Consider the following 576,716-nt stretch of genomic DNA (forward strand, 5'->3'; position numbering starts at 1 on the left):
GCTAATTACCCAAGCAAGATGTTTGCCTCCAACAAGAGTTCAAGTAGATGAACACTCTCCGATATTTCTGCCACCGGCTTTTATGACTCCAGAGAGAGCCATGGCCACCCTCCCCCCCACCCTGTCCAAGACCAGCATGTAGGTCTGGCCCAGACTCCTATGAAGTCACTGCTTTTGCCCTGGGTCCCAGTGTGTATGAGACCTTGTGTGCACCCTCCAAGAGTAGAGTCTCTGTTTCCCCCAGTCCTGTGGCGCTCCTGTGATCAAGCCCCACTGACCTTGAAAGCCAAATGCTCTGGGGGCTCATCCTTCCATGCCAGACCCTCAGGCTGGGGAGCCTGACGTGGGGCTCAGAACTCTTCCTCCTGTGGGAAGACTTCTGTGATATAATTATTCTTCAGTTTGTAGGTTGCTCATCCGGGAGGTATAGCATTTGATTAGATCACATGTGTGCCCCTCCTACTGTCTCATTTGGTTTCTTTTTTATGTCTTTGGATGTAGAATATTTTTTTTAGTAGGTCCAGTCTCTTTTATTGATGGCTGTTCAGCAGTTAGTTGTGTTCTTGATGTTGTCATGAGACCTTGAGGTGAGCTCAAGGGCCTTCTCCTCCACCATCTTGTTTCCAATCCCCCGCTCCTTAGTGTTTAAAAACTTAAGATCTAGGCAGTAAGTGTGCTCATTGCTACTGGTATGTCATTACCACTAGACCCTCTGAGAGGCTAGATCTACAAAACATTTATATCTATATATGTGTGTATAAATACATGTACACACACTCATATAACTGTATCTCTCTCAATAGCTAGCTAGCTAAAAGAGTTCACACCAATACCTTCAATTCCAGTCTAGCACACCAGGGTTTCTTCTAGCCTTCCCCCTTGCCATACTTGCAAGTCTCTTCTCCAAACAGCAGGAAACCTGGCTCCCATTATTCTCAATATAGCTTTTTTCTTTTTTTCCCCACTCAATTCCCCCTATGTGACCAATCTCCCTAGCACAGTGGCTACCTCCTTGGCTTCCCAGCCCCTGTGCTGCTGCCTCTACAGCCCCTTCTGCCTTCAAGGGAAGGGGAGGGAGGGGAAAAGGAGAGGAGGGGAGGTTGTCAAATGGCTTTTTTTTTTTTTTGGCCACACTGTGCAGCATGTGGAACTTCCCTAACAAGGATTGAACCCGCACCCCCTGCAGTGGAAGTGCAGAGTCTTAACCACTGGACCACCAGGGAAGTCCTGTCAAATGGTTTTTTGACTGAATTATTCAGGGAGGGAGGAAAGAAGGAAGGAGGGATGGATAGAGGGGATGGAGGAAGGGAGGGAGGGATATATGCTTATCACAAATTTTCTTGAAAACTAAATGATTCCAAGTAGCACAGCTCCTGCAAAGAATAGGTGCTCAGCATCATTAATTAGTATCCCTCCCCACTTTGTGTTTCATTTGCTTATTCTCTATAGATAACCCAGATCTTTTCCTTTTATTCTAGGTCCTGTTGGTTGGGAATCTTGGTCCTAGCAGTGTGGAATCCTCTCACAGCAAAACAAGCTGAGGTCCCATGGAGCTCATCATCCATACATAGTATCTATACTGGATTTGTTGATACTGGTGATGTTTGGCAGAGACTGAATACCTGGCTTGTAGAAGAAAATGTACCTCACACTCGGTCTTGCTCTCGTATGTGGAAGGCACACATGACCAGTGACCATGTCTTTTGCATGCCTGGAGATAAGGCGGCCACAGGACCAATAGGGACTCCTGGTGGCCAGTGCACCCTTGTACAAAGGATTGGCCCTAATTTGGTCATTTCAGGCAAAGATGTAACCATAAACACCACCCTGAATCCAGAAATTAAGGTTTCCCAAGCAGTTCTTGGAAGGCAGTTCCTGGCAGCACTAAAACCCCAAAGAAGCAAAGAGAAGCCAAAACAAAATCCAGATGCCCTTCATGGAACATTTGCTTTGTTATGGAGGGTAGTGCTGCCAAAGAGAAATGACTTCTCAGGTTTCCCATATATTGTCCCTAATGGTGTCCTCAGAAAAGAAAACTTGGTGCCACATAGATTAATGTGCTACAAAGTAAGACTGTCCAGGAACCCTGAGAACGTCTGTGCCCCATGAGATGGGAAGGACGGGCAAGCCCACTTCCTGTGTTACCCTGAGTCACTCTGCCATAGGCAGCCTGGGAGTGGGCAGGCAGTGGGCCTGATACCATGGTCCAAATGGGGTCAGGGTCCCCATTAGTGTGGCATCCTCTGGATTGGGTTTGGGCATTTCTGAATCAGCAGCCTGAAGAAGTTCTCTAATTAGACATGTTAGAAATCAACAGAATTTGGAGGGAGGGGTAGGGATGAGAGGACAGGTAAGAGGGAATAGAGAGGAAACTAATGCTGATGGAATAGCTGCTTGCATCAGTCAGCTTATGTAACAATGATGATAGTAATAATAATGGTATCTTACATTACTCAGCATTTACTATGTTCCAGGCTCCATTCTGGCTACTTTACATATATTATCTCATTTACTCCTTTCAGCAACCTTATTATGAAGTGGGTATTTTTATTATTATTCCTACTTATAAGAACCAAGACACTGAGTACCTTGATCAAGCAGACACAGCTTGAGAGGGGTGGGAGCAGGATATATATGTTCATCACTTCATTTCATACTCACAGCAACCCAAAGATACAGATTTTCATCATCTCCAATTTACAGGCAAGGAAACTAAGGCCCTTGGGCCAGCAACATCAGCATCACTCAGGGGCTTATTAGAAATGCAAAATCTTTGGCCCCACTTCAAACCTACTGAGGCAGAATCTGGACAGAACCACCGGTCTAGACCAGAGGGCCCAGCGAGTCTGAAACTTGCACGTGCATGTGAGCGCCCAGAGACCGTCTTAAAACCTGGATTCCTGGGCCCCACCCACCCCTGGAGATGCTGAGTCCCTGGTATTTAGCAGCAGTATTTTGGCCCTCTGTGGAGTTGCTTCCATAAGTTGTTTTTGGCATCACATCATCTACCAACATTAGCTGATATTGAAAAGCAAAATTTTCATACCAGTTTAGGAACAGGAGTCAAAGTTTCATTTTAATTCAGGGGTTGACAGACTTTTTCTGTAAAGGCCCAAATTGTAGATATTTTACTCTGTGTGGGCCATTGGGTCTCTGTCATGTCACAAAAGCAGCCATGGTCAGTATGTAAACAAATCAGTGTGTTTGTTTTCCAGTACAACTCAACCAACTCCCCCTCCTTTAACTCAGAACCGAGGGAACCTCTGGTGATGGCAGCGTGCCCTAGTGCAGAGCGGATTGGAAGAATGGGGATCTTAACATTTGGAAAGGAGAGGACTAAGTAAAATAGCTCATACCATAGGGGAGGAAAAACAGTTTCCCCTCTACTCTTCTAGGTTCTTGGCTGAGACGCCCTTGTAGCAAAAGACAGATTAGCGAAAGAAAAACCATTTTAATTACTATGTAAGGGAGAGCCGCAAAGATAGGAGACTCAAAAGGCAGCCAGGCAACTGAGGCTTATATACCACCCTGAGCTGAGAAATGGACAAGGGTCTGGGCCTTCAAATGGAGGAGGGCCATTCGTGGGAAGAGGAGAAGAGCAGATGTTTGGTAAACAGATGTTTGCCAGAGGTGCAGGTAAGTCTCTCAGAAGAAAACGTGATATCGGGTAATAGCTCTCTTCCTGGTACAGGGCCCCTTTCTAATTTCTTTTAGGCAGTTAAGAGGGAGGTAAAAAGCTTTTCCTGAGTCTGCTGGGTCTTGACTGCTTTCAGTTCAAAATAATCCACATGTGAAAGTGGTACTTTCTGGGACAGCCTGTTCTGAACCCCCTCCATACCATATGCCTAGTTAACTTTCTTCAGGCTGATTAAACCATAACACCTTTGGGGTAACTTTTCTACCAGGCTATAAAATCCTAATACTTTATCAGTTTCTTCAAACCTCTCATCTCACAGGCTATAAATTGTCACTGTTTTTTATCAGTTGTGTTATTAATTAAAAAAAAAAAAAAGTTGTGCCAACAAATTTGCCTTCCCCCAGAATATCAAGTGAGAGTTCCATTTGACAAGGTCCTGCTTTTACTCAAGCAGCCATATTATTTTCTAATAATAGAAAAGGCATTAAAAAAAAATCAAGTAATCACCTTCTATCATTTTCCAAGTGTGGGATAACTTTTCTCATTGGCCTGATGAGAAAAAGCCCTATGATACTCAGTGCTGATTACTGTAAAGATTACTGTTGGTTATTATTATGCTGTAAAGATTATTACGGTTTTCTAGCTTATAGGATGTCATCTTGGAGTCCCCACAGGATAAACTCTCCTGTCTCCTGTGAATCATGTGACCTTCCTAACCAGACACCAAGGCATGAGTTTCGTGTCCTCACTTTCTCTCTGGTATTATAATCTTATGTTACCTACACTAGTTTTTACTTAGTTTCTACTTTCTCCACTTCCTTAATGTTTGTCTTATTTGGGGGCATTTTTGTAAATTGTCTTCGGTCCTTTTTGGAATACAAATTCATTTAAATCAAAAAGAATGTTCAGGATTTCCCTGGTGGTGCAGTGGTTAAGAATCCGCCTGCCGATGCAGGGACACAGGTTCGATTCCTGGTCTGGGAAGATCCCACGTGCCACAGAGCAACTAAGCCTGTTTGCCACAACTACTGAGCCTGTGCTCTAGGGCCTGTGAGCCACAACTACTGAGCCCGTGAGCCACAACTACTGAGCCCGTGAGCCACAACTACTGAGCCCATGTGCCACAACTACTGAAGCCCACACACCTAGAGCCTGTGTTCCGCAACAAGAGAAGCCACCGCAATGAGAAACCCATGCACCACAACGAAGAGCAGCCCCCACTCGCTGCAACTAGAGAAAGCCCGTGTGCAGCAATAAAGACCCAACACAGCCAAAAATTAATTAATTAATTAACTAAAAAAAAAAAAGAATGTTCGAATTTGAGGATTCTTTAGTTCAATGTGCCTTGAGGATGAAGGGGAAGTGAAGCTGGTATCTGCATACTTAGAAAACAACACACGTGATATCTTAACACACCAACTTAAACATAATGTACTCACATTTACATGGTCACTTGTATGACCAAAGGTGAATATTCTTGGCTGACATGTGCATCCCACCTATCTCACCTCATCCTGCCTAAGTACTCTAGACAGTTACTCTACAGTGCTGCTTTTTTGTTTCGTTTTTGAAACAAAGTCCACATTTTATTAGATTGAAATGAGCCACAAAATTGTTCATCTTCACCAACAAGAAGGCAATATTTTCTGTATTCTTCCTAGATAAACCACAAAACTCCTATTTTTGCAAGAAGACCAGTTTTCCTGGTTATGCATATAAATCAAGATGAGGAAGCAGATATGGTTATGGAAAAACACCCAAAGGAAAACAGGCAAAACCAGACAAATCAGTCATCAACATCTGCGAACTCAGGTTCTGTCTCGCCTGTGAAACAGTGTTCATGGTACATCTGCTAAAAAGCTGATGTCCAGTTCGGGTGGACTTACGTTCCCTTGAGGACAAAGTCTACACTGAAATCCTCTTCAGGTGAGCACATGGCTTCTATCACTTTCTGGTACCTTCCACAACCAGCCATTACAGATTTTTAACAACGTACTCCAAACATAATGTACTTAAGTCAGAAGCACCATTGCACTTTATAAATGTGTTCTCCTCCCTTTTCACTCCCTACTTCCTCAACATTTATTGCTTCAAAGAACTGATAACTCAAATCCTGGTCATTAGATCAATGATAATAAACATCATGTCCCAAATGACTTCAGCCCTGCCATTATGCCACCAGGGGGGAATCTCAAAGCAGCACTTTCAATACCATCTTCTTGGAGAACACAGAAGTCTTCAAAGTCTGCAAGTTCAGATTGTGGCTGTTCAACAGGTGAGTGGTCAGTGGCTGATGGATTCGGTGAGAGGCCTGTTGGCAAATTTACCTTCAATGACTAAGTGGCCTGCATGTACCTTACAGCTTTGCCTCCTAATAAACCAATAAAAGGCACCTTTAAAAATTCTCTTGGATACTTTCAGTGATTTCTGAATTACTTTAGGAAGCTCTGACACATTGTGTAGAGTTTTCTGTGTGTGTCTCATGAAATCCAGATCATGTTTGGTATTAAGAGTTATGTTCACAAAGCCCCGTGACTTGACCTCTGTTGAGTCAGTGTTTGGGGGTGTGTTTTGTGATGCTTGCATTCGTGCTTCCTCTCCATCTTCATCCTGGGAAGAATCCGCAGGACCTTAAGCAATACAGAAGCATTAGGAAAAATACATAAATATCAGGCAGCTGTAGAGCATCATAAATTGTGGACAGAAGCACTTTATCTTTTCCTCTTTTTCCACTTGAGCCTCTGGGAATGAATCTCCACAGAGAGTGTCAGGGTTGGTAAGTCACTCTATACGTGTTGGCATAGTGCTCCTCTGACATGTTGAGCTGGGGATGATCCACGTCAGTGTGAGGGCTTTGAGGTGCCGATCTGGGAATCTTTCTCCAAGTTACTGAATAATGTCCTCCACTGTTGGAACGTTGACTGTTTACAATAACCTCAAAGGTTACTTGAGACTCTAGGTTACCTTGGCAAGCCCTGCAGAACTTCCCACAAAGTTTCATTTGACTATCGTGTTTAGTGACCAAATCTGTGGCTTCCTCAAACCAGAAATCATAATAGAACTCCCTATTTTCCATCACTTCATTTGTGAATGTGACACAGTAGTCGAGCAGCTGGCTGCCAAGAAGATGCCAGAAGTTTGTCGCTGGATTTTTTTTCCCCAACGGCTCTTGTTAAGATGGGACATTTTTAAGAAGGACAAATGAAACCAATGAAATAGAAATCTGTTAACATACTACAGAGCACAAATGCTTGACCAGCTATAAAGCTATTCCCTCCAGCCTGTGTCATGCTTTATACTGTCTTTGTATAAAACAAAGGCCTACAAGAGCTCCACTTACATTTCAAAAGCACAATATCCTCCTGCCTATTGAAGAAGGCCCATTTCCTTCAGTTAGTATACCTTTTTCCATGCTCTGAAAAAGGGCAGCTATTACATTGTCAAATCCTGTAAGCAGCTGCAGCGACTGTTGGAAAAGAGATCTGTCTTCCTCAGGTGTTCTCAATGCAATAACAATAACAAGCCCTGACTTTCCATGAAGAGCAGAGTGTATAGATACCATGGGAATATTTCTGTAAAAGCTGGGTGGGCAGGACTTTCATTTTGGAAGGCAATTCGCTGGACACAGTATATACCTGACCGCATCACTACTCCACGATCAGCCTCCACTGTGTGTATGGAGGACATTCTGGACAGGGAGAAAGACTGATTCTTTCTAACGAGGGAAAGTTAGTAGCATATGAACTGAGGACAGTAATGCTAGCTCACACTGAGGATTACCACATGCTGAACAGTGTGCCAAGTACATTGTATTATTATAAATACATTGCAATAATTATGTAATTAAACATTCAATTATAATATTGCAATGCACTAACTTTTTAAGAAATCAGTCTTTCTCCCTGCTCAAAATGTGTGGTATCCTCTATACACATATAAGTACTTTTATTAAGTCCTTACTATGTGCTGGGCATGGTGCCAGATTCTACACATATAGTGAAATATTACTTCATTATCTGTGGTCTCAATTGTCACACAGAGATACGTTTTTCCAGAATGAGAACCACCCCCCTCAACCTTGTGAATTAATCGGTCACTTAACAAAATTTTATCTTACTCCACACCTTTGCAGAAAGAAAAATAAATAAGGCCTTTCAAAGTTGCCAAGAATGGATTATATATAAATTAAATGCATTCAGTTCAACACATTTTTATTACATACTCTGTTTCAGAAGGTTCTGAATCAGACACATTTCTTCAGTTTTGTGATTTAAGAACATCAGTGTGAGTTGCAAATACTCAGCACACAAGTGCCCTGTGCTCCCAGGAGCTTGGGCAAAAGCCACAGCAAGAGAGACTGGCTCTTGGCCTGGGGTACAAGTTAGGGCAGGACCAGCAGCAAAGCCCCTTACTCAGCTGCTGGGATCCCTTTTCATGGAAGCCCCAAGGCAGGACCACCTCAGCCCTGTTCCACAGCCATTTCCTCTGTAACTTAGCAGCTTTTGGCTCCTGCCCTCAACACTCCATTGAAAGGCTCTCCAAGTTCCTTCCTTTTGCCAAATCCTGGGGCCTTTCCATTACCCTTCTTTTAGGGATACCAGATTTAACAAATAAAAATACAGTGTCCAGTTAAATTTGAATTTCAGATAAATAACGAATCATATTTTTAGTACAGATCTTCCTTGACTTGTGATGGGGTTACATCCTGATAAACCCATCATAAATTTAAAACATCATAAGTCAAAAATGCATTTAACACACCTAACCTACTGAACATCATGGCCTGGCCTAGCCTACCTTAAATGTGCTCAGAACACTTATATTAGCCTACAGTTGGGCAAAATCATCTAACACAAAGCCAATCTTATAATAAGTTATTGAATATCTCATGTAATTTATTGAATACTGTACTGAAAGGGAAAAACAATAGCTGTCTGGGTACAGAATTGTTGTAAGTGTACAGGTTGTTTACTGTCGTGATCACGGTCGACTGGGAGCTATGGCTTGCTGTCCAGCATCACGAGAGAGGATCATACTGCACAGAGGTAGCCCGGGAAAAGATCAAATTCAAAATTCAAAGTATGGTTTCTATAGAACACGTACCACTTTCACACCATCATTAAGTCGAAAAATCATGAGTCATGTAAATTGGGATTAAGTACATCATATGTATACTTATTAAACTTATACTAAAGAAAATCATTTGTTGTTCATCCAAATTTCAAATTGAACTAGTAATCTTGTATTTTATCTAATAACCCTACTTCATTCTCTTTGTATTCTCTGGGTACTTGATCCCTGACACTCTCTTCCTTTGGGTAGTATCAATTCATCCCTTTCCCTTTTTCTGCCCCTTCTGCCTGGTTCAGTGAGTTCTCCAGCCTGCGCTGGAACATTAGCATGTAACCCTAAGCCTCTTCTTTTCTCTCTCCCAGCTTTCTCCTTGGAGAGGTCATCTGTTCCTATCACTTACATCAGTGGTTCTCCAAGTGTGGTCCTGGACTAGCTGCTGCAGTATCACCTGAAAACCAGACAGAAATGCACATTCTCAGGCCCGGGCCCAGGCACACAGAATCAGGTCTTCTGGGGTGGGGCCCAGCAATCTGTGTTTTAAGAAGCCCGTCAGTTGTTCTGATGCAAGCTAAAGTTTGAGAACCACTTGTTTAAATGATCACTTCTAAGCTGTTGACTCCCCAATCTTTATCATTAGCCCTGATTTCATACCCACACTTCCCTCTGGTATTTCAAACTGGAGTGTTCTGTGGAATGTTACAAAATGGGAGGGAAAAAAAATAGCTGTATGGTCAAAAAGAATTTCTATGGGGGAATTCCCTGCCCTCCCCGCCCGCCCCCCCCCCCCAAAAAAAACCAGTTTCCATGGTATTGCAGCATTTCTTAAGATTTGACTATCGGGACCTATTTCCCAGTGGTTGTGGGAGGATGCAACAACGGGATGGGGTCACTAGAAAAGAGATGAATTGAAATGGAATTCATACTAACGATATTGTAAATCAACTATACTTCGATTTAAAAAAAGAAAATGGAATTCATTATTGTCCCCTGCTAAACCACCTCTACAGCCTATTTCTTTTTAATTTTTTTAAGTTGAATATTTGATTATTAAACTCTCTCTTATTTTCCTGCAAGGCTGTAGCTTCACTGTATAAAAATAGCACCAGCAAACACAGTATGTTGCAAAATTAAGATAGTATTGTTCTTCATCTGACACTGTACAACTAACAAAAACTTCTCCACCGCCAGTTATTTCCAATGGGAAGATCGTTAAGTATTTTGACCCAATCCAGGGATGGCTGTAAGCTGTTATACGGCTTAAGATAACAATGTTATCCTTGAATTACATAATTTTTATAACTAGTTTTACCACAGATAATTTCAGTAATTCTGAGTATTGTAACTGGAGCCTAGGCCTAAAACTCATAGGGTGCTGTGGAAAAGATGCATAGTGTTTATCTGCAGTCATTAGGAAGTTAAGGGGTATTTTCTTCCGGTAACATGTTGCAAGTAGTTTCCTTTGCTACAAATTGCTTTTTAAAAAATCTATCCACAACTAATTTAAGACAACTATGCTAGATTAAGTTGTTTCATACTAGTTTATTTAGGGGTTCCATTTTCACTCAATAGATTTTATGTGTTTCTCATATGCTTCTTCACTCATTAGTTCATCTAGTTCTGAAGGGTTACTGAGTGTCACATTGATCAGCCAATCATCTTCATAACAAGATTTTTTGGACACGTCCTGGATTTTCTGCCAGAGCTTCATTAATTTCAGTTACTTCTGACGGAGGAAGAAGAGTAGACAAGCAGCTTTCAAACTTTCCAAAGAACCAAACTCCTCTTGTTTGTTCAATTTTGTCCCAACTTCAGGCAAACTACAGTAAGCAACATCTCCCATAGCTCCCTGTGCAAAATTGCTGATTCCCTCTGCTGCAACACCGTTTTCTGTTGTTGTCTGTCCACGTCCGCCTGTGAATTGACGCGCGGAGAGCGAAGCTGGGACGGGACGCGGCTCGCCGCAAGGCCGGCGCCCCCACGGCCCGGGCTGGCGCGGAGATTGCGCGCAGGCGCAGACGGCAGACCTCGACGCGCACGCTCCGCGTCGCTGCGCCACGCACCCGGGCCTCTGGCAGCCCGTTTCTTTCAAACAGACCTAAAATGTTGGAGTTCTGACTTCCTCTTCTACCGTGTGCAGGCAGCCTCTGAGTTTTAGGGACTCAGTTACGATAACGTTGAAAGGTTGGAGACCTGAAGTGACTTTGGAGCGTGAAGCAAGCTCTGGTTGAGACTTCGCAGAGTCAAGGCCCGCTCCCTGGGACCCGCAGCCCGGCGCGTCCGCCCGGCTGACCTCAGTAACCAGCACCAGGCACAAGTCCCGAGGCTGCCCGCCAGGGCCACAGGTGACATGGGGTCTCACGCCCCTGAGAAGGCCACAGGAAGAGCTGAGAAGGCCTTTTCTGGAGGAATTGAGGAAGAGCGCACGGAGCCAGTCAGGACTTGAGGGAAAAGAAGAATAGAAGATGTTTAGAAGAGCAGGAAACAGGGTGGAGGCCTGGTGACGGAAAGGAGCAGTCGCGGAAGCGTGGGCTCAGCCTGGCTCGTGCGTGGAAAGACCTCGGCGTGGGCGGGAGACGTTAAGGGGACCGGGTTGGGGGGGGCTGAGGAGCCAGGGAGCCATCGCCGGACCACAGTCATTCCACAGTTTCTGCTGGAATATAAATGACTTTCCCATGAATCCACCGCCCAAACCCACCTGCAGTATCTTTGTTTACTATCTTCGTATCTTTTCCTTTCTCCGGAGGTAAATACGGGGAAAGGGAGGAAAGGGGTGGGGCGGGGGAGAGGGTGGAGCGAGAATGGAAGAGATTTCGGTGAGGGAGAGCCTACTGATGGTTCGCAGTGTTGTCTGCACATTGGAATCACCTGAGGAGCTGTGAAAAACACGTCTGGGTTCAACCCCCAGAGATTCTGATGCCGTCGGTCTAGCCTCTCGATTGGTGCTTCTCAAACTTCAGTGTGCGTCGGAAGCGCCTGGGGCTCTTGTTAAAATTCAGATTCTGACTCAGAAGGTTCCGGGGTGGGGCCTGAAAGTCTGCATGTGAACAAGATGAGAGGTAATGCTCATGCCGCTGCCCTGTGGCTCACATTTTCTGTAGCAAGCATCTACCGTAGCGGCTCCCAGAGGGTGGTCCCGAGACCATCAGAACCAGCATCTCCCGGGAACTTGAGAGAAAGGCACATTCTCGGGTCCCAGCCCAGACCCATGGAATCTGGAATTCTGGGGGTGAGGCCCAGCAAGCTGTGTTCTAACTCTCCCTCCAGGTGATTCTCACGCGTGCCAAAGTTTGGGAACCACCGCTCTAGAGAATTACAGAGGGGAATAAAAAGCCCGAGGGAAGGGCGCTAATAATCACTGTAATGACAAAGTAATGAATTATTGTGGAAGTAAGACAGAAACAGAGATCACGTGGAGCCCTATGTATGTTCCAGTTATGAACAGGTATAACCATTATAGTAAAATTAAGACACCACGACTTTGAAAACTGCAGGTTTTCCAAAAAAAAAAAATGTTTTTTAAGTTTTTTTAAATCTCTGTATCATAATAAGTCGTAGGAATTATTGGAACATTTTCGAGACTTGCACACTCCTCGCTGCAAAGATGAGGGAAAGGAGATGTCAAACTGGACCTGTCATGCTGTGGGCCTGCCTGAGCTGGGGTGGGGCGCAAAGGCACAGATGCAGGAAAATAAGGTGGGGTTGCCTGGCACTGGGGATTGAGGATGGGGAAAGGCATGCTCCCTGTTCTGAGGCCACGAGGTTGCTGGCGTCCTGGTGATGGGAGGTGCTGAACCTGGTGTGTTACTGATCCAGTGTCACCCCTCTACCACACGAGTGCCCTGTGCCTGGATTACAGTATCTAACTGGTCCCAGCTGGCCTCCCAGGCTCAGCCTCCCCAGACCCTGCTTCATTTGCTCTGCAGGCTCCAACTCCTGATTACACCGGTGCCCTTGCCTCCCTCCTCTCCTCTTCTTCAGAGCCCTGTCCTCTACTCCCTTCAGCACCCACGCCCCCTGTGTGCCATTTTCGCCCCTGTCCTGTGCTTTCCCTCGGGCTGACCGATGGCTCAGAATGGACGTCCCAGTCATCTGCTTACTCAGCCTCCATCTCTGTCCACCCACTGGGGTGAACATCCCTGTCCGGTTGAGTTCAACACATATCTACCTGTGGGCAAGAGATGCCAAGGGGGATAAAGCACAGTCTGTCCTTAGGGAGCAAGTTACAAACTCTGGGAACCAGTCCCCAAGATGTGACGGACCAAGTGCCGTGAAAAAGATTCACATAGAGCATCGCCTGACTGCCCACACTCAGCTCTCCTGGTCCGGCTGCCACTTTTTGGCCCTTTATTACACAAGCGTCTGCTAATCTTTCAAAATTAGCAGTTTTAGTGTGTGTTGTTTTCCTAAGAAGGTGGCCAGTAGAGTCTGCCTCTGTCACCTCCTTGTAGCTTACACAGAGTGAGGGACACGCTGAGTGACTGCCACAAAGCATGCCACCCACAGAGCACACGCCTCTCAATGACAAAGGTTCCTGTGCTCCTAGGAGCGGGGATGCTGATTTTGGAAGGCTGCTCAGAGCTGACTAGGTTCTTTGTAATGTTTAGAGTTCTGAATCTTTAGAAAGTTGGCTCACAATTGAAAATGGCCTCACAGCTACGTTTAAGAAAGCCTTTTATTAAAGCTCCACTTAAAGCACTTGTACAATCACTAATACTTATATGTGAATGGTTCCACATACTAGCAAATGTTACTGTTACTTGGGTAGAAATGGTAGGAGAGGCCATGTTCAGACTTTCAAACATCATCAACACATTGCTCTCATGTCCCCTGGACTCCTGGGTCCTCGGAGGTGCTGTGCAATTGCTTCAAAAGTGGAAAAGTCTCCTGTAGAAAGGTGGAGGGAAGTCGTGTAGATGACACTAACCTGAAATTCTGCAGGTCTATCCGATGTGAGTGCTTTTATTGGCCTGTGAACTGAATCTGAGGTTAGTCTAGATGAACAATCACACATTTCAAGGCAAAAAAGGCCATTAAAAAGTTGATTGATTTCAACATCATGACATGGACTAATGTTTCTAGAGTATTTTGACATACACGTCTAGCACTTAGCAGTTGCTTGGTGAATATTTGTGGAGTGAATGAATGAAACACAAACCCTTCCCCAAGGTTGGTGCCTCACCTAAAAAAAGCGACTTGGCCTACAGAAGGAGCCCTGCAGGGACCCAGCACACATCTTCGTCCGAGGGCAGCGAGAGGTCCCAGACACAGCACCCAGGATACCATCCCCAGGGCGGAGGGAGGCCCACAGCCCGGCCATCCCTCTCCAGTGATCCTTGACTTGGCCACCCCGAGTCTTCCCAGGACGCCCCTCCCCTTTATAGCCAGTTGTCAACACCAGAGGACACTTTCTTCTGTGGTAGAGAACAATTTTAGACCTTAGAACAGCTTTTCAAATATTTTTGACCATGACCCACGATGAGAATACATTTTATTTTATGAACCATGAAAGATACCCACCAATATATAATTGAAACAAAAGTTTCACAACACAACAGTTAGCCTTACTACACGTGATGCACTGATTCTCTATTCTATTCGCAACCCAATAGAGAAACATGTGACACTCTCCACTCATCTCACAATCCACTAATGGGTAAGATCGGCATTCTGAAAACAGGTGCACAGCGATCCACAGGAGGGATGGAACCAGATACTCCATCTCAGGGACCCAGTGGCAAGAAAGGATGATCCTCCTCATGCCCACACCTGGGAACACACCTAGGTCACAGGAAAGTGTGATGCAAATCCCTCTTTTCTAGAATCTGAATGAGAAAACTCAAAGGAGAGGTCTTTGCTTCTATATCTAAAATATTATACTGCAAATAACGTATCAGTAAGTTTCTTAGCCATGATTTTCTACAGGGAAGAAGCCGCTTCTGACTGTCCCAGCGAGGAACTCCCGAGAGAAGAAAGACTGTGGTTGCATCTCCAGCACGTCCCCACTTAGTGCCACCAAGCAGGGGAGTGGCTGTGGCAGAAGGCTGGCACCTGCACCGTGAGACCCTCCATCAGTGTCCCCAGCAACAACTTCTCAGAGCCTCTGATGGGATATTTTGTGTTGTGACTCTTGGGAAGGTGGGTACAGCATGCACTGTTCTTCTGCCATATTTGACCACAGAATCCTTTTTTCAAATACTCCCTGAAAATCTGCAGAACACAGTTTAGGGACCACTGCCCCAAGTTGGAAGAAACACGGTGTAGACGGGGGACTTCTTCACTGCCACACCAGTTGAGGGAAGGGCCAGGGTGTTAGGACACTTCAAGGGGACTTGAAGGCATCACTGTACATAGTCAATCACATGAAAAAGCAACAGGACCTTGTCAGCATGTGGAGCGGACCCTTGTTTATGGGGTCACCATTTGTAGTTTACAACTGACCTAGTTGTATCCTGCCTACCTCCAGGGGGCACCATTCATAAGACCCTGGCTTGACTGAGGCCCTTTGGAGTTCAGCAAGGCAGCAGCAGCCCTCCAAAAACAGGTTTATGATTTAAGCTGTAAAAACTAAAACAAAGTTACAGAGTTGTTGGCCAGAATGTCCAGTACAGTCTCTCTCACCCTTGAGTACATCCATTGACTCTCGTTTTTTCTGTTAGTGCAGCTTATCGGGGTGGGAGTGGGTAAGGCTCTTAAGAGTTCAGACTCAGACCCCAGACTTGGTTCCATCATTGCTTATCCCACCAAGCTGAGGCGAATAAGGCGTACTAAAGCTCTTATCAATGTGATCAACAGTCACTTTGTGGAAGCCACATCCTGCTGCAGCCCCTGCCCTCAGACTTCAGTACCCAGGTTCTGAAAGAGGGTACTGTGCCTAAACTTAATGATTTGCTCTGAGCCTGAGAGAGGCGGGACCCCTGAACACTGGGCTCTACCCAGAATTCCTTTCACTTGTTTCTAAACATTTTTTGCTGCCATATATAAGCATTAAGTAATTTCTTGGATTAAAAGTCTCATTATCCTGGATTCCTTGTAGATGCACCATCACATTTGTATCCAAAACATAAAACAAAATACACCTCTGACCTCACAGGTGACAATTTTTACGGCAGCATCTCTCTGGATCACTTGTTAGCTGGAAAATGAGTGGTCATATTTCCCCAGAGCCGAAGAATGAGGACTTACAAAACCTCCCCAGAGAACATTTTGTGATGTGGGATTTCAGGAGGATAAAATGAACGTCCCCAAGGGGGTACATGAAAGGAAAACCAGAGAGACTGGTACAGTTACATTTCATACCTTTGTTTAAAAAAAAAAAAATCATGCTAAGTTGCTGACCAACTTGCAAAATGTCAGCCACTCTTTCTAATTCTCCCTAACAGCATCGGTTCCCCGCTCGCAGTTCTTTTCTCCCTGCAGACCTGTTTTCCCTTAAGTCCCAGAGCTGTGGGATGAGGCGCTGTGTTTGGCCATGCTGGTTGCCCGTGTCTGTACATTAGCGCTGGTCTCGGTGCAGCCAACCGTGTCTCCTCCAGGGTCCGCTTCAGCCTCCCTGCTTCTGCAGAAACCTCTCTGTCTGGACCGCCTGGCTAGCAGCAGTTTCCAGGCCGCTGCTCTATACTTCTTTGAAATGAGGTTGTAGAGTATGGGGTGCGCTCAGAGAGAGAAGTTGCAGGGCAACAACGTTAAAGTACTGAGAGAAGTACATCATCCGGGAATCTTTGGTATTTATGTAAATGATTCTGCCAACGTGGAAAGGCAGCCAGCAAACTATAAACGCCAGAACCACCACCACTGCAAAACAAGACATAGGCACCAGAATTAGCTAAAGCATCCGAAAACAAATAAGCATCCCCAGGAAACCATCTGAAGTAATAAGTAACAGCAAAATAAATAAAACTCTTGCCTAGCCAAATCCCCACCCCAGAAAAACTACCAGGTTGCAGACAGCATCGATACTAGCTTTAAAACTGAATATTCGGCTCATACATTTACTATCAAGGCCTGACATAAACCAGAAGGAGCGATTTCTACTAACAAGCTGTTCTGGCAGGCTTCCTTCCACAAACCCACTTCGGAGACATGTTCTCTGTTTTCGGTTGAAAAGAACTCTGCAACAAGTCTGCACAATCTTTATTTATTTATTTATTTTTGATATGGGCATGATTCACTTTAGTCTTCAGGATAACATAACATTAAGTAAAGAAACTTTATCTTGGGGGCTTCCCTGGTGGCACAGTGGTTGAGAATCTGCCTGCCAATGCAGGGAACACAGGTTCGAGCACTGGTCTGGGAAGATCCCACATGCCGCGGAGCAACTAAGCCCGTGTGCCACAACTACTGAGCCTGCGTGTCTGGAGCCTGTGCTCCGAAACAAGAGAGGCCGCGATGGTGAGAGGCCCGCGCACCGCGATGAAGAGGGGCCCCCGCTTGCCGCAACTAGAGAAAGCCCTTGCACAGAAACGAAGGCCCAACACAGCCATAAATAAATAAATAAATAAATTTATTAAAAAAAAAAAAAACTTTATCTTAACGTGATCTATCCTGTCTTCTCCAAGGTTCTGTAATTCCACATCTGCAGCATCAAACAGAGACAGGCAGTTGGCTTAAGAGCCTGCGATTATCCATCTTGGATCAGCCCAGCTCGCTGATCACAGAGGCTTTGGAAAATAATTGCTGTTTACAGGACCCGGATATCCCACTCTCAAGGGACGCCTGGAGTGACCCAGAGCCCCTGGAGAACGGGAGATGGTTTTCTCTGTAGACTAGAAGGAGAAGCAGGTGGAAGCTGGGGTAGAATGACAGAATGAAACGTGGCCAGAAGAGGTGCCGAGGGCTGGGAGACCAGGGGAAGGGGACACAGCCTGGACCGTGGGTTGGGGTGTTTGGAACAGAGGCGGCGCCACTTACGCAGGACGCGGACCGTCTGCTGGTGTCCCTTCTCCCGAGTGGAGGTGGCCGGGCCTCGCAGCGGCCCGCGGCTCCTCCACAGCTCCCGCCCGATGAGCCCGTAGAGGACGCTGAGGCACAGGAAGGGCAGGAAGAAGTAGGCGATGGTGACCCATTGCATGACGCGCAGCGCGCCCCGCTGCGCCGGACTCGGCCGGCACTCCCGGCTGAACAGCGCCGCGGCCGCCGCCGCCTCGGGCCCCGACGGCGGGGACAGCGGTGGAGCCCGCGAGGACCCGAGGAGTGGCGGTGGCGGCGAGGCGCGGGGCGAGGGGGCGAGCTGCGCGGTGCCGTTAAGGTCCTGGACCGCGTAGCGGCCGGGGTCCTGCTCGACGCCCACCAGAAAGAAGAAGGGCCCGGCGGAGAGCAGCGCCACGGCCCAGAGCGCGGCCATGAGCGCGCGGACGCGGCGGCGGGTGACGAGGACGCGGGCCCAGAGCGGGCGACAGATGGCGAGGTAGCGCTCGAGGCTGAGCGCCGTCATGTGCAGCAGCGTGGCGTAGGTGCAGCCCTCGCCCACGTAGAGCGAGAGGCGGCAGAGCAGCGTCCCGAACACCCAGGGCCGGGAGCGCCAGAGGCGGTACAGGTCGAAGGGGAGCCCGAGAAAGAAGAGCAGGTCGGACACGGCCATGCTGTCCAGGTACAAGTTGGTGGTGGTCCGCATGTCCCGGTAGCGCCCGATCAGCAGCACCGTCATCGCGTTGCCCCTCACCCCGACGGCGAACAGGCCCAGGCACACGGCGGTCACTGGCACCAGCGCCCCCAGGGGGAAGGGCGAGCGACGGCGCTCGTCGCAAGGCAGCAGCTCGGCCCACGGCGGCTCCCCCGCGCCCTCCGAGCCGTCGCTGCGGTTCTCGGCGCTGCCCATGGGCGCGCCGCGCCCCCGGGCCGGGCCAGGAGCCTAGCGCCTGGTCCCGCGGCCAAAGCGCTTCCTTCGGCGGCCGGTGCGCGCTGGGCGCGCCAAACCCCTGCAGCCCGCACAGCCCGAGCCCGGCGGCATCGCGCGCGGGAACGCGGCTCTGCAGGGTCCGCCTTGAGGGCTGCCAACCCGGCGGCGCGCAGTCCCCGCCCCCAGCCACCGCCCGGCCTGCCCCGGCCCCGCTCCCGCTCCCAGGCCCGTGGTATTCCACGCCTTCCAGGCGCTTCCCTCCCCACCAACTGAACGCGGGAGGCGGCCGCCGCGGACGAGCCCCGCCCAGACGCGGGAAGCGATTCCTGAACCCCAGCGAGGTTGGTTACTGGACCCAGCGGAGCGTGGGCTCTTTTGTAGGTTGGGTTCAGAGGGGGACCTTCTGAGGGACCTCGGCTGGTGGCTGCGTCTTGACGGTTTGGGAAGGTGCCGCAATACTAATAATAGGAGAGGAGCCTAGACCAGAATCTAGAGCCCCTCCCGGGTTCTGGTCGTGGCTCTACAACCGAATCATCTCGGATCAGTCCCAGCCTTGCCCAGCCAGTTCTCCTCTTCCGTAAATTTTCAAGCGGTGATGGAGTTGACCGAGTAACTTCAACGATGTCTATGACTCTGAAATCTATGGATATGACCACGTCTATTCATTTTAAAGAACAAGGCTGAAGTATTTACGTTTACCTCTGAGTACTTAAACGTCTGCTATTTTGTTCCTGTGTACAAAATATGCTATAAATGTAATAAAGCAGAGTATTGGCCAACACCAGAAAGAACTAAAATTCTGGGGAAAAGACTAAAAACTGGTTTATGAATCAATTCATTGTGGTCCTAATGACAATAGCTGACACTGAGAGCTCAGGATGTATTTGGTGCTGTGCTTTCCATTTAATCTTCAAGTCCTTAGAACTGAGTTTTTTTAATCTCTTCATGGATGGACACTTCTCTAGTGGTTTTTCCATCCATCCTACTGTGGTTTAAATCCGCAACTTCTTTTCCCAAGGTTCCCTTCCTCTTTCTGGAACTGAAACCAGGCTTTGCTCTAGTGCCTCGCATCCCCTCGTTCCCCGTGGTCCTCTGTCACAGGCAGAGACAGTGGGCTTCAAGGAGGGGTACCTGTCACCTTCCTCATCATTGCTCTTCCCAGCCATCCTAAAACCTACCTTTGAATCTAACTTCCTCACACTCTGCCCTCTGCAGCCCCCTCCCCCATCGCTCACCCTCATTCTTGAGAATTTTGGTGCCTGACCTTCACTCTCTCAAGCACTCCTCCTAAAATTCACACCCCTGCACAATTCCCCTGCCTCTCCTTTCTATCAATGGTCTTGTCCTCCACCCCATCTCAGGCAGCGGTTCCTGTGTGCATCCCTTACACCTTATCATTACCAGGACCTGGGAGCTCGCCTTCATCTCAATTTCAGCCCTCCCAAATTCTGACCTCCACCCCCTGTCTTTCTAGCTCCCTTTCTCTAATACCTCAACTCCTACAATCCTTCAGCCGCACTGGGACCTCCATTCGGCTTCTCCTCCTACCTTTTCCTTGTCCCTCACCTGCCTCAAGTCCACGCTTCCCCACTTTAATGGATTTAAACTCCGAGAGCAATACTAATCGCCCCCAGGAAAACACCCTCAATTCCCGTGCTCTTTTCTCTGTTGTCATACTTGTCTCCTTACGAGCGCACAACCATAACCCTGGTTAAATGGAACCCTCTGCTTACTCTGTGCGGGCTCCCAAGTACCTTGAGTTGTTTCACTTGAAATTCACAACCTCTAGCTGGATGCTTACTTTTCTCCCACCATCCTCATACTTATCCTATTTAATTCGCTCTCTCGCCCTCCAAACCACTCTTTTGTACATCCTCCTCGCTCCTTAATCCCCAAGACCTCCTCCCCATCCTCACTCTCAGGTGGTGACCTTGCATTCTATTTCCTGGAAAGAATAGAGACAGCTGGAAGAGAACTCCATGCTCCCATCACCACCACCACCCCTCATCCACCCCCTGGACAGATGAATGAGTGGATGGTACTTGTGCCTGAAGTCAACTCTGCCCCTCAGCACTTCATTCGCTTCCTCGAAATTCTAGAAGTCACTTTACAAAGTGTCTCTCTCTCTTGCATCATCAAGTTTTCTCCCTCTTCTGGATCATTTCCATGTTTTCAGCAAAACTCAAAAGAGTTTCTGCATTCACTGTCTGCACTTTTCCTCCCTCCCTCCTTCCCTCCTCCTCCTAAGCAGCGGAAATGTAATTTCTCCATCTCTAGTCGATCTGAACTTGCCTTGGACTCTCACCTACTGGGTAGCAAGAAACAGTTATCCAGCCTGAGTAAAGCATTGTCCAGCTGGATGAATTAAACAGCTCCTCTGGGTAGTGTCCAGTCCTCTTGGATAATAACATCCTCTCCTCTCCAGTGGCTTCCTCCCCCTGCCCTGCCTTTCCCTAAGGGGGCCCAGGTGGATGGGGAGGGAAGGTCAGGTGGCTTCAAGGCCCTTAGGAAACTAGGAGGGAGAGGGGTACCTAGCTTTGTACCGGTTCCTGGGGGGACCGGGCTGGCATTTGCTAGACTCCAGTTCAGTGTCCCCTTCCCGCTTGGCCCCCAGGTGCTTTGCTAACCCAAAGGCAGAGGTCTGTGGCCGTTGAATTTGTGGTCTCTTTCTTTGACTCAAGTGATGCTCCTAGGAGCACCTGGTACCTTCCCATTGGCTCTCACAGGCTGCAGCCCCCTGAGTCTCTTTCCTTTATCCATTCTGCTCCATGGCCTGGTGGTCTGCCCACCTCTGCTGAAGGCTCCCTCACCCCTCTCCACCACCACAGCAGCTCTGAGCAAGGCTAACTGGGGCTCAGACAGTGTCTGCACCATCAGGCTCACGAATGCCAACTCTACCCTCTCTGACTGTTCTGTACTACACACCCTCCATTCAGACACTCCCCTGCTCTGCTGTATTTTCTCTGTATAGCTTATTACCAACTGACCTACTATTGAATTTACGTAGCTCTTTGTTTGTTATCTGCCCCGCTCCATCTCCCAACATCACGTGCTCCAGAAGGCAGGCTTTAATCTTTCCCTAGTGCCTGGTACAAAGTGAGAATTTAACAAATATTTGTTAACTCCGGGAATGAATAAGCTTTTGCAGAACCAGGTACCATTATTTTCTTTACAGTTCCCAGCAGCTGAGAACAGTACTCTGATTATAGTGGGTGCTCAGCAAGCGTTCCTTGATAATCTGGTTGGAAATAGAATACTGATATGGAGAATTAGATTGATGGCTGGCTTTTTGTTATGTTTTGGCTCAAGCATGACTTGGCCCCTAGGGCCGATCTGAACCCTATTATAACGGCTTGGCCTTCCATGTTTTAGGAGGAAACGGGATCAGACATCTGAAGAATGACTAAATCCTCTTGTACTTTGTATTTCTAAGTCATCCACCAGCTCAGGACTTCATACTTCATCTGAGGAGAGGAAGAGGAAGTTCTCAGTAGTACAAGGTGTGTGGATACCTTTCTCCTCTGCCTCCACACTTGGTGATTGTGCGGGGCAAAACTGAGTCTAGGTCTGGCCCTGCTGTCCCCCTGTTTCCCTGGAAGCAAAGGGTTGGTGTCCTCAATAGGCACCTGGCCCCTGGCTGGAGACCTCACAGGTTGGAATGTTCTGGAGAAAAATAAATCTAACACATGCTGTGCGCAAGACGCTGTTTCAAGTACCTGCATATGATAACTCATTGAGTCTTTAACAACAGCCTTTTGAGTGGGCGCTTTTAGTACGTCCATTTTATAGATGAGAAGACCAAGGCACAGAAAAGCTGCCTTAGGTCATGCAGCCAATAAATGGAAGTACTGTCTACTTCATGAGGCCACGGGCACAGGACCTCTTGCTATGTAGACCATAGCACAACTAACCTTAGGAGTGGTTGGTGTGATCGGCTTCTGCTAAGAAAGTGTCTTTCAGCTCGGATTCCAGAAACCAGATTTTGTGGACAAATGGAAGGAAACGGAAGGTTGGTTTCTTTTTTTTAAATTGAAGTATAGTTGATTTACCATGTTGTGTTAGTTTCAAGTGTATAGCAAAGTGATTCAGTTATATATATATATTCTTTTTCAGATTCTTTTCCCTTATAGGTTATTACAAAATATTCAGTATAGTTCCCCATGCTATACAGTAGGTCCTTGTTGGTTATCTATTTTATATATATAGTAGTGTGTATATGTTACTCCCAAACTCCTAATTTTTCCCTCCCCCTGCTTTCCCCTTTGGTAACCATAAGTTTGTTTTCTATCTCTGCGGGTCTATTTCTGTTTTGTATATAAGTTCATCTGTATCATTATTTTTTAGATTCCACGTATAAGCATATCATTTGTCTTTGTCTGGCTTACTTAATTTAGTATGATAATCTCTAGGTCCATCCATGTTGCTTCAAATGGCAATATTTCATTCTTTTTTATGGCTGAGTAGTATTCCATTGTATATATGTACCACTTCTTTATCCATTCCTCTGTCAATGGACATTCAGGTTGCTTCCAATGTCTTGGCTATTGTAAATAGTGCTGCCATGAACACTGGGGTGCATGTATCTTTTCAAAATATGGTTTTCTCCGGATATATGCCCAGGAGTGGAATGTGGAGAAAAAAGGAACCCTCCTACACTGTTAGTGGGAATGTAAATTTGTGCAGCCACTATGGAAAACAGTATGGAGGTTCCTTAAAAAACTAAAAATACAGCTATCATATGATCCTGCAATCCCACTCCTGGGTATATATCCAGAGAAAACCATAATTTGAAAAGATACGGAAAGTTTGAAGGGGCATTAGGAATTGCATTACATCCATAAATGTCAGTGTACCTGTTGAAACTTGCAAAAACTCCATAGGTTTTATACTCTTTTCTCCATAGAAGAGCAGGATATGAGGCAGAGGTTGAAAAGTGAGTGTGTACAGCTGTTGACCCACATCTCATAACACTCTGAGCCAACCTCCTAGAGTTGGGAAATTTCACGTGGAGTTCCAGATTTCCAGCTTGTCTTGCAAAAGGGGAAGATCTGCTCTGGTCCCGCACTGCCCACAGGCCATGGAATCCAGGCTGAGTAGCAGCTGCCCCCTGTGGACAGGCCCCCTTGTGCCTGCTGCCCGCAGTCCTCCTCGCTTGCGCAGGGGCGGTTTGGCCTTCACGCCCAGCCCCTGCTTCCTTGGCATGACCTGCTGGCACCTCTAGACTCCAGGTGCTAGCAAGCGGCATCTTATTTAATCCAATGGCGAGATGGCAAAGCTGGCCTTGGTGGGGGAGCCTCTGACAGAGAAGACCAGGGGCCAGCTGTGGCCAGACCTCACCTCCAGGACCTGACGGATGCATGGAGCCGGGGCCTCAGGCTTTCCCAGGTTTCTCTTTGCACAGCAGGGACACGGCAGGGCAAATTCAAGGCAAGACTCTGGGGGCCTATTGCTCTGCAGCTGTTGCTTTAGCAGTTTCCTCTTGGTCTCCGTTTCTCCTAAGAGGGAGACAGGCTCACCACGGCCACGATGATCAAGGTGGGTGGGAGAGAGGGAGCAAGTCCCTGTGAGGGGTGGATGGGAAGAGGGTATATGACCTGCAAAGACCCAGTCTGTGGTCAAGAATGACCGTCCTCCTCCCACAATACAGCAGCTCACCTGGGCCCAGCTTAGGCTCCCCTCACATGCCCTCTCTGCTGTGACGGAGTCATTGGCATCTTCCACTGACTTCCACAGCCATCAGCCACAGGGACACAGCTGTCTCACAGCTGTGGAGCCGCCACTGCTTGAAGTGTGGTGCCGCCCTCCAAATTAAGGAGAGGGGGAGATGTAAGCCACACGTCTCACTGCTCTGTAGTAGCAGAGATCCCAACATGTTCAGAAAGATGAAAATAAAAATAAGGGACACTCTAACTGTTGTTTATGATGCAGCTGACTTGAAGTGCACATCTGGAAACACCTCCCAGTACTCCCCCTGAGTCATCTGCTCCCACCTCCCTCCTTTCAAGTTTAAAAAAACACCATCTGCCCTTCAGACCTCAGGAGAGCCCTATCGGAGCACCACAGTGGCCGTGGACATACAATAAGGAATACTTGCATAAAGTAACAAGGAGAGTTTTCTGGGCAACCCTCACCCCAATATCCATCTTCTAGGTGGACAGAGTTTTTATCATTGATTATTTTTTACCTCCTAAGGGGGCCCCATAGGTGTATCTTTCTGTCTCAGGAACTAGGAATATGAGTGTTCTCACTGCATTTCTGGGGAATGGAATGGAGATAGGAGGAAGCTTGTCCTTGGGGAATCCCTGAATCTTCCGTGCAGCGGTCAGTGTGGGGATTTTCCTCAGGGAACCCTGAACGGAGAGATGAAGAGTGTGGATGCTGAAGTCCTCCCAGGGGGCGCGGTCTACCGCTTAGTATGTGAACTTGGACAAGTTACTTAATGTCTCTGAGCCTCCCACTCCTCATCTGTAACTAGAGGTGCTAATACCAGGACCCACCTCACTGGATTGTTCCAGCAAGAAAACATAAAGTCCTTAGCTCGGCGACCGGCACATAGTGAGCTCTCTGTAACTATTAGTTCTTCTTATTAATCATAATAATAACAAAAGAATGAGGCTGTCCTTGGGTCCAAACTAGCCCGCATCTAGTTCTTTCTCTGGCCAAATCTTGTGCTTTCTGGCCCCTATGCCTTCACTCCTGCCTTCGCTCCATCTCTCTGTCTCAAGAGCCCATCCCGGTTGCCCTTTAAGGGCACCGAAAATGTCATCCTTTCCAGGTCAAGTTTCCCCAGCTCCTCATCTGGATGCAAGTGTCATCTTTGATGCTCCTGGAGCCCTTGTTACCTCCTGACACCCCTGACATGTAGGGTTGAGGCATCACTGAGCAGACCCTTGCCTCTCACCTTCACCTCCCTAGGGAGCTGCCCCTAGGCTGCAGCCTCTTGCACCTGCACAGGTGCCTGGGGCTGGGCCACAGTACCACCTGGTCCTCATGTGGAGGGCAGGGTCAGCCTGGAGGAGAGGAGAGGTTCTTCGGCCCAACTGTAATAGGGAATAACCTTTGTATTCTATTACAAGGTAATCACTAAAGAGACCTTGCCTATAAGCTTAAATTATACATAATGGCCCATCTCTGGGAGCCCTGCCTCCCACGTAATGAGCATTAAGCTAAAACACCTTTGCTGAGCTCCCAGGAAGCATCCTGACCAGGCCCACCTGTGAATGACTGCAGGGAGGAAGAAATTAACACATCCCCTCTGGAGGCTGATGGGGACCCGGAAGTGTTTGACTTTACTCCCTCCCCTTTTAGTAAAAAAGAAGCTTGAGTTCTAACTCAGGCAAGATGGTTCACCGTCTTGGTCTGCTGGCGCTCTGAATAAAGTTGCTCAATCTATTGGCCTTTTGTGTGGCGAGCAGTGCCAGCTTGGACTTGGTGACGAACTTTGGTGCAGCCAGCCCCGAGCCTTGCTGCTCGTGGCTCCCAGCCCGCTTTGGGGGAACGTCCGGGTAAGGCCCTAGCAGCTGCCGGGACCACTCGTCTTGAGGATCTTCCCTGCAAAACTCCCCAGAGCGGCCCTGGCTGCCCCCGTGCTTGGCAGTTGGAGCAAGGAATCGACGTTTGGGAGCCGACGGGCTCCTTACAGTAGGGTAAGTCGCTCCGGCGTGTACAGCCGGGAACTTTATTTCTGCTCCGTTTGGGGCTTTTTCTCCAGAATAAGCCAATTTGTTTTGTATTTGAGTGGGGTAACCTGCTGGAGAGAGGAAAGAGTTGTTGGACCTTTGCCTGATTTGTGAACCGGTTCATTTGTTTCTTTGGACGCCATCATTTGTGTGTGCAGTTTGTTTGTCTTGAATTTCTGTCTTTAAAAATGGGAAATGTTTCAACTCTCCCAAAAGAAAGTCCTCTGAGGTGCATTTTGGATAAGTGATCTGATTACAGCTGTGAACCCCTGGGTGAAAGGAAGATGATATTTTATTGAAACAATGTGTAGCCACAGTACCTGTTAGGATCTCCACAAGGGGTTTAGGCAGGGTTATCTTGGGGCCCTGTGCACCATGTACTGCTGTCCTTGTTGTGTTAATTATGTAATTTAGGGTCTCCTGTGTCATTGGTATATGTAAAACCCCAAGACCAAACTTGAGAGTTTATTTAGGATTTTCTGTTTGTCCTTTGGGTTTTTTGTTTCATTTTGTTTGATACTCTTCCTCCATTTACAGTCAAATCAGTTTTGTGATATTTACAACTTTTTTACTAATGTCAAATGGAGGAAAGGAACAGAAATAAAACAAAACCTGTCTGTTCTTGTCCAAGAGTGGGACATTCCCAGGAAGAAGAAAGATTCTACTTGGTTCCTAAAATCACCAAAAGCTACAAATAGAAATAGAAGTGTCTTTTCCATAAATATTAGTAAAAAAGGGTTTAGCCATCTAGACAGATGACCTTGATTTGTCCCATCTGCCAGAAACCCAATTTGAATCGAACCTCTTTTGTAACTGATGGGTTTTACCTGATCAGATTGTTGTACCTGATTCATGGCTGAAATTTTGGAATGGGAACTCTGAGGTCCCTGTGTTTGTGTGTTTGTACATGTTATAGATGTATGGCATTGTCAAAATTAATTTGTAAAAGAGCTCTAATTAATTGGCTTAAAGGAGATTAAGCATTTAAATAAATACTCAGATATAAAAATCTGGCCAGAATGAATTTTGGGTTCACATGACCTGGGAAATATTCAGTATTGAATTAATATCTCGTATTAAAGTTAGCTTAAGCTTGTTGGTTTGATTAATATAGACATGTTTTTAGAGTCATCAACATTAAGTATAATACTTTTATTGTACCTAGGTTTACTAGAAATCAAATGACATTATTTCTATTGCAAAGTTTGTCAGCAAGAAAAATAACCATATGACAAAGCTTTTAAGTAAATAAAATAGAGATAAATGAGGTAAGAGTTTTAGGTAAACTCTATAGGAATAATTATATTTTGGGAATGTCTATCTAAAATAGTCTCTCCAGATTTCTGTAACTTGAAACTAAACTAAGTTAAATGAAGAGAATTCATTGAATATCTGGGTCATTTCAAATAGGATAAAATATTAGAACATTAATTGCTGGGCAGGTCTAAGTTTACCTACCTTTGCCTTCTTAGGAGAGGAAAACTAGAGTGTAAGTTTGTCAGTCAGGAAATGCTGTTACAACACACAGTTTACAATTACTTGCTTCTTGGTTTTTTACTAGAGGTGAAGGTTTTAAGGTTAAGAATTATAAGGTAAAATTTCAATATGCAAAGATGTAGGATGTGTGTTTTCAGCAAAGAAGGTATGAGGAATGAAAATGCATTTTATTAAAGGGAAGAAGGTGGTTTTGTCCTAGAGCTGGTTGTTTATGAATGGAAAAGAAAGTGAGGGACAGATTAATATGGGTACAGAAAAATTGTGGAAGGTTTGTGGAGGAGGAACAGCGAAAGAGTTTTGTGCATGGTCAGGATTGGCTAAGATACGATTGAACTTAATTAAGAAAATGAATTTTAAAGGTAAAGTGGTACTAAACCTGAATTTGGTTCTCTAAGAGGACAAAGGTTTCTTAAAATACCAGACTACTTTGGGTAATTGTGAGTTTCTTTCTTTTTTTTTTTTAATTGTTTGTTTGTTTGTTTATTTATTTATTTATTTATTTATGGCTGTGTTGGGTCTTTGTTGCTACATGCGGGCTTTCTCTAGTTGCGGTGAGCGGGGCTACTCTTCCTTGCGGTGAGCGGGCTTCTCATTGTGGTGGCCTCTCTTGTTGTGGAGCATGGACTCTAGGTGCACGGGCTTCACTAGTTGTGGCATGCGGGCTCAGTAGTTGTAGCTCGCGAACTCTAGAGTGCAGGCTCAGTAGTTGTGGCACATGGGCTTAGTTGCTCCGCGGCATGTGGGATCTTCCCAGACCAGGGCTCAAACCCGTGTCCCCTGCATTAGCAGGTGGATTCTAAACCACTGCGCCACCAGGGAAGTCCCGTGAGTTTCTTTAAGTGATCTGTATTTACCATTGAGATCTTTTATTATCACTGGTTAAAATTTTTTGATATTTTTGACAAAATTCCCCAAAATCAAATTCTAAATGAAGTTCATTTGACCTCTAGCTAACTTTGAGGTTTTCCAAAGGGTCCCTGGAACACCTCAAATTATTTTCTCCATCTCAGAGAGAGGAATATCAAAATAATTAGGCTTATTTAGTATGTTGAACTACATGGGAAGCACTGTCAAATAAGTGGTGATAAAACTTCTTAGATTGTATCATATGGGTAAATGTTATTAATATACACATTTTAGAAATTACATGAAATTCCTAAAATTCTGGTATATTCTGGAAAATGATAATCAGTCATAATTTTAGTAGTTACCTTAAATCATTGTGTATCACAGCAGTAAACAAGTTTCTTTTCAACTGCATTGTAATCCCTGTTGGTTGATGCTGAAGTAAAAAGGCATCCTTTTAATGGTTAGAAATGATCAATTGCTATTTATGGTTTTACAGTGGCTTTTGAATGACTTTATAGCTATTTTGTGAAGAAGCGGGGTTTCATCAGCTTCAAAGAGTTGTACATAAAGAAAGGATTGACTAGAGATTCTAAGGAATATTTGTTGCCTCTGTTCAGCAAGAAGTAGCCAGAGCCGTTTATATCCCTTTTCCCACAAGATTCTGGAATGGACATTGATAGTGGGGAATTTTAATAGGGAAGAAACTTTGTATTCAATTACAAGTTAATCACTAAAGGGATGTTGCCTATAAGCTTAAATTATTCATAATGGCCCATCTCTGGGAGCCCTGACTCCCAGGTAGTGAGCATTAAACGTAAAGACCTTTGCTTAGCTCACAGGAAACATCCAGACCTGGCCCACCTGTGAAGACTACAGGAAGGAAGAAATGAACACATCCTCTCCAGAGGCTGACTGGAACCAGGAAATGTTTCACTTTACTCCCTCCCTTTTTACTATAAAATAAACCTTAATCCTAACACAGGCAAGATGCTTCTTTGGGACCCAAGTCCACCATCCTCGTGGCCTGCTGGCTTTCCAGCTAAAGTCGCTCTTCCTTGTCCCAACAACTCTTGATTTATTGGCCTGTCGTGCAGCGAGCAGTACAAGCTTGGACTCTGTAACAGAACCAACAGCCTAACACGCCACGCGTCTGTTTCTTTTTTTTTTTTTAACATCTTTATTGGAGTATAATTGCTTTACAATGGTGTGTTAGTTTCTACTTGATAACAAAGTGAATCAGTTGTACATATACATATGTTCCCATATCTCTTCCCTCTTGCGTCTCCCTCCCTCCCACCCTCCCTATCCCACCCCTCTAGGTGGTCACAAAGCACCGAGCTGATCTCCCTGTGCTATGAGGCTGCTTCCCACTAGCTATCTATTTTACGTTTGGTAGTGTATATATGTCCATGCCACTCTCTCACTCTGTCACACCTTACCCCTCCCCCTCCCCATATCCTCAAGTCCATTCTCTAGTAGGTCTGTGTCTTTATTCCCGTCTTGCCACTAGGTTCTTCATGACCTTTTTTTTTTTTCTTAGATTCCATATATATGTGTTAGCATACTGTATTTTTCTCTTTCTGACTTACTTCACTCTGTATGACAGACTCTAACTCCATCCACCTCACTACAAATACCTCCATTTCATTTCTTTTCATGGATGAGTAATATTCCACTGCACACATGCGCCACATCTTCTCCATCCATTCATCCGATGATGGACACTTAGGATGCTTCCATGTCCTGGCTATTGCAAATAGAGCTGCAATGAACATTTTGGTACATGACTCTTCTTGAATTATGGTTTTCTCAGGGTATATGCCCAGTAGTGGGATTGCTGGGTCATATGGTAGTTCTATTTTTAGTCTTTTAAGGAACCTCCATACTGTTCTCCATAGTGGCTGTATCAATTTACATTCCCACCAACAGTGCAAGAGTGTTCCCTTTTCTCCACACCCTCTCCAGCACCTATTGTTTCTAGCTTTTTTGATGATGGTCATTCTGACTGGTGTGAGATGATATCTCATTGTAGTTTTGATTTGCATTTCTCTGATGATTAATGATGTTGAGCATCCTTTCATGTGTATGTTGGCAATCTGTATATCTTCTTTGGAGAAATGTCTGTTTAGGTCTTCTGCCCATTTTTGGATTGGGTTGTTTGTTTTTCTGTTATTGAGCTGCATGAGCTGCTTGTAAATCTTGGAGATTAATCCTTTGTCAGTTGCTTCATTTGCAAATATTTTCTCCCATTCTGAGGGTTGTCTTTTGGTCTTGTTTATGGCTTCCTTTGCTGTGCAAAAGCTTTTAAGTTTCATTAGGTCCCATTTATTTAGTTGTGTTTTTATTTCCATTTCTCTAGGAGGTGGGTCAAAAAGGATCTTGCTGTGATTTATGTCATAGAGTGTTCTGCCTATGTTTTCCTCTAAGAGTTTGATGGTGTCTGGCCTTACATTTATGTCTTTAATCCATTTTGAGTTTATTTTTCTGTATGGTGTTAGGGAGTGTTCTAATTTCATTCTTTTACATGTACCTGTCCAGTTTTCCCAGCACCACTTATTGAAGAGGCTGTCTTTTCTCCAGTCTATATACTTGCCTCCTTTATCAAAGATAAGGTGACCATATGTGTGTGGGTTTATCTCTGGGCTTTCTATCCTGTTCCATTGATCTATGTTTCTGTTTTTGTGCCAGTACCAAACTGTCTTGATTACTGTAGCTTTGTAATATAGTCTGAAGTCAGGGAGCCTGATTCCTCCAGCTCCATTTTTCGTTCTCAAGATTGCTTTGGCTATTCGGGGTCTTTTGTGTTTCCATACAAATTGTGAAATTTTTTGTTCTAGTTCTGTGAAAAACACCAGTGGTAGTTTGATAGGGATTGCATTGAATCTGTAGATTGCTTTGGGTAGTAGAGTCATTTTCACAATATTGATTCTTCCAATGCAAGAACATGGTATATCTCTCCATCTATTTGTATCATCTTTAATTTCTTTCATCAGTGTCTTATAATTTTCTGCATAGAGGTCTTTTGTCTCCTTAGGTAGGTTTATTCCTAGATATTTTATTCTTTTTGTTGCAGTGGTAAATGGGAGTGTTTTCTTAATTTCACTTTCAGATTTTTCATCATTAGTGTATAGGAATGCCAGAGATTTCTGTGCATTAATTTTGTATCCTGCTACTTTACCAAATTCATTGATTAGCTCTAGTAGTTTTCTGGTAGCATCTTTAGGATTCCCTATGTATAGTATCATGTCATCTGCAAACAGTGACAGCTTTACTTCTTCTTTTCCGATTTGTATTCCTTTTATTTCTTTTTCTTCTCTGATTGCTGTGGCTAAAACTTCCAAAACTATGTTGAATAATAGTGGTGAGAGTGGGCAACCTTGTCTTGTTCCTGATCTTAGTGGAAATGGTTTCAGTTTTACACCATTGAGGACAATGTTGGCTGTGGGTTTGTCATATGTGGCTTTTATTATGTTGAGGAAAGTTCCCTCTATTCCTACTTTCTGCAGGGCTTTTATCATGAATGGGTGTTGAATTTTGTCAAAAGCTTTTCTGCATCTATGGAGATGATCATATGGTTTTTCTCCTTCAATTTGTTAATATGGTGTATCACATTGATTGATTTGCGTATATTGAAGAATCCTTGCATTCCTGGAATAAACCCCACTTGATCATGGTGTATGATCCTTTTAATGTGCTGTTGAATTCTGTTTGCTAGTATTTTGTTGAGGATTTTTGCATCTATGTTCATCAGTGATATTGGCCTGTAGTTTTCTTTCTTTGTGACATCTTTGTCTGGTTTTGGTATCAGGGTGATGGTGGCCTCGTAGAATGAGTTGGGGAGTGTTCCTCCCTCTGCAATATTTTGGAAGAGTTTGAGAAGGATAGGTGTTAGCTCTTCTCTAACACAACCCCACCCATTAGCAGAGAGGCTGCCTAAAATCATAATAAGGCCACAGACACCCCAAAACACACCACCAGATGTGGACCTGCCCACCAGAAAGACAAGATCCAGCCTCATCCACCAGAACACAGGCACTAGTCCCCTCCACCAGGAAGCCTACACAACCCACTGGACCAACCTTAGCCACTGGGGACAGACACCAAAAACAACAGGAACTACGAACCTGCAGCCTGCAAAAAGGAGACCCCAAACACAGTAGGATAAGCAAAATGAGAAGACAGAAAAACACGCAGCAGATGAAGGAGCAAGGTAAAAACCCACCAGACCAAACAAATGAAGAGGAAATAGGCATCTGTTTCTTGCTTCCCAAGAGTCTGCCTCGCGTCTGGGGGACGGTCCAGAGCAGTCTTCTCTCTTTGATGGCTCACTCTTCCACCATTTCAAAGACTGCTTTGATCACACGGCCTCTCTGTAAGAGCAGATGCTCCCATAATCTCTGAGGCAGGGGAAGAGACTAAATGGAAAGTAGAAGCTTTAAACTGTTGTCTCTGGGCTCCAAACTCTCCCTTCTTGGATTCTGCGAACTGCTTTTGCCCATCGTTGGGCTTGTCAGTGGGGCTGCTAGAGGGGAGGGGAGGGGAAAAGGCACTGGCTCCTTCCTGTCTGCTCATCCCACGGTGGCCCCGTGCCCTCCCAGCAGCATGGGCTCCAGTCTCCAGCTTCTCTGGGCACAAACAGAAGCCCTACCATCAGCAGCCAGGCAGCATCCACTTCTCAGGGGTCTTAGTCCTGGTGCCCGGGGCTCCTCCTCCAGCCTTTTAGGCTTGAAACCCTTAACATCTATCCTTTGCTCCCAACTCCCAAAGTGGCAGATTTTAAATACGGCTCTTACCTCAGTGCCACCTGCTTGCTTTTTCAGTCTTGTAACACTTGTTAACCAAATGCCCAATGTTAAATGATCCGTGTTAAATACCTAGTGTGGCATCTGTTTTCCTGATTGAACCCTAACGAGTACAGGGGTGAATGTCTTTTCTGCTCACATTTCACTGGCTGAAAGTCACCTGGCCAGTCCCAACTTCAGTGTTATGGGGGCGGGTGTGTGGGGAGTGCCCTGAAGGAGAACCAATATTTGGTCAAGAACCATGTATTTTAGAATTTGAATTATGTGTTCCAGTCACTATTGCTGTATAAAAAAATTTCTGACTCCTTTGTGGCTTCAAACAACCATTTTATTGTGCCAGTTCTGCAGATCAGGAATTGAGGGATGGCTTGTCTCTACCCCATGATGACTGGGGCCTCAGCTGTAAAGCCCCAAAGGCTGGGAGACAGTTGGGGGCTGGCATCATCTGAAAGCTCATTCACTCACTGGCCTGGGCCCAGGAGATGTGAGGACTAGGGCACCTGACCAGGGAGCCTGCAGCCTTCTGCACTTCGTCATTTAATGATATATCTTGGCCTTCTTTCCAGATTAGTAAATAGAAGGCTACTGTAATCTTTTTGCTATAGCTGCATAGTATTCCGTTGTATTGGGTGTACAATTTATTTACCCAGTCTCCCATTTTTGCTCATTTAGGTCATTTCCAGTCTTTTGCTGTTACAGACATGTCTGCAATGAATAGTGTTGTCTAATGTGTCACATGTGGGTGTAGATGAATATTTGTCAGTGAATTTGCCTGCTCAAAGAGTATAAACAATATGTAATTTCCCTTCATAGGGACTGTACAGCTTAAGCTACACCGGCGATGTCTTGTTTTTCTATACTTACCAATATAGTGTGTAATTGAAGTTTTGCATTTTTGCCAATGAGAGTGAAAATGGTTTTTCTGTGTTTTTATTTTGTGTTCCTTTTGTGGGTGAGATTGAGCATCTTGTCGTATGTTTGAGTTCTTTGTATTTCCTTTTATGTGAACTGCCTCTTTTTATATTGGGTTATTAATCCTTTCATCTCCATATTTCAGAACTTACTACATTTTCCTATGTTAGAGAGACTAGATTAGCCCTTTTCTGGGATATGTGCGCAAATATTTTTTCCTGGTTTGCTATTTGCTTTAACTTTTTTTTCATACTGCTATGCAGAAGTCTTTATTTTTATGGCATTTAAATGATCAGCCTTTTTGTGACTTTTGTATCTTGAGGCACAAAAGGCCACCACCACTGCAAGATTATAAAGGAATTCTCCCACATCTTCTCTTTTATTTGGTTTCATTGTTTACATTTAAATTCATTTGGCATTCATCCTGGTGTAAGGTGTGAGATACGGATCCAACTTTAATTTTTAGGTTGCTACCCAGTTGTACCAATATCATTTATTGACTTGTTCATTTTTACTCCATTGACTTGAGGTGTCAGCTTTATCAAGTATTAAATTCTTCTATGTACTTGGGACTACGGGCTTTCTATTCTGTCCTTTAATTTTTTTGTGCTGGTATTATCAGTTATTAAATCTTTATAATTTAGTGCAGCTAATCCCCTCTCATTGCTCTTTTTCAGGGTCTTTCTATTTTTATTTTCCCAAATGAATGGCAGTATTTTACTCATTTATTTACAGTGGATTTATAGTATCTTTTAAAATTTGGTGTCCTGTAAAAAAAAAATTGTTAATGATATTGTCATAAACTGCGTGTGCTCTTTCTAGAATAACGTGTACTCTCTGGACCCTTTGTAGTTTTACACTCTTCACCCCTCTGAGGTCATTTTGAGCCAGATTTACAATGAATAGATTCCAAGTTTTTCATAGCATGACTGGATACTAGAGTTCATGCTGGTTTTAATGGTCTGAATCAAAATTTAGAGAATCACAAATTAATTCCATTAGTATTAGTACTTGAGCATTAATACATGAATTTTCCTCAAATGCTTTTTAGGTTGCTTTTCAGAATATAGGCTGTGAGGAAAAAGGTCTTATATTACTGTATATGAACATTTCTCACTACACAGCTGCTGTCGTTGGTAAACTGAAACTGTAAAACATAATTTCCTCCCCAAGACCACTGGGTCATCTTAGAAACATTAAGAGTCAGAGAAAGCTGATAACTTAGGCTTGGGCAGGCCAAATCATTTAATAGCTATCAATGACATCCATAAAGATTCAGTTGTACCAGGCACAACCCACCCACTCAGAGGAGTAGGAACACCCAAGGAGGTCTGGGAAGTCTGAAAAGGAAGTGAGAAGTTGGTCTGTGTCCTTAGAAACATGGACTTAAGTGAATTTATTTTATTGACTCAATGTCCAGGAGTCTCTAGTCGTGTGCTTTCTGTATATCAGTCTTTAGGAATGTCTTATAATCCCTTCTAGAAACTGAGGTGAAAAATTCACAGAAAACCAGCCATCTTAAAGTGAGCGTTTCCATGGCTTTTAGTACATTCACAACGTTGTGCAACACCCACCTACGTCTGTCAAGTTCCAAAACATTTCCCAAATAAAACCCCATACCCATTACGCAGTTTTTCCCCATTTCTCCCTCCTTCCAGCCCCTGGCAACTACTAACCTATCCTTATGGATTTACTTAGTCTTGATATTTCCTATGAATGCAATCACACAGTATGTGACCTGCTGTGTCTAGTTTCGTTCACTTAGCATGTTTTTGAGCTTCATCCACATTGTAGCTATATTCCCTTTTTGGACAAGTTAGCTTGTCTCATTTGTGGATGAATGAGTATTTAAGAGAATGGGTTATTCCTAGGGCAGGGTGGAGGCTCAAAATGGGAATCAATGTAGCAAAGGATGAAATTCTAGAGGAAAGAAATTAGGGCTTCATGTTTAATCTGTCTGATACGCTTGTACCAGATTCTCCTAGTCTGTTTTCCCTCTGTTCAATCCTTAGTGGGCTGTGGGCTGTTTTGGATGTGGGGAAGTGTTCAGCACAATGCCTGGCATACAGGAAGCTCTCAGTAAATGCTATCATAAATGCAATATTAAAGTCAACTATTATTTTGATTTCCTTTTTAGAATTCAGGACTTCTCTGGGAGACAGTAGAGGGTAGTGGTCAAATGTGGGAGCACTAGACCAATCACATGGGTTCAAACCTCAATCTCAGCTCTGTCACCTATTAGCCATGTGATCTTTGGCAGATGCTTGTTGCTCCGTGTTTCAGTTTATACTTAATAGAGCAATTAAGAGGATTATGAAATAACTAAGGTAAAGCCCTGAACACAACACCTAGCACACACTGAGTGGTCAGTAGATGCTATTATGATTTGAATGGTCATGTGGCTTTAAAACCTATCCAGTTTTGAAACTTTTCTCTTGGCAAATTTCCCATAGCATCCTGTCATATAAGATGAAAAATAGTCCTTATAGCATCTAAACACTTGAAGGCACCACTCCATACACTGTAGGTTTGCTGACCCCAACTATTAAAATCTTAGTTGTTCTGTCAACTTCCCCTTTAAGAGTGTAAGGGAGAAAATAACGAGTGAATAAAGGGATACTCTTGAGGGCATATAGATTATCCTAAAACTGTATATTCAAAAGGCGTTTAAAAAATACAAGGCACTATCATCACCTATGTTGATGGTAGGTGGTTAGATTGTAGGAAGACTGGTGTTAGGTTTTGGGGACCCATTTCCTCTTGCAGTCTGTTTGCCTAATTGAGCCACCATACACAAGGGCTCCTCCTGCAGAGAATCTGTTCATGATGATGATGGTAAGGTACTTGCATTGGAAACCAACCCACAAAATGCTCAAGTACAACATGTGATACTCCTATTTCCAATCTACAGGAAAAAAAGGTGATACGTTAAGTATCATATTGTTCTCAAGGCTGGATTCCAACTCAGTTGCTTCCGTGGAGTGATGCTCCTGCATCCAAAGTTTATCTCCTCTTCCCCAGCCTAACACTGTAAACTTTACAGTGGTGCCTGCATTTGCGGCAATTGGAGATCCACTTGGATTTTTTTTTAAATTTATTTATTTTATTTTTATTTTTGGCTGCTTTGGGTCTTCGTTGCTGCGTGTGGGCTTTCTCTAGTTGCGGCGAGCGGGGGGCGACTCTTCGTTGTGGTGCGTGGGCTTCTCATTGCGGTGGCTTCTCTTGTTGCGGAGCACGGGCTCTAGAGCACAGGCTCAGTGGTTGTGGCTCACGGGCTCTAGAGCACAGGCTCAGTAGTTCTGGCGCACGGGCTTAGTTGCTCCGTGGCATGTGGGATCTTCCCGGACCAGGGCTCGAACCTGTGTCCCCTGCATTGGCAGGCAGATTCTTAACCACTGTGCCACCAGGGAAGCCCCACTTGGATTTTAAAAAGCAATGTATCCCTGGATGAGGTCTGTGGGATGGAAATTTTAACGAGATAAGTGAGGAGGAATGTTGAATGTCCTGGTGCATGTGAGAACTTTCTGGTATGGTATCAAGTAGATGGGAACCTTGAACTTTCTGGTGGAGAGCAGACCTGGGGGCAGATTGCAGTGCCAGTAATAGGAAGGTTCTGGGCCCCTGTAGGTGGGAAAGAGAAGGTACTAAGAAGTAGGTAAAGAATGCAGGATACGTGAGGTGTGGTCCGATTTTCTTTCCAATGGGAAGTTTACCTCAGACCCATCCTTATTCATTAGATATCTTGTTTCCTTTACATATATATAAAAGAATACATATAATGTATAATGTACATATAATGTATACATATAATGCAACAGAATCAGGTCACTAGGATAAAACTTGACCTTCTTGAATATGGATCCTCTCATGTTAAAGGATTAAATATTTTGAGAAAACTGTTGTAAGCCAACTGCAAGGGGGGAGACCTTAACATTTTATTTTCCAAAAGAGGCAGCAAATAATGTTTATGAATACAATAAACACATCTCAAAAAAGAATTATACAACTTTTATTTTCCATGGATTTTAAAGATACTTTTGCTACACAGTTTATGTATTTTTATGAGATTATATTTTTTCATTTGTATGAAGTTCAACCTTATACAATTTCAAGGTGATACGTTTGGTAGTGTATCTATAATCTTTAAAAAGTTTTTAGAGTTTTTGGAATGTACAGTATATGAGGTAAAATCAAGATTACATTAAAAATTGTTTCTCCTCTGCACTAATTTTGCAGTGAGGCTCAAGTGGCAAGTACACTATTAAATGACATTTACTATCAAAAATAGGAGTTCATTTGAGTTACTATGAAAAACATAAGCCACTGCAACTGCCACAGTGGCACATTTTACCATTTTAGACATTCAACTATATAGAAATCTCTGGGCTATTACACTCAAACTCATTTGTACTGCCAAATGTGGCACTTTTAAGAAGTTTCTAGAAAACAATCTGAATCACTGTTTTGGGGGAAGTTAGCCTACACATAAGAGATTAAATTTAAATAAAATGTAAACATACAGTATTTTATAGTGACAGATCATTCTTACCACTTGGGAAGGGCAAGTTTATCCATTTCTTTTTTGAACAAAGGTTAATGTTTTTTCTACAGCACAGATCATTTGACATAAAACAATTACAATACATGCTCATTCTAATATAAGAAATTCTTCAGAGATCTTCAAAGCACAAAACATACGTCCTTTTTTTCAAAGACTGACAGAAGTGCTTAGTAATCACTAAACTGCTAACCTCAGCAACTAAAAATTAGTGACTCACTATCCTAAAATTCAAATAATAAATTAAAAAGGCTAGTTACAGGTGTTTCACAGATAACAGATGTGATAAAACAAGAATTTTAGATAGTTTCATTACAAACTATTATTACTGGCAGTCATGGACATCTATGCAAGATGTACAATGTGATACTTGACAAAATTCAATCTGATCACCCAATAACTCACAAATGCAAGCTCACAAAACATTAACGAATTATGTAATTGCAAAGTGCTCTAATGCAACATTAACCACATGCAATCAACAACTGGAACAGTATCCAAACAGACATTACATTAAACATTAGTTTTTCAAGAAAGCAAGCAGCTTGAAGTTTACTGGTGCAAATTAATTTTGTCTTCGGATTTGGTGCCCCAAACAAAAGGTTAGGTTTGATGATGAATTCTGATGGTGATGGCAGTAGTTATGGGAGAAGCAGCAAAACTTATGGGAGTTCTTCAAAATTAGCCTGTACCAGATAGATGGAGTGAGAGTGTGTGTGTGTATATGTATATATATCTATTTCCACACTTGGTATATATAAAGCCATATATGTACGTGCATGTCCTTATACACACACATATAGTTCAAAGGCTCACAAAACCAAATTAAATAGGTTTGAAATTCAGAATTATGATTACTTTTAAAAAGTATGTAAAAGCCCTCTGTTCTTTTCCATGTTCTCAAGACCTGAAGATGGGTTTTTGAGTAAACATTAAAATACTTTTAGGCCAAGTAAACTGTCTGTGCTTTCTTTAAGTGACTTATCTGTGAATTCATGAATATATACTTATAATGAAGAACTCCACATTTATCAAACAAGAAGCTTTTTTCCATGCATATTCTTTCATCCAGTTTTTGTCTGCTAAGCCCCTCCAGTTATTCATCATAATCCCACTTACCAAATTAAGACAAATGAGGAGGTAGAAATATAGCACTAGATTGCTTTCACAGCATCATACTTTAACATTTTTATATAGCATGTTAGTGTAAATTTTAATCATTCTGAATTTTTCACTAGGTAATAATTAAAACAAACAGATCAGGTTGTCACTGTTACACTCATGCTGACTGGTCAAAGTATCAATTATATATTGTTGCCTCTCAGAAAGTTTGTTTCACAAGAAGGCATGTCAAAAAAAGAAGAAGGAAAAGGAAAGAAAAAGAAAAAGAGCCCCAACCGAACAAAAAACCGAAACGTGCTATTTCTGTGGCTTGCATTCTAATAAGGTGCCAGCCTCTACCTAACAAAATAAGCATTAAAAATGGCAAAAATGATGTACTATAGTCTCGTTGCCAGTGCTAAATGTCACTGTTTTTGTAAAAGCAATACAGAAATAATTTTAGTACACGACAAAATAAAATGTAATACAATATTAAAAATAAAGTTATATTTTCACTTGATTACAAAGTACTGAATGATAAAGGCAATCAAAATGGAAAAGAAAGCAAACAGCACAAGGATGACGGCTGCACACTGCTCGTCACTGAGTGCCCGCCGGGTCCTCGTGCTTTCCACAGTGTCTCTGTTGGTGCTGGCTGGTGGTTCAGTCCTCTGAGAGATGAAGAGCACTGTTGTGCTGTAGGGGCCTACGAGGTCCTGATGCCCCACAGGGTCTTGGCACTGGCGAATGGCACACACACGGAAACGATATTCACAGTTCAGCTGAAGGCTTGAATACCGGAATGAAGAGTCAGGCCCTTTGTAAATCTGATAGTAAGACATTAGAAAAAGAATTATATGGGAAGGCTGGGTAGAAAATCTATGTTAAAACTGGCTAGTTTTAGAATTATTTTTGACATGGAAGCTAGTGAGTGCCACTGCTTGTATCTTTTAAATGACATTTAAAAAATACCTATCCATTAAAGAACTCAACTGTTTGCTGTATAATGGCTGGAGAAATCTGTAAAGTAAGGATGTGATATCTACCCTCACAGAGCTTACAGACCAGCTGAAGAGTGAAGATGTGTCCCCAGAATAGCTAGAGAACAAGCAAAATCAGTCCACGGGCATTTCTCTGGTTTCACCAAATGTAAGAAGTCAAACTTCTGTGAAATCATTCCATGAAAGGAGGAACAGTGTCTAACCTTGCTCTCCCATGATATCTTTGTATAACTGGTTTCTGTAAAGTTTCAAACAGATCTGCTAAATGAAACAATAAGTGAAAAAGGAGAGCTCTCTATAGGTGTCTATGGCAAATCATTTTATAAACTTTAAAAGGAGAGATCACTTAGAATCCAAGAATGGGATTTTAAAACCCAACTCCTCTGCTCATCCCTTAGAAGGGAAATAACAAGAATGGAATTCCATAGAGTTTTAGGATATGTATTCTATATCCATAGATTTTTAGGATATGTATTCCATAGATTGAGAGGATATGTATTGGAACTGGGTCCAAGCTCTGCTCTACCACTGCACACTCCTCCAGGGCATAATAGTAGTTATCTTGTATGGTAATTACGAGAATGAAATAAACTAATACTTGTTAAAGCACTTCTTAGCACAGTGCCCAGCATATAGCGAGTGCTCAATATATGGAAGCTATCACTTCCACTACTGCACCCCTTCACTCATTCTCTAAATGAAAAGACCAAGACTCATAGTGATTTCCCAGTTGAGTTTCCCCAGCTAGTTGGTGGGGTATATAAGAGATCAACCAAAACCTGTGGGCTAGCATTCCCTCAAGCAATTTTAGTAGCCTCAATTGTATCTGTGTTGTGAATCTACATTTTTACATACTGGTTTGCTTCCAAAGGAGAAAGGTAAGATCTTTCCCTCATTTTTGTGTCTCCAGAATCTAGCATATAATAGGTACTTAATGAAAGGCCACTATATTAGGACTGACTATGTATACATCAAAATGTATATCAGTAGATACTGAGAAGATATATAAATGAACTTCTATTGGAAAAGTAAGCTTTAAGACAAATCTTAAAAAAATGCTGAATATGAATTAGTTCTGAAGATGCATATGAGCATTTCAGGAAGTGAGAATGTAGAAATGATTTATGTCTCAGTGACAGTAAAAGGATGAACTTAAGTAAATCAGAAGACTGTATTAGAAAGCAGTGTGAAACAGTATACATACAATGAAGTCAGTTTAGTAAAAATAAAAAATACGTATTTGTCTTACGGGTATAATGGGTGATATTTATTTTCGTCTTTAAAATTTTCTTTACTTTCCATTTGTCTCCAAATGAGCGTGGTAATGTGATCAGGAAAAAAACCTCACCAAATGGCATGAGGGTGATAGGTGAAGAGATCTGACATTGAAAGGAGGAATATGTTAATCCACTAGTTGGAAATTTAAGTTTAATTCTACAGGGGCCACTGCAGTGTGTGATATTTAAACTGTTTAAGGAATCCTGATCATAAGGCTGAGAGGGATTGAGGGAGTTGGGCACGACAAGGGCTCTTGCCGAGTTATGAGGCCCTGGTATAATTTTCATGGATCACTTAAAAAGTGACTTTTATTTTAATAAAAGTTGGAAGGCAAAAAAAAAAAAAAAAAAAAAATCTTCCAAGAGTTTAAAGCTTGGGGACCAAAATGATGTTAGTGTTTACGATCCTGACGAATGAGGAAGAAGGTGGAGAGGAGAGACTGGGAAGGAAGATGATGAGATCAAATTTTCAATTTTGTTTTAGATGTTGGGAAGATATCTAAACAGGGAGACATCCTATAGGTAACTGTAGATTCAGGACTGAAGAAAACAGATACATTTGCTAGAGCTGATTTTAAAAGTTTTATAGATCTAAGTGAAGCTATTCAAACAGAGTCTCAAGCTCAAGATAGCTGGGTTAGGCCTTAGAATGAGAAGTAAGAATTAAAATGAGTAACACCATTTCCACCACCCCCTTTCATATTGACAAGATAAATTTTGTGGCCCTAATAAACAAGAAGGCAAGTAAAAACTCTAATAAATTCATAATTTTTTGGTCCATAGCTATTGCTCACAGATAGTATTACATATAATTAAAACAAAAGAAAAACTAAAATATCCCCTTTATATTTGCTATCAATCAACTATCCATTTACTTAGGCAGAATGTGGCAAATATAAATTAATGCAGATTTGTAGTTAAGACGATGGCAGGTAAGACATTACTGTTTTCACTTTCTTTGCATTTTAACTGAGAAATGCAGACTAAAATTTAAGCTTGTAAAGTTTGTGCATATCTAGCAGGCCAAGAACTTTGAAATAGTACACCACCTGCAACAGAATTTATAGGAAAACCTTTATAGAAAGCTTAGAGTTTCATAAATTGGTATTTATCCTTACCTTAGCTTTGTGAATATATCACAGCATGGAGAAAATAACAACTGTAGAATTGGGGCCAATAAGACTGAAATCACTATTTTACCTATTTATATCTTCCTCTATGTCTGCATTCTAAAAATCTATTTGGTTCATGAGATTAATTTACCAAGTACCCATACTAAAATTCAAGACAGTCCTTGTTGTTACCTTTTAAGGACAAGTATACATGTTTACTACCAAAGACAACCACTTTTGAAGCTGTCATTACAGAGGAACAAATTCTGTTTAACTATTTCTACTTTCTGTGTACATTACATATCCACAATCTGATCTTATAATGAGTAATACACACAGTCTGTATTATTTATAGCAATTAGTGTAAGACAATGATTTCAGCAATACATTACTATTAGACTGAATGCAGACTTAGTCAAAACTTCCCTAAGATTTATTATAGATTTGACTGCATTTAAAAGTAATTACAGTTGACCCTTGGACAACACAGGTTTGAACTGTAAGGGTCCACTTATTCACAGATCTTTTTTCAATAAGTACAATCTACAGTTCTACACAACTAGAGGCTGGCCAAATCCATGAATGTGGAACAGTGAACATGGAGGGCCGACTATAAAGTTATATGTGGTTTTTCCACTGCACTGGGGGTCGGTGCCCCTAACCCTTGTGGTGTTCAAGGGTCAACTGTATTCATTAAGACAAATAATAAGGCATATGTTGTCATATAATTTGGCACATATGGTCACATAATGTGATCCTTCTGTAACTTATGAATGTATTATTGCAAATAATTATTTTGTAGTGATCAATAAATGAAGGGAACAGTAAAAACCCTCAAAAACAACTGATTATGGACAAATAACCACGTAACTCGTCTCTACCATTCTTCCCCTCTATTATTGTTGAGGAAGTTGTAAGTGAACTTGGAGCTTTTAGAGCATTTTTTTTTGAATTTAATTTAATTAATTTTTTTATACAGCAGGTTCTTATTAGTCATCAATTTTATACACATCAGTGTATACATGTCAATCCCAATTGCCCAATTCAGCACACCACCATCCCCACCCACTGCTGCTTTCCCCCCTTGGTGTCCATACGTTTGTTCTCTACATCTGTGTCTCAACTTCTGCCCTGCAAACCGGTTCATCTGTACCGTTTTTCTAGGTTCCACATATATGCGTTAATATACGATATTTGTTTTTCTGACTTACTTCATTCTGCATGACAGTTTCTAGATTCATCCACGTCTCTACAAATGACCCAATTTCGTTCCTTTTTATGGCTAGGTAAAAATTCCATTGTATTGTATATATGTACCACATCTTCTTTATCCATTCGTCTGTCGGTGGGCATTTAGGTTGCTTCCATGACCGGGCTATTGTAAATAGTGCTGCAATGAACATTGGGGTGCATGTGTCTTTTTGAATTACAGTTTTCTCTGGGTATATGCCCAGTAGTGGGATTGCTGGGTCATATGGTAGTTCTGTTTTTAGTTTTTTAAGGAACCTCCATACTGTTCTCCATAGTGGCTGTATCAATTTACATTCCCACCAACAGTGCAAGAGGGTTCCCTTTTCTCCACACCCTCTCCAGCATTTCTTGGTTTGTAGGTTTTCTGATGATGCCCATTCTAACCGCTGTGAGGTGATACCTCATTGTAGTTTTGATTTGCATTTCTCTAATAATTAGTGATGTTGAGCAGCTTTTCATGTGCTTCTTGGCCATCTGTATGTCCTCTTTGGAGAAATGTCTATTTAGGTCTTCTGCCCATTTTTGGATTGGGTTGTTTGTTTTTTTAATATTGAGCTGCATGAGCTGTTTATATATTTTGGAGATTAATCCTTTGTCCGTTGATTCGTTTGCATTTTCTCCCATTCTCAGGGTTGTCTTCGTCTTGTTTATGGTTTCCTTTGCTTTGCAAAAGCTTTTAAGTTTCATTAGGTCCCATTTGTTTATTTTTGTTTTTATTTCCATTACTCTAGGAGGTGGATCAAAAAAGATCTTGCTGTGATTTATGTCAAAGAGTGTTCTTCCTATGTTTTCCTCTAAGAGTTTTATAGTGTCTGGTCTTACATTTAGGTCTCAAATCCATTTTGAGTTTATTTTTGTGTATGGTGTTAGGGAGTGTTCTAATTTCATTCTTTTACATGTAGCTGTCCAGTTTTCCCAGCACCACTTACTGAACAGACTGTCTTTTCTCCATTGTATACCTTTGCCTCCTTTGTCATAGATTAGTTGACCATAGGTGCGTGGGTTTATCTCTGGGCTTTCTATCTTGTTCCATTGATCTATGTTTCTGTTTTTGTGCCAGTACCATATTGTCTTGATTACTGTAGCTTTGTAGTATAGTCTGAAGTCAGGGAGTCTGATTCCTTCTGCTCTGTTTTTTTCCCTCAAGACTGCTTTGGCTATTTGGGGTCTTTTGTGTCTCCATACAAATTTTAAGATTTTTTGTTCTAGTTCTGTAAAAAGTGCCATTGGTACTTTGATAGGGATTGCACTGAATCTGTAGATTGCTTTGGGTAGTATAGTCATTTTCATAATATTGATTCTTCCAATCCAAGAACATGGTATATCTCTCCATCTGCTGGTATCATCTTTAGTTTCTTTCAACATTGTCTTATAGTTTTCTGCATAAAGGTCTTTTGTCTCCCTAGGTAGGTTTATTCCTAGGTATTTTATTCTTTTTGTTGCAGTGGTAAATGGGAGTGTTTCCTTAATTTCTCCTTCAGATTTTTCATCATTAGTGTATAGGAATGCAAAAGATTTCTGTGCATTAATTTTGTATCCTGCAGCTTTACCAAATTCATTGATTAGCTCTAGTAGTTTTCTGGTGGCATCTTTAGGATTTTCTATGTATAGTATCATGTCATCTGCAAACAGTGACAGTTTTACTTCTTCTTTTCCAATTTGTATTCCTTTTACTTCTTTTTCTTCTGATTGCCGTGGCTAGGACTTCCAAAACTATGTTGAATAACAGTGGTGAGAGTGGACATCCTTGTCTTGTTCCTGATCTTAGAGGAAATGCTTTCAGTTTTTCACCATTGAGAATGATGTTTGCTGTGGGTTTGTCATATATGGCCTTTATTATGTTGAGGTAGGTTCCCTCTATGCCCACTTTCTGGAGAGTTTTTATCATGAATGGGTGTTGAATTCTGTCAAAAGCTTTTTCTGCATCTACTGAGATGATCATATGGTTTTTATTCTTCAACTTATTAATATGGTGTATCACATTGATTGATTTGCGTATATTGAAGAATCCTTGCATCTCTGGGATAAATCCCACTTGATCATGGTGTATGATCCTTTTAATGTGTTGCTGGATTCTGTTTGCTAGTAGTTTGTTGAGGATTTTTGCATCTATATTCATCAGTGATATTGGTCTGTAATTTTCTTTTTTTGTAGTATCTTTGTCTGGTTTTGGTATCAGGTTGACGGTGGCCTCACAGAATGACTCTGGGAGTGTTCCCTCCTCTGCAAGTTTTTGGAAGAGTTTGAGAAGGATGGGTGTTAGCTCTTCTCTAAATGTTTGATAGAATTCACCTGTGAAGCCGTCTGCCCCTGGACTTTTGTTTGTTGGAAGATTTTTAATCACAGTTTCAATTTCATTACTTGTGACTGGGCTGTTCATATTTTCTATTTCTTCCTGGTTCACTCTTGGAAGGTTATACCTTTCTAAGAATTTGTCCATTTCTTCCAGGTTGTCCACTTTACTGGCATAGAGCTGTTTGTAGTAGTCTCTTAGGATGCTTTGTATTTCTGTGGTGTCTGCTTTAACTTCTCCTTTTCCATTTCTAATTTTATTGATTTGAGTCCTCTTCCTCTTTTTCTTGATGAGTCTGGCTAATGGTTTATCAATGTTGTTTATCTTCTCAAAGAACCAGCTTTTAGTATTACTGATCTTTGCTATTGTTCTCTTTGTTTCTATTTATTTCTGCTCTGATCTTTATGATTTCTTTTCTTCTGCTAAATTTGGGTTTTGTTTGTTCTTTCTGTAGTTCCTTTAGATGTAAGGTTAGGTTGTTTATTTGAGATTTTTCTTGTTTCTTGAGGTAGGCTTGTATAGCTATAAAATTCCCTCTTAGAAATGCTTTTGCTGCATCCCATAGGTTCTGGATTGTCATGTTTTCATTGTCATTTGTCTCTAGGTATTTTTTGATTTCCTCTTCGATTTCTTCAGTGATCTCTTGGTTATTTAGTAACGTACTGTTTAGCCTCCACGTGTTTGTGTTTTTTACATATTTTATCCCTGTAATTGATTTCTAATCTCATAGTGTTGTGGTCAGAAGAGATGCTTGATATGATTTCAATTTTCTTAAATTTACTGAAGCTTGATTTGTGACCCAACATGTGATCTATCCTGGAGAATGTTCTGTGCACACTTGAGAAGAAAGTGTAATCTGCTGTTTTTGGATGGAATGTCCTATAAATATCAATTAAATCTATCTGGTCTATTGTGTCATTTACAGCTTGTGTTTCCTTATTAATTTTCTGTTTGGATGATCTGTCGATTGGTGTAAGTGAGGTGTTAAAGTCCCCCATTATTATTGTGTTACTGTTGATTTCCTCTTTTACAGCTGTTAGCAGTTGCCTTGTGTATTGAGGTGCTCCTATGTTGGGCACATATATATTTATAATTGTTATATCTTCTTCTTGGATTGATCCCTTGATCATTATGTAGTGTCCTTCCTTGTCTCTTGTAACATTTTTTAAAAATTAATTAATTTATTTATTTAAAAAATTTTTGTCTGTGTTGGGTCTTCATTACTGTGCGAGGGCTTTCTCCAGTTGGGGCAAGCGTGGGCTTCTCACTATCGCGGCCTCTCCCGTTGTGGAGCACAGGCTCCAGACGCGCAGGCTCAGCAGTTGTGGCTGACGGGCCTAGCAGCTCCGTGGCATGTAGGATACTCCCAGTCCGGGGCCCGAACCCGTGTCCCCTGCATTGGCAGGCAGACTCTCAACCACTGCGCCACCAGGGAAGCCCCGTAACATTCTTTATTTTAAAGTCTATTTTATCTGATATGAGTATTGCTACTCCAGCTTTCTCCTGATTTCCATTTGCATGGAGTATCTTTTTCCATCCCCTCACTTTCAGTGTGAATATGTCCCTAGGTCTGAAGTGGGTCTCTTGTAGACAGCATATAGATGGGTCTTGTTTTTGTATCCATTCAGCAAGCCTGTGTCTTCTAGTTGGAGCATTTAACCCATTCACGTTTAAGGTGATTATCGATATGTATGTTCCTATTACCATTTATTTAATTGTTTTGGGTTTGTATCCATTCAGCAAGCCTGTGTCTTCTGGTTGGAGCATTTAATCCATTCACGTTTAAGGTGATTATTGATATGTATGTTCCTATTACCATTTACTTAATTGTTTTGGGTTTGTTTTTGTAGGTGCTTTTCTTCTCTTGTGTTTCCCACTTAGAGAAGTTCCTTTAGCATTTGTTGTAGAGCTGGTTTGGTGGTGCTGAATTCTCTTAGCTTTTGCTTGTCTGTAAAGCTTTTGATTTCTCCCTCGAATCTGAATGAGATCCTTGCTGGTTAGAGTAATCTTGGTTGTAGATTCTTCCCTTTCCTCTCTTTAAGTGTATCATGCCACTCCCTTCTGGCTTGTAGAGTTTCTGCTGAGAAATGAGCTGTTAACCTTACGGGAGTTTCCTTGTATTTTATTTGTCATTTTCCCCTTGCTGCTTTCAATGATTTTTCTTTGTCTTTAATTTTTGCCAATTTGATTACTACGTGTCTTGGCGTGTTTCTCCTTGGGTTTATCCTGTATGGGACTCTCTGCGCTTCCTGGACTTGGGTGGCTATTTTCTTTTCCATGTTAGGGAAGTTTTCGACTATAATCTCTTCAAATATTTTCTCGGGTCCTTTCTCTCTCTCTTCTTCTTCTGGGACCCCTATAATGCGAATGTAGTTGAGTTTAATGTTGTCCCAGAGGTCTCTTAGGCTGTCTTCATTTCTTTTCATTCTTTTTTCTTTATTCTGTTCCATGGCAGTGAATTCCACCATTCTGTCTTCCAGGTCACTTATCCGTTCTTCTGCCTCAGTTATTCTGCTATTGATTCCTTCTAGTGTATTTTTCATTTCAGGTATTGTGTTGTTCATCTCTGTTTGTTTGTTCTTTAATTCTTCTAGTTCTTTGTTAAACATTTCTTGCATCTTCTCGACCTTTGCCTCCATTCTTTTTCCGAGGTCCTGGATCATCTTCACTATCATTCTGAATTCTTTTTCTGGAAGGTTGCCTATCTCCACTTCATTTAGTTGTTTTACTGGGGTTTTATCTTGTTCCTTCATCTGGTACATAGCCCTCTGCCTTTTCATCCCGTCTGTCTTTCTGTGAATGTGGTTTTTTTTCCACAGGCTCTGCAGGATTGTAGTTCTTCTTGCTTCTGCTGTCTGTCCTCTGGTGGATGAGGCTATCTCTAGAGCAATTCTTAAATTTACTGTGCTTAAGCACCACTTGGAACTTAAAAACAAAGAAACAAAAGCAGCAAAAGAAAAACAGAATTGTGGGTTCCACTCCTAGACATTCAGGTTTATTAGGTCTGCAGGCCACTCTGAGGAACAACTGTTTTTGAGAATCTCAAGTTCAGAAGTTTAAGAAAGGAAGAAATTGTATAGAATCCAACAGCCCACTGTCCCAGCAACCGTTCTCCTATATTGCCAACAATACCCTAATTTTGGATGGGGTATCCAAAGTACAGCCCATGTACTAGGAGAAGCTGGCTGAGGCTTAACTCCAGAGGTGGGCCCTGGCTGGCTTATGCCCTGGCACAGTCACTGCTTCAGGGATGGCTTTGTAACCCAAGTGCTATCTTTTCCCTGAATGTGAATAAGGAAGTGTAAGTTCCCCATGGCAGGCACTGAGCACTGAGAGAAACTATGTCCCTGATGACTTCATTAAGCTCCTCGATCAACCTGCCTACCTACAGGCTTCTCCCTAAGAGTATTTATACTTTATAAGCCCATTTGAATTAACTTTTCTGGTACTTGTAACATTAATGAGCTTGGACACAAGAACTGTCTTAGGTACAGACTCCCAGATGGGGCTTATCTGCTTTGACGGTGGTTCTACTGTCCCCCAATATTTTCACTTCACCCTGTTATACCACTTGAAATGCTGCTTTTGGTTTAAAAGCACTTGCTTTGAAAAATGTATACACTTCTGGGAGGATGAAAGAGCCAGCAGACACTCGACTTTTGACATGAATTTTCCCATAGAAAGAGTCTTTCTCCTAATGGCAATAAGGTCAGTTATACTGTGTATATGAGAATTACGATGTATGTGAGAGAGGGAGGCAAGAGTCAGAGGAAGAGTGTAATTTTAGAGAATGGGGCCAAGCCTCGGGGAGGTGCTGCAGAGCAGGGCACAGAGCAGGAAGAAGGCAGCAAGAGTTTGGTGAAAGCCACTGACTGATCAAAGAGGGATGAAGAAAGGGAAGAATGTAAAGAAATCAATATGTTTCTAAGTTTGGCCCAGGGTCGTAAGTACTGGCTGCTGCTAGGCTAATTTGCTTCCAGGTCCCCAAACCCAGCAACACTACAGGTTAAACAGGTTTTAATAGGCTAGCCTAGAAACTCAACCACCAACTTATAAATAATAATCCTCTTCTTAAAAACATCAACAGTTCCTAACTGCTGTAGAATGAAGACCCATCAAGACTTGGCCTCCTCCACTACACACTCCAATCTTTTCTCTTTTTTTAGCTTTTTTTAAAAATTAGTAATCTATTTTATACATATTAGTGTATATATGTCAACCCCAATCTCCCAATTCATCCCAGCAGCATATGCCCCGCTTTCCCCCACTGTACACACTCCATTCTTGAGCCTTACTCAAGTCATACTTGAGAGTTCATGGTTCCTCCTAAGCTCATCAGCCCCCCAGAAAGACTCCCTTTAATGATAATCCTTTTGGAAAACATTCCAAAGTCCAGCTGGAAAAAAAATCATTCCTTTTTATAAAGTATGTTTTATCTTTATCATGACCTTTTATTTGTTTGCTTACATAGAATATCATGATTATAAAATTTCTGCTTCCTTGCTAACGTCTAATAAACAACTTTCTTGAAATCAGAACAGTAACTTATTAATAATGTAGCCCCCTCAAATTCTTCATATGTCGTATTTAATACATGTGTGTTGAATAGCAAGTCAATTTTAAGTAAAATATTAAAATCCCATGAATGAGATTGAACTCTTAAAAAAATGACCTTCAAACTTTTGGAATACAACTTGCCAATAAATCATAAAATTTTATAAACATTTAAGAGATTTAGATGAGCATATATATGATGAAGTTCTAAGGAAATCAGTATTTTAAGTTTTACAGTATGCTTACAATCTAAAGCAAAATTGGTGATAGGGTTAATTTAGCTTTTAAGTTAAATTAGAATTAGCACTGCTGTTTCATGTAGTGATACGTTTATTAAAATTCATATACTACTCAAATGTGGGTTCCCTATTTCCTTTAAACATGTAATGCAATTACATTTTCTTTAATATTAATTTTGTTTCCTCCTTGGAAGGAAACCTGCTTATCTGTAAATCATATTCAAATCTAATTATCATGTCAATTTGCAGATGGCTTAATAAAGAAAAACAATCACATGCCAAATTTAATCAGACTCTTTGGGGCCTTTTGTAATTTCGGTTAAGAAATTATGCTTCCATATTTAGCAAAACTTGAAAGGAAAAAATTATACCTTATTGAAAGGTATTCTATTATTAATAGTTATAAAAGCACAAGAGTGAAATAAAACAGATGAATGATTTTTTAATAGTGAGAAAAGAAAATACAAGATAAGAACCTAAAATGAAAACAACCCAACTTAAAAGCCCTCAAAATCAAGAAGGTTAACAGCAAAAAGGGAGAAGCAGATGAAATGCTTACAGAAATAAGGCTTTTGAGTTGCATAAAAACTTCTTTATAAAAGTCATAATGAACACTGACAGCTGCCCACTTCATTGGCTGTTCACTGTTTACCAGGAACCTATCTTTGAAATTTTACCAGGAAGGTGATACTTCCTCTAGGCTTCCATAATAACTGTGTCTATTGTCATATTTACAACACTTCATTATAACTATGACTATTACTAACACTAAAAGCCTCTTCAATGCTGTCTCTGCATCTGTCCTCATCCTACTGTGGTCACAATGATCTTGTGTCTGATCATGTGCCTACTCTGGTCAAAATCACCCTACACCAATCTCCATGCCCGCTCATAGACCCTCTACCATTAAAGCCCTGACTTCATTTACTATTCCTCCCTTTGCTCATGCTGCCCCAGCCATAGTGGCCTTCGTCTTGTACAGCAAATTTAACAAGCATGCTCCTGCCTCAGGGCCTTTGCACCTACTGTTCCTGCTTCTTGAAACACTCTTCTCCCCATATTCACTTCCTTTGGGTCTCTGTTCAAATGTCACCTGACTGCCCTATATGAAATAGCACTAGCTGTCCCTCGCCCTAGTACTCCCTAATCCTTTTATCCAGTTTTATTTTTTCTCCATTGTGCTTATCACTATTTAACATACGATATACTGATGTGTTTATCTGCTTTTGGAATCTCTTTTTCTACTAGAATGTAAGCTGCACAGAGGCAAGGACTTTTTGTTCACTTGTATCCTGAGTGCCTGGCACAGAGTTCAATAAATACCTGTCAAATGAATGAATACTCTGTTTAAGTGCAGTTCACACCCAAAAGATGTTGAATCCTGATATACTGTGTAGTTACTGATCTTTGGAACATAGTAAGCACTGAACAAATGTTTCTGAATTAGGAAGATAAAGGTAGTCAAATCCTGCATTGAAAATACATAAAAATGAAAAAGGTGAAAGTGTGTATCTATAGAATTATATTTTGGCACATACCTGTTTGAATTCTGAATCTTTTCCCACCATAACTTGAAGACTGTAAATAACTGGATCACCTTTCATTGGCTGTAAACACTCCCATGTAATTTCACAAATGTGATCATTTACTTTCTCTATTTTGGGGGCTGTAGAGAACAAATATAAATAAAATCTGCTCTACTTGATTTTTAACATGGCACATCACACAGACACTTGTTTCAATCAAAATCAACAGACTTTAAAACATAGTTACAAACTTGAAATAAATATCAGTGAATTTTTGAAATTTGCAGAGAAATGGTCAATGGCTAACTCTTACCATCTCCAGGCCATACAATCTACAAGCACTCCAATGGCCAGACTGATTAAAAGATCTGTAAAGATAAGTACTATATTCCCTGAGCTAAAAAAAGCCAATGGCAGTTCTACATCTTTTAACGGTACTTCAAAGGGCATAACTAGAACGTGAAATTTTATAATTTAAGAAATCTTCTAAGAGAATGAGTTGAAAAATACCCCTGGCTGCCTGACCACATATATGACTGCCTCACTCAATAGTGGGGTACAAAGGTGTTAAAATCAGCAATCTTCTTAAGGTAAAGAGACACTAAACCAGATGAGGGAACAGAAAAATAACTCAGTGAAATCCATCAGCATTATTAGAAAGACTATTCAAAGAACAGTCTTGCTAACTATGGATCTGCTTAACAAATAATACATTCAAGATATGATCCAGGACACTGTACTAGAAATCTTTGTGATTTGTCCTCAGAGGGTGAGGAATTTTAGTATTTTTTACTTTCCAGGGTTATTTTAAAGTAAGAACCCTGCTGAAATTAATTTTAAATATATAATATATACACAAATGTGTGTGTGTGTATGTGAATTTAAAAATTCAAGTTAACTAAGTATTTATTTATGTTTTGCTAAACAGATGACCTGGCTCTCTCCCTGAAATCCAAACGAATGAAAACAGCAATGACTCAAAACAACCAGAATTATAATTTTTTTTTAAGTAACAATAGTGGAAACAGCAAATGACCCTATTAGAAAACTAGCCTACCTATTCAATTTAGTACTTTTATGTTTATTAAAAAGATCAGTGACAAAAACCAGCACTTGTCTGATTATCAATATGCCAGATAAAATAGCTTTTATTATTAAGTGAAAGTCCCAGTAGGTAGGCTTTTCTAATTTCCTTCTTATAATTTAAATGTTGGACACATCCTGGATGATAAATTTTAATAGTACAAAAGTACTTTATGAAAAGTGCATTTAATTTATTATTAAAGAAAATAACTTTGAGGATGTATAACTTACCTTTCAGGGCAGATGGGACAGATTTTGGAGTAGTGAAAATATATTCTTGGGAAAGAGGACCTTCCCCCGCTTCATTACAAGCTTGAATACAGAATTTATAAGATGTCGACTCATTAAGTCTTTGTACTTTGTACGTATGGCATGGGCCTCTGTACAGGGATATAAACCTAAAATGGAAATGACTCCTATGAAAAATAAACCTTGACTACCTTATGAAAAACGTTTAAAAACCACTAAAAAAAATACAGTTCGGACATTATTTAGGAGTAATAAGTTACTCCTAGAATTTAATGCCAGGAATGGTTTGTCACACAATAAATCTGTGTTTTTTTCATCAGATGATGAAAATCACAGAATGAGTAAATTTCCCAATTTGACATGGTTTCCTGAAAATTTATTGCTAAATTTTTCTCTTCAGGCTTCTGGTATAAGCTTTGTTTCTGACTGCTGTTTTTTAATGTATACATTTTAAAGGATACTCAGTACATCACAATTTTCATTATAAATTATTTCTAACTAGAGTCATAGGCATACAATTTGTCACATAAAAAAGAGAATTCCCTTTCCCAGGCATAATTTTAATTGATTTGGTGAGGTTTTCTTAAGATTTACATAACAGTATGAGATAATATATAATTTCCCATAAATTATCCACTTGAACTGTTCAATGGAAAGTTTAACATCATATATGTTATCCGTATGCTGAATGTTCCCCAAAGTTTTGATTGGCTATTTAAAAAATTTTTGGAAACTGAGGAATGAATAATGAATACTCATATAGTTCTAACAGTCTGAAAACTGTAGATAGATTAAAAATGAAGAAATATTTAATGATCTTCAGTAAGAGTATATCCAAGAAGCAGTAATTACATAAGCCTTGCCTTTTGAATCTCCAATTTTTTTTTTTTTTTTAAATGATAGGAAAACAACCAGTGGCAAAACCACTGTCGAAAAAAGCTGAACGATAAGACCTGTGGTCAGGGAACAGCTGAGGTAGCATTCTGACATGATCCCACAGCAAGTGTAAAGAGTTGTGAAAAGTCAAAAGAAAGTAACTAAAGATATTAAATTGATTTAATGCATTAAGTTTATATGGTAAATTTACAATATCAATAAAACGTTTTAATTTATTTATTTTCCACAGCCAAAGACCATAAGCCATACCCCATACCCTACAACAATTCTCTAGATGCTAGCTAAATATTAACTATGGCTAAAGTTCTAAAATAAGAATATAAACTAATATAATCTATATTTAATAGAATCTTTGTTCTATTATCTTTCAACCAAACACCAATTAAACCTGTTTCCAGTAAACCTTCTTGCACTATTACCCCAAAAGTAAATGCTAGAAAGGGGATAAAAATAACTTAAAGAATTAATTCACCTAACAATAACAACATATATTAAAGATAAATGGCTATACCAAAAACCTGTGGCAAGGCAAAGAATTTCCTTCTAGAGATAAGGCTACAAACAGTACATAAAATTCTGCCAAGAACAAAGGCTAACATTCATAGAGGCAAAGATTTCAGGAAACGATCAATACTATTTGCTCTGTGTAATGCTCTTACTGTTGATACAGTATGTTTAATTCTGTATGCTATTTTAAATGTGTAAGTACTTCTGATAGAGAGTACTTACATACAAGTACCTTGAATATTCCATTATTGAATACTTGGCTAAGATACAAACCCAACACAAAAAACAAAGTAATCTTGGGAAATACTGTCCCTGGTACTCCGAATCTATCAGACATACAAATTATTTCTAATAAATTGAGTGAAAAAACAAACACACAAAAAAGAAAAACCAACAAAAAACCCCCAAATTCTTAAAAGATTAGAGTAACAGCTGTGAAAGATATATGGCATATAGTTATTTTGGATATAATATCAATAAACTACCCCAGATTGGAATTTGAATAATTTACACTACAATTATTTTGAGTAACACTATAATTCAAATGCATGATTTAGTGGGGTAAAATATGGCATGGATGTAACGAGACTGTAAAGGATGGTAGCACAGAGAAGAACCTGAGTAGCCAGGGGACTGGACTATTTATTCAGAGAGTCTAAGATCTGATGGTGAGGAAGTAAACTACTGCATTCACTTAGTGTGCAGGCCCTGTGAGGGTGTGGAGGAGGGTGAGATACAATCCCTGCCTTCAAGGATCTCAAAGGCCTTAAGCCAATCAATGATTTACTGTAAAAACTGCCTCTTGCTGGAAACAAGCACTGAAGAGATTATTTTGCAGCACAGATTACGTTTCTTTTACTAGCTTGAAGAGAGAAAATGGGTTAGAGATGAGAGCCAAAGAATAGTTCCCCAATTTTTTTCTCTCTTGCATCACCCTCACAATTATAAACAGAAAATCTTCATTATGTCTTCTGATGTTTCAAAAATGGCATACTTAAAAATTATTTATGAGACTTCTGTTTTTTAAAACTTAATTTACTTCCATTGTTAAAAAAAATTCACGGACTTAAGACCTGAGAAACTATATAAAGAAGCAATTAGAAACACCTACCTTCCATTCTTATCCTCCATCTGAAGGTGGTACTGAACAGAATCTGTCGACAATGTCTTTGGGGTTCCTTCTCCCCACTTCAGTTTAAGGTTCTGGTGGCTGAAGGCAACACATTCCAGACGAGGTGGATCAGGAGGGAGGGGTTTAGTTTTTAATTTTATCATGTGGCTGAAAGGACCAGCTCCAAGGCTATTCAAGGCTTGAATTCGTATTCTAAGTGCCATATTAAAAAAAAAAGAAAAAGTTTAGTTTATGATTATTCTATTTAAAGTGTCTCTCTGGTCTAGGCAAAAATTAACATAGTTTTTACTGTGTACCTGTATGTTGTATCTGGTTGCAAACTGTCTAGAATGTAGCTTGTAACCTTTCCCACAGTCAAGGGCTGTTTATCTCCAAAGTCTATGCTGTAGGCAAGGATTTCTGAACCATGATCACAAGGCTTTTCCCAGCTTACGGCAAGGCATGTAGACGGTGAATAGTTGGGATTTTCTATATCATCATCACTTACTTCTTGAAGACAAGTCACAATACCAGGAACTGATGGTGGAGTCACACAGGCTACTACTTCACTGAAAGGGCCTGCACCCACAATACTCAGAGCCTACAAATTAACAGAGCCCAAAAGGTAAAGACGCAATCATGAAAATGCTCACAAAACGCAAAACTCTGGATAGAGTAAAGTGACAAGGCCCTGAACGCCTTTACCTGGACTCTGCAATAATAGGTAGTTGCTGGTGAAAGTCCTTTTAATTCATAACTGAGACCGGGCCCACAGTAACATATCTGCATACTTCCTTCAACTCCTCCCCACTCCAATCGATATTCAGTGACATCAGTTCCATTACTCAAAGGGACCTTTAAATTAAGAAAAAGATAAAGGTCTTAAGTCCTGACATGATTAAATAGCTTTTGGGCAAAAATGTTCTTTACCTGAGCATATAAAAAACAGAATTTAAACTGTTCAATATTACATTTTTATTCATTAAGGCCACCTGAATTTACGATTTGTCAAAAAGTATAACTTTGTTTTCAATTAGAAGTAGAAATATGACTGAATCACTTTAGAAAGAGTATTTTAAGGTAAATATACTTCAAAACAATTCTATTAAGTAATATAAATGTTAAATCGTACAAGGACATTTTCTTTGTTAAATTTCAAAAGAAACTGAAAATGTAATTATCATTGATTATTACTATATGCAATAAATATACTAGAGACAATAAACATAAGAGAAATAGTATTATACTAATTCCTATGAATGTTTGTTCTGAACATTAAGCTCACCGTGGCTAAATATCTCAGTACCGAGACAAAGCCTTTGATAAAATACAAAGCACATCACGAATCTAAATACTTGTAATGTAAATATACCTTATTTAAATGCTTCAAAGAGAAAAAAGAATTCACTTTTTACCAAGTGAATTTAACTAGGACTTACTCTTTGTATAATTTATGGAGATGAAATGCACAGTATCTTTATTCTTTTATATAAACTGTTTTAATCACTTAAATATAAGTCAAGGAAATTACAGTACCTCCCAATTCACTTGTGCACAAGTTGCAGATCTCCATGTAACTTGAGGGGGCTTGCACTGATCTGGTGGTCCAGGGGCTGTAGTAATATCACATTTTTCTGAAAATGGTCCAAACTAGAAAAACAAATATTAACCAGTGTTTTCATTTTTCACCTACCAACTGCACAGCTCTCCATAAATATTCACAAATAATCAAATTCATCATCCCTTTCCTTTAAGACTAATTGGACATAATAAAATTCTAAAAGAAATCACAGAAAGTAAAGATTTAATTAATGATCATGGAAGTAAATATGTGGGGTATTTTAAAGTTTCATTTACTGTAGTTTCTTCTCTTGCCCCTTATTACTTCACGAATTGTTTTTGTAAAAAGGGCAGGGCATTCAGCAATTGGGTTGGTCAAATAAATACGAAGAAATTCTGTGAAGAGTGAAGAGATGATACCAATTAAAGGCGTGAGAGGTGATGGGCATAAATTATATCTTAAAATTTAGAATAGCTTTAGTAGGGTGTAAAAATGTAAATTCTCTGGAAATACAGAGAACAAATATTAAGATGATTTTGCCAGGTTATCACAAACCTGAAAATATAGGTTAAAGACACTAGCACTAAAGATGTTAATCCCAGTGTACTGCAGCCTTGAGGGGCTGACAAGATCATGACTTCAGAAAGGAAGGAATGACGTACGCAAGGAATGCCAACAAAGTATATAAAACTGACATGTAAGAAATTTAAAAGTAAGTTTACAGATACAATGAACTCAGTTGGAGAATGAGACATAAAACACAGCACAGTTTACTAAAATCTGAAATAAAGGGGAGAGACTTGTCAGTTTAATTTTACGAAATTTTAATTATACTGTAGTTTAAAGAAACACAGTGCTAACTCAGTTAAAGTTAAGAAATCAGTGCTTTGTCCTTAGAGAAGTTTTAATTCAGAGGGATGGGAGGTGTCACAGTTGAGTGGAAAGGGTGCTGGCTCTGGGGTCTGAGGCAGTGGCTGGCCTCCACCACTTCTTCGTCTGTGTGACTGCTGGGGCAGGTATTAGCTTTTCTGAGCCCCAGCTTCCTCATAAGTAAAATGGAGATATCATCTGTTTTGTCCATTTATGGAGTTGTACATAGATAATATATTTTTTTTAAAAACCCACACACACACACAAAAAAGAAAAACAACAAAAAAAGAAAAAAAAAAAAAGAAAAAAGAAAAACCCACACAAAACCAGAATGCTTAGAATGTAAGTTTTCTCCTTTAGGCAAAAAATGAATCACAACTAGTTGCAAACTAAAAAAAAGTAAATGCTGCATTTAACCAGCCTCAAAACACTTAATAACTCTAAGTATTTCATCTTATGATCATGTTTCTACTCTTTTTACGAAGTAAACCCTATTAGCACTGCCTGAAAGGCAAGCTTTAGCTCAGCTAAAGTCCAAAGTGTCACATATTGTAAGTGGGGTTTGAAAATACTGAGATTCTATAACAATTAAGTTATGGTATACACTGACTTCTCTCTTATTTATCAACAGAGGCTTATTAAAAATTGTAAAATTTGGAGTTGCATGTTGAAAGCAAAATGGTCAAATAATGGGTACAATGACGTATGTTATATGAAATACCACTGAGATGATAATTCAGTCAGCTCAGTCTTCCTACCCCCATTTTGTTAGCTGCACGCAGTCTGAAGCTGTAAGTCTTTCCAGGAAGAAGGCTGCTCACTGTACATTCCACTTCAGAACCTTGGTAAACTTCTCTGGGTTCATCTCTTTCTACAGGAGACATTTCCACACCATAGCAAGAAATGGGTGATCCACCACTGACCAAAGGGGGTCCTAAAGGTGGAAAGATTCATGCAATTTAACAAGAGGAATATATTTAATACTAACTTAATTATAATTTATTACCAAAATGAAAATTACCCCATCGTAACTGTATTTCTTTTGCTTTGGGTCTACCCTGTAATCTGGGAGGGAGGCATGGGCCAGGAGGCACAGCTGGAGTCTGCACAAGTAAAGATTCAGATACCTGCCAAAACAAAAGCAAAAACAAAACGAAAATGCCCCAAGCCAAATAATCAGACTGCTTTTGTTAGAGGAAAATAAGACAAACACAAAGATTGCACCAATAATTTGAAACTGTACTTGACTATCAACAGAAAAGGAATAAAGTTCTGAATAAAATCAAGCCCAATTAAATCATTAAAACTCAAATTTTATACAGGCAAATAAAATAAAGACATGTATTATGTGACCACTAGATACAAAGAAAGTTACCAGAAAAAAACCCCCAACCCCCCCACCCCGCCCAAAACTCTTCTTTCCATAATTAAAAAAACCCAAAAAAAACCAACAAAAAAACCCCTCCATATAACCTAATGGACATTATTTTTGATCATGTCCAAATGGCTCTACAAATCTCTTCTAAAGAAGGATGTTTTAACATTCTGTAAATGCTATCTGCTGTGTTTTCAGGAGGTTTAGACTATTTTGTCCACTTGATTGTATTTGTAACCTAAACGTTAATTTATTTATTATTAAAAAAAATCTTTCCTTCACCCTAAAAATAATTTAAAAATCAGGTAAGTTTTCCCAAGTATTTGGCATCTTTCCAGGTATTTGGTATTACTTCTAATTTCTATGCTGTTAAAAAAAATCTTTTAGTTTTATTTTAAAAAACTTTCTCTTAAAAACACTGACACAAACTCAGTGCCATATTCATTATCTGCACTGCACTTAAACTTTTTCCAAACATAAATAAAATATTTGGTCATCACCTTATTCAGAAAGGCATTCATATAAGAATACTATAGATGCTATATTAGAAAGATAGGTGTCTTTTTTTTGGTGGGGGGAGGGGAGTGGGGGTTTGCTTTTTTAAAAAATCTAGGAAGATTTTCTTATTAAAGAAAATGAAGCAATTGGATCCAAAGCCTGTTGGGCAGGACTTGCAACTCAGTTTCACAGTACTCTCATTTTCAACAAAACGCTTATAATTCATTAAAAAGAATAAATATATGTTTTCATATATTTATTCTTCCAAAGCTAAACAGCAACCAGACAATAGATATTCACTAAATTTTGACCATAAGCTAAGTACTATATGTATTAGAATAGTCTGGTCACTATAAATTTAACCACCTGGGTTATACATTTATGATTTATTTCAATATTTGAGGTGGCATCTGATGATCTCATCTCATTTGACCAAACTTCGAAAAAAAAAATCTGCATGTAAGTATTACCGCACTCTGTCCTCCATCACTGATGCAGTAAACTCGAAAACGATAGAAACAGCCTGGATTCAGTCGATCGCAAAGATGTTCCCTAGTAGCTCCACTGTATATCATATCCCACTTGTTTCCTGTAAGGTGAAGAATTATGTTCAATCAGCTACCAGGTAATGTTTAACATTTTGGTACCATGGACATAGCAGGTATCCTAGCTTCACTAAGTAAGTGTTTATGTAATTTGTCAGAAACAATTTAAGCCTGTTTTTAGTTTCCTGGAAATGATCTAATTTTTTTTATGTGTGCAGCTTCCTAGACCAATTTGCATGGCTTTGTTGAAGTGAAATATCTCTGTAACTCTGTGCAGACTTTGGCTTAGATTGATAATTTACTTTTAATTAAACATTTTAAGTGTTTACTGGGCCGGTAATAACATTATATAACACACAAAGAATAGAAAGAACCAATACCATAGGAAGTTTAGTCTTAATTAAAAGACATCCTTATTTTTTGCAAGGAAATAGGCCATTTGATAGAAATAAAGATTGTTAAATGTGTGATTCAAGAATAAAGTTTACTAGGCAAAGAATTTATTACTAAAACTAGTATAATGTAAGTTAAATTTTAGAAGATGATTTTTCTGATACATCTGGGTATAAATCTAACTGAGTAAGCTAACCTTCAGAAGACTTTAGATATACTGGAACTGAGCAATGCAGACAAAGGAGGGAAAAAAATAAGAAAACAATATAGCTATACAGCAGTCTTGCATTTGAGTCACTGTATTTCTGGAGATTACAACTTAAAGTGGGTCATAATAGGCAAAATCTTAAATGCTACAAACAAAGGAAAAAATCAAGAGAAAAAAAAGAGATTATACAAAATTTAAAATCATGAAGAGTAAAGGTAGACTGGTATAAATCTATCAATTTTTAATAGATATTCTTACCATTAGAACCTTCTGCCATCTCTACTACATATTTATTGATGGCTGTTCCTCCATTGTCTTTTGGTGGGTCTTTCCAAAGAAGGAAAAGTGTTATTAGGCAGAGTATATACAATTAAAAAAATCACATAAACTCATAATAGACAAAATACCAAACCCAGGATTGCTCTAAAAGAAAAAAGAATCACCTGCAATGATTTAAAAAAAAATTAACTCCAGCATCTCATTTACTCTCTTGTTTTTGCATAAGGTAGTACATAAGCAGGTGCTCAATTAATTTTTGTTTTAAATGAATAAGTGATTTTAATTTCTCGTGAAAACCAGGATGAGACAGGAAACTGTAGCTACAAGTTCAGTAATCTTTCATTTCACACATTGCTGCCCCTGCTCAAAGTTCTACAGTGGACCCCAAGTGTTTCCTCCATCAAATCTGAACTTAGTATGTGTGACTACAAAGCCATCCTCAAACAGTAAATGAGTCTCACATTTCTCACTGAACTTACTTGAGCTAACAAATTTATTCAAGTATCTTAAAAATGATCTAAATATTCAAATCATTTTAATCAAATATAAAAGTAATGATATACAAGTATGCATAATATCTTACCCCAAGTTATTTTAAAACTATGTGAATGTATCTTTCCTTTAACTGAGGGCTTTACAGGTACTCCCGGTTTATCAGGGCATGTAGTAAATTCAACTACTTCACTTGGATTACTTTTACCTTCTGAGTTATAAGCAATAACCTATGATGAGAACACAAAGACATAAAATAATTAATGTTTGATACCTAATGATATAGGCTTAACGAACAAAGTGATGAGAGACAACTAGGCTCACTCAAATGATTTATGTGAGGATTGCTTGTCTTCAAAAGGGACTCAGCATTAAAAACAAAGGGGATCCATCCACGTCTCTATATACACCAATATGTATAAAATAGATAACTAATGAGAACCTGCTGTATAGCACAGGGAACTCCACTTCACTGTACAGTAGAAACTAACACAACAGTAAAACAACTATACCCCAATTTAAAAAATAAATAAAAACAAAAACAAACAAAAGGGACTTAGCATCTATGAAGAAAATTCAGGTATAACCCCCTTTTAGAATCAGTCTTGAAAATACAAGTATAAGTCTAACATTTTGATACTAAACAAGAGTCATCACTGGAACAAGCTATAAGCTATAAGCTATCTGGTGACACTTGATGGGCTTTAGGCTTGCTTTAACTTATTCTTTTATTATTCTTCAGGGGTTTAAAAAAATGCCCACAAATTCTCTGAATTTCCTCTCTTTAAAAGATAAAGGTTAATTCCTCTTCCCTTTGAATTGTACTTAATGACTTGCTTCTAACAAACAATGTAGAAGAAATGATGGTATGTGTATCTTCCCTATGGAGAAGCCCAGGTGGTGAGGAACTAAAACCTCTGACCAAGAGACAGCAAGGAGCTGAGGACTCCTGGCAAAAAGTTCACTTGAGTGAACTTGAAAGCACATCCTCCAGCCACAGTCAAGCCTTCAGAAGACTGTAGCCCCAGCTGACATCTTGATTGCAACCTCACAGAAACCCTGCATCACAACCATCCAGGCAAGCTTGTCCTGAATTCCTGACCCACAGAAACTGTGAGATAATAAATGTTCATTTTTTCAAGCTAAGTTGTGCAGCAATAGATAAATATAATTCATATTTATAATAATTATATTTATTCAATATAATTATATTTTTCACTTTAGAAATTTAATTACATATATATTTTAAAAATTTTATTTATTTTACTTATTTTTGATCGCATTGGGTCTTGGTTGCTGCGCATGGGCTTTCTCTAGTTGCAGCGAGCGGGGGTTACTCTTTCTTGCGGTGCGCGTGCTTCTCAATTGCGGTGGCTTCTCTTGTTGCAGAGCACGGGCTCAGGGCACGCGGGCTCAGTAGCTGCGGCATGTGGGCTCAGTAGCTGTGGCTCGCGGGCTCTAGAGCGCAGGCTCAGTAGTTGTGGAGCACGGGCTTAGTTGCTCCGTGGCATGTGGGATCTTCCCAGACCAGGGCTCAAACCCGTGCCCCGTGCATTGGCAGGCAGATTCCTAACCACTGAGCCACCAGGAAAGCCCTATGTCTGTATTTTTACCTATCTCTTCTACTGAACTTAAAAGTTCCTCAAGTCCAATATCAAACTTGATATGATTTTCTCTTCTCCAAACCTGCTCCATCTCTGTTCTTCCCCATCAGTAAAAAGCACTACTACCATTTACCTAGTTACTCAAGCCAAAAATCTAGAAGGATCTTTGATCCTTTCTCTACACCTATTTGTCAAATCCATTAGTAAATCCTGTACTCTACCTCCACTTCTCTGTTTTCTATACCTACCACAACCTTAGTTAAAGCCTCCTTTATTTTATGTTTGCTGAATGACTGTAACATACTACTAATTAGTTTCTCAGCTTTCATTCCTTTCCTTAACCTCATCTATTCTCTACATGGCAGCCAGAGGGACTTTATCACTTCTCAGCTTCATGGCTTCTCATTTTACCAGAATAAAATCTAAATTCTTATCTACAAAGCCCTATGTGATTCCACCCCTGACTACCTCTACTCGAAAGGTTCGGGTCTTTTACATTAGCAGTTATTTCCTTTGCCTGGAATGTTCTTTTTGACCTTGACATGCCACCTCCTTCTTGTTATTCAGATCTGTTTAAATGCCATTTCCAAAAAGACTTCCTCGACTACCCAGTCATTCTGTCAACTCACCCTATTTTAGTTAACTTGCATAGCACTTATCACTATCTAATATTTGTTTGCTTGTTTGTCATCTATTCCTTCCACTAGGATATTAGCTGTTTTGATCGCTATTGAATTCTTAATTGTTTAGAAGAGTGCTTATCATAGAGCAGATGCTCAATAATTATTGGCTGAATGAATGAGCCATAGGTGGGGACCACTATGATGTGACACTACAGACGAGGATCTAAATAAATCTATTACCCCAAATAACTCATGCAACCCATGAGAACTCAGTAAAATTTAGTCCAATTGTTCAGTTTTGCTCAGGCTTCCTCATCAGTCCTCCCACATATTCAGATAGAATTTCAGGATGTTTTCTCACTCTGCTGCTTTACAAATTAGACTACAAAGGGGGTCAAAACACTTTCAACACAGTACACAGTGTTTACTTAAACCTCACAACTAGAGGAAGATTTTTTTAAAAAACTGAAGTATAGTTGATGTACAATGTAAGTTACAGGGTGTACAATACAGTGATTCACAATTTTTTAAGGTTATACTCCATTTATAGTTATTATAAAATATTTTCTATATTCCGTGTATTGTACAATGTCTTTTAAAAAAAAGAAACTTATTTATTTATGGCTGTGTTGGGTCTTTGTTGCTGCACACGGGCTTTCTCTAGTTGTAGCGAATGGGGGCTACTCTTCCTTGCGGCACGTGGGCTTCTCATTGCAGTGGCTTTTCTTTGTTGTGGAGCACAGGCTCTAGGCGTGCAGGCTTCAGTAGTTGTGGCACACGGGCTCAGCAGCTGTGGCTCGCAGGCTACAGAGCACAGGCCCAGTAGTTGTGGCGCACAGGCTTAGTTGCTCTGCGGCATGTGGGATCTTCCTGGACCAGGGCTCGAACCCGTGTCCCCTGCACTGGCAGGCGGATTCTTAACCGCTGCACCACCAGGGAAGTCCCAATGTCTTTTTTTTTTTAACTTTTTATTTTATATTGGAGTTTAGCCGATTAACAATGTTGTGATAGTTTCAGGTGCACAGCAAAACACCTCAGCCATATATATATATATATACATGTAACCATTCTCCCCCAAACTCCCCTCCTATCCAGGCTGCCACATAACATTGAGCAGAGTTCCCTGTGCTATACAGTAGGTCCTTGTTGGTTATCCATTTTAAATATGGCAGTGTTGTACAGTATGTCTTTATACTTATTTTTTTATACCTAGTAGTTTGTACCTCTTAGTCCCCTACCCCTACAGTGGCCCCTCCAAAGGAAGCTTTTATTTTTTAATTTTTATTTATATACTTATTAAAATCTTTGGCTGCACCGTGCCGCATGTGGGATCTTAGTTCCCTGACCAGGGATCGAACCCGCGCTGCCCCCCCCCCCCCACGTTGGAAGGCAGAATCTTAACCACTGGACCACCAGGGAAGTCTGAGGAAGCTTTTAAAGTAAAAGCAGACTCCATAAAAACCATAAGATCCACTAATTATGTTTTTAAAGCTATATATGTCAGCACTGCCTTTTACTCCAGTTAGCCAGTAAGGTATAAAACCATATTTTCCCCCAAATTTTACAAATAATCAAAGCATTCATTTAGTGTCCACCACAGAGGGAGCACTGTGCTAATAACTCTAGCTGTGGTGCACTTTTTACCTTCAAAGAGCTTAGAATCTTTGTGCAGATTCTAAGCAGACAGGCAATATGCATATCAAAACAATTAGGCAACAGAAGAAAGATTACTATGGCCTAAAATGGTCCAGAAAGGCTTTGAAAAAGCAAATGAAAGTGATAACGGGGTTTTCACAGACAACAGCAGTGAAAAGGGGAAGACTGGGTAAGAGAGAATAGAAAGACGTGAGTACAGGAGCAGAAGGGAATAATAAACAGTGAGCTCTGCTCAGGGAAGGATGAGTATTCAGTGTGGTGAGGGAGCCAGTTCAAGTAAGAAGTGAAAGGCAGGGCAGTTAAAAAACTGAATGGGTTGGAATATAAAGAACCTTATAACAAATTAAGGAAATTGTATTTTGGAGGGAAAGCTGTGTTTCAGACAGATTAATCTAGGTATAAAATATAACTTGGATTAGAAGGTGAGCAATTAGCTTGAAAGTGATACAGAACAGGTTTGGAGATTTAGTACTCTTTAGGACAGAAATGACAGCTGGCATAAGGCAAAGAGATGATATTTCCAAGGCAGAAAGGGATATTCCAAGTAGAACTAAGGACTAAACTTGGGCACACTTAGATAAGGGCAAAGGAGAAAGGGAGACATCATAAAATGACAACAGACAAGATGAGAAAGAAGAGGGAACATGACTCTGTACTGTCATAGATGCTGATGTATGAGCAAATTTCAATGATGGAAGATAAGTGAAATTGATGGACCCAGATACTGTTTTGATTTCTCTTCACCTGTGAGAAGGCCTCAAAAACAAGTAATAAGCTGAAGTAAAGGTATCTAAGGGTTCTCAGCTCAAGGTACTCAGACCTTGACTTTTAGAAGCCTTGCTACTTGAAAACATATTTTTCAGGAACTTCAGGAAATAAGGCATTAGTTTTCTAGTGGCCCAGAGTCATAGGGACTGGTCACTAGTCTCTGAAGGTTTTAATTCTTTCTTTAAAATCTGGACACTAGGTCCTAGCACAGCTTCCAAGTGAACCACTGGATGGAATTAGCATTGTTCACTTGTTTATCACTCTGAATTTTAAATGATTTTAAGAATTCTGATTGCTCTCTTATGCTTTAAAGTTTTATTTTCATTTTTCTTTTGTCCTTTAAATTTTTTCATTGTTCTAATTTTGTTTTAGTATTTTGAGTGTCCTAGGATTGTCCTTACTGTACAACCTAGAACTCTGGCATTTGGTAAACTTGCTCAAATTTGAATTTTATGTTAATCGTATCCTTATTGTTTCTTTACAAACAATAATATACTATTTAGTCACTACTTCCTGCATTATAACATTTTTATTGCTTTTGCTTAGTATTCTATGATTTCTTTTAGAGTGTTAAGATTTTACTTTGATATGTTTGCTTGAAAGAGGAGACTGCAAATGTCAAGCTAGAAAGGAAGACTCAGACATAGAAGTAGGATTTAATGATTCAACCCCACCTCAGCTGGCACCCAGTTCATGGCAGATTCAAAATAAATGTTTGAGCTTCTAGAAAACTTCATACAGTCACCATTTTCTATTTCCTAATATTTTTTTCCCTCCTCTAGATCAGTGGTTCTCAAATTTTCACAAGCATCAGAATCACCTGAAGAGCCTGCTAAAATACAGATTGCTAGGCCTTACCCCCAGAATTTTAAAATAAATTTACCAGATTATAAAGACATTAACAACTTCTCTTTTAAAGATCTGCTGGTATGATAATCATTACTAAAGTAAAAATGCAACCCAACACCATAAGAGGAAAACTGGAATAAATGTACATACTTCTTAGGTATTTTATAAATCTTGTCAATAATAATAACTGTATTTTAAAATTAAAATGACCCAGTGTTATCAGAAGTTTTAAAAAGGAAGATAATATACAAAATAAAGCATGACAAATATAATCATTATGAACTGCATAATCAAATTTCCCATTATCATTAAAATTTTCTTAGGTTCTCAAGGAGTAATAAAATTTATCTTTTGCTTTTTAATAGTGAAAACAATTTACGATGGCTTTTATCATTTATTTGAAATAAGTTGTTTAAACAAGCAATGGTAGGAAAATTCAAATGTTGAATTTATCAACTAATAAGCATCCTGTTACATTTTGGGGAAAACCTCTGCATAAAAATGTAGGCTGGCTTATATTAACTGGTATATTAGCTAATTCAAGCACTGTCTGCCAAGAAATAGCAATGCATATCACCAACCAAGTCAGAGCTAAAATATATGCTAGAATGGATGAAATACTAGGAAAGATACAGAATTTTCAGGAGTCTCCATAGGAGAAGAATTTTCAAAGCTTGCTACTGCTTCAAGTGAGCAAGAATGATATGTGGAGTCTCCAGGCCTCAAGCAAGCAAGGATGACATGAGGTAGGTTGGGTGGAAGCAGCAGCATCTGCCTAGTAGAAACTCGAGCACCCTGACTAGGACTCTAGGGAAGGATATAAAGGAAAGAGGAGGAGTTTCATCCAATAAGTAAATATTGTGAACATATGTGGGGCAAAGTTTCTCACTGATGATGATGGGAGTTAGAAATAAGTAAAGGGAGAAAATTAGAATTAACCTATGGCACTAGATTAAATGGAGGTTTTTGGTGCAAACTCATGATTTTTAAAAATAGATATCCTAGAAATAAGAATACAAATGTGTTTGTGCATGTAAATTGTGTATGTGTGTGTGTATACACACACACAAGACATACATACATACATCTAGTTCTTAGCCTTGTCCACTGAGAGGATGCCCAGGAGTAGCAATACCCTTATAGCATTAAGTATACTTACTACCCAGATCTTGACTTCTAAATACCATTGTCCACTCAAAGGACCCAGGTGCTTTGAGAAATGGCCAATATCAAGGTTGACGAAGAGAAAGTACAAGATGAGAATGAAATATCATGTGCCAGAAAGAGTGGGCTCAAAGAATGATTGGGGGCGGGGGGACATGTCAAAAAAATTCAGAAGTCAGCCTGACAAGGGCTCCCAAATCTAAGACAATTTGAACCTCATAACTGATAGCCATAGCAACAAAATATAACCCACTCAGTAAACAGGAATCCATGAGTTCATACTGATATAAATAAATGAGAAAAGAAAGCTTTTCCTTATAGTATAATGCCAATTAATAAATGTAGAAGGAATGATAAAATTAAAAAAAATCACCACTTGGCAACCATTAATCATGATTACTGAATAATTGATTCAGGCAAGATTTATCAATGGGTGTTAAAACTAGTGGGTGAAACTTTGATGAGGAACAAGATGTCTACAGAGTATTTACAAAATACTTATCACAAAGGGAAAAAGAACAACTGTACAGTGAAGAAACATGGAAGATATCACCTTCATCAAGTAACTACTAGTGACTGGACAACTGAAACTGTGCACCACTAGATAGAGCATTAAAATATCATTACTTTTTTCTGATACACCTGCCAAAAAAGCATATTCTGACTATGTTCAATGACATCCACATTTTAAAAGATGTTTTGTTCACATTTTGCAAATAAGACTCCTGTAAAACATTAAGACTTTTGAATTTAAATACATAAAATTTGAGAAGCATTATTATATAGTAAGAAAGTAAAACAATAAAGCTCATTAGAAAAGGCCAAAATATTTAAGATTTAAAACCACAGGAATGAGGCATGTACCTGCCTTTAAAACAGGAACAATAAGAACAACAAACAGATCTTTCAAGGGCTTTCAAAGCTTACCTTAAATTTATACTTTGTACTACGTCTGAGATTTTTCACTGTGTAAGCAAGGTCTTCTCCATCATATTTAGGCTTAAAACCATATCCCTGGAAAGGGAAAATAAGTCTTCATTAGAGGTCTAACAGCAGAAATGTGGGGAATAAGGAATATGTGAAAAGATTCAGGTCCTCTTCATCTTCTGTTACGTGCAATGTGATTAATGTTTGGTTGAGGGTAATCTTCACCTTGATGCTTCTATCTTGAGTAGACAGATCCAGAAATGCTACTGAACATTTGTAGGAGGATGGAGAAGACCACTTATTCTCAGTAAATACAGCAGCCAAGAGAAGATCTTTGTATTGAGGGAAAATGAGAGACAATGGTAACATCACGATCAGTAAGCTTATCCCTAGAACTAACAGGAATTTCCCAGACAGATGTTGCAAGAGCTAAACAAAACCATAACTATTTAACTTTCCCTGAACACATAACTGTGTTTAGGTGAATAGATGAATAGTCGGTTGTGCTGGCAGGTTGTGATGTCACTTAGGTTTGGCATTATTTATAGCCCCAGGGACAATGCTTCACTACTTTCCCAATGTTATTTTTAAAAATTAAAAAGACTGAGATATAATTCCCAAACCATAAAATTCCCATTTTTAAAGTATAAAGTTCAATGGTTTATAGTATAGTCACAAACTTGTGAAACCATTGTTTAATTCCTAGTTCCAGAATAAAACCTGTACTTTACTTTCTGGTTAGCAGTCACTTTCTCTCTTTTCTTATACGCCAATATACTTTCTATCTCTATTATACACCAATATATTTCTATCTCTATGGATTTGCCTATACCCATAGAAATGGAATCACACAATATGCAGTTTTCTGTGACTGGGTTCTTTATTTAGCATAATGTTTTCAAGGCTCATTCATGTTGTGGCATATGTCAGTACTCCATTCCCTTATGTGGCTGAATGATATTCTACTGCACAGATATATTACACTTTGTTTATCCATTCATCAGCTGATGGACATTTTGGTTAGTCCCACTTTTTGGCTATTATGATTAATGCTGCTGTGAACATTGGTGTACAAAGTTTTGTACAAACATGTATTTTCAATTCTTCTGGGTATACACCTAGAATGGACCAAGCTATTTTTTTTAAATTAATTTTTATTGGCGTATAGTTGCTGTACAACGTTGTGTTAGTTTCTACTGTACAGCAAAATGAATCAGCTATACATATACATATAACCCCTCTTTTTTGGATTTCCTTCCCATTTAGGTCACTACAGTGCATTAAATACAGTTCCCTGTGCTATACAGTATGTTCTCATTAGTTGTCTATGGACCAAGCTATTTTTGACTCATATTGCTTCAGAGTAACTCTGAAAAGCTATGGAACTATATATAACTAGGAGAAGACAGCCTAACTCTTGTTTAGCTCAGTTCTAGCTCACAGGAGATGAGACATTGGTAACTAGATTCAGGCTGCACTATATAGTCTCATGTGAGGCTCTTCAAAGTTTCTGTGTCACTTGGAGAAGCAATGCATGAACACAGTTGGAGAAGGGAAACATTCTCTTTTCTTATCTTTTGGAGTTGCTTAGTCTAAGGCTGTGGTGATCCTTCCCTCTCTTTATTTTCCCCAAAACATATATACTTAAAATGTAGTCTGTGTTGTTCCCAGGCATAAAATGTATCCAAACACACATAAAAACCAAACCCCCCCTCAACACATCAAGAAAACAAAAGGCTGAGTTGTCCCTCACTTCCAGTCCCTCCCAAACAGTAATGAACTGAGGTTTCAAAGCATTTGGGAAAGGATCTAACTATTGTGGCAATATTTACTGTATCAGGATTAATGTCACACTGAAATGTTTTAAATACCATATTTAAAATACATACTTACTGAAGTTTCTTCCTCCATCTCTAAAATATAAGAAATTCCTTCATCTGATGGTGTTCCTGAGGGTTTACTCCATTGTAAGGATAACCAAGTAACCCCAGCTTTAATTAATATAGGACTTGCTGGCATAGAAGGGGCACAGCCTGAGGTGTAATATAAGACTTCTTCACTAAAACCACTGTTGAAGCAAATGGTTTTTAAAAAGGAATGAAAAAAAGTTATTTTTTATAGCCAAAGAACTCATTTTTGATAAGTGACATTTTGGGGGCAAATGATAATTTTGATAACTAATTATAATCCAATAATATATCTTGGATTTGGTAATATCTTTATGGTGACCAGGTCAGATACCTAAAAGTGAATTAGTATTCTTTTAAAACTGCAGTTTATGTAATTAACAAATTCTCTTTTAGCTTTGCTAGGTTAGTAACACATCTTAACTAAATCAACGAAGTGATAATAACTAAGGCAGAATTTTTAGTGGATAATTTGGACTGTGAATAATTTACACAAATGAATAGTCTAAAATATCTACATTAAAATGTATCTTACCTTGGACCATAGTCATTTTTGGCTGATAGTCTAAATTTACAACCCATTGCTGGTGACAGTTTAGTAATTTTAAATTGCTTTTGTAAGCCCGTGTAACACTGACAAAATTCTCCATTTCCTTTTCCCTAAAAGAAACAGTTATTATAATTCATTGTACATTACTGTAAAGAGAGAAATCCACATTAATTCCTAATTGATAGTAACATATTAGCTAGTGTATATTAAAAGTCATCTTTGTTACATGCATGTCATGAATCTCAAGAGAAGTCTAAGATAACACATCTTTTATATGATACTCACTGTTCATTAACACAGAATTCAAAAACTGAAGAGCAGGCATCTCTGTATAGCTTCTTGAACTAAGCACCCTGTTTTATAGCTGATGCTTAACCTCTGGCTTTTAGTGAAAGCAACCCTTTCCGGGTATGGATCCCACAGTCTCTATGGAGGGACTGGTAGCGGTGGAAACAGGTTGATCTTTGATATGCATAACTGGCAGCTTTCCTCAACCTATGAAAAGTTCTATGCAAACAGTTTCAAGAAAAGGTCCCTACCCATCCCCAAACCACCTAGATAGCTGCTGAACTTCCTTAAAGATTCTGGCACTACTACTGCTTAGATTTAACACTGAAAGAGTATAAACAGAGAGAAAAATCCCATTACAGGCATTAAGATGGGAGAGAGAAAAGTCTGCAGTTCAGGACAACTGAAGAGTTTTAGAAATTTAAGATGCTACATAAAATCAACAAATTTTTTATTTTCTACCCATTTCTTGTTATTGTGTGGTAGAGGTAAAGGGCCGTTAGGGTGACCTCTGCTTCAAAGAAAACCTTTAGTCTGAATCTGGTTGCTTTATTGAACTCTAATGTTCGTTTTAATAGTGTTTATAGTTGATTCTATCAAGTTATCTAAATAGAAAATCATGTCATCTCTAAAAAATGATAATTTTGCTCCCCCAGCCCAGCCACCATAGCTCTACCTCGTTTTGATTCCAAATCATACTGTATTAGCTATAACTTCCTGAATAATGTCAAATAAAGGTGGGGAAAACTGGCAACTTTGACTTGTTTTTGCTTTGCTAGAAGCGCTTTTATTGTTTAGTGATAGTACTGCACTTAATACAAAACTACCAAATAAGGAATTACCTTTCTATTCCTAATTTGTTTTGAGTTTTAAATGAGATAGGTGATAAATTTTATCAAACATCTGTCATAATTTATTAAGATGATACGGTTTTTCTTCTCAATTACTATGATACAGCAGTAGACTTCCTAATTCTGAATTCTCTTAGACCTTCTGGAATAAAACTTACTTGGGTTGCGCCTCGTTACTCTTTTAACATACTGCTGAATTCCCAAATTAGCAGTGGAATTTCTTCTACTCCCTCTGGCCCCTCCTCTTAGCTGCAGTGAAGCAGCAGGGCAAAAGAGAACATGATATATATAAATGACAGTAAAACAAAGTACTAAACAATAAAGCCCAGTATGCTTGCTGTGGTAGGTTGAATAACAGCCTCCAAAGATATCCAGATCCTAATCCCTGGAACCTGTGAATGTTACCTTATATGGTAGCAGGGACTGTACAAATGTGGTTAGGGTAAGGCTCTTGAGATGTGGAGAGACTATCCTGGATTATCTGGGTGGGTCCTAAATGGAATTACAAGTGTCCTTTTTAAGAGGGAAGCAGAGAAGGACTTGAAGACAGAAGAGGAAGAAGGCCATGTGATAATGGCAGCAGGGGGAGAAAGGGCAATCTGATGTGGCCATGAACCAAGTAATGAGGACAGCCTCCAGAGCTGGAAAAGGCAAGGAAATGGGTTCTGCTCTAGAGTCCCTGGAGTAAGCACGGCTGTGGTGACACGTTGATTTTGGCCCAGTGAAAGCCATTTTGGATTTCTGGTTTAGAGAATTATGAGAGAATAAAAGTGTTGTTTTAAGCCACCTAGTTTGTGGTAATTTGTTAAAGCAGTCACAGTAAGTGAACATGCTTGCCTTTAAGGCTGATGTGAAAGAAAATATTCCATCAAGTTAATTAACCAAGTGATAGCTTTGATGGTGGTTTAGTTGAAACCAACTAGAACACTGGGAAGTCTGGTCAGTAAAGGTTTCTAAGAACACCATCAACTGACTCATACACCATAAACAAAAAGGTATTTCTGCCTGAGGATATGCATACATTTTAGCCTAATTTAAAAAGTTTAAATGTACTTACCTCATCCCATTCTAAAATAAAACTTTGGATTTTAGAACCATTGTCACTAGGTGCCTAAAACAAACACCAAAAAACAAACAAAATGAGTACAAATTAGTACTTTTATAAAAGATATTGTGATGATCCAATCTAAGGCATCTATTGTGTGCTGCAGATGTTCTCTGGGATTTAGCCCTGGAAAAATTCGCACAGAGAATACAGAAATGCATGCATATCCTATAATCCTTTTAACTTCAAGAAAACAAATCAAGAGGCTACTCAAATTTTTATGAACACTGAACAATCTCTTTTATCAAGATCTCTTAACTTTTATAATCCTTTTTTTAAAAAAATTTATTATTTTTGGCTGCATTGGGTCTTTGTTGCTGTGTGTGGGCTTTCTCTAGTTGCGGCGAGCGGGGGCTACTATTTGTTGCGGTGCACGGGCTTCTCATTGCGGTGGCTTCTCTTGTTGCAGAGCACAGGCTCTAGGCGTGCAGGCTTCAGTAGCTGCGGCTTGCGAGCTCTAGAGCACAGGCTCAGTAGTTGTGGTGCATGGGCTTAGTTGCTCCGCGGCATGTGGGATCTTCCCAGACCAGGGCTCGAACCCGTGTCCCCTGCATTGGCAGGCGGATTCTTAACCACTGAGCCACCAGGGAAGCCCTATAATCCTTTAAAAAAAAAAAAAAAACACTTTGCCTTTTATCAGAAGGCTTTATCAGCTTTAAGCTCCTGGGATAGATCCTGTCATTTTCATTAAAACTCAACTTACAATCTGAAAGTGATATTGTATAATACACTAAAAAGTGAAAGCTGGATCTCTGCTTCTAGACTCCACGTGTCAACTGCCTAAGACTGCTAATTCACCAATCTGTTAATTTTCAGTGGTGAAAATTTCAGCTTTTTGGGTCATTTTTCCCCCAGTATTTAATCACTCTAAAACTAAAGAATTTCACTTTCATTTCAGTACAATGAAGAATTGTTCTTTTCCTCTAGGACTTTTGAATGTGCTCCTGGACATCCATACAGGTGAAATATCTGTTTATAATTATCACTGCCTAGAACCTAATTCCATTTTACAAGGTATTTGTGGTATAGTTTTAACAGTTACTGTATTCCCCCAAATGCAACTACTGTGCAACTTGAGAAAGATTGTACTTAATTTTATTCAGAAATTTACCAAGACCTAGGTATCATTTCAGAAAATCATGTCACCAATGACAGTGATGTCTGTGGTGTGTGAATTACCAATTCTATCTAGTGTCTTTCCATTTCATTGCATCTTCTTGTGTAGCTGGGCACAAATATTTATATATTAAAAAATACATTATTCTATTAAAAATAATTTTATTCCTCCTTTAAGGCATATTAATATTTTAAAAACTATGAGTCTAGTTAAGTTATTATGAATCTCATTTTAGGATAAAATTCAGGATATAAAGGTGTCATTACAGAGTATTATAGAAAGTAGTAATGAGCCTGAGAATTACACACTGCAGTGTCATCACAAATTCAGTATAAGGGCTGCTAATTATAAATCAATCTTTTCTGCTATACTTACATTATAGTAAGAAAAACTGATAAGAGTGTTATTTTAGGATATAAGGAACAAATGCCTATTTAATACACCTGAAGAGCAAGAGCAAGTTAGCTTAAACCTCTTTTTGTCTCCAAAAAAAAAATGAAGTTTAATACTACAGAAGAAAAAAAAGGAAAACAAACGTCCAGTTGGAAATACCCTAGAGAATATTCTTACCTTCCATTGCAAAGTGAGTGAATTTTTGGTCCGATTGGCTATCCTTGGTGGATTAGGTATGTCAGGTTCACAGCTCAAGGTGGTAAAGGTTTCAGCTTCGGAAGGAGTTCCCTTTATAGAATTGTATTCTGCCTGGACTCTAAGGTGATAAAATAAATTGTTTTAACCTGCAGGTAGAATCACTGTATCCTACCATTCTATAGCATCACCTTTAAGTACAGGCAAGTCAGTAAGATGCCCTCTGAATGTTCTATTGAGAAAATACGCATATCAGAAATAAAGGGTGACCCTTAAAAAAAAGAAAAATAGAATAGGCCAGGGGCTTTCATATTTTTCTGACTGCCGAAAGTAAGAATACATTTTAAACTGTGACTGTGTCTCTCAGATATGCATTTACACACACACACGCATGCACGTACAAGTACCCTGAAACAATATCCTTAACTAGGGTAATATACTGATACTTTCTATTCCATTTGATTATATTTAACTTTAAAAAAATTCTGAATATAACCCACAAAATTAATTTCATGATTCAATAATGGTTGCAATCCACAGTTTGAAAAATATTAGGTTGGATGATACTTTGGGTTTATCCATAGGATGTGTAATTGAAGACTTAATTTAATAGTTTAATAGGAATAATCCCAATTACAAGTGTTCTTTTTAAAAATAGAGGTGACTGACTAAATCGTTATCCTGAGTCCCAGCTGGGGAGACCCTAGAGTCTGTAAAATAATTTCGGTAAATTATAAAAGAAGAACTGTGCAGAACAAAACAGTAGTATCTAAGTTATCCTAATTAAATGTTATGAAATTCTCAGGGTTTTAATATCCCAAACTTGTACAAAATATGATGAAGTAAAAATATGTAAGTACAAGTATTATTTATGATTCTGTTTCGTAAAAGTTTCAAAAGCTGGGACAATTTTCCAGTGCTGAATTAGATATTACAGCTATATTATACATATTATCTGTATATTCATTCTAATCCCTAGGTCCTACAAACAGGGTGATTTACCCTTCAATATAACATTTGAGTTAAATGTTTTTGTTTTTTTTTGGAAAGTGTTGATAATTATACCACAAGAAAAATCAAAGTCCACAAAACCCATGTTTTTAATCCAAAATTAATATTTAAATTATATTCTAGACTTTTAAGGAAATCATTAAAAACAAACAAACCCTATGCTATATCATATAAAAGCAACATACAGGAATTCCTTACTTTGCATGGTAATCTGTAGCTGGTTTGAGATCATTTAAAGTGACACTGGTTTCTTCTCCTCTGGGGAAACAAAAGGCAACATTTCGTTGTCTGATAAATAAAGCATTCCAGAGGATGTGTATTATGTACACTACAGTTTGTGGTACTTTATGAAATTATACTGCTTCTTACTTTTCCAACTGTAACCACATTCAGACTGCACTAATATGCAATTTGTGTAATTAAGATCTATGCCGAACTTAAGCATGTACCTGAATACCACTTTAAAACAAAAAGGTATGCTAAGCAAATCAATTGTGTAAGCCAGACTTTTTTTTTTTTTTCTTTCCTGTGGAGTTAGGGAAGATATTTAGCTTACTGAAGAAACAGAACCATTTTCAATTATTTGAAAATCCACTGGTATATAATTAAAATGCTAAATAACACATGTACTACTGAAATCAAACCTACCAAATTTCTGCAAGGAGTCTGCCACTATTGGATTTTATTTAAAATATAACACGGAACTTTACTTAAAATGTTATAGTTTAATGAGTAGATTAAAAAAAAAACTGAATCATAATTTAAGGTAAAGCATTTTTTATGGCCACTATTAAATTTTCAAATATAATAGCACATATTTTCTTAAATAATCATTTGATACAACTATTATTTGGGTATGTAGCCAACAAACTAGCCTGTTTTCTCTTCCTTTTCTTTTAAATCACTGTTCTCTGTTTCATTTCCTTCAGTTAAGTTTCTCTCCTTTCCACTTTATGGACTTCTTCCTCCAACCTCCCACCTCCCTCCCACTTTCCTTCCACAGCTATCCTGTTTCTCAAATCAAAGCCAGTGAATCGTATGAGAAAGGAAACATGTCTCACTGATAGAAGTACACCTTAATGAATCAGGCAGCTGTAGTAGCAGCCTCAGAAAGAGACCTTAATTGGTGCAGGGTAAACAAGGTGACTAAGGTTGACTAATGTCCCTCTTGTGCTCTCTGGTCAGGCTGCAAATGGAGATAAATCCTTCCTCTTAGAAAGCAGCCATATCAAACTAGAACAGCCATTAACACAAAAAGAAACCTTTACGTTGATGGTCCTTTACCCTCTGTTTACCTCTTAGGTAGGTTTTGTGTCTTTTAAGAAAAGGAAATAGAATAAACACAAGGAAGTCTCAATAGAGAGAAGGAGACAGGACATTTTTATAACCTTATGTTGCTAGATGACAGTCACTCGAGCAGTTTCTCTTTCCTTTCTTCCCCATACTAGCTATTTTTTTGAAAAAAGATACCAAGAAGGCTGACGTATCCAGTGTTGTGTGTTAATAATGATCAATCAAATGGCTAACCACCTCCTTTACAATCTTCCTGGTGGTTGAAATTATAACTAGTAATCGACTTTACTCTTTTTCATCAGAATAAGCAATTTCTATATGAATAAGAAGAGAAAAATAATTTATTTTACAACCATCAATCATAAACGTCACAATTTTAGCCACTGATACTTTCTAAGGCTTCTTGGTATATAATGTGCTTTTGAACCAAGAAAAGAGAACTATGATTTTTCAAAGTATGATTATTAACATACCAATACAACACAAATGAGGAACAATGGTACTAAATTCATTTTACAATGGGATATGAGCTTGTACATATAAGAATTAAATCCAACTCCCTAGAGGAGCAATATCACATTGCATGAGTTCACAATATAATAGTTCCCATTTCTGGTCCTGGCTTCTATATACTACAATTTATGTCTCAGGAATACATGAATAGTGAAATATCTATTAGGGAGCCTACTGAAAAATAAAAAAGCTGAATGTGGGCAATGAAAGTGATTATTCCAAGGGAGTGTAGACAGAAATGTGAACCAGCCGGCATTTGGACTATTTACATTGAAATTACTATCACTGGTCAACTTATAGATTCAAAATAAAAGCATGAAGAGGGAAAATAGCACAGAATTAGTTTTAAGCTGTTTTTGATAAACCATTAACCTATATAATGGGAGGGAGTAAAACATAACAAATACCTACGCATATACACTTTTATATTTCCCATCTTTTCCAGTACTTGAGACCAGAATTTCATAACCATAGAGCTCTGGTACAGTAGTCTCATCTGTTTCGCCATTAATGAGGCTGGAAGGAGGTGACCAGGTAAGTACTACTGTCCTTGCCTGGATGTCTGAGGCCTGCAAAAACATAATATTTGAAAGCTCTTTGAAACAACTGTAATGTGTACAACAAACAGTAAAAAAATCTAATGGGGTTTCAAGATTAAATAAAATATATCTAACTACTTACATAAAATGGCTCACATTTTTGTAGATGAGATACAATTTGTAGATGAGATACAATTTGCTGTGCAAGGGTGGATAGGTTCAACAAAGGTTTAAAGACCGTTTGGGGCCGTCTAAAACTATTAGTGTAAACATCATACACAGTCAAAAGAAGGGCAGAAAAAACCCACTTGTAACATGCTTGAAAGGGTTCATTTCCTCACTTTAGAAAGTGTCTAACAATAAGAAAAAGACCAAAAACTCAAGAGAAAAATGAGCAAAGGACGTGGACTGTCCAAAGAAATATAACTGAATATTTAAAATAAAAAAATATGTAAAATATTTCTAACTACATTCATAAGTAAATAAATGTAAATTAAAACAAGATACTACTTTCATCCACTGGATTAGGGAAGATTAAAATTAATTAATGGATGAAATACTGGATTAATATCTAGTGTGGTGAGGGTCTGGAGAAATGGGTGGTCTCTTAAATGAGGATAGGAGTATAGATTGGTACAATCCCTATGAAGAGCTACTTGGGAACCGTTATAAAAATTTAAAATGTGTTTACTTTTTGATTCAGGAATTCTACTTCCAGGAATTATTTTCATGATAATATTCCGTAAACTTACATAAGTACATAAATATACACCCTTAAGAATACTCGTCGCAGCACTCTTAATAATGGCAAGAAACTGGAAATATTGGTATAGCTTCTTAACATATTACTATGCAGGTGTTCAAAAAATGAGGTAGACATGTACGTGCTGACATTTAAAGAGATCCTCAATATACTGGCGCTATGTAATAGAGGAAAAACGGAAGCTGCAAAGCAATATATATGCCATGATTTCAGCTGTGTTAAAGAAATTAAAAAACGCATACAAATATCTGAAAATGTACTATAAAAATGTACTAATCCTTACCTTTGGGGATTTTGTGAGTACGTGTGGTGGGATGAAGGGAGATATGAGAGAAAAACAGGAGGTCTTAATAGCATTTTTACATTTTGGATTACTTTTACAAAAAAAAGTCTAATAAAGAGGAAAAAAAAGTCTAGGGATTCGATTTAAACTAAAGATTAGTAAGAAAGGTATCAGATTATATCAGTACCCAGACATTAATGTAAAAGCTTGCTTTAAAATTATCTACATTTAATGACTATCTTAGTCAAAGACAATAAAACAAACAGAAACAAAACAAAACCACTAACCACTAGGATGAAGCCCCTATCTTGAATTAGGCAGAATAAACAATCTATACACACGCATAACTTTCTCTCCTTTTCAAAGCTCTCAAAGCTTGAATAAGTTTAGAAGACTGTTACTGTATTTATTTTGCTTCTGTTGAGTCACAGGAAATGTAATATTTACTGTCATGCTGTCTTTAAAAAGTCTTAGTACAGTACTGTGTTTCATTTACAGTGGACTTAAAAGTGATTCCTTGTTTTAACCAGTGTCCATCTGGCTATTAATCTGTAACTGTGTAAGGTTTTCTTTCTTTTTTTAAACAAACATACTGCTAACATACATGTATCTATACCCTTTAGAGTTTCTTGATTTTATGGGATGATCATAACTGTGTTAAACTGTGAGAATAGGGAAGTGAACAGTATTCTGAAGGTAGGTCAGTTAATAGCATTAACTGGCATCTACATTATAAAGCTTATTAGGCTTTGTGGGTACTGATTACATCATCAAAAGCATAGGCAGTAGAGAAAAGACTAAGCAGGGAGACAGAAGACTTGTCACTAATTTGCTTGGTGATACTAAGCTCTCAACCTTTTAGGTTCCAGGTGTCATCTATAAAAATGAGTGAAATGATCTGTTTACCTTAATTAATCAAATACAGTATATTTAAGACGGCTTTTTTGGGGAATAAATCTAGATTTACAGAAAAGTTGGGAAGATAGTGCACATACAGAGTTCTGTATACTTTCTACCCAGCTTCCTCTAATGTTAACATTTTATATAATGATGTATTTCTGTCAAAACTAAGAAATTAACATTGGTAGAGTACTATCAATTAAAATTTTACCTAAACTAAATAGACTTTTCCAGGATACTATGTTGAATTTACCAAGTATAGCTTAAAAAAAAAAAAAATTAGACACACTACTGATTTCAACTTTTCTAGACAATCCATTTTTACAGAAAAACTCTTGGTCCCAACTCATTCTTTAAAAAAGATATTTTATTACTTGCATATAAATGTTAAGGCACAAAAGATGTGATTATACTAGGGTTGCTATGGAAAACTTCATGAGAAGTGAATTTTGAATAGAATTTTAAAGGATTTGGGATGGGATATAATTTTGGTAGAAAAGAAATGGGTAAGCTGCTGGAACATGTGTGAGTGTGTATTTTTAAAAGTTACCTAGTCATTTCATGCTCATATGAGCGCCACAGATGAAGGGAGAAAGAGAGAGAGATAGATAGTGGACCATTAAAAGGATGATAGGAGAAAGAGGAAATGATCAACAATGTCAAACACTGGAGGGAGATCAAGGAGAATGAATGTAGTCTGAAAAATGCCTAAAAATGCTGTTTTCTGGTGCTGGTTTCAGAAGGATGTAACCAGTTGTAAAGAAGAAAGAGAAGTGGACTGCCATTAGGTACTGTGAAATTCCTGTGTAAAGATGAGGTTATGTGTGTGTGTGTGTGTGTGTCCAGGAAAACGTAGATCCTAGAAATATATAGCGAAAAAATGGATAAAGCTTGGAATTCAGTTTGGCATGGGGAGAATTAAAGGTAAAGAGGAAATCTAAGGTAATACTGATACTGTGAGCCAGAGAAATCTGGATGAGTAAGTGTTCATTGACGGAAATACTGAAAGGAATTAGAAAACTAAAGGGATCTAATCCAATTCCTTCTTTATTTTAGAGGAACAATGGAGAAGAGAAAATAGTTTAGGAAAAATGATGAAGAATTTGGTTTTCTAAATGAAGTTCTAGTTGTTGGCAAAATATACAAACTTGGGTATTCTTTAGGATGCTTCAGGAAATGTGGTTCTAGAGGAAGAGGTGAATAATGAGGGTTAAAAATACAGATACAGAAATCATCTGAAATATGTCTTCTATTTGTATGCTACTTTAGAAGTAAAATTTCCTTTTATATTCACCTCGCTTGATCCTTATAATTATGCTCTAAAGCAGGCAAAACAGACATAACTATCTTCATTTCATAGATGAAACACATTCAGAAAGGTTAAGTGACTTGTCTGAGGTCACTCAACTAGTGACTAGGGCCTGAATAATTCAGTTCTTTTTTTGCTACAAAATGCTTCCATTTTTTATTTAAAAAAATTAAAAAAATTTGTTTTATCTTTTGGCCGTGCCACACGGCATGCAGGATTTTAGTTCCCCGACCAGGGATCGAACCCACACTCCCTGCAGTGCAAGTGTGGAGTCTTAACCACTGGACTGCCAGGGAAGTCCCCACAATCCTTCCATTCTGAATCCACTTCTAGACAGTAGCTGAAAACAGACATGACCGTGTAAAAGTACGTGTGAGTGCTGACAAAGACTAAATGGTAGTAGGCAAACATGAAAATAGAAGTGGTTGAATTATGTACAGTATATTTTAGTTTTTGAGGAAACCTGTGGTCTTTGTTGGGTAGTGATCAAAACCATTCTTGAAGAAAAGCTGTCTGTTGGGTTAAACAACGTCTAGCTAGGAAGCTACTGAAATGGTAATACCTGATTCTTGTCTGCATGTGAGGATTAGGAAGTGAGAGAAATATTCTGAAGATAACTCAAAGGTTGAGCCTAAGGAACCTTGTAGTAAGATACTGGTTCTAGTAACCACACAGAAAGGGGTAATAATTCTGAGAGTAAAAAGGTAATGATATGTCTAATTTGAAGCATTATTAAAGATGTCAGTAGATTTTTTTAAAACAGTATTTTATTTATTTTTTAAACTAATTTATTTATTTTATTTATTTTTGGGTGCGTTGGGTCTTCGTTGCTGTGTGTGGGCTTTTGCTAGTTACGGCGAGCGGGGGCTACTCTTCATTGTGGTGGGTGGGCTCCTCATTGCGGTGGCTTCTCTTGTTGCAGAGCACGGGCTCTAGGCGCACAGGCTTCAGTAGTTGTGGCACGCAGGCTCAGTAGTTGTGGCTCACGGGCTCTAGAGCGCAGGCTCAGTAGTTGTGGCGCACGGGCTTAGTTGCTCCGTGGCATGTGGGATCTTCCCGAACCAGGGCTCGAACCTGTGTCCCCTGCATTGGCAGGCAGATTCTTAACCACTGTGCCACCAGGGAAGTCCCTAACTTTAACGTTTTTTTCTTCATAAGGCTGTAATCATGGTGTCCAAACAGCTTGATCTCCAGCATTTTTCCTTACTAAAGTTTCTTTGCATGTTTTTGCACTCTTCAAAAGCATATTTTAAAATGCCTATTATCATTCTGTCCTGTGAAAATATCCCAACTTATACATGCATTCCTTTATTTTATTTTTGTTGATTAATGCTGCAACAAACATTTTCATTTGTGTAGCTTCTTATTGAGAAATGAGACCTCACAGTTTCAGAAAAGTTTACTTTATATTTCTTTTAATTACTAGTAAAGAACCCTTTGGGGTCTTAATAGGTTTAAAAAAATTGTTTGGGACTTTCCTGGTGGCACAGTGGTTAAGAATCCGCCTGCCAACGCAAGGGACACGGGTTCGAGCCCTGGTCTGGGGAGATCCCACATGCCGCGGAGCAACTAAGCCCGTGCGCCACAACTACTGAGCCTGCACTCTAGAGCTCGTGAGCCATGACTACTGAGCCCACGAGCCACAACTACTGAAGCCCGCGCACCTAGAGCCCGTGCTCTGCAACAAGAGAAGCCACTGCAAAGAGAAGCCCGTGCGCCACAACGAAGAGTAGCCCCCACTCGCTGCACCTAGAGAAAGCCTGTGCGCAGCAACGAAGACCCAACGCTGCCAAAAATAAATAAATAAAATAAATTTATTAAAAAAAAAATTCAGTTTGTACAAGCAATTTAATTTTTTTTCTTATCTGATGGAAATATTTTTTCTATTAGAATGATAGCCTTTATTTAGGCTATTCTAAAAATATGCAGAAAATTTTATGTAGCCAGTTTTGCTGTCATACCTTTTTCTGATTTTCTGATTTCTTCTATTACATCTACACAAAAAAAGGACTGGGGAATATTAACTTTCTTCTATGGTTTGATTTTAACTCTCTTTGTATATGGAGTTAATTGGATATATTTAATTTGGAAATAATATAAATGGGTTTTTAAAAAAATGATAATCAGTTGTACCTACACTCCTTATTAGACCTCTGCTTGGTCCAGTCATTTCCAATGTCACTGAGCATATATTAAAACCTTGTTTAAAAATTCTTGGTTGAGTATTCTACTTTACTGATTAAACTAAACTATCTCAACTTATGTCAGATCTGTACTGATCCACTACTGACCTCACATTCCTTACATATAGTTAAGTTTTAAACAAGGCCTGAATATACCAAAATCCTATATGAATATACTAAATATAAATGTCAAGAAAATACATAAGATACTTACCACTGGTTTGACAATGTTGGAAAGAAGTGCTTCAAAAGCTTTAGTTTCTTCATCTTTTTCTTAAAAAAATTAAAAAAATTTTTTTGAATATTAAAAAAAAATGAACCTAAATGCAATCATCTCAGTCCCTTCCCAATATGTCTTCTAAAACATATACCAAGTGGTTGGTATTTGAGAGTTTTATTTTCTAGTTTTTACCTCTTAGTTCATATTCAGCAGCTTGTGGTTCTTTAGAGTTCTTCTGCCTCAGTTTCTATGTCTGTTTTAACCATGATTACTAATTATAATACCACTATATACATCTGAACTAGTCAGTAAGTTTTACGGAAAGTATATTTTTATACTTAAAAAAAAAGAAGTAAGGAATACTCTCTCTCTGGAAAGTCCTTATTTGCCAATCTCATACCTCTTAATGACAAGTTAACTAAGTATTTATTTCATGACATGCCTTAACTGTGGTTCCCAAAATAGGAATATAATTGACTTGACCATAACTTATAGCCACCACTGATGTACCTGAAACTTTAGCTTAACTCTTCTGAAACATCAGTGCTGAAAAGAATGATCAGAAGGTCTCAAAAATATGGGAGAACATTTTGATAAACGTTAATATACAAGCCAAGAGGCTGTTAAAGCATTAAATTTGTTGATGGGGAATGGAAATTTTAAAGAAAAGGAAGTAATGCTCAGAGTTCATATGGTGAAAGTCATAGGTTAAAGGAAGGATCCAAGGGAAACATGGGGATTTTGAAAGAAAAGAACTTTTGAAGAAAGAAATGGACAATACTCTATCCTAACTACAGAGTATATAAATAGATTGGTGAATGACAGAACTAGTTGCTGTCAGGGACCTGCGTATAAAGAAGCTGGGAGGATTAAAGAGGTTTGATAAAAATCACCATAGCCTTATCTAGGTCCAGAAAGGAGAAGGAAAGGAATCTGGATGAACTTTGAATTTTCCTATCAAAGAGAAATTTCTCTTGGTTAGTAAAGTTTAGATACAGGTGAAATTATTAATTGAGCTTTCCCAAAATGTAAAAAGAAATACCCTAGTAACAATTTAGGTTCTAAAACTTTCCCCTCACATTTAAGAAGTATTAGGCTATTCATCGACAGTTTATGTGAAGCATGACGAAATGACTGAAACGTTAGAATATACTTTTAGTAGGTTAAATGATGATAAAAAGTACAATTAGAATATATTTTATTTTAAATAGTTACCTTCTATTTCTGTATCAATTTGTGCACCACCTTTCCCCCTTCCTGACTTGTTCTTTGCTGATCCTGTGTTTACACCACTAGCATTCTGCCCTTTCATAAGCCCATTATGTTCATTTATGGGAGAAGGGCATTTCTGGGGTGATGATGGCGGACTGTTCATTTTATCCTTCTGTGTTCCTTGGCGATCCTTTAATTTTTTCTGCAAACGTTCATATGTCTTACTAGATCTTTCATCTCTAAAGTTGGACCTTCCATGTGTAGAGTGGGCATCTAAGAAGAAATAAAAAATAAGACATTTAAAAAGGTCACTGTCTCCAAACCCATTTATGGCATGAGAAAAGAACAGGAAATAAATATATCTATATTATATAAAACTTATGTATTATAAAATATTTCAAAGAATGATCTTGCATAACAAAGCTATTTCTGTGTCTCCACCAACTGAAAGAACCAAGCTTTGTGACTTGATTATAACTGTAATCTTATAGACACTTCTTTCCTTCCTCTTTTCTCAACTATTAATCTCCACAGAAACAGCTTGGTGGTAATGCTATGACTATTACAGGTGGGGAATAAGAGCTGAACTGAGCTGTGTAGAGTTTTTCTTTTACTCTTTTGTAGCCATTACTTTTAGCATCTCTTTCAACTTCAAACATATCAACTAGTAAACAGAAAATCTCCACCTACCTAAATTCCCTTATGACTCAAAAAAAGCAAATCATCACTAAAAAAAATAAGGTTTTAAGAGTCAGCAAAAAGAAGTGAGTGGGACTGTTAACTAATAACAGAATCTAGGTACAGAGTATTACATCTTCAGATATTGTAAACTCAGGGCTGAGACTTAGAATGTATTCATTCTAATAAGTCATAGAGCAATATAATATAAATCAATACCCTCATAAATATTGTTAAATCAGTTGTCCTCAGAGTTCATTTTCATTGTAAATTTAAAATCTGTAGTGAGGAAAATATTTTTCAAAGGAAAAGTCTCAAAAATCTCAGTAAAAAAAGTTTTAATTTATCAGTGATTTAAGAAAATTAGTATAATACTCTTGAATACTGTAAGGATATGCACAATAATATTAAAATAAAAACCCAGGAATTTGGATATATACAAGTAAAAGAGTAAGTTTAGAGCCTTACTTCATATTATACACAAAAATTAACTCAAAATGAATCAAAGACCTAAATGTAGGAGCTAAAACTATAAAACTTATAGAAGGAAACAAGCACGTATCTGCATGACTTTGGATTTGATAATAGTTTCTTAGATATGACACCAAAAATACAAGCAATCAAAGAAAAAATAAGGTGGACTTCATTAAAATTAAAAACTTTTCTGCATCAAAGGATACCATCAAAAAAGTAAAGAGACAACATGGGAGAAAATATCTGCAAATCATATATCTGATAAGAGACTTGTATCCAAAATACATAAAAACATTTACAACTCAACAATAAAAAGACAAATAACCCAATTAAAAAGAGGTGAAGGATTTAAATAGACATCTTTCCAAAGATGATATAAAAATTGCCAATAAGCAAATGAAAAGATGCTCAGCATCAGTAGTTACTAGGGACAAGCAAATCAAAACCATACTGAGATAATACTTCACACTCACTGGGATGGCTAGAATCTAAAGACAAATTTTGGCAAGGATAGGAAGAAATTAGAACTCTCATACGTTGCTGGTAGGAATGTAAAATAGTACAGTCACTATGGAAAACGACTTTGCAGTTCTTCAAAAAGTTAAACATACAATTACCATATAAGCCAGTAATTCTACTCTTAGGTATATACCCAGGATAAATGAAACCATATGTCTACACAAAAACTTGTACACAAATGTCACAGCATCATTATTCATAATTGACAAAAAGTGGAAACAACCCAAATGTCTATCAACTAATGAATGGAAAAACAAAATTATATCCACATAATGGAATATTTTTCAGCCATAAAAAGGAGAGGAGTATTTATCATGGTACAAGCTTGAAATGTACCTTGAAAATAATATGCTAAGTGAAAAATGCTAGATACAAAAGGCTATATATTGTATGAACATTTACATGAAACCTCTAGAGCAGACAAATCCAGAGACAGAAAGTAGATTATGAGGTGGGGGAAAAGAGGGAATTGGGACTGACTCTTAATAGACACGGAGTTTCTTTTTGGGATGATAGAAATGTTCTGAAATTAGATAGCAGTAGTGAATGTAGTATCTAGTGAATATACTAAAAATCACTGAAATGTACACTTTAAAATGGTGAATTTTGTTACGTGAATTATCTCAATAAAAAAAGAAAAAAAACACAGGGACTGTAATTAATTAGTGCATACTTTAAAAATGTAGTTATCCAAATGTTTTTATATTTCATTTACTACACAAATAGAATGATAAGTGAACCATGAGGGGAAAATAAAAAATATGTTGTAGTAACAGGAAATTTATTATCAAACAGATCTGAGAGGGTTAAAATCCTCAACAATGAACTAGTTGTGACCTTGCAGAAATTACTTAACATTTCTGAGCTTCAGTTTCTTTATTTGTATTTTGGAGGACTTTATTGAGGCTTAAGTGAGATAATACATGTATGAGCATAGTGTCTAGCAAAGTTCAGGCTCAATAACCATAGTTGTTGACAGTGAAATGTTGGATTAGGTTCCACTTTGGGAATCCAAACAAAATATGCATGGAAAAGGGGTAATGGAGGCAGCTACTAATTATAAAACTACTGTAAGTTACTAGGATCTAGTGGTAAATTCCTTGGCTTATAACCTCAAATACAATATGACTCCTATCTTCCATCACTGGGTAGCTGGTTTTCAGATTAGTGCTCTTCGTAGATCTGTATGCTTCACTTTCCTTCTCATCGCTGTGAATCATATTCATACATTCTAATGCATATCTCCTCTGAATAACAATGGGTTTTAACAATGTAAAACAGTAGTAAATTGTAATATTTAGCTTTTTCTTATAATTTTCTCAGACACATTTTTAAAATATTGATTGACTGATTGATTGATTGGTGCATTGGGTCTTCGTTGCTGCGCGGACTTTCTCTACTTGCGGCGAGAGGGGGCTACTCTTCATTGTGGTGCACAAGCTTCTTAGGGCTGTGGCTTCTCTTGTTGTGGAGCACGGGCTCTAGGTGTGCAGGCTTCAGCAGTTGTAGCATGCGGGCTCAGTATTTGTGGCTCGTGGGCTCTAGAGCACAGGCTCAGTAGTTGTGGCGCACAGGCTTAGTTGGTCCATGGCATGTGGGATCTTCCCGGACCAGGGCTCGAACCCGTGTCTCCTGCATTGGCAGGCGGATTCTTAACCACTTCGCCACCAGGGAAGTCCCTCTCAAAGACATTTTAAAAAACGAAGTCATAATTAGGAGTAAAAAAATGGAAGAGACCGATTTATAGTACATACTCTTGCTACTCAAAATTATGTTCATTGGACCACTGCATGAGCCTCACCTGGAAATTTATTAGAAATGCAGAAAACCAAACCACACCCAGACCTATGGAATTAATATGCATTACTTGGGCAACAGAAATAAGTTTGAAAAAAATGTAATATATGACATAATATATATAATACATCTACTACTTACAGGCTGTGCTACACAATTAAAATTTTGTATTTAGAGTTATTTCTTCTACAGATTTACTAAGCGTAAATGACAGGTACTGATTAAGTGCAAGGAAAACAGTGATGAATAAAACAGATTCAGTTCTTAGGTGGTTTACAGTTAAATAAGGGAGAAAGACATCCAGAAAAACAACAAAAAAAATCAAATTGTGTTAAGTTCTGTGAAAGAAACAAAAGGTTTCAGTGCTAGAGACTGACAAGGAAAGGTTAGGGAAGATCTCTCTGAAAGCTGAAATCTAAAGAAAAAAAAAAAAAAAGAAGAAGCCTTGCATGGAAAAGGGGGAAGAGCACTTCCGGTAGAGAGAACACCATTTGTAGAAGCATTGAGGCAAGAAAGAGCTTGGTTCTGAAAAACTGAAGGTGGGGCACATGCATGGGAACACGTGGGACAAGGCAGGATCTTGTCCAGGGCAGTGGTTTGCAACCAGCGCCAATCCTGGCCCCCAGGAGTCATCTGGTAATGTCTGGAGATATTTTTAGTTGTCACAGTCGAGTCAGGGTGAGGGCTGGAGTTGTGTGCTACTGGCATCTAGTGGGTGGAGGGCAGGGATTCTTCTAAATATCCTATAATGCACAGTTCTGTCCTCCACAATAAAGACTTATCCTTCCTCAAAGATCTAGAGAGCTGAGGTTGAGAAATCCTGGTCCAGGGGAAGGGTTTAGGATTTTATTATAAATGCAATGGAAAGTCACTGAAATCCGTTAAACAGAAGAATGGTCTGATTTATATTTTAAAATGATTACTCTGGCTGAGCCTGGATGGTTGGGGGCAAGAATGACAGCAGAAAACCAACTGCAAGGCTGTTGTTGCAGCTGTCCTGACAAGAGCTGATGGTGGACTAGAACTGAGGAGCAGTGGAGGAAAAGTAGGTTCATTTGGGAAACTTCTGAAAGCAGATACCAGCTGAAGTGGGGGTTGAAAGAGGAGAAATCAAATGTGGCCACGTCTGGTTTTCCCTTGAGCAAACTGAGCGGACAGTGGTACCATCTATCGGGATGAAGATGGCAGAGAAAAGCAGGTTCCATCATTGAGATTTATGTTTTAAAATGCTATAACTGAGATGTATGAGACACTTAAGTGGAGTTATCAAGAAGGCGTTTACGGGAGTTCCCTGGTGGCCTAGTGGTTATAGGATTCCAGGCTTTCGCTGCTGTGGCCCAGGGTTCAATCCCTGGTTGGGGAACTGAGATCTTGTAAGCCGCACGGCATGGTCAAAAAAAAAAAAAAAAAAGGCAGTTAGAAATAAAAGTCTGGGACTCAGAGGAGAGGTTTTGACTGAAGATACAAATTTAAGAACTGTCAGTATATAGATGGTATTTAAAGCCATAGGAAAGAATAAGATTATTATTTTGTGTGTGTGTAGTTGTCTATTCTTCCCAACAATTTAAACTCCCTGAGGGCAGATATTATGTCTTACTGTTCTTTTCAGTATCTTACAGAACCTAGCAGCTTTGGTTAGTGGCATCAGAGGCTTCAGGATTTAACAGTAGCATGATTATTCCTGGCTAAAAAATTTCCTCAGAGCCTAGAGAGCAGCAGGACAAAGAAGACCTCTTGTTCGAATGTGTCCCCACTAAATATTGCTGCATGATAGAAGTTACTTCCCCTCTTTGATTTTCTGTTTACTCATCTGCCTTGAAAGGTGATCATGAGGATGAAACATTTAACATAGTGTTTTTTTGTTTTGTTTTTAAATTAATTTTTATTGGAGTAGAGCTGATTTACAATGTTGTGTTAGTTTCAGGTGTACAGCAAAGTGAATCAGTTATACATACACATACATCCACTCTTTTTTTTTTTTTTTTTGTCTATTTGTTTTATTTGGTAATATATTTGGATCTATAATAATTCATTTTTTTTAAAACATCTTTATTGAAGTATAATTGCTTTACAATGGTGTGTTAGTTTCTGCTCTATAACAAAGTGAATCAGTTATACATATACATATGTTCCCATATCTCTTCCCTCCTGCATCTCCCTCCCTCCCACCCTCCCCATCCCACCCCTCTAGGTGGTCACAAAGCACCGAGCTGATCTCCCTGTGCTATGTGGCTGCTTCCCACTAGCTATCTATTTTACATTTGGTAGTGTATATATGTCCATGCCACTCTCTCACCCTGTCACATCTCACCCCTCCCCCTCCCCATATCCTCAAGTCCATTCTCTAGTAGGTCTGTGTCTTTATTCCTGTCTTGCCACTAGGTTCTTCATGGCCTTTTTTTTCCCCCTTAGATTCCATATATATGTGTTAGCATACTGTATTTGTTTTTCTCTTTCTGACTTACTTCACTCTGTATGACAGACTCTAACTCCATCCACCTCATTACAAATACCTCCATTTCATTTCTTTTTATGGCTGAGTAATATTCCATTGTATATATGTGCCACATCTTCTTTATCCATTCATCCGATGATGGACACTTAGGTTGCTTCCATGTCCTGGCTATTGTAAACAGAGCTGCAATGAACATTTTGGTACATGACTCTTTTTGAACTATGGTTTTCTCAGGGTATATGCCCAGTAGTGGGATTGCTGGGTTGGATGGTAGTTCTATTTGTAGTTTTTTAAGGAACCTCCATACTGTTCTCCATAGTGGCTGTTACATTCCCACCAACAGTGCAAGAGTGTTCCCTTTCCTCCACACCCTCTTCAGCATTTATTGTTTCTAGATTTTTTGATGATGGCCATTCTGACCGGTGTGAGATGATATCTCATTGTAGTTCTGATTTGCATTTCTCTAATGATTAATGATGTTGCGCATTCTTTCATGTGTCTGTTGGCAATCTGTATATCTTCTTTGGAGAAATGTCTGTTTAGGTCTTCTGCCCATTTTTGGATTGGGTTGTTCGTTTTTTTGTTATTGAGCTGCATGAGCTGCTTGTAAATCTTGGAGATTAATCCTTTGTCATTTGCTTCATTTGCAAATATTTTCTCCCCTTCTGATGGTTGTCTTTTGGTCTTGTTTATGGTTTCCTTTGCTGTGCAAAAGCTTTTAAGTTTCATTAGGTCCCATTTGTTTATTTGTGTTTTTATTTCCATTTCTCTAGGAGCTGGGTCAAAAAGAATCTTGCTGTGATTTATGTCATAGAGTGTTCTGCCTATGTTTTCCTCTAAGAGTTTGATAGTGTCTGGCCTTACACTTAGGTCTTTAATCCATTTTGAGTTTATTTTTGCATCCACTCTTTTTTAGATTCTTTTCCCATATAGGTCATTATAGAGTATTGAATAGAGTTCCCTTAACATAGTGTTTGAATAACAGAAAATGACTGTGATATTGTTACCATTTTTTGTTTCTTTTATATAGTAATAGCACCTGTTATATCCAAGCAAAAAATAGCCAACTCCATAAAACAGGAATATTTTTAGATACTTACCTACATCTCCATATACTTGTGAAGACTGATACTGTGTCATATACTGTGTTGCCATGTCTCCAGCTCCAGTTACTGGTGAGTACATGTGGCGTGGTGGAGGGGGCATCATGGTTGGTACAGGAATGAAACCAGGCAGAGGAGGATGTGGGGAACGATGGATGACTGTGTGACCACCAGGATGAAACTCTGGTGCCTGAGGAACCACAACAACTCTTCGAACTCCATTGTCTTCAATAACCTACAAAATGAACAACAGATTAAAAGTTCCTTCCATAGGATGTTAAGCAATCTTTTTCAAATATGTTAGAGTAAGAACTTTTACACCATTAGGAGTTAATTAAGAAATTTTACAGAACCAACATTTTTATTAAGTACATTACATACATATGAATTAGCACTGAACAACATGAAGTAGTTTTTGTTATACAATGCAATATAAATCTTAAAACACTGAAAAGACAAGCTAAATAATAATATAAACAATGAGTTATGACATCTGGTATTTATCTTACGTGATACATGCATTTAGTGATACAGTAAAAATGAAGGGAGTCTCAAGGGAACTTTTGGTTTGAACATAATATGGGAAAAAGCTGGATCCAGACTCCTAAGATCAACCATATATTGAATTTAGGTATAAAACTCTTAGGACCATGACCAGAACAATTTTAATAACTGACGATCATTTCAAGGGAGGCAAACACCTAATATATTAACTCCCAGTTAAGAAAAATATCTGTGGCTCTGAGTCATAGAAATTACACGTTTTTAAATAGGGGTCACACCGTGGCAAAGGATTTTTTAAAATGCCAGATTTATTCCTTTTGAACCTCACTGGAACAACAAGGACATACAGCAAGGCCTAAAAAGATACAAGATTTAACCTCAAAATTAGAAGTCCTTCTACTAAAACAGGGTCCTTAATCTTTTAGACTTAAATGATTACTACTGAAGTACAACAAATGGCTAATAACAGAAAACGATTAAAATGTAAAGTGCTAACTTAAAGGCAAATCCTGGTATTTTCAGGAAGGACACATTTTACTATGCTTAAACGAATTGCAAATTTTGTTTATAAACATATGTGCTTGGGAGGAATATTAGAAAACACACTTATTTGGGTAAAGGTAAGCCTAGATTACAAATAAATTACTGCTTTAGAAAGAATATAGTTGCTACTAAATAGCCTATTAAACTAACCTTACCTGTTGGGAGTGTGAGATGACTTGTCTGTAACATGGGACCAGAAGAGCAAATGAATCACTGTTTTTATACACTAGCTCTAGAACTACAATGCCTGGCTTCTAGCACAATGGATGCCTCATATCCCACCTCTCTCCCTATTTAACTCAGTTCTGGATTCAAGCCTCAGACAAATGTATATGACTGACTGGTGGAAACTAAATCATATCTGGAAGCCTAGCTGAAGATAATCTGGAAACTGTTTAGTTTTTTCAGCCTCTAACCTATAGGAACAGACATTAGAAGAAGTTTGAAATGGATTCTGAGTGAGCCAAACTACAGTGTCTGTCGTTAACATACTACTTTCATCTTTCTCAACTGTCTGACTCACAAATCTTAAATGACCCCGCCATTTCTGATAGGATTGTACTGTACATACTCCTCAACCTACCATCCCATCTGGTTCCAACCTATCATTATTGCTGTATCTTCTTCCACACCAAATCCTGAACCCTTAATTCCAGCCAGGCTGGTATACTAAAAAAAACTATCTTCATACCTAACCTACATATTTCTTTATCTTGTACTTTGGTTTATGCCATCTACCCTCTTCACTTTGCTTCCCCTTAATCCATAACAATGCAAATCCCATCTCTCCCTCCAAATCTAGCAATACCCTCCTCCATTCATTAAAAAAAACAAGATTTGTTTTTGAACAAAAAGACATTGGTAATTTAGGAGAGAAAATACAAAGTGATGTGTTTATGCGGGCACACACACTAACAGGAGCAGACAAACATGACATCAAAAGTAAATTACTGAGCATACTGCATGGTGATAAATACTACGATAAAAAAACAAACAGGTAAGGGGGATTAGAAGGATTGTGGGAGGGGACCAGGTTGTAGTATAAAAGGGTGATCAGGATACGCCTTATTGGCAAAATGAAATTTGAGCACAGACTTGAAGGAACTGAAGGAATTAGCCACACAAAAATCTGAAAGAGTGTTCTGGGTAGAGGGAACAGTTAGAACAGAGCCTCTAAGGTAGAAGTGGCTAGAAGGAAGCCAGTGTGACTGGATAAGCATAAAGGAGGAGGAAGGACAGAAACAGATGAGATCAAAGAGATACAAAATGGTAGGGGAGGGACTTCCCTGGCGGCCCAGTGGTTAAGACTCTCCGCTTCCAATGCAGGGGGCGTGGGTTCCATCCCTGCTGGGGGAACTAAGATCCCACATGCCACGCGTGGCCAAAAAAAAAAAGGTAGGGGAGGTGGCCGAGTCAGGTAGGGCTGTATAGGCTTATTAAGGACTTGTATTTACTCAGTGAAACAGGGAAGCGTCGCAGAGTTTTGGGCAGAAGAGGGATACAAACAAGCGATTCTCATCCAGGGGTGATTCTGTGGCAACACGTGGAGTCACTTTTGGTTGTCACACCTGGAGCTGGCAGCACTACTTCGCATCCAGCGAGCTGAGGTCAGGGATGCTGCCTCAATGCCCTGCAACACACAGGGCAACCCCACAACAAAAAAACACCACGCCTAAATGTCTACAGTGCTGAGAGTGAGAAGCTCCTGACATACTCTTACAGGATTACTCTGGCTGCTGAATTGAGAATAGATTGTAGGGCAAGGGCAAAAAAGGGGAAATCATTCAGGAAGCTACTGCAGAAATCTAGGCAAGAGATGGTGGAGGCTTGGACCACGGTGGTAGCAGTGGAGGTGGTAAGAAGTGGTCCACATTCTGCGTATCTTTAAAGGCAGAACAACAAGATTAGCTGATAATTCCAGCGGAGAAGTGTGAAAAAGAAGTTTTGGAACGATGGTATTTCACCAACAGTGAAAGGGAAGGCTGCAGTTAGAACAAGTCATTTGTGGGGTGGGGGCCAGGGAAGATTTGGAGTTTTAGGTTTTGCGCATGTAAGTTTGGTAAGTCTGTAAGACACCTAAGTGTAAATGCTGAGTAGGCAGTTGGTTAATAGTAGTCTGCAGCTGCAGAAAGATTGGGAAAGGACAACCAGGTAAGGCAGGAAGAAAACTTAAGAATGTGGAGTCTGGAAGTTTGGTTAAGTGTGTCAGGGAGGAAGGATCAATTCTGTCAAATGCTGCTGACAGGTTTAATAAGATGAAGACTAAGGACTGACCATTGGATATAGCAATATGGAAGTCATAGTGACCTCGATGAGAGCAGTTTTAGTGTAATCATAGGGGCAAAGCCTGATTGGAGTGGATTTAAGAGAGAAAGTGGGGAGGAGAATTAGAGAGGTAACAGCACAATTCTGGAAAGTTTTCCTGCAGAGGGGAATATGGGAATTAGGGTGGTGACTGACAGTAGTAGAGTCAAGCAGCTTAAAAAATTTGTTGTTTTTAGTGAGAGCAATTACAACATACTGATATACTAATCAGCACAATCCATCAGAGAGTAAGAAATTGATGATGTAGGAGAGAGAATGCTAGAGTAATGTCCTTGAGCAGGCAAAAGGAGATGAGATTCAGGGCTCCAGCTGGGGCAGAAGATCTAGACAGGAGCAGAAAAGTTTGTCTTTGTTCTAGATGAAAAAGAAGTATGGACTGATGAGATGAGAAGGTAGAGCATATAACTCCAGATACTTGTAGAGATGTGGGGTTAGGAGTCTGTAGATAGTTTCTTTTGATTGTTCTCTGTGACCCTTTCCTAGACACCACGATCTCAGTGATCTCTCCTTCCTAACAATTCCATTGCATTTATTCTCTATCACTTGTTTGGTATCCATAACACTGTAGTATTTGTTAATTTTCCAAATCCATATGTCTTACTCTATAATTTAACTGTAAGTTTCTCAAGGGACATGTATTAACTATTTAATCCTCAACACAATGCTACAAATAGGTAGTATTATTATCTCCATTTTTTAGATGGGGAAACTGAGGCACAGAGATGTCAAATAACTTGCAAGGTCACACAGGTAGTAAGTGGAGGAGCTAGTAACTGAACTCAGGTAATCTGGTTTCAATTCTATGTTCTTATTCATTTTGTGGGTATAGAATCCACAAACACCTGTCTTCTGCCTTTAAAAATTTCACAAACACAAGTGAGATCTCATCGGTTAAAAAAGAAATGGCTAAATTACTTTTGAAATTAAAACCACTTTTCTTCTGAAAAAGAACATTTCAAATATAAAGATAAACTGAGGGAAGGGAGATTGGGGAGTTATTGTTTAACAGGTTGTGAAAATGAATAAAAGAAACCTCATTTAAAAAAAGAGTTGGGAAGCCCTGAAGGCTTCTCACTTACTACTGCTTGCTGCCCCTTGCAGCAGACACTAGCAAGAAGCATACCTTGCATTCCCCAACCAGAAGAAGCTTACTTTACATACCCCAGCTGGAGGAAGGAAGATTTTTCTCCTCGCCCAGCAACAGACCAGCCAATGAGAAGCCACCACAACTAGCCTAATGAGAAGCAGCCATAACCCTGAACTCTCTTTCCTCCAATGGATTTTGCTCAAAAAACCACCCCTTCCCAACTCCCCTCTTTTCTTTGTAAAAGAATAGTCCTCTTCTTTGTTTTGGGGACTTGCTTGTGGTTTGCCATAGTTTGCATGCCCTGAACTGCAATTCCTCTGCTATTCCTGAATAACCACATTTTGCTGCTATAATAACTATGTGTTTTATTTTTAAGGTTGATAAGGTACAGAGTTCAGCTTTGCAAGGTGAAGAGTTCTTGTGATGTATGGTAGTGCAACAATGTGAATGTACTTAATACCACTGAACTGCACATTTAAAATATAGTTATGACGGTAAGTTTTTAGTGTGTATTTTACCACAATTAAAAAAAAAAAAAAAAAAAGCTAATATGCAGAGATTAAAAAAAAAAAAGAGCCAGACCAGGACCAAGAGTGTGTGGAGAACTCCACCACTTCCAGTAACCACCTGAGCAGCCAGTAACTTCAGAGTAAGGCCAGAGACCTCAAAACTATCTGCTACGTCTCCAGCTGCCAAGAAATAGCCAGGACATTGAATTTTATACCAACAGGGTACACTGACGGTGATGATTAAAATAAAATCAAGTCGTGAAAAGGAAAAAAAAAGGTAAAATATCCAAATTAGTCTATGTTAAAGAAAATTAAAGGCAATGAGATAAAATTAAATGGAACTATCAGCATAGTCTGACCACGTAACCACATGCCACGCAATTTCTAATTAGACAAAGCCCTGTTTTCTTTTCTTTATTTGAACACAGACGTAACTGAGAGGGACTGCAGAGAAAGGAGGTTGTGTTTACTGTCTGACATTTTATACTGTGCACCAGAATATACATTCCATGACAGATCTGTTCCCAATATCTGGTATAATACACCTAGCATATGACAGATGCTCAAAAATTTTTTTGTTTAGTGAATGATATGACCAGAAATAAATTCTATTAGTTCTACTCGAATGCTCCCCTGCTCCCCCCTTAACAACACCAAACTACTAGGGTTTTGTGACTTCTTCAATGCTTACAGTCTTTGCTTCCTCACTACTTTTAGCAACCTACTTCTATTGCCTCACCCTGAACCCTGAACTACTCCAACTTTAAGCTATTAAACAATAATAAAGATATTTCTGGCCATTCATCCAACAGATATTTATTTTATGTATCTAATCAAACACACAGCAATGTCACTACAAGCGACTACAACCTTTCTCTCCAGCTCTTACTGTGACTCTTCGTCCTCATCTAAACCTCTAAGTCCCCTTCCAGTCTCTTACACTGCTGCCCATCTTTTTTGGCTGTTCTCTCCACGAGAGACAGGGAAGACTGAGATCAGACTGGTTTGTAGAATCTTTGAAAAACTTACTGACCTCATTGCTGCGTGCTGACATAAAGGCACAGTGAAATACCAAGTCCAGCTCAAAGGAGTAATCTGAAACTTTTCATGAAGCTGATATAGGCCCTTTCCCCACATTATGAGATCTACAATTCCCTCCCTGTTAGGTACCCTCTCATCACCATAACAACCCACATTCTATAAAAAACAGGGGAGCCATTCATTACAAGAAAGGCAAAAGGAGAGAACTTTTTTGCTATTACACTTCAGGAGTTCCATTCAGGTAAATCTATAATATTTTCTTGATCATTCATTAACTTCATCATTAAAATACCAAGTGTTCTGAGCTGCAATGCCCTTAGGGACTATAAGTTATTATTACTTGCCAGGAAATTAAGTTCCTTCTACACTTGTCACCTTTTGCTTTCCGTGTCATCATTTGCTTTGTTTTTTGAGTTTTACTGTTTGTTTGTTTCTCCATTTGATGTCTCAGTTCAGTTGGCACATATTTCTACCTCTACGCAGTTACGTCAAATCTCTTGTAAACCTCCCTTTCTTACTTGTTAAACTATAATAATAGAGTTCGTGAAGGTTATGTCCCAAATTGTTTGTAATTTTGTAATCAGAAATAAGGCTAAAGGGAAATATTCTAAATGTTTACAGAGAGTATCTCCGGGTTATAATAACACCCAATGCAATTTTTTTCCCTACCCTTTTACATGTTTTCCAAGTTTTCTACGTAATAATGATCAGAAAAATATACAACTTTAAAAATATACAACTATATTTGTTCTTTATCACTAAATATATTTCCCATTGGCTTGTTTGCAAAATTAATATTCCTTTATATTTAAGCTTCCGGTGAACTACATTTTGCTTTATGCATATCATTTTAATTAACTTTAGGTTTCCCTATCATATTGGATGGTATCTTACACAGTGTCATGGTTAATAAAAATTTTTTTAAAAAAAAGATCCAACAGTAAAAGTTATGTAACTGAAAAATTAAGTCTGACTATTCCCATCACTGCTGAGTAGAATGCTAAAGTATCAGAGCACTAAGGTACAAATATTATAAAATAAACAATATTATGGAACCCTTGAATAGATATGCAAAGGAACTATAACACGACTGGCAATTTTAATGGCGAGTTTGGGTTTTGCAAATTACAAATGAGAAAAACAGAACCAATTAATCCCCAAATTACCCAGTGTATAATACCCTGACTGTCTGTTATTCTCAAAAATGGAGTTAAAATATATGAATTAATGATGAGTTCACACCTGAAGTGCGTCTAAACTTAATGGGGACGTGCCATTGGTACAAACATCAAAAATTTGAAGGTTGATTTATCCTGGGTAAATCATGATTTCTTCATGTTTCTACTAAGAAGTCTTTTTGTTAAATCTCAACCTTCATCTTAAATTAAGATCTGTCTTTTGAACCTTTCATTTTTCAGCCTCAATATGCTCCTAGATATGTAGCATCATTACTTCCTCAGTGGTAGAGCTAAACAGTCCCAACACTGGATTTTAATTTTTGCAGTCCTTACTTGCCTGACCAAACGTTTTAGGATACATACATTTGCTGAATCCTATTAGTATGTATTGAATTACATGATGACATAGCAAAAACATTACTTGACCCTCCTTGGATCACTGGCCTTCAATAAGAGATACACGTAAGGCCAAGGCCGGGATGGAGGTGATTAAACCTGCTGCCCTGAGGGGAGAACAGTGTACGAAAGTCTAAAGGGAGACTATAGATGATAGCTATTCATGGATTTAGTGTGTGTGCTACTTGGTTCCTGCTGAGCCAAATACAGCTTGTACTTAACAACAGCCATCTCTGTGTCTTAACATTTGGTTCAACTCCCAGCTTCTATATTTGCTAATATAATTACGTTTGCTTATGTGCCAAGTTTTGGACAATTATCAAGCTCTTAGTTGTGCCTAGAACTTGGCTCTTTATAAGTATTTTCTAACATCAGAAATTGCGTATGTCAGGCAATGGGGGATGTACTTCAACAGTGATGTCAAAATGTTAGAATCCATTCTTACATAGTGGGTACTTAAATTATTTCAATAATGATGAAACTAGATTTTTGTCCTTGGATTACCGCTGTGTGCTTAAAATGATAAATTTCCTAGAGATAATCTTAAACTAAGGTTGATTAATTGTTAATTAATAATTAGCCTCACATAATCCTTCCAGTAAGATTATTGTTAAAGTTCATTCACTTATTTGACAAATATTTATGAAACACCTACTGTATTTGAGTTACCACAGAACAAAAATAATAATTAAAAGTACCTCCCTATGCTCAAGGAACTTAAAATCCCATATAAGAAGAATATATATATACACAATTATAATACCAGGTGGTATATAACATATAACCAAAGAATGGCACAAATAACTCGATCTAGGTTCTCAAGGATGGGTAGAATTTCAAAAGGCAGAAATGAGGGAATGAATAACAATCCCCAAATAACAGCATTAACAAAAGCATGGAGAAAGAAAAACATCAAGTGAGCATGTGAGTAGTCATGTTTGGCTGCAAAAATAGATTATGTGATTAGATGTATCAAGAGAAGGGTACGAAGACAAACTAGAAGAGAACTGTGTTAAGGCCTTATATGTCAAGAAATCCAGACTTCATTGAGTGGACAAGCCAAATAATAAGCACAGAAGTGAAAAAAATCAAAGAAGTAATATAGGAAGATTATTTCAGTAGCTCTTGGCCTAAAGATATAGAACCTCAACTTGGATGATTATTTGATTGATTTACTAATATTTATTGAGCCCTTAATATATGACAGGCATTGTACTCAGCATCGAGGAAATAACAATGAATATGAATCCTATATGATCTAGTCCCATTATCTCTCTGACCTCATTGCTTACTATTATTCTGCCTTAAGGACTCAGTCCAGCCACGATGGCCTCCTTGTTGTTCAGGCATGCTCTCATCTTAGGCCATTTGCATTGGCTGTTTCTGTTCCCAGAATCCTCTTTCCACGAACAGATGCACTGCTAACTCCCAACCGTCCTTCGAGACCTGGTTCAAAGGCACCTTTCCAATGATGCCTAGTCTGATCACCCTATTTAAAAATGTAACTAGCTCTATTTTCTTTCTATTACTCACCACCTAATACATAATATAATTTATCCATTTATTATGCTTATTGTTTCCTTTTTCCCACAAGAATGTAAACTACGGAAGTATGGAAGTCCTTGCCTCTTTTTATTCAAGCACCTAAAAGAGCGCCTGACATATATGAGCACTCAATACATATCTGTTGAACACTGTTGAATACAGGAACTGTACGAATTCATAATCTTCTCAGGAAAGAGAATTTATTAACTAAACAGTGTGAAAAATTCATTAAAAGAAGGATATACATAATGTGCCGTGAGAACCCCAAAGGAGAGGCACCTGAAAAGCTTCAAGGAAAGCTAAGTCTAGAAGGTCATCACTGAGTGAAAGGAGAGGGGTAGAAATTTGCTGTAAAAATAAAAGGTACTGTTAGCTGAGAGAAGAGGATACGCTATAATTGCCTTCAAAGAATCTGTCTTAATCATCTTTATGTCACTGGCACCCAATACAGAGCTTGACATGTGGTACCATTCAACACATTTGTTAAACTGAAGTGTGCTACAGAGAAAAGACTGGGTATCCTCTTTAGGTGGCGAAAGGTCTGAGAAGGAACACCCAGAGAAGTAGGAAGAATAAGGATAGCATTACTTCAAGGAAATCTGAGATAATCTGGGATAAATCATATGAATAAGGTCAAATGTTTAGAGCTCAAAGAGGATCAGGCTGGAAAAAGGCCTTTGGTTTGGTATATACCAGGGAGTAGATTTAGTAGGGTAATAAAGGCAGAATGCAGGCTAAGGAGTCAGTGTGCTAAACAAAAGTAGAAAGTGAGCAGATTACTCTTCTGAAAAGCTTACGAAGCACTTTCTAATATGTTATCATCTCATCTTACAGTGAGGACACTGAGGCTCAAGTAAATTGATTTGTCCCAGGCCACGCAGCTAGCGAGGGTTTTAAAAATGACATGGATCCAGCTTTTTGACTCTAATTCTCTAATGGAATGCTTCCATTCTCCCCAGCATCATGGTCCTCTTTTGCTCTCATTCATATAGTGGTAGGCTTCACAGAGTGAGCAGTGAATCCACCACAATATCCCACCAATATTCTGGCATAATCAGAGAGGAAGTAAGAGAGGGTCTGAAGAAAATTTCAAGTATAAATTCAGTGCTAGGATAAGAAACTGGCTATTTCCAAGAAGGTTTTGAAGCAATGAGTGCCGACTACATATAATCTCAGTAGCAGATATTGAACACCTACAGATACTACAGTTTAATTAAGTTTGCCTGTGCAAATAAGTTAGCTATCATTTTTTTCTTTAAGTCAGAGCTTTCCAACTGGTATGTAGGAAAGGGCTACAGGTGTGTGGTGATATTGATCCCCTTAGCCCTTATGGTTGCAGGTCTATAGGTCTAGATTCTCTTCTATTGACCACTATGTGCCACACAATTATTATGGGTGTCTGTGAATGATTGTAAGAATAAAATTGGAAGTACCATCTTGGATTACTTTTAAGCAAATGATTAATTTAAAAAAGTTAGTGTAGGCACCTTTAAATCTTAAGATATTACTTACATTACCCACATACCCAAGGAGATAAAACTCTAAAATTAATTCCGTATTATAATTCAACACCCAAAGACAGGGCCAAATGATGAGTGCTGCTAACTTAATTTTTCCTCCTTTACAAATATACTAAATGTACTAAAATATGTGAAATAGATTTACCAAAGATATACTGTACTGGGTAAGCTTCAGCGCTTAAATGGTACTTTTTGTCTGAATTAAACAGTAACATAACGATCACTATTATATAGGTATATAAAGAAAAATTACATAAAACATACCTGTGGGGCATATCCAGGAGGCACGTAAATAGGAGGCACAGAACCATTTGGGGACATCATTGGAACCTGAGCAGGACCTGAATGGGTCACAGAAATGACGTATTAATCCAGGATTACTTAGCAAGCTAAAATTGAAAACAATCTGAATTACATTTTGAATTCTTCATCTAAACACTTAAACTAATAGTGACTGTATTACTATGAAAAGAAATTTAGATGTTAAAAAACAGAAAAGTTTAACTTATAAAGTGCACTGATTGCGCTTTACCTATAGTTGTTTCTCAAACTTGCCTAGTGACCATAACAGTCACCTGGGGAGCTTTTTAAAACACACAGGGACTTCCCTGGCAGTCCAGTGGTTAGGACTCACGCTTCCACTGCAGGGGCGCGGGTCTGATCCCTGATCAGGGAGCTAGGTTCCCACATGTGTGTGGCATGGCCAAAAAACCAAAAAAAACCACACAGATTTCCAGGTTCTCCTAGAGATTCCTGTTTAGTATGCTTACAGTAAATGGGGGTCTTGAACCAGCATATTTACTTTACAAATATCCAAGGTGATTCTTATAATTGTGCAAGTTAAGAAACGCTGACCTAGAGGAAAATCAAACTAAACTTTGCATATAAAATCAATGAAAAATACAAAAGGCAAAAATCAAAAAAAGTCAAGCGGGAAAAGCAGTAAGAGGAAGAATAGTTAGAAATTTGGGATTTGCTTTGTTAGGGTTAAAAACCTCTTGTGAATGTGTAAGTCATGTCTGTGGGGGCTTGAGAACAAAGATGGAGAAATGCTATACATGCATATGTACCCAAAGAAAATTTTTTTGTTTCCTACACTGAAAAGATCTTTAAAAAAAACTCAGCTTGTCTTATTCTAACATTTCCTTTCGTTTTTATAGTGATATCCTTTCCAAACAACTTTCAAAAATATTATCTCATTTCCCTTCTCTAACCAGGCACTGTTGGAAGGTATGTTTTATTCTTTCTATTCCTTTTTTTCCCCTGTAACTTTAGACTGCACTGTCCCCCCACCCACTAGTTTTTAATAAGTTGAAATGAAACCTTCTCAGAGAGCTTTACTCATTTCTAGGGAAATAAAGGTACCCAAGAGTCTGATGAAGAATGTAATGAAGGAAGAGTTCCTTTTATACGTAGATTTCAACCTGCAGAGTACAAATAATGGATCCCAGTCATAAAAGAAACCAAGGAGGAAAAGCTAAATCACAGGACAGAAAAGCAACAAATTTCACTGGTATCATTATACATATTTCAGAAAAACAGAATGAAGAGCATGGAGGTTACAGCAAATCAGATTATAGCCACTCTGCTCTTTCTACGGAAGGAGGAGGGGTGAGGACCAAACAACAAAGTAGTGGTGAAGGCTGGTGAAGGTAGGGGAAGGAAGGTGAGAGGTGGGGAAGGAAAGAAAAAAGAGAATGTAGGAAAAAGGAGGATGCAAGAGGGTAAGTACCAAACAGTGGTAAGGAAAGGGTGAAGAGAGAAGAGGGAGAAGGGAGGGAGGAGGGGGAGAGGATAAAGGCAGGAGGGGAGGGAGGAGGCGGCAAAGGAGGAGAGGTAATAGGAGGATAAGGGAGAAGACAGGAGGGAAGTGAAAAGGGCTGGAAGGGAGGGAGTGAAGGGGAGGGGAAGGAAAGGGGTGGAAGAATGGGAGGAGGAAAGGAAAGAAAGAAGAGGCAGGTAGTAGAAGGAAGAAAGTAGGGAAAAGACTCAGGTGGTTAAGAGGAAGTAAGGAGTGATGTGTATGTGGGCAGACTACCAAATTATACTATATATGACTATAAAATAACTTTGCAACAATACTTTTCCTATCCAAAACAAGCCCACCAAATACATGAAGTTGTTCAGAATATTATCTTAAAATAGCTAATACTAACTTACTACGTGCCAGGCCTTTTATGTACTTTTTTCCTCCTCATAATCATTCTATTAGGTAAATATTATTACTCCCATTTTCCAGATGTAGAAATTGAAGCAGAAAGGTTAATACAGCCCAAGTGGTAGAACTAGGATTCAAAACCAAGGAGTTCCATTTCTGAGGATATATCTCTACTACGTATTTAGTAAACACTAAAATATGCAATTTGGCAACTGTTATAATTTGAGCCTTAAGAACTATGCTCTGATGCTTCTAAGGAAAATTAAGGCCTTCTTTATCATCATATCCTTGAAAATCAAGACAGAAGGAAGAACATAATTTTTCTACATCTAAGCAACATTACCTATAAATTCACTAAATAAAACTTGTGAGGTGCTTTATACCTCTAGGCAAGGAAGGCTTCATCCAAAACTCACCTTTTAACTTCTATACACTGGACTCAAGAGAAAATGACAGCAGTTTTAAAGTAATGCTGGTTTACTTCTATTAGCTAATTTATATAAAACTTTCTGAATCCTGAGAGCTGGCTTAGATACTATTCAGAACATGTGAAATTTAGCTGAGAACCAGAAAGAGAATTCACTGAAAATCACATCTGTAATCTTAATAAAGGAAATTATTTTGTTGAGCTTCTACTATATATGCCAGAGACTGTGGTTCCTTGCATATGTGGTCAAATTTAATCCCTACTTCAAGTCATCAGAACAAGTTTTTGTTTGTTTGATTTTTAGCCTTCAGGGTAAAAAATAAGTTATTACTGATTACATTTAAAGTTGTAAAACTACATAACTGCTTTGGGTTGCTCTTCTTTTACTAAAAATATGAATACATAAATACTAAGTAGTTATAATTCAAACCATTTTATACTTTGAAAGCTGCTAAAATCTTTTATAACTTAGTAGTACAAAATTCTACTTTACTCTTTAATTATATTTAAGTGTGATACTGAAAAGAGAACAAAACAAACCCAATCTAAAATAGACCAGCAGTAAATCCATTACTAGCTGCAGTCCAGGAATAATGATTAACTCATATCCCTATGAAGTAATCATTTCACTTTAGCAAGTGAATTTTCTTACCCTGAGATAGAAATGGTACAAGGTTAGATTAAAAAAAAAAAAAGACAATTCATGTATATCGTTATTTAATATCTAAAATACTGGTGTGAAGTAACATGCAACACTGAACACATAAAACTCCCACTGTATAAACATAATAAATACAAGTATTCATGTTCAGAACTACAATATTTACAGCACCACTTCTGTTGCTCTTCCTGTATATAGCAGCAAAACTCTAACATCCTGCATACTTAATGATGCAAAAGTTTGATTACCTCCTTAGTTCCAACAATACTTTTTAATTTAGTAACTACTAAACCCCGATTAAGGACAGTGAGGGAGATTTTGTCCCAATGAAGGAGCTACATCTGTTACTGACTGTACCATTAAATGCACATCTGGCAGGAGAGTGGCTATATCTGTACAACTGTAGATACACCTAGTAACTCCTTAATAATCTATATAATTTGAGCAAAATCTACCCCAAATCACACAGCTATTGATTTTTAAGGGCATATTTCCTTTTCCAAAATCGTGCATAAGAGTAAACAACTCTATTCACCAATTATCTTAAGAAATTTGAGAAGCCTCAATTTCTTAAAAAGCGGCATCAATGATTTAATAAAGACGATATTTCATCTAGTATAATTTAAACTCTTTTTAATTTTTTCTTTATTAGTATACATTCACATTTTTAAAAAAACAAAACTATAAATTTGTCTGGGTTTAAATTCTTAAAATGCATCGGGCTGCTGACGTGCCACACATTCCCTTTTTAAGCAAGCTTTCACAATGGCTTCCAAATAATCTGATGCCAATTTACAGATTTTAGTTGTAAAAAGAAAAGCCTAGTAAAGAAAAGGCTCTGGAATATAAAATATACTCTGTGGAATATAAAATCAGCTCAACCCTAAGTAAAGTCTAATCTTTTTATAACTACATGGCCACAATTTAAAATATTTTTACAGCGACAGACCTGGCATCTATTGAAAAAACACATGGCATGACTTTAGATTAATACGATACTTTCTACATTCTAAAATAAAAGCAGAATGTTTAAAATCAGTCAGCAAATCTTACCACTCATTTTGTTTTTACAGTAGCAGCAGAGAAGAAAATCCAACAAGGAAACAGCGTAGTACACGTTAACAGCTTTAATTGGAGAACGGCTGCGGCTTCTTTCTGTTTTTTTTTTTTTTTTTTTTTTTTTTGCGAAGCTGTGAGAGGAAAAGATCCTTTGACCGAGTCACGTGATGCCTATCACGTGACCCGCAGTGACCCGCGGAAAGAGGGAAAAAAACAACCAAGCGTTCCTGCCGGCAGTGTTTGGGATACGATAAATGATTAATTGATTTCTACCGATTCTGCCTTCGATTTGACCATTTTCGGACTCCCTTATGAACAAACTCAAAAGCTCATCAAAATATACATGGAGAAATAGATATTTGATGTAAAACAAGTCTCTTTGTTCTTAACCTTCCTCTGATAACATAATGAGCACTATCTACTAATTCAAGTTTTATTACCCAGCCGGCTGCTTTTCATTTATAAATTTTAGAATACATGTAACACTAATTTACAAGATTCGCTCTGAAATGTCCCTGTGTAACTTGACCCACTCTCCATACTCATCCCGTAAGGAATGCCCACAGTATACAAAAAAATTGTCTGTAAAACACAGGCTTGATCAACGTGTTCCTCTAACATGGGGTTTTTATTTCAGGCTGGCATTTAACCTCTCAAGCTAATAAAGGCTACCACTTTTATTGCTGGTTTTACTTCCTTTTTTTCTGATTTTTTGTTGTTGTTATTGTTTTTAAAGATTTAACCCGGACATTAATACAGATACTTGGTGGATGGCATTCTCACTCATATCCAAGAAATCTGAAAAGACAGGTCATGATTGGGGCTTAGAGCACTGTATTCAAGCATGTGTGGAGACCAGGAAAGAGACTACAAATGTTCAGGTACAAAAGAGGGGAATAAGACTGTGAGAACTTTTGGGGGTCTTTTCATTACTTTATGGTGCTAATGCAGTTAAGGAAATTTATTAACAGCTAATACGCATATACAGGTAATGATAATGATTGTGATTTGTAACAAGTTGCACAGTGGAAAGAAAATGGATTTTGGTATCAAAAGATGTAAGTTTTAATAACAGCTTCAATATTTATTAGCAAGGCAATTTACTGCTCTTCTGTGAGTCTGTTTCCTTCTGTAAAAAGGTTAAAATAATCAACCTCATAGCACTGCTGTGAGAATCAAATTAGATAAATTTAAAGTACCAAATACACTGATTGGCAGCACTCAATAAATGACAGTTATTATTATAAGTATGATCACTATATGTTTTAAAAAATAATAATGCTATAGTGCAGAGTATGTACAGGACACTATCCAGTGTTTTACGTGTGTTAACTCACTTAATCCTCACAATAATTGAAGTAGGCATCATTTATAGGTTAAGGAAATTGAAGCAGAATGCAATTGAGTAACTTGCCAAGGGCACACAATGAGGCAAAACCAGGATACTCTAACAATAAGGCAATATTTTAAAAATATGTAAACGATGTTCAAAGACTCAGTCTTCCAAAAAGGTGGAAAAGGACTGGCAAGGGATAACCTGGAGCAATAGGTTTCAATAAATACTGGGTTGGCCAAAATGTGCCTTCGGTTTTTAAGTAAAAATAAAAGACACATTTTTCATTTTCACCACGAACTTTATTGAACAACATATTCACCCTTTTGTTCCACTACCTTCTGCCATTTTCAGGCAACTTCATAATTCCATCTTCCCAAAACTTTTTGTTGAGCAAAGAACTGTTCCAGGTGCCTTTTACAGTCTCCCAGGGAATTTTTTCCATTAAGAGAATTTTGTAAAGACCGAAATAAATGGAAATCCGAAGGTGCAATGTCTGGTGAATACGGTGGATGAATCAGAACTTCCCAGCCAAGCTGTAACAGCTTTTGCCTGGTCATCAAAGAAACGTGCGGTCTTGCGTTAACCTGATGGAAGATGATGCATTTTCTGTTGACTAACTCTGGAGGCTTTTCGTCGAGTGCTGCTTTCAGTTGGTCTAATTGGGAGCAGTACTTCTCGGAATTAATCGTTTGATTTTCTGGAAGAAACTCATAATAGAGGACTCCCTTCCAATACCACCATGTACACAACATCACCTTCTTTGGATGAAGACCGGCCTCTGGTGTGGTTGGTGGTGGTTCATTTCACTTGCCCCACGATCTCTTCCGTTCCACATTATTGTACTGTATCCACTTTTCATCGCCCATTAACAATTTGTTTTAAAAACAGAACGTTTTCATTACGTTTAAGTAGAGAATTGCATGCGGAAATATCGTCAAGAAGGTTTTTTTCCGCTTAACTTACGTGGAACCTAAACATCAAGGCGATTAACATAACCAAGCTGGTGCAAATGATTTTCAACGCTTGATTTGGATATTTTGCGTATGTCAGCTATCTCCTGCGTGGTATAATGCTGACTGTTCTCAATGAATGTCTCGATTCGATCGCTATCAACTTCAACTGGTCTACCCGACCATGGAGCAGCGTTCAGCGAGAAATCTCCAGCACGAAACTTCTCAGACTACTTTTGACACGTTCGATCAGTTACAGCACCTTCTCCATACACTGCACAAATCTTTTTCTTGCGTTGCAGTTGCGTTTTTACCTCTCTTGGAATAATAAAGCATAATATACCAAAAATGTTGCTTTTTTTCTTCCATCTTCAATATTAAAATGGCTACACAAAAGTTCACCAGTTTTGACAGGCTATTTTTTTCTTTTTTTGTGGCTGCGTTGGGTCTTGGTTGCTGCATGCGGGCTTTCTCTAGTTGTGGTGAGTGGGGGCTACTCTTTGTTGTGGTGCGCGGGCTGCTCACTGCGGTGGCTTCTCTTGTTGCGGAGCACAGGCTCTAGGCATGTGGGCGTCAGTAGTTGTGGCATGCAGGCTCAGTAGTTGTGGCTCGTGGGCTCTAGAGCGCAGGTTCAGCAGTTGTGGCACACGGGCTTAAGTTGCTTCACGACATGTGGGATCTTCCCGGACCAAGGCTCGAACCCGTGTCCCCTGCATTGGCAGGCAGATTCTTAACCACTGCTCCACCAGGGAAGTCCCTTGATAAGCCTTTTTTTAAATGCATGCTGATATGACAGCTGTCACATACAATCTAACAAAATTGTTTTGAATGAAATTAAAGACAACTAAGTGCTACTAGAGCCATCTTACGGAAAAAACTGAATGAACTTTTGGCCAACCCAATACATGCCAGACACTCCAGAGGAGATAAGACACTAAGGCAGCGGTCCCCAACCTTTTTGGCACCAGGGACTGGTTTCGTGGAAGACAATTCTTCCTCGGACAGGGCGGAGGGTGGGGAGGGGAGGGGGATGGTTCAGGCGGTAATGTGAGCAATGGGGAGTGATGGGGAGCGGCAGATGAAGCTCTGCTCTTGCCAGCCACTCACCTCCTGCTGTGCAGCCCAGCGGGGGTGGGGGTGGGGCTGGGGCCCCGTGCACTAAAGGATCATTCTCACCAGTGGGGAAGGGAAATTGTTACCTTCTAAGTTCCTACTAAAAGGCAAGGCTACCCTGAAGAGCATGACTTAATAGCGAAGAGTCTCCTGGTCTCAACAGTATCTCCTCATAAATGTTGGATTCAGGCTCCCAGTAAATCCAATCATGCCTCTGATCTTCAGCCCCTAAACAAAAAGCAAGCCCCGGCAGCCCACTTCCTCATTTTGGCTCATGTTCTCACACGGCTGTGTTTCCATTTGTTGACTCTTTCTTTAACTGATGATCTCCTTCTCAATTCTTTCCACTGTGCTCACTAGAACCTTTTCTCTAGTATAAATTCCCCTATATCCTCAACCTTTTCACAGCACACCTGTTCATGTGCTTTCTTTAAATGAAACCTGGTTTTCCCCAGGACAGTTTTTCCAGCAGCCACTGGGAGCAGAGGCTTCCCATTCTCCCCTGCGGCAGTCTCCAGACCCCCCAAGGCTGCTTCCATTACCACTGTCCTTCCTGTTTGATGCTTAACTTTCTTCTTACTTGAGATCATGCCATAGGAACATACCACCCTCTACCCCTTCTCACTGCTGTCATGCTCAGTCCTCATTTCTTAAGAACTTTGGCACCATGTTCACAGTGTTTTTCCCAGCTCTTGCCCATCAGCACAATGACTTTCATGTCCAAGGAAACCTAACTTCAACTTTTCCTGAACTCTCCTCTTCCATTCTGTTTTTAGTAACCCATGTTCAAAGACATATCTTGGAACTTATCACTTAGAATTCCACTATTTCATCTTTGAAATCTTAAACTTTCATGTTTCAGTCTCTGGCCACTATATCTGTCTTTCATCTCTCCAGTTCTCTTTCTTCTACAACATTTGGTCTTCCTCATAATGATCTCCCGTTTCTCCTGATCCACCACTGTCTTCATGGCCTGATCTTTTTTCCCATTCATATCTTCCTTTTACTTCCCCTTCACTAAAAATCTCCAATTTTAGTCAATCAAATAAGTATCTTCTCATAGACCTGAACTGTAGAAATCAAATGGTACTCAGACTGGCATGTTTATAAATTTAGTTATATCCAACCTTAACTCAGCCATCAGCATTGCTCAGGAATCCTTTCAGGAAGTTATCCCTGGTTAAGAACCTATATCCTGTTTTCTACAGTGATTATCAGAGATCTTCACCACTCTCTAAGGACCTTCCTCAACCCAAACTCAACTACATATCTCAGCATGAAACTGAACTCTTTCAATGTTATTTACAAACTTTTCTCACCTCTTCTATTTTCAGAAGAATCACTGTCCCTTCACATTAGGTCAAAGCTATCTCTCCACTTCTACTCTTGATCTGATCTCCATTTCCTACTGGGGTCTTTACTTTATTGGTCTGTCGTCAGTACCCTCTTAACAAGACTTAGCTCTATACCCTTACTATCCTCAACTATCCCCACAGTTGCCACAGAGTTCTATTGCCCAGGATTAGTGACAGGGTCCATACTTTCAAGGACCTTTCAGTTATAATAAGAAAAATATAAGTTAAAAGTATTTTATATTTCCTAAAGACCTTGTTAATTCAAGAATGTGCATCAAACACTTTTCCCATAGAAATAAAGTGAGAGGATGCACTGAGAATATCACAATTACAGGAAAACATTATGCAGTGATGAGTATTCATTTTCCCTTTCTACCTGATTATATGACAATTTTAACAAACTTAAAATGCTCCTGCTTTTTATTCCCTCAACACTGTCTCAAATATTTTGCAGAGGGCTCTCAAATTAGGAGCATGACATGTCAGCAATTGTATGGACTTCTTGATAACATTTTAATGCATTAACTATTAGCATTCCTGAAATACTGATTTTCAGGTAGGCTTGTCAGTGTAGCACTATACTTGGGTGATGCTGTTTATAAGCACTTATTGGGTACCAGGCACTGGTCTAAGTGCTTTACAGATATTAACTCATCTAATCTGAATTATATCCCTGTGAAGTAGTATGACTATTATTTCCATATTATAGGTGAGGAAACTAAGATACAAAGAGGTTAAGTAACTTGCAAAGTCTCACAGCTAGTAAGCCAGCAATAGAATTAGGTGGTCTAGCTCTGTAACCCATGCTTTTCAACATGACATTACTCTCTGCTTCTGTTGTTTAGGATATAACAAATATTAAAAATTATAAAATGAATGAGAAAAACTGCAGCACAATAATACCAAAATTCACTTGAAGATAAACCACAAACAGAAAAGCAATGAACATTTGGATGGAAGATCCCACACAATACACCCCAAATATCTGTTAGTTACATATAATGGTAACAAAGCAAAATGTACCTAAATGTATCTCACTGAAATTGTTGAGAAGAAAAATCCTAAAAATTTCTACTAAGTGAGGGATATCATATGGAAAATAGTCAGTGAATTACTTAATAACCAAACCTGTTCCAAAAGATAATTTAAGGAAATTTAAGAGACAAACACAGCATCATAAACAAAAGCTAAAAAAACCCCTAAAAAACCAACCGATCAACCAAACAAAAAGACCTCAAAACAAAATAGATGACAAACTGAAGAAAAGGGAAAATTAACATAGGGAAAATTAAGATAGAAAAAATAATATAAATAAGGAGTGAGGCTGGTATTATGTATGCCCTTTCTAGAGATGGGCCATAAAACCTTTCTGGTTTGTATGAGCTGAAATGTGATTGAGATATCAAGGACCACACTGTCAAGCTAGTCCTCATTTTCTGCAGATCAAGTACATCTCAAACTGCATGGCCCCAGTGATTTGGCTTGAAAAAAACTAGAGCAGGTATAAAGTAATGCTGACTTTGGTCATAAATGAAATTTAGTAAAGCATCAATAAATGTAAAACTTTTAAGCAATGTATCCTCAAAAATAACTACTAGTTGCAAAATGAATAGCTAAATAGCTAAATAGCAAGCCAGCTATATCAGCTGACTTGTAGAAAGGGATTATTATCTATGAAGCAAATGAGAAGCTGGAAGAGTTGACTATGATTTTATAAAATTCCTTCTGGCAATAAATAAGATTAGTTGTTTATTAAGGCTGCTCTTAGACTGTAATAGTAAGTCTGGGTCATTTGCATGTCAGAAAATTTAAGAGGCAGACTCATTCACCTTAGCAAAAAGTGGTTTCAAATCATATAAAATGTAAATTTAAAAGAGTGGGGGGACTTCCCTGGTGGCACAGTGGTTAAGAATCCGCCTGCCAATGCAGGGGACAAAGGTTCGAGCCCTGGTCCGGGAAGATTCCACATGCCACGGAGCAAATAAGCCCATGTGCCACAACTACTGAGCCTGTGCTCTAGAGCCCGTGAGCCACAACTACTGAGCATGCATGCCTAGAGCTGGTGCTCCACAACAAGAGAAGCCACCGCAATGAGAAGTCTGCACACCGCAAAGAAGAGTAGCCCCTGCTTGCCACAACTAGAGGGAGCCCGTGCACAGCAACAAAGACCCAACGCACCTAAAAATAAATAAATAAATAAATTTATTAAAAAAAAAAAAGGAGTGGGGATGTGAAATATGTCCCTCTTCTACTCCTCTACAAATACATATCTAATCCTCCAAAAGACTGACTCTGACGATGACAGTGACGCTGATTCTTGTGGCAGTATTAAGGTACAGGTTCTGAAAAAGCATCTAAAGAACACGTGTTAAGCTCATGCAGCTTAGACCATAACTGATGCATGTCCATAGTGTCAAGCGACCAAGAAAAGGTTAATGAAGTCTGCAACTAATCAAGTGCTCTATGGGAGGGAGTATATTACAGGGGAGTGGCTGACAGCAGTATAGGCAAATAACCTCAGGAAGATAAGGGGAGCAAAGGATTGGAATCTATAACTTTATCTTGGACACAGATCAAACCTTGTTTATATTAAGTCTATTTGCTTGCCCATGTTTTTCCTCTTTAGCCTTTCAGGAGCCTTAGTCACCTTGCAGATTGAGCCACACCACAGCATTTTCTTTCTCTAAAGTTTCCCTCTTTACTTGTATTAAACTAAAGTATCAATCAACTTGACAGAAGTTTTACTCTATATTATGCATGCCAATAGGAAGCAAATGTGAAGATCATCCTAAGACCAGATACGGTTTGAATTGACTGGGGTGTTGTGAAGGTGGCCGGAGGTTAGAAGCCTAGATACTAGCCAGGGTATGGTCAATTCAGACATCTGTGTTCTAATGTAGTATTTCCCAAGTATTTGTATTTATATGCCAATAAAATTTCAAAACAAATTCTGGGGACTCATTAAGGTAACCAACTTTTTATGAGACCAAGTAATCACATTAAAAGGAAAAAAGGTGGAAAGGAAGGACAGAAGGAAGGAAGTCTATCCTATATTATCACATAATTTCATTAAGATGCTCAAAACAGTAGAAGGGATTTAACTTCAGAATTTAAAAAAGTCTTTAAGTTAAATAAATTTAGCTTAATGACTACTACATTATCCTTATTTCTGCATTTCCTAGACTGATGAAACTTCCCCAAATCTATGAACAAGAATATGGGAATAACTCTCAGAAGTAAGAAAAGTAAGAATTTGTCCTCAAGGCTGACTAGCTCTGGTGATGGAAGAGGGAGAAAACAGAGCAGAGGTAGGGTAATCATATTAACATCATCCAATCTAGGACACTTCTGAAAATGAAAGAGGTAGCTTAAAAAATCATTAAAATTATATAATTTGGAATTATTCTTTATTGATTGACAAATTGCTTTTATTTTACTGAGGAACATGAAAAAGAGTTATATATAAAATGCTTTATTAAAACACATATGCAAGTACACTAAAGAGCACTTTACAGGTTTTTTTAAATTGAACATCTGAATATTAAAGAATAGTATAGGGCTTCCCTGGTGGCTCAGTGGTTGAGAGTCTGCCTGCTAATGCAGGGGACACGGGTTCGAGCCCTGGTCTGGGAGGATCCCACATGCCGCGGAGCAACTGGACCCGTGAGCCACAATTACTGAGCCTGCGCGTCTGGAGCCTGTGCTCCGCAACAAGAGGGGCCGCGATGGTGAGAGGCCCGCGCACCGCGATGAGGAGTGGTCCCCGCTTGCCACGGCTGGAGAGGGCCCTCACACAGAAACGAAGACCCAACACAGCCATAAATAAAAAAAAAAATAAATAAATAAATAAATTAAAAAAAAAAAAAAGAATAGTATAAGAAGAACAATTATTCTTAGTACATATCTATGTATCTTAATCAATTTGTTAGCTATATCTGTCTCTAATTCCATATCACTGGTATTTAACTGAAAATTTTCCTTTTTTCAATGTAGTCTTATTTTTAATTTTTTCATAAAACTGCCTGTAACTGTTGTATTTTATGGTTAATAAATTTGAAGCTATTGATACCTTCAATTGACTCTTTTCTATAATATTTAAGACTATAATGTTTATATTAAGAAAATACTATGATTCTGAGGGCGATGTTTGGTAAGCTGGGAACAAATTCTGCTAAGTGGAGGTTATTCTCAGTTCTGTTTTTTTTCTTATTGAACTGTGTAAATATTTCAGTCCAAATATTTTCACTGGTACTACAATACCTTCAAATATTTTTACAAACAAAATTCACTGAGTTCTCTTTATTTATGATTCTTTTGAATGTTTCACCAAATTTAGGGGTTTTTTTTTTTTTTAGCTTATTTTTGCTGAAAGGGTTTACTGCAAAATAAAAAAGCACTGCCAATAATAAATAGTTACAGGTTTATATAATAAATGACAAAACTATTCAGACTATTTTTTATATATTCTGAGGCAGAGATATTTAGATTTTATTTCCTACATATTATTTGTCATTCATCTAACCTATATGCGTCCCACTTATCCCTCCAAGTGGTGGCCTGGTGACACCAAGTGGCCATCAGGGGCATTAGCATTACATACTTCAGCCACCACCACCAAGAGACTGCAAGGAGTTAGCTCTCCTTAGCCCTCCTTTATCTACAAGTACTTTGCTCTACTGCTAAGTACTTTAACTGTTATCCTTGACTTGCTTCTGCCAGGGGTCAGGGAAAGAGAAATGGTTTATTCCGGTTGCCTTTAAGTTTAATCACAGGTTAAAGTAAAAACAAGAGATGGACAAACTGCTTGTTTAGATGAGATCATGGCAGAAGCTGGAAATACAAAATGATGGCTGATCATATACATTAGAGCTTATTTTAATGGAACTTCTAATTATACTGTTAAAAAATGAAACGTCTGAAACAAATGTTAAACCGGTTAGATACCAAGATGACAGGCATAAACTGGGACTGTCCTAGACAAAATGGGACATGAGGTCACCCTATTAACAGGGGATGCTTATTTGTTAAGGCTACAAAATGCCTGGCAACATTTATTCACATGAGGCTGGCAATTAGCACAGGCCTTGAGTCTAGGTATTTAACGAGCTGGTGATCATAATTTGGGAATAGAATGAGGCAGGAAGTTACAGAAGAAAAAGAAAAGATCAAGGTAATTATTATTCACTGCTTTAGGGGCCTATCTTTTCCTTGAAAATTTATTATTCATTTTTAAGGCTGGATAAAGTAGACTTTAAATCAGGGGCCTAAGTATGATTCAGAATTACGGGTAACTTCATTTATCTGTGTACAGGTAATTGAAAATTTTTATAATTAGATCTGTAAGCATATAGATATATCAGTGATAAGCACACGAAGTAGAAAAAGGTTGAAGAATGACTATCACATTATGGTTAGAATCTACCTCTAGCACTAAATCAAACTGTATATTGATAGAAAACTTAAAGTAGGAGATGTGTTTACCAAGCACCTGCTTCTAAACAAGACTTATTTTTAGTGTACTTGTTTAGAAAGCTACAAAGGCTATGATATTAATGTGCATGGATGCAGCAGGTTGTGAACATTACTATTTTTAGTATCAGTCTAATGTGAACAATGATGAATCATTCTTTGTTATTCTAGTAGGAAACAGTGCTTGGGATTTACTGCAGCACATGAAGCTAACTATGTCTCAGTAACTGTACACCCACACACTGACATCACACAGGCAGTGATATGGATCAATGATGCAAATCCTGTCAGGATCAAACATTCAGCCCACAGCAGTTAAAAAAAAAGTGCCTGCATGACAGGGCAGACCAGTCATCCAACATGTACAGACTGCATTAAATCAGTACTGCTGATGTTGAAAAGGGTTGTGTTAGGTCCTTTTTATATAATAGCTAAACTTTTAAATTTTAATTATAGATTTCCCACATACAGACTCTATATTTATCTTTAAGCTTCCTCACAGCTTCTGTGGTTTAAGGTCTGGACCTTTTAAAACACGTCTTAAGGCTCCACCAGCCACATGAGTTATCTGGAAAATAGCCTCTGTAGCCAGGCTATCTATCTATCTAATCTATCTATCTATCTCTCTATCTATTTATCTATCTGTCTACCTACCTACCTATGTATCTATCTATCTATCTATCTATCTATCTATCTATCTATCTATCTATCTATCCATCCATCTATCTATCTATTTAGGCTGAGTTGGGCTTTCGTTGCTGCACACCGGCTTTCTCTAGTGGTGGTGAGCGGGGGCTACTCTTCGTTGCGGTGCGTGGGCTTCTCATTGTGGTGGCTTCTCTTGTTGCGGAGCATGGGCTCTAGGTGCGCAGGCTTCAGTAGTTGTGGCACGCGGGCTCAGTAGTTGTGACTCGTGTGCTCTAGAGCGCAGGCTCAGTAGTCGAGGTGCATGGGCTTAGTTGCTCTACGGCACGTGGGATCTTCCTGGACCAGGGCTCAGAGCCATGTCCCCCGCACTGGCAGGCAGATTCTTAACCACTGCGCCACCAGGGAATTCCCTGTAGCCAGGTTCTTATAGACAAATCTTTTGAAGAACATGCCTTCAAAATCTTTTGAAGCATTTTATATAACATGTTGTGCTTGACAAATAACATTCAGATTTAGATTTGGAGCACTACACTGTGGCCTCACAATTCACTGCTACCTCAGAGTCTTCTTCCCACTGTCACCTTCTTCTTTGAGCTTTTACTGTTTTTAGTTTTATTGGCATCAAAATATTAATTTTTTATGGTTACAGATATATTGGAAAAGATGGCTTATTATGAGTAACCATGTATAAGGTTTCAAAATATCTTCTCCTCAAATTACATGTACCCACTGGAATTAGAGATTTCCTTTCCTGTAACAGGAACATAACCTATCCCTGGAGGCTTGCCACAGAACATTCACATCCTGTTGCAGGTTCTTCTGAAAAGAAACTGGGTCTCTACACTTAAAGCATCACCCTTCCTTCTAGTTTCTTATGTTTTCCTCAATGACTATCACTTCCCAGGAGAAATGGAAAGCTGAAAGGAGATGAGAGCTGGAGGTGTTTCATTCTATCACTGATGTTCTGACATAATCAGACTAACATGAAAACATGCCTTTCCCATGCTCTCAGGCACCTGCTTTCATGTTGTTTCCTCAACTAGTGGTGTTTCTTATGAGAGCTTGAAAAAAAAAGAAGGAAAGGTAAGGGTTCTCCCTCATCCTAAGGTTGGTTAGTTTTTTTTAACTGTTAATCATCTGAAGGAAATATTTGGAAAACATAAAAATTACTGAGACAGTTGTCTTCATAGTTCTTTTTGAGGGGTAATCTTTAAATCTAGATTTTCCATAGTAGAAACCAAATGCTATTTCACAGTTGAAAATATTTCCATACTTGCCCACTGCACATCAACTGTCATCATGAGAAGACTGAACTGTAAGGTCTTATTTTTCTCTATCATGATTTATATATTTTGATCATCTGCTATTAGCTTCTATTTTACTCTAATCATTTCATTTCAGCCTTCTCAGGGCAAGTCTCTATCAGCTAACACAGTCTTAAATGGAAAAAAGAAGATTAAAAACTCACTGTGCTGATGGCATGCTGAAGACTTCAAAGAGTTAGGAAAAAACTCCACAAAAGACAGGAACAGAGACCTTGTCTCCCTCTCATTCTCTTCAAAGGTTCAAACATTACCAGACTGGGAAGTAGAATCTTATTTTATTTTATTTTTAAAAATTTATTTATTTTTATTTTTGGCTGCATTGGGTCTTTGTTGCTGTGCGCGGGCTTTCTCTAGTTGCGGCGAGCGGGGGCTACTCTTCGTTGCGGTGCGCGGGCTTCTCATTGGGTGGCTTCTCTTGTTGCAGAGCTCAGCTCTAGGCGCGTGGGCTTCAGTAGTTGTGGCACTCGGGCTCAGTAGTTGTGGCTCGTGGGCTCTAGAGCACAAGCTCAGTAGTTGTGGCACACAGGCTTAGTTGCTCCACGGCATGTGGGATCTTCCCAGAGCAGGGCTCGAACCCGTGTCCCCTGCACTGGCAGGCGGATTCTTAACCACTGTGCCACCAGGGAAGCCCTAGAATCTTATTTATGTAGATAATTTATGATGAGATTAAGCAGAGAAATGTAGGAGACAGGGCTTTTCCTAGGCTCTTTGCTTGTGGCTACTAAACATTTTGGAAATATTTAGATTGCAGGTTTGAGGCCTTAATTTTCAACCCTGACTCCCAGCTATAGTTCTCCTCCCCAAAGCAACCATTCTTTGTTTTGTATAAATCTTAACAGAGGTATTTGATGATGCATACAAAAGCAATTACGTGTATATTCTTTAAAAAATACAAATGATAGTATACTATACACACACTGTTCTGCACCTTAATAATACAGCTTAGAGATCTTTCCATGTTGGTACATGCACACGCTGCTTCAATCTCTTAAGGGCTGCACAGTACTCTGCTGTAACAATATACCATAATTTATTTAACTATTCCCCTATTGATAGATATTCAAGTTATTTTCAACCTCTTGCTATTACAAACAATGGTGCAATGAATATCTTTGTACAAACATAATTTCATAGATGTGTCAGTATGTCAGCAGGATAAATTACTAGAAGTGAAATTGCTATATCAAAGAGAATTTGTATTTTGGAAATCACCAAATCTGAGTTTGTATTTATATTCTCATCAACACACCCTCACCAGCATGTATCAAACTTTTTGATATTTGCCAATCTAAAAGGTGAAAATAGTGTCTCAATGTAGTTCAGTTTGCATTTTCTTATGAGTAAGGTTGAATATTCATATTAAATGTTTAACAGCCATTTATTTTTCCTTTTCTGTGATCTGCCTGTTCCTAGCCCCTGCCTATTTTTCTACTGGATTTGCAATACTCTTTATACATTTAAGAAGTCAGCTCTTTCTGATAAGCTGCAAATATTTCTATTTCTTCGTCTTTTACCTTTCTTTACGTTGTTCCTCTCCTCCCTGCTCCTTTCCCAAGATTATAGTATACATATTCTTGGATGCTAAGGGATAGATTAGGGTGGCACTGGGGATGAGTATCAAAATGTTAGAAGTTGAAAGCTAAAACTCAAGAGTTTGCTCGAGGACAGTGTTTCTGAAAATACGTTTTATAAGATCTGGTTTCATGAGGTGTCTCTAAAAAAGGATTCTATGGTCAAAAGAATTTAGAACATGCTGCAAACAACAAACACTTTCTTGAAAACTCGTGATGAATATTAGCATGTTAAAGGCATTGGTTAAGTCTACAGCAAACAAATTTCTTTCATCTTCTTTGTAACAGCTCAAACTTATTGGTCTTTTTTCCTCCTATAATACCTATCAACAATCCTACAGTACCTGTTATACTGCTCTAGTCTTAAAAGGAATAGATAAAAGAAACTTCTATGTTTCTCTGTATGTTATCTCATTCATTCTTCTTTTATGAATCCCTTAAATGTTACATGTCTCTCATGCCTGCAACTTCAAACTCTTTTTCTTCTTACTTTGCACACTTTTCTTGAAGAACACATTCAAACTCATTGCTTCAAATTACATATTGACAACTTCACTATTTCCATTCTGTGATGGTTAATTTTATGTGTCAACTTGACTGGGTTAAGAGATGCCCAGAGAGCTGGTAAAACATTATTTCTGTGTCTGTGAGGGTGTTCCCAGAAGAGATTAGCATTTGAACTGGTGAACGTAGTAAAGCAGAGGGCCCTGCCCAGTGTGGGTGGACATCATCCAGACCTTTGAAGACCTGAATAAAACAAAAAGGAAGAGGAAGGGCAAATTCGCTCTCTCTGCTTGAGCTGAGACATGTCTTCTTCAGCCCCTGGACTTCAACAGTCCTAGTTGTGGACTTTCAGACTCAGATCGGGACTATCATCAGCCCACCAATTCTCAGGCCTTTGGATTCTAACTCAATTACACCAACTTTCTGGGTTCTCCAGCTTCTAGTCAACAAACTGTGGGACTTCCTGGAGAACGCTAATACACATTCCAAGCCTCTCTTATGAGAAAGAGCTATAAAACCAAAAAGCATTTTGAACCTAACATGCTCAGAAATAAATTAATCATTTCCATCCTTCTACCCAAACCAATTCTTTCTTTTTTCTTCTATATTTTGAGGCAAAGAGAAAGAAACTGTCATTTATCTTTATGTTCAACTGACTTGTGAAATCTGTAAATCATTCTAGTCTCTTCTTACCCTCTGAATTGAGCCCCCAGGTCTTATCCTTACTACTTTTTTTGGGGGGGGGTTATTTTCCTGTTTAAAATCAATACTTCAGTGGCTCCCTGTTCCTTTCAGAATAACACCTGAACTCTTTAGCATGCAATATAAAGGTATTTGTAACACAGCCTATGTTTCCATTTTTAGTCTCATTTTCTGATACTCCTCAATGTATTCTGTTCTCCAATCTATTTCTTTAATCATACCTTTTCAGTCTCCTCTAACTTCTCTGTGTACGTGCTAATCCTTCTGCTTCTAAGACATTTTCTCAATTATTTTTCCTCTTAGTTAACTTCTATTTCTTAAAGCATCACCTTTTCCTGCACAGTTCAACAACTATTCCAAGCTGGGTAAGGTATGTCTCCTCTGGCCTCCCACATATGTCTGGGCATACCTAATTCCATCATAGCACCTATTACCCTCTTCTGTTTTAACTGTGGTTTACTTGCCTGTCTCCCTGACTGTGCTGTGAGGCAGGGTCTAAGTCTTTCAAATGGCTGTCAAGAATGAGCTGTCCTTCAGAATAGAAGAGATTTGGGCAAATTCTCTTTCCAGGAAAAGAGCATGCATGCACTTAGTTACTGTGTTTTCTGTGTTCTGGCAAGCCCTCGAGCATGGGAGATTGAGTACAAGAGGGTGAGAAATCCCAACATATTAAGACTAAAAATAATGTTAAAATATTGAAATATGATCTTTCATTGTAATGATAAAGGAATCTTCCAAAAACGTTGAGGGATTATATAATAAAATGAAGCAGAAGAGGATATCAAAGACAAGAGAACTTTGCTGATCCATAAAAAAAGGAAACAGGATTCGATTAAAGTTTACCCTCTAACAGTGAATCAACATCCTCAAATAATGTTATTGCACAGATTTTGAGATCAGAAACCTATGTTAAAATTGACTCTGGCAGAGAGTAACTTAACCTTTGGAGCCTTAGAGAAATTAGTACATACTTGCAAGGAAATCTTCTACCACCACCCTTATTATGTTGTTGCCTGACTCTTAAGGTTAATGGCAGCATGTTTGGGTGTGCCTTAATATAATACCATAACCACAGTCGGGGCAAAGTCATACTTTTATAAATATAAGGAGGGTCTTTATTAGATATGAAATTATGCCTAGTGTTAGTTGCTGTCACACAGGAAAATGAGAATTGTGAAAGAATGATTTTTTTCATCCCTTTATATCTAGGTAGGTACTAAAAATCACATTTAACATGTTGCCATATAAAGAAAGGAACCAGAAAAGATCTTTTCTTTTTCCTGGGACAATCTCTGCAGATAGGTATAAGCGTATGTAACTCAGATTATGTAATTAATTCATGGTAGTCTCTTTATGACTTTATATAAATGTTCACTGAAGATCCTAGCCTTGCCTTATCCCAGCTATGCTTCCGGGAAAAAACCAGAAAGGTTTATGCCCAGGTTAGACTGCTTAATTAGCACTTCCCTGAGTCCAAAATTGTGGCTGCAGTTACTACAAGGCTTAAATAAGGTAAATCTCTGTATCAGTAATTCAGATGCTCTTCTCACCAAGAGATCCTTCTAGTGAAGCTAACTTTAGAGAGTGTGGTTTTTATTTTTAATAAGGAAAGTGATGTTTCTATATACTCTTACATAGGGTTAAGAAAATGAATGCAAAGCACAAAACAGGTTTGTAGTAAATACTGGTTCCTTTCCTAGCATCCCTTCACAGAATGATTCGGTTAAATAGAGAGGATCCAAACAAACACATCTTCTTTCAAAAATACAGCCTAGGGCTCCCCTGGTGGCGCAGTGGTTGAGAATCTGCCTGCTAATGCAGGGGACACGGGTTCGAGCCCTGGTCTGGGAAGATCCCACATGCTGCGGAGCAACTAGGCCCGTGAGCCACAACTACTGAGCCTGCACGTCTGCAGCCTGTGCTCCGCAACAAGAGAGGCCGCGACAGTGAGAGGCCCGCACACCGCGATGAAGAGTGGCCCCCGCTTGCCACAACTAGAGAAAGCCCTCGCACAGAAACGAAGACCCAACACAGCCAAAAATAAATTAATTAATTTAAAAAAAAATATATATATATAGCCTACCTTATACTGGTACTTTTTTGGGGTCGACGAAATCCTCAACATCTAAGGTTTATTGCCCTGGGTTCTACCTGTCCTTTTGAATGTCAGAATTCTTTAAGCCATTTCTAAATTATGGTATCAAATTTACAAATTTCTTTTTTTCCACCCCCTCGATTTCAAAAATTGTCAGACTATTATAAGCTTGGTATGTCCCTTTTTTTTTTAGTTTTTACTAGTTAAAAAATCCACTTATCTGCACCAAAATACATTGTATGGTCCACCATTTTCCTTAATAAGCTCAGGGTCTCAGCTTTTAAAAAACGAAACTATAAATTTTATAAAATAAAATTGGGACTAAATTTAGAAGGAATTAAAACATTTATATGGTTATTTAAGCAATTAATATTTGTCAAAATTATCAAATTATACAGAAAATATAAAGAAGAAAAAAGACTACTGTAATCCTACCAAATAGGGGCAGGCACTTGAAAGAAATGTGCTCAAATTATTTTTGATGCATATATATTCATTAAAAATAATATTTTTCCTTATTACAAAAGAACTAATTCTGTTGATATCCTTAGTAATGTATAATCACATAAACAGCCTTCAAGATTCAAGTCCTGATTAAATAAAACTACTAATTAATAATCTTTTTAATCTTCCATTTTGGGGAGGTAAAAAGTAAAAAACAGAGCTTATCCTTTGAGTATCCTCTAGGAAGTATCTCCTAGTCCCTGGACTGGTTTGGATGTTCCTGCTAGAGCTTCTATAGCACCCTTCCTGTTCTCTTCAATCACAGCCCTTTTCTCACTTTACTAAATACTTTTGACTGTCTTCCCTATGAGATTGTAAACCTTGTGGAGAGCAGGGATAGGGTCTACCTTACTCATCAGTAAATCTCCAGAGTTTTGGAATAGTGACTGTACATATCAAGTTCATAATAATTTGCTAAATAAAAGAATGGGTTTTAAAAGAAACCTCATATTCTAATCTAGACTCAGCAATTTATTCAACTCAATCTTCTAAATAATCTACACTATAGTACCATATAATCAGTATTAATGCTTATAATGATTTAGGGCACTGGCAGATTCTGAATTATTTTCAGTACACTCTGTTTACTAAGGCTAAATATAAGTGTTTATTTTGTAAACATTTTCAGTAATATGATTTGGAAAAAGCTTTTCTCGTTTTCAGTTAATCAGAAAGGTATTTTAACAAAAACACCCTGCCCCAGGTCAGCGTTTAAAGCATACACCTTATGCCATAATTATTAACTCTAATAATATCATCTTTGGCAAAAATATCTTAAAGCCAACTGACGAAGGTTTCTTCCCCAAAAGATGAGAAGGCAGAATCAAAAGATACTAACCCTCCCTTTGACCCTCCCCCATCTTTTTAGGGTAATAAAAATTAAGATCTTTCTCAAGTATAAATGGGGAAAGAACCTTTTCAAATTCTAATACTTAGTGTTTTTACTATAAAATCTGGTATTGTTTACTCCTTAAAATTCTTATGGTGGACTCTCACTCTCTCTTCAAAGAAGAGGATTAGTATATTAAACATGCTTTGAGATGTGCTCTGAGGAAAAATGACATTTTGCAATTAAAAGCAAAAGAGATTTTTTTTTTTTTTTTGCCCTAGCATCGTGTAGTACAACGTATATAAGACTAAGTGGTACTTTTTGATAGCGTTGGTCTTAGGGTTCAGAGATGAATTTATGAGTAAAGTTCTTGGTCTACAGTAATTTGGTTTCAGATCTTTAGAAATAAGACACTCCCATTTCTAGAATACAATTTTGAATGACTTGCAGTAAGTATATGAAAATATTTCAGAAAAAAGTATGTGGTTGAGAGGAACTAACTATTGTTAAGCTATGAGTAGAGTGCCACCTTAGGTACTTTATGTTTGAGAAGTAGCTATGAAGTGTGGACTCTGCAACCAGACTACCAGAGCTCAGATCCCAGCTCAGCCACTCAGTAACTGGTAACTCCGGGCAAGTTATTAACCTATGTCTCAGTTTCCTTGTCCATAAAATGAAGATAATAATAGCTATCTCACAGGATTGATGGGAGAATTAAATAGATTAATTACATGCAGAATGTTTACAAAAGTTAACTGGTGCAGTAATTATTCAATAACCATTAGATAGTATCATACATGCTAATTAAATTACAGAGTCACGTTCTGCCTCTTTTCCCATTACTTGAGGCTCTATAACGCATTGGTCTTGCAATTAGAAATGAATAAGTGCTGAAATAAAGACAATTCGATTGCTTATTCCTAAAATAAGTCAATAAACATTTAGAGTTTCTATAAATGCAAGGGGAAGGTCCAGGTGCTATAGGGAGGGAAAGGAGATCTAGCACCGAAAAATATAATATGGTTTTGTACCATCATCACTTGAGAAAGGTTGATGTGGGTCCAGACACCTGCATGTTTCAACTTCCCAGTTGATTCTGAAATCCCTTGGTGTAGTGATAAAAATTATCTTTACAGTCAGAAAGACCTTTGAGTCCCAGATCTTCCAATAACTAGCTCTGAGACTTTTATGAACCTTAGGTTTCTCACTCTTTTAAGGTTTAAATAAGATTAACTGCACACAGCACAATCCTGGCAGATAATGAACACTCAATTACATTATTAGTGGTGGACTCTAAAACAGAAAAAAAAAGATAAAAACCAAAAAATAACATATGCCAAGTTAGAGATATAGGCCAGACAAGCGCAAAAGGAAATTGAGGAACACTTTTTAACCCTGGGGTGGTCAGAAAGAGAATCTCAAGAGGTGGAACTAATTAGTATTGGGTTTTGAAGAACTGCAAAAATTTAGAAAGCTCTCTCGTGTGTGTGCACATGTGCATGCACATGTGTGTGCACACTCTTGTGTGATTTTTCAGTGAAGGAGCAATGTGAACAAAGATATGAGAGGGGTCTCTGTAAGAAATATTTAGAGACTAGAGTATCTACTAATCCTGGAATATTTGGAGTGGAAGTTTCCTGAAATAAAAACTAGAAAGAAAGATTGGAATGAGGTGATGGAGTGCCTAGAAAATGAGCCTAAGAGTTCTATGCTATATGAAATGAAAGAAGGCAAGGCTTTTCAGTTAGTTCTTAGCATGACTTCCTAAAAAGTCATGTTTTAGGAAGGCCAATCTTGTAGTTACAGAAATAAATATGGAAAAGTGACAGACTTCTGTAAAGAAATTTGAATCCTAATCAATGTGGGACTAATGTGCTTAAAAGGCCATAAAACTACTCAATTAGGTGTAATACATGCTCACACAGACTTCTGTGACAAGTTTTAATCAAATCTAGTTAGAAAGTATAGCTCTCTAATGTGGAAACTTCCCCAATTTATACAGCTAGTTAAGAGTGATTTGATAAATTACAGTATCATTAGCCTTGGTTTCCTCACTTCAGAAGTTGCTCATACAGACAGTTCTCAATTCACTAGAAAGTGAATTGGCAAGATGGATATTTAGAACCCAGTTACCTGACTCTCTCAACTTTATAAATGGTAGTAAGGCTCTGCTATAAATAAAAACTCACAAAATAAATACTGACACGGTCTAAAACAGCGGTCCCCAACCTTTCTGGCACCAGGGACCGGTTTCGTGGAAGACAATTCTTCCACAGATGGGGGGTGGGGGGATGGTTCAGGCGGTAATGCGAGCGATGCGGAGCGGCAGATGAAGCTTCACTCGCTCGCCCTCTGCTCACCTCCTGCTGTGCGGCCCAGTTCCTAACAGGCTGCGGACTGGTACCGGTCTGCAGCCTGGGGGTTGGGGACACCGGGTCTAAAAAGTAGTTAAAATATTGTGCATATGCAATGACAACAAAAGTGGAAGGACCTTCTTCTATTAATTTTTGTGAAATATATCAGAACGTATCAAACACTTAAGAATACCTAATATACTTAATCCATTATATGTATATGTATGGATATATGTATACATATTTGACATGGCCTCCTTTGGGCTGAGCTCACTGACTAAACTCCAAATGACAAAAATCTCAAGAGGGGGCTTCCCTGGTGGCGCAGTGGTTGAGAATCTGCCTGCCAATGCAGGGGACGCGGGTTCGAGCCCTGGTCTGGGAAGATCCCACATGCCGCGGAGCAACTAAGCCCGTGAGCCACAATTACTGAGCCTGCGCGTCTGGAGCCTGTGCTCCGCAACAAGAGAGGCCGCGATAGTGAGAGGCCCGCGCACCGCGATGAAGAGTGGCCCCCACTTGCCACAACTAGAGAAAGCCCTCGCACAGAAACGAGGACCCAACACAGCAATCAATCAATCAATCAATCAATCAATAAAATAAAAAATCTCAAGAGGGACAAAGAGGAAGAATGGAGAAATACTAATCCCAAAGGAACAGGTGAATGTGTCTGAGGGAAGGCAGACAAGTATCTTTTGGGTAAAAAGAAAGGGGGGAGGTGGAAGTTTCTTATATACAGCCCTTATTTTATTTATTTAAAATGGTTTTTTTTTTGACTGCACAGCGTGGCTTGTGGGATCTTAGTTCCCCGACCAGGGTTCAAATCTGTGCTCCCTGCAGTGGAGCACGGAGTCCTAACCACTGGACCGGCAGGGAATTCCCTAAAACGTTATTTTTAATAGGAAATACATTTACAAGATTGAAAAATGAAAAAAATATAAAAAGGTAGAGAGGAAAAACTTTCACTCCATCCCTGTTCCCCATGTGATGCACCACCACCCCATAAGTAAACACTATAATTACTTTTGGAGGGTCTTTCAAGATTTTCAATTATTATTATTGTTTTTAAAAATAGTCTGTGGCATCTATTAGTTAGCTTCTAGTATTTGTTCTTGCCTTTTTCCACAGTAATAATCCCCTGAATGTTAGTTGGAATCCATGGTCAGCCCAACCAAAGGCAATTTTTAGCTCTCTTATCTAGCTAGAAGTGGTCAACTAAGCTATGGTCAATGAGAATGTGAGGAGAAGTGATCTTTACAATCTCCAGAGTGTGTCCTTAAAGAAACAAGGCATGTCTTATATCTCTTCATCTCTTCCTCTTTTCCATTCTGTCTGGGACACCGACATGGTGGTGAGCCATCTTGGATCATGCACATGAGTATGATGTGCAGATCCTAGGGATGGCAGATCAAGATAGAAGTAACCTGGGTCCCTTTACTGCTTATGGGGCAAAGAACTCCATACAAGTACTAACTGACCTTTGAACATAATGCATGAGAGAAAAAAAGTTCATATTATAATTGTCTTAGTTTTCTATTGCTGTGTAACATTAGTACAAACTTAGTGGTTTTAAAAAAACACCCATTTATTAGCTCACAGTTCTGTAGTTCATAAGTCCAGTCATAGTATGGACTGCGTTCTCTACTCAGTCTCACAAAGTGAAAATCAAAGTATTGGCTAGGATGTGTTCTCATTTGGAGTCTGGAGTCCTCTTCCATCCAACCTCATGTGGTTTTGGCGGAATCAGCTTCTTGTGGCTGTAGGACTAAGATCCTCATTTCCTTGCTGGCTATTTTACAGAATTATATTTCTGGGTCTCACTTCCCTTTTGCCATCACCACTCACTAAAATTTTTTTAAATTGAGATTTTTATCACTTATTTTAACAGAACTCACTAAACTGGTTTAGATTTCCTATTTCCAAGAGAACTTTAACAGTGATATTTTATTCATTAGGAACATAAAGAATTGAAGATAACTTAATTTGCCTATATTTTCCTTTTTAGCATAAACGTTGCAATTTTCTCTTAACTAAGTCATATATAAAATAGTTTCTCTTGAAAAGTAACATTTAATAGCATTTAGGGACAACCTGGGACTATTACACAATGTACTCAGGATGAGTCATAGTCATTCACTTAACCTAAAATGGGCTGAATTTATGAATGGATGATCTATTATGGTTCATTTTCACAAACAAGACTCATTAATGTTTCAAAACAAGTATTTTGAGTCTCTCTACGGGAACTGATGTTTTCATTTTAGAAGGAGAAAATGTAAAGGGTAAAGTTTTTAATATAATAATGTGATTTCCACCAGCATGAAAAATGGTTACCTATGCTTTTAGAGCATTTTCGAAGGGTAGTTAAGATTTTCTAAGTAATGTATAAAGGATATAACTTCTCCATGGTTTAGTTTGTTAAATTATGAAAAAAGTAAATAATGGCTAATCATATGGGAATGAGAATCTACTACATATGATTTGGACTTGAGTTACTTATAATTTCCGTAGACCATAAAGAACTTCATTAAGTTCAGTCAGGTCTGTAGTAAAGAAAAGTCATTAGTCCAAAGATAATCAGTGGTCTTATAAAAAATTCTTGGAATACTGATATACTTATTATTAAAATAAATTTAAGATATGGCATAAGATATTAGCATAGTTATGAATACCTAAAAACTTGAGAGCTGGTAGAAAATTGTTGAATCCAATTCACACTAGCCCATCCTCATTTATGTGCAAAATAATGGCCAGAATTTAAGTAATATACCCAAGGATACAGAATCATAACATTTTAGACTCATGAGGAACCTTATTAAAAGGCATCAACTCCAACCATCCATGATCTATTTTGAAATTAAACCTCCTAATGGCACCATCAAGTGAAGAGTCAGTATACGCACTACCACCTACAAAGGTGGATGGGAAACTGATTGCTCCTGAGTCTCTTTGACAGCTCTGTTTATTACAAAGTTGTTCCTCATACTGAGCTAAATCTGTTTTCCTTTAACTCCCACCCACTGATCCTAAAACCCAGGCTGACCTACTCCCAGACTTGTACCTTTAAAAATGCACCATTAATTAATTCACATATTTTGTTATTTCTTTAAAGTTTTATTGTTGTGAATTTAGGAAGAAAAGTTATATTTCATATGCTAGTTATAGTAACTATAGCAAAAAGTGTAGTGACCATAATATATAAAACAATAGACATTTAACCTCTAATAAATTTCAGAGGTATTTTTAATATCAAAGGTCTGACATATCTAACAAGATTCATGGGGCCTGAGGCATAGTTTGTATACATGTCTCAGGTATTCCAGGGTATCAGAGAAGGTCACTAGGAGTCCTACTTGCATGAAAACTCCATCTTCCTTTCCCATCCCCAACAAAGACAACCTGGGAGAAAAGGGCTTTTTTATTTTTTTACACAAACATTTGCAACCATTTTATTTATGTTAACCAAAATCTGGAAACAACTCAAATGCCCCTCAACAAGTGAGTAAATAAACAAGATAGGGGTATCCATGCAATGTAATACAACTCAGCAATAAAAATGAGCAAACTATTGATACGTGCACAACATGGACAGATCTCAAACTTGTTGCACTAAGTGAAAGAAGCCAGAAATAAAATTCTACATGTTGTATGATTTCATTTATGAGATATTACTAGCAAAGGTAAAACCATAAAGACAAAAGGGATTTGATTATATCTGATGAGCATAAGGATTCAGACTAGAACACAGAGAAGGGCAAGGCCAGGAGCTCCAACTTTTGGAGCGCAGAGAATTCACTCTGAGGTAACAGAGTTGGGATAAATGGGATACAGAGCTTGTAAGTATTTAACAAAATATTGTTTTATTAAGGACCTCAAAGGTCATCTGGCTCAGTTTAGGAGGAGACTTGCTAATAAAATGCTCTGCAAAGGAGATGGCAAATATGAAAGAGCAGACCAATTGCGGGAGGGAGGCTAGACACGTGTGTTTATACTCACCATGATCCCAAAACACACAGAGAAGGACAGAGTGGTACTTACTAGTGGGGACAAACCTCCCCTTAACTTCAAAAACCCCTACAATGGCACGAAGAGTCTGGATCAGGTGTATGAGGAGATAAGGTGAGAGCGGAAAAGCAGTAATAAAGAGCAGCAGCAGTAAAGAGAAGAAAAACAGGAGCAGAGGTGCTGACGATAACTGCCCCAGGAGCAACAGTGCTGGCCACTCTTTGAATGAGGTGACAGTAGAAGCAACAAGGGCCCAATAACCTCCCACTGGCAGACTGGAAAGTGACACCAACAGTAATAGTGGTGAAATAAACATGAGTAACTACTCAGAAGCTGGTCAGAGCCATCTGGAAGCAAAAAGGAAAGCAGGAAGATTTAGAGGTAGTATTGATGGCATACTAACTCTAGTGGGTGAAGGGGCTCAGAATCAACACACTCCGGAATTGTCAGTTAGGTTCCTGACTTCCCTAAGTAAGGTGAGCTATGAGAAAACAAAGGTTAATAGCTTTCAACAAACCTGAATTCACTTTGACAATTTTTCTACATATGAGAGTCAAATCATTAAGAAAATAGGCAGAAATCCAGGATTTGGCTAAATGATTAATATCTGGGCATTATCTATGGCTCACTACATTTATATTTCTACATTTTTAAATTAATATTTCCATATTACCCTACAATTTTAATTGGTGCTCATATTGAAGACTCTAAGGCACTAAAATACCCCTAAGTATAAAAGTATATTTTCAGTATATAGTAGTTACCAAGGCGAACAAGTATACCAATATATTTAAAGATATTTTAGCAGTTAATTTTAATAAATATCGACAGCATGCCTACTAAGCAAAAGGCATTATTTTCACACAAAGAATCAAAGAAAAAAAAAAAAAGGACAATTTTTGTTGTTAAGGAAACAAAATAGAAGGAAGCTAATATTCCTTGACCATTTTCGTCAAGTAAGGTTTTATGTACCAAGCTAAAGACAGCATCACTGTTTCTGTCCCTATAAGATTTGAAGTTTAGTGGAAGCTTCTCTCACAAGTGTTTATTTCATTAGGAATTTGGACTAGTAAATTAGCTAGTTGGCATGCTATTTATAGGTCTATTAGGAGCAATAACTATTCACTAGCTCGATTACTCTATGAAGTGTGCCAGTGCACAGATATACTTGTTAAATTTAAGACTCTCATTCAGAGTACTCACTTCCAAAAATAAGGAGATCTCAGTTTAATTAAAAGATTATTTTGGAATCAAAGAATCTTTAGATAGAATGAATGCTGGAACTTGCACAACCAAAATTCTTTCACTATGCAAGAATTACTTTTTATAATATCATCTAACCAGTACATAAGCATACATAATGATGAGAGTCTGGTATAATCAAGCAATGACTCCATTTTTATACAGCCATAATTGTTGGACAGTTTTTCCCTGTGAGTCAAAATTTGTTTTCCTGTAACTCTCTCTCACCTGTTTCAAACATGTTAAAAGGATACCATCTAACCACAGTACTACACCATCTGTTTTGAACATACATTTCTATTTTTGCAGTTCAAGATTTTGTTTGTTTTTACTTTTGTAAGTGAGATTCAATAAGTGACTCACACTTAGCTCTAGTTCTACTAAAATAAGCAAGTTCTAGTCATAAAGTTAAGTCCTCCTCTCCTGCACTATAGTGGACACTGTCATTTGTTTTGATGCATACGATCTAAAGTCCTTTTGTTTGTTGGAGGAGTCACCTTGGTGTGAGGTGAAGAACATTTCTCCTATAGGTGCTGATAACGCAGGAGGCAGTGGTGGGTGCTACAAGATTCCTGTTCCAGAAGTGGTATCTGTGCTGGAAGCAAGTGACCTTGAATTCTTAGTGGAGAAAGGGCATGGGTACAATCATGGCATTCATGATGATTTCCTAATCAAACTAGTACTGTAGCATGGTTTTGGGGCATTGTTCCTTAAGCTTAGCCTTGAGTACGGTTCTCTAATACTCCCAAAGATTCTATAAGATATCCAATACCATTTTCTTAAAGTAATATTTTTTAAAAAATTCGAAATAATCACAGATTTACAAAAAAAGCTGCATGTCCAGCTGGCACCAAGAATTTTCTTCCCTAAACCATTTGAAAGTAAGAGGCTGACATGATGACTCATCACCCATGGAATACTTTAGTGTGCATTTAGTACGTATTCTCCGATATAACCACACAACCATCAAAACCAGGAAATTGACATTGATACCTTGTTACTACCTGTTATGGGTAAAATTGTGTCCCCCACACCAAAAGATATGTTTAAGTACCAGTACTTCAGAGTGTGACTTTATTTGGGAATAGGGTCACTGCAGATATAATTAGTTAAGATGAGGTCATGCTGGAGTAGAGTGTGGTACTAATCCAATATGGAATCCTTTTAAGAAGAGAGCCATGTGAAGACACAGAGACACAGGGAGAATACCATGTGAAGATGGAGGCAGAGACTGGAGTGATGCATCTACAAACCAAGAAACCCCAAGTATTGCTGGCCATCACTAACAGCTAGGAAAAAGACGGAAGTCTCCCTCAGAAAGAACCAATCCTACTGACATGCTGATCTTGGACTTCCAGCCTCCAGAACTGTGAGATATTAAATTTCTGTTGTTTTAAGCCACCCAGTTTGTGGTGCTTTGTTATGGAAGCCCTAAGAAACTAATAAACCACCTAATTTCAAACCCCACACAAGATTCACCAATTGTCCTAATAATGTGCTTTCCAGACAAAGGGTCTAGTTCAGAATCACATATTGCAACTAGTTAGGATGTCTCTTTAGTCTGTCATTCTGAACAGTTCCTCAGTCCTTCCTTGACTTTCATGATCTTGACCTTTGAAGATGAAAGGCTAGTTATGTTGTAGAATGTCTCTAGATTTGAGTTTGTCTACTATTTCCTTGAGTTTAGATTCAGATCATGCATTTTTGGCAGAAATATCACAGAAGTGACACCATGTTCCTCTTAATGCATCATATCAAGTAGCACACAGTTTTGATTTCTGACATTACTGATGACATACAATTTGATCACCTGATTACGACGGTGTCCGTAACTGTAAAGTTACTTTTTTTTTTTTGCCTTTAATCAATAAGTATTTTGTGGGGACGTAGTTTGAAACTATGTAAACAGTCCATTTTACATCAGACTTGCAATTTATTCATTTATTTATTTATATTTGTGTGAACTCATTGTTTCCTATTTTATTCAGTGGACTTTAATCCATATCTATCATTATTTTGATGCTCAAATTGTGCCTGATTTTGCTAATGGAAGTTCCTTCAAGCTGGCTACTACATCCTTTTGACATGTCTCCATCCGTTTTTCAGCACTTCCTTCTTTCTGGGATAAGACTTATACAGCAGAAAAGGAGTTACAGATGTGGAAAGGGAGGAAACTAGAATGAATCCTGGGGCAACTGAGTCAGAAAAATCATACATTTCTGATTCTAGGTCTGGGGCAAGGGAAGTTCAAGATGTTATCCCAGAAAGAAGGGATATTCAATATTGTCATCCCAGAAAGTCACTCAGGCTCTGACTTCCCATGTTGAGTTTCCTGCCCCTAACCCCCACTCCCACGTGAATGTTCTTTCCTTGGCTCCGTGTGGTCACACACAAGCTCTAATGCCCTGTGCTAGGCTACCCACTCCAGTTTTGTGTATATTCTCTTCTCACCACATCTGGGCTCTGACTTCCCACACCAGGCCATTCCACCCCTCACCCCACCATGTGGACTACCTCCTTACTCTGCTTGGGCTCCGATCCATACCAGGCCACTCCCCCCTTTTTTTTTTTTCTTTTTTTTTTTTTTCCACACACACACACTGTATTTTATTTTTACAAGAGATAAATAGACTGACACCAAGCATTGTACATGGATGACCACAACAAAAGCAACAATGATTGCCACCCCTTCTTGAGGACACCCGTCTCAGCCTGTTTAGGCTCTGAGTCCATACAGCAGGCCACCTTGCTGTGTGAATTTCCTCCTTACTCTGTTTGGGCTCTGACTCTCTACACTAGGCTGTTGCCCTATGTGATGAGCTCCTCCTGCTCTGACATCCTACTCTGGGGCACTGCAGCTCACCTCCCCAACTCCCCAACAGTGCAGTGCTGCCATAGATTGAACGTCTGTGTCCCCCCCCAAATTCCTTTATTGAAACCCTAACCCCAATGTGATGGTATTAAGAGATGGGATTTTTGGGAGGTGATGAGGACATGAGGGTGGAGCCCTCATGAATGGGACTAATGCTCTTATAAAAGAGAACCCGGAGAGCTCCTTTGTCCCTTCCACCATGTAAGATTACAGTGAGAGTCAGCAGTCTGTAAACGGGAAAAGGGCTCTCACCAGAACCTGACCATGCTGGCACCCTGATCTTGGACTGCCAGCCTCCAGAACTGTGAGAAATGTATTTCTGTTGTTTATAAGCCACCCAGTCTATGGCATTTCTGTTATGGCAGCCCTAATGGACTAAGACAAGTGTCTACATAGTTCTGCCCCATCTAATGACTTTAGGACTTAAGTGCTAGGAAGGAAAGGGAAGAAGGGAGAGGATCTCAGTATCACAGTAATAAACTCCTTTTGTGCTTAATTGACAAGAGTCAGTTTCAAAATGGAACTCTGATACACATCATCTATATGGTACCAGTGCAATTAATTTTTTAAATCAAAATGTATAACTTTGTATTATTCCTGTTAAATTTTATCCTATTGGTTTTGACCTATCATTTCAATATATTATGATCTTCTTGAGCTTGGCATTTACTTAATGTTATTAGCTGTCCTTGGTAACTGTCTGATACCTGGTAATTTTATAAATGTGTCACTTATTTTTGCCAAAGCTATTGATTAAAGGTACACAGAAAGAGAGCCCTAAAGAACAAAGTCCTCTTTCTGACTTACTTCACTGTGTATGACAGACTCTAGGTCCATTCACCTCATTACAAATAACTCAACTTCATTTCTTTTTATGGCTGAGTAATATTCCATTGTATGTATGTGTCACATCTTCTTTATCCATTCATCTGTTGATGGACATTTAGGTTGGTTCCATGTCCTGGCTATTGTAAATAGTGCTGCAATGAACATTGTGGTACATGACTCCTTTTGAATTATGGTTTTCTCAGGGTATATGCCCAGTAGTGGGATTGCTGGGTCGTATGGTAGTTCTATTTTTAGTTTTTTAAGGAACCTCCATACTGTTTTCCATAGTGGCTGTATCAATTTACATTCCCACCAACAGTGCAGGAGGGTTCCCTTTTCACCACACCCTTTCCAGCATTTATTGTTTCTAGATTTTTTGATAATGTCCATTCTGACAGGTGTGAGGTAATACCTCATTGTACTTTTGATTTGCATTTCTCTAATGATTAGTGACATGGAATCTAAAAAAAAAAAAAAAATGGTACTGATGAACCTAGTTACAGGTCAGGAATAAAGATGTAGACACAGAGAATGGACTTGAGGACACGGGGAGGGGGAAGGGTCAGCTGGGGTGAAGTAAGAGAGTGGCATGGACATATATACACTACCAAATGTAAAACAGATAGCTAGTGGGACGCAGCTGCACAGCACAGGGAGATCAGCTCAGTGCTTTGCAATGACCTAGAGTGGTGGGATAGGGAGGATGGGAGGGGAGGGGATATGGGGACATATGTATGCATATGGCTGATTCACTTTAGTGTACAACAGAAACTAACATAGTATTGTGAAGCAATTATACTCCAATAAAGATCTATTAAAAAAAAAAAAGAACAAAGTCCTGGATAATATAAGACAAAGCTTTAGACTGGCAGTGGGCCAGGGACGAAATTTTATTTTATCTTCCCATAAAGATAGATGAGAAAATCTGTCAAATAACCTTGAGGAAGTAAAGAGTGCTTGCTTATTCAACTTTTGTCTCTTACTGAATACTGAATGAATGAAGAATATGAGGTCCTCATTCGTGCTGAAATGCAATTGTGGAAGCAACATTGCAAAACAAATCATCAAAATGTAGATCTGGTTAATCCATGATCAACATAATTAGGGTGTATATATCTGATGTAGCTTTTTGGGTTTTATGATTCCACAGATATAAACAATATGTCAAAAAGGTATGGTGTAATAATAATCTCTATGACTAATTATATTCCAAATCCTCTGTGATGGACAGACTCTTTCACACACACACTCTCTCTCTCTTTACACAAACAAGTATAAGACAGGATGTAAAAATAATCACTAAATTGCTTAATGTAATCTGACTGATGTAATAGTAAGCAGCAGAGCTGAAACTCAACCCAGGTAGCATTTGCTTAACTGCTGCCTTATTAGGTTAACAAAATTGAACATTCATCAATATCTTTCTCTCCTAAAGTATATCATTCGAAGGGGTCAGGGCATATAAAAACTATTCAAGCATAGCTGGTTTATATATTCATTTTTTTTTTTAAAGATAACTTTGTATCTTGCACGGACAGCATGGAATCATACCACAGCAGAAGTCCCATAACAATGCAAAACCACTAGATATTTAATTAATAAATTCATATTATTTAGTCCTATTTATTCATTTTGAGATGCCATGGAAGAAAAGAAGGGGAAAAAAAAGAAAGCCATACCTGCCTCTCAATAAGGAGGGTTTTTAGATAAAATTGTTTGTCTATATAGACTCCATTTGTTTGGCACATGGAAATGCTCAAGAAAGGTTAGCTTTTTCTCTTTCTCATTCAACTTAATTAAACATTTACTGAGCATTCTGTATGTGCTGGGCACTATGCAAGACAGGAGGTTTACAAAAATGTCAAACAATTTCTGCCCTCAATGATTTCTGTATGTGTATCCAGGGGTAGAAGAGGAGAGAAACTGAAGAAAGATCTTGTCTGCAAACACTTCACAGAACAGATAATGTCTGAAGGATGGGTACCAATTTATTGCTCTACAACAGGGATCTTAAAAGTTCACCACATACGCTCTACAAAATGTGCTTCTAGGACATCACCAGTAAGCCAAATTCAGAAACTTCGGTTAATTCTCTATTCTGTGTACCTCCCCACAAAACAAAACTAAGTAGGGCAGTCTTTAGCACTTGTTACAAAGATCTATTAATACTAAACCTTAAGATTTATTCACATAATAAAATTTTACATTCCTATGCACAATTACCAAGCAAAAATGAATTTCCATAATATCTATCATTATACAAAAAACAATTTGTTGACATGCTATCAATGCAATCACTAAAAAACCCCAAAAAACATCAAGTTGTTAGATGTTTCAAAGTAACTTTTAATAGAAAAAAAAAAACAGATTCAAGATAGTACTTCAGTTTCAAAAGTAATGAGGTATTTGTGCTAAAACCCATTAACAGTGACTTAAGATGTCAAAGATGAGGTATAGGTTAGAATCAGGAAGTATAAATAAACCTAACCAATGAGCAGAATGGCAAACTGAAAAGTGGTAGGGGCTTCCCTGGTGGCGCAGTGGTTGAGAATCTGCCTGCCAATGCAGGGCACACGGGTTCGAGCCCTGGTCTGGGAAGATCCCACATGCCGCGGAGCAACAGGGCCCGTGAGCCACAATTACTGAGCCTGTGCGTCTGGAGCCTGTGCTCCGCAACAAGAGAGCCCGCGATAGTGAGAGGCCCGTGCACCGCGATGAAGAGTGGCCCCCGCTTGCCGCAACTGGAGAAAGCCCTTGCACAGAAACGAAGACCCAACACTGCCAAAAATTAAAAAAAAAAAAAAAAAAAAAATTGAAAAAAAACAGAGAGATTTGTGCATTTCCAGATTAAGATGAGGTTATTAAAAAAAAAAAAAAAATTAAAAAAAAATTTTTAAATAATTTTCTAAATTTTTATTTTAAAAAATTAAAAATTTTTATTTCTTAATAAATTTTTTTCTTAATAATTTTTTCTTATTTATTATAAAAAATAAATTTATTTTAAAAAATAAAATTTTTTCTTAATAAATTTTTTCTTAATAATTTTTTCTTATTTTTTATTATAATAGCTTTATTTTATTTTATTTTTTTAAAATTTTATCCTCTCTCTTTCTCTCCTTCTATTTTTTTCTCCCTTTTATTATGAGTCATGTGGATGAAAGGCTCTTGGTGCTCCAGCCAGGCATCAGGGCTGTGCCTCTGAGGTGGGAGAGCCAACTTTAGGACACTGGTCCACAAGAGACCTCCCAGCTCCACGTAATACCAAACGGCGAAAATCTCTCAGAGATCTCCATCTCAACATCAAGACCCAGCTTCACTCAACGACCAGCAAGCTACAGTGCTGGACACCCTATGCCAAACAACTAGCAAGACAGGAACACAGCCCCATCCATTAGCAGAGAGGCTGCCTAAAATCATAATAAGGCCACAGACACCTCAAAACACAACACCAGATGTGAACGTGCCCAGCAGAAAGACAAGGTTCAGCCTCATCCACCAGAACACAGGCACTAGTCCCCTCCACCAGGAAACCTACACAACCCACTGAACCAACCTTAGCCACTGGGGACAGATACCAAAAACAACGGGAACTACGAACCTGCAGCCTGTGAAAAGGAGACCCCAAACACAGTAAGATAAGCAAAATGAGAAGACAGAAAAACACACAGCAGGTGAAGGAGCAGGGTCAAAACACACTAGACCTAACAAATGAAGAGGAAATAGGCAGTCTACCTGAAAAAGAATTCAGAATAATGATAGTAAAGATGATCCAAAATCTTGGAAATAGAATAGACAAAATGCAAAAAACATTTAACAAGGACGTAGAAGAACTAAAGAGGAACCAAGCAATGATGAAAAACACAATAAATGAAATTAAAAATACTCTAGAAGGGATCAATAGCAGAATAACTGAGGCAGAAGAACGGATAAGTCGCCTGGAAGATAAAATAGTGGAAATAACTACTGCAGAGCAGAATAAAGAAAAAAGAATGAAAAGAACTGAGGACAGTCTCAGAGACCTCTGGGACAACATTAAAGGCACCAACATTCGAATTATAGGGGTCCCAGAAGAAGAAGAGAAAAAGAAAGGGACTGAGAAAATATTTGAAGAGATTATAGTTGAAAAGTTCCCTAATATGGGAAAGGAAATAGTGAATCAAGTCCTGGAAGCACAGAGAGTCCCATACAGGATTAATCCAAGGAGAAACATGCCAAGACACATATTAATCAAACTACCAAAAATTAAACATAAAGAAAACATATTAAAAGCAGCAAGGGAAAAACAACAAATAACACACAAGGGAATTCCCCATAAGGTTAACAGCTGATCTTTCAGCAGAAACTCTGCAAGCCAGAAGGGAGTGGCAGGATATACTTAAAGTGATGAAGGAGAAAAACCTACAACCAAGATTACTCTACCCAGCAAGGATCTCATTCAGATTTGATGGAGAAATTGAAACCTTTACAGACAAGCAAAAGCTGAGAGAGTTCAGCACCACCAAACCAGCTTTACAACAAATGCTAAAGGAACTTCTCTAGGCAAGAAACACAAGAGAAGGAAAACACCTACAATAACAAACCCAAAACATTTAAGAAAATGGGAATAGGAACATACATATCGATAATTACCTTAAATATAAATGGATTAAATGCTCCCATCAAAAGACACAGACTGGCTGAATGGATACAAAAACAAGACCTGTATATATGCTGTCTACAAGAGACCCACTTCAGACGTAGGGACACATACAGACTGAAAGTGAGGCGATGGAAAAAGATATTCCATGCAAATGGAAATCAAAAGAAAGCTGGAGTAGCAATTCTCATATCAGACAAAATAGACTTTAAAATAAAGACTATTATAAGAGACAAAGAAGGACACTATATAATGATCAAGGGATCGATCCAAGAGGAAGGTATAACAATTGTAAATATTTATGCACCCAACATAGGAGCACCTCAATACATAAGGCAAATACTAACAGCCATAAAAGGGGAAATCGACAGCAACACAATCATAGTAGGGGACTTTAACACCCCACTTTCACCAATGGACAGATCATCCAAAATGAAAATAAATAAGGAAACACAAGCTTTAAATGATACATTAAACAAGATGGACTTAATTGATATTTATAGGACATTCAACCCCAAAACAACAGAATACACATTTTTCTCAAGTGCTCATCGAACATTCTCCCGGGTAGATCATATCTTGGGTCACAAATCAAGCCTTGGTAAATTTAAGAAAATTGAAATTGTATCATGTATCTTTTCCGACCACAACGCTATGAGACTAGGTATCAATTACAGGAAAAGATCTGTAAAAAATACAAACACATGGAGGCTACACAATACACTACTTAATAACGAAGTGTTCACTGAAGAAATCAAAGGGGAAATCAAAAAATACCTAGAAACAAATGACAATGGAGACATGACGACCCAAAACCTATGGGAGGCAGCAAAAGCAGTTGTAAGAGGGAAGTTTATAGCAATACAAGCCTACCTCAAGAAACAGGAAACATCTCGAATAAACAACCTAACCTTGCACCTAAAGCAATTAGAGAAAGAAGAACAAAAAAACCCCAAAGCTAGCAGAAGGAAAGAAATCATAAAGATCAGATCAGAAATAAATGAAAAAGAAATGAAGGAAACAACAGCAAAGATCAACAAGACTAAAAGCTGGTTCTTTGAGAAGATAAACAAAATTGATAAACCATTAGCCAGACTCATCAAGAAAAAAAGGGAGAAGACTCAAATCAACAGAATTAGAAATGAAAAAGGAGAAGTAACAACTGACACTGCAGAAATATAAACGATCATGAGAGATTACTACAAGCAACTCTATGCCAATAAAATGGACAACCTGGAAGAAATGGACAAATTCTTAGAAATGCACAACCTGCCGAGACTGAACCAGGAAGAAGTAGAAAATATGAACAGACCAATCACAAGCACTGAAATTGAAACTGTGATTAAAAATCTTCCAACAAACAAAAGCCCAGGACCAGATGGCTTCACAGGCGAATTCTATCAAACATTTAGAGAAGAGCTAACACCTATCCTTCTCAAACCCTTCCAATATATTGCAGAGGGAGGAACACTCCCCAACTCATTCTACGAGGCCACCATCACCCTGATACCAAAACCAGACAAAGATGTCACAAAGAAAGAAAACTACAGGCCAATATCACTGATGAACATAGATGCAAAAATCCTCAACAAAATACTAGCAAATAGAATCCAACAGCACATTAAAAGGATCATACACCATGATCAAGTGGGGTTTATCCGAGGAATGCAAGGATTCTTCAACATACGCAAATCAATCAACATGATACACCATATTAACAAATTGAAGGAGAAAAACCATATGATCAATCTCAATAGATGCAGAGAAAGCTTTCGACAAAATTCAACACCCATTTATGATAAAAGCCCTGCAGCAAGTAGGCATAGAGGGAACTTTCCTCAACATAATAAAGGCCATATATGACAAACCCACAGCCAACATTGTCCTCAATGGTGAAAAACTGAAACCATTTCCACTAAGATCAGGAACAAGACAAGGTTGCCCACTCTCACCACTATTATTCAACATAGTTTTGGAAGTGTTAGCCACAGCAACAAGAGAAGAAAAAGAAATAAAAGGAATCCAAATCGGAAAAGAAGAAGTAAAGCTGTCACTGTTTGCAGATGACATGATACTATACATAGAGAATCCTAAAGATGCTACCAGAAAACTACTAGAACTAATCAATGAATTTGGTAAAGTAGCAGGACACAAAATTAATGCACAGAAATCTCTTGCATTCCTATACACTAATGATGAAAAATCTGATAGTGAATTTAAGAAAACACTCCCGTTTACCACTGCAACAAAAAGAATATAATATCTAGGAATAAACCTACCTAAGAAGACAAAAGACCTGTATGTAGAAAACTATAAGACACTGATGAAAGAAATTAAAGATATACAAATAGATGGAGAGATATACCATGTTCTTGGATTGGAAGAATCAATATTGTGAAAATAACTCTACTACCCAAAGCAATCTACAGATTCAATGCAATCCCTATCAAACTACCACTGGCGTTTTTCACAGAACTAGAACAAAAAATTTCACAATTTGTATGGAAACACAAAAGACCCCGAATAGCCAAAGCAATCTTGAGAACGAAAAATGGGGCTGGAGGAATCAGGCTCCCTGACTTCAGACTATACTACAAAGTACAGTAATCAAGAGTTTGGTACTGGCACAAAAACAGAAACATAGATCAATGGAACAGGATAGAAAGCCCAGAGATAAACCCACGCACATATGGTCACCTTATCTTTGATAAAGGAGGCAAGCATATACAGTGGAGAAATGACAGCCTCTTCAGTAAGTGGTGCTGGGAAAACTGGACAGGTATATGTAAAAGTATGAAATTAGAACACTCCCTAACACCATACACAAAAATAAACTCAAAATGGATTAAAGACCTAAATGTAAGGCCAGACACTATCAAAATCTTAGAGGAAAACATAGGCAGAACACTCTATGACATAAATCACAGCAAGATCCTTTTTGACCCAACTCCTAGAGAAATGGAAATAAAAACACAAATAAACAAATGGGACCTAATGAAAGTTAAAAGCTTTTGCACAGCAAAGGAAACCATAAACAAGACCAAAAGACAACCCTCAGAATGGGAGAAAATATTTGCAAATGAAGCAACTGACAAAGGATTAATCTCCAAGATTTACAAGCAGCTCATGCAGCTCAATAACAAAAAAACAAACAACCCAATCCAAAAATGGGCAGAAGACCTAAACAGACATTTCTCCAAAGAAGATATACAGATTGCCAACAGACACATGAAAGAATGCTCAACATCATTAATCATTAGAGAAATGCAAATCAAAACTACAATGAGATATCATCTCACACCAGTCAGAATGGCCATCATCAAAAAATCTAGAAACAATAAATGCTGGAGAGGGTGTGGAGAAAAGGGAACACTCTTGCACTGTTGGTGGGAATGTAAATTGATACAGCCACTATGGAGAACAGTATGGAGGTTCCTTAAAAAACTAAAAATAGAACTACCATACGACCCAGCAATCCCACTACTGGGCATATACCCTGAGAAGACCATAATTCAAAAAGAGTCATGTACCAAAATGTTCATAGCAGCTCTATTTACAATAGCCAGGATATGGAAGCAACCTAAGTGCCTGTCATCGGATGAATGGATAAAGAAGATGTGGCACATATATACAATGGAATATTACTCAGCCATAAAAAGAAACAAAATGGAGGTATTTGTAGTGAGGTGGATGGAGTTAGAGTCTGTCATACAGAGTGAAGTAAGTTAGAAAGAGAAAAACAAATACAGTATGCTAACACATATATATGGAATCTAAGGAAAAAAAAAAAGTCATGAAGAACCTAGTGGCAAGACGGGAATAAAGACACAGACCTACTAGAGAATGGACTTGAGGATATGGGGAGGGCGAGGGGTAAGATGTGACAGGGTGGCATGGACATATATACACTACCAAACGTAAAATAGATAGCTAGTGGGAAGCAGCCTCATAGCACAGGGAGATCAGCTCGGTGCTGTGTGACCACCTAGAGGGGTGGGATAGGGAGGGTGGGAGGGAGGGAGACGCAAGAGGGAAGAGATATGGGGACATATGTATATGTATAACTCATTCACTTTGTTATAAAGCAGAAACTAACACACCATTGTAAAGCAATTATAGTCCAATAAAGATGTTTAAAAAAAAAGAGTATCCTGGTTTGGATGATAAAGCATACGGTCCCCCCACTTCTAACGTGCTCTTTTCAAATGAAAGTAATAACTATTAGATAGGTACCCAATATGTGGAAGGCCAAGAACTGAAGGGAATACAAAGAAATGTAAGAAATGGTATCTGCCCATAAAGTCCTTATTAAAACTTAGTTGGAGAGACTGAATAAACATTCCAAGTTAAACATACAAAATTTAACTGGCTTTTCAAAATACTAACTGGAAGAACTGTTACAAGAAAGTACATTCTTGCTAAATGAATGGCACAATAATTGGTGTTTTGGGCTTTCACAGGAGATGGGGTCACCTTCTATTAAACACCGCTACAGTACCCACCATCACCATTTACTCAGTGCCTTATGTGTGCCAGGTCTGGTTTAGAGTGCTTTATAAACATATTAGTCAACCCTCACAATTATCCTATGAGGTGTGTTATTATTCACAGGGATAGGAATTTTACTGAGAAACGTACCTGATAGAGGTTAAGTAACATGCAAAAGTTCATACAGCCAGTTAAGTGGCAGAGTTGGGGTTTAAAGCCAGGTTCTCTAATTCCAAAGCTAATGACCTTTTTATTGCTTTCATCTTCACACAGAGTGGTGGTTCTCAGCTAGGGGTGATTTTGCCTCCCAGGGAACATTTGGTGATACCTGGAGACAGTTTTGTTTGGCACAAACGTGTGTGTGTGTCGGGGGGTGTTGGCTAGTAAGTTGTGTGGAAGGGATGCTTACTAAAGACTTTATAAAAAACCTTTTAAAGATAAGATCTGAGCTCAGTCTGGAAGCATTTGGATAGGCTGGGGGTAGTGGTGATATGGGTAAATTATAGATAAGAAGAAGAATACAGTAAGTACAAGAAAGGTTCAGAGACAGTGAATAAACCAACTTAGCAAGATTGAAGGGAAACAGTATTGAAGGGAAAGTGGGAAGCAAGCAAGAAAGAAGAAATGATCTTTCAAAAAGACTAAGGAACCTGAACTGGATTCACTGAAGATTTCTGAGCAGGGGAGTGACATCACAGTAGGATTAATCAAGAAACCAGGGCAAAGAGACTAATTAGGATGCTACTGTAATAGTTAAGCCATAAAGTATTCAGAGTTTGTGCCTTGTTGTGGTGGTAGTGAGAAAGAAAGGAAGAAACTACAAGCATATACACTTTTATGTATCATAAATTTTAGTCTTGTCTCAAATGACAATAAAATACCATTCTTACCTGTAATGCACTGAAACTGTCCATCTTCTCTTCTTATTGTAAATGCTTCCCCTGGGTTAACTTGTACCAGGATAACCTTAAAATGAGGGGAAGAAGTATTAATCAAAAGAGAAACAGAGCAAATCAGTATATCAAGATATTAAATGTTGCTAGTAAGAGAGTAGATGTGAGCTATTTAATCATATGAAACTGGGAAGGAAAATGGGGATTACACATTTGTTGAAAAGTACTAATTACTTCATTTTTCTGGAGGTCAGCCTCAAGCCAAAAGTAAGGGAATAAAAAAAGACAGCGGCACAATTTTATTGGAAAGTCAATAACTTCACTCTGAAACAAAGATGGAGTCAAACTACAAAATATTTGGATCATCTATGCCTACTTCACCAATTGTAAAGTATTGTGTTTTTCTAAAAATAAAGTATAAATTGATAGGTAGAGAATAAGATGGCACCCCTGAATTAGTATGACATCTCAAATTAGCAATATATTTAAAAATATGTTAAATTAATCCCATAATTTTGAGTAGTTTTCTTTTTATTTTATAGGTAATACACACTAATCTTATGACACCTGAAAAACAGAAAAACAAAAAACTGGAAAAAAACTGAAGTCCCTCCATCCTAATAAACATTGTTAGCATTCTGATAAATTTCTTAGTCTTGTTCTCTATGCATAGGCTTAATTTCCTCCCTTAAATATAGGGGGGAAAATAAGACCTCCAATTCTGTGTCTTTTTTTGGTTTAATATTAAAAAAAGACTTTTCCATGTTATTATTCAAAGTATGTTATCGAATGTTTATACCATAAACTACTTAACCATCCTCTTAATTAAAGAATTTAGGTAGTGAGCATTTTGGTATGTAGTTTTCCCATCTCTATAATTAGTATTGTTTCCTTATGATATATTCCCAGAAACAGAATTCCCGTATCTGTTGCTAAACTACTTTTTAAAAGGGTTTTACGAATTCACATTCCTCCTCAGTCTATGAGAACACCATTTAAACACATTCTCTGCACCCCTAAAAATTAGTTTTAAAGTCTTTGCTACCTTGATAGATGAAAACAGCATATTACTATTGCTTAATTTGCACTTTTTTGATTATTAATGAGGTTAAAATCTATCTTTACATTTGCTACTGGCCCTTTTGTAAACTGGCTGTCTGTCATCTTTATCTTTTGGGGTCTTAAATGTTCTTAGCAATTCATATGAATTCTCTGAATAATAATGGTAGTAATAATAATAATAATATAATATACTATGGTATGCTGCAAATATTTTCCCATTTTGTCTTCTCAAATTTTTTAATTGTTTATTTTCCTGTAGCCAATGTTACCTATTTTTTCCTTTGTGACACCTTCTATTGCTTCTAAATTTAACTTGTGGCTGGCTATCAAGCACTTGAAATGTGGCTTGTCTTTGTCTATATGGAGATGTGCCATAGGTGTAAAATACACACTGCATTTCAAACACTTAGTACAAAAGAACCCAACCATGTAAAATATCTTGTTGTTAATTTTTATACTGATTACATATTGAAATAATATTCTGGACATATTGGGTTAATAAAAAATTATTACAATTAATTTTTCCTGTTTTTACTTTTTAACGTAGCTACTAACATTTTTTTTTTTAAATGGTTCATCAGCTGATTTTTTTTTTATTAATTAATTAATTTATTTATGGCTGTGTTGGATCTTCGTTTCTGTGCGAGGGCTTTCTCCAGTTGTGGCAAGCGGGGGCCACTCTTCATCGCGGTGCGCGGGCCTCTCACTGTCGCGGCCTCTCTTGTTGCGGAGCACAGGCTCCAGACGCGCAGGCTCAGTAATTGTGGCTCACGGGCCCATTTGCTCCGCGGCATGTGGGATCTTCCCAGACCAGGGCTCGAACCCGTGTCTCCTGCATTGGCAGGCAGATTCTCAACCACTGCGCCACCAGGGAAGCCCTAACATTTTTTAAATTACTTATGTGATTGGCTTTATATTTCCATTGGACAACGCTGACCTATAGGTTTGATAAAAATGCTAGTTTTTCTTTTCTTCTAGTTTTATATAATTTAATTGCTTATATTTAGTTCTTTAATGCACCTCAAATTTATCTGGAGAAGATCCAAAAATATTTTTTTTCCTTAGAGAGCTAACCAATACAATTTGCTAAATTTAAGATATCTCCTTTAGCACACAATATACTCTTCTGGCCTGTCTCATCCATAACACTATCTACTTTGGCAAAAGTAGCTTTGGAAATATGTTTTTATTTTCATCATTTTAAACACTGTAACCTTAGAAATATGTTTTCTGTTGGTGTACCTCGATTACTACTCTTCTTCAAACATTTCTTTGACATTGGTGATAAGTGCTATGACAGGAGAAGTTAAGCACTATCAGAGCACACAGGACCAAGTACTTAAATTAGTGTTACTTGAGCATGTGTGTGTATACCATGTGTATGCACGTGTGTGTGTGTGTGTGTTCATGTATTTAATGGCTTTCTAGAGAATATAAAAGTTAAGCTGAGTCCTGAAGACTGAGAAGGAACTAGCTAGGCAAGAAGAGTGGGAAGGCCTTTAAGGTACAGAGAAGAGCAAATGCAAAGCTCCAGGAAAGGAAACGTCGTCAACAGTTTATCAAATTCAATGAACCAAAAGAAGTTCTGTAGTTTTATATGGCTGGAGAATGGGGCAGGCGGAGATAAGGGTTGGGGAAACGATGCAGGAAAAAAGTTAGAAATATGGTGAAAGGTAGACAGGAGTTGGGTTAAGAAGGGTCTTGTGAGCCACCCTAAGGGCAAGGAAGAGTTACGTAAGCAGGTAATGCTATGGAGGATCGCCCTAGCTGCAGTGTAGCAACCAGATATAGGAAGAACTCTTCATCAGGAGGTTACAACAGTCATCTAAGTAGGCTTCTTTTAATGCATTAATTTCTATTTTCAACTTTTATTATTTCCTTTCTTCTGTTTTCCTTAGGCTTACCATGTTGTTTTTCTAACTTTTTCAGTTGAATACTCTATTTTATTATTTCTTTAGTAATATATGCACTTAAAACCATGAATTTTACTCAGTTTAACCACAGAGAATATTTTCACTATTATTTTTTAGATTTTCTGCCATTTACTTCTTCATTCCGTGATCCAACAGTTGTTTTAAAGAAAACTTACAATTTTGAAAGTGGGCTGGAGGATTTTCAGTTTGTTTTTATTTCCAATACATTTTTTTATCAATCTCAAACAAATCCATGGCTCTTTAAAAATTTTTTTAACCCATTATGTTTCTTTCACTCCTTTCCTTATTAGTGTTAGAACTTAGTAGAGGTAGTGAATTACCGAAGGATGATACCTGAGGCCAGCACTGGGTTAAAGCACAGGAGTTCTTAACCTGGGGGCCATAGATATCTATTCAAAGGGTTTGTGAACCACGCAGAATTATATATGAAACTCTCTGTAGATATTACAATTTTCTATGGAAGGGTTCACTATTTTCATTAGATTTCACTAAATTCTTAATGGGGTTCAAGACCCAAAGTAGTGCTTACTGTGTCACACTATGCTGTCTGCTTTACATGTATGTTACCTCTTTTAATTATGACCCTCTATCAGTACTGGTTGTACTATGGAGTTCTATAAAATACTAATAATTCCTGTAATGAATTCATTCACTACAAAGTTGGGAAAAAGAAATAAAACTAAGAAAACCAAACACGGTACACATACAACCGATATATCCTGATATGAAGTAAGAAAGGATAAACTCTTTTAAATTATAATAAGACGTTCAGGAAAATGGTAGGAGGTTAAATTTATTCATTTATCTAAACACCCACTGTGTGGCACCTACTCTTATATGCACTATGGACACCAAGAAGAAAAATAAATCACAGTCCAAGGCCTCAAGGAATACACAGTCTTGTGAGGGAGACAGGCAAGTACTCAGCCAATTAACTGTACAGTGTAATAAGAGGTGTAACAGAGATATGAACAATGTACTATAGGTTCCACTCAGCCCACAATGATGAGGGAAGATTCCTGGAGGAGATGATAGCTACATAATGTTCAGAGGGACAACCAAGAATTAACACGCTAAAGATGGGGAGAGAACATTCCAGGAGAGAGCACACATAGCATGTATGAAGTCATGGTGGTGAAAGAGATCACGGATAATTTTTTTTTTTTAAACATCTTTATTGGAGTATAATTGCTTCACAGTGGTGTGTTAGTTTCTGCTTTATAACAAAGTGAATCAGTTATACATATACATATGTCCCCATATCTCTTCCCTCTTGCGTCTCCCTCCCTCCCACCCTCCCTATCCCACCCCTCTAGGTGGTCACAAAGCACCGAGCTGATCTCCCTGTGCTATGCGGCTGCTTCCCACTAGCTATCTATTTTACGTTTGGTAGTGTATATATGTCCATGCCACTCTCTCACTTTGTCCCAGCTTACCCTTCCCCCTCCCCGTATCCTCAAGTCCATTCTCTAGTAGGTCTGTAAATTGATCACGGACAATTTGAAAATGGGAAGAAGTATGGCATAGCTAAAGTCTAAACTAGTTTGAGAAATGCAATAGAAAGAGATAAAATTGGGAGGATAAGCAGGGGCTAGATCATGAAGAACCTTAAATATAAAGCTAAGGAGTTAAACCTTTAGGCAAGGCTATTAAACAGGGAAGGGTCATATTCAAATTTCATCTTTACCCCAACTTTTATTCTGTAATATTTCAAATGTACAGAAAAACTGCAGGATTGATTCAATGAATGCCCATATACCCCTCACCTAGATTCACCAATTGTTAATGGGTTGCCATATTTGCTCACTCTCACACTCACTCTTTTTTTTGATATACCATTTTAGAATACCTGAGTGGTGTTAAGTTTGATCACTTGGTTTTAGGTGATTATCTGTTAGATGTCTCTATTATAAAGATACCATTTCCCTTTGAAAGTAATAAACAATCAATATGGTGATACTTTGAGACTCTCTGAATATTCTATTACCTAACAGTCTTTCACCCAATGGTTTCAACAATTACTACTAAACATTATTGTGGTAGCTGTAAAATGGCAATTTAAAAAAACCCTATTCTTTCTGTAGTTACTAGTTAGCATTCTTCTATTAAGAAGAGACTTCTTTTCTGAATTCTTCCCCTTATCCTACACCCCAACTTTACATATTTCTTAGTATGAGTATGGGCTCATGGATTCTTTTAAAAATCGATGTTATTATAATCCATTAGTGTCACTATTAATATTTTCAGTGAGGTGAAATTCACATATTAATTATAAATCAATATTAAAGTGTACAATTCTAGGCATTTAGTACATTCACGATGTTGTGCAACCACCACCTCTTCTGGTTCCAAAACATTTTACTACACCATTTCCATTAAGAAATCACTCTACTTTTTCCCTCTTTAAAACCCTGATAACCACCAATTTGCCTTCTGTCTCTATGGATTTACCCATTTCTATGTATCACATAAATAGAATCATACAATATGTGATCTTTTATGACTGGTTTCTTTCACTTAGCATAACGTTTTCAAGGTTCATCCAGGTTGTAGCATGTATCAGTACTTCATTTCATTTTATGGCTAAATAACATTCTACTGTATGGATATACTACAATTTATGTATCCATTCAAACACTGATAAACAACTGGACTGTTTTCAACCTTCTGGTTATTGAGAATAGTGCTATGGTAAACATTGATGTACAAATATTTGAGTTCCTCTTTTCAATTTTGGGGGTATGTACCCAGGAGTAGAACTGCTGGGTCATAGAGTAACTCTACATGTAACTTTTTGAGGAACCACCACATGCTCCTTATGCAGCTGCATCATTTCACATGCCCAGTAACAATATACAAGGATTCCAATTTCTCTAGACTCTTGCTAATGCTTGTTATTTTGATTATAGATATCCAGTGGATATAAAGTAATATCTCATTGTGGTACTGATTTGCATTTCCCTAACATCCCTGACAAATGATGTCAAGCATTGTGTCATGTGTTTGTTGGCTATCTGTATATCTTCTTGGGAGAAATGTGTATTCAAGTCATTTGCCCAATTTAAATTGTGTTGTCTGTTTTTGCTGAGTTGTAAAAGCTCTTCATATACTGTGGATACTAGACCCTTATCAGACACAAGATTTGAAAATATTTTATCCCATTCTGGAAGTTGTCTTTTCACTTCCTTCATAATGTTCTTTTATGTACAAACACTTTTAATTTTGATGAAGTACAATTTATCTAATTTTTTTTTGCTGTTGTTGTTGCTTGTAAGTTTGGTGTCATATCTAAGACTCCACTTCTAAATCCAAGGTCATGAAGATGAACTCTTCCTTTCTTCTAAGAGTTTTATAGTTTTAGCTTATTTAGGTTGTTGATTCATTTCAGTTCCCTTTTCTATACGGTGTGAAGTAGTGGTGTAATTTCATTCTTTTGCGTGTGGATATCCAGTTGTCCCAGCACCGTTTTGTGAAGAGACTATTCTTTCCCCACTGAACAGTTTTGGCACCCTTGTCTGAAACTAACTGGCCATAGAGGTATAGGTTTATTTGTGGACTCTCAATTCTATTCCATTGGCCTATATATATCTATCCTTATGCCAGTACTATACTATTTTGACTACTGTAGCTTTGTAGTAGGTTTCAAATCAAGAAGTGTTAGTTGTTGAACAACAACTTTGTTGTTCTTTTTCAAGATTGTTTTGGCTATTGAGGACCCCTTGCAATTCCATATGAATTTAAGGATCAGCTTCTTCATTTCTGCAAAAAAGGTGGCTGGAATTTTAATAAAGATTGTATTGACTCTGTACCTTCCTTTGGTCAGTGTTTCCATCTTTACAATATTAAGTTTTCCAGTCCGTGAACATGAGATGTCTTTTTATTTAGTTAAGTCACCTTTAATTTCTTTCAGCACACTTCTGTAGTTTTCCACACACAAGTCTTTCACCAACTTGGGAATATTTATTTCTATGTATTTTATTCTCTTGGATGCTACTGTAAATGGAATTATTTTCTTAATTTCCTTTTCAGATTCTTCACTGTTGATGTGTAGAAACACAGCTGAATTTTTTTTGTTGATCTTGTACCCTGCAACTTTGCTGAATGTGTTTATTAGCTCTAGTCATTTTTGTAAGGATTCTTTGGGATTTTCTTTTTAAAAAAAAATTTTTTTTTTGAGGTGGACCATTTTTAAAGTCTTTAATGAATTTGTTACAATATTGCTTCTGTTTTATGTTTTGGTTTTTTGGCCGCAAGGCATGTGGAATCTTAGCTCCCTGACCAGGGATCGAAACTGCACCCCCTGCATTGGAAGGCGAAGCTTCAACCACTGGACCGCCAGGGAAGTCCCCTGGGATTTTCTACATAAAGGATCATGCCATCTGCAAACAGACAGACCTTTGGTTAGACTAACCAAGGAAAAAATAGGACCCAAATCAACAAAATTATAAATGAAAGAGGAAACATTACAACTCAACTGATACCACAGAATTACAAAGGATCATAAGAGGCTATCAACAACTATATGCCAACAAACTGGACAACTAAGAAGAAACAGAAAAATTCCTAGAAACATACACCTTACCAATACTGAGTCAGGAAGAAACAAAATCTGAGCAGACCAGTTACCAGTAAGGAGATTAAATCAGTAATCAAAAATCTCTCAATGAAGAAAAGCCCAGGAGCAGATGGCTTCACTGGTGAATTTTACCAAACATTTTAAGAAGAACTAATGGCAATCCTTTTCAACCTCTTCCAAAAAATTGAAGAGGAGGGAATACTCCTAAACTCATTTTATGAGACCAGCTTTACCCTGATACCAAAGCCAGAAAAGGATACTACAAGAAAACCACACTACAGGCCATTACTCCTGATGAATATAGATGTAAAAATTCTCCACAAGATACTAGCAAACCAAATTCAGCAGCACATTGGAAAATTCATTTGCGAGACGAAAGCTGAGCTAAAGGCAATGAATAGCAGAATGAATAATGCAGAAAAACGAATAAGTGATCTGGAAGATAGAATAATGGAAATCATCCAATCAGAACAGCAGACAGAAAGCCAAATGAGAAAAAAAGTAAAAGCAATATAAGAGACCTATGGGATAATATAAAGCATGCCAACCTATGCATTAATAGGAGTTCCAGAAGGAGAAGACAGAGAAAAGGATATTGAAAATATATTTGAAGAAATTATGGCTGAAAACTTCCCAAACTTAAAGAAACAAATATTCAGATACAGGAAGCAAAGAGGGTCCCAAACAAGATGAACCCAAACAGACCTACACCAAGACATACAATAAAAATGGCAAAAGTTAAAAAAGAGGATTCTAAAGGCAACAAGAGAAAAACAAAGAGTTAATTAAAAGGGAACCCCCCCATAAGGCTATCAGGTGACTTCTCTACAGAAATGCTGCAGGCCAGAAGGGAGTGGTGAAATATATACAAAGTCTCGAAAGGGAAAAATCTGCAACCCAGAATACTCGACCCAGCAGAATTATCATTAAGAATAGAAGGAGAGAGAAAGAATTTCTCAGACAAGCAAAAACTAAAAGAATACAGTAATACTAAACCTACCCTAAAATATTGAAAGGTCTTCTCTAAATATAAAAGAAGCAAGAAGATACAGAAAAGAGGAAATCACAATTGGAAAGTAAATCACTTAAATAAGCCAGTATACAGATCAAAAAGAAAAAAAAAATCTATTTGTGAAAGTAATGATAAACACAAGGAACAGCAAAAGGATAAACATGAAGATGTAAAAGAGGACATCAAAATCATAAAATATAGGGGAGGAGAGTAAGAAAATGTAGATTCTTCTTTTTTAGAATGTGTTTGAGACTATACGATTATCAGTCTAAAGTAAGCAGATGGAGGAAGGGGTTAACATACTTGAAAACAGGGTAACCACAAATCAAAGTCAGCAGCACATTGAAAGGACTATTGGAGAGAGGAGAAGATGGTGGAAGAGTAAGACGTGGAGATCACCTTCCTCCCAACAGATACATCAGAAATACATCTATACGTGGAACTGTTCCTACAGAACATCCACTGAACGCTGGCAGATGTCAGACCTCCCAAAAGGCAAGAAACTCCCCACGTACCTGGGTAGGGCAAAAGAAAAAAGAAACAACAGAGACAAAAGAATAGGGACGGGACCTGCACCAGTGGGCGGGAGCTGTGAAGGAGGAAAGGTTTCCACACACTAGGAAGCCCCTTTGTGGGTGAAGACTGTGGGTGGCGGAGGGGAGAAGCTTCGGAGCCACAGAGGAGAGCGCAGCCACAGGGGTGCAGAGGGCAAAGCGGAGAGATTCCCGCACAGAGGATTGGTGTCGACCAGCACTCACCAGCCCGAGAGGCTTGTCTGCTCACCCGCCGGGACGGGCGGGGGCTGGGAGCTGAGGCTCACGCTTCGGTCAGATCGCAGGGAGAGGACTGGGGTTGGTGGCATGAACACAGCCTGAAGGTGTTAGCGCACCACAGCTAGCCGGGAGGGAGGCCGGGAAAAGGTCTGGAGCTGCCGAACAGGCAAGAGACTTTTTCTCGCCTCTTTGTTTCCTGGTGCGCGAGGAGAGGGGATTCAGAGCGCCGCCTAAACGAGCTCCAGAGACGGGTGCGAGCCGTGGCTATCAGCGCGGACCCCAGGGATGGGCATGAAATGCTAAGGCTGCTGCTGCCGCCACCAAGAAGCCTATGTGCAAGCACAGGTCACTATCCACACCTCCCCTCCCGGGAGCCTGTGCAGCCCGCCACTGCCAGGATCCCGTGATCCAGGGACAACTTCCCTGGGAGAACACATGGTGCCTCAGGCTGGTGCAATGTCATGCTGGCCTCTGCTGCTGCAGGCTCGTCCCACATCCAACCCCACACTCCCCCGGCCTGAGTGAGCCAGAGCCGCTAAAGCAGCTGCTCCTTTAACCCCGTCCTGTGTGAGCGAAGAACAGACGCCCTCAGGCGACCTACACGAAGAGGCGGGTCCAAGTCCAAAGCTGAACTCCAGCAGCTGTGCGAACAAAGAAGAGAAAGGGAAATTTCTCCCAGCAGCCTCAGAAGCAGCAGATTAAAGCTCCACAAACAGCTTGATGTACCTGCATCTGTGGAATACCTGAATAGACAACAAATCATCCCAAATTGAGGAGGTGGACTTTGGGAGCAAGATATATTATTTTTTCCCCTTTTCCTCTTTTTGTGAGTGTGTATGTGTATGCTTCTGTGTGAGATTTTGTCTGTATAGCTTTGCTTTCACCATTGGTCCTAGGGTTCTGTCTGTCCGTTTTTTTTTTTTTTTAACTTAAAAAAATTTTTTTTTCTTTTTTGCTTAAGAATTATTTTTTATTTTTTTATTTTAATAACTTTATTTTACTTTTTCTTACTTTATTTTATTTTATTTTATCCACTTTCTTTTTTTCCTTTCTATTTTTTCTCCCTTTTATTCTGAGTCGTGTGGATGAAAGGCTCTTGGTGCTCCAGCTAGGCATCAGGGCTGTGCCTCTGAGGTGGGAGAGCCAACTTCAGGACACTGGTCCACAAGAGACCTCCCAGCTCCATGTAATACCAAATGGTGAAAATCTCCCAGAGATCTCCATCTCAACACCAAGACCCAGCTTCACTCAACAACCAGCAAGCTACAGTGCTGGACACCCTATGCCAAACAAATAGCAAGACAGGAACACAGCCCCATCCATTAGCAGAGAGGCTGCCTAAAATCATAATAAGGCCACAGACACCCCAAAACACACCACCAGATGTAGATCTGCCCACCAGAAAGACAAGATCTAGCCTCATCCACCAGAACACAGGCACTAGTCCCCTCCACCAGGAAGCCTACACAACCCACTGAACCAACCTTAGCCACTGGGGACAGATACCAAAAACAACGGGAACTATGAACCTGCAGCCTGCGAAAAGGAGACCCCAAACACAGTAAGATAAGCAAAATGAGAAGACAGAAAAACACAGCAGACGAAGGAGCAAGGTAAAAACACACCAGACCTAACAAATGAAGAGGAAATAGGCAGTCTACCTGAAAAAGAACTCAGAATAATGATAGAAAAGATGATCCAAAATCTTGGAAATAGAACAGACAAAATGCAAGAAACATTTAACAAGGACGTAGAAGAAATAAAGAGGAACCAAGCAACGATGAACAACACAACAAATGAAATTAAAAATACTCTAGAAGGGATCAATAGCAGAATAACTGAGGCAGAAGAACGGATAAGTCGCCTGGAAGATAAAATAGTGGAAATAACTACTGCAGAGCAGAATAAAGAAAAAAGAATGAAAAGAACTGAGGACAGTCTCAGAGACCTCTGGGACAACATTAAAGGCACCAACATTCGAATTATAGGGGTCCCAGAAGAAGAAGAGAAAAAGAAAGGGACTGAGAAAATATTTGAAGAGATTATAGTTGAAAAGTTCCCTAATATGGGAAAGGAAATAGTGAATCAAGTCCAGGAAGCACAGAGAGTCCCATACAGGATAAATCCAAGGAGAAACATGCCAAGACACATATTAATCAAACTATCAAAAATTAAATATAAAGAAAACATATTAAAAGCAGCAAGGGAAAAACAACAAATAACACACAAGGGAATCCCCATAAGGTTAACAGCTGATCTTTCAGCAGAAACTCTGCAAGCCAGAAGGGAGTGGCAGGACATATTTAAAGTGATGAAGGAGAAACACCTACAACCAAGGTTACTCTACCCAGCAAGGATCTCATTCAGATTTGATGGAGAAATTGAAACCTTTACAGACAAGCAAAAGCTGAGAGAGTTCAGCACCACCAAACCAGCTTTACAACAAATGCTAAAGGAACTTCTCTAGGCAAGAAACACAAGAGAAGGAAAACACCTACAATAACAAACCCAAAACATTTAAGAAAATGGGAATAGGAACATACATATCGATAATTACCTTAAATATAAATGGATTAAATGCTCCCATCAAAAGACACAGACTGGCTGAATGGATACAAAAACAAGACCTGTATATATGCTGTCTACAAGAGACCCACTTCAGTCCTAGGGACACATACAGACTGAAAGTGAGGGGATGGAAAAAGATATTCCATGCAAATGGAAATCAAAAGAAAGCTGGAGTAGCAATTCTCATATCAGACAAAATAGACTTTAAAATAAAGACTATTACAAGAGACAAAGAAGGACATTATATAATGATCAAGGGATCGATCCAAGAAGAAGATATAACAATTGTAAATATTTATGCACCCAACATAGGAGCACCTCAATACATAAGGCAGATACTAACAGCCATAAAAGGGAAAATCGACAGTAACACAATCATAGTAGGGGACTTTAACACCCTACTTTCACCAATGGACAGATCATCCAAAATGAAAATAAATAAGGAAACACAAGCTTTAAATGATACATTAAACAAGATGGACTTAATTGATATTTATAGGACATTCCACCCAAAAACAACAGAATACATATTTTTCTCAAGTGCTCATGGAACATTCTCCAGGATAGATCATATCGTGGGTCACAAATCAAGCCCTGGTAAATTTAAGAAAACTGAAATCATATCAAGTATCTTTTCCGACCACAACGCTATGAGACTAGATATCAATTAGGAAAAGATCTGTAAAAAATACAAACACATGGAGGCTACACAATACACTACTTAATAACGAAGTGATCACTGAAGAAATCAAAGGGGAAATCAAAAAATACCTAGAAACAAACGACAATGGAGACACGATGACCCAAAACCTACGGGAGGCGGCAAAAGCAGTTTTAAGAGGGACGTTTATAGCAATACAAGCCTACCTCAAGAAACAGGAAACATCTCGAATAAACAACCTAACCTTGCACCTAAAGCAATTAGAGAAAGAAGAACAAAAAAACCCCAAAGCTAGCAGAAGGAAAGAAATCATAAAGATCAGATCAGAAATAAATGAAAAAGAAATGAAGGAAACAACAGCAAAGATCAACAAGACTAAAAGCTGGTTCTTTGAGAAGATAAACAAAATTGATAAACCATTAGCCAGACTCATCAAGAAAAAAAGGGAGAAGACTCAAATCAACAGAATTAGAAATGAAAAAGGAGAAGTAACAACTGACACTGCAGAAATATAAACGATCATGAGAGATTACTACAAGCAACTCTATGCCAATAAAATGGACAACCTGGAAGAAATGGACAAATTCTTAGAAATGCACAACCTGCCGAGACTGAACCAGGAAGAAGTAGAAAATATGAACAGACCAATCACAAGCACTGAAATTGAAACTGTGATTAAAAATCTTCCAACAAACAAAAGCCCAGGACCAGATGGCTTCACAGGCGAATTCTATCAAACATTTAGAGAAGAGCTAACACCTATCCTTCTCAAACCCTTCCAATATATTGCAGAGGGAGGAACACTCCCCAACTCATTCTACGAGGCCACCATCACCCTGATACCAAAACCAGACAAAGATGTCACAAAGAAAGAAAACTACAGGCCAATATCACTGATGAACACAGATGCAAAAATCCTCAACAAAATACTAGCAAACAGAATCCAACAGCACATTAAAAGGATCATACACCATGATCAAGTGGGGTTTATCCCAGGAATGCAAGGATTCTTCAATATACGCAAATCAATCAACGTGATACATCATATTAACAAACTGAAGGAGAAACACCATACGATCATCTCAATAGATGCAGAGAAAGCTTTCGACAAAATTCAACACCCATTTATGATAAAAGCCCTGCAGCAAGTAGGCATAGAGGGAACTTTCCTCAACATAATAAAGGCCATATATGACAAACCCACAGCCAACATTGTCCTCAATGGTGAAAAACTGAAACCATTTCCACTAAGATCAGGAACTAGACAAGGTTGCCCACTCTCACCACTATTATTCAACATAGTTTTGGAAGTTTTAGCCACAGCAATCAGAGAAGAAAAAGAAATAAAAGGAATCCAAATCGGAAAAGAAGAAGTAAAGCTGTCACTGTTTGCAGATGACATGATACTATACATAGAGAGTCCTAAAGATGCTACCAGAAAACTAGTAGAGCTAATCAATGAATTTGGTAAAGTAGCAGGACACAAAATTAATGCACAGAAATCTCTTGCATTCCTATACACTAATGATGAAAAATCTGAAAGTGAAATTAAGAAAACACTCCCGTTTACCATTGCAACAAAAAGAATACAATATCTAGGAATAAACATACCTAAGGAGACAAAAGACCTGTATGCAGAAAATTATAAGACACTGATGAAAGAAATTAAAGATATACAAATAGATGGAGAGATATACCATGTTCTTGGATTGGAAGAATCAATATTGTGAAAATAACTCTATTACCCAAAGCAATCTACAGATTCAATGCAATCCCTATCAAACTACCACTGGCATTTTTCACAGAACTAGAACAAAAAATTTCACACTTTGTATGGAAACACAAAAGACCCCGAATAGCCAAAGCAATCTTGAGAACGAAAAATGTAGCTGGAGGAATCAGGCTCCCTGACTTCAGAGTATACTACAAAGCTACAGTAATCAAGACAGTGTGGTACTGGCACAAAAACAGAAACATAGATCAATAGAACAGGATAGAAAGCCCAGAGATAAACCCACGCACATATGGTCACCTTATCTTTGATAAAGGAGGCAAGCATATACAGTGGAGAAATGACAGCCTCTTCAGTAAGTGGTGCTGGGAAAACTGGACAGGTACATGTAAAAGTATGAAATCAGAACACTCCCTAACACCATACACAAAAATAAACTCAAAATGGATTAAAGACCTAAATGTAAGGCCAGACACTATCAAACTCTTAGAGGAAAACATAGGCAGAACACTCTATGACATAAATCACAGCAAGATCCTTTTTGACTCACATCCTACAGAAATGGAAATAAAACCAAAAATAAACAAATGGGACCTAATGAAACTTAAAAGCTTTTGCACAGCAAAGGAAACCATAAACAGGACGAAAAGACAACCCTCAGAATGGGAGAAAATATTTGCAGATGAAGCAAGTGATACAGGATTAATCTCCAAAATTTACAAGCAGCTCATGCAGCTCAATATCAAAAAAACAAACAACCCAATCCAAAAATGGGCAGAAGACCTAAACAGACATTTCTCCAAAGAAGATATACAGATGGCCAACAAACACATGAAAGAATGCTCAACATCATTAATCATTAGAGAAATGCAAATCAAAACTACAATGAGGTATCACCTCACACCAGTCAGAATGGCCATCAGCAAAAAATCTACAAACAATAAATGCTGGAGAGGGTGTGGAGAAAACGGAACCTTCTTGCCCTGTTGGTGGGAACGTAAATTGATACAACCACTATGGAGAACATTATGGAGGTTCCTTAAAAAACTAAAACTACCATATGACCCAGCAATCCCACTACTGGGCATATACCCTGAGAAAACCATAATTCAAAAAGAGCCATGTACCAAAATGTTCATTGCAGCTCTATTTACAATAGCTAGGACATGGAAGCATCCTAAGCGTCCATCAACAGATGAATGGATAAAGAAGATGTGGCACATATATACAATGGAATATTACTCAGCCATAAAAAGAAACGAAATGGAGTTATTTGTAGTGAGGTGGATGGAGTTAGAGTCTGTCATACAGAGTGAAGTAAGTCAGAAAGAGAAAAACAAATACAGTATGCTAACACATGTATATGGAATCTAAGGAAAAAAAAAAAGGGTCATGAAGAACCTAGTGGCAAGACGGGAATAAAGACAGAGACCTACTAGAAAATGGACTTGAGGATATGGGGAGGGGGAAGGGTAAGATGTGACAAAGTGAGAGAGTGGCACGGACATATATACACTACCAAACGTAAAATAGATAGCTAGTGGGAAGCAACTGCATAGCACAGGGAGATCAGCTCTGTGTTTTGTGACCACCTAGAGAGGTGGGATAGGGAGGGTGGGAGGGAGGGAGATGCAAGAGGGAAGAGATATGGGAACATATGTATATGTATAACTGATTCACTTTGTTATAAAGCAGAAACTAACACACCATTGTAAAGCAATTATACTCCAATAAAGATGTTAAAAAAAAAAAGACTATTCATCACGATCAAGTGAGATTTATCGCTGGGCACAAGGATGGTTCACCATACACAAATCAATACACATGATACATGGCCTTGATAGAATGAAATTAAAAAGATCATCTCAATAGATGAGGAAAAAGCATTTGACAAAATTCAACATCTGTTCATGATAAGAGCTCTGAACAAATTAGGTATAGAAGGAAAGTATCTCAACATAATAAAAGCCATATATGACAAGCCCATGCAATGGTGAAAAGTTGAAAGCTTTTTGTCTAAAAAGACAAGGGTGCCCACGTTTACCACTCCTTTCCAACACAGTACTAGAAGTGAAGTCCAAGCCAGAGCAATCAGGAAAGAAAAGGAAACAAAAGCCATCAAAATTGGAAAGGAAGAAGTAAAACTGTCTCTTTTGGCAGATGACAAAATTTTGTACACAGAAAATCTTAAAAGACTCCACCAAAAAAACTGTTAGGTCTAATCAACAAACTCAATGAAGTTGCAGGATAAAAAATTCACGTGCAAAAACAGTATCATTTCTATACAGTAACAGTGAACTGTCTGAAAAAATTTAAAAAACTATCCCATTTACGATAGCATCAAAAACAATAAAATACTTAGGAATAAATTTAACCAGGGAGGTGAAGGATCTCTATGCTGAAAACTACAAAACATTTATGAAAGAAATCAAAGAAGACACAAATAAATGTAAAGGTAACCTGTGTTCATGGATTTGAAGGATTAATATTGTTAAAATGCACACACTACCCAAAGCTATCTATAGATTCACTGCAATCCCCATGAAGATTCCGACGGCATTTTTTTACAGTAGAAAAAAATAATCCTAAGATTTATATGGAACCATAAAAGATCCCAAATAGCCAAAGCAATTCTGAGAAAGAGGAATAAAGTGGGATGCATCACACTTCCTGATTTCAAGCTGTAGTGTAAAGATATAGTAACAAACAGTATGGTACTGGCATAAAAACAGAAACACAGACCAATGGAACAGAATCGAGAGCCCAGAAACAAACCCATGCATATATGGACAACTAACATTTGACAAGGGAGCCACAAATACCCAATGTAGAACCCACAGTCTCTTCAATGAGTGGTGCTAGGAAAATTGGATAGTCACATGTAAAAGAATGAAACTAAGACCTCTATCTTACACCACTCACAAAAATTAACTCAAAATGGATTAAGGACTTAAACACCTGAAACCATAAAAATCCTAGATGAATACATAGGAAAAAAGCTCCTTGACATGAGTCTTAGCAATGAGTTTTTGGATATGACATCTAAAGCACAAACAACAAAATCAAAAATAAACAAGTGGGAGTATATCAAACTACAAAGCTTCTACACAGCAACAGAAATGATCCACAAAATTAAAAGACAACCGATAGAATGGAAAAAAATATTTGCAAATCATATATTTGATAAGGGGTTAATATCCAAAATATATAAGTAACTCCTACAGCTCAATAGCAAAAAACCAAATAATGGGACTTCCCTGGTGGCGCAGTGGTTAAGAACTCGCCTGCCAAAGCAGGGAACACGGGTTCGAGCCCTGGTCCGGGAAGATCCCACGTGCCACGGAGCAACTATGCCCATGCGCTACAACTACTGAGCCTGCGCTATAGAGCCTGCGAGCCACAACTACTGAGCCCGCGTGCCACAACTATTGAAGCCTGCGCACCTAGAGCCCGAGCTCTTCAACAAGAGAAGCCACAGCAATGAGAAGGCTGTGCACCGCAATGAAGGGTAGCCCCCGCTCACTGCAACTTAAGAAAGCCCACGTGCAGCAATGAAGACCCAACGCAGCCAAAAATAAATTTTTAAAAAAACAAAAGACAAAAAATAAATAATGCAATTAAAAATGGGCAAAGGACCAGAATAGACATTTTCCCAAAGATATACAAATGGTCAACAGGTACATGAAAAGGTGCTCAACATCATTTATCATTAGGGAAATGCAAATCAAAACCATAATGATATTATCTCACACCTGTCAGCATGGCCATCATTGAAAAGACAAGAGACGACAAATGCAGGGAAGGATGTAGAGAACCCCTGTGCACTATAGATGGAAATATAAATTGGCGCAGCCACTATGGGAAACAGTATGGAAATTCCTCAAAAAATTAAATAGAACTACCATATGATCCAGTAATTCCACTTGGGGGTATATATCCGAAGGAAATGAAAACACTATGTCAAAGAGAAATCTGCACACCATTTTCACTGCAGCATTATGTACAACAGGCAAGACATGGAAACAGCCTAAGTGTCCACTGACGAATGAGAATGGATAAAGAAGTTGTGTTATACATACACAAATACACACACACACACACACACACACACACACACACACACACAAAGATCCTACACATGGCAATGAAGATCCCACATGCTGCAACTAAGACCCATCGTGGACAAAATAAATAAATAAATATTAAAAAAAAAAAAAAGAAAAAGAATTCCATTCACTGTTAAGAAAAATCCTTGAATTAAAGTTTACTTTCTGGGACTTCCCTGGTGGCGCAGTGGTTAAGAATCCGCCTGCCAATGCAGGGGACGTGGGTTCCATCCCTGCTCCAGAAAGATCCAACATGCTGCGGAGCAACTAAGCCCGTGCGCCACAATTACTGAGCCTGTGCTCGAGAGCCTGTGAGCCACAACCACTGAAGGCCGCGCACCTAGAGCCCGTGCTCTGCAACAAGAGAAGCCACCACAATGAGAAGACTGCACACAACAAAGAGTAGCTCCTGCTCACTGCAACTAGAAAAAGCCTGTGCGCAGCAATGAAGACCCAATGCAGCCAAAAATAAATATATAAATAAATTAATTTAAAAAAATTTACTTTCTGACCTCAGTAGAACCAGTACTTATTTTTTCTTTTTATAGGAAATGTATCATAAAGCGCTATGTTTCTATTTAAATACAATCTGAAATATTTGGTATTAATTTCAAGGTAAAATATAATGAATGGCATCACTTTCATTAGGGACTTTCATTAAAATTATCATATGGGTTTCTGGAAGGTGTGGAAGAAAGCAGTTATAAATTCAAATTAATGTATAGTGATAGAAATGGGTATTTTAAATTCTGCATTGGTAGTCTTTAACCTTCACCAGAGTAATTTTCACTAACCAGATGTTTAAATAAAAATTAATATCTCAGAAAAATCAAAGACCTTTAAAAACTTAGAAAAGATTGAAAATTAATATATTAAGTGTCCTACTGAGTGAGAAAAGGCAGAGCTAATTCAAAGAAAATAAAAGGAAGGAAAGAGCAGAAACAATGAAAACAAAGAAATGCTGGAGGATGAGAAAACAGCTCTAACAGGAATCAGAGTGAAAGATAACCAAGACAAAAATTGCAAGAGGAAAAAATAGTCACCTTTTCCACCTTGGGGATGTTTTTTTCCCCCAAGGAGATTCTCAAACCTTGGGAGATTTTATGCAAGTAGATGACTATAAAATGCATTTTATAAATTCTAGGAACTTATCTCTCTACACAGGTTTTATTTAGGGGAATAGTAAAATTATGGCTCTTCTCCCATGATCTTTCCAAGGCTGGCTCATTATTACTCAGGAACCTCAAATGTCATCTCCTCAGAGATCTTCCTTGCCCACCAAATTCTAGGGTATATATACCCTCACACATTTTCTAACAAATCAATCTGTTTTATTTTTTAAGTGCTAGCACTTATCACTATCTGAAATTATTTTGTGCAGTTATTTGGTTAGTTGTTTACTGAGCCATTTCCACTCCACTAGAACAAAAGCTCCCTAAAAGCAAATACCTTGACTTTCTTATAAAATGCTAAAGGCTGGCTCATAATAGGTTTTCAAGAAACTTTTGTTCAGTGAATAAACAGCTGAACAGTGAGGACTGGGAAGTATGTGGAATTCATTCAACAAACATTTCTTGAGGTCTTATTACAATGTACGGCTCTGTTCTAGGTAATGGAGCTAGAGTAGTAAACAAAACAGAAAAAAATATCTGCCTTCATGTTACGGCAGAAAAAGAAAGTTATAGGATTCAAGTTATGCCACTGAGTAATACCAACTAACAAACTGGGGCTACTTTGTAATAAAGGTGCCTGACTGAATTCTAAGCCTACTCATAGGTTTCTGGCAAATTATCAACAGAGATTTTTGTCTAGCTTCAAAATGCAGAATTCACATATCTTCAAATTATCTGGATTCCTATGCCATTTTACATTCATCAGCACAAATGCAGTAGAATTTTCCATAATCTCATCATAAACAATAGTACAATGCGATAAGGAGAAAGACAACAACTACATAAGATAGTTATTTTACCTGAGATAAAATTTGCCCCCAAACTGTTTCTAGCACTGCCATAAATGAATCAGTGCAGCTTCTTGACATATATAATCTAATTTGGTGAACACAGAAATCTTGTAAACAAAGTAACTCTCAGAATTGTGACAGGTGAGGAACCCTGGCAAATTATCCATCATTTTGTGATTCTTATCACTGATGTCTCTATTAGCATAGGGAAATATTACACAGCACATTCCACAAATACAGTATCATAAAATGATTATGAAGTACTTGATTGGACTTTTGAAAATGAGATTCTTCAACATCTTCAAATTTCACAAAAACAAATGATCATACTTGTATGTATCTCAAATGCACTGCTGATCTTACATTTCCTAACCCCTTTAAAAATTCAGAGTTCAGACCTGACAGTTACATTACACTCCATAAAATTACTAAATATGTTCTCTTCTCCACTCAGTTTCTTTCATTCCTTACATCCCCATATCCACGGTGCCATGCTTAAGACCTCACTCAGCTCGCAGGATAGATTAGCCAGGCAGTTTTCTTTCGTCATTCTTTAGTGAAAATGCTTTTTTTTTTTTTTTGGTTTTAGTGAAAATGCTTTTAATGCCTGGTTTCAGTTAACAGTGTCACCATGGGGTGAGTAGACAATTGATAAAAGCAATTGCCTGAATATGCGCCAATAGTTCAACTTCTAGCATTCTGAACAGAGATATGCAGAGCTACTGAACATTTTAAGTGTATTCTGAACTTAAATATTCAGCACTACTAATATTTACATTACTTCTTGAATAACAGATAAACATATGCTTGAAACATATGTTTTGGGTAAGATGGCTACCACCAAACGGCAGATTAAAGTTGACAATGACTGTAAATAATGCCATACCATGTAGATTTTTAAATTATTCTTACAAGTAGGCTATGATGATACATGGAAATATTTATACAAAATGTTACATTAAACAGTAACACAAAAAAGTACTATAATGAAAATGTCACTGATTAAAGCTATAACCATGCCTAGTATATACATTAATGAAGACTAGAAAAATCTAGAAAAACTTAATTAAAATTTAATGCTCCCTATATTCCCTAATAAATAATTAAAAATATACAGTGGCTTGGAGAAGTTGTGGAAGAAGAAAGACAAAATTTAAGAGGCTCAAATATAAAATTATTTCCTTAGAGAAAAAGAATTTTCAAAAAAAGCAGGATAGCAGAAAAAGATGTCTCTGGAGTGAGGAAAGAAAGAGAAGGACCAAGGTGCATAGATAGTTATCAGAAATCAGCAAGCCTGACATGAACACCTCTAAACAAACAGGGCATACAGCCTGGGAAAAGTTAGAGCTAAGGAAACCTGAGCTATCATTTAGTCCAATGCATATTTATTTTTTAAAAAGTAAAATAAGAGATTATTGGTGTTATTGAAAAAGTTACTTCATTTTACAAAACCTTTCAAACTGTTCTCTTATGTAAAATTCCCAGTGTAGTGGACTTAAAACTTAAACTAACCACTTAAAGTGAGGCAAATTCAAATGAACATTTACAACAAAAAATATAGGACTTAGGTACCACCTTGGAATCTGTACTACATAAAAGTGCCAAAATTCATTTATTTATGCTTTGTTATACAAAAAATTGACTTTATTCAAATGTCAGGACATAATCATTTATTAATAATATTTGCATATATTTTAAAGGAAACACAATGAGTCAACAATTTTTAAAAAACATAAACACCTAGGTATAAATTGTACCTTGTCATTTAATTTTCAATTGCTACTTATCATTGCTAAATATAACTGAAAATATTCTTTTGCATTTCAAAAATACAAAATTCCTTGGCCATGTACTTCAATTTTACTGAATTGTTGTTAAAGTTCTTTATATATAAAATGAGAATAGGAAAAATAGCAATCTTTCACATGACCCATGGCACCAATAAAGTGTATTAGATGAGAAAATGTGCACTAGATGAAAAGGGATACTTCTTAGAATCACTCTGAAATTTTCAAAACAATATGTACATATTTAGGTCTATTTCCAGGGGGTAAGGAGTCTGGTATTTTTCCCCGAACCTGAATCCCATGGAAATAATCAGTTTTCTAATGTAATTACTCATAAGTTCCTAAGATGGCCATCAGAAAAACCATGCTATTATTTATTGTTCCAGAAAGTACCACTACTTTAAATCCTAAAGGATTTAGTAAAAGATATAAGGTTAGTGTTAATATTCTATATATAATCTCTAAAGGAAACAACAGAAAAAAAAAAGCCAAATTATTATAAGTAATTTGTTCTGTGCAGGTAACAAAAATTTAAGCTTTTGAATTTAGGAAATCATTTTAAAGTTTGTTTCTACTGTTAAACTCTAACAGTTTAAATTGTTTATTTTGAGGGATATATACCTATGAAACATTAAGGATGTATTAATTTCTAAAAATGTTCACCTATATTTTTATAAAAATAACCTACAAAACCAAATATAATCATTGAAAAAAATAAAGAGGAAAATGTTTACGGACAGCATCAATTTGTGTATATAATTTAATTTTTTCCTCTCTACGTCAAAGGACACACAACTTGCATTCCTCACTGTACATTAAGACTGACACTAAGTTAGGTCTGAGGAGAACAAAGCAAGTACCTCACAGCTCTATTTCTGAAACTCAGTAGAGGGTTTAGCAGACAGAACAAGAAATCAACCCAGAAATCAAAAACATATATACATGCTTTCCAGTATTTACAGATGTATTATCTTGGCTACCGTATTAGTTTGCTAGGGCTGCCATAACACAGTACCAAGTCTGGGGAACTTGAACAAAAATTTGTTTTCTCATAGTTCTGGAGGTTAAAAGTTCAAAATTGCTTTCTTCTGAGGCCCCTCTCCTAAGCGTGTAAATGGCTGTATTTTTCCTGTGTTTTCACATGGTCCTTCCCTCTATGTGTGTCTGTGTCCTAAAATCCTCTTATTATAAGGACACCTGAGCAAAATTGTCTGGAATGCCTAATCCTTTTCCCTCTTCCTTATCCAACTGCTTCTTCATGCTTGGTCTAGGGTACCAACTTAAAGAGGTTGAGAGTAATAATAAAAGGGAAAATCCTATGGGCCTTGTACCCTTAAATAATAGTTAACATACCTTTAGCAATGTAGTTTCCCAATCTGTGGTTGAAAGCCTTCAAATTAACTCAATACTCATGGGGTTGCTGTGATGACTAAATGAGTTAACATATGTCAAGTGCTTAGGACAGCAACTGGCATGTTGTAAGCACTATTTATGTGTGTTAGCTGTTGTTACTGTAAGCACTGTATGTGTAGCTCTTAGTACTACTATTTTTATCAGTGCAGATCTGCTGCTTTAAGAATTTGCCCTCTAGCTTAGGAGAAATGGACTAATTTACACAAAACAGAGAGAACACACACAGGACACAATGTTTATGAGATTTCTCCTGAACTGGTGCTGGACACCTGCCTGCCTCTTACTTTCCATATTTTCCTGTACTGACCACCCTATAGCTTTCCAGCTATCCATCTGCTTTACTCCTTTCAATCTAGTGTTGCATAGTCAATACTTTCATCTTCATTTCCTGGTCGGTGATTTATTTACTATTCTCTAGCACAGTATTTGATTCACACCTGACTTTGCTGACATTTTCCTATGAGGAACAATTTCCTTCTTCAAGAAATACTACCCATCCTTCAAGATGCTGACACCCTAAAGCAGAGTTAGATTATTCCTGTATTAGAGCCCACAGCACTTTGTACATCCTTCTATAATAACACTTAGCACATGATTGTGTTCACTTGTTTGCATGTTGCCAGCTCCACTACATGAGCCCTTCTTGACTTCAGTCTATTTATTTTAATACGCAGTTACAGAGACTACAGAAGTTAAACAAATGTTTGCTGAATTTACTACTGTCCAGTCTCTGAATAGCTCCTAAATCTTTTCCTCTGCCTCTGAGAACAGGGCAAGCTGACAGAACTTTCTGTGATGATGGAAGTGTTCTATATTGGTGCTGATAAGAGCCTCTAGCTATATTTGCTTATATATGGTCTGTATATGTACACAAGTGCTACTGAGCATTTGGAATGTGACTAGTAAGAATGAAGAACTAATCTTCTTTAATCTTCTTTGATCTTATTTAATTTTAATTAGTTTAAATAGCCACATGTAGTTAATGGCTACCATATTAGGGTATATCTCTAGATTCCCCAAGCTCCAAAATTATATTTCCAACTAATTTCTGAATTTATTTACCTTGATAAACTGCAGGCACCCAATCTTATTATGTCTAAATTTGAACTCATTATCTGATTTTCCTAAGAAATTAAGCTGGGAAATTCATTTCATAAACAAGTCTGAATTATTTAAACATCAACGTGTTATTAAACTGACTTCACTATAGGAATTTTCAGTCATGCTTTTGTACTTCACTAGATCCTGTTAATCTGTAGATGAGCTGGCTGATGTAATATATTTCAGCTGAAGTCTAAATAGAGATTAATAATTGTAAATAAAAGGACAACTATCAAACTAATGAATTTGAGTTTAGTTTTTAGTCCTATGAAGGAAAATCATTTTCAAACTCAGCTAAGAACACATGCTTGATACCAGCATACAAACAATTGAGATCTGTCAACCATCTACTCCTTTACTTATTTGACAAATAATTAATGAGCAAATACTATATGTTAGGCACTTTTTGCAGAGTTGAGGATGTAAGGATGAATCAGTAAGGGAGATAGTTACAGCCAATTACAATGCTAAGTTAGAATACAAGGTATAATATGTGATAACTAGAAAATACATAAAAAACTTTTTTTTCTTTTAGGCTCATTTGCCTTCACAATTTCTTTTTAGAAATAAAAGTACTGTAACAGAAAAAATATGAATTTGTAATCAGGCAATTCTATATTGAAACTCTACTCTATTGCTTAATAAATGTGTGATTTTTAGACAAATTTACCTCCGTGAGCTTTAGTGTCTTTTCTAAAATACAGTGTTTTTGAAGGATTAAGGGAAACACTATATGTAAAATGCCAGCACAGTGCCTGACATACAGTAGACCCTCAAAAATAATATTTGCTTTAAATCCAGTACAAAGAGAATCCTAATTAATAATCTAGACTGTGGAATACTTCATTTACTGACAATGGTAGAAAAGTGATGTAATATCCCCCCCCCACCAAAAATATATATAGACAATGTACGCACACACGTGACATTCAGATGTTTGTGTGCACATCACGCCATGCCTTTGTGTGTACATATGTGACTAAGGATTTGCGTCTTCACCTACTTCGGAATGGCTTATGAAAAGATCTGTTCTTCATTCTCTTACTAATCCTACGAAAAAGGGTCATACCTGCACAAGTGCACCTTGTATTCCATTGAAGATTTACGTGAGGGTTGGCAACAATTAAATCTTTAGTTTCTAAAGCCAGTTCTGCTAAAAGGTCATATTTACATTTTTCTATTCTAAATAAAATGAAATTATGTTTAAGGAAAATTATATAGACTTCACAATAATTAAAATATCACTGTCACTTCAAATTTCTGTTCTTTTCGGTTTGCCTGTCCATATATATATATATTTTTTTAATTTTATTTATTTATTTATTTATTTATGGCTGTGTTGGGTCTTCGTTTCTGTGCGAGGGCTTTCTCTAGTTGTGGCAAGCGGGGGCCACTCTTCATCGCGGTGCGCGGGCCTCTCACTATCGCGGCCTCTCTTGTTGTGGAGCACAGACTCCAGACGCGCAGGCTCAGTAGTTGTGGCTCACGGGCCCAGCTGCTCCGCGGCATGTGGGATCTTCCCAGACCAGGGCTCGAACCCGTGTCCCCTGCATTGGCAGGCAGATTCTCAACCACTGCGCCACCAGGGAAGCCCCTGTCCATATATTTTTAATCATTCTATTGTTCTTTAAAAACTGACATTCAAAATAAATTCAGGGTGTCAAGTGGATGATTACAACATCACCAGCTAAAAGCTGTGTTTTTTACTTTACTGTTAACAAAGCATTTGCACACTTATTTATTTTGTTGATTTTAGGATTGAGTTAAAAATGTGAATTCACTGTTCATACAGATTATACTCAAATGATATCATATACCACCTTAACATGAACACTCTCAGTATGAACTGTCTACATTTGAAAATGAACTAATTTATCTTTTTAATAAAAATTACTGCTTTATGTTTAAAAAGCAAAATAGTTTATTTTATATGCTGACAGTCTCCTCACAGAAGAGTAAGTTTTCTTATATAAACTGCATCAGTATTTTGAAATCAATTCATTATGCTCATTAAAACTCAAACACACAAGTTTTTATACTGAGATTTAGAATTAAAGTAATGAGAAATACTCAGACTAAATAACGTCTTACAACCTGATAGGATCAAGTAAAAAAGAATTGCTTAAATAATTCTAAGTTTCAAAAGTATTAATGACGACAAAGTTATATGGATGACAAATACTATTAGGTTATTTTAAACTTTGCAATAAATTATTCTAACAATAAGTGTTTATGTATATGTATGAAATAGTGTCATTTCAAATATATTAACAAATTAACTAAAATGTATACTGAGAACACTGTTTAAAAATGAATGCTAGGGGCTTCCCTTGTGGTGCAGTGGTTAAGAATCCTCCTGCCAATGCAGGGGACACAGGTTCAAGCCCTGGTCCGGGAAGGTCCCACATGCCACAGAGCAACTGAGCCCACGTGCCCCAACTACTGAAGCCAGCATGCCTAGAGCCCGTGCTCTGCAACAAGAGAAGCCACCGCAATGAGAAGCCTGCGCACCGGAACGAAGAGTAGCCCCCCACCCCCGCCACAACTAGAGAAAGCCCAAGTGCAGCAACAAAGACCCAATGCAGCCAAAAATAAATAATAATTTTTTTTAAAAAAGAAAAGAATGCTAATTAGTGCCTGAAAAGACTTATTTTCTTTCCAGTGTCTTACAATAGCCTGTCATAGCTTTCTTTTTTCCTAATGTACCTTCTAAAAATTTCCACATTTATAATTTCACAAAGAGTGTAGATGGACTGATCATTCATAAATAATCTCAGAAATTCTACAGTCAAATTATAAAGACTTTAGACTAGTAAAAAAAAAAGAAGTTATAAAATCTCCATAATTAGCCAGACTCATCAAGAAGAAAAGGGAGAAGACGCAAATCAAAAGAATTAGAAATGAAAAAGGAGAAGTAACAACTGACACTGCAGAAATACAAAGGATCATGAGAGATTACTACAAGCAACTACTATGCCAATAAAATGGACAACCTGGAAGAAACGGACAAATTCTTAGAAAAGCACACCTTCCGAGACTGAACCAGGAAGAAATAGAAAATATAAACAGACCAATCACAAGCACTGAAATTGAGACTGTGATTAAAAATCTTCCAACAAACAAGAGCCCAGGACCAGATGGCTACACAGGCGAATTTTATCAAACATTTAGAGAAGAGCTAACGCCTATCCTTCTCAAACTCTTCCAAAATATAGCAGAGGGAGGAACACTCCCAAACTCATTCTATGAGGCCACCATCACCCTGATACCAAAACCAGACAAAGATGTCACAAAGAAAGAAAACTACAGGCCAATATCACTGATGAACATAGATGCAAAAATCCTCAACAAAATACTAGCAAACAGAATCCAACAGCACATTAAAAGGATCATACACCATGATCAAGTGGGGTTTATCCCAGGAATGCAAGGATTCTTCAATATACGCAAATCAATCAATGTGATACTCCATATTAACAAACTGAAGAATAAAAACCATATGATCATGTCAACAGATGCAGAAAAAGCTTTTGACAAAATTCAACACCCATTTATGATAAAAACCCTCCAGAAAGTAGGCAAAGAGGGAACTTACCTCAACATAATAAAGGCCACATATGACAAACCCACAGCCAACACCGTCCTCAATGGTGAAAAACTGAAACCATTTCCACTAAGATCAGGAACAAGACAAGGTTGCCCACTCTCACCACTATTATTCAACACTGTTTTGGAAGTTTTAGCCACAGAAATCAAAGAAAAAGAAATAAAAGAAATACAAATCGGGAAAGAAGAAGTAAAGCTGTCACTGTTTGCAGATGACATGATACTATACATAGAGAATCCTGAAGATGCTACCAGAAAACTACTAAACCTAATCAATGAATTTGGTAAAGTAGCAGGATACAAAATTAGTGCACAGAAATCTCTTGCATTCCTATACACTAATGATGAAAATCTGAAAGAGAAATTACAGAAACACTTCCATTTACCATTGCAACAAAAACAATAAAATACCTAGGAATAAACCTACCTAAGGAGACAGAAGGCCTGTATGCAGAAAACTGTAAGACACTGATGAAAGAAATTAAAGATGATATAAACAGATGGAGAGATATAGCATGTTCTTGGATTGGAAGAATCAATATTGCGAAAATGACTATACTACCCAAAGCAATCTACAGATTCAATGCAATCCCTATCAAAGTACCAATGGCATTTTTCACAGAACTAGAACAAAAAATTTCAAAATTTGTATGGAAACACAAAAGACCCCAAATAGCCAAAGCAATCTTGAGAAAGAAAAATGGAGCTGGAGGAATCAGGCTCCCCGACTTCAGACTATACTACAATGCTACAGTAATCAAGACAGTATGGTACTGGCACAAAAACAGAAATATAGGTCAATGGAACAGGATAGAAAGCCCAGAGATAAACCCACGCACATATGGTCACCTTATTTTTGATAAAGGAGGCAAGAATATACAATGTAGAAAAGACAGCCTCTTCAATAAGTGGTGCTGGGAAAACTGGACAGCTACATGTAAAAGAATGAAATTAGAACACTCCCTGGGCTTCCCTGGTGGCACAGTGGTTGAGAGTCTGCCTGCTAATGCAGGGGACATGGGTTCGAGCCCTGGTCTGGGAGGATCCCACATGCCGCGGAGCAACTGGGCCCGTGGGCCACAACTGCTGAGCCTGCGCGTCTGGAGCCTGTGCCCCGCAACGGGAGGGGCTGCGTTAGTGAGAGGCCCGCGCACCGCGATGAAGAGTGGCCCCCGCTTGCCGCAACTAGAGAAAGCCCTCGCACGAAACGAAGACCCAACACAGCTAAAAATAAAGAAAGAAAGAAAGAAAGAGTAGCTATTAAAAAAAAAAAAAATCAGGAACTTTAAAAATACTTAAAAAAAAAAAAAAAACACTCCCTAACACCATACACAAAAATAAACTCAAAATGGATTAAAGACCTAAATGTAAGGCCAGACACTATCAAACTCTTAAAGGAAAACATAGGCAGAACACTCTATGACATAAATCACAGCAAGATCCTTTTTGACCCAACTCCTAGAGAAATGGAAATAAAAACACAAATAAACAAACGGGACCTAATGAAACTTAAAACCTTTTGCACAGCAAAGGAAACCATAAACAACACGAAAAGACAACTCTTAGAATGGGAGAAGATATTTGCAGATGAAGCAAGTGATACAGGATTAATCTCCAAAATTTACAAGCAGCTCATGCAGCTCAATATCAAAAAAACAAACAACCCAATCCAAAAATGGGCAGAAGACCTAAACAGACATTTCTCCAAAGAAGATATACAGATGGCCAACAAACACATGAAAGAATGCTCAACATCATTAATCATTAGAGAAATGCAAATCAAAACTACAATGAGGTATCACCTCACACCAGTCAGAATGGCCATCATCAAAAAATCTACAAACAATAAATGCTGGAGAGGGTGTGGAGAAAACGGAACCTTCTTGCACTGTTGGTGGGAACGTAAATTGATACAGCCACTATGGAGAACAGTATGGAGGTCCCTTAAAAAACTAAAAATAGAATTACCATATGACCCAGCAATCCCACTACTGGGCATATACCCTGAGAAAACCATAATTCAAAAAGAGTCATGTACCACAATGTTCACTGCAGCTCTATTTACAATAGCCAGGACATGGAAGCAACCTAAGTGTCCATCGACAGATGAATGGATAAAGAAGATGTGGCACATGTATACAATGGAATATTATTCAGCCATAAAAAGAAACGAAATTGAGTTATTTGTAGTGAGGTGGATGGACCTAGAGTCTGTCATACAGAGTGAAGGAAGTCAGAAAGAGAAAAACAAATACCGTATACCAATACATATACATGGAATCTAAAAAAAAAAAAAAAAAAAAAAGTCATGAAGAACCTAGGGGCAAGATGGGAATAAAGACACAGACCTACTAGAGAATGGACTTGAGGACATGGCTGGGGGGAAGGGTAAACTGGGACAAAGTGAGAGAGTGGCATGGACATATATACACTACCAAATGTAAAATCGATAGCTAGTGGGAATCTTTATTAGCATAGCACAGGGAGATCAGCTCAGTGGTTTGTGACCACCTAGAGGGGTGGGATAGGGAGGGTGGGAGATGCAAGAGGGAAGAGATATGGGGATATATATATATATCTATAGTTGATTGACTTTGTTATAAAGCAGAAACTAACACACCATTGTAAAGCAATTATATTCCAATAAAGATGTTAAAAAAATAAATAAAAATAAAATAGCAAAATAAATAAATAAAAATAAAAAAATAACTCCATAAATTTTAACTTTATGGTAAAATGTTAAAATACACATCTTAGCAATAAATGTAAGCAATAAGCTAAAATAGTTTCATTTATATATAATTTACCCATTTAAAATATTGATGTTCTAATAGTTTTTTTGTTTTTTAAATTTTATTGAAGTATAGTTGATTTACAATGTTGTGTTAATTTCTGCTGTATAGCAAAATGACTCAGTTATACATATATACTTTTTCATATTCTTTTCTATTATGGTTTATCAGAAGATATTAAATATAGTTCCCTGTGGTATACTATAGGACCTTGTTGTTTATCCATCCTATATATACTAGTTTGCGTTGACTAATCCCAATCCTTCCCTCCCCCACCCTTCTTCCCCCTTGGCAACCACAAGTCTGTTCTCTGTATCTGTAAGTCTGTTTCTGTTTTGTAGATATGTTCGTTTGTGTTGTATTTTAGAGTCCACATATAAGTGATATGTTCAGTCATAAACATGCTTATCAGTAAAGCCACTTCCAAAATCTTAGCACTTATTCTTGCTCGCATCCTCTTTAATTTCCTCATTCAATTACTGCTATTACAGCTACCAAAGGCTGCTCTAAGAGTCAACAGTTTCTTCTCCAAGTATTCCAATGTGTTGCATTCACCGAATACTGAGGGAATCTTTATTGGCAAACTGGCCCTCAGACTATCCTTCGCTTAATAAGTCAACCTTTAAAAATCCATTCAAAGTAGAATCTTAGAGCATTTTATAGCTATCTTGGGTGAAAACACACATAGAGGTGGGATGTTAAAGGTACTATTGATTATCAGTATATTCATCAATACCTACCTCAAACCTTGTTTCCAATCAAATTAGCCAATGTATAATAATAAGCTTCCTGTTGAACAGGAATTTATCAGGTCACCATAACAACTAAATCAACAAAGAGCTGTGGTAGCAACTGCTTCTGGATCATACAATGTCAGTCAATAAGTTGGAATTTTAATAGTATGCTGCTTCCAAATACATTTCATTTTAAAGCCACAGTTTTAGTAATTTTATTTATTTTAGCTCTCTGATCTTGGAGTATGTCAGTATATTTATAGCTTATAAATACAATATGCAGATAAATATGCAAGGAAGTAGACAGTGCCACTATGCAAACAATTTATCATCATATATTTAGAAGTGTTTTAATTCTGAAATTGATTCTATAAATTTAGCCAATTTATCAAAGACTAACAAGTCTTATAACAATAATTTATTTCTAGATTACCAGCAATCACATTTATAATATATAAACACATCTAAAATATGGAGATGGGTTTTAAGATATTTTTCAATGAGATATAATCCATACACTATAAAATTTACCCTTTAAACAGTACAATTCAGTGGTTTCTAGTATACACACAGATTTGTACAACCATCACCAAAGTAAATTTTAGAACATTTTCATCACCTCAAAGAAAGTTTTGTAGACTTCTTTAACTGGCTTCTTTAACTTAGCATTAAGTTTTTGAGGTTCATCCAAGTTGTAGCATATACTGAAGTACTTCATTCCAGTTTGGATTGGTACTCCAATCCACTGGATTGGATATATCACATTTTGTTTACCTATTCATTTGTTGACAGACATTTGAATTGTTACCGCCTTTTGGCTATTAATAAATAAAGCTGTACACGTTTTTATATGCACACATGTTTTCATTTCTCTTGAGTAAAAACCTAGGAGTAGAATTGCTGCGTCATATGATAACTGCATGTTTAATTGTTTGAGGAACTGCCAGAATGTTTTCAAAGTGGATTCACCAGTTAACATTCCCACCAGCAGTGTATGAAGGTTCCAATTTTTCCATATCCTTGTTAACATATGCTATTATTTGATTCTAGCCATTTTAGTGGGTGTGAAGTGGTATCTTGTTGTGGTTTTCATTTGCATTTTTCTAAAGATTAATGATGTTGAACAACTTTTCATGTACTTATTGGCCATGTACATAACTTCTTGGAAAAAATTACTATTTACAACCTTTGCCCACTTTTGAATTGGGTTATCATCTTTTCATTGTTGAGCTATAAGAGTTCCGTACATATTCTGAATATAAGCCCCTTATCAGATATATGATTTGCAAATATTTTCTCCTATTTTGTGGGCTACCTTTTCAGTTTTTTGATAGTGTCCCTTGAAATACAAAATTTTTCAATTTTGGTGAAGTATACTATATTTCATATTTTTCTCTTGTGTTACTAACATAGCCAGAAAACCACTGTCTAATTCAAGATCATGAAGATTTACCCCTTTGTCTTATTCTAAGAGTTTCATAGCTCAAGAATGTACTATTATTGTTCAGTTGTCTATTTCCTCAATTCTGTCAGTTTTTACTTCAGGTATTTTGGGGCTCTGTTGTTAGGTGCAGATTGACCCTTCTATCATTGTAAAATGTCCTTCTCTGTCTCTGGTAACATTTTTTGTTACTAGCTATCAGTATATTAGTGTATAATATAGTGACTTCACCTGTCTTTTGGTTATAGTTTGCATGATATGTCTTTCTCCAATCTCTTTCATTTCAACCTGTTTGTATCTTTGATTTAAAGAGTGTCCCTTGGAGATCCAGCACATAGATCATGGGTTTTTATCCATTCTGTTAATCTCTGTCTTTCATTGCCATATTTAATTCATTTACATAATCAGAATTACTGATAGAGTATAATTTGTATCTATTTTGCTATATCTTTATGTAATTATGTCTTTTTTGTTCCTCAATTCCTCCATTACTGCCCTTTGTGTGTGTGTGTTAAACATTTTCTACTGTTCCATTTTAATTTTATTGTTTCTTTTACTATATTTTTTTGGAGTTATTTCTTAGCAGATGCCCTGGGGATTACAATTAGCCTGTTAATTTATAACAATCTAAATCAGATGAATTCCAACTTAATTTCAGTTGTATATAAAAACTTTGCTCCTCTATAGCTAAGTTCCTTGTCCCTTCCTTTGTGCTATTATCGTACTACTAATTGCATCTTTATACTTTATAAGTCAATAACAGTATATAATTATTGCTTTTTGCAAATGTCATTTGACTCAGAAAAGAATTAAAAACAAAAAATATATTTATACTGTCTTTTAAATTTACCTATTAGTTACTTTTGCTGGTGCTCTTTATTTCTTCATATAGATTCAGTTACTGTCGTGTTAACAGCCCTACTGAATGCAAGGAAACAGCGTTGGAAAAGCATTCACTAACCATTCCTATGAGCCAGTGTTACCACTTCTAAATTGCTTTATTAGTATCAACTGAATCACCAATTATCTAGAACCAAGTGTTTTCAAATTTTGAACTTAAATTCAACTTCCTTATTTACTCCAAAGTGACTCAGAGTGGGGATCAGAAGACTTAGATTCTAGTGTCAACTCTGCCACTCTGTCTGTAATCTTAGATAAGCTGGTTAACTGTTAGCTTTATTTAGTTTTTCTGTGTCTAAAAATGTGGACTATTTTTTTTTGCACTCTCTTTCAGTTTGGAAATTCCATAATCTCTTCATACTCATTCTTTTTCTTAAAAAAAATTATCAGGTTTCCCCCTTTATTTCCATTTCCACAGTTGGTATTCTCTAAATCCACAGTATAGATTCATACAATGGAATACTGGTAATAGTATTCTAGCATTCCATCATATGAATCCTCCAAATTCTATTCATTTCTCTACTGTTGGATATTTATATTGTTTCCAGTTCTTTCATTATTACAAAACAATGCAATGAATAGGCATGCACACGTGCCCTTGTATACATGTATAAGATTTTCTGTAGGATAACTACCTACAGAAAAGGAAACAGTGCTGGAAAAGCATATAAAAAGCAGTATATTACGTTAGATTTTAGGTATGTACTTTTTCAGCTTTGTTAAATATTGCCAGACCACTCCCCCAAATGGTTGTGCCAGCAGTGTATGAGGGATTCCACTGCTCCACAGACTTACTATATTTCAGATTTCTTAATATTTACATCCTCATTGAGGTTTTAATTTGCATTTCCCTCCATCAAAACATAGTTCCAATCGCCTTTCTTCCCCCAAACCTTAATTAGTCCCGTGAATCATCTCCAAGAAGATAGGGTACTTTGATGTATACAGGCACTTTGTTGCCAACTTTGCAGGTAACATGAAATTCTTTCTTTATACAATAAGCACTCAGGGAGAGACCTTCAAGATGGTGGAGGAGTAAGATGTGGAGATCACCTTCCTCCCCACAAATACATCTACATGTGGAACAGCTCCTACAGAACACCTACTGAACACTGGCAGAAGACCTCAGACTTCCCAAAACGCAAGAAACTCCCCACGTGCCTGGGTAGGGCAAAAGAAAAAAGAAAAAACACAGACAAAAGAATAGGGACAGGACCTGCACCTCTGGGAGGGAGCTGTGAAGGAGGAAAGGTTTCCACACACTAGGAAGCCCCTTCGCGGGCGGAGACAGGGGGTGGCGGGGGGAAGCTTCGGAGCCACGGAGGAGAGCGCAGCAACAGGGCTGCAGAGGGCAAAGTGGAGAGATTCCCGCACAGAGGATCGGTGCCGACCTGCACTCACCAGCCCGAGAGGCTTGTCGGCTCACCCGCCGGGGCGGGTGGGGGCTGGGAGCTGAGGCTCGGGCTTCAGTCAGATCCCAGGGAGAGGACTGGGGTTGGCTGCGTGAACACAGCCTGAAGGGGGCTAGTGAGCCACAGCTAGCCGGGAGGGAGTCCGGGAAAAAGTCTGGACCTGCCTAAGAGGCAAGAGACCATTGTTTTGGGGTACGCGAGGAGAGGAGATTCAAAGCACCTCCTAAACGAGCTCCAGAGACGGTTGCGAGCTGCGGCTATCAACGCAGACACCAGAGACAGGCATGAGACACTAAGGCGGCTGCTGCCGCCACCAAGAAGCCTGTGTGCAAGCACAGGTCACTATCCACAACTCCCCTCCCGGGAGCCTATGCAGCCCGCCACTGCCAGGGTCCCGTGATCCAGGGACAACTTCCCTGGGAGAACACACTGCACGCCTCAGGCTGGTGCAACGTCATGACGGCTTCTGCCACCGCAGGCTCGCCCCGCATCCGTACCCCTCCTTCCCCCTGGCCTGAGTGAGCCAGAGCCCCCAAATCAGCTGCTCCTTTAACCCCGTCCTGTAAGAGCGGGAACAGACGCCCTCAGGTGACCTACACGCAGAGGCGGGTCCAAATCCAAAGCTGAACCCCGGGAGCTGTGCGAACAAAGAAGAGAAAGGGAAATCTCTCCCAGCAGCCTCAGGAGCAGCGATTAAATCTCCACGATCAACTTGAAGTACCCTGCATCTGTGGAATATCTGAATAGACAACAAATCATCCCAAAATTGAGGTGGTGGACTTTGGGAGCAACTGTAGACTTGGGGTTTGCTGTATGTGACTGACTGGTTTCTGGTTTTATGTTTATTTTAGTTTAGTATTTAGAGTTTATTATCATTGGTAGATTTGTTTATTGATTTGGTTGCTCTCTTTTTTTCTTATATATAGACATATATATATTTTTTCCTTCTTCTTTTGTGAGTGTGTATGTGTATGCTTCTTTGTGTGATTTTGTCTGTATAGCTTTGCTTTTACCAATTGTCCTAGGGTTCTGTCTGTCCGTTTTTTTGTTTTTTTTGTTTTTCTTTAGTATAGTTTTTAGTGCTTGTTATCATTGGTGGATTTGATTTTTGGTTTGATTGCTCTCTTCTTTCTTTCTTTCTTTTTTCTTTATTACTTTAAAAATTTTTTATTTTAACTTTATTTCTTTTTATTTTTTCTTTCTTTCTTTCTCCCTTTCTTCTGAGCTGTGTGGCTGACAGGGTCTTGGTGCTCCGGCCGGGTCGGGTGTCAGGCCTGAGCCTCTGAGGTGGGAGAGCTGAGTTCAGGACATTGGTCCACCAGAGACCTCCTGGCTCCACATAATATCAAACGGCGAAAGATCTCCATCTCAACACTAAGACCCAGCTCTACTCAACAACCAGCAAGCTACAGTACTGGACACCCTATGCCAAACGACTAGGAAGACAGGAACACAACCCCACCCATTAGCAGAGAGGCTGCCTAAAACCATAATAAGGTCACAGACACCTCAAAACACACCACCAGACACGGTAATGCCCACCAGAAAGACAAGATCCAGCCTCATCCACCAGAACACAGGCACCAGTCCCCTCCACCAGGAAGCCTACACAACTCACTGAACCAACGTTAGCCACTAGGGGCAGACACCAAAAACAACGGGAACTACGAACCTGCAGCCTGCGAAAAGGAAACCCCAAACACAGTAAGTTAAGCAAAATGAGAAGACAGAGAAACACATAGCAGATGAAGGAGCAAGGTAAAAACCCACCAGACCAAACAAATGAAGAGGAAATCGGCAGTCTACCTGAAAAATAATTCAGAGTAATGACAGTAAAGATGATCCAAAATCTTGGAAATAGAATGGAGAAATACAAGAAACGTTTCACAAGGACCTAGAAGAACTAAAGAGCAAACAAGCAATGATGAACACCACAATAAATGAAATTAAAAATACTCTAGAAGGGATCAATAGCAGAATAACTGAGGTAGAAGAATGGAAAAGTGACCTGGAAGATAACATAGTGGAGATAACTACCACAGAGCAGAATAAAGAAAAAAGAATGAAAAGAATTGAGGACAGTCTCAGAGACCTCTGGGACAACATAAAATGCACCAACATTTGAATTATAGGGGGTCCCAGAAGAAGAAGAGAAAAAGAAAGGGAATGAGAAAATATTTGAAGAGATTATAGTTGAAAAGTTCCCTAATATGGGAAAGGAAATAGTTAATCAAGTCCAGCAAGTGCAGAGAGTCCCATACAGGATAAATCCAAGGAGAAACACGCCAAGACACATATTAATAAAACTATCAACAATTAAATACAAAGAAAAAATATTAAAAGCAGCAAGGGAAAAACAACAAATAACATACAAAGGAATCCCCATAAGGTTAACAGCTGATCTTTCAGCAGAAACTTTGCAAGCCAGAAGGGAGTGGCAGGACATATTTAAAGTGATGAAAGGGCAAAACCTAAAACCAAGATTACTTTACACAGCAAGGATCTCATTCAGATTCGATGGAGAAATTAAAACCTTTATACACAAGCGAAAGCTAAGAGAATTCAGCACCACCAAACCAGCTTTATAACAAATGCTAAAGTGAGAGTGGCATGGACTTACATATACTACCAAATGTAAAATAGCTAGTGGGAAGCAGCCGCATAACACAGGGAGATCAGCTCTGTGCTTTGTGACCACCTAGAGGGGTGGGATAGGGATGGTGGGAGGGAGACACAAGAGGGAGGAGATATGGGGATATATGTATATGTATAGCTAATTCACTTTGTTATAAAGCAGAAACTAACACACCATTGTAAAGCAATTATACTCCAATAAAGATGTTAAAAAAAAAAAGCACTTATTAATGTGCCAGTTAAGTTTACCAACTGTTTTAGTTTTAAAATGCCAATTTCTATATTACATAGGTGTACAGACCATTAGGTGGTCAATTATGTTTACAGACACATATAAGGCACTGGAATTAATGTTTACTAATTAAACAATAGGCATTTTATTCAGATATTCCCCAAGAGGAAAGTATATTTATTTTTGTGCACACAGGAGGTATGTGGATATTTCCTCTAAAATTCAACTAGTATACATACCTATCATGATAATAGATAAAATGAAAGAGACAATTCCAAATGATGATTTGACTGTAGAGCAACTGCCAACAACATACTGCTTGTGGAAGTGTAAACTGGTACAGCCTCTTTGGAAACCTTTTTCTTTGCCATCAGTGGGGTGGGAAAAAATAATCTTACCCTAGAAGGAGGCAGCAGCTATCTGGGGAAAATAATAGTCCTCCACAATAAGGGAAGACAGAAGGTAGTAGTAAAAGTTTGGTGTTTGAGGGAATTTGAGGAGAGTTCAATTGTATTTGAGGTATTCTGGGATGTATAAGTAGAGATAAACAACAACAAAAAGTAATAGTCACTATTTGAACATATATATTCCCTATGACCCATGCACTCCACTATTAGGTATATACCCAAAAGAAAAGCATGCACGTGTATAAAAGTAGTGTACAAGAATGTTATTGAAGAACTACTTGTGATAATCAAAAAGTGGAAACAACCCAAGTTTCCATCAATAGTAAATTGAAGCGATTAAGGTATATTCATAGAATGGAATATTATGCAGGAAATACTATGCTACAGGTGGTAACATGGATAAATCTCATGCATATAATGTTGAGCAAAATAATATATACAGTATAATTCTACTTATGTAAAATTCAAATCAGGCAAAACTTATCCTTGGTTTGGGGAGGATAAAGGGGATACTGTTTGGGAGAGAGGGGTTACTTCTTGGGAAGGGTTGCAAGGGTAATCCTTCCCAAGAAGGGTCTTGGGGGTGCTGGTAAAGTTCTATTTCTTGACCTGAGGGTGGTTACAGGGGCTATGTTCACTTAATTTTTTTTAATTGGGCTGCACAGAAATGATTTGTGCACTTTTCTGACATATGTTCGTTTAAATAAAGACATTCTAAAATCCTAAAACAGTTTGGATAAAGCAAAATTTCCACCTCTTGCCAACAAATCTTTTTCTTGAAAAGAAGAATCACTGTTAATAAATGCGTATGTATGTGTCCAGAGCTTTTCTTCCTGTGATATATGTGTATATGTACACTTGGAACTGCGTGTTTTTTTTTCTTTTTTCAACTATTAGTTTTTAAATTGAAAAAGTAATAAATCCACAAGATTAAAAAATATTCAAACAGTACAAAAGGTTGTATAGTAAAATGTAAACTTTTTCTGGGGTCAGTCCCTGCTTATAATTTCTTGTATAACTTTCTGTCATGTGTTTACATGTATGTGCATATTTGTCTGATTTTCAAAATGTTCTTTTCTGAAAAATCGCACAAATGCATTTCAGGAATTTGAATCCTGGGCATTCTATCTGGTGGCAAGAAGATATATAACAGTACTTTGAATATATAATGACCATGGTTTATTATTGAAAGGGAAATGTTATGAGAGCTGAAAAAGCAGAATTCAACTTCTATTTCTACAAACATCTGTATAATTTTTGACAAAAAAATCTTGCTTTGTATTAAGCTAATGTAAGAACATAGAAAAGATCACGGGAAAAATCATTTTTGTAAGAAGACTCCTTTTCACTTAGTATCTCCTATTACAGAAGTTTATAATCAGATTCACTTTAAAGAATTTTCAGTATTCCATGGATAATTTTTAGTTGAATGCATTTCCTTGTTTATTCAGTGCTGCTTAGAAGTTATTCTTTATTTCCTCCTCACTTCAGCCCAAATTACATTTCTTATAAGTCAACAATTTCTACAGGATTCTGGGGCACAGGATTTGACAAACTACAAAGTCACTTAACTAGAGAATTAGGAATTATTCTAACTGTAGAATATCTAGGAGTTAATTTAATAGAAAATCAATTATTTTTAGACCAGGATCCATCAAATTTCCATGACCATTATGTTTCATTTCCTTAAGATGTTGTTCCCTTTAGAGTTTGGTGATTCTGTCTTTCACAACAGGTTTAAGTGTGTATGTATATATATATATACACTTACATGTATTTCATTAAAATACTGTAAAATATTTAATGTTTTAAGTTACAGAAACAGCCAGGTGGCAATACCTTGCAAGGTTGCAGAAAGGTTTTCCAGGAGGTGGCATATGCCCTAAATTGGCGTCCAGTATATGGTGCTGTTTCTCTCATAGCCAGGACTCGCGAGTCCAGGTCGAAGAATCAAGGGGTGGAAATGGGAGGGGTACCACTCTCTTGTAATAGAAGTATAAGAGATTATTATCCTGCAAGGTTGCTAGATATTAAAGCAATATAAACTGTGTTTCTAGTTACCAACAACAGAACATGAAATTTCACACACACGCACACAATTTCTAATACCTTAGATATACCAACTTCAACTTCAAGGACTGAAAGACTCAATATTATAAAGATGTCAATTCTCTCCTAACTTGATCTATAGATGCAAAGTAATCCAAATCCAAATCTCAGCAGGCTGTGTATGTGTATATTGATAAGCTAATTCTAAAATTTATATGTAAATGCAAAGGCCAAGAATATCAAGACACTCTCAAAGAACAACAAAGTGAGATGGTTTGCCCTACTAGACACCAAGACTCCATTTAAAGTGTCCTGGCACAGGGATAATCAAACAGATCAATGGAATAGAATTAATAATCCAGAAACAGTTCCACAAATATATGGTCACTTAACTTATGGCATAAATATCACTGTAAAGTGATAGGAAAATGATAGTCATTTCAATAAATGGTGTGAGATAATTCAATATACATATGGAAAAATAATCAAGTTGAACCCATGCTTGACACAGTTCACAGAAATCAACTCCAGTGGATTTCTGAATAAAATGTTCAAAGCAAAACTATACTTTTTAGAATATAGGAAAATATTTTCATTGCCTCAGTGTAGGAAAGAATTAAATGAAAAACAATACACTAACTCTAGATAAAAAGAACTGATAAATTTGACCACATTACAATTAAGAATTGTTCATCAAAAGACACTAAAGAGTGTGGTTACAAGGATAAGAGAAAGCATTCACCACATTGGTGACTGACAAAAGGTTTATATCCAGAATATATATCAAGAGTTTTGACAAATCAAAAAGAAAAAACAGTATCAAACTAGAAACTGTCCAGATGTCCACCAAGAATAGAAGAGATAAATGAATACACTGTTGTATATCCATACATGGAATCCTATACAACAATGAAAACAAATTTCAGCAACATCCAATAAGAATGAATCTTAAAAACAATGTTGTACGAAACCAGCAAGACACAAAAGAACAGTTACAGTAAAGATTACTTTAAAGATCAAGAATAGGCAAATCTAAACAATTATTGCTTAGTGATGTATGCATAGATAAAACTATAAAGAAAAGTCTGGAAGTAATTCCCATAGAAGTAAGGATAGTGGTAACCTCCAACTAGAGAGGGTATTGTGATGTAGAAGGAACACACAGGGGATTTCTACGGTGTTGGCAGTATTCTACCTCTTACTCTGGCTGGCAGTTATAAGATTTATGCTCTATAATCATGTGCTATATTATATATTTGTTTTATGTACTTTTCTATATATATAGGTTATAGCTTACAATTTAAACAGGTTTTGAAAACAGTAAGCTGAGGAGATGTTCCATGTTTTCTTAAATTCTGTATTTGTCTATTTGGCATCTGTTCAACACAGGGCCAATTATTTTAACGATATTTTCTTATTTTCTGTGTTCTTGATGCTCTGGCACTTATGGCTGAGCTGGCTGGGGAGAGACTGCCTGTCCCAGGGCTAACCAACTCTTAGAGGTAGCAAAGGGCTCAACCAGGAGCACACCTCTCATATGCAAACCAACCAATTTCAAGTCTACAGCTCCAACTAACCCCCTTACTGAACTCTTACACACCAAGCCAATATTTCTGCTGCCCTAAATCACCCCACGGCCAAGTAACAGGAAACTAAAGACCACCTGTATAGCCCCAAATCTGCCAGAATTATTTTTTTTAATTTTCTTAAAATTGAGATATAATTGGGCTTCCCTGGTGGCGCAGTGGTTGAGAATCTGCCTGCTAATGCAGGGGACACGGGTTCGAGCCCTGGTCTGGGAAGATCCCACATGCCGCGGAGCAACTAGGCCCGTGAGCCACAACTACTGAGCCTGCATGTCTGGAGCCTGTGCTCCACAACAAGAGAGGCCGTGATAGTGAAGAGGCCCGCACACCGCGATGAAGAGTGGCCCCCGCTTGCCGCAACTAGAGAAAGCCCTCGCACAGAAACGAAGACCCAACACAGCCAAAAATAAATATAAAAATAAATAAATAAATAAATAAATAAGATTACTATTAAAATTGAGATATAATTGATAGAACATTATATTAGTTTTAAGTGTACAACATAATGACTTGATATATGAATATATTACAAAATAATTACCACAGTAAGTTTAGTCAACACCTACCACCACACATAGTTACAAATTTTTTCTTGTGATGACAACTTTTAAGATCCACTCTCTTAGCAACTTTCAAATACAATACAGTGTTGTTAACTATAGTCACCTTGCTGTATATTACATTCCTAGGACTTATTTATCTTATAACTGGAAGTTTGTACCTTTTGGCCATCTTCACCCATTTTGCCCATCCCCCCTCAACCACCCACCTCTGCCAACTACCAATCTGTTCTCTGTATCTGTATATGTTCATTTGTATATGTTCAAATGTATATGTTCATTTTTAAAAATATTCCATATATAAGTGAGACCATACAGTAATTGTCTTTCTCTGTCTGACATTTCACTCAGCGTAACGCCCTCAAGGTACATACATGTTGTGGCAAATGGTAAGATCTTCTTCTTTTTCATGACTGAATAATATTCCATCGTGTGTATGCATATACATATACACATACATACACACACACCACAACTTCTTTATCTTTTCATCCACTGATGGATACATAGGTTGTTTCCATGTCTTCACTACTGTAAATAATGCTGCAACAAACACAATAATGCTGCAACACAAAAATGTACATACATTTTTTCCAGACAGTGATTTCACTTCCTTCAGATAAATACCAAGAAATAAAATTGCAGGATCGTATAGTAGTTCTATTTTTAATTTTTTGAGGAATCTCCCTACTGTTTTCCATAGTGCCTGCACCAATTTATCCATACCTTCCTACCAACAGTATACAAGGGTTTCCTTTTCTCCATATCCTAGTCAATACTTGTTATTTCTTGCCTCCCACAATTATTAAATAGTCAATCCTAAGCTACTTACTCTACACTGTTGTGCCTTTCCTGAGAAAACACCAATTTAATGGCTTTGGCCTAGGCTTTCCTCTTGTTCCTGCTTCTGCCTCCTGACCAAAACGTGATGTTTCCCCTGTGGCCCAGCATGGCATGGTGTGCTCCCTTCTTTCAGGAAATGTAAGTAATAAAAATTTGCCTTCAATGGCATTAGTCTCTCTATGTCATTACTCAGTCACCTCCATAAATCAAAATCAAGCAGGTACAAGTGAGAAAATAATTATAGAGTTATAAAATAATAATTAAAAAATGAATGAAATGGAGAAGATTCTGATAAAGAAGCTAGATAGGCACTGAGTTTTGAAAGATCTTAGCCAAAAGTTTAAATGCATTCAATATTTTTGGAAGGTAAATGAGTAAAAATTAGAGAAGGTAAAGTTAAATTAGGAAAGTACTGAACCACACAAGAAACCAAAATATCTGAACTTTCTTTTGATGGTAGCAATAGTGAATACAGCTGGGAGCATTCCACTTGTGCTTGAAGTTCATAGTCCCTAAAGCATATTTGGGTGTTCTAACAGGGCAGCACAAGCACTCATAAATGCTTTACCTGCTCTATCAGGAAAGGATACAATCTCAAATCAAGGACATGCTTGAGAATGCGAAATGGTATAGCCACTCTGGAAAACAGTTAGTTTCTTATAAAGTTAAACAGAGTCTTACCGAACAATCTAGCACTGATGTTCCTAGATATTTATCCAATTGAGTTGAAAGCTTACGTCTATCCAAAAACCTACACATAAATGTTTAGAGCAGCTTTATTTATAATCACCAAAAACTAGAAACAATCAAGCTGTCCTTTAACAGGTGAATGAATAAACTGGGACATTCAAACAATGAAGTATTATGCAATAGTAAAAAGGAGCTATTGAAATAGCCACAAGAAGAAATTTTCCAGACCATATTGCTAAGTGAAAGAAGTTGGTCTGAAAAAGCTACATACTGTATGAATCAAATTATAAGATATTCTGGAAAAAGACAAAAATTATAGGGACAGTAAAAATATCAGTGGTTGCCAAAGTTTCAGGGGTGGGGAGTGAGGGAGGGATAATAGAGCACAGCAGAGTTTTAAGGCAGTTAAACTGTTCTGTATAATACTGTAATAGTGATATACAGCATTACACATTTGTTAAAACCCATAGAACTGTACAATACCAAGAATGAACCCTGATGTAAACCATGGAACTTAATAATAATGTATCAGTAATGGTTTATTAATTGTAACAAATGTACCTATTAAGATGTTAATAATAGGGGAAACTGTGTGGGAGAGGCACATGAAAAAACCACTCTGCTCAATTTTTCTGTAAACCTAAAACGCTCTAAAAATAAAGTTTATTATAGAAAAAAGGGGAATGAAATTCTTCAAACACAAAAAATAGTTCAGGTGCTGCCAATCAAAATGAATGATAAATGTCTATTATAGCTTCCCTAAAAGCAACACCAGCAGTAATGATGTCAGGAGAGAGTCCCTCTAGTATAATTCATAAGCCAAAAGACCCACTATGTATAATGTGACATTGTATAAAATATGTTTGCTATAAAAAATTAGAAAATATTAATGAGTAGATAGATAATCTGGATGGCTAACCATAAGAAAATTAATTTGATCTCAAGGGATGGAACAGAAATCTCATATTCCCAAGAAATAGAATAATATTCCCAAGAGAGTAAAGACAAGGGACAACCTATCTGTTTTCCTAAATTTTTAACATCATGCATGTACCCGAGACTTCCTCCTGTCAGGAACTGTCTTTAGCTTGCTTCTTTACTCTGGGCACCAACCAGGTAGTGTCATATCACCAGAGGCAAGCTCTAACTTGGCCATGCTTGGCATACCAGTAAGTTCCTGAGTTAAGACAAAGAGATGCATGTTGTCAGTTGTTATCTACTTACTGTTATCTACTTTTCTTCAGTTCCTTACATTCTACCATAGCTATTGGTCCACTCTCTCACACTTATACTTTAGTTTGTATCCATCATAATCATCTATTATCTTACTATAACTATCTCTGTTGACTTAAGTCCTGACTGACATACCTATATAGTTTCTTCAGTCTTTTAAACATTTATTAAGTGCTTCAATTCAAATTTAGCAAATATTTACTGAGCTCCTTCAAGCTCATTTCACCCTCATAGCTACAGCTACTTTAAGCAGCTATTACTACCTCTATCTTATAGAGAAGCAAACATACACAGAGAAGTTAAATACTTTGTCTTAAGTCACCCAAATCAAATCTATCAACCAAATCCTATGCTCTTTCCACTCATTTTTCTCTCTCCCTATCAAACTACAAGGCACTCTCTTTGCCAGTTAGAATTTAAGGCTTTATTCCACTTCTTGACACCTGATTTTTCAAACCCTAACTAAAAAAAATTAGGTCCTCTAGACCTAGTGACTCTCCCTGATCCTTCAAATCTTGCTCTAGTGTGCTCGTCTATCCCCAGCTCCTTTCTCTATATCCATCTACACAACTACTACTATATGCTAGCCATGGTGCCCTCAAGATTTCAAGAAAAATTCTGCCAAGAGAATCTCCTTTTTGGGGAAAAGAGAGAAATAAGTCTTAGGAAGTCACTGTGGGTCTTGTTTCAGCCTACTGTCTTTCCTTCAACAGACTATACACTTTAGCAACTATATCAGTGTACTGTAATTAACTGCTTAATAGATTTTTTCTTGTATTACACTATAAACAACTTGAAGCCAGTGATCTGCCTGAAGCAACAATGATAACTGAAAGCACTCCCAGAGCCTCGAAGTAAATGAATATCTGCCACATCTATTATTTTTTAGGGAGAAGAAAATTTTAACAGACTTAAATTTGACTATAAAAATCAACTTTAGTGAAAAGAGGTTGCTGCTAAAAGCTATCAGAGCACATGTGAAAATCAAAACCAATATATACTTTAGAAAACAAGCTAATCACTTGATTTTTCAATAGCCAAGTTAATAAAGTAGTCCCTTATCTTGTAAGCAAATAATAACTGTCCACTATAGACACGAAGTTTGTAAAGTAACAAAATAAGACTACATTATTTTAGTTTCCCAAGGAAGCAGTATGAGTAATGGAGCAAAAAAGCTTTGTGTGATCTTGAGCCTTTCTGAAACTCATTTTGTTTCATCTGCAATAGGGACAGGATTGCTGAAAGAATTAAATAAGATCATAAAGTTCTTAGCACATGTTTTTTATATAGTGAGAACTCAAATTGTTCCTTCTTATTATTATTATTTATTATGTCCTTAATCTTTGTTTCTTCACTTACAATATTAAAATCACTACCATACAGGGTAGTTGTGAGAATTAAGTACATTGCTTGGCACATAACAGGTACTTATGAAAGTCCCTCATTCCCATCCCTTTAGGATTATTGAGGGAATGAGGCATCAACAAAATAAGAGAACTTTATTTATAAAGCCCTGGGTTGGGAGAAAAACACACCATGAATTGTGTGTTTGCTTTTGGGAGGGGGGATTCTGGTGAGGAGAAAAGAAGAAAAAGAGATAACATTTTATTATAATATAATGCAGGCAGTCATTTAATCACATAATTAAGTCATGATTTCATAATGATTTGAAATAATGATTTATAATAATCATTAAGGTACAAGGTTAAACTTAGTTGAAAAACACTCAGGGACTAGTATGTTGTCTAAAGTAAAACAAAAAAAATTTCAGTGGGAACTAAATATAAACACAAGAAATTTAATCATTAATTAGTGAGACATTTTAGAAGCAACTTCACAAACAGTCTCATTATTTCATCGTCCTATAAAACCAAAACAACATTTTGAACTGGAGTTTAAAATATGAATTAACAGGAACCTACTGTTGTGATGTCTCATTCTGTTCTAAATTTTGCATTCTTCTGAAAGAAATACATGTGTACTAGACATAAGAAAATAAACATTTCAGTTTCCTTACCTGTTGTGTTCCATCTGCACTTACAATAGGGGCAGATAGAAGAGAAATATCACTACTTAAAATCTGAGTTGTATCCAGTAGTGGTGGATGTTCTGCCATTATCAATAAGACATTAATATACCGGATAACCCTCCAACTCTGAAAAACAAAAATATATAGCCATTTGTGTGTACATCGTTAAAAATATATTAAAATATAATACATTCAAGATAAAGATAGATTCTTGTCAAAGGAAATTTTACAATACTCTGTTGACAGCTTTTTTCTGTCAACAGATCATTTAAGGAAATATATTTCTTATTTACCAGCTGTCTGTCAATGTAGACAGCAAACCAAGATACACATCAGGAGCTTCTATTTAAATTCCATGTCTAGGGACTTCCCTGGTGGCAAGTGGTTAAGAATCCTCCTGCCAATGCAGGGGACACAGGTTCGAGCCGTGGTCCAGGAAGATCCCACGTGCTGCAGAGCAACTGAGCCCGTGCACCACAACTACTGAGCCTGAGCTCTAGAGCTCGAGCCACAACTACTGAGCCCGTGTGCCACAACTACTGAAACCCGCATACCTAGAGCCTGTGTTCCGCAACAAGAGAAGCCACCGCAATGAGAAGCCCGTGCACCACAACTAAGAGTAGCCCCCACTCGCCACAACTAGAGAAAACCCGTACGCAGCCACGAAGACCCAACGCAGCCAAAAATAAAAATAAATTCCATGTCTGTCTGTCTCTCTATCCCTTCCACCTCTATATAATATTTATTTAACCACCACTACTTTAGCTAAACAGTGGGATAGGAATTAAAATGCAATGATTGAATGAGGCAACTCTATCACTGATTTTTTTTTTTTTTTTTTTTTTTTTTTTTATCACTGATTTTTTAATCTGAGCTGAGAAGGTGTTTATGAAGGCCCAGTTTCCCCTCATCACCCTACCAGTCTCTAGGAACTCACAAGAATTATAATTTTTCACTGATTCCTCAAACAGCAAAATTTGAAAAATTTGCTCAGGATTAGAAAAAGAATCTTCAAGTTTTAAGTGTTAAGCTCTGGCTTTGGTCTTCTGTCATTCTGGTTTTATTATTTTTTTCTGAATACTTTACAATAAGCCAAATCATTTCAGTGATACAAGCACATACACTTAGAACTCTTTAACTGTATATACAGTATCACTTATATAAAAAGTAAAAGATTTGATATAAGCAATATTAGTCTACCATACATAACATCAACCATTAAAACAACAGCAAATTACAAGTCAAAATGAGTACAATTGAGCTTAATCATAAATTTTATCAAATCTATACTGAAAGACAAAATAACAAACATTTTTGGATGCTTGCAGCATTCTACAATTCAGCAGTGTCAAAATGTTTAACTTTTATAAGACATTAAATTCATGCTATTTATTTAAAAATCTTGAATCTTTGCAGAAAACTTTCATACAAGTTGATTTAACCTAAAAACAGTTTTCTATTTAGATACATAAACACTGTTTTAAGATTAAAAAAAATATTCAATACAGGTATCTACTTCAAGATTTTATACTTAAAACTATAGTATGGAACATTTTATATTATTTAACTATCTCATAAAAATGCATGCCATTTAAACATAACGTATACATAAATATTTATACAATAAATACATATGATATAAACACATGTATGTTTTATATATACAGTATATAAACATTTTTATAGACATATAAATGAAGGGGCAAATCTAAATTCTGGCTTAATCTGTATTGCTATATTTCTTAAAGTCCAACAAAATCACTGAGTACCTTAAATCATGTCAAATAATTTCACTCTGTGGAACACACGAAGAATTATATATAAGATGGGAAAGAGTCAATGTATTTTCCCTCTTGCATGTCATAAGATTTAGTTCAAGAAGAAACATTTTAGGAAGCTAACTCAGGATTAACCAGAGAAAGTTTATAAGTAATTTACCTTTTAAAATTAATAAATTAAAAAAATAACAACCACTGAGAATTTTTCTTTTGTCATTGTATTCTAATATTTTATTTAATATGCTTAGTTAAAACTGCAAGCCACCATTATTACAAAAATGTTAGAATGTAATGCTGAAGATACAACCATAATTTGGTTTCAAGAGGTGGACTGGAAGCTTTACAAATAAAAATAGAAATTTCTTCTGACTCTCCAGTTAATTCCAAGAACAGTGGTATTATACAATGAATCTGAAGCCATATGCTGCTATGTTTTAATATTATCATTCCATTTAAGGTGTTATCTCTGATTTTACTCTTTTCAAAGCTATAACATCGTTTCATTTATGAACTGCCTTCTTTTATGGCCATATTCATCACACTACATGCAAAGTAGCTGGATTTATTTCAGCTTGCAAATTGGAAACTTCAGTCATGCAACTAAAATGTTGCATTTAGAAACCTAAAAATTCCTTTCATTCCTGCATAGAGAACACTGTCAGCTTCTTCTTTAAATCAATTTCTTCTAATTTTGTTACTACTAAGTTCCTGTGTTCTCATCTTATCTTGTGACCACAAATACCCACTTGTTTTAAGTTATGCATCTATTTTTGCTTGCTTTTTAATAATGTAATATTTGATACGTGCAAAAAAGGGGAGAAGTGATTTGTTCCATTTGCTAATTTCCATGGAATACATATTCCTCCATGCCCCATTTCAAGCCATCATGGTTTAAAAATCGACCTGAAAATGCCTGAATTTTTAACAATCAACTTTTATATACAAGTACAAGATGGCTCCAGCATATCTGTTTATATCTATATCTATGTATCAATATTTGACCATCTATGTGGTAATAATACAATAAAATATTAACATTTGGGGAGTCCGTGTGAAGAACAGCTGGATATCTTTGTACTATTCTTGCAAATTTTCTATTAGTCAGAATTCTAACTAATGTCAAATTAAACAGTGTTTAAAAAATTGATGCCAGGTAGATTGTATGCATATCTGAATGCAAAAAGTAAGACAAAAAAACTTCTGAAGATAACACAAAAGAATATCTTCATAACTGTGACACAGAGAAAGATTTTTTAAACAGGGTATAAATGTTTCTTAAATCATAAAGGAAAAGAATGACATATTGAACTTCATGAAAATTAAGAACTACGATTCATTTAAAAAATCTTTAAGAGAATGAAAATGCAAGCCACAGACTGAAAAATATTTACAACACATACAACTGGAAAAGAGGACATATTTAGTAATATATACAGGCCTCCTACAAATTGAGTTTTTAAAAAATAGAAAAATGAGATGAGACTTGAATGTGCTCTTCACAAAAGCGGAAATTCAAGAGACCAATAAACATATGAGAAGATTCTCAAGTTCATTATTTATTAGGAAAAAGCTAATTAAAATCATAATGAAATACCACCACATACTAGGATAGTAAAAATGGAAAAGACTGACAATATCAAGTATTAGTGAGGCTACAGAACAACTAGCACACTCATATGGAATGTGAATGAAAACTCATAAAATCACTTTGGAAACCAGTTTGATACTACCTACCAAAATTGAACATATAAATATTCTATGACCCAGTTATGATCCAGCTATTAGACTCCTGGTATATACCAAAAAGAAATGCATGCACATGCACACCAAAAGATAAGTACATGAAGGGATGTATAGCAGCATTATTATAATGTATAGCAGCATTCTTCTTTAATAGCCCCAAATTGTAAATAAGCTAAATGTCCCTCAACAGTAAATGGTAAACTGTATCTGATTCACCCAATGGTCTACTATACAGCAATGAAAATTAATGAAGTAGAAATATAGAGAACAATACAAATACATTTCACAAATACAATGTGAGTGAAAAACACACAGAAGAGTACATACTGCACAATTTTATTTATAGAAAGTTTAAAAACCAATAAAACTTGTCTGTGGTATTAAAAATCACGTAGTGATTTGCCTTTGGAAAGGAGGAAAGGATGGGGACTGGGAGGGGCATGAAAGCAATTTTTTGGGTGCTGGTACTGTTCTACGTCTTGATCTGGGAGGCTGTTGTATGGTAACTACTAGTGTATTATAAACTGAACTGTACACTAAGTATGTACTTCTCTGCATATACTTCAATAAAATTTTTTAAAAGTAAAATGAACACACGATCATCTCAACTGATGCAGAAAAAGCATCTGACAAGATTCAACACCCTTTCATGATAAAAACACTTATCTAGGAATAGAAGGAAACTACTTCAACATAATAAACACCACATATGAAAAGCCCACAGCTAACACCATACTCAGTGGTGAAAGACTGAAAGCTTTTCCTCTAATCGGGAACAAGGCTAGAATGCCCACTCTCACCACATCTATTCACAGTATTAGACATAGTATTGGAAGCCGTAGGCAGAGCAATTAGGCATGAAAAAGAAATAAAAGGCATACAAACTGGGAATAAATAAGTAAAACTATCTTTGTTCACAGATGACAGGATCTTAACATGTAGAAAACCCTAAAGGTTTTTAAAAAACTATTAGAACTCATAAACAAATTCACTAAAAATGCATCATACAAAATCAATGCACAAAAATCAGTTGCATTTCTATACACCAACTGAACCGATCTGAAATCTGTTCCGTTTACAATAGCATTAAAAAGAATAAAATACTTAGGAATAAATCTAACCAAAGAAAACAAAGATTTGTATACTGAAATCCATGAAATATTTCTAAAAGAAATAAAGAGGACACAAATAAATGGAAAGACATCCTGTGTTCATAGTTGGAAGACTTAATATTGTTATGATGTCTATGACACCCAAAGTAATCTACAGATTGAATACAATCCCTATCAAAATCTCAACGGCATTTTTTTCAGAAACAGAAAAATTCATTCTAAAATTCATATAGAATCTGGGACTTCCCTGGTGGTCCAGTGGTAAAGAATCTGCCTTCCAATGCAGGGGACGTGGGTTCGATCCCTGGTCGGGTAACTAAGATCCCACATGCTGTGGGGCAATTAAGCCTGCGTGCCACAACTACTGAGCTCTCGTGCCTCAACGAGAGACCCCGAGTGCTGCAAACTACAGAGCCCATGTGCTCTGGACCCTGCGAGCCACAACTAGAGAGAAGCCCAGTGCCACAACAAAGACCCAACACAGCCAAAAAAAATAAAATAAAATAAATAAAATAAATAAATATTAAAAATAAAATGAAATAGGACTTCCCTGGTGGTGCACTGGTTAAGAATCTGCCTGCCAATGCAGGGGACACAGATTCGATCCCTGGCCTGGGAAGATCCCAAATGCCGCAGAGCAACTAAGCCTGTGCGCCACAACTACTGAGACTGCGCTCTAGAGCCTGCGAGCCACAACTACTGAAGCCTGCATGCCACAACTACTGAGCCCGCGTGCCACAACTACTGAGCCCGCGTGCCACAACTACTGAAGCCCACGTGCCTAGAGCCCGTGCTCTGCAACAAAGAGAAGCCACTGTGTGTGTGTGTGTGTGTGTATACATATATATAATGGAATATTACTCAGGCATAAAAAAGAATGACAAAAAATAGTAACATTTGCAACATGATGGACCTAGAGATTGTCATACTGAGTGAAGTAAGTCAGAGAAAGACAAATATTATATGATATTGCTTATATGTGGAATCTAAAATCATGGTACAAAACAGAAAGAGAGTCACAGATGTAGAAAACAATCTTATGGTTACCAGGGAGGATGGGAGGGAGGGATAAATTGGGAGATTGGGATTGACATATACACACTACTATATATAAAATAGATAGCTAATAAGGACCTACTGTATAGCACAGGAAACTCTACTCAGTACTCTGTAATGACCTATATGGGAAAAGGATCTAAAAAAGAGCAGATATATATATATATATGATCCACTTTGTTGTACAACAGAGACTGACACAACATTGTAAATCAAGTATACGCTAATAAAATTAAAAAAAAAAAAAAAAAAAAGAGAAGCCACTGTAATGAGAAGCCCGCACACTGTAACAAAGAGTAGCCCTCACTCGCCGTAACTAGAGAAAGCCCACGTCCAGCAAGGAAGACCCAACGCAGCCAAAAATAAATTAATTAATTAATTTAAAAAATAAATTAAATAAATTAAAATAAAATAACATTCATGTGGAATCTCAAGGAATCGAAAACAGCCAATTTTGAAAAAGAACAAAGTTGGAGGACTTAAACTTCCTGATTTCAAAACACATTACAAAGCCACAGCAATCAAACAGTGTGATACTGGCATAAAGACAGACAAGTACACCAGTGGAATAAAATAGAGAGCCCACAAATAAACTGTCATATATATGGTCAAATGACTTTTGACAATGGTGCCAAGACCACTCAATGAGGAAAGGACAGTCTCTTCAACAAACGGTGATGGGAAAACTGCATATCCACATGCAAAAAAAAAAAAAAATTTTTTTTTCAAGTGAAGTTGGACCTTTATCTTGCACCACATTGAAAAATTAACTCAAAATGGATTAAAAACACAATATAAGACCCATAACTATACAAGAAGAAAATAGGGGAAAAGCTTCATAACATTGGACTTGGCAATTGTTTCTTAGATATAACACCAAAAGCAAAGGCCACAAAAGCAAAAATAGACAAATGGGACTACATCAAACCTGAAAACCTTTGTGCATCAGAGGTCACATTCAACAGAGTGAAAAAAAGGCAACCTATGGAATGGGAAAAAAATATTTGCAAACTTAGCTCCAGCTGCTACAAAATACCACAGATTGGGTGGCTTAAACAACAGACATTTATTTCTCACAGTTGACATGTATTTCTCACAGGTAGGAAGTCTAAGATCTGGATGCCAGCATAGTCAGGTTTTTGGTGAGGGCCCTTCTCCTGGCTTGCAAAGGGCTACCTTCTTTCTGTATCCTCACATGGCCGAGAGAGAAAGCTCTGGTCTCTCTTCCTCTTCTTGGATTAAAAGAGCACTAATCCCATCATGGGGGCTCCACCTTCATGACCTCATCTAAATCTAATTACCTTCCAAAGGCCCCACTTCATAACACCAACACATTAGGGTATAGGGCTATGACAAATGAAGTTTGGAAGGACACAAACATTTAGTCCATACATTCTGCCCCTGGGCCCCAAAATTCATGCCTTTCTGCATGTAAAATTAAAAAAAAAAACCAAAACAAAAAACCATTCATTCCATCCCAACAGCCACAGAAGTCTTGACCCATTTCAACATAAAGTCTAAAGTTGCATCTAAATCAGATTTGGGTGACACTTGAGGTACAATTCATCCTGAGACAAAATTCCTCTCCAGCTGTGAACCTGTGAAACCAGTTAAGTTTCACACTTCCAAACTACAATGGTGGGACAGGCATAGGATAGATATTCTCATTACAAAAGGAAGAAATCAGAAGGAAGAAAAGGGTGACAGGTCCGAAGCAAGTTCAAAACCTAGCAAGGCAAATACCATTAGATTTTTAGGCTGGAGAATAATGTCTTTGGTTCCATGCTCTGCCCTCTGGACCCAAAGGGTGTGGCATCACCTCCACAGACATTCCTTTAGCTTGGTGGAGCCCTGTCAATGTGGCTCTGCAGGGCAGAAGTCCCATCCTTTGAAATTGAGGTGAAGGTACCCTGCCCCTCAGGCCTCTGCACTCTGAACCTGTGGGAGTAACAGCCCTGATGACTTTGAGTCACCTTTGGGATCCTTCGTTTTCTTGAAGAATAACACGTTTGAAGCGTTCCTTCATTTCATTCCATTTTCTCTGTTTCCTTTAGTCCCACCTGGCAGGGTTTCCAATGGTATAATTCCATCTCTCTTCCTGGCTTTTGTTGAGATGCTGATTAGGTCCATGGCTCACATCACACTTACATCCTTATCAAATAGCTGGTCAGCCACACTCTTTGTGTTCTCTTCTGCAGGTGCTTTCTCATTTTTGCAACCTGGATAGGCTGAGAATTTTCCAAATCTTCAAATTCTGGTTCCTTTTTGCTTAACAGACCCTTCTTCAATTCATTTCTTTCCTTTCCCATTTTACTAAGCAGTCAGAAGGAACCAAGCTACTCCTTCAACACTTTGCTTAGAAACCTCCTCAGTTAAATATCCAACTTTATCACTCACAAGTTTCACTTTCCACAAAATGCTAGAATATGAACACAACTCTGCCAAGTTCTCAAACGCTTTACAATAGGGATCACCATTTCTCCACTGTCTAATAACAAGTTCCTCATTTTCATCTGAGACCTCATCAGAATGGCCTTTACTGTCCATATTTCTACCAACATTCTGTTCATGATTATTTATGTATTCGCTAAGAAGATGGAAGTTTTTTCCTCCAGCTCTCCTCTTTTCTTTCTAAGCTCTCACTAGTTGCCATTAGCAGTCCCCACAGCAATCTCGGCTTTTTCTAGCATGTACCTCTAAGCTTTTCCAGCCTCTACCCATTAACCAGTTCCAAAGCCACTTGCACATTTTTAGATATCTGTTACTGCTGCACTGTACTTATTGGTACCAATTACTGTCTTAGCTCGTGCTACTGGAACAAAATACCACAGACTGGGTGGCTTAAACATCACACATTTATTTCTCACAGTTCTGGAGGCTGAGAGTCCAAGATCAGGTGCCAGCATAGTCAGATTCTTGATGAGGGCCCTCTTCCTGGCCTGCAAATGACTACCCTCTTGCTGTACCTTCACTTGGCCAAGAGAGAGAAAGCTCTGGTCTCTTCTTTTTCTTATAAGGGCACTAATCCATCATAAGAGCTCTACCCTCATGACCTCATCTAAACCTAATAATCTCCCAAAGACCCTACCTCCAAAAACAATCACACTGGGAGGTTAGGCCTTCAAGATATGAATTTGTGGGGTGGGGGTTGGGGGGGGGAGATTCAGTCTACAATGCTATTAGGTTTAGCAACAGTACTGTTTTCTCACCCACTCCCTGTTATAATTCTGAATCTGTACCAGTTTCCTTATGCATATATTTTGCCACAGTTTTTCTTCCTTAACCTCCTCACTCATAGCCATCCATTCTACCTGAATTTGTTCTATTTTTAAAGATGCTGCCGTCATAATGACAATACTCTATACCTAGAATCTAAGGTAGCTAACTCATGGCAATAAGCTTGGCGTGGGGTTTGAAACTTCAGCTCTACTTGTTTAAAAAGTATGTGGGAAAATGCAAAGCAGGATCCTACTTGGATTACAGCCATAGTGTAATTGAGAGACTCACAGGAAAAATATGTGCATTTAGATTAAGAAACCCAATACATTTTTCTGGTCTTTTGATTTGTCTAAATCAATGAAACTAAAAATTATAGGACTCCAAGGCCATATCTGAAATCACAAGATTATTATACACTCCAAAGTAGATTTAGTACATTTAAATCTAGACTTTAGGATTACCTGAAGATATACATATGAAAAAACACTATGCAAAAGTATTAATATTATAGTAACAATTATATTAAGATGGTGGAATTACAGTATTTTTTTCTCTATTTCCCCAATTGTTTTGTAATGTGGATATGGTTATACCACTTTCATCAAAGTTTTGATTCAAAAATGAACAGTCTTGAGGAGCCCTAGGCAACTACAGAGTCACACCTGGCTTATCAACTATATAAATACCCTTTCAAGGAAATTTTCCTTGAACTTGGACTTTTATCCAAATTACTAATTCATCTTATGAACTGATATCCTAAAATGTATTTTTCCCATTTAGATTTCTATTTCTTTTTTTTCTACATTTGGATTTTTTACTTTCTAAACTTGATTACATCAGATTAAAAAAGGGGGGAGGGCGAGACTTTCCTGGTGGTCCAGTGGTTGGGACTCCGTGCTCCCAATGCAGGGGACCCAGGTTCCACCCCTGGTCAGGGAACTAGATCCCGCATGCTGCAACTCAGAGCCTGCATGCTGCAACTAAAGGAGCCTGTGTGCCACAACTAAAGGAGCCCATCTGCCACAACTAAAGGAGCCCATGTGCCGCAACTAAAAAATCCCACATGCCGCAACGAAGATCCCCTATGGGCATCCTGCATGCTGCAACTAAGAACCGGCACAGCCAAATAAATAAATAAATATTACAAAGAGGGGGACACTTAAAATCACCTGTAGTGAAATTTCCTGTGATGAAAGTCACAGGAATCACTATGCAGAGTCATCTTATTTCTTACCAGAAACCTAAAACAAGTATTTCACAGATTTTATACAATAAGTACATGATATTAGATTTTATATTCTTCCTAAGACTAATTAATTCTTTCAATTACCCTGTTTCATGTTAACTGTACTCCAGAAAAATGACTCTTAAAAAGATATGTAATTAATCTAATGCATTATTTTGCTTCATCTGAATTTTCATATCTTAGTGTGAACTTTCATTAAGACATAAAGGACAGTTATGCTTTTTTTAATTTATAGAAGAAATTTATATTTGTACAAGAAGAGAGAGTGCTATCAATGATTTTAAATGATTGATATCAAATAAGGGAGAGTATTACATTAAAAAAGAGGCAGTCCTCAACATAGAAACAGGCTGCCTTCCAACACTGAATTTAGAAGTCAGAAAAACTTGGAAAATATTTTCCCATAGAAACATGTATTAAATGGTTGTTAGGTTCTCAGATCACCCTGCATAAGTTCAATTTAACCTCTAGTATATCTTTGTTAAATATTTTTATTTGTGGAAAATTTCAAACATACAAAAGTAAACATTAGTATAATGAACTCCCATGTCCTCATCACCCAGCTTCAACCATTTCAACTCACAGCCAGTCTAGTTTCATCTCTACCACCACCTACTTCTTCCTGTCCTGTATTATCTTGAAGTATTTTCATCTGCAAATATTTCAGTATGCACCTCTGAAAAATAAGGACTTTTATACATACACATACACACACACACATACATATATATATATATAAAAATAACCACAAGACCATTACCATACATAAAAATCAATAATTCCTGAAATCACCAGTGTTCAAATTTCAAATTGCCTAATTTTTATTAAAATTTGTTTGAATCAGGATTCATATTAAATGCACACACTACTATTCACTTTCATCATTCATCATTTTTAAAACCTCTTTTAGGGCCTTCCCTGGTGGTCCAGTGGTTAAGAATCTGCCTTCCAATGCAGTGGACACGGGTTCGATCCCTGGTCGGGGAACTAAGATCCCACATGCCACGGGGCAACTAAGCCCACGTGCCGCAACTACTGAACACTCGAGCCATAACTAGAGAGCCTGCGTGCCACAACTACTGAGCCCACATGCCACAACTAGAGAGAAGCCTGCATGCCACAAGGAAGAGCCTGCGCGCCACGATGAAAAGATCCCGCATGCCGCAACGAAGATCCCGCATGCCACAACTAAGACCCGACACAGCCAAAAATAAAATAAAGAAATAAATATTTTTAAAAAAAACCTCTTTTAATGGAAATACTTTCCATTTGACTGGTATGACTTCTATAACAAAATGTTTTAAAAACCAATAAATTGTGTCTAACTTTAAAAGTAATGATAACCAGATCATGTAGGTATAACTGATGAACATTTTCATCTTGATATATCAAGAGTCAATCAATGGAGACAATTTAGAGAACATTAATGAGATCACATTTTAATATCCAATTTACTAGAAATATCTCAAATAGCCAATTTCTAGGATAAATAAATGCAGTATCAATATATTAAAACACCATCTTCTATATCTGCCCATAATTGTTGTTAAGATGCTAAAATTTCATTATCACCCACCATTATTTTGTCTAAAAGTACATCTGGGCACATTTCAGTATCTTGCACAAAAATTTAAAAAGGAGTCATTATGAGGATTTTATATTTTATCATGAAAAATTTCAAACCTACAGGAAAGCTGAAATAATTAAAGAGTGAATACCATATACTTGCCATCTAGATAATAAAGTTAACATTTTTCCTTTATCACATGCGTTCCTCTATCCATCTTTTTAAAAAATGCATTTCAGGACTTCCCTGGTGGCGCAGTGGTTAAGAATCTGTCTGCCAATGCAGGGGTCACAGGTTCGAGCCCTGATCCGGGAAGATCCCACATGCCATGGAGCAACTAAGCCTGCGTGCTGCAACTACTGAGCCTGTGCTCTAGAGCCCGTGAGCCACAACTACTGAGCCCATGTGTCACAACTACTGAAGCCCTCACGCTTAGAGCCCGTGCTCCACAACAAGAGAAGCCACCACGAGAAGCCCGTGCACAACGAAGAGTAGCCCCCACTCACAACTAGAGAAAGCCCGCGCACAGCAACGAAGACCCAATGCAGTCAAAAATAAATAAATAAATAAAATTTAAAAAATAAAAATGCATTTCAAAGTTGCAGACATCAGTATACTTTACCCCTGAACACCTCAGGCATGTTTCAGTAACTACTATTCAGTATTTAACTCTCTTTTGAAGGCAAAATTTACATATGATGAAATACACAAATCTTAAGTATGCCATCCTGTGAGATTTCTTGAAATGAATTCTACTACTATCAGTACCTAAGCATCTGAAGTCCCACTGTTGCTCTAAGACCATAGCTTTCAAACTTTGGCACGTATCAGAATCACCTGCAGGGTTTATTAAAACAGACTGTTGGGCTCTACACCTAGTCTCTGTTTCAATAGGTGTGGGATAGGGCCCAATAATTCACGTTTCTAATAAGTTCCCAGGTTAAGCTGATGCTGCTAGTCCCATGACCATACAGATTATAGATGTAAAACTAATTTTCACTAAGTATTAACTGATAATGAAGGAGTCAGGGTGATAACAATGTAAAGAATACTTCATTCTTGAAGGGTCCAACCCAGATGTGAATACATTCTTGTTCTTCAACTAGAAATAGATAAAAATAGTTTCCTTAAGGAGAAGAAAGTATTTGTAAGTAATCAAGTTTAATGAGGCCTTTGAAGTTGCCTTTGGATATTTCAGCCAAATCAATAGCCTATGAGCCAAATCAATTTTTCTCTCAGATTGAAACTGCTATTTCCTACAGGTTAAAACACACACACACACACACACACACACACCCAAAAACATTCAAATGTTCCTAGGAAATGGCATCAAGCACATATAATGTGCTAACTACTATAGATTTTAAAAATAGCTTTATTTTGGTATAACTGACATATATTAAATAATACATTTAAAGTATACAACTTGATGAATTCTGACACATGAATACACTGATGAAACCACTACTATGATCAAGATAATTAACCTACCCATCACCTCCCAAATTTTCCTACTATCTATTTAAAATCCCAGGCTTTGCACTTCCATAACGACTAATGATGTTCAGCACGTTTTCATGTGCTTATTTGCCCTCTGTATAGCTTTTTGGTTAAGCATCTGGTCAATACTTTTGCTCATTTTGTTACTGGATTGTTTTTTCTTATTACTCAGTTTTGATAGCGCTTTAATATACTCGGGTTAATAGTCCTTTATCAAGTTAAGTGATTTGCAAATATTTTCTCCCAGTCTGTGGCTTGTCTCTGCATTCTCCTACCAATGTCTTTTGAGAAGTTTTAATTATGACAAATCCAAGAGATTAATTTGTTATTTTATGGATGGTGCTTTTGGAGTTCTATCTACAAGATCCTTGTGGAATCAAAGGTCACAAAGATTTTCTCCTACGTTTTCTTCAAGAAATTTTAAAGTTTTAGGTTTTACATTCTATCTGTTCTATCAATTGTTGAGAGAGGGGTATTAGAACCTCTGCTAAATTACTTATTTGTATATTTCTCTTTGCAGTTTTATCATGTATAAAAATCTAGGATTCTGTCTTCTTCATGAATTAATCCCTTTATTATTACAAAATGACCCTTCTGTCCCTGGTAATCTTTGCTCTGAAATCTAACTTCTGATCTAATATAGTCATTCCAGCTTTCTTTTGGATAGTGTTAGCATGGTCTATCTTCCAACCTTTTATTTTTAACTTATGTGTGTCTTTATATTTAAAGTGGGTTTCTTGTGGGTATCATATGCTTGGGTATTGATTTTTAAAAAATTGAATCCAATGATCTCTGCCTTTTAATTATAGCGTTTAGATCGTTTATGAGTGGTTATTGATATAGTTGGGTTTAAATCTACCATCTTGCTATTTGTTTTCTATTTGTCCCATGTGTTCTTCATTCCCCTTTTCCTCTTTATCTGCTTTGTCTTTGATTATTTCTTATTATATCGTTTTGTATCCCCACTGGCTTTATAGACTATAATTCTTTATTACTTTAGTGGTTGCTTCAGGGTTTATAATATGCATCTTTAACTTATCACGGTCTAATGTTTCACAGTCTAACTTATCACAGTTTAACTTACTACTTCAGGTATAAGTATCAGAACCTTAAACAACAATATATCTGCCCTTTCTCCCCTTCCTTGTGCTATAATTATCATATATTTTACTTTTACATATGTTATAAACTCCACAGTCATTATCATTATCATGTTAAACAGTCAACTGTCCTTTGAAATTACCTAAATAATAATAGTTTTAAAATCTTATATATTTACCCATGTAGTTACCATTTCCTCAGGCCCAGGTATCCATATGGTTTAATTTTCCTCTGCTTGAAGGACTCCATTTAACATGTCATTTAGTACAGGACTGAAGGTAATTAACTATTTCAGCTGTTGCATGTTTGGAAAGTCATTACTTTGCTTTTGAAAGATATTTTTGTTGGGTAAAGAATCTTACGTTGACACGTTTTTCTTTTAGTGTTTTAAAGATATTGCTACATTACCTTCTAATTTACATTGCTCCTGACGAGCAATCTATTACTTTTATCTTTGTCCTGTATTAATGTTGGCTGCTTTAGATCTTTTCCTCTTTATCACTTGCTTTAAGTGATTTAATTATGATGTTCCTTGGAGACATTTATCTTTCTTGTGCTTATCATGCTTCTTAGTTTATAGTCTTTATCAAATTCAGAAAAATTTTGGCCACTATTTCTTCAAATATTTTTTTCAGTTCACATTTTTAAACAATTCTCTTTTCTCTGTATGTATCATTTTCGACAGTTTCTATTGCTATGTCTTCACATCCAATAATCTTTTCTTTGGCAATGTCTAACGTGCCATTAATCCCATCCAATGTATCTTGTCTTTGACATTGTAATTATAATCTAGAAGATACTTCTACATAACATGTTTAATCTTTCCTCTAGCTTCTCCAACATACTGAATACAAACGTAACTGTTTTAATGTTCCTGACTATTAATTCATCATCAATGTCATTTTGTGGCCAGTTTCAAGTGGCTGATTTTTCTCCTCATTATGGTTTGTGTTATTCTGCTTCTTTGCAAGCTTAGTAGTTTTGACTGAATGTCAGTCACTGTCAAATTTCCCTTGTTGGCTGCTGGATATTTCTGTATTCCTATAACTATTCTTGAGCTTTGCTATGAGATGTGGCTAAGTGACTTGGAAACAGTTTGATCCTTTTGGGTCTTGCTTTAGGCAAGAACAAAGTTATATTCTTGTGTTAGGCAGGAACACAGCTACATTTAGTCTAAGGTTAATTTTTCCCCACCACTGAGCCAAGACCCTCCAGAGTACTCTACCAAATGCCCTGAGAATTGTGAGGCTTTCTACTCTGGCTGGTGGGAACAGGCACTATTTCTGGCCTTGTATAAGCTTGGATACTGTTTTATTTAATATATAATCCTTTTAGGTGACTCTCTAGCCCTGGGTAGTTTCCTCACAGGTATGTACTTATCAGTACTGTGCTAAATACTCAAGGGGGACCTTCTTCAGATCATTGAGGTCCTTTGTATGTTTAGTGCTCTCTTCTCTGGTACTTGGATCTGCACACTCTATTCTCTTTGGACTGCCAGCTTCATCTCAACTCAGGGAGATGGGACCTACTTGGGACACCCCTCCCTGTGCCCTGGGAACTTTCTCCAGGCAATAAGCAGAGCCAATCTTAGGGCTCATGTTTTCCCTCTTCCGCTGCACGATATCTAACATCTTGAGTGCCACTGTTTCATGTATTTTTTTTTCTAGTTTTTTTTTTTAGTTGTTTCAGACAGAAGAGTAAGTTTAGTCCCTTTTACTCCATCTTGACAGGGAACTGAATTCACTACTCTTAATTTTTAATGTACGCAATGGGCAGTAGAAATGTAAATGAATTTATCACAAGTAGAACACAAATGGCAATGCTTCAAAAGCAAGATTTTTTAAAAAAGTATGGTCTGGTTTCACCAATGGAAGCCAACGTGCTCTTGATATACCCTTAACCGAAAGAAAAATCAATATTCTCTTTACAGATATTTTGGGAAAATGACACGGACTTTCTTAGATTTCTGCATAAGACTAAGTATTACTTACCAGCAACTTAGAGTGAGTTCTTATTTACTAAAAAAATGTGTTATCTATAAACTGAAATTAATATGTTTCCGGAGATTAGTTGGGCCTCTGATTCAGGATTCTACTAAGACATTTGGCTGCCATGCAACACAGACAGAATTACCACAATTTAGGGGAAGGATACTTTGTTATCTGTTTATCTATTATCAGTGCTCTCTTCAATTAGTTCTGGCTTTTGCAGTGTCTTCAGTTGGTCATGGTTTTAAATCTAATAGCTTTTATTTAGCAATTACTACATGTTTATCTTATCATTCTCATATTTAATTTAGCTTCCTGAGATGGTTGATTGATTAACCCTATAGTGTCCAATGGTGCATATGTTCATTAACAATATTTTTGGCTTATCACTTTATCCTTGTTGCTAAAGTAGGTATATTCATAAACTTTCCAATTTGGCTTATATGGTGACATTTCATAAGCAACGTGCTGCTTATGAATTTATATTAAATAACTTACAACATATTTTCTAAGTGCAACAACGTATTTTTATATAGAGAGCAGTGATTATAGGGCATAGTTCTGTAATATAATAGGTTGAACCACATGAAATTGCCACTTAAGGTCAGAAACGTTAAAATAACAATTTCATATGGTTTAATCTAATAAAATCAAATATGTATACTCATTTTCTTAAACCGTAAATGGCAACTTATATAGATTGCCAGCAACGTATTTTCTATAACTTATTTATCTTACTCTTCTCCAATTCCTTGTTCACTGGAAAGGAAAGGTGAAAGTGGGTAGGATGGGTGGGCCTCAGTCTTTTATCCCTCTTAATTCAACAGAGGTGTAAAATAAGGGTTGGGAGTTTAAGGGCCACTGCCATTATTCTCCTTAGTCAGATATACTAAATATAACTTAATTTAATAAGCAGTCAGGAGGTACAGCTCCAGCCCCCCACTAAGAAATCACACCTTAATACTAACATGGAAACCTGATTAAAATAAGACTTCAAATGCAATCTTGATGAAAAAGACATCACAAAGATACTTCCACTCAGGAAACTATGGGAAAAGAGAGCAGGAATTCTTCCAAGAAATCAACCCCAATCTGTTAAAAGACAGATAATGTGCACATAAATAAGACCAATAGATTTTTTTTTTAAAAGTACAGTCAGCCCTCCATACCTGTAGGTGCGGATTGTGCAGATATTTGACTCTATTGTACTACATCATTTAATATAAGAGACCTGAGCATCTGCAGGGGTCCTGGAACCAATTCTCTGCAGATGCTGAGTGACAACTGTACTTCTTAAATCCCATTTTACAGCTCCTAGCTGTCTAGTGCTATTTTCAGAGCACCTGGGTTACCTTTAGAGCACAACGTAATTACATCTGGGACAATTCTATTTTCATCTACAAATATTTTATTGCCCTTTTGTAAAATACTAGCTTATACATTTAGATTATTTACTTTGCTTTTTCAGAGTTTCAGATTCTTGGTTATGTCTATCAGAATCACTTTGGGTTTAACACTAAAAAACAGCAGTTTCTGAATATTTTCTGAACAAAGTAACACCTTAGCATCTAGGTTTACAACCAAAAGGTTTGAATTCCTCTGTAAAAGCTGTTTTACTAACTTCACCATATTTAACATGTTTCCTTCATTAGTTTCTCCCAAATAGAGAATTTTATCACATCATAAGAAAATCAAGAAATATTTCTGTATTTTCCATGAGAAGAAAGATCTGTCTGTAGAACCCAGTATTTTAATGTTGTCCTTTCTGAGCTAACCATATTCTTTGTTTATAAATCTACAACTATGGCTGAGCTAAAAATTATTGCCTAAATATGCTAATCTTTCCTCATCTTATCTTTAAAAAAATCTTCCTTTTCTTTACTTTGTCTTCAGTTTAAGCTAACATCTCTCCTGAAATTTACTACCAACTTTCCTAAAATATTAGGTTCTAATATTAAAAGGGGAGATCAAAATATCCAGGCATATGAGACTTGAAAACAACTATATTCAAAATTATAATTTTGTATTTGGAAAAGAAAATTGCTTTTATAATAGAAACTCATAAAATAAAGTATACTAAAATTGTCCCGGTTGGCAGATATAGTTATATAAAGGTTGAGAATCACTAGCCTACAATTCTCACTTCTTCAACCTGCTGTAACACAGCTTCAGACCCAACACTAAACTGAAATTGCTCTCTTTAAAAGCACCAATGATTTCAGACACTAACTGGGAAGCTTTTGAGTGAAAGGATGTGCTGTTAAAAATCACACAGGGAAACAGACATAAATCAAGGCTGGCCAACTAGAAGGTATGATTCTAACAAGGACTAGTCACAATCACCAAATCCAAACCATCTTTTCTTTTATTATTTGTTACATCACGAAAGTTGTATGTTTTACACTTAAAAACATATGTACAGACATTATTTTTAACTCCTGCCCCATTCCAACTCCCATTTCCAGAGCAACCACTGTGGAATGTACCCTTTCAGACGTTTTCCTCTGCACTTATGTATGTATGAGGTTTAGGGGAGTGGTTTAAATAAAATTGCATGTACTGGTCAGTGTCTTGTTTTTTCATGTAAAATATCTTACGAGTTTCCTAAGGAAGTACATCTGTAGCTATTTCATTCTTTTTCATGACTGTCTAATATTCTACTATGAGGGCATACTATAATTTATTCTAATGATGAACACAAAATGCTTTCATTTTTCTTCATATATATCTCCCTCCGCAAAGAACAATCATGTAATATTCTCTATGACCCTATGATAGTATTTCTGTATTATAGATACACAGAAATGAAACTTCTGGCTTAGAAGTATGCATTTTCAAAACTGACAGAAACAGGGACTTCCCTGGTGGCACAGTGGTTAAGAATCCGCCTGCCAATGCAGGGGACATGGGTTCGAGCCCTGGTCCAGGAAGATCCCACATGCCGCGGAGCAACTAAGGCCGTGTGCCACAACTACTGAGCCTGTGCTCTACAGCCCGCGAGCCACAACTACTGAAGCCCATGCCCTAGAGGTGCTCTGCAACAAGAGAAGCCACTGCAATGAGAAGCCCACGCACTGCAACCAAGAGTAGCCCCTGCTCTCAGCAACTAGAGAAAGCCCACGCGCAGCCGCAAAGACCCAACGCAGCCAAAAATAAATTAATTTAAAAAAAATTTGACAGATACAGCTAAACTTTTACCCTAAAAAGATGAAGCTGTTTATACTCTGTTCAATAGTTTATGAGTGCCTACTTCCCAATCTGACACCTACTAAGGTTTTCCAATTTTTGCCAATTTTATTAGCAAAGATTAAAAAAAAAATCATATCTCGATGTTTTCAATCTCTTACTACTGGTGTGTTTGAGCATCTCTTCAAAACTTTATAGGCTATATTTCTACTTCTATGAATTTCCGTACATTCTTTCTCGTTTTCTACCAGGTTGACTTGGTTAATTTGTAGGCACACCTTATATACTCTGAATATTAACTTTGTCTACTACATGTCAAATATTTTATCCCAGTCTATTGCTTGCCTTTTTAAATGGCATCTAAGTTTGACGTCTTCTTTGAAAAGGCTTTCACCACCCTGACACCTCTGTTTAATTCACTTCTTCCAAAATTTTTGCCATTTTATTTTTTTACTTATATTTAGTCCAACTGGAACTTAGTTTTGAGAGTGCCACAAAGTGAGTACCTAATTATCTTTACCTCAACTGGACAGCCAATTGTCCCCCATCATTTATAGACTAGCTCTTCCATTACTCACTTGTTAATCATACAATAAATTCTTCTGTAACCATGGAGCTCCTCCTGAACTCCTTATTCTGTTCCTTTGATCAACATGCTCATTCCTACTCCAAATTCTTATTATTTTAATAATTATAATTGTACAGTATGTTTTAATCTTTGATGGGTAAGTTCCCCTTTGTTATGCTTCTTTTTGAAATTCATCTGGCCATTCTTGTGCATTTTTCCTTCTCAAAATTTGAAACATCAGTTTGTCAAATTCCATTTTAAAAATCCTGTTGGATTTCTAATCAGGATTACACTGACTGTATTAATTTGGTGAGAACTGCCAATTTTATAGTATTAAGTTCTCACACTCAGGAATATACTATTCCTCCATCCATTCAGATTTCTTGTAGTTTTCTTCAGATGGTGCTGCATATTTTTAAAATTTCTCAAGTATTTTATAATTTAGGCTTCTACTTTTCTTACTGTTTTTCATAGTTGGTTATTGCTAGTATATAAGAAAGCTAATGAATCTCCTAAATTTATCTCATAGCCAGTGGGCTTACTGAAATCTCTTTTTGACTCAAATCATTTTCTGTTGCCTGTCTTGTCTAAGTAGATAATCATATCAACTGCAACTAGTAACAGTGATATATTCCACCTCACTCCCAATCCCCATTATTTTGAGGTTAATTATTTTTCTTGTTTCTTAACGCACTGGCTAAGACTTTGACCAATGTTCCTATCTTTTAATGAAAGTACTTCTAATATTTCATTATGACATTTAATACAGGTTTCTGGTAGAGACCCTTTATAAGATTATTTCTTGTTGATGAAGAGTTGTCAGGGATAACCGAATTTTAGAAAATGATTCTTTTTTTAGCACCAAAGAGATATAAACATACAGTTTTCCCCTTTAACCTATTAGTATAGTGAACTACATTAATATGCTTCCTAATGCTGAATCAATATTATACTCCTGGGATTCAACGTATCAGAACTGGTATGATTTAATAATTCAAAGCCAGGCTCTGGAGTCAGAATGCCTGGGTTCAAATCCCAAATCTTTCACTAACTAGTTGTATGATTTTAGGTGTGTTATTTAACTTCTCTGTGCTTCAGTTTCCTCATCTTTAAAATGATGACAATAACAGCTACCTCAGAGAGTTGTTTTAAGGATTAAGTAAACTGATACATGAAAAGTTGTTTAGAATAGTACACAGAACATAGAAAGCATTTAATATATGTTAATTATTATCATTTACTGAGTGCCTCATATTTGCCAGCCGTAAGGTATGCGGCATTGCAGGGGTCAGCAAACTAAGACCCATGCACTGAATCTGGCCTCCTGCCTGCTTTTATAAATAAAGTTTTATTGGAACACAGTTATACCCAATGTTTATAATTATCTATGATTATTTTTATGCTCCTACACCACAGTTAAGTAGTTGCAACAGAGTCCATATGGCCACAAAGCCTAAAATATTTGCTACCTGCTCCTTTACAGAAAAAACAAAACAAAAAAAACCCTGCCGACCCGAGAAGTATTGTTCAAAATCAAGGAGTTCATAGTCAAATAGATGAGACAGGCAAGTAAAAATATATATATGCTACAGTATGTTATATACACAGTCATGATATTATGAGCATATTATGGAAACCTGTGGCAGTTCAGTACTAAACTACAGGAAGGATTCACACAAGGGATGAAAGACAAGAGGTATTTTATTTACTTTTAATTATTTTAAAATATATATTTGTTTACATGTCTTTATCTCTCATCGTAGTGTGTGAATTGCTAGAGGAAAAGGAATATGACATACATTTTTGTGACATTCATATTCTAAGTATCTACGACATTTAAGGTTTTTAACAAATGATAGATGAATAAATAAATGAATGGTGAAAGGAAGAATTTAGATACCTGGGTAACAATGATTAGAAATGTCTTTTAAAGTTCTAGATGTAAATATCCTATGGCAAGTACTTTACTTGCCATGTTAAATGGGCTCTTTCTTTTAATCCCTATAGCAGCTAATTCTAGGAGATAGATCCTATATTACCCCTCTTTAAAGTGAAGAAAGTAAGGCTCCTTGAGGTAAAAGCAATGTGCTCAAGTTTATATACAGCCAGTAAGGGAAGAAGCCAACAAACAAACCTTTATCTGCCTAATGTAAAACATATGCTCTTTATACGACAAAGTTGGGAAGTGGTGGGAAATAGATATAGTCACAGGATACCAGAGTATAAACTCTAAAATAGAGATAGAAGATATTATAATTGATGCAGCAGGAATTGTAGTGTGGTTTTAACTTCTAAAACTGAGCAATGATTTGAATAAATTCATATTTTTAAAATATTAGTCAGGGGGCTTCCCTGGTGGTGCAGTGGTTGAGAATCTGCCTGCCAATGCGGGGGACACGGGTTCGAGCCCTAGTCTGGGAAGATCCCACATGCTGCGGAGCAACTAGGCCCGTGAGCCACAGCTACTGAGCCTGCGCGTCTGGAGCCTGTGCTCCGCAACAAGAGAGGCCGCGACAGTGAGAGGCCCGCGCACCGTGATGAAGAGTGGCCCCCACTCGCCGCAACTAGAGAAAGCCCTCGCACAGAAACCCAACTCGCACAGAAGACCCAACACAGCCAAAAATAAAATAAATAAATAAATATTTAAAATATATATATATATATATATATTAGTCTGGAAGCAGCCTGAAGATGAACTAAAGGAACAGTTGCCTGTACATTTTATCCAAAGTCTCCTCTATCACACATATTAGACCAGTTTTGGTCAGGTTCAAGTAATCGACAAAAAAATAAAATTGTTAGCATACTATGGCATTTGAGGAATAATGATTTATCTACTAATCTGAAGTACTGGAAATAGCTAGTCCTAACATGGAAGAAACAAAAGTATATTTCATTAACTAAAATGTAAGGAAAAAGTATATATTGCAAATGAAAATACTACATAGAAAAAAATCAAGTCTTAAGAATGAAACTGTAACTGAGAATGGCTGTCAGGAAAAAGACTCACAGTCTTAGAGAATGAACTTAGCGTTACCGGGGGGGAAGGGCAGGGGGGAGGGATAGACTGGGAGTTTGGGGTTGACATGTACACACTGCTATATTTAAAATAGATAACCAACAAGGACCAATGTATAGCACAGGGAACTCTGCTCAATACTCTGTAATAACCTAAATGGGAAAAGAATTTGAAAAAGAGTAGATACATGTATATGTATAACTGAATCACTCTGCTGTACACCTGAAATTAATACAACATTGTTAATCAACTATACTCCAATATAAAATAAAGGTTAAAAAAAAATAAAATAAAACATCTTTGGAAAACAAAAGAATGGCTGTCACAAGCAAACCAAAAAAATCTAGAAAATGTAAACATAATGAAATCACAAATTATAAATTATGTTTTCACTTTTATTTTTATTTAAGCCAATCTTAAGAGAAACTGATTTTGAAGTAAATGAAATGACTACTCCTTCAAGCTAGATCTCAACATAAGTACATAGTTGTTGTATATGACATCTATTTCTGCAAAAGAAAGCATATAATTACTTTTTAAAGAAAAGTCTTAACTGTGCTTTAAAATGTACTTAAACATCTGTTTAGAACCCCCAGAGAAGCAGGAAGATTTTTTTTCTCCTTACTGGGGAATTGGATTTCACTAAGAAATCACTTAAATTGTTTAAATTATTCTGTTCAAATATATATCAAAATATGGATTCTGAAGAAGGAAAACAGAAAACAGTAACTTTCAGACACTTCTGATAGAGGCTGATTAACACAACCTAATTTATCAAATTTAGATAAACTTTACACCAAGGTTTATGTCAAAGTACACATCATACTTACTTTGTCTTTCTAACAATTAGCACATAAGCAATCTCAAGAAGTGAGGGAGGAAGAGAGATGAAAGTCAATCAGAAGTAATAGTTTCATCTGTAAAATGAGAGTACCACCACATATCTGGCAAGTCTATATGGGATTTTTAAAAAAATAATCAAGCTTCCAATAAGAGTTCAAGTGGATCTTATTACTATAGATAAATAGTCTTCTACTTGAAAAAAAGAAAACTATAAGGAATTCACTTTTGCATATTTTTATCCCACTGTGGAAAGACTAGCTCAATTTCCTTGGAATGAAGATCAGTATTCTCTTGCAAAGAAGAACAGAGGCACTGGATACCGACCACACTGAAAGATTAATAAGAATGGAAAGAAAGCTTTTAAAACGTGCATTCTCTTTGCCAAGAAGGCAGTTAAAACTTTTGAGTAAACTAAATGTTTATTGGAATACTATATTTACAGAACTTTGGAGGATAAAACTTGAACTCATGATTTCTGGTCTTACTAAAAAAAGACTGCACTGCTTCCACTGTAGTAGCATTAATGTAAACACATATGGCACTTTAATATTGTCATGGTTTCCAACATCTCTTTGGTTGCTCACAATATTTCTGTGGGGAAGTCAGGATAGACATTATTCTCCATTTTAAGAATTGGGAACCTAAAATTGAAAAAAACGAATCTGAGATCATACAGCTAACAAGGGTGAAGTTGGAACTAAGATCCAAGGTACTTTATCTCCTATCTAGGAAACGGAAACAGCTGGAATAATGAAGCTGTTTCAAGTACTGACAAAAGGGGGGGTGGGAGAGTGAATTGTTAATTTCTTCTTAAAGCAAAATTTAAAAAGCCAAACTTTTATTGGGTAGCAATCCATGAAGGTTGAAATTTAGTTCAAAAGGTTTGTACTGCCTTAAAACTTAAGACAGTGCATACATTTAAAAAGTATGGAAAATGCTAGTATAGGCAAAAGGACAAAAGTTAACTTAAGTTTTGGGGTTTTGTTGGTTTGTTTGCTTTTAATGTTTTTAAGAGGAAAAAAAGAAACACTACTGATTTATCCAGACAGCTCTCCATCATATACATCTTTACTTTTCCCAGCACCTAATACTATCTCTGATATACAGAATGTATTTACTAATGCCTGTTGAGTCAAAGATTGCTCTTATGCTATATTCTTACTTTCTTGATAATACAAAATATAGAGTAACCCTAGAGAATTTATTCATGCAACCATAACCTGAGGCACCACTATTTACCTGGTAATAGTACATGAAACACAATGTGAAGGAAAGAGAATTGCTTTAGAAATACACACCTATAAATTTAGCAACTTCAAAGAGATATTTCATGTAAATGAATTTTCAAAATAACTGATACTTATCCTTTAAATCACTGTAACTTATCTTTAAATAATCATAATGAAAATATTTTAAAAGAGATTTCTAGGTCTTTTTTCTCTGCCTTAATCTAAACATGATACAATCTTTTCTTGATGACTCAAACTCATCAATGTAAATATCAATTATTAGACTATTCTATAACACAGTGACTCTTGGAGTTATTGAGGGATGTCCAACTGTTTGTCTCTTCACTAACTCATCCTAGACTACTTTTAAAAACAAGGTTTCCTACTGCCTGCTCCCCATTTGTCACTTATAGGCCACCAGCATCCTAGCCAAGGCTTCTAAAATGCCAGCTGAAGTTTAAAATACGTACAACCTGAATAGGCAGTTGATATACTTAACCTTATACAGATTATAAATTCCATGGTGTAGCTATTTTCACTGCTCTAAGGCCTAGCTCAAAGGCTTTTCTTCTTTTATGTCCGAGTTCTGAGACTCAGTCTAGGCAGTTGCTAGAACTGGCCACAAAAGAAAAATTACAATACTAATTTCTGCATGTTCTCTTAATTCTTACTATAATATAGGGGAAAAAAACATAAATGATAGTCATAAAAAAACACAAAACAACCATGTAAACAAATGATGTAAGGCAGCTCACATTATGTGCTATATGGACAATTACCTAGCCAATTATTAGCCAAGAGTCAGCAAACCAGGCTCACTGGCCAAATCCTGCAATTGTAAAAAAACAAACAAAAAAGGATATTCAACAGAGACAGTAAGTGGCTCACAAGGCCTAAAATATTATCTGGCACTCTACAGAAAAAGTCTGCTGATCCCTGATCTAAACTGTAAGAAACACACACATATAAAACATATAAGCTATTCCTCATACATAAAGCTTAAGTTATTAATATAAATAACTTAGTAGATGTAGCATTCTTTCAGTGATGGGTTCATAACGATACGGCCAAACTTGTCCAGCCCTGCCTATTACTCTCTTGACCATGCTGTGGGGCTTAGCCAAAATCTTGACTTTATAAACTTCTTTCCTTCTTCCTCCTGATACTTATCCTTATACACTCTCAGACTGGTCTCCTTGCTATTACTTCCAGCTCTGGCTGTCAATCTTTTTTGGAATGTCTTTCCTTTTGCTAGATATCTAAATCCTTCCTAAGCTTCAAGTCTGACTTCCTTTAAATGCCTTACAGGATCATTCTAGCCCTCAGTGGCCTCACTTTCCTTTAAATTACAGTCCTTGCCACACAATTTAATAATGCCATCTTATATTTTTGCTAATGATTTCTTGTGTGTTAGTCTAGTATCCCCAACTAGTCTGTAGACTACTTGAAGGAAAGAAACACATCCTATTGCTTTTGTATCCCCGCTCTAATAGTAGCTCATCATCCTCTGAGCACATGTCATCTCCCAAGCGCATCTCTCTACCTTGGAGAAAAAACAGCCTGAGGACCGGTAATGGGTGATAAGTGATTGGAAATATCAAAGAAAGACACCTACAAAGGAACTTGATGGAAGACCATAGGCTACAACTCAAACTTAGAAAGTATATGTGAAAGATAAGCAAAACTACAATAGTGGGAGGATAGAGATAAAGATCAAGGGTTAAAGAGACCACAGCATAACACTCTGAAATGAGACCAAAATATTAAGAAAATTATAAAAGCTCCCAATACAGGTAAAAAAAAAAAGTTGCCTTTCAACACTACTGGTCATTAATTCCTTTTCAGCAAGCAGCTCGACACTGATATCCATATGGGCCATTTTTCTTTTTCTTTTTGCAATGTGATAAAAAGAAGCACTAAAAGACTCAATGGAATTGCATGCATAGTATTCTAAACCTTTGGATTTACAATATTGTGAATTTATTTGAAGTCTGCTAGAGACTGCTAGGGGAAAAAACCAATTATTTATCTTTTGATTACCTGGCTAATAAAATTAGAAATCACATGCATATTGCTACATCATGCTCAAAGACATCACCTAGACTCATTTTCATAGAAAAATGTACCAAGAACATGAAAAAGAAAACAAAACCTTTAGGTTACTTCATCAAATTGTATCTTAAAAATATAGGCAAAATAGAAGATGCACAAGCATTGGATGTATGCACATTAAAAAAAATACAAATATTTTTAAACAGGCATAACTATTACCCATAAATCTAAAACAAATTATAAATTAAATGCTCTTTACCTAAGTAAAGCTACAAAAGACGATGAAAACTATTAATCATGCATCCCTTCTCTTTTTTCTGGGTTTTATAACCTCTCACTCCTGACCTCTGCCTGGCTGGTCAGAGAAGAGGGAGAAATTTTTTCATAATTAGTAATAAAACATGCTCAAAATTATACTGTAGAACTTTAAAAATTAAAACGTAATCACTAAATGCATGATAAATCAGCTTTCAGTTACTCATACAAAGGGGGAAAGTGATGACACAGATGACACCAAATCTGTTTTTTCGAATCATATGATTAATGTGGGAGAAGCAAATTACCCTTATAATTATGTTTCACTGAAGCCAATGTTAACCAGAAGTTTATTTTCCCTGAACAGTCAATGATTTTTGAGGGTTCAGACAAAACAGAAAGAGGGGGAGTTCATTCAGAAGCATACAGGTGGTTAAAAGCAGCCAGCCTGAGATAAAAAATTTTCAGTTAACCTACACAAGAAAACTGAGAGGTGTTCTATGAAGGGAAAGAAGAAAATCTCATAAAATTTGTGATAGTGCTAAAATTCTTAAACATAAAACTATTTATAAAAATTTTAACAAAATCTTTTTCCTGTCAAGTCATCATCCCTTCTTCCCAATAACTGGTATAAGTGGTGACGGCAACAATTATCAGTGGGCTAAGAAGCTGAAAGCAAAATTTTAGGTTCTACGTTATCAACGATGTGTAAAATCCTTTTTATCACTGTTTTAAGTCCACCATCTGTCTCAGTGGGCACTTTATCTCATTACTTGAGAAAAATCAAACCAACCAAGAAAATATCAAACAGGCAGGGGACTCATTTCTCTGGACTATTTTTAGGTGATTTAAAAACTTACACGATGGCAAGAACTACAGATTTAGCAAATACACAAAAACTAAATATTTATCCAAATACAAGATCATAGCCACAAAACTCAATTAGTTTCTGCCTAACATATGGCTCCAGCTCCCGGGTGGCATATGTTTAGCACTGGCGCTGGTACTATCATGGTGATAAAACATTATAGTTAACAGTTCAACTTTTGTTATTTCATTCTTATAATACAGAAGAACACACACCAATTTTGCTTCCAAGAGCTAAAAACACAGACCACGGGAAAAAGCAAAATAATTATGCCGCTCAGTTTTAAGAGCCTACAGTCTACACATACATAAGGATTATACAGTTTAAAAAAAAAAAAAAAACTCTTGTCAGCCTGGTATTCTATGTTAATAGATGCTCAGACACGAAGGTGTCCAAAGGAACTTACATGAAATTTCACAAAAGAAAACCCCGTATTTATGATTCCTAGCACCCCACTATCCATTACCCCCCTTCCCCCCACAGAAAACTATCCCAAGGCTTTTAACGTTAACAGTTTAATGAAAGAACGACTAACGACTAATTCATTAAAACCGCCGCCGTTCTGCCCCCGATTTTATGGCTAAATTACGTGTTCATTTTCTTTACCTAACGCATGACGTCCTTCCACAGCCGTGTCAGAAGTTCAAAGATCCAGGCTGTTAAACAGGGCGAGGACTGCAGCCCGGAGTCCACCCCCCGACTGAACAGGTGGTTAACTCCGCCGGCTGGAGGAACGGCCAGGTACTGGCACCAGCCAAACAGGATCAAATACACAAGGGCGGGTTTTCGAGGTTTTAACCCCAACAGGAGCGGGGGAAACTCTCTTCAGAGGAGCGTTCAAGTTTGGCGGCTGCCCGGCGGCCAACACCTAAGGCGCCGCGGCCGCTCGGCGATCCGCTCCGGAGGGCTCCCCAATCCACCCCCCAGCGCCGCCGTCAGCGGCGCGGCTCGCCGCGGGCCGCGGGCCAGGGGGGCGGAGGGAGGGCTGCCCGCGCCGCCGCGCCGCCTCCGCGGGCTGGTGGCGGGGCCGCGGCCGCGCCCCCACGAGCGCCTCCCGGCGAGACTCGGGCCCAGCAGGTGCCCCGTGAGTAGACGGGTCCCGCCCGCGGCCCACTCCCCTCCGCCCAGCGCGCGCCCACAAGACCGGGTGGGCCAGGCCCCTCGACGGGCCCGAGCCCCGCTTGGCGCCCCGGCCCCTCACACCCAGCCTAACGGTTTCCGCGGCGCCTGCCCCGGGGGGGTAGGGTGCGGGGGGGGAAGACGGGACCCGGACGCCTCGGTCTGCCACACCTTTCCCGAAGGGAGCGCCCGCGCTCTCACCTCCGAGTCACGCCGCTCTGAGGCGGAGCAAGGCGGCTACCCCGGCGCCTCTTCTTCGGGTTCCTGATCGTTCTCGCTCCACTTCAGCGGCAGAGCCAGCTCTCGGGGTCGCCGCGGCCGCCGGCGCACTGACTGTTGGGGTGGTTTCCCGGCAGTGACGGTGCCGCCTCAGCCCCGCTCTTCGCTCCCTCTCCGCGTAGCTCCCGCTTTCTGTTTCACCCGAGGGACCACGAACGCCGCCGCCGCCATGCTTACTACGGAGCCGGGAGGAGGAGCCCGGAGTCGGCGCGCCGAGTGCGGCTGCGCGAGCCCAGCCGACGGCGCCCCCGGCCGGCCCGGACCCTGCGTCCCCGCCCCGCGCCCTGGCCCGCCGCCTTGCTGGTCTTTACCGGTAGCGCGAGGCGCCCGCGGAGCCGGCGGTGCGGGGCGTCAGAGTCTCCGTCGCCGCTCCCGGGGCGCCCACCGCCCTCCCGGGGCTCCGGGCTCTCTCCTGAGGTCCGGCTACGCCTGGGTCGTCGCAGCCGCCGCCGCGGCCAGGCTGCTAGCGACACTAGGGAAATGAGGAGCCAACTGACGTTCCTGGGGCCGCTCACACACTTCTCAGTCCAGATTGTAAAAGACTCCCTCTGAGGCGCACCGGGTCTGCCTTTTTCAGGAAGCACAAAACTTAATACCGGCAGGTGCTTTTTAAACACACTCTCCCAAGGAATAGGAAGCCAACCGAAGTGGGCTTGGATGGTTTCAATCCCAAACGCTTACACCCCAGGAGCTCTTAAGCAAACAAAGATATTGAGATATTTACTTCAGCTGGAAACGTGAGGGTTCGTTTCTTGGTCTCTTCTCCAGTCAAAACGCGTGGAAACCCATTACCTTAATTTGTGCAACAGCCCGAAGACTTACAAGGGAACGCGGCCGAGATTTCCTTGAACCTGCAGCAACTGGGGGCGCTGCAATAATGCCTGAGGGCCGGTCAGGACTGCTTCCTTTTGCGGTTTCCACGGGAGGACTTGGGATGGGGGTTGTCCTTGGGACGGGGAGTCTAACCCCAGGAACTGTCCCCTGAAACAATGACGACGTACCCAGGCTCCTTGTTCTGGCTTCATTTCAGCTTATGAATTGTGCTGCCTTTAAAACATAGCAGTGCTTTTTTCCCCCACCTTTTTACAGAAATCCTTTTAAAATGGACTTATTCCCTACATTCTTAAGGAATACAATGGTTAATGAAATCCTTTGTTGATGACTAGCCACCAAACGCCATACCTTGGCCATACGCTAGTCCCAGGGCATTGCTGAGGTATATAGGATCTCTACTTAGGTGATCTCTTTTTTTCTCGTTGGAATGTTCTCATCACCTTTTCTAATATCTGTCACTGCTTCTCATCTCATCTGCCTCTTGATCCGCTCAGATCCTTCCTCTCATCCTTTCTACTTTACTGTTTATTTTTTACTCTTTTCTCCTTTCTTGACTGCTTTTCTCTATGGCTCCAGGTGATGACTGATCAGATGTTTATATCCACAGTCAGCCAATGAGAGATTTCTTCCTCTTTGCCATCAGTAAATAGGACAGTGACTGTATATCAAGGGGTATCCTGAGATATTTTCATTGTTGTTCACTCTCAAAAAGTTTCTTCTTCCGCCAGAGGGGTTTCCTTTTCTTAACTTCCAGATTTGGCCCTCTTCCAGACAAAATTACTGGAAAGCTGGCCTCTGGATAACTGAGGCACAACTGTATTTTGTTTTAAAATATGAGGATTTATTAGAGCGTGGGTGAGTTGGGTGGCTTTTCTGTATTGCTGCCCTAGCTCTGTTTGGTCTGAGACTAAGGGAGTGGTTTCCAAACCTGACTCTATGCTAGTAATTTCCAAAGTTTCCTACTTGGAAACTTTTTAAAAAGACAGAATCTTGTAATCCATCCCTCAAGATTCTGATTCCTTTGGGGTTGGGTGTGGAGGTGGGAGAAATGGCATTTTAAAAAAATTATATTTTGGACATCCCTACATGTATAGGCACAACAAGAAAGAACAGCTATTTTGAAGGAGACTAAGACATAATTCAATAATGTCACTGAAGTAGACATAGATTAGTCAACAGTGTACAATGCTGTAAGGTTGAGTCAAGCGAGGACCGGGAAATTTATGTTCTGTGGAGAGAATGAATCACACACATAAATAATCCTAGCATGGGCACCAGTATGAATTCTCTGGGAATCCAGAGAGGGACAAGAATTTACATTGACTTTGAACAGGTCACTTCTCAGTGCTTCATTTTTCTTATCAATAAAATAAGGGTTATTTAAAATCCTCATCTTTTTCGAGCTCTGAATAATACCCAACACTTTGACCACTTATTTCCTTGAATAGTTCTTCTTCCTCTGGCACTATACTCTCTTGGATTTTTTCCTACATTTCTGGGTACCGCTTCTCTGATTCCCTTGCAGATTTCTTCTCCTCTCCCTAGCTATTAAATTGTGAGGAGTACCTCACAATTCAGTCTAGGTTCTTTTCTGTTTTCATTATAATCTCTTGGCCTAAACCTCATCATCCACCCCAGTGGCTTTAGTTATCATCTATATGCTGATGATTTCCACGTATGTGTCTCTAGCCCAGTCCCTTACCCTAAATTCCAAATCTGATACCTACTGCTTCACTGACATGTTCACTTAAAGCCTCAAAGTTACAAAGTTTAGTCCGACTTAGTTCACAAACTCTTCCTGTTTTCCTTTCCCCTCATCTATGCAGTTGTTCAAATCAAACAAGCAGTAGTCACCCCTGATATCTCCCTCCTTCTCATTCACCATATTTGTTGCAGCACCAAGTCCTAGCAATTTTACCTCCAAAATCTTAAAATTGGCCTACTTCTTTCCAATTGCTACCAATCTAATCTGGTCTCACTGCATACAATCTGAGCCTTTATTCTCCACTTTGCAGGCAAAACAGTTTTTCTAAAAGCAAATAAGATTATGCCACTTCTCATATAAAACCCTTAAACAGGGTCTCATTGCTCTAAGATAAGACTAGCATTCTTAAGGTGGCTTACCAGAACATGTGAGGTCTTGCCTTTTCTAGTCTGATCTGACACCACTCTCCCCTGGCTTCCTGTGTGGAAGACTTCCTGGCTGCCTTTTATTTTCTCAAATGTGCTGTAATCCCAACAGCCATAGGCTCTCTGCACGTGACCTTCTTTTCCCTTTTAACTTGAGTAAGGAAAAACATTTCTGACTTCCCAGACAAGTTCAAGACATTTGTTGATGTCAGCCCTCCTACCACCATGTACCTTTCCCTCTATGACTTATCACAGCTTGTAACATTTGGTATGTGTAAATACTAGGTATGTGTCTATTGCTCCCTTCATGAGGAGAAGGACTGAGCCTATTTTTGCTTACACAGTGCCTGGCATTTAGTAGCTGCCCAATAAATATTTCTTAAATGATTGACTGTGTTCTTTGAGGTCCCTTTCAGCATTCTAGAAAGTTATTGAATCATACAATTAGGAGATTACTTATCACTTTTGAGAGAGGAATCTTTTGTATGATTAGTGGGAGGCAAAGGAACTGCTGTGAGCAGGAAGCTGGTGCTGCTTGCTGTGCCATGTGTAATACAGTCCTTTGACCCAGAAAATTCAGGTCTTCTTTTTTTTTTTGGAGGAAAGTTCCCCTTTTTTTAAAAAAAAAATAAATTTATTTATTTATTTATTTTTGGCTGCGTTGGGTCTTCGTTGCTGCACTTTCTCTAGTTGCGGTGAGTGGGGGCTGCTCTTCGTTGCAGCGCGCGGGCTTCTCATTGCGGTGGCTTCTCTTGTTGCAGAGCATGGACTCCAGGCACGCGACCTTCAGTAATCGTGGCACACGGGCTCAGTAGTTGTGGTGCACGGGCTTAGCTGCTCCGTGGCATGTGGGATCTTCCCGGACCAGGGCTAGAGCCTGTGTCCCCCGCATTGGCAGGTGGATTCTTAACCATTGCACCACCACGGAAGTTCAGACTCAGGTCTTCTGCTAGCATCCAAGAAACTGTAGCAGGCTAAGTTATTAGCTTGCAAGGAGCATAACATCTCAGACCCTTCACATCTCTTAACAAGATGTGATGGGTTGAAGAGAAAGAAAGAGATGAAAAAGTCAAACGGCAATGGAGACTTGTCTTTTAGGAAGTTTGGGGGAAAAGTCTGGTGAGGAAGAGAGCTGGGACAGAAGATTGAGGTGGGAGGGTAGTGCTGGCCGAATCCTCTGAGCAACCCTGGGGGGTCGTAACTCAGAACCAGAGAGAACACTAATTGCCATTGCTCGTCTCTTTGGATGGGGAACTGGTGCAAGTCCGGAAGAGGAGAGGAGGTGAAAGCAGTTGATCTGGAGGTACACCAGTTAAAGTAGCCAGAAGCTTTTTGTTTGTCTCTGAGGGGTGTGGTATAATGTGGGGGAGGAGAGAAAGGCTTTGGAGTCAGGTAAATCTGGGCTCCAATCGCAGCTCTATTACTGACTGATTGATTGATCTTGGGCATGTTATCCTCCTGAGCCTCAATTCCTAAAGATAAAATACCTACTTTGCAGGATTAAGTGGCATAATGCATGAAAATGCCTGGTATATGCCTGATGCTCAGTAAATAAATAATAACTATATGATTAGGATGTCCTGGATAATGTGACCTGGTGAGGCTGGGAAAGTTCAGAACCTTCCTCAATATTTCCAAAGATACTCAGGGGGGGACTTGGCCAGAGTTAACTTTTGCTCCAAACTCTTTATCCTGTTGCAATCTCCATCCCTCACCATGCTTTTCCAGCCATGCTTTGCTCCATGGATGAAACAGCTCCTTCCCTAAAAGCAAACAAGGAATAAAATAAAAAGCAACTTGACATTGAACGTTGGCCATTCCCACCACAGGAAATTTGTCACTGGCCATCATTCTCCTCAGACCCCACCCTGCCACTATGTTGCTTTGGACCCTCACTCTACTAAGAACCTTCCCCACATTTTTCTAAATTTCTGGGACCCCCCCCCCCAAAATCTGTCTTGGGACAATTCCCAAATTCTTGTTAATTTATTACTCAGAGCAATTTTGCTTTTTGTTTTCTGCCCTCATTTTTATCCAGAATAGCCTTGGAAGCCTTACTTTCTTTTCAAAAATCAAAAAGATCCATTCAGTGATTCAGTGATTTTTGATGAAGAGTTAATTCTGTCCTAGAAAAGTAGTTCTTAAACTTCAGCATGAATAAAAATCACCTGGAGTGCTTGTTTAAGATATAGTGGTTCTACCATGTGTCCTCCGCACCAAGGTTTGGATTCAGGAATCTGCATTTTATAAGCACTCCAAGAGTTTCTGATGAAGGTAGTCCATGGGCCATATTTTGAACATCTTAGAACAGCTCAAACAGCAGTCAACTTTCACAAATAAGATGGTTTTTCTCTCTGTGACATGGAGTTAAACTAGGATTGACTCAATTGTTCAAGAAAACTGCTCATCTATGGTTCAAGTCTTTTATGTTGTTTCTTCTTTATAGAGAAACCAATTAGGAAAGACTAAGGAATTCCTTAATCACAAAATGATATCCTAATAGCCCAAATTTGTCAGTGTTAATGATATGGTTTCAAAGCAGTGCTACTGGAGACAGTCTTACTTCCAAAGAGGGGAAAGTCTTATCTGGTTACTGGCCAGGACTTATTAAATAGGTTCCTGACCTGAAGGGGCTATACAATAATAGACAGACTACAAGGATTTTCTCTAGGTTGAAAAAATAAGGTTTCTATACCTGTCTTTTAGACTGTCAACAGCTCTTTGATGTTTTGCACAGCTTTAGGAGGCACTGATAGCAGCCCTGGGGTTGAACACACCACAGTCATTATCCAGCATAACCAGATGACATATGAATCCATTTTAAAGACAGAAGAAGGAGATAGGCATCTATAATGACAATGAGGCCAAAGATGACTTGGGATTTGAAAAAACTATCTCCAAACTACCTGCCTTTTTTTTTTTTTTCCAAAAAATCAAACTTCAAAACCAGAGCAATACTTTATCAAGACAACAATGGGATTTTAATCTAGAAAAAATAAAAATAAAATTTAAATGAGTTAGGAAATGAAAATTCAGATAATCTAAATGCAATTGTCACCAAACTTAAAATTCTTCCACAAATTTCAGAAGTAAATATTTAAACCAAACTGCATTTTAAAACTACCAGGCAAATCGACTATTCATGGCAAGTAGAGCAAATATCTTCATACAATAAGTTGCCTTTAATTTTTATATATCCAAAGAAACAGGCATCTTTTAAATAAGGACAATGAGGTATAGTAATGAGAAAAACTAGGGAAATTGTTTATAAATTGAATACTTTTAATGAGGTAAATAAGATACTAATTTTTTTCTAATTTCCAATATTTATGTATAAAATTTTTAAAAATCAAGGCACAACTGAACTTTGATCTTATTTTCCCTTTACACTGTACTTATAAGATATAAACCCAGTACCATCCTATTGAAAAGACAAAAGCTAAAATTAATTAGTAGTAGTAATTACCATTACTAAAATAGAGACTCATTTTAAAAATAATGAAAGATGACTTTACCAAATAAATACTCAACTTCAAATTAGAGAAACTACTGACTTAAAACATTGGAAATTCAAATGTAGCCCATTTTCCCAAGTTACAGCAGACTAAGAGTAAAAATAGGGTTGTGGTAGAACTCACAGAGTAGTCTCACACTCTTCCCCCATCCACACTCAAATTCTTTCAGATGATTCTAAGAATCCCCAGGGATTTGCACAGGTACACTCCAAGAATTAGTCCTCTGAGAAACTCGATGACATTTACCATCTTCCTCCTCCCCTCCCCTGGTGTACTGAGGTATTTTCTCCTGTTGTTTCCAAAGCCAACAAAACTCTCCCGCTGCACTCCTATCTGTGCCAAAACTACCAACGCCTAACTTGAAAGGCACTCATATCTGTAACAAGATACAGTTTTCCATGGGCACCATCTCCTGCTGCTCTCATCTTCAGCTCCAAAACTCCCACATACATCGTAGCAAAGCATATAATTATATAATTTATTTGCAGTTCTCGGACTCAGGCATGAGCGCATGGAATAGACAACATGTTCTACTAAGCCTTTTCCTTAACACTGGGCAATTGACCTTGAAGCGAACTTTTCGTACTTCTCTTCACTTAGGATGAGTTTTTTTTTCCCTTCTTCTGTAAACAGACTGCTCTACTGCTCTGTAAATGTGCCCAAACATGCTCAAATCTTAGACCAAAAAACAGTTTAACTCAAGCTGTGACCCTAGCTACAAAAACAATTAAGTACTTCTGATGAGAGACTTGGATGTTAATGAAATGATTTACTATATTAATTCTCTTAATAACAGTGCCTATTGAACATTGATATTACACTAGGCATCTTACTCAACATTGAATAAGAGCAACTCCTTTCTTGTAAGAATCTAATTTAAATTGATAATCCAAATATGCTTCAGAGAGAGGTCCATCGCAAAGGAGAGAATCAATCAAGAATATCTTTTAGCAACTAAGACCTGGTACAACCAAATAAATAAATAAATAAATATTTGGAAAAAAAAAAGAAGAAGAATACCTTTTATATTGAAGGTTCTGTACAAAGAACAAATGTCTTGACCTTAACAAATTTACTTTTTGTACTGATTATTTATATTTTGCTCTCATCTCCAAGCACACCCTTTTATATCCTGCTCTGGGATGCTGGGGCTAGGTCTGGAAACTACATTTCCCAGACTCATTTACCAGGTGCCTTCCTCTTAGGATCGGCCAATGGAGGCTGTGGTAATTAAAGAGAAATTGGAAGGCTGGTGAAGGAGAGACTGGACTTGCTTTCTATTTGCAATTCCTGTCAAAAGATAACAACTCCAAAATAGCTTCAATGTCTTTTGGCATATTTAGCACCAGCTGTGCCACATCCCTCCAATGCTACCAGGACTAGTCAATTGGTACTCCCTTATTAGCATAAAAACCAGCCATACAACACCTCACTCAGAGATCTAGGCATTAATTATATGAGAACTCTTCCTCTAAGCAATGAAGTTTTATCATTTAGTTCTCTGCCCTGCCCCAGCCCAGCCCAGCAGGTGTTAGCTATTTCCTTCAGCATTCCTGTTGCCTTTTCAGTTTTTCAATATCCACGTGACTAATTCCTTGCATTCAATCCCTCTGTCTGAAATAACTAGCATGGTTTCTGATTTCCTGCCTGCACTTTGACTGGTAGATTTCAACCAGGTAGATTTAAAATATCTGGTTAAGGAGACAGTACCTACTCATGCAGAAAAAATTCAGAAATATAACATTTGAAATGAACAACTCTGATAAAATTTGCTCCAGGGGTTCAAAAAGGCAACCAATTACTTGCTATGGGTTGATCAAACACAGGCATCGTGTTTTTAAATTTAATTTTTTGGATTTAATCTTCAACATCGTGATCAAAGTACTATTAGTTCTCATTCTATAGATGAGAAACATTGGTTCTGAGAAGCTAAACATATGTTCACATACATACAGCTAAGAAGGTAGCAGAGCTGGAATTCATACATAGGTCTGTGTAACTCTAATGCATCCTTTCCATTATTCCATGTTAGTTCAGAAGGGGTGGAATCTGAAGTGAATCTTGAAGAATAGGCTTCAAATAGAATGGTCAGAGGAGGGGACTTTAATGGGACTGATAGCTAACAAAAGCATGAGATTGGAAAAATCCAAGTGTGCCTGGGGGTAAAAAATAAACCTGTGCAAAAGATTGTGATGGAAGCTATCACACAGAGCAGAGAAAGTAGGTTGGGGCCAGATTAAGAAGGACCTTGGGTGGCACATGAGCAATTTAGAAACCACATATTTTTAACCAGGGGTCAGAGAAGTGAAATGGCAAAAGTGAAAAGCTATGTGGTATTGTTGATTAATGGACTTCATCACTGATATTTGTCAAGCCACTGTTGTTATCAAAGGCTTTTTAAATAACCAACAAATAAAAACAAAATGAGAAAAACCTTTATGGATTAACCATCAAAACAAGTGATTAGAAAAGGAATTTTAACTTTGCATAAATTTCAGGGTTAGCAAAAAACAAGCAAAAAAAAAAAAAAAAAAAAGCTTTTAGAGAAAGAAACCGTGGTTTTTATCAGAGGGAAAATAAGAGTATTGATACTTATTTATCCTTTGATGTAAGATAAATCAAAGTGCTAAATTAATCTACATGGCTATGAGAAATGTTAAGTACTTTTTATAGAAAGGTATTATTATTTGACTAATACATTTTTAGAGGATAAAATGAAAAAATATTAAAATGACAAGTCAACAACCCTAAATTGAGAGATACCAATAAAGTGGGCCACCTATCAGCCTGTCAGTGGACTATTATGTTCTGTTACAAACCTCTTCTTGGAGCAATTGGATTCAGACACATTATGGGTTAGATAGACTTTTGTGGGCTAGCCTGCAAATTCAACTGTCATTTATAACTTTGTTTCCATGGCAAAATGCCTTTGCAAGTTCTAAACGGCAGACTTTCAAATTAACTTTTGGAATATAACCCACTGCAACTTAGGGACTGCCTGTGCTTTGAATGTAGATTGTCTATTATAACAGGGCTTTAACTCTACTGAATCTCAGAGGATTTCAAATTAGTATCTTTCTTTCAAAATCCAGTACCTTATTTGGGAAAAGAGGATTTAAAAAAGCAACCCACCTGGTGTGAAGAAAAGCAAATCCAATGACTTTTTTCCATTAATGGCCTGATTATATGGAAGCAAACATTTTGTCTATAAGAAGAAAGAGTAAAGAATTTTTTAAAAAACCCGAGTATTTATATAATGGAAGACAGTATTTGTTATCTTTTTTCATACAGTTTGTCTCTACAATGCAAAGGTAACTCAAAGAAAAGAACTGCTTCCATTAACCTTTAAATGCCTGCTTAAACTATTCTTAATGATGACCTTTGTATGCTGTAGGTGAAAATTTTCTAGACTAGATTTGTAAGGATTATTGCAGTAATTTTCCATTGAACAGTACGCAAAAAAGATGTAGACAAAGACCTATATATGAAACTTGGTGTTAAAAATTGTTTCTTTTCAAGAGGATGAAATATTTGTTGTTCATATATAAAACATTTGATTGGATTTCCAGTTAACTTTACTCTTTCAAGTAATTTCTTTTTTCCTCTTTAGAAAGAGAATAATTGAAATAGATACAGAAAAATAAGAAATATTTCTTCTATCAGCTTGTGCTTTATTGAAGACTTGTTTAAGCTTATTAAATTCATAGCTGATATGTTTGGGACTCTATATATGACACAAACTTCTGGTTTTCCATCAGGTAAGCTAGTGGATGCTGGCATTCTTAATGATGCCTCACTTGTTATTTTACCCCTGGAAATTTTGTTTGTTTGCTTCTTTTATAAACCAGACTTCTTTCTGGTCTATTTATCACATAGGTGGTAGGGATAATACCATTTATAGTGAGATCTTAGAAACATTTTTTTCTATTATATACCCTAAGTATCTTTTGAAGTCTTAGCCTGACAGTTTGAAAATTGTTATCTTTATTTAGAGTTTACCTGGTCCTTTATTTTTACCTATTGTTTTTCAAATACTTCATTTTGTATTTTTCATAATGACAACTGAAAGCCAGCAGCCTGGGAGTCAAAAACTTTGGATGCTAGTTTACTCTTTCAACAAGTACTTCCTGAAGGCCTTTTGTGTAGTGCATTCATAGCCATTCAGTTCTACAAGTGTTTTAATTTCTATTACGATTTTCTCTATGATCCATAGAGTTATTTAGGAGTACATTTTTTTCTTTCCAAACATTTTATTCTTGAATTCTAATCTTTTTTATCCTGGGCAGAGAACATGTTTTATACATTAGCCGTTCTTTGAAGTTGTTGAACTCTCTTTGGTGATGTAATATGTGGCCATTAAAAAAAAAAAAAGTGCACTTGAAAAGAATGTATATTTTCTATTTGATGCAAAAGTCTATTCATATCAATTGGCTCAAACTTGTTAGTTTTCTTGTTCAACTCTCGAATATTCTTATTAGTCATTTTGAGTTTGAGCTCTCAGTTAAAAATCTCCCATGGAGATTATCAGTTTGTCCATGTCTCCTAGTAATTTAGTAAGGTATTGCTTTATAAATTTTGGAGCTATGCTTTTAAGTACACATAGTTGAAGATTGCTCTATTTTCTTGGTGGATCATTCTTTCTGATTATTCAATATCTCTCTTTATCTTATTAATACCTTTTGCCTTAAATTCTATTTTGGCTCATTTTAGTTTTGCTACTAAATGTTTTTCTATTTGTCTGATTTAGCATATATCATTTTTCTGTCCCTTTATTTTTTGTCTTTCTGTGCAGTTATATTTTACACATGTCTCGTATAAGCATCCAGAGGCTATATTTTCTATACATTCTGATTATCTTTACCATTTTATAGGTGAGTATAATCTATTTATATTTATTGTGATTACTCATCTATTTAGACATATTTCTACACTCTTAGTTGTATTTTCTTTTTATCATATTTTTCTTTGCTTTCTCCCTCCTTTCTGCTCGCTAATGGGTTAAACAAAGTTTTCCATGTGCCCCATAATTTTCTCTGCTGGCTTGGAAATTACAGATTATTTTTCTGTTCTTTTAATGGGCTTATTTATTTATTTCTATTTCTATCCTCTTGCTGAGCACAATTCCAATTTTGGCATACTTTACTCTTTAGTATATACAACTCCCCTGCTTCCTCAATGCTCCCATTTTGTTACTGTTTTTGTTACTTCTAAAGTTTTAATATATTTCTTAATTGAGCATAAAAATATATTTATGTATTTATACTCAGTTATTCATATTTACTAACATATTTTTAGCTATTTCTGTTCTCCTTGTTGCTTCTCGCATGCTACACTTTCCCTCTAGGTTCACTTTTCTTCTTGTGGAATGAAGCATGTACTTTAATACCTCTTTTAGTGAAGGTCTGTGAAAATTTTGGACTGGATCAAGTGGTTCCTAACCATATCTGACCCAGATACATCTTTTTGTAATTAATATTTTGTAATGCCTTCTTTACTTCATGAAATAAAATACATAGATAATATAACAACAATACATACAATTTTTAAGCAATCAGTACATCATAACTGCTATATAATGCATTAGTAAAAGGAAAGTAAGTTATCAAAAGTAATGTGCTTTTTGACATGTAAATAAATGTTTGAATATGACCACACTAGAAAACATGATGGAGCAGGCAGACAGCAGAAGCAAGAACTACAATCCTGCAGCCTGTGGAACAAAAACCACATTCACAGAAAGATAGACAAAATGAAAAGGCAGAGGGCTATGTACCAGATGAAGGAACAAGATAAAACCCCAGAAAAACAACTAAATGAAGTGGAGATAGGCAACCTTCCAGAAAAAGAATTCACAATAATGATAGTGAAGATGATCCAGGACCTCGGAAAAAGAATGGAGGCAAAGATCGAGAAGATGCAAGAAATGTTTAACAAAGACCTAGAAGAATTAAAGAACAAACAAACAGAGATGAACAATACAATAACTGAAATGAAAACTACACTAGAAGGAATCAATAGCAGAATAACTGAGGCAGAAGAATGGATAAGTGACCTGGAAGAATGGTGGAATTCACTGCTGTGGAACAGACTAAAGAAAAAAGAATGAAAAGAAATGAAGACAGCCTAAGAGACCTCTGGGACAACATTAAACGCAACAACATTCGCATTATAGGGATCCCAGAAGGAGAAGAGAGAGAGAAAGGACCAGAGAAAATATTTGAAGAGATTATAGTGGAAAACTTCCCTAACACGGGAAAGGAAATAGCCACCCAAGTCCAGGGAGTGCAGCAAGTCCCATACAGGATAAACCCAAGGAGAAACACACCGAGACACATAGTAATCAAATTGGCAAAAATTAAAGACAAAGAAAAATTATTGAAAGCAGCAAGGGAAAAATGACAAATAACATACAAGGGAACTCCCATAAGGTTAACAGCTGATTTCTCAACAGAAACTCTACAGGCCAGAAGGGAGTGGCATGATATACTTAAAGTGATGAAAGGGAAGAACCTACAACCAAGATTACTCTACCCGACAAGGAGCTCATTCAGATTCGATGGAGAAATCAAAAGCTTTACAGACAAGCAAAAGCTAAGAGAATTCAGCACCACCAAACCAGCTCTACAACAAATGCTAAAGGAACTTCTTTAAGTGGGAAACACAAGAGGAGAAAAGGACCTACAAAAACAAACCCAAAACAATTAAGAAAATGGTCATAGGAACATACATATCGATAATTACCTTAAACGTGAATGGATTAAATGCTCCAACCAAAAGACACAGTCTCGCTGAATGGATACAAAAACAAGACCATCTATATGCTGTCTACAAGAGACCCACTTCAGACCTAGGGACACATACAGACTGAAAGTGAGGGGATGGAAAAAGATATTCCATGCAAATGGAAATCAAAAGAAAGCTGGAGTAGCAATACTCATATCAGATAAAATAGACTTTAAAATAAAGAATGTTACAAGAGACAAGGAAGGACACTACATAATGATCAAGGGATCAATCCAAGAAGATATAACAATTATAAATATATATGCACCCAACATAGGAGCACCTCAATACATAAGGCAACAGCTAACAGCTATAAAAGAGGAAATCGACAATAACACAATAATAGTGGGGGACTTTAACACCTCACTTACACCAATGGACAGATCATCCAAAATGAAAATAAATAAGGAAACAGAAGCTTTAAATGACACAATAGACCAGATAGATTTAATTGATATTTATAGGACATTCCATCCAGAAACAGCAGATTACACTTTCTTCTCAAGTGTGCAGAGAACATTCTCCATGATAGATCACATCTTGGGTCACATATCAAGCCTCAGTAAATTTAAGAAAGTTGAAATCATATCAAGCATCTTTTCTGACCACAACACTATGAGGTTAGAAATCAACTACAGGGAAAAAAACGTAAAAAACACAAACACGTGGAGGCCAAACAGTACGTTACTAAATAACCAAGAGATCACTGAGGAAATCAAAGAGGAAATCGAAAAATACCTAGAGACAAATGATAATGAAAACACGACAATCCAAAACCTATGGGATGCAGCAAAAGCAGTTCTAAGAGGGAAGTTTATAGCTATACAAGCCTACCTCAAGAAACAAGAAAAATCTCAAATAAACAACCTAACCTTACACCTAAAGGAAACAGAGAAAGAAGAACAAACAAAACCCAAAGTTAGCATAAGGAAAGAAATCATAAAGATCAGAGCAGAAATAAATGAAATAGAAACAAAGAAAACAATAGCAAAGATCAATAAAACTAAAAGCTGGTTCTTTGAGAAGATAAACAAAATTGATAAACCATTAGCCAGACTCATCAAGAAAAAGAGGGAGAGGACTCAAATCAATAAAATTAGAAATGTAAAAGGAGAAGTTAAAACAGACACCGCAGAAATATAAAGCATCCTAAGAGACTACTACAAACAACTCTATGCCAATAAAACAGACAACCTGGGAGAAATGGACAAATTCTTAGAAAGGTATAACCTTCCAAGACTGAACCAGGAAGAATTAGAAAATATGAACAGACCAATCACAAGTAATGAAATTGAAACTGTGATTAAAAATCTTCCAACAAACGAAAGTCCAGGGGCAGACGGCTTCACAGGTGAATTCTATCAAACATTTAGAGAAGAGCTAACACCCATCCTTCTCAAACTCTTCCAAAAAATTGCAGAGGAAGGAACACTCTCAAACTCATTCTATGAGGCCACCATCACCCTGATACCAAAACCACACAAAGATATCACAAAAAAAGAAAATTACAGACCAATATCACTCATGAATATAGATGCAAAAATCCTCAACAAAATACTAGGAAACAGAATCCAACAACATATTAAAAGGATCATACACCATGATCAAGTGGGATTTGTCCCAGGAATGCAAGGATTCTTCAATATATGCAAATCAATCAATGTGATACACCATATTAACAAATTGAAGAATAAAAACCATATGATCATGTCAATAGATGCAGAAAAAGCTTTTGACAAAATTCAACACCCATTTATGATAAAAACTCTCCAGAAAGTGGGCATAGAGGGAATCTACCTCAACATAATAAAGGCCATATATGACAAACCCAGAGCAAACATCATTCTCAATGGTGAAAAGCTAAAAGCATTTCCTCTAAGATCAGGAACAAGACAAGGATGTCCACTCTCACCACTATTATCCAACATAGTTTTGGAAGTCCTAGCCATGGCAATCAGAAGAAAAAGAAATAAAAGGAATCCAAATTGGAAAAGAAGAAGTAAAACTGTCACTGTTTGCAGATGACATGATACTATACATAGAGAATCCTAAAGATGCTACCAGAAAACTACTAGAGCTAATCAGTGAATTTTGTAGAGTAGCAGGATACAAAATTAATACACAGAAATCTCTTGCATTCCTATACACTAATGATGAAAAATCTGAAAGAGAAATTAAGGAAACACTCCCATTTACCACTGCAACAAAAAGAATAAAATACCTAGGAATAAACCTACCTAGGGAGACAAAAGACCTGTATGCAGAAAACTATAAGACACTGATGAAAGAAATTAAAGATGATACAAACAGATGGAGAGATATACCATGTTTTTGGATTGGAAGAATCAATATTGTGAAAATGACTATACTACCCAAAGCAATCTACAGATTCAATGCAATCCCTATCAAATTACCAATGGCATTTTTTATGGAACTAGAACAAAAAAATCTTAAAATTTGTATGAAGACACAAAAGACCCCGAATAGCAAAGCAGTCTTGAGGGAAAAAAACGGAGCTGGAGGAATCAGACTCCCTGACTTCAGACTATACTACAAAGCTACAGTAATCAAGACAACATGGTACTGGCACAAAAACAGAAACATAGATCAATGGAACAAGATAGAAAGCCCAGAGATAAACTCACACACCTATGGTCAACTAATCTATGACAATGGAGGCAAGGGTATACAATGGAGAAAAGACAGTCTCTTCAATAAGTGGTTTTGGGAAAACTGGACAGCTACATGTAAAAGAATGAAATTAGAACACTCCCTAACACCATACACAAAAATAAACTCAAAATGGATTCAAGACCTAAATGTAAGACCGGACACTATAAAACTCTTAGAGGAAAACATAGGAAGAACACTCTTTGACATAAATCACAGCAAGATCTTTTTTGATCCACCTCCTAGAGTAATGGAAATAAAAACAAAAATAAACAAATGGGACCTAATGAAACTTCAAAGCTTTTGCACAGCAAAGGAGACCATAAACGAGACGAAAAGACAACCCTCAGAATGGGAGAAAATATTTGCAAATGAATCAACGGACAAAGGATTAATCTCCAAAATATATAAACAGCTCATGCAGCTCAATATTAAAGAAACAAACACCCCAATCCAAAAATGGGCAGAAGACCTAAATAGACATTTCTCCAAAGAAGAAGCACATGAAAAGCTGCCAAGAAGCACATGAAAAGCTGCACAACATCACTAATTATTAGAGAAATGCAAATCAAAACTTCAATGAGGTATCACCTCACACCAGGTAGAATGGGCATCATCAGAAAATCTACAAACAACAAATGCTGGAGAGGGTGTGGAGAAAAGGGAACCCTCTTGCACTGTTGGTGGGAATGTAAATTGATACAGCCACTATGGAGAACAGTATGGAGGTTCCTTAAAAAACTAAAAATAGAATTACCATATGATCCAGCAATCCCACTACTGGGCATATACCCAGAGAAAACCATAATTCAAAAAGACACATGCGCCCCAATGTTCATTGCAGCACTATTTACAATAGCCAGGTCATGGAAGCAACCTAAATGCCCATCGACAGACGAATGGATAAAGAAGTGTGGTATATATATACAATGGAATATTACTCAGCCATAAAAAGGAATGAAATTGAGTCATTTGTTGAGACGTGGATGGATCTAGAGACTGTCATACAGAGCAAAGTAAGTCAGAAAGAGAAAAACAAATATCATATATTAAATCATGTATGTGGAACCTAGAAAAATGGTACCAGTTTGCAGGGCAGAATTTGAGACACAGATGTAGAGAACAAATGTATGGACACCAAGGGGGGAAAGCCACGGGGGGGTGGGATGGTGGTGTGCTGAATTGGGTGATTGGGATTGACATGTATACACTGATGTGTATAAAATTGATGACTAATAAGAACCTGCTGTATAAAAAAATAAATAAAATAAAATTCAAAAAGTTAAATAAAAAAAAAAAACTTCTAGGACCAGAGCAGCCCCCTCATCTGGACACTGCTGGAGACACACCAACTGGTACTTATCCTCTGACTCTCCTTTTCCTACCCTCCATGCAAAGATAATGTCCTTGAGAAACACCCTTGCTCAAAAAAAAAAAAAAGAAAACACGATGAAGTAGTCACATGCTTGCATATACTTATAGTGTTTAAGTTTGGATTTAAGAGAAGGAAAGCAATATTTAACTCAATATTATCAGTATTTTAATTTTACATTTTATCATTTATCTTATTTACTGCTTATTTTATATTTGACTTTAAATAGAGGCTAAATATATATACACACCCACATATGCACATCCATGCATAGAATCATATGATTATAATAGCTACAAGGTACAGATGTATTGTTATTGAGACTCAGATTCCTTCAGTGGCCTTGCTATTGGTGACATAATTTTCCAAAATGGTGAAAAATCCTTAGTAAAGTTTTAAACAAAACAAATTACAATTGTCTCTCTCTCAATCTGCATCATAGTTGTTTTCCTGGACAATTCGGCACGCATTATTTTTGTGTTCCTATGTAAAATGGAGATAAATTTTAGGTTCAGAAGATCATAGAGAGGATTTTCACCTACATGTATATATGGTAGGACTGTAAAGAGTCATTAAGGACAGCACAGTGTTTTGTTATATGGGACTTTCTCACCACAATGCTGGCCACCCAGCACTCCTGGCCCTCCTGTCCTCTAATGGCCAATAGCATCCCCCCAATTATTGCGATAACTCAAATTGCCCCCTCACATTTCTCACATGCACCATTGGGGGCATTACTGTTCCATTTGAGGCCAACTCAACTAGATAATCTCCTAGATAGGGGTACTCTTTTTTTTTTTAACATCTTTATTGGAGTATAATTGCTTTACAATGGTGTGTTAGTTTCTGCTTTATAACAAAGTGAATCAGCTATACATATACATATATCCCCATATCTCCTCCCTCTTGCGTCTCCCTCCCACCCTTCCTATCCCACCCCTCTAGATGGTCACAAAGCACTGAGCTGATCTCCCTGTGCTATGTGGCTGCTTCCCATCAGCTATCTATTTTACATTTGGTAATGTATATATGTCCATGTCACTATCTCAGAGACACATGTGATTTCGGGAGATCCATGAACGTGGAAGGAAAAAAAATACATATGCTTTCATGCTTGATATGACATATATGTTGCTTTGTCAAAGACTACCGTTAATGCTCTATTCAAGCCGAGCAACAATAACCTTCACATTGGTATTTCTCTCTTTATATAATTTATATACATTTGCTTGTTATATAGTGCATTAAGAAAAGCACATAACAGTAGTGCAAATTTACTTCCTTTTTTCAATATGTTGATAAATATATTTCAACATAATTAGTTTACTTTATGTGTTTAATTTTATGTATTTAAAGACATTATTTTTAGAAGTGAGGGCCATAACTTCATTAGATAACCAAAGGGGTGTTTCACACAAAAAGTGGATAAAATCAGACCCAAGGCTTCAACATCTTTGTATTGTTTTGCCTACGTTGGCTCCATGGCATCGGTTCAGAGCTAGGATCTCAGTGAGGGAGTGTCCAAGAGGAGTGTCCTAGAAGGAGTCAAAAATCAACATAACTCAGAAATATAGTTAGACTGTACGAGACAAGAATACAAGAAGGTATTGATAGGGTGATAGTCTCTTTGACCCAGTTTCTCTTCCATCAAGCTAAACCTGGGGTTCTCAAACTTTGACGTGCATAAGAATTCTGAAGAGTATGTTCAAAAACACTGATTTAGTTGAATCAGAATCACTGGAGTTGGAGTATCATACTTGTGATGCATGTGATTCACAGACCAAACTCTGAGCAACCTGGGCTCTTGCACAATGTTTTAAAGGGGACTAGTCGGCATCTGATACACATTGCATTTCACCACTCCATTGCCCTGAAAAGTCCTTCCCTTTTTTCATCCCCCTGGTATACTTTTACTTATCTGTTAAGCCTAGAGTGCAGGTACACTCTACGTTTATTCCTTTCCAAAGCTCTCCCACAGCTCCCATATTCCTTTATGCATTTCTCAGGGCAATAGGGATTTTTTTATATTAAATTATTTATTTGAACATCCATGTCACTGGGCTAAAATCCTTGAGGGCAGGGAAATATTTCTGTCCATCATGGGTTTTTTCCCTCTCGCATCTTAGATATTTGTTAACTTGAATTGAAAAATGAAGAAATTCTCTTTTCATTGAGAATTCTCATAGAAGTTTATTCTAAAATCAATCTCATATATTTGGACTTCTCTATCTATATAAAAGTTTTATTCATTTTATCTTTTCCTCTCTTAGATCAAGTTTCCTGGGAACATGTACATATACATTCACCTACGTATGTTAAAAAATACCACATATTAGTTATTGTGGCAGGGATAGTTGCCTTCCTAATGTGAGAATTCCTCTTCTTACACGTAAGCCAACAAAACAGAACAAAAACTCGTATTTCCCAGTCTTCCTTGCAGAAAAGGGCAATCATGTTTTCAATTCTGCGATGGGAACAGAAATTATTGAGTAGGACCTCCAGGAAAACCCTTAAAAGGAGGACAGATTTAGCTGGTTTGAACATTTTTGCCCCTTTCCCTTCGATCTTCACTTTCTTCCAGCAGGAACATGGACACACAGTTGGGAGGTGAAGTGCCCATCTTGGAACCCAAAGTGATGAGCAGAGTAGGATGGCTGAATGGAATGATATAGGAGCTTGGATACCAATTGCATCATGGAGCTGCGGACCAGCCCTCAATTTTCTACTTCTAGATTTCTTGCAGGTAGAGAAAAATGAAACGCCTAATTTATTCAAGCTACTCTTCCCTTTCTCTCTTTTTTTCTCCCTCCCTTCCTTCCCTCCTTCCTTCCTTCCTTCCTTTCTTCCTTCCTTCCTTCTTCTCTCCCTTCCTTCTTTCCTTCTTCCCTCCCCCCCCCCCCTCCTTCCTTCTTTACTTTCCCCACCCTCTCTTTTTTGGGTTTCTGCAGTAGAATGCAAACATTTGACTGATAATTACCTAGCCTCATCAATGAGTAAGGTTACATTCCTTTTAACCTGTGGTAGTGCAGCAGAAAACTAACTAAAAAAACTTGTTATTGCTTGGTTGTTTGACCACTATAGAGATCAAACATATATTCTATCTGTCCTCTCCATGACGAAGTTATAAAGTGGCATTTATAAAATCAATGTTGTGTTTATAAAAGTCATATATGTCTGTGTACATATAAGAAATATATATATACATACACACAGCTACTTATAAACATGTTTACCATGGCCCCCAATAATTGATAGTGGTGGGATTTTAGATTATTTTTACTTCATTTCTTATAATTTTATATTTAAAATCTTACATGACTGTGAATGTGTGATCTTTATAATACCAAAAACAATAACACAACTTTCAAAAAAAGTGAAGTGTAATAGTAAGAACATCCTTATTACTAAAAAGAAAACATTTTTCCTAAGAATATTATTTAATTAAACAACAATTTGCGGGGGGGTGAAGCAAAGGACAAGCTTTTAAGTCAACAGGAAGGATTTGGGCTCTTGTACTCTCTGGAAGCCCTGAGCTGCCACTTAAAGTCTGACTGGACCACTATGATGGAAAGGCCACTTACAGGTGCATGTCCTACTTGAGCCCAGCCTTCCAGCCATTGCCACCAAGGCACCAGGCAGTAATTACAGCCATCTTGGACCCTGTCAACTCCACATGGAACAGAAGAATCACCCAGCTTATCTCTGGCCTGCAACATCATGATATATAATAAAATGATTTTTGTTAGAGAAAAAAGATCTTGAATCTCTTTCTCCTTTCTTGGGATAGTGGTCCTACCTACCCTGGTATCCACTTCTTTTTTTAAAAAATTAATTAATTAATTAATTTTAATTTTTGGCTGTGTTGGGTCTTCGTTGCTGTTCACCGGCTTTCTCTAGTTGCAGTGAGCAGGGGCTACTCTTTGTTGCGGTGTGCAGGCTTTCTCATTGTTGCAGGGCACAGGCTCTAGGCGTGCAGGCTTCAGTAATTGTGGCACGTAGGCTCAGTAGTTGTGGCTTGTGGGCTCTAGAGCACAGGCTCAGTAGTTGTGGCGCACAGGCTTAGTTGCTCCGCAGCATGTGGGATCTTTCCGGACCAGGGATTGAACCCATGTCCCCTGTATTGGCGGATGGATTCTTAATCACTGTGCCCCAGGGAAGTCCCATGGTATCCACTTCTAAGGCTAGAGTCTTACTGTCTAAGGGTGGCTCTCCTACATGGTGTCTGGGGCCTGCTTGGGACCGAGGGGATAGTGCCAGGGTTACTCTTTGTCCTGTCCCACCTATTTTACAAGCAGCCATCTTAAAATCTTTCTATTGTTAAACACAGGAAGCTACAAAATGATCAGTATGTTTGAGAAGAAGAATAGGGACATTGCCTAAAGTAGACAGGATTTAGAGTAGTTCTAAAGAGAACATGTGCTAAAATATACAGTCAACACTGTGAAAATCACCAGGGCTACTGCATTGCAGCTTCTTAGGATTTTATGTTAAGAGAACCCCCTGCAGTTACACAGCAGCAGTGGTTTGCGAGGCCCTCTGGGAAAATATAATGAAACGTAAGGGATACAGCTGTGTTAGGCAGGGTTCTCCAGAGAAACAGAACCAACAGGATGTACGTGGATGTGTAGATACAGGAGGAGATTTATTATAGGAATTGGCTCCCATGGTTAAGGAGGTCAAGAAGTCCCATGATCTGTGTCTGCAAGCTGGAGAACCAGGAAAGCCTGCGTGTAATTCAGGCCTAGTCTGAAGGCCTGAGAACCAGGGGAACTGAGGGCGCAAGTCTTTGTCTGAATCAGAAGGCTTCTGAACAAGGAGCACCGGATGTGTGATGGCAGGAGAAAATAGGTGTGCCAGCTCTCGCAAAGAGAGAACAAATTTGCCCTTCCTCTCCCTTTTTGTTCTTTTCAGGCTCTCCATGGATTGGATGATGCCTACCCACATGGGAGAGAGCGATCTTCCTTACTCAGTCTGCTGAATCAAATGATAATCTCTTCCAGAAACACCTTCACAGACACACCCAGAAACAATTTTTTACTTTTGTAACATTAGCCATCACAACAGCCTTCCCTCAAAGCATTTATAATCTAGCTGGAGAGGGCAAATATATTCAGACAGCAAGGTAACCAATAAGATTTCTGTCTTATATGCATGTCTTATATACAACATATGTATAATAAGTGCCATAGGATTTCAGAGATGGGAGACAATCACTGTAGGCCAGCATGACCTAGAAAGCACCTGGAAAGGGTGTTATCCTGTTGGCCCTTGAAGGTAGGCAGGAAGTCTTATAGGCACACTATAGGGAAAAAAAATACCTTCCCTGTTCCAAAGGAGTTCATTGAACTAGAAATTCTTTACTTAATAAAACTTAAGTAAAAATGTTTTACCCTTAAAATTTTTTTCCTACACGATAATTTATATAGTGTTTCTCTTAGCAGTGAAATTCACATTATATGAAGTATTATATACGAAGTACTATAGTTAGCTTCTCAATGGAGAAAGCAGGTCTATGTAGTTTAGATAAGGCTTAAGTATATAGTATGAAAAATAAATCCTTAAATTCACTTGATCTAGAATCTGTTGTAAAATATCACATTTATAAACAAAACAAGAGAAATCTGAGATCTTTAAAGGTTTTTTATTTTCTAAGTACTTACTCAAATCTTTCTTTCATATATTAGTATTATTTATTATACTTAAAATGTTAAAAATTAGATGAGTCCAACTCAGGGAACAAGAAGCCAGCTTCTCAGGCTTTTCTTGGCTTAAATACCTTCTTCAGCTCCTAGCCCAAAGCTGTTCACATGAGTACATCATATTCTTAATTGCTGAATGAATAACTACATGAATAAAGAACAAGGAAGATTCAGAGGGGAAAAAATTAGCAAAACCTGGTTAACACATTCTAGTAAATATTTTGGCTGCTGAAATTGAAACCAAACCATCTTGTTTAAGAATAGATGACAAAATTACACACAAAAATATCAAGCTGCTAGATTTAAATGTACATTGCTCTTTCTCATTATAGATTCATTGTATTCTCTAGTCATGCTAGAACCACTTTCAGGCTTAAACTTCCAATATTTCATTGTGACTCACTGCACTCTTCAAAAACAAAGAAATGACAAAGGTCATGAGGCCACCCATCACAACATATAAAGTGAATTAGCAATTCACTGAGCTGTTTTTTTCCTTGCTCGCATTTTCTAAGTGTTTTCTGCAATAAGCATAGGTTCCTTTTGTAATAAGGAAAAAAGAATACTAAACTTCATTGAAAAATATAGTAGGTTTGAAAGGATATAAAAGGGTTCAGGATTTTAACCAGTCACTATGATTTTATGGTATGGGGTGATTGTAGATCAATTATTTTCTTCGTATTTTCCACTCTCACAGCACTTTAACATGTGTCATTCAGCAGTTTAGCTAGGTTGGAGGTAAGAGGCTCTCTTGGCCTGCTTGGAACAGATTCCATCAGGTACTTCCTGTATTTAAAACTCTTTGAAGAAGAAAGGTATTATTTGAGTATTAAGCATTATTATGAACATCCTGCCTTTTAAAAGCTCAAAGGGAAAGAAAAAAGGACCTGTCCTTATTAGTATTTCCAATTAAACTGGGAAGGATAAATTATTTCCAAACCATCTAATCTTTCCTACATGTCCCCACCACCTCCGCCTCTACATTTCAGTCAAATCTACACATGGGGAGAGACATGAATCCAACCTTTAATTTTCCTCTTAGCTCTAATAAACACATTTATTATAGGGTTTCCCTGCATGTTTGTTTGTACGCACAATCTTAGAGGGGTCCGTTTGCTTCTGCTAATGAGGTTTAACAATACTCTCATAAGCGGTACTACTTGCTCCCCCCTTCCCCCGCCCCAGTCGAGTGGGTAATACAGGAACATGTGGCTGTTTAGTTTGGGGTCTCAAAAAGCATTCTGCCAAGTCCTTTAACAGCGATATGGTGGTGTAAATTTGTCTGGGTATAATAATCATTCCTAAAGAGCCATCAGATATACTTCTAGAGATTAGTTACTGGGAAGTTTTTACCCTTTTTCAGGGAATTAACAATAGTCTTAATACAATTGCCAGTTAAATTAACTGAATTATCAGACCCTTTGCACGAAGTCAATTTTTTTGACTTGTATGTTTGATGCTTACCCAGCCATCCCTCATAGCTTTCAACCTCCTGAGTTATAATTCCAAAGTCATCCAGCTTTAAACTGGCCAAAGAGCTCAGAATTTGATATAAATGATATTTTGAGGGGTACAAATTGAATTTCAAAATGATGTTAAGGAATCCCAAATAACAACTTGCATATCTGTCACAAGTACAATGATTCAAAAAAGGGTATGTCTAAACAGATTAGAGACTCAATAGAGAACATCATAAATTTAGACCAGATAATTAGAGAATATAATTTTTAGCCCACTGGGATGTGTTTTGAATTCAACACCAGTTACTTTTGGTAGAAGGTTGAGTCTGAAAATTTCAAATGAAAGGGCACCATGTTAAATTACCTGTTCTAAAATGAGGACCTTTGTTCTCTTCATGAGATTCCCTTTTAGAAGTACAGTGTGATAAATTAAAATTTAGACTGTGTACCAAACTGAAAGTATGAAATCCCATCTTTAATTACTTGAGAAATCAAGGGTTTGCAAAATCATGGCTCCTCAGAGGGCTGTTTTGCTTCCATGTGTGTAAATGTATCGATTCCATAAAGACCAAACTTCTTGCCCCATTACAAGGGTAAATAGTTTCAGTTAAAAAATATAATTCCTTTCTGAATGTATGAATTTAAAAGCCTAAACTCATTGTATGCTAGTAGTCTGGCAGCTGTAACAGCAGCCTCAAATGAAGAGTTCACTGCATCCCTCAAGAAGGATCATCAAGAACCTGATGGCATCATTTAGGTTATCTAGGGAGTCCCTTGTACCATGTTACTGTCACCAGGGAGCTCTATTAAGGTGATGGAGACAGTTATCATGAGTCATCAAGCTTAGTTTTTTGATCACCGAATATAAATGTATAAGGAAATAATATCAGCATCCACTCTGTTAGTGTGGGAAGCCTAGTTTTAAAAATAACTTGGGAGTTAAGGGTGACCTAATATATACTAACAGACACTCCCTCAGTCTTGCCCTCATACTTTGGTCCTCCCTCCGATTCTCTCTTCAGGAATAACATTCCCATCCCCCAGTTGCTGGGCATATTGGGTGCTGTCTGCCCACACTGTTTTCACTGGAACTGCCACAGGGAACTGCCTTTACCAAGGAACTACTCCCACTAAGCGGCAGCTTGCGGCCAGTGACTGGATGATATGGGGATAAAAGGACCAGCTCCCATGCCTCCATATGGGACAACACCTGGCCCCAAAGCCCCTTAAAGGATTGACTGAGGCCTCAATTGCAACAACTTTGCAGGTCAGCTCCTCTGCTTTCAACTTCGGTCTTCACTCCCTTATAGGTTTATCTCCTGAGAGCTCTCTCCAAGTGAAGTTTTTGCAATCACCACCTCATCTATCCCTCTTTTCAGGGAAGCCAATTTAACACACAGATCAGAAACATGGGCTGACCAATTGTGTTGGCAGAACATGCGGCTACTTAGATTGACCTTCTGGTCAAAAATATTACTACGACCAATCTGTTCAATCTGGTGTTCAATATTACCATGGTCAAACCATTTCTGTGAATTAGTCCTGAAAGCATATGATGTGTAGGAAAGTTTCGTAGCAGAAAACAAGACCCTAACTGGAAGACAGTCTAATGTATAGGTAAGATTGGATGAGCTACAGGAAAAGGAGAGGGAGAAAAGATCTTATTCAGTCTGCTTGGGAGAAGAAGTTCATAATGGGGTTCTCTGTGCCAACTGGTGCGGTATTTGTGACTGAGGGAGGAATGAGGAACATCACAGGAGGACCGTGGATACCTGGAGTCAGGGGCGCTGAAAGGAAAGCAGTGGAAGGGAGCAACTTCATAATTTTGGCTCTAAGATGACTCTAAAATGAAGCTACTCTAGACCACTACTGCCTACACCTCCTTTTCCCACTCATTTTAGTGCTAAATCTTTTGTCTTATGTCACTTAAATATTTAATGGGAGTATGCATTTCCTCATACTTTTTTTCTTTCTTTTTTTCGGCCGTGCCGCACGGCATGTGAAACTTCCCCTCTGGGAATCCGTGCCTTCTGCATTGGAAGCTGGGAGTCTTAACCACTGGACCACCAGGGAAGTCCTCCTCAAACTTGTTTTGAACACCTTATGGTACCAACACAGAGCTGTGCACATAATAGGGATTTAAAAAGTACCTGTTGAATAAATGAATGAGTAGATAAATGTAAGACGGAAAGATTATCAAGTTAGAAACAAACAAACAGAGACTTGTGATGCAAAGGTCCTAAATCTATGGTTTCAGAAACTTTTAAAATGTGGGATTTAACACAATGATTTTCGATAGGAAGCAATGGATAGACATAGTTTTATGCTGACTGAATCCAAACAATATTTTTGAGTTGGCAATTTTAATCGCAAATTGCTAATGATATAAATATCTTGTCATAGGAGATAATAGATTCCTGTAATTTCAGTACATGCCACAGCTCAGTGAGAGCAAAGAGACCTACTGAAAGGTTACATGCTTTATGTAAACTCTGAGCCGTAAATGACTTCCTTTTGTTCAGGTAGTTCCAGACGCCCCCTCCTCCCAGTGAACACAAGGTTCTGCCTTATAAGAGAACAAAGGTGTGGACTGCAGAGCACTTCTGTGTCTGGAGTCTGACCTGGCTGTAAAATGACTCCATTTCCAGACAACATGACTAGGCTCCTATTTCTCTTGGACAAAGTCTTGATACATTCCTTTCTTCCCCTTAATCCCACTGACCAAAATATTCAGGTGAAAACATTTCTAGGAATAGTTTGAAATGAGGATAATAACCACTTCCTTTTACCACACTCCACTTTTCTAGGAAAGATAATTTCTTTAATTGATGCTTATTAAGAACACTCCACGGTTACTTCTCCCTCCAAATCAAATATCGAACTAAAAATATTAAAATCAGTTTGCATGTATTCATAAAGTAAAAACCTGTGGGCTAAACCCTCTAGCATAGAATTACTTAAAACAGATAGAAATGTGAATGAGTGTAAAAGTGAACCAAATAATGGTCTCTTTAAAAGGTTAAAGCATTTATGTTGGAAGTGACTCCTTGAGTTTGTAGTCATAACCCTTCAGGTGGTCTGCAAGGACATTATTCATTTGAAATGGGACAAGCTATTTTTAAAAGGCATATTTAAAATCACATTCAATACATGGAATCTATGTTGAAAAATTATGAATCATTTATAACAGTAAGAGCTTAATTATCTAGAAACATCAGTTAACCCGAAATGCATCTGTTACACTCTGTAGTTGGGTAAGACAGACAACTTACAGAAAAAGCTGGTGAGGATAGTGACTTAATATCAAAAGCAACTTCCAGAGAAAAAGTTTTTCTTCAGGAAAGAGTGAGCCCTCTTTGGCCCATGAAAAATATATGATTGAATTCCCCAAAGTTTTAACCCATTGAGCATGACAAATAATTTTGGCCAAGAAAAATCTCAATAAGCCTCCCATGAAATATTTCTTTTTTTAAACAAAATAGCTTTCTGATGAACTCACCATGTAACTCAAGTCACTACATGGATTAATGTTTTGCCTGGAATTAGGAAATATGAGTCAATTACCCTTTGGAGGACATATTTTAAAGACAGTTTTAGTTTCAAGGACTTATATGAAGTCTTTTTTTTTTTTTTCTGAAGATAATCAGGCACCAGAAACATTTAAGTAAAATAAACAAGTAAACAAGTAGAATGAAGTAAAACAAAATGAAAATATCATTAGCATTACCGGAGGAGAGTGGAGACAATGCATTCAAATAATTGAACTATAAGTTGAATTATTTTGTCTAAACTGCAAGGTTATTTTCCATTTGACCAGAAATATTAAAATTCAGGCCGCATATGAGGCTCAATAACTGAAACTGTGTTCATGTTACATTGTCCGTAACCAGCTCTATTTCTCAAACCAACACAAAGTGAAGGTAACAAAAGGTTTATAGATTTATGTGATTCTTGACAGATTTCTCCACAAGGTAAGTAATATGACAATAACCAGTAAATGTCTAATTGTACCTGAATTCTTTTGCTCCTTGAACAAGAGCAAAATATTGAACTGAGAAACCCAGATCTGTAGTTTGAGAAGGGAAGCTGGTCTAAGTTTTTGACAGAACGTTCAACAAACTGATCCATTTGAATTTGGGGGAGAATAGAGAATTTCCCCTTTGAAGAACAGAAAGACCACATTTGCATCCTTCTATATGGATCATACCTGTGAAGGTAACTGAGGTAAATGGGTAAGTAAGTACTACAGTTCATTAATTAGAGCAGGCTTTGAATGGTTCTGAGAGACAAAAGTCTTTAGCTATGTGTGCCATGTAATTTTAAAATTTTAATCAAATAAGCAATTAAATGGCTCTATTCTAAAATCAAACTCATTATTTGCCAAAAAAATCTCAATTCTTACTTATGTGATTGCTCAGAGTGTAAGTATGTTATTTTAATGACAAGTAGATGAAGTTACTTCCCTTCATTATGATCCATAAAATGCCTTCCTCTACTTATGAGTCATTACCTGGGAATAATTTTCTTCTCTGTGTGGCTACCTTTTCTATCTTTAATCTAATTGTGCTGGCCAGCTGCTGTGATCTGTTGCATCATGGGGATGGAAAGAATAATTGAGGTCTGAACTGAAACCAGCTTTTCCATTAGGCAGAAACAAGGGTGCCACGATGACTTCTGGGTCAGATTATTAAACACAATGGTGGTTACCCAAGGACTTTTATGCTTAAACTCTTCCATGGCCAGTGTCACTCACAAGGTCGGTGTGTTACGAATCTCTTTTTGAAGCCATCCCCTGAATAACAATATCTCCAAATCTGTGTCACTAATTGCTTCTAATGGCCAGAACCAGGACCTCCCACACTGACTTATTACAGATCTTAGCAGACGATAATGAGATTCAAACCTCATTAGCATGGTCCCTGGGCTGTATCCTGTACTGGAAGCTGGGAGCCCAAGGATGGAAAGGCATGTCTTGAATTGTCTCTTTCAATTCCCATTTTGCATGCACCTTTGCTATCTTGACTTCCAACAGGCATTATAAATGAAGAAATAGGTCTGCAAGGCTTATGTTTGAGGACAAAGAGGGAAGCATCTCTCTCAAGGCAAGCAAAAGGAAACTTCAAAACAAGAGCCACTGAACTCATATACTTACAAATTTCTGATGGAACTGGAGAGCTCTTCATTTCAAGACAATGTTTGTACGGTACTGCAAAACCATCAATAAAGGATTCAATTACATTTCCTGTACTCTGTTTACTCAGGAAGAAAATCAGATATACCTAAAATCCCAAGTTTTATCTTCTCCCAAACCTGCTCTTTTTCCCATAATCCTAACTCAGATAATGACACCAGCATCCCATAGTACCCAAGTCATCGCCTCTAGTATTGGTCCCCGAGTTGTGTTGATTCTACCATCAAAGCATCTTTTGAATCCATTCGCTGTTTTCTACCCTCACTGCCATTGAGAAGGTTCAAGCCTTCATCCTCTCTGTCCTGGACCACTGCACAGACTCAAGATTTCCTAACTGGCCCCATTTACCTCCAGTGCATCCCTCTTCAGTCCGTCTGTCCTCTACTCAGATTTGTCTTTTCAAGACGCAAATATGATTGTGTCCCTTCCTTCTTTTAGAACGTTCGTTGGCTCCTCATTGATGATGTAGCCCTTCATTTGATCTTCTATCTTCATTTCCCACCTCTTGCCATACTATGCCCTTTGCACTTCTCTGCCCTTCCATGTACCCCTCTATCTGTCTGCCATGCCTTTCACCTTGTTTGCCCTGTTGCTCTTCCAATATGACATCCTCTAGTTCTTTTGCTGTTTTCTCTAAGTAGAGCAGGTTGTACTTTTCTCTGTGCTTCCAGGTTACTTTGTATGTATTTCTAATTTAAGTAATCATTTTACCTTCCAATTATTTGATTATGTTTTGTTTTTCTCTTCTACATACTAAGCTACTGAAGAGTAGAGGCTATCTTATTTATTGCTGTATCTCCAGGCTTACTTAGCACATTGACTGATCCAGAGTTGCCACTCAATATATGTTTGATGAATGAAGAAACAAGAGTTGATACGTTCCTGCCATTTATTTATTAGGTTTGTATGGTATATGGGACCATCAGCAATGTGCTGATCATGCATGATATTGATAGCAATAACATAACCAGAATTTTATTACTATACTTTGTATTCCACAGAGGAAAGCCACGGATAGGCATCTAATTTGCTTGAATTCTGGAGATGAAGTAGCATAATTCCCCAAAATATTGGATAAGAAAATTGTACATGGCTCAGGAGAACAATGTATTCTTTGACATTAGCCATGAAAGCTTTCGAAACAAAAATATAAATTATCCTCACCTCTGAGCTGTTTTCCCTGGTCTCTTTCCTACAAGAGATCACATTTTTCTTTCTGTACACACAGTATTTTTAGAGCACTCTGCTGTTACGAAGCATTCTGCAACCCCTAGTTAACCTGTTTAGATCTCAGTGTTCTTAATCTGCATAATGAGGCTAATGGTGCTAAGCTGTTCTCCCAGGGATGTTTGATTAAATATGTTTCTTGACATTGCACAGACCCTGCATACATCAGCAAGGATTTTCAAAATAAAATGTTCCATATGCACAGAAAATTGTTTCATTTGGCATTGTCTTAAGAGCAAGCACATTTCCAAGAGGAATGTTTGCACCATCAGCAAACATTTCAAAATGGATCTAAGGTAAAAATTGTTATGACTGCAGTGAATGTTTTATTTGGGGTTGATAAGATAGGCAAGTATTTCAAAACAGCTCCACCCTTAATTTTTAGTGGGAAAAGCAATGCTTGGTGGAATGTGAGATAATTTTAACAGCCAGTATACTGGCTGTTATAGGGGATTTTCTAATATTTTTTACTTCAAGACAGGCCTGTGCTGGATTGAGTCTTTGTACAGTGCCTTGACACTTCACGTAGGAATGGGGACCAGAATTCCTGATGGCAGGCCCTGCCCTGGCGATTTTCCTGTCATTTCATGGGGCAAGAAGGCCTGCGTTGACCTCTCACATGTGCAGAGCCAGACTGGCTTAGGTAGATGGGGGTCTCCTTTTCTACAACTCACTTTTCTGTCCATCTGACCTCTCCTTTACTTCTACTACTTTTTGTGACAACTGCCAGTCTTTCTCCTAGTGAGAAGTAGACCACACAGACAGAGAGGAGAAGCCAATAGAGAAAGGAGAAAATGAATGGAAATCAATAAAAATATAAACAAACATACCCTAGAATGCTTCTGAGAGGCTGAAAAGTGGTAGCCTGAATTCAGATTTTCCAAAAAAATTACAGGAGAATATTCCAACTCACATTCTCCCATCATCTGTCTCTAACCTAGATTCAGTTGTCAACAGGTGAATAAATGAGTGCTTGCTTCCTTCAGTAAAACTGGTGTGAAAAATAATGGCAGTCTAGCCAGGAGAAACAGGATAGACAAAGGTTCTGACTCTAGGAACTGGTTATAGTCAAGCTCTGGTTAAGCCTCTTTTCTGTGCTTCCATAGCTTGACACGCAACAGAATCATCTGGAAATATTTCTAAACATTAAGAGAAACTCTTTTTATTGAAGCATAATATACATTTTAAATGCATATATTGTAAGTATAAATGATGAATTTTCACAAACTGAACACATTCATTACCCAGCATCATTTGGAGAGTTTTTTGGGCTTTGTTCTTTTTTAATTCATTCATTAATTAATTTTGGCTTCAACAGGCCTTAGTTGCGGCATGCGGGATCTTTTAGCTGTAGCATATGAACTCTTAGTTGTGTGGTCTGCAAAGTCTTAGTTGTGGCATGCATGTGGTATCTAGTTCCCCAACCAGGGATTGAACCCAGGCCCCCTGCATTGGGAGCATGGAGTCTTACCCACTGGACCACAAGAGAAGTCCCGATTTTGTTTTTAAGATGTAGATTTCAGGAACTTTTTCCAGACCCACTGAATAAGAATCTCAAATATTGAGGCCCAAGAATCTGTACTTTAAATAAATTCCTCAGGAGATTCTTTCGAAGGCAGCTAGGCACTGGGTCACATTTGTGAACCACTGTCTGGATTCCTAGGTGCATGAATTGGGCAGAGAGAGATATTAGGGTAGGGCATGGAGCCCTGGAGGAAGGAAGAGTAAGGAATCCCCCTGCTTTGGGAAGAGTTCCAACAGTTCTTTGAGGAAGGAACTATGGCAAAAAAAACCCTTCCATTTGATTCTCAGTATTCATTTATCTTTTATTATTTAGTAACAGAATCCTAATTTTCAGAGAGGCATATAGTTACCTGGAATAAAGACTAAATCTTGGCCTCTCTTATAGTTAGATGTGGTCACGTAGCTAAAATTTAGCCAATGGCATTTAAGCAGAAGTGTCATATTTGACTCCTGGGAAATCTTCAGAGGACTGAGGTGTTCTCTTCATGACCCTTTCCTTCTAGCTAGTGGCTGGAATATGGAAGCGTTGGCTGGAGCTCAAGTAGCCATTTTGATCCAGGTGGATAAAGGCCATATGTTATGGATGGTAGAGTAGAAAGCTGGAAGGAACTTAGGTTCCTTAGAACTTTATGGATTTCATACCAACTCTTTAGTATCAATTCAGAACTTTTAATAGAATAAAATATTTTATGTTTTGGCTACTATTAATTTGAGTTTTCTAATACTACAGCTGAACTTAATCCAAACTGACTCAGAGGATTTTCCTGCTCTATACATACATGTCTGAAGGATCCCAAGAAGAGGTGGTGATCTCTCAAGAGCATGGTGTTCTATTATTTGCCAAGAAACAATGGAGAGCAAGTTTGGGTTTTGATAATCAATTCTTAAATAAGATAAATGTGTTCAATTTTGCTCAGTAGGAGCTTTCTTTCTAGGAGGTATGTTTGTGATTGGTCTCTTTCCATAGGCTTCATGAGGACCAGGTCTTATCTGGTATCTGGAGCTCTTTGGTGGGATTCTCCAAAGAGTGGCTTGTTCTTTGCAGGTCAGTGTTAGCCTTATCGTATTATAGTTTTAGGGGAATTCTATGGGTTAGAGCAAGTTTCCAGCAGCAGCTAAGGGTACTGGGTCCAATTCCTAAAGAGATGAAGCTGGCACAGGTTTGGCATATTGTCAGGTCTTAAGCCAAGATAAGCGGGAGTGGGCTTTCACTGTAGCGCCAGTGCCAGTGGGAGGACTGAGACGTGAACCAGTTATTGGGATGGAGCTGAGGCAGAGGCAGGGAAGAGCGGCAGGTCCCAGGGCATCAGAATGCCCAGGAATAGCTGACTCTGGTCTGCAGCAAGACCAACTCCAAGGCCCTACTAGGTAGTGCCTGGGGTTCCTAATGCATATATATTCTCTACCTTTGTCGGAAACCAGACAGGGCTGAGGTTACTGGTAAAAGATAGCACTGCCTCAGTCTAAAATGGATAAGAGAATGATCGTTGTCTGACTTTTTGCAACTTACTTACCTCTTCTTAGCCTCAATTCCCTATTCTGTAAAATTCAAACTAATAATACCTGGCCCATAGGTATTCAATCATGAATTAAAAGAAAAAAAATTATGTGCAAGGAATTTGCAAATTGTGACGAGTTATACAAATGTAAATTATTATTACTATCTGGGGAGAATGATGCCAGCAATTTAACTGTGCAGAGCAAATCTCCATAGCATTTAAGATGAGATGAATATAATTCATTCATCTGAAATGAAAGGGGGTAGATTTATAGAGTCAGGATATAATTACTAGATTTGTAATCTGGTCAGGAAACTTATGTCAGAGAGATACTGTATTCTTATTTGAGAAAAATGCAAGGCTTTTTAAGACATCATGTAACAGACTTGTTTACTTTTTAATTATTTCATAGGCAATATGGTTTATCTTAGGGAAGCCACGATTCATAAAAGTCCAGTTTATGATCCATGAGAATCAAGAACGGCCATGTTGAGAGTTATTAAATGTTGTGTGTTGTTCAAGACAACCATTAAGGATCAAATGCAAGAGTCAAGAATGCTTGCTTTTCGCCATAAAAGCAGCATTGGGGCATATAGGTTTACAATTGTATTTGTTGTAATAAACCACATTTTATAGGCAACAGGTGTAGCTGACTTATATCCTAAATTGTGTGAGGCTGTGCTGTCAGGCTGGCTCTAAAGGGATTTGGAAAGATTTATGAGATTGAGTGACAGCCAAGGTGATTCTTGAAATTGACTTTTTAAGGTGTCATTTTGGTGAATGACAGGTTATAGTTACTAAAAAAAAACAAACCCTCATAATAATACGGAGTTTGTCTTTAAATGTCAGTAAGGCTGTTTAGTGAAAAAAAAGCTCATTTTAAACTAGAGATTGCTACATTTTGGACATTTGGCAAACCTAATTGGCTCTGAGCATGTGGCCTGACTTCCTCAGCCATTCAGAATCACTTCTTCCTCCAGCCAAAGGCCACATGTGCCTTCAAACAGGGTTGTAATCTACTCATACTGCTTAAACAGAATTTGCTATTAGGGTCTTTTCTAACTACTGCAATTAATTTTAAGACAAAGAAATCAGCTATGCATCAAAGGAAGAGAAAGAGGGAAAAAAAGAAGGAAACATGTATTCCATGCTCTTGTCAGATGAGCTTCTCTTTCCTTCTCTCTCCTTTACCGGTCATCCTGCTCAGGGGCCCCCATGCTTGCTCCTCTCACTGAGATAAATCATTTAATCTCTACCCTCCTCTCATGTTTCAGACCAGTCAGCTAGTCTCACAAAGCCTGTCAGCATTTGAACTTAGCATTTTTCAGGTTGAATTAAGAAGCATTTTTTTCTTTCATTTTTTTAATTGGTTGTTAAATATGGTATCTTAACTGTAAAGAAAACTTTAGAGGAAAAAAAGGCCTGTAATTCTCCTTAGCATAATTGTTTCCTTTGTGCTTGTCATTAACTCATTTGTTTATATGACAAATAATTATTGAGAGGCTTCACTGGCCTAAGCTCCATTTTAGGCACTGGGGACATAGCAGGGAACAAACCACCCTGCTCTCCTGGGGTTTTCATCTGAATTTGGGGAAAGAGAAAATAAACAAACAAATATTATGTCAGATGGTGTTGAGGTCTAAGGAGACAAATAAAACAGGGGAAGGGTTGGGAACATGGGGTTGGGTGGGGAAGCTATTATTTCCTTTCTATTTTCTTCCAGCCACACACGTAATTCTTACTCTGTACTCTGTAAGACCATGTATTCTTCCCCCTGAAAAATGCCAACTCCCTCCACCCCTCTCTCCCCAAAAAACTCAACTCATAAATATATATTTAGCGATACAGTCTGAACTTCATTTTTTCATAGCATTCATATGACATTTAATACAACTAACACAAATAAGAGGCTTGATGTTAACTCTTAAATGGAGAAAACTGGAGGAAATAGATGTAAAAAGATAAAGCATCAAATAAAAGAGGAAACTGGCATGAGACAGAAGAGATAAAGTTCTAGTCATTAAAAATTTGCACTCATGTATCAAACTCAGAATTTGGGGCAAGACCAGATTATAGGGTAGAGAAATCCTGAGATAAAGTTAGAAACAAATCAAGTAAGATTAAAAGCAGTTTAGGTCAGAGTTAACAGTCTTATCCAACCTGTGTACCGATTGTTTCTGTTTTGCATAAAGTTCCTGAGTTCCCTCTTTTACTCTCTTGTCCTAGAAAACAGTCGAAACATTAAAAATAGGAAGTCCTGCTTACCTAGAGATGTCAGGACTATTAGCAATGTGAGATGACTAATTTTCATGAAAATAATGGTTAGAATCATTACGTGTAAATTCAGGAGCCCCATTTACTCTGGGAGCCCATGTGGACCAGCAGAATGAGCTCAGCATTTGCAGTAGGCAGATGTGGATTTGAATTCTGGCTTTTCCAGGTACTCATTGACCTTAGGCAACTCAATTAATCAATCACGCTGGGCCTATTTCCTAGCTGGTGGGAACATTTCTGGTGTTGGAAATGATATGCATTCAAGGGGCTAGTCTTGACTTAGATGGAACCATATGAAATTGCCATTTTGTACCTCACAGGCAGTCAAAGGCAGCAATTTTATGTGGTACAGCTTGGTATATAGTGGGTACTCAGTTAAAAGTAGCCATTTTTATTGCCATGCTCTTTCAGTATTTTAAAGATTTATTTACTTGAAAATATTAGAACACATATATTGATGAAGGCCTTTAGGTGTCCAAAGGACAATCATATAAAGTATTTTATTCTTTTTTTAAACAATAGCTTTATTGAGATGTAATTCATGTTTCATAAAATTTATCCTTTTAAAGTATACAATTCAGTAGTTCTTAGCATATACACAGAATTATGCCACTCTCACCACTATCTAATTTTAGAAATTTTTATCACCCCCAAAGAAACCCTGTAACTCCTAGTCACTCCCTGTTCTCCCTCCTCTTAGCTCTTGGCAGCTAACCTACTTTCTGTGTCTGTGGATTGGCCTATTCTGGCCATTTCATATAAATGGAATCAGACAATATGTGGCCTTTTGTGATTAATTTCTTTCACTTAGCATAATTTTTTCAAGGTTTATACATGTTATCACATGTATCAGTATTTCATTCCTTTTTATGCCTGAATACTGTACCATTGTATAGGTGTACCACATTTGGTCTAACCATTCATCAGCTGGTGGACATTTGGATTGTTCCTGCTTTGGGGCTATTGTGAATAATGCTGCTGTGAACATTTTTTTTTAAAGAGAATTTATTTTAATTTTTTTAAAAAGGTTTATTTATTTATTTATTTATTTATTTATTTATTTTTGGCTGCACTGGGTCTTTGTTGCTGTGCATGGGCTTTCTCTAGTTGAGGCGAGCAGGGGCTACACTTTGTTGCAGTGCACGGGCTTCTCACTGTGGTGGCTTCTCCTGTTGCGGAGCATGGGCTCTAGGCACACGGGCTTCAGTAGTTGCAACACATGGGCCCTAGAGCATGCGGGCTTCAGTAGCTGCAGTGGGTGGGCTCAGTAGTTGTGGCACTCAGGCTCTAGGGTGCGTGGGCTTCAGCAGTTGTGGCATGTGGCCTCAGGAGTTGTGGCTCGCGAGCTCTAGAGCGCAGGTTCAGTAGTTGTGGCGCAGGGGCTTAGTTGCTCCACAGCATATGGGATCTTCCTGGACCAGGGCTCAAACCCATGTCCCCTGCATTGGCAGGCGGATTCTTAACCACTGTGCCACCAGAGAAGTCCTGCTGCTATGAACGTTTGTGTACAAGTTTTTACGTAGACATATGTTTCCATTCTCTTATGAAGGAAATTTCTGGGTCATATGATAACTGTATGTTTAATGCTTTAAGCTACTGCCAAACTGTTTTCTTTATTCTAAATAGCTAAGAATTGGGTGATTCTAGCAGAGAAAATACAAGATGATCTTGGGCCACCTGTAGTGCAAGAAAGCAAGGACGTGCTAAAAATATAAAAGATGAGGGCATATCAAAGGGACACAGAAGCCAACCTAAAGGAGCTACCAACAACAAAACCTGGAACAATTTGAACAGCAAGGGAAAGAGTATGGTATTAGATCACAATCCAAATATAAAATAAATATGTATTAGTCCACACTGATATAAAATAAATGATTGAATAAACAAATAAATAGAAGAGACAAGTTTTCCTCAGTGAAGAATTCCAAATAATATAAGTAGATATTCCCCCCTCCAGGAGGTGAAGTTTGAGTGTGGACTGGACTTAGTAACTCGCTGCCAAAGAATAAAGTATGGAAAGGAAAAAAATAGTAACTTTATAGAGAAATCTGGCAACCCTATCTTAACCAAATGATCCAGGTTAACATTGCCAGCAATAAGTCATGTTGAGATCGTGTGCCTGGTGATATGATGTGATGAGAAGGGCACTTCACCCATGAGGTGTTCTTCTCCAAGATCCATAACTCTAATTTAATCATGAGAAAACATCATATAAATGCAAATGGAGGAACATTCTGCAAAATGCCTGATCGATACTCTACAAAACTGTCAAGCTTATGAAAGATAAGGAAAGACTGGGAAACTGTCCCAGAGCAGAAAAAACTAAGGAGACATAACAACTGAATGCAACACGGTATCCTGCTTGGGATTCTGGAACAGGTAAAGGACATGAGTGGGGAAACTGGTGACATCCAAATAAAGTCCAGAATGTAGTAATGTACCAGCGTTGGCTTCTTAGTTTTTGCAAATGTACTGCTGTAATGTCACATGTTAACATCAGGGCAAAACTGAGTGAGGGTTATATAGGAACCATATACCACCTTTGCAACTTTGTTGTAAACGTAAAATCACTCCAAAATAAAAAGTTTACTTGAAAAATAAATCCATTACATGTAAACATAAATAATACATTTTAATTGAAATATAACTATATGTGCCAAAACACAAAAATTATTTAATGAGAAAATCTAGTGAGTATACGAATGGTTAGCCAGGAAATTCAGATAAAAGAATTTGTCACTGAGAATGAATGTTGAGACTGATCTAAACTGGTGGTTTGCATGGATTAAATTTACCAGGGACTTGCTTATCTTTCTATCAAACTATCTAAAGTTACAAGGTTGGCTGGCTAAAGCAACAGCAGCTACTGCAGCAACAAAGATTTTTAGCATTTGATCCCCAGCACTGAGCACTTAGGGCACAGTTCTGTTGTATTCTTCTGTGGATTAACTTATCTCTTTTCTTAAGCAGTATCAGCATTTACCAAATTAGTGAGTTAGGGTTACACCGAAGAAGATATTCACTTCCCTTGGCCTCCTTTACTTGGCGTTGCTAAAATACACTTTCCACGTGCCTGCCAGTCGATCCCATTCTTGTTCAGGACTCAAGTCTCATGTAAACATGATGACTCCCAAATCTGTATCCTCACACTTCTCCCTTGAGTTTCAGTCTTGAATATCTGACTCTTTTTCTGGACATAAACTGGCTGTCCCACTGGTACACAACTGAAAAGATCGCAAAGTCAAACATATTCTCTTGCTACCTTTCATTCCTGTTAAAATTGTTCCTCCACTTATATCCCCTTCCTCAAAAACAGACATAGACAATGCATAAATAAATGAATGTGGCTATGCTTCAATAATATGTTATAAAAACAGGCAGTGGGTCAGATTTGGCCTGGGAGCTATAGTTTCCTAATGCCTTATTTAAACCATAACATTGGATGAGACTGCCTATGACAGTAGGCTGAGAAGGCCAGAGGCTCTGGAAAGAATCCAGAGGAACATCAGTGTTAAAGTACTTGGCTTAGGAAAGGAATTCAGTGAAGGAGAATGAGGAAGAGTAGTCAAAGAGGCAGGCAGAAAATTAGGATACAGGTGTCTCTTAGAATTCAAAGTATTAATAATAGTGTACCTGCATCATTAACAAATGCTTACAGAGAGATGAAGTAGGATGTGTTGAATCTGGGTGAACTTAGGCATAGGCCACCCTGAGACCACAGCACTTTGTGACAAAGGTGAACAGAAATCTGGAACTGGGATAACGCAGGCTGAAGTCCAACCTTGGGACCCAGACCATTCAAGGAAGATTGGGGTTAGAAGGAGAAAGAAGTGAACTTCTCAGGGTATCTAAGATCCAGGGCTTGTTCAGGATGCACCAAATATCAGTTCTGGATAGCAAATCTGAGCTTTGGAGTGGTGGAACTGTGAACTATACGGCTTTACTTTTTAATCCCAAAATGTGGATACATGTTCTGAGAAAACATATAGACATTGACTTTTAGGTTATCACTGTAAGACCGCACTTCTCAGTAAGATAACACTGTCTACTTCCTGGTGGGGAAGCTGGAAATAGAAAGTTTCTGGAAAGCTTGACATCATGGATAAAAGTAAGCAAGCAACCCACGAACCCCTAATTGTGCCCCTCAATTTCCTTCCCCAGCCTTGCTTTTGTGGGGGTGAGGAGGGCAATCAATCTGAGAAGAATTTTATTCCATGAAATATATCTAAAAAATCCTTTTCTGTTGTCATCATCTAAGAACATGATTGCACTTGGCATATCATAATTAGAAAGATAGATTAAATAACATATATCCACTGAATTTACTTTTAAATGTTTTTACTTTTTTGAGCATGGAAATACACCATTCATCCTCAATGTACAAAGACTGACATAACCTCACATGATTAATGGTTCTGAATATGTCTTTCTTTTCATAAATTTTAGAAATCATTTCAAAAAGAAAGAGCTGATAGCATTCACTGGAAATCTCATCTCAAACATTTTATTCATCATTCACATGACCACATTTTTCAGTTAAAAAGATACTTAGGATGGAATTCTTCTTTTTCCTTTCTCTTCTTTTTCCATGCCCGTATACTTCTGGGACTTAGACATGAAAGATTAACCACCTCAGAAACATCCTGGGGCTCAAATCACAGTAAATGACCAAGAAAATCCCATGACGCTGCTACCTTTTTGTTCTAGGAATTCTGCTTTCTAGTTCTTGGAAAATATGAGACGTGGATTAGCGTTACAGTCCAAGGTTTACTTGAGAGTTGAAAACAGAGATGCTGAGAGAGGCTCACTTTGCCTTTTGATCAGTGGGAATAAAGCTTGGTACTGACCATTTTACCTCATTAGTGGGGCTCACTGACCACACCTCTCTCTTTAATTCTGTCCTGAGTGAATTTGTAATTTGCCTTTGGTTTCTGCTTTTAAAAGAACAGATTGTGAAGGATCAAAGAGGAACTGGATAATGACAAGGAGGAACTGGCAAGTTAGTGACATATTTGTAGAAGGAATAGTAACTATACACAGTGTGATTATTCAGAATCAGTCTTCAGAGAAGTGACTAGAGAATAAGTTCCAGTACAACAAACTCTAAGTATCTTATTTACTCTTTAATTCTTGTTCAGCCATTAAGCTTTTATTGAGCATCTACTATATACAAGACTTGGTAAAAATAGAAGTATAAAATAATGGATAAGAGATGGAGATCTTAAAGTCAAACAGAACTGTATATAAGTCACTGGTTCTACTGTTTACTACTTGTAGTGGGTTGAATCATTGTCCCCAAAACAGATGTCAACCAAAAACTTCAGAAAGTGACCTTATTTGGCACAAGTCTTTGCAGATGTAAGTAAAGTGAGGCTCTTAAGATGAGATCATCCTGGATTAGGGTGGGCCCTAAATCTAATGAGGAGGGTCCTTATAAGAGACAGAAAAGGAGAAGACACAGAGCTACATAAGAAGGCTACATGAAGACGGAGGCAGAGACTGGAGCTCTGCAGCCCCAAAAGGCAAAGAACATCAAGGGCTACAGAGAAGCTAGGACAGAGGCATGGAAGAGATTCCCCCTCAGAGCCTCCAGAGGGAACCGCCTCTGCCGACATTTTTTTTTTTCTGCCAACATCTTGATTTTTGGACTTCTCGCCTCCAGAACTGTAAAAGAATAAATTTGTGTTGTCTTGAGCCACCAAGTTTGTGATAATTTGTTATGAAAGTCCTGAGAAACCAATACACTGGCTGTGTGAATTTGCGGTTAACTAACCCTCTATATTTTCGTTTCTTCCTCTATAAAATGAAGAGGATAATATTACCTACTCCTAGAGTTATTGCGTTATATTTATTCCTAAATTTCTAGCTTGCTTCTATTTCTAAATTATGTTTTCTGGTTTGCTGAGAAGTTTTTTGTTGTTGTTGTTGTTTTTTACTGATTGGGTAATGGATTTTATCACATCCTTTTACTGCATCTATTAAAGTGATCATATGTGTGTTTTTTGATGAGTTAATGTGGTGAAATACATTTACGTATTTACCATTGTTAAACAACCTTGGGGCTTCCCTGGTGGCCCAGTGGTTAAGAATCCGCCTGCCAATGCAGGGGACACGGGTTCCATCCCTGGTCCGGGAAGATCCCACATGCCGCGGATCAACTAAGCCCATGCACCACAACTACTGAGCCTGCGCTCTAGAGCCCGTGAGCCACAACTACTGAGCCCATGAGCCGCAACTACTGAAGCCTGTGCGCCTAGAGCCGGTGCTCCACAACAAGGAAGACACCGCAATGAGAAGCCCTCGCACCGCAACGAAGAGTAGCCCCCGCTCGCCGCAACTAGAGAAAGCCTGCAAGCAGCAACGAAGACCCAACGCAGCCAAAAATAAATAAATTAATTAAAAAAAAATACATTTATCTTTAAAAAAAACCAACCCTTGTGTTCCTGGGATACACCTATTTTGGTGATTCATTCATTCAAAAATAATATTGATGCCCATTTATGTTCCATGTGGTGTTAAGGTGTTGGGATACAGTAATGGGGAAAAAAGAACTAGAAATTGCTACCTTCATGGAACTTACATACTAATGTTTCATACACAGCTGGATTGACTTGGTTAAACTTTGTTTATAATTTCTGCATCTATGCTCTTGAATGAAATTGACCTGTAATTGCACTTTCTTGTATTTGTCTTGTCCACGTATTTGAAAACTATTCTACAGGCTGGGTCATAAAGCCCAACTGGAAGGTTGGCCCGGGTTTGATTTAGGTTCTGCATTCAAAATTGACAGTCTTACATGTATTTTGTAAATGAATTGAAGTAGCACACTCAAAAGTGATATAAATTGCCTCCAAAATCCAAAATAAAGGCCCTACAAGTGTTGTTCCACTTTTTTTTAGCAGTCGGTGGTGGAAGACGCAGCAACTTGTTTTTCTCCTCAGAGGGGATGGATATCTCAGCTTGCTCTGGACCACAGGAATCCGGACACTTTACGGAGGTGATGGGTTCTGAATTTTCATGGGGTTTAGCTTTTACCTTCTGGTTTGCATTCTCACACATTTTCTCCAGGCCTACGTCAGCACAATTAGCAACCCTTGCACTTCTTTAAGCTGCTGTCTCCCAAAGCCAACTATGTACTTTCCCCCTTTGAACATGACGAGATCTGATCTTGTATGAACCTGGTGAAAACAAGGAACATTCAGGCTAATTCTTCAGGAGAATGAGTGCCACCTTGTAAGGCAACTGCTTCAGATGCGGTTATCACGGAGTATTCGAGCAAGGAATAGATAGTCTCCTTACACATGCAGGGCAGGCTCCTTCTACTGGCAAGAGAATCTCCGAGTGACTTGGTGGTGGCGATGTGGGTGGGGTGGCGGTTAAGATTCTCAGTGTCTACTGAACCCAAGCAGATGTCTCCATTCCAATTCTTAAGTCTCACTCTTACCCAATCAATGCCTTCATTTTTCTTTTTTCCTTTTTTCTTCACTTTTTTATTGTGGTGAAATACACATAAAACTTACCATATTAATCATTTTAAGTGTACAGATTAGTGGCATTAAATACATTCACAACCATCGCCACCATCTACGTTCATAACTCTTTTCATCTTGTAAAACTGAAACTCTTACCCATTAAACAAAAACTCCCATTCCCTGCTTTCCTAACCCCGGCCAACCACCTTCTACTTTCTGTATTTATGATTTTGACTACCCTAAGTACCTCATATAGTGGAATGATACAGTATTTGTCTTTTTGTGACTGGCTTCTTTCACTAAGCATAATGTCCTCAAGCTTCATCTATGCTGCGGCATATGTCAGAACTTCCTCTCTTTCTAAGGCTGAATAATATTTCATTGTATGTATACACCACTTGTTACTTATCCATTCAACACTTTAGCGAATAATGCTTCTACAAACATGGATCTACAAATATCTCTTTGAGATACTGCTTTTATTTGAGTATATACCCAGAAGCAGAATAGCTTCATCATATGGTAATTTCATTTTTAAGTTTTTGAGGAACTGCTATATTGTTTTCCACAGCATCTGTACCATTTTACATTACCACCAGTCGTGCACAAGGATTCCAATTTCTACACATCCTGGCCAACACTTGTTATATTCTGGCTTTTGGTTTTTTTGGTAGGTGCCTTTCTAATGAGTGTGAGGTATCTAATTGTAGTGTTTTTTTTTTTTTTAACATCTTTATTGGAGTATAATTGCTTTACAATGGTGTGTTAGTTTCTGCTCTATAACAAAGTGAATCAACTATATGTATACATATATCCCCATATCCCCTCCCTCTTGCGTCTGCCTCCCACCCTCCCTATCCCACCCCTATAGGTGGCCACAAAGCACTGAAGTGATCTCCCTGTGCTATGCAGCTGCTTCCCACTAGCTATCTATTTTACATTTGGTAGTGTATGTATGTCAATGCTACTCTCTCACTTCATCCCAGCTTACCCTTCCTCCTCCACGGGTCTTCAAGTCCATTCTCTACGTCTGAGTCTTTGTTCCTGTCCTGCCCCCAAGTTCATCAGAAGCATTTTTTTTTAGATTCCATATATATGTGTTAGCATATGGTATTTGTTTTTCTCTTTCTTACTTCACTCTGTATGACAGACTCTAGGTCCATCCACCTCACAACAAATAACACAATTTTGTTTTCTTTTATGGCTGAGTAATATTCCATTGTATGTATGTGCCACATCTCCTTTATCCATTCATCTGTCGATGGACACTTAGGTTGCTTCCATGTCCTGGCTATTGTAAATAATGCTGCAAAGAACATTGTGGTACATGACTCTTTTTGAATTATGGTTTTCTCAGGGTATATGCCCAGTAGTGGGATTGCTGGGTCACATGGTAGTTCTATTTTTAGTTTTTTAAGGAACCTTCGTACTGTTCTCCATAGTGGCTGTATCAATTTACATTTCCACCAACAGTGCAAGAGGGGTCCCTTTTCTCCACACCCTCTCCAGCATTTATTGTTTGTAGATTTGTTGATGATGGCCATTCTGACTGGTGAGGGTGATACCTCATTGTAGTTTTGATTTGCATTTCTCTAATGATTAGTGATGTTGAGCATCCTTTCACGTGTTTGTTGGCAATCTGTATATCTTCTTTGCAGAAATGTCTATTTAGGTCTTCTGCCCATTTTTGGATTGGGTTGTTTGTTTTTTTGTTATTGAGCTGCATGAGCTGCTTGTATATATTTGGAGATTAATCCTTTGTCACTTGCTTCGTTTGCAAACATTTTCTCCCATTCTGAGGGTTGTCTTTTCATTTTATTTATGGTTTCCTTTGCTGTGCTTTTAAGTTTCATTAGGTCCCATTTGTTTATTTTTGTTCTTATTTCCTTTTCTCTAGGAGGTGGGTCAAAAAGGATCTTGCCGTGATTTATGTCATAGAGTGTTCTGCCTATGTTTTCCTCTAAGAGTTTGATAGTGTCGGGCCTTACATTTAGGTCTTTAATCCATTTTGAGTTTATTTTTGTGTATGGTGTGAGGGAGTGTTCTAATTTCATTCTTTTACATGTAGCTGTCCAGTTTTCCCAGCACCACTTATTGAAGAGGCTGTCTTTTCTCCATTGTATATTCTTGCCTCCTGTATCAAAGTATAAGGTGACCATATGTGCGTGGGTTTATCTCTGGGCTTTCTATCCTGTTCCATTGACCTATATTCATGTTTTTGTACCAGTACCGTACTGTCTTGATTACTGTAGCATTGTAGTATAGTCTGAAGTCAGGGAGCCTGATTCCTCCAGCTCCATTTTTCTTTCTCAAGATTGCTTTGGCTATTCGGGGTCTTTTGTGTCTCTATACAAATTTTAAGATTTTTTGTTCTAGTTCTGTAAAAAGTGCCATTGGCAATTTGATAGGGATTGCATTGAATCTGTAGATTGCTTTGGGTGGTATAGTCATTTTCACAATGTTGATTCTTCCAATCCAAGAACATGATATATCTCTCCATCTGTTTGTATCATCTTTAATTTCTTTCATCAGTGTCTTACAGTTTTCTGCATACAGGTCTTTTGTCTCCTTAGGTAGGTTTATTCCTAGATATTTTATTCTTTTTGTTGCAGTGGTAAATGGGAGTGTTTCCTTAATTTCTCTTTCATATTTTTCATCATTAGTGTATAGGAATGTAAGAGATCTCTGTGCATTAATTTTGTATCCTGCTACTCTAAGAAATTCACTGATTAGCTCTAGTAGTTTTCTGGTAGCATCTTTAGGATTCTCTATGTATAGTATCATGTTACCTGCAAACAGTGAGAGTTTTACTTCTTCTTTTCCAATTTGTATTCCTTTTATTTCTTTTTCTTCTCTGGTTGCTGTGGCTAAGACTTCCAAAACTATGTTGAATAATATTGGTGAGAGTGGACTTCCTTGTCTTCTTCCTGATCTTAGAGGAAATGGTTTCAGTTTTTCACCATTGAGAATGATGTTGGTTGTGGATTTGTCATATATGGCCTTAATTATGTTGAGGTAGGTTCCCTCTATGCCCCCTTTCTGGAGAGTTTTTATCATAAAGGGGTGTTGAATTTTGTCAAAAGCTTTTCTGCATCTATTGAGATGATCATATGGTTTTTATCCTTGTTAATATGGTGTATCACATTGATTGATGTGCGTGTATTGAAGAATCCTTGCATTCCTGGGATAAACCCCACTTGATCATGGTGTATGATCCTTTTAATGTGCTGTTGGATTCTGTTTGCTAGTATTTTGTTGAGGACTTTTGCATCTATGTTCAGCAGTGATATTGGCCTGTTGTTTTATTTTTTTGTGGCATCTTTGTCTGGTTTTGGTATCAGTGTGATGGTAGCCTTGTAGAATGAGTTTGGGAGTGTTCCTCCCTCTGCTATATTTTGGAAGAGTTTGAGAAGGATACGTGTTAGCTCTTCTTTAAATGTTTGATAGAATCCGCCTGTGAAGCCATCTGGTCCTGGGCTTTTGTTTGTTGGAAGATTTTTAATCACAGTTTCAATTTCAGTGCTTGTGATTGGTCTGTTCATATTTTCTATTTCTTCCTGGTTCAGTCTCGGAAGGTTGTGCTTTTCTAAGAAATTGTCCCTTTCTTCCAGGTTGTCCATTTTATTGGCATATGGTTACTTGTAGTAATCTCTCATGATCCTTTGTATTTCTGTAGTGTCAGTTGTTACGTCTCCTTTTTCATTTCTAATTCTTTTGATTTGAGTCTTCTCCCTTTTTTTCTTAAAGAGTCTGGCTAATGGTTTATCAATTTTATTTATCTTCTCAAAGAACCAGCTTTTAGTTTTATTGATCTTCGCTATTGTTTCCTTCATTTCTTTTTCATTTATTTCTGATCTGATCTTTATGATTTCTTTCCTTCTGCTAACTTTGGGGTTTTTTTGTTGTTCTTTCTCTAATTGCTTTAGGTGCAAGGTTAGGTTGTTTATTTGAGATGTTTCTTATTTCTTGAGGTAGGATTGTATTGCTATAAACTTCCCTCTTAGAACTGGTTTTGCTGCATCCCATAGGTTTTGGGTCGTCATGTTTTCATTGTCATTTGCTTCTAGGTATTCTTTGAATTCCTCTTTGATTTCTTCAGTGATCTCTTGGTTATTTAGTAGCGTATTGCTTAGCCTCCATGTGTTTGCATTTTTTAACAGTTTTTTTTTCCTGTAATTGATATCTAGTCTCATAGAGTCCTGGTAGGAAAAGATACTTGATAAAATTTCAATTTTCTTAAATTTACCAAGGCTTGATTTGTGACCCAAGGTATGGTCTATCCCGGAGAATGTTCCATGAGCACTTGAGAAGAAAGTGTATTCTGCTGTTTTTGGATGAAATGTCCTATAAATATCAATTAAGTCCATCTTGTTTAATGTGTCATTTAAAGCTTGTGTTTCCTTATTTATTTTCATTTTGGATGATCTGTCCATTGGTGAAACTGGGGTGTTAAAATCCCGTGCTATGATTGTGTTACTGTCGATTTCCCCTTTTATGGCTGTTAGCATTTGCCTTATGTATTGAGGTGCACCTATGTTGGGTGCATAAATATTTACAATTGTTATATTTTCTTCTTGTATTGATCCCTTGATCATATGTAGTGTCCTTCTTTGTCTCTTGTAATAGTCTTTATTTTAAAGTCTATTTTGTCTGATATGAGAATTGCTACTACAGCTTTCTTTTGATTTCCATTTGCATGGAATATCTTTTTCCATTCCCTCATTTTCAGTCTGTATGTGTCCCTAGGTCTGAAGTGGGTTTCTAGTAGACAGCATATATAAGGGTCTTGTTTTTGTACCCATTCAGCCAGTCTATGTCTTTTGGTTGGAACATTTAATCCATTTACATTTAAGGTAATGTTCGATATGTATGTTCCTATTACCATTTTCTTTATTGTTTTGGGTTTGTTTTTGTAGATCTTTTCCTTTTGTGTTTCCTATCTAGAGAAGTTCCTTTAGCATTTGTTGTAAAGCTGGTTTGGTGTGCTGAATTCTCTTAACTTTTGCTTGTCTGTAAAGGATTTAATTTCTCCATCGAATCTGAATGAGATCCTTGCTGGGTACAGTAATCTTGGTTGTAGGTTTTTCCCTTTCATCACTTTAAATATGTCCTGCCACTCCCTTCTGGCTTGCAGAGTTTCTGTTGAAAGATCACCTGTTAACCATATGGGGAATTCCCTTATATGTTATTTGTTGTTTCTCCCTTGCTGCTTTTAATATTTTTTCTTTGTATTTAATTTCTGAGAGTTTGATTAATATGTGTCCTGGTGTGTTTCTCCTTGGATTTTTCCTGTACGGGACTCTCTGTGCTTCCTAGACTTGACTATTTCCTTTCCCTTGTTAGGGAAGTTTTCAACTATAAACTCTTCAAATATTTTCTCAGAGCCTTTCTTTTTCTCTTCTTCTTCTGGGACCCCTATAATTCGAATGTTGGTGTGTTTAATGTTGTCCCAGAGGTCTCAGACTGTCCTCAATTCTTTTTATTCTTTTTTCTTTATTCTGCTCTGCAGTAGTTATTTCCACTATTGTATCTTCTAGGTCACTTAGCCGTTCTTCTGCCTCAGTTATTCTGCTACTGGTTCCTTCTAGAGAATTTTTAATTTCATTTACTGTGTTGTTCATCATTGTTTGTTTGCTCTTTAGTTCTTCTAGGTCTTTGTTAAACTTTTCTTCTATTTTCTCCATTTTATTTCCAAGATTTTGGATCATCATTACTAGCATTACTTTGAATTCTTTTTCATGTAGACTGCCTATTTCCTCTTCATTTGTTGGTCTGGTGGGTTTTTACCTTGCTCCTTCATCTGCTGTGTGTTTCTCCGTCTTCTCATTTTGCTTAACTTACTGTGTTTGGGGTCTTTTCTTTGCAGGCTGCAGGTTCGTAGTTCCCATTGTTTTTGGTGTCTGCCCCCCAGTGGGTAAGGTTGGTTCAGTGGCTTGTGTAGGCTTTCTGGTGGAGGGGTCTGGTGCCTGTGTTCTCGTGGGTGGGGCTGGATCTTGTCTTTCTGGTGAGCAGGGCCATGTCCGGTGGTGTGTTTTGGGGTGTCTGTGAACTTAGTATGATTTTAGGCTGCCTCTCTGTTAATGGGTGGGGTTGTGTTCCTGTATTGCTAGTTGTTTGGCATAGGGCGTCCAGCACTGGAGTTTGTTGGCCATTGGGTGGAGTTGGGTCTTAGGGTTGAGACGGAAATCTCTGGGAGAGCTCTCACCAATTGATATTACATGGGGCTGGGAGGTCTCTGGTGGTCCAATGTCCTGATCTTGGCTCTCCCACCTCACAGGCTCAGGCCTGACACCAGGCCAGAGCACCACGACCCTGCCAGCCACACGGCTCAGAAGAAAAGGGAGAAAAAAAGAAAAAAAAATTTTTTTTAAATAATAAATTTAAAAAATGAAAAAGATTCTTAAAAAAAAAGAGAGAGCAACCAAACCAATAAACAAATCCACCAATGATAACAAGTGCTAAACACTAAACTAAGATAAACATAAAAATCAGAAACAAATCTTGCAGACAGCAAACCAAGTCCACAGTTGCTCCCAAAGTCCACAGCCTCAATTTTTGGATGATTAGTTGTCTATTCAGGTATTCCAAAGATGCAGGGTACATCAGGTTGATTGTGGAGATTTAATCCACTGCTCCTGAGGCTGCACGGAGGAATTTCCCTTTCTATTCTTTGTTCGCAAAGCTCCTGGGGTTCAGCTTTGGTTTTGGCTCTGCGTGTAGGTCGCCCTCAGGCATCTGTTCCCGCCCAGACAGGAGGGGGTTAAAGCAGCAGCTGATTAGGGGGCTCTTGCTCATTCAGGCTGCAGGGAGGGAGGGGTACGGTAGTTATAATTGGAATGCGGGGTGAGCCTTCAGTGGCAGAGGCCAGTGTGTCGTTTTAACAGCCTGGGGTGCGCCATGTGTTTGTTCTCCTGGGGAAGTTGTCCGTGGATCATGGGACCCTGGCAGTGGCAGGCTGCACAGGCTCCTGGTGGGGGTGGGGGGTGGGTATGGATAGTGACCTGTGCTCGCACACAGGATTCTTGGTGGCTGCAGCAGCAGCATTAGCGTTTCATGCCCGTCTCTGGGGTCCGCGCTAATAGCCACAGCTTGCGCCCATCTCTGGAGCTCGTTTAGGCGGTGCTCTTAATCCCCTCTCCTCGCGCACCCTGACACAATAGTCTCTTGTCTCTTAGGCAGGTCCAGACTTTTTCCTGGACTCCCTCCCGGCTAGCTGTGGTGCACTGGTCCCCTTCAGGCTGTGTTCACACAGCCAACCCCAGTCCTCTCTCTGGGATTTGACCTCCGAAGCCCGAGCCTCAGCTCCCAGCCCCCATCCACCCCGGCGGGTGAGCCGACAAGCCTCTCGGGCTGGTGAGTGCTGGTCAGCGCCGATCCTCTGTGCGGGAATCTCTCCGCTTTGCCCTCTGCACCCCTGTTGCTGCGGTCTCCTCCGTGGCTCCGAAGCTTCCCCCGCCACCCATCCCCGTCTCCGCCAGTGAAGGGGCTTCCTAGTGTGTGGAAACTTTTCCTCCTTCACAGCTCCCTCCCAGTGGGGCAGGTCCCGTCCCTATTCTTTTGTCTCTGTTTTTCCTTTTTCTTTTGCCCTACCCAGGTGCGTGGGTATTTTCTTGCCTTTTGGGAAGTCTGAGGTCTTCTCCCAGCGTTCAGTAGGTGTTCTGTAGGAGTTGTTCCACATGTAGTTGTAGTTTTGATGTATCTGTGGGGAGGAGGGTGATCTCCACGTCTTACTCCTCCACCATCTTGAAGGTCAGTGCCTTCATTTTTACATGAGTGACTTAGGGAGGCTACGAATTCAATTTACATTGTAATTCTGCAACCTGTATTGTTAAATTTTGTGTTTAGTTTTCAACAATATTTGCCCTGTGGCTACCAGAAATGAGATTCTTTTAGGGATAGGATAGAAATTCTCTGATAATCTGTGACTTAAGTTCAGTGTGTAAAGACCTGGGCTCATAATTTTCTTTCTGTAAATGCTCCATTGCACTAGAAGAATTCATTCAATGCCACATTCCTTGTAGTCAACATTACTTCATTAACAATCAAGTGAAACAATCCCTTGTTTCTCCAAAGTACTTAATCCGTTAAGAACTTCATCATAACCAACCACAGGTATAATTTGATTGTTAATACCAACACATGAATCACTAGTATCCCATATTCCATTATCAAGGCACTACATTCAAGCCCAAGGACATAACCAAATCAATCCTCTAGATGATATTTTTCAACATTTCCCTTAGAAATTTCTGGTATTAATTCATGTGTAGTTGGTGTCTCAGGAGAAATTATACAACTTATTTTAACATAGATAATTTAATATAAAGAATTATTAACTAGGTATTAAGTTGATAATTAGGTAAGGAAGAGGCAGAAAGAGAACACTAATACATCATGAAGATAGCAACTATGGGAACAGCTACCATCTTTATGGCTGGGCAGTCAAAGGGAAGAAGTTGGCATTATTAAAACTTAAAAATTTGGAGGAGACTCCTCTCCGCACCCCCTCGCCCTGAGCTGGAACTCAGACCTCTTGGAAGGGGCACAGCTTGACTGTCTCTGACACCTCTGAACTTGAAGGAGAAGCCCTGTGGAGGTGGGGCCCAGACCCTTGAGGTGGGGACACTAGCCAGTTGGTGCTAGTGTCTCTGAGGGAGTACAACGAGGTTCATCCTGCAAGTGTTGGAAAAATTGCAAATTCATCCAACTACTGATACAGGAAGGGACAGTAGTTGCCAAGGTGTAGGGTGATATTCCCAGGAACCAGAAGCAGACAAGAAGCTAAGAGGAAGCAAACAGGAAGTGCAAGTCCTTTCTTTATCCTCTAGCCTTGCAGTCTCCCTCTAGTGCAGCCCTATGGCAAAGTCTGACAGGGAGCCAGCTGGCCAAGTAGAAATGTGGTTTGCAGGCTCCTGGCGTGGACACCACAAAGCAGAGACTGGAAGGGGGCTTTGGAGTTATGGGACAACTGTACAGACCCCTGTTTGACTCTCTTTCTTCCAATTTTCTTATTATTCTGAGTGTATGAGAAAGCAAAGCAATGAGAGAATTAAAGAAACATTTATTTACAAACCATTAGAAATAATTATTACTTTGGTAAAGGTAGCTATTTGCTCAGAAATCCAATATTAAAAAAACAAAAGCCTTTAAAGTATGGAGACGCAGAGGCAGAGAACAGACGTGTGGACACGGAGGGGGAGGGGAGGGTGGGATGAACTGGGAGATTGGGATTGACATACATACATTACCATGTGTAAAATAGCTACTGGGAACCTCCTGTATAGCACAGGGAGCTCAGCTTGGCTCTGTGATGACCTAGATGGGTAGGATGGGGGTGGGGTGGGAGGGAAGTCCAAGAGGGAGGGGATATATGTATACATATTGCTGATTCACTTTGTTGTAGAGCAGAAACTAACACAACATTGTACAATTATATTCCAATAAAAAAAAAGAAAGGATTGTGCCTATTGCTTATAAGAATTGGAATTTATATCCCAATGACAGAATTACTGAAAGCTGGAAAAAGGTAGGATTGAATGGTTTATTTAGAAGAGAAAATAGTAAAGAAAAATGCAACTTGGAATTTAAACATAGATTTGTGTCCTTATTCTATACTTCACAGACATTTGACATTCTACTGATTCCTTATAAAATCTTGACCCTTATTGTGAGAAAGCTCTTCGAAAAGGCAAAATTAAAATTTAATTGATACCACACTAATAAAAAGAGGCTCTCATTCTTTTTAACTTAAGATACATTTGTTCCAATTCAGTGATTCATAATAGATTCATGGCTGATGAAGTTGGCCTTAAAAATAAGGAACAAAATATGGAAACATTTTAGTCAGGGATAAGTTTCCTACAGGGCCTAATTGCAAGGATTCTCTGTAATTAAACTGTTCTGAATGTTGGCTTAAGTTTTAATAAGCTGATGTCTAACTTTCCCATGATTGTCCTTATTCAAAACAAATCAGAGTTAAGAAAAATATTTTTTCCCCTGCAACTGCAATGCATTTCAAAGGCAGATATACTTAAAGTGCATTCAAATCATAAAATGCAGTACCAAATGCGGCATTTAGCCCTTAATGTGTTTAGTATTTCCAAAGCAGTCTATCAGCCTTTTTTTTTTTAGCATTGTCATCAATCATAACACAGATGGTGTTTCTTGATATCTTTCAGTCAGATTTCAGTCCTGGGCCACAGCAGCATCCTCTGTCAATATGGCTTCTTGGAACTCTCATATGTTGCTGGTGGGAATGCAAAGTGATACAGCTGCTTTGGAAATCACTTTAGCAGCTCCTTAAAAGGTTAAACATAGAGTTACTATTTGATCCTAGGTACATACCCAAGAGAACTGAAAATAAATGTACACACAGAAACCTGTGCATGAATGTTTATAGCAGTAGTATTCAGAAGAGCCCAAAAGTAGAGACAACTGAAATGTTTATTAATGGATGAATGGATAAGGAAAATGTAGAGGCATACAATGGAACATTATTCAGCAATAAAGAGGAAAGAAGCACTGATATATGCTACAGCATGGATGAACCTTGAAAACAGTATGCAAAGTGAAAGAAGACAGACACATTGTCTGATTCCATTTATATGAAATGTCCAGATTGGCAAATCCATGGAGAAAGAAAATAGATCAGTGGTTGCCAGGGATTTGGGGGGTGGATGGGTGAAAGGAGAGTGACTGCTAATGCGTATGAGGTTTCTTTTGGGGGTAATGAAAATGTTCTGGAGTTAATGGTAGTAGAGGCACAACTCTGTGAATATAGTAAGAATTAAAGTTCACAGTTTAAGGGGATGAACTTTATGGTAGTGAATTATATCTTCATAAGCTATTATTTAAAGGAAAATATAAGGGGGCATTCCTTTCAGGTGTGAACCCCACACTTGCATGAGCCTAAGAGGAAATGCCTCATTAAATTTGACCCCTGGGTACCTTGCTTGCCTCACCCTAGTCCAGGCCCTGCAGATACACCATGGAACTCTGCCACTGGCCTGGTCTTATACTTCATTGGAGTCTTACACTTCATTTACTTCCACTGATTCATTTTTGTAACCCCAATTCTCCCATTGCTATCTACTGATTGGCCCTCCCTAAAAGCCTATGACCTCCCTTGCCAATTCTGATTGAAGCAGAAAGGTGAGATCTGAGTCTGTCTTGTTCTGAGACGGCCAGAGTGCCTGGTGTGTAGTAGGTGCTCCGATACCTGTAGAATAGAAGCCATTTTTCTTAGAAAATGTCATCCAGTGACTTCCTATTGCTTTCAGGTTAAAATCCAAACTTCTTCCTGGGATGGCATGTAAGGCCCTTTGGGACTGTGCCCTTACTGGGCTGTTCAGTCTCATTCTGCCTTGCTATTTGGAGCTCCCTGCATAATATTCCTGTTATACTGAACCTTTTGCAGGTCACAGAATGCTTCATGAACTCTCTCTCCTTTCTGGCTTTGTATTTGTTCCTCCTCTTCATGGAACATCCTCCCCCAGTAGTAGCTTGGATCCTACCCAATCCTTCTTCCTTCCCGCTGTCCTTCACGGATGTCAGACCTGCATCGGAGTCTGAGGTTCTTTCTATTGATACTTTCTCTGACTTCGGCCCCTTTCTCTTTCACAGACGTTTTCCCCAACAAACCTCTTGCATTTCTAATCCTGTTGTGGCATCTGCTTCTCAGTGAGCTTGAAGTAACACACTAGCTTGACAGTCACACTTTCCTTTTTATTCTTGCAGTGTTTTTTTACTCCAGAAATCACACCATGAACCCTAAATTACATAATTCTAAATTTAATAGCTTTACTTTCTTTCCAAATAATACAAAGACTTTAGATTCTTAAACTGCATTTGTTCACGCTCCTCACCAATATAAATGTTAAATATTTTAACTCTTGCTTTGTTTTAAACATTATGTGACAATATTGCTATTGTTTTATATGATCTTAATTTATATTTATGCACATATATACCATTTTCAATGCACTTCATTTCTTCCATTTGCAATCACTTTCTTTTGGCCTGAAGTACATCCTTTAGAATTTCCTTCCATGAGGTCTGGCTGGTGGCAGACTCTCTCTGTTTTTGTTTGTATGATGTCTTCATTTTGACTTCATTATTGATAGATAATTTAACTGGATGTAGAATTCTAGGACAGTAGTTATTTTTCAGTGACTTAAGGATGGTGAGAACTGGAGAGCTCGAAAATGTGCATGAGTAGATATTCTCCAAGCTCATCTGTCACCTTCTTGAACCCCTAGTTTACTTGACAGACAAAGGTGCCCTCCAGATGGATTAAAGATGTGAAAGATAAACTTAATAGGAGATCACGATTGAAGCAGGAAGGTGAGGGAATACTTTTGTGACTCAAACACACCTAAACTATGAGGCAAAATTCTGATAGATATGACAATGTAAGAAGTATAGATTTCTATTTAACACAGGACACTTCGGTAGATTTAACACACAGACACCAAACCAAGAGAAGCCAACTGCAATGTCAAAAATCATCATTGTATTATTATTTGCTAATCAATAAGAAAGACAACTGAAAAATGGACAAAAGATATGAACAAAAGTGGAAATGTAAATAAATGACAAGTACACGAAGATGGGCTTACTCTCATTCGTAACTACAAAAAGGCAAGTGAAAACAACAATGAAATACCACTTTTAACTTAATATTTTGGCAAAAATTTAAAACATGGATAATAGCAAATGTTGAGAGAGAAGTGGAGAAAGGGGAACCATTACGCATTATTGGTGAGGTGAACTGTTGCAGCTGTTCTGGAGAGCAGCTTGACAGCTTTTAGTAAAATTAAGTGTGCATTTATCTTACGACACCGCAGTTCACTTCTTGGTATAAAGTCCAGAGGAGTCTGTGCAGGAGTTGATGAAAGACAGATTTGGGGCTACTTATGGCACTGTTGTTGTTTGAGGTCGTGAGGATCTGGAAGCAAGCTCCAGATTGTGTCCTCTAGGGAAATGACAGGTAAATGACTGAATACTATGCAACAATTAGAAGCAATGAACTAGATGTCGTGTACAGAATTACTGATGGGTCTTAAAAACAGAGTTGAGAGAAAAAAAGAACAAAACAGAAATAGATTGACAGCATAATACCATTTGTGTAAGTTAGGAAATGTATAAACACAAAGTAACACGGCAAATTTAACAAGGATGCATATATATTGGAGGACAAATATTGAACACCACAAAGTGAAAGCTTGCGAGAGAGAGGAATGTGGGAGTAATGAATGGGAATAAAGGGGAAAAAGCAAAACAGGCGAGGAGTCATAAACTGAAGGGAATAAACTGAATCAATTCGTCTCCTTGTCCCTGAAGTCCAATACTCAGCCCTACCCACTCCCCGCCCCCAAATACCAAATGTAATCTCCTCTGTCAGGTCTTGCTTGACTCCTCTGTGAAGATGGAATTCATCACTGCTTCCTCTGGTCTGTTCCATGTTCCTCCCATCATACTGTGCTCCAAGATCTATGTTAATACACACCCTACTCTATCATAATTCTTGTTTTACTGCTTTCCTTCCTTAACTAGGTAGTGGGAATTTTGAAGGTGGTCCCTGTATCCTTAGGAACCAGCTCAATGCCTGACATACTGTGTTTGCTGAGTGAATAAATTAGTGAAGCAAGGGAATTGTGATAGAGAAAAATGTATTGAAATCAAGGAAAATCAGCAATGTCAGGTAGAAAATAGGGGGAAAGTAGGTTACATGTCTGAGTTGCTGTGGGCAGATAGGAAAAAACTGCTTGGGTGTGGGTGGGTGAAGGAAGAGAATCAAAGAATTTCAGTAAGAGATGTCTGTCTATCTTTAGAGTGGGAAGATAAGAGCCCAGCTGGAAATGCTATCTAGGCCAACCTACTACCTGCACACAGATCGCATCCTCTCCATCCTACTCAGGGATATTTCTCCAGAAATCTCCCTGCTTTTCTCTTGTATCATCAACTTTCTCCTCACCACTGGATCATTCTCATCAACATGCAGAGAAGTTGTAGTGTCTTCCATCAAAGTAATCCCCCCATAACTTCCCCATCCCGCTCCAACTACCACTACATTTCTTTGTTCTCATTTTCAGCAAAGCTGTTTGGCAGAATTGTCTCCACTCACTATTTCTACTTTCCTCTCTTCCCATTCTCTTTTGAATTCATCTCAGTCAGGCTTTTGGCCCATTACTCCACTGGAACAGTTCTTGTAAATGCCATTAGTGACCCACAAATTGCCAAATATGAAGGTCAATTCTCAGTCCTTATTTTACTTACTCTCTCAGCAACATTTGAAAACAATACTCCATCCTCCTTGAAACAATGCCTTCCAACAGCCCACTTTCTTGGTTCCTCTATTCAACACCTCCCCTTGAACGACTAATGGGTGTTTCAAACTTAATGTGTACGATACTTAACTTCTGATTTTCACCTTCAAACCTGATCTTTCTCCATCCTTCCAGTTGCTCAGGTCCCCAACATAAAGTCATCTTTGAGTCTTTCTTCATCTCACATCTCACATCAAATCCACCAGCCAAATCCAATTGGTACCATCTTCCAAACAAATTCAGAATTCGACAACTTCATCACCTCAACTGAGGTCGCCCTGATTCCAGCCACCACGATCTCTTTCCTGGGTTATTGCAAGTGTCCCCTAACTGATCTTCCTGATACTACTCTTGCCACCTCCTCCCAGCCCCTTGTCTCAGTCTATTCTCAGCACAGCAGCCTTTTAACACCTGAAGATTCTTCTAAATTCTTTTTAAAAATGTCTTTTCTCTTTTCAACATCCTCCACTGGCTTCCCATCTACTCCCGAATAAAAGCCTCTGCGTCCTGGCTCCCATTGCCTCTCTGATCTTATCTCCTACAAATTATCTCGGGTCCCTCTGATCATACTGGTCTCCTGATTGTTCTTTGACCATACCAAACCCACCTTTGTCTCAGGGCCTTTGCATCTGCTGTTCTCTGCCAGGAATGCTTTTTGCCCTCCAATAGCCTTACAGCTTACTCTCTCACTCCTTCAGCTCTCTGCTCAAATGTCACATTGTCAAAGAAGTTTTGCTCCTTAACCCTTTCTAAAATAGCACCTCCTCCCTTCACTCTCTTACATTGCTCCGTTCTTGTTCGTAACATCACCACGTTATATTTGTACGTTATCTGACTCCCCCTTCTACTGTGACTTTGTCTTTCTTGTTCACTGCTATATCTTCAAAGCCTAGAATAGTTTGAGGTACATATTGGATGCTTTAAAAGTATTTGTTGAATGAACAAATGATTCCCTTCAGAGAGGAAAACAACATTGCAAAGACCCTTTTTTTTTTTTTAATTAATTAACTTTTGGCTGCGTTGGGTCTTCGTTGCTGCACGCGGCCTTTCTCTAGTTGCAGCGAGTGGGGGCTACTCTTCGTTGTAGTGTGCGGGCTTCTCACTGCGGTGGCTTCTCTTGTTGCAGAGCACGGGCTCCAGGCACGCGGGTTTCAGTTGTTGTGGCACGTGTGCTCAGTAGTTGTGGCCCACGGGCTTAGTTTCTCTGTGGCATGTGGGATCTTCCCGGACCAGGGCTCGAACCCGTGTCCCCTGCATTGGCAGGCGGATTCTTAACCACTGTGCCACCAGAGAAGTCCCACAAAGACCCTTGAAGTCCTTCCAGATGCAGTATCCAGGGCAACATCCATGGTGTAAAGTTTTCCAGCCATGGCCAAGGACTTGGAATCCAGCAAAATGAACTAAGAGCATGAGCCCCCAAAAGAGGTGGGCTGGCCAAGTGTTAGTAAAATAGCTAAAACTAAACTAGCCCAGTGGAAATCTGATGAGCTCATGCCAGCCTGTCTGTTTCCTGTGTGTGTTGAGTGTGACTTCTGAGATTCCTCCCTGCTGAACCAGTGTTGCTCCTGCTGTGACCTAGGGATGTTTGATTGCCAGTACCATTCTGTGTAGGACTTGGGAGATGGGCATGGTGGGATGGAGTTGAGTTGGTCCCAAATATAGGCTCTTCCGTGTTCCTATAGTGATGAGATAAAGGAACCAGCAAGGAGAGTGAAAAAAGGTAGTTCCTTATGTATTTTTAAAAATATTTATTTGGCTGCGCTGGGTCTTAGTTGCAGCGTGTGGGATCCTAGTTGCGGCATGCGGAATCTTCAGCTGTGGCATGTGGGATCTAGTTCTCTGATCAGGGATTGAACCCGGGCCCCCTGCATTGGGAGCGTGGAGTCTTAGCAACTGGACCACCAGGGAAGTCCCTGTAGCTCCTTCTTATCAAATAAATATGCTGATCCCTCGGTCTCTGTTTTACACATTTCAGCACTGTATCTGGGTGCCTTTTAAAATGATGAAATGTTATTGGAATTTGATAGTTTAAGGCAATTAATATTTATTGAGCAATTAGCCTTCAACTGGGTATTATGGGAGTAGAAATTGAATCAATCAAAATCAATAAACATCATCTTGAACAAAGCAATATGGTAAGTGTTTTAAAAGACAGAAATAGGACCTGGGTCATTGATTCATGCAGTCATTGGGTTTCCACCGTGGAGACCTCTGTGAGACTGTCTGCTGACTTTTTGCATTCCTCATGCACAGAGTCTTGAATACAGTAGAATTATTTGTGAAATTGTTTTCCAGTCCTGCAGACACTGAAGCAAATCTCGGCAGTGGAGAATGGTTCTCTCTCTGGAATTTTATAATCTTGAGCAAGTAAACCATTACTCAAAGTTTTCTTCTGTTTCTCTGTAATTCTTTTAGAGAGCTACCAACATACCTTTTTGATCTACTGATAACCATTTAATGTATTTTTCAGGGATATCAATAAGGTTTCCAGAGAATCTATCAAGTTCTTTCCTGAGGATGTTGATAAATAAAGTAGCAACATAAACAAATCACATCTCTAGCTCATTCCACTCCCAGAGGAAGGTCTAAGGAACTACAGAATAGACAAAATCTGGTTTGGTGAGGCCAAGAAAAAACTATAAGCACAGCAGTCGCTATCACCTGAATTCAAAAAATGTGTGCCCTCTGGGTGAGAATTAGAAACCAGGCACTCTTCCTCCAAGGCTGACAGAGCTGTGCCTCGAGCACACAGCTTGCTGAGTGGAGCCAGACCCGTATTTTGCAACCCTTCTACCCTTTCTGGGCTCCCTTGAGATCCCCTTGGCTGGGTGCAGTCACACGGTGCTGTTACCAAACTGAACTTGAGTCTGCTTGCTCGAGTGGCAAAGCCAATTTACTGACACTGGGTTGTGGTGAAGGAAAGTACAGTGTTTACTGCAGGGCCAAGAAAGGGGGTATGGGCAGCTCAGGCTCAAAAGATCTGAACTCCTCGATGGTTTTTGGGGAAGAGTTTTTCAAGGCAAAATTTGGGGTGAGGGCTACAGGGTGTGTGACTTTCTTCTGATTGGTTGGTGGTGAGATAATGGGATGGTGTTCCAGGAGTCTTGTGCTCAGCCTGAAGTTACCATCCTCCAGCTGGGTGGGGCCCTTAGTTCCTGTAGAAAAACTCAAAGATATATTTTTATGTGTATCCCTTGAGGAGGAACTAGGACTCTGCTTTATTGCTGCACTGTTGTTTGACTGCTTTTCCTTTGTTTCTGCATCCCCTCATTTCCCTATTAGTAACTGTTTGAATCTGCCCTTTGGAACTCAGGGAAGGTCTAGGAGGCTGAAGCCTTTTTCCTACAGACAGGAAATGAGGAACACAGAAAGGCTTTTTTAGTGGGAGCCCCCCCCCCCCCACCATCAGGGTCCTGCTTGATTTCAGTGCTGGAAAAGTTTGAGTGGAACTAGAGAAATCCTTGAATGGGGAGCAGATAGCTGCAAGTTGAAGCGCCTTTACTGCATTTCTCTCTGAGAGAAAACTGAAGTGGGGAGACTTCAAGTTTCAGAGGCTTAGTGTGTCCAATACATGGTACAGTGAGGGAGTAAGATGAGTGCTTTGTTCTCAACACTGTGTTTAAAGTAGGATGTCAGCTACCATCTCCTCTTGATCTTTCCTGCCGAATCTTCCCATTGAACTCCTCCACGTGATGCCCCATCACATTGGTTCAGTCTTATAGCTTGTGCTTTTTTCCAGTTTCCCTGTAGATATCAATGGACAAGCTCATGGCTCAACAATGATTATATACCTCCTGAGTGTACAATCCACAGCAACAGGCACCTGTTAGCTTGAGTGTCTTTTCAGAATATTAAGAAGTGTTTGACCCAAGAGCCAGGGTTCTTGATGAGACAAACCTGAGTTCAAGTCTCAGGTTTGCCCCTTACTAACTGTGTGATCCTGGGAAGTTGCTAACTACTGGAGCCTTATTTTCTTCATCATGGGCATTAAATAAGAATGCATGCAAGTGCTTTATTAAGCCCAGGGCCTGATGCACAGCAAGCATTCAAACTTTAGAATCTGTCACTGGCATCATAGTTAATACTAAAAGTACCTTGCCCATGGCAAATCTTGCTAATCAATCATAGTGTGCACTGCAGCTTAGCTTCAGAATACTTTGCAAAAGTGAATTTTAAGTAGTCACTACTAAGTGGTTGGCCTGGCCATCCTTGGCTTGGAAAGTTATCAGTACTTGTGTAAATATAAGGTATCCTATTGTGGGGACAGTGGGATAGGGTGGGCCAAGCCAGGAGGGGTTGGGGCTAGGAGCTCACTCAGGGGCAAGAAGGTCTGTTGGAACAAGAGGGAGGAGATGGACTCAGTACTATGAATCAAGAGTATGAAGCCACATCCTTAAAAAACTAAAAATAGAGCTACCATGTGCTCCAGCAATCCCACTCCTGGGCATATATTCAGAAAAGATGAAAACTCTAATTCAAAAACATACATGTATCCAAATGTTCATAGCGGTGCTATTTACAACAGCCAAGACATGGAAACAACACAAATGCCCATCAACAGATGAGTGGTTTAAGAAGATGCGGTATAGATATATTTACATATATATATGTAAATATACATATATATGTATGTAAATAATGGAATACTACTCAGCCATAAAAAAATGAAATAATGCCATTTGCAGCAACATGGATAGACCTAGAGAATACTAAGTGAAGTAAGTCAGACAGAGAAAGACAAATATTATATGATATCACTTATATGTGGAATTTAAAAAATAATATAAATGAATCTATTTATAAAACAGAAACAGACTCACAGACATAGAAAACAAACTTAGGGTTACCAAAGGAGAAGTGGGGGAGAGGATTAATTAGGAGTATGAGAGTAACAGATACAAACTACTACACATACAATAGATAAGCAGGGCTTCCCTGGTGGCGCAGTGGTTGAGAATCTGCCTGCCAATGCAGGGAACACGAGTTTGAGCCCTGGTCTGGGAAGATCCCACATGCCGCGGGGCAACTGGGCCCGTGAGCCACAACTACTGAGCCTGCGCATCTGGAGCCTGTGCTCCGCAACAAGAGAGGCCGCGACAGTGAGAGGCCCACGCACTGCGATGAAGAGTGGCCCCCACTCGCCGCAACTAGAGAAAGCCCTCGCACAGAAACGAAGACCCAACACAGCCAAAAATAAATAAATAAAAATAAATAAATTTATAAAAAAAAAAAGATAAGCAACAAGGATTTACTGTATAACACAGGGAACTATATTCAATATCTTGTAGTAACCTATAATGGAAAATAATCTGAAAAATATATATATAACTGAATCACTTTGCTGTACACCTGAAACTAAAACAATATTGTAAATCAATATACTTCAATTTAAAAAAAAAAAAAAAAAAGAGTATGAAGCCATGATCAGGGGACAAACCAGAGGGAGCAAATTAAAAAAGGAACCTGTGAAGGAGAGCCAAAAAGAAGTTCAAAATTTCCTATGGCGACCGGGAGTCTGGATGTTCAGAGTTGAATCCAGGCTCAAGGGAAAAGGAGGAGAGTGAAATCCAGATAAAGAAATCCAAGAACGGTGACCTGCAGTTGCTGACACAAAAGTGGATTCTCCCAACAGTGCCCCAAGCTATAACTTGACTTAAAGACAGGTGTTGCTAGTCCTCTCACCTTGTTTCTGAGTAGCCTCCTAAGGACTATGCATTACCCTACAAAGGCAGGGTTATTCACATGACTGGGTTACTGTTAACCCATTTTCTGGTACATAGATGAAGATAGTACTTGTTTAAGGTAAATGTTCCCTTATCTGCCTGGATCCTCAGTTCCAAAAGGAACCCATACACCTGATAAAACAATCCCACTTCGAATTTCATAGGGGATAGAAATGTGTTTTGGTATTTTGAGCTGGACTGCAATGCACTTTCCTATGGACACATGTTCTACTTAGAAGTTGGGAGCAAATGTAATATCAGTGGAAGGATCTTAAATTTAAAAATTTCAAGAACTGTATAACTCAAATATTTTGTCCCATTATTCTTGAGAATTCTAATATTTTGAATATCCCAGATTATTTTAAATCCTGAAGAGGCATGAAATTTCTTTGAAAGACCTGGTGTAGTAACTCAGTGGTTATTACAGTTATAGTTTAAAAGGATACCTGAAAATGTTTATTTGGCAAATTAACCGTTGCATAATGTTGTTTCTTTGGAAGAACGATCATGAAGTCATGAGCAACTGACTTTCAAAGAAGCATTGTAAAGACAATCTGTTCACTTGGAGAAGATAAACTGTAAAAGTTCTTCTTACAGGCTACATAACTCCATCTGAAGCCAGTTTATTGAAAATGCAGCTACATCACATGAGAAAGAAACCTCTAACCTGCGTGTCCTTGTCTGTCTATAGGACAATCTCTTTCCTTGTAAGCTAGTTAGAAGGTTCTTGGGAGCTGGCCAGGGCACATAGCTTGAGTGTGTCCTAGACTAGGTTGCCCTGCCCTTTCTCTGTCCTGCTCTGTATCACAGGGGCTGACCCCTGAAGGCTGCATCTCCCAGGCTTTCTTGTCAGTTGGTGTGTGGATGGATTTGGCCAATGGGAGGCAGTGGTGGGAGATAGAAGAGCAGGTGAAAGAAGAAGCAAGGCTCTCTCCCTTCTTCATCTTGACAGTGTCTTCTTTCTCCTCTCCTTTCACAGATATCTCCCAGCCTCCTCCTGCTCTCTTGCCCCTTAATTCTTTATAAGCATCTCCTCCAATAAATATTTGCAACCCTAATTCCATCTCAACCTCTGCTTCCCAGAAAACCCAAACTGACACTGATATCTTCAGCGACCAGCAAAATGTCAGGGCTGACATTTTTGCTGGGAAAAACAAAACTTTAATCTCACCATTTTGTTAAAAGAAAGGCTTATGGCTTCATTTATTTTGGTGGTTAGACCAAAAATACCTGGATAAGGTGTCCCACTCTTTTATTTTTGGTTTATCTCAGGTCCTAAAGTGTTTAATTTTTCCTCTGACGGTGGTCTGTGCTGTGCACACTTATGCACGAAGACATGAGGGCACAGCGCAGCGTCTGTGAGTTCTGCTTTCACTCAAATTGCCAAAGGCGTTATGAGCAGAAACATCAGAGGAGAAAGACGGCCGGGTCAGTGCTATTTGTCCTGAAGTTCTTTGTGGTAGGCAGAAAAAACAGACCCTCAAAGATGCCCACGTCCTAATCCCTGACACCTGTGAATGTTACCTACACGGTAAAAGGAACTTTGCAGATGTGATTAAATCAGGGAACCTGAGATGAGGAGATTATCCTGGACTATCCAGGTGGGCCAATGAAATCACCAGGGTTGTAGTAGAGAGAGACAGGAGGGCCAGTCAGAGAGATTTGAAGGTGTTATGCTGTTGGTTTTGAAGATGGAGGAAGGGTCCACAACCAAGGGATGCAGGTGGCCTCTAGAAGTGGGAAATAAGGTGAGAAAGTGACTTCTCCTCTAGAGCCTCCAGAAGGAACACAGCCCTGTCAATACCTTGATTTCAGCTTAGTGAGAGTGCTTCTTGACCTCTGACCTCCAGAACTTTAAGATAATAAACTTGTGTTGTTTTGAGCCACTACTTTTGTGGCGATGTGTTATAACAGCAATAGGAAACTAACACAGTCTTATTCAGGCTTATGATTTTATCTTCTTTGGCACTTTCTGACAGTCAGCATTTACTCATGGGCTCTGAAATTTTTCACACCAAAGATACTGCCTGGGTCCATCTCTATGTCATCAATTCATTCATTAACTCAAAAATATCAGTGTAGCATAGTTGATTAAGAATCAGACTCAAGAACCAGGTTTGAACCTTGATGCTGCCATTTATCAGCTCTGTGATACTGGGCAAGTTACTTAACCACCTGGGTTTCAATTTTCCCATCTTCAAAATAGGAAAGGGATCAGAAAATTATGGCCTTTGGGCGAAACCCATCCTCCTGTCTGTTTTTACAAATACAGTTTAACTGGAACACAGCCATGCAATTTGTTTACATATTGTCTACGGCTGCTTTCACATCATAACAGCGGAGTTGAGTAGTTACGACGGAGACCATATGGTTCACAGCACCTAAAATGTTTACTATCTCACCCGTTATAGAAGAAGTTTGCAGACCCCTGAAATAGAACAGTAACATTATCTACGTCATGGCATTTTAATGAGATAAAGCTAGCAAAGAACACAAGAGTTCTTGACACATAGTCCTTAATAAACACTAGCTGTTGTTGTTTTTAATATCATCATTATGTAATTTATTATTGTCATCATGATTATTGGTCAATTCAGCACCAACTCTACAGCAGGCATTGCGGCCCCCACTAACCCCGCTGTCACTGCCAGGAGACCCCCGACTTCTCCTTGAGCCTGACCTACAGGGCTTCTCCTGGAGCTCTCTCTGTCCACACCAATGCCCACTTCCAGGTTTTGGGCTGCCTTGAGTCTAGGCCAGGGGAAACAATAGGGGGAAAATATGATAAACTCACTGTGGGTTTGATGGTACTTTGAAATCTATTTTCTTCCCTAATTTGCCTACTACTATAGACTTTACAGCCTCCTCAAATAGCTGCCACGTGCATTCTGCAGCTGTATTCAGCAGGAGAGGCAGGTGGAGTATGCTTACTCCATCTTACCTGAAACTGGAACCTCTCAATACAGTTTAGTATTGTTAATTTTTAGGCAAGATGCTAAGTATTTATGGGGTTATTAAAAAGTAGTAGGACTTGGTCCCTGCCTTGAAAAAGCTTGGTGGAAAGTAAGAGGTCACGGTAATCCCCACATGTCAGAGTTTGGTCTTTTCTTTGCTGTGTATATGTTGGGGGAGGGCAAAGAGTGAATTGAGATCTCAGCCAAATGGAGCTGGTGGGAAGCAGGCTGAAGCAAGGACAGGAAAGGATGGGGCAAGTGAAGTGACAGGAGGTTTCCTTGATGAGGGGAGCACCTGGGTTGTCCAGGTACATTGAGGAAGGTGTAGGGGATTTGGTCCCAGGTCTACAGGCAGTGTCCTAGAATATCGAGTGATGAGGATGTGTCAGCACAGGAGAAATTCACGAAATGCCTGAAGCCAGGCAGACTGTGTGCTATGATTTGGGAAGACTTGTTTCTAGGCTCTAACATGCCAGGCAGGGAGTAGGATATGGTCCTCAAAAGCCTTGGGGTTCCGTGTCATGCCTCCTTCCTGGAATGGGGTGGAGCAGGAAGCAGGGCAAGAAGGGGTACTATGGAGGGGAGGAGTTTGGTTAGGAGGTCTAGTTTTTTTAGATAAACTTATACTGGTGGTAGGGAATACTACAAGATGAGAAGCCACATAATGAACATGGAATATTCCAGACTAGTTATCAAGAAGAAAGACAGGGCTTCCCTGGTGGCGCAGTGGTTGAGAATCTGCCTGCCAATGCAGGGGACACGGGTTCGAGCCCTGGTCTCGGAAGATCCCACATGCCGCGGAGCAACCAGGCCCGTGAGCCACAACTACTGAGCCTGCGCGTCTGGAGCCTGTGCTCCCAACAAGAGAGGCCGCGATAGTGAGAGGCCCGCGCACCGCGATGAAGAGTGGCCCCCGCTTGCCACAACTGGAGAAAGCCCTTGCACAGAAACGAAGACCCAACACAGCCATAAATAAATTAATTAATTAATTAATTAAAAAAAAAAAAAGAAGAAAGACAGACTGTAGAGACCTGAGGTGCTCCGCAGCCCCAACTGGACCACCCCTTCTTGAGAAGATGATTTAAATTTAATCCCTACTAACAGAACTCGATTCTCAATGTTAATATGCATAGAAGACATCTGCTTTAAAAAATGTAGATTTTTGGAACCTTACCATCCTGGTAAGTCCATTTGAGGTGAGGCCCAGAAATCTGCACTTTTACCAGATGATTCCGATGTGGCTGAACCACAGATCACACGACGAGGTTTCCTTCTCTGTTAGGATTGGCTGATGCATCTGAACCGCACGTAAGGCTTGTCAGGGGGATCATCTGTGATGAGCAAGTGACTGTGGAGGGAAGAGAAATGGGGCAGCACAGGGGTGACCACCTGTCTATTCTAGGATGTTGGAACTTGGAGCTTGATTTTTCCCACTCATCACACTTCTTCTCCAGGAGCCTGCATTTCCCAAGCAACTGATCAAAGAAAGACAAAGTACTGCTTATTAACAGAGGGTAAACACCCAATATGCTCCAAAGCAGGGTTCTCCAGTCAAAAGCTGTATTTTCAAATGTGGTTTAGGCTGGGAGGCTCCAACAAGGTTTTTGATTCATTTCTGCTTGAAAACAGAAAGGCAGTGTCTCTGTCCATTTGGAATAGAAAAGAATGGGGCTGAGAGAGGCCTTGGCTGGGCAAACCTTGCAGGCTAGCTTACCTCACAGGTTCAGCAAGGGAAAAAGCAGGGCATGACTATATGTCTTTTATAACTCACAGTAAGCTGGCCCAGTGGTAAAACACAGCCCAATTAGCATTTAGTCTCTAATCAGATTGGCAATCCTCCTTCCCTTTGGGGAGGAGCCTGATATAAACTGGAGAGGAGAATAAGAAATGTTGTTGGACATTCCTTTATCTATGGGAGAATTTGACTTCCCAAAAGGGATGAAAGTGATTTTGTATGTTTGAACAGAGAAACTCCAAAGGATATTAACACATGTTAATACTTCCTGGATTTATGGCAGTAAACATAAACGAATGTCTGCCCCCAAGACAACTTTGAACAGAGTCCAAAAACTTCATCTCTAATACCTATGCTTGCTACAGAATTGTTTTCAATGAATAAGAGAATGACAAACACATCCCTTGATCAGTTTTCTCAAAAGCCCTCAAGTAGACTTAGATCTCCCCTGTAGGTCTCCTCAGAGGTAACTGAAACCCTTAAGCCTTTCTGGAGCTCCTCATGGCCAAATCGGGGACAATTTGAGCAACAAAATAAATAATGATAGTAACTGATTGTAATCCACAAAATAAAACAGATATCCAAGGGTCCATATTGATGTAAATAAATAACTGAATAAATAATGAGAAAGAGGGCTTCCCTGGTGGCGCAGTGGTTGAGAATCTGCCTGCCAATGCAGGGGACCCAGGTTCGAGCCCTGGTCTGGGAAGATCCCACATGCCGCAGAGCAACTAAGCCCGTGAGCCACAACTACTGAGCCTGCGTGTCTGGAGCCTGTGCTCCACAACAAGAGAGGCCGCGATAGTGAGAGGCCCGCGCACCGCGATGAAGAGTGGCCCCCGCTTGCCGCAACTAGAGAAAGCCCTCGCACAGAAATGAAGACCGAACACAGCCAAAAATAAATAAATAAATAAATAAATTTTAAAAAAAAAAATGAGAGAGAAAGAACTGTTCTTCCTTACAGACTACCAATTAAGGAATGTAGAAGGAATGATTGAAATAGAAAAACCACTCTTTTGCAAACACCACTGTAATAGTTGTTTCAGGAACCATCAATGGATGGTAAAATCAATGGGTGAAGACATCATGAGAAAGAGGTATTTGTACAGTTTCAACATACATCTCTCTCAAGATATTCTTAATGTAAAGGGAAAATAGTAACTTTTAAAAGTAGAAACCTGGCAGACATCCCTTTAACCAAGTGATCAAAGTTAACATCACCATAATAAGACATACAGATATGTAACTCCTGTCCTGATGCACTAAGACGGTTGAACTTCTGTATTCTTGCCAAAAATGCATAAACGCAACTAACCATGAGAAAAGATGAGACAAATTCAAACTGAGAGACATTCTACAAAGTAACTGACCTACACTCTTGATAAAAGTCTGAGTAACTGTTCCAAATTGAGGAGACCAGGAGACATGACAACTAACTGTAACATGGGATCCTGGATTGGCTCCTGGACCAGAAAAAGAACATAAGTAGAACAACTGGTGAAATTCAGATAAGATCCATAGATTAACTAGTTTTATTGTATTAGTGTTAATGTTCTGGTTTTAACAATTTTACTATGGTTATGTAAAATGATAAAATTAAGGAAAATTGAGTGAAGGGGATATGGAAATCCATGTACTAGTTTTGCAATTTTCTTGTAAATCTAAAATCATTTTAAAATAAAAAGTTAGAAAAGAAAGAGCCTTTCTGAATTCTATGAAGGTATTCCTTCACCTTTAGATTTATGCAATGAAGTAAGGCAGAAATTATGCAGAAGATAAAAATTTGGTATATGACATTATTTTGTAGCATGTATCAAGTATATAATTCATAATTGACTAAACATAGTCTTTAGTTTATTTTTAATAAAAAGTTGGATATTGAACATTTAATTAGGAATTTAATGCCCTAATATGACTTTAAGTCTGTGGAAAAATAATTTTCAACTTACATAATTTTGACTTACGGCACCATTTCTAGAAAAGCAATCCTCTGCAAAACTGGGAATGGTCCGCAAACTAATCACATTTATCAGAGACTAAGTAGATTGATAGAATCTGACTTTCAGGGAGGTATTCTTACCATCTTGATTTTTTTTTTTTTCTGATTACAAATCATTATTGATTTCAATGGATAAATTATATTGCAGCTAAAATGTGGCCATCATACTGAAGGGCTCTGTGGCATGTATCATTATTCAAGAATGCACTGATTAAAAATAATAGAAAAGAAAGACAAGGCCTAATTCAGTTCTGGCTTCTGAGAATAATTTTTAATCTGAAAGTCTCAGAATCAACAGGGACATTCTTTGGGCAGATTCATTACCTGAAAGAACACTTTTGTTCATTCAGAAGCCTGTATTACAAGAACCAAGGAAGATGTATGAGATCATGCATGACTCTCCAGAAGGAAATGAAATTGGGTGCAGATGTGATTCCTGTCTGATTTGGGTGATGAATGTATTCCCACCTCTATGCTGTAGAATACTAATCAATTGATTTTGTAAAGCACAGAGGGCTTAGTACTGGGGAACAGGAATGGAAATGGTGTGACAGTTCGTGTGGTAGTCAGTGTGTGGAGGTGTAAGTCACCTGCAAAGACTCAGGTGAATTTGTGGATTTTGTAAGAATACCAGTTAATTTTCTTTGGCAACACTAACAATGAGTAGAAGCTAACCTTTATATAGTGCTTGCTGTCTGCTAGGCTCTGTGCCACACACTTTCCGCGTTAACTCATGTAATCATCACAACAACCCTACGGGGTAGATACTGATGGTAAGCTCCATTTTACAGATGAGGAAACTGAGGCACGGCAATAACTTACCTTGCCAAGTGGGCAAATCTGGGCAGTCTGGCTCTAGAGTTATGCTTTTAACCACTACACTATATTTAGTGTAGTTTAGGGTTTTGCTTCCTTGGTATATTATGTTCACTCCTCTCTTCTGGCCATACGCTATCAATTTTCTGTTGGTTCTGGATATATAGTAAGTACAGTCAACATTTTATAAGCACTTTATAAAAATTACATCATTTAATTCCCATAACTGGTGTGTGAATTTCAATGTCTTCATTTTGCAAACTGAGGTTAAGTAAAAGTCTTCGGTCCCTAGCAATTAATTAGCGAAGGTGGGAGTCCCTTTTAGAGAGCTACTGAGGTGGGGCTCCTATTCTTAAACACTGTGCTCTGTGCTAACTTTGGAGGATGTGGCAGGTTGCTCTTCCCCACCCTCCAATCTGTTCTCCCCTTCTTCCATACCATGGAGTTTGGGGTGAATACAAGGCCACGTTGCATGGACTCTGTTGACCAGATGTCCTTGAAGCTAGATTTGGCCATGCACCTAGGCTCTAACCAATGGAATGTAAGCAGAGGAAAGTCTGAAATTTCTATCAAAAAACTGCTTAACCTGGACTTCTCTTTTTCCTGTGGGGGAAAGCAGAGCTGCCAAGCTGGCCTGGACCTGCTGGACGGTGATACCAAATTTCTTCTGATTGAGGATAAGTCACAGCCTTTAAACGGCTACTCTCTCCCACCCCATCTGAAGCATTCGAATGACAAATGTTTCCTGCATTCTGACAGAGATTTTTTTTTTTTTTTTTTTTTTTGGCTGCGTTGGGTCTTCGTTGTTGTGTGCGGGCTTTCTCTATAGTTGCGGCGAGCGGGGGCTACTCTTCGTTGCGGTGCGAGGGCTTCTCATTGCGGTGGCTTCTCTTGTTGCGGAGCGCAGGCTCTAGGTTCGCAGGCTTCAGTAGTTGCAACACATGGGCTCAGTAGTTGCGGCTCACAGGCTCAGTAGTTGTGGTGCCTGGGCTTAGTTGCTCCGCAGCATGTGGGATCTTCCCAGACCAGGGATCGAACTCGTGTTCCCTGCATTGGCAGGTGGATTCTTAACCACTGAGCCATTAAGGGAAGTCCTGACAAAGATTTGTTTTGTCTTGTTTTCTTATAGCAACTCAACTTCTACATAACATCAAATGGTTCAATAGTCATGTACCAGAACCAAATATAATATCCCAAGTAGTCACCTATGTATTCAGGATCTAAGCATTCTGAGAACAACTGTTGCCTAGAGACGTTCTAGATTCATTAGTTTGTGAACAGAAATATTGCTATTCATTTGACTGTGATATCCCAATGACCTGTGTATCTTTTATCATGCATCCATTGAAAATTATCAGGCAGAATACTATTTAATGGCACAAAATGGAAAATGTTCATGATATTTTTTAAGTGCCTTCCAAAATGGTAGGTAAAGTGTGACCCCTGTTTTATCATAGTAGGTCTCATTATGTTGAGTAATTGCAGATTTTTATTTCTTCTTTTTTGACTTATCTGTATTACAGTAATTTTTCTTCAATAAGATTGTATTATTATTTTTTTTTTTAAAGATTGATTGATTGATTGATTGATTGCTATGTTGGGTCTTCGTTTCTGTGCTAGGGCTTTCTCTAGTTGCGGCAAGCAGGGGCCACTCTTCATCGCGGAGCGCGGGCCTCTCACTATCGTGACCGCTCTTGTTGCGGAGCACAGGCTCCAGACGCGCAGGCTCAGTAGTTGTGGCTCACGGGCCTAGTTGCTCCGCGGCATGTGGGATCTTCCCAGACCAGGGCGCGAACCCGTGTCCCCTGCATTAGCAGGCAGATTCTCAACCACTGTGCCACCAGGGAAGCCAAGATTGTATTATTTTCATTAAAAAATTTTAAAGATGAAATAAAGGTGGAATATATATTATATATATATATGTAATATATATGAAGTATAGGTGCTCTAACAAATAAAACTCCAAAATGTAGTGGCTTAGAGAACTAGAGGTTCAGTTCTTGCTCATGTAATGGAGCAGAGTGCAGGTTCCAAGTTGGCTGCGGTGGCTCTATTCCTTGCAGTCATTCAGGGGCTCAGGGTGACAGAGGCTCCACCATGTTGAACAAATGGCTTCCTAGTCACAATAGTCATCTTCATTCCCACCAGCAGGGATGAAGAAAGAGCACGGAGAAATGTGCATGGCAGGTTTTTTAGGGCCAGGCACCCATTCTACTCACATTCCACTGTCAAGAACTCAGTCTTGCCACATCCAACTGCACGCCATTGTCATTAGCCTATGAGGTAATATCATTGTTCCCAGCTATCCATTCAGGTTCAACAAATGACTGAACAGTATGACTTTTGATTCTTAGATTCTTAGATTACTTTTTGGTTCAAACGTAGTGCTGCTAAAAGATAATTTATCAATTTTCCTGTCAAATTCTTTTTTTTCATAAAGAGCAGGGAATAAAAATTTTCTCTCCCCAAAGATTCAGGACTTCGCCTGTTACTTTTTAGCTTTGTAACAGTTATATTGATTCACTTTGGTATTATGCTCTAACTCAGTTTCATTTCAAAGCATGTGGCACCTATTATTTACAGGCCAGGAAAATAGTTGACGTTCACTCTTGTCTCTGGGGTGAAGCTAATGAATTGTAAGATTGGTTCGTGGTGAATAAATTAGTTTTGAAACCATGGAATTCAGAAGTTTGATATTTTCTTTTTTTAAATCCCAGATTTCTCTCTGTGACTCCCTGGTTTGTCTTTTGATTTTATAGATCGTATGAGATAAGCTCTTTGCATCCTCATCTCCACCCTCTTCCTTTCTATCCTCTCCTCAGGTAAAGGGGTAGCTTGTTAAATACTGAATATAGTCCAAAGAATCAAGTGAGACTTATTTCCTTGAGTGATGGTCACAATAAATTTCTTCTGATCAAGGATAACTCACAAGTCCTTAAGCAATTTCTTCCTCTCACCCCATCTGAAATATTCTGATGACAGAAATGGTTTCTGCATTCTGATCATGTTACTCTGATATTAAAACAGAGGAAGCAGTTAAGAGACATGAAATTCTGAGTCAGGAGAGTAGGGGTGATGGATGAATAGCCTTGAAGCTTCAAGAGTTAAGGTTAGGAAAAATGAAAGACTATGAACAATGTTTTGAAAGCTAATTCACATCTCAGAGGACAGTTAAGAAAGGAACCAGAATCTGAAACGTATGGCTTAAACAAATAGAAAACCGGTTAAGAGTGGGTAATCCAACACTCAAGAACCTATCAGATCTTGTCCTCTTTCTCACGTCCTCCTTCTCAACATATCCCTCTCCATCATTCACAAATCCTCTTTGTCTTTATCTCTCCCTCTCCATTCCCTGACGTTCTTGCCTGTTCCTCTTTCACACCTGTTTATTCTGGTACCATCCTCAACTCTTTATACCTCTTTCTCACACCTTAAGGTGGCCACAAAATGGAATGGAATAATCTAAAATACATGCATTTATTCACAAATAATTTTAAGCTCTAAATGTCAGTGCCTGTATTAGGTCCTGGAATCCAAAGATGAACAAGATGCACTTCCTGACAAGATGCACTTCCTGACCTCAGATAGCTCATTGTCTATTTGGTCAGATACTTCCACTCTTTGGGAGTATGAAGGGCAGAAAAGATAGTTTTACCAGGGAGAATCTTCCCTGATTCTCCCTGGTAAAGAAGGGGACACTTGGGCTTGGGTCTTAAAAGATAATTAAGATTTTGCCAGGTAGAGGAGAAGGGAAGACCCTTTCAGGCAGAGGGAACAGCATATAAACTCCTTTTTTTTTTTTTTCTTAAAAAGAGATTTCCCAGTACTAAATGAATACCATCAAGAATTATCGAAGAGAAAGTATTTCCTTCCTTATCTATTCTGAGGTATGTTACCCTGACTAACAATGTCAGAGTAAGCTTTTCCTATCCAGAACCCAGTTACCTAGAATTCCTATCACTTGAGAACACAGCTGAACACCAAGTATTAAGTGAACAAAGGTCTCTGAGTAGCCAAGAGTTTCGTAGCAAAGTGTCTCTGCTTATTGAAGAATCACTCAGTCAGAGCCTCTTTCTGGATATTATGGACGTCGTTCTAACAAAGCAAATCAGAGGCAATCACACGGGATGGAAGTAGGGAAAGGTTTGAGATTTAAAGGGCTATTTCAGGCAGGCTTACTAGGAGTAGTAAGAAGTAATGGCTAGAATCCTGAGAGTTAGCTGCAGTTAGCTGGCAGGGTCAGGGAAAGATACAGGCACCTGAGCCTTGTTCTTGCCCATTGGAGCCATCTCCAAGCTTGGGGCTGTGGTGGGCACGGAGATGAGCTGGAGCATGCTGCCTAGGAGGGGGGTAACGTTCTAGGGGAAGGATCACATTAAACCAGATAGTTCTACATTTAATTTCAAATGGAAGTTAAGGCATTTTCAAAGCCCTGTTTACACTTAACTACCATTTGTTTATAGAAAAGAATCATTGGTAAGCAGCATCTTAAATTAGAATGAATCATTGAAGCTTTGGCATGGCCACTTCTGAACATGTTGCCAAAGACCAGAGCCTCCTTTACCACCTCTTTCCGGACTGTTCTTCATTGCTCGGTCTTTTGCCTTGACTTACTTAGGGCCATGCAACCCACATTTATTTAGTACTCTGTGGGAGAAACAGGCAAGGACATTGGGGTCAGAGCAGAGATGAAAGAGGTATTTTTCCTGCTCCTCCAAGAGTTTGGTGGGGAGAAGAGAATGTTCACAGAGAATTTAGGTCAAGGTATAATGTGAAGAGTATGATAAAAGCTACAAACAAAATGCTATTGCAAGCATTGGTGGAGTGAGATTATTTTCAGCCAGGCAGTCAGTGGCTTAGGGGTTGAGTCAGGGAAGATTTTGTGAAGAATGAATATTGAAGCTTGATTTTAAGGATAGGTGTGATTTAAACAGGGAAAGATAATAAGGAAGGCTTCTCTGGGTGACAGAGGGGACAATGCATATGAAAGCATGGGGTTAAGAAAGTACAGGGCAGGCTTCAAGAAGCCGGTTTTGAAGTGCACAAGGATGGAGAGGGATGTTGTTGGCAAGAACGGTGGACGAGTAGGCTGGGGCCAGGCCCTGCGGCTCTTCACTGCTGTGTTCAGGGCTTTGCGTGTGGGCGGTGAGGTGTGGGGGAGGAAGTCTGTTGCTCCTGAACTTTACCCAGTGTTGCAGCCCAAAGTGGAAAAGCATCTGCTCCTTCCACGTAATTGGAGAAAGGGGGAGCTGGGAGCTAGAGGCTCTGAGCAAGAAGCTCTCTCAAGCCTCCCTTCCTCCGCTCGAGGTCACAGTGACAGGGGCCCGTGGCTGAAGCCCCAGTGGTCTGGGTGACCCAGCATGCCCTTATGCTCAGCTGGTATGAAGCTCCTTCTCCACAATGATGTCTCCTCCTGTAACACAGTCACCTTCAGTCTTGAGCCCCAGTGACACTGGCCTCCTTGACCACTCCTTTAGGGTCTTTTGCTTCATGAATGAACTGTTTTCAGCCCCCTGAACTAAAAATTTCTGGAAGGCACGAGTCACTTCTTATGCTTCTTTTGTTTACCCCTATTCGGTGACAGATGCATAGTAGGCTTGCAAGGAAAAGGCCTTATTAAGTATACCACCAGCCCCCTTTATTCCCCACAAAATGGCTGAATAAAGAGTATTAATATAGCAAACTACTTAATCCTTTAAAGATTCCTAAGAAGAAAGCTCTAAGTAGTCAAATAACTTAGATGTCTTCTTTAAATTAGCACATTGATTACATGAGTATTTTCAGTATTTTTACATTTCTGTTCAAGGTACAGAAGTCTCCAGAGTACCAGCGGCTGCTTACACCCACTCCTTGGCCAATATTTTTCCAGGCCCTGAGTCATAGCTCTGAAATCAATTCTGCCCTTTACTGCAAAATCATTACAGGGCCAGGAAAAATCATCCTTGCTGCTCAATCAGCAGGGGTGCGGGAAAATCAGGAGACGTTGATACTGCACCGTGAGATAAGGGTCTGAATGAAGTATGCCAACCAGAGATGCGGAGGCTGTGATCACGCTCACTCTCAAGCCTGGCTCTAAAATGAACTCAAAGGAAAGGGTGTTCTGATGCACTCTCTGTAATTCACAGAATCACAAAATGTTTGCATGTTCAGTTTCTCAGTCTTTTAAATCGTTCCTTCCCAAATAAAAAGAACATTCTAAAGATGAAACATGTGATAATAAGAAACTGAAATGTCAATCTACTACCAATTTTTTCTTTTTGGTGTGCTACCCTCCTTACTTTAAAAAATAAAGTCCGAAAATAAAATGAAATAAAATAAAGTCTGACTTCAAGAAAACAACGAGAGAGCAGAGAGAAAACATTCACCATGCAATCAGAAAAGGCGAAGAACTGAGGAGACTCCAGTAGGAAGACGTCGCTGTTCTTGCTGTATCATACTTGCCAAAGACTGTAAGACTAAGGCACCGGAAAGAAGGGAATTCAAGGGCTGTGGGGTGGAAATGGGTCCTTTTTTCATCTTTTCCTGGAGATCCTGACAGTGGTGTCTTTAGTGGAGGCCCTAACTGAGGGCTTGGTCACCAGTTTCCAAGCTCAGTACATCGGAGCCAGGATGGAAGGGCCACGAGCCTGATGGTTTAAATAAGGACCTTCTTCTGGCCTCTTTATTTGGGGGTAGTTTGGGGGCTGGTAGAGTCAGAGCCTCTGTGCCCATGGTCAGACTATGACTGCTTCAGGTTCATGGGATTTCCTGCTGCTTTCATTGTGAATTACTGACACCAGAGCCTCCTTTACCAACCACCACTTTCTGGATTGTTCCCATTGCCCAGTCTCTTGCCTTGACTAACTTAGGGCCATGCAGCCAATGTTCATTTAGTATGCTATGGGACACACATACTAGGACCTAGGGGGAAGCAAAGACGAATAAGCCTTTTTTTTTTTTGCCCCTCAGTAGATTTGGGGTTGGGGGAGGTGAAGGGTGATCACAGAGAATTCAGTACAAGTACCTCTCTAACTAAGCCTCTTAGACTATGTATGCTCTCTCGCTCTTTTTTTTTTTTTGTATTTATTTTCTTTATTTTTCTGGCTGCGTTGGGTCTTTGTTGCAGTGCGTGGGCTTGTCTCTAGTTGTGGCGTGCAGGTTTTCTCTCTCTAGTTGTGGTGCACGGGCTTAGCTGTCCCGCGGCATGTGGGATCTTAGTTCCCTGACCAGGGATCGAACCCACGTCCCCTGCATTGGAAGGTGGATTCTTTACCACCGGACCACCAGGGAAGTCCTTATGTATTCTCTCTTACTGGAGCAATGGGGATACTCTGAGAATCTTGTCCATGGAGCACAGGAAGAGAGAGGCACACTTAGGGTGGCCTCGTTCATTTCCCCTACTGGACTATGAGATCCTAGTCTTGCTTATGTTTATTGGTCTAGCTCTGTGGGCAGTGACTTCAAATAGTGGTCTCTCAGCAATTATTAGCAGTTGCTAATAATAATAATAATGATAACCATTCAATGAAAATTCACTATGTGCCCAGAGCTTTTCATGCATTATTTTCAGCAAATCATTATGACAACTCCTCTGAGGTAGACAGTATTATTTTCCCTTTTCAGATGAGTCTCTGAGAGACCAGGCACCAAACAGAGTATCTGAATAGTATGTCCTTTCATCACAGACAAACCAAGGGTATGCTTTGGATAATAAAAAAAGCATTGTTTTCTACGTTCTTTCATCCATTTATTCATTTAGCAAACTCTCCCTGAGCACCTACTATGTGCTAAGAGGCCCCAAGACAGGAAACAGAGACAGAAAAATGTGTTTTAAGACAGAGTTCCTTGTTTTGAGAAATTCCTTTTCATGCAAAGGAGACAGACACATGAACCAACAATTTTATTTCAAAGCCCTTAACAGGATTATTGAGCAGGACTATCTGCCTAATTAAGAAGTTATGAAAATACAGTATTCTAAAACATTTGTGATGCTAATTATGAGACTATTTACAAAAGTACCTGAAAATGGTTTCAGATGTAAGGAGATAAGTCTCTATTTTAACAACAAATTTTTTGTGTGATGTCGTTTTCTAAGATGACACAGTAGTACCACTGTTGATGTTTAGTTCCTCACAGTGTTTTTGGTTTATAGAAGGTACTTAATGGAAACCCAATTGTTCTATCGCAACACTTACTATTTAAATTTTCTTTTTGTTCTTCTTCCAAATACTTTCTCTCAGCACATTTATTCTTTCAGATATTTTACGGTAAGCATTTTAGAGACAGCTTCCTTTTTAATTTGGATCTTGGCACCTTAAAAATAGGGCTTGATCAAGGAAAGAGCTGCAGTTCCTTCCCCAATCTTGAACTGCCTAAGACTGCCCTCTTAATAATACTTCACATTTATCTTAGCACTTAAGAGTTTTCAAAGTGCTTTCCTATACATTATCTTAATTAACCCTCTTAATTATTTGATGGGATAGGCTGGAAAGTATACTTACTGCCATTTTTTTTAGTGCTACAAAAACAATACATGTAGAGGACAGAAAACCCCCCAACAATACAGATAGTTACAAAATTAAAAAGAAAATTACTGCTTCTTTATCTCTTTTCAGACCACTCCTCAGATGTAACCATTTTCAACTGTTTCTCTTTTTACTTCTTCTGACATTTCTCTCCGTAACTCCAAATTATAGTATCTGGTCATTTCTTGGTTTATCAGCCTTAGGTAGAATCTAAGAATCTAAATTGATTCCTTTCTGTGAAAGTGAGAAATTTAGCTTATTCATATTACCTTCCTCCTTCATTCAAATTTTTGCTAATTATATATTTATTTTTAGTTCTTTCATTACATATCTTTATAATATTAAATAATATAGTGCTTAAATCTGGATTTCTTCATATCTCAACTTTAGAAAAAATATATATTAACTCTATTTATGGCAGATGAAGAATTTTTACTCCATACTTCTCTTCACCTCATCTCTCTCCCTTTTATTCCTAACTTCTATCAGCACTACCATTACTTTTATACTGTTAAGGTTTTAAATTTTAACATTGTGTCCTTTAACTATGATTCAGTCTTACATGCTTTGGTTACAGCTTGATTTAAAAAATTAAAACATGATACTTATGTTCATATGATTATGAAAATACTATACACTACAGGTCTAATTAGTGATTAGTTCCACAAAAGAGAAAATGTAGTCTTGTAACTAAACCTATGTAATTCAAAGGAGAATGTTTCAAGTGTCAAAATCAAATGAGACTTAGGTAATACTGATTGTCCAAAATTAGACTACAATGCTGCAATTTGCATCACATTTGGATCCATGGCTTTTTAATTCAGCTTTTTGTTTATCCTGGAATTTTAAATTGCTTAACTTTTCCCCTATGCTGTTGGTTCACTTTCCAGCCATGCCTCAGTTGCAATTGGTGTTGGCTTCTAATAGCTCATAGCTGCCCACTTTTCCAGAGAACTGCCTTGGGCCTAATGGAAGCTGCCTTTTCAGGGAAGTTACCCCTTCTCATACAAGCCTGCAGCTGGCTGACTGCCAGAATGACTGACACAGGGGCAATAGACCAGCTTGCTTCAAGATGGGACCCATTCTCTGGTGCAGTTTGTGATCCCTATTTCCCTGTGGAGTCACTGTACAGCTCATATTCAGCAGAGCCACATTCTTGCTTAGCTTTTTTCTTGCCCTTTATTATTTCCCTCATTCCCCTTCTCCAAACAGCATGTCCTCAATATATCACTTGTAAAAGAATCCTCAACTTAGGCTTTGCTAGCGGTATCAGCTAAATGTTTTTCCTCCCCAAATTTTATATTTTGAAGTCCTAATCCCCATTGTGATGGTATTAGGAAGTGGGGCCTTTGGGAGGTAATTAAGTTCAGATGAGGTCATGAGGTTGGAGCCCTCATAATGGGATTAATGTCCTTTTAAGAGGAGGAAAAGAGACCAGAGCCCTTCCTCTCTCTCCATGCAAACACACCAAGAAAAGGCCATAGGAGCACACAGCAAGAAGTCTTCTGTCTGCAAGCCAGGAAGACGGCTCTCACCAGACACCAAATCTACCAGCACCTCAATCTTAAACTTCCCAGCCTCCAGAACTGTGAGGAATAAATATCTGTTGTTAAAGTCACCCAGTCTATGATATTTTGTGATAGCAGCCCGAGATGATGAAGACAGCTAGGAAACCCAATCTAAAACAATTGTTGATAGAAGATCATAAGTCTTCACCAAATCACTAAGGATTATATAGTGTTTTTACCTTACTATTTTTATTTTTTTACAGAACCGACTTTCTTCTTGAATATATTTTTCTTAGAATCCTCTGACTTCCTGATGAAGTTTGGATCAGTTGCTCTCTAAGTATACTATGCATCTAAAATATTGAAATTTATTTGATTACCTCACTTCTGGGTTAGATCTCCTAATATTTGTATCATATATCTCTCTTTCTTGGATTCTCTTTTGTGTTAAAAACATGTAATAAAATTTAAAGCAATTGTCACAAAAGTTGGACAGGGGGTTAATTTTGTGAGTCACAACAAGTCTGAAAATCTGTTTTCACTAACTTTATGATTGACAATTTGGCCGAACATATAATTCTTGTTTAAAAATAATTTCCCTTCATCCTTTTAAAGGCAATTCTGCATTGTATTCTAGTTTCTAAGGTTGCTGATGAAAAATCCAATGTCAGTCTGATTCTTTGGGGGATGGGGGGGTACGTGGGTGGTGGGTAGGAAATCTATTATTTGTCCCTGAAGTTTTTAGCATATTTTTTTCCTTTGGGTTTTCTGAAATTTCATCTATTTGTACACTCAATGGGCTTTTACAGTCTGACAACTCCAGTCTTTCTTCAGCTCTAGGAAATTTCCCTGAATTATTTTTTTAATTGTTAAAGCTCCTTTGTTTTTTCTACTCTTTCTGGAATTCCTCTTAGATGCACGATGGCTTTATTTGTGGATTTATCGTGGATTTATCATCTGTATTTCTCTTAGTCCCCCTCTCCCCCCTTTTTAAAATTATGCTCTACTTTCTGGGAGGTTTCTACAATTTTACCTTCATCTTGGTTCCTCATTTTGGGGCTTTTTTTTTTTTTTTTTTTCAGTTATGAGGAATCCTTGGCTTTCCATTTATATTTATGAATAAAGTACTAGATTATTATCGTGAAGATCTAGTATGACTTTCCTCTGGGTGTGTGGGGTTCATGGAGAGGGACAAAATTAGTCTGTTTCTTTTCTTTCTTTTTTTTTTTTTTTTTAATAAATTTATTTATTTATTTTTGGCAGCATTGGGTCTTCATTGCTGTGCGCGGGCTTTCTCTAGTTGCAGCGACCGGGGGCTATTTAGTCTGTTTCAACAGTGCATGTTTAGTGAATCATGCTTATTGTCATCCGCAGCTCACTTTTGCTCTCATACCTGCTAACTCTGGGCTTAGAGCCTCTCCTGGTCTTACAGTCAGAAACAACTTCAACTCCTGTCTCTGCTGCAGTCTCCTGCGTGGGTCCTGGGCTGTGACTTCCTCTCTCAACATGAATCATTTCAAAGGCTTCAGTTCTCAGCACTGTTACGGATGTGTCCCCCCTCCTACATCTTTATTGTTGATCTAAGGAATGGCTGGGAGGAGAGTGAGGTCAGCTCATGTGTGTCGCCTGCCCTCCTGAACCAGAGCTTGATCACTGCCATTTTCTAGTTCCCGAAGCTTGGGCACATAGGAATTACATGCTTTGTCAAATGACTCGCAAGCTGTGGAGGTAAAAACTAGAATCCCGGTTTTCTGTCGCCTAGTCTAATGTTCTTTCCATTTCTCTGTACCTCTTCACCATGCCTTGTCCTCTCAGTCCTTATCAGTGGAATTCAAGACAGCTGAGCAGGAATGTTTACAAGCAGATTTTTGAGCATGTGTCTCATTAGAGCCAGATGTGAGGACAGATAATGCATCTGTATTTGCTTTGAATATTTTTCCCAAGTCAATGTCACTCTCACTCTCATCTTGGGCTTACACAGAAACGTCAGAGATAAAAAGATTTGGAAAGTTTTTAGTTTTAAAACCAGTGTAAGTCACTTGCAACAAAAGCTTTAAAATAAATTAGTTGACTAGGGGGGAAAAGCACTTTTAAAAATGCTCACTATGACCTGTGAACATCACATTTATTAGGGCCTACTTCGGTTCCAGTTTCTGAAAGCTGGTGGTGTGTGGGCTGAAGGAGAGACATCAATTACTTTTGTCTACTGTGGAGCCAAAACAGGTACCTCCCTTAACCTCAATCAGACCCACCTGTACTTTCCCTCTCGTTGCCAGTTTTTATACCCATTAATCATTGAAAAACAGAAGCTGGAACATGGAATTATGGCCGTTATTACACACACAGGGCCTGTTAAACCAAGCGGATTAAAATTTCTCACCTTCATTTTCAGAAAACCATAGTTAATATTAACTGAGGGAAATAGGTATAAAGTAGGGATTCCCTTTTAATTAGGAAATCTGAGAGCAGAGAGTAACAATTCACTCGTTCAGTGAACAAATTTCTAACAAGTATCTCCTACTACATGCAGGCATTGTTGGAAATTTGGAATAAAAACAGATAAAATGGTGAGCATCTAGTGGAGGAGGGAGGCACGAACTAAATAATAGAAATACATGGTAAAATTATGAACTGGGAAACACCATGAAGGTAAAGTCCACACACAGTACCATTGATAACCAGGGGAAGGCAGGCAGGGAAGGCTTTTCTGCAGGAGGAACATTTTTTTTTAATTGGCGTATAGTTGCTTTACAATGTTGTGTTAGTTTCTGCTGTACAGCAAAGTGAATCAGCCACGTATACATATGTCCCCTCTTCCTTGGATTCTGACGGAGGAACATGTGAGGTGAGTTCTATTGGTGAGGGAGCAGGGTCAAAAAGGAAGAGAATTTTAGGCAGAGGGAATAGAAGGTGGAAGGGCCCCAGAACACGAGAGGGCATGGTACAGACTGAAAAGAGCCAGAGCAGCTGCAGACACAGGCAAAATCCAGAGCACGGGGGCCTGCAGGCTTGGGCACCATGAGAAGGCACTGAAGGAGGGCAGGGAGTCTGACTGGATTTGTATTCAGAAAAACCGTCCTGCATGTATCATGAGGCACAAGCTGGAGACAGGCAACAGAGGACCTAGGAGGTCAGCTAGAAGACCACATTGGTAGCCCAAGTGAAAAATGGTGCTGACTTGGACAAAGGTTTTGTAGTGGAGTTAAAGAAAAATGGGTGGATTCAAGAGATACTGAGAGAGTAGAATTTCTGGGGTTGGTGGTGGATTAAACATGGAGAGTGAGAGAGAGGGCATCTGGACGTCAAGGACAACTGGTCTCTCACAGATGGGTGCATGCCGGAGGAAACACCATATTCTAGACAGTAGGCTCAGGAGATTAAGAAGATTAAAGTGAATGGAGCCATGGCTCCACGTTTTCAAGCCTGGGTGGGTAGGAGGCTGGTGGTCTGTTATCAAGAACAGAGAAGCCAACAAAAACACATGAGTTAGAGTGGCTAAGAGAACTGCCAAGGAGAAATATTTACCAGGCGTTTGAAAATATATGACTTGAAGTTCAGGATTGGAGATGTGGATTTGGAAGTCACCTCCCAAATAGTTAAAGCTGGGATGGGGAAAGGGGAAAGTTGATGAGATCACCAAGGACTTAAGAGTAAGGATTTCAGAAGATAGACCCAAAGTGAGAACCTTAGGAAATGTATTACTCGAAGTTCCGTAAAGAAGAAGGGTTGTCAACGACAGAGGCAGACAAGAAGCCATCAGAGAGGCAGGAAATGAGTGGGAGGAGTGTGACGTCAGGGAAAACAGGTGATCAGCTTTGTAGGAGGGGGATCAGAATTGTAGGAGGAACAGGGTTAATAGTGTTAAACTGCTTACTCTTCAAGCCATAAGTTAATATTGAGAGATCTGGGGAAAAGCTTATTAGGCTTGAGGCAGAGAAACAGAAAAGACAGGACCAAAAAAAAACTGTAGGGAGGGACAGGCTGGCTCAGGAAATGCTTGTTGAACAAAAGAAGGTTGAATGGGACTTCTCTGGTGGCGCAGTGGTTAGGAATCTGCCTGCCAATGCAGGGGACACGGGTTCGAGCCCTGGTCCGGGAAGATCCCACATGCTGCAGAGCAAATAAGCCCTTGTGCCACAACTACTGTGTCTGCGCTCTAGAGCCGGCGAGCCACAACTACTGAGCTAGCGTGCCACAACTACTGAAGCCCGTGCGCCTAGAGCCTGTGCTCCACAACAAGAGAAGCCACCGCAATGAGAAGCCCGCGCAATGCGACGAAGAGTAGCCCGTTTGCCACAACTAGAGAAAGCCCGCATGCAGCAATGAAGACCCAACGCAGCCAATAAATAAATAAATAAATAAAAATTAAAAAAAAAAAAAAAGGCAGCTGAAAAGTGAGCCGACCTCCCTGTTCCAGGGAAAGCTCTTGGTGGTACCTCTAGAGTTTTAATTTACAGTTGTGCATCTTCCATTGTTTTCCATTGTGTTCTGAAGACCATAAAATAATGCAGCCGGAATGATTATTCACCCCTAGGTCTTTTCTAGTCATTGTTTGATATTAAATGTAAAGTTATTTTAAAAGTTATATTTAATCAACTTGCTCAGCGACCTCAGAGGTTGCAGCTTCCATTTTATGGCTACACAAATGACTGGTGGGGGACCCAGTCTTGATGTAATTGACATACTGATGTCTGCTGCTTCCTCCCACACAGGCTCCTTGGGTAGCGCATGAAACAGTCAGGGGGCCTAAGGTACCTGTAAAAGGAGGGCACATCTGACAGCTTGCACTCTTTGGGGTAGATTACAGAGCAAGGAAGGGAACTTTCAGATGTTACTAGATTTCTCCCAGTTTAACAGAGATTTCTTGCTGGAAATGCATCCAAAGGACAAGGGTGGGTAGCTGGTTGCTCGTCAGTAGGCAACTTGGTGGCTGCACAAGCTGCAGAGCCTGTATAGCCACACAGGAAGACATATTTACGTTCCTCTGTATAGTCTAGAAATGGAAATTAATGGTTCTGCTGCAACATCCTCCTGCCACTCCTGATCAAAGCGCATCATTACAGCTGTGAGGCTCCAAGGAAAGGGCAAAGACATGGGATTTGGGAAGACTGCGGTTTAAATCTCTGCTCTGTACCTACTGGTATGACCCTGGGCATGTTACTTCACATTTGTGTGTCTCAGATTCATCACCTAAAAGCAAGAAGTAAAATGGTGCTGACTCCCAAATCTACATTTCAGCCAAGATCTCTCTCCTAAGCTCCCTACCCTTATGTTCAACTGCCTCTTGGACACTATGGAGGTGTTTCATGGGCAACTCAAATTCATTTGTCCAAAACCGAACTCATCTCTACCCCCACCCCCGATAAAACAAAACACTGCTCTTCCTGCAGGTTTCCTAGGTTTCCAACCAGTTCCACAGGCTGGAAACTTGGGCGGCATCCTTGACTTCATCTTCTGCCTTATTCCATTTTCAGTTCATCACCACGTCCTATCAATGTTACCCTCTAGCTATTTCTCCATTCCTACTTTCACCATAATAGTGATTTTTTTCCTGTCTGGACCTCTCACCTCCTGCCACTTGCCCTCCTGTATCTTATACTGCAACCACACTGAGCTGCCTTTAGTCCTTGAGATGTGCCACGGACTTACTTTCCACCTGGCCTTTGAAATGGTGGTTCTCTTTGCCTGTAACGTCCTGGTCATATCGCATCCTTTTCTGTCTTCTGCTTAAATGCCATTTCTTTTGGGAGCCTTCCCTCATTCCCACCCTCTGGACCAGGCTAGGTGCCCCTGCTCAGCAGTTCCATAATACCTGTCACCGCCCCTACTAGAGTACTTATCAAAGTGTATTCTGGAGACTCGTCTGTTTATTTTCTTCCTAAACCCTTAGCTCCTTAAAACAGGAATTGTATCCATATTGTTTACTAATATATCCTCAGCCCTCAATACATACTTGTGGAAAGAAGGAAGGAATGAAGATAAGAAAGAAATGAGCAAGAGAAGAACTGATTAAAAACTGATATAAGAAAGCTTGCTTCGTAAAAGGAATCTATCACTATTGCTATTCCAGGGAAAAGAAGTTTCAGAAGGCAATTCTTGTATATTAAGGCATCTCACCTGCTTGGAAGGGGATCTGGGGGTAAAGCATTCCCTGAATTCAGAATGGAGATGTGCTTGCTCACACTATGAAGCTGAGGATATATGGGAAGTAAGGTTTCCCCCTCCCCATACCTCCATTGGTGTGTGAGGGGGCCACCTACAGCCATTGACAATGTACTTTCGGGAAGTTACTTAATTTCTTTGAGCTTTGGTTTCCTTATATATAACATGAGGGGACTGGACGAGATCACCTTGAGGGTGTCTATTCCAACTCCAACGTGGTTTAATTTTAACTTGTAACCCACTCCTTTCTTCCTTAAGACTTTTGGATCCCATTTATTTATTTTTCCTTCTTTCCGCCTTCTCACCTAGGTTTATCAGTGGTAAAAAATAAAGGTTGAAAGATTTGGGGGAAAGTAGACAAGAGTATATATGTTACCCGTTCTACACTTTGGTCTTTGTTCGACTGTCTTCTGTTTGTATAAGCTTTATCTGATCTTCCAGGTAGTCTAGGATATTTTCACAGTGGCTCAGATTCAGACCAAATTTTTAACTTGGAGACATTAGTTCCAGCCACACCATCTACTGGCATTTCCAACTATTTTTTTTTTTGCCAGAAGGATTGGTTCTGGTCAGCAATTTAGGCCAAATGTCCTTTCACAGCTGAATAATCAAAGACATACAGGTCTATCCTGCGTATCTTTCAAACCACACTTCAAAGACTTTAATGAATAGTGAGACTTCCCTTGGAATGAGGCTGCCTGATGGCTCAGTCTTCCCAAGGTGCCATGTTAGTACATGTCTATGAACTCCTCTCTCAGTTCTTGATATGGCTCGTTCCTTCTCACTGTTCATGTCTCAGCTCAAATATCATCTCCTCGTAGAAAATTCCCTTGACTACTTTGGTTAAATCAGTCCTCCCACTCTGCAGTTACTTTACCACATTGCTGTTTCATTATCACCACAGAATTTATCACTGCCTGAAATTATAGTGCTTATTTATTTGCTTATTCCATGTTTTCTCATTCACTAAAACGTAGGTTTTATGGAAGATGGGACTCTATCCATCTTGTTCAGTGCTATATACCCAGCAGTGAGGACAGTGCATTCACAAAATAGATGCTTGAATAAATACCATGGTGAATGGATGAACCTTTGGGATGTGGTGGAGTTTACTCAGTCCATTCATCTAGCAGCCAATAAATGTCAGCACCTCCATGGGATTACTGTGGAAAATGAGTGGATTCATAATTTTAAGGTTTTTAACATCAGACTACGTGGTCTCTTATGGACTTTTCAATCTGATACTCTCTGCTTTCTAGTCACATTATGTATCTTTTAGCTAGGTAATGCTATCTATATGCAAATTATATCCATATATCTATCATATAATATATTTATATAATATTTATATATCCTATATACATATAGATATCAATACCTATTTATCTACCCTAAAATTCCTAGTATTTTAAATAAATAATGACTTAGAGCAGTGGTTTACTTTTTTTAAGCTGAGAAATCCTTTCTTCAAGTGAAAATCTTATGGGGAAGCCTAATATATATGAGATAAAGTGAAGTCCACTGGAAGAAGAAAGAATGGGGGGGAGGAAGAAGAGAGTTTATAGCTCTGCCTGCTTCCCAGAATAACACCTTCTTCCTCATGATAGCCCCTGGGATATTTTGACTATTTATGGATTATAATAATACTAAGCAATATTTTCTGAATACTTACTACATACTAAGTACTTTACATGCATCATCTCATCTAATTCTTATAACAATCCTATGAAATAGATATATTATTATTGTCTGTATTAGGCAAATAAGAGAACAAGGTTTAAAGAACTAAAAATAAAAACCTTGTCCAAGGCCTTCACGGTAGTCATTTTCCAAGATAGTTGTCAATGCTCCTACCTCCTGGTGCTAGTACCCTTGTGAAGTCTCCTCTTACATTGAATCAGGGCTGACCAGTGTGACCAGTAGAAAGTGGCAGAGGTGATGACGGTATGTAAGTTCCAAGGCAAGATCATAAAGGCACTGTGGCCTCTGCCTTGCTCCCTTGGATCACTCACTCTGGGGTGAGCCAGTTGCCATGTCATCAGAACACTCAAGCGGCCTGTGGAGCCCATATGGAATGAAACTGATCTCCCTGCCAATAGCCTGCAGCATCTTGCCACATGAGTGAGGTACCTCAGAAGCAGATTTCCCAGCCCCAGAGAAGTCTTCAGCTGACTGCAACCCCATGAGAGACCTTGTGCCAGAATCACTTAGCCAAACCGCTCCCAAATTTCTGAACTACAGAAACTGTGGAAGATAAAAAATGATTATTACTGTTGTAAGCCAGACAGTTTGGGGATGATTTGTTACACAGCAGTAGGTAACTGGTGTAGTCTTGTAGACAGTTCAATGGCAGAACCAGGATTTTATCCCTGGTCTGACTCCAGAGCCTATGCTCTTAACCATGAATGCTCTATTTTCTTACACACTCATTTTTAAGACAAATAAAAAACAAAATAAAAGTTATGCAAGCATCTTACAAACTCCGTGTCACAGAGGAAAAAACTGAGGCTCACAGAGATTTAAAAATTAATTGGCAATCCAAGATTTGACATCAGGCGGTCTAATTTCAAGACCTGTGCTCTTCATTATCATGCTAAGCTACCATAATCAGAACAATCTTTCAGTAAAATTAATCTGAAGCCAGAATGCCAGATGGAATGGAAAGAAAAGAGCACGGAAGTGTGGTCCTTGACTCGGAGGCTACTGTGCTTATCGAAGAGAAGAGTTACTTGAGGGAAATCAAGACCTCTGCCATGGAGAGTAACTTCTAAACTATTTCTCAAAATATCTTTGATTACTATTATTGGCTATTGAAGATTTGAATGGGCAGGTCATTGGTCTTTAACAATAAATTATTTCTCATATTGCAATAATTTCTACTCATTGGTCAATATTCCAGAAAGAGATTAACCATGGTCATTGTCCAACATGACCTCCCAAATGGTGGGAGTTGGGCCGGCTGAAGATTGTTCTCAGCATTCACTATAATGTTTAGTCTCTGTTTTCCTGTAGCACTTCAATATTTACTTTTATATCAAAACATGTACCACTGTTTTTAAAAGAGGAAGGAGAATGGACCAAGATTTTCTCCCTTTGAGGTAAGCTAACAGATCAGTGATAATTGAAATGAGAAATCCTGGTGCAGGAAGAGAGAAGTGATTGTGCTCTATCCTTGGTAGAATTTTGAGTCATTCATGCAGTATAGTGTCTGGAGAGTTCTAGTGAGTCATGCATTGCTAACTATGGAAGAAAAATGTATTTTCTAAAGCTGTCTCTTATTACTCATGTCTTTCAGTGAGCATCAGCAGATGCTGGTACCCTACTGACTGGTGATCTAATAGAAAGTTTCTCAGAGACAGACAGATCTGACACAATTTCCCTCTAACTCTGATAAATTTGGCACAAGTCCTTTTATTTGGCTTGCAAGATGTTTGCATTAACATCGTGACTTATTTTTGGCTTGGTGTTAAAAGGATTGTTTAGTAACAAAACTGGAGCATTTGGATTTGGTGGCAGCCGGGAGGAATGCTTTTATTTTATAATGAAACAACCGAACAAATGTTTTTTACAGTGATTCATTACTCACGTGGGAAAAATTTCTTTTTATATATATTGTCTCTCTATCGGATACATGAAGCTGCTCTACCTTCAATATTTAGGCAGAATTTCTAGCGAGCGATTTGGGAACAATATCTGTAAATTATAAAGATAGGTTCCTCTGCAAAATAAGCAGTATTGAAACTATAGGATTGAATGTTAGGAACCACTTGGGTTCTATTCCTAACTGGGTCAGAGTTGGTGTATAACCTTGAGCTATTCACTTAATCTTTTATAAACTTAGGTTTTTTTGTCTAAAATAGACAGAAATTGCTTACCTATTTAGCCAAGGCAGAAACAATTTCCTGATAGGAAGATGACTCAGCTGCCTAGGGAGGTGATGTAGCCTCCTGTCCTGGAAGTCTTCAGGGAGACGGAGGCAGCCAGCTGCCTGGATGGCTTAAAGTGTGGTGCTTGAAGACTGGAGACCAGACCACACGAGTGAAGCCTGACCTTTAGGGACAGTAAAGAGATGCAGTCATTGAGGGCATGCTATTTGCCAGTCACTGAGCTAGATCCTGGGAGATAATGGTGAACCAGATGTACCCAAAGTTTCTGCCCTTATGAAGTTTACTGTTGAGGCTGCTGTGTGCATGTTTGAGATGATTCAAAGAGAGGTTCTATTATTTTATTATTTGGATCTGAGGGGTATTTTTTTTTTATTTTTATGGGATCATGTAGGATCACTCTCAAGAAATACAATTGTGGGAGACTTATGGGAGAGGAGTCTGATGTTGGATGGCGTATTGTTAAAACAGGCCTTGTTAAAACAGGGCTTGACCGCCCCAGCTCAGATGGGAGCAACGGAATCACATGGGCATTGCCTGTTACCTGAGATGGGAGTGTGGGGAGAGTTTTAACATATCTTGCATGGATTTTTGGGTCAAAGTTAATGGCTCCTCCTCTCCACTGCCCCCAGAAGGGCTTTTTACCAATCTGCTGATGTCCCACTTGGATGATGGGGCTGTAGCAATTGAACAATGGATTCTGAATACACAAGCTGCTCCTGTTCTTCTGTGGTCAAGGGCACAACCAGTAGTGGTGTATAGGCAGTGTAGTGGCATCACTGGCCTTGCACCAAGATTTTGTTTATAGGTCACATCTTACAAAGCAGCGGTTCTTCCCACTGTAGGAAATTTGAAATGCTCCTTCTCTTGCCATTGTGCGTGTTGCTCATGCAGGGGAAAAGCTGCCACAGGTACTGAGATTAGGGAGTTGGAGAGACAGCTGCAGCATCACACAGTGGGTCCTTTGAGCAAATGTCAACTGTCTGGGGTATCCCAAGTCTTTCAGTGTTATTGGCTAATTTGTTCCATTATAATTTTTATTTTTTAATTTTTAATTGCAATATTCACTTTATTGTGGTCTGGAACTGAACCCACAATATCTCAGAGGTCTGTCTGCCTGAACCTAAAAGAATTGAAAGCGGGGTCTCGAAGAGGTATTTGTAAACCCATGTTCACAAAAGCACTATTCACAATACTTAAAGGTGGAAGCAACCCAAGTGTCCACTGACAGATAAATGGACAAGCAAAATGTGGTGTAAACATACAATGGAATATCACTCAGCCCTAAATAGGAAGGCAATTCTGACACCTGCTACAACATGGATGAACCTTGAGGACATTATGCTGAGTGAAAGAAGCCAGTCACAAAAAGACAACTATTGTTATCATTCCACTTATATGAGGTACCCAAAGTAGCCAAAATCAGAGACACAAAGTGGCTGCCAAAGGCCGGGGAGGGGGATAGGGAGTTAGGAGATAGGGGACAGAGTTTCAGTTCAGAATGTTGAGAGGTTCTGGAGATGGTGGTGATGGTGGTGGCAGCCCAACAACTTGAATGTACTTAATACCACTGAACTGTGCACTTAAAATGGTTAAAATGGTAAATTTTGTTGTGTTCCTACAATTTAAAAAAAGGTCCCCCAAAAGTCACATTTTCAAGTCACCCGTTCTGTATGTACCGTTTATCTTTTCCTCTCTGGGGCCTGGCAACCCTTACATTTTCCCCACTGCCTGACATCCAAACAAGAGAGCGTGGACCACGTCATCCTTGTGGGCTTATCGTTTCCTCTCCTCTCCTGGCCTCCAGGGGTCGGCCAGGTCACCCAACAGGCCTGGGGCCAGCTGGCACCCGCTAGAGAAAAGAATGTGCCTGCTTCTTCCCAAATCCGTTTTTGGTGATGTCACCTTGGCAGTTTTAAGTCATTGGGAGTGGGAGCGTTCACACCAGGGAAATGGGCGAGCGCCACAGACCAGGGCTTTCTGTCTGGGGAGCTGCTTCCAGCTCACCCTCGGTCTGACGTGTCCCTCAGCCAGAGATGCGCCTTATTTGCCAGCAGGTGTTGGAAGAAATGCCCAGGCCATGCCCAACACACCCCACGTGCGCCGCCTGCCTGGCTCAGGAGGGAGATGGGGTGCCCAGGTCCCCGCCGCTCGCCCACCCGCCTTTGGAACAAAGGACAGTCTTGACTGAGGAGGCTCTGAGACCAGCTCACAGGCCCCAAGATGGTCAGCTGGACCAGATGGTGGGTCTACCCCGCGAGACCCTTCTCCTGCTTCATGAACACACAGGCAAGTGGGGACACAAGGCCCGGCCTCCATTTCCATAAAGCGTGCACATCAGGCCCCGCAGCACGCGGCCCGGCCAGCCTTACCGCCGTCATGGTAGTGCTGTGTGGACTCCTCAGACAACCGGTGGTAGCTCTGCTGGGCGTAGGATGCCAGCTGGTCGGCGTAATCGCCGTGTGGTCCGGGGGGGTCTGTCCAGCTCATGGGCTCCGAGGTGGCCTGGCGGTGGCTGTACAGCTCGCCACAGTTGTTCTCCCCCTGGCACAGGTACTCTGGGAGGAGCCTTGCCGAGAGGACCGGTAGCGCCCTGTGGGCCGCTGCCCCATCGCGCTGCTCCCCTGCCCGCTCCGGCCATCATGGCCGTGGACTGGCCTGCGTAGTGCGGGCTCCCGCCCCGCGCCCAGCTGTAGCGAGACGAAGCCGCCTGGGTTGGGCTGCATGTTGATGTTGGCCCAAGACACGTCGTTGCTAATGGCGCCTTGGCCCTGCAAGCGGTACGCTCTGCGAGGCCGGTCCCGAGTGGCTGGAGCCGGGCCCCCGAGCCGTCGCTGCTGGCTGACGCGCTCGTGGAGGTGCTGGGCGGCGCGCTCTGCGCCGTCTGCCGCGTGAACACGTGGTTCGGACCGATGTCGGTCTGCGCCTGCGTGAGGGAGGACGGCGGCAGGCCGGCGGGGGTGGCATCAATGAGGCTTCCCTGGGGGTGCGGGCCCTGGCCAGTTTTTTTCACACTATGGACATACCAATGCTAAAATCAAATTGATAAAGCTTAAATTCACATCAGGAACCAAAGACTGGGGGAAAAAAAAATCAGGAAAGGGATTTTCCTGGTGGCGCAGTGGTTGAGAATCCGCCTGCCAATGCAGGGGACGCAGGTTCGAGCTCTGGTCCGGGAAGATCCCACATGCAGTGGAGCAACTAAGCCCGTACGCCACAACTACTGAGCCTGCGCTCTAGGGCCCGTGTGCCACAACTACTGAAGCCCGCCTGCCTAGAGCCCATGCTCCACAGCAAGAGAAGCCACCGCAAGAAGAAGCCCACGCACCGCAACGAAGAGTAGCCCCGCTCACTGCAACTAGAGAAAGCCTGCGCGCAGCAACGAAGACCCAACGCAGCCAAAAAGAAAAAAAAAAAAAAAAATCAGGAAAGCTTTATCACACAATTCAGACATGTGTTCAAAATTTTCCATAATGGCCTATTATTGGGGAAAAAAGGGAAGATAAATAAGATAGGTATGTGAAGTGGCCTGAGAGTGGTGACTGCAGAATTATATAATAATAAGAAATATTTTTTCAGTAGATTAGTGTTTGGAAATACATATGAAGTAAAATTGTCACTGAAAAATACATTATGTTGGGCAGTTATTTTATGCAGCTCTAAACATAATTATGATTGGGATCTAGAAAATAGAAAATAACTTTGTTTTTTCCCCCGCCTTTGTTGAGGTAAAATTGGCAAATAAAAACTGCATATATTTTAGGTGTGCAATGTGATATATTGATATATGTATACATTGTGAAATGATTACTACAATCAAGCTGATTAACATATTCATCATTTCGTTTAGTCACCATTTTTTGTTTATGTGGTGGGAACACTTAAGATCTACTCTCTTAGCAAATTTCAAGTATACAATAATGTATTATTAACTATAGTCACCATGTTGTACATCAGATCTCCAGAAATGAAGTCAGTGTGTTAACCACTTGCTTACTGATTGCGTTTAAAAGTCAGTCACAACATCACCCACTTGGTTGTTAGGGCAGGGTGATTTTGCAGGTATTACTTTAATAAATGTGAATAAAATATGCTTAACTGGTACTCTAGGAATCATTCAAATTGTTAAAACATCTTAAAGGAGGACAGGTCTGAGAATGAAAGGCAAGGACATGTAGACACAGGGTTTATTGATGGTGTTTATCACATGCGGATATAAATTCATAGACTGAAGTGAGATGCCATCTTGATGAAATAGACTGTGGCCAACAGGGTAGGGCCAAAGGTGGTGACTGATTTAAGGTACTTGTGATTTGGAGCAAATAACTGACCCACCAAACTGGAAAAACTTTTTCATAAATATGTGTGGGTAATGCTGAGTTAAAGTCACAAAGATTTCTTTGCATCTGACCTCAGCGTCTTCACTACATGTTATGAACTGAATGTTTGTGTCCTCCCCCAATCCATATGTCGAAGCTTTCACTTCTAATATGATGGTATTTGGAGGTGGGACCTTTGGGAGGTCATTAGGTTTAGCTCAGGTCATAATGATGGGGACCTCATGATGGAATTAGTATCCTTATGAGAAAAGGAAGAGAGACCAGAGCTTTCTCTTTCTCTTTCTGCCATGTAAGGACACAGTGAGAAGGCAGCTGTCTGTAAGCCAGAAAGAGAGCCCTCACAAGGGAACTGAATTGTCTGGCACCTTGATGTTGGACTTCCAAGCCTCTAGAACTGTGAGAAATAATTTCCTGTTGTTTAAGCTATCCAGTCTTTGATATTTTGTTTTGGCAGCCTGAGCTAAGACACTAATGTTTACAGTAATACTGTACTAATGTTTACAGGCTTACTTTGGCGATATTGTGGGTTTGGTTCCAGACCACTGCATAAAGCAAATATCACAATAAAGCAATTCACATGAATTTTTTGGTTTCCCAGTGCTTATAAAAGTTATGTTTACACTATACTGTAGTCTATTAAGTGTGCAATAGCATTATTTCTAAAAAAATAATTGTACATACCTTAATTTAAAAACACCTTATTACTAAAAAGTGCTAACCATCATTAGAGCCTTCAGCAAGTCATAATCTTTTTGTTGGTGAAGGGTCTTGCCTTGATGTTGAAGGATGCTGACTGATCAGGATGGTGGTTTCTGAAGGTTGGGGTGACTGTGGCATTTTCTTAAAATAAAACAACAGTGAAGTTTGTCACGTCATTTGACTCTTCCTTTCATGAACGATTTCTCTGTATCATGCAGTGCTGTTTGATAGCATTTTACCCACAGTAAACTTCTTCCAAAATTGGAGTCAGTCCTCTCGAACCCTGCCACTGCTTTACCAACTAAATTTATGTAACATTCTAAATCCTTTGCCATCATTTCAGTAATCTTCACAGCATCTTCACCAGGAGTAGATGCCATCTCAAGGAACCCTTTTCTTTCTCATCCATAAGAAGCAACTCCTCATCCATTAAAGTTTTACCATGAGATTGCAGCAATTCAGTCACATCTTCATGTTCCACATCCAGTTCTAGTTCTCTTGCTATTTCTACCACATGTGCAGTTATTTCCTCCACTGAAGTCCTAAACCGCGTAAAGTCATCCACGAGGGTTGGAATCAACTTCTTCCAAACTCCTGCTAATGTTGCTATTTTGACCTCTTCCCATGAATCATGAATGTTCTTAATAGCATCTAGAATGGTGAATCCTTTCCACAAGGTTTCCTACTTACTTTCCCCAGATCCATCAGAGGAATCACTATCTATGGCAGCTATAGCCTTATGAAACTTCTTAAATAACAGAACTTGAAAATCAAAATTATTCCTTGATCCGTGGGCTGCAGAATGGATGTTTTATTAGCAGGCATGGAAACAACATTCATATCTTCGTATATCTCCAACAGAGTTCCCGGGTCACCAGGTGCTTTGTCAATGAGCGGTAATATTTTGAAAGGAATGTTTTTCTTCAGAGCAGTAGGTCTCAACAATAGGCTTAAAATTCAGTAAACCATGTTTTAAACAGACATGCTGTCATCCAGACTTTATTTTACCATTTATATAGCACAGGCAGAGTAGATTTAGCATAATTCCTAGGGGCCCTAGGATTTTCAGAATGGTAAATGAGCATTGCCTTCAACTTAAAGTCACCACCTGCATTAGCCCCTGACAAGAGAGTCAGTCTGTCCTCTGAAGCTTTGCAGCCAGGCATTGACTTCTCCTCTCTACCTATGAAAATCCTAGATGGCATCTTCTTCCAATAGAAAGCTGTTTTGTTACAATGAAAATCTGTGGTTTAGTGTAGCCAGCTTCATTAATTATCTTAGCTAGATCTGGATAACTTGCTGTAGCTTCTACATCAGTACTTGTTGCTTCACCCTGCACATTTATGTTATGGACATGGATTCTTCCCCCGAATCTCATGAAATAACTTCTGCTAGTTTCAAACCTTTCTTCTGAAGCTTCCTCACCTCTCTCAGCCTTCCTAGAATTGAAGAGAGTTAGGGCCTTGCTCTGGTTTAGGCTTTGCCTTAAGGGAATGTTGTGGCTGGTTTGATTTTCTATCCAGACCACTAGAGCTTTCCCCATAACAACAATAAGGCTGGTTTGCTTTCTTATCATTCATGTGTTCACTGGAGTAGAACTTTTAAATTCTTCAAGAACTTTTCCTTTGCATTCACAACTTGACTAACTGTTTGGTGCAAGAGGCTTAGCTTTCAGCCTATCTCGGCTTTCAGCATGCCTTCCTCACTAAGCTTAATCATTTCTAGCTTTCGACTTAAAGTGAGAGACATGCAACTATTTCTTTTAATTGAACACTTAGAGGCCATTGTAGGGTTATTAATTGGCCTAATTTCAATATAGTAAGCCCCCTACATACAAACGAGTTCCGTTCTGAGACCACGTTCATAAGTCCAATCTGTTCATAAGTCCAACAAAGTTAGCCTAGGTACCCAACTAACACAATCGGCTATATATTGATAGGACTGTATTGTAATAGGTTTATAATACTTTTCACACAAATAATACGTAAAAAACAAACACAAAAAATAAAGAAAGCATTTTTAATCTTACAGGACAGTACCTTGAAAAATACAGGAGTACCAGCTACATCACCACTGCTTTTACGCTTGCTTCCGGACATCCTGGTCTTGAAATAAAGATAGTGTACTACTGTACTCTATACAGTACTGTACAGTAAAGTGCACAAAAGCACAACCACTTGTAGAGGATGCAAGCACGTGACAATGTCTGCCAGACACGTGAACTAACTTACATGATTGGACATGCGAATGCATATTCGCATCGTTGAAAGTTCGCAACTTGAAGGTTCGTATGTAGGGGACTTACTGTATTGTTGTATTTCAGGGAATAGGGAGGCCTGAGGGGAGAGAGAGAGATGGGGGAACAGTCAGAACATGCACAACACTTGTCGCTTAAGTTCACCATTTTATATGGGTGCAGTTCATGACACCCCAAACAATTATAATAAAATGTCAAAGATCACTGATCCCAGGTCACCATACAAATATAATAATGAAAACGTTTGAAATATTTCTAGAATTACCAAAATGTGACACAGAGATATGAAGTGAGCAAATGCAGTTGGAAAAATGGCACCATTAGACTTGCTTGACAAAAAGGAAACCTTTAATCTATAAAAAATCACAGTATCTGCGAAGGGCAGAAAAGTGAAGCACAATAAAGTGAGATACGCATGTACTATAAATTTCCAAGAAAAGTGTGCAATATCCAGTGTTTCTCAATCTTATTTGAATAGTAATCTTTCTCAGAGATTCTGGAGGACAGTGTGGGCAGAATTGCCCTTAGATGAGGCAAGAAAGGCCGCTACCCTGGGATCTGTGATATACAGGCCCTGAGTTGGCCCTCCTCTGCCTGTGCCCCTTCCCTAGGGCCATGGGGATAGCCCCACCCAGAATCTTGGTTCACCCCTCTACATCATGCTCTGGGCCTGCATGCCTTTCTATCAATAGTACAGCTTGTCCTTCTGAGAGTGGGCTCCCCTCACAGCCCAGCCTTGGCCAAGGGACCCTGCTGTTTGCAGGGGTCTGGGGACAAAGTTTGGATGTGTATGTTACTGACCAGAGTTCTTGGCCTTCCCCAATCAATAGAAATTGACTAGAGGCCAGACAAGAAATTCAGGCAAGGCTTTATTGGGGCCCCTGCTGCAGCAGGGGGGAGCGAGAATAAACAACAGTTTCCCTTGCTTGCTCACTCCCTGACGGGGGGCAAGCTTGCTCCTTATATGGGGTGAGGGTAGAGGTGTGTCCCAGGGTCCGGCCAGAGGGGCGGCTTAGGTGTTTCGCCCACCCCTTAGGTGGTGTAGTGTGCACGGGGCATGCGCAGTACCCTGCTTTTGCTCTCACACCCTGTTTTTGCTTCCAGCTCTTCAAAAGTGGCAGTTGGGATTTTTTTGTATCTTTGTATCTTTTGGGTCCAGAATTTGCCCCAACTGCGCATGCACGCAGTTATTTTTAGCCCCATAAAGTAACTTTGTATTTTGTTGCTTGAGGAGAGGTGTGTCCAGGTGCAAGCACTGCAGCACGGCAGCAAAGGGTCCCAGGTCCCAGCCGGTCTCATGTCAACTACTGTATCCACCTGTGAACACATGAGGCCTTTCTTGGTGGGCTCTGGAGACAAGCATGAGAAGAGAAAGGAATGGCAGGGAACAACTTCACTCCCCATGATCAAGTTCCAATGCAGAACGCTGTGGAGTCTAGGAGTCCAGAATCTGAACCTGGCCTTCCAAGCTGTCGTGAACGTACTTTTTGCAAAGGTAAGAGGATATTTTATTTAGCGGTTTGCTAGTCTAATTTACAACTTTAAAATATTTAGACATATGGTAAGTGGGCTTCTATTTATACTGTTATGTAACTTCAAGCCTTGCAAAAATTACGAGAGAGCCTGGGCTGGTGTACCCCAGAACATGGGTCTGAAAAGTTTGCACTAAGCTTCACTCTGTGACTATTTCCTGTCTACTACTCTATTTACTTGTGGCAGCCAGACTTACCCGCGCTGAATGCTATGCCAGAAAGGAAGCTTCATATATCAGAGTGGGAGGGAGGATTCCAAGTAATGGTTCTCTGAGATTCTCAGTTTCTCTTTTGTAAAATGGGACAATATGAAAGTACCTCTTTCATAAGGTTGTTGGGAGGATTAAATTGAGTAACTTAGCGCATTTAGCACAGTGTTTGGTGCATAGAAAGCTCTCAACAAATGTTCAGATATTTTTACTAGATATTTTAAATATTTTTACTATCATTAATATTATCATCTTAGTTCAAAGTGGAACATTGCTGGTCATTAGGTAACAGTGGTTATTTATTAAAAAGTGTGTCTTGTTTGATGGGTGAGAAGCAAGCTCATTTGGAGACAGACCTGCCAGACCCCCAACTTCCTTGGGCTGCTACCCCCCTGAAGTCCAGGTGATTCCCTCTGCAACTGTGGGGAAGCACCAGGCTACAGCTCTACCTTCCCGTGCAGAGGGGGCCGGAGTAAAAGCGCAGGTCTTGTCTGGGGTTGGAAGTGAGCCAACAGACAAGAATGGTGGTCTTGATAGTCCCTCTTCAGAGTGAATCTCCAACACCAGGCCAGGCAGAAATTCTCACCTATGTGTTAAAAGTCTGGCCTTCATAATACCTGTTAACTGAGAGAGACCCAATGTTTTAACTGTTGTCGTCGGTGAACATAAGTGTTGGGGTAGTTGTCTTAGCAGAGAGAAGAGTCCAGATGGATTGGAGGAAAGAGAGTACATTCCAAGGAAGGAAAGAGAGAGTGGGTGGTATGGAGCAGTGATTTTCAAACTTTAATGTGTGCAACAGAATCACGTGGAGGACTTGGTAAAGCACGGGTTACTGGGTCCCACCCTCAGAACTTCTAGTTGGGATGAGGCCCAAGAACTCTCATTTCCAACCGGTTTCCAGGAGACGCTGATGCTGCTGGTTTGGGGACCACAGTTGGAGAACCACTGATCTGGAGCATTAGGCGCTGTTTAGAAAGGCTACAATTTAGTGATTAAAGAGACAGCCATGGGGCAGGATAAAGGTCTATCCATAAAGACTAGCATTAATGATGAATGTGGCCTGCTTCCTAGATTAGCCTGGGAACGTGGCTTTCAAGTCTCTTGTTTTGTTTTATTTAGTGTTTGCTTATTGCTGCTCTGGAGCAAAACCTCTCTTAGGTGCCAGCACTTGGTGCATAGTAGGTGAATCAAGCATTGGTCAAACAGGATTCCTAGAGAAGAGGGAATTTGCACAAATACAAAACTAATAGGCATATCTACTGAAAAGTTCATTTATTTGGCACTTTCAGAGAATGAGATGGGTTTTGCAAATAAGGTCAGGACCTTCCCCAAGGGTGAAGGTCCTTGGGCAACCCCGTCAGTGTTACGTTCCTAAGATACTCGCACTGGAAAGGAAACACTCTGCCAGCATCTTTCATAGACCCCTTGGGTTATCTTTATTCAAGACAGAAAATTTTAAATTGAGTTTTAACAATGTTCCAAAATAGAAGAGTGAGGTGCAGCACCACCATGGGGCCGAGGACAGCTGGGTCCATTGCCCTCCCCAAGAGATGGATCTAACTGGAATTTACATTTTAAAAGATCAAACTTGGGGCTTCCCTGGTGGCACAGTGGTTAAGAATCTGCCTGCCAATGCAGGGGACACGGGTTCGAGCCGTGGTCCGGGAAGATCCCACATGCCGCGGAGCAACTAAGCCCGTGCGCCACAACTGCTGAGCCTGTGCTCTAGAGCCTGCGAGCTACAACTGTTGAAGCCCGTGTGCCTAGAGCCCATGCTCCGCAACAAGAGAAGCCACCGCAATGAGAAGCCTGCGCGCCGCAACGAAGAGTAGCCCCCGCTCGCCGCAACCAGAGAAAGCCTGCGTGCAACAACAAAGACCCAACGCAGCTAAAAATAAATAAATAAATTAATTAATTAAAAAAAATAAAAGACCAAACTCATTTTACTTTAGCTGCTGTTGTTCCTACATTTCCTCCTTACTTCCTGTTAATTGCCTCTCTTCTAGAAAGAAGTGTCCTGAGAAGTTGAAATAAATAATGTTGTTCTAACCTGGCCAATAAGCCCAGTTTCACTCCAATAACACAGCTGTACTCAAGGCATAAGTCAACCAACCTCACCCCCAAAAGGCCTTACCATTGATTCTTCCATAATTGCAATTTCCACACAGGGAACACTTTCAGACGTAAATTGCATTTTAACATGGGTGACTCTTTTCATTCATCTTAGATTACGTCAAGGAATGACTTAAAGTACATAGTCACTCTTTCATCTATTTCTCTTCATCTTTCCCAGGTGTATCTAGAGCTGTGAGGTGAGAGAATAAAATATTTGGGGGATGATGGCTTGTTGTTCTGTGCTTCCTTTTTATCTAGCCTAAGTTTTCCATCAAAGGATCAAAAACAAGCTTTGGGGAGAAGAAGAAACGAGCTCTGTTTGTTGTAGGTATTTAATAGCTCTTTGTTGGTTTGCATGATGAAGGATGTCAGCCACTGCTATATTTTTATAAAGAAAATGTCTTCAGAGTTAGAGAAACTATCTGATACTGGGTTGTGGCTGGTAGGGTAGGGCAGCCTGCTCTACTCCTGGCTTTTGGGGAGGAGTGCATATTTGACCTCCCCATACATTGCACAGTATATGAGTTAAGAGTTTCAGATGACAGGGACAGAAAGAAAAACTTCTGTTCTCTTCTATCAGGTATTCTTAGAAATGTCAACTCATTTTTCTGGAGTATATATAGCACAAGTTAACAAGAAAATGAGTCACTTCCAGCCCTGCTTGGGAACTGTGACACCGTAGTAGCCTAGCTACCTTACTGTAGCCTGAAAGCAACATCCCCTTGAGTTTTTAACGTCACAATTGGATTACCAAACTGAGAGAGCAAGACTAGGAAGAGGGTTGTCATCAAAGTTAATTGGACACACGTTTAATAATAATATATGGAACTGTTATTGCACTGAATGGCAGTTAGGTATAAATGGTGTTCAGTTCCATATATGAGTCTGTTTTATCACAGTCAAATCAAGCACTTCTAGAATTCTGGTGGGTATCAGGTTCTTTGACTCCTGTCAAAGAGACTAGAGCTGGGTACTAGTTAAAACAGAGAAGATAAATTATATTTTTTTAAAAACCCAAAACTATTGCAATAGGAGGGAAAAAAGAGACTTCAGTATAGAACTGAATTCTGAGTGCAGCATGGACAAGTGGGGATTAATAGCCAAGGATCAGGGTGGGGGTCAGTGGATGGAAAATCACTAAGAGGAAACGTCAGGGGTAAGGAGGGATTCTGGCTGAACCAACTTGGTAAGATTTTTGCTGAAGGCAGGGCCCGGAGATTAGATACCAAGAGTGGTATCAAATTTTGAAAAATTTGATCAGATATGGAGGGTGAGGATTCTTGCTAAACTGACATAGCAGGATTTTTGTTAAAACTGGGTGATGTAAAGATGGACACAGAAGTTCAATGGTTGGCTCCTAGTTGAGAAGAAGGTTCCAAAGAACCTGAGCAAAGTTTGGTCAAGGAGATAGTCTTTGTCATCCCACATATGCCATCATCTTTCCTCTGTCACAGTTCTCTTTTCTCCAAGTCACCCACCCATACCTGCTGATGGTCCCCAGTCTTTTCATCAATCCCAAATCTGGGCAAAAGGAATCACAAGGATGGCAAACAGATTTCAGAGCTGCCTTCTCTGCTCGATTGGCAGTACCTACCAGCTCACTGCGAACAGAGTCTGGGTCTGGGTTAGTGGGACAGATGCCATAGGATAGGAAAAGACACTGTAGCCAGCATGCCCTGGGACACTACAGGATTGATAAAGCTTAAGATGTGTACAATTTACAAAAATATATGACCACATGAATAGATTGCCAGGGCCTTGGAAGAGACCTGTGCAGAGGAAGGGTTTTAAAGCTTAGCTTCCTGGTAGAGCTGCCTCTGATTGAAGCACAAACATTCTCACTCTGATCCAACACTTTAAATCTCAGTGGCCCATTGTTCTTGCAACTAATCCAACTTACCAGTTTCTTTCCTTTATGGCTAGTGCTTCTTGTGCTCTACTTAAGATATCTTTGCCTATCATGATGACATTTTCCATTATTTTCTTCTGAAAGCTAAATTGTTTGACATTTAGAGCTATGACCCATCTGGAGTTGATTTCTGTGTGGTATGATGCAGCATAGTAGATAGTAGTCAAGATTCATTTTTTTTCTGTATGGATATCCAATTGACCCAGCACCATTAAAAAAAAATGGATCAGCCTTTCTGCACTATAGCCAGAGTCATCTTTATTTTAATTAGGTAATATTCTATGTTTCTGGATTCTCTTCTGTTCCAGAGGTCTATTTGCCTATCCTGACACCAGTACCACACTGTTCCAATTACTAGAAGTTGAAAATAAGTCTTAATATTTGTCAGTATAAGTCCCCTAGCTGTTTTCTTCTTTTTCAAGATTATCTTAGTGTTCTCAATTTTTTATAATTCCATATCAATTTTAGCTTGTCAGTTTACACACACACACACAAACACACACACACAAACAACCCGTACAGAAATTGAGTTTGGGATTGTCTTAAATCTACAGATCAATTTTGGGGAGAGTTGGCAGAGTCACAATTTCAATTCATAACTGAATTGAATTCAATTCAATTTAATATCTCATATTTCAATGAGATATCCTACCATTGACTTAAACCTTTAAAAATTTCTCTCAGTAGTGTTTTTTAGTTTTCAGTATGGATGTTTTATACATCTTTTAGTTTGATTCCAAGTATTTGATATGTATTTGGTACTATTGTAAAAAGTTTTATGTTTCAATATATTTTTCCTTTTTTGGTGATATATAGAGATAAAATTGATCTTTGTATATTAACTTTTAAATACATAACTTTGTTAACTTATTGGTCTAATAGCTTACAGACTCTTAGATTTTATATGTGCGCAATCATGTCATTTACCAATAATAACAGTTGTATTTCTATCTTTATAAACTTTTGCCTTTAATTTCACTGGCTAGGAACTTCGGAAAACGGTGAATCATCTTCTTTTCATTCCTCGGTAGAGGAGGAAAGCTTTCAATAATCTGTTTGATTTTATGTTTGATGTAGGATTTTTGTAGGTAATCTTTATCAGATTAAGGAGAGTCCCTTTTATTCCTAGTTTGCTAACATTTTTATCCCCTAAAGGCATTTAACTGTATAAAATGCTTTGTCTACACCTATCAAGGTGATCATAATTTTTTGTTTTAATCTGTTAATATTATGAGTTACATTGATGAATTTTAAAATGTTAAACAACCCTGGCACTCCTGGAATAAACTCTACTTCTTTGTGACATAGTACCTTGTTATATATCACTGGATTTTATTTGCTAATATTTTGTTTAGGATTTTTGGATCTATATTCATGAGAGTAAGTAGTTTGTAAACCCTGTCAGGTTTTAGAGTCAAGGTTATACTTGTCCTCATAAACATGTCCTTTTCTATTTTCTAAAAGAGTTGGTGCAGAATCAGTGTTATTTCTTTTTTAAATGTTTGGAAGAATTCACAGCCAAAGCCATCTGGGCCTAAGGTTTTGTTTTGTTTTGTTTTATTGGAAGGTTTTTAAAACTTAATTAAGATTTTCTATTTCTGTTAGTTTTGGTAACTTTTTAAAGGATTATTCTGTGTTAAAATTGTCAAATTTATTGCCATAAAGCGTTTCAAAAAATATATATCTTTAATACCTTTTGATATCTATCAAGTGTATAATTATGTTCCCTTTTCCATTCTTGATTTTAGTAATTTGTAATTCCACTCTTTTTTTCTCTCAGTTTTCTAGAGGTTTATTTATTATTTTGATCTTTTCAAAGAACTAATTTTGCTTCTGTTGATTTTTTCTGTTGAAAGTTTGTTTTCTATTTCACCGATTTCTGTTCTTACCATTATTATTTTATTTCCCACCTTCTCATTTGTTTCATTTGATAAGTATGTTTTCCTAGCTTTTTGAGATAGAAGCTTAGAATATTGACTTTTAGTCTTTCTTCTTTTCTAACATATCTATTAAATATGTGTTAAATATGGCTATATGTTTCCCTCTACCACTGCTTTAATTACATCCCACAAGTTTTGATATGTTCAGAAAATTGCACAAGTTATCATTCAGTTAAAAATATTTCCTAGTATTTGTTGGGATTTCTTTTTTGCCCTTATTTAGAAGTGTATGGCTTACTTCCAAAAAAGTTGAGATTATCTAGTTCTTTTTGTTATTAATTTTTATCTTAATTTCATGTTAGTCAGAGAATATGCCCTTCATGATTCCAATCCTTTGAAATTTGCTGAGGTTTCTTTATGATCGATTTTTGACATGCTCTATATGCACTGAAAAGAATGTGTATTCTGTCATTACTGGATGCAGTGTTCTATATATGTCAATTAGGTCAAAAATTTTAATTGAGTTGTTTAGGTCTTCTATATTCTTAATAACTTTTGCCTTTTTAAAAAACAATAAACCATTCAGCCATTGAGAGAGGTAAAGTCTCTCTTTTAGTTCTGTTGAGTTCTGCTTTGTGTATTTTCAAGCTATGTTATTGAATGCATACAGATTTAGAATTGTGATGTCTTTCTGGTAGAATGACACTTTGATCACTGTGAAATATTCCTCTACTTTAGAATTGCTATATGTTTCATGTATAGAAAAAAGACTGGATCATATAAAAAATATGTTACCCTGGATTACTCTGGGAGTTCTAATTATAGATGATTATTTTCTTTTTTTACCTTATTTATATTTTCCTATTTATTACAGTGAGCAAGTGTAACTTTTATAATGATAAAAAATATGAAATTTACTTTAGAAAACACAATAGCAGACTGTAGCTTCAAGTTTCTCCTGTACATAACCAAGTAATTAAAGGGATGCTTGGGCATATGCAGCAGGACTTCCTTGGTTTAAATATCAAGCAATTCCACTTCTGCTCCTCCTGAGTAAATCCCTATGTTTATCTCATCTAGATGCTCTCTTATGGAACTCTGACAGATATAAAGGGTGGGCATGAGCACACACACACACACACGCACACACACACACACACACATACACACCTCTTCTTGACATTTTTAACTCTGGAGCTTTTAGAAAAGTTGACAATAAGATTTAAATAAGATTTAAAGTGTCATTAATAGGCATTTTGTCCCTTCTTTATTAGTAGATATTTTGGCATCATTTATATCATCTTTGGGAAGCAATCCAAGCAAACAAACAAATTCCAAAACAGAACTCTCAATTATCATGCTTGAGAGAATATGGAATTAAAACTGATAATCAAAATATACAAATAATCTCATATTTTATGTAAGTAATAGTTGTCATATATTTCCCCAGTTAGCATTTACCAGAATCATCATTTTTGAAGGGGGAAAATCATAGCAGTTAACATTATTGAGCACTTAATTCTGTGTCGGCCACAACTGTAAGCTCTTAGTTAATCTTCACAAATCCCTGTGTCATAGATAACATTCTTGTTCCCATTTTACAGATGAGGCAATTGAGGTACAGAGGATAATTAACTTGGCCATGATTAAACATCCAGCAAATGACAGAGCCAGAATTTGAACTCAGGGAGTTTAGGGCATCCTCTTTAATACTATATTATATCATAGCAGAATTATAGGGAGGAAATTAGTGTTCTAGAGTTGGGAAGTCAAATAGAGTTGGGATTATTCGTTCTGGTGAAGGAAACATGGCTTAAGACTCAAGTGAGGACTTCAGTCTGTGGCAGGAATCCCTGACGGGCTGTGAATGGGTCAGAGAAAGGCTGGTGGGTCTGAGAGGAGCTCCAGAATGTGCTGGTCTGTTCTGGGGGACAGAGTCAGGGTGAATGTCATTACTGCCCAATGAGGAGACTTCAACTTGTCTTGGAAACCACAACACTTCAGGAATCTGGTTTTGCTGCCTTCCAAGGAACACTGAGGCTCTACCCTTATCGCCCCAACCTGTGGCTGCCCAGCTTGCTGCAAATTCCTTGATTTCTAGCTGGAATCTGCAAGGCATGAGTTAGGTAAAAACAATTCTCTTAAGGCCCTATCACCATACTTCCTTTCCAATTTCCTTCCTCCTCTCTAATAATCAGATTACCCATTCATCATCATCATCATCCTCATCATCCTCATTATCATCCTAGTATTTATTAAACCCCTGGTGTACACCTGGCAAAGTATTAAGAATTTCTACTGCATTATTTCATTTAGCTCTTACAGCCCCTTTAGATGACTGAGTTGGGCACTGAAGCTTAGCATGGTTGTCAACTTGCTCAAGAGCTAGTAGTGGCAGAGCCAGGTTTTAAACCCAAGCTTGTCTGATCCAAAGCCTAAGTTCTTAACCCACCATGTTGTACTGCTAGAAGAATTAGTCTGGATTTATGGAGTTTAGGGCAAGTACTGGAAGGGAGAAGAGATGTGATAAATCTAAAGTCCTTCCTTATCATTACATTAGTGGCTGCTTCCTCATGAGACAGTTTGGCCACACTTGAAATCCAAAGTACTTTCCTACCATGAATCTCAGTTATGGCTTCCATCATTTAGTATTATACTTTCAGTTTGTATCTGCCCCTTTTGATATGTCTTGAGCTCCTTGAAGGAGCTCAGTTATCCTCTATTATCTAATGGAGGATTTGGCATCCAGTAGGACACAAGATTTTGTTGTAAGAGGGCAGCATGGGAGTTCACAAGTGTTGCAATCAGAACATCTGGCTTTGATATTTAATCCTGCTGCCTACAGGCTTTGCGACACTGGGCAAGGCATTTAACCTCTCTGAGGGTCTGTGCCCCGATTCTGGAATACGGGTGATTATTTCTTTGTACTGTTAGGGGCTCTAAATGACCACATGTTCATGAAGACCCTTCGAAATTTGTAAAACTCACTACCTAAATGTGAAGTATATCATGAGTATCGCTGCTGTTTCCGATGTCAGCTGCTGACACTGTGCCTTTTCTGGCCCAGCTTCACAGCATCCTGGGCTGGTTGACAGTCTCCTAAGCTCATTTGTCTCCCCAGCACCCAGCAGTGTTCCTTCAGGGTAGTAGGTGCTACTAATCAGTATTGCCCACGTCATACAGAAAATCTGCTTCATTTAGAGTTGACTGTAACAAAATCGATAGATTTGAGGTTTATATTCTTTCATGTCTTCTGCCTATGTTTGCTCTCGGTCCTAAGGAGATGTTAAATGAGCATAAATCTGGGTACCTATTCGGAAGAGGAAAGAAAGTAAGGGTCTGCACAGCTCAGGTTGCAGATAATTGGCTTCCTAGCTAGTGAAGGTCAAGTACAGTGACTCATGGAAGCACAATGTTCTTCCTAACGGTCTTTATCATCCACATTTAACCTGGTTTGCTGTTGCAGCAGAGAACATAAAAACCTTAGGAAGCTGACATCTTAAAAAGCTTTTAGAAAGGAATGAATCAAAGATTCAAGAATCTCTTCAAATTTAACATTTGCCACAAATTCAACCTTCTTTTGCTTTTATTTTTTCTTATTATCAAGTTCTTCATTTGGGGGGAAAAATCTTTTTTTTTAATTCCTGTAGACATCTTCAGTCATAACAGATTCTCTCAAGATCTTCTGAAGCCTTTAAACACCTACTACTCTGTAAAGATAGATATGATTTCCAGCTGTTTTCTTTTCTTCTTTTTTTTAAAACATTTATTTATTCAAGTCAAGGTGATAGTTTTTCTGAAAGGGTTTTAGCTATACAAAGCTAACAAGGACATATTTAGTATAAGCTCAACATTTTCTTTTGGCCAACCATATAAAGAACAATACGAATACTTAGAATCATTAAATTGTATGTAGAAAAAATGTTTTAAAAACTTTAAAAGGTCACCTGACCCTGTAATTCTGTTTCTAGTAAACAATCTTGAGGAAATATTGAGAGAAATGGCATTTCTTGTAATAGTGAAAAATTGGGAAAAACTCAAACACCCAACATTAGGGAGATAGTTAAATAAATTATTGTTTATTAAATAATTTGCAGTCATTAAAATGATATTTTCCAAAAGATTAATTACAAGGAAAAATGCTAGCTAACATAATATTCAGTGAAAACCCAAGTATATATATTTTTATGTCAGAGTCATCCCTTAGAAAATGTATACATATTTATGCGGAAAAAAATGACTGAAAGGAAACCCACCAGTATATTAACTGAGGTTAACTGTGGGTGATGGAAATGCGTGTAAGATTCATTTTGTATTTTTGTACTTAAATTTTTAATTGTAATTAATTTTAATTGTAATTAATTTAATTTTTTTGGTATTTTCCAGATTTTCTGCAAAGAGAATGTTTAAAATTTACAATCAGAAAAAGTATTACTTTAAACATGCCTAACACAATATTTATAGTTATTACACTGCCAGATTCTTACATTATGATAAACGTTGAAAACTTTATATTTCTACTGATTTCAAAGAATAACAAAAAAGGACTTGGGCAGCAGAGCCTTTAACCTGCCCTGGACCCCTTCCTATACGTGTTTGTTTCCTGATTTTGTCGGTCCACTTGACTGGATAGACCACAGAATTTTCTGGAAGAGTTCCATAAATCCTTCAGGCTAGTAAAGCTCTTTCCGTGTCGCCCTGTCTTGGATCCTCAATCCCAAATAGAACAGACTGGAGTTGTGGATGGGGAGGGCAGGAGGGACCAGTGACCCAGTTTAGTGCCCAGAGTTTAGTGTAGCTGTGATTATGGTAGGTCATGCGTTTCAATCCCAGCTGCGTCTGTCACTAGCCACTACCTCTCTGCAACTCAGTTTCCATGCCTGGATTAACTGGCATTACCGAGGTTAGCATGATGTCTGGCGCCATAGTAAGCACTCAGTAAAAGTTAGCTTTGACTGAACTTCAAAAGAGGTAGAACCCTTTCATCAACTCTGCAGGCCTAAGTTGGAACAGTCTCAACAGGTGTAGTCAACTAGCTGCCTTCTTGGTAGGAAGGAAGCAATTAACAGGTTGAATCTTGTACTTTGTTTTCTCTGGGGGTGGGGAGGGAGGTGGGGCTCCGAGAAAGCCCCAGAAGGGCTGTGTCGGGGAAATGCAGAGTTGGAGGCAACAGATCAAGTGTTGTAAGAGAGGGTTCAATTTTGGAGGGGCGGTTTAGGGACAGACTTAGGCAGAGCTAGGTAACCACCATTTTAGGGGCAGCCGACTGGGGTGTTGGGAGCTGCTGCCGCTCCTGAGTTTCCCACACACCTTGGCCCAATGGACAAGGAGAGGAGGCCACCACTGCTCCCGTCACTGATACCTCCTCTCCAGCACAGTGGTCAAATGCTTCCTCCTCCTGAACCTGCAACCCAGGGAAGGCAAGGAGTAGATAATTCTGGCAACATTGATGAACTACTTGACCTGGGAACAAACAGTACCCTCCCCACACCCCTCACCAGGGTGGAGTGTCAGGGACAAGCAGGGGAAAGTGTCACTCCTCCACTTTTTGCTGCCAAGGGTGACAGATGCTACCTCATTGGTTCAAACACGTGCTCCCATGCACTCGGGAAAGGAGGTGGTGAGAACGGTTGGCGGGGGTGGGGGCGGGGGGCAGAAAAATCAGGAATTTGGCATTTTGGGTTTTGAATTGCTTAGGAAGAAATTAGTTCCCTGAATGGTCTGGAAAAGAGGATCCTTGTCCTGTGTGATGAGAAATTTTGAGTTAGAAAGAAAAGTGAGGTGCTTTGCTAGTACAACATCAGAGAGTGAATTTTAGAGAAACAGGTAGAATTTCCCTTTCAAGGACGTCCAGGTGGTCCCACCGGTTCTCAGCAGACCTGAGCGGCAGAATGAGGCTAAAGACAGGTCTAGTCCTTTGCCACCTGACTGGCAGCTCAGGCTGACAGGAGAAAGGTGGTCAGCTCAAAGCCACCATTTGGCTTGGCCCATATGCGGTGGGGCAGGGACAGATTTCAACCTGGCTTGACTTTATTTATTTATTTTATTACTTTTTTTATCTTTGTTTTTTATTTTACTTTTTTTACTGAAGTATAGCTGTACAATATTATATAAGTTACAGGTGTACAATATAGTGACTCATAATCTTCAAAGGTTATACTCCATTTATAGTTATTATAAAATACTGTCTATATTTCCCGTGTTCTACAGTATATGCTTGTAGCTTATTTTGTACCTAGTTTGTACCTCTGGGTTGACTTTAAACAGTCCCTGTTCCAGCTGCCAGGCACAGATTCTCATTCTCCAATCTAAACTTAGGTGTAGTATCGTTTTACATCCGTTAAATAAGAATTGTTTTTCCACTAAGAATGTGAGGTCATGGGCCAGGATAATAATCCAGGAAAACTCAGGCCTCTGATGGAAATGGTGGATAACTGGTAGAGGAGGACGACTTAGAGAAGGTATCGCCTTTCTGTGGTTTGTAAGTTTCGAGGCAGGCAAGGTCTACCCACTCCCTGCCTCCTGGCTCTCCTACTGGCCTTTCCTTTCATCTAGAACTCTCTCTCCAGATTGTAAAAAAATAGCTTGCATTTGAAAGAAGTCATCCTACTGGATACTAACTTCTTTGGGCCTTCAAGGCTTTTTCCAGCTTTAAGAACCCTCTATTAAAATGCAAACATTCCAGGAAGCAGTAAAGTCTGCAGTGTTGACAGCTAATACCTTATCACTATCAGTCACTATCACTTTAGCAAACATTTACTGAGCCCTTACTACCTACTTATTTGTTTGTTTATTTGTTCATTTGTTTATTTAAAGTTGGGTTTATTGAGGTATAATTTACATACAGTCAAATTTATGCTTTTTAATGTACAGTTAGTTCCATGCCTTTTGAAAAAAACATAGCAGTCATGTAACTAACCCTACAACCAAAGTATAAAACATTTCACTTTCGGGATGTTCCCAATACCTGGCAACAATGGACCTGTTTTCTGTCCCCGTAGTTTTGCCTCTTCCAGTCCTTATTATTAATAAAAGTAAAAATGACCTTAAACTGTATTTGGCTCTGTTTACAATCTAGTTTATTAACCATTTCCCTTGGGGAGAGCATGGATAAACTTTCAGACTCATTTCCAGTCTCAGCAGCTAGCTAGCCAAGCACTTGATCACTGGGGAGCCAGTGAACGGGAGCTGGGAAAGGAGAGAAGAGAACCAGGCAGGATGGGCATGTAGGGGGCGGGGCCGTTGCTTTAGGAAGCACTCATCTGGCCTCCAGCCCTGCAGGTGGGCAAGTCACAGAACACCCTTCACCCAGGCTCCTGTTGGCCCACTCCTCCAAAAAATAAACTCAGGTCAGAGGCAGACTGTCAGCTTTCTGAGGATCATTTGCCCCTTCCGGTCTCTACTGTCCCCTTTTCTCACTTGGTGGCATCTGCTCCGGGGTCTGCTTGTGCAGGGTCAAGGACAGCGGAGACTAGAATTAGTCTCCCACATTTCTGGCCTCAGTCCCTGGGTAGGTGACGGTGCCAGGAATAAGGGAGGAAAAGGAAGGGAAATAATATTTTTTGCACTTCAACCACATGCCAGGCACACATGATTTCATTTAGTCCTCTAGAGAATCAGATGAGCCTCTGAGCCAGAGGCCAGCCCCACCCCAGCCCTGTTCTTCCACCCCTGTGACCCAGCATCAATCGTGACCATCAGTTTACCCCTTAACTCCTTCCTAACTCTCCCTTGATTTCCTCCTCACTGCTCTGTCTTCATTCAGTCTCATCATCTCTGAGAGTCTGGATGTTTACAATCATCTGTTAGGAGTCTCTCCACTCCAGTCTGGTCCTGATTTATCCGTTTCCTGGCTACCAAAGTTACTTTTCCTGAATGCAAATCGGATCATATTTGTTCCCTGCTCAGATTTCCTCTGTGACTCCCCTGTATCCTCAGCATAAAATGGCAACTCTGGCTCCTGGTAAACAAGGATGCCTGATCCAATGCAAGCCCCTGTCCCAGCCTCCTCTGTTATGCCCAGAAATCTGCTGGTGGCCCTAGGCGACCACGTTAGTTCACGCTCATCCTCTCCCCCTCCCCTCTTCTAGCCATGCCCTGGGCTGCATGGGTCTTTCTTGTCTAGATGCAACTCCAATATTACCCTCTCTGAGGAGTCTCCCCTGTTCCCTCTCCAAAGACATTCTCGACCGCTTCTTCCCTTGTTCTTCACTAGATCCTGACAACATTCTATCACAGCACTCAGGTGCTTATATCTCTGGCTGGTGATCACTCTTTTCCTTGCCTTCCTGCAATGCAATTCTTAGTAAATGACAAAGTCCCATTTTAAATTCTTATTTTCCACAACATGACTATCTCAAAGAGTTGAAGTTTGAACCTAGAAAATTGGCTGATACCCAAGCCCATGCTGTTTCTACTGCATAAACTGTAGAAGCACATTTGGGAAGAAAGATGATTTTATTTGGGATGTGTTGTATTTGATTCCTGGGGTCACTGAGGTGTCTGTGTGCAGTAGGCAATTGGAAAGGAGAGTATGAGCTCGGGAAGAAGTTTTGGGTTGGTTTTCAGTAAATAACTCTGTTTGGTAGACCTGAAGCACTCTTAGCTTTGGACGCTCTTTTCCATATCATATAAAAATATATCAAAATATCTTATGTATAATATATTAAATAGGTAATCATATGAGTTACATTGCAGATGACTATTTCACGTGACTTGTAGGATGTTGATTAAATATTTATTCATTTCATTTTTCAGTTTTCCTCCCTTCCTCTTTCTTTTCCTCCCTCCTTTCCTTTCTTTCTCATATATTTCCTTGACCTTTGAAAAGATATGGTACTTTTGGTACTTACTGGGAAAAATAGCCCATGTGTAAGTGGCAGCTGACCTCAGAGGAACCTCGACCTCAGAGGAACAAAAGGTGACTGGAGGTGGGGGGAGAATTAAGTCCTCCTATAACCTACATCTGCACCCAACAAGCTGTCCCAAATAAAGAGAGAATGCAAGTAAATGTAGACTCCTCTGTAAATTCAGCTTCAAGGCAAATCTCCTGGCTCTCCCTGTAAAGAAATTCTGGTGTCTCTGCTGGGTTTGGATAAGTGATGCTTCTTTGTCAAATGAGAAGATGGCTGAGAAAATGCAACAGAACCCTAACATTTGAAGTATCCAGCAGAGGAACAGCGGTCTGGGGAGAGGGCCAAGAGGCTAGGCCGGGAAGAGAGGTATACCAGATAGTAAAGGGTGGAGGGTTTCTAAAAAGGAAACAGTCAATAGACAAGTTCAGTAAAAAAAAAAAGAAAAAGAAAAAGAAAAAGATGGAAAACAGTCCATTGAAATAGGTAATTCAGGAACCACTGGTGGGCAGAGCCAGATCGTCTCAAGCTGACAAGGGAGAGGGAGCTAATTGAGGAGAGCAAGTGTAGACAGTATTTTAAAGACCCAAGACTCTTAAGGGAAGGAAGGAAAGATACAGGGCATAACTAGATGCAACTGAAGTTTGTTTCATTTTGTAACGGGGAAGCCAAAAGATGCTCAAGGAGGCTGAGGGGGAAGGAGCCAGTGGAAAGCACGGGCCGTTGTCCGTACTCCTAGCTCAGGCCAATCCCTTTACTTCCACTCAGTCCCATCACTTCTGGACATTGCCCCAGTAATGTTCTTTTTCTCTTACCTCAGTAAGTTTTCTCCTTTCTACTGGATCTTTCCCATTCGCATACAAATCCACGAAGATTTCTCTCATCTTAGTGATTTCCCTGGTGGTCCAGCAGTTAAGACTCTGTGCTCCCAATGCAGGAGGCCGGGGTTCCATCCCTGGTCAGGGAACTAGATCCCACGTGCATGCCACAACTAAGACCTGGCACAGCCAAATAAATAAATAAATATTTTTTAAAAAACAGATTTCTCTCATCTTAAAAGCAAGCAAAGTCTTTTGAATTCACTTTCCCCTTTCAAGCCATTGCCTATTTTTCTCCTTCCGTTCTCAACACAACACCTTGAAAGAGGTTTCTGTATTAGTTGTCTCTAACTTCTCATCCCTCATTCTTTCCTCCATTAACTCCAGTGAGTGTTGGTGGGATGGAAGGGTGTGCCCACCTTTCTATTGGAAGTTCCCCGTCAAGGTTATTAAAAGATGTTAGGTGGCTAAATTCAACAGTCAGTGAATGGTCCTCATTTCCTGCTGGCCTATTTGCAGCATTTGACACGTGCAATCACTCCTATCTCTTGACACACTCTCTTCACTTGACCTCCTATCCTCATCCTCTTGTCTTTTTTTGGTCTATATTCACTCCCATAGTGATTTCACCCTCATCTCATGACTTTAAATACTAGCCTGGACCTCTCCCCAGAGCTACAGACTGTATATCCAACTGCATGTTCAACATCTCCACTTGGTTGTCTAATTAGCATTCAAAACTGAGCTCCTGAGAGTCCATCCCACACCTGATCCTTCCGAAATCTTCCTCATCCCAGCAGATAACAACTCCGTTCTTGCAGTTGTCAAAGCCCAGTGCTTCAGGGTTATCTTTGACTCTTCTCTTATTCTCATACCCTGTATCTATTAACTAGCAAGTACTGTTGGTGCCCCTTCAAAATATATCCAGAATCTGATCACGTCCTGCACCTCCACTGCTAACTCCCTAGTGACGAGGGTCTTTCCAGGCCACCATCATCTTTTACCTGGATTTGATGCATCAGCCTCCCAGCTGGGCTCCCTGCTTCTACCCTTGTGCTTTTCAATCTCTTCTCAGCACAGCAGCCAGGATGTTCCTATTAAAGTGTAATTCAGATCACATCACTCCTCTGGCCAAAATCTCCCAGTGGCTTCTCATCTCACTCAGAAGAAAAACCAGTTGCCATGACCTCTAAGACCTCACTGATCTCGTTTCATTGGTTCCTTCGTATACCTGGAGCCCAGATATGTGACACTTCAGGGCCTTTGCACTTGCTTCTCCTGCCTGGAATTCTTACTCCCTTGCCTCCTTCAAGTTTTAAGTATCACCGTCTTAGGGTGACACAAGCCCCTCTACTTAAAGTTGCAGCATTCTCTCCTTGACACATGACTTCCTATTCCCTGCTTTGTCTTTTTTCCTTGGGGAGAGGACTTTTGTCTGTTTTATCCCCTGTGATGGCCCCAGTGCCTAGGACAGTGCTTGGCACTTAGGATATTGAACGAATGAGATTGATAATACTGGAGGGCAGAGGGATTATTGATTGATGAAGGCTCAAAAGGGAGCATGTGGAAAGACAGATGCAAAAAACACTAAATTTTTACCTAAAGAGACAAGGCAGAGTAGGGAACCAAGAAAACTCCTGGTGCCATCATTTGCAGGTTGACTGAAGCAGATCAGTACCAGTTAAGTCACCTTTCCTATGCATTTACATTTTTAAGGCTTTTATCTCTAATTGTGGTGGGACAAAAACTTTGCCCCTGTGTTAAAGGAATTGCATGCACTATCGAGAGATTGGTGGAGATTTACTCAGAAAACACGGAAGTCTTCTTGACCTTGAAATTGTCTTACACCTGAGGTAAACCAGCTCTATTCTTGAAGACATGTCACTCTGAAGCATAAAACAGATCTTCTTCTTCTTCTTCTTCTTCTTCTTCTTCTTCTTCTTCTCCTTCTCCTTCTCCCTCTTCTCTTCTCCCTCTCCCTCTCCTTCTCCCTCTCCCTCTTCCTCTCCCTCTTTCTCCTTCTCCTTCTCCTTCTTCAGTAGTAGTAGTAGTAGTAGTAGTAGTAGTAGTAGTAGTAGTAGTAGTATTAGTAGTAGTCGTAGCAGTAGTGTTGGCTTGCCTGGTTATGAGGCTGAATTCTAGACCTTCTAAGAACTGGTCCCATTGTTTCCTCTTCCATCCCTTGGACCCAAGGCTCATCATATCCTAAGGATTCAGAGCCAATGTTGCTGAACTCTCTTTCTTCCCTGAGTGTCCCTTTCTTCCCTTCAACATGAAAATCCTGCTGATAATCCCAGCAAATAATCACAAGCCTGAAATCACAGATTATCCTCGGCCTCAGGTCTTTAACACTTAACCTGAGGGGAAGTGGGCAATTACATAACTGCTCAAGGACAAGTGCAGGGGTGGGGGGTAGCAAAGATGGAAGGAGAGAGGACCAGGAAGGAAACGGCATGCCTAAGGGAGTACTCAGGAAACTGAGGAAGCTTGGCTGTGCTTGGGGCAGGTGTACTGGTCATGATGCTCTTTGTCAGATTAATTTTATTCTAAGTTTTATCTAAGTGTAACCATGATAAAGGAACTTAGTTCCTTAGTTCTATAGGAACTAAGTGTATATGAGCCACATATGATATTGGTTTCATTATTTTGTACTCATCCTTCATATTCTTGAGTCTGCATAGTTTTGCCACTGGAAAGTAAACAGGGATTATTTTCAGGAAACCAAAGACAAGCATGGTCTTCTGTGGGTGTGGTGAATTCATGAAGTTCCAGGGATTTTTAAACCCCTCCTTAATTCATCAGTAGATTACCGAGTACTTAGCAGGTTTCTGCTGTGAATGACTTGTTTTGTTACTGAAGGTGGATCATTTTGACTACTTCATGCTTTTGTTTGTTTGAACACAGGAGTAACAAATAAGGGTAATATGAATGTGAGAAGTAATGGTGGTAAAATAAAACAAGAGATACATAGGTACCCAGGTTGAGGTTGGAGAGAACTGAAATGATTGTGTTTTGTTGATGCACCATAGGGACCTATGTTAAAGGACTCTTTAATGTACCTGGCTTGGGGTCCACTCTAGTAGCTTTTGATGCCAAATAGATGTTGACCTTTAGGTCTCTCAGTTTCAGAGAGAAAATTCTTAGAAGAGGTATTCTCTTAAGGGTCATTTGGACAACTCAAGCTACACAGACCTTTCTGGATTCCAGTAATGTCACAGGAACACCCTGTGATTGCTACCTGCTTATCTAAAGTTTGCCTGGTAGACCTAAGAAAATTTTTCTATTGACAGTGCAATGCGACCATCCTAGTCAAATCCCTTAAAAATATACCAGATCAGGGTTTTTATGTAACCCACAATTTATTACTCTGGGCTGCCTCTTTTACGGAAAATGAGAAGTTTATTTTAAACACTCCTAAGTATAAAGGGCTATAAAGGTTTTATATTTCAATTTTAAATACTTAGATTCTATTCTGTAAGGATAGAACCCAGAACAAAGGTCTTAAATCAGTAATTGTATAAAGTGGAGGCATATTAAAGATTAATCTCATTCGCATTACTTATTGTGGCCCATGTTTTATTTCTAATATTCCTTCCTGTTTAGATGTGGTCAAAATACTAGAGTTCATTCTACAGCATATAGCTGTTCGGTCCCACAGGTTGTTCCCACTGGTGGTGGGTGGCTGTGTGTTACTGATTTTGGTCACTTCATACTCATATATAAGCCGTATTATTAATGTAAAGAGGATATGGGGTCAAACACACACATTTAATGTTGTATTTAGATCTTGGAGCCTCCACAGGATTTGAAATATGAAATTTAATCTTTCAGTATTCTATAAAGAAAAAACAATATTGTTTCTTGTAAAAATACAGCCCGAATAAAAGTTGAAACCTCAGCTTCCTACCACTAAGTTCCCTCCCTCCATTTAAAACATGGTTTCTTATCAAAAGAAATAAACTTTGAGAAGTTAATTTGGTTCCAGAGAAATCCTGTGGTTTCTTCTTATATTGTATACATGTTGAGTGAGGTACTTGTTGAAAGGTATTGGATCCAAAATAACAAAAGAAGAATGGAAGTGAATTTATTATTTTTCGTATTCTCTTTACTCTTCTTTCTGAGAGTAGGAAGGAGGGGCAGTGTCTCTGCATCACACATAAAACCAAATAGGTGAGTTCGTTGGACATACTACTTTGAAGTAGGCCAAAGCCCAGGTTTCCCTGGAGAAATGCCCAAGTGAATGCATATCCCAGAGAATATGCTAGGATTCTAGAGGCTCTTCAAGTAAGATAACCTGGGGATCCCCTTTTCACAGCTCTGGCCACATGGGACTTAGAAACAAAACAAAACAAAAGAGAAGCCCTCTTGTTTCATTTTCCCAGGGCTAAATGAAGCCTTAATTATCTCTTATTTCTAGCTCCTTGTATAACACCCACACTGTAGCTGTTGCTTCTCTTAGCAGTTTGCCCTCTCACACCCTCAGGGCAGGGCCTTAGGCTTGGTTCCTGACCCTAAATAAGCATTTGAGATGGAGTGGTTGATACGTCAAAGAAATGGATTTTCCAGTGAAAAGGAAACTTATCCTTTCAAATGAATTTGGATTTTCCTTTCCTCTCCCCTGTCTCTGTTTAGAAATATGTTTAGTTTATTTTAAGAAACTTTACACTTGTATGTCAGTAACAATGACTTCTCAGTTTAGACTTGAGAAATGCTTCTGTGTCCCAACTTTTAGAGAAAAATTAGAGTCAACTCTCCATGAACTTGGGAGTAACGAGTTAGTGCAGTGGTTTTCCGGCTCCTCAGACTCAGGGCCTCCCTTTATATAACGTATTTTGAGATGCCCCTTTCCTATTCTGAAATGAAATTCTCAGGTAGTGCAATCTAACTGTACACATAATAAAAAATAAATATGAAATACCAGTTGTAACATGAAAAAGAAATATAAAGAATATAACTTGAAACAATGTATATGTCAATATGTAAAGGGCTAAACTGGAAGATAAATTCCACAGATTTCCAAAACACTTCACGGGGAGGAGAACTAATCTGGGTGAGACCACTTAGTGCTCTGTCCTCACTGGTGTTGGACGGTGCGATGAATGAGTTGAGAAATAAGTTCTTTGTGGCTTAGAGCAGGTTACCTTTTTTCTCTGAGCCTGAGTGTCCTCATATTTAAATGAGGACACTACTTATTTCACAGGAATGTTGTTTGTATTACCTAAACATTACATATGAAGCACCTAGGACCACGTCTAGCCCACAGCAGGATCTCAGTGAATATTGATTCTCATCACTTCTTTCCCGGAGGATTCAAAGTTACTGCGAGTCCAAGGGTTATTTGCCCTCTTTGCAAGCTTTACCCAGTAGGGCTTAGTGTTTTTCTACTGCGGGAAATGAGAAGTGGGAGTAATTCAAAGACTGAGCTGTTAAAGAAACACTGACTTTTACTGCTCCCCTCCACCCCCCGCTCCCACCCCTTCTCCAAGTAGGTGAAATAAATATGGATCAAACTGCCCTTTCTTCTCTGCAGCCCAGTGTTTTCATGCTAGGGACCTTATGCAGATTCCAACTACCTGCCATTGGAGGTAAGGGCACTTTGCAAGCTGTTGTTAGGTGATTGAGGACTGGATTGTGATTTGGAAAGCAGTCCCAAGTCTCTGCTTCTCTAGGATAATGGTTTATGAGGGTGAGCCATTTGTAGGGGCAGGTGGAGCTGGTGGAGAAGGACAGAGGTAAATTGTTCCTCCATTCTCTGCTATTCATGCTATTAGCATCCTATGCTAACTATAAAGCAGAAATCAAGGAGTTTTCCTTTTTAATCTTTAGAAAGAATTTGCTAGTTTCTTTTTTAAACTATTAGCCTCCAAGTAAAATCCTCTAAAATATCTTGGAGGTGAAACATGTAGCTCTCTTAAGAAAACAATTCAGGTATAGTCTAAGTTTGCAGTTCAGGAAAAGATTATTTTTTAGTGAATTGAGAGGAAATTTTAAAGGTAGACTTTCTTCCGCCTGTTCATTTAGAAATCCTTGCAAACAATGATGTTTTAACCACCGTGTTTTCACGTTTTAGAAATCATAGCAGAATGAAGTCCTTATTCTGCATAGCAAAATAAGATCCTTTAAAAATTATCTGGAGCAGCAAAATGTCATCCCCTATTTTATACCCTCATAAACAACCTCAGTTGGATGAAAAGCATTTGCGGAGGGGCAGGCCTCTCTGGTTACTGCCTCTTCTAGGTTTCCCTTCTCTGTTTGATTCTCCTTTTCGATAAGAGATCAGGTAACCATGACAACACTGCACAGTGGAAGTCCTTTCATTTTTGTGCTTTACATAATCCTGAAAATAAATCTGCTGTCTCTTTGACATTTGCTTCCGTTTCTTACAAACTTTTTTTCTTTAATCTTAGCACAGTATTTCCTGAAAAGAAACTTGCTACTTCAGAGGATTTGCTGCCACCAGTGTGACTTCCTATTAGTAGCAGGTTTGACTTTGCATTCTCTGGGGCTTGGATTCCCGCTGTAGATTCTCCCCGTACACACTTCAAACTAAATTGTAGCTCTATTATCCAGTTATTGAAGACTAGCAAGACTGTGATGGTTCACAGGGGTCTTTTCTGATTTAAGACTCACGCAGGTCAAGTCCATATCATCCAAAATGGCAGCCGTTGTTATTAGGCGAGTCCCTAAAACTCAGCATCACAGGGCTGGTTTCATAAGGATAATTCTGGTAGGACACTTCCTAAAGTCCACGGTGGATATGAAGCACTGATTTTACACTCAAATTTTGACAGTGTGAAAAGATACCAATAGTTTGACCTAATATTTCTTGAAAAATCAAGACTCCAACATAATTTAATATATGAATCTTGACCATCTGCCTTTGAAATGAGAATATGTATTGTACCTACCTGGAAATGTTAGAATTTTGAGCCATCCCAAAAGACTGATTTATTCCTCCCTTCCTTCCTTCCTTTTTTTTTTCTTCCTCCCTCCCTCCCTTTGTCCCCACCCCCCTCTCTCTTTCTTTCTTTCTTTCTTTCTCCTATCAGTGAGAAGATTTGATTCCCTGCTGTAAATTCTGGAGACTTCCAGACTTCCATAGTAACGAAGGTTTCTCCTACAATAAAAGGAAATGACTGAGTTTTTTTGTTTTTGTTTTCTGCATTAATGGCTTCATGGAGATTCAGACAAGTCAAATGCTGTATAGTTCTTGGTTGGATGGGAGGGAAGTTATCATTAGGGTCAGAATCAGGTCACTGTTTTGAAAGCAGACCTAGTTCTTACCATTACCCACTGGCTTGGATTGTGTTCAAGCAAACTGTTATTGATTTGATTTATTTCCCTAACGGTTGCTTTCTGCTCTCTCTCAGGATCTTTAATGTACAAAACACATAGAGCTTTCCCCTGCATGTCTGCCAATTGAGTGTTATTGAGTTTAATGAGTCTATTCAACAACACCCAACTCTCCAGTCTTTATTCAGACAATCTCCTGGGAGTTGGAGCTCAGAGAAAGGACTGCGGAAAAAAGCCCACTAATTTGGTGAAAACCTTATATTTCCTTTTACGGACAAGTTTGTTCTCCCTGGAACATGTGATAGTCGGTGTGTAATTACATGAAGTGTAATCGTATCGCTGTTGTTTGAAATGACTGGACATTCAAACGGCCTTTATTCAGAATGACTGGGATAAGCTCAGGGCCTCCATGTACACTGCAGGGGTTGTGCCCTGACTAAGGGTGGTAGCAGAGAGTGAGAGTAAATCCAGTCTGTTCAGTGTCAGCTCAGGGAGAAGGTGCCTTTTTCTAATTCCCAAAAAGACCCTGCCTGTGGTGGCATTGGGTGAAGTGGTTTCAGTACATTACTGTCCATACTTGACCACCCGAATGAACAGTGTCTCACCATCAGGATGCTATAATGATGAGCAGGGGAAAAGAATGAGAAGATATAAGGTGGAAGTAAAAGGAAAAATAAATGCACAGACATCTGAGTATCTTAACCTCAGACTGTTAGATTACTGATATCAGATTGCATTCCAGATTTGGTGTGACCTAGGGGGCTTCTTTGTATTACTTCCATCTCTGTGATTTTGATTCCTCATCTTCAGTGGGGATAATCCTAACTTATAGGACTGTCGTGAGGCTTCCTTGAGATAATGAACATAAAGCTCTTAGGGCAGTGCTCGGCCAATTGTAAGTGCTCAATAAATGCTTTTAGGATTGTCACTCCCCTCTCCCAACCCCTGAATATAATTCTTAGTCTTTATTTGCCGCTTTGTAGGGACTGATAATGAGCCTGTGACACCTCATGGGGTAAAGGGAGAAGAGGAGGAAGGGAAACTAGAGTGTGGGTAATGAATAAACTACATTGGGACGGGACTCGAAGCATTTAGGGCTGCAAGGAGATTTAATCAGCAACACATTTAACCAAGAAGAATCTTTAAAACTCAAACTAGATTGATTAAGGCTTTTTTTATTTTTATTTTTGGATGTCACATCTTGTGATTCAAAATACAGATTTCTCTGAAGGTGGTGAAGAGCTTGCTTCTGATAATTATTGCTTGTGAATTCAAAAAGTAGAGGGCAGGTCGTATTTACTTCTCTGTCTCTGACTATCAAGAAGACTGTCACTTGCATCAGAGGAGGAGCAAGTCTCCTGTCTCTTGCTGTCCAGTGAGGTCATCTGATCCCAGTATCCACTACGCACACCGACCTTCAAATACTCAAGGGAGCAGGGCCAAGGCCCTCCTCTGTCCACATTTTAATATAGCATATGTATTTTTCTCTTTTCAAAACTTAACTGGAAACCAGCTGGCTTTACAACTAGATATTCAGCCTTAATAGTTTCCCATGAATACTCTCTATGCTGTATTTATAATCTATTTAAGCTCTCTAGTGATGGGGAAATTCAGGGCTCAGAAAACATGCTTACTTGCTCTAAACAAAATGCCAAAATGCCATCTTCAAAGCCTCTGAGAGCCATCTGATGCAAATGTATCTAATTTGGTCATTCTTTGAACTTGCTGAATTGAAATACTGTATAGGAGTCCCTAGTTTTAAGCTAATTTGGTTTTTTGTTTGTTTGGGGATTTTTTTTTTTTTTGGACAGCTGCAAGAATGGCAGAAAAAGCACTGGCCCAGAGTTGGACCTGGGCTGTAGAACCTGGTCTACTAACTGTGATCTTGGGCACAATGTCTTCCAGCCTCAGTTTTGTCATACATGAAATGGGAGGTTGAACAGTTGTCTTTAACAGGGCTGGCTTTAGAGTATGTGAGGCCCAGTGTAAAACCGAAATATGGGACCCCTTGTTCAAAAAGTAGAAAAAAAGTGCTATTAATAAAGGTATATAAAATAACAGGTTTTCCTTTCTTCCATGGTCTCTCAACTTGTCATGGTGTTTTTTTTGATTTGTTTTTTTGTTTTTTGGTTGCACCACGTGGCTTGTGGGATCTTAGCTCCCTGACCAGGGATTGAACCCGTGCCCCCTGCAATGGAAGCACGGAGTCCTAACCATTGGACTGTCAAGGAAGTCCCAGTCATGGCGTTTTTTAATTTGCTTTTTAAGTAAAGAAAAATCAGAATTTTAAATTATTAATATGAATTTTTATCATTCATCTGTATATTATGCAGTTTTTCAATACCAATTGAGAGCGTTTAACTCCTATGGAATCACTGATATACAATTAGTATTTCATAGCTGTTACATGCATATGTCTTTCATTCTTAGAATAGTGGAAACAGCGCACAGAACTAACTCAACTGCTTTCATTTCACTTCTTAATATGTAATATTAATTACATTCCATCAACACCCTCTACTTTCAGTTTACTGTTGGGTAAGGAGGGATGGAAAGGAAAGGGAACCAGGGATTGCCCTTTCTTCTATGTCATCATTTTCAGCGGAAGTGGTTGGCTGATAACAGGGAAGTAACACAAGTCAGAAGGGATGTGATAGTGTTTCTTGGTTGTTCCTACTTCTTAGAATTCCTTTGCCATCTTTCTGTGTTGGAAGCAAGTTCTATTTCAAACAAAAAGTGTGGTAACTTGGGGGCTGTCATTCCCTTTCCCCCACCTACTTAGTTGTAGAAGGAACACGGTTACCTCGTGTTCCCTCTGAGCCTTGTGGAACCCCCATGCGTCGTGAGTCACCAGAGCTCTGTGCTTTTAGGACATCAGGAGCGCTATCTGCTATATGTGAAGGGGGCGACAAGGAACTCTGGACACACATAATGCACCTACCTCCTCTGCTCCCGCACGTGCCCCATTATCCCATCGGCTTTCACTTACAAAACACAGGTTCAAAGATGAAATAATTAAGAATTTCAAGATGGATGGTAATCACACACCATAAAAGAGAGGGAGGGGTCCTTCTGAGTGCAGGGCTCTGTGTGACTCCACAGGCCTCACAGGTCCCTGAAGCCTGCCCTGATCTTTAAATCTCTAGATCCCATATAATCATCTAATTGCCATCATGACCTTATTCATTCCTGGACATGTTTTATCTTTGTAGAGTGACTTTTTAGAGCGACTCCAACTTAAGGAATTGCTGATCTGGTCATAACATTAAGGAAAATCAGCCTATTAAAGTATATTTTACGTAACTTTACATACATATAATTCACTCACTGCAAATGAACAGTTTGATCATTTTTAGCAGATTTAGCCAGTTGTGCACCCATCACCTCCATCCACTTTTAGAACACTGCCGTAACCCCCCAAAGTTACCTTGTGCCCACCGCAGTCCATTCCCATCCCCACCCCAGCCCAGGCACCACTGCCCATCACGACATATTTATACAGCAATCTCCTTGGACAAAATATGCTGTGGCAGTTCTGGGTCTATTAGGCAACTAGCAATTCAGACACAAGGGCAAAATTCCAGAAACACTGGCTCCTGTAAGCATTCCCAAGGCATGGGAATTGGTTGGGAAGGACTTGGGCCATCACTGGCCTATGAAAGTGCCTTTGGGTGGATTTAAAAAGTGTGCCTTCTTCAGACAGAGGCAGTTCCATGGCTTGGAGAGCAGAGCCTGGGCTACATTTTCATCTCCACTTCACCCACCACCTCCACTCACGGCCTGGGGCTCCTTTGCCGGATACAACCTGGAGGTATAACCCAGTGGTCTTAGGAAAAGTACTGGTATCAAGAGTGGGGAAGGACAGCTTAGACCCTCCTCTATACACATGTGGGCAACTTATTAACGTCTCTGAGCCTCTATTTCCACATCTACACAGTAAAGACAGTAGAATTTACCTTGCAGAGTTGTCGGCGGACAGCGTGGCATGAGGCATAACGCATTTAAAAACTGAAGTGTGCACAGTGCTCCAAACCATTAGCAGTTGTTTTTATTGGCTGAAAAGTATCACAGGTGCTAGGGTTTCCCTGGTGGCGCAGTGGTTAAGAATCCGTCTGCCAATGCAGGGGAGACAGGTTCGATCCCTGGTCTGGGAAGATCCCACATGCCGCGGAGCAACTAAGCCCGTGCGCCACAGCTGCTGAGCCTGCGCTCTAGAGCGCGCCAGCCACAACTACTGAAGCCCGCGCACCACAACAAAGAGGAGCCCCTGCCCGCTGCAACTAGAGAAAGCCCGTGTGCAGCAATGAAGACCCAACTCAGCCAAAACTAAAATAAATAACTTTATTTTTTTTTAAAGTATCACAAGTGCTATTATTTTCAGCACTGTATCCCAGGAGCAACAGCACTCCAGGGGTGTCTGGCTCCCTCATTACCAAATGTTTTCAACTGAGTACATGGATAGACTATACCCCCAACTCTATTTCCAATTTTAGAACAAAAAATTAACAGGTACATAGAATTTCATTTTAAAAATTCCCTCCTTGGACAACTTTGCTGGAACATGGCTTCTCCACGAGTCTGCCCTTCGTTTTTTCCTTCCTATTTTTCCTTTCATTTAACCAAAAAGCTTTTAAAATGCAGGAAGGGCTCTGCCAATAGCTAGTTTTTTCACCCTGGCCAAGTCATTTGACTTCTCTGGGTATCAATTTCCTCGTTTGCTTATTTATTATTTTTATTTATTTATTTATTTTTGGGTGTGTTGGGTCTTCGTTTCTGTGCAAGGGCTTTCTCTAGTTGCGGCAAGTGGGGGCCACTCTTCATCGCGGTGCGCGGGCCTCTCACTGTCGCGGCCTCTCTTGTTGCGGAGCACAGGCTCCAGACGCGCAGGCTCAGCAGTTGTGGCTCACGGGCCCATCTGCTCCGCGGCATGTGGGATCCTCCCAGACCAGGGCTCGAACCCGTGTTCCCTGCATTGGCAGGCAGACTCTCAACCACTGCGCCACCAGGGAAGCCCCAGTTTCCTCATTTATTAAATGGAGAGGATGGACTACAGATATTCTAAGGGGTTCTTCCAGTTCTAAAATGCTGTGGTCAGTGCTTACCACTGGGGAAAAAGGAAACACACAAAGAAAAGCCATTGTCTTTTTAAATAGGACTTCTTCTTACCATGTCTTTCTATTCCTTTTTTTTTTTTCTATTTGCAATAAAATTGGTAGGTATTGTAACTGAACAAATCCCAGCTGTGACCTCATAGTAGGAAGGAGCATCAACATTTGGGTCCTTCCCTCTCCGAGTCTTTGAAAATTGATGGGAAGCAACCTCCTGGCTCAATGTGGCCCCTGGGTGTCATCATGGAGTAAGTAGCGCAGGTTTGCTGTGAAAAAGGGAGAGGAGGTGAGGAGCAGAGAGAACAGAGTCTGCACTGGGCAATGATGCCCCCATGTGTGTCCTGGCAGGTGGAAGTGCTGTAATCATTCTTTATCCTTGACTCCGAATTACAACAGGACTGGACTGAATTTAGAGCCTTTTCTGGTTAAAAAAAATAATTAAGGAAAGTTTTGCTCTTTTTATGAATGACATCTCTGCCTTTCTTTTTATAATGAGAAGTAATTAAAAAAATAGAGATGACTTGTGTCTACAGAAGTGAAAGGGACTTTGAAAAGGATTCAAGTGCATCTTTCTTTTTAAAACTTCTGACTGTGGAATACCCAAAACCAGAGAGAACAGCATATAATAACAATCAGCCATCACCCACATTCAACAGTTATCACTCTGGCCAGTCTTGTTTCATCTGCAGTGTTGCCGCTACTCACCACCACCCCGGAGATTATTCTGTGATAAATCCCAGACATCATATCATTTCATCTTCAATGCTTTAGTATATATCTCTAAAATGTAAGTACTTTTTAATAAAAACACAATCAGAATATAAGTATCATGCCTAAAAAAAAGAGAAAAACAGTTAATATCAGCAAGTAGTCAGTAGTCCTACTTTCCCAATTATATACCTTTTTTCACAGTTGGTTTAGGGTCCAAATAAGGTCCATATATTGCAGTTTGTAAATTTGTCTCATAAGTCTCTAATCCAGTGGTTCTCAATGTGTGATCCCCAGATAAGCAGCATCAGTACCATCTAGGATCTACTTAGAAGTGCAGTTTCCCTGGCATTAGCCGAGACCTACTGAATTAGAAACTCTGGAGGTGGGATACCACAAGCTGCCCTCCAGGTGATTCTGATATAAACTAAAGTTTGAAAAGCGCTGCTCTAATCTTTAGGTTTTTCTCTCTCTCTCTACCTCTCAATTTATCTGTTGAAGAAACTGATCACATGTCCTATATACTTCTCCATAGGTTGGATCTTGCTGATTGTGTTTCTATAGTAATTTAACAATTCTTTCTTAAGCAAACTGAATAATAGTACATATGCTCAGTCCACATGGATCAATTCACATAGATATTAAACAGTCAGCATGATGAGCTGCCATCAGTTGACAGTATTAGTTACTGTCTGTTCTGCCAGTTTGAAAGTGTGACTAAGAGAAACCAATGTATGTTTTGAAACTATTCGAACTTTATTTTTGTTATTAGAATTAGAAATATTGCATTTTTGGACTTGATAGTATGACTACTAATCCAAATTACAGGCTTATTAACACACTATTAAAAAGCTGACACATCCAGTGGCATGGTGGGAGGCCAGCTCTTTGGCTGCCCCCTTCCATTCCCCCTGACCCACTCCCAATTTATAGAGTCTCTTTGGTGTAAACACTCGCCTGTGGTTGATTTCAGGCTACCAGTGTGATGTCACTGACTTGGGAAGACACAGGCACAGTCAGCAATCAAGAGCCAATAGGAGCTGGCTCCATCACACCACTGGCACAGCCTTTTAGCATCTGGTCTTAATGGCCACAATAACTTGGGTAGTTTAGGCAAAACCCACTATTTTCCTTTAGCTGTGTGAATCTAAACTAAGGTTCATGTGATAGTTAATTTTACTTGTCAGCTTGGCTGGGCCACATGTCCAGATATTTGGTCAAACATTATTTTAGATGTTTCTGTGAAGATGTTTTTTGGATGAGATTAACATTTAAATCAGTGGACTTTGAGGAAAGCAGATTGCCCTCTACAATGTGGGTGAGCCTCATCTAATCAGTTGAAGGGCTTAACAAAATGAAGAATGACTTTCCCTGAGGCAGAGAAAATTCTGCCTGCAGTCTGCCTTTGGACTCAATCTGCAATACCAGTTCTCCTCTGTGTCTCCAGCCTGCTGACCTGTCCTGCAGATTTTGGACTTACCAAGCCTACACAATCATGTGAGCCAGTTCCTTAAAATAAACTTTCTCTCTCGCTTTCTCTCTTTCTTTCCTGCTTCCTCTGCCCCCTCATCTTTCTTTCTCTCTCTCTCTCCATATGCATACACATATACATACATATACACTCTGTTGGTTCTGTTTATTTTCCATAAAACTAGTTTTCCATAGAACTTAAAAAATTTTTTAAATAAAAAAAGTTAGTTATAGCTCTATTTTTATAACCCCCAGTAGATTGAGATCTGCATTTGGACAAACCTAATTTAAGGGCCCTTCTCCCCCAAGCGTCTTCCTACTGGCTTTTCTACAGCACTTGAAATTCCTACCTCACTTACATAAGGTAAGGCCTTGATGGCTCCTGTTAAAATATGGAAGCAATCAGGCCAGTATCAGCTGTCAGCATCTTAATGGGCTACGCATACAGATTTTCTGTCCAGTCACCCCTGAGAAATCTGTGCAGACATGTTCTGGATATGTTATTGGGTCCCCTGGCAGCTAGAAGTCCTCATGAAGCTCTATCTAGGTCACAGGTGGGCCTCCGTTGACTAATTTATGTACTTAAGTACATCCTGACTAGCTCTGGAAAGGATTTAAGATGGTGTTCAAAGAAATATGTAGTGCAGCAAGGTCAGATGGATAAAAAAAGTGAGGCAAAAGGAAAATGATGGTAGAAGAGGATGGAGCCAGGAGCAAGGCAAATATGCAAATTACATTTCTTGAAATTCTATGTGCTTACAGAGGTGAGTTATGCAGTTGAGTTAAAAACTTCTAGGAGAATGTGTGAAGAGGGCTAAAGGGAGTCACATAACATAAAAGATAAAGAATTAATCCATTGCTTAGACAAGTCCAAGTCCTTCTGTTATAAAGACCAGAGTGAGATTTCTTCAGTAGATCTTCCAAGAGAGAACTCTGGGTAATATAAATAATAATGTCTGCAACATCTTTGGACTAAATGAAGTGACTCACTTCAAAGGGCCCCTTTTGATGATACTCTTCATTTAGCCAAGAGGATTATATCAAAGTGCAATTCAGTAGAAGCACTTCTGCAGGTACCTGCAATGATGCATCCCAGGTGTAAAATCACCGGTGATCTGGTTTCATCCAGGGATAAGTTATAAATTATCTAGTTGTTCTCAAGTGCCAGTCTGGCATTCAGTGATGAGAGTTCCATGGGTTCATGATGAAAATTAAAAACACAGTGCAGTCAGTAGCGAATTTTCCATAACACTAACTTTCCATAAAACTTCAATTTAAGAGACTGTCCTTTTGTTATATCCTTACTTGGTAAAGTAAGTTAGCAACCTATGCCAGTAACCATCATAAATTTGTTTTAACTAGCCTGTGAAATATAAAAATCTGGGAAACCACTGACCTAAGAGAATGGAAAGACACACAATCCTCCATGAATATTATTTTTCTCAGCAGGACTTTTGATGGCTTTATAACTTGCAGCAATATGCTAGAAATGATACCCTCTGACAAATATCTGGAATGCAGCTCTCCAATATTACAAGTTTAATACAAAACCATACGTTTTAAAAATCAGTCAATCTGAAGGTCGCATCGATATACTGTTATAAAAATTTAGGAACAAGACAAGGACCATGCCTGACTAGAAACCACCGCCGCTGTCCCTCTGAGTTGAGCCAAGGGAGGGCAGGGCCGAGAGGGTCATCGAGATGTTATTTTGGATGTTCACTAACTCACAGACAAATAGATGAGAGAGATGCCCAAGTTTTACACCACTGAGCACTGCCACAGTAATTCTAATCCAAGAGCATTTTAAAGTAGGCACAACCAAGTGGACCATTAAACATTTGGACCATTCAACAACAACAACAACCAAAACTCCAAACAAAAGCTACACAGTAATAATGCCTACAGAATCTTTAGCTTTGAGTAATTGAGCTGTTTTGAATTTCTTGAAAGATGAACAACTGTGTGGTAGTTGATGACATCATCTGGTAGACAGGAAGTGGCCATATATAAATAGTTAATATTTATTGAGCACTGTTTTAAGCATTTTATGTGTAAATACCTTTAATCCTCACAACAACCTTATAAGAATCATTACTTTTATATTCCCAATTTACAAATGAACAAACTGAGGCCAAGAGCTATTAAATAAATGTCATCCAATGACTGTGAGGTAGAACCAAGCTTGAAACTCTTGCAGAGAGACCCCAGAGACCATACTTACAGCAAGATGCTTCCACTGACTCCATACCTAGCTATAAGCCTAGAAGAAGTTGGGAGATGGTTGCCAGAAATGGTGCCCTTGATCTTAGAACAGTTGATTTGTGGCCATTCTTTCTGGAAGTAGCCAGATCACAAGGACAGTTTTCTTGGAAGGCCATTTCTAGCCTGTAATAATAAAATTGTATCATCTTCAGATAAGAGGGTGCTTCTTGTACTCTTCTTTGGAGTCCTTGGCCTCCAACTCATCATAAGCAACATCGAATTGTTTCAATATGAGCTGAAAACAAGGGGGATGGGGAGTAGAGTGTGACTCGGGTGCTCAGAACATATCTTCATTCTACACACAAAATTTTATTGGATTGGCCACGTCACCCCTGAAATCTCTGGGTCATGGAAGGCACTGGGGAGCAATCTCTGTGTGAACGTAAATGTCTGTGGTGTCTCTATTGAATTCTGGTCCCTTTGCCCACAACAAATTCTATTCCACTGAGTCAAAGACCTAAGAAAGATGAAAAATAAACTGCAAACTGTCTTTCATTAGGCCTACCCGACTTCTTCCAAGAAAAGAGCATAAGAATGGTCAACAGCAGATTAGCTGTGCGTAACGCTGACCTCCTGCGATGGAGGTAGAACCAGCAGTGAGCTCATCATCGGTGTGTTCCCCACAGCTTGGAGCCGCCGTGATGTGCTTCCAGCCTAGAAGCCCTCCAATCTCTCACCCCAAGCCCCCACTCCAATTTATAAGTTGTCGTCATGGCAATACTCCATGCCCTTTGGGTCTCTGGCTGCTGTAATAAAGGCTCTCTCCAGTCGGTGGGTCAGTAGAAGTTCAAAGTATTTGCAAGTGAGGAAATCACGGGTACACAGAGCTAACAAGGGTCCGGCTTTTGAGACCATTTTCCCCAGTTTCCCTGAGCCCAAATATTGCGCTTCTGCCTCTAACCTTCCTGGCAGAGTTTTTAATCTCTTGGTTTTGGGCCGCTCAGGGGATCTGTTCTCCTTCTACCCAGATACTTCTTTTTTAACTCAAACTTTTCTCTGCTTTCCTAGCCTTTCCTTCTTTGTAACCAGCAGTGTGGAGTCTTTGTTCTTTTTGCACTGAAGATCTTTTAAGGTCTCCAAGTTTCTCCTGGGGAAAACAACATTGTTTATCCACAGTTATCTGTCCTGTCGTTGACACATCTACATACAATAGACTATCCACAAGAGGCCAGTACAATTAGTGGAGGATGAGGGGGCCAGAAATAGAGCTACAGGAGAAACAGAGCTACAGGGGCACAGAGGACATTGCCAGCATAATTTCCCTACTCCCCAAATTGTTACTTTGGACTTGACAGAGGAAGGTTAAAAATATTCATGCGCAGATTCATTCAACAAATGTTTGTTGGTAAAGCACTGTCTTAAAGCCAGTCATGGAGTTACTCGGGCTCTGCCTTTAAGGAGTTTTTGGTCTAGTAGGAAAGCTGTGGCATACATTATATGATCTAAAGATTATATTACAGGCAGAAAGTGATACAGCTATAAGAAATGTACAAATAAACTGCTGTGGGTGTTCAGATTACTGAGAAATCAGAAATGAATCAAAGTTTTAAAAAGTAGGAATAAGAATTTATAGTGGGAGTGAATGTAAAGGTCAACTAGTTCATCTGATTCACTTTATAGATGTAACAAACAGAGCCAAATATGGTTTATAAAGTAAAAAACAAGGTAAACAGTTTAATTGTGACAAAATTGTTCTAAAACACAAGTCTCTGAATTCCTAGCCTGGAGCTATTTTCTCTATACCAAGAAGCTTTCCCCAGTAACCCAAGAATATGTGGACCACAAATTGAGTCTAAATTAGCAATAGCCAGCAAAGCTGTTTTTTTAGAAATGAGGATGACCATATTAATTGGAGAACGTCTTAGAAAAGACAGGAAAGAACTCTCTGGTTATATTTGGCATTGATTCATTTCTTGTTATAAGAAACTACATCCAAAAGAGAGCTATAAAAATAAAGGAATAAGAAATGAGAACCTAAGAAAGGTTATGGAAATCAGAGTTATTTAGTCTGAAAAAAGAATGTTAATGGGGGAATTCTTGAGCCTTCAGGGATCAGGAGGTCCCCGAACAGCTGTTCTCCATTTCTCCAGAAGGCAGAAAACCAGAGAAAATGGACTTGACTATCAAGCAGAAAAGATGAAGTTAGATGTAAGGAACAGGCCCCTGATCTGAAGGTCTAATGCACACAGAGAAAGGAAGGTGTTGGATGCTGTGTCTTGCCTTTCTCTCTCAGTCTTTATACCTGGGAACCGATACCTTTCCTAGAAGTTCTGTAGACCTGCCTGGAAGTGAGGAGGGAGTCTTTTAAGCCTTTTAAGGATTCTTCCCAGATTTGGAAGATTTTTCCAACCCTAACAGCCCTGCTCTATTTGCTCTTATAAATTAGGGGAAAGCAGAAAGATAAAAATAAAATGCTACATAATATTTCCTGGCAATTATAAATAGAATGGGATCAGGCATTTCCATAAGGTGTCTGATCTGAAAGAGCTAATGAAGGATCTTGTTTTGCAAATAGCCATTTTGGGGTCAAGGCTAAACAAGAGACTGGGAAGGAGCCATGCTTGTTTCTCGAGCCTTTCCATGGCATTTCCAAGCCTTCCCATTCCCATTCTCCCCTTCTCCCTCTCCTGGATTATCATTCTTCAAAACATCTCTCAGTTGTTGGTTGATGAATCTCTGAATTATTAACTGAGGATGGCGTAAGTCCCTGGTTCCAAAACCTGGGCATAGAATCATCCAGAAAGTTGAAAATAAAATAGGATAAGTCCAGGTCCCACTCCAGAGATTCTGACTTAGTAGGTGGGAAAAAAAACTCTCCAGGTGGTCCCAATGACCAGGATAATTTGAGGATAATTAAGTCGTGATATTTTTCCTCTCCTGGAGGCATTTTCGCTTTAACAGGGATCTCCGGAAGACCTCTGAAAATTTTCAAATCCCCAGTAATTCTGAGATGGTGAAATTTCTGATGCAGGTGCTCAGAGAAGTAATTTTGGGGATTTCATCCCCTGAATCGTTCCGTATGGACTCCACCTACTCTGCAGGCTTGGTAGTGACCTTGGCTTTGCGAAGGGCAGTGTTGCCATTGCATGGGAGGAACTCTAAAGAAAGGAGCAGAATGTCAAATCCTAGGACCTGTGGCAACATCGTTAGGGAGGGAGGAAGTGAAACATGAGGCAGGCAGACCAGCAGACTGATTTCAGGGCTCCCCGTTGACTGTATAAACCACTCTCAACTCGTGTCTTGTATTTGCCACAAGAGAAGACAGAGGAGAGGCTCAGGAAACAATAAACTTCGTTATACTCATAGGTGCACGGGGGCACACCGCGCAGGGCCACATGGGAAAGTCTTACCAGGGTGGGCAGAAGGCAGAAGACAGGAGGGAAGGGAAGCTTTAGCCCAGGGCCTTTATTGGAGTTTCCTTGGGAAGAGCAAGGCAGAGCAGGGTCAACAGTTTAGGACTGGCTACTTTGAATAATTTCTGCAGGCTTTGGGCTCTAGGGGTGGTCCCTAGTTGCCTGGCACCTGGCCCTGGGATGACTAAGGCAGAGGAGTATTGTCCCTTGGGGCATATGGGCCCAGTAGAGGAAGTAATACTCTGGACTGGTTAGTTTGCATATCAAGGGCATGTTCCATGCTGGGTCCCTTTTTATATCTCTATGAATTCGCTAGCCTGGGCGGAGAGAGGTAGTCTCTCCCCAGCCAGAAAGATTTTCTAAAGATGTCAAAACATCATAATAAACAGAAAATTAAAAATATCTACAATACAGTTGGTTTCCTATCTAAGGGGCTTTATTACTATTATTTTTACTTTTTTACCACATCCCATGGGCTTGCTCCCGTAGTAGTGTATGTTGCTGAAGTTGTTTAAAAATCTAGAAAATCTAGAAGATTTGACAGTTCTCCTCCCCTCTTGAGACAGTTTTAAAAAATTAGCTAAGGAAACTAAAGGACAATAAGAAATGAGCCAGCAAGGAAATAGGCTATGAATTGTTTACTGACCCTTAAAGCTCCCTCAGACTTGCTGCACTGATCCTCCAGCCTGGACAGATCATCAGAGCTGTTCTGAGAAATTCCTTGCTTCGTAAATTGAGTATCACACTGACAGGAACTCAATATTTTTCTTGGAAGGATTTGGTCAGTCTGAACTGGCTGTCCATTACTAAATGGAGTAATGCCCAGGTAGTGATTACCAACTAATGTTTATCTCAACTATAGTGTGCCAGAGCCACACTTCTAAAATCTCTTCTTCCTAGTAACTACCTAGTTAGAGACTGGATTTCCCAGCCGACTTTACAGCTAGGCATGGCCGTGTGATTAGATTGTCCCCCAATAAATAAATTTGGGGACAATCTGACGTAGGTCACTTCAGCCTAAGCTAATTGAGAGAAAATTGCTTGCCCAGGACTCTCTTTAATTAAGTGGAAAGCACGCATACCAGGGAGCCACTTGCAGCCATGGAGAAGAGGCTAATGCCCCATGGGAACAGAGCAATGAGATGGAAGGAACCTGGGACCCTGAGGCATCTCCCAGAGTCGAGTCAACCTGCCAACCTGAAGTACTCCCCTTGGGACTTCCACGTAAGAAATAAACTTCTATTTTATTTAAACCATTGTATTGTGGGTCTCTTTGTTATGACTGCAGAGACATTACCTAATTAATATACATAATTATAAGTTGCCACTTTTTATTTTTCTAAAAGGAATTACGGTTTTCACAGAAACAAAGAACCTTAGAGTGTAGAATAAATTAAAGGTCATCTTGTCCAACTTCCCTCCCATGCAGGAGCCCCCTCTACAGCATCCCCTCAGGAGGTCCCTCAGGCTCTGTGCCAACCCTTTTGTGATGGGATCTACACCACTTCACTAGGCGGGCCAGACCATGGGGCTGCTTTGTTTATACTGTGGATGAAGAAGGTCTCCGACCATGTCAGTAAACAAAGGATGTTGTGGCCATCAAGCCATCAGCCTTTGCAGCCACCCCCAAGGGTGCACCCTGACGGGATTCAGGATGGAGAAAAGCAGGATACTGGCCCTAGATAGTTAAGGTGCATGTCAAAGGAATAATTTCAATAAGCCCAGACTCTTGCATCTTCCCATGCATAGAAAAGTGCTAAATTCATTAACTTGAGATCTGGTTTTCTTTAATTAACAGTAATCTTTTGATGTTTCCACTACCTGTTCTTTTGTTTGTTTGGTTTTTTGCAAAAATTCCTGTATATCCTGGGTCCTTCCTTACCTCTTCAGAATGGTCCCTCAGAACTATCTGAGAGGCTGTCTCCTGGGCTTAAGTCCTCAGTAAGTCCACTGAATGACACATAATTCTCAACTTTTAGATTGTGCATTTTTTTTCAGTACACAGTACTTTTATATCTTCCCCCTTGACCAATGATGTAGTGTGTTGCTACAAAACTAATTGGCCTATGAATCGTCTAACCCCTCCCTCCCCCAAATATGTTCTATGTGATAATGATTCTAGAAGATATTCCTCAAATAAAGCATTTTGGAGCCAAATAAATTTTGAAAATACTTATACTATACCTCCCCCTGAATAGTCACAGTATATATTAATATTTTAAGGTGTAGAAAAGTCTGAAATAAATTTGTTTAACTTGGTTTAATCCAGAGTTTAATAAACATATTTGGCCATAAACCACCCCTAGATGCTTAATTTTTTCCTGAATAATATCTGTCACTATCATGTAAAACTAGTGTGTTCTATAAAACACATTTAGGAAATGAAGATCTGACCCATGACCTGACCTTAATTGACACTGTTTCCTAGACCACTGAGCAGATCAGCCACAGATACACAGAATCTAACTCTACACTGGATAGAAACATGTTGGAATTTGTTTGTCTTGCTTGGTTATTGGATGTTAGCCCAGTCAGTAGTAAACAGGAAATGTTTTTATTTGAGAATATACCAAGAACTCCAGAGACAAAGGAAATACACACCCCAAATAAAATCCTTATGCAACAAGCCATGAACACATAACTAAACTCTTCCTTCCCATAACTCCCTTTTGCAGGGCTTACTAATAGAGAATCTAGTCTTTACTGATAAGAAAACCTGGTTTCTCTTCTGTTTAATCTCAGCCTGGTTTAGTAGGAAGAGTATATAGGTTCTAGAGTCAAACAGAGCTAGATTTGAATCCCACTTATTGTCTGTGTGATTTTGGAAAAAGTTATTTATTCTAACTGAGCCTTAATTTCCTTTTTTATAAAGTGGGAACAAAAATACCTCATTATGTTTGCAGGCATTAAGTGAGATAATGCCAGCAAAGCCCCAAGCAAAACACCTAGCACATAATAGGAGTTCAAAAAATGTAGAGTTATCTCTACTTCTCTACTCTCACCTCACCCTCCCCTTTTTAGATGTTTCTGTCTATTTCAGATTGACCTTACCGTACATTTCATTACTATCGGATGCATCCCATATTCCTTAGCCAAATCCAAGAAATTTGTTTAACATCCATTTAAAACTAATGAATATAATTTGTTCATCTTGCTGCCCAGATAATGTCTTTCTCTTCCTGAGAGTTGTTATAGGATATGAATAGTCAGTCCATCTTCTTTTGTCCAATGAAAGTTTTGAGTCCCATCATTGAGGGTGCTGTGGTGCCTTTTTACTATAATAATTGATTAATATTTGAAAAATATCAAAGACGGATATATTAACATTTTCCCACTAAATTGGTTTTTTTCCCCTTCTTTATGGGGACAGAATATTATGTCCATAATTAATTTTCATTTATTCCCCTTCAACTCTGTTTTAACAGATGAAGGCACTAAGTGACACTGAAAGTCAAAACTACACTTTTAGTAACCAAAGAATTTTTCAGGAACGGAAACAGGTCAAAAGGCTAACTAACGGTTAGGAATTTGTTTGAAGTTTTGTTGGTTCGTCACATTTGTAAAAGGCAAAAGTTTTGTTTGTGGCTATCATTGAATAGCTTGTGTCAGACAAACCCTCCCCTGAGCACAATTATAAGAGCTTAATAGCATTTTTTAAAAAAACCCAGCTATTTGAAGATCTCAGAGAACGACCAAGGCAGCCAGGACTTCAAGGGCTAAAATTCCAGAGATATCCCTTGACATAAAAATCTGATAAAAAAATGGAACAAGAAAGGAATGTTACAGGCCTCTCACATTCATGAGCATAGGTGCAGAAATGATAAACAGAATATTTACAAACAGAATTCAAAATACATATAAAATGAATGAATCATTATGACCAAGTTGAGTTTATTCTAGGAATGCATGGTTGTTTAACATTAGAAAAATCAGTCAATGCAATTCTCTGCCTTAACAGAATAAAGGGGAAAAATTATATGATCATCTCAATAGATGCAGGGTAATTATTTGGTAAATTTCAGCTCCCAAAGGACTTGCAGAAAACTAGAAATAGAAAGGTAGTTCTTAATTTAAAATTAAAAATGTTTCTGCAAAAACCTACATCAAACTTTGTATTTAATGGGGAAATATTAAAAGCTTTTCTCCTGAGATCAGTAATAAGACAGAGGTGTCTGCATCAGTTCTAATCAACATTCTGTTAGAGGTTCCGGGCAATGAAATAAGGCAAAAAATAAAGAAATATCAAAGATGTAACTGAAAGTGGGGTCCAGCTGCTCGCTGCTCAAAAGCCAATAAAGAGGCAAGGTTGGTGGAAAGGAAAGTTTGCTTTACTTTGGAGGCTGTCACCTGTGGGGGGGAGGGGGAGTGGGGAGAGGAGGGCAGACTCTTGTCCAAAGGCCGACTCCTCCCCTCTGACAATCAGGGAGCAAGAGCTTTTATAGACGGAGGGGGCTACGTGCAGAAACAGCACCGCCAGCTCTGACAGTCATCTTGAAATTGGTCATCGGTGTTCTGACCATCATCTTGATTGTTCTAGGTGCAGTTAATCTTCAGTTCCAGGGTCTGTTTGTTCCCATTTCCTTGAGGCCAAATCTTGGAATCGTGGCAGCTTATTATGTCATGGCTGCAGTCTGGTCATCATGTAGTTAACTTCTTCCACCTGGTGGGGTTACAGTATCTACAAGACAGCTCACAGGATAGGGCTCAGAGTATTATCTGTAGCCCTTGAGGAGGAACTAAAGGTCCTTAACTATGTTTAATAACTAAACTATTATTATTTGGTCTCATTTGACTGTTTTCCTTTGTTTCTACATTTTCTCACTTGTCTGATCAAACTTATTCTTTGGCTGAAGTTTTTCTACAGACGAAAGGCAGGCTGAGTACATGGTGTGGGCGTGGGGTTGGGCAAGGACCATAGGGTCCTGCTCCATTTCAAAGACTTGAAAGGAAAACATAAACCATCATAATTTGCAGACAGTATAATTGAGTGCATCAAAAAACCATAAAAATAAACTGTTAAAATTAAAAGGTGAATTTAACAAGGTCTCTGGATACAGGGTCAATATACGAAATTCAACTGTATATCTAAACACTAGAAACAACTAGAAATAAAAAATTTTAGTGATATTTATATTAGCATAAAACATTAAATACTTATTAAAATATGTGTAACACCTCTACACCTGAAACCACAAAACAGTAGGGAAGGAAATCAAAGAAGACTTAAATAATGGAGGAATATACCATACTCATGGAGTGGAAGACTCAATATTGAAAAGTTGTCAATTCTCCCCAAATTGATCTATAAACTTAATGCAATTTCAATCAAAACTTTACAGGGTTTGTGTGTGGGTATGTGTGTGTGCATATGTATGTAAATTGACAGGTTGTTTCTAAATTTTACATGGAACAACTAAGGACCAAGAATAATCAAGACAATCTTAAAGAATCAAGTTGGAAACTTACCCCAATGGATATCAAGACTTACACAATGCAGGACTTCCCTGGTGGCGCAGTGGTTAAGAATCCACCTGCCAATGCAGGGGACGTGGGTTTGATCCCTGGTCCAGGAAGATCCCACATGCTGCAGAGCAACTAAGCCAGTGCACCACAACTAGTGAGCCCTTATGCCACAACTACTGAAGCCCGCGCGCCTAGAGCCCGTGCTCTGCAACAAGAGAAGAAGCCACCACAATGAGAAGCACACGCACTGCAACGAAGAGTAGCCCCCGCTCACCGCAGCTAGCGAAAGCCCGTGCACAGCAACGAAGACTCAACGCAGCCAAAAATAAATAAATAAAATAAATGTATTTAAAAAAAAAAAAAGACTTACACAACGCTACAGTAATTATGACAGTGTGGTGTTATGCAAGGAGAGACAAAGATTAAAGGAAAAAAATAGAGTTCAGAAATAGTAAAACACCTATTATGTCATTTGATTCATGAGAAAGATTACTACTGAAAAGCAGTGAAAAAGTATAGTCTTTTCAATAAATAATACTAAGTCAATTGGATATCTAATTGGAAAAAATAAATATTGATTTCTACTTTGCACCATTCATTACACCAATTCCAAGTTGACTGTGGACTTAAATGTGAAGATAACATAGGAATGTAACATTGGAATGTGCAAAGATATCTTTCATGGGATACCAAAAGCATTAAGTATAAAGAAAAAAAATGGATAAATTGGACTTATTAAAGTTAAGAACTTTATCAAAAAAGATGAGAGTGAAAAAGCAAGCCTCAAAAAGGGATATTTATAATACATATATCTGATATATTCAGGTATCAGATATATATGTATATGTAATAACTCGTATAAATCAGTAAGAAAAGATAGATATTACTCACTCTTCCTTCCCCAACAATGGACAAAAATTTTCACTAGGCGTTTCACCAAAGAGGATGTCCAAATGGTCAATAGACATATGAAAATGTGCTAAACATCATTAGTTATGAGGTAAATGCACATTAAAGTCACGGTAAGAAAGCACCTCCCGTGTACCTTTTCTTAGGAATTTACTAGAGGAAACGTTCTGCTGAAGTTAGAGATTAAACCAAGAAAGAGGAAGATGTAGGATCCAGAAAACCGAAGATCCAACACAGGAGGCAGGTGCAGGGTGTTTCCCAGAGAATGGTCAATGGAGAGCATAGTGGAGACCAGTGTAAGTCTTGAGAACATCTGGTCCAGACTGAAGCAGATCAGAAGTTTCTGGGAGAGCTGTCTTCAAGAAGATGAAATTTGTTCCACACCTACAGGAGTTTTAAAATATAAGATAGGGCCTTCCTGGGTGGCACAGTGGTTAAGAATTCACCTGCCAATGAAGGGGACATGGTTCGAGCCCTGGTCTGGGAAGATCCCACATGCTGCGGAGCAACTAAGCCTGTACACCATGACTACTGAGCCTGCCCTCTAGAGCCTGTGAGCCACAACTACTGAGCCCACGTGCCACAAATACTGAAGCACGCGCGCCTAGAGCCCGTGCTCCGCAACAAGAGAAGCCACCGCAATGAGAAGCCTGTGCAACGCAACGAAGCGTAGCCCCTGCTCGCCGCAACTAGAGAAGGCCCATGTGCAGCAACAAAGACGCAATGCAGCCAAAATAAATAAATAAATAAACAAATAAATAAATATATTAAATATATATATATAAGATAGATACAACTCTAGGGAGTTTGGGTTGGATTTGTGATTATTCATAGAAAATTAAGCAAAATAAAACACGATAATTATTAACTTCAGGGAAAAGAAAACAGAAAGGAAAAGCAATCATAATATGCTTCATATTGTGAATAATATTTATGTCATCAAATTAATACTGATTACCAATCTAAACAAAATTATGATACAACTACACAGAGAGAAGAGAGGGTTGAGAAATGTGTGTTTTGTGTTTTAGGCTATACCTGAAGCTGAAACAATAAAATATTTAGAGGTATTGAAGTAAATAAGTTAAAAACATTTTTTTAAGGTAGCTGCCTTTAGGCAGTAGGAAAAGGAGGGCTGGTGAGAACGACTGTTTTTCATAACAAGTCTTATGGAGCAATTTGACTGCAATGATATGCATGTTGAATTATGATAAAAATGGAAACAACAACAAAAAAGAAAACTATGAAAAGACTTGAATTTTCTGTGATCTTAGACAAGTAACTTCTCTGGACATGATTTGTAAAATAAAGGGGTAAGTAACCTTCCATTTTGGATGATCTCCGGCCCAATAAATTTCAGTGTTAAGCCGCTTAGTTCTACCTTTAAAGTTCATAAGATCCCAGGAAATGATGTCAAATTTTAGAATTGGAAGGGCTAATGGTGTCAAGTAGTTATATCCCTCAGTTCCAAAGAGGAAACCCAGAGGGACTTCCCTGGCGGTCCAGTGATTGAGACTCTGCACTTCCAGTGCAGGGGATGTGGGTTCTATCCGTGGTTGGGGAACTAAGATCCCACATGCCATGCAGAGCGGCCAAAAAAAAAACCAGAGGAAAACCAGAGAAGCCAAGTGATTTGTTTACAGGCACCCGCTCCTTAGTGGCTGAGAACACACTGTGACACGAGTATCCAGCTCTTGATCCAAATACTCTTTTTATTTTACCGCAATGCCAGTGAGGGAGGGCTTTGTGAACGAGATAGACAAAAACCACATAGAACAGTGAAAACAAAACAAACCAAACAATTCTTAGAATATTATCTCCTGTGGTTAAGCAGGAAAAGTCGTTTGATTGAACCTCTCTCATCGACCCCGCCTACCTCCTTCTTGATAGAGTTGTATGCCTAACTCTAACTGCAGCAAAGGTCAAAGACAAGAAAAGCACATTTCTAATACAGAGATGAATCCATCTTCCCAATACAGAGATTACACCAGAACCAATTTTATTGTGTGTCACCAAACCTTCCCTGAGGCCATTAGTAATTTTCCAGGCTTCTGTCCCACACTGAGTCTGCGGCTGAATCAATGCTGGGGTTATAACAGAGATGCAGAGTGAGCCCATAAGGCACGAGATGGTCTGCAAACAGTGTTACAGGTGACATTCTGCCTAGAGCACACTCTGTATGCTGCGAACCTTTTCCCTTCCCCCAGTCAATTTGCTGTGCTCGCCTGCATGCAAATACAAGAGGGGCTTCTAAGAGCAGTTACTAAGGAGACAAAACAGGTGCTTTGCATGAGTCATCCTCTTTGGAGGGAATCTGGGTAAATTTTCTATGGTGGAAGCTTCGGTGGTGATTAATTCACTTTTGACATCCATTTCAGTGCACAAGGGCTGAAGAATTAATTTCAAATGAAACCTTTTTTCCACAACACTGGCAGGTGAAAGCAGCAAATGATTCACTGTGGTCTGGTCTGGGGTTTCAGGAGAATCCCTGTGCTCTTCTTAGGGAAGGAGTGAGAGAGGCAGAAGCTTCTGGATGAATAGGTGGCTCTGCCTCGGGGCCGAGGAAAAGCGTGGGTGACAAATCAGTCATCTGGCTCAGTAGAAAGAGCTGGAAAAAGGACCGGATGTTAAAATGCTCCTAACTTGTGCTAACTCCTACAGAACAGTCAGTCCCATTCAGGCAGTCAGCCCTGATACTTCAGATAAAGGGTTTGGGGTTGTGGGGAGGAAACAAGAGGGAACACAGTTTAGATTTGACTTTCATTCTGGGAGGCAGCAGTTTGATGGAAACATCATGGGTTTAGCGATCAGACCAGTGATGATTGCCATCTCAGGAATGCCACCTAATGGGTCTGGGTCCTTAACCTTTCTGAGCGTCGGTAATATGGGAACAATGCCTATGTCACGGGTTATTGCGAGGACTTACACATAGCAAGCTCCTAAGAAATTTCAGCCTTCCCTTCCCTTCCCCTATGAGTTATAAACACAAGTTTAGTTAAAATCATAGAAACCCAGTGCTAGAAAGGGGCGTTTGGCCACTTGGAATGCTTGGAAGAAATCCTAAAGCCCCTAAAAGAAGTCCAAAGGTTCTGCTCAAATACCTCTAGTAAGAGGGAATTTCCACCTCTAGAAGGAAGTTCTCTTATATTCTGATAATTATTTTAGGAAGTCCTTTACCTGTATATCTTAGTTTGAGGCCCTAGGACCACAGAGAATAAACTAGTCTAATCACTTCCACAGGAAACACAATACTTATTTTCTTCCGATGCGATATGTTCCTAACATGATATGCAACTTTGTCCCATCATTATGATCGCTGTTTCTCCAAGAGTTTGTAGCAGAGAACTGTGATCTAGCCACCAAAATCCATTCTCCCTTCCCTTTGTTACTGTAGAATTATAGTTGGGTAGATGGGGTGTCCATCTGAGCTACCTTTCCCAGCCTGCCATGCAGTGAGGTACGGGCACACTGGGTGACAGTGAATGTGAGCAGAAAAGATGAGTGCCAATTCTTGGCCAGCACCTTAAGACAGCGGATACTTCCTCTGCATGTCCTTCCTCTACTCCTTCAACTGTAACCTGGTCATAGCGGTGACCCTGTTTCAACTCTGTAGTAGATGATAATACCCTGGTGGATGATGAAGCAATGATGGTGAAAGGAACTTGGTTCCCTGAATGACCACATGGAACAGAGCCACTTACCATCTTAGAACACTTACCTGGGACTGTTACATAGGAGAGAAACGAGCTTGTTCGTTCTTTAAGCCACTGAATCAATAGATCTCATTGTATCAGCAGCCTAGACGTACCCTAACTAAAACGGGTCCTCTTCAAGTGCTCCTGAGAAATGGGTGCAATAATCAGGTGCTGATGTGGTTTCACTAGAGCGGAACACTTACCTCTCTTTTGCCTGATACAATCATATTTTATAAATGGAATCTAAGACTAATTATCCTTGTGTAGTCACATCATATTGGCTGTAAAATAAGCTAAAGCGTTAAAACTTTTTTTCCTGTGTTATTGCTAAACCACAAATCCTCCAACCTATACTTGTGGAATTGGTTTTTGAATGTAAAGGAAAGTCCTTACATTTATCATCCTTATTAAACCTCAACTTGACAGATAGAATCCATCATTCTAGTTTGCCAAGATCCTATTGTTTTCTGGTCCGTCATCCACTCTCTGGGTTGCTCCTCTCAACTCCCAGTGATCCATATTTTTGAGCATCATGTCAGCTATAGCCTTTGTTTAGCTTAATTTCATCTTTTGATGCTTGCGTTAAGGAATAAAATACCTTATATATTTTTTTCTGCTAAAATGGACCTAGAGTCTTCTGTCTGCAGCTTAACAGTATGATTATGATCCCCTATAGTGCAAGTAATATTTACAGGGTTGCCCCTGATATTGGTGCATTGCAAGAAACAGTGCAAAAGTGTCAGTGAGCATCACTATGCTGGGAATGTACTCAGCCCAGAGCCTCTCTTCCCTATTCGGCAGCAGGTGTCAAAACCGTATCCACCCACAGGAGTGTAGTGCTTGTCTCTAAATGGAAAAAAGGTCCAGCTCTTCTGCTTCTTGGCAAATGAGTCCCCTTTGTTCCTTCTCATTCGTAGACATACATCTGTAGACAAAAACATATTAAAAATGTGTTACCGTTTTAATCTGTCATCTGTAAATGGACACACCAATGTAGCAGACTAATTAAAAATTAACGACACAGCTAAAACCAAGTTTTAGCTTCTAGTAACTATTTAAGATTAGAGTACAGTTACTGAATAAAAATAGTTTGATTCTGATTAATTTAGGAGAAATGAGGGGACTGATAATACTTGCTAGATATAGCTGGAATTAGCATTTCAAATTACCTTACATTTCTGTATGTTTCTGTTGCCAAACATAATGCCAGCGCTGCCTGAACATTGGGCGGGAGGGTGGAGTCTTGGACTGGGACTTGTTCAGAGGCCCCTGCTGTGCTCTGTGCTTCTGCAGAATCCCTGCCTTCTCTTGAGCTCTACCATCCCCTCTTGAATTCCCAGGCTTATTAGGAAATTTCCAGCTGGATGTGCCCAGTACTCGAATTCTATGCCAACTTAAGCTAGTGGCCTTTAGAAGGCAGATGTGATACATATTTACAGGATCAAAAACATACCAAGCCATCAAGGGCATGGTAACCTGTATTTTGAGTCCTGTTTGGAGTGAACTCAGCATCACACAAATTTTAGGAGTAGAATGAACTCCAGAGATCCTGGAGGGATTTGGTGTGTTCCCACAAACTGAGAACCTTAGCAGCCATGCCTGGAGCAGCGTTGATGGTCCATAGAGCCTGACCTCTGACACCAGCTGTCATCTGTTAGAGTCTTCTAGTTTCTCTGCCTTACTTGGCCCCAGAGGAAAACATTTAAAAGTTTATCCATGATGAATACTTGGGAAGTTCTTTCCATCTTAGGGCCTCTCCCACATTTATCTGCATAGCTTCTTTATGTGTTTTATTTTGTAGTCTGAATAAAATTGCATGGAAAATAGCAACTACCTGTGGTTCCCATTGAAGCCGTGTCTTTTCTCATTAGTCCACCTCTTCTCTGTCTTGTTTTCCCACCCGGTTGCTACACACTTCTCTGTAGACAGGGCAAAACCACCACAGTTCCTTCCCAGCCGGAAGAAAAACATTTCATCTTTACAGGTTTTTCCATTGGATGATGTACACATCCAAGACATAATCTGGGCTTCCTCCTATGTTCTCTATCTTAGTGAATGGCACTATTACGAGTTTTTAGCTCAGAGATGAATGCCTTAGCCATGTCCAGTCTACCAATAAGCCCATCAAAGGCATTCTTCATTTCTGTTACAGTGTTTTTTATCTCTAGCATTTCTTTTTGGTTCTTTCATAGGATTTCCATTTCTCTGCTTACATTGCCCATCTGTTCTTGTGTACTGTCTACTTTGTCCATCAGAGCCCTCAGCAGATTAATCATAGTTGTTTTAAATTTCCTGTCTGATAATTCCAACATCTCTGCCCTGTCTGGTACTGGTGCTTGCTCAGTCTGTTCAAACTGTGTTTTCCTTGTAATTTTTCCTTGATGGGTGGACGTGATGTACCGGGTAAAAGAAGCTGCTGTAAATAGGCCTTTAGTGATGAGGTGGTGATGGGTGTGTGTGTGGGTGGGGTGTTCTATAGCTCTCTGATTAGGTCTCATAGTCTAGTGCCTGCATCTCTGAACTGTGAACTTCACAAGTGTTTCTCAGCTTTCTTCTTCCCCCTTTGGTGGGACGGGTTGGCTAGAGCCATCTGGAGTTAGGTATTTCCCTTCCCCCGGGTCAGTTAGGCTCTGATAATACCCCAGCAGGATAGGTTTGGTTAACTAGCTGCCCCTGAGGGCAGGCTTTGTTGAGAACAGAGTGCTCTGGCCTATTTCACAGTGGTTCCTTTCCTCCTCCTTCTGCTGGAAGCACAAGGGGATTGTTTTTTCTCTGATACTTATTGTGGGAACCTGATCAAGCTCCTGGAGGTAAATCTCACAATATTTGGGGCTCAGCCTGGAGTTTTTAAATCTTGGAGTTGTTCACGCTAAGCCTCCAGCAACTCACCCATTACAGTTCAGATTTTCCTACCCCACCACTGGCTTCCATCGGTTTCTGTTCATGAGTTTCTGGTCCCAGAAGCTGAACTCCCTGTATTCTCCTGTCTGTCTCTCTAATCTTGGGGCAGTAGTTCACCCTGTGTCCCCCTCTCTCACAAGGATCCAAGAAGAGTTGTTAATTGTTCAGTCTGTTCAGCTTGTTATTTTTTGTTAGGACAGAGTGGGAACTCCCAAGCTCCTTACACGCAGAACTGTAAATACAGAGTCCTCCTATTACGAGTTTTTAATGAATTTGGGATTCCATCTAGTTGTGTGATTCATAAACTAGAATCTCATCCCCACATCACCCACTGAGCCTGTTGACACTTATCTTCTAAACATCCCTTAACTCTGTTCGCTTCCCCTCCTTTGTTGTCTCCACGCTGGTGCAAGGCACCAGCGCCTCCTCACTGCCCTCACCACTCGCACTGTGGACTTCCTGTAACTGATCCACACACTGGAGCCAGAGCAATACTTCCAGAACAAAAACCTCTGTATTACTAACCATCTTTCGAAACCCTTGTGGCCGAACAACAGCAAGGCCTTGCCAATGGAAAGCCCCTAAATGGACACAGAGAATTCCCAGGTTCTGCAACAAAGATGCAGAAAAGTTTAAAATATAGTCCAGCAAGAATTTCATCACTCAAGCCTGGGACTTTAGGCTGGGTACCGTGGACTTCTGAGTGTGCAGAATTGTTGCCTTACATGGTGGGGGGGGGGGTGCAAATAAACACCGGAAACCCTATAGTTCAGGGCCTTTCACGCTTAAAGGATTGGCCTCTCTGATAGGCTGCTGGCCACAGCTGACACCCTAAGATGCATGAGAAGCAGAGGCGGGGGACCCGGGAGGTGTCCTTTGTCCATGTTGTTCTTACATGCACCATGATGCTTCAAAGAGCTTGTGAGGGGAACTGACTGGTACCCACGGGTTTCATGGTCCCCATCTGCAAGCCCAGCCCTCGTCTGCTCGTTCCAGGGCCAAAGAAACCTTTCAGTGATTTCTCATCGTTCTTTTGATAAGGCAGACTCCTCAAGTGCGGTCCTTGGCTGGGTTTTCAGGCTCCTGTCCTGCCCTGCTTCCCCTCACTCCCTCCGTACAGACACAATGACTTTCCAGCTCCTTGTATTCGCCGCCCCCTCCGACCCCAAAGCTCTTCTCTTAGCCTGGGATGCTCTTTTCTGCTCTTCTCAGCTACATAACTTCCACTCATCTTTCTGATCTCAGCTCAAGCACCATTTCTTCAGAGAAGACATTTCTGACCTGTCTAGCTAATCAAATCCCACCAGTGTAGATTTTTATAGCATTCTGTGTCTTTTCCTAACATCGGTCACCATTGCAGTTAGCATATCTGTGTAATTATTTGATCAATATCTGTTGCTCCATGAAAGCAAGGACCATGGCTTGTTTCGCTTACTATCGTTTCCCCTGTGCCTAGCCTGGTGCTTGGCGATGGGAGGCGCTCAATAAATGTAATGAGTGAATGAATGAATGCCCTTGTATTGGTCATAAACAGGAGTCATTGCGTAACTGACATTTTCTTTTCTTTTTGGGTGGGGTTTGGCTGTTTTTCAGCAAGTATTTATTGAGCTTGTAAGAGGCAGAGAGTATTGTTTGTTGTTATATTTTTTTATTAGTCCCGTGGTACATGGTATGTGAATACTGTGCTGTGATTCTAAGCAAGACAAATAAGGTATAAAAAAGAGGCTGATCTTCTTCATCTTCTTTATGAAATACGCTAGAGTAAGGTAAGTAACCAGAGACCAACAAGCAAGGGATGAAATCACTTCCAAAAGTAACACAGAAGACAAGTTAGTGATGGAGCTCAGAGTGATGGAAGGAAAGTTATCAACTGCTTCCTCTTCCTTCAGCCACTTTGTGCGTCTTTGTTAAGAATTTCTCTGTTCTAGACAAGTGCAATGTGACCTGGGGACTCACTGCATGTAGTACGGAGTGAACATTACATAATACATCCCAGACAGCTAGTGTAAGCTGCTAAGAGTTTCTGTCTCCAGGAGAGAGAGAGAGAGAAGCCATTCTACAGCAGGGCCCTGGAGAGGGTCTGCATCTGCAGGCCTGTGGCCCAGAACAAAGGGAGCAGGAGTCTCATTCCCCTTCTGCAGGCTGCTGCTGGTTTAGAGACGTGCCCTCTTTTCACCACTCATCTGCGTGGACTGCATTTCCTTTACTGAATGGTTGTGTAACAGGAAAAGTGATTCAAGGGGAATTTAAGGCAGCTGGCTTGTTTACCAAATGTTAACTTTGGTCCAAGCACCAAGTTACTTGGTGTGCCATATGTGTGACACCACGATTTTGTTAGCCGCAGCAGGCACTGTGCAGATGAACCTCTTCGGGGGTGGAGGGAGGTGGGAGCTTCTGGGAAGGAGGTTTGGCTGGTACAGAAGAGCCAGAAATGAAGGCTGAGCCTGAAGCCTTCCCTGATGGGCAGTGGAGCAATAGTGAAGCAAGGACTCACTTGGTAAATATCTGATGCCTGTTGAATGGCATGTGTGTTTTACTGGAGAAATATGTGCATCTTAACAGCATTTTTGTGGAGAACAAGCTGTTTTGTTGACTCTTAAACCAGCAGCTTAAGAAAACACACACACACACACACACACACACACACTGTCTTATTTATCCCAGATGTCTACTGGAAACCCAATGTACTAAACTGGGGAGCCTATTTAATGCCTGGAAAGGTAATGTCTCATTTGGACTTGATTTACAGGGATGGTAATAGACTGTATCTTCACACTTCGCATTCATTAAATATTTTGCAGAGTATGAAATTAATTTTTAAAATAGTTTTAAAAAAATCTCAAATCATTGATGATTCAGCCCAAGATTAATACCCTTTCAAAAGATGTGGATTAAGAGATGAAGCAAGGTAAGTGGGAGTTTGTGAGGGACCATGTGGAGTTGTGAGAATTTTAATATCAAAAGGATCAGTCATGGGTTTAAAAAATTTTTTTAATAGATTTTATTTTGTAGAGTAGTTCAGGTTCACAGCAATATTGACCAGAAGGTACAGAGGTGTCCCATATAGCTCACACCTGCATGGCCTCCCTCACTGTAGGTCAGTCATGGATTTTGAGACACAAGAAGATGTGTAGAAAATGGTCATTTTCTGCTTTTGACTGTCCAACATTAATGCCTTTCCATAGCATCCTGATTTCATTGGAGGGAATTGTCCTTCCCTCGCGGGTGTCATTCTGATGGCATAGAGAACACATCCCTTCCTCTAAGGAACCTGAAAGGAACCCATCCTCCCTTTCCCTGGGGGATGGCACATAATATGGGCTCAACCAATCACACTCACTGTCTCAGGAATTGGAATCTTGAACAAGTGTTGAAAGGACATGAGAAACGGGCTGTCATCACCAGGACTGGGGCAGTGGCCAATCACCCCACCACGCTGCATGACTGTGGCTCTTCTGGCACCTGGTCCTCTGAGTTCCCTCGGTTCCTGCCGATTTTAATGGTTCAATGCCTCCAGCCTCCTGTTGATTCTCTGAGCCCTTATGTCCTTCCAACAAATGCCTTTGGCTTAAGGTCATCAGAGTTGGTGACTAATATACAAATGGTAAATTAGTATGAAGAAGGCTGTTGAGATGGTATGACATTAAAAAACGATTCAAGGGTGTACACGCAGGAAACAGCAGGGCTGGGGAAATTCGGGGCCAGAGTCAGAGGATGTTTCTGGGTCAGGATTCCATGAGGCTGAGAGAAATGAGAGGAGGTACGAAACTTCTCAGGTTCCGAGGTAGACTTCAGAGTCAGAAAAGAGCTGCCTTACCTCCCCGCACTGAGTGATCAAGGACACAGAGAAAAACAGCATTACTGTGGCAGAAACACAGAAAAGACCGAAGTTTTTTCATAGTGGAATAAATACGGAAAATAAAATATATCGTGTTTAGAATGATTCAAAAAGTGAACAGGGGAAGGTGAGGCAACACAGAGATAAGCAAACAGGAAGCAGCTACCTCCCACCCCTGGCTAGAAGGACAAAGGAAGGAGGTGGTAGAACTATGGTGGTAGATGGGTGGGGCATGTTGACGCGAGGGTTCGCATGGTGGAGGCCGGGACTTCGGAGAGACATCCTGACTGGTGGAAGCAGGAATTGTGGAGATGCAGTGACTCCCAGAGGTACCATTTCCATGGCCCAGAGAGAGGGTAGAAAATGCACTGGCTTCTCTCCCGTCCTGCCCTCCAGTCTCCTAAAATGCCTCCCATCAGCTGAACCCTGCTGGAAACCAGGTGATGGGAGTCTGGAAAATTCAGCCTGCAGGGGAATGCAGACGAGAGCAGATAAGCAATGACCCCACTGAGTGGAGATAGGGGCTGTCTAGCCAGGAAGGGCACCATGATATTCAAAAGCAAGATCTGGAGAGGGGTCGGCCATAGGTGTCTGGAAGAGACTGGTCCTATTAATTTCCTAATGCTTATGTAACAAATTATCACAAATGTATTGGCTGAAAACAGCACAGATTTATTCTGTTATAATTCAGCGAGTCAGAAGTCTAAAATCAGTTTGACTGGGCTAATGTCAGAGTGTCATCAGGGCTGGTTTGTTCTGGAGGCTTCAGAGGAGAATCTGTTTCATTGCTTTTCTCATTTCTAGAGGCTGCCTGCATTCCTTGGCTTGTGGCCTCTTCCTCAAATTACTCCAGTCTCTTGCTTCCATCATCACATCTCCTCCTGTGACACACGGCTTTTGCCTGCCTCTTACAAGGACCCTTTGTAATTCCGTCGAGCCCGTCTGGATAACTCAGGATCATCTCTCCATCTCAAGATCCTTAATATGGTCACATCTGCAAAGTCCTTGCTGCCATATAAGGTAACATATTCACAGTTTCCAGGATTAGGATGTGAACATCTTTGGGGACCATTTTTCAGCCTGCCACATGTGAATACTTGGAGCTGAGTCAAACTGCATGGTCTTGCTTGGGACTGGGAATAGGCAACTGTTTTACAGCTTGAGTCCTGAGACCCCACTCATCACAGTAAAATAGGACACGTTGCACTTTGCACATGTGCTGTACTGCTGTGAAATTGGCATCACGGAAGAGAAGGAAGTTTGAATGGGACTCTCAGGGGGAGGTTTTTTGGATTAAACATTCCCTTTGGTCCCTCTAGGTTGAGTCACCCACTGCAGCATCAGGGACAGAATCCACCTGCAAGCCCATCTACTCTGCTGCATTTCCTCATGTCTCAAATCAGCTGTAAAGTTGTAACCATACAACATGAAGAAGGTGTGAGAGGAATGCAGAATCCAATTGGATCTCATTAGTGTTGTGGTCTACAGACATGAATAATAAGATAAGAATCTAAAATTCAACACAAAAGAAAAAAGCTTAGCCTGGTAAGGGTTTGAAAATTTGAGATTGTCACATGAAAGAATTACGTAAAGCGTAATTTTAAACCCGGAGCAACTCAACTCATCTGAAGGATATAAGATTTGACATCTTTTATTGCCATAAAGGCTATCCCCAAAAGGCTCAGCATGTCTTTCAGTGACTCAGAAAGAATCCCTTTGGGGCTTCCCTGGTGGCACAGTGGTTAAGAATCCACCTGCCAATGCAGGAGACACGGGTTCAAGCCCTGGTCCGGGAAGATCCCACATGCCGGGGAGCAACTAAGCCCATGCGCCACAACTACTGAAGCCTGCGTGCCTAGAGCCCATGCTCCACAACAGGAGAAGCCACCGCAATGGGAAGCCTGAGCACCGCAAGGAAGAGTAGCCCCAGCTCGCTGCAACTAGAGAAAGCCCGTGTGCAGCAACGAAGACCCAACGCAGCCAAAAATAAATAAATAAATTTATTTAAAAAAAAAAAAAGAATCCTTTTGGACTTATTTATCCCCCAGGCCTGCTTACTGGCTTCAGATCTCTGATCAATAAGCAATCTCAGGCTGCCTGAGATGATGATCCTGTTGTGGTCATGGTCAAGGCAATAACCTCAACTCACTATATGAAACTATAGGATAAGAAGAACTGAATACAGAGAGGGCAAGCCCATACATGAATACATGTGTATTAAGTATGGGAATATTTCATCAATGCTTGATAGTAAAAGTATATGTGGTATCTTAGAGAATTTAGTGTATTAGAGAAACTGACAGATTAGTCTTGTGCGTTTGATTTAAAATGTATAACTGGTTTTAGGCTTGTCACTTAAGCAAAAAGGCATAAGAAAAATGGACTTAGCCTGCAAGCAGTATTATACTGTTTAAAAGAACTTAAAATTTTTAATTCATTAGATTGACAAAAGTTTCTAAGTACTTGAAGGAAATATTACTTCCTCTGGTTGTAAGCCTACCCTTCAGGCATTCGAAGGGCTTAAAAAGAAATTGAATACAATATTTTTATTAATGAATGTTAAAAAAGATCTGATTAAGTTTGTAAATGGGATTCATTGTGACAAATGCTTAGAATCTTCAGTGTGAGTGGATCAGGTACCAATCAAAAGCCTTCTTGTTTTTATTTTACAAAATTTACCAGATTTATAAATAGCCTGATAAGATTTTTCAGTTAAACCTCAAGCCTTAAAAGTAAACCACATTTTAGGGCTTCCCTGGTGGCGCAGTGGTTGAGAATCTGCCTGCCAATGCAGGGGACACGGGTTCGAGCCCTGGTCTGGGAAGATCCCACATGCCGCGGGGCAGCTGGGCCCGTGAGCCACAATTACTGAGCCTGCGCATCTGGAGCCTGGGCTCCGCAACAAGAGAGGCCACGATAGTGAGAGGCCCGCGCACCGCGATGAAGAGTGGCCCCCGCTTGCCGCAACTAGAGAAAGCCCTCGCGCACAAACGAGGACCCAACACAGCCATAAATAAATAAAATTAAAAAAAAAAAAAAAAGAACCGTGTGCTCTGACATATCTCAAAATGGTTCCTTTAAAAAAAAAAAAAAGTAAACCACATTTTAAATTTGTTATTTAATCAACTAGTTTAATTTTAAACCTGATAACTATAAATAATATTTTCTGTGTACCACTCCCACTCCAATATCAGAATGCTCATAGTGACAGCTCACAAAACTATATGGGAGAGCTCGGGGCTGGATTAGCTTGGAGTTCTCCCCAGCAGAAATCAACTTAACTGTATTATACAGATGGAGGTTTAGAGAAGGCTAACACAGAACTTTTCATGTTGGAGATTTTTGACATGCTGCAAATCATATATCTACTCCCAAGCATGGCCTTCATCCTTACCGTTGTCACCTCTGTGTCAAGACCTTCCATAGCTATCTCTTCTGAATTGATTTGTTTGGTTGGCTTTCCAGCCACTCCCCAAACTTGGTTCTCTTCTTTCCCATTGACGTATCTCATCATGCTTCCACTTTGTGGGTTTGGAATGACTGTTTGCTTTTCAGTTTTCCTGTGAAGTCTGTAGTATAGAGATTGATTCAGTTTCACGTCTGTCTCTCCAATTTTGCAGCTTGCTTATGGTTTCCTGCTTTGCATCTATTAGATTGTTGTCTTTTCCCCTCATCCTCCTGTCCAGTTCTTGACATTCTGCTTTGTTTTGGAATCAATCTCTCAGGAAGAACTTTGTGAGATGGTGTGTTGATGCCATTAGATTAACGTGAACTGCATTTTGTGTTGTGGAGGAAAAAGAATTGCATTTGCGTATTTTGAAGTAATACAAGGAAAGCTAGCTTCTGTATGATTGCAGGGTGAAAGTGACGGGATCTCTTCTAATTCTTAAGGCAGCAGGGAAAACAAATCTGGACTGAAATAGGCAGAATGGAGCTGAAAGGCATCCTATTACCTGAGCATTAGGGCAGAGAACTAATCAATCTCAGACAACCCCACCAGCTCACATTTTCCAGGTCATCTGTCTTATCACTAAATCGTGTAACTCAGGATAGTTTATAGCCTGCCTGTGGTTGCTTTGTGTTTATGTTTTTCAGAGTGTGTGCTGAAAAGCTTGAATTCAGCTCGTTTTGCTGAGTTCCACACGTGTGCATTTGTCTTCTTTATTTTTTTGCCTTGATTATTTTGCAATAGGGAATTTATTCTGACTTTAGAGTCCTGTCATAGGCAGGTTATAGTTTGCGATCTCACTTGAAATTGATACAGAATATGCAAATATGGAATGAATGATGAAATCTTAGGTGCATTAGCTTCATCCTACTTCTCCGTCTGGGAAAATCGATCCATATTATTTCCACACTCAAGATACTCTCCCACGTGTTATAGGACACCCCCAAATGAACTGCTTTTTCACAGGGAGCTCGTGTTTACATATGGAACATAAACAGTTCAGGAACCATGCTAACAAAATTATCACTCCAGGTACTTAGAAGAATGTATTCTTTGGGAAAACCATATATTTTGGTTCAAAAATTTTAAATTATAAGCCATAAATGATTTACAATTTTAAAAATAACTTGCAGATGGTAAAGGAAATCTGTATTTTAAAAAATTCTTCTTAGGAATTCCCTGGTGGTCCAGTGGTTAGGACTCTGTGCTCTCACTGTCGAGGGCCCCGGCTTCCGATCCCTGGGTGGGGAACTAAGATCCCACAAGCTGCCAAAAAAAAAAAAAAAAAAAAAAATTCTCAAACCTAAAAATTTCCTCTAATCTCTTGTTAACTGTGGCAAAAACTGGGTAACTTTTCACTAAAATTCACATTCTCTTCTTCCTTGGCTACATTTCTTAGCCCCTTTGCGTCTACATGGGGCTGTATGACTAGTGGCATTTGAAGGAAGTGATGGTGTCACTCCCTGACCAGGCAGTTAAGAGTTGGGGTACTTCTGCTGTGCAGTCTTTTTTTTAACAGCTGGCTAATTGCAGAGGATCCAGTGATGAACTTCAAAGCTCTCCTAAGATGGCAGAACCACTAACTCAAAGGAGCCTGGGTCCCTGAATGATTGTATGGAACAGAGCCCCCTGCTGGCACTTATTGGAGTGTGATATGAACAGTAAAAACATCTATTGTGTTAAGCCACTAAGATTTTGAGGTCATTACTGCAGTTAATCTGCCTTGATTAAAACATTGGATAAGCATTAGTACCTGCTCAGAAGAATGATTGTGAATACTGATTAACTGGCTGACAATTCCAGGCATCCTTAAAGGTTTCAGGTTTTTTTTTTTCTCTTTCTTTTATTTTATCCTGTAACAAAGACTACAAGTCAATGTGTCAGTGTTCAAGACTTCATGGAAGAAGCTATCCAGAGATACATATACAATGAATTTCTTAACTTACTGTGTAATTAAAAATGTTCTCTTCTTGGCCAATAAACCCATAAAAAGATGCTCAACATCACTAATCATCAGGGAGATGCAAATCAAAACCACAGCGAGATACCACTTCACGCCCATTGGGATGGTTATTATAAAAAAAAAAAAAACAGAGGTGGGGTATCAGGGATGAAGGGGAAAAAAGAATAATAAGATAAAATTAGAGATGACTTGGCATGATGTTATTACTGTATCATGAACAGAAAAGTGCAATCAACTCAACTCTTGGCAATTGATGTTAAAGTCTTAGGTATATCGATTGAATGCCGCTTACTATTCTACTTTCCCCAAGATTCATCCTCTGTCAGAGGGAAAAATTAAGTTGATCTTATGTTCTTTTTCCCCACACTGATCTGTTGATCAGTATTCAGTAGAAAACAACTTGGTTTGGGCATATTAAGAAGAGACCTTTTTTATGTGGTAAATATACATAATATAAAATTTACCGTTTTAACCGTTTTTAAGTATACAGTTCAGTGGTGTTAAGTACATTCACATTTTGTAACCATCACCACCATCCAGAATTCTTTTCATCTTCACAAACTGAAACTCCATACCTGTTAAACAATAACTTCCCATTGCTTCTCCTCCCAGCCCCTGGCAACCACCATCCTGCTTCCTGTCTCTATGAATTTCACTAAGTTAGGTACCTCATGTAAGTAGAATCATACAATATCTGTCCTTTTGTGTCTGGCTTATTTTACTTAGCATAATGTCTTCAAGGTTCATCCATGTTGTACCATGTGTCAAATTTTCCTTCCTTTTAAAGGCTGAATATTTTCCATTGCATGCATATACATTCTGTTTATTCATTCATCCATGGTGGACACTTGGGTGTTTCCACATTTTGGCTATTGTGAATAAGGCTGCTGTGAACATTGGTGTACAAATATCAGTTTGAGTCTCAGCTTTCAATTCTTTTGAGTGTATGCCCAGAAGTGGAATTGATGGATGATATGGTAAATCTATGTTTAATTTTTTGAGGACCCTACATACTGCTATCTACAATGGCTATACTATTATACATTCTCATCACCAGCAAGGCACAAGTGTTCCAATTTCTTCACATCCTCACCATTTCTTATTTTGTGTTTTGTTTTGTTTTTTAATAAGAACCATCTTAATGGGTATGAAGTGGTATCTCATTGTGGTTTTGATTTGCATTCCCCTAATGATTAGCATTTTTTAAAATATTTATTTATTTAGTTGGCTTTGTGGGGCCCCAGTTGTGTCATGTGGGATCTTAGTTGCAGCCTGTGGGATCTTTTGTTGTGGCGCGTGGGCTCTCCATTGTGGAGCTCAGGCTTCTCTCTAGTTGTGGTGCTCAGGCTTAGTTGCCCTGCAGCATGTGGGATCCCAGTTCCCCAACCAGGGATCAAACCCGCATCCCCTACTGGAAGGCAGACTCTTAACCACTGGACCACCAGGGGAGCCCCATGATTAGTGATGTTGAGCATCTTTTCATGTGCTTAATGACCAAGAAGAGAATATATTTTATATACATTATAAATATATGAATATATATTTGTATATTTTTTAATATGTTTATGTTTTAAGTTTATACAATTTGCATTATGCTATAGATCTCGCTCTGTTTACTTTTTTCATTTAACACTGATTTTGAAAGCTCTATTCATGTTGCTTTACGTACCTCCAGTTTATTGGTTCTGACTGCTGTATAGTATTCCAAAATGAGTTTCTACCATGTTTTATTTATCCATTCCCCTAGTGATGGGCAGCTAGTTTGTCTCCCATCCTCTTAGCACAAAATAAAATTCTGTGATGAGCTTTGCTTTTGTTACCCTTGGATCTATGGATACTTTTCTCTGGGTTTGCACCCAAGAGTGAGTATGCACATACTGAATTTCACTGAGTTCTGCCATTTTTTTTTTTCTCCAGAATGGTTGCTGTGGTCGTATGTCTCCACTAGCAGTGCACGAAAAAAAAATGTTTTCCCACATCCTTGCCAACATTGACTATTATCCAACCTAGGTTTAGTATAAAGGAGTATTTTATCCTTTCATTTTGCAGTCCTCTCATTATTAATGAGGTTGAACATCTTATTCATATACAAGTTAACCATTCTGATTTTCCCTCCTATACATTGTTCATTCATATGGTTTGCCCATTTTTTAATATTGGGATCCCAGTTTTTTTCTTATTAATTAGCAAGAGCTCCTTGAAATGCTAATCTTTTATGATTTTTGACATTGCAAATATCTTTCCCCAATCTTATGCTCAGTTAAGGTTTTCTATTGTGCGGTTTGTTGAACAGAAATCCTTAATTTTGACATAGTCAATTCCATTATTTTTTCCTTGTGCTTAGTACTTTTGAAGTCTGTCCTGGGAATCTATCTGTACTCCAATGTGACAGAGGTAGTATCTGACACTTTTCTATTTATATTTTTAAGCAATCTGGAATGTTTCTTTGCATATGGGGTGAGTGAGGTAGGAATAAATTTATTATTCTCATTATGTGAAAAAGGCCAGAATTTCCCAAGGTATTTCCCATAGGAGACTAATTATGTAAGATTTTAAGTGGGTAGCAGAAAAAAAGAGTTCCATGGTTAAATAAATTTGAGATAAATCTCGTTAAACAATAGCAAGCACAGTTTTATCCTACATATCTTTTTAAAGACTTTAATGCACTAGTATATATTTTGAATATTCAGGAAGGGTCCATAGCAGGGGCAGGCAAACTACCAGTCCAGGGGCCAAAAGTGGCCCGTGGTCTATTTTTGCATAACCCTCAAGCAATATTTATTACATTTTTAAAGGGTTGAGAAGAAGAAGAAGGAGGAGGAGGAGGGGGAGGGGGAGGGGGAGGGGGAGGAGGAGGAGGAGGAGGAGAAGAAGAAGAAGAGAGGAGGGGGAGGGGGAGGAGGAGAAGAGGGGGAGGGGGAGGAGGAGAATATGTAACAGAGATCATATGTAGCCCACAAAGCTGAAAATATTTGCTATCTGGCCCTTTCTAGGAAAAGTTTGCCCATGCCTAGTCTATAGTATGCAAGGTGTTCAAAATACATTGATCCCAGAACCCTCTGGTAGAAGATGGTCTCATGGCATTAGATTTCTGCCACACAACACAAGGAAGCACTGACCTCTGCTAAATCGACACAGTATTAACAAAAGCAAAACATCTGGTGATTTTCCAATTAATTTGAATGCTGTAAGTCATAAAATTATTAAAGATTTAATTGACCTTATTGGTCATACAATCACAACCTTCTACCCAGTGTTGGTCCAATCAATAAAAACATCTGACTTTTTTCTTCATTGGCACAACTGCACGGGGGAAACACCTCTGGAAACAGCTCCACACACATTTCTTTCCCCTGCAGCCATTCTGCCACCTACACTGACACTGCAGTATATTTGTGCTTCTGCTTCAACCCACTCACTCTGAACTCTAAATTCCATTTTTATTTTTCCACCACTTTAGTGTTGCTGAAAATACTCCATTGATAAACCTTCTATTTCACAACCTCTCTCCTACTTTTTTTTTTCCTGAAACTGTTTCTTAAAGGATCTATCTAAAATCGTTTCCTTTCTTTCTTCTTTTCTAAGTATGTGAATCTAGTTTTAATATTTTTAAAAAGAATAATGAAAAGATAATAATAGTAACACCCTACTAGATTTTATTTTAATTTTTGAATTTTATTTTATTTATTTTTTTATACAGCAGGTCCTTATTAGTCATCAATTTTACACACATCCGTGTATACATGTCAATCCCAATCGCCCAATTCATCACACCACCACCCCCGCCACCCCACCGCTTTCCACCCTTGGTGTCCATACGTTTGTTCTCTACATCTGTGTCTCAACTTCTGCCCTGCAAACCGGTTCATCTGTACCGTTTTTCTAGGTTCCACATATATGCGTTAATATACGATATTTGTTTTTCTGACTTACTTCATTCTGCATGACAGTTTCTAGATTCATCCACGTCTCTACAAATGACCCAATTTCATTCCTTTTTATGGCTAGGTAAAAATTCCATTGTATTGTATATATGTACCACATCTTCTTTATCCATTCGTCTGTCGATGGGCATTTAGGTTGCTTCCATGACCGGGCTATTGTAAATAGTGCTGCAATGAACATTGGGGTGCATGTGTCTTTTTGAATTACAGTTTTCTCTGGGTATATGCCCAGTAGTGGGATTGCTGGGTCATATGGTAGTTCTGTTTTTAGTTTTTTAAGGAACCTCCATACTGTTCTCCATAGTGGCTGTATCAATTTACATTCCCACCAACAGTGCAAGAGGGTTCCCTTTTCTCCACACCCTCTCCAGCATTTCTTGGTTTGTAGGTTTTCTGATGATGCCCATTCTAACCGCTGTGAGGTAATACCTCATTGTAGTTTTGATTTGCATTTCTCTAATAATTAGTGATGTTGAGCAGCTTTTCATGTGCCTCTTGGCCATCTGTATGTCTTCTTTGGAGAAATGTCTATTTAGGTCTGCTGCCCATTTTTTGGTTGGGTTGTTTGTTTTTTTAATATTGAGCTGCATGAGCTGTTTATATATTTTGGAGATTAATCCTTTGTCCATTGATTCATTTGCAAATATTTTCTCCCATTCTGAGGGTTGTCTTTTCATCTTGCTTATGGTTTCCTTTGCTGTGCAAAAGCTTTGAAGTTTCATTAGGTCCCATTTGTTTATTTTTGTTTTTATTTCCATTACTCTAGGAGGTGGATCAAAAAAGATCTTGCTGTGATTTATATCAAAGAGTGTTCTTCCTATGTTTTCCTCTAAGAGTTTTATAGTGTCCGGTCTTACATTTAGGTCTCGAATCCATTTTGAGTTTATTTTTGTGTATGGTGTTAGGGAGTGTTCTAATTTCATTCTTTTACATGTAGCTGTCCAGTTTTTCCAGCACCACTTATTGAACAGACTGTCTTTTCTCCATTGTATATCCTTGCCTCCTTTGTCATAGATTAGTTGACTATAGGTGCATGCGTTTATCTCTGGGCTTTCTATCTTATTCCATTGATCTATGTTTCTGTTTTTGTGCCAGTACCATACTGTCTTGATTACTGTAGCTTTGTAGTATAGTGTGAAGTCAGGGAGTCTGATTCCTCCAGCTCCGTTTTTTTCCCTCAAGACTGCTTTGGCTATTCGGAGTCTTTTGTGTCTCCATACAAATTTTAAGATTTTTTGTTCTAGTTCCATAAAAAATGCCACTGATAATTTGATAGGGATTGCATTGAATCTGTAGATTGCTTTGGGTAAGATAGTCATTTTCACAATATTGATTCTTCGAATCCAAGAACATGTTATATCTCTCCATCTGTTTGTATCATCTTTAATTTCTTTCATCAGTGTCTTATAGTTTTCTGCATACAGGTCTTTTGTCTCCCTAGGTAGGTTTATTCCTAGGTAATTTATTCTTTTTGTTGCAGTGGTAAATGGGAGTGTTTCCTTAATTTCTCTTTCAGATTTTTCATCATTAGTGTATAGGAAAGCAAGAGATTTCTGTGCATTAATCTTGTATCCTGCAACTTTACTAAATTCATTGATTAACTCTAGTAGTTTTCTGGTGGCATCATTAGGATTCTCTGTGTGTAGTATCATGTCACCTGCAAACAGTGATAGTTTTACTTCTTCTTTTCCAATCTGTATTCCTTTTATTTCTTTCTCTTCTCTGACTGCTGTGGCTAGGACTTCCAAAACTATGTTAAATAATACTGGTGAGAGTGGACATCCTTGTCTCGTTCCTGATCTTAGAGGAAATGCTTTCAGTTTTTCACCGTTGAGAATGATGTTTGCTGTGGGTTTGTCATATATGGTGTTTATTATGTTGAGGTAGGTTCCCTCTATGCCCACTTTCTGGAGAGTTTTTATCATAAATGGGTGTTGAATTTTGTCAAAAGCTTTTTCTGCATCTATTGACATGATCATATGGTTTTTATTCTTCAATTTGTTAATATGGTGTATCACATTGATTGATTTGCATATATTGAAGAATCCTTGCATCCCTGGGATAAATCCCACTTGATCGTGGTGTATGATCCTTTAAATGTGTTGTTGGATTCTGTTTGCTAGTATTTTGTTGAGGATTTTTGCATCTATATTCATCAGTGATATTGGTCTGTAATTTTCTTTTTTTGTAGTATCTTTGTGTGGTTTTGGTATCAGGGTGATGGTGGCCTCATAGAATGAGTTTGGGAGTGTTCCTTCCTCTGCAATTTTTTGGAAGAGTTTGAGAAGGATGGGTGTTAGCTCTTCTCTAAATGTTTGATAGAATTCACCTGTGAAGCCATCTGGTCCTGGACTTTTGTTTGTTGGAAGATTTTTAATCACAGTTTCAATTTCATTACTTGTGATTGGTCTGTTCATATTTTCTGTTTCTTCCTGGTTCAGTCTTGGAAGGTTATACCTTTCTAAGAATTTGTCCATTTCTTCCAGGTTGTCCATTTTATTGGCATAGAATTGCTTGTAGTAGTCTCTTAGGATTCTTTGTATCTCTGTGGTGTCTGTTGTAACTTCTCCTTTTTCATTTCTAATTTTATTGATTTGAGTCCTCTCCCTCTTTTTCTTGATGAGTCTGGCTAATGGTTTATCAATTTTGTTTATCTTCTCAAAGAACCAGCTTTTAGTTTTATTGATGTTTGCTGTTGTTTTCTTTGTTTTTATTTCATTTATTTCTGCTCTGATCTTTATGATTTCTTTCCTTCTGCTAACTTTGGGTTTTGTTTGTTCTTCTTTCTCTAGTTCCTTTAGGTGTAAGGTTAGGTTGTTTATTTGAGATTTTTCTTGTTTCTTGAGGTAGGCTTGTATAGCTATAAACTTCCCTCTTAGAACGGTTTTTGCTGCATCCCATAGGTTTTGGATCGTCGTGTTTTCATTATCATTTGTCTCTAGGTATTGTTTGATTTCCTCTTTGATTTCTTCAGTGATCTCTTGGTTATTTAGTAACGTATTGTTTAGCCTCCATGTGTTTGTGTTTTTTACGTTTTTTTCCCTGTAATTCATTTCTAATCTCATAGCGTTGTGGTCAGAAAAGATGCTTGATGTGATTACAATTTTCTTAAATTTACTGTGGCTTGATGTTTGATCCAAGATCTGATCTAGCCTGGAGAATGTTCCATGCACACTTGAGAAGAAAGTGTAATCTGCTGTTTTTGGATGGAATGTCCTATAAATACCAATTAAATCTATCTGGTCTATTGTGTCATTTAAAGCTTCTGTTTCCTTATTTATTTTCATTTTGGATGATCTGTCGATTGGTGTAAGTGATGTGTTAAAGTTCCCCACTATTATTGTGTTACTGTCGATTTCCTCTTTTATAGCTGTTAGCAGTTGCCTTATGTATTGAGGTGCTCCTATGTTGGGCGCATATATATTTATAATTGTTATATCTTCTTCTTGGATTAATCCCTTGATCACTATGTAGTGTCCTTCCTTGTCTCTTGTAACATTCTTTATTTTAAAGTCTATTTTATCTGATATGAGTATAGCTACTCCAGCTTTCTTTTGATTTCCATTTGCATGGAATATCTTTTTCCATCCCCTCACTTTCAGTCTGTATGTGTCCCTAGGTCTGAAGTGGGTCTCTTGTAGACAGCGTATAGATGGGTCTTGTTTTTGTATCCATTCAGCAAGCCTGTGTCTTGGTTGGAGCATTTAATCCATTCACGTTTAAGGTGATTATCGATATGTATGTTCCTATGACCATTTTCTTAATTGTTTTTGTAGGTCCTTTTCTTCTCTTGTGTTTCCCACTTAGAGAAGTTCCTTTAGCATTTGTTGTAGAGCTGGTTTGGTGGTGCTGAATTCTCTTAGCTTTTGCTTGTCTGTAAAGCTTTTGATTTCTCCATCGAATCTGAATGAGATCCTTGCTGGGTAATCTTGGTTGTAGGTTCTTCCCTTTCATCACTTTAAGTATATCATGCCACTCCCTTCTGGCTTGTAGAGTTTCTGCTGAGAAATCAGCTTATGGGAGTTCCCTTGTATGTTATTTGTCATTTTTCCCTTGCTGCTTTCAATAATTTTTCTTTGTCTTTAATTTCTGCCAGTTTGATTACTACGTGTCTTGGCGTGTTACTGCTTGGGTTTATCCTGTATGGGACTCGCTGCGCTTCCTGGACTTGGCTGTCTATTTCCTTTCCCATGTTAGGGAAGTTTTCAACTATAATCTCTTCAAATATTTTCTCTGGTCCTTTCTCTCTCTCTTCTCCTTCTGGAACCCCTATAATGCGAATGTTGTTGCATTTAATGTTGTCCCAGAGGTCTCTTAGGCTGTCTTCATTTCTTTTCATTCTTTTTTCTTTATTCTGTTCCACAGCAGTGAATTCCACCATTCTTCCAGGTCACTTATCCATTATTCTGCCTCAGTTATTCTGCTATTGATTCCTTCTAGTGTAGTTTTCATTTCAGTTATTGTATTGTTCATCTCTGTTTGTTTGTTCTATAATTCTTCTAGGTCTTTGTTAAACATTTCTTGCATCTTCTCGATCTTTGCTTCCATTCTTTTTCCGAGGTCCTGGATCATCTTCACTATCATTATTCTGAATTCTTTTTCTGGAAGGTTGCCTATCTCCACTTCATTTAGTTGTTTTTCTGGGGTTTTATCTTGTTCCTTCATCTGGTACATAGCCCTGTGCCTTTTCATCTTGTCTGTCTTTCCGTGAATGTGGTTTTTGTTCCACAGGCTGCAGGATTTTAGTTTTTCTTGCTTCTGCTGTCTGCCCTCTGGTGGATCTTGTTTCCTTTCTATATATATTTAAAAACACCTTGAAAGAGACTGATTAAAAATTGTTTACTATGTGAATTTCTAATAGCTGCAAAAGAGATATGGGGTAGGGTAATGTGACAAGGTTAAAAACAATTGAGCAGTGTATAATGTGCAGAAGTTTTAAAGATGTTTATTCTATTGACTGAATCCATATTAAAGTATTATAGTCCTTTTAGAGATGAACTTTGGGAAGAGGTATGGAGAATTTAGAATGGTCCCCCCCAAATGCAGCAGAAATAATTATATGGTCAAAAAGGAGTGTGAGGGTACTTTGAGTGTGAGTTAGACATGTATCCAAAGAATAGAGTCTAGAATGGGAAAAATATAAAATTTATAGTGGAGAAAACTGGCAAATACTATCTCAATCAAATGACTAAGGTTAATATTACCAGTGATGTCCTGTAGCTGACATGTATCCCCAGTACAATGTGATGAGAAGGGTACTTCACCTCTGTGGTATTCTTTCCAAAAACCTATAACCACAGTTTTATCATAAGAAAAGCAACAGATCAACCCAGATAGGGGGACATGCTACAAAATCCTTGACTAGTATGCCTCAAAACTGTCAAAGTCAAGGTGATGGAAAAAGCAAGGAAAAACTGAGAAATTCTCACTGGAAGATAAGAACATACTAGGGAAACATGACAACTAAATGCAAAGTGTTATTCCAGATTGTTTCCTTGAACAGGAAAATAACTTTAAGGAAAACCTGATGAAATCGGAATAAGTTCTGGAGTTCAGTTAATAGCAATGTATCTGCGTTGGTTTCTTAATTTTGGCTAATAGACTTTTATAGTGTATGATGGTAACATTGTGAGGGGAAGGCCACTGGAACTGGGTGAGGGGAATACAGGAAATCTCAGTACTATTTTGTAACTCTCCTGCAAATCTAAAATTGTTCTAAAGTACAGTAAGATGCTTATTTAAAAAATGGAATGGGAGGGGGGACAGAATCACATGTGGAACAGTGGTGAATGGTGATGGTATTAGGAAGTGTTAAATTGTGGAGTGGAGTGCAGACCGAGTTCTTCAGGAATTCAAAGCAGAGAGAGACTAATAAGGGCTGAGATGGAAAGTTTCATGGAATGTTGGATGGGAAAATGAGCACATGACAGATGAGAGGGTCAACATGAGTGAAAGGAGGACTGAAGGTGTTCTGCTCAGGGACCAACACAAATGACCTCACCAGAGCTGCGGGCGGAGGTGGTAGGAGATGGCTTTGGACAGGTAGGGTGAAGCCGAGCAGTGGTGAGTCTCGTGGGTCAGAGGGACAGCTCAAAACAGATTTGTCTATGTAAAACCATTGAGGAATTATTGGAAAGGAAAGATCTTTTGGCCAGAGGAAAGAAAGCATGGTTAATAATTCTCTGCAGACACCTGAATCATTTTAATAAGTTGGAGATACAAATCATAAATGAAAAATAAAGTTCTTCTAACAGATAAAGTGCATTTTTTTTTAATGTTTGGCTGTACCTCGTGGCTTGCGGGATCTTGGTTCCCTGACCAGGGATCGAACCCATGCCCTTGGCAGTGAAAGCATGGAGTCCTAACAATTGGACCGCCAGGGAATTCCCTAAAATGCATTTCTGTGGAGGAGAACAAGCAGCCCTTTTGCACGTGCACGATGATCTTCAGCCAAGTAGGTTTTGACTGTGTGTGGTAAGGGAGACTTAAATTAGACAGGATACAGCGCCTTTTGATTGAGAAGCCATTAAGCCTTAGAATATGCTATGAAGGTCAGTGTAGAATCTCTTACAGAGAAGGGAATACAGATCAGGCTGGAGGGTTGGTGGGCATTCTCTGCAGGATAACCCTTTCCTCCAGGTTTCTACCAGATCTATGGCTCTATGATTTGAAAAATAGTCATGGCCAAGGTCATGGCTCCTTGTGAAAAATCAATGACTGTACAGGGCTTTCCCACTTAACTTTTCATTTTTACATTCTTAGGTCAAGCTGGTGACTGTAACATTCAGGAAAATGATAGACTGCCCTGCTCTGAACCACAGGAAGTCCTAGGAGAAATACAGTGCGCGTTCCCTTGCATGGCTGCCTCTTTGGACACGGGCCTGGCCTGCAACACTACTGCTAACCTGTAAGGGCCTCTACGGACCTCGCCATCTGTTGATGTGATCCGAATCCAGTGCTTCTGATTCTGAATGTGTTCTTTGGTGTAGTCGCTCTTGGCTACGTGCAACCTGTTCTAAAGAGCAGGAGCAGGCTTTTATAGAGGTAGAGAAGCCTCCGTTTACATCAGCTGAATCTCACAAGCTTCCTTTCCCTGGAGAAGGACATCATTTCTCAATCACAGCCTCTGAGATTTTTTGCATTCATCAGATACAAGCAAGAATTTTTCTAGTAGCTTGTTTCCCTGGTATATTTTCTGGAAAAGTGGATAAAACTCCCTTATTTCTGTTTTACACATGCTGCTGAGACTATGACATAGCTTTGGTTCCTACAGATGGAGAAAGCCATAGACAAGACAGAGGCGGTCTGGGTAGGAGCAGATGTGTTTGTACGTAATAGCTGCGTCAGACTGACAGGGACCTTGAGGCTGTCACACAAGTGCCACAAGCTGATTTTTTTGTTATCACACTGAGATCTCCCCTCCTGCCAAACAGCATCCCTTGGCCATTACAGGAGGCAGATAACACTGTTATTTTGCCTCTAGTCAGAGTGCTCTCCCACTGGCTCCCCGGGAAATTAGATCTACCGTTAATGGTATCCTGGTGGGGGAGGGGGGTTTTCTAGGAGGTGCAGACAGTGGGATCAGCAAGCTAAACTCCAACTTGGAAGAGGGGTTCAGGCTCACCATTCCCCATGGCTCCTAATAAAACAAAATGTGGAAGCCAACATCACCACCTACCTTCCATAACCACATCTATGATTCATAGAACCATTTTTGTAGAGTAGACTGAGAGCAGCATATGTACATCGATCACTTAAATGGAGGGCAGCATTTCAGCGTTTTGTTTCATCTCTGAGTTTTTCTCCATCCTCCTCCCCATCTCCACTTCCAGATGATGAGAAAAGAGGTGTTTTTTAAGATACAACTATAGAATTCAAGCTCTTGAAGGAAATGGAGCAAAATATCAATACAAGATATTGACCACTGAATTCAGGGACTACTTAATTTGGCAAGATGAAGACCACAGGTGGCGTTGCCAAAAGTAGTCTCAATGGAGTGGTGAGGAGAGGATCCCAGTTGAATTGGTTTGAGGAGGGCAAGTGTAGAAAGGAAGTGGAGACACTGACGATAGGCAAGTCTTGTAAAAAGTTTTGCTATAAAAGGGAATGAAGTCAAGGGAGGGTTTAAGATAGTGGTTACTAAAGCATGTCTATATGCTGGTGTTGATATTGTTTGCGGATCCAGGAAAAAGAGAGAATTGATGAGAACCCTTCATCTCTTTGTCTTACTCTTAAAAGCAGAGTCCTTTGAGAAGGATTCAATTTTGCTTCATAGCCACTTTCTTTTCTACTAGTTTATGACTGCTTCAGGGTGGAAATCATATCTGATCCATTCCTGCGTTTCAAAAAATGCTTTGATGTAATGTCCATAGGAGCAGGGATCAGGACTGCCTTTATCCCGTTGCATCCATAGTGGCCAGCACGGTATTTTGAGCATAGCAGGTGCTCAATAAACTGTTGTGGAATTGAGTGATTGCTTAGAGAATTAGTGCATGAGCATAGGAATGAGTGAACCCGACTACTTTCTGGAGTTTCTGTCGGAAATTTTGAATCATGAGCTGTCTTCCTTCCTCTGCCCTTTCCAGTTCTAAAAACTTGGACTTTAAAACACAGACTCACACTCAGGAAACGTTACATTTAATATACATCTAGAAAAACAGATTCGTTGAAAGGAACCTACCTACGTGTTTCAACTTCTCAATAGGAGTGATGTGGAGGGTTTTCCTCCATTTCAGAATATCTTTTGGTTATAGTTTTCTTTTCTTTTTCTTTCTTTCTTTCTTTTTTTTTTTTTTTTTGGCCCAATGGCTTGCGGGATCTTAGTTCCCCGACCAGGGATCGAACCCCCTTGGCAGTGAAAGTGCCAAGTCCTAACCACTGGACCGCCAGGGAACTCCCTAGTAATAGTTTTCTTTAAAGTTATAATGTGCTTTCACACCTACCATCTCATCCTTTGATCAGTCCTGAAGGGAAGTTAGGGTAGAATATCATTCCCATTTGGAAATAGAGACCCAGAGGAGTTCAGTTTACTGAAGGTCACACAGCTCATTGGTGCAGAGCAGGACCTTGACCTCAAATATTTTTGCTGTCAATTTAATGAGTTAGTATTTAAGTTCTCCATTTAGTAAACACTCTTCACCCACATCCTATGACTCAGAGGATCCACTCCTCGTTTTATTCCACTTGTTTCATTTCTGTGTAAAGCACTAACAAATCTGTATTTCTCCAGGGCAGGCCGTGTTTCATTAAGCTTCTGCAAAGTTTTAACCTTTTCTAAGACTCGAGGCAGATGGAACAGGCCATAATGAGGCTGACTTTGCTTCGTGGCAATTGCTGGGTTGGCCTGGATACAGAGCATGCAGCCTGGAGGCTGAATCCTCCAGTGGCATTTAGGGTTTTGTGATATGTGGGCTTCTGCAGCAGGCGGGCAGGGATGAAACATTACTGTTTACCAAATCAAAGCAGATGTTCTACTCTTTGAAAGGTGAGATGGAGGCCCCTTCCTCCTGAAAAAAGATTGTTGAAACTGAATCTGCTTTAAAATGTGTCGATCTGGGAAATGTTGACTCCAGACATATAGACCTCGTGACTATGTTATGAGACAAGCTTGACAAACAGAGGATGTGGGCCCGAATCAACAATGGACACAAGAGCCTATTGTATCTCCTGGTAAATGAAATAAATTTAAGGATAAACCAAAGACTTAATGCATATCACAGATACTAAGTTTAGATTCACTCATACATGTGTCTAGGACGTACTCTTGGTCAAATGCTGGGTCTTTGGCGGGGCTGCCATATGAGCATAGCAAATTCAATTTCACAAGCCACCCAGTGTTTACAGACCAGCAGATTAATTAAAAGACTCAAAATGTGAACAGCTGGGTTATATTGCTGCACTATATCAACTCCTAAAGGGGATATGTGGTTCTGTTTCTTTTTTTCCTTTTTTTTTTTTTTTAAAGATTTTTATTGATTGATTGATTGCTATGTTGGGTCTTCGTTTCTGTGCTAGGGCTTTCTCCAGTTGCAGCAAGTGGGGGCCACTCTTCCATCGCGGTGCGCGGGCCTCTCACTATCGCGGCCTCTCTTGTTGCGGAGCACAGGCTCCAGACGCGCAGGCTCAGTAGTTGTGGCTCACGGGCCTAGTTGCTCCGTGGCATGTGGAATCTTCCCAGACCAGGGCTCAAACCCGTGTCCCCTGCATTGGCAGGCAGATTCTCAACCACTGCGCCACCAGGGAAGCCCTTTTTCCTTTTTTTAAATTTCAGTTTTGAGTTATAATTGACATAAAATTGTAAGATGTGCATAGTGTACAGAGTGGTGATTTGATATACATATACATTGCATTGTTTCTTAATCTTTAATCTATCATAAAATAGAGTTAGCTCAAATACTTGACATTGTCAGGAGTTGACCATTTCAGTGAAATAATGATGCACATAAAAATACATTGATACATAATACAAATGATGTACATACATTTCTATCCACATTTTGTTTTCACATAATCATGAGGGAGTTTAACGGAAGAGCTGATGATTACTGAGTTTTGATCAACTTATTTCCTCCCTTCCACCTTCTATCCCCTCACTGAGCATACACTCTGGTTAGACCCTTTAAGTATTGGGGATACAGTAGTGAACACGACAGACACAGTCTTTGGCCTCATGGAGCTTACAGCTGAGGTGGGGAGAATATGGAAGATGGGGTGATTGGAGATGGCAAACCACGAATTATGCAGATAATTAATTATAATGTTTATAAGTGCTGCTTAGAAATATAAGGTGCTTGAGCAGGGAAGACAGAGAAATGGATACATTCAATATCTATTTAATGGATATCTAGTAAGCTGAGTCAACAGGGCTGGATTTATTCGATATGGGAGGGTGAGTGAGGAGTCAAAGACATGACTGGATGATTAGCTGGATGGATGGTGGGGGAATATGGCAGGGGGAGATGGAGGAGGAACAGATTAGTAAGAAAAAATCCAAGGGAAATTGGATTTTTTTCTGGGTGAAAATGTCATATACTGATCTCTCTCCCTCGCTCTCTCTCTCTCTCCTGTCTCTTCTTCCACGACCCCTCCCCAAAGAAAAGAGAATTTCTGAAAGTCCTTTTTTGATCCCCCAAAGAAAATTATCTTAATCAGCCAGGAAGACAGGTTCAGAAAAAGCCTGTTATGCAGGCTTTTCCACTCCTGATTGTAAAGGGCTTTCTAATCTCACCCTTTTAAGGAACCGTGATGGTGATCTACTTTGACATTTAATAGCCTGCCATTAGTATGTGTGTCTTTTCCTTGTTATATGTTACATTATGAGCTTCCTGAGGGTGAAGGTAGCATTCATTTTTTGCCTCCCTCAATCTAATTAGTGCATGGCATTTAGTAGGTAACAATAATTATTTGTTGAATTGAATTATAACACAGTTGTATGAATGCTGGCTATAATGAACTTGTGTCCTTTTATGCTTGCCTAGGCTTTATGTGGTCTTCTCAAGCAGTATGTAGTTCCGTGTGTGGCTCCTTTTAGTGAAAGGATGTGTCTATCTTGCCAACCACTGCATCTCCAATCCTGATACATGGTTAGGTTCAAAAATACTTGTTCAAGGATGGTGGTTGCCAGAGGGGAGGAGGATTGGGGATGGGTAAAACATGTGAAGGGGGTCATGAGGTACAAACTTCCAGTTACAAAATAAATAAATCACAGGGATATAAAGGAAGGCATGATGACAATAGTCGATGATATTGTGGAGCATCCTTGCAAGTTGCCAAGAGAGTAAATCTTAAAAGTTAACCTTGTTTGGTGACAGATGGTAACTAGACTTAACTGTGCTGCTCATTTCACAGTATACACACAGACATCAAATCATTATGTGGTACACCTGAAACCAATACAGTGCTATACGTCAGTTATACTTCAATAAATTTGGTTTTTAAAAAATTCTTGTTCAGTTTTTGAAAAGAGGAGGGCAAAGTTATTCAAAACCTTTGAAAGCATTCTGCATATTACACAGCTAAGGGAGCAACAACAACAAAAAATATGCCACTGATGAACCTGAGGGGCCTCAGAAGTCTTGCTGGGGTTCGTTATAGAGTAGAGCGTTCTTACTCAAAGGCTGACCACTTTTAGACGAGCCAAGTTTGATTCAGATATTAGACCCTAAATTAATTTTCATAGTCAACAAAATTGGACAAATTTGGCATTTTGATACTCAAACTTGAAAGGATGGTGACTTTTCTTTATTGGTTTTCAATGATGTTCCAAGGAGCCTTTGAGGTTTCATGGAAATCTTGAGCAAGCCAGTTGGATGGGGCTCTGACCTGTTACTTCTGCCTTTGTCCATCACAGCTCATCTGTGTTTGTTTTGTTTACATGTCTGTAAAATTCCCTTTGAAGGACAAGTTCCATGACTTAAAAGAAAAAAAAAAAAAAACCAAAAACTTCAAAAACCATTGTCAGATAGCAACCTAACGCTGTTCTCAAATAACTATAATATTCCTACATGTAAAATTCCTACCTGAGAATTGGTGGTGGCATCTGGTTGTCTTTGGGAAACAGCTTGGTCTCCTAGAAAGTACACAAATCTTTATCAGTTCAAATGTCAGAAAGCTACAGATGTGCTTGTAAAGTGCACAACACATCTAACAATTGCATTTATTCCTCTTTTTTTAAAAAAAAAAACTGCCTGTTTTCTTGTGTATACTTCCCAATGCCTTCCCAATGAAATTGTGAACTCTTTGAGAGCAGTAACAATAATTTTTTGTTTCTGTTGAGTTTGGCACAGTGCCTAGCACAATAAAGTTATAGTGAATGAATAAATGGATGGATGGATGGATGAATGGATGAATGGATGGATGACTGACTATCAGAAGAATGATTGTGACACAACACTAATACCTGGGACTTGGTAATTGTTTTCTAATCCTGCAATTTTGTTTTTTTAAGACCCTGAATAAATTAATTTTGTATCTCATTATGCTAAATATAAAATTTAAAAAGAATGTGTTTTGCAAATTAAGGATGATGAGTCATTGTTTCTTGGGGATAGAGGGTGCATGAGCAAATTAATTACAAAGGCTTCTGTTATTATCATTATAATGTTAATTATAAGATATAGCTGCTGTTGATGAAACTAGCCCAGGAAAGGAACGTAATATGAGCAGTTGGTTCAAATTTTGGGTGGACAAAATTACTGTTGATTACTCAGAGGACCTTAGACCAAAGTTTGATAGAATATAGCCTGTGTCGGGTTTCTGCACACTCAGTAACAGCAATGATCTAGTAGCCAAAGGAGACATTGAAAACCAAGGCAAATTTGAAGAGGAAGAACAAACACAGTTGTGAAAGGTGAAGATCTCCACTTCTTGTCAACTGCTATGCTGGATGAATGTGTGTATGAATAAATTTAGTAGACCTTATTAAGTTGCTTTTCTGTGTAAGATCTGGTGCTGAAGGAAATTAGAGATGAATTACTAAATAAAGGGAGATGAGGCATAAACATGGAACAAAGAAAGTATTAAGGGCCACAAGGGAAATAGGGCTCAATGGTACGAGAATTCATGAGGAGGAGAATAATCTTTCTCTGAATATGGCTTATTACTTGGATTACTTATGCCTTGGTTTTCAAATAAAATAAAACCTTTCATCTTCTCAATAGAGTCTTTAGCATAAATAAATACGTAGAGAGTATTTCTGGCAAAGGTATGCGTTCCCTAAAGAAGGAAGCCCTTTCCATAAACATACTTTGTTTCTTTGTTGGGACAGTCGGCTCCATTTTGTTTCCATCATGTGGCATGAAGGCTCTTGAAGTTGCGAAGCTGTCCCTGATTCTGGGCCAAAGTTGAATCATCAGATTGACTGACCTCACCACACCATGTGTTTTGTATTAAAAATTTGTGTGTGTGTGTGTGTGTGTGTATTTAGCACAAGAAAATGAGGACTCCCCAGGCCCTACATACTTTGTTATTCCTACGTTTACCAATGTTTTCACAATTTTGTGAAAACAATGTATCTCTGATATAGTCAAAGTACCTCATTTTTACAAGGCAGGATATTAATATAATCCAGAAAGACTACGAATAAATTGGTATGCATACCCCTCCAAAAAACAACAGTAACTTTTGACCTTCATGTAAATCTTTACATTTGAAGGGGTTAGGTCAATTTTCCAAAAAAATAAGAGACAAATAGACGATAGATCTAAAAGAAAGTTTGAAGAAAAAAAGACATATATAATCTCATCCTAACTTGATACACAACTTTTTATTTTCGTGTATTTCCTTCCAGTTATTTTTATATTCATGTCATTACCTTCCACTCATTTCTAACTCACCCTACTCTGTATTCTACCCCCACCAGGCCACCGAAATTGCTCTTGTTCAAGTCACCAGTGGCCTCAGTGGATTCCTTTCAGTCCTTGTTTGCCTGGGCTACCAAGAGCCTTCAACACAGTCCAGACCCCAGCTCTCTCCTCCTTATTCTCTGTATTCCAGGCACCGTGGGCTGACTGACTTTGGGTCCACACTGGGTTCTTTCCTTCCTCGGGCCTTTTGCATGTTCTGTAACTCCTCCTTGGAAGGCTCTTCCTCCCAGTTCCTCCTGCCCCTTCACCCAGTTAACCTCTTCTCTTCTTTCAGAGCTCAACATAAATGTCACAGAGTTAGATAAGATCATGGCAATCCTGCTTCAAAATAGTCATCAGACATATAATTACAGGTTTCCTCTCTCTCCCTTACCCTCTAAGTTCCCGGATGACAGAAGCCATAATTGTCTTCACCATTGAAACCTCAGTGCTTAGATCATTGCCTGGCATATAGGAGATGCTAAAAATTTTTGTTGTGGTTAAATGGATTTATGAATAGTTGCATCAATTTTATATCCTGCTTTTTCATACCAACGCATATCTCCATGTTGTTCCTTTCTGATTTTTTTTTACTTTTATCAAAATTATACATGCATACTTGTACAAGAATGCTCAAACTGGAAAACAGATAAATGAATTGTGGTGTTTTCATTAAATGGACTATTACAGAGCAATATTGTCAGTCTTGCTACATATAACAACATGGATAAATCTTACAAACATACTAGCAAATGAAGCCAGAAACAAGAGTACTTACATATGATTCCATTTATACAGATTCCAAAAGCAGAGGATACTGATTTATGATGTCACAAATCAGGATACCGGTTTTCCTTGGTGGGATGGTGGGGACTGGGAGGGGGCACAAGGGGACTTTCTGGGTACTGGTAATGTTTAATTTCTTGATCTGGGTCTTATTATATAATGTGTTCACATGGGAAAAAGGCATTGAACTAATAAATGGTATACTTTTTTCCTACTTATGTAATACTTCAAAATAAAAAATTAGTGAATTTTAGGCGCAAATCTTTTACACAGTCAAATAGTTCTACAAGGGTTATTTTTTTAAATTAATTACTTAATTTATTAGTTTTGGCTGCGTTGGGTCTTTGTTGCTGCGTGCGGACTTTCTCTAGTTGCGGTGAGCAGGGGCTACTCTTCATTGCGGTGCGTGGGCTTCTCATTGCAGTGGCTTCTCTTGTTGCGGAGCACAGGCTCTAGGCGCCCGGGGCTTCAGAGTTGTGGCACACAGGCTCAGTAGTTGTGGCTCGCTGGCTCTAGAGTGCAGGCTCAGTGGTTGTGGCGCACGGCCTTAGTTGCTCCGCGGCATGTGGGATCTTCCCCGACCGGGGCTTGAACCCGTGTCGCCTGCGTTGGCAGGCGGATTCTTAACAACTGCGCCACCAGGGAAGCCCCTCTACCAGTGAAACCCCTCTACAAGGTTTAAAAACAGCATTTCTTTGCTTCCTCCTCCCTCACCCTCACTCTGCAGTGTCCATCTCCCCACAGATAGCCTCTTTCAACTTTTTTGGGTGATTCTTTTGCTTTTGACCTCCATACCTCTAAATAACACGCTTCACTGTACCTCTTAATGTTTCAGTTTGAAACATTATCTAAGGATTATTTAAGAATGGAAGATGGGGCTGTAGCCCTTTTTCCTTTACCTACTCCCCGTACTTATGCATATTCTTTCCATCTCTATATACTCCTAATGTGGATTATTTATCATTTGAATCTCATTAATATTCAATGTTTATATGACATTTTCTATATAAGTGCTATTGCAGCTGAGCCATGTAATAAGCTTTGATCACTCCTCTTTTATTGCACTTCTTGTTTTCCCTGTTATCTTCATTTGGTCTGTTTGCTTCGTTTTCAGAGAATTTCAATCCCAAATACTGCATCACCTGTTTAAATCCTCCTTCATGACCATCAGACATATTTGTTAAATTATTAATTTCATCTGGAAGAAACCTCTTCTAGAGTCTTGCGATGTGCTCTGTTCTGGGCTGGTTGCCCTTTATATCTCGTTCACAGCTCTTATCCTGAGATTTCCCTTCAAAAGTATTCTGGGGATTCACTGTACCTTCTTCTGTGTTCATTTTCTGGTCCCCGTTTTTTTGTGTAGTCTTCCTTTTCTTGGTTTATTTCCTTAGTTTTAATGGAGAGCATTCTTCAGTAACTTTCTGGGAAAAGGGTACATGTAAAAATGTACCCTTTTTCCCAGATGGGTGCTGGGAAATGGAATGTAAAATGTTAAGACTGTGCATGCATGAAAGTGTTTTTATTCTATTTTCACACTTGATTGATGGTTTAGCTTGGTATAGAATTCTATGCTCAAGATAATATCCTTTCAGAATTTTGAAGACATTGCTCTATTGTCTTAGAACTTTATATGCTGATATTCAGAAGTCTGTGGCCATTCTTACTTCGTTTTTGCATATGTGACCTGTTTTTTCTCTCTTGTAGGAGCTTCTCTTTGTACCTAGTGATCTAAAAATTCAAAGTGTCGTGTCTTGCTGTGTGTATATCTAATTTCACCTAATATTCTGGTCACAAAGTGGGTCCTTTTTAATCTGAAAATTCAAGACTTTCTGCTCTGGGAAATGTTCTTGAGTTTTTTGTTAATGATTTCTGCCCTCTGTGTTCTCTGTTCTCTCTTACTTAGAACTCTTACTGTTAGATCTCCTGGATTAATTCTCTAATTATCTAATCTTTAATGCCCAGTTTCCTGTCCATTTTCATGGTTGTGATATTCTCCTATCTCTCTGAGGATGTCAATGATTTTTTTTCCTTCTCCATGCATAGTCTTTGTTTTCTCCAAGTTACTTTTTAACTGAGTATTTATTTTGGTCTCAGTATTTCAAGCTAATGACTGTCCAGATGTGTGTTAACCTAGATATTTTGGTAAGTTTGTTTATAGCTGAGAGATTGCGAGCTCTGAGAATGTGCATGGTACTTAGGATGACCAACCACCATGGTTTGCCTGGGACTATGCCAGTTTTAACACTGAAAGTTCCATGGACCTGGAAACCACATCAGTCCTAGCTAAGGTCACCCTAGTTGTGATCATCTCTATAGGGTGAACAGTCTGGAAAAGTTCCCAGGGAGCCCAATGTCAGTGTCTTCAGTTCTTTTCCCATGAGCTGGCAGATTCCCCAAAGAATGCTATTCCAATTTCCTGCATAGAGGTCAAAGTCCTGCCTTCGAACATTCTTGGGCTTTAGTTGGGGGAGTACAGCAGGGATTGTCAGCTTCCAATATGAAAATATCCTCTTAATCTCACTTCGGCTGTGTCTGGTTTTTCCTATTCACTCTTTACTGAGTGCTTGCCATGTGTCAGGCACTGTTTTAAGCACTGGGGAGGCTGCAGGGAATAAAACATAAAAATATCTGCTTCTGTGACTCATGTAGGAAGGCAGGCAATTGATCAATTAATTTTTTAAAATTATGATTTGTCAGAAAGTGATAAATGCTATGAATAAAAAAAAAAAACAGGAGAGAAGGAAAGACAGAGCTAGGGTAAATGGGTTATTTTAAGACTTTTATTTATTTTTATTTTTATTGGAGTATAGTTGATTTACAATGTTTTGTTAGTTTCTGCTGTACAGCAAAGTGAATAGTTATACATATACATATATCCACTCTTTTTTAGATTCTTTTCCCATATAGGTCATTAGAGTATCGAGTAGTGTTCCCTGTGCTATACAATAGGTCCTTATTAGTTATCTATTTTATATATACTAGTGTGTACATGATTTTAAGACTATTTTAAATAGAGTGATCAGAGAAGATCTTACTGAGGGGATGACATTGTGCAAAGGCCTGAAGGATATAAGGTGGACATTTGGAGGAAGAGCCTCCCAAGCAAAGGGAACCAGCAAGGTCCCTGAGGCACGAATGTGCGTGATACCTTTGGAGAAGAGCAAGAGGGGTATGGCTGTAGCATAGTGAGCTAGTGAGTAAGGAGGTGCCTAGTCATTCTAATTGCTGAGTGGAAAATAGAACGTGTGGGCTCAAGGGAAGAAAAAGGAGGTCCAGTTAGGTAGCCATTGTATCAATCCAGTCAAGTCATGGTGGTGTTTTGGACCAGGGCTGCAACCAAATTGCTGCTGAGAAATGGTTAGATTCTGTATATGTTTTCTGGATTTACTAATGGATTGATTATGAGGTGACAGAGAAAGGAGGGGATCAGGGATGTCTCCAAGGGTCTTAGTCTGAGCATTTGGAAGTATGGAATTGCCATTTACTGAGATGGGAGAGATTTTGGAGAGACATCATGAGTTAGATTTTACACATGTCATATTTGAGACATCTATGGAATGTATGTGTAGAGTAATAGGTGGCTATATGAGTCTGGTGTTATTTGGGTTCTGCACCCAATTCCAATGTGTGGAGGGGCAGCTTTCCCCCCACATCACCAAGGAATGCTGGGGACATCAACAGGGTGTCTTGTAATTCAACTCAATTCTGACCCAATTTACCCAAAGATGGCATCAGACTCCAAAGTCAAAGAGCTCATTCCTGCAAGACCACCCTCCACTTCAGATGCCAGTCACAAGCCCTGTGCTTCTGACCAACTGGCCATAAATGAGAGGTTCCCATGACCCCCTCCTTGGGTTCAATTAATTTGCTAGAGAGGCTCACAGAACTCAGGAAACCAGTTTACACACTAGGTTACCTGTTTATTATAAAGCATATTAAAGGATACAAATCAACAGCCAGATGAAGAGATACATAGGGTAAGTTTCCAAATACAGGAGCATCTGTCCTCATGGAGTCTGGGGCCCAGCACAGTGGCTCGTGGAAGCGTTCTGTTTCCCCAACCTGAAAGCTCTCAGAAACCCCTCCTTTTTGGTTTTTTTATGGAGGCTTCATTACATAGGCATGATTAATTAAATCACTGGCCATTGGCGGTTGATTCAACCTCCACCCTGTCTCCTATCCCTGCAAATCCGTCCTAATCATCTATTTCTGGTTGGTTACCTTGGCAACCAGCCTCCATTCTTAGGTGCTTTCCAGAAGTCACCTCATTAGCATAAATCCGGTTGTGGTGGAAAAGCCTTTTTATATGAATAACAAGACACCCATTTCACCTTTATGGCTCTGAAGTGTTTTCAGGAACTGAGCACAAGAGACCAAATATAACAAAAGATGCTCTCATTGCTCTTATGGCTCGGAAAATTCCAAGGGTTTGGGGAGCTATGAGCCAGGAAGTGTGGACAAAGACCAAATAAATATGAAAAATATAATTTGATCATCTGAATGACCACATGTAAATTTCTTATAAATCGCAATCCTCAAGGTGCTCAAGGAAGAGGCTGGAGACATAAATTCCGGAGATGGTATTTAAGGTCATGAGGTTGGGTGAAATTGCCTAGGGAATAATATAGATTGAAGAGTGGACCAAGCATAGAATCCTGCAGTACATCAACATTTAGAGGTTGAGGAGATGAGAAGGAACTAGAACAGGAGACTGAAAAGAGGCGTCAGTTAAGAAGACAGAGAATCAAGAGGGAGAATTATCTGGACGCCAACTGAAAAAATGTTTCAAGAAAGAGAGAGTGATGAATTGTGTCAGGTGCTGCTGGAAGAGCCCTCTAGTTCAGAGACACTTTGATCCATCTAGCCCAGAAAGCTTGTGTAGCATCTTCTCCAGGATCAAACCTCCAACCATCTGCAGGGTTGGAGGAGGGATAGTCTCCTGGTTGTGCAGAATAGGAGAGGATAATGGGAAATGGGATATCAAAGTGCTTCTTAGACTGTCAACCCTTCCCCCTTATTTTAGTCGCCCCCTCCCTTCATTCCACTTTTAAGTGGATGCCACCAATTTCTGAGCCTTTAAGGAAGCCTCCAGTATAAATTAGATTGATTCATACTTTGCCCCCACTGCCCGTTTACGAGTCCACTTTCTCTGATGTGCTAAGTCATTTACTTCTTGATAATCCACTACTTTCAGGCTTTGCAAATAAAATTGCTATTGTCTCCTCTTCTTTTATTCTTGTCCTTGTGGACTTAAGCCTCTTAAAAAGATCCTTTCACTGTCACTTAGGGAAGGAGTAATAGTAGATGCATATATTCAATCCATCTTCTTTACGTGGAAGACATGACCACCATTTTTAATGGTGTGAAGTTGTCAACTATCTGGACATACATCATTTACTTAACTGTTCCCCAATGTTTGGACATTTGGGTTGCTTCCAGTGACATATAATACTATGCAATAAATCTTCTTGCATATAACATTGTTCATGATTAGGACTTTTTTTTTTTTTTTTTTTTTTTGCTCTGGATTGATTCCCAGAAATGTAATAACTGGGTAGAGAGATATTAGAATTTGATACAGTAGAAAGCAGTATAGTGAATAGTTCAGAGCATAGTCTCTGGAGTATAAGTCCGAGTGCTTTTGTTTAGATTCTTGATCTGCCATCTGCTAGCTGTGTGACCTTGGGCAAGTTTTTTAAACTCTGTGTTCTACTTTCCTCATCTGTCAATAGAAATAATAACAGTACTACTGAGGGGAGTGTGGTAGGTTAATACATGTAAATTACTTGCACAGTGACTAATACACAATAAAGTAACAGTCAATAAATATAATCACTACCATCATCATGATCACCATCATGACACTTGATAAGTATTGCCAAGCTGCTCTTCAAAAGGGGATCAACTTCAACGCCATCAGCAACGTATAAGGGTGCACATGTAAACGCTTCTTTGCCAACCAAACTCAGTAATTATTTTAAAACACTCTTAAACACGACTCTATTAAATTTCTCTATAGTTTTTGTAATAAAAACATGGACTGCAGGACTTCATCGTTAATGTTCCAGCCTATAAAAGGAAAATCTTAGCAAATTCTGATATAAAGGCTTCAGATAGGGGAAGTCACATCATACTTGGATTCGACTTGAGCAAAATCAATTATACCCCTGGACGGGAGGAGGAAAGAGAAAGAGAAAAAAAATTTTTAACCTATAGTGATTTTCTTCTGACCATTCCACTCAACGAGTATATGTGAGTTTTAGATGAAAGTTGAACGTGCTTTTCCTCAGTTGATCTGAGTTTTAATGTGCCTCTTCTAGTGTGAGCATCTCATTCATGCAGATTGTGATTCTAGAGTTTTAGAGCGATTTTCATACCACGTGCCAAGAGCCAAGACAACACTGTCGGCCATTTGGAGAGTTGTTGTATGAGTGTATTCCTAAGTGATGTTAAAGAAACACTTCGATCATATGCGAGACAGCCTCCATATCCAAAAGTTTGTGCACAAAAATGATCACATCATTTTTGGTCTGTGACTAAAATAAATGGTATCATCCAACATTTTTTTCTGTTTGAGGATCTTGATTTTGCCGCCAGGTAGATGATTTTCACTAATGCTATGCATACTGCTCCTTTGGATTGGGACAAGCATCCATTCTTTGTTTGCCTGCCAAATTTAGACCCATCCTTCAAGGCTTAGCTCAAACCGGAAGACTTCCCAGGTTCCTGTTGGCGCCTTAGGCCACTGTGTCTAGACCACCATGAGTGGACCTCTAGTATAGCAGTTATCATGTCAAGCCATATTTGTCTGTACTTCTCTCTCCCCACTGGTCTGTGAACTTCTCTAGAATAGAGACTGTGTATTAGTAATTTTTGTAACCCCAGTGCCTAGTAAAGTGCCTGGCACATAGTAGACATTTAATAAATATTGTTGAATGAATGAATGAGAAATGGAAATTGAGATAGAAAGAGAACCATGGTATAGAGGTGCCACAATATCCAAGGGAAGAGTTTAAAAATGAAAACTCGTCAACAAGGGCAGTAATAACTGCTCATAATCAAAGACTATCTGTATTCCAATAGCTCCATATGCATTATAATCTTCCTTGTAAATCACCTTACTTATTTTACAGATGAAGAAAAGTTAGTCTCAGAAGTTAAGTAACTTGTCCAGAGCCCCATGACTAGGAATGCAGGAGTAAGGATTTGAACCCAGTTTGTGTATTTGCATCACTCTCTCCCGCTTCCCTGATTCAATCCTGTCAGAGGTAGAAGAGAAATCAAGTGGGATGATTAGAAAGCATCCACTGAATTTGGTATTAGGAGGAAATGGGGACCTTTACTGATTTCAAGGGGTGCACGCCTATGTGTCCAACTTTATTTCTGACCATGGTAATGAAGTTCCTGATCACAAAGCATGCTGTCAGAACACAGCTCTTCATTAACAGAAGTGCCATTGAGTAGCCTTCAAAAGACCATCACGTTCTCAAAAGGAAGCACAAGTTTACTATGGAGAGATGGGTCATGATGCTGCTCAGGGGAACCAGACCTGGGACTCAGAGACAATTAGGAGACATGTCCTTGCATCAGGCTGGATGTGAGCCAGGGCCTGAACAGAACTTTCTGGAGAGGAGTGAGGGTGGGAGAGGAATGTGTGTGTGTGTGTGTGTGTGTGTGTGTGTGTGTTGGTGGAGGGTGGGGCAGGGATGTGTGTCATCCTTGAGATGAGCTCCCAAGGATTGATGACAGCAGGAAAAGCTGATCTCTGAGCTAGTGAGAGCACATCTATTTACGTAGCATTGGGACAATGACTAAAGTCCACTTGCTTACTGGGTTAAAATGCTGATGCACTGCTAAATGGAAGCTTGCTAAGTGTGAGTCATGATGACAAACCACTGTAACAAGATGTATTGAAACCCTCTCCTTCCCATACTCAAAGTCACTGTTGGCTATGATGCTTCCAGAATTTAAAATTTCCCCAGTTCCTTTATTTATAACTTTCCTAAATCAAATGTAGCAGGATGGTCTTGGCCAAACCTGTGTGGAAGTTGGAACTGTGGAAACGGAGATTGCCTCCCTCTGGTCCCCCAATCAGTCATAGGATATAGGGAGAAAGACTTCCTTTTGGCTGAAGGGAGAAAGGAGAGGTTGGGGGCATGGGCACAGAGTTTTTGATTCAGTAAGTATGGACGGGATCCAAGAATTTGCATTTCTAACTAATAACTTCCCAGGTTGTATTGATGTTGCTGATCCAGGGGCACTTTGAGAACCATTGATCTAATTGCTCTTGAATCCTGAGAACCAATATAGAGAAGCAGACCGTAAAGTTACTACTTAATTTGTAAAACCCCCCCCCCCAAACTCCAAGAATTATGAGTAAAGGCTTTACTTTAACCACCACAAAAGAGTCACTCTCTCCCACTCTATTCCCAGGTTGAATCAGTTTACAGACAAGGGCCATGCAATCATCTGACACGTACTTTATTGTATATCTTCCTTCAGCTTCTCCGAAGGGTCCTGTGGTCACTTACTAGGAGAAGAAGAAATACCTAGTCTATTCCGGACATCAGACACTATCCTTAAGCAACATTAATTTCCAGGGACCCAGAATACCACTCTTATCTACAGAGTGGAGGCTTATCAGGGTCATGCAATAGATGGAGATTTAACCTGAGTTCACCTCACAGTAGGCTCAGTGAGACCCCGTAGTTATTCCCCTAGTTTCTTAGAGTATTGATGGCATAGATTTACTCAGCAATCTTCAGAATCCCCTCGTTGGGCCCTTGACCCATGGAATAAAACTATTCTAGTTGAAAAGATCAATTAGAAACCCCTGACTCAGTAAATCAAAAGCACTGCCTCATCCTTGGTAAAATTGACGACATAAATGCCATTATTATGGACCTGAAAAGATATAGGAGTGGGATTATATTCACATCCTTACTTGATTGCCCTTTTGGCAGTATTAAAAATGATAGATTTGGGATAATGACAGCAATTTGTTGTAAGCTTAATCAGGAAATAATGACAATTGTAACTACTCTTCTAGATGTGGTCTCTTTACTAAAGCAAATATATATATCCCACGGTGTAGGAATGCAGCTGTTGATCTCTATCCCCCCAAACAGAAAATATGTGAAGTAGTTTGCTTTCACCTAGTGAGGAGAGCAGTATACCTTAAGTGTATTGCCCCAGGGACACATCAACTTCCTGTCCTTGTGTCACACAAGTCCATCTGCAGGGACCTCGATTATCTTATCATCTCACAGAAGATCATGCTGTTCCACTACGTTGATGAGATAGATTCCTGGGAGCAAAAAGTTGCTGGAGCTCGATAAGCATTGCTACGACTGAGGATGCCAGATGTAGGGAGATAGACGCCCATGAAAATACTAGGCTTGCTACATCAGGGAGGATTTTTGAGGATCCAGCAGTCTGGAGCACGATGGGATAACATTAAAAACTGAGAACTTGTTTCTACATCTTGTAACCCCTGCCACTAAAGAAAAAGAAAATGCTTAGTGGAAATGTTTCGATTTTATAGAAAACATATACCACATTCGGGTGTCCTGTTTCTTTTGAAAGACAAGCAGCTTTGAGTAGAACCAGGAGCAAGAGAGCTCTCTCCAGCTGGTCAAGGTTGTAGTGATGGAGCAGCAAGGCTCCAAGGATTTGTTGCAGATTATGATGTTGAATGAAGCCTGTAGAAGGCCTCAGGGGGATCGTCACAGAGGAGATCCCTAAGGCTTTAGAGCAAGTAAAGGCACTATTCACCTTTGAAAAATATCTCCTGCTTGCTGGTCGACCCTGCTAAAGACTGATGGTGGGACAACAGGCAACCAGACAGTCTCGACTCTTCAGAGTTATATTTTCTTTCTGTATTTTCTTCCCTATAGTGTCATGTTCATATTTTAACTATTTTTCCTCTTCCTCTCTCTTTCTCCCATTATTTTGTATAGAATGAGTTGGTAGTAGTTTCCTTAACTATTACCATACCTTTATTCCTTTAATATCTAGTCCGTAGGATATTATAGGTAATATAGAATATCAATACAGATATTCCTCTTCTAGAAATAGAAGAGTCCCACTCAGACTTCCAGGACATGAGCTGGATGCAGTCCGTGATGAGATTCGGTGTTGCTATCTTTTTGAGGAAGGAGTGAGAAATTGTATGATTGTATGAGGGACGGTTACATTTTGTCAGGCAGGAGCATTTAGGATGAAGAAGAGCGTCTGTTAATGTTGGATAGCCAAAGGGGTGGATGGTGGTGGGCATTTGTTATTCCCACTAACAATATCTCAAACTCTTAGTGCTTCTCAGTGAAAAGGGCAATACCTAATGCTCAGCGGCTGAAGCGGAATGTCTTCTCCATACCAGTTCTGAGGCATGATCTGGAGCCTTGCTCTTGCCTATGTACCTGAACTTGAGTCTATAGCCAATCACAATTCCAAATGTCCAATATAATTTTAATAAATTCCTGTTGTACTTACATCCATTTACATAGTTATTTTCTACTGCATCTGAGAACCCTGTCCAATCTTCTCATTAAAACAACCTTCTGGCCACAATAATAAAGGAGGGGGATTCCTTGGATAGTAGCTACAAACATTCTTGTCACTGTAAAGGGATATCTCCCACTGTATATTAAATAAATTGACATTCTAATTCAAATATTGATCTCCTGTAAGTTTGGTTTGCATGAGTCCATCCCTCTGAGCCTAGTCTCCTCTGGGTACACTCGGTATAAAATCCAGTAGCTTTGTGACAGTCGACTCTGAGGTTCTGTTTTAGTAGTTACCTATGATCTCTAGCTCTTTCACCCTCAACTCAAAAATCCTGCCATCATCTGCCTCCTGGAGCTCACATCTCTAGGGTATGTTCAAGTGCATTTCCTCATTTATTCCCCTACAGCAAGGCAGGCAGGCACTTTTATCTACAACCTAGAAGTGAACAATTAAAGTTAAGCTTTGAACCAGCTAGAGATAAAAGAACTAAAGTTAAGAGAAGATACATTCAGCAAATTAGTAAGAAGCAGATCAGAACCCAGAACGTGGGTGTTTGGACTCGTAGACCAGCCTACTGCAGAGGGTGTTTTGCTTCATTTATCTAATCCAAAGGGGGCATAGCAATGGAGGGATGCCCGTGTATGGAGCCAATGTCATCCACATCCATCAGCAAATACCTGTGGAGACTGTCGGAGAGACCTAGGTGAGCATAATTTATTTCCAGGTGGCTTGAGGGTTTCTACACCTTGTGTCTTCTGCTTGTTTTGTTTTGTTTCTGTTTCTGTTGCTCTGAGCTCCTAACTTGTCTTTGCTCTGGTGTCTGGTACCTTTAATTCTCATTTTCATGTAACTTGAAGGTTGCCTTTGTTGTAGCCAGATTCATACAAAGTGAATGCCATGTTCACCAGTGCCCTGGGATTGACACACTGAGCCCGTGTAAGATGTGGGAGATTTCACTCTTTCCAGGATATAGATCAGTGAAGCACAGAGGCCAGCTGGTGCAAAGAGGTTCTGTGTCAGCTAGTGAGAGACTTTTTCATCTCTTCACAAATGATTTATTGCCAAGTAGGTAGTAGCAAAGTTATGCAGATCACCACAGGAACAAACGTCTCATGAAAATAAACCTCTCATTGAAAGGCTCCTTTTCTGAAAGGCCACAGAAAGGGAGCCTAAACTTTCTAGGCTGTTCAGTTGCATGCTGTGAACATACATGGTTTTATCCCTTTTAAGTTTGCTTTTAACTCCCACTGTATGACTTTATTCTAGTACCCACCTCAGTCTTCTAAACTGAAATTGCCACTTAATTTACATTGCCACCTAATCTGAAATTTACCAACAGACCATACTGCTTACATTACCCTTTCAGAAACTTAGAAGCCCCCAATATTTCTTTTCTTATTTTGCTCTTTGCATAGCAAATCATTTCCAGAGTTTTTTATATTGTTGATACTTTAAAACCAAAACTAGTAGGCTTCTATGGTGCATGAGCTATATTGTTCATCCTCTAAAGAGAACCAATCAAGGTATTTTAGCAGCTCTTTACCCTTGCTGCTTCCTCTCAATGGCAGTGTTTTTCATTCATTCATTTATTCACTCTTTCATTCAATTGGCATGTATTATTCTTCTATTAAGTATTCAACCCTATATAAACGCCATTAATTGTGTTTAAAAAGTAGACAAAAATGATCCCTTCTAATCAGGAGTTTACCACCTACTTGGGTTGCGAGACACAACTAGAGCTCACATAGAATATACTGTAATCGTATAAACACATCCCTATGTGTTCAGGGAATATAAATTGTCTGTGCATGCTGTTACATAATCTATAGGACACATCCTTTTAATTTGGGGGAAGATGAAGAATTTCCTCACTTGGCAGAATGCTTGAAGATCTAGAACAGGCTCAGTTGTTTGAACGGCTCACTAATCACTGACAACACTTGCTATCCTGTATTGGCTGTGAGTTCTCTGTCAACAACCTGTGGGGCCCAGGACTTCCTGACTCAGCTGGTGCTCTCCCCACATTCCTGAAGACTGCTCTGACTCTCTTCCTTTCAGCTAGCGCTAGGAAGGCAAACTTCCCAATCACGTGGCAGAAGACGGCAGAAGGTGAGCCAGCCACAGGAGCGCATCTCCATGAAATGCAGTACGACCACATGCTGTCTCTTTTCCAATCAGAGGGACTAACTTTCTTCTTTCCAAGGGGGAAGGAATCATCTTTGTGGGGGAATCTATTAAGAATCTTATTGGTTTTTTTGGTATCTTCTGGATGAATTTCATTTCTAGTTTTACTTTAAATACTAGCATTTCTCTTAGCAAAATTACAGTCTGCAATTTAAATAAACTTGCTTCTGGGCCACACTAATAATTTGAGTTCTCTGAAATTGATGTGGGTGGAAGTGGAAAGATTATATACTCACATTTGAGGATTTTCACCACAAGCTGTAGACAGGAAACTTATTAGTTTAAGTAAAGTTTCGGGGACTTTTCTGTGGTCCAGTGGTAGAGAATCCACCTTCCAATGCAGGGGATGCGAGTTCGATCCCTGGTCAGGGAACTAAGATCCCACGTGCCGCAGGGCAGTTAAGCCCACGCGCCACAACTACTGAGCTTATGCACCTCAACTAGAGAGCCCGCGTGCCACAAACTACAGAGCCCATGCGCTCTGGAACCCGGGTGCCACAACTAGAGAGAAGCCTGCATGCCGCAATGAAGAGCCCATGTGCCGCAACGAAAGATCCTGCATGCCTCAACAAAGATCCCGCATGCTGCAACTAAGACCTGATGCAGCCAAAAATAAATAAATAAATCTTTAAAAAATAAAAAATAAATGAATCAATAGAGTTTTGATGGGCCCTCGTACCCTCTCCTCCAATATTACAGGTCATATGTTACTTTTATTTCTGACCTCATCAACCCATCTTCTTTCCTCAAAGTTCAAGTCAAACCAAGGGGTGTGTAAATGGACTGTGGTTGGCCACTTGAACCTGTGTTTCTTTCTTAGGGTTGACTCATCTAGCAAGACTAAATCATTTCAGATCTGGAATCTATTTTTTTTTCATACACGAAAGTCTGTTCATTTTTATAGTCTCCCTGAAAATGCCGATCAAATTCAGATAGGGCCCTCTGCTGTTAGGCTTTCCTTGCAAATGGCCTCAGCTGTTAGAGACTGGTGTATTCCACCTCAGAGAATCCACAGCACATGCCATAATTCCAATAAAGTTGAAGTCAGTCTGTCTGTCTATCTATCTAATTTATCTGTCCATCCTCTGCTCAAATATGTATCAATCACTTACAAAGCCATGCCAAGCATAGTGCTGGGCATATAGATACACAGATGAATAACATGAAAACAGAGGTACTAGTGTAGTAGGGGAGAGATACAGGAAAACAGACTGATTATACTACAGTGTAGCCATCTGTTTTTAACTATGTTTGCTGGCTTATATTTTGGTGTCTAAGACAGAGTGGGCGCTCAAATCCTTATTGACCAAATTGGATGATAAATCACAGAAGCCAGGTGAGTGAGAGGGAGAGCTGTGGATGACAGCAGAGAGCATGCAGGGTGGGACTGGGTGGGTGGGGTGTGGACGGCGTGAGGCTCTGAAAGGACTATGTGGCTTTTACTCCAAAAAAGATGGGAAGCCATACAAGTGTTTGGGCAGAGGAGTGTCATGCTCTGACTTAAATTTGAAAAGGGTCCCTCTGGTTACTGTGGGGAGAACAGACTGCAGGGGCCATAGGCAGAAGCAGCGAGAACAATTAGGATGCTACTGCAGTATTCCAGAGGAGAGATGATGAGGCTTGAACCAGAGGTGCAGGCAGTGAGCGGCACTCAAATCTGGATGTATTTTGAAGGTATAGCCAATGGGATTTGCTGATGGATTTGCTGTGGGCTGTGAGAGGAAGAGACGAAAGTCAGGATGTCTCTAAGCTGTTTGGCCTGAGAACCCAGAAGGATGAAGTCCTCCGCCCCGAATATCTACCAGCTAGCTCTTACTTTCTTGAGTTTTCTGCCTAAGTGTCCCTTTATCATCAGAGAGGCCTTCCTCGACCACGTGTAGCAATCATTAGGGCTGTTCACACAAGCTCAGTTCTGTCTTCTTAGGAAGATGGTAGGATTGCCCTTCCACGTCCTGTTTAACTCAGGTGTGACCATGTGACTCATTTGGGCCAATGAAACGTGAGCAGATAGGACTTGCACCATTTTCAGGTGAAACCCTTAATGCTGGTGCCTGCTTCCCCTCCTTTTCTCTAGCTTCTGTCAGAGCAATCAGAAATGTTTGCTTGGGAACTCTTCTCAATATTCTGTAATAACCTAAATGGGAAAAGAATTTGAAAAGGAATAGATACATGTATATGTATAACTGCATCATTTTGCTGTACACGTGAAACTATCACAACATTGTTAATCAACTATGCTCCAATATAAAATAAAAATTAAAAAAAAAAAGAAAAAAGAAACGTTCGCTTGGACTTATCTTCACAGTAAGGAACGTGGAGCTAAGTCCCAGCTGAACTTCTGTGATCATGTAGCATGAGCTAGAAGCAAATCTTTGTTACAAAACTAAGATTTTAGGGGGTTGTTTGTTATTGCAACATAACCCAGCCTATCCTGACTGATACATCACCCTAAATACAATAGAATTCTCAACCCCTTCCTCAGTCCCCCATCCCCCTCACTTTTACTACATGCTAACATAGTATACATTGATTTTCTTTCTTTTGTTTTTAATTTCCACCCCCCTCTTATTTGAATGAATGCTCCATGAGGACGGACACCTGGTCTGATGTGTTCACTGCTATGTCCAGCACTTAGAACAATATCTGGTTCACAGCAGGTTGTTAGGCTGCACCCTGCAGGCCTGCAATCCCTGTACTCGCCCAACCACAAGACCAAAGAAAGAGCCCAGAGTCAGTGACAGAGACATCAGTGGTTTAATGGATGGGGGATCTTACATGTCTGAAGCAAGGTACTGGAGTGACACCCCACTGTGTGTGGCAGACGGTGAGGACATGGCTGTGGCCTTCACTACCAGGGGAAGAGGGAGATGACCAGTTATAGGGGGAGTTGATGTCAGGTTGGCTCATGGGTTGCCAGGGAAACCAGCAGAGGGGTGCGCCTCACTGCCCCTTTGATAAACTATCATAGTGGAGGTAGTTCTGATCTAAAGATTAGAACAATCACTAGCTGGGGCTGGGGGCAAGTACATAGGCATTTACTGATTAGGCTCTATGATTTAGAGGGAAGGTTGGTCAGGTGAGTAGGGTGTAGGTGAAGCAGAGACTGGTCAAGTAGGGGATGTACAGAGAGCAAGAGAACAGCCATCTTGTGTGGCCTGCTCATACACAGGTGCTAAGGAAACACTAGTTCTGTGAATGAATAAATGCCTGGGATATCAGGGATCACTTTCCAAAACAGAGAGCATTGAAGCTGTATCTCCGCGGGTGCATAGGAGTTTGCCAATGGGAGGAAATAGCCGATGCAAAGGTCTGGCATGTCCAGGGAACCCTAAGGAGTTCAGCATTGTTAGCATGTCGCCTGAGTCAAGACAGCTGTGGAAGGAATTAGGGTTTGGCGAGATGGAGTGATGGAAGGAAGATGAGGCTAGAGAGATAGGTTGGATCCAGTTTCGGAAGGACCTTCTATGCCCTCCTAATACTCTTGGACTTCGTTTTTTGAGCAGTGAAGAGACAGTGGAGTTTTTAAATCAGGAAGTGACAAGATCAGTTTTGATTCTGCCTGAGCAAATTACTTTCAGGGAGCAATCTCTGCCCAGCTAATATTTTCATTTCTCTTTGCCTACTGTAGCTATGTCACCCTTCATCAAATCATTCATTCATTATTTTTTCCCAACAAATGTTTACTGCTTGTTATGAGCAATGTACTATGTAAGGGGCATGGAGAAGTAGCAGGAGCAAAAGACACCCCTTGCCTTAAATGAGTTTCCCTAATCTGGGGTTCAAAACTAACAAACATAAAGGGTGACTATACAAGCCCATGTGAGCAAAATCCTGCACTGGGGTCTCTGGCTCCTGTGAACCTTTCTTTCCCATCAATACATCCACTCCTGTTCCACGTATGAAATACTCGAAAGCTCACTTCACCATTTCACATCATTCTCTTCCAAAAGAAACCATCATCATGACCGTCACTGCTATCACCAGCCTCACAATCATCAAATCATCCTCACAAAAGAGCAAACGTTAACATTTATCTAACACTTTACAGTTTACAAATCACTTTGATATACATTACCTCATTTAACCCTTACAAGAACCCTATGAAGTATTATTATCTCCACTTTACAAATGAGAAACCAAACCAAAACAAAGCACCAGATCTGAGAAGTTGTAACTTGTCCAAAGTCACATACTCAGAAAGGCCTGGAATCCAGGTCATGTGAACAGAGAGAAGTACGAAATGGTCCACCCTCCACGTGCAGATTTTCTAGCCTCTAGGTTCCCACTTTGTTTGTTTCTCCCTCTGGACAACAAATATTTTCTGAGCATCTATGATGTTTCAGACACAACCTTGGGCCTGCAGACGGAATGGTAAAGAAAACACACCCAGTCAGTGCTTTCTTGGAACTTAGCAGAGCTTATAGTCTGGCTTTCAGGGGGGGCTTTCCCTTGTACTGTCACTCCTGATAAATTGGTGAGGGAGACCTCCAACTCAGTTGGTCCAAGGACAGAACGGGCACCCTGCCACGGTTTCTCCACCTCTGCAGCGGCCCCCTCTTTAGCTGGTGTGTTTGTCTCCTCCCGATTCAGCACAAACGTGTTGGGTCCTGCTGTCCCTGCCCTTGTCCTTCCTCACTAGCTACTAGACAGTAGCCCTCTCTCGCTGGCAGGGGACATTAAGCTGCCTGACCCTCAGATGTCCTAACTGTCCTAAGTAACAGGCAGAAGTTCCTCAGAAAGTCTGTCACTTGTCCCTTTCCTCACCACACCTTCCTCTCGGTGGCCTGAGCTGCTGGAGTCTTGATCACCTCCCAGGGCTATTGCGCAGCCAAGGGGCAGAGCTCGGTCACCAAGGGGCGGAGCTCGGTCACCGAGGGGCGGAGCTCGGTCCCCAAGGGGTGGAGTTCAGGCTGGAAGCACCACCCATCACTAGGCTTATCATTCTGTCCTGAAAGCATTTTGCAATTTCTTCCAGATGCCTCCTGGTCAGCAAGCCCAGTTCTCTGATCTAACCCCCAGTGTCCCCATTTCTGACCCTGCTATCTCTTGCCCCTTAGTGCCTGTCCTCCTGCTCTTCCTTCAGGGCTGGGCTGCCCAGAGGGCGCTACATTCTGTAGGTACCCAGTAAATAATTCCTTATCACTGACATTCCTCATGCCCCTGGAGATGTCTGCAGGTGACAGCATAGCCTTCTGACTCCAGCCTGTGGGAGGCTTATTCCCCTGCTATGAAGATACTATCTAAAACAGGAATAAAGAATTTCTAGCCAGGGACTAGACCTTTGATCTGAAAGGTGAAATTAAGGATGGCCAACGAGGCCGGAATTGCCAGACTGTGGCAGGTAATTAAATGACAATAGCAGAGGGGGTCTGTGGGGGTCCTTCCTCGCAGGGTTCTCATAGTCATCACAGATCACGCCGTCTCACTTTCTGTTTGATCCATTTACTGACTTGGGTGGCTTCGGAAGCTGGGAACTGGGAACTCAACTGGATGGCACTGGACAACTCCTGACAGGGGAGGTGACACGGGCATCTGTGGGGTTCAGGTTGTGCCTCGGTCTAGTTCTGCACCAAATAGTCTCTCCCTCCACCTATCCATGGCCTTTGCCAGTGGGATTAACCTTGAGCACCTGAAAATTCTCCACCCCTAAATCCTAAAAGCCTAATCTTCCCCTGGTGCAGGGGTGAGGAGTGGGGAGGGAGCTGCTCTCAACAGACACAAAAGGATTTCAGACACGGAAAGTGAGATGGAAGCAGGCAGAGCAGAGCATAACTTCTTGTCTGGAAAATGAACCTGATGAAGAGATGAAACTCCGTACCACAGGCAGCAAGAGTGGTGGAAGATAGGATGGTTATATGTGTTTCTTTTTTAAAAATGCAAATGACTATATTTCTGATTATCATTACAAACTCACTGTGGAAAATTTGGAAAATAAAAAAAGAACTACAAAGAAAATACCCATGGGACTTCCCTGGTGGCGCAGTGGTTAAGAATCCTCCTGCCAATGCAGGGGACACAGGTTCGATCCCTGCTCTGGGAAGATCCCACATGCCGTGGAGCAACTAATCCCATGTGCCACAACTACTGAGCCCGTGTGCCACAACTACTGAGCCGCGTGCTGCAACTACTGAAGCCCGCATGCCTAGAGCCCATGCTCCACAACAGGAGAAGCCACCGCGATGAGAAGCCCATGCACCGCAACAAAGAGTAGCCTCCGCTCTCCGCAACTAGAGAAAAGTCCACATGCAGCAACGAAGACCCAACCACGCAGCCAAAAATAATAATAAATAAATAAATAAATAAAACTAAAAAAAAAAAAAAGAAAATACCCATAATAATTGTATGCAACATTTTGAAATGTTGCTTTTGACTTTTTCCTCAGTCCATAAATACATAAATAAAACTACTCTCCTGTTTTTGAATATATAAAATATTTTCAGTTTTATGATGATAAGTAACTTGGTGATGAACATCTTTGTTCCTAAATATTTCTCTGAATTATTTCATCGTGGTGCTTTTCTTCATGACAGAGAATGAAAACATCCCAAGAGGAGGTGAGAGTGGGTCTTTCAGGAAGTTGGGTGGAGGGGGGACCCCCCTGGGAGGAGGGCAGAAATGTCAGGGTTCATAGAGGTCAAGAGTTTGTGTGCACTTCTTTCTCTTGTGTGCTCATACTATTACAGTTTCAGACTATAGTTGACTTCGTGGAATAAGAAATCATACAAAAATCCATGTGATTCACACTTCCATTGTTTTCTCTTTGGCTTGATTTTATTTGGCAATTGGCCGAAGCCTTCGTTGCCTGGAATATTACTGTGTGTATTGATAAGCTCCACAGGCTGCCCAGCCCTTTTCTATCACAGCAGGGGAAGGCGGGAAGCTAAAATTGACATTTCCCAGGCCCCCAAGTACTTAGGCTTCAGGATGTGGTTTGGAGGCTGCCAGTCAGATGTGCTCCTGGTAGAACGGGGTTTGGAATGAACCAGGAGGCAGAGGGGGAGAAAAGGAGGAAGGAGGCATCCATTTTGCATTACAAATAAGGCTTAAGTTCCATCTGCGCCCCCCTCCCCTATCCTGGTTCCCATCGCACCCCAACCCTGGAGGGAACCAATGTTATCAATCTGCTGTGTATTCTTCCCTCCCCGTTTCCGTCCTTTTTCCAAATATACCTATATACATACATATACTCTATTTTTGTTTTGATTCTCCATTTTTTAATTGTGATAAAATATGCATATTGTAAAATTTACCACCTTAACTATTTTTAATGTACTGTTCAGCGGTATTAAATACATTCATAGTGCGCACCCATCACCACCATCCATCTCCAGCACTCTTTCCTTCTTCACAAACTGGAACTCCATATCTATTAAACATTAACTCCCCACTCTCCACAGTCCCTGGCAACCACCATTCTACTTTCCATCTCTGTGATTTGAACTATTCTAAATACCTCATATAAGAGGAACCATACGTGTTTGTCTTCTTTTGGCTGACTTATTTCACTTAGCATAATGTGCTGAAGGTTCATCCACGTTATAGCATGTGTCAGAATTTCCTTCGTTTTTTTTTTGATACATTTATTTTATTTATTTATTTTTGGCTGCGTTGGGTCTTCGTTGCTGCGCGGGCTTTCTCTAGTTGTGGTGAGCGGGGGCTACTGTTCCTTGTAGTGTGCAGGATTCTCATTGCGGTGGCTTCTCTTATCGCAGAGCCCGGACTCTAGGCATGCGGGCTTCAGTAGTTGTGGCACGTGAGCTCAGTAGTTGTGGCACACGGGCTTAGCTGCTCTGCGGCACGTGGGATCTTCCCGGACCAGGGCTCGAACCCGTGTCCCCTGCATTGGCAGGCGGATTCTTAACCATTCTGAGCCACCAGGGAAGCCCTCCTTCCTTTTTAAGGATGAATAATATTCCTTTGTATTTATATACCACGTTTTGCTTCTCCATTGCTTGGGTTGCTTCCATGTTTTAGCTATTGTGAATAATGCTGCTATGAACATGGGTGTACAAAACTCTTCAAGACCCTGCTTGCAGGGTATCAATGAGCTGAGGCCTGTAATGCTTATCACAGTCTCTGGCATATTGTCAGTAACGTATGGTGGCCCTTACTATTCCTACCCTACCCCTCTAAGCTCATCTATAGATGGGGTCATTCTATTACAGTCCTGTGGGATTGAGATCATTTTATTACTACTGCAGGTTGTGTCCGCTTTTCAGAGGTGCCAACACACTCTGTGCTGCATTTCTAAATGACATTTTGAAAGAAGCCCATAGTACTGTGGGCTCCTGTCTCATAAGACCACTTGATGCTTTTAATTTAATACACTGAATATGTGCATGAGTCATGCTAAATTTTCCCTGAAAGAACCACTTCTCCATGTATCTGCAGATACCTACGCTTTTCAACGTTTTTGCATGTAAGAGACTAAAATTAAGTTAATGTCGTCAAAATGGCCATTTTCAAATGAAGTGAATTGTGCTCGTTAGCATGTTCTGTTTCAGGAAAAGGAATATCTGAAGGAATATCTGGTTCCATTTTAAAAGAGGCTTTTTGAGTAACTCAGGCTATCATGGAATGGAGAGAGAATGTGATTGGGAGTCGGGAGCCCCACTGACCCTTGCCCATTATTAGCAGTGAAAGACCCTTAATATTTCTTATATTTATATTTACCTCATAAGGTTGTTAAGAAGATTTAACAAGATGATGTACGGAAGTACTGCGCACACAGCCATCCTTAAATACTGTTCATTCTTGTCTTCCTTCTAGTGGTATTCTGAATTCACCATCTATTTCTCGAGTACCAGCTCTGTGACAGCAGGCACTTTTATAGGCTGCAGGGTAAAGGGACACGTCAGAGAGCCAGTCCCACCTTCAGAGGGTTTTTATTTATTTATTTATTTATTGGCCTCGCCATGCGGCATACGGGATCTTAGTTCCCCAACCAGGGATCGAACCCATGCCTCCTGCAATGGAAGCAGGGAGTCCTAACCACTGGACCACCAGGGAATTTTCCAGAGCATTTTTAAACTAATGAGAAAGGCCATGGCTAAGTGAACTGAAGAGAATAATAAGTGCAATAATAATATTACAGCTAGGATCTACATGTCCCAGCAGAGGAAATAAGAGGGGCCTTCACAGAGGTGCTGCTTGAGCTGGGTCTTGAAGGATGAGAACGAGTTCACCAGGCAGGTAAGAAGGACAGGTGTTAAAAAAGCAAAGACAGAAAGAGCATGGAGTGTTCTAAAACTGCTGAGTACTTTTCTTTCTTCTAGAGAATGCCTGGCCCAGAATTCTCACAGTGTCTCCTTTGGCTGGCATCTGTTCAAATCTCTGGGCATTGCATTCAATAGAAAAGCCAAGAAATATTAATGCCCATCACAGGCTGGAGCTTGGAGCTCCATACATGAGCCCAGGCCTTCACATCTACCTGGAAAAGGCTTAGCTCATCCTTTTCTTTTACCTTTTCACGGAGAGAACTAAGTAAATCACCATGGTGCTGTCTGGCAGTCCTGCCTGTCACTATTGATCATGAGAGATTTTTCTCTCTGGAATCAGATCATTTCATCTCATTTCTGAAAGTGGTGTTCAGGTGTTGGGTGGGTGAATGCTGCTAATAATAACAAATGATCAATGATTCTTCCAGCAAATATAGGAGGAAGTCACCCAGTGGACAGAAAAGTCTGTTCCTCCAGGTCCATTTAATAAAGAAAATTCCAGAGCATGAATCAGTTTGTCATTCAAAGTGGCCATTCCCAAATATAGTTATGTCCCTAACTTATGTCCCTATACTCTTGTATAAACCTCTGGCATCTGCCAGCTGCTGCTACTGAGACAGGAATGTTTATATCCAGGCAGAAGGACAAAAACATGATAGAAAATGAACAGGCTGAAACCAGCAAGAAATACTGGAAGGAAAAAAAAAAGCACAATCAACGTCTGCTGTATATTTTAAAAGAAATTCCAGTCCAGTTGTAGCTGAGAGATGACTCATCCCGTCCACAGAAGCACCAGGAGGGATGAACAAAAACAAGATTCTGTTTTACATAATTCTCATTTTCATGCAAAGAGCTCTTCAAACAGCTCATGAAATTAGCAAGCAATTTAACTACCTCATTATTTAGAGTGTCAGGCAAAGTGCACGAGATTTTTCTAGATAAGGATTATGACAGCTGGTCAGTAAGAAGACTGTCATAGACCATATCCTGCTATCCAGAACACCAGGGAAGCGTCAAAGCTCCTTAAAAAGATTGGGATGAGCGATGCACACAAATCCTTCGGGTTGCAACAGCGACCACTCGAATGACCTCGGAGAAGGGGGACTAGGGAGTTATCAGTGATTCTCAAACTTGGCTACACGTTCACCTCACCTGAGGAGTTTTTAAAACTACTGAGATCTGGCTCTCACTCAAGTGATTTTCATGTTATTCAGTGTGGGGTGTGACTTAGGAATCAGGATTTTTTAAACTCCCCAGGTAATTCTAATACACAGCAGTGTTTGAGAACCACTGATAGAAATATATAACAACCGGAACTGGAACAGGAATGCCAGGAAGCAAAACAATCAAGGCTACCGCATTGCACAGCTTCTGGGAGCATCAGTCACCAGGCGTTCTGTGTGAATGGCGACCCCTAGAGCGCAACTCCAGATGTGTAAGCCTGCGGTGTATTGACAGTCCCTCCATCCCTTTCCTTGGGGGGACAAACAGATTGTTACTCAAGTCTTGAATGCTGCCTCGTGCTCTTTCACTATAGCTATGTTCCTAATCGCCCAAGTCTCTCCATTTCCCAATCTCAAATCCCTAAGAAAGGAATTTAATATATCCAGCTCAGCTTTTAAAGACACATGATAAAAATCACTTGCTCCTGACCACCCCAGTTCATCATGAGTGGGGAAACATGTGGTGCTGGCCATTAAGGGACCAGAGCTCTGGGCATGGCATCTTCCCTCAGGAAGTGTGAGTAGGAAGGTGATGACAGGTAGCAAATACAATGAGCTTGGTAGAGGCTGACGGACTTCATTAACGGATTGAAACTTGGGTGACTGTAGAATTAACTGACCAAATTAGGACACTTTGAGAGTGAAAGGGTGCTGTTAATAACACTTGACAGGAGGTATAAACTGGAACAGTTCCAGACAGAGTGGCACATATGGCCACCCTACTTTGGTTTAAATTTTGATCGAAAAGGGGGAAAAAAGACCTAGATAAAATTTCAGGGTGTGGATATGGAAAGTAATCTTGTGTTATAGATATAGTCGGAAGAACCATAGTGAAGACGAGGATGTGAATAAATATACTCAGGGAACTTCTCCTATATAGGGTAGAAATTCCTGGAGATGAGGGTCCCCTCATTGTGGCAGTTCTAGATATGCAAATTGCCCACCTAAAGTGTAGTAGTTTCCTAATTAACAAATTACCACAAACTTGAGGGCTTAAAACAATAGGAATTGATTCTGTCACAGTTCTGGAGGCTAGAAGCCCGAAATCAAAGCACCCCTAGGCTCTAGTGTTGAAGACTCTAGGGGAGAATCCTTCCTTGCTTCTTGCAGCTTCTAGTGGCTCCAGACAGTCTTTGGCTTGTGGCTGCATAACTCCAAAATTTGCTTCTGCCTTCACATGGCCTTCCCCTCTTTTCTGTCCGTGTCGTGTCCTCTTCTGTCTCTTATAAAGACACTTGTCATTGGATTTAGGACCCACCCTGGTAATTCAGTATATCTCATTTTGACGTCCTTAATTTGATTACATCGGCAAAGACCCTTTTTACAAATAAGGTCACATTCACAGGCTCCAGATGGACATTTCTTTTGGGGAGCCACCATTCAATCCACCACAGCAAGTATGGACCTCAGAGTCAACGTCACTTAAAACAATATGGCCTGAAGATGAGGGAGTGCTCAAGAATCCATTTTCAGGCACCATATGTCAGATTCTATGTTGCAAGTAGTAGGAAACCCATCTAAAATTGGCCTAAACAGTAAAGCAAACTCACGGGCTCATGAAAAATCAAGATAGAGGGCTAGCTTCAGGTGAGGCTTGAATCAGCAGCTCAATCATGTTTCATTCCAAGCCTCCAGTTTGCCCTCTGTAGAGTTGCTTCCTCATAAAGCTAGCTTTTTACTTGTGGTCCCACAATGGCAGGCTGTAGCTCCTGGGGCTGCAACTATTCTTGTCCAGGATCTCCAGGAAAGGAGAGTCCACTTTTCAATAATGCAAACTGAATCACTGGAATTAAACCTTTTTGGCTTTCATTGGTCTGACTTGGCTTAAGGTGATGGGATACTCTGATTGGCTTAAGTCAGTTGGGGCTCACCTCTAGAGTTGGGATGGGGTCAATCCAGCCCAAACCTCATGGCTGAGACTTAAGATACTGTTAACAAGAGGGAAAGTAATGAAGATGCTGGAGACGAAACCAGCATCACAGAACCATTACAGGTATCAAATAACGAAAATGAGAAACTAATATCTTCTGAGTGCTTATCACGTGCCATGCACTACACATGAATTAGATCATATGTTTGCAACAGCTATAAGAGATACTATAATGATCCCCATTTTACAGATCAGGAAACAAAGACATGAGGTGTTAAGTAGCTTACTCACAGTCACACAGCTAATAAGTGTATTATTCTGAAGGCACCGAGGACTGTCACGATTAAAATTTATCTTAGAAATATCATTCTGGCAGTACCATGGAGAAAGAATTGGAAGGACAACAGGGGCTGCTGGGAGCCCAGTAATCCATATAAGCAGCGATGAGGACCTGAACCAGTGCATGGCAGCAAGGAAAGGGAGAAGTAACCAGTGTGAGAAATACCAAGGAAGTAGAATCAGTGGACTTGGTAACTGCATGTGAAGGGACAGTATAGGAATCATTGATGAGCCCCAGGTCTCCAACTTGAGTGAGTCAGCTAATTCACTGACATTAACTGAAGTTGAATAATATTATAGCTTATATTTATAGAGGGCTTACTTTGTACCAAGCACTTCAAAGGACTTGCTCATTTAATCTTTGCAACATTCTTCTAATGCTAAATGACAAACAACCACAAAATCTGAGTAGCACTCATCAATGAGCATTTATTTAGCCAATGTGTGTCTGTGAGTAGGAGACAGAGGTCAGCTAAGGCACAGCTGAGGAAGTTTGGCTCTGCCTCACCTGTCTCTCATCCTCCTCTTGGGACCAGCAGGTGAAAGAGACCTCTTTCACCAGATAACAACACTTATTGCAAAGATGTATCTGAACTAAGGTAGTGTGATATTGGCTTAGGGACAGATAAATAAACCAAGGGAATTTTTCCCAAAAAAGAGTTGGTGAGGGCATGAAGAAATGGAAACTTGGGGGCTTCCCTGGCGGCACAGTGGCTGAAAGTCTGCCTGCCAATGCAGGGGACACGGGTTCGAGCCCTGGTCTGGGAAGATCCCACATGCCCCGAAGCAACTAGGCCCGTGAGCCACAACTACTGAGCCTGCGCGTCTGGAGCCTGTGCTCCGCAACAAGAGAGGCCGCGATAGTGAGAGGCCCGCGCACTGCGATGAAGAGTGGCCCCCACTTGCCGCAACTGGAGAAAGCCCTCGCACAGAAACGAAGACCCAACACAGCCAAAAATAAATAAATTAATTAATTAATTAAAAAATAAAAAAGAAATGGAAACTTTGTTATTGTGATTGGCACTGTAAATCAATACAACCATTTTAGAGAACGATATGGCAATATCTAGTAAAGTTAAAGGTGTCTGTAATCTATGACCCACCAATTCCTCTCTTGAGTGGAAAGAGCAGAATGCTAGTATATGGAAACCTGATATATGACAGAGGTGTCATTAAGAATCATTGAAGAAAGCATGGACTCTTTGATAAGTAGCACTAGTACATTACACATAAAACGTTGAAATTAGATCCCTATCATACACACAAAAATAGATTTCAAGTGGATAAAAGATCTAAAATTATCTTTTTGAGAATGTCTTATGAACTTGGGATGGAAAAGGACTTCTTACAAAGTCACAAATCATTAAGGGAAAGATTGATATATTCAGATATTAAAATTAAAAACCTCTGTTCAACAACCTAGCCAAGCATCGTAGCTAACACTGCCTTTAACTGACAATCATTTGGTTTCCAGAATATATCTAGAACTTTCATAAATCTATTAAAAAATGCAAACTACATAGTACTGAAACAGGCAAAAGATATTAAAGAGAAAACCTTTTTGATACTTGAATTGCCAATATGCAGATGGAAGTTTTCTCAACCGTGCTAGAAATTAAGGAAAAACAAATTAAAATCTCAATGAGATATTTCACCCCCATCAGTTTGGTGAAGATTCAAAAGTCTGACATAATCAAAGGTTGGCAAGGAGAAAAAAATGTCAATGTCATGGAATATATATATATATTTTTAAGCTGGGGAATTTTTCTAGATTAAAGGGGATTAAAGGAGACTAAAGATACATGACAATTAAATATGATATGCAATCCCTGATTAGATTCTGGACTGGAGGAAAAATTATAAAGAGCATTATTAGTTCAATGGGGAAATTTGAATCTGGACTATATGATAGGTAATAGAATCATATCAGTGTTTAATTTCCTGAGTGTAATAATTGCAGTATGTTATGCAGGAGAATGTCCTTGTTCGAGGACATATACATTTTTTTAAAATTAATTAATTTATTTTTGGCTGCGTTGGGTCCTCATTGCTGCACGCGGATTTTCTTTTTATTTGCGGCGATCTTCGTTGCGGTGCGCGGGCTTCTCATTGCAGTGGCTTCTCTTGTCGTGGAATACGGGCTCTAGGCGCACGGGCTCAGTAGTTGTGGCTCATGGGCTTAGTTGCTCCACGGCATGTGGGATCTTCCCGGACCAGGGCTTGAACCCGTGTCCCCTGCATTGGCAGGCAGATTCTTAACCACTGCGCCACCAGGGAAGCCCCTATACATATATTTTTAAAAATTTTATTTGTATTTATTATATATATATATTTATGTATGTATACACATATTTCAATATAAGTATCCATGTGGAAATATGGAAAACAAAAGGCCAAGAAATTTTGAAGCAAGAGAAAGGGAAAGCAAATGTAGGAAAATGTTAATAATTGTTGAAATGAAGTATATACATGTGTTCATTGCACCGTTTTGGCAACTTTTTCTGTAAATTTGAAAATTTTCCCATATAGAGGAGTCATGGACATGAAAAAATGGAAACTTTGTCATTGTTATTGGCCCTATAAGTTGATATAACCACTTCAGAGAACAATTTGGCAATATCTAGTAAAGTCAAAGATATCTAATCCCATAACCCACCAATTCTGCTCTTGAGACATTTTCTCAAATTGCACAGTATATGTGTATAAGACAGTTGACTGTGGTATTGTTTTTACAGGAAAAAAAAATGGAGAATAACTAAAAATGTTCACAAACCACAGAAAAAATAAAGCATCTATTCTTTTTTTTAAATAGTATATTAATTTGTGACCTATATTATTTTATTTATTTATTTATTTATTTATTTTTGGCTGTGTTGGGTCTTCGTTTCTGTGCGAGGGCTTTCTCCAGTTGCGGCGAGCGGGGGCCACTCTTCATCGCAGTGCGCGGGCCTCTCACTATCGCGGCCTCTCTTGTTGCGGAGCACAGGCTCCAGACGCGCAGGCTCAGCAATTGTGGCTCATGGGCCTAGTCGCTCCGTGGCATGTGGGATCTTCCCAGACCAGGGCTCGAACCCGTGTCCCCTGCATTAGCAGGCAGATTCCCAACCACTGCACCACCAGGGAAGCCCAAAACATCTATTCTTGCAATTCAGTAGTTAGAGTGAAAGAGCTAGTCCTACACGTATCAATATTTTAAAATCTCAAAAATAATATTATGAGCAAAGAAAGCAATTTACAGAAGGATCAGTGCCGTAGTATATCATTTTTATACTGCTAAAATAGTTCAAAACAGCACTAAATCTTGTTTATGGATTCATACATATGTAGTCAATGTTTAAAAATATTGAAGATGATAAACATAAAAATTCAAGATAGTGAAGAGAGAGAGGAATGAGATTGTGGAGCCCCTGCCCCCAAGGAATCTTCAACTGTATCTGTAATTTACTTCTTAAGAAAAATAATTTGGGAACAATATATCAAAATGTTAACACGTGACAAGGCCGGGTGATAGAGGACAGATGTTTGTTATATTAGTCCCTCTACTTTACCGTAAGCGTAAAATATTCACAGTATAATTTTGAGATCTTTGGCAAGACAGGACCGGGAAATACGCATTTTATTCTGCCCTCATAGGAGGCATGCCAGAAACTTGCTCTGAACTCAGGAGATGGAGCTCTCAGGAGAGGGTGATTTCAGAAGGTATTTCTTGCGAGACAGCAAGCTCGCTGCGGTGCTTTTGTGCCCATGGAGAGCCCTAAATTGACACTGTGAGCAGCGCGTTGACACTGCATCTCTATAGTTTAAAAATGCACACATCTATATCTGCAAGGCATTTAGGACAGTGGGTGAGAGCTTCGGCCCTGTAGTGCCCCACGCCTCAAGGAAGACAAATGGCCTGAAGTTAATTGTGAGAAAAACAAGCTTGCTGACAGCTGGGTTCCTCCCTGGAAGAGCCCCCAGCTATCATTGAGAACCAGAGGGAGCATCAAGATGGGGGCCAGAGGGACTGCCCCCCACTCCTTGCTGCAAACGAGGGTCTTCAGTCAGGTACCCACAGGCTCCTGAAGAAGCCCCGTGGGGGACACTGCAAATGTCCCTTTAACAGCTTCAGTGATCTCCAGGGCGTCCCAGACTTGCGTTCTGTCTTGGAACGTAGCTGAGACTGGGGGCCAAGAACCGGGATTGCATAGAGCCCGCTCCAGCTTTTAAATATGGGCCAGTTGTATGGTTTAAGGCAGACGTCCCCCCTCCCGGGACTGCAGACCCCTACCGTCCGGGGCCTGTTAGGAACTGGGCCACACAGCAGGAGGTGAACAGCGGGCAAGCAAGCGAAGCTTCATCTGCGGCTCCCCATCGCTCGCATGACCGCCTGCACCATCCCCTCCCCCGCTTCCCTGAAAAACTGTCTTCCACAAGACTGGTCCCTGGTGCTGAAAAGGTTGGGGACCGCTGGAAACTTTAAGGTATTCCACTCTCCATCCTGAGAACAAACAGGATATTTAAGATTTCATTCATCCAGTAAAATTTGGAATGGTGAGCATCTCTTTTGTGCCAGGCACTGGGCTGGACTGCACAGCCGAGGATGAGCAAGTTGGGCCCTCAGGGAGCTCATCGTCCAGTGCAAGAGGCAAACAAATGGGTAAAATGCAGTAGGAGAAACGTCCCAGTGCTAGCTGTGACGGAGTCCCCTGGGAGCAGAGCGTAGAGCGCATGGAACACGGATGGTGGCCATTGGGGTTCCGCAGAGGAAGCACCGTCTGAGCTGATGACAGGTGGCCGGTAGGGCATGAGCAAAACCTGGGCATGTGAGAGAGCAAGGTGAGCTGGGACCCTGCTGCCCTTGAAAGAAGAAAGATAGACGAGAGGGATTCCCAAAGCTTTCGTGGCAAGCAGTACTGTACTCTAACAACCACGAGCCGAAACCTGTTTGGGCTGGAGAGTTCTAAATGTGGAGGCTTCCATCCTGGAAGAGTGAACGCCTTGGTTTGTACTCAGCCATGGAGGGCCAGCGGCCAACACCTGTTTGATGGAATTGTTTATCCTTTAGTCCCTCCCCCTTCAGTGTAACGTCAGGAGACACCTTAGCTCCTGGAATGTCCAGCCAGGCAGTTTGTTCACCAAGCGGTCTGGATGTCCCTGGGAGGAGAAGAGGCAGGAGAGAATCTTCCAGAGCATTCAGGAGTCCTGCCGGCCACCTCAGACTTCCTGTGCACTGTGGAGTTAGAATGCTGAGATCTGAATGCTGTCTCGGGCTTCTAGCTGTGTGCCTGGAGACAAATTATTTAACCTCTCTGAGCCTTAGTTCTCTTTTTGTCAAGTGGGACTATTAATAATGGGGTGGCTGTAAGGACTAAACGAAATAAAGCATGTAAGGCAGAGAGCACTGTGCATATTTAATACTTAATAAATGTTCATTATCATTATTGTTGTTAATATTGTGTCCACGTTTCTGATACCTTTTTAAAAAATTCCATGCCTTTTCAGTGCTTTTTCACTCTTATCTTCTGCATACAGCCACTAGATAGACCCCATCCAGCTTTGCTTCCTGTGTTTGTATTTTGAAAAAAGTAGGCATATTGGATATTCTTTCTCAAACCAGGGCTGCTCCCCTGGAGATCCTGACGCCAGTCTCCCGCCTTCACCCCCACCACTGGTGGAGAAACCCCGATGGGGACACTGTACGCTTTTAAGCAGGGGAGACACACAACTAGATGAGGCTGCTTGCAGTATCACTCAGTTATCTTGGGATCAGTATTATAACATGTGTCTGAAATAGTTTATATGCTCTTGTGTCTTCATTGGTCAACTGCCTGAATTTTTTATTTCTGGGGAGATTACACTCAAGCGTCCCGTGTCTGTTGTACTACTTTGGGTCCAGGGACGTTATATTTTACACGCTGTTGAAAGAAGCCCTTGTCATTTTCTGGGCTAACACTCCCTGGATGAGTCAGATATTTGCTTCCAAGCACCGCGGCCTCTGCAAGCCCTCTAAGGGTCAGGCTGCTCTTCTCTCCGAGGGTCCCCGGCTCGGCTGCCACCTAGTGGTGAGTTTTGTGAGTAAAAAAATGGCTCTTGAGAAACACTTCCAACGCGCCCTTGGAAATAGACCCTCTGTGGCTGTGAGTCATTCCGGATGACAGCACAAAAGATATTTACTCATCTTTGTAAAAGATGACTAATCAGCTTCTGGCCGACTGGAGGCTGTCTTTGAAAAACAATCCGATTTTGTTTTCTTCAAATATGAATTTCAGGATTTTCTAAACAATTAATGATTTTTCTCTTTAAAATCCACCCTGGCAGAGAAAGGACTAGGCCAGCATTGGGGGAGGGGAGGGTGTATTGCTAATGTTTGTCAACCCTTTAGGAAGTGCTGAGTTCCGTTGTAAGCACTAAGAACATCTCGCTTAATCCTTATTTCAATCCTGAGGTAAGTACTGTAATTAAAAACAAAGCTAATAATTATTATTTATTGTCATTGTTGTGGTTGTTATTTTATAAATGAGGGAGTTAAGGTTTAGGGAGGTCTAACATCACTTAGCTAGTAAGTGGCAGGACTGGGATACTAACACAGGCCCGTCAGGCACCAGTAGCTGCGTTCTTGACCATTCTACTCCTTAATGATGTCTTCACTTCTCTGCACCTGCCGGGTTCCAACATCAGCTCACCCTGCAAATATTTGTCAAGGCCCTAAATGTGCATTCTATTGAATATTGGTTATCAGCTATGATCCAGACACAGACCGTTCCCTCATGGAGAAAAGAGAAAATGTGATATAGATTAATAAATGCTATAGTGAGGTAAGCACAGGGTGCTGGGGGCCATATATATGAGTAGCTTGTGGTATAACCTGGGGGCAATCAGGATAGACTTCCTGGAGGAGGTGACCAACGTAATTCCTATTGGATGAATGGGAATTAGGCAGGCACAAGGAAGGAGGGAATTAGAGAAGGATGTTACAGACAAAATAAGCAGCAAACATGAGTGACCAGAGGTCCCATGTGCTGAGCACTGGGAAAAACACTCTTATAATTAGAGAGTTTCAGGGAGGGACCAAGGAGTTGGCTCATTTGGGGGCTGACTTTTGTTTTCTGTGTCTGGCAGGATGCTGGCAGCCTCATTCTGAAAGGAACACTGCTTTGCAGAGGAAAAGCTCTGAGAGAGAGGTAAGAAGGAAGCCTTTTCTTCCCCCTTGTGGACTGAAATGGATGTGTAAATGCTGTCCTGGGCCTCCCCAGAAGCTCTGAGAAGCCTGATAAAGATGCTCTGTGATAAAGCTCCAGGGTCAGCCACGGTGAACCTGGTGGACTGGCCCATGTTGTGTGGTCAAGATCCCATGTTACACCCTGGTGCAACCTCAAAGCCAAAGTTTGGGAGGATGAATCTTGTTTTCCTATTAAACATAACTGCAGAGAAGAAGGAAACCACTGTGATGGAATGGACGGAAGAGAGGGCTCCCTGTTGTTGCTGCTAGTACCTTCCACGGATGGTGAGAAAGAACTACAGGCTCTTCTCTAAAAGGTGAGACCTTGGGAAGACCACCTTTCCACCTGTTTCTCCATGGTACTGCTCCCCACTCCCCCAGTGGTCTTCAGCACAACTCTGTTAGTTGGATGCTTATTGGGCAAAGCCACATTGCCAAATTATGAGTAAACCATGAAGAAGGTAATTTACAGGTATGCAATGTATTTAGTCAACCAGATTTGGCTTCACACAGTGATTGGGCTGTTGCCTGGGCAATTTGTCTCTCTTCTGTTTACTACCTGCCTAGTTGGGTCACTTCACCTTGGTGACACTTTGGACCTTCTTGTTAGACATTCCAGACTTAACCCTTTGATTCAGGTTTAAATCGTTGTTCAATAGCCTCCTGAATCCCAGCCTCCTGTTTTTTCCATATTTTGCTGTGTCTCTTAACCAAATCTCCCCTCCCAGGCCCTTTCTCTCCTCATGAAGAATTTCTCTCTCAGTGATTGCATTTCCTTTAAGTCTTTGTAGCAGCAATGGGAACCTTCCAGTCTTAATGGCAGTGACGGGGCCATAGTTGTTAAGTCCAAAACAGGGGAATTTGCTATGGCAACTTGCTATGAAATGGGAGGACTTGGCACCAATTTTTCTATTTGTGAATCATATTTAGCCTCCTGTTAAACCACTTTCATAGTGTAGTGGTTAGGAACGTTGAATAATCTTGGACAGTTTACTTAACCTCTTCATGCCTTACTTTCTTCATCTGTAAACTGTGCTGTGAACAGTGCCTGGCCCAGAGTAAGCACTACTGAGCCTTTTTTTTGGGGGGTGGGAGTGGGGGCCACGCCTCGCAGCATGCGGGATCTTAGTTCCCTGACCAGGGATCGAGCCCATGCCCCCTGCAGTGGAAGCACGGAGACCACTGAGCCTTTGCTACTGTTCCCTTTTCTGATTACTTCCTGTGGTCCCGCCAACTCTGACCAAATCATCATTTAATTCCCCCGTGTCGTATTTAGACAACATTTGCCTACAGAAACGAGTAGCTGAGGAGTTCACAATGTTCTTTCTGGAGTGACATTCCTCACAGTGACTCCCCCCAGCTCAAGAAAGCCCATATCACAGCAGGAAAGACTCTGTTCACACCGGCTCCCAGCTCACTCCTCCTACCCCTCAAAATCATGCTCTAGCTTTTCTCTAGGGCCCCCTTCCAAATGCCCAGCTGTGGACTGTTCTACTTACTGTGCCCATTTTCTCTTCTAGTATTAGTTCTGAACTCTCTCAAGTAATCTGGAGTAGCAGGTGTCACTAATTTCTATTAGATAGCTTTATATTAAAATTTGTGACATGCTCGTGGAGACCAGTGTTCTAGTGTGTGCTATTTTGCACTTCTTGGTCTTGGAGTCTGCTCCATTCATCTGTGGGTTTCTGTGTGGAGTTTGGATAGATGTCTACCTTGGTGTTTTCAATATATTCCATAAGCCTGAAGAAAAACCTGACAAGACACCCCACACCCATCTTTTCCTTCTCTTCAGGAATTGCTCTGTGCAATGATAAAATGCTATTCCTTTTAGTGATTTGTTTGTGACAAAAGAGCCAAAAATTATATCCTGCTGGAGAAAGATCATACTTGCCTTTAAAAACAAAATTCTATTTCTTTCAGGCATACTATAATTTGATTTGTCATTTTCTTCATGGATCTACATTTTCTTTGTTTTTCTGAATTCTATCATGTTTTATCGTGGAGGAGATGAGACTTCAAGGCAAAAACTCTCAATACTTGAGGTCACTTTTACTTTTATCTTTGCAAAGGTGTAGGGGAAAAAGTGACCTTTCCTGGTGTTAGCTCCTCTGCCCTGTGGTAGGGACCACAATAGACTTAACTGGAAGCTGTGTCCTAGTGGCTTTGCAGTTGGGAAATATTAAGGGTGAGTTTACTGCCACGACTGTTGGCAATAAGAAGAAATACTGAGCTATTAAGAAGAGTACATTAGCACAGTGGATGTGACATCTGAGCAAGTTGCCATAGTGTACTTTCTAGGACTGAGTGCCCTGGTCATTGAGCAATTTCAAATTCATACACACTACCTTACCATAGTTGGATGGGAAACTGGGAATCTCATATAGGGCTTCCTCAGTAAAAGGGCTCATGTGTCTTCTGCTTGTGAGATCCCAGGCCTCCATGTCTCACTCTGAGCTGTTGGTGGCCCTGGGTACTCCTTGATAACACTATGAAGTAGGTGGAAGCCATCTGGGGTACTGCTGCACATTCCTCTCAGGGATGCTTTGCCCCATTCTGGGCTTGCTTCTCCTGTGGTATCTCTAAATGCCTGGAGCTCTTTGCTGTTGGGTCTTGCCCTTGGCAGCTCTTACTTCTTTCCCTTCTTTCTTGCTGCTGTGGAGAGAAAAGATAAATACATAACATTTGCTTTTGACACCTAATTCCATTTCAAAACCCTGTGTCTCTGTACTTATCATCTGTAGCAATCATTTTAAAATTACTTTATTGGATTTTTTCCAATCAAATTAAACATGTATATGACTTGTATGCTGAAAACTACAAAATACTGATGAAAGAAATGAAGGAAGATCTAAATAAATGGAGAGACATACCATGTTCATGGATTGGAAGACTTGGTATAATAAAAATGTCAGTTCTCCCCACACTGATTTATAGGTTTAATGCAATTCCTATCAAAATCCCAGCAAGACTTTTCTTGTAGATATAGGCAAGTTGATTTTAAAATTGATATGGAAAGACAAAAGAATTAGAATAGCTGAAACAATTTTGAAAAAGAATAAAGTGACTGTATACTCAACTTCAGGTATCCCTTCCACACAAATGCCACCCAAATCATGTTTGCAGCCTGGAATACATTCTCAGTCACTTTCTCGAATCTCCAGTATCTTGCTGGCCATTTTACCTCTCACTTGGGGCTGTCTCACCAGACCTCAAATTTAACTTGTTGTTTAAGCCAACAATACAAACAAGCTCCAGATTTCCACCTTCACCCTATGATGTCATTGCTTCTCCTGCTGTTTCTTTAAGCCCACTATCTGCTTGCTCTCCGACTTGTATTTTTTTGTTGCTTATTCTTCTTTCCCTCTGGGGTCATCCTAGTTTGGGTTCTTATGATTTCATATCAGCTCTTTGTAATAGTCCTCAAACTACTCCCCCACCTTCTATCTCTTCTTTTTCTCCTAATGACAACCCCCTCCAAACACCACCATCAATATAACTCTTAAAACACCACTTTCACTATGCTATTTGCCTGCTCAAAAATTTTCAGTGACTTCACTATCAAAAGGAATAAGCCCAAACTCCTCAACTTAGAACTCAGCCTCCTTTTATTGATCCCAATTTATCTTTACAAACTTGATTCCCACTGTTCTAAAGGAAATGGACCGAATAGGCTGGGACACTCTCAATGCCCTAATCACCCTTGGCAAATTTCCACTTTGGTGCCTTTGTTTCTTCTGCCTAAAATGCTTCCTATGTTGACCTTTCTCTCTCCTCAATTACTGTAGATCCTTGAATACCCCTCACTTAATTCTTATTTTCCAGATACCTTCCCTGAACCTGCACACACGTTGATTTCTCTCTCACAGGCCACACTGCAAACATTGACTGCGTTTACTTTCTCCATTTCATTCAACATGTTATGTCTGCATCCAGCTCTCTATTACAGGGTCCCTGAGGGCAGGGGCCACGACATACGTACATATATTCACTAACTTACCTAGCACAGTCCTCAGGACATAGCTCTGGCTCACTTATGTGTCTTGATGATAGACATTATAAAGGGCAAGTTGCTTTATCATGTTTCATTCTTTCTTAACCTTGAGTCCAAAGTCATACAGACTTTGATGAAACCACAGAAAACTGGATATGAAGTGATTAACACTCGTGCCAATGAGCTGCTGCTTTCCGGGAATTATTTGAACGCTGTCTCTCAGGAAGTGTCATGGTTTGGCCAGATGGGGTCCATATCCATCCAGACTGAGAAGCAACATCCAGCGTTCACACAGCACTGACGAGGGAAGCAAAGGCTTTTGCAGACATCAATTCAATAAAGATGCAGGACTTAAAAATGACACCTTCAGGGGCTTCCCTCGTGGCGCAGTGGTTGAGAATCTGCCTGCCAATGCAGGGGACACGGGTTGGAGCCCTGGTCTCGGAAGATCCCACATGCCGCGGAGCAACTGGCCCTGTGAGCCACAACTACTGAGCCTGCGCGTCTGGAGCCTGTGCTCCGCAACAAGAGAGGCCGCGATAGTGAGGGGCCCGCGCACCGCGATGAAGAGTGGCCCCCGCTTGCCGCAACTGGAGAAAGCTCTCGCACAGAAACGAAGACCCAACACAGCCAAAAATAAATAAATTAATTAATTAAAAAAAAGAAAAAAACAAAAAAAACCAGACCGTTGTGAGCATCAAGCGAAATGACATATGTGAACATGCTTTGCAACATGGGAGTGTCTACGTCAATATGCTGGGGGGCGGGGGGAGCGTGGATATTTGAAAGTGCAGGGTGAGTACAGCTATGTTTAGTTTATGGTTATAACATTATTGATCAGAGCACTAATTACAGGGCATAGAATGTTGATGGCAGAATCTTGCTGGGGCTGTAAAGAAATTTCGCCTTAATGCTATATCTCTATTAGTGTGTATATATGTAAATAGACACATAAATTGTATAGACGTGCAATAATAAGTTGAACGATGATATCCATTTGATTATGCATCACAGAAATCCAGCAATAATTTGTCCTTTTCTTCTGAAGCACTTTCTAGCACCACCCTCGGGCCTGTCTGGGAATAAGTGCTGCTATACATGTTGACTCACAAAAATTAAACATGACACTGCAAGCTGGGCCACCAGACACCCAGGTGGAGCCCTGAGGACATAGTCGGCTCTGAAGGCAACGTGTCCCTGAACAGGAGATCTGAAATGGCCAGGATGGGTATGAAAGCATTCGCAGACCTGGGCTTCCTCTGAGGCAACCGGAAGCCAAATCCGAAAAAGCCCTTGGAAAGCTTCCCCAGACAAGGAAGATGAGGAATAGGCTGTGCAGGATGGGAAGTGCCTCTGAAGTTGTCTGCGGGCAGATGCTGAGGGCTGCCGCTTCTGCTCTAGCAGCCCACCTCCACCTTCCTGATCCTCACGGAGTCTAAAGGAAAAGCACTGTCTCTCTTCTACCCTCTCCCATGCACTAAAGCAACGCTCTTAGTGTTCATCTGTTTGCCACACATTTTTGGGCTGCGTTCTACTAGCGGATCCTCTTCCCTCCAGAGAATTTGCCAGTCTGGCCTGGCATCCCGAGCAGTTTAACGAGAAGTATATATAGCGTTTTAGGATGCAAACAAGTGCAAGAGGGAAAAACACAGATTGCTTTATGGAGCGATTGGCCAAGTGGATATAGTTAGCAGCTATCAAGCCCTTGAAATATGAAAATTAATTAAATTCAGCTTGATGAATGAGAATAATCACTTCAACAGGCTAATGCGATAAATAACCCCTTACATAAGGAAAACAAACATTTCAGTGCTGCAGGTGCCATATTATGAGAATTGCTGAAATGCAAAAAAATCCAAGTTTTGAAGTGAGCGGTACTGATGCTAATGAAGTGAGCCCTGAAGGTCCCACCAGCAGGACTCCTGCTTCTCACCGCTGGGTTGGTTCTCACTTTCCACGAACTGGGAGTACTCTGATCCCCAGAGGTATGTACTTCTCCCAGTATTCATTTCCTCTTGCTGCTGAAACAAATTACCATGAACCTAGTGGCTTCAAGCAATACACATCTTTGTTCTCTTTCAGGTCTGTAGATCAGAAGTCCGATATGGGTCTCATTGGGCTAAAATCAAGGTGTTGACAGGGCAGTGTTCCTTTTGGAGATTCGAGGAGAGAATCCATTTCCTTGCCTTTTCCAGCTTCTAGAAGCCACCCACATTCCGTGGCGAATGGCCCCCTTCTCCATCTTCAGAGCCAGCATCGGAATAGCTTCAAATCTCTCTCTCCCTCTGACCCTTGCTTTCAGTTTAGTACACGTGCATTTCTCTTACATACATTTGTCAAAACCCATAGAATGTGCAGCACCAAGAGTGAACCCTTGTGTAAACTATGAACTTGGGATGGTAATGATGTATTGATGTAGATTCATTGTAACAAGTGTACCATCTGGTGGGAGGTGTTGATGGTGGGAAGGCTGTGGATATCTGGGGGAAGGGCGTATATAGGATTTTTTTAAAAATTTATTTATTTATTTATTTATTTTTGGCTGTGTTGGGTCTTCGTTTCTGTGCGAGGGCTTTCTCCAGTTGCGGCGAGCGGGGGCCACTCTTCATCGTGGTGCGCGGGCCTCTCACTGTCGCGGCCTCTCTTGTTGGGAGCACAGGCTCCAGACGCGCAGGCTCAGTAGTTGTGGCTCATGGGCCTGGTTGCTCCGCGGCATGTGGGATCCTCCCAGACCAGGGCTCGCACCCGTGTCCCCTGCATCGGCAGGCAGACTCTCAACCACCAGGGAAGCCCGTATATAGGATATTTCTGTACTTTCTGCTCAGTATTGCTATGAACCCTACAACAGCCAAAACAAAAATAAAATCTTGGGCATTCCCTGGTCCAGTGGTTAGGACTCCGAGCTTCCATTGCAGGGTGCACGGTCTCAATCCCTGGTCGGGGAACTAAGATCCCGCAAGCCATGCGGCACGGCTAAAAATATGTGTGTGTGTGTGTATATATATATATAGTTTTTTTTAAGTCTTTTAAGGGAAGAATGAGCTGTGTAATGTTTGTGAAAAGGTTAGGAACTACTGCATTAAACCTACCTTATTTCAACCTTACGTCCTGAGAGCTGCACACATTCCTGCCCCTGGTGGGAGCTGAATCTACGACTGAGACCGGAAGGAGACCAGGGTGCGGTGAAGTTTCATGCAGCTCAGGGTCACCTTCAGTGTCAGCACAGAGCAGAAGTGGGCAACCAGAAACCAGCACTGTTTAGCCCTGTGCCAATTACTTCTGCATTGTCCCACTTCAAGCTCACAGTAACCCTACAAGAGAAATATTAGCATTTCCATTTTTAAAGTGAGAAAAGTGGGGCTCAGGAAGGTTAAGTAATTTGCCAAGCTACAGGTTGAAGGGCCTGGATTCAAAGCTAGGTTTGTGTGGGCCCAAAGCTCATGCCAGGCTTCCTCCTCAAGTCACAAGAGAGGAAAAGGTGGTTCTTTGTGTGTGTTCTAAGCTCTGGATATGGAAAACGGGCAGAAAAATGGACCTGCAAACCAGGAGTGGTCCCAAGGGCTGGTTCACTGGTGAAGGCAGCCTCTCATATTCATATAAAAGCCTGGTTGCCACTGGAGGAATTCCCAACCCTTGGAAGATGCCAGTGGTCCCCGTGGGCTCTCACGGGAAAGAGGAACCTGGTCTAAGGCCACCAGACCTGACCAAGCCATGCTGGAGCGGAGAGGGACCGGCAGAGGGCGCTGTGCAGACATGGTGGGCTCATGTCTTACCACAGGACTCTGCCTGGCGAAGACTGAGCAAGTGCTGAGGGCCAGGGATGGAGAGGTCATTTTGAACTAAATTTGTTTCTTTCCCTTGAGACAAAGTAACACAGCATATTTTTCAGAAAGCGTTGGAGAGTGAAGTTTGCCTCTTGCAAAATCACTAATTGTTGTGGGTTTCTTTCTCTTGCATAAGACTTCCTTTTGCCGCAATGGATGTCGAGAAGACACTGTAGAAAAGCGGGTAGAAAAAAGTGGGCATGTCGCATCCCAGATCTGCCTCTTGTTAGAGGTGTGGGTTTTCTCTGAAACTCGTTTGTGTTTTTGGATGCTGTAGATCAAAGGCTTTATCTTACAGGTCTGTTCTGAAGACTAAAGAAAAGGCACAGAAAAGGTAAGTACACAGTCTCACTCAGCTTGCAATCACTTTGGTCTTATGACCTCTTTACAGTCTTAAAAATTATTGAAGACTCAAAGAGCTTTTTTTTTTTTTTTTTGGCCGTGCAGCTTGCAGGGATCTTAGTTCCCTGACCAGGGGTTGAACCCAGGCCCACAGCAGTGAAAGCACTGTGTCCTAACCACTGGACCACCAGGGAATTCCCTCAAAGAGCTTTTGTTTAAGTGGGTTCTATCATATTTACTACATTAAAAACTACGATTCACTTTTCAATTAAATTTCTCATTAAAATATCTATTTCGTTAGGAAAAAAATATTAATTAGCAAGAAAAGTTGTAAAGCAACTATACTGCAATTTAAAAAAGAGTAACCGAATATATGTATCAATTAGCCCATCACAGGCTAACTTAAAAATATGTTTTTATGAAAAATAACTGTATTCTCAAAATAAAAAATATTTAGTTAGAAGAGTGACAGTGCTTTGCATTTTTGCAAACCTCTTTAATGTCTGACATTCGTGCATATGTTCTACATGCAGACTGTTGTGATATCACACATCAGTAGCCTCTAGAAAACTCTATTGTACACTCATGGAAGAATGGGAGTGAAAAATGCAAATAACATCCTTGCGTTCTATGGAAATAGTTTTGATCCAGGCATTCAGTAAGTGATAGTGATTACACTCTTCCCCAAGAGAGTTCACCCCAGTTTTGGGTGGCTACTCCAGCCTGTAACATAGGACGCTCTGTGTGCACAGGCGGTAAGCTGGTCCTCAGAGAAACCCACGAGGGTTATGAGAGGTTTTACTCAGCATGCAAAGAGCCTGATGAGAAATCAAGTCATTGACGAGATGACTCAGACCTTGCACAGTTAGAACAAGCCTGAGCTCATGGTGCTTCCAGTGAGTGCCGAGTTGATACCTATTTTGAACATACAAAATCCAGAAGTCATAAAAAAGAATGAAATTCTGCCATTTGCAGCGATGTGTTTGGACCTAGAGAATATTAAGTTTAGTGAAATAAGTCCGACAGAAAAAGACAAATACTAAAAACAGAACTACCATATGATTCAGTAATTCTACTCCTGGGTATATATCTGGGAAAAAATGAGAACACTAATTTCAAAAGATATACACACCTCCATGTTTATAGCAGCACTATTTACAATAGCCAAGACATGGAAGCAGCACAAGTGCCCATCAACAGACGATTGGATTAAGAAGATGTGTGTATTTATATATATATATATATATATATATATATATATATATATATATATATATATATATACACGATGGAATGTTACTCAGCCATTAAAAAAGAATGAAATACTACCATTTGCAGCAATGTGGATGGATCTACAGAATATTATACTTAGTGAAATAAGTCAGACAGTGTTTACTATATGATATCACTTACATGTGGAATCTAAAAAATATTACAAATGAATATATATATGCAAAACAGAAACAGACTCAGATATAGAAAACTAACTCGTGGTTACCAAAGGAGAGAGGAAGAGTGGAAGGGAAAAATTAGGGGTATGGAATTAAGAGATACAAAACTACTATGCATAAAGTAGATAAGCAACAAGGATACATTGTACAGCACAAGGAATTATAGCCGTTATCTAGTAATGACTTTTAATGGAGCATAGTCTGTAAAAATACTGAATGGCTATGCTGTATACCTGAAATTAATACAGTATTGTAAATCAACTCTACTTCAACTAAAAAAAAAAAAAAGTCATGGAAGCCACTCAGAGAGCAATTGGTTGACCAAACATTTTATTTCAAATGAACATAAAATCTGCCTTTCAATGACTTCCAAAATGTTTCATTTCCTTCCTGCTTTGGATGATGAGATGCATTTACTGTGTTTCTATCTCCTCCCCAGCAGGCATCTGAGCCTGAGTGTTAATGAGCCTCTGCCTCCTGCTGAGACTTGTGTGACTTCCTTGGGCCCGATTGCCCTGAGTCTGCCCAGGTGGGCATGAGGTCCCCCAGGCTGCCTTCAGCAGAGGGAGAACACCAGCCAGCAGAGCCAGTGCTTCAGCGGCTGTGCGGGTCGTGGTGTCCCAGGGTCTCCGTCAGCGTCTCGGTTACCTCAGTCACCAGATTCCTCTTCCTTCCCGCCTCCCCTTCCCCTGTTCCTCCTCACTCCCGTCCGTCCCGTTACAAAGCTCCCTCTCCTTGATCCTTTGGACTCTCTTAGTCCTCTCTGCAGCCCTCATTTCTCCCCTAGTTTCCTCTGTCTGCCCAGCCTGAATCCTCTCCACTGACTCACGGCTCTCTCCCTGTCCTGTCCCACCTCTCCATTTAGGCCCTTCTTCCTCCCTCCTCTCTCTTCTGTGCCTTTGAATAGAACTCCCTTCACGTGCCAGGGCCATGCTGGGCTCTTGTAATATAATTAAGATGCAATTGGGAATTCCCTGGCAGTCCAGTAGTTAGGACTTGTTGCTTTCACTGCCGTGGGCCTGGGTTCAACCCCTGGTCGGGGAACTAAGATCCCACAAGCCCTACGGAGCAGCCCCCCCCCAAAAAAAAAATGTAATCTACAAAGTAAGTAGCATTTGTACCCATTTTCCGGACCAGAAAAATAAGGCACAAAGGAATTAAGTATCTTGCCCAGGTTCCCATGGCTGTTACCCCTGAGACCAGGCTGTGACCCTTCATTTCCAGACTCTCCATCTCATCACTGTTGCCTCTTTAAGTAGCTTCTTCATTTGGACACTGTGTGTCTTCACTGTCTTTCCCATGTGCTACCTTTGATAGGTCTCACCACACACACACCTACCACGTGCCCTCTAAACACATCTTCCAAAAGACTGCAAATTGATGGAGTCCCTGTGATGTGCCAGGAACTGCTCTAGGGCCCAGGAGAGAGCAGTGAGCAGGGCTTCTCTCACGGAGCTTCCAGCCTCTTCCTTTTTTGCACTGACATTCAGACTCGTTCGGGCCCTTTTGCTTCATCGGCTGTCTTCTGCCTTTGTTCCAGAAACACTTTTATCCTGGGCAGATGTGGACTGGACAGTGTTTTGCTTTGTGCTGTGTCTTTAACAAACCCCTCGCAGCCTCTCCTCTCTCAAGGCTACTCTGCTGGCCACTCCCGGTTCGGTCCTCAGCCTTTAAGGTGTCAGCTGGCTCTGAACCCTCAGCTTTTCCTCATCCATATCCGCACCCCACCCCCATCCGGCCCTACCCCGTACCACTTCATGAGAAAGCCGCCACTTCAGGGAAGCTGGCCTTTCTGGAACCACACACACGCTCATGGCGGCCCACCCCGCATTGTCTGCTGAAAGCAGGAAGCTGGCACGGCTGTAGAAGCTGCAGGGCGATGGCAGGTCAGGGTCTGCCTGAGATGCTAGGGCTTGGTGAGGCCAAGGGCAGGCCAGAGGCCCCTGAGAGCTAGACCTAAGTGAGGAAGAGCCAGGTTAGAGAAGAGGAAACAGGTTAAGTGCTTCATTCATGCATGCATGCATTCATTCATTCATTCATTCATTCAGAATATGTATTCAGTACCTTCTTTGTTTCAGGGACTATTCTAGGCCTGGGCTACAGCTATGAACAGAACCAACGACTCTGCCCTTGTGAAGTTTGCAATATATTGGGAAACACAAACCATAAACAAACAAATATATACAATAGTGTCAGATGGTGATAAATATTATAAGGAGAAATAAAGCAGTGTCTGGGGACAGAGCTGATGGAAGTGGGGGAAGGGTACTCTTTCAGATAGTGTCGTAAAGAAGAGCTCTTCTGGGAGGGGTGGCATTTCAGTAAAGTAATAAACGAAGTAGGAGAATGGTCCAAGTGAATGCCAGATAGAGAGTATTCCGGGCAGAGGAAATAGCTGTTGCAAAATCCCTGAGGTGGGAGTGTGCTTGTTGGCTCTGAGTGGACGGAAGCAGAAGGACAGCGTTGCTGGAGGGAATAAGAGAGAAGAGGGGTCAGGAGTGAGGGTGGGGAGGGGCAGGGGAGCCTGCGCCCCAGTCACGAAGGGGCTAGGTCCCAGATAGAGTGCTCTTTATACTGCACCATGCTGCCTCTTCAAGGAGTTATCATAAGAGGGAGTCTGGTTTTGAAGATAGCAAAAATGATGCTTTGGGCTCTCTTGACATTTTCTTTCCTTCAGTTCGCTTGCAAACCAACCAACAATCAGAGTGAAGGTTATACACGAGATCAAGAATACAAAGGACAAAGCTTCCTAACACCTCCCTTATTCTTTGCAGAGGCGTACCCCAAGTTCTGAGTTCATGTAGCCCATGAGGAGAGTGGAATCGGCCATCAAGAGGAGCCCAGAACCCTTGGGCTGAGGAGGGTCATGTTGCCTTCAGGGGCTCTGCCTCTAATTTATTGGTGCATTCTCCTACAGACTGAACTGTGTCACCCCCAAAATTCATGTGTTCAAGCCCTAACCCCAATGTGACTGTATTTGGAGATAGGACCTTAAGGAGGTAATTAAGATCATAAGGGCGGGGCCCTAATGTGATATGACTGGTGTCCTTATAAGAAGAGGAAGAGATACAAGAGGCTCTCTCTCTCTCTCTGTGCAAACAGAGAAAAGGCCATGTGAGGACATAGTGAGAAGGTAGTGCTCTACAAGTCAGAAAGTGAGGCCTCACCAGAGTGAAAGATGAAATAAAATGGGGTCACTCATGTCAAGGGGTTTCCAATGGAGCTGGGAGGACATATAGGAGGTGGGCCTTATGCACATCCTCACTCGGGTGGAACTGTGAACTTCTGAACTGGGCCAAGCAGCAAATATTCCGAGAACTCTGCAAGAACACCTGCAACTTGCTCCAGTAATGGGCTTCTGCCTAGTGACAGACAGCCTTAGCAGCCAAAGCTTGTGTAGCCAAGGCAAGCTTTCGGCTGTCAATACCAATCAAAATTCTTTGTAAACAGCTTATGCAAGCATTTCCTTTTGTCTTTAAAACCTCCCGACTTTCACTCCCTACAGGGACACTATTTTGGTTGCTACTCAAATCTGTGTACCCTGAATTGCAATTCTTTGATCCTGAATAAACAGTTTGATTGATTGCCTCCTGAGAACTTAAAGTTGACACCGGGAACCAACCCTGATGGCACCTTGATCTTGGATTTCTAGCCTCCAAAACTGTAAGAAAATGTCTGTAGTTTAAGCCACGCAGTCTGTGGAATTTTGTTATGGCAGCCTGAGCTCACTAAAACACATTCCAATGAGTTACTTCTGTATTCTGTTTATTATGCATCACGGGGCCTCTGGCAGGCCTGGCAATGGCCTACCTCACCATCAAATCGGAGAGGAAGGCTCCCTCTGACTTCTAGGAAGGGCATTTTCGCTCGCAGGAGGGGTGAGCAAGAGGTAGTTTGGAATCTGAGATGCACTTGTTGATGCCTCTATTTCTTCACCTATAAAATGGGGAAGATAATACCAGTGCTTTGGGGGAAGTTCTAAATATAAAATTCAGTTGAATAAATAGCTGTTGACATCGTTTATGCATAAGGCGTTGTACTGGGAAGGATGTAAGGGTAAATATGTATGTTTCCCTTATGGGAAATTTTTCTCAATCATAAGGTATATGTGTTTAATAACTGTGAAAATATTTTGCGACATTTTTAAATGAGGGTTTTTTTTCATAATGTTAACAATCTTGTTACTTGTTTAATGTAAACGTACTGATTTTGTAATCATAATAGTCTAAGTACTGTCTCTTAAGGTGTTAAAACATTTACAAGACTAATATATTTGTGAATTGAATTTAACATTTAGAAGTATCGGATTAGGTTTGCAATGTTTAAATATTTGGGACAATTCACTCTTAAATTTATATATTTTGATTTATTAGTTATGTAAGTAGTCTGAGAGTATTTAGAGGATTGTTGATTATTTAATGTTCAAAGAAATGCTAATCATTTAATAAAAGTGTGTGTAAGATTACTACATTATGCATCACCCCTCGGTAACAAAAAGTTGGGGAGAAGTGGAGGGTATTAAGAATGCAGCGTAGGGACTTGCCTGGTGATCCATTGTTAAGACTCTGTGCTTCTACTTCAGGGGGCACGGGTTCGATCCCTGGTGGGGGAACTAAGGTCCCACATGCCGAGCTGCGCAGCCAAAAAAAAAAAAAAAGGAATGCATAGGGGGGTGTAGAGGGACTCTAGAGCAGCTGCCTGATGTTTGAGAGATAATGCCAGAGAGGAGAGTGGAGGAAAACTGCTATATGCTAAGAAAACAAATCCTCTTGGGCATTTTCTGGAAGGGTTATAATAAAGATTCAAAGTGCTTAATTACTCTTCGGTTGCCAGGCTGTGTTTCTTTGAATACGACCCCATGCTATGATTGGACCAAAAAAAATACCTGACTTTACACAAGTGACAGGAGTAAATGTGCAAGGTTAATGCACAGAATGATTTAAATGAAGCAGCTTTCTCTGCAGTATCATCCAAATTGACCCAAAGACTTTCCTTCAGGAAAGTACCAATGGACTAAACTTAAAATTCCTGCAAAATGACTGTGTCCAAGTTGGTGTATAGATAGAGGATGATGTTATTTAGATCAGAGTATCTCAGAAAACCCACAAGGCTGGAACTTACATCCAATGCTTGAAATGTTTCCCTTTTGACCTACAAATGACCTCACAGACAGACACACGCACACACACACACACACACACACAGCTGGGATTTTTTTTTTGGTTATCTCTTTCATGACTATTTTGCATGACTGTAATAGTTCAAATTTTCTGACCCTGTGGTCTGATGGAATTCAGGACACACCATCTCAAAATATGGCACCCTGGCGTATTGAATATTTGGGGCTGAGGGAATTTGAAAGAACAGCAGAAGCAGGAAGGTCACTCTGACCCTTCTCACCACCCCTCTTCCCTGAAAACAGGTCATAAAACCTTCAAGTGAGGCATGCCCTCCCTATACCCAGAGGAAAAGAGTATCCTTGTCTCAGAAGACCAAGGGACTCCAAGTAGAATCCGAACAGGCCTGGCCAGGTTTTCCCCAGTTTACTCCACTCACCTTATATTCCTTAAGCTGTCATATTTCTACCTGACTGCCCACCCTTCATCAAGCCTAGCATAAAAACACTCAGGTCTAACTCTTTCTTCCAGGTCTTCATTTCCTTATTAAGCCTCCTGTGTCATGTAAAATTTATATTAAATAAATGTGTATGCTCCTTTCTTGTTAATCTGTTCCAGTGTGTGTTTTTCCAACGCCACCAAGCAGTTAACTCAGTTCTGACACTATCTACCGGGAGAGAGCATCAGATTTCACAGGTTAAGTGTTCAGTCCCATAGACTGCCCACCCCTCCTTCATGTTAGACGCCAATTGCAACTCCAGGTTGTTACCTGTGCTTCTGACCAACTGGCTATACATTGGAAGGTCCCCTGACCTCCTCCTTGGGTGTGGTTAATTTGCTAGAGTGGCTCACAGAACTGAGAGAAACAGTTACTTACGTTTCCCAGTTTATTATAAAGGATATTAGGGAATTCCCTGGCGGTCCAGTGGTTAGGACTCCGTGCTCTCACTGCTGGGGCCCGGGTTTGGTCAGGGAACTAAGATCCCACAAACCACGAGGAGCAGACAAAAAAGAAAAAGGACAGATTTTTGATCATAAAAAAAATGTATTAAAGGCTATGATGAACAGCCTGATAAAGAGGTACATAAGGGGTCCAGAAGGGTCCCAAGTGCAGAGGTTCTGTCCCCTTGGAACAGTGTGCACTACCATCCCAGCACGTGGCTGCTTCATCAACCCAGAAGCTCATCAACTCTTGATGTTCAAGGGTTTTTACAGAGCTTCATCTGTAGCCCCCGCCTCCCCTTCCCAGAGTCCAGGGGATGGTGCTGAGAGTTCCAACCCTCTAATCACTTGGTCTGTCTAATGACCCACCCCATCCTGAGGCTACTGAGGGGTCCCACCCTAAGGCACCTCATTAGATAAACTCAGCGTTCTTGAAGGGGACATCTTGTGAGAAACGAGAGAGACACTCCTATCACTCAGGAAATGCCAAGGGTTTTAGGAGCTCTAAGCTAGGATCCGGGGACAAAGCCCAAACAGATTTCTTATTTGACTACATCTATATTTGTCAGTTTAATTTTCAGCCACTGCCAGGGACCCTAAAAAAAAAAAATCTCTTTCCTCCCCTACAGGTTCTCCCTACTAAAATAAGCAAGATTTATTGAGTGCCTACTCTGTACCCAGTACTTTCCTGGCTGCTGTTACATACTTTATCCTGTATTATCTTTACAACTCTGTGAGATAGATTTCACTATTTTCATCTTTACAGATTCGAAAATCAAAGCTTCTAGAGATTGCCTTCCTTGCCTGAGAATCCAGAGCCAGAGTTCAGAGGCAGGTCTCCCAGACTGAGTCCACGACCTCCCCACTGCACTAAACTGCTTTCTAGAAACTTAGTTTTGAGTCTTGTATGTGACCTGTAGCCTAGTCCTCACTATTCTGTGGCTTTCTCTTTTTTGCAGCCTTGTGGCCAAATGGAAACAAACCCACACAAAATAAACCCCATAACCTCTGGTTTAAGGTAGTGCATTTCAAGCTTTGCTAAAGAACAGATGGTCAGGACTGAATTCAACCATGTTTGGATTACTCTTGATTTCTAGCACACAGCTTTGAGAGTCTAACCTTTCTTGTTTGAGGTGATGGCTTTATTCCTGTATTTCTGGAAGTGACTATGTTACCGAGTCCAAGCTCGCCCTGCTCGCCGCAGGACAGACCAATGAATCAGAGACGAGGTGTTCAGGCAAGGAACACGACTTTATTCGGAAAGCCGGCAGACCGAGAAGATGGCAGACCAGTGTCTCTGAAAAACCATCTTATCGGGGTATGGATGCCAGTTTCTTTTAGAGGGGGAGGAGATGAGGAAGTAAAGTAAAAAGACCATAAGTTTTGCAAATGTCCCCTGGAATGGCCAGCCTCGGCGAGGGGATGTGTTCATTTCTTCTTTCTTGCAGCCATCCGCAGGTGGACAGGGTCAGGATGTACAAAGGCACTTCGGTTTAACATTCAGGTAGAGGGGCAGGGTTCCCTGAGGCAGGCCATTATGTATGATTATAATAACAAAAACAACGAAAAGCAAAGATTAAAGTCAAAGAAACAGATCATCATGGAATGCGATTTAACTCTTCCCTGTTACAACTATATTTAGGAAAGAAGTTGTTTATAGATGTCAGCATTTAAGAGGCAGTTAAGGAGACCCAGAGTCATAATAAATTAAATGCCCCCCTGGGGGGGGGGGGCATGTGGAGATATTCCAGGAGGCTTGCTTCTCCTTCATCACATGAGCTAATGCCAAGCATCTGAGCTCCCTCTGTCCAGCACTGCATACTGCTTAGCATAATCATTGCAATCTTTTAAGTAAGGACACGAGTTTGCCCTATTTTCAGAACACTCAAAATAGCAAAATTCAAATACAAAGAATGGACAAATAAGGGACCAACTCATCCCCAAATAATTATTTGCTTTAAGTAAACAATCACGCATGATTTCATTTGCAGGGCAGACCCTCCCAAAGGCATTTAACTCATAAGGTGATTAATATGAACTCTGTTTATGCAAAAATCTAGTAGCATAGAATAGCTGGCATTTCTGTGGGGTTTTACAGATTTCAAAAGGATTTGACGTGTGTTTTCATATTTTATTTTGTCCTCAGGACCGCTTTGCAAGATGGGGTGAGTATTGTCATTCCCGTGTTACAGATGAGAAAACTAAGGCAAAGAGAGCTAATTCCTTGGCCCGAGGTCACATAGCTGGAAAGTATCTGAGCTGAGGCTAGATCCCAGTTCATGTGACTCTTTGTTAAAACACTCTTTCCTTTATAAGCCTACTTCTTTTTTAGATTTATTTTTTTCCTTTGAAGCAGGACTCAGACACTTAGGAGCCATTTTGGAGTATATTCAAATTTGAAATGGAGAACTGTTTGTAAAAAATGACTTTTCTTCCAAAGAGGGTAGCTGGATATCTGTATGATTCTGAAAAGAGGATCTAAAAATATACTTCATCAGGATCACCAGTGAAGCTTTAAAACAAACACAGATGATCACGCTGGACTACAAATATACTCAGTAAGAATTTCCAGATGTGGGTTTATTTGTTTTTCTTTAAAGCTAAAGAGTCGAGCCAGCCAAAACTAAAAAGCACAAGTTCAAATGTGGCCAGAGTGAGGCAATCTGAGCACTGCTAATGAGGGTCATAGATTTTCAGAGTGAATGGCTCCTATGCTCAAAGATTTATGCCATTTCCTTGCAGGCAAACCTAATAAAATTAATTCGTACTTAACTCCTCTAGCAGAGAAGAGAGAACGAGTCATTTGTAATTGAAGATAATCAAGAATAAGTTCTGTTTAGCTTTAGAACATGGTTCTATATTTATGTTGAAGATCTAGCCTATAAGCTCTTTCTAGAGTAATGTTCCTCGTACATGGATGACTTTAGTCATTATACTACTCCACTCAGAAGTCTTCCGTGGTCTCCCGTTGCCGCCCCCCTGAATACCTGTAAGTCCACCAGCCCACATCAGAGTGCTTACAATTTTCAAAAAGCACTAGATTTTGTTTGGGTCTTTATCCATGTCCCTCAACTTGAAATTCCCTTTACTTTTCTCTTCCTCAATGTCTGCCTGCTAAATTCTACCCATGGGTTGACTGGGTTCAGCTAGGAAGTTCTCACTTGGGGAGTTTCCTGGGGTGGTAGCTAGAGGGAAACTGGGGCTGGAGTCATCTGAAACCCTAGCTGTCCACCCAGGAGGGCTCACTCACATGGCTGGCAGTTGATGCTGGCTGTCGGCTAGGAACTTGGCTGTTAACCACAACATCTTCACGTTATCTCTCCAGGTAGCTTGGTCTTCTCATAGAACAGCAGTCACATTCTAAGAGGGAGTATCTCAAGAGCAAAGGTCCAAAAGACTCAGGCAGAAACCTCAAGGCCTGTTGTAACTGAGTCTTGGAAGTCCCACAATGTCCCTTCTGCTGTATCCTGTGGTCCAAACAGGTTATTAAGCCCAGCCCAGATTCAAGAGGAGGGGAATTACATTCTACTTTTTGATGTGTTGAACACTGTGCAATTATAGGTAGAGAAGGACTCAATGGTGACCTTTTTTGGAGAACATCTACATTACCTTTGAATAAAGCTAGAACACTGCAAGTGATGCCGAAACTTGGCCTCTGTACACCAGTGCCAAGTCGAATGAATCTTGGAGACAGAGTTTTAGGTGAAGTAGAAAAGAATACCTTTATTGCTTTGCCAGGCGAAGTGGGACACAGCTAATGCCCTCCAAACTGTGTGTCCCAACTTGGGGGATTTGGTGAGGAGTTGTATAGCAATGGTTCAAGGGCAGGGTTGCTTATAAGGATCAGGGTGTGTGCAGGGCCTGCATTCCTTTAATCTGGCCTCAGGTGGTCTCTTGATGAGCTTCTGTGGTTCTTGAGGTTATCAAACTGTGACCTTCTCTTTGGAATGAAGAATGCTTCATCCATGAAGTAGTTAACATCTTCCATTTGTTGAGGGTTCTGCAGAAGAGCTCAAAGATATTGTTATATTTATCCATTGAGGCGGAACCAGGATCCTGTCCCAAGGCTGTGCTATTGTTTCTCGACTGCCCTTCCCTTGTCCCTGCATCCCCTCCCTTCCCTGATTAGCAACTGTTTGAACCTGCCCTTTGGAACTCAGGGAAGGTCATGGAGGCTGAAGTCTATTCCCTACAAACAAGAAACGAGGAACACAGAAAGGCTTCCGTGCCCAGGAGCCCAACAGCATCCTGCTTGGTTTCATAAGCTCCATCCTCAGTGTAAGAGCAAATGAGAAACAAACATCAGAGAGAAGGAAAGAGAAATGGACTTTGCCTTTCTGGACCCCTCCCTCAGGTGCAGGTGGAAAATTTGTATCACAAGCTGATTCTTGGGGAATTATGGCCAGAATTTTCACTATCTGTGTGGTGTAAAAAAGAAAAAAGAAAAGAAATCAAGTAATGAATTTAATCTAATATGGTCACAGGTTTGTAATGCATCCAAGATCCTGGCAGAAAATAAGTACAAAACCTCTCTGGAGGAAAGTCAACACGAGCCTCAAAATTTTTTCACTGATAAAAGTCTAAAGAATAGGGGCCCATAGTCATGATATCCCCTGGATTACCCTCTCCCCACTCCCATTCTCCGCCAACAGGGTCTCTATTTTCAACCTCTTTTCCAAGAAGAAAAATGAATTATCTATAGAAAGCCATCTCCCTTACTGATCTCCCTCATAACCCATTTTTGGCCAGTTTGATATCATCTCTACTCCAGAATAAATTAACGAATCAGCTTAATTAAATCCAAAACAGAGAATTGGTCATTTAAAATAGTTACAAAATAGAATGGCATTTGCCTCTTAGGTCCCACTGAAAAAGCACAGTTCCAGTATCAAAATTCTACGAAAGTTTACATGACAAAAATCCATTCTCCCAGTTAACAATTTATGTAAATACTTGCTTGAGGGGATACCTAATCTCTCAGACAAAAAGGACTATATTTAAAACACCAGACGCTTTTGGCTTTCACTTCGGTAAATAAGAGTTCCTTTTGGTTTAACTCCTCAAGGACAATTCCCTCTCCTTGTTCCCAAGGTTCTTCACCCAGCTGGGAAAAAGAAGTCTTGGAAAAAGGAAAAGTAAATCATGAAGTTCCTCTCTCTCATAGACCCCCCCCACACACACACATACACACACACACCATAGACTTAAAGACACTGATAACTCACAACCCCTTCATTACTGCTCATTCCAAGGACCTTGGTTGCTCCCACCCCGTATTCCCAGCTTTATCTGGGCTCTCTGGCCCTTTGAAAGTTATTGAGATTTCTAATTGCCATTTGAAAATCTCTAGGACTCTATGCTACAAACACATATTTTATCTTTCACCCTTCTTTGACTGCATCACTCCTCCCACCCTCTTCAGTTGCTGGGCCTGTTGAATGGGTCCAGGCCATGCCCATAATAGATGCCTGGCTGACTGGTGGTTCTCTTTCCACCTCACTTGCAATGCAGAATATGTGGCCTCTGCAAGCCCCATTTCACACCCCCTGCAGCTGAGATTTCAGTGGGTTTAACTCCAACCTCCACTTTATTTATTTCTTTATTTATCCATCCATCTATCTATTTATTTTTATTGAAGTATAGTTGATTTACAATATTATATTAGTTTCAGTTGTACAGCATAGTTATTCAATATTTTTATCAATTATATGATTACACTCTATTTAAAGTTATTACAAAATAATGACTATATTTCCCTATGCTGTATAATATATCCTTGTTGATTATTTATTTTCTGCATAATAGTTTGTACCTCTTAATCCCCTATTTCTATCCTGCCCCTCCCCACTTCTCTCTCCCCACTGGTAACCACTAGTTCTCTATATCTGTGAGTCTGTTTCTGTTTTGTTAAATACATTTGTTTGATTTGTGGTTTCCATGTCGAGAAGACCCTTTAACATTTCTTTTAGGGTAGGTTTAGTATTGATGAACTCTTTTAGACTTTGCTTGTCTGAGAAGTTCTTTACCTCTCCTTCTATTCTAAATGATAATATTGCTGGGTAGAGTATCCTAGGTTGCAGGATTTTCCCTTTCAGCACTTTAAATATATCATTCTACTCCCTTCTGGCCTGCAAAGTTTCTACAGAAAAATCAGCTGATAGCCTTCTGAGAGTTTCCTTGTACCTGACTCTTTGTTTTCTTCTTGCTGCCTGTAGAACTCTCTCTTTATCTTTAACTTTTGCCATTTTAATTATGATATGTCTTGGTGTGAGTCTGTTTGGGACCATCTTGCTTGGGACCCTCTGTACTTCCTGTACCTGGATATCTGTTTCCTTCTTCAGTTTGGGGAATTTTTCAGCCATAATTTCATCAAATACGTTTTCAATCCCTTTCTCTCATCTCCTTCTGTGACCCTTATAATGCAAATTTTGGTACATTTGATGTTGTCCCAGAGACCACTTAAACTGTTCTCATTTTTTAAATTTGTTTTCCTTTTTGCTGTCCTGATTGGGTGATTTATATTATTCTATCTTCCAGCTGACCTATACATTCCTTCCTCTGTATCACCTAGTCTGCTCTTAATTCCTTCTAGTGTGTTTTTCATTTCAATTATTGTATTCTTCAGTTCTGACTGTTTCTTTTTTATATTTCCTGTTTCCTTGTTAAAATTCTCACTGGTTTCATCTATTCTCTTCCCTAATTCAGTTAGCATTCTTATTACTAATGCTTTGAACTCTTTATCTGGTAAATTGTTTATTTCTGTTTCATTAGTTGTTTTTTTCAGGGGTTTTCACTTGCTCTTTCAATTGAAACAAATTCCTCTCCTCATTTTGCTTAACTTTCTCTGTCTCTATGAAATTAGATGAAACAGTTACCTATTGTGGTCTTGAGGGGGTGTCCTTGTGTTGGAGCACCCCTGTACATACTGCATGTGCCAGTGGCTTTGGTGGGAGAGCTGGATCTCAACACAAGTCCCATCTTTCCTCAGGGTGTGCTGGCAGCTATCATCTTGGTAGGAGGTGGAGCTGGAGATGGAGGGGGGGAGAGCTGGAGCCGGGTGTGAGCAGGGGCTTCTTCTCTGCTCAGTGGCTGTCACTGCCCTGTTGGGGGTGGGGGTGGGTCCCAAGTTGCTGGAGCAGAAGACCTGAGGGTCGGATCCAAGCGGGCTCTCTTCCCTGTAAGGGTGTGCTCTCCCCCTTCCCAGAACCAGCACCCAGCCCCAGTGGGGAGCAGTGCTGGAGCAAGAGGGGCTGGTGTGAGCATTCAGAATGGCTTGCAGCGTGGGCTGTGGCATCTGGCTGGGGTCAGAGACCCAGACTGCTTCTGATGTGCTGTCTGTGTAAGCCCCAGTGGTAGCTGCCTCCCCACCCTGCTCAGATACCGCTTGGAGTCTCAGCCTCCTTTGTCCCTCACAGCTGAGCTCTCCCTTGGCCTTTGCCACCCTTACCCTGGTGTGGAGCTGTACTGCAAGTCAGGTGGGATCGGTGTGGGTGCTTTGCACGGGTCAGGGCATGGATTGTGGTGGTCTGGACCCAGACAGAGATCAGGACTGCTTCTGATATGCTGCCTGTATATGCACCAGTAATGATTGCCCCAGCCTTGCTCAGACGCCATTTAGGGTTTGAGCTGCTTTTGTGTCTCATAGCTGAGCTGTCTCCTTGGCCGCAGCAGCCCTTGCCCCAAAGTGGAGCTGCATCTTGAAGCAAGCAGGGCTGGAGCAGTTGCTTGGTTCAGGCTGGGACACGTGCTGGGGCGGTCGCGGAAACCCGGCCACCCTCTCCACCTTGTTTTGGAAGTAAGTAACTGTGTCCATGCTCCTCACGAGTGGAGTCAGGCTTCCCATAGCCCTCCTTTTAGTCCCACTGGCCCTCCAACCAACCAAGGGGACTCGTCTTCCTGGTGTCAAACCCCAGGTAAGGGTGCCCGGTGTGTGGCTCTAACTGCTCACTCCCCAGGGAGGGTCTCCACCTATGTAATCTCCCTTCTCTGCTGAGTCCCTTCCCAGGAGCACAGGTCCTGACCCAACAGCTTCTCTTCCCTTCCTACCTGATTCCATGCGGATCTTTCTTACAGCCTTGGTCGTGCAGGAGTCTTCCTGTCACTCCACTTGGTTTTCAACAAGAATTGTTCCACATGTAGATGTATTTTTGATGTGTTTGTGGGGGGAAGTGAGTTTTGCATCTTCCTACCCACCATTTTGATCTTCTCCCCCACAACTCCCGCCTTAGGTGGAGACTCTGGTCATCCTCATTCAGTCAGAGTAATCTCTTCTTCCTTGGTTTATTGGGAGCTGGTATGTAACCTGAGTAGGTCTGATCAAAAGGAACCCTGTGACTTTTGTTAGATGACTTGGGCAGGAGATACCCTGTTTCTTCTCCTGGATGCAAGTAAGGAAACATGTAACCTCAGGCTGCTCGCAATCAGCTTGTTTCCATGAGGTGATTCAGCCACGGGACCAAGCCGACACTTGGAGAGAAAGGCTCACAGAAATCCTGGTTGACTAGGGCCTGAAGTCCAACTTCCCTTTGTATGGTTTAGTTATGCAGTATAGTGGTTGTTTAAGCCCCTTGGAGTTGGGTATCCTGTTACTTACAGCTAAAAAATCCTGACATACCAAATCACCCCTCACCCCAGAAAGTGACTGCCCTCACCCCAAAAGGGAGCTCCCTTTCCATGGGGGGGGGGCTGGGTAGGTTTCCCTCAGGGGCCCAAATCCAAATGTAGTCCTTTTCTGCTTTCCTTTCTTCTCTCAGTGCACAATATCCATTTCTGGTCACCTTTCTTTTCTTCCTCGTCTTTTTTTTTTGTTAAGGCAGAATTAATTTGAATTTTAAAATTAATTTTCAACTTAATTTTTATTTTATTTCAGCAATACATGTTCACAAGTTAGACAGTTAAATACTTATTAAGAGGAAAAAAGAAATCCCCACCTTATCCTCCCACACCCAACTTCTCTCCAAAGGCAGTCCCTGTCAATCTTGCTCACTGTTTCTTCTGGGCTTTATCCTCTATTGTTAAATAACATTTTTATACAGATATTTGTCATTCTTTAGCTTTAGTTATGATGAATTTTCTGTGATAAAATATAGGAACACAGATTTATCATACCCCTCCCCTGTCATACACATCCTCTCCCCCTCATTTCCTGAAAAAAGTTATATCACCGTATTTTGCTATTTACATTCTCTATGTAAATATTGTTCACAGCTGAGCCATGTAGTGTACTATGGTTATATTTCCTTTCTTAAACAACAGTTTCTTTTCCCCTAGCATTTAATAAGTGCATTGTCTTTTCATTTGCTTATTTTCCTATGTATTTTTACTAGTTCATCCCACGCTATCCAAGAAAAATATAAATCCCTCCAACGTGTGCAGATCAATTAGTTTCTTGTTTTTCTGCTATGCACAAACGTGCTGGGAATTTTCTTCATCTTACTCCTTGTTTGCTAGACGTCATGTTTTCCTTTATCCTGGTTAATCTCTTATTTTAGAGAAGCAAATTCTCCAGTAGGTTTCTAATAAAAAGTGTGAGGGTGATAAAAACGTTGAAATCTTTCATACTGAAAATGTCTCTATCTACCCTCTCATTCATTGTTGGTTTCTCATGTTCAGGCCCTTTCCTCTGATGTGTGGTCCTCATTGACTGCTCATAATAAGAGTGATGCTCTAACAGGTTGATTAGATGCTCTCTACGAGTAGAAGGGATTAATTGCAGTGCGGGCTTCCTGTCGGGTAGGTAATAGGGCCGGAACCAGCTTTTGTGTTGGGGGAATACCCAAAAGTCTGTGTCTGTTGGTCTTTTTCCTTGAGTCGGGCAGTTTCCCCATAGGAGGAGCCTCCAGGCTTCTGTCTTGACGAGGTATGAGTCTGCCGGCATTCTTGCAGCTGAGTGAGGGAATGGCTCTGGGGCTCTTGTTCTCTATGAAAACTTTCCTTCAGTCCCTTGCTAGCTTCAGAACACCACCCTCCCACTCTCCACTCTATCTTGGGGTCAACAACTCCAAAGAGAAAACCTCAGCCTTCAGTCTGCCCATGGGAGTGAGAAGGGGTAGGTACCTGATGGGGGAAGAGAACTCTTACTCAGACTTTCAACTAATCCTTATGGAGGTTTGCAAGGGGAATGGAAGGGAAAGCACCCAGCCAACCTCTCTGCACACAGGTTCTTAAAACTCTTACGAAGTTGTGTGAACTTGAACAAGTTCCTTGATTTCATCTGTAAAATGAAGATGAAGGGCTTTGGTGTGAGGGTTAAATGGAATTAATGGATGGGAAGTGCCTTGGGCAGTCTGCCCAGCACAGAGAGGGTACTCAGTTGTTGGCAGTACAGTGGTCATGGTGGTAGCAGTAGGTAGTCTCCTTAGCCTTGTTTCACTGGACAGAAAGGACCTCCCTCCCACAATCCAGTGCTTTGCTACACTCTCTCAAAAGAAAGCCACCCTACTCATGTTCTGCCAAAATGTTAATAGAATTTCAGGGGTACCACAACTTACAACTTTGCAACTTACCTTCCACCCCACCTTCTCTGTGAGTGCCCAAGCAAACCCTTAGCACCACCTCCTCTGTTCTGGCTCCCATCCAAATGGATTAACCTGCAGGATGGGAACTGCAGTGAACAGCCCAAACCTAAATCTCAAGAGTAAAATGGATCCCCTTCTCTCCTATTCCACACATAATCCCTCCACCTGCTAGGGCAATGCCCCAGGTCTTCCTCCTACTCTTCCTGTTTTCCTCACCCCCTGACAAGAGAGAGGCATGCCCTTTGCCTTCAGTGTGCTAGAGACCCTCTCCTAGTGCAAAATGAAATTCTTTTTTCCCCTTTCTCTCTTCTCCCTGTTTTTGTCCCACTGTTCTTGTTGGGGTCCTTGACTCTGCTTTGTTAGAGGACAGCCTTCCTCTTCACAGTCTAAGTCTTTCCCCTGAATTCTAAGGATGCTTTTCTTATCTGCTCTGGGGCCTCCAGTAGCTTTGTTAATTGGCTGTGTCTCAGGGGATTGAAGAGGGAAGAGGAGCTGGAGCTAGGAATGTTGGGGTGGTCTTAAAATTAAGAATTTAGAATGCCTAGTGGGCCAGAGATCTGGTACAGGATCTGATGAGAAGCAGCAGTCACCGTGCTCAGCACTTTTTCCCAGTCTGACATTTCAAGTTGCAAGACTCTAATAGGGATTTTTCCTGCTATACTCTCTATTTAGACTCAAACACTGAAGATACACCTAATGAAAATTTTGAAGTAGGTCTTATTAACAAAAGTCATGGTCAGTTAAATCTTGGGAATCGACCTTTGTTGGAAATGGTATAAATACACAGTCATTTGGAGACTACGTGTGAATGAAGGTGGACACAAGGATATAGGAACAGCGTCACCTAATAACCCCTTACACTCTTGTTTCCTTTTTTAACCACACACACACACAGGAAAGCTTCACTTTGTTTGCTGTGAATGACATTTCCTGAGTGCCGACTTTAGTCTGTCCTTAAAATTCTCGCCAGCAAAGTAATAGAGCAAAGGGTTGAAGCAGCTGTTGGCCGCTGCCAAAGCCAGTGTGATGGCCACAGCTTTATGTAGATTCTCTTTGCATTTATCCACTCTCCACTCGACTACGTGGAGGGTTCTCAGTATATGATAGGGCAGGAAACACAGGAGGAAGATGATCAAGGCAATGATGATGGTGGTTAGCGCCTTCCTGTGAGAAAGACGCAGCCCTGATTCTGGGACCTCCGCCTTTAACAAAGCTCGAATGATCAGCAGGTAGCAGATGCTGAGTGTGCAGAATGGCAGCAGAAAGCCCACCACCAAGGCAATGTGGTTCATGGTCTTCAGTTTAGTAACTTTATTAGGATTCAGCTCCAAGCACAATGTGACATTGCCCTTCAGCTCAGAGCCATTTTTCAGAAGCACTGTGGAGGAAGCCATGATAAAGATCCATATGACCACACATAGAATCCAGGCATTCTTGACGCTGGTGGCATGAAGGAGCCGGAAGGGGTGAACAGTTGCCAGGAAACGCACAACGCTCAACACAGTCAGGAAATAAATGCTGCTGTACATGTTGACATACATAGAAAACGACATAATTCTGCAGGTTAGGTCCCCAAATATCCAATTGGAGCCTCTGAGATAATAGTCAACCCTGAAGGGCAGCGTGGTTATGAACAAGAGATCGGAAATGGCCAGATTTAGCATGAAAACATTCACAGATGTGGACTTCTTATAAGGTTGCAGGAAAACATATATGGAAAAGCCATTTCCCAAGGCTCCCCAGATAAATATTACCAGGTACACGATGGGGTAAAATTCTCTCTTGAAGGTTTCAATTGTACAGTTCCTGCTGCTATTGTGATTGCTGAAGCTGCCGTTGGGTTCCATTTCTGATATGGAGATGGACGGAGGTAAGGACACAGGTTTTCTCTCCATGCTGAATTAAAAAGAAACAGATACAAAAAGTTACTTCCTGCTTACATTTTTCCAGGTTTTAATGAAACAGAGAGAAATACTAGCTTTTCTTTGAAACGTGAGTCAAAAAATATTGCCTATATTTTACTATATGCTTACACTTTTACTGTATGCTTATACTTTTACTATATGTCTTTACTATATGCTTCATTACATTTCATGATAAATTTCTGGAATGCAGAATAAACATTAATTTATTGGGTTGAAGCCGAATCCTCAAACCGGGGGGACTTTTGCCCAGTGCCCAAATGAGTATCATCCAAAGCTTGTCTCTGACCCTGGAGAAAGTCATCAATTACACAGCTTCTGCTCTGGAAGCTGACAAAGATTCTCTCCTTGATCAAACTCTAGCCAAGGTCTTCTGAGTCCTCTTCTCAACCAGGTGTCAACCTTGGCCTACACAGACTTGAATAACAGCTAACATAGAAGTGCTAATATGGTTTTTAACAGCTCAAGTCTGCACCTCTAGGATGACCATACCCTCCCCTTCTTACATAGCCTAAGAAAACTCAAGGCTGCTGAAAGAATTTTCTGTTTGTTCCAGCCCACACCTGGACACAGGGCCTCTGCCTCCAGCCTCTGTGGAAAGAGGTTAGAGCCTAACCTCTATAAGCGCCAGTTAGCAAACCCAGATGCTTTTCACTTGGATCAATCTTCCCTCCCCACTTTCTGTTATCTTTTTTAAAATTTATTTATTTTATTTATTTATTTTTGGCTGCGTTGGGTCTTGGTTGCTGTGCAAGGGCTTTCTCTAGTTGTGGCAAGCAGGGGCTACTCTTCGTTGTGGTGCACAGGCTTCTCATTGCAGTGGCTTCTCTTGTTGCGGAGCACAGGCTCTAGAGCGCAGGCTCAGTAGTTGTGGCACATGGGCTCAGTAGTTGTGGCTCACAGGCTCTAGAGCGCAGGCTCAGTAGTGTGGCACATGGGCTTAGTTGCTCCGCAGCATGTGGGATCTTCCCGGACCAGGGCTCGAACCCGTGTCCCCTGCATTGGCAGGCAGATTCTTAACCACTGCGCCAGCAGGGAAGTCCCTGTTACTGATTTTGAAAAGGACAGCCTTGTCCACACAGTCCTGACTTTGGAGCCAGGATTCAGATATAATCTTAGGAAAAGATCTGAAAAAGTAGAAATAGACTTGAAAGCAATCAAGTTCTTAAACTTTTTGACCATGAAGACCTTAAAACCACTTCTCCCATCTCAAGACCAACAGGGACTGTAAATTGCAATGAGAAGGGCAACCTGGCACCCCGCCCTGCACTCCTCCTTCACTGGGGGTGGCAAGTGCGCAAGGACAGCTACAGATGCTGGGGAAAGTCCCTTATCATAGGCAGAGAATGGGATCCAGCAGGTATGAGCACAGACAAGAGATCATAAAGAAGATGGTAACAGTTGCTCCACAAGGGAATTGAGGGATATGAGGGGACCAACAACAGACCCTAGCAACAGGGACTTCTTGAGCAATTGGGGAGGAAGGCAGAACTCATGAGGGAAGGTCAGTCTGCAAGCAGCAAGGCCCTTGTACTTCCAGGTCATGATGGAAGAAGAGGACTTTGGATCTGAGAGGAGGGTTGGCCATTGCAGGCAGGCCCTGAGTCCTGGAGAACCTCAGTGCTGGACAATACTTTCGGCACAGAGCCTCAGGCCAGGAATGCCAAGACAGAGGCCCTTTTCCCCTGTTGAGGTGGGGACCAAATCTCGGGAAAAAGAGAGATGCCCAATTTTAGAATCGAGGCACCAGATCAGGATCAGACCTACCCCAAGGGTAACACTGGGTCCCAGAGTTACTTCAATTCCTCTGCCTCAGATTGGGATTGGTTCTGGGCCCTGGAGGGGCTGGAGGGGGACGGGAGTGGGAGTGGTCCAAGGCTGTCAAACAGCCCCACTTGTAGGAAGAAGATAACTACAGAAGTTGGGACTTTGATTCCAAGAGCATCTTAATCCTTGGAAAGCTAAAGAAAGAAAATACACAAACACCCCTTCCTAGAAGCCTCATTTAACTAACAGCCACAGGCTAAAAGCAGGGCCAGCTCAGATCCAAAACTCCATTAAGCTGGCCACTTTCTCTTGAGAAATCTTTGAAACACTTTGGTTGTTCTTTTCCGCCCATAAAAAATACACTTGACTACACCACACTGCAAACTTTCACTAGACTGCTAAAAAAAAAAAGAAAAAAGAAAAAGAAATGGCCTGTTAGAAGTGTCTGTAAAAATCAGCCAGACCAATTAAGTATGTGACAGGAAGCTGAGAAATATATGAAGAGGTAAATTCAAGGAAAATTAGGAACTAAATTGACAGCGTAATTTGCACCGCCTTAGAGGGAGAGCACAGCCTCCTGGACTGAAAGCGGTCTTGGAACAAAGAAAGAATTGAGGCTTTGTTTCCTGCAGCTTTACTGATAATAAAACAACAAAGAAGAAACAATGCAAAGCAGCAGCAGATGGAGATTCCAGATTGCAGTTATGAAGAAAACTAAACATGCCGCATGACCAAAGTCTAACGAGGATGAAGAGCTTATGTGGATGATTAGGATGTTTTCATGGTCACTGCAAAGCTGCAACTGTTCAAAACCTCACAGAAGTTATTTTTATTTATACTTAGGAAAAAAAATATTTTGATGCCTTGCCAGGATAGACCTTGTCACACATCCTGCCCCCATCATCAGCACTGACTAAGACTGTAAGTCCACAGGTGTGCTTACCTTCGGTTCTCAGGTACAAGCCTGTGACCTGGCAGCAGAGCCCAAAGACTGAGGCCCTAAGACGCTGTGACACAGTTTGAGGAACTGCAAATATGATAGTCTAGGTGAGGCATGAAAGGAAGGATGAGGTAGGCAGAGGGTAGTTTGAGAATGACTTACATCCACACTGGGGAGTTTGATCTTGGGTTTTATCTTGAGGGCAATGAGAGCCCTTGAATTGTGGGGAGCAGATCTGCATTTTAAAGGTGTGATTCTGGCAGGGATGGAGGACTTTTTGGAAGAAGGCAAGCCTAGGTCCTGAGAGACACGTGGGGATGCTCTTGTGATTGTCCAGGAAAGAGGGGGTGAACATATCTGGATGAGATTGAGAGTAGAAAGGAAAGAGAGTTGACTGGAGTTGGAGATGGACTAATTATGGAAGGTGAGGGGCAGTTGGAGGTGGGGATGGTCAAGGACCCTCTCATGTATTTTGGGGGGGAGAATGGTACATTACATTGATAAAAAGAACAGAAGAGGAATAAGAGGAAATTGCTGTTTGGGGTGGTAAAATGAGTTCAAGTTGGGGCATTTTGAATTTGAAGCATTTATGAAACTGTCAACTACAAATTGGCACTTGCCATCTACCTCTACAAGGATTAAATCAGGTGCCAGTGCAGCTGCTGACCTTCAACACCCCCTGAAAGGAATTCAGAGTGGAGATCAGGAATGAGGCACCTGGTGCTCTGAGAAAAATTGGCAGAACAGGTCTTCAGATAGTTAAGATATTTTCAGGAGCTGATTTGATGAGCCCAATTCTTGCATCTTCTCATATCCAGAAAAGCACTAAATTCCTTCATGGTGACGTCTGCTCCTCGTGACTAGCAGTAACCCTGATGAGAACTTCTGCAAAAATATGTGCTTGATTGCATGTATTCCCCCTTCACCAAAATCACATATATATTGACCTCTTCCCCCCCACCGCCACCTCTTTGGAGCAGTTTCTCAGAGTTATCTGAAATGCTGTCTCCCGGGCTGCAGTCCTCATTTTGCCCCAACTAAAACTTAACTTGCAACTCTTACGTTGTACTTTTTTTTTTTTTTAAAGTCGACAAAACACACGCAAGAACTGTCCCATTGCAGTCTAGAGCCTGATGAATTTAGGGGCCATCAACACTTGGTACCTGAAGCCACAAGAGTGGAGGAGCTCCTGCAGGGCTTTAAGAGCAGAGAAGGAAAGAGGATCAAGAACAGAACCTCGGGGAACATCAACAATTAAGGGACAGGCAGAGAGAACCGGAGCCTGGAAAGACGATTGAGAAAGACTGGCCGAATGATAAGACACGAATCAAGAAGGCAACTTCTGGGAATTCCCTGGTGGTCCAGTGGTTAGGGCTCCACGCTTTCACTGCTGAGGGCCCAGGTTAAAAAAAAAAAAAAGAATGCAACTTCAAGGAGGGGGGAGTGGTCAGTGGGGATAAAACGTGTCAAGTGTCAGGAGATTTAGCAATAAGCTTATCAGTGTTCAGAGGGGGTGGGGCAGGACTCCAAGACCAGGAAGCTGATAAAAGAGCAGGGGTTGAGAAAGTGACCGCTTTCTCAGAGGAGAGAGAGAACATCTCAGCTCAGCTTCTGTGAAGGGTTTGTTTTTGGAGGAAGTCAGGGAGGGAGGATGCATTCTTTTCTCTTGAGACACCTTCTTACTCTCAGCCCATCTCCTACAAATGACTGCAATGTCTTCTTCTGTTCATTTCTTGTCCTATCTTTTCAACATCAGACACCTGAACAGGGCTAGAGTAGAATGTACACCGAATCTGAAGTCCAGTAGACGTGATTTGACTCCCAACCGTCCCACTTTCTAGCTCTAAGACTTTGCACCCCTTGTCCCAGCAATACCTGTATTTTCATAAACGAGATTCAGCTAGTGGAGCCTGCCACAAAGTGACAGATGGTGGGAAAAGCACAGAAGTCTGGGTCCTGGTCTGCCAGTTTCTAGGTACACAGGGCCTTGGCTAACACATCACTTAGCTTCTTTGGGGAAGTGTGTCTGTAAAATGCGGGTAATGTTGCCCCTGGACTCCATATCAGGAAAGAGCTCTGAGAGGAGCAAATGCAATAATGGATGTAAAAGCACTTTGAAAACCGTAAAGCTGGCATTATTGCTATTATTTTGCTGCTCCTCAACGCCAGGCAGCGGAAACCTGGATTTGCACTTCTTCGGGCACGTACCTGTGCCGTTCACTCTGCTCTCTTTTACCTCTGCCTTTCCCCTCTTCTCTATCCCCCTTCTCCCCGATCTGCAGGGTGCCCAACTCTAGTCAAGCCAAATCCTCTTCTTCAACACCTGTATCACCTTCTGCATGTCACCTTACCCAACTGACACTTCTCACGGGTCTCTCTCTTTTTTCATCACTCCTGCAGCGCTTGTAAATAAACTACAGCAGCCTGAAATTAATTCTTCATGTGCTTTGACAGATACATCTTAGGCAGACATTACACTGGCCTCTCCAGATTATGAGACTTGCAAGAGGAAGGGACAGTCCTCTACTGATTTTGCATACCTTATTATGCCACACACGTATTTGAGGGAACTTGGTAAACTCTTAATCACTAGACAAGTGAGAGTTACCATAGCACATAGCAGGCTCATAAAGTGCAGGTGTTAGACACAGATTACAGAATCTGATGGCCCAGGTGAATTCACAGCCCCATTAGTCTTCTTCTCCTCCTCACTTACGTCTACGTCCAACCGCCATGTCCTTGTGGGTTTGAAGTTCTCCATAGTGGGAAGCTTCTGTTTTAATAACCCAACCTGCAAATCACAGCTCTCTCCACAATAATGCTCTTTATCTTCCCTAATAACTTTAGAGCATAACTTGGATTTTAGCTCCCAGAGCTACTGCATACAGTGCAATGGCAAATAGAACATTCTTTTTGAAGTTCATAGAAATGTTGGTGTAAGGTCATAGAGCCAAATCTGCCACTTTCAAGCTTGGGAATCTTGAACAAATAACTTATCTTCTCAGAGTCTCAGTTTCCTTATCTGTAAACGGCATAAGGAACGTGAGGTATTTTGCACAGGGTGAGCACACAATGACGTTTACTACTGTGATTAAATCTCAAAGTGTGGGCTTAGGCATATGATTAAAGAGGCGAAAAGGATCTCAGAGCATTTGTAAAAATATAAAAGCAAAGGCTGAGAGATGATTTAATGATAAAAATGGTGAAAGGAATGACAAGGATTCCTCTCTGCTGCAGGGAAGCAGTAGTAGAGCAGCAGGTAAGAACACAAACTCTGGTTTGAATCCTGGTTCTTTCACTCACCAGCTCTCTGTGACATTGGACAGCTGCCTTTATCTCCCTGCCTCAGTTCCTTATCAGTAAAATGGAGATAATGAAGACAATAGTCCTTACTTCTCTGGGTTGTTGTGAGGATTAAGCAAGAAAAGCTGTGAGTGGCACTGAGGTCAGAGTCTGGACCAGAGGAGAAAGCAGCATATGTTAGTGAAACCGAGCAGGGGCTCCTGGGCACGGAAGCCTTTCTGTCCCCCTTTTCTTGTAGGGAACAGACTCCAACCTCCATGACCTTCCCTGAGTTCCAAAGGGCAGATTCAAACAGTTGCTAATCCGGGAAGGTAAGGGATGCAAAGACAAGGGAGGGGCAGCCAAGAAACAATAGTGCAGCCTTGGGACAGGGTCCTGGTTCTGCCTCAAGGGATACACATAACAATGTCTTTAAGCTCTTCATAGAATTAAAACCCAACAAATGGAAGATGTCAGCATTCTTCATACCAGAGAAGACCACCTGAGGCCAGATTAAAGAAACCAGAGAAGCTCATTGAGAAGATTACCTGAGGGACTTGCCTGGCAGTCCAGTGGTTAAGACTCCATGCTCCCAATGCAGGGGGCACGGTTTGATCCCTGGTCGGAGGATCTAAGATCCCACCTGCCGCATGGTATGGCCAAAAAAAAAGGAGAAGATCACCTGAGACCAGATTAGGAGTATAGGTGCTGCACACATGCTAATCTTGTTCAGCAGCCCCATCCTTGAATCGTTTGCTCTAAAACTCATCAAATCCTCCTGGGTTGGGACACACAGTTTCAATGGCAGGAGTCCACTGTGTCCCCCATTGCCTGGCAAAGCAATAAAGTTATTCTTTTCTACTTCACCCAAAACTCTGTCTCCGAGATTTGATGCAGCACCAGTGCACAGAGGCTGAGCTTTCAGCATCATTAGCTGTTATTATTGCAAAAGCTCACAGACTTAGCTCCCTGAAGCTGTGCAGAGAGCATTCGACCCTCTGGATTGGAAGATCCTACAACCTCAGAATCCCAGAGGCCCTGGAGTGCAAAACTAATATGTCCCACAAAACAGAGAAGTATCAGTGAGGGCCTCGTTTTTGAAATCCAACACTGCTGGCTCAGCCCTCAGTTGTAGCAGGCTCCAAATGTGCTGGTGGAAACGTAAAGCTTCGGAGACTTCTTTAGCCTCCCAGGAACAGTCTTGCACTTTTAGAATTTTTTCGAGGGATAAAGTGAATTAAATGCTTGGAGACCAAAACAGAAATACAAATGAAAAGATCTGAGATTACAACCTCTTTTGAATGAGGAACTGAGCTGGTCTCCAGGCTTCCGGAATAAATAGGGGGCAGGGGAGTGAACAACATGGGGCCCTGTTTCCATGGAGTCAGCACCTCGGAGCATTCTGCTACTCTCATCCTCTACCCTGTCTCTCCCAAAGTGCCTCAAAGTGCAAGTCACGTCTCACACCACCAGCCTAATGCTCCTTTGCCTTCTGAATGCCATTTACTTCCCCATACCTCATAGCTGTGAAGTCAGCCCATCATTGAAAGGGGTGCTTGCAGATCTGCTGTAAACCAGTAGGTGTTAAATAGCACTTATGACTTTGGAAGTCCCCCAGGAGCAAATTCTCCAATTTATTTTCTCTGTGCGGCAAAGATCTCTTTAACAGCTCTGGGCCCCAGAGGGACTCCTCAGCCAGGGTCCTGGGTCTGATAATTCTCCCTGCTATCCTGATAATTCTCCCGGACGACCATGAAGTTACCCCTCCAGGGCCTATGGCCTAAGTAGAGTTTCATTGTCTCATATCTGTCCTCTGGCTAGGAGTCCACATTTGGAAGTTGCAAAGCTCGTAGGGCCCAACCTCTCATCCCAGATCCCAACCAAACTGTGCCAGACTTGCCCCAGAGCTCAGCAGACAGAAAAGTCATTGTGTTCTTCCTGAGATTTCAGGGGATTCCTGGAGAGCTTGAAGCCCTGAGGAGCAGTCTTTGGACCTGGTCTGTTTTCCATCAAGGGGAAGAGCTGAATGAGTCCTGGCAGCAAGGGTGGGAACAGTCCCACCAGGCAGAGGATCCCTCGGGGGACCGAGTGCTCTGAGTAGTTTCCCACTTGTAATCGCCTCCTCTCACTGGCTTCTTTCACAAGGAAACTGTCCAACCCCCCTTCACCATTTCTCCCCAGATTCCTCAGGATTCCCACCAGGATTGGGCCAGTAGGAAGGGGGATACTGGTGATTAATCAGTCTTTCAGCCCTGCTTCCTGACTAAATTCCAGAAAGTTCAGATGAAGTTCAGAACCCTCCCAAATAACTTCTGAATTTCATTATCTTGGTTTTCTATTTTATTTCTAAAGACCAGACACACTCTATGGTATTAAGTTTCCTAATTAGAATCTTTTCTTGAAATCACAGTCATTGGGTTGTCAACTTCTTAGTGATTTCTACCTGCTGCCGATCTACATGTGCCCTTGAGCTGACACCTGCCTCTCTCTCCTTCTAGCACTTGCCCTGATGCCTGAGAACCCACCAAAGCCTTCCTTGCCTGGACTCTGCCTCAGGCTGCTGGGCCCTCTTGAAATATTGCCTGTCAGGCCCCGTTTGGGGTGAGGCTGGACATGCAGTGCACAGTAGCTGTGGCCTTCTCCCACTAAAAGCAGAGCTTTGCTCAGACCACAGAGTGTATGGTAAAATGACATCCACCACTCCAAATGCACATGGGCAGATGGAGGAAGAAACACCTCAAGACGAAGTGTATTGCCAGAGCTGCCATCAGGACAAAGGTCAGCGTGGGTGAAAACTGATAATCTGGAGAGTGTTGGTACGGTCAAAATATCAGATCTTTTAAGTAGCAGCGTCTTGCTGACGGTTTAGCAACAGCTGCCTTTTTTCTCTCTTTTGCTGACAAGCTTTTCCCCTCTATTCACTTGATCGGTCAGTTTGCATGTTCTCTTCTGAAATTCCGTTCTTGAGAATTTCCCGGTGCAAAAAGGTGCCTGTGGGTTACGGACACTTTCGGGGATAACTACACCTTAAAACTGGAGTCTTTTCACAATTTCATTGTTTGTTGTTCTCCCAGAGAACAACTTATCCCAGGGATAAGGCAGGGCCTGAGCCCTAGCAGAAGGTTGGCATCCAAGCCCATGAGGGGCCTCTCTGCCTCTGAGAGCGACACGTGTGGCAGTATCTCGACATCCTTCTTCCCACCTCCATCCTTGTTGAATCGCCTTATTTCATTCTCTAATATTCTCCCACAGCTAGCATTTCTTCCATGTTCATCCGAACCACTAACACTCAGGCTCCACAATAACCAAACAACCACAAATTCGACACAGAGAAAGCTTAACATGTAAGGAGAGCTCTGGGCTCCTTGGAGATACGGCTTCATTTTTTTTTTTTTAAAGCATTATTTTGACTTAGTGCTGTCTTCTCTCTGGCTCTCATAACTTCTCGGTTTTTCTATGTTTAGAATATATAAGCCTATAAAGCTGATTGTGGATTTAATTTTATAAAAATACCTGAGCTTTTTAAAAAAATTATTTATTTATTTATTTATTTAGGCTGCTGCGAGTTTTTGTTGCAGCACGTGGGATAATCGCTGCGGCATGCGGACTCTTAGTTGCAGCATGCATGCGGGATCTAGTTCCCTGACAAGGGATCGAACCCGGGCTCCCTGCATTGGGAGCACAGAGTCCTAACCACTGGACCACCAGGGAAGTCCCAAGCATTTAAAAAATCATTTTCTAATGCACTTCATCAGTGTATCAAGGAAGATTGGAGGTATCTGTTATTAACCCAATTTCTGATCCAAGAAAGGCCACAGAATCGTTCTGCAGCTGAGTCTCTGATTTCCAAGTCTTCTGATTCCAAAGACAGAAAATCAGCAAGTATTATCTCAGAGGCCATTGCCCTACTCATTCCAATAATTTCCAAGGGATTGTGTCAGCATTAGGACTCTCCCTGTCCACAATCAAAGTGACTAAGTGACATGACTCAGGGGCTCCCCCAAAGCCCACTCACTCAAATGAAAACTCCCTCTCTGCCTTTCGCCTTGGCATTTCATATCCCATCATTAAATTCACTTCTTGGAGCAAAGGAATTATTTACCAAGGTAGTTAGTTACACAGCATAGGATTCCTGCAAGGATTCCAAGGTGTTAAGAAGTCATAGGAAAATTTGGGGAGTAAATCCCAACAGGATCCAAATCCTAGCTCTAGCCCTTACTGGTGGTGTGGGCATTAGCAAGTGCTCAGCCTTTCGGTGTATTGAGGGGACCAGGCAGGCAGCACACTGAAATCCACGCCCCCCAGCTGCACCGAGCCTGGCACATCGTACACTTTCAATGCGTTAGCAAGCCTGTGCGAGCCTGACTGCTGCCAGGGGAAAAAAAGCCTAAGAACTTTTCAGTATGCCAGGTGCAGGATGCCCGTAAAGGATAGTAAGAAACTGATGAGAAGAAAATGTTTTCCTATGTCTCAAAAAATTGAAAACCAGGGGAATTGCCCAGGAAAGAGCCCTAGCCAGCTGCCAGTAGCCTGGGGACAGTGGGCTTGTGTGACCTAAAAAGGAGAGAGCAAGGGGCAAAGCACACTGCCGGCTCCCCACTCCCCCAGACCATCCTGCTGCCCAGTGTCTCCTCTGAGGCAGACATGCCCTTATTACCGAAGGTTTCCACCAGCCCCTCCTTCCATCACAGGGGCCAGCTCAGGGCCCCCCAATACAGGCTGTCACCTTGCCACCACTCTCCTCAGTAAAGTCCACTCCAGCCTCGTGGAACTTATTTCAGTGCTCCGAACATACCAGGTTCTGTCTTGCCTACACGCTCTGAGCTCCAGCTCATCACCTGGCTCTCTCTCACCAGCCTCAGGTTTTTTTCTAGAATCCTCTAGAAAAAGCCTCCTCTGACCCCTCCGGGTCTTGACTGGCTGCTGATCCAGTGCTTTCTATCGTCACACTACCCCACGGGGCAGCCACTAACTCCTGCTTATCCCCACCCACCAGAATGTTTGCTCGCTGAAGGCTAGAACGCCTTACTTGTCACTGCTGTATCCCAGACGCTGCCACAGCTCATGGCCATAAACATGCACAAAGAAATGACCAGTGAGTGAGCAAATGAAGCTGTGATCCAACACCCCCTCATGTTATGTCTCACTGTACTGCCTGCCCAGATAGCCCCTGGGGAAAAAAAAATTCCCAATGGTCTTTCGCAACGGAATGATGTTAGTGCATTTTTCCTCACAAACGTTCTGTCTCTGAAATTCAAATCTAAGATTTGGGGACAGGAATATATAGGGTCAATGGCATGGGGGCAAAAGGAAGACTACAAAAGGGACCCCAGCATCATAGGAGGTGACCCTCTTTATATCTCTGAGGGTTGCAAATTGTCTTTCTGGCTCCGGGCCAACAAGTTCTGCTACAACTAACCAGGCGAGTCGCCTTCAAACCTCTCAAGAGAATTTGTAAGAGAACAAAGTTATTGTTGAGGTAAGACTCAAAATGAAAAGAAACCAACTTACTTCAAAGAATCTGTGATGCCTTCAAGCATCCTGTAGCTGATTGTGTTTCCTGTACCAGAGGGGCAAATGAGGTAAAATGCTCTCTCTGTAGCCTCACAGGAGGATACTTACATAGGAAATAGTTTTTTTTTTTAAATGATAAAACTATTCTTGTTTTTATAATATACAATAGGAGTAATAACCTGGGACTGGACCGTTTTCATTTTTCCCAGCTTAATTAATCTTTAAATGTCCAGAGCAAATAGACTCCCCACCCCTTCCCTTCCTTCCTCTCTCTTCCTTTCTCTGCTCTTCCCTTGGCCCATTCGCCCCTCCCCTCCCTTCCTCCTTCTTGTTCTTCCTCAGATCTGCTTCCTTCTTTGAAACCTCTCCTTGAAACAGTAAAGATGTAAAAAGCTTCTGCACTGGCCCTGGCTCTTCCTGAGGACCCTCCAACTTTGGGATTCTTTGGTTCCAGGTTGCTGCTCCAGCCTCCGTTTCCTTTGTCAGAGGGGTCAGCCCTTACTGCCACTAAGTCATCCAATAGGAGAAGTTTTCCTTTAAAGGTTGTCCAAGATTGTACTACTTTCTCCATGGGTCAGTGAATATAAAGAGGTTAATAGGTTCAACAGAGAGAAACAGAAGCCGTTAACTAAAGTTCACATTCATTGATGAATTAATTTATTTACCCCTGTCCATTTATTCTTAATGGAGCCCATGTACTGGGTTGCCTGCAAGGACTCCATCCTCAGGCATTCTTCATCCAGTAGAAGGAATGAGACTCACACGTAAGTAATTCCAACACAAAGAAGGCAGTGGGCAGCTCCCTGAGAACAGCATAGATATAGTGCTGGGGGTTCTGTTATGGATTTGATAAGCCTCTACAGCAGAGCTGATCAACCCAGGCCAATTCTTGCCTTTCTCTGCATTACCCAGCTTGGCTGCTGTGTTAACCAGAGCTCACTGGGTAATATCACAATCCCTTGTTAGGCTTTCACCTTCCAGGCTTAGCCTTGGGGGATTAGCACGTCTCAGATGTCTGGTGTGCATGACAAACTAGAAAAGCAGGAGGAGTCCCTGAGTCTGGAGCACACACAAGGCACTCGAATGCCCAAGGGGATCCTGACACATAGAAATGAGTACACCGCAAAAATATATCACCTTTCTTCCCAAACGGGTGTTGCTTACGTGATGAGGGTACCCTTGATGACCCCAGGTGGATAGGCAGGAAAGATGGTATAGTGAATGAAAACATGTGTTTTAAGTTAGATGGGACCCAGGTTCGACCCTCAGCTCTGCCTGTTGGTCCCTCTTATTCCTGTACTTCAAGACCCTCATCTGCAGAGGGAGGACGGGAGTGAGTATTGCTGAGGAAAATAGATGTAAAAAGATTAACTTGGTGCCTGACACTTGGTAAGTTTTCAGTCGATGCGAGCTAACAATAACAGGAAGATTCATGACAAGTAATGAACAAAACTCATCAAGAATTAAATGACTGGCTTCCTTATGGCCAAGGAAAGGAGCTGGGACCATTTCCTCTGGAGAAGAGCCAACCAGAAAGACAAGAACAATTCTATTTAATTTACTTTACATTTTTATTACACAAGCAGTGAATGTGGTTAAAACAAACAGAAACAAGGTAATACAAGCTGAAATAAACTTAAATTACTAGCTTTACCACCAACCAGACATATATAAATGTTTGTGCCTTTGCTTCCTTTCATCTTTCTTCAAATATACATATTTTTAAACAAAAATGAGTGCATATTTTAATGCAGTTTTGTACCTTGCTTTTTTTCTTATCGCTAAATCATGATCATTTTTCTGTGCCAACTAATAAACATCAATGTCATGTAAATAGCTAAAATAATATTCAATTATATAGACATAACAAAATTTGAACAAATTTTTCACAATAACCATTACTCAAGCTGTAAGGAAAGGGCCATGTATGTGCCCTGAACTGAACCAGATTGGGCCAACTCTGGTTCTACCCTAGGAAAGATCCTGTGTTCTATTGGCCTCACTTTCTTATTTTAAAATAAGAATTACACACTCCAGCACTCAAGGCTATTCTGTGGATCAAATGAACTACTGTATGGAAAGGGGTTTTGTAAACAGTGAAGTACCCTGTGATGTTTATGTTCATCAAAGAAGGTGCTAAACAGATATTCTCCTCCATCAAGTCAAAACAAGAAGAGACTTCATTAACGTGCTCTTGATCAAGTTAGGTTGAATCAAAAGAAGTACATCCCTTCTGTAGGCTAGGAAAGCAGCAGTGGAGGCTTCAACTTGGTTTAGCTGCCTTTGTTCTATTCTCAATTCCTGATTGGAGAAAGCAAAGCAACAGCTCTGGTTTGGAAATTCTGTCCACTTTCCTTCCGGGGATACAAGGTCCAGAGAAGGTAAGTGCCAGGTCTATGATCCTGGAAAGGCAGGGCCGTCCACCTGCTGCTCCCCAATTCAATCCCAGTCTTTGCTTTTTAATATTAACGAAATTTATACCTATTAATAAAATTTAATTGCAGTGGCCAGCTATTAAATGCCCACCTTATCATTCATTGATCCTTGAAGAGATTGCAAATGAAATTAAGGCTGGCACCTTGGCGGAACACTAACAGACGCTGGGCTTAATTCTGATACTTTTAGAACATTCTGGAGCCTCCACCTCTCTAACTTCTAACCACCAATGCACTGGAAACAGACCCATCTCTTTAAAGCATTAGTAAATTGGAACTCTCAAGTAGATCCTCGTCTTAAGGGTTTATGGGATTGAGGTGGAGAATAGAAATTGCTAGAAGTTTGACATTTCACCCAAATTACTTTTGCATTATTTATACAGTATTGAAAGGAATATTTGGGTGGCTTGCCTGATAGTGTATCTCCCTTTCCCTTAAAATGTATTACTCTCAGGTATGGATCAGAGACAGGAAAATATTTCAAATAACCTAGGTCGGCTGTTATCACGCTTGCCACCCGTTAGAACCATCTGAGAAATTTTGAAAGTTAAAAACAAACAAACAAACAAACCCAAAACCAAATCAAACTAAAACAAAAAACCTACAGATGACTGGCTCATCACCACCAAAGTTAATTTTCAATTATTCTAAAGGTAATTTTCTAATCTCCCCAGAATCAGGTGATTCTGACGGAATGTACAGCCAGAGTTGAGAACCACTGATTGTGGCCCCAAAGGTTATAAGCAGATTATAAACACACGCTTGCACAAACTCTTTCCCTCTCATTGTGCCTCTCAGTAAAACTGCTGAAATCTACATTCTCCAATCTAACCTCCTCTCCTCAAAAAACAAGACTCTGAATGGAAAAAACATATATCTTACATAATCAAATGACCCACTCTATAAAAATAGGAAAGATGCTTTATGGCCCCAAATAGGGGAATGCTTGGGTAAAGTACAGTAAATCTCCTCAATGCAATACTATGTAGCAATTTTAAATTATGATTATGAGGTATTTACAGCAATGTGGGAAAATGCATGCTCTAACGGAAAAAAGGAATATAATGTATCCATTGTGTACGAACACAACTATGAAAATCAACTAAAATCATAAGCAGACACACAAAAAAGAATGGAAAGAAATACCCTGAAAATATCAATAGAAGCTGTGGTTTTTGCTTCCTTCTACTTCTTTGTACTTTCCCAATATTTTAAAAAATATCATTTATCTGGTAGAAAAAAGTTTACAGTACAACAAAATAAACTTACTTTTTAAAAATTATTCTTCTTACTATGAAGCGATAAGCAAAGCATAATTCTTAACAATGAGTTAACAAAGCAAAGATTAAAATGCTCACCTGAGTTTTCTTTCTTTCAGCTGCGTTGGCTCTGTCTCCTCTATCTCTTTTGTCTTCTTCCTCCAAGTAATTCAGCTTGCTCATTTAAAAGAAAAGTGAAACAGCAAATTGTATTTTATGAACAGTGTCAGCCAATAGCAAGAGAAAAAGGAACTCTGGTCAGAAAGTCATCTGTGCTTTATAGAACTTTGGTGTGAGCGCCGGTGCTGGCTTCCTTCTCAAGATGAAGAGGGTAAGATTTCCACTTAGGGACTACATCTAAAGGAAGAAACCTGCATTAGCCCTGCCCCTCTAATGACTGTTTTTATCAGCATCTTTCACAACAGATCAAGGGGATGTGATGGGCTAGACTCAGGGGTTTTAAGTGGCTTTTAGTTCTCCTAAATGTTTTTGTTTCCACACAACAGTAACATCAGCACCACCTTATATAAGTACAGCACTTGAGAGCTATTTAGAGCTATTTCCACCCCCCACTTGCTTTTTCAACTTACTTGCACATGGGTGGAGGCCTTACCCATTCTGCTGAAAATGCTGTCAAAAGTTATCAATGGCATCCTCATTGCTCACGTTAAAGGTCCTTTCTCAGTCCTCATCTTCCTTCCTCAATTTGTTTTGTGCAGTTAACCACTGCCAGTTCACCACTGCCAGTTCTCCTCGTTTCTCCGACTCTCTCGGTTCTTATTCTATCCCTTGGATTGTTTCCTCTTTGCTTCCCTTTCTTTCTTTCTCTCTTTTTTTTTTCCTTTCCTTTCTGATTCTCTTCTATCCTTTCTCTAAATGTGAGCTTGCCCCAAAAGTCTGTCTTCTGACCTCTTCTCATCATATTCTCTTGCTTTTAACTATATTATCCACATCTATGGCCAAATTACAGCTTTTCTAGTCCCCGTCCAAGTGCATGCTCTCCCATTTACCCCATCTAATCAAATGGCACTACAATGATTCAGCCAGCTGATATGACCATAAACCTAGAGATCATCCTTAACTTCTCTCTCTCTCCCACAGCCAACATCCAAGCCAACAATTTCATTGGTTCTACCTGCAAAATATGTTCTTAGCCTAACTATTTCTCACCTTCACGATTTCATTAAAATCCTCAGCATGTCTTGAATGTTGCAGTAACATTAGGCAAGAAATAAAAGGTGTCCAAATTGGAAAGAAAGAAGTAAGATTACGTCTGTTCACAGATGATATAATCCTATATGTAGAAAACTCTAAAGATTACACACGCGCACGCGTGCATGCGCACACACACACACACACAGACCTGCTAGAACTAATAAACGAATTTGGCAAAATGGCAGGATACACAAAAATCAATTGCATTTCTGTACACTAACAATGAACAATCCAAAAAGGAAATTTCATTTATAATAGCATCAAAAAGAATAAAATACTTAGGAATTAACTTAACCAAGGAGGTAATAGACTCGTACACTGAAAATAAAACATGGTTGAAAGATATGAAAGACACAAATAAATGGAAAGATATCCCATGTTCATGAGTTGGAAGACAATATTGTTAATATACTACCCAAACTGATCTACAGATTCAGCACAATCTCTATCAAATTCTCAATGATGTTTTTACAGAAATAGAAAAAACTCCATCCTAAAATTCATGTTGTGAAAATAAAAAACAAACAGGGACTAGCCTTGAAAATTCGAAGGGCAAACAAAACCAGTTTAGTCACACAACTAAAGCTAAACTAAAATAAATTAAATTAAGCTTAATTTATTTTGCAAGACTGACTCGACCTGGGTCAAATTGTTTTGACATTTTTGACAAACTTCCCAAAATCAAATTTTAAATTGGAGTCTTTCCAACCTGGAAGCAAGTTGGGATTTTCTAGAAGGCCCCTGGAACATCTCAAAAGATTTGTTTTCTCAAATAAGTTAAACTGATTTTAAAGGAGATAAGCTAAACTGATTAGGCTTATTTGATATGTTAAATTATATAAGAATCATTGTCAGTTAAGTGATACTAAGCTTTCTTTTTGTTGTATTTTTATAGATATATAAGTGTTCTAGAAATGATATGAAATTCCTAAAATTCTGATATGTTATCAGTCATAATTTTCAAATGTATGTCACAGAAATAACTAAATTTATTTGTCAATTGAGTTATTTGTGTGTGTCTGTATGCGAACTTTCACCAGATCTTTAACCATGGCTATTTTTGTCTTTTGTCATTTGTCGATGGTTATTGCTTTACCCTGATGCTTTTGCAAAAGTGTTCTTGCAAAAAAATGCTTTATCTTCAAAGAAATTCATGGAGAAGACCCTGACAAGTACTATAGAATGCAGGTTTCTGATAACTTTAAGATCATAACACTGAACTGAATAAGAATTCCTAAAACTCTGATGGAAAACTGATGAATTCATAAAACTGCTAACAAAAGATCAAGATAAACAAGAATTAATTACAGGATACTAAATGAACTGATGAGGATGATTATAATTTTTATGACTTCATTTAAAACACTGCTGCTTCTTTAATGTTTTGCTTTTGAGATTCAAAGAACCCCCTTTTTCTCCTCTCTTTAAAGCTATCTATCTATCTATAACTAACAACAGTTTGGTAAAGTATATCTTGGCAGCAAAGGTTAAAACATCTGTCTTTTTCTCTCTGCCTGATCCCTCCAGAATTTCTGAATTTCTTATTAAATATTCTTATTTTTCATGACAATGTACGTATTTGTCTATGTTCAATAAGAATCTAATCTCTTTATAATAGGACACAGTTAGACAGGTCCTTGTCTTGGCTTCCTGGTCTTGAGAGGCTTTTGAAAGTTCAAGCTGAGATTCCTTATGAAAAGTTCCAGCAGAGATTTAAAATAGTCAACATAGTCAGTCACTAGACTTCCCTGGTGGTGCAGTGGTTAAGAATCTGCCTGCCAAAGCAGGGGACACGGGTTCGAGCCCTGGTCCGGGAAGATCCCACATGCTGCGGGACTAAGCAACTAAGCCCGTGTGCCACAACTACCAAGCCTGTGTTCTAGAGCCCGCAAGCCACAACTACTGAGCCCGCATGCCACAACTACTGAAGCCTGCCTGCCTAGAGCCCGTGCTCTGCAACAAGAGAAGCCACTGCAGTGAGAAGCCCGTGCACCTCAACGAAGAGTAGCCCCTGCTCGCAGCAACTAGAGAAAGCCCATGCACAGCAACGAAGACCCAACAGAGCCAAAAATAAATTAATTAATTGAAAAAAAAGACAGTTAAAAAAAAAAATATATATATATATAGTCAGTCACTATTCTTGCTGCACTTATATAAATAATCAGGCCAAGTTTATTGAAACTAGACTTCATTTTCAAACAAATTAATCTTGTGATTAATCTTTATCAAAGCTAATCTTTGATAAAAAAAGGGGGATGATTATAGAGAGAAAAATTGTATTTTAGTAATACACCTTTGTGGATATCAGATTCTAGTGCTGTTAATTGTCTTGCAGGTTTTGTTTTCTACCTGTTAACTGGAATGGAAACTGAATTCTTCTAGTTTCCTCCAATATTTGGCTTGAACTTTCCAAACAAACATTTCTGATTTTTTCCCACTATTTTGGCTTGGAAACTAAAACTGTCCTTTTCCAAAGCCATGCAAGATAAAGCTGGACGAGTTAAAGTAAACTTCAGAGAAATCATCACAACAGCTCATGTGGGGTCAATTTCATGCCTGTTGCTATGTGACCACTCAGAAAAATCACCCGAGACTTTCACACTGCAAACCAGGAAAATCTATCTGATTGCCACTGCTTGCCCTCCCTCCACTTGAAGATGCTCAAACTTGACATCTGGGAATTTTCCCAACTGGCTGCTCTCCAAACTCAGAGACTGAATTTTTTTTTTTTAACATCTTTATTGGAGTATAACTGCTTTACAATGGTGTGTTAGTTTCTGCTTTATAACAAAGTGAATCAGCTATACATAAACATATATCCCCATATCCCCTCCCTCTTGCATCTCCCTCCCACCCTCCCTATCTCACCCCTCAGAGATTGAATTTTTAATTTGCTCAGAAACGGAATTTATAATTTGCTATTAACCTGTTTTTCTTTTGTTTACATGGAAATGCCTCTCATTAAATTACCTGATTGCTCACACCATATAGGAGCGTAACTTAGGTGGAAGCTCACCTGCAATAACATCTCCTGACTTAAAACATCCTCGTGTTCATCTTGTAACCATGAGGATATAAGGATATGTTTGCTAATACATCATGTTTTGTCTATGTAAATAATTTTTAAAAATTGAAACCCAATTACACATTATCCAAAAAAATTGTAGATTGATTTAGAGGTAAAACCTGAATCTGATTATAACCCATTTGAGTTATTTAATTGTTTAAATCTTGTCTCCTGGGGAATCTCTGCACTAGGGAATTTTCCACTCCTTGGGTTGGTCAAAAAGTTCATTCGGGTTTTTCCGTATGATCTTACAGCAAACCCTGAACGAACTTTTTGGCCACCCCCAAATTTTCTTTATAGTCATCATATTAACCTCTCTAGGGCATTGTATACTCTCAAGGGTTTTTAATGCCTGTCAGCAGCCACTCTCACACCAAGTGGTATCCATTGTGGTCAGACTACTGGGAGAAATCAACAATAACTGCATAAATAATGAAGATGGTGACCACATGGCCCTCTGGCCTGATGATTCAACTAATGGACACAGTGAATATGCCATTCTTTGGCCTGACTATCCATCAGCGAGGGGTAAACGAGAATAACCCTATACTGGTTGGTGATACTCTCAGGCTGCTGAAAGAATGACCAAAAAGAGGAATTGGTAAAATCGAAAACAAATGGAGATCAGCCTTGAAAATTCCCTGGGCAGACAAAACGAGTTTAGTTACACAAATAAAGCTTAATTTAGTTTACTTGCAAGGCTAACACTACCTGGGTCGTTTCTTGCTCATGCCTCTGGAAATCATAAGCAAAACTTGAACTATTTCCCAAGACTGATATGAGGTAATCACTGAAAATTCTAATATTATAACCAACTTCTGTGAAGAATAAACAGTCACTACTTTCTCCCTATATAAGCTGCTTTATAACAGTATACTTCTGAGCCTCATTCCATGTTTTGGTTTGAATACTCCCAGTTTGCAAAGTATCTTTTCAGTAAGTGCACAATAAACTTTTACTTCTACTTCAGGGATTCACTGGTTTTGCTTCAGCCATTTCTGAACTTTTGACAATGTGGAATCTAAAGGGACCCCCAAATAGCCACAACAATGTTGAAAAATAAGAACAAAACTGGAGGATGAACACTTCCTGATTTCAAAACTTACTACAAAACTACAGTAATAAAAAAAAGTTTAGGCTTAGCATAAAGACAGATATATAGTTTAATGATGTACAATAGAGAGCTCAGAAACAAATCCTCACGTATATGGTCCAATAATTTTTGACAGGAGTGCCAAGACCATTTATTGGCAAGGACAATCTTTTCAACAAATGGTGCTGGGAAAACTGGATATCCACTATAAAAAATTAAGTTGGACCCTTCCCTAACATCATATACAAAAATTATCTCAAAATGGATCAAAGAGCTAAATGTAAGAGCTACAACTATAAAACTTTTAGAAGAAAGCAAGGGAAAAGCTTCAGGGATTTGGCAACGATTTCTTGGATATGACACCAAAGGCGCAGGCTTTGGACTTCATTCAAATTTAAAACTTTTGTGCATCAAAGGACTCTATCAACAGAGTAAAAAGGCAATCTACAGAATGGGAGAAAAATACTTGCAAATCACACATCTGATAAGGGATTAATATTCAGAATATATATAGAACTCCTTTAACTCAAAAGCAACAAAAACAAACAATTCAATTTAAAAATGGACATAGGACTTGAACAGACATTTTTCCAAAGAAGACATACAAAGGGTCAATAAGCACTTGAAAAGATGCTCAACATCACTAATCATTAGGGGAATGCAAATCAAAACAAAAATGAGACACCACTTCAAATCCATTAGGATGAACAAACAACCTAATCCAAAAATGGGCAGAAGACCTATATAGACATTTCTCCAAAGAAGATATACAGATTGCCAACAAACACATGAAAGGATGCTCAACACCACTAATCATTAGAGAAATGCAAATCAAAACCACATTGAGGTATCACCTCACACCGGTCAGAATGGCCATCATCAAAAAAATCTACAAACAATAAATGCTGGAGAGGGTGTGGAGAAAAGGGAACCCTCTTGCACTGTTGGTGGGAATGCAAATTGATACGGACACTATGGAGAACTATATGGAGGTTCCTTAAAGAACTAAAAATAGAACTACCATACAACCCAGCAATCCCACTACTGGGCATATACCCTGAGAAAACCATAATTCAAGAAGAGTCATGTACTACAATGTTCATTGCAGCACTATTTACAATAGCCAGGACATGGAAGCAACCTAAGTGTCCATCAACAGATGAATGGATAAAGAAGATGTGGCACATATATACAATGGAATATTACTCAGCCATAAAAAGAAACAAAATTGAGTTATTTGTAGTGAGGTGGATGGACCTAGAGTCTGTCATACAGAGTGAAGTAAGTCAGAAAGAGAAAAACAAATACCGTACGCCAACACATATATGGAATCTAAAAAAAAATGGTTCTGATGAACCTAGGGACAGGGCAGGAATAAAGACGCAGATGTAGAGAAAGGACTTGAGGACACGGGGGTGGGGGAAGGGTAAGCTGGGACAAAGTGAGAGAGTAGCATCGACATATATACACTACCAAAATAGATAGCTAGTGGGAAGCAGCTGCATAGCACAGGGAGATCAGCTCGGTGCTTTGTGACCACCGAGAGGGGTGGGATAGGGAGGGTGGGAGTGAGACGCAAGAGGGAGGGGATATGGGGATATATGTATACATATAGCTGATTCACTTTGTTATACAGCAGAAACCAACACAACATTGAAAAGCAATTATACTCCAATAAAGATGTTTTTAAAAAAATCCATTAGGATGGCTATTATAAAAGCAAAAACAAAAACAAAAAAACAAGTGTTGGCAAAGATGTGGAGAAATTGAACCCTTGTGCACTGCTGACCAGAATGTAAAATGGTGCAGCCACTATGAAAAACAATATTGCAGTTTCTCGGCAATTAAAAATAGAATTATCAGGGACTTCCCTGGTGGCGCAGTGGTTGAGAACCCACCTGCCAACGCTGGGGACCCGGGTTCAATCCCTGGTCTGGGAAGATCCCACATGCCGTGGAGCAACTGAGCCCATGCACCACAACTACTGAAGCCCGCGCGCCTAGAGCCCCTGCTCCACAATAAGAGAAACCACTGCAGTGAGAAGCCCGAGCACCGCAACGAAGGGTAACCCGCTCTCCCCGCAACTAGAGAAAGCCTGCGAGCAGCAACAAAGACCCAAAGCAGCCAAAAATAAATAAATAAATAAATTTATTTTTAAAAAATAGAATTATCATATGATCCAGCAATTCTACTTCTGAGTATATACCCCAGAGAATTGAAAGCAGGGTCTTGAAGAGATATTTCCATACTAGTGTTCACAATAGCCAAAAGGTGGAAGCAACCCAAGTGTCCATTGATGGATGAATGGGTAAACAAAATGTGATATATACCTACAGTGTAATATTATTCAGCTTTTAGAAGGAAGGAAATTGTGACATATGCTACAACACAGATGAACTTTGAGGACATTATGCTAAGTGAAATATGCCAGTCATAAGAAGATAGATACTGTATGATTCCACTTACATGCAATATCTAAAGAGACAGAAAGTAGAATGGTGGTTGCCTGGGACTGAAGGGAGGTAGAAATGAGGAGTTGTTATTCAATGGGTACAGAGTTTCAGTCTTGTAAGATGGAAAAAGTTCTGGAGACAAACAGTGGTGATGGGTGCACAACAATATGAATATACTTAATGCCACTGAGCTGCACTCTCAAAAATGGTTAAGATGGTAAAGTTTGTGTTATGTATATGTTACCACAAATTTTTAAGGTAAAAATATTTTTGTAAAAAATTGGAAGTATAAAAAAGAAGAATGCTGTAGTAGCAGCCTATCTAGCTGTCTACCTGTTTCCACTCTTGCTGTTCTACAATCGAGTTTTTAAAGAGTCAATCAGATCATGTCATTCCCCTGCTCAAAACTCCATAATGATTCCCAACATTCTCAGAACAAAAATCCTGACCATGGTCTACAAAGGCCAGACCTGATCAGCCCCTCCTGCGTTCTATACGACCTCATCTCCTGCCATGAGGACTAGCCGGCTGCTCTGTGTGTGTACACGTGCTGAAATGCCCCAGCACCCCTCACTCCCTCACTTCGCTCTGGTCTCTGCTTAAATGCCACCGCCTCAGAGATGACTTCCCTGACCTCTCTTACTAAGAGACCTCCCCACATACTCTCTACCCCCTTAATGCTGCTTTATTTTGCTTTATAGTGTTCATCACCATTACTACTTCTGATAATATTACATATTTATTTGTAAATTGTTGAACTCCTAGACTATATGTTTGTACAGACTTCTCAGACTCCTTGAGGTTCTGGCTGCAATGTGGCCAACCTCCAGAGAGCTGGCAAAGCCCTTGCTCTCTTCCCACACTTAGGCCTGTGGACACTCCAGCCTTCATGTCCATTTCCCCGCCCCTGCAAACAGCCACCCTTGGCCATCCCTAAGACATAGAGGTACACAAAGTGTATGCTCCAACATACCTGGGGAAGAGGCCACACAGCCCTTGGGGATACTTGGCTGGGGAATTCTCAGGAAGTGGGCCTGGGAGATGGGCACACCCCTTAGCCCCACAGTCTCCCAGCCCCCTTGGGGCAGGAGGGGCTGGAAGGCTGTAAGAGGACCAGAGGGGGGTTCTCCAAAGCATGGCGCCCAGGGCAGCAACTCCCCATGCCCGAGTCTACAAATGGTTCTACGTTCACTGTCCCACCCCAGCCTCCCTTTCTGGTCACGTTTCCTGTTAGTGGCCCTCTTGCTCCTAACCCACACTCCAGCCCAACTGAATTATTTGTTCATCTCCAAAAACAAAAAGCACTATTTTAGAGCCTGAGAGGAGTACAAAATGGTAAGGAGTTTGTGTTGGATAAAAAATCATAAATGCCTCCTTGAAAATAAAGAAGGCTTTGCTTGTTTATTGTTTGTTGGCTGGAACTGTAACAGAACTAAAAAGATGATCACGATACATACGAAGAAACAGAGGCTCTGACCTGCTGAGCCTCCCCAGTCTCTGCACACAGCTAGTTAATGTTCCTCCAGAACTGGAACCCAGGGCAGGGGCCTGAAAAGCTGCTCACAGCCATGATGCTTGCCCATCCCACGTCCCTCCCCTTGTGTCCTCTGTTGACCCAAAGGCCACAGGAAAGACAGGTGGCTCTGGACACATGCTCACCCTTGGTCTCCTCCATCCCTGGAAACCACTGATTTCAGTGCCCAGACCAAGCCCTTCCCAGCCCTGCCTCTGGCCTGGTGCCAAGAGCCAAACCTATGAATCCTTCCCCATCCCAACTGTAGCTCCCCAAAGTGGCAAAAATCTTGAGACTTGGGGGCAATGAAAAGTAGGTCTTCCTTGAAAACTCTGGGCTGTTGCTGCAGAGGTGAAGAAGGAGGAAACTCCTGGATCCGTGGCTCTCGAGCGATGACCATGGCCGGGACAGTGCGGTGGTCTGACCTTCACACCGAGGAACTGAGCATAAGAGTGGGCAGTGCTCTGTGCTGCTTCTTGGTGGAGTTGTGGAGAAGAGGCTGAGGCCAGGCCTGCTGCTCTGAAGACAAGGTTCTTCCCGGGCCTGGGACTCGGTTTCTAATATTTGATTAACCCAAGTGGAAATTCACAGTGTACAAATATTACACCATTACTATTCTTACCTTCAGGAAGAAAAAAGCTTGAAAGAATAATTCTATAAGCGACCACAATAGGTTTTCATTCCCCTTCCCAAAAAGTCCAATAAATTGACTAATGTATGTCTCATTAAAATAAACAAAGTGAAAAAAAATTCAACCCTCTAATGCCAGAGCTAACTCTGCATGTCAGGTTTTCAAGGAGCAGAACAAGACTCTTTTTCAAGAGTGTTAGAAAGATAAGGAGAGAAAAGCTTCTTTTTCTTCTTTTTTTTTTCTCCCTACCTCTCAGCAGGTAAACCTCAGGGAGAGGAGAAATCTCTTTAAGATTTTATTTTTTGAACATCCTGGGATTTGTAAGCCCTATATAGACAGGAACTTCACTAAAAGGTACCCATTATAAACTCTTTCTTTGTACAACTTGATCTGATGACGTAAAGAGATGAAATCCCATTTTAATCAGATTTGCCAGGATGAAGAATGAAATCATTTTTTTGGAGTAGATAGGGAAAGAGTCCATGGCTTTAAAGAGAAGATAATCCTAAGAGAGCAGAGAAATGAATCAACACATTTTCCAACCTGTTGCTCCTGATGACCTTTGAGAAAAAAAACAAAACAAAAAAATGGCAGCATGTTTAATGTCTACCGTGCACAGAGAAATTCTCTGGAATTCTCAAGGGCCTGCAGAAGTCCTCAAAAGATAAGAATCAACTCTAATTTTGAAGGAGATCTCAAAGTTTGTTCCTGGATGACAAGGTGAGTTAAGGAGAATCAGGGCCAATTTCTTGCTGATTACACTAATGCACTAGTCACAGAACTGTTTACTTAGACTTTTAGAGAGGTAAGCTTGAATCTAGCACATATGTTCTTGTAAACACAAATCTGGGATTTTTAAACAATCAGGACCACTGTTAAGTCATTAGGGCACCAGGGAGAGTAGCTTATTTTCAGAACACAGGGAAGAAGTCCATGGGAATCATGTTTCTATTTAGGTCATTAACCAAGGGAAAGATGAAAGTAAAACTTGAAAATTCGTGAACTTTAGAAAACAAACAACAAATTTTATGGGCAGTCGGGCTCATTCTGGGATAAGACAAACGAGAAAAGAATTACCCAGTGTAGTGAGCTGAATGGTGACACCAAAGATATCCTAGCCTCGGAATCTGTACATTTTTTTGGAGATGTTATAAATTTATTCTGAATCAGATTAAATTGTGTTCAGTATGGCTCAATTCTTTACAAATCAGAATTCTCGAATATATGTTAAAACACTTAAATGGTTTTAATGCTTATTCCTTAGTTATACCGGATACACATCAGTTTAACTATACAAAAGGCAATGCTGACGTGGTTACTGGGACCCAAAGCATGGTTAGGGGACCCTGCCCCAGAGGACTGGCAAGTGAGGAACCCACCAAAACTCTTTAGGACCTCCTTCCTACCCGGCCACCTCTTGAGTGCTCACTCCTCAGGCATCCCTTGATGTTGAGTGGAACAAAATCTACGACTGGAGTTTCATATTGCAGTTACTGGGCTTCTCCTAGCATTCATGCTTAAAAAAAAAAAAAAGTCAACAAAAAGAAAGCATACTGGACAGTTAAAATACTTTACCTTCTCCAGTGTGGCTTCTCTGATGTTTGGAAAGATTACCTAATATTGCCTTATATGACAAAAGCTGTGACTAATTTATGGATCCACTCAGGTGGGCTCAAAATGCAATCACAGGGATTGCTGTAAGAGAGACGCCGAGGGACTTCTGACACAGCCCCACAGAGAAGGCCGCCTTAAGTGGACAGAGTTGGGTAGCCATAAGCCAAGGAGTACCTGAAGCCACTAGAAGCTGGAAAAAGCAAGGAAGGGTTCCCCTAGAGCCTCCAGATGGTGTTCTCTCAACACCTTGATTTCAGAAATCTGGCTTCCAGAACTGTGAGAGAAGGAATCTCTGTTGTTTTAAGCCATCAAGTTTATGGCAACTTGTACGGCAGTCCTAGGGAACTCATACACCTACCTTCTCCAACCATGAGGACCTAAAATTTAAGGAGAAAGTGATTCGGTTGCCACGAACCATCCAGTGTGTTTAAACCACAGACGACTTATTTTATTTTTATTAAAATGAAAACTCTTTTGTTTTAATATTTTGATTTCCAATCTCCCATGTTTAATTCTCCCTCCAGAGGAACAACGTAGCTTCCCAAGCACTGTCAGTTCCCTGGAGAGATGCTGAGGTTGGAGTGAGTGTTAATGGCCACCCTAGTCCAGTCCAATCAGAAGGCAGGAGGAAGGAAATGGAGGAGAACCGTACTGTATGTTGGTCACGTGACACATACACCTCCTCAACACATACACACTTACCCCTTTACGAAGTGCTTTTTAATTTAATTTAATTTTATTTATTTATTTTATTTATTTATTTGGGTGTGTTGGGTCTTTGTTGCTGCGGGCAGGCTTTCTCTAGTTGCGGCGAGCGGGGGTTACACTTCGTTGCGGTGCGTGGGCTTCTCATTGCAGTGGCTCTAGAGCGCAGGTTCAGTAGTTGTGGCGCATGGGCTTAGTTGCTCCGCAGCATGTGGGATCTTCCCGGACCAGGACTCGAACCCGTGTCCCCTGCTTTGGCAGGCGGATTCTTAACCACTGTGCCACCAGGGAAGTCCCAGAAGTGCTTTTTTAATACGTTGAGCAAATTGGTGATGGGTTGCCAAGTTGAGAATTCTAACAGGGGGTGAATTTCTCTTGCAGAATATTGCGTGAGAATGAGAGTCAGGAGACTCCAGGTCTAGACCTTAAGGGGACCGGCTGACAGCTTTGGGGAAGGAGCAGGTCCATTTCCCTTTGTATGATTTGTACAATGGAGTTACCCAGAGCTTTCTTTGTGGAGGGTGTAAACATGGAGAAGCCCTCCCACTCTTCATTCCCTTATCAGACCCCTTCCCCTCCTTTTCAGGCTCCTCTGCTTCAGACCCAGAAAATCTCTTGCTGCCCATCCTAGGCCTTTTAGAGGAAACAAATAGTCAAGTCACTTAGGATAAATTAGTGCCTAAGAACAGGGGTCCCCAACCCCCCTGGCCGCAGACCAGCCCCGGGTCTCGCCCTCTTAGGAATCGGGTGGCACAGCAGGAGGTGAGTGGCAGGCGAGTGAGTGAAGCTTCATCTGCCAGTCACCTCCGCTCCCCATCACTCACATTACCTCCTGAACCATCCCCCACCCCCCACCCCAGTCCATGGAAAAACCATCTTCCACAAAACCAGTCCCTTGTGCCAAAAAGGTTGGGGACCGCTGCCTTAGAACACAGTATTCTGGAAAAGGTCCACAGAATTAGAGCCTGAACAAAATGCAGGTACGTAAGAGAATCTGAACTCACGTGTTAAGTTTCAAATCTGTAATTGCTCATCATTCCCTTCTGGTTTGTTCCAAATCCCAACGATGGTGTCATGAGCCCAGCTTGCAGCTCTCAAGGCTCTCTCCCTGTCCTCTGTGGCTTCAGTCCCCGGCAGCTGAGTGCCTTCTTCATTCTCATCTTTGCCTGAGGCAGCAGGTGGCCAGGTAGGAACCTTGAACAGAGTCAAGAAAGAGATAGTCTGGTCTGCAGCCTGCAGGCTGGTTGTGTGGTCTTAGAAACACACTGGGACCCCTCCATGGGGGAAGAGGAAGGAAGGAGGATACAAAGATAAGTACAACCAGTTACTGAACACAACGAATTTCTAAACTAAACTTAGTTTCTTTCCACAAAAGTCAATCATACTATCAAACGCCAAAACACAGCATTTTAGTGCACTCCCTTCTAGACGTTTTTCTATGCTGTTTGCTCATTTGTTGCTTCCTTCGTTTGCCATAAATTTGCATCCTGATTTTTCCCACATACACTTTAACAGATTTTCCCACGTCAGCATAAACATTTTATTTTATTTTACTTTATATTTATTTATTTATTTTGGCTGCACCAGGTCTTAGCTGCGGCATGCGGGATTGTGGGATCTTTAGTTGTGGCATGAGAACTCTTAGTGGTGGCATGCGAACTCTTATTTGCAGCATGCATGTGGGATCTAGTTCCCTGGCAAGGGACTGAACCCCTGGTCCCCTGCATTGGGAGCTCGGAGTCTTAGCCACTGGACCTCCAGGGGAGTCCCAGCATAAACCTTTTAATGATGGAATTCTAATCCATCAACAGGATGCACTGTAGTTGGGAGAATAAACTGCATTCACTGTGATTTTTTTCCCCTGATGCATGAAGCTTTTCCCAAATTTGGGGTGACAGACCGCTGTGGATGGCTCTGGGTTAGTTTCAATAATAGAATGTAAGGAGAGAGCTTGTAAACATGAAGTTCAACATGGCAGATAATGGGCGGGCTCTTGAGATAAATGGCAAATGAGCCACCAGAAAATCCTAAAGAATGTTCTGTTCTCCACCTTCCCTGGCTTGAGTCTGAGTTTGAGGCCAGGGCTTTAAGAACTAATACAGGTGTCTCCCCTGTAATCACACCCCGAGACCAGGCTCAGGGCCAGAGCACCTGGGGATCCGAAAGAGCCCACTTCCTCCCAGCTCTGGGCAGAGTGCATGAGGAGCAGGGGCGCAGGGTTGCCCGACCTCCCTCTGTGCTTGGCTGGCTCAGGGGCTGCACATGCAAGCATTTAAACAGCAGGTGCTGGCCTGATGGTGCCGTGGGCTTGCTGTCTCTCCTCCTTTCCCATCTGTAGACAGAAGAATGACCCAGCTTGAGCAGAACACCTCAGGGACATTTGGGAAATAAAAGCATGGGAAAGATTGGGGACAAGGACAAGAGAGGAGGAGATAGGTTGGAAGCAAACTGTCACCCCAGATGAAGACCTAGGAGCCAGACCATTTCACTTGGTCCCTCTATCACGGAGGGTCCAGAGCCCACTGGGCAGCCCAGGGCCTGGGCACGTTTACCCCCAGCTCTGTTCCTGCCTCTCCCCTGTTCTTGCTCTCAGTGGTGTGGGTAGGTAGCGCTCTCCATTAAAAGCAGCACAGCTCAGACTCCCAGGTCCACCAAGCTTCTGGCTTGATTTGGCACTAATGGAAGAAAGGGAGAATTTCTTCCCATCCGATCCTCGGGTGGCATTTCCGATGGCAGCTGTGGCTCCAGCTCCTGCCGCCAACCTGCCATGGGCCCAACTTCTGCTAAGTGAACCCCGAGTTCGGGGAAGGCCATGTTCTCCCTCTGTCCATGAAGCCCACGGTGGCCATAGCCTCTCACCGTACCAATCTCTGTTACCTTAGTCCCTCTTTTGGTCTCTCAGCTCTTCCATCGCCTGTGCAAACCTTCCTGTTTCTTTTTTTCTCGTGTAGTGATTGCAGTGACACTCTGATACGGTCCCATCTGATAATACCTAAATGATGAGGATGGTGCATTTCAGAGATGTTGAGTAATTATGCATCCTCCTACCGTTAGCAAATGCCAGGGGTACCAACCACAGTTCCTTTGGCTAGTATAAACCCCTCCTGCCAATATTAGGGAATTTCTCCTTACTAACAGAACCAATAGCTCCCCTTAGCCTTGCCAAGCATTTATGTGACACTCATATTCATTTGGCACCAATGTTTCCTCAGTTTATCAGGCTTCTCTCCATCTTAACAGCCTGAGGATGTGGGCAGCAAGGGCCTCTTGGGTATGCCAAACTAAAAGGAAACTGGGCATGCTCAGCAGAATAGATGGCCCAAGAAAATAAAAACACAAAATGCATCAGGCATTTAAGTACCGAAAGGGTATTTTGCAGTTGCTCTAATAGCTGGAGACTTCAGAAATCTGAAGAGCCAGGAAATTGTATTATTTCATCCAAGTCATTAGGGAGGTCCAAGTACCAAGCCCTTGGAACTGCCCAGACGAGCCAATTCACTTTGCTTCTTGTAGATGAGCCACAAGGCTCCTGTTGATGACAGCCCAGGGTACAATTAGCACTACCCTCTGCACTGATGGGGAGGGGGCAATGCTGTGGAAGGAAAGGAGCCTGGGCTCCATCCTGGTGGCGTGGAGAGAGGCAGGTTTGATAAAGGAGTAGGTCTGCAGATAAACAGATGGGAAATGTGCAGTGGAGAAGGCATTCTGAAATCTGAATTTCTTACACTCCAGGGATGTCTGTGTTTATAAATTCCTTCCTCTGGTGCTCATAGAAAGACTCTTCTGTTTTAACTCTTCTATTAAGTAATTAGCAGCCTGGAAGGATGAGACCCCAGGAACCTAGTAGGGTGCATTAAGGAACTTGATGTAAGGCTGCTGTCTTTCCTGGTCCTCACAGGGGCAGACCCAAGAGCTCCAAGGAAGCCTTAGGACCAGACTCCTGTGGGTGAACCACACGCAGAGGTGGGGATAAAACCAAAGCTGAACCCCAGGGATGGGATGACTAAGGAACAAGAACGAAAATCTTTCCATCAGCTGTACAAGCTGAAGATTAAATCCCCACGATCAGCTAGGTAGACCCTGCGTCTATGGAATATCTGAGCAGACAATGAGCGTTCCCACAAATGAAAACGGTCTAGCGCTGGCAGCTGTGGACTTTGGGGGCAGCACATGCAGGAATTGGGCTAGATCAGAGTCTGAGTGGTCCCCCAGCCCACAGCAGGTCCAGAGACCAGCCCAGAGGCAGAGGAGAGCCTCTTGGGGAGGTGGAGTTGGGCTGTGGCTCACAGCGTGTGCAAGGACACTTACAGCAGAGACCATAGGGAAACATAATTATTACTACTCATTTTATTATGTTTTGATTCATTTTATTGTTTGTTCTAGCTTTTTTTTTTTTGGTTTCATCTTCTTTTCTTTTGTTTATTGTTGTTGTTTTAGGTTTGTTATTTTTTTAATTTAGTCTTTTCGGATCTCAGTGCTTTATAACATATTTTCATTTTTTAATTTTTTATACATATCTATTTTTACTTTGTTTTTCTGTTATTCTGTGTCCTTTTCCCTTTTGTCCTCTTTTTCTTTTATATATACATTTTTATATATTTATATTTTCATTTCTACTTTGCTTTTCTGTCGTCCTGTTTTTTCCCTTTTTATTTTATTTTATTATTATTATTATTATTATTTTAAATTTTATTTATTTATTTATGGCTGTGTTGGGTCTTAGTTTCTGTGCGAGGGCTTTCTCTAGTTGTGGCAAGCGGGGGCCACTCTTCATCACGGTGCGCGGGCCTCTCACTATCGCGGCCTCTCTTGTTGCGGAGCACAGGCTCCAGACGCGCAGGCTCAGTAATTGTGGCTCACGGGCCCAGCTGCTCCGCGGCATGTGGGATCTTCCCAGACCAGGGCTCAAACCCGTGTCCCCTGCATTGGCAGGCAGATTCTCAACCACTGCGCCACCAGGGAAGCCCTATTATTATTATTTTTAAAATCATTTTTATCAGTTTTTTCTGTTTCCTTGCTTTATTCTTCAGTTGGCACACTGCTTTGGTTTTGTTTTTAGGTTATGTGTTTTTGTTAGTTTTAATCCTAATTGTTTGATTTCATTTCTGAGTTCTTCTATTTGTCTGGTTATTCTCTTGCTTTTTGTTTTATTTGGCTCTATTTTTGTTTCTTTTACGTGTGTGTGTGTTTCCTTGTTTCTGTTTTTGTTTGTTTGATTTTGTTTTTACCATTTCTCCTGAGTTTTGTCTTTTTTTAAAACTATATTTTCTATTTTATTTTTTTAATATTTCTGTTTCTACATGCTTTTCTGTTTTTCTGTCTTCTTTCCCCTTTCTCTTTTTCTTTCTTTTTTTAAAAATGATTTTTGTCAGTTTGTTTTGTTTCTTTGCTTCATTCTTCAGCTGGCACTCTGCTTTGGTTTTGTTTTTTGGTTTTGAGTTTTTGTCAGCTTTCTGCTTAGTTGTTTGATTTTGTTCTTGGGTTCTTTTGTTTGTCTGGCTGTTCTCTTCCTATTTGATTTACTTGGTTCTGTTTTTGTTTCTTTAGTGTGTGTGCGTGTTTCCTTGTTTCTGTTTCTGTTTGTTTGATTTTACTTTTTATCATTTGTCTGGGGTTTTGTTAGTCTTTTTTTTTTAAATCCCCTTTATTGCCAAGACGAGAGACTTGTGGTGTCTTGGTGACTTGACCAGAAGTCGGGCCTGAGGCTCTGGAGTGGGAGCACCGAGTCCAGGATGCTGGACCACTAGAGAATTCCCGACCCCAGGGAAGATTAATCACTGAGAGCTCTCATGGAGGCCTCTATCTGAATCCAAGACCCAGCTCCACCCAACTGCCAGCAGCTCCCAACGCTGAATGCCTCACACCAAACAACAAACGAGAAAGGAACACAAACCCACCCATCACCACACAGACTACCTAAAGTCATAATAAGCTCGCAGACACCCCAAAACACACCACCTGACACGGCCCTACTCATCAGAGGGAAAAGACTCAGTTCCACCTACCAGAATGCAGGCACCAGTCCCTCCCATCAGGAAGCCTTCACAAGATGCTAGACCAACCCCACCACTGGGGGCAGAGAACAGAAGCAAGAGGAACTACGACCCTGCAGCCTACGGAAAGGAGACCTGAGATACGGTAAATAAGACAAAATGAGAAGACAGAGAAATATCTTACAGGTAAAGGAGAAAGATAAAAATCCACAAGACCAAATAAATGAAGAGGAAATGGGCAAACTACCTGAAAAAGAATTCAGAGTAATGATAGTAAAGATGATCCAATATCTTGGATATAGAATAGAGAAAATACAAGAAATGCTTAACAAGGACCTAGAAGATCTAAAAAGCAAACAAACAGTAATGAACAACACAATAACTAAGAAACTAAAAATTAAACTAAGAAATTAAAAATACTCTAGAAGGAATCAATAGCAGAATAACTGAGGCAGAAGAACGGATAAGTGAGCTGGAAAATAGAATGGTGGAAATAACTGCCACAGAGCAAAATAAAGAAAAAAGAATGAAAAGAATAGAGGACAGTCTCAGAGACCTCTGGGACAACATTAAACGCACCAACATTCAAATCATAGGCATCCCAGAAGAAGAAGAAAAAAAGAAAGGGTCTGAGAAAATATTTGAAGAGATTATAGTTGAAGACTTCCCCAACATGGGAAAGGAAATAGTCAGTCAACTCCAGGAAGCACAGAGAGTCTCATACAGGATAAACCCAAGGAGAAAAATGGCGAGACACATAATAATCAAACTAACAAAAATTAAACACAAAGAAAAAATATTAAAAGCAGCAAGTGAAAAGGAGCAAATAACATAGAAGAGAATCCCCATAAGGTTAACAGTTGATCTTTCAGCAGAAACTCTACAGACCAGAAGGGAGTGGCAAGATATTAAAAGTGATGAAAGGGGAAAAACCTACAACTGTTAGCAGTTGCCTTATGTATTGAGGTGCTCCTCTGTTGGGTGCATATATATTTATAATTGTTATATCTTCTTCTTGGATTGATCCCTTGATCATTATGTAGTGTCCTTCCTTGTCTCTTGTAACATTCTTTATTTTAAAGTCTATTTTATCTGATATGAGTATAGCTACTCCAGCTTTCTTTTGATTTCCATTTGCATGGAATATCTTTTTCCATCCCCTCACTTTCAGTCTGTATGTGTCCCTAGGTCTAAAGTGGGTCTCTTGTAGACAGCATATAGATGGGTCTTGTTTTTGTATCCATTCAGCAAGCCTGTGTCTTTTGGTTGGAGCATTTAATCCATTCACATTTAAGATAATTATCGATATGTATGTTCCTATGACCATTTTCTTAATTGTTTTTGTAGGTCTTTTTCTTCTCTTGTGTTTCCCACTTAGAGAAGTTCCTTTAGCATTTGTTGTAGAGCTGGTTTGGTGGTGCTGAATTCTCTTAGCTTTTGCTTGTCTGTAAAGCTTTTGATTTCTCCATCAAATCTAAATGAGATCCTTGCCGGGTAGGGTAATCTTGGTTGTAGGTTCTTCCCTTTCATCACTTTAAGTATATCATGCCACTCCCTTCTGGCTTGTAGAGTTTCTGTTGAGAAATCAGCTGTTAACCTTATGGGAGTTCCTTTGTATGTTATTTGTCATTTTTCCCATGCTGCTTTCAATAATTTATCTTTGTCTTTAATTTTTGCCACTTTGATTACTATGTGTCTCGGCGTGTTTCTCCTTGGGTTTATCCTGTATGGGACTCTTTGCACTTCCTGGACTTGAGTGGCTATTTCCTTTCCCATGTTAGGGAAGCTTTCAACTATAATCTCTTCAAATATTTTCTGTGGTCCTTTCTCTCTCTCTTCTCCTTCTGGGACCCATATAATGTGAATGTTGTTGCGTTTAATGTTGTTCCAGAGGTCTCTTAGGCTGTCTTCATTTCTTTTCATTCTTTTTTCTTTAGTCTGTTCCACAGCAGTGAATTCCACCATTCTGTCTTCCAGGTCTCGTAACCGTTCTTCTGCCTCAGTTATTCTGCTATTGATTCCTTCTAGTGTAGTTTTCATTTCAGTTATTGTATTGTTCATCTCTGTTTGTTTGTTCTTTATTCTTCTAGGTGTTTGTTCTTTAATTCTTCTAGGTCTTTGTTAATCATTTCTTGCATCTTCTCAATCTTTGCCTCCATTCTTATTCCGAGGTCCTGGATCATCTTCACTATCATTATTCTGAATTCTTTTTCTGGAAGGTTGCCTGTCTCCACTTCATTTAGTTGTTTTTCTGGGGTTTTATCTTGTTCCTTCATCTGGTATATAGCCCTCTGCTTTTCATCTTGTCTGTCTTTCTGTGAATGTGGTTTTTGTTCCACAGGCTGCAGGATTGTAGCTTTTCTTTTTTCTGCTGTCTGCCCTCTGGTGGTTGAGGGTATCTAAGAGGCTTGATGGGAGGCTCTGGTGGTGGGTAGAGCTGACTGTATGTTTTATTTCTTAAGCTATACTCTGGGTCACTGTCATAGGCAGAGTCTCTATATAAAAGACCTCTTTTCAGTTCCAGTTCATCTTCTTTCTCTGGGTCTCTCTCATCCTGCTAGTGTTGGAGAGTCTCCTGCAGAGGCAGGGGGTGGCTGTGGCTCACCGTGGGGACAAGGACACTGGCAGCAGGAGTTCTGGGAAGTACTCCTTGGCTTGAGCCCTCCCAGAGTCTGTCCCAACATCATTCTTAATGGTGGAAAACTGAAAGCATTTCCTTTAAGATCAGGAACAAACAAAGTTGCCCACTCTCACTACTATTATTCTACATAGTTTTGGAAGTTTTAACCATGGCAATCAGAAGAAAAAGAAATAAAAGGAATCCAAATTGGAAAAGTAGAAGTAAAACTGTCACTGTTTGCAGATGACATCATACTAAACATAAAAATCCTAAAGATGTCACCAGAAAACTACTAGAGCTAATCAATGAATTTGGTGAAGTAGCAGGATACAAAATTAATGCACAGAAATCTCTTGCATTCCTATGCACTAACAACAAAAAATCTGAAAGAGAAATCAGGAAACACTCCCATTTACCATTGCAACAAAAAGAATAAAATACCCAGGAATAAACCTACCTAAGGAGGCAAAAGACCTGTATGCAGAACACTATAAGACACTGATGAAAGAAATCAAAGATGATACAAACAGATGGAAAGATATACCATGTTCTTGGATTGGAAGAATCAACAATGACTATACTACCCAAAGCAATCTACAGAGTCAATGCAATCGCTATGAAACTACCAATGGCATTTTTCACAGAACTAGAACAAAAAATTTTACAATTTGTATGGAAACACAAAAGACTCTGAATAGCCAAAGCAATCTTGAGAAAGAAAAATGGAGCTGGAGGAATCAGGCTCCCTGACTTCAGACTACTACAAAGCTACAGTAATCAAGACAGTATGTTACTGGCACAAAAACAGAAATATAAATCAATGGAACAGGATAGAAAGCCCAGAGATAAACCCACACATATATGGTCACCTTATCTTTGATAAAGGAGACAAGAATATACAATGGAGAAAAGATAGCCTGTTTAATAAGTGGAGCTGGGAAAACTGGACACCTACATGTAAAAGAATGAAATTAGAACACTTCCTAACACCATACACAAAAATAAACTCGAAATGGATTAAAGACCTAAATGTAAGGCCAGATACTACAAAACTCTTAGAGGAAAACATAGGCAGGACACTCTTTGACATGAATTACAGCAAGATCCTTTTAGACCCACCTCTTAGAGTAATGGAAATAAAAACAAAAATAAACAAATGGGACCTAATGAAACTTAAAAGCTTTTGCACAGCAAAGGAAACCATAAACAAGACCAAAAGGCAACCCTCAGAATGGGAGAAAATATTTGCAAATGAAGCAACTGACAAAGGATTAATCTCCAAAATTTACAAGCAGCTCATGCAGCTCAATAACAAAAAAACAAACAACCCAATCTAAAAATGGGCAAAAGACCTAAATAGATATTTCTCCAAAGAAGATAAACAGATTGCCAACAAACACATGAAAAAATGCTCAACATCATTAATCATTAGAGAAACGCAAATCAAAACTACAATGAGATATCATCTCACACCGGTCAGAATGGCCATCATCAAAAATCTAGAAACAGTAAATGCTGGAGAGGGTGTGGAGAAAAGGGAACCCTCTTGCACTGTTGGCGGGAATGTAAATTGATACACAGCCACTATGGAGAACAGTATGGAGGTTCCTTAAAAAACTAAAAATAGAACTACCATATGACCCAGCAATCCCACTACTGGGCATATACCCTGAGAAAACCATAATTCAAAGAGTCACGTACCAGAATGTTCATTGCAGCTCTAGTCACAATAGCCAGGACATGGAAGCAACCTAAGTGTCCATTAACAGATGAATGGATAAAGAAGATGTGGCACATATATGCAATGGAATATTACTCAGCCATAAAGAGAAACGAAATTGAGTTATTTGTAGTGAGGTGGATGGGCCTAGAGTCTGTCATACAGAGTGAAGCAAGTCAGAAAGAGAAAAACAAATACCTTATGCTAACACATATATATGGAATCTAAGAAAAAAAAAAAAGGTCATGAAGAACCTAGGGGTAAGACAGGAATAAAGGCACAGTCCTACTAGAGAATGGACTTGAGGATATGGGGAGGGGGAAGGGTAAGTTGTGACAAAGTGAGAGAGTGGCATGGACATATATACAGTACCAAACGTAAAATAGATAGCTAGTGGGAAGCAGCCGCATAGCACAGGGAGATCAGCTCGGTGCTTTGTGACCACCTAGAGGGGTGGGATAGAGAGGGTGGGAGGGAGGGAGACACAAGGGGGAAGAGATATGGGAACATATGTGTATGTATAACTGATTCACTTTGTTATAAAGCAGAAACTAACACACCACTGTAAAGCAATTATACTCCAATAAAGATGTTAAAAAAAAAAAAAAGAATTACTATTTAAGGGAGGAGGGGAGCTCAGAGCCTCTTATGTTACCATCTTGGACAACTCTGATTTCCCTTAAAGGCTTTCTGTGACTTTTCAGTAAAGTAGGAGGCTAGGTATCTTGTTTGCTGATGAAGATGGATGAGCAAAATTTTCACTTTAATTTTTTTTAATTGAATTATGTATTGAGGAACAAGACAAGAAAAAGTATTGGATGGGGCTAAGAATAAAGAAGTAATCTCTGCCCACTTCCACCAGGCTCTGAAATTAATTGGAATATTATATCTTGTCAAAAGATCTTGAACCTGCCCCTTCCAATCTCCTTTTCCTTCCCAACCCTCCTTACTCCAATACTGCTGTTAAATACCCTGGATATTTTATCAACAGTGGGCAGTGCACATAGATTTCTCTTATAGGAGCCTTAACATCTTAAACCACAGATTTGGCTCAATTTGAGGACCAAAGCCTTGAATGTTTGTACAGAGAAGTTTATCTAAACACAAAGGCAACAAAAATTACCATGATTATAGAAAGTTGAGATCGAAGGAAAATTACAGGTTATCTCACCTTTTTCAGCAGCACTATTTCTTTTAATACACCCTCATGTTTGTTGCTCAATCTAGTGGTAAATGCTTCACATGTGGCATTTCAATCTTTCCCAGGAGTCCAAGAATAGCACTTACAGCGCACAAATATTTTTCCAACATTCAATGTTACTTCCTTTTCTCAGCCCTATGTCCCTAACCCAGAAGTTTTTAGGCCTTTTTATTTATCCCAACGTCTCCTAAGGCCTCATGGGGTCTTTGGCTCTACCACCAAGCAAACAAAAAAATCTTTTCAAAAGTTACTTGGCCAGGCTAGCTGCTCAGCACACATGGGTTTGGCGTTCCCCAGGAGTCACTTGTTGGCTGCAGCACAGGACGTGGGGGAGGATGCTTTACCCCACTGACATCCTTCATGATCTCTGACCTGATGACCTTCTCCCCCAGGAGTCCATTAAGGTAGAAACAAGAGTCCTAGGGCCGAGCCTGTCCTACCAGGTTTCCAAACATGCTCAACATTTTCTGACCCCTAGTGGTGAATGGAACTTAGGATCCTGCTAAATTCAAATCACCCTGTAAAGTTGGTCTCGTTACTCTCTTCTCATAGATAATGAAACAGGCTTTGGGGAGATTAAGAGATTTGTTCAAAGTTCTGTAGCAGTGTCTTGATTAATTTTAAAAATAAATCAGTTAATTAATTAATATTGTTTTGTAGTAGAAGTTCTGATTTCAAAACTGGTGACTAAGGGGCATTGGAGTAGGAGGTGGGATTTAACGAAAGAGATCTGGCTTTTGGGACTTCCCTGGTGGTCCAGTGATTGGGACTTCGCCTTCCAATGCAGGGAGTACGGGTTCGATCCCTGGTTGGGGAGCTGGGATCCCAACTGCCTTGCAGCCGGGAAACCAAGGCACGAAACAGGGGCAATGTTGTAGTGAATTCAATAAAGACTTTAGAAATGGTCGACATGAAAAAAAAAATCTTAAAAAAAAAAGAGAGAGCTGGTTGTTTGATGTTATTGGGTGATCTGCTCAACTCCAGTATTCCTACAATCACATGAGATGCTTTTACAGATACCTGGGGTGTAAGCCTCTGTTGTGCTCGAAGACACAAAGCTCTGTGTGGACTCCACTGGAAGAAATCTGGTTCGTTTTTCTCTTCATTTTCAGTACAAACACATTGCTCTAAGGAACAGTTGTGAGACATTTGATTTAAGGCTGAAGATTAGGATGCAGACTTGGCTTCCATCCATAGCTCCCCAGACCCTGGCTTGAATGAGGAGAGTGATTACTCTCGGGCAACCTGTGAGGACCAAGGCGATCCACAGTCCCAGAGTCTGTTGAGATGGGAAACAGAGAAAACCTCATCACTCTGCTTCTGATGGGAGGACCATAGAAGATGGGTAAGTAAAAGGAATTCCAGATGACGAATGTGTAAGCCAGAAAGCGAGGCCAATTATTCAAAATCTTTATGACTATACCAGTCAAAATGCCTTGATTGCAAAAAAGAGAAACCAGCTTTAGCAGCTTAAGCCAAAGAGCAGGAGAAGGAAGCCTTTCTTACTTGCAGCGAGGAAGGAGAACACAGGGGATCTTTCCCAAAGCAGTCATTCCCAACAGCAAAATTGGGGAATTTTTAAGCTAAGGGTACAGAGCCCAAGCTTTAGTTGATTGAAGTCATGAGGGTCAGAGAGGGTCAACAGCATCCTCCCTTAGGTGCCACTTGATCCGATGGCTGAGCGCTGCAGGCTAATCTTTACCATTGAAACAGAACTGGGAGTCTTCACAACAGATATGTTATCTTTGCTGGTGTTACTTCTCTTGCCTGATAACAGTCATTTGTTTCTGCATTCTTTTGTTCCCTTAGGGTCATTCATTACTAAGACTCATTCAAGCATAAGAACTGTGGCCAGGTTTGGATCACAAAACGGCTTAGGCCAAAAATGGCTTCTCTTCTGTCAAGAAAGCCATGCCTGGTTCTCTTTCTCTGGGGACCTCTTAACCTATCTGCTTACACTTTAAGTAAGATTTGCTTGCTGCAGATGAGATGATGGTACGTGTCTTAGTAGCTCTTCCTGAAACCAGATGCAGAAAAGGGACCAAGGCCTCCCACCTTAGGACCTGACAGGTTCAGAAAGCTCTCATTTGGGGCCACCATGACAAGGGTGGGAGGGACCCTTTCAAGTCTACTTCCTGGCGCAGGAGGGCAAACTTTATAATATTTTGATACTTATTTTAAAATTTTCTGCAGCGGTCCCTGAACGACTCCCTGGGTTTTCACCATTTCCTTTGGGCAAGTTTCTTAATCTCCTCCTGGATAATAGTTTCTACCTCCTGAGGCTATGTGAGGATTGAGTGGGTTAATCTTTGCAGAGTCTGAGAACAGTGACTGACACACAGTAAGTGCTGCATAGGTTAGCAGTTATTACTTTTATTTCAGGAAAAGTAAAAGAGATCCCATGACCTCCTTTTGGGTTTTATTTTATCCTTAGAAAGAGTTAACATTCAAAGAGAGAATTAATTCCCCATGACCCATCCACATACCTAAACTTTTTGCCAGAATTTATTTATTTTATAATTTATTAATTAGTTTATTTACTTTTGGCTGTGTTGGGTCTTCGTTGCTGCACACTGGCTTTCTCTAGTTGTGGCTAGCGGGGGCTACTCTTCGCTGCGGTGCACGGGCTTCTCATTGCGGTGGTTAATCTTGTTGCAGAGCACAGGGCTCTAGGCACGTGGGCTTCAGTAGTTGTGGCACGTGGGCTCAGTAGTTGTAGTTCGCAGGCTCTAGAGTGCAGGCTCAGTAGTTGTGGCACACGGGCTTAGAAGCTCCGCAGCATGTGGGAACTTCCCAGACCAGGGCTCGAACCCGTGTCCCCTGCCTTGGCAGGCAGATTCTTAACCACTGCGCCACCAGGGAAATCCCTTTGCCAGAATTTAAATTATTCACACAAGTATTTTCAAACTGTACAAGCTCCTCTGGCTTTAGGGCCAGTTTTTGAAAGAGTTGCAGTCTGAGTGGTGAATACATTTACTTGTGAAAGTTGAGTTACTTGCTCAGATAGTCAACCCCTAGCCTGAAAGAAGGAGAGGACAGAGCCTTGATAGGAAGAGAGAGAGAGAGAGAGAAAGACTCAGAGCAGTAACCAAAGGAAAAAGACACACATTTTTGCTCTATAGATATACCTGAAATGCAAATAATTACTCACCTTTGGTTAGCATGGACGCTGCCCAGCCTTCCCTCGCTCAAGGGCGTGAAGGAAACTTGAAAACTTCAGACTACAAAGTTGGTCAAGGAGGGACCAGCCTGTTCTGCCTGAAGCCTGAGGGTTGGCCGAGAAGAACCCAGAATGTCCAGGCACGCTGTTCTCCACTGCAGGGCGAGGACTGTGCATGGTCAAATCTGAGCTGCACGGAAGATGGGAAACGTTTTTGGGAGGGTTTTGTTTTGTTTTGTTTTCCTTGAGCTCTGAAACCTCAAGAGAATGGAGAAAGGCAAATTCAGAGTCAGGTGCGTCCTAAACCAGAGGCTCAGGAGCCATGAAGGAGGCACCAAAGGCAGTGGGGTCGGGGGTCGGGGGTAGGGGGGACGGAGGGGTGCCACCCTCTCTCATTCGGATGGTCTGGATCTGGGGACGCCTCACTGTGAGAACAGTCTCTGCCTTTTTTAGAAATGGGTTGGATTCCTGTCCATTAAGTATAATCTCTAACTTTAGACATTTTCGAAGGAAATGACTAAGTCGAATCATCAAAGTCTCAATCATCTTCTCTGGAACTTTTGAGCTTTGTCTTTTTCCCCACTGTTCTCCTTAGAAACCTGCCTTGGTGTCCAGTTTGGGAAGTGGACAAAAGTCCTTGCTTTGGAACCCAGCTGATTAGCTTCGGGACAGAAAAGGGATTGATCCTGTGTCACTCGATGCCACAACCCTGGTTCCACTGAAGGGCCAGCTGATATTCCCCTTTTGTTATTTACTGACCTTGATGGCAGGTGAAAGAAGGAAGAAAGATACAACTTGAGGGAAGGTGACACTAAGGCCAGTTTCCTCTGCCTGGAATGTTCCTTTCCCTGCTTGATTTCTCCTCATCCTTTAGAGCTCGGTTTAAACCCGGAGTAGACTTCCCAATCTCCTGTCTACTGTGGATATAGCCCCTGTGACAGGTGACGGTGGGCCACGGTCCTCAGGTGTGGTCAAGCACTATTTTGGATGTGTTCTGGGAGGGTGCTTTTGGAGGAGCCATACATTTAGATCAGTGGACTTTGGAGCAGACTGCCTTCCCTAATGTGGGTGGGCCTCAACCAATCAGTTAAAGGCCTGAATAGAGCAAAAGGCTGACCTCCCAGGAGCAAGAGGGAATTCTGCCAGCAGATGGCCTTCGGATTTCATCTGCAACAGCAGCTCCTCCTGGTTCTACAGCAGACGGCCTGTGGACTCAGACCACAGCTCTTTCCTGAGGCTTCAGTCTGCTGGCCCCCCGTCAGATTCTGGACTCACCAAGCCTTCACAGTTGATTAGCCAATTCCTTAAATAAATCTCTCTCTATATACACACATCCTATTGGTTCTGTTTCTCTGGAGAACCCTAATACACCCCGCGCCCACACACAAGCTTATTCTTTTCCTCAGTCCTTGTTCACGTCCTTCAGAAGCCCACACCCACATGCAGCCATTTTGCGCATTGTTTCATCTGTATCTTCAGTGTCTTTACCGAACATAAGTTCCCCTAGAGCTGGGCAGGTTTGTCTGTTCTCCTGGCTTTGTGTTCTCAGAAGTGCTGGGTGCACAGCAGCTGGAGTAAATCTTGGTTGAATGAGTGAATGGTGAAGCTTATCTGATAGACTATGGGCTAGGGGAACTCCTAGGTGCAAATCATGGTTCTAAGGTGTCTGAGAATATTGTTTTAAAAATGTTCACAACCGTAGTGAGATGCCACTTCACACTGGAGTCACACACACACACACACACACACACACACACACACACAGACAATAATAACTGTTGGTCAGGAAATCAGAACTCTCAGGTATTGTTGATGGTGCAGCTATTGTGAAAAACAATTTCCTTATAAAATTAAATATAGAGTTATCCTATGACCAGCAATTCCACCTCTTGACTATACCCAAGAGAGATGAAGCTCGTGCACAGATGTTCACAGCAGCATTAGTCATAATGGCTAAAACTACAAACAACTCAATGTCCATCATCTGTTGAATGGATAAACAAAATGTGGTATATAAATATTTGGATACATCTGTGATGGTTGTACAGCCTTGTAAACTTACTAAGTGCCTCTGAATTGCATACTTTTAAATGGTGAGTGTTATGGTGTGTGAAATGTCTCAATTTTTAAAAATAATAAAATGCAAAAGAAAAATGCTCTCAAGAGATGAGGTCTGTGGGCTCCACGTGCAGGATGTAACCTCAAGCTAAGTGGAACGTACAGCATCCCAACCCCTCCCTTAAGACCCTCCACTGTAGGGATTCCCTGGTGGTCCAGTGGTTAGGACTCTGTGCCTCCACTGCAGGGAGCCTGGGTTTGATCCCTGGTTGGGGAACTAAGACCCCACAAGCCCGGGGAATGGCCCAAAAAAAAAAAAAAAGACCCTCCACCATGTAAGCAAGGGCATCTCTAAGCAAGGGTTACACTTATTAGCATAAGGATAGTCATATTAATACTATTCTCTATTTTTCTTTTTGGCCTATGAATATGCTTAGAGGTGAATTTATCATTCTTAAAACTCACTTAGCCATTATTTAAGAAACTATAGCTGTAGCCCCTTTGAAAACCATGAGTCAAAACCCACTATTGAATATAACAGTATCAAGTGTGGCTAGTAGGAAATGACACTTTTGGCTGCCACGAAAAATAAAATGAAACTCCCCACTTTGTCAGCTTCCTGGAGGAGCACTGGAGACATTTATCATGGGTCCAATCTCAACCACAAAAGCCAGATTCCCTTCTAATCCCCACCCTCTCCGCTGTGTGCTCTGGCTAGAGCACTTCCGATCGCTGATGTCTGCTCCACGGTACCTTGTCTGTAAAGGCAGCTGAGGACACACTGAGTAGGAGGGACTCTCCTGGGCACCGCAGCAACCCACAGTTGAAGCCATCGGCACCTCGCAACCCAGTGTCACCCCTCCACTCTTGGGGAGACCCTGGTGCAGAGAGAGAGAGATTACTCTGCAGAGGATGCGCTAGACCACATCTCACACCTACACAGAAGGTGTGAAGCCACTTGGGGTATCTGCTTCTTTTATTGAGAATTTCAGAAGAAAGAAAAGGAAACATCATGACTGGCTCTCATCGCCCAGAACTCTGTGTGAGTTCAGTAGAGCACCTCAGAGCCCCTTCCTCAGCTAGGAAAGCCAAGTGCACAGAAGCTGGTGTTGGGGAAATTCCTTCTCAAGAGGAGCAAGGGTTAGTCTCGGAAGACTGTAGCTGACTTCCGAGCACACGCGCATAAAGTCCATTTTTGGCAGATCTAGACGAAGGTACCTGATCAGAAGGACAGTGTGTGCTTTAGAAATGAAAAAATCAGCCAATCAACTCTGACTGTGACTTTTCGCTTCCTAAAAATGAAAGGTGGGCACTAAAATCCCATTTTGAATGTTATTCGGGAACAATTCCCAGAAGCCTGGAGTTTAGCAGGTGAAATACTCTTGGGTCATCTTTTGAACTCTGAGCAGGGCTGTGGGACACCAGGAATAGTGAGTGGGAGATGGGAGGACCGTCCATATTTGCAGAAAGTTCTCCCCAAAATTAAATGAGTAGAAATAGATCTAGTTTTATAAGCTGAGTCTTGAGCATCTGCCCTCCATTCCACGCTGATGACCAGCTTGCTGAGTTAGGGGGTGGGGAGGAGAGAAATGACCTTCAAGGTAGTCAGCACAGAGGCATGACTCTGGCAAATCCTGAGTGTGGTCACAAAGCAGCAGAGGCAAGGGGCCGTGAGTCAGTAAAGCTCATGTTAGAAATCGAATTCTCTGCCAGGAATCGGCCTCGTCCTCAGGTGTGTCCTGATGCGAAGTGCTGAGCAGCGTGAAGCTGAACCTGACCACCAGGGACCATCAGCCAGACTCAGATCGAGGGACTGTCTGCAAACCCCCTGCCCTGTTACCCTTAAGAAACGTTGATGTCGGGACTTCCCTGGTGGTCCAGTGGTTAAGACTTCCACTGCAGGGGACACAGGCTCGACCCCTGGTCAGGGAACTAAGTTCCCACATGCCGTGGCGTGCAGCCAAAAAAGGAAAAAGAAAAAGAAAAAAAAGAAACGTCGATGTCATGAAATCCAAAGACAAACTAAAGAGATGTGGCAACAGAATGCAGCATGGGATCTTGGATTTTATTTTGCTGTAAAGTATACTATTGGGCCAACTGACAAAATATGTATAACGTTTGTAGATGAGAGAATAATATTTTATCAATGTCCATTTCTGGGGTTTGATGATTATACTGTGGTTATGTAAGAAAATCCCTTGTGTTTAGAAAATACACAATGAAATATTAGGAGTACGGGGCTACCATGTCTGTGTCTTATTCTTAAAAGATCCAGAAAAATAATGGGGGAGAGAGAGAGAGAAGAAAGAGGAGGACTTCTTCATGAATAAAATCCCAATTCTGCTGGCAGGAAGGAAGGGAAGAATGGATGCTGGACTTTATAACAAGCACACGGATCGTAATAAGGTTGTCCTTTATTGCTGAAAAATAACTTGGGTAAATTCCACACTGAACTATTTAGATGTGCAATTACATGTAATAGGACATCAAGTGAGATTTTTCCTGTGGTCCTGGAATTAGCCAGAAACATTAAGCACCCCACATTCAGAGAGCAGCCATCAGTTGACGTTAGTTCTTTAGCAATGGCAAGAGGCACCAGTTCAGAGCTAATCCTACTTTCCCTCCCTCACCCCATCCCATACCCACGGACTCTAAGAAGAAGACTGGGAAGTAAAGGAATCCTTGGCTTTTTGACTAATACAGTGTTCATGAGAAAAAGATATTTCATCCCATTCTCCAAAGGAAGGTAGAAGACTCCAAAGATTCGGAGGGGGGAACTACAAAAAGGGGAGAGTTGCATTTCATTCCCTGGTTGAACATCAGCTTATCTATTAGAGATGCTAATTTGCCCCTGTTACCTGAGCAAGGGGATGAGAAACTTGGAAAGATGGCAACGTGCAAAGAGGGCTGTGCAGCGGAACAGCCAGTACACCCACCATTTGACAAGGCAAACATGTATATGTTTCCAGTAGGTCAAAGAGACTCTAGTGAAAACAACCAGGTCTGCATCACGTTGCTGATATCAAATCAAAGCCACTTAACGTGCAGGAAAGAAGAACCCCAGGAGCAAGAGGCTATGGGATGGCCCACCTTTCGTGTGGATGGGGACGATGAGAAGCGGGGAGAGGGAGCCAGTACAATTTACAGGATCACGTGGTCTGGAATGTTGTCTCATAAATAAACTCTGATCTTGCTGGAGGACTTAAACCTGCTCTCAACCACAGTTGTACAAACCACGTGTAACTTCACAAACCCCAAGAACCAAGCCAGGTTTACTTGTTACAAGGAGGCTGAGGAAAAAAAGAACTTGAAATGACTTTTGAGATAGAAGTTTTGAAATGAACAGAAGTGAGTTTCAAATGCCAAAATGAGACTGTTCCAAAACACAAAGGCCTGAAGAACTGTAAAATCTGGTCAAGATATCAATAAAGAATGAGCTACCCATTGGTAAAGTTTCACAAGACCAGCTGGGCAAAATTGCTAGAAAAAATAAGACCATTTTATGTTTTAGACACATGAATTTAGATCCTGAGTAAACTGGTTATATATAGAAACTAAAATGGATAATAACAATGGTATTGAATCATAATCCATCCAAATGTACCTCACACCCTGTCCCTTTTATCAGTCCTGTCCTCATGGTTGACCAGCCAGCATAGAAATGCCAAGGACCCTTCTAGCCACTGGGATGACAGAAAGAGAACCAACTTTTCCTAGGAAATTCCAAAGGAGTGAAGTTAGAAAAATCATCATCAAGTGACCTCCGAGGATGTGTTCACCTGGGTCTGCCGCTGCTAAGTCACCCAGATCTAGAGTAGTTGGTCAGCGAGCAGATGCCAAAGCTGACCTTGTGTTCACTGTGTGAGACAATCCCCGTGACCCCACTTTTGTGAGGCTGCCATCTTGTTCCAAGTCTATTATTCGGAAGGGTGAGTGGAAGGAAGGAAGGAAGGGAGGGAGGAAGGAAGGGAGAGAGAAGGGAGGGAGGAAAGAAAGAGTAAACTATATCCAGCAACAGTCAGAGTATGGTTTAATTTTCCTTGGGCCTCCTTATCTAAATTTGAGGGGGGCAGTAGACACAAGTAGTGACATATTTCCTGATTGGAATTATAATTATACTTATTGTTATAAAGAAAACATCGGGGGGGATGGAGTGTATGTGGTGAAGTCCAGTCAGATTGGCAGCCTGCGTCCTGGAGGTAGAGGGCCTGGGTTCAAGCTCCTGCAATCCCATCCATAGCTGTATGACCTTGGGGACATTATATTATCTTTCTATGCTTCAATTTCCTTATAAAAAGTGGTATCTACCTCACTGAGTTTTGTGAGGCTTGGAGAAATAATCATACGTAAAACCCCCTGCACATCATAAACACTGAAAAAATGTTGGCTGTTGTCATAATAATTATAATTACTATCACCTTAAAAAGCCTAGGGGCACAGAGTAGGGGCAGGAGTGAGAGCGGAGGGAAAGGAAGAGCTGGCTGCTATCAGCAGTAAGTGATCGGTCACCCAACACTGAGAGTCGAGTGAAGACAAACCAGCAGCCAAAGTCAGACTGAGAAATTCAACTGTGTTCCCCCACGAGAGGTCCTGGCGCTGATGGAGGGCGAAGGCAGTGTCCAGCACGACCCGGGACTGGGGTGTCAGGAGTGGGTAGACCAGGAGGTGCCTGGTGAACAGGTGTAGCTGCATTGTATTTGCTCCAAAGAACATGGAGCCATAGCCCAAGCCAGAGGCTCTGACCTGTCCTGCAGCTCTGACGCCTGCCCTGGGGCTGTGGAAACACCTCGGGGGCAGGCAGTGTGACCAGGCTAGAGGCTGTTCTTCTCTGGCTGTTTGGGTCCAAGCAGCCATAGTCATCTGCTCCAGCTGGAGGCTGACGGGCCCTGATGTCACAGCTTGGTTAGCATTCCTTCCTGAACAGAAAATGGTTTAAACTCACCTATGGGAAATGCAGACACACTGTCAGAAATGAGGGGTTGAGGGTAATCATTAGTTAAGAATAACAAGCAGAGCTGTGATGGCTGGGCCTGATGAAAAACTAGAGGAAGTTGGAGGTAGTTTGAGAAATGTACTCCAAATGAGAGGTCCTTTCCTTGGACAGTGCTACAAAATGAATACAGACACTTGTGAGGTGAAATAACACAGCGCCCAGCTTCTCAAACCTCATCCTCAGACAAACGTGGCTTTGAATCTCCACCGTGCCACTTGGAAGGTGGATGTCTCTGGGTGAGTTACCTAATCACACTAAAATTAGCTTTTCTCCTCTGTAATTTGGGGCCAAAAATAGTACCAATCTCAGAAGGTTATTATAAGTGTTAAATGAAAGAACTGATGAAATAAATCTGGCAGATAGTAGGAGCTCAATAAATTTTACCTACTGTCTTAAGTGACCACATTTCTTTGTCATATTCATTTCCTATGAAAGGGTAAGTGACTTTGAGGGTTATGCTGAGAAGCCTAACAAATGCTTTTTCAACATCAGAATGACTTCCAGATATCCAGTTATAGCGTCCATGTAAATATTTTTCTGATATAGTGTCTATAGAATGGCCAAGATAAGGAGTTCACCGTCTATATGCCCATGACTCCCAATTACATCTCTAGCTCAGACCTCTCCCTGAATTACCATAGATTTCTATATTCAATTTTCTACTCAACATCTTCAGTTGGATGTCTGAAAGACAACTTAAATTAAACATGTTCAAAATCAAACATCTAGCCTTCATATCCCAATCTGCTATGCCCATAGCCTCCTCATTTCAATTAATGGCAACACTAACCTTCCAGGTTCTCAGGTGAAAGACCTTGAGACATCCTTGATGCCTCTCTTTTTGACTCCCAATATGTCAGCAAATACTTTTACTCAGATTTCAAAATGCGTCCAGAGTCGGGCCACTTCTCACTACTCTTCTATTACAATTCAGGTCTAAGCCACTAACATCTCTCACCTGAATTGTTGCCACTGCTGCTTTTTTTTTTTTAACATCTTTATTGGAGTATAATTGCTTTACAATATTGTGTTAGTTGCTGCTGTATAACAAAGTGAATCAGTTATATGTATACGTATATCCCCATATCCCCTCCCTCTTGTGCCTCCCTCCCACCCTCCCTATCCCACCCTTCTCGGTGGTCCCTGTGCTATGCAGCTGCTTCCCACTAGCTATTTTACATTTGGTAGTGTATATATGTCAATGCTACTCTCTCACTTCGCCCCAGCTTACCCTTCCCCCTCTCTGTGTCCTCAAGTCCATTCTCTATGTCTGCGTCTTTATTCCTGTCCTGCCCCTAGCTTCTTCAGAACCTTTTTTTTTTTTAGATTCCATATATATGTGTTAGCATACGGTATTTGTTTTTCTCTTTCTGACTTACTTCACTCTGTATGACAGTCTCTAGGTCCATCCACCTACAAATAACTCAATTTTGTTTCTTTTTATGGCTGAGTAATATTTCATTGTATATATGTGCCACATCTTCTTTATCCATTCATCTGTCTGTCACTTAGGTTGCTTCCATGTCCTGGCTATTGTAAATAGTGCTGCAATGAACATTGTGTACATGTCTCTGTTTGAATTATGGTTTTCTCAGGGTATATGTCCACTAGTGGGATTGCTGGGTCATACGGTAGTTCTATTTTTAGTTTTTTAAGGAGCCTCCATACTGTTCTCCATAGTGGCTGTATCAATTTACATTCCCACCAACAGTGCAAGAGGGTTCCCTTTTCTCCACACCCTCTCCAGCATTTATTGTTTCTAGATTTTTTGATGATGGCCATTCTGACTGGTGTGAGGTGATACCTCATTGTAGTTTTCATTTGCATTTCTCTAATGATTAGTGATGTTGAGCATCCTTTCATGTGTTTGTTGGCAATCTGTATATCTTCTTTGGAGAAATATCTATTTAGGTCTTCTGCCTATTTTTGGATGGGGTTGTTTGTTTTTTTGATATTGAGCTGTGTGAGCTGCTTGTATATTTTGGAGATTAATCCTTTGTCAGTTGCTTCATTTGCAAATATTTTTTCCCATTCTGAGGGTTGTCTTTTCGTCTTGTTTATGGTTTCCTTTGCTGTGCAAAAGCTTTTAAGGTTCATTAGGTCCCATTTGTTTATTTTTGTTTTTATTTCCATTTCTCTAGGAGGTGGGTCAAAAAGGATCTTGTTGTGATGTATGTCATAGAGTGTTCTGCCTATGTTTTCCTCTAAGAGTTTTATAGTGTCTGACCTTACATTTAGGTCTTTAATCCACTTTGAGTTTATTTTTGTGTATGGTGCTAGGGAGTGTTCTAATTTCATTCTTTTACATGTAGCTGTCCAGTTTTCCCAGCACCGCTTATTGAAGAGGCTGTCTTTTCTCCATTGTATATTCTTGCTTCCTTTATCAAAGATAAGGTGACCATGTGTGTGTGGGTTTATCTCTGGGCTGCCACTGCTTCTTAGCCGGACTCCCTGCTGCCACCCTTGACCCTTGTTGAGGGGTGGAACTGTGTCCCCAAAAAAGATTTGCTGAAGTCCTAACATCCAGTACCTGTGAGTGTGACCTTATTTAGAAATAGGGTTTTTGCAGATATAATCAAGTTAAGATGAGGTCACAGTGGATTAGGGTGAGCCTTCAGCCAATGACTGTTGTCCTCAATAAGGAGAGGGAGATTTGGAGACTCAAAGATATAGGGAAGAAGGCCATGTGGAGACAGAGGCAGAGATTGGAATTTTGCTACCACAAGCCAAGGAACATCAAGGAAGGCCGGCAACCACCAGAAGCTGGAAGCGGTCAAGAAGGATTCTTCCAGGGAGCATGGCGCTGCTGACACCTTGATTTCAGACTTCTAGCCTCCAGAACTGTCAAGGAGTAGATATTTATTTTAAGCCACCCAGTTTGTGGCACTTTGTTAAGGCAGCCCAAGGAAGTGAATACAGCCCTCTACAGTCTAGATCAACACAGACCCAAGAGTGATCCAATCATATCACTCCTCCAGTCAAGACCCTCTAATATCCTCCAATCATATCACTCCTCCAGTCAAAACCCTCTAATATCCTCCAATCATATCACTCCTCCAGTCAAAACCCTCTAATATCCTCCGTGTTGAAGTGATTACAGTTGCTGACTTACAGTTGCAGATCCTCTACAATCTCCTCTTCCTGCCTTCACCTCTCCCTTAATCCTCACTAGCTGTATGGCTTCTTACTGTTTCCTGTACAAGCCAAGCATGCTCCCACCATAGGGCCCCTGCCTCTGCCTAGAAGGCTCCTCCCCAGATACCCATATGGTTCCTCCCTCACCTGCCTCAAGTCTTTGCTAAGGTGTCATTTTCTCAGTGAGGTGTACCTTGACCACCGTTTAAAACTGTAATCTACTTGGGAATTCCCTGGCAGTCCAGTGATTAGGACTTTGCTCTTTCACAGCCAAGGGCCCTGGTTAGGGTTAGGGTTTGGGCCCTGGTCAGGGAACTAAAATCCCACTAGTCATGTGGCCCAAAAATAAATAAATAAATAAAATTGTAATCTACCAACCCCTACACTCCCCAAACTTGTTATTCTTCTCTATTTTTTCCATCTTGCACAGCATCCTTTCACATATCATATAATTTACCAATCTATTACGTCTTCTCCTCAAGCTAGAATGTAAGTGCCTCAGAATGGGAATTTCTGCCTGTTTTGTTCATGAAAGCTGACACGCAGAAAGAACTTAGTAAATATTTGTTGCATGAGTGAGCCAAAATGAATGAATGATTCTGTTGGGACAAAACCGTGATTCCATAACAAGACATCTTAAGGCAGATAATCCTCCTCCCAATGGCCTGTGAAAACTGAATTCTTGGGTCAATGTATTTTTAGGCCATATCCCCCAGATCCAATTTAAACTAGGATCTTTCCAAGTTAATCAAATGAGGATTAAATGAGAAAATGTATGTAAATGCAGTTAACATTGTTCCTGGCACAGAATAGTTTCAAATAAATTAAGTTTCTAACCACCCCCCTTTCTGATAAGCACAGGATTTGATTATCCTGAAGGAGGGTCTAGGGCTTCTTTAATATGAGTCCTTCTAGTGACAAGGACAAATTTATGTGGGGCCATAGCATCAGATGGTTCCTTGCACCTACACCAAAGACTGCTCTTCTAGACTTGAGGGTAAGCAATGACATGCTGGCATGCCAACATGAGGGACAGGCAGAGCCATAGTGGTAAGTTATGGAAATTCTGTTCCTGCAGCAACAGGACTTCTTGCTCCATGGGGGGATAATTTTTACTGTTAAGGACCTAGTCCTTGCCCCTCAGTGCCTTCTGGCATTTTGTGTCAAAGCACAGCATCAACACAGAGGACCCAGAGGAAAGAGACAGTGGTTCTGTTCACCACCATGCACGGGCACAGTGAGCGCTGCTAGACACAGCCTCCCATTGTGGGACCCCCCCAGTCCCTGGGACTGACCTTTCCAGGAGGCAATGAAGTCACTCAGCCATAGCTGTCTTAGTGGAAGGACATGTGTATCTCTTAAAGGAGAGCTTAGGTAGCTCACTTATTCTAATTCATACTTCTCTCTTCTTACCCTTTTGCACTGATATCATGCAAGGTTTCATAGAATCTCTCTCTGAAGTTCATCCTCCATTGAGTTCATGGTCACCATGTTGATAAAATATAAAACCATACCCTGGAACCCCTGAAAGCAGTACAGTATCTTGGTGAAGGATTTACAATTTTCTAGGAAAAGAGAAATTTCAAATTAGAAAAAATTCTCACTCTTATGTATATGTTATCGCATTTAATCCTCTCAGGAGGTGGGTATTACCATTTTATAGATAAAAGCAAAGGACTAGATAAATTCAGAAAATAACACAAGTTTGCTGTCTTAGTTTCCTAGTGCTCCATAAAAAATTGCCACAAACTTAGTGGTTTAAGACAACAGAAATGTATCCTCTTACAGTTTTTGAAGCCAGAGGTCCAAAATCAAGGTGTCAGCAGGGTTGGCTGCTTCTGCAGCATCTAGGAAAGGATCCTTCCTTGCTTCCCTCCTAGCTTCCGGTGGCAGCAGCCAACCTAGGCATTGCTTGGCTTGCAGATGCATCGCTCCAATCTCTACCTCCCTCTTCACAAGGCCTTCCCCTTTGTGTGTCTGTGTGTATGTTAAATCTCCCTAGCCTTTCTCTTAGAAGGACACCAGTCATTGGATTTGCATCTTACTCTAAGTCCAGGATGATCTCATCTCTAGATCTTTAACTTAATGACATCTACAAAGACCTTATTTCCAAATAAGGTCACATTCACAGGTATCTAGGGTTAGGACTTGGACGTATCTATGGGGGAGGGCACAAGTCAACCCACTATAGTCTCTAAGAAGTGGCAAAGCCAAGACTCAAAACAAATTCTATCGATTTTAGCATTCTAAATCCATACAGCTTTCCACAGTGATCCCAGAGGAAGAAGCATAAACCACTTTAGATTTGTAGCTGGCTTGAAGACAAGTGCCTCTAACGAGCAGTCTTCTTTTCCCAAGAGAAAATTTTTATTTTAGCTTTTTCCCTTATTTCTCTGGATCCAAATGGAATGTACTTGGCATCAAGCCCGTCTGAGAATTTCTTGGGAAATATGTGGGAGGGTTATTGTAATGTTAAGTGCGCTTTGCATCATCTCTCTTCCTACAAGGCATTGAAGTTATTCTGAAAAAGAATCCAAGTGCACATGACAACAGAGATTCTAGCCGCAGTGCCCTGGTGCATGCTGAATTTGTAAAGATGCTCCTGACGTGGGAAAGAGTGCTTTAGAACTACCTGTTATGTCTGAAGTTGTTGAACAATAAGAATTCATTTGGGTACTGTGCAGTAAAGGATAAGTTCAGTAATTCCAGGTTGTCCAAACCCTGCCCATTTCAGAGAAGGCTTTCATTCTTGCTCAGCTCCTAGGAGATAACCTCTAAGTCATTGGAATATCCTGTCAGATAAAATTGTCTTTGATTACCTAAAGGTCTTTGGCCACACCAGAGAGTTTATGCTAACAACATGACTTATGATGGGACCCTTGGGCCACGTGGTATCAGGTTGATCTCTGGAGTTAAGTCAACCACACAAGCAGTCAGCCATGCTTATGTGATAGAACCCCAATAAAAACCCTGGACCTCAAGGCTCAGGTGAGCTTCCCTTATTGGTGATACTTCATGTGCATTGCCACACGTTGTTGCCTACAGAATTAATTGTCCACATGACCCCACTGGGAAAGGACAACTGGAAGCTTATGCCTGGTCTCTCCTAAAATCCATCCTATGACCCTTTTTCTGTTGTTGATTTTAGTCTATATCCTTTCACGATAACAAATCATAAGCATGATTATAACAGCTTTGCTGATTTCTGTGAGTCTTCTAGTGAATCACTGAACCTGAGGGTGGACCCTGGAAGACCTTCTGGGGATCTGAAGTGGACCCCCAAACACAGGAACTATTGTCTAATAAAAGTCTATAATTTTTTAAACAATGCATGGTTCCACTAACATTCAATTCTGTCAAAGTCCTGCTGAATTATAAATTCCATTACAGTGAAAACTCTGCCTTTCTATGTTGATCTTTACATGCCCTCCTCTCCACAATACACATACAGAGCTTTTCATGTACTAGGTATTCAATGAGGAGCAAATGGAAATGAAATTGAATTCTGCGACCAGACTGAAGAAAACTCCCCTATAACTGGAGCTGACTCGTTAGGCCATTGGTGAGCACTGTTGTCAATACACTTCTAAATGGGATTCAACTCACACAGTGAAGATGTGTGCCTCCATTGGATGGATTTTGAATGATAAACTCTCCTAAGGTGGCTCTTTTCCTTGAAGTCTCTGTTCCCTGCCTCTGTGGCTACACAGACCGCTCTTAAACCATGGGCAAGGCTGACATGTCTGAACTGGGCCCAAGTTAGGGAATACACATTCCCTCTTCTCTTCCCTATGAACAGGAGATCTCTGACTGTTTGTAATGGACGGTATTGGAGTTACAGCTTCTGCAATGTCTGATGTATGTAGTGATGCCACACCATTCTTATAAGTGGGCAGTCTCCTGAATTGAGGAGTTTAGTGGGAAGGTGATCCTGGGACTGAGCAACTCCTTAAATCGCAGCCTTGGAACTGATGCCATGACTGTTCAAGAAAGGCAGCGATGTCCTCAACAGCTTTTTATTTTACAACTAGAATTTTAGTGGACTCTTCCAGGTTGGTCAAAAGCCATAGTCTTAGAAGAAATAAAGCTGGTTGACTGAGGCAGATATGAAGGTCTCTCTAGTCATCTAGAGCTAGCATACTTCTCAGGGGTCTCTGTTCTGTTTGCTTTGAGATAGAATAAAATGTTTTCAGCACATGATGCCAAGCAGCAAGCTGATGGACAAATTGGCCAGTGTGCACTAAAACAGACAGTAGAAGCACTTAACATAGGGTGGAGGCTGTACTCTGCTATCCAGAAATAGTTTAATACTGTTTGCTTTGTTCAACGTGTCTGTTTGTTCATCTGTTTGTTTTTTCTTGTATCAACATCTTCACCAGCAAAATTGTTGTGGGTGAAAAATTAAAACAAAGCAAAATGAGTCAATCAACTGATTTTTGACCAGGATGCCAAGACAATTAAATGGTTTTTTCAACAAACTGTACTGGGACAAACAGATATCCACATGCGAAAGAGTGAAGTCGGACCCTCACTTCACACCATCACTAACAAAAACTAGCTCAAAGGATCAAAGGCCTAGTGTAAGACTTAAGAATATAAAACTCTTAGAGGAAAACATAGGGGTTAATCTTTGTGACCTTGGATTAGGCAATGGTTTGTTAGATATGACACCAAAAGCACAAGTGACATTAGAAAAAATAGATTAAAAAATAACAGCACCAAAACTAAAATTTGGGGGCATCAAAGAACACCGTAAAGAAAGTAAAAAGACAATCTATAGAATGGGAGAAAAGATTTGCAAATCATATATCTGATAAGGGACTTGTATATGTAATATATAAAGAACTCTTACAACTCAATAATAAAAAGACAAATAAGCCCATTTTAAAATAGGAAAAGGACCTGAATAGACATTTCTGCAAAGAAGACATACAAATGGCCAATAACCACATGACAATGTGCTCAACATCATTGGCCATCAGGGAAATGCAAATCAAAACCACAATGAGATACCACTTCACAGCCACTACATGGCTAGAATCAAAAAGTCAGGCAGTAACAAATGCTGGCAAGTATGTGGAGAAATTGGACTCCTCATACACTATTGATGGGAATGTAAAATGGTTTAGCTGCTTTGGAAAATAGTCTGACAACTCCTCAGACGTTTAAAAATAGAGTCATCTACCATATGATTTAGCAACTCCATTTCTCGGTATAAGCCCAAGACAAATGTGTTTACATATGTGTTTATATATCTTAGTTCATTTGGGCTGCTGTAACAAAATACCATAGCCTGGATGACCTAAACAGCAAACATATCTATTTCCCATTGTTCTGGAGGCTGGAAGTCTGAGGTCAGGGTACAAGCATGGTTGGGTTCTGGTGAAAGTACTTTTCCTGGTTTATAGATGGTATCTTCTTACTGTGTCCTCGCATGGTGGAGAGAGAAAAAGAGAGAGAGAGAGGGAGCGCACTATGGTCTCTTCCTCTTCTTATAAGGGTGCTAATCCCATTAATGAGTCCCCGTCCTTATGACATAATTATCTATACCTCCCAAAGGCCCTACATCCTAATACTATCACTTTGGGAGTTAGGGCTTCAACCAATGGATTTTGGGGGGAAACAAACATTCAGTCCATAAAGACACATATCCACGCAGAAACTTGTATGCAAACATTCATAGTAGCATCATTCTTAACGGCCAAAAAGTAAAAACAACCCAAATTTATCAACTGACGAATCAATAAATAAAATGTGATATATCTATATAATGGAATATTATTTGGGAATAAAAAGAAATGAAGTACTAATACATGCTATACAACATGGATGAACTTCGAAATCATCCTGAGTGAAAGAAGAAAGTCACAAAGGACCATATGTTGTATGATTCCATTTATATGAAATGCCCAGAATAGGCAATTCTATAGAGATAGAAAATAGATTAGATAGATTGCCTAGGACTGGAGGAAATGGGGCAATGGGGGTGGGTGGGGGGTGGTGATGGCTATGGGATGTGAAGTTTATTTTTAGGGTAATGAAAATATTCTGAAATTGATTATGGTGATGGATGCACAGTTTTGTGAATATACTAAAAGTCATTAAATAGTGCACTTTAAATGGGTGAATTGTACAGAATGTGATTATATCTCAAATCTATTTCTAAGCTGCTTTTTAAAATAACATAAAGATTGAGCAGATTTATCAGAAAACCAGTGACTTTTGCAAAAAAAATCACATAGGTTAATCCCTCCCCTATATCTCCCAGCCAAGGAGAAAAGAACCAGCCTTGTTGAGCCAGGCAATTGGTACCAGTCATTGGTGCCTGTCAGACAGACCTGGCACCAGCCATTGGTGCCAGGCAATTCTTGCTCTAACTCTGCCGAGATCACTCAACCAGTAATAGGGGAGGTCAGGTCCCCTTGAGGAAGGACCCTACTACGCTGCTTAAAATGTATACTGTTACTCTTTATCCCAGCCTTCTCCAAAGGGACCTTTGGCCTTTTACCAGGTGACTGTGCACTGGGGAAAAGGAAATAATCAAACATTCAGGGATCACTGTACACTAATGCCCAACTGACACTAATTCCAGGAGACCCAACACATCGCTGTGGTTCACCAGTCCAAGTGGCGGCTTATGGAGGTCAGGTGATTGATGACATTTTAGCTCAGGTCTGTCTCACAGTGGGTCCAGTGAGTCCCCAAACCTATCCTGTGGTTATTTCATTTCCAGAGTGCGTAATTGGAATAGGCATACACAGCAGCTGACAGAATCCCCACGTGAGTGGGAGTGTGCCCTGAAATCTAGGTCTAGCTGACTCCAGAACCTGTGTTCTCTCCACTATGCCAAATGTCAAGAGGGCAAAAGATCAAATTACTAACAAGAGGCTCCAGCAGCCCTGGAATTTATTCCTACGTTCTACATAATGAAGTAGGCTGGTGATCTGCTTTCTCAGTACAGAGCAGACTGAAGCAGCAAAGTAGAAGGGACACAAATTAGACAGAGACATTCTGCAGACAGCCTTGAGGGGTGAACATTGACAGCCCTCAGTTGAGACAGAACCTACAGAAATGTGGCAGGAGCTCCTCCTGCAAAAGGTGAAACAGCTGAACGCCCTCCCTCCCACTCCTCCACCCCGCCACGGCCCCTGAGGGCATCCCCATATCAGCCCTTCTCAAACTTGAGTGAACTTCAGAATCACCTGGGGGGAGGGATTAAAAAAGAAGATCCTGGGCCCCACCCCCCAAATTTCAGATTCAGTGGGTCTGCGGGAGCCTGAGAACGTGCCTTTCTAACACGTTCTGGTGTGCTGACGTTACTGGTCCCGGACACACTTTGAGAACTGCTGACCTAGATTCTAGCCCAGGGCACTACCCGGTGTTCCCAGTAATTGCTTCTTTTTAAGAAAAGATGCGATTATGTCGGGTTCCTGTGTTATAAGGCAGAGGTGTACGATGCATCTAAAATAATTGTGGTCAAAACTAGTTAGAATAAAAACTTTTTGGCATTTAAAGAGGTCAGGTTTGGAAAGTGGGAAGATTCATTCCTAAGGAGCCCTGCACACAGATCGCCTGAGGAGGGGGACGGCCTTCCCTCATCACCTTAGCCAGCCTCCCCTGCATCCCTGGTCCCTAGTCCCCAACCTTGCTTTACTTCATCTCACAGCATTTACCACAACTGGATGTCGCATTGTATATTTATTTGCTTATACGTTCATGGTCTCTCTCCCACAAAAAGTAAGCTCCATGAAGGCAGCCTCGATTTCTTCTGTTCACCATGGATCCCCAGAATTTAGAACAGGCTTGGCACTTGGTAGGGTCTTAATAGTTACTGACTGAGAAAATGAATGATGAAAACATAACATTTTGCTAAAATATTGGTTAAAGGCAGGGTGTGTGTGTAGTGTGTGTGGTGTGTAGTATGTGTGTATAGTGTGTGTAGTGTGTGTTTGTGTAATGTGTAGTGTGTGTGTCTGTGTGTTTTGAGAGGTTCCGGGCACAGGAAGAGGGCTAATTGTTGGGTGGCTACAAGTCAAGGATAAGGACCCTCCTCTCTGCACCTGCTTTGAGAAAATGGCATTTGAGGAGAGCAGTAAAGGAGCGGAGGGAAACTGCAGATTGTGAAGAAGCTGTTTCCCTTCTCCATCCAGGTGCTGAGAGGGCAAGCCCAGCCTGGGGAAGGGGCAGGAATCCAGCTCGGAGACTCCGGTTCGCCTCCGCCTAACCCTAACTTGTGGTCAGGGCCTGGAAGCCCTGCTCAGTTTATCCATCACCCAGTTTATCCATCACCTAGTCCACCACCTGTTGGCAAAGACAGGAGGCGCTCCATGGCAGACTGACCGTGACTCCTCAGGACTGCTGAGGAAAGAGGAAAGCTTCCGGTGGTGGAAAAATACAGAAAAAGCAAAACCCTGCATCCTTGCTCTTCTCCCCTTGTCTTCCAAACAGCATACTGTTTTCCCTCTTGGTCACTCTCCAGATGGTCCCACCACATACCTTCCTGACACATAAAGTCAGGGGCTCAGCTAGTGCAGAGTCTCCATTGCAAGTGAGATCACGAAGGCCCAGGAAGCAGAGGTCTCTCTCCCAAGTTAGCCGCAGATCCAGGACTAGAATTCAACTCTGTCCATCAAGAGAGCTTTCTTCTACCTATCCTGTCATCAGCGGGACTTTGAGCTCCTGTGGAGAGAAACTGCCGTGTTCATCTGATGGGCACAGTGTCTGGTATATAATAGATCTCAAGAAATACCGGAGAATTAAATATATGACAGCTCTTTTCTTCTCTCTTTTCTTCTGTGTGCTCTGCAAGAGACAGTGTGATTACGGATGACCTAACGAACAACTCTGTTGAGGTTAGAGAGAGAAAGGGACATGAGAGAGAAACTACGGAGGGACATCCAGGCCTGGGGTAGCTAAGGAAAATCAACAGTACGGGGTCAGCCCTTTCCAGGCTTTTGTCATACGTCCTTTGTGTCTGGAAACCCAATCTTGAAACCACCTCAAGCTAACCAAACTCACAAGAGACCAGAATGCAGGTAATTAATATTTAGTGTACCAAAGGGACTGGGTATCTGAATTAGCTCATCAACCATTCTCTGCTTATGGGAAAACCTAATTGGAAAACCATATCCACTAACTGTGAGTCTCTAGGGGGCCAGTATGAGCCCTTATTACCCTCACTCCAAGCCCTAGCACTGTGAATGATCACTCAAAAATTTATTCCTTCGTAGAAAGTAAGCTCCAGGAGGACCAGCATCTTGCCTTTCTTTTTTACCAGTGTATCCCAAGCACCTAAAAGAATACACATCACATAGCATACGCTCAATGAATATTTGCTGAATGAATGAAGAGTTCTGTAATCAACATAAAATTAGGACAAGGAAAATTGCCCTATTGGCGGTGACAGGCTTAGGTGGAGTGATACCGCCATCTCTGCTAAGAAAATACAGCTGCTGGGCTTCCCTGGTGACGCAGTGGTTGAGAATCTACCTGCCAATGCAGGGGACACAGGTTCGAGCCCTGGTCTGGGAAGATCCCACATGCCGCAGAGTGACTAGGCCCGTGAGCCACAACTGCTGAGCCTGCGCGTCTGGAGCCTGTGCTCCGCAACAAGAGAGGCCGCGATAGCGAGAGGCCCACGCACCGCGATGAAGTGTGGCCCCCACTTGCCGCAACTAGAGAAAACCCTCGCACAGAAACGAAGACCCAACACAGCCATAAATAAATAAATAAATAAATAAATAAATAAATAAATAAATAAATAAATAAATAAAAGAAAATACAGCTGCCAAGCAGATGTGATGGGCACGTGTCCCCACTGGCATCTTCACTGGAGGGTGCTGAAGACACCGATAACACTTAGCTCCATGACCTCCCTTTACTTGGCAGATCTGCCCTTGGGGTGTCACATTCTCTCTTTGGACAAGGTACAAGCCACTTCTAGCACCCACCTTCCAACCACCCCACCTGGTGACTACACCCGGGCACCTGGTCATCTTGCTTGAGAGTGGGTGAGGCTTGCTAGAGTCTCCCCAGCTCCTCCTTTGTATCTCTTGGGGGGAGTCAGTCCTTTTCAGCATATGTTGATTCATCCTTGTTTCCTCCCCAAAGGGCAACTGAGTTTCCAAGTTCAAGGATCCCAGTAGTCTAGCCATTGTCTGTAGCAAGTATTCAGAAGGAGTCATGGAGGCAGCCAGGAAATAAAACACCCCGCGCTCTGCCTCCAAACATGAGATCCTCCTGAGAAACTAGCTGTCAGCATTACATTCACTGTCAAGTCTAATTAACATGTTCGTAATTCTTACAGTTTAACAACACTCTTACACGTGACATCGTTTTTTTTCATTATTAAAGTATAGTGTATATAGATATATATATATATCTAGCTGAATCACTTTGCTGTACACCTGAAACTAACACAACATTGTAAATCAACTGTACTTTAATAAAAAAAATTTTTTTAAGGAAAAACTAAAGTATAGTTGACTTACAATACTGTATTAGTTTCAGGTGTACAACATAGTAATTCTTTATTTTTATAGAATATACTCCACACAAAGTTATTATAAAATATTGACTATATTCCCTACACTGTACATTATATCTTTGTAACTAATTTAGTTTATACTTGTAGTTTGTACCTCTTCATATCCTTCACCTAATTTGCCCCTCCTCCTACCACTCTCCCCTCTGGTAACCACTTGTGTGTTCTCTGTATACACATGGTATCTCTTGATCTGATGCTCATAATAGCCACCTGGCATAGAGGTGACAGAGCCACGTCACAGAGGAGGACATGGCAGCAGTGAGACTTAGTGCCTGGACTAAGCTGACACTGCTAATGAAGCACAGAACTGGAGTTTGAGCTGATTTTGTAGGACCCCAATCTAGAAGTCTTCCATTATATCCTCTCCCTCTATAAACTGAGGATGAAGGGGAGGGTAGTGACCGAACCCAGTGGTGTGTCTAGGTCCTATGGAATAAAGAGATCGGCAACAAGATAGAAACAAAACCAGCCGGTAGCCACAGTGTTGAAACCTCCACTCTGTCCCTATCCCCACCAACACTGCTCCCCAAAATCCTTCTTCTGAAAACCCCTACCAAAGTGATAGTCAAGGAATTTTAAAAGTATAAATGCACAAGGATCAAGAGAACGCAAGAGGAAACAATGATGGTCAAGAAGTGTCCACACAGTTTTAGAAGATGCTAAAAGATTGTAGAGATCCAGAGACTTGTATCTGTGTAGAACTTAGATCAACTTAATATGATGACACAGAAAGTAGCACAATAAGACAAAGAGATAATTGGGAAGGGGTAAGAAAATTCGGTATCAGGTGGTATAGGAGATGGGAGAATTGAGAAAACAGAGGGAAGGAAAATTCAAAGCACGAGTACAAGAACATTTAACCAGGCTGAAGGAAATAAGTCTCTGTGTTGAAAGGAGCCCACTAAATACAGTGAATGAAAAGGACCCCTACAGCACAGCATCATGAAATTTCAGGATCCCTGGTGTTAAGAGAGCTCCCTAAAAGCTTCCAATCAAATGTAAAGAACTAAGAATCAGAATGACTTTGGACTTCTCAACAACACTGGAAGCTGGAATATGTCAGAGAGATGTTTCAAAATTCTAGGAACTCAATCTATCAATTGCTATGTAGAATTGAGACATTTTCAGGTGTACAATAATTCAAAAAGATTTATGTCTCATGTCTGCTTTCTCAAGAAGCTACCAATCAAAAGAGCAAATGTGAGAAGAAAAGGAAAGAATGAATACAGAAAGAAGAAAGGGCAAGGCAGTAGATCCAGAGCACTAGGCTCCCACACAGGAGCTCAGTAAACAGGGGCACCAGGAGGCCAGCAGGGGAACCACCTGAATGGCGTGAGATCAGCCCATTTCCCAACAGGGCTCCAGAGGGAGAAAAGGAACAGATAAATTGCCTGATGTCTTTGATCATGTTCTACAGATTACTTGGCCTCTTTAGGAAGCATTAAGGAGTGGCACAAAAAGATAACCAAACAAATATTCAAAGTGAGACAAATATTAACTCTGGACAATCTAAATACTGTATAAGAAGGAATGTAATGGTTGGCCCAGCGTGGACATTTCCACAGCACTAATAATGAACATTCTAAATATAGACTTAAAAAAAAAAAAAAAAAACTTATGATAACCTAATTGGCAGCTGGAGGGGAGAAGCGAAATAAGGTGGGGATGCCAGTCAGCTAAATCTTCATCTACCACAACAGGAAGACAATAGCTACCATCGGAAACTGACAAGTCGGGAAATAGCTGTATGTGTATATTCCTTAGAAATATTCAGTTCAATATCAGAAAAATAGAAGGGGCTTAGAAGAGTTGAAGGTGATTGCCTTCAAGGAGCAGGAATGCAGAACCAGAAAGAAATGTGAAGCAGGGAGCCACTGTTATTTCTCTTAAACTCTTAGTACTATTGGACTTAATATGTGTGTGTATACATACCACTGATAAAAGTTACAAATGCCCAGAGATGGCTAGGGAATGTGGTGCATTATAAAGAGATTTCCTTCAAAAACGGCTGGCGTCAGCAAGCACCCATCTAGGATTTAAGATGCAAGCTTCAGCTGTTTGAAAAATGCCCGCACGTGGCCCCCCTCGTCCCCCATGCTGAATCCCCAAGCTCTCACCACGAGACGTCCCCTCACACTCCACCTATTCAGTTACCCGGGCAAACTGTTTGCTCTGCATATCTGGACGCTGAGCGCTTTCTCCAGGAAAAGATTTGTGCTTTTCCACAGCTGACGAATGATGTCTCCTACATACCCCCAAGGCATATTTTGTTGGCTCGGTCCCTCCGGCCTTTGCCAAAAAGCAGCCCAAGCTGCCAACTCTTGTGCGTTCCAGAACCTGCAGGACTGAATTATGACTTTTGAGGGCCCAAGGCCCTTCATCTTCGTGGCTCCTTCCTTCATAAAACAAAATTATATTTGATGACCGCACTGGTATAAAATTAGTATAATACAGGCTGGATTCACTGTTATGTATTCATTAAAATGTGTTTTTTCTTCTGATTTGAAGAGCAATTAAACCATTTTCACAGGCCCTGAGGAATGGCAGGAAGAAAGGACAGCTGACCTCAGCACTCTGCTGAAGTTCTGGGAGAAAAGTGCCAAAAGGAAATAAATGATAAACATCAAATGGAACAAAGTAATGGTCAAGTGTAAGCTGGTGTTTGTTGAGCAGTTATTATGTGCGCTGTGCTAAGCAATTTGCTGACACGTACTGTTGAGGTCCCTCAGCCTCCCCCTGAGGCAAGCCCCATGTCCGCTGACATCCAGTGGCCCCAGAGGTTAGGTTTAGTGCCCAAGTTCACCCAAGCTGTCAATGGCAGCCCAGTGATGTGTGACCGCCAAGCCTGGCTCTTCCCGCCTCCCCCTCAACTTTTCTGATGAGGTGGAGGAGAGGGGTCTGCATCGGCTCCTGTCACTCTCTGAGACCTCCTTGCCCCGCCGTACACTTTACCCTGCATGGAAAAGAAAAATAAACATCAGTTTCCAGTAAGAGTGAGGTCAGAATCTGATATATGAGAAAACTCCATAAATGGGTGTTCCTTTGTATCTACAGAGATCAGAAAGTTGGTGACATCTTTTCCCCTTCTGATCTAGAGTCCTCATTGGCACCCTGTGTTCCCGTTTCAAACGGTGTCATGAGCCGGCCTTGGTGGCAAAAGCTGAGCCTCCACCTCAGGTGGTCACCTTCTGTGATGTCTAGACTGTGACAAGCCAGTAGCACAGGCAGAGTCCCCCTGCTCTGAGAGACCACCATTTCAGATGAAGTCACCAGCAGCCAGTAATTGCAACCCCACCTCATTTTCCTCAGCTATTCCCCATTTCTGCCCGTGGGTGAGAGGAGGTGTGTGTACGCTTACCCGCCTCATGCTATACATGCTTATCTCTGATGGTACAAACACTCCCCTGCGATTATACCTTCCTGTTGCATCTCCCCACGCAGTTAATCAGGAATAAGTCCACCCTTGACAATGACCCGTCCTGCTGGTTCTGTTTCCTCTGTGTAATCAGCTCCCTGTCGCCTCCCAGAGTGTGGCACTAGCTCGTGTTAGGCCAGCTAACCCAGAGACTGTCAGCAGGTTCCAACACAGACTCAGCTGCAGACAGAGGCTGGCCGGAGGCCAAACTCTGAAGCGGGACGGCAGCCTTCCTGTGGGTGGAAAGGCTTGACTGTGACAACGGTCAGGGCAGAAGCCAGCGGTGAAGACTTTTGGTTGTTGCTGAGTCCTAAACCATCCCCCAGATTATTATGTTAACTCAGAAAAAGGAAAATAAGGGGTCTTTTCCAAACATTTAAAATGTGAGGGCTACCTTTACTTCATACAAGCGCTACTTAGCAACAGAAAGAGTAGGTACAGGGTAGCTCTTCTGTTACTGGATTCAGAAGTCATGGGATTCCACAGCCCACACAAATAAAGGGTTTGAGAACCACTTTCCTTCACATCCCATGGTTGAAAAAAAGGATTTTTCTTTTTTTATTTAAGAAAGTGAGACAAGTGGTGACAGAGATGGAAATAAGGTGAAGACTGAAAAGGCAATCATTATAGGAGTTATCAGAGAAGAGAATACACAAACCTCAGGACAGTCATTAATGAAAAGTGTATCTCTTAGGTGTTTTTGATAACTTTTGAGGGAGGGAGAGTGTATATTCTTTTTTTTTTTTTAATCAGTCATCAATTTTATACACATCAGTGTATACATGTCAATCCCAATTGCGCAATTCAGCACACCACCATCCCCACCCCACCGCAGTTTTCCACCCTTGGTATCCGTACATTTGTTCTCTACATCTGTGTCTCAACTTCTGCCCTGCAACCCGGTTCATCTGTACCATTTTTCTAGGTTCCGCATACATGCGTTAATATACGATATTTGTTTTTCTCTTTCTGACTTACTTCACTCTGTATGACAGTCTCTAGATCCATCCACGTCTCAACAAATGACTCAATTTTGTTCCTTTTTATGGCTGAGTAATATTCCATTGTATATATGTACCACATCTTCTTTATCCATTCGTCTGTTGATGGGCATTTAGGTTGCTTCCATGATCTGACTATTGTAAATAGTGCTGCAATGAACATTCGGGTGCATGTGTCTTTTTGAATTACGGTTTTCTCTGGGTATATGCCCAGTAGTGGGATTGCTGGGTCATATGGTAGTTCTATTTTTAGTTTTCTAAGGAACCTCCATACTGTTCTCCATAGTGCTGTATCAATTTACATTCCCACCAAGAGTGCAAGAGGGTTCCCTTTTCTCCACACCCTCTCCAGCATTTGTTGTTTGTAGATTTTCTGATGATGCCCATTCTAACTGGTGTGAGGTGATACCTCATTGTAGTTTTGATTTGCATTTCTCTAATAACTAGTGATGTTGAGCAGCTTTTCATGTGCTTCTTGCCCATCTGTATGTCCTCTTTGGAGAAATGTCTATTTAGGTCTTCTGCCCATTTTTGGATTGGGGTGTTTGTTTCTTTAATATTGAGCTGAATGAGCTGTTTATATATTTTGGAGATTAATCCTTTGTCCGTTGATTCGTTTGCAAATATTTTCTCCCATTCTGAGGGTTGTCTTTTCGTCTTGTTTATGGTTTCCTTTGCTGTGCAAAAGCTTTGAAGTTCCATTAGGTCCCATTTGTTTATTTTTGTTTTTATTTCTATTACTCTAGGAGGTGGATCAAAAAAGACCTTGCTGTGATTTACGTCAAAGAGTGTTCTTCCTATGTTTTCCTCTAAGAGTTTTATAGTGTCCAGTCTTACATTTAGGTCTCGAATCCATTTTGAGTTTATTTTTGTGTATGGTGTTAGGGAGTATTCTAATTTCATTCTTTTACATGTAGCTGTCCAGTTTTCCCAGCACCACTTATTGAAGAGGCTGTCTTTTCTCCATTGTATATCTTTGCCTCCTTTGTCATAGATTAGTTGACCATAGGTGCGTGGGTTTATCTCTGGGCTTTCTATCTTGTTCCATTGATCTATGTTTCTGTTTTTGTGCCAGTACCATATTGTCTTGATTACTGTAGCTTTGTAGTATAGTGTGAAGTCAGGGAGTCTGATTCCTCCAGCTCCGTTTTTTTCCCTCAAGACTGCTTTGGCTATTCGGGGTCTTTTGTGTCTCCATACAAATTTTAAGATGATTTGTTCTAGTTCCGTAAAAAATGCCATTGGTAATTTGATAGGGATTGCATTGAATCGGTAGATTGCTTTGGGTAGTATAGTCATTTTCACAATGTTGATTCTTCCAGTCCAAGAACATGGTATATCTCTCCATCTGTTTGTATCATCTTTAATTGCTTTCATCAGTGCCTTATAGTTTTCTGCATACAGGTCTTTTGTCTCCCTAGGTAGGTTTATTCCTAGGTATTTTATTCTTTTTGTTGCAATGGTAAATGGGAGTGTTTCCTTAATTTCTCTTTCAGATTTTTCATCATTAGTGTATAGGAATGCAAGAGATTTCTGTGCATTAATTTTGTATCCTGCATCTTTACCAAATTAATTAATTAGCTCTAGCAGTTTTCTGGTGGCAGTTTTAGGATTCTCTATGTATAGTATCATGTCATCTGCAAACAGTGACAGTTTTACTTCTTCTTTTCCAATTTGTATTCCTTTTATTTCTTTCTCTTCTCTGATTGCTGTGGCTAGGACTTCCAAAACTATGTTGAATAATAGTGGTGAGAGTGGACATCCTTGTCTCGTTCCTGATCTTAGAGGAAATGCTTTCAGTTTTTCACCATTGAGAATGATGTTTGCTGTGGGTTTGTCATATATGGCGTTTATTATGCTGAGGTAGGTTCCCTCTATGCCCACTTTCTGGAGAGTTTTTATCATAAATGGGTGTTGAATTTTGTCAAAAGCTTTTTCTGCATCTATTGACATGATCATATGGTTTTTATTCTTCAATTTGTTAATATGGTGTATCACATTGATTGATTTGCATATACTGAAGAATCCTTGCATCCCTGGGATAAATCCCACTTGATCGTGGTGTATGATCCTTTTAATGTGTTGTTGGATTCTGTTTGCTAGTATTTTGTTGAGGATTTTTGCATCTATATTCATCAGTGATATTGGTCTGTAATTTTCTTTTCTTGTAGTACCTTTGTCTGGTTTTGGTATCAGGGTGATGGTGGCCTCATAGAATGAGTTTGGGAGTGTTCCTTCCTCTGCAATTTTTTGGAAGAGTTTGAGAAGGATGGGTGTTAGCTCTTCTCTAAATGTTTGATAGAATTCACCTGTGAAGCCATCTGGTCCTGGACTTTTGTTTGTTGGAAGATTTTTAATCACAGTTTCAATTTCATTACTTGTGATGGTCTGTTCATATTTTCTGTTTCTTCCTGGTTCAGTCTTGGAAGGTTATACCTTTGTAAGAATTTGTCCATTTCTTCCAGGTTGTCCATTTTATTGGCATAAAGTTGCTTGTAGTAGTCTCTTAGGATGCTTTGTATTTCTGCGGTGTCTGTTGTAACTTCTCCTTTTTATTTCTGATTTTATTGATTTGAGTCCTCTCCCTCTTTTTCTTGATGAGTCTGGCTTATGGCTTATCAATTTTGTTTATCTTCTCAAAGAACCAACTTTTAGTTTTATTGATCTTTGCTATTGTTTTCTTTGTTTCTATTTCATTTATTTCCGCTCTGATCTTTATGATTTCTTTCCTTCTGCCAACTTTGGGTTTTGTTTGTTCTTCTTTCTCTAGTTTCTTTAGGTGTAAGCTTAGATTGTTTACTTGAGATTTTTCTTGTTTCTTGAGGTAGGCTTGTATAGCTATAAACTTCCCTCTTAGAACTGCTTTTGCTGCATCCCATAGGTTTTGGGTCGTCATGTTTTCATTGCCATTTGTCTCTAGGTATTTTTTGATTTCCTCTTTGATTTCTTCAGTGATCTCTTGGTTATTTAGTAACGTATTGTTTAGCCTCCATGTGTTTGCCTTTTTTACATTTTTTTTCCCTGTAATTCATTTCTAATCTCATAGCGTTGTGGTCAGAAAAGATGCTTGATATGATTACAATTTTCTTAAATTTACTGAGGCTTGATTTGTGACCCAAGATGTGATATACCCTGGAGAATGTTCCATGCGCACTTGAGAAGAACATGTAATCTGCTGTTTTTGGATGGAATGTCCTATAAATATCAATTAAATCTATCTGGCCTATTGTGTCATTTAACACTTCTGTTTCCTTATTTATATTCATTTTGGATGATCTGTCCATTGGTGTAAGTGAGCTGTTAAAGTCCCCCACTATTATTGTGTTACCGTCGATTTCCTCTTTTACAGCTGTTAGCAGTTGCCTTATGTATTGAGGTGCTCCTATGTTGGGTGCATATATATTTATAATAGTTATATCTTCTTCTTGGATTGATCCCTGGATCATTATGTAGTGTTCTTCCTTGTCTCTTGCAACATTCTTTATTTTAAAGTCTATTTTATCTGATATGAGTATAGCTCCTCCAGCTTTCTTTTGATTTCCTTTTGCATGGGATATCTTTTTCCATCCCCTCACTTTCAGTCTGTATGTGTCCATAGGTCTAAAGGGGGTCTCTTGTAGACAGCATATAGATGGGTCTTGTTTTTGTATCCATTCAGCAAGCCTGTGTCTTTTGGTTGGAGCATTTAATCCATTCACGTTTAAGGTAATTATCGATATGTATGTTCCTATGACCATTTTCTTAATTGTTTCGGGTTTGTTTTTGTACGTCCTTTTCTTCTCTTGTGTTTCGCACTTAGAGAAGTTCCTTTAGCATTTGTTGTAGAGCTGGTTTGGTGGTGCTGAATTCTCTTAGCTTTTGCTTGTCTGTAAAGCTTTTGATTTCTCCACCAAATCTAAATGAGATCCTTGCCGGGTAGAGTGATCTTGGTTGTAGGTTCTTCTCTTTCATCACTTTAAGTATATCATGCCACTCCCTTCTGGCTTGTAGAGTTTCTGCTGAGAAATCAGCTGTTAACCTTATTGGAGTTCCCTTGTATGTTATTTGTCGTTTTTCCCTTGCTGCTTTCAATAATTTTTCTTTGTCTTTAATTTTTGCCACTTTGATTACTATGTGTCTCGGCGTGTTTCTCCTTGGGTTTATCCTGTATGGGACTCTCTGTGCTTCCTCGACTTGGGTGGCTATTTCCTTTCCCATGTTAGGGAAGTTTTCGACTATAATCTCTTCAAATATCTTCTCGGGTCCTTTCTCTCTCTCTTCTCCTTCTGGGACCCCTATAATGCGAATGTTGTTGTGTTTAATGTTGTCCCAGAGGTCTCTTAGGCTGTCTTCATTTCTTTTCATTCTTTTTTCTTTAGTCTGTTCTGCAGCAGTGAATTCCACCATTCTGGTCACTTATCCATTCTTCTGCCTCAGTTATTCTGCTATGGATTCCTTCTAGTGTAGTTTTCATTTCAGTTATTGTATTGGTCATCTCTGTTTGTTTGTTCGTTAATTCTTCTAGGTTTTTCTTAATCATTTCTTGCATCTTCTCAATCTTTGCCTCCATTCTTATTCTGAGGTCCTGGATCATCTTCACTATCATTATTCTGAATTCTTTTTCTGGAAGGTTGCCTGTCTCCACTTCATTTAGTTGTTTTTCTGGGGTTTTTTCTTGTTCCTTCATCTGGTATATAGCCCTCTGCCTTTTCATCTTGTCTATCTTTCTGTAAATGTGGTTTTTGTTCCACAGGCTGCAGGATTGTAGGTTTTCTTGCTTCTGCTGTCTGCCCTCTGGTGGTTGAGGCTATCTAAGAGGCTTGATGGGAGGCTCTGGTGGTGGGTAGAGCTGACTGTTGCTGTGGCGGTCAGAGCTCCGTAAAAAATGCATATTCTTTTTAGGTAAGTAAAGTAGTCCTGGCTATGTAGCATTATTTCCTGATATGAGAGAGAAACAGAAGAAACAAACATTCCCGTGGATATGAAAATTAGGACATTTGAATCCCTGTATAGAGCTGCCAACAAGATACCTCATTATATTCAACTTCAGAAAAATAATGAAAAATTTTTAGTGTACGTCCCAAATATTGTAGATTTAAAAATTCTTTGTTGTCTGTCTGAAATTAAAATTGGATATCTTGTATTTTTATTTGTTAAATCTGACAACCTTACTATTGCAGTAAGAATGAAAACTCTCAATAAGCTTGGCATGAGAATGGCATCTAGAAGATAAGAGAAAGGTCAGCAAGAGGTCATCCAGGGAACACCACTAAGGGTTTTTATAGAGGATGTTGGATAAACACTCGGCAAACTGAGAGCATCTTGCTCCTGTGAAAGGTTGGCTTTGTTTCTTAGCGGGATGGAGGCTGCCTTCAGTAACCCCAATTTATAGCCAGATTGGAAAACTCTCCCCGAGTCGAACTGGTTTCCATGGGAACACCCTGGCTGTCAAATACTCAAGTGCCAGGCGTGCAGAGCTCCTAGTAGGTGCTCAGGGAAGAAGCACAGGTTGGGTGCGAGAGTTGGTAGATGAATTCTCTTAACTTCAGCATCTAAAAAGTGGCTGACTCTTTAATAAGACTAATTAGCCATCCAAAGTATTCCTATCTGCACTCACTGGCCAATGTTCAGTTTTTTTTTTTTTTTTAATTAATTAATTAATTAATTAATTTATTTATGGCTGTGTTGGGTCTTAGTTCCTGTGCGAGGGCTTTCTCCAGTTGCGGCAAGCGGGGGCCACTCTTCATCGCGGTGCGCAGGCCTCTCACTATCGCGGCCCCTCTTGTTGCAGAGCACAGGCTCCAGACACGCAGGCTCAGTAATTGTGGCTCACGGGCCCAGTTGCTCCGTGGCATGTAGGATCTTCCCAGACCAGGGCTCGAACTCGTGTCCCCTGCATTTGCAGGCAGTTTCTCAACCACTGCGCCACCAGGGAAGCCCCAATGTTCAGTTTTTTAAGTATAAAAATGGAGAGATCTTCAGGCAAAGTCAACTCAGCTGGTTAGTGGCAGAGCTGGGACAAGAAGCCCCCAGGCAAGAAACAGTCATGCTGTGCCATATGACTTGGCATGTATCTCCATTCAAAAATTTGCTTTCTTATTTGATGACTGTGATTTTCATTCTCTCAGGGTGAAACAAAATCACGCTTTTCCAGAGGCATCATTCTTTATGCTTTGTGTATAAGACAATTTACACAGCCTCCATTTTCTCAATTTTTTGGTTTGACTGAGCTGATTTATTTTGGAAAACCATCACACTGCAGAGCCATTCCAGCTACTCTCCTTTTTATCTGCAGATTTATCAATATCTAAATGAGCTTGGTCCCTGCCAATTTAGATATGATTTAGACGGAAATTTTTTATCACTTCTATTTTTCATGTATCCTGTCTCCATTAAGTGATGGTACATGACCATCATTTAAATCTAATCCGCACATTTAGTTGGGGGTTAGAATATGCTTAGGGCATTACCCTGAAGTTTGATTTCTGTTTATTTTGTTTCTATGTCTTTGATAACGTTTGGAAACATTCCTAAAGACCTTTGGGTAATTGACATGTTTTAAAAACTACCTAAATCAACAAATGAATCTGGGTCTTGAGCAGAATATCTCCTATAGGAGAGGGGGTAAAAAAAGCATGAATCAAATTGAGCTTCCTGGTTTTCCTTTGATGCACAGCCCTCCATCACTCAACTCAGGTCTACTGACCTAGAAGAACCAGGCAGTGCTTTACAAATGTCACCCAAAGTGTGTCATCATCCATGACAAAAATCCCTGATCACACTCATAACTCCCCTACTCTCACAGCTGCCTTTGGCTGGAATTCCAGAAGAAACTACCAAGTTTCAGAACTTATCCTGTCATCTTTTAGATGTGTGATGAGAAAAAATGCTTGCTTTGATCTGAAGAAAATAAATCTGCATTTACTTGGAAGGTGTATTTTATAAACTCACATAGCAGTGGTATGGGATGGACCTGGGGCTGGAGATACTTTATGAGCCCTTGCTCCATACCAGATATTGAGCTAGACAGCTGGGAAATATAAATTTGCCTCTCTCTCCTCAAAGGGCCATGAGACATGTAGTTAAATAATTATAACACAAGGCTAAATATAATGCATGCCCTAAAACAGAATGTTATAGGATTAAGAGGGAGGAGAGAGGCTTGTACTGGGGAATAATCGGGAAACAGTATTTTAGCCCTGAAAGTGGCTTTTGACGACCAAGACGAGGGTCCAGGCAAGCCAGACAGATGGGACAGCATAGGGTGTGTAAGGAAGCACGTTCCAGTTCCATCAGTAGGATGCAGGGGAGAGCAGGAGATGAGCCTGGAAAGGTAGGCTGGGGTCAGGTGGTGCAGGACCTGGAACGGCTTAATCTGGCATTCAAGGTGCCCTGTGGCAGAGTAGATTATCCTCACATCCCGGCTCTCACCCAGGCCCTGTGGCTTTGTTATCTGCATCCACATTGGGCTCTTTATCCAGATGGGACCCCTCTTGCCCCGTCAATATGTGCAGAGAGCTGCTGTACAGTGGCATTTACTTTTTGACAAGTAGCTCCTGGGGACCAAAAGTTATCTTCAAAACCTCAAGAGAGACAGAGAAGGAAAAGTTACTTTCCAGGAAGCCTAACCTTTAAACAACGACAGAGACACGTCACGGTCCTGCCTTCCAGGTGACCCTGAAGCAAAGTCATTGCCTGTAAAGGCCAAAGCAAGCGTGGAGGGATAAGAGGAGTCACTTGAACATGAGTGACCTGTTGGACCCCGGCTGTGGCCAGAGTGTGACTCTCAGGAGACCGTGCTCCTCTGGTGAATTAGGACAGCGCACTGGAGAACGTTACCCCTTAGGCCAGCCTGCAGAAATCATTTCCCACATCTTCAACAATCGTGTTCTCCCTCTGAAAACTGCCCCAGAAGTACCTGTGGTAGCTCAGTCGGTGGGCTGCCCTCACTCTTGTTTATGCCTCCCCTTTCCCCTTTCTCCCACTTAACAAAAGAAAGACATACACCTCCAACCGTCCCACATCTTACCACACACACGGTCCCAGTACGTGAAAACGTGCACCAAACAACAGTGCAAAAGGAAACTTCAGATCTAAGAGAAAAGTCCCATGACAGCAGAGCAAAGGGAGCTTTCTCAAAGAAAATCCTAACGGGGCAGTGCCACTGTCACCAGTGCTGCCCTAGTATCAGACAAGAGTACCATGGTTACCACCAAAAAACAGTTTCTTGAATGGAAAGCAATCAAGTAAACTTTTTTCTCCTGTCAGAAAGCAATTCTAATTTGACCACTGGCTTGACAGTGAGGGCTGCCTTTGCCCACGATGAGATACGGAGAGGGAGAGCATTATTCATTCGCTAGGGGGGCTCAAGCTGCAATTACTTAAAACATAGCAAACATGTGGGAAAGTTCATCCTTTACAACTATGAAATTGAGGATACAAATCTAGATGTCATCTTTGAAATGTACAGGGGGCACATAATTGCTCACAACTATTTTAGGGGGGTTATGAGCAAAGTCTGAAGATCCCAGGACCTTCAATGTCTCTCCAAACTGGCCAGTGTCGAGGAGTTCCTATGAACTGCTGAGCTGAGATTCTAGTTTTGCCCTGCAGAGGTCAGCGTTGGTAAAATGTTACAGGGCTGAAAAAAATTTTTTTTTCTAGTGGTTCTTTCTAGGCTAACTTTCCTTATTTGCCTTCAGATAATTTTAATTCGAATAAGAATGAGTTTTAGCATTTGTAGGCTTGAGAAGAGAGTAGCTGTTTGATCAGAACAGAAAGGGCTCTGTGTCAAGCAAATCTTTTCAGAGCTGAAACAGTAGTTTTTTTTATTTGTTTGTTTGTTTACCAGTTTCTTGATTTCCAGAGTCTAGCAGTGCCCAATATTAAGTAGGTGCTCAAAAAAGTGTTGGATACTCGGACAGTCACGCTACTTCCAGCTCCAGGGAAGCTTTTACTTAAACACACAGGACAATTGTGTGTCTACAAGACTCACCACATGCCTGAAAGTCCACTTCACTCAGATTGCTTGAGGCTAACAGTGCCCAGAAAGGGCAGGCACCGTCTATAATTAAAGAGGACTTTGGCCCTGGTTGACACGAAATGACCTGAATGTGACTATAGTTGTTTACAGTTCTCAGTGACTCCAGGGAATTATTTTCTGGTGCCATTTCACTAAGAAAATCATGTGATTTCCTGATAGCGAGTTAATTATTGCCAGATCTTGAATAAATGGTCGAAAATTTACATTTAAACACAGGTAAAGCATGTAGGCAAATAATCCATAGCTCACATTGGACACTGCTGTGTCAGGAATTGAAAGCTTCTTCAAAGATGAGACAGGGAAGGAAGATGAGGTTGAAAGAACAAGCATGAAGTAATGAGTTTTGACTCTGAGACTCTCAATTCCTCTTTCCAAGAATGTATCTACTCCCCATGGTGTCCCCCTCACACCCCCAGCTAAGTGGCTACACACTTCTCTTTCTAGATGTAAAAACTGCCTTCAGGGAAGTTTTAACTTGTGAGTGTTGGTTGCCTCCACTAGGGTATTTGATATTTGTTTAATTAGAACTGAAATAGAAACTTTTGCTCGCGGTGGAAGAAATTCCAGCATCAGGGACTGGAGTGGGAGGTGGCTTTTGCAGAGGGTGGGCCCTGTTGCTGAGACGTCTGGACAGGTGTAAAAGGAGCCCCACAGACTCCACTCAGCCCTTCTGTCTGCTTGCCTGCACCATGGCACCACCAAAACAGAATGTCAATGTCAAGGGATTTGCTGCTCTCAAGGGATTGAAAGTTATGAATATAACCTCCAACAATAAAAACCACAAGATTGCTTTCTACTACCAGTCCTCTTGTGTTTTCTAAAACTGGCAGCATCTCAAAGTGCTTACATGTGTGCCTGTGTCTGATATGTGTATATATATGTGTGTGTGTGTATACACATTCATAAATATTGTACTATATATAGTGTATTAGGTATACATATATTTAAGCACACAATTAACTGCAAAAATATAAGACTTACTATATCAGGAACTGTATATCTTGCCAGGAAAGAATCTGTCATCACCACCACCAAAGGCAAAGAGTTATTGATTAAATGCCCATATTCACATGACATTTCTCTGTGCATACAAAATATCCAGCAGCTCTCCCTGAGTTTACCATGTGTATTAAACACCAACCTGGGCCCTTCCATAGAGGGAAAGGCAGGCAGGGAAAGGCAGACTGAGAAATGAATGGCGAGGACCAAGCAGTTGACCAAATTAATACATACACACTGTGGTTTGTGGAGACAAGCGTCCACACTGCATGACATCGTGGCCTTGGTTGTGCCCTATTTCTTCACTTAATATAGGCTATTATGATCCTGACCCACTGGTAAGCTGGCTTATTCAGGCACTGGCTTATTCCAGACTAAACCACTGGCTTCCTATTTCCAGATGGTAACACCAAATACAACGGACTGAATATTTATGTCCTCCAAAAATTCCTGTGTTGAAATTCTAACCCTCAATGTCATGGTATTAGGAAGTGGGGCCTTTGGGAGATGGTGTTTTCCTTGCACGGTCATGAAAGGGAGTCCTCATGAAGGAGATTACTGCGCGTATAAAAGAGAATCCAGAGAGTTCCCTCACCCCTTCTACTGTGTGAGGACACAGCAAAAAGATTGCCGTCTATGAACTAGGAAGCAGGCCCTCATCAGACACCAAATCTGCCAGTACCTTGATCTTGGACTTCCCAGCCTCCAGAACTGTGAAAAATACATCTCTGTTGTTTAAGCCACGAAGTCTAAGGTATTTTTGTCATAGCAGCTCAATCAGACTAAGACCCAAGGTAAAGGCAGTGCTTATTATACATAGGCTTCAGAGTCCCAGAAACCAGTGCTGTCATCCAGGTACTGACGAAAGTGACCAGGAAACTGGTGAACTGGAAGTTTACTGGAAAGTTCCTTCCAGTTTACTGTTAACTGGAAGACTCAGCCCTAGCCCACCTTAAAATGGAGCTGTAGCCAGGGTGTCCCCTAAGTCAAGAGGGTGAGAGGAAGGAGGGAAGGGAAGACGCTCTCATCCATGTTCCCTGAGAGTCTTTCTGGCCTCTCTTTACCCTCAATAAGAGTATTGCAGAGGATTAGCCCCAGAGATGCCAGAAAGACAGCATCGAAGGCTCTCAGGGGGGAACTTTCAAGGTTAAAAGCCACATCCTAAGCCTCAGCAGGAGCCAGGCCAGGCTGGGATAACACATGCCCCGAGGAAAGAGCATCAATTGCCTCAGGAGCCCAGAACTTCACTCTTCCAGACACTTCCTCAGTGACTCAGATCCCAGGAGGTTTGGTGACCCTTGCGTAGGATAATGGTTTTGAAGCCTGTGAAAAATTAGTTGAAGAGGAAAAATGTCAGACCCATACACCCTTTCCTCCGAAGAATTAAAGGTCTTGGAAAGGGCTCTAGAGAATACAAGTAGCAAAGAGATGACCAGCCACAGAGCTTCAGCTTAGTGTTTTGATTCTTACTCTTTTTCAGATATTCATCATTTCTTTTACAGTCTCAAAGGGAGTCTGAAATTCACCCGAATTCTTAAAGTAAATCCAATTTAATTGTATCAGATTTAGAAAAATTAACATATGTTTTACAATATGTTCAGAGGAAGATCGCGCAGGATCTATCTTGCTCAAAATAACAATAATAAAGTGACTGAATTAATTAAGGACCATGAACCACCTATTTATACCTATTATGTATAGTATATACCTATAGCTATATCTGTATTTGTATCTATATCTATCTAGCCTGAAGAGAACAGACGCTAACGAGCAGAACTCCCACTTACTCTTGCTTGGCATTTTGCAGCATCAGTTCCCTTAAACCTCCCAGACAATCGCGTGAGGAAACCAAGGCTTAGAGAAGTTCTGGGTTTGCCAAGGTCCAGCAGCTGATAAAGTCATGTGGGATAAAATCTAGATCTGGTGAGCCAGCCAGAAGCCAGTGTTCTTCACCAACTGTCCCACCAACTCCCTGGATGCGCTCAACAAATGTTTGTTGAGTGAAAAAAAAAAATTCCAGGAAAATCTTCAAAAAGAAGAGAAGGATATTGTATCCTACTGGTATCAGCCTTTGTAAATAAGTATCACTGGTAAATACAATATCCATGGTTATAGTTAATGTATTGTTTCCATCTGTGTCTTAAAGGGAGGAAGGGAAGGGAGAAGAAAAGAGGAGAGGAGAGGACAGGAGTTAAAGCAGCTTTGAGATCTTTGACACATGTCCACTTTCTGTCCCACTGGGCAAATGGAGAACATGCTCTCTGGGAAAAATGTCAAGTCATTCCCCATGGCACATTTCTCCCCAAGAACAACTGGTTACCTCCTTCAGAGGGAGATGTGTGATCCCTGCCAGTGGGGTTAAGCACCTGGCTGCAGGAAGGATTAGACATCCGGAGATGTAATCTACCTCATCCTGAAGACCTGGGCAGGGCAACTGTATGAAGCAGTTCATGGCTCCATAAACCCCAAGGATTTGAATGCTGGCCAGAATGATGCTGAGGAACCTTCCTCTTTCCTGATGGCGAGGCTGAGAGCCCTCACTCCAGGGACTGGCTTCCTGACCAGATGTTTCTCATCCACACCTGTGGACCTTAGGAAACCTAGGGTGATCTCAGTAGGCGCAGCCTTGATTTCCTTCCCATCACCGCCCTTGAGATGTGGAAATTGAATGAAAACCCACACTGGGGCCATCCACTCAAACAAGCAGGTCAGGGAGGGGAACTTCCTCACTTTATGGTCAGCAAGTCAGGTATTGGGTCACCTCCTGGCACATCTGATCAAAGGACAAGATTATCCTGGCAGTGGGGCAGGCTGTTTCTTGCAGGATGGTGTGGCTGGGCTTATATTTCATGGCTCGTCCAGAAGCAGATGGTTTTGATTCTCTAGTGGTACCCCTAGAGCCTGTGCTAGAGTGCGGAAGCCACCCCATTGGGGTCTTGGGACACTGGATTAAGCCAGACCATCAGACATCTGCCTTTGCGCCCTACATTTTCTTAGCCTCTCCTAAAAGTACCATTTCTGAACCAGCTTTTCATAGACTGCCACTTTTTGCATCAAGGAACATTATGTCAGCTATAGGAACATTTCTGTGATAGCCACTGTACCAGTGCTATTGAGGATGTGGCCCAATCCAGCTAACAGCATTGATCCCCTTTTTCAGGCGTCTTAGGAGAAATGTCTCTCAGTTTGAATAACCAGGAAAATGTGTATTTCTCCTGAGTGTTAGTGTGTTTTCTCTTCCGGGAATTATGAATCTTGCATCTCATAGAATTTGCCTCTTTATTTTGGATGCTGGGAAATTCAAAGCCAAATATGTTGCCCACTTCCAGCAACTTGTACAGTCCCACAGGACATGTATTTTCCGTATGTGCTTTGCACTTGTGTTCATCCTATTTTCCTACCCTTGCTTTCTTTTTGCCCTAATTGCTTCCTCTCTAAGTTGTTGTTTATCACATTGGATGTATTCTAAAGGTTACCTTTATTAGTCAGAGTAGGCCTACTGCAGTCACAAATGACTCCAAAATCTCAATGCAATAAGAGAGGTTGACCTCTCACTTGCCTTAAGTCTAATGCAGATATTACTTGGTGATTCCCCTGCACATGGGGGATGGAGGAACCCAAGTCCTTTTCAACATGTGGCTCCAATGGGTAGAAAGATAAGAAGCATATCAGATCATCGACTCCTTCAACCTGGAAATGACACACACCATTTCCTCTCACATTCCATTGGCCAGAACTAGTCGCCCAGATGCAAAACTTCTGGGAAATATATTTCCCAGTTGGGTAGCCTCTTCCCCAAAACAACTCTATATGGGAAGGAACATGAATCCTTTGTGGTCAGCTACACTTTCTCTGCCACACTCCCTAAATTCCTTCTTGGAACAGGAAAATTAAACTAGCTCAGTAGACTTTAGATAAAAAGGAAATATCTTTTCTCCTTGCCAAAGAACAGAACTATCAATCAAGAAAGAACCAAGATTGGTGAAGATCTATGGCTGGATCCTATGCTGGGTACTGTAGGTGGCTCAAAAGTATAAGTTATATAGTTCTTACCTTCAAGTTGACTCTAGTGTTTCATGTACACCTCCCACACTTCTGCTTCCATGGTTAGGTAGAGATGTAGCAGCCCTCAAAATCATTCTGTGGTAGAGACGTCATTCTACCAGATCTCTTTCCTGCCCTTATCAAACGCTGTAAAGGGAAGGGTCAGATGCGGCAAGGAGCTAGCTCTTTCTGTGAAATAAAAGAAAGCCCTTCTGTAGCTACCTTTAGGGTGGCCAGTGGAAAGTAAGGAGGCAGGGACTCTTCATTTCTGATCTTGGGTAAAGGGTTTAATTTCCTCTTGCCTGGATTCCTAACCATTAAATCAGAGATAATGATGTTTGCCTACCTTGCCCTCAGAATTAATTAGTGGCTGTGTTGCACTTTTCATCTACAGATGAAAGGCTTTTACGTGAGCACAGTGTATCAACCTCATCCTCATCCTCATCCTCATCACCATCATTACCTTGTATCCTGAAGATAAAGTGATGGAATTCCCACACAAAGCTTCCAAGAGACTTGACCTTTCTAACCTTTCTACCTCTCCCTCTACACTTCTTAAAAGAACTAATCCACTTTCCACTTCTTTGTGACCTTGCTGTCAAGGACTGAGAAAGTGAGAGTTAGTCACAATTTCTTAGAGATCCATGTTTCATACACCTGAACTTGATGACGACATCCTTCCAGCAATCAAGACTAGACATTTCAACCATACCCTGAATCCAGATGTAAGAGATATATCAGAGGAAGAGGGAAGGGAAAACGTTTAAAGAAACTTTTTAAAACATCTTGGAACTCTTCAAAAAATTATTTCAATTTTTCTCCAAGAACGTCTCACTATATATAAATTGACCTTTTCTGTTTACTTGATGATATTAGAAGGAGGAGTATTATTTCCTTTGAACTTAGTGCTCTGGGCTGGATCCCAAGTCCTTTGGGAGCTTTTCCTTCTCCAAACTCAATAAAAGATCAAATTCTGATGTGAAAACTGAAGTCCTCCTGGGGAGATTGAGAGGGCTTTGGACAACATCCTGCTTTGAAAGTGGGAGCTAAGACCAGAGGTAGTGTGGGTTATGAAGTGATAGGAACAGAGCCAAGCAAACAGGGTCAGGTTATCAGAAAAGAACCTGAAGTTTCCCTGGTACCTAGATTTAGTGTTCCCGATCCAGTACTGAGTTGGTACAATCCAATGGTGACCTTATAAGCAGTCCTAATTCCTGGGACTAGTTTAATTGGAGCCTTGATACTTCTGGGAAGTCATTAAAATGGAGTAGTTTGCTAAAGTTGTGTAAACCTTTTCACTTATCACTGATGCAGGTACTTCTTCATTCTAAATCAGCACTGAAATGTGAAAGCTTGTCAGGATTGGAAGAGCTGGAATGATTCAGCTACCTCTGTGATTCCAGCCCCAGCTTGTCTTGTCTCAAAGTGAACAATGACCAGTTACGCAAGGGGATTGAAGTGATTCTGAGTTTTTTGTGACTCACATGCTTAGTCAGACAGTAACGATAATAGCAAACATGTTTACACCTCTTCCTGTGTGCTAGGCCTCGTTCTACTCCCTCTGCATGAAATAAGTCATTTAATCTACAAACGACCCTGGGAAGCAATTTCTATTATTACCCCTACTTTAGAGATAAGGAAACTGAGTCAAGAGAGGTTTAAATGTCTCATCCAAGCTTTCATGGCCAGGCAGAGGCAGAGCCAGGATTTGAACCCAGGCTGTCTATACTTGGAACCACTAAACTACGGTGACTCTCTGAGTGCCCTATTCTGTGTGTCTCTGTGTCATTTCAGTATTTCTCTGTGTCAGGAAGTCAGTCCCTATTCTTGGACTGAATGTAAATAATCTATTTTCTCCACAAGTTGGAGTTTTCAAACCTATGGAAGACCTGCAAATATGATCAACTACAAAGTAGGAAATAGGGTGGAGCCCAGTAGGATGGACACCACATAGTGACCATGAGGTACAGATAGAAACACATGCTGATGCTGGGGGTTAAAAGAGGGTGCTGAAGGCATGGGTCCAGTCCTTCCATGGCCAAGACAGGGCTTGGGGTTTTTTTTTAAACTACTCTAAGCCAAGATGGAGATATCTGTTGCTGATGAGAAAATCTCTCAGAAGTAGAATAAACAAAGAGATCTTTTCAACAGATCATGCTGGAACAACTGTATATCTACATGCAAAAGAAAAAAACAATTAATCTAGGCATAGATTTTATACTTTTCACAAAAATTAACCCCAAATGAGTCATAGACCTAAATGTAAATGCAGAACTATAAAACTTCTAGAAGATAACATAGGAGAAAATCTAGGTGACCTTGGGTTTGGCATCAATTTTTAAATAGAACACCAAAGGAGAAATCCAAATTGATGTCAGACTTCATTAAAATCAAAATCTTCTGCTACACAAAAGACACTGTTAAGAGAATGAGAAGACAAGTCACAGATTGGGAGAAAATATTTGCAAAACACATATCTGATAAAAAGGACTTGTATTCAAAGAACTCAAACCCAGCAATAAGAAAACAAACCACCTAATTTTTTTTCTTAAATTAATTTTTTTGGCCACGCCACACAGCCATGGGGTCTTAGTTCCCTGACCAGGGATCAAACCCGTGCCCCTCTGCAGTGGAAGCACGGAGTCTTAACCACTGGACCGCCAGGGGAGTCCCAAACCACCTAATTTTAAATAGGCAAAAGATCTGAACAGACACCTCACCAAGGAAGATATACAGATGGCAAGTAAGCAAATGAAAAGGTGCCCCATGTCATATGTCACTAGGGAATTGAAAATTAAAACAACTACGAGATACCACCACACACTTATTAGGAATGGCTAAAAATCCAAAACAACTAACACCACCAAATTCTGGAAAGGATGCAGAACAGAAACCCTCATTCGTTGCTGGTAGGAATGCAAAGTAGTACAGCCACTTTTGGAGACAGTTTGGCAGTATCTTAAAAAGCTAGACACAGTCATATGTCATCTATATCTCATTAAAGCTGGAAACACACACACACACACACACACACCACACACACACACACACAGTCTTGCCATACGATTCAGCAATCATGATACTAGGTGTTTACCCAGATGAGTCGGAAACTTGGGTCTACACAAAAACCTATATGTGAATATTTATAGCAGCTTTATTCATAATTGCCAAAACTTCGAAGCAACCAAGATGTCCTTGAACAGTTGAATAGCTGAATAAACTGTGATACATCCAGATAATGGAATATTATTCAGCATTAAAAAGAAATGAGCTATCAAGTCATAAACAGTTATATAAGGCAGAACCTTGAATGCATATTGTTAAGTGAAAGAAGCCAATCTAAAAAGGCTACATACTGTATGATTGCAACTATATGACATTCTAGAAAAAGGCAAAACTATATATATAAAAAAAAAAAAACAGTGGTTGCCAAGGGCTTGGTGGAGGGAGAGAGGGCTATAAATGTAGCACAGGTGATTTTTAGGACAGTGAAACTATTCTGTATGATACTGTAATGGAGGGTACGTGACATGTATTTGTCAAAACTCACAGGCTTGTACTACACAGAGTGAAGCCTAATGAAAACTGTGGACTGTAGTTAACAAAAATGTATCAATATTTGTTCATCAATTATAACAAATGTCTCACACTACTGAGAAATATTAATAACAGAGGAAAGTGAAGCAGGAAAGGGACAGGAAAAAGGGGCATATGGGAACCCTTTATACAATCTGCTCAATTTTTCTGTAATTAAAATTACTTTAAAAAGTAAAGTCTTAATCAGAAAAATAAAAGGTAAGAGGGGAAATATGAAAGATAAGAAACTTAGAGGATTAATTCAGAGAATCCAATATCTGACCCACCATTGTAAGGATACAAGTTTCACATGGGGAGGGATTTTATCTCTTGTTCACTCTTATGTCCCAAGAGCCTAGAACTGTTCTTGGTATAAAGCAGAACTCTACAAAATATAAAACAATACTAGGTGTTCCAGAAAGAAAAAGCAAAGAAAATGGCAAGGACACATTTATTAAGGAGCTAATACATTTCTCAGAACTGAAGTATGCTCAGAAACAGAAAACTGAAAGACAAAAGGCCCAACAAGGCATTTTACTGTGCAGTTTCAGAACACCCACAAGAAGGAAAAGATCCTGGAAGTTTACAGAAAGGACTAAGAAAGAATGACATTGGATTTCTCGACAACACCAAAAGGGAGAAAGGAATGGAGAAACGTCTTCAAAGTTTTGAGGGAACTCTTCACCAACCTAGAATTCTCTGCCTTGCTACACTATCAATTAAATACGAAAGTAAAATAAAGCCTTTTTCAGGCCAGCAAGTGTTTCAAAATTTCCCTCCACCAACTCCTTCTCAGAAAGTTCCAGAAGGATGTGCTCTACTAAAGTAAGGAATTAAACCGCGAAAGAGGAAGACAGATTCTAGGAAACAGGGGCTCCAACACAGAGTGTGGGCAAAGAGAATTCCCAGCGTGCTGGTGAAGAGAAGTTGGAATCATAGCTGGGTAGCAGACCCCGTGAGCAACCAGTCCCAACTGGAGCAGGACAGAGAAGTCTCTATTTTTTTTTAAAAAAGTGAATATATATACATATTCATAATCACATGACACCAAATATTGATTTGACCCCAATTTCTGAAACGTCCATATAGGGAGATAGAGAGTGGAGGTGGGGAGGTGGAAATGAACTAAAGTCTCTCATTCTACAGGAAAAATCAACAAATAATGCTTAAGATTGAGAAATTAATAAACTGCAATGTAGCATTTTTGGTTAAACTATGGAAGTGATTGCTTTGAAAAAATCAGCAGTTTCCTGTAGGGAGGAGGCCTTAGGAAGGGGAGGGGGGGCAGAAAGCTGTGTCTCTCATTATAAATAAACTTCATAGTGTTATTTGTCTTCTGAAGCCATGACATGTATTATATTGTAAAAATACAAATTCAATTTAACAAAAAAAGAAGAGGGAGAAAAGTTGTAACCGCAACTCCAAAAGGACTCAAGCAGGGTCCTTCGGGTTGTCTGCTGGTCATATGGAGGACGGAGAGGCAGTGTACAAGTGGCCCGTTCCAAATGCCTCCTTTTTCCCGGAGAGACCCAGAGCCCAGGCTGTGGCCGGGGTGGTAGAGTAAGGCTCATTTTGGTATATCAGCAACATCATTTTTGGTCTTTGGTTCTGTGGTCTCTGCACCTCTGACTTTGAATCCTTTGCAGGTTTGAAAATGCTTTCAATCATACATTAGCACCAGAAGCAGATCCACGTTTTATGGGACCTAAAACTTATATGACCTTGGAGATCCTCTCTAAGAAAAATAATATAAAGAAATATTTATTTATCTTTATTGTTTAGAATGAGAAAATATATCACAATAAATTACAAATTTTTTAAAGCTGTTAAATACCCAAAACCTAAAAATCCAGAGAAGTGACATTACATTTTACTAATTAACTACCTGACATACCTCTAAAATAATTTTTTTCCTGTATTGTTTTGGATGCATAATCTTTGATCCATATAACAAAATTTTGTCATATTTTCTATAGAGAGACTAGAAAGATAATTCAGTTTTCCCTCTAGCAAGGTTGATTGAAATCTATTTTTTTTACAATTCGTTGCTTAGAAAACTTTTTCTCTGGTTTCTAACTCCTTATTGATAAAGTCATGTACATTTTTAAGATCATTGTCCTGAATTTTGAAACTCCTCTATTTTTGTTCTTTTCATTTATGAACTATTTCAGACACCTTGCTCTTGTAATACTGCTTCAGACTTGTTGCCCTCAAACTCAGGAATTCTGATAACTGTTATCGTATGTGATACCCACCAATACAGGAAAGAAACAAATATATATATGTATGTATACACACAGTGTATCATAATTTTCTATGCTGCATTTTCAAGTATATTCCTGACAGGAAAGAACTTGCATTTTGACTAAACTTGTTTGAGAACTGAATCTTGCATTTACTGAAGATTGGAAGAAAGTTCCACAGACTGTTTTTTGGCTCCAAACATTTCAAACCTGTTTCTCCTCCACTGTCTTCATACTTCCAGTGCCAGATGCCACAGGACCTGTCCAAGTCGTGAAATGGCCTCTGTCCCTGCATCTTCCTGTCAGGACTCCCAGCGAGTGGGCGATAGGAGTATTCCTAGAAATAGCTTGACTACTTGGAAGAGACCACAGCGTACAAAAATATATCCCACTGTTCAAAACTTCCCTCCACCAACTCCTTCTCAGAAAGTTCCAGAAGGATGTGCTCTACCAAAGTAAGGAATTAGACCACGAAAGAGGAAGACACAGATTCTAGGAAACAGGGGTTCCAACACAGAGTGTGAGCAAAGGGAATTCCCAGGGTGCTGGTGAAGAGAAGTTGGAATCACAGCTGGGTAGCGGACCCCGTGAGCAACCAGTCCCAAACTAGATGTATCTCCAACTCAACCTCCCCCCAAATACGCATGGAAACCCACAATGCCACTGCCAGATGGGAAAGAATGATGGAAGGGAAATCAGAGAAGAAAGAGGATCTTCACTGATTGTGGTTAAAATAGCTCTTGCAAATTTTATGTTTTAAAAAACCATATGATCATGAGAACCTATTTCTAGGGCCTTAGAAGGGCCAGTGCAAAGGAAGTGCCCTGCAGTTTAAGCTTCACTCCCTCTGACTGGTAATTAGGCAGGAAACTGGCCAGCACGCCAATCCTTCTGCCCTGATGTAAAGTGTTACAACTTCTGCCCTGAGGATGGGGGTGGGGGAGGAATGGGCTTGGGGAAGGTGAAGAGGTAGGGCTGGCACCTGGCTCACCTGAGCTGACCTTGGCTATGTGGCTTAAGGGGTGTGCACAGAGGGCAAAGGAAGGAGCATTCCCATCAGTATCACCCTGGAAGCACTTTCCCTGCCAGCTGGCAGGGGAGGGGGCAGGGTGGGGGGAACTGAAGGGAGACAGGAAAGAAAGGAAAACCGGTCTAAGTCTCCTGGTCCCCAGCAATTACTAGTAGGCACCAAAGAAGGTCTCTTCCGGCATTGAATCTTTGTTTCACATCACCAGGATAAATCAATTAATTGATTTATTACCAATTTTTCTAAAAACAGCCATCACAGTATTTGCCTGACTTTATTCATTCTGTGGATTATGACCACAACAGATTGCCACAAATTGTCCTTTGGATCTGTCTCTCCCATCATCAATTGTATGTGCAAAAGAAATAAGAAGGATATTATTGGTAGGCCAAGGAAAATATAATGGGGAAGATGATTCAAGGCAGAAAGTAACATAATACATTCCATGGTCAAACAGAAATTATTCTTGAAAGTCTCTTTATTTCTGGCTCTTGGACGAGCAAATATTTTTAGGGGCTTACTTTGTGCCATTTGTATTATCATCTCCTTTAATCCTCACAATAATCCTGAGAGGAGGTGTGATTATTTGTATTTTGCAGATAAGGACACAAGCCCATAGTGAAGTAAACCAAAAAGGTTGGGGGCCCTGGACAAGATAACACACTAACAAGGGTTGTCTGACTCCCAAACTGTGTTTTCTCACCACCCCACACTGATAACTGAAAACTGCCCATAACATCAAGTTCCCAGGCTGGCCGGAGTCCTCCCCACTAAAGGTCTTGGTGTCCAGACCTGTCATGCTCTGAGGATCCGGACCTGAAGAAGGCAAAGAACCCAGCCAGATACCTCCCTTGTACTTTACAGGGCTGCTCGGTGCTTGCTGACTGATCCCGACAACTAATGGATATATTTTATTCTTTTCCAGAAGAATTACCACTACCCTCAGAAGCAAACCCTAGAGCTAAGAAAGTCTGTAGAAACCTTATTTTAGAAACACTTTAAAAAAAAATAAATTTCTTTATTTATTTATTATTTTTGGCTGCATCGGGTCTTTGCTGCTGCACACGGTCTTTCTCTAGTTGCAGCAAGCGGGGGCTACTCTTCGTTGCGGTGTGCGGGCTTCTCATTGTGGTGGCTTCTCTTGTTGTGGAGCACGGGCTCTAGGCACGCGGGCCTCAGTAGTTGTGGCTCGCAGGCTCAGTAATTGTGGCACACGGGCTTAGTTGCTCCGTGGCATGTGGGATACTTCCGGACCAGGGCTCGAACCCGTGTCTGCTGCATCGGCAGGCGGATTCTTAACCACTGCACCACCAGGGAAGTCCCTAGAAACACTTTAAAGGTCCATTTTCAAATTGTAGATTAGGGAGCTTTGACGGTTAATAGTGCTGAGGTAGATGAGTGGGGAAAAAAAAATCCTTTCATTTTTGAGCCATCGTAAGTACACAGAGGCATATCTTCACTCCATACCCCTAGGAAAGAGCAAAACGCTGGCTTCCTTCTCTGATTTCTTGTATCTGAAACAAAAGCTGTTATTTCTTGCTTGCGTGTCTGGCTGTTGTTCAGAATGAAAGCAGAACTTTCCCAGCCTTCCGGAAGCTCCGGGAGCCACGAGAGCTGGCGATTCTGCAATCACAGTGCAGAAGGGTAGGGGAAACTCCCAGCAGCTCCCACACACGTATCACATACTTCTTCTAAAATGAAGCACAAAATGAAGACTCAGAGAACCACAACTGCAGTTACAGACTGAACTACCTACCTGTCCTCGTTTGCAGTCCGCTGTGTACGTGGTGTTGTGGCTGAGGAGAGGAAGAGGCCGGGGCAAGAGCTCCTTGATTTCATCAAAGCTTTAGAGACGTTTCTCGAAGGATAAACAGACTGTCTTATTTTGCTCAAAAGAAATTAGTTTTACATAAAACATATGTCAGGGAATGGAGACCTTTGCTTTTTCCCACACAATCACATGTAGCTATTTTAGTCTCCGTGGCAGGAAAGTGTCCTCGACCTGCATGTGTTGTCCCATAAAAGAGTAGAGGCAATCGTGATGCCAGGCCCATGCCAGCAAATTTTGAATGACTTTTCAAATGACAACAATAATCATCACGTTTGAGTGACATCTTTCTCAAAGGAACCCAGTGAGTTATAGCCTTGTCTTTAACTCTGACCTTTCCCTCTAAGACCCTAAATCTCCTTGGCCACAGAACTGTGAGATATCTGTTCCTGTGTCTCCCTCCCTAGGGCCCCCTCATCCCACTAGAGGCCCAAAGCAGTCTGATGGCTCTGGGTTGCTCAGAACCCCCAAAGCAGGGCACAGGACTGGTACAGCTTTGCTACCCTATGGCTAGCAGGATTGGCCTCACCTGGGGGCTGGTCAGAAATGCAGCACCCTGGATCCCAGCCCTGACCTGCTGAATTGAGCCTGCATCCTAGCAGGACTCCTGGGGACTTGTGGGCACATGTGTGTTTGTGAAGCACTGGTCTACCCTATCCCCATGGAGGAGCAGTGAGCCTTGCCAGTAACTTGCGTGTGAAGCAGATTACGACACATCTCCGGGCCTCAGTTCTCTCATTTGTGAAATGAAGAAGTAAAACCATCTTCAAGTGGCTCCAGAGTCAGGCCATACACTCACCTCTGTGTCAAATGAGTCAACGCCTCCAAGCCTTAGTCTACTCATTTGCAAAATAGCAATATTAAGTACCCATCTGATGGGGCAGTTGTAAAGGGGGAGTGAGAAAACCTGTATTTGTTTCCTATTGCTGCTGCAACTTTACCCCACAGTTAGTGGCTTTAAAAAAAAAAACAATTTTTATCTTACAGTTCGGAGGTCAGAAGTCTGAAATGGGTTTCACTGGGCTGAAATCAAGGTGTCAGCAGGGCCAGGAAGCTCTGGAGGAGAAACTGTTTCCTTGTGTTTCCAGTTTCTAGAGGCTGCCCACATTCCTTGGACTATGGCCCCCTCCACCTTCAAAATCAGCAATGGCCAGTAGAGCACTCACATCATATCACTTCAACCTTTGCTTCTGCCGTTACCTCTCCTTCTCTGACACTGACCCCTGCTTCCTGCTTTCACTTATAAGGACTCCTGGGATTCCACTGACCCACCAAATAATCCAGGATGATCAACCCATCTCACAGTCAGTTGATTAGTAACCTTAATTCCCTTTGCAGCCTTAATTCCTCCATTGCTGTCTAATGTAACATAGTCACAGACTCCAGGGGTTGGGACATAGATGTTTTGGGGGGGCCATTATTTGGCCACTACACAGCATTAAGGGGTTATTACTGTGCCTGGCAAGTAGTCAACACCCAATAAATGTTAGGTGATTTTATGTGATTCTGCCCCACTAGTGTAGGAACAGAGTAGTGGACTGGTTGTGTTTTCATGATGAAATGACCAAGATATTTTCCATAGAAGTGTCCTCTGATTCTGGCTTGTCTTACCCTCTCCAACTTTGGCTCCTGTGGCTGGACACACACCCCTAACTAGGGGGCTCCCTCACCCCTGACAAACCAGCCACATTCCACGTCTAAAGCTTGAAAAACTTTCATATATACACTATGCATGGATGACAAGTTACAGCCCCATGATGTAGTAACAGAATCCCCTGAACCCACTTATCTGAATTCTCTCCTGTAGACCACCTACCCTCTATCACATTCATTCATTCGGGCAATACTGAGTACCTCTCAGGTGCTGGGTGCCAGAGATGAGACAAGGTTGAGTGGGCTTATCTCCGCCTCTCGGTAGAACCCTATGTCCCTGCACAGATGCCTTGGGAGCTGCCAACAGGGTTCAGAGGGAAGCTGGGAGGCCCTGGGTTCTCCAAGCCTGGCTTCAACAAAGCAGCTTCAACAAAGCAGAGACTTTTGCATGGCCTTCAGTGCAAAGACTTTAGATCAATCCTTTGTATTACACTTGGTTGCCTCTTGGCTATATAACTTCTGAGTGCAAATCGTTGAACTCTTTAACAAAGTATTGTAGAGAATAAATCATAATGGGTTTAAAAAAAAAGCAGCTTCAATTGTTTTCTGTTTCACATAGTGGGGTTCTGTGTAGGATTTTGTTTAAAAACAGGGTCCCCTTTCCAGTACCTGGCACACAGTAGACACTTGTAAATAAGTAAATCTCTAGGTGTCTGAAAACCACGAGCCTAGGATACGGAGCCCTTTTCCAGCTGATTCTCCAGGGTTGGCCCCTGAGGCTGCTGACGCCCTGGGCCCTCTGGTCCTGAGTCTCGAAATGCCTTCTCACCTCTCCTCAGTTGTGCAGCTGCCCCTGTGTGCCGTGAGCAGCTGCCCCTCCTCTGTCCTTATCAGTCTCGACTTCCTTTGTTTTCTTTCCGCTTCTAGGCAACCCCCCATCTTTTGCTCCACTTCCGGTATTTCTGGAACACATTCGGCCCCTCTTACCATCTTTCTGTCTCCTGTGAGTTACATCCTGGTTCATCATCATAGCTGTAGTCTCAAAACCCCTGTGATAATTCTTGCCTTCTTCAGAAAGTGATTCAACTCTGCCCTCCTTCCTGGGGGAGAGGAGAAATCACCCTGTTCCCCTTGCTAGCCCTCCCCTCTTACCATAGAGCAATAGCCATATCTAACCCTCACACAGCTCTCCTCGACCCTGAGTCATTTGAAATGACTTAAATTAAGCTGTCTCATCATTTCCTTCCAACCACTTCTAATAACACCTTATATTTATAGTTCTTTCGAGTTCACAAAGCCCTTTGACATTATCGCATTTAATTTGAACCTCAAGCGCCCTTATGAGGTAAGCAAGGTGCTGAATTTTATTCTCATTTTGCAGAGAAGGAAACAGGCTCAGAGCGAACGAGCACTGCGGTCAAAGCCACTGCTGCCTTAAGTGGTAAAACCGGCCCCAAGTAGAGATTTTCCCAAGCACAGCACTCTCTGCCCCGTGTATTTGGCCTCACCTCCAAAGATTAAGAAGGTTCAGGGACTGTTTCATTTTTGTTTCAGGAATGGATTTGGCAAAAGAACAAGACAGTGCAGTTCATCCTGGCTGCAGCGGCTGCGTGCCCTCCTTGCCTTAGCTGCATGTTGAATTTGGAACCTCAAACAAAACGCAGTAGGAGGACAAAGAAATCTTCCGTTTGCATGTTTGCATTCTATATTGTTTCCTCCTTTGACTTCATAGAAAGGAAAGAAGCAGGAAACCTGCACTTCTGTCATTGTTACCATCACTTTAATTATGCCATGCCACTTGAAAATTAAGCCAGCTTTGTTATGAAAAACACGTTTCTTTTGAGGAAATAGGGCAGCCTTTTGGAGCCAATGAAGATACAAAGTTCTGCAACATTCTCCACAGCACACCCTTGATGTGCAACAGAATAGAAGGATAGTTAAGACATTGTATCTTAATTATCTGGTAACAGAAGTAAACTCTCCTAGTCTCAGGACTCCAAATATTAAGAAATACAAATGTAGACTGTAAGAGATCACGAGACAGTCAGCCCCTGTCCTTTCTGTTCTCTCTCCTCTTCTCTCCTTGGAGAAAGCTATACAATTTGGGCTGTCCTCAGAACCTTAGAGACGTGTGAAGTAATTAGGATCTTCAAAAGCTCCTTTTTTTTTTTTTGATTTTGATACTAAAAGAAATAACAGATTGCCTTTTCAGAGCCAGGTGAAAGGGATGGAAACTGTTGTATTCCACTTGGGAAAAGTGGTTACCCTGAAAGCTAATCAGTTTCCACATCAGCTTTCCCTTTACTGAGTCAGGCTGGGAGCAGAAAAAGAAATAAATGGTTCCAAACTTGAATGCCAAACAAGAAACACTCCTGACTAGGGAGAACTGATTTGAGTTAATGAATGTAGAATACCTTTCCATTAAAGGAAGGACCCTGTGGTTTGGATTAGGAACAGAGGATTCAGTGTAATTCAGCCATGGCTTAAATAAATATATACTCTAACTCTCTGTACTGAAGGGCCCTAGAAACGGTAATACCTCAGTAGCAATAAACACACTGTGTGCCCAGATACTGGTTTCTAAATGCCACTATACTGGACTCCTTGAGAAAAGGAAGAGTTTCAGGGCTGGGATGGTGGGGGGATGGAATACAAAATGAGCCTGTGCTATGCCCGAAAGCAGAAAAACAAAGACTTACAGGCAGGTGTAAAAAAGATCATGCAAAGACATGAATGAGTCTTGAATGCATATTGCTCAGTGAAAGTCGTTGGTCTGAAAAGGTTACATACTGTATAATTCCATTTACATGACATTCTGGGAAAGGCAAAACTATGGAATGCTAAACAGAACAATTTGGGGTGGGGCAGAGAATTGAATAGGGAAACTATTCTGGAAAGTAAAGAATTCTGTGATAATACAAAAAAACCACTTTGAGGGTTATCTGTTTCCCAACTTCAGATTTTACTGTATAGGATTTTCTAAAAGGAAAGAACACACCCTATACTTATATACGTATGTGTTATAGAATATATACGAAGAACTGAAAACTGCAAGTGTTGGTATATGGCGTTTGTAATACAATGCACGTAGGTAATCACCTTGATGGAAAGAGTATAATAAAGTTCCACTACATATTGCAATTTGTTTAATAGAATATTTGATTCAGACATCACCTTAGGTTTCATACTGCATTATAAATAGACTGATTGAAGTTGAATAACAAGTGCAACTGAATTAAACACATAAAATTTCTGTCTCCATCATGTCCTACCCCATTGCAGCAAAAGACTTAAAAGCCTCCTAACACCTAAGGGACCTATGTGTCACGGACCCTGGGGCACGAAAGGCCAGAATATCATTGATGAGGCGATCACTCTGCTAGCACCTATTCAGAAGTCTGGAACCCACCTGTAGTGTCTCTGAGAAGGGGGACATTTTGATTTAATGTGACGAACTCAAACGGGCCCCATCAAATCTTAAGAGCCCATCTTTCATGGTCCCAGTTGTAAGAATGTCTACAAAATATGAAGAGATGAAATATCACCTGAAGTCTACAGAAATTAAAGTCTGAGGCCTCACGCTGTCCCTAGGCTAAATCTCACGGTCCTCTGAAGAAGAGCTTCCCCACCCACGAGCGTGCCTCATCTGGGGCACACGCACACACACCCATACTCACACTCACACACGCTCACATACGTTTCCCCCTTTCTTCCCTTAATACTCAATTCTAAGGCAAACTCTGCATTGCACCATTTATTTTCATTTTCTTTTGCCTACATAAGTGGCGTGGGGCCAAGCTTACTGATAACTGCAAACTTATGCAGAGTCAGTATTTGTAAAACCTCTCAAAGTGCCTCTTATCACCATCAAAATAGACTAGGTCAGCAGCCTGAAAAGGAAGTAAAACACGGACAAAGAAAGATGATCTCCTTAAACCAGCGTAAACATCCTTCTTTATTTGCCATGGCCTCTTATTACCATCACTTTTCTTTGCTGGAATAGCATGATTTTGTGTGTGTGTGTGTGTGTGTGTGTTTGTGTGTGAGTTGTTATCACCAATTACCCCAGAGAAAGGATAGCATTTATTTATCGTTCTTTATTCCTACTTAAAAAACTTGAGGATCTTAAGTGTCCTTCTGCTTTTTTTTATCACAACCTCATTTTCAATCTCTTGCCAAGATGCTGATTGGCACCTCTGTATCATGTCTTCCCTTGGACAATTTTACCAGCAAACAGTCTAAAACACTAACAGAACCTATTACTTTTGTTTTCCTGGTGAGTCACACAGCTTATTAAAAGCATCTCAAGGCCAGTGCAAGTGAGGATGACTGGATAGTTGATGAAACAGGAAGTTTTTTCAATTAAGTGAAGGGTCACATGGCCTTATGTTAAGATTCCTTTGGCCACTGTCCCTTATAGTTCAAACACATATTTAAATGTGATAATTACCCTTAAACAATTCAAGCAATTTGGGTTTGGATACAAAGCAACCAGAAGAATGGAATTGATAATTGGAAACCTTGTATAGGGCAGGGAGCTCAGCTGGGTGCTCTGTGGTGACTTAGATGGATGGGATGGGGTGGGGGGAGGGGAGAGGGGGAGGGAGGTCCAAGAGGGAGGGGATATATGTATACATATAGCTGATTCACTTCATTGTACGGCAGAAACTAACAGAACACTGTAAAGCAACTATACCCCAATTAAAAAAAAATAAAAAATGAGGGAAAGTTGACTCTCTCTCAGTGCTCTACAGAATCAGGGAGTGTTAGAGCAGGGAGGAATTTGAGGGGGGGGTTATCAAGGAGAAGCATTTTACTTTATAGATGAGGAAGCTGGGAGCCAGGGAGGTCTGGTGACTCACCTAAGGCCAGCAGTTAGCTGCTGGACAAAACAGATTTGGCCCAGTGTTTTTCCATTAAATGATGGATTTGTATTATTTTTGGCTATTTTGACAATAAAGAGATATATTTGTTAATTAAACTGCAACCTTATTATAGTCATAATGCTGGATATCATATACATCTCCTAGAAAGATATGGGCAAAGGGCATATGGCTCTAGGCCTTAAACACTGATTTCTGGGAACATTTAGGTGCATTTAAATTCAGAGAGGGATTCAGAAGAAGAAAACCAAGTTCAACATTTTCTTATTTCATTGAAGAATAGATTGCACTAGAAACCATCTTGTCCAACAGAGGAGGCAGTCAAGTATTTCTGGGAACCAAATATTTTCTGCCATTGACTCTTGGTTTCAGCAATCTTGAGATACCACTGAAAAGGGGGTCGATGGGAAGAATTCAAGGCAAGGAGATCATTATGGTTAAGCGGACAACCATTCTGGAGAGAGATGGAAAATGGCATTTCCTAATATCTAAGCCACTGGAGAGGGCAGGAATCGTGGTCAGGAGCCCTCATTCTGCATCCTCCGTTTCCCAGTTTCAACCCACACCCACTGTGTATATTAATCTTACCCACCTTCTCCCACATTATACTACTACCATCAGGCTCCTCCCCTTCTCCAAGTAAGGAACCATTTAAACATCATTTTGGGGAACTCCCTGGCGTTCCAGTGGTTAGGACTCAGCACTTTCACTGCCGGGGGCCTGGGTTCATCCCTGGTCGGAGAACTAGGATCCCGCAGGCCATGTGGTGTGGCCAAAAAAATAATTTTAGTGTTCTCCCATACTTTGTCCAAGTTTGGGCATATAGAAAGCCCTTAATTTGTGTTTTAAGTTTGGTATCAACTATTTAGTTGATCTGGAGAAACTGTACCAAATTCGGGTCTGCAATTTGGAGCCATGAGGTTGACCACATGGCAGAACAGAAACCCACACCTGGAATCTCCCAGGTTGTCTAAATGTGAAGCCACACTCCTTGTGTGTAACTATTTCTGTGGCTCAGACCCAGTTCTCCCTGCCTCTTATTGAATCTCTCGTGTATGTTTTCTCTTTCTCTTTCTCTCAGGTTAGTGGTGCTTCCCGCAGATAAGGCACTAAAATATTTCAAGTCAGTATATCACTTTTTCTTTACAGGTCACATTCAGCAAACAAGACACACTGGTCAACATAAACTCTACTTGCGTTAGATTTGGTTTCTAATCAGCATTTACCAGCATCAGCATCAGGATAATTATGGATTTGTTTTCAACAGCAGAATTTGTATATCCAGTGGGTCTGTAAATCCATTTCAATGAACGTTCACTAAGCACCTTCACTGAACGCACTGTTCTGACAGGCACTGTAGAAAATATGGTCTCTTCAGGCGATAGAATCTAATTTATTTAACCTGTCGTGTTACCGTAATTTAGATGTAGTTCCTGTAATTTGCTCATTTTATCTTGTGTTTCTCAGTTTTTGAAAACATCGGAGCAACAAGTGGTACAGTAGCTGCTTAGTTAATTTTTTATGCACGTTATTCTTCTGCTTAAGAGTTTGTAAATTTACCAGTTCATATGCTAATCTGCTATGGATCTGTGTTATTTAATAAAAAATAAATCTGAAAATAGTTATATTAATATTTATCAATGTTTAATTGGCTAAAGTCAACCTTATTATGATCTTATATATTTTTTACATTAAATATCACTGTAAACAATGAAACCATAAAAAGTTCCTGAGCATTTTGGGTCAGATTTTTCAAATCTGAAAGGAATGAATAAGCCTGGGGAATCAGCACTAATCTTTTAAAAATCAGGGTGCTTGAAGAAGAGCCAAAATTATAATGAGCTTGAAGCAAATTATCAAATTAATCCTCGTTGATGCAATGACTGTCTTAACTCATGAAGCCACCTGTCTCCATTTGAAGATGTCAACATCGAAAGTGAAACAGCATTTACTGAGGGCCCGCAGTGCTTCAGGCAGTGAAGAGGAAAGCAAAATGAAAGGGCCTCACTTCAGTGAGCTTATAATTACAGGGGAAGTAATGGGGAGGGTATTTTGGGGGAGAAATAAATAGAAATAACAAGATAATATTGAACAAGAAGAAATTTTAGCATGAGCTCAGGAAAATAATTCCTATATCAAACTTCTCAGTATAATTGCTGGAGCCATTATGCTGTATAATATTGTTGGAGCTATTAGTATTAATCATAGTAATCATCATTTATTATGAGTGCAGCATAGAGAACAATTCTGCAGTAGTAGGGAGATGGAACAGATAGACTTGAAGAACTACGTCTCTTCAATTCCACGATGCTGTGCCTACTATAAATTCTAAGAACAGAAGGTCTTAAGCACTTCATTATCAAAGAAAAGTGCCACCTGACCACATCCAAGCAAGTGTCTTCTTTGAAATTCTACTCCTTTAATTAAAGAGGATAATTCTTAATATAACTAACTCAGTTGAAAAAAGCACTAGATCCAAGAATGTTCTGTTTATTGTTTGTTATTTGGGAGCATGTGTATCCATCTCCCTATTTTTTTCCTCTTTAAGAAGTAATCTGCAAAATAAGTTTATCTTGTTATTGTGTATAATTATTTGTTTATCTTGTAACTGTGCAAAATAAATCAGGTAAAGGATAAAGAATGGAACTAAAGTAGAAAAATTAAAGAAATTTAGATTATTTAGTGAATTGATTTAGTAGATTACTTTTAATTGAATTTTTTATGGAGATAATTGTAGATTCACATACAGTTATAACAAATAATACAGAACGTACCTTCTACTCAGTTTCCCTCAACACTTTGCAAAACTCTACTATAATATCACAACCAGGATACTGACATTGATACATTCCACTGACCTTATTCATATATCCCCAGCTTAACATATACACATTTGTGTGTACCCAATCCTATAACAATTTTATCACATATGTAGGTTCATGCATCTATCACCACAGTCAACATACAGAACAGTCCATCATCACAAGGATCCCTCCTGTTGCTCTTTTATAACAACATCCAACTCTCCTCTCCCCCCATTCTTAACTCCTGGCAACCACTAATCTGTGCTCCATTTCTAAAATCTTGTCATTTCAAACGTATTGCATAAAAGAATCATACAGTATGTACCTTTTGAAATTGGCTCTTTTCACTCAGCAAAATTCTCTGGCGATTCATCCAAGTTACTATGTGTATCAGTAGTTCATTCCTTTCCATTGCTAAGTAGTATATGGTATGTATATACCATATGTAGTAGTATGTGGTATGTATGAACCACCGTTTGTTTAACCATTCACCTGTTGAAGGACTTCCGAGCTGTTTCCAGTTTTTAACTATTACAGAACACTGCTATGAACATTCACGTACAGGTGTTCATTTCGTTTGCCCAAGAGTACAATTGCTAGATCATATGGTTATCGCCTATTTAGACTTATAAGAAAATGCCAAATTGTTTTGCGAGTGGCTGTACCATTTTACATTCCCTTCAACAGTGTAGGAATGATCCAGTTTCTCTGCATCGTTGTCAGTACCAGGTGTTGTCACTATTTTTAATTTTAGCCATTCTGATGGGTGTATAGTGATATAACATCATGTGGATTATGTGGATTTCTTGAACGGCAAATGATGATAAACATCTTTTCATATATATTTATTTGGCAACTGTATGACCTCTTGAGTAAAATGTTTCTTCATGGCTTTTATCAATTTTTGTTTGCTTGTTTTTTAATGTTGACTTTTGAGAATTCTTCCTATTTCTAGAAACAAGTCCCTTGTGGATATGTTGCTTGCAAATATTTTCTCCCAGTCTGTAATTTAATCTTTTCATCCTCTTCACGTAGGCTTTTGCAGAGCAAAAGTTTTAATTTTGAGAAGGCCCAATTTATCAATTTTTCTTTTATTTTCTTTTGGTGTCAAGTCTAAGAACTTTTTGCCCTGGCCCTAGATCCTGAAGATTCTCCCCTGGTTTGTTTGTTTGTTTTGTTTTGTTTAAAAGTTTTATAGTTTTAGGCTTCACATTTAAGTATATTTTAAGTATTTTGTATTTTAAGTATTTTGAATTTATTTTTTGTATAAAGTGTGAGATTTAGGTTGATCTTAGAAAATTTGAACAGTAATATTAAAGGTCTTAACATAAGTTTTGTATAATCTAGGAAACTGTCCCCAACAGCCCAACACATGGAGAAATTATTAAAACCAAGCACTCAGCTAGGCCGCAAAGGAATTCTTAAAGAGGACATATAGACCGCACTGACCACCACACAATAAAATTAGAAACCAAGATTTAAAAGTAACCTGAAAGGAAAAAAATCATAATTAAGTGTATGATATGTTTAGACTTGGGTGGTTTTTACATGAACATTGCATTTTTTTTTTTTTTTACATCTTTATTTGGAGTATAATGCTTTACAATGGTGTGTTAGTTTCTGCTCTATAACAAAGTGAAACAGCTATACATATACATATATCCCCATATCTCCTCCCTCTTGCGTCTCCCTCCCACCCTCCCTATCCCACCCCTCTAGGTGGTCACAAAGCACCGAGCTGATCTCCCTGTGCTATGCAGCTGCTTCCCAGTAGCTATTTTACATTTGCTAGTATATATATAAGTCCATGCCACTCTCTCACTTCGTCCCAGTTTACCCTTCCCCCTCTCCGTGTCCTCAAGTCCATTCTCTATATCTGCGTCTTTATTCCTGTCCTGCCCCTAGGTTCATCAGAACCAGTTTTTGTTTTTTTTTAGATTCCATATATATGTGTTAGCATACGGTATTTGTTTTTCTCTTTCTGACTTACTTTGCTCTGTATGACAGACTCTAGGTCCATCCACCTCACTACAAATAACTCAATTTTGTTTCTTTTTATGGCTGAGTAATATTCCATTATATATATGTGCCACATCTTCTTTATCCATTCATCTGTCAATGGACACTTAGGTTACTTCCATGTCCTGGCTATTGTAAATACAGCTGCAGTGAACATTGTAGTACATGACTCTTCTTGAATTATGGTTTTCTCAGGGTATATGCCCACTAGTGGGATTGCTGGGTCATATGGTAATTCTATTTTTAGTTTTTTAAGGAACTTCCATACTGTTCTCCATAGTGGCTGTATCAATTTACATTCCCACCAACAGTGCAAGAGGGTTCCTTTTTCTCCACACCCTCTCCAGCATTTATTGTTTGTAGATTTTTTGATGATGGCCATTCTGACTGGTGTGAGGTGATACCTCATTGTAGTTTTCATTTGCATTTCTCTAATAATTAGTGATGTTGAGCATCCTTTCATGTGTTTGTTGGCAATCTGCATATCTTCTTTGGAGAAATGTCTATTTAGGTCTTCTGCCCATTTTTGGATTGGGTTGTTTGTGTTTTTGATATTGAGCTGCATGAGCTGCTTGTAAATTTTGGAGATTAGTCCTTTGTCAGCTGCTTCATTTGCAAATATTTTCTCCCATTCTGAGGGTTGTCTTTTCGTCTTGTTTATGGTTTCCTTTGCTGTGCAAAAGCTTTTAAGTTTCATTAGGTCCAATTTACTTATTTTTGTTTTTATTTTCATTTCTCTGGGAGGTGGGTCAAAAAGGATCTTGCTGTGATTTATGTCATAGAGTGCTCTGCCTATATTTTCCTCTAAGAGTTTTATAGTGTCTGGCCTTACATTTAGGTCTTTAATCCATTTTGAGTTTATTTTTGTGTATGGTGTTAGGGAATGTTCTAATTTCATTCTTTTACATGTAGCTGTCCAGTTTTCCCAGCACCACTCACTGAAGAGGCTGTCTTTTCTCCATTGTACATTCTTGCCTCCTTCATCAAAAATAAGGTGACCATATGTGCGTGGGTTTATCTCTGGGCTTTCTATCCTGTTCCATTGATCTATGTTTCTGTTTTTGTGCCAGTGCCATACTTGAACATTGCATTTTAAAACCTGTGTGATATAGCTAGTGATACTTAAGGAAAATTTATAGTCTTAAATGTCTACATTTTAGACAGTTTTTAAAAGATTGAAAATAAATGAGCTAAGTATTCAATCAAAAGTTAGGAAAAAGCAACAGAGTAAACCCCTCCAAATTAGAACTATGTAAACCTCTGGGAAGACTGATCTAGAAAAAATGAATATACAAATACAGCATATTAGAAATGAAAGAATTTACTGTAAAATGTTTTAAATTTAACTAAATACTTTGAACAACTTCATAATAATACATTCGAAAACTTAGATCAAATAGACATTTTTTGGTTAAACCTAAGTCATCTAAATTGACCCGAGAAGTAATAAAATTTTGAATAAATCTACATCCAAGATAATATTTTAAAGTATTCAACAAGTGATATAGGACAAGCAATGATAAAACCAAAGGAAAACTAAGAAGTCCAAACAGACAATTGCTGAAAATAACTGGTATAGACTTATCATGTGTGCTAAATGACTATCGATCCCACCCATATCTGTTGAAGAAATTAAATGAGTCAAAAATCTACACACCAAAAAGTACCATGTCCAGAAGATTTACAAACAAATTTTACCAAAACTTTAAGGAGCAAGTAACTCTTCTCTTATAAAAAAATATTTCCAGATAATAGAAAAGGAAGAATCAATTCCCAAATAAAATTAGACAAGAAAGTATAAGAAATAAAATGTGTATGTAAACTTCGGTATGATCATGAATGCAAATATCACACATAAAATATTAGCAAGCTGAATTCAGCAATGTGTATAAAAATTATCATGACTAACCAGGGTTTATTCCAGGAATACAAGAATGGTTTAAGACATGAAACCTTATTAATGTAATTTTCCACATTAATAAATTTTAAAATATATGATAATCTCTATATATGCCTCCCAATTCAATAAAATTTATGATTTTCAATAATGAAAATAACCTAATTTTAGCAATTAGGAACAGAAGGAAAATTTCTTCAAATGATAAAGGGTATTTATCAAAAAGTTACCACAAATATCATACGTAGTGAAACATTAGAAACATTCTGTTTAAAGTCAGGAACATGACAAGGATACCACCATTACTGTTTCCATTCAACTCAGTTCTACAAGTCTTAGCCAGAGCTAAAAAATAAGAAAAATAAAAGAAACGGAAAAAAATCATTTCCAAAGAATTGCGTTGTCCTAACAGAACGCCCAAGAGAATCTACAAACTATTCAAGCTAATAAGAGAGTCCAGGCTAATAAGATGGTGTGTTTCCAGAGCAATGGCATTCTAGGACACTAGCAACAACCAATTAGATTATAATTTAAAGAAATTTTTTCCATTTACAAAAATAACCTAGGAATACAACTAACATGAAAGGTATGAGAAACATTTATGAAAAACATTATAATGTATTATTTACTAACAAAAGAAGACCTAAATAAATAGGGAGATAGACTATGCTCATGACTGGGAAGACTCATTATCATAGTGATGTCAGTCCTTCCCCCAAATTAATCTACAAATTTAATGCTTTATCTTGGGCTTTGACAAGCTGAACCTACACGTCAAGGGAATAGTAAAGGGTCAAGAACAGCTAAAAAATTTTTGAAGGAAAAAGTAGAAGAAAGGAGAAAAAATATATTAAAAGATATCACCTTTTCAGATATTAACACTTATTATAAAACTATAGAAAGTACAACAACGAGGCATTGGCAAACGGGCAGAAAAATAGACCAATTAATCGGAAAGAAAGGTCCAGAAAAAAAGCTTGGCAAGTGTGGAAATTTGGTAGGTAACAGAAGTGGTTACAACTCAGTGTAGACAAGAGCTACTATCAAATCCTAATCAGAGAGAAGAGCAGAAGAGATTGGAGTTAGAAGTGGGTTGAGGTGAGAAGGGAGTTTCAGAGATCACGGGGCACAGCCAGAGGCAGGCAGCATTGCATCACAAATTCCCGGTTTCTTTTTTTTTTTAATTTATTTATTTTTTTATTTTTGGCTGCATTGGGTCTTCGTTGCTGCGCGCGGGCTTTTTCTAGTTGCGGCGAGCAGGGGCTACTCTTCATTGCGGTGCGCGGGCTTCTCATTGCGGTGGCTTCTCTTGCTGCGGAGCACGGGCTCTAGGCGCGCGGGCTTCAGTAGTTGTGGCTCACGGGCTTAGTTGCTCCACCGCATGTGGGATCTTCCCAGACCCCGGCTCGAACCCATGTCCCCTGCATTGGCAGGCAGATTCTTAACCACTGTGCCACCAGGGAAATCCCACAAATTCCTGGTTTCTTGATGATGTATTTCCTGCTTCTTTTGAAGCCTTGCTGTAAACCACTGACTAATAATCGACTCGTAATATGTCTAAAGCCTAACTGTTCATGTCTCCTTCTACGTGGTGCCTCAAGTCCTCTGGGAATAGGATAGATAGCCATTTGGGTGGTGATGTTGGGACAAGGGCTCAGGACATCGTCCATATACCAGGCTGGGTAGGTCCAGGGAACAGGGCCAGAACTTTTCTACGGATCCCTCTCCTCATTTTAATTTTAGGAACCTTGAAGTTGGCCTTATCACAACCCATTTCATGGGTAATTTTATTTCAGTGTACAAAACAGTCAGAAAATGGGTGAAAGGGATCAGTTGTACAGTGATGGATGGAAAGTAGACCTTTGGTGGTGATCACTCTGTAGTGGATACAGATTATACATATAATTACAGTGGTGTACCCCTGAAACTTATATAACAGAATGTACCAATTTTACTTCAAGTTTTTTAAAAAGCTAAAAAAAAGAGTTAGAAATTTCATTTTGTTCTTCATTTCACGATGATCATCAGTTCAGACTATACTACCAAGCTTTGGAAACATTACACGAGACACTGCAAAATGAGATGAGGAATTGGTTTCCAAGTTTTCTCTAGTGACTTGGGTCTGAGGTGCCAAACCCTAGCTAGGAACTAGCACACTAGATAGAAATCTCAGAAGGGGGAGGATTAAATAGACACCGGTACTAAGCAATAAAGTCTCCACGAAGTTTCTTTGAGGTGGGGCTCTTAAACTCTCTCACTACTGACCCATGTCTTGTATTTTTACCAGTGGGGATAGCATTCTTGACCCAAAGCAGACCTGAGATCCTGAATCTTGAACAGCTTGGCGGGAAGACAGTCTCAGCCTTTTCTCCAGGTTGCAAATTTGCTATGATATTTTCTCCAGAGGCACATTGGCTTGGGCTTGAGTGGCAACGTCAGTTTTGGGTCCTTGATGTTGCAGAGAAGCCTTAGGGAGGCCTTGTCTGACCTCTGACCAGATTTCAGGACAGTCTGTCCCCTAAAAGGCAATTTGAGTGAAGAGCCAGTTGTGTAGGAAGACTGTAAATGACCAGGCCCAATCGAGAAGCTACAAGAATGCTCCCAGCTGAGGGTATGAGAGACATCCCCTCACTGAAAACTCAGGGCAGGACAAGGAGAAGATACCAAGGCTATAATATGGCCCTGATTGATGGCCTGCTCTATTTGTACTGGGCTCAGGGCCGCACACCTGTCTGTATGGGGAGGTGAGTTCTACTGTCAATCATCAGGTGACAGGGTGGATCTTTTGCACCGAAAAACAAACCTGCAGATAACCTGGCTCAGAGTTTCACCACTTCCATGCTGGCTGCCAGGAGCAAGCCGTACCTGCTTCAGAGCTCTGACCCCAGGGTGGATGGAAAAAACCTTGCTCTCCGTTTCCCTTACTGCAGCTGAAGTAAATTAAATCCCGCTGAAGCCTCCATTGATGTTAAGAGAGAACAAGGGAGAAACGACAACAGAGACTATAGAATGTAAGTATTAGCTTAATCCCTCCTTTCTCCTCTCCATCCCCAAACCACCTCTCAAACTGACGTTTGCGTTGTCTCTCATCTGGACTCCTGAAGCACTTCTCAGTTTGTTTCCCTACATCCATCTGCCCCCGTCATGCCATTCTCCAGACCATACCTGACCTCTGTTTAAAATTCACCCATGCCCTCAAGGAACTGCCTTTCTAGACTCATCTCCAGCCTGTCTCCCCACATGTCTTCATGGCATTTCCCCACTAGTTCATGAAGTCCGGGAACGCAAGGTTATCTCCCTCACTGAACTTGCCACGGCATCTGTGGTAACACGGGCACACAGCACGTGGGCCATAGATACTTGTTGATTCCATTTCCTTTGTCCACTGTGCAGTCAGCACGGCCGTGGCTTCCTGCACTAATGGCCTCGCAGAACAAGCCACACAAAGGGGAATTAGCTAAAGGAAGAAAGGCCCTTTTTCAATTTTACTCTGGAGGCCTAGACTATTCTTAAAGCCTAAAAGATTTTAACATCTTTTTGGCTTTAAGAATAGGCGATTTCTTTTGAGAATTAAATGTGCCAAAGAAATTAAAATTTCTTAAATGTAGGCTAAAGGGAGACTACTTATTAGTTTTACCACTAGGTGAAAATTGTGCCAGTTGTATTTTCTTGGTGACTGGAAAATGTCTCTCTAATAAAACTCATGTTTTTCTCAAAGTTTTTTTTTTTTTTTTTTTTTTCCTGCAACAGGTTGACTCTGTCCCACTGGGCTAGAGAGTATTGTTAATTATAACAATAAGATACACAAAGGAAAAATATCTCAAAAATGTTCAGATCAGGAAATGCTTAAATGTTTCCAACAAATGTTTATCAGGAAATGTTATTCCAGAATCAAAACATTTCCTGTCTGATGATTATGCCATGGAGAAAAATCATGTGATGCCAGTTATGCGGTCTTATAAAAAAGAATTTTTATGATGGGATATATTTGTTTGGAAAAAAAATCCATTATAAGTAACCTGAGATAGATGAGAATTGCCCAGAATCATACTTTTTAAAAACGTTGATTATTCACATTAAAGTCTAAACCTTAAACCTTACAGAAAAATATGAGGAATAAAGTAGAAATTCACCAACATCTCACTACTCAGAGATGACCATTCTTAATATTTAAATGAACATAATTCCAGGCAGGTCTTGGTGCATATATACACAATTGAGTTCAATTTTATGTAAATAGTTTTAATGTTACATATCATATCAGCAACATATCATAGATATCTTTCCCTGTCAATAAATCTAGAACTGCAGTATAAGTTCATAATTGTGCATATGTATCATGTGTATCCATTGGGACATTCCAAGCTTCAGCAGCAGCTCTCCAAATATCAAGTCCTCATGAGACAATATGAAAAAAGCCTGAAGAGAAGAAGGGAGCAGCTGAGTGGGTGGCGGGGTCTTTCTTCAACGTGACCTTCCTCATAAGTGTCTTCATCGGGGACTAGTCACCTGCCAACCCCAGACACTGCCAATGAGAACGGATTGATATGACGTGCTCATACAAGCCAGGATTTCTTCTCTGTGACTGACCGTATCACTACCTAAACAAAAACAGGGTTCTGTGAGCAAGAAAAAAGGGATGGAACACATGAAGCAAGTTTAAACCCATGAATTCACAATGATACTAGCAGACAAACTCTTTTGGTCACCGTTGGAGACTGTTAGTGAAACAACTCATTATTTTGTAAACTAGCAAATTAAGAGAAAGAATTAAATGCTTATCCTGCTCTCACTGGGAAACCAAATCATTGAGGAAAGTAGTTTCTGTTTATAAAAGTATTCCAGCTAATAAATGGAGGAGAAATGATGGAGTTAGGAGATCACCATTTATAACACTAGATGTTAATCTAATTCTGTTGACTGTACTCAGTATAGTACGGATATAGGCATTGAGCATCAACAATTACTAACTTCACAGAAAGAAACAATCCAACATCACATGCCTCCTGATGGAAGGACACGCCACCATCTAAGAAGTCATCTTGCCAAGAAAAAAAGAAGAACCCAAATCTAACCAAGACTCTAGATTACCAATTTATGGAAAGTATGAAGAGTGCATTCAGCAAAAACCAGATTTTGGAAAATCCAGAGGACAAATAACCTGGTTTCTTTAACAAATAAATTTCAAGAAAACAAAAGGAACTGAAGAGGGAACCTATGGATTAAAAGAGACTTAAAAGACATATCGACCAATTTCAATGAGTAGACTTTATTTCAATCCTGAGTCACTGAAACTGTTAAAAAATATATATGGTACTTGTGAAGGTAATTAAAAATTTGAACTCTGAAAGGATGTCTCATGATCAAGGAATTCATGTTAGTTTTTGAAAGTATGATAATATTTTGGTTATGCTTTTTATGAAAGAGTTCTTATCTTTTAGAAACATCCATTGAAATATTTACAGATGAAATGATAAGATGCTTCAAAATAATATGGTGGTGGATAGAAGTATTGATAAAACAATTTTGGTTGTGAATTGCTAATTGCTGAAGCTGAATGATGAGTACTTGGGGGTTTATGAATCATTCTGTCTATTTTTGTATATGTTTGAAATTTTTCCTAATAAAAAGTAAAAGAAAGAAAGAAGAAAAGAAAGGAAGGAAGGAAGGAAGGGGGAGAGGGCGGCTTTTAGGTAGGCAACCAACAGTATTTGCCATACTTTAATTTATCTAATTAGTTTGCCATAGAATATATAGGCTGTTTTCCATTTTTTCCTAATTATAAAAATGCTGTGACATACATCCTTCTGCATACATCTTTTCATATTAACAGATTCCTAAAGGTGGGATTATTGAGTCAAAGGACAAATTTAACACATAAAGTCAAACTGCCTTCAAAAGGGCTCTACCAAACTACACTTTCAAATGGATTTTAAAATTATTTAAATAATATCATTGAGATTCTTATTAGGATAGCATTAGACTTACAAATTAATTTTAGGAAAATTGATATCCTTACATTATTGAAACTTCCCATCTAAAAACAAATAGCCAAAGCAATCTTGAGAAAGAAAAACGGAGCTGGAGGAATCAGGCTCTCACACTTCAGACTATACTACAAAGCTACAGTAATCAAGAAAGTATGGTACTGGCACAAAAACAGAAATATAGATCAATGGAACAGGATAGAAAGCCCAGAGATAAACCCATGCACATATGGTCACCTTATCTTTGATACAGGAGGAAGGAATATACAGTGGAGAAAAGGCAGCCTCTTCAATAAGTGGTGCTGGGAAAACTGGACAGCTACATGTAAAAGAATGAAATTAGAACACTTCCTAACACTATACACAAAAATAAACTCAAAATGGATTAAAGACCTAAATGTAAGGCCAGTCACTATAAAATTCTTAGAGGAAAACATAGGCAGAACACTCTATGACATAAATCACAGCAAGATCCTTTTTGATCCACTTCTTAGAGAAATGGAAATAAAAACAAAAATAAACAAATGGGACCTAATGAAATTTCAAAGCTTTTGCACAGCAAAGGAAACCATAAACAAGACGAAAAGACAACCCTCAGAATGGGAGAAAATATTTGCAAATGAAGCAACTGACAAAGGACTAATCTCCAAAATTTACAAGCAGCTCATGCAGCTCAATATCAAAAACACAAACAACCCAATCCAAAAATGGGCAGAAGACCTAAATAGACATTTCTCCAAAGAAGATATGCAGATTGCCAACAAACACATGAAAGGATGCTCAACATCACTAATTATTAGAGAAATGCAAATGAAAACTACAATGAGGTATCACCTCACACCAGTCAGAATGGCCATCATTAAAAAATCTGCAAACAATAAATGCTGGAGAGGGTGTGGAGAAAAGGGAATCCTCTTGCACTGTTGTTGGGAATGTAAGTTGATACAGCCACTATGGAGAACAGTATGGAGTTTCCTTAAAAAACTAAAAATAGAACTACCATATGACCCAGCAATCCCACTAGTGGGCATATACCCTGAGAAAACCATAATTCAAGAAGAGTCATGTACCACAATGTTCACTGCAGCACTATTTACAATGGCCAGGACATGGAAGCAAACTAAGTGTCCATCAACATATGAATGGATAAAGAAGATGTGGCACATTTATACAATGGAATATTACTCAGCCATAAAAAGAAACAAAATTGAGTTATGTGTTGAGAGGTGGATGGACCTAGAGTCTGTCATACAAGGTGAAATAAGTAAGAAAGAGAAAAACAAATACCGAATGCTAACACATATACATGGAATCTAAAAAAAAATGGTTCTGATAAACCTAGGGGCAGGACAAGAATAAAGATGCAGATGTAGAGAATGGACATGAGGACACAGCGAAGGGGAAGGGTAAGCTGGGATGAAGTGAGAGAGTAGCATCGACATATATACACTACCAAATGTAAAATAGATAGCTACTGGGAAGCAGCTGCATAGCACAGGAGATCAGCTCGGTGCTTTGTGACCACCTAGGGGGGTGGGAGGGAGACACAAGAGGGAGGGGCTATGGGGTTACATGTATATATATAGCTGATTCCCTTTGTTATACAGCAGAAACTAACACAACATTGTAAAGTAACTAAACTCCAAAAAAGATGTTAAAAAAATAAATAAATAAAAAATTTAAAAAAACAAAAAACAAAAAACAGTATGCCTCTCAATTTTGCCTTCCTCTGTCTCAGTAGTATTATAGTTTTCTAACTGATTTTTGTATATTGAGTTTGTAACTTGCCACATCACTAAACTATTATTTCTAAAAGTTTTTCAGTTTATATTCCTGGGTTTTCAAGGTGTATTTTGGTCATGCCAAAAGTAAGAGCAATTAAGGTGGTGTTTGACAAAGAGATCCAGAAAAACTCAAATCCAGCTCTTGACCTCCTTTTCTTTAAGGTCCCCAAGAAAAGTACATGCACATGCACACAAAATCAAAGCAAGGCAAGTGATCACCGTTATTATCTGATAACTTGCCCTGGGCGCTAGTGTTGAACTCAAGGAGATCAGGCTACACCATTACCCTGTATATGCCTATATGACAGAACCAAAGCAGGCCCTGAAACCTGTCCTGGATCTTGGCTCTTGCCCCTGCAATGCAGGCTAAGGACAAACCAGAGCACTTGGCCAGGAGAAGCATGTACTAGAGCAAAAAAGCATTTGCTACAATACTTGGGGCAATTGGATTATCACTGAGCTTGCCTTTCAGGCACAAGGAATATAAAGTCACAAATGGAGTTAGTATGTTGGCTGTCTCACAAGAGGAAGCTCTGACATTTTTTTCTCAAGCCTTAAAAAAATGGGGCCACAAGAGCCACTCCCAGTGCCTCCCTCTAGACAGAATGGCACAATAACAGCTCCTTTCTCTGGGGGCAGGCAACTGTAAAGTGCCTTTGAACTTGATCAATCCAAAAAGTGGAATGGAACAATGGGTTATGGAAAAGAGGCTGTGAGCACTCCTTAGCCAAAAAATCTAATGGCATCATCTATGAATAATGATAAATTTTCTGTATCATTTTCAGTCTTCAATATTCCTTACTTTATTTTCTTATCTAATTGCATTAGCTGGTACTTCCAGAATAGCATTACAGCATTAATTAGATAAGTAGCACCACTGTTTTATTACTATATTTAATGGACATGCTGTTAGGATTTCACCATT

General features: G+C 40.0%; 3 protein-coding genes, 1 long non-coding RNA gene and 1 pseudogene across 10 annotated transcripts; 1 reads left to right on the top strand and 4 right to left on the bottom strand.

The window, feature by feature from the left end:
* Window positions 1-16,138: 16,138 nt before the first annotated feature.
* Window positions 16,139-18,524, bottom strand: MLNR (motilin receptor). Its single transcript, XM_068526511.1, is given in 3 exon segments — window positions 16,139-16,358; window positions 16,360-16,501; window positions 17,618-18,524. Coding segments are annotated over 3 exon segments (1,269 nt in total).
* A 19,785-nt stretch (window positions 18,525-38,309) lies between these two features.
* FNDC3A (fibronectin type III domain containing 3A) lies at window positions 38,310-227,589 on the bottom strand. 7 transcript variants are annotated; one of them, XM_068527049.1, is made up of 26 exons: window positions 227,572-227,589; window positions 197,010-197,147; window positions 149,183-149,258; window positions 105,426-105,502; window positions 94,511-94,748; window positions 87,491-87,760; window positions 86,270-86,328; window positions 80,490-80,647; window positions 78,471-78,530; window positions 77,244-77,382; window positions 75,509-75,562; window positions 73,298-73,422; window positions 72,749-72,923; window positions 70,856-70,942; window positions 63,356-63,494; window positions 62,752-62,820; window positions 61,818-61,936; window positions 60,496-60,601; window positions 60,233-60,408; window positions 58,580-58,693; window positions 57,749-57,898; window positions 57,361-57,644; window positions 57,044-57,256; window positions 54,511-54,677; window positions 53,209-53,336; window positions 38,310-40,770 (listed from the first exon to the last, which is right to left on the bottom strand). In XM_068527049.1, the coding sequence occupies exons 2-26, from the start codon at window positions 197,106-197,108 to the stop codon at window positions 40,456-40,458; spliced, it is 3,597 nt and encodes a 1,198-aa protein (XP_068383150.1). In that variant the 5' UTR covers window positions 197,109-197,147; window positions 227,572-227,589; the 3' UTR covers window positions 38,310-40,455. The 7 variants fall into 7 exon arrangements, with proteins under 7 accessions (XP_068383150.1, XP_068383148.1, XP_068383149.1 ...); XM_068527047.1 differs by having other exon boundaries at window positions 227,542-227,576; XM_068527048.1 differs by lacking the exon at window positions 227,572-227,589 and adding an exon at window positions 227,474-227,492.
* LOC137752268 (uncharacterized) lies at window positions 99,363-112,079 on the top strand. Its single transcript, XR_011071124.1, has 3 exons — window positions 99,363-99,466; window positions 110,203-110,347; window positions 111,154-112,079. It is a non-coding gene; the product is annotated as an uncharacterized lncRNA (long non-coding RNA).
* Window positions 227,590-320,348: 92,759 nt separating the features above from the next.
* Window positions 320,349-325,311, bottom strand: LOC137751836 (calcium-responsive transactivator pseudogene; annotated as a pseudogene).
* A 135,898-nt stretch (window positions 325,312-461,209) lies between these two features.
* CYSLTR2 (cysteinyl leukotriene receptor 2) lies at window positions 461,210-480,121 on the bottom strand. The gene is made up of 2 exons (XM_068526897.1): window positions 480,052-480,121; window positions 461,210-464,729 (listed from the first exon to the last, which is right to left on the bottom strand). The coding sequence occupies exon 2, from the start codon at window positions 464,726-464,728 to the stop codon at window positions 463,736-463,738; it is 993 nt and encodes a 330-aa protein (XP_068382998.1). The 5' UTR covers window position 464,729; window positions 480,052-480,121; the 3' UTR covers window positions 461,210-463,735.
* Between the last annotated feature and the right edge of the window lie 96,595 nt (window positions 480,122-576,716).

Source organism: Eschrichtius robustus, chromosome 18 (genome assembly GCF_028021215.1).
Source record: "Eschrichtius robustus isolate mEscRob2 chromosome 18, mEscRob2.pri, whole genome shotgun sequence".
NCBI classification, from domain to species: Eukaryota; Metazoa; Chordata; class Mammalia; order Artiodactyla; family Eschrichtiidae; genus Eschrichtius; species Eschrichtius robustus.

Coding starts and splice junctions, on each gene's coding strand:
- CYSLTR2 (XM_068526897.1), bottom strand. CDS start 464,728: ATGGAGAGAAAACCTGTGTCCTTACCTCCGTCCATCTCCATATCAGAA.
- FNDC3A (XM_068527049.1), bottom strand. CDS start 197,108: ATGGCAGAACATCCACCACTACTGGATACAACTCAGATTTTAAGTAGT. Junction 105,503..149,182: donor ACAGTTTCAGTGCATTACAG/GTAAGAATGGTA, acceptor TGACCCATTCAG/GTCCTGCTCAGGTTCCAATG. Junction 57,645..57,748: donor CCTATTATTGCAGAGTCCAG/GTAAAGGCGTTC, acceptor GTTAATTTGTAG/GCTCTGAGTATTGTGGGTGC.